The sequence below is a fragment of the Phalacrocorax carbo genome, chromosome 3, assembly GCF_963921805.1.
Source record: "Phalacrocorax carbo chromosome 3, bPhaCar2.1, whole genome shotgun sequence".
NCBI classification, from domain to species: Eukaryota; Metazoa; Chordata; class Aves; order Suliformes; family Phalacrocoracidae; genus Phalacrocorax; species Phalacrocorax carbo.
The window spans coordinates 18,509,540-19,064,436 of record NC_087515.1 but is presented as its reverse complement, the minus strand read 5'-3'; the positions used below and the strand labels follow the sequence as shown (position 1 = coordinate 19,064,436).

Genomic DNA, 554,897 nt, shown 5'->3' with positions numbered 1-554,897 from the left:
ATTCCAAGAAAGAGGCTGGTACCAACCAGAGATTGGTACCTCAAAACAAGGTAAGGGCAGCCTGCCAGAGAGCAGGTGGAACAAGTACAGGAGAGCCACAAAACTGATCAGAGGGCTGGAGCACCTCTCCTATGAAGAAAGGCTGAGAGTTGGGGTTATTCAGTCAGGAGGAGAGAAGGCTCTGGGGAGACCTTATTGCAGCCTTTCAGTGCTTAACAAGGCCTTATAAGAAAGACAGGGACAAACTTTTTAGCAAGCTCTATTGCAACAGGACAAGGGGGAATGGTTTTAAACTAAAAGAGGGTAGATTTAGACTAGATATAAGGAAGAAATTTTTTTACGGTGAGGGTGGTGAAACACTGGAACAGAGGTGGTAGATGCCCCATCCCTGGAAACATTCAAGATCAGGTTGGACAGGGCTCTGAGCGACCTGATTTAGTTGCAGATGTCCCTGCTCACTTCAGGACAGTTGGACTGGATGACCTTTAAAGGTCCCTTCCAACCCAAACTATTCTACAGTTCCATGAAATTCTCTGAATGCAGTTCTCAGGCACCTCCTGATTCTGCTGTGTTTGCTGCTTGACAAGTCATGATCCTGATTTCTTATCAGTTCCCAATACTGCACTGTGGGTTGGGTTTGGTTGTTTTTAAATCAGTCAGCATAAACTATTAGCTTGACTTCCCAGTAGAACTAGAGCGACCTTTACCAGATGAGAATAGCTGCCAGTGCTTTTTACGCCAAAAGCATCTTTCATGTTGTCTGCTTTTACATCATGGCAGAGTACCATCACAGGCAGACAAGGAACCCACCCAGGGAGGTGCTTTTCTTGTGATTGCCAGCTATAATAAGAAAATTCACTAAATCAAAGAGGAGGCAGGAAAACAGAGGGGAAAAGGAGTTGTGAAGGGAATACTACCATTTCTGTAGCGTCACTTAAAACCAGTAGCAAGATGTGGTTTGGCCACATCTTGCTCTTCCTCCAGATCGCCTAGGCTGTCCCCTGGTGGCTGTAAGAACCACCTCACACTGAGGAAAAACACTGAAATAAAACAGAGTTGGTATTTGTCTCCTTTATGACAATTCTCTGGTTCTAGTGGCTCCCCAGCACACTCGCTGCCTGAGATCAGATAACTGGCCCTGACACAGCTGTCATTAAAAGTACCACTTCATTTTGCTTATAGTTTTTCACTTCTGTTTCCACAAAATGCTCCTTACAGTTAAAGTGACAAGACTAGAGTAACACACCAAAGAATGGGGTGCTCAAGGACAGACACCAGGAAGCAAAATAAAGTCTATGCAGAAAAGGGGGAAACATGGACAGAAAAATGAAGCAGAGGGAAAGAGGAAGGCTCTTCTGCTGTAGGATTGGCATTCTGCATAAAGTGAAATCTAAAAAGCCAGACAATAACAAGCCGGGGTGGGGGGGTGGGGGAAGAGAAAGAAAAAGGAGAGCTATAGTCTAGACTTTGAACAATATGAAAGCGAAACCCGTTAGAAGCACATTAACTCTGCTAATTGCAGAATCTGATAAAGAAGGACATTACTCAAAGCTGGAGGTCAGTTTTCACGTGATAAGCCCTAGAAAACATATTAGTTCAAACTGATCTATTACCACAGTTAAATGGATCTCAGATTCTGACAAGTTTGGTTTGGTTGGACCCAAAAAATTATTGCTGGAGTGGCACAAAATGAGCTGGCAAACTGGTGGTACTGTGGCCCCTCTCCAGTCCAAAGCATTCATTTTCTGTACTAGCTGACAGAATATTCAGCATTTCATTTCAAAAATTTGCTGATTGAAAAACCGCACTAAGCAGATGTAAAGGGCCACTTTTCACAGCAAAGGATATTCATACTTTGTGTGGCTTGCTCCTGACTAGCTTCAATATTTGTAGTGTTTAGTATCTGAGGAGGATATGCCCCACTTTATAGTGTCTTACAAGATCATGTTTAAGTAATGGTAATTGTGTAATCTAGGTTAATATCTCCAACACTTATGGGGACACCAAGACATGGGCAGTTAAAGTAACTCACTCAGTTTCTTAACAGAGAACAGCCAGAAACAGAGAGAAGGTTTAATTCACACTTCAGGGATCTGACTTTCAGTGTCTGCTTTGCTCATTTGACTGATGAAACTAATTGCCTAGTGAGGCCAAGGCAAAACTACAATAAAAAAGAAAACATGCATCTTATCATCTATTTTATGATAAAAGAACTGAGGTAGCAACTTTGACATTATCATGAGGAATATCACAGATAAAGGAGAAAACCGGATGCAGCATGTTGGTTCCAAGGTTAGAGCTTCAACAGCTGATCAATTTTTAATTCTTTGGTTCCTACTCGCTAACTAAAGTCCTACTAACTTTAACTAAAAGATAACATCTTTTATCAGAGTGACTGTAGGATTTTTCTAGCTGTATCATCTGGTCAAATAAAAGCCTCTTCCTGCAAATCCTGCTTCTTTAAATGATCATGGCTACAACAACATTACTACCGCCAAAATTAGCATAAAAGGAAACAAGAACATACCGATCTGCACGGATTTATTTTTAAATGTGGTTTACTAGAAGGCAGTTGCAGTATAGACTTTTTTTCCTTTATGCTTAGGGTAATTTGGACAGACACAGGAATAGCAGGTGCTCTTAAATGAAAACCTTATTAACGTGTGGACTACAAAACAAGAAAAAAGTAAATCTTTTATCTTTAATTTAATTGGCCATTGCAGATTCTTTTTAATTAAAAAAAGATTGTATGTTTTAAGAAGGTTATTAGGGAAAAAAGCAGAAAGTTCTGGAAGTTTCTAAGTCAGAAGGAAAAGTAAAATCAACATCTTGCTCAAAACCACTGATATCAGGGCATGTTCAAACATAACATGCACTAAGTAGTAGCACCCTGCTTTGCTCTGGTATGTCCAAAATAATGTGCCTCCTTTTTCAGTCTCATTCATACTAAAAAGCAAGTCCTGTTTCTTCACTTGCCCCCATCATCAATTTTAAAATGCAAACCCTTCCAGCTGTACAGGCATCCACTCGGTCACATACACAAATGCTGTGTGTTGGCAGCTCAGGCCTGTGGAAGGAAACAGGCTTCTACAGAACTGATCATTGCATCCAAGCTCAACTGGGTCGGACAGTCTGTACTTCTCTCAGACACCCTCTCCCTCTCGTGAGAAGGCACCATATGTTGGCTTTCCTCAGCTGGGTAGGATATCCAGCTCTTGAGGAAGTAATAGTTGCTCCTCAAGGCTGTCTATCACATTTTTAGTATGAGCAGCAGCAGGATGGATACAGAACAGAGGAGACAGAAGAGTATAACTGCTATAATCTCAGGTTAGGATGAGCCTCGGTTGTCACTGCGCTGCTCTGTCACAGAGGTGAGACTAGCAAAAGAAGGGTCTGTCATGGCTCATTTACTCCCTGAGACTTCCCAAAGGGCTGCTTTGGAAACCTTTCTAAAATGCTCTTGATAGTAAGTAGCAGCTACAGAACAGCAAGAGATTTGTCTTGGGAGTGTAGGGTGTTTAGCATTATTAGAGAGCAGTCTCTCTGCATAGCTGAGGATAGCAGACATGGGATGTTTCTTTCCTATATTCTTCCTTCCCGTCCCTCCTGCTGCTCAAACTCTGGCCAGCGTGGAGTTGCTACCAGGCATCTGTACTAAGTCCACTAAGCAACAGTGTCTGTGGTACTGCTCACCATGTTGTTCCAGAGGCCCACAGCCATGGAAGTATAATCTTCCAGAGTTTCCACTTGTGTTTTTGATGTGGTAACAAAACCATCCCTGCCCTGAAAGAGAAAGCATTTTGAGCATGAGAAAACACTTAAGAAAATAGAAAGATGAGACATTCAGCCACAAAAGATCTCATTCTATAAAATAATATTCATATCCGCAAGAACATCAATCTCTGGTACTCTCATTAAGCCACTCATTGCTGATCTCAGTTAATGCTGGTGTGTCAAGACAGAACAGATGCTGTTCTAAATGATTGCTGTACCTACTGCTGTAAGGTTGCAGTGAAGGGGTTGCAGTGAAGGGATATCACATCAACAGGGCAAGAGCAACAGCAAAGCACAATCACAATAGTGACATATAGGACATCAGGGAGACATGCAGATGTGATCACATGAATGATTTGGAATAACCAACACTTCTAGCTAACAGTTACACGCATTTAAAAAGTGGAAGTGTGCAGGATTTGTCTTAAGAGATTTGTTTTTAAAGTGAGTATTGGAAGAGTTTGGAAGATTGCACATGGTGGCCTGCAGGTGTACCACAAATCAGAAGACAAAGAATCCACCTGTGATATAAGATGGCATTTAAGGCAATAACAGAGCAATTTACTAAGAGAAAAAGTAATGCCATGAAAGTTAGAAGTCTGCCATTTGCACATGGGCCAACTGTCCACAAAGCAAGCCTGGCATAAGAAAACCCAGCAGCAAAGGAGAATTCTGCAATACAGCAGACCCCAAACTTCCTGGAAAACACATTTCTTCTCCCAGTACATTTTATTCTGATACTTTGCTGAGGGAAGCAATAGAATTACCACAAATTAAAGGAGCTGTTATGATGCCTAGGAACAAGACCATGACTTACCACCAACTTCTTTTACAAGTAACTACTTGATTTTATGTGTTAGATTTTGCTCCCTTGCTGTGACTGAGCCATTATCTAGCAGGCAATATTTTCCCCTCTTCATTGCCAGGTCTCAGACAACCTTGATCTTTGAACTTCCCTTTATAGATCACCTGTGGCAAAATCATGTCTGATATCTCAGGCAACCCTACCTATATTCAGTCCCCACAGGCTATACCAAATACAAAATCTGGACAAAATTCATTCCCAGCTTCCCAGACTGCATTATTCTCATTGCAGGGAGGTAACTCTACATTCTGACAGAGTTTACAAAACCTTTATCTTTTTTTTCCTACCCATTTTTAAATGCTTCTTCTTACCCTCTTTTTGCCATCATTTCCAAATACACATGAGCATAATCAGGGATGAATGAGCTGGTGACTGCCAAAATATGGAAAAATTAGCAGCACTGACAGCTTCCAGACACTCGTGACCTAATCTACAGAGGTGCCATGACTCTCCAAGGAACATAGCACCCAAAAACCACAGGATCTCTGACTGACGCTGTTTGAAGCAAGTTCCACTCTCAGGAACTCTGTGTCTGATTGAGATGTGTGTTCTACATGTGCCTGACTACCCTTCTCTTCTGGCATTACACACAGCCTAGACAGGAAAAAGCCAGCTGAATATTGCACTCATTCTCAGCAGGTACAGTCCAGAAAGAATGGAGAAACTTGGGTTTACTCACCAGTCTGAGCAGCAGATTTCTTTCTTGGAGAGAAGGCTGAAGAACAACAGTGAAGTCATCCTTTTGAATGTACCTCTCAGACTCCAGCAGTTTTTCCCAAACATCCTGAATAGACAACCATTTAATCAGATGAGTATTATCAGAAAGAGAGTGTACTATATGTGCAATTCATCAGGGCTTAAAGTGAACTAAGATTATCCCCATCCCTAATAAACCACAAAAATGGAATTTCATAATCGAGAGCAAAGACAGTAATTTAATGAAATCTTCTTATACAATAATTGGAAACTCCTTGTAGCTATGATAAAGCTACACCTATTTACCATAATTTTCTTTGAAAGAGCAGTAAACTTAGCAAGGCAATGAAATGTCATGCTTATTGCCTCCCTGTCATTTTTAAAAGGAATTCCAGCACAACTGTCTTTGTCTTAACAGAAAGTTTCCCACTTCTAAATCATGCGTCAAGATGACTCATTCCTCTGGTAGGATATGACAAATCCTGGATTGCCAAAAGCTATATAGTCATTAGAAACTTCAAGAGATACTAAGATCACTCAGGTATAGGCAGAGCTTATCTCCAATGTTCTTGATGTAATAAATGGGGTAATAAATGGGGTCAAGATTGCTGTGGACATGTGGTAAAAAGGCTGTTACTCACTGCTATTCCTCCCTAACTCCTCACTTCAGTCCAATCTGTAAAATGAATAGGCACGTCTAGCAATTTAAGAGCCAAGCAACACAGAAGATGCTGTACCTGATAGGACCACCTCAGTATGTTATCGTCTAATGTGGAGAATTCATCAACACAATTGCACTGATCCCTGCCTGCATTGCTGCAGAAAAGAATGAAAAACATGAAAGACATTATGAACTTTCAATAAACAAGACAGAGCATGAACTCTCTTAAGCCACTGACAAACATGCATTGAAGACTAAATTGTTGCATATATTGAGAAAGCTACATGGGACATCCTGGTTTTTGATATAAACATAGAATGATATATATCTCCATATCCAGAGCTTTGGATTGCTGTTTGATTTGAAAGCCTGTTCAGATAACAAATATGCCAGACCTGGATTAGAACAGGGTCTCACAAGCTAGCAGCATGCTCACGCTGCACTAGTTTTCAAACATTTCCCTCTGTATGGTCACATAGCAAAATTGAACACACTCACAATACTTCCACAAGAACTTCTGCCTTAGTATTTGGCAATGAGACCTCCTTCTAGAAATGTCGATGGAAGATCAATTCTGCAAAAGCTTATATATGCTAAGGGATGGCCAGGCACTGTCAAGCAGCTAACCGATCTCAGCCAAACTTCTGGCCTGCAAGGTGAGATCTGCGTACTGCATACGTCTGCAGCTAACTGGAGAACTCAGACTTTCTCCCAAGGCTGTAGACAAGAACAATATAAGGTATGTTTAGGATTAGTCTGGTTCCAGCAAAGATATACTCAGCTGAAAATGCCTGGATGGACTAGATTTTGAGAAACTTTTTTGTGGGGTTTGTAGACGTAAGCAGTAAGTACCTGTCAGGATCAGACTGTCCTTTTCACAGAACTCTAGCTAAACTTATAAAATGTGAGTTTTCTGTTAAAGTGCTGTTATCACTGTTAGTGAGTGAAAGAAGTACGAACTCAGGACCAGAATCTCACCCCAGCCTAACAGAATAATCTCATGCAATACCTGAAGAGAGCTAGATGCCTAAAAACATGGTTCACAGGCTACTTTTAGTTCAGACAACACTTCTAGTTAAGTAAGAAACTAATAAAGGAAGGAACTTCAAATCCCTATTATGTCCCAAAAATTTAATGCCTAAAGTTAGGTACTGACATGGGACTGGGAGCGTCAGCCACTATTCTCCTCTTAGACACTTGAAATCTCATCTTTTGGTATAGGCTTATGTTTTTCTCTCAAAGAGCAGTTCAAAACAGGTACTTGGTAGCCAAATGCCCTTATCTGTGACACAGTCTGGGCTTGAGGCTGAGATGAACCCAGGATTTTACCAAACATAGAAGTACAAGGCTTGCAAACTGATAGAACTGTTCAACCAGATAAACACATCTGCATAAGCATGCTGATAATGAGAAAGCAAATTGCCTTGAAGTTGAAAAGGAAATATAAAGATTCCTCAGAGGAAAAATTTATATCTATTTAATTTTATTTTTATAAGGCTTTCAGTGTATGTCAAGGCCCATATTCCTAAATCCACCTTTTCCACCTCTCATCTACCTGTCTCACATTTTTCCCTTCAGTGCCTGTGCAGGAGAAATAAACCAAATGCATGGAGCGTTCTCACTTTGACAAAGAAAGCTTCTCCTCTGCTTATACTTGTTGTTAAGCATGTGGTTATGCAGGAGCCAGACCCCTTCCTTGACGGATGGAAGGTCTCCCGGGTTGTATACATGCAAAGGTTGTGAAACACTTCGGGATGACTATATTAGTACATATGGTATCTTATGCCATGGGCACAGGAAAAAAATTACTGTGGAGAAAGATTGAGTGTAATCTCATTAGCTGTAAACTGCTTCATCACAACTGTCCATGTGCACACTCCTACTCCATACTAAATTGGGACATAGCCACTCACACTTTTGTTACAAGGTACTGAGAAAGGGAAATGGATGAAAGCATCTAGGCACACGGTTACCATAAGGAACTGACAAGCTGGATGTTCTCCATCCTACCATACCCTAAGCCTGAGTAGTAGCTTTCACATACCCTAACAATGTGCCACTTTAAGACCAGTTATTCCTTTTGTGAACATTGATACCTAGAAATTTAAACTTTCAATAAGCCTTCAGAGTTTTTGGCTGGAGAGTTGCAGGGCAGAAGTAGCACTGACTAAAGAGCTGGGGATAGGAAGACTCTGCAGCCTTGTGACTGCAATCACAATACTGGTTCTGGCTGGGATGGAGTTGACTTTCTTCATAGCAGCCCATACGATGCTGTGTTTTGGATTTGTGTCTAAAACTGTTGATAACACACCAATGCTTTGGCAGTTGCTGAACACTGCTTTACAGCATTAAGTCTTTCTCTTTTCCCCCACTCTGACCCACCCAGTGTGTAGTCTGGGGGTGGGCAAGAGATTGTGAGGACACACAGCTGGGACAGCTGACCTGAACTGGCTGAGTGGATATTCCATACCATGTAATGTCATGCTGAGTAATAAATACCCAGAGGTAGAGGAAGAAGAGCAGGGGCTTTTTGGCTTTCAAGGTCGCTGTTGTTTGGAGACCGGCTGGACATCGCTCCACTCATGCGAGGTAGTGAGCGGTTGCCTCTGTGTAACTTATTTTCCCCCTTCCTCTTTCTTTCATCTATTAAACTGCCTTTATCTCAACCCATGAGTTTTCTTGCTGTTGTTGTTCCTAGTCTCTGCCATGCCCTATTTGGAGGTGGTAAAGGGGGAAGTAAGTGAGAGGCTGTGGCTGCTGGCCAGGGTCAATGCACCACAATCACAGTGTGTAATATTTAAACATATTCTATACTAGTTGGCAGGATTAAAAGCCCCTACTCTTCCTGGTAAAAATATGTAGAGAGAACTTATCAGAAACAAAGTGGAGACCTAAAATCTTTTACATACTTTTGTATTAAGGGCAGAAAAACTGTTCAGAAGACTATACCTCAGTTACAAAGTCAACACATACATATGTGTCTGACCACTAGCAAAGCAGCATCAAGAATTTAAAGAAACCTCTGTTACCTGGCATTATTGTAATCTTGGCACGCAAGAGAGAAAGTTGTGAGCTCAGTGGAATCCACCAGATTTACAAAGGCCTTGGGAACCTATAGTGATAAAGTAAAAATTAACCACATTACATCTGCAATTAAAGATCAGCAAGCAGCAATAATGGTAAATTACATCTACAGTGTCTCACGTGTTACCTCTGGCATGGGATTCTGCCCGCATAAAATCAATGATCTAAGTCTTTGCCAGTTCTGTCAGAACCCTAATCCTTCCTATACCTGTCCTCTAGAATAGCATTGATTATCATTCATGAAGTACTCGTGACCATGACTTCTTGACTGACTCCCAAAAACTCATTTTACATAACCGAAGTGGCCACCAGCCAACTAAATTGGACTCACATGAACTAGGAACTACCATTTTCATGGCAACATACCAATGCAAATTGGAGATGAAACGTCCTGTATAATAGCATAAAAGCACCCATGCATCTCACCTCACCTCTCCCCCAAGCAGAAAACATCTTTCCATTTACATAATGATATTTCACTTTCACAAGGGCACATAAACAGATTGTGGAAATAATAGTGGAGAGAATCTGAAGAGAACGCGTGGGTGGAACTTCACCTGTACACAACATTTGTTGAAGTCAGTCTGAGAAAAATGAGTGGTTGCGGCCTGATGCAACTGAACTGTAGCAGGTTTAGAATACCCTTTAGGCCTTCAATCCAGCAAAACAAAATTATTGGAAGATGCTATTGAAATATTTCAGATAAACAGTTAATAGTCTGCTTCTGTAGAGATATATATCTGCATCTAGTTTACTATTCATGAGTGGACTAAGACTCAGTGCAGATCATCTGCCAGAAACCATTCTAGATAAGTGGATAATTCTTAGCTCAGCCAGCTAGAAAACCTTTAGAAATGCTGAGATCTTAAAATCAACAGATAATAGGAAAAAGATTCATTATACATATTTTTAATAGGTGTTTTCCCTGGTCTGTAGAAGTCACCACTAGGTAGTAGCAGCCTAAACATTGCCTAGGTATCTCTACAAATCCAGTAATTAGATATCAGTTATTTTCACAAACAGCTCTGCTAAACATGAATGACTTTCAGACCTAGACAGATGTACTCCATTTTTAATAGAAGTCACTTAAAAAAACCAAAGACTGAGTGGCACATCAGCTTGTGTTGCAAAATGAAGCAGTTGCCATCCATCCTTTCTGTTTGCACATGTCAGTTTCTAAAAGCATGAGTAAAACACTTATTGGCAATGAATGAAGCCAGTGGTCTGAAGTCAATAAGACTGGTGTTCTTAGTAACCCGAACAGTGGTACAAGCCCTAGTCCAGTGAGGGAGACTGGAAAAATCAAAGGATTCAAGTATTCAGGACTGATGAATAAGTCTTACGTTTTTATACAAAAAATCCAAGACAGGTCTAAGCTTTTCCAGGTTGTCCAATATGCAGTTCTTCTGTAAATGAGATGAGAAATGCCATCAAAACTAGTTGGAAAAACAAAGTTAACAATTTGCCAAAAGTCACAAACCCTGTGTATTGAGCTGTGTACTGAAATGTTACCAACAACCACTATATTCTGGATTCACCCTTCACCAGCACCGAGAAGGAAAAAACATGGAACTAGTCTTGTAGTTATCTGCCTATAATTAGACAGATTAACACATTTATATATAAAAAACCCAACACAGGTGGGTAAGAAAAGTATCTTTAGAATTGAAGATGGAAAAGAGCTGTTCTACTAAGGCATCTCAGACTTGGGATCACAAATTAAGTACACATTTATAAATAAATAAATGTGTGCCAGGTGCTTACATCACTGGATAGAGTCATTCCAACACCTCAGAACCAGCTACTGCCTTGATTCACTATGACAGAGAGCAGAGCTCGGAAAAGTGTCTTAACCACCTGCCTTGACTGCTAAACCACCCCATGAAAAGCTTACCTGTTGGGTGGAGGCACAGGAAGACCATGGGTTTTCAGCACTAAAAAAAATTGTGATCAGTTTCCAGTCATTTTGGAAGTCCATCATCTGGGAAAAAAAAAATAATTGAAAGGAATAGGATGATAAGGAACCTATTTGCTGCTGTTCTTTCTCACACAAGATTTGTCATGGCTTTAAGTTAGCAACACCAAGCAGTAGTCCATGACCTGGCCACCCTGATCATTTCTATTTGACAAACCATCCAGCAACAGGAGACAGCAAATGGATGGATAGGCAGCAAATTCTGCAATTAAAGCTGAACGCACACCTATAAAAAGCTCAAATTAGAGCCAGAAATTGCTGCTGCCATTGGAGATTCTATTGGAGAAGGTCATGCACAGCTTAGCATAGCACTTATTGCTGCTTCTTTCCATTGCTGTTGCAGCCTGCTGATGGAGTTAGTGTTCCTGAACTGCTGAGATTGGGTCACACTAGTGGGATGATTACTGGAGCAAAAAACCTGAGAGCTAGAGCTCAGCTGTACTACATTTATTAGGCAGTTGTCACTGATCCTGAAAAACACTGGTTAGAACCAGTCAGTTCCACAAAAACGTGTGCTACAAACAGTCTAACAGGGCCCCTGTAGAGCAAAGAGGCAACAGCAGGATCACATTGGCAATTACATTTTCCCCTTTGTACCAAGACCATTTCATGAAATAACATGCCTCGGGGTTCAGAATAGAAGAAAAATGAATGTGTAAAACTCCAGGATGGGATTTACAAAGCACCCAGCCATGAGTTGATTCAACTTCTCACCAACATCAACTGCTGACGTCAGCCAAAGCGTATCTAGGTCTTTACTGTCCTTTCTGAAAATATGATCCTGAAATACCAAGAAGAAACTGAAGAGACAAATACTGAGAATTATTATTTTGGGCTGACTTCCAGAAACAGTGGCACAGTTATGGAGTGTAACTAGGAGAGTGCTTACATCCTTAACCAAGATAAAACAAACATACTGGCTTCCCTACCAAGCTCTTCAGTCATTCTGACAAATGTAAACCAGGTGGGATATTTTCAAGACCAAACTGTACTTGCAAAGTACAGAATTGATTCTTATTTACAACAGAAAGACCAAAGTCCATTAACCTCAAGAAATTACATTTTTCATTTTGGAGAGATTTTTGAGACCTGTTTAAAGTATTTAATCACATTTCTCCCTTTTTTTTTTTTGCTTCAACACCAAGCTGTCTGAATTGTCCTGTGCATTAAACAAACCTGATTTTCTTCCATAAGCTTCACTATCTCTTCCGCTTGATGCAGGAGGTCTCTGAAAAGCAGAAAGGAAAAGAGAAAATATGAAGGCACCAGTAAGGGTAAAGCTTTGGCTGATTTTTACCATTAAATCAAACAACATTTGAGACTTCAGGTAGAATTAATCTTTTCTCTCCTAAATGTGTTAAGATTAGACACTTGTCTGTGCTACACAGAGAGCCTGGGGTGATTAGCTCATATTCAAGCATCTGACTTTCAGACATGTGCACTTAGATGAAAACAGCAGACACATCTTGGTAGGCACACCTCTAATTCTGTCAGGCAAAAAAATTTGTTTTGCAGCTATAAAGTGGGAGACCTGGTATTAAGTCAGGTGAACCAGACCCCAAAGCATATAGTGGCCTCTTTTCCTCCTGCTTCTGAGAAGCAACAATTGAGCCACAGCAGCAGGGTCTGTCCCTGGAGTGTCTGTGCATCCTCTGACAGTACTGAACATGTTCTGTGTCCAGTGAATTACTCCATCATCAAAGGCTTCCATCCTCCACCTTGCCAGCTATAAATCAACTCTCCAGCCAAAATCCCCTCAGACTTACGTGGATTGACTGTCTGATGTCTCTCCCTTTGTGCCAGGTGGAGGAGACTGTTGTAGGACCGAGGGATTAAAACTGCTAATGAGAGCTGAATGACATACACTGGTTAGGCTATTTCTGCATACAAGGGACTGCTACTCTGCCATTTCACTATAACAACAAGAGAAATGAAACAGAATGTGAAGTCTGAGGATCTCTTGGCAGGCATGAACAGTACACCTGAGCCCCTCTGCAGCTGTTGTTTCTAGTTTTGCTCCTCACCTTCTGAAGTGGAGGTATGATGCCCGAGTTTGCCTCCAGACTCGGGTCAGAAACCTCCATTCCCATCTCTCATGTCAGGCAGAAGTACTGTAGGTGGATTTAAATACCGGCAGCTGTAGAAATGAAGCTACTGGGAAGGCCCACCCAGAGGGACCTTCCTGAAGCACTGAGGAGTTTCTAGGTTTTACACCCCTTTCACAGAGAAATGGAGGTGACATTAAGAAGATTTGGAGGTGAAGACCCTGAAGCTATCCACTACTCAACTCAGCATTTCAGTGGACCTGAAGGTTTTACTTGCAACACCCATCAATCAAGCAAGTCAAGATTGCCTTCAGAGCCAGCTGGAACCAGCTGATAAATGATGAACTCACACATGTGGTGCATCTATGGCAGCCCCAGTGTAAAACCTGAACACATGGCAGCAGAAAGAGTACTGGACAGGCAAAGCCACACAAGATTTCACTGGGCTAGCATGGGCAGCAAGAACACACCAGCAGGGACAGTGGTGTGGGTAGTAGTAGAAACCAAAAAAATCCTGTTGGGCATGTAAGACACTTGCGGCAGCCTGCAGCACCCCTTCTTCACTAATATTTGTCTACCCAGACAGTCTCTTTAAAGCCAGCATAGATAACCCAGGTTGGCTGTACTCATGTTCTCCCAGGTACACTTTCCTCAGGCTTCCCTTACACCCCTGCAGTGTGCTTGTGCTGCACCTGCTCTGTAGCCCAGCAAAGCCCCGGAGCTCCTGCCAACATGCTGTTCAATAAATTTGCTTGAGTTTCAGTCTAACAGCAAGACGCACCTGCTAAAGTTTCCACGCTTACTTCAGGGAGGCTCTTTCTTGTGCTATCGGAGGGGAAGAGAAAACAGGAAGTTGTTGTTATTCCATTTCTCAAAGAAAAGTTATATCACAGCACAGCCTCAATTTCTTATTAGCCATGCTACAGCTCAGAGCGCGTATTCATGGCAGCTGCTGAAATGAAGAATGGGGCCTTTCTTTCCCCCAAAACATCATGTCATCAGCTACTGCTGAGTAAGAACAGTCTTAGATCTCAATTTTTTTGTGTCTCTGTACACTGCACGTTGCATTAATTGTGCTTATGCAAATGTACAAATAATGCAGGGACTCTCTCCACATACAAATGGACATGGATGTTTGTGCAACCATTTAAAAAACTAGTTTTTTAAAATTTTGTCTGTGCAGGGCTAAATCCTCATTTGGAATGCTATGACTCAAAAGAGCTACGTAGAATTGCATCTACAAGGTTTAGCCATATGTTCACCCACTGACTTAGATCTGCTAAGGGGGCATGAAAGAAAAGAACAGGGTAAGGCTTATCCCCAAAGCACTGGGAATCATTGAAGCAGAGAACAGGGTATGAGGACTCCTGCGTTCTTTGCTTTGATAAATCCCTGCTTTTTGGTCTCAAACTAGTGGATGACAATATTTGCTACCCAGGATTCATCATATAGCAGTGATTCTTAATCAAGGCTACTCCAACCGTAAGGTCATTCTATATCTTGCGTTAAGTACAAAGAATTTCTGTTAACTAAGGATTGGGAAGGAACCAGTGTCTCAAAATCCTTTATATTTTACATAGGCTTTCTCATCCTCTCTAGAAGACAATAATGAGAATTGCTTGGGCCTAATTCCTGTATCGTGATACTATATAAGTTAGTATCATGACACATAAATGCTAACAATTCATTCTTACCTTTGGAGTAAATCCTTGTGATGTACACCACATCCTGGTGTCTGTGAACAAGCAAGCATTAAGAATACCATTAAGCAAGGGGTAAACTATCTCTACATATGCTGTTCCCCTACCATATTCTATTCCTGTTATAGATAGCATTGTTTTCTACATACCGTTCTCCATTGTGTAGCAGCTACAGGTTTAAATTATTTTCCAGAGCTTCCTTACACTGTAATCCTTATTACAGTGTATTTTCATAGTCTGGTAATCCTTTCTTAGTTACCCCTTTCATTAATAAATTTATTACATACGGCTTAAAATAAAATTTGACTAGTTGAACTCAAATTCAGCCAAATGAGATGCTATTCTAAACCAAATTTCTCTGGATCTCCTCCTTTTCAACAAGGGACATGACCTGAAGTCATTTAGATAATTTACATGGATGGCACTCAGCCAGTATGGTGTCTGTTAAAAAAACCCTTAACATAAACAAAGGAACTTAATTGATTTCATGGAGTCTAAGGAGGAGGCAGCAATGGAGATGTTTGCTCTAGGAAAGCAGACATTCCTTAAAAGAAGATCAGTTATATGTTTTTGTATGGCACCATCCACAAGCATCAAAGACATTAGCACACAAAAGAATTGCTCTAAACAGCCATGCATCTGATATAGGTGAAGGACCTTTGCATTTAGGACAATTATTTTCTTCCAAAGAAGGAGGCACTCACAAGGAGTTCAGGAGTATTGGTTTTCTAATGGAAAGCTTTCATCCCAAAGAAAAGTATGATATCTTGATGAATACCACCTCAAATTTGAAAGTTGTTTTGTGATGAGGGAGAATCTCCCCCATTTCTTCATAGTTGTAGCCCCTGCAATGGCTACCAATTTTTGCCCAACATCCATTTCTACAGTTCCTCAAATCTTGAGATCTGTTTTTAAATGTTTTTATTTGGGCCTCAAATCTATTTCATATATTCATTTCCAGCTATTAAGTAAAAATCATCCAAATCTGACTGTATTGGAACAGGCCAGAGAACTTTACCCAGTGATTATTTATACATCAGAATATGTCTTAGTGATTCTTCTAGACCTTCTGCCTTCTAGATAGGAAACCAGTGTCCACAGAAAACACTTCAACAGGATGGAAAGTCTACTGCATTTCTCAATAATTTGTCCTAATAATGATCACTAAAATTGTACTTTTTTCCAGTTTGAATTTTCCCAGCTGCTTCTTCCAGTTATTCGATCTGTTATTGTCATTGTTAGGAAAATCCGGGCACTCTAATCAAATATCATGGTTCTCTGCAAGAGCACTGTGATGACATTTCCTCCTGCACAAAGTCAGCTGGCTATTTTTAGACCAGAACACTGAACAGCAGGTATTTCCAGTCATTTTTCACCAGAAGCCTTTGATGCTTGCGGAAAAATTCAAGTCCTGAACGCCCTAACTGGGACCCCAAACTACATCATCAGCTCACTTCATCATCACAACCAAGGAAATGGATGACATTCAGCACACTTCCTGCTTGTACTTACTCTTTGCAAACTTCCTATTGCAGTGACTATTTTAATGTCAGCCGGCCTCAGAGCGTGAACTGCAGGAAAGTGAAAGAACCCAGGTTAAAGAAGAACAGTAACCTCGAAAGAAAGTTTCATTCACCAGTATACTAAAACATAACAAGATTGATTAAAACATAAGAAATCTCTACTGATTGTTTCGACTGACAGCTTTAAATCAGTCAGAGAGGATGAGAAACGTTACTCAGGTGTTCAGTAAATACTTTGGGTGCTTAGATGCACTGAAATGCTCAAACATCACAGCAAAGAAAGATCACAAAACACTGCTGTGAATGATTTAATAATAGTGGCATCCTCAGTTAGCAGCTGAAGAAACTAAGGTAGAAAAGTAATTATGAATTGAACAAAAAACTAAGGAGTTTGTAGACCCTACCTCAATTTGAGTCACATCCCACACATATGCATCCCCTCAAACAGCTGATTTCTCCCCCAGCCCATTCTCAAATAATTTTGGGAGGGAAAAGCCTCTACAAGGATAATATCAAACACAAACCTGAAGATGAAGGTGTCTCAGATAACATCACCTGCTCACATGAAAACTGGAAACTTCTTAGAGCCTTTGACACAAAGAAATAAACATGGTTGATTGTTTAGCTCTAACAAGGACATTTGTGGAAGGAGGGGTCCTACGGGCTCCATTCACACACAATACCAAGCTCTTACCTAACAGCAATTTTAAAGAACAATTACACCTCTGCTAGGAATACATGGGAACGCAGATCTGGACAGCTGCGTTTTCAAATCCACTCTTTCAAAACTTGACACTTTTTGCTCAGTTTTCTTACTGATTGCTGCAGAACTGGGCCTAAGCGAACAATGAAATGTGCTGAACACAACCTGTTACATCCATTGCTACAGTGAGTGCTTTTTCTGGAATAGGCTGTAAGGACAGCTACTGCACACATCTTCACATGCCAAGGGGCTCCCAAAAGACACAAAAAGCTACATTTCCAATATGCAACAGGAAAGGCAGAATGAACCAGTTCTGGGCCCTTGGCAACGGGCAAAATTCCCAGATCATCACAGAAAGCACTAAAGGGGCAGGGGGGATGGAAAGGGTTGCATTTGGGGCAAGGATGGCAGTGATTTTATACACTCCGCATGAGACAGCTCTGTACCACTAGGAACACTAAATAGTGCCCTCCTACATCCTGACTGTAGGTATGGTCCAGCATCTGCTACTTTAAACAGATGAAAGACAACTCCCCCGGGGTGACTTGGCTAGAGCTTCCATCATCACTATGACCACGTTTGGTTGGCCATCATCAGTACTATGAAAGGCTGAAATCTATATTGCGACAAGGACCACCACAGTCCCCACTCACCCCCTAGTCCCCAGTTGGAAGGCTTTAATGGTGCGTATGCTCTGCACCATTATAGCGTAAGGAAGAGTTTAGTCTTGTGTTTCTAAAAGAGCAACAGGGCATCTAGGAACAAATGCTAACCACATTCGATCTACGTACAGGATATGCAACCTAATAACAAATGTTGGTCAGAGAAACCTTTATTTCCTGATTAGGTGCTGTAATCCTGCAGCTGCAACATCACATTGCTGAGTCGTTTACTTTGCCTTTTTTTTTTTTTTTTTTGCAGAATCGAACAGTTTAGAGCACCAAGCCGTATTTTTTTCCTCTTCTGCGTGCCTCAGAGATAAAAATAGCCAGAGAGGGGATGATAGGTATTGAAAAAAGGAAAAAAGATAAAGCTGTACTCTACCTTTAATTTCCCCTGTTCTTCCAGATGATCTGCATTACCTTAAAAACATGAAAAGAATGAATTGTACTTTTTTTTTACCTTAGAAAAACACTTAAGACGACGTACTATACCTAAACCCACAAAACTCTGAGAGGAGCAACCTTTCTCCTCTGACCTACTTTCCAAAGGTGAGGCTCATCCCAACAACCAAATGTATTTTCTTAGTTCTTGCTATACTAGAATAAGCTTTTAGTTATTATAAGCAAGTGACATCTGCTAAAATTAGTGAAATACAATGAAGTCATACACACAGGCGATGGACTGCTTGTGGATCTCCAATCAACTTCATCCTCTACAGGCCTTTTCTACCTGTTTTCCTCTTCAGCACATTTCATATATTGCTGTAGTCTCATTCTGTCCAAATTTAGAGTAATTTGAACATGTACAAGGCAGAACTCTTTAGAAAAGCACAATTCACATTAATCTACACCTTCTACAGTCAGAGCGCAACACCACGCTGATGTGAGTTTGCCATAGTGATACAGAAACAGCTGCAATTTCTTCTCTTAGTAGAGAGCATTGACAAATGAAACAACCTGTGGAGCCAGAAGTCAGGCCTATAGTTACTTCAGTAAACATTATTGTCTTTCGCTTGAGTATACAATTGTATTTATACACATAGATTTTGGTTTATCCTAAAGTCTCCACAAAGGTAGCCACAAAGTCTGGGTCTGGATCCTCTGCTGAACTTCAAAACATGCTCTAGCTCTCCCTGCTTGCCACACTGAAGCCATCAGCATCCAGCAAGTCTCATAACAAGTCTTGCTGTGTTTAGAATAATTGTTCTTCAACATTCAGGAGCTACTTCTGGAATATTCAGTCCTGCATACGTGTGCTTGAACACCTTTCTTTCCATGCCAAAGACAGAGAATGCAGACCCAGCTCAGGCCAGCAGGTGAGATACACTTGAGCACAGGGCAGCCAGCACTGGTCACACTGTAAGGAGGTGACATGCCCAGCGCAAGCAGGGGACTCCGGGCAGCTCCTGCGGACATGGGTACCAGCATGCGCAGAGGTCAGCATGGTGGCAGGAAGCCACTACTGCTGCCTATGACCTCCTCAGCCAGTCTCATGAGTCGCGCTACATGCCCATCTTCAGTAACTCTCAGCAACTTCTATATGTTTAGGCTTTCACCCCACTTATGTTTCAGCCATGAGCTGTTTGAAAATTTGTATTATTTTTACTGTACTTGGTACGAAGTGAACTGTTGCTGCCTGGCTGTTGCGTGACATTTTATTTAAAATTCGTGCTTGTTCAATCCATTGTTTTAGATGATGCTTTACTCAAGACAATAATCAGAACTCCAACTCCGTTGTTTGAGATACTGGAGGCACATGCAACGAGGGGCTCATCTGCATCACACAAATACGTTGCAGAAACTCAGTATCTTTGATAATTTTAACACTGATTTCAACGATACTTGAGAATGGATCCACAGGTTACATTGAGGGTGAAAGAGGGTCCAATCCCAGTTGCCAGGACTGGGGGAGTCTGGGGGGCAGGGAACAATCTCTCAATATTTCAAAGATTTAAGAACAGCTGTACTATGTCAGAGTGAAGACCCATCTAATCTGGGATTCTGCCTCTGACAACATTCAAAATGCAGATACTTAGGGAAAGAACAAGGAAAATACAATTATATTTCTGTGCTCTATCTTCCCAACTGTCTGTGCTATTGGTCTCCCTCAGCAAGCAATTACTTAATGTTGAAGAACTCAAGACCTTTTTTCCATGAATTTGCCTATTTGTTTTTCTAACTCTCTCACACTTTTGGCTTCGTCCCAAGTCCTATGGCAAAGGTGCTTCATCATTTAATTACATGTTAAAAAAAGTACTTTCTCATTCATTAATAACTTGAACCTGTTTCCTTGTTTTTCTTGTAAAGAGTAGTCATTCCCGTTTCCACAAAATTTACCATTTTGCATGTGTCTGTATGTCTTTATCCTTCTTCCAGGCTGAAGAGTCAGTCTATTTGATATCATGTGGAAGTTGTTTCATAAATCTGAGCACTCTTCCCCTTTATCTTCCTCCTAGATTTTTCCACATCTTTTTTGAGATGAAAAGTCCAGGCAACTGTCAAGGTGTGGGTGAACTATGGACCTATACACAGCAGCAGCAATATGTTTTCTATGCTGTTCTCTCCCTGACTCCTGAAATTGTTTGTCTCTCTGACTGATGCTAACTCTGAGCTGATGTTTTCAGACAGCTATATTCTGTGACCAAGCAGTATCTAATCTGGAGTTCACCATAGTGTCCATATAGATAGAGTGAGTTTTCCCCATATATATTCTTCTAAGTTCTCAGTCTGAGCACCCTGAATAGTTTTGCATCAGCAAGCTAGCCTGCCCCCTTATCCAGATCACTTCTGAATACACGGAGAGCCCACATCCCAGTGCAGATCAATACGAGCCTCTGCAGAGTCACTGTCCCCCCTTCTCACAATCTGAAAATTTGCAATCTGATTCTTCAGTCCCTGGCTTTTAATCAGGGGCCCACAAAGGTGCCCTCCCTCACTGTTATACTGTGACAGCTTCCTTAACACTCTTGCTCAAAATATTTGTGGAAATCCAAATACGCCCCAGCTGAATAATCAATCCATGAGCATGTGCCCATTGTCATAGGTTTTCTTCATCAATTCCACAGGTAAGCTCCCCTGTTATATTATATTTACCCCAAGTCAGTTCACTCCCATATCCCCAGTTTGCCTAGTGAGGAAGACAACCTTACTGCTTTTGTACAACTACCACTGCAGTTCCCTCGATCTTCCTGAAATGGAGCCCATTATAAAAACTGGTTTCACATTTGCCATCTTCCATTCCCGACACCAATGCTGAATCAAGAAATAGTTTGCACCACAGTTAACACAACGGGCACCTTCATATTTCTGGTTGGCTCACTCCCTTGGGTGGATCTCACCTAATCCTGGCAGTTCTTTTACTATTTGTTATCAATTTGTTCAAGGATTTGACTGTTCCTCAACTCGTCCCCTATGCTGAAAGGCTCCAAGTGCAAGGCCTTTTTTAAGCTCTTGTGAAGAGGACACCAGAGAAAAAATAAATTAATTTAGTTTTTCTGTTGGGCTTTGGCTTTCTTTCATACATCTGTCAGCCCTATGGACTCCCTGTTTCAGATGTATTTGAAAAAGGATTTATTAGTTTTCATTCCTTCAGCAATGATTCATTGTTTTCCCAAGGATTCAATTTTGGCTTGGCTGATTAAATTTTAACCTCATTAGTTTTCTTAGTTTGCTTTAGATTTATGCTTTCCATAGGATGATTTTTTTTTTTTAACTCCTGCTGCTCCCAATTTTATAGTTACTCCCTTACTCTACCATTTAATAATTCTAGTTTATATTTCTAATTTTCTCAACATCACAAAGAAAAAGTATTTTTTCTGACAATTTTCCCAAAATTTGGGAGAAAGATTCTATTCCTTCCTCCCTTGCTCTTATAGTTAACCTTTTTCAGCTAATAATTCTTACAGGCTGCTATCAAGCAACATTTTTTTCTGGAATCAAATTTTCACAGGAACTGCAGTCACTATGCATCTTTTCCCCTAAATTAAAAAGCTCAAATGTTATAATTTCTTCTGGTTTTGGTTCCTAAAATAGCCTCCTAACAGTTAATTATTTATCAGAGCACCTTATAATCCTCTGAAGATACTTATCCTTACAGCCTACTGGTAAGCTACCGCACTATTGCTATCTATCATTACTTTCTTACAGGCAGAGAGCTGAAGCACAGACCCAATAAGGCCAAAACATACACATTATTTTTAGTCCTAAAGCACCTACGAAACTGGCATCTGGCACCAAATGTGGACCTTACAGACCCAGTAGAGGGAAAAAAGTCTTCCCCCTACCCTGAAATTTGCAGAAATCTGAACAATAATGCCCTGAGTGCCAGGAGGCTGCCTAACCCACACAATCTTCAATCACTGAAGAAGAAGATGATCATAGATATGAATTCAGAGAAAACCTCTGTCCCTTGCTTGAATTTCTGCACCATTTTGGGACAAATCTCACTCTCAGACTAATTATTTGATGATGTTTTTCTCATCAGAAAGCCTTAGTGCCTGCCTAAGGTGCAGTTCATCCCCAGAACAGTGCAAACCAACGCACGTATCTTTACCAAAAATTATCAAAGATACCCAAAATTACATGCAAGATCACAGTTTTACTCACAAATTTTCTTAATCCTGCTTCTAAGACTCCTGCGATACACCCACCTTGCAACAACTAAAAATATAGGTTCCTAAATACTGTGTAACTGGAATTTTCAAAGGGCCTCTCAAAACTTACCTTCTGAGGAGATCAACCAAAGGAACAGACCTAATAATAGCTTCATGATAAGTGCCTCTATGAACTGATAATCCTGGAGTGCTGTCTGTTAGACGTTAAGGCTGTGAAGAAAGAAATTATCTTCTTTTTCCTCCTTTATATTTTAAAAAGTTGATAACTCAGCAGCCATAAAATTTATTAGCCTCTTTACCTTTGGAAAGCAAAGCAACAATGGTATCTTATTTCAAAGACATGTGCAACTCCAGTTTATAAATTGCCCCATGCAAGGGTCAAAGGAGTACAGAAGCAGCGCAGCGTCTCTCACTTCTTCAGAGACAGCTTGCCACTTTTCAGGGGGCTTTCAGCAAATATGAGGATCTAGATCACGTGGGTCAGCTTCCAGCAGGGTCAAGGTTCTTCCCCAAGCAATACATAACACATTAATTTGGCATTAGCCTGTTCAACCAGGCAGGGAAGAAGCCTCTGTTCCTGAGGCAACATGGGCAACTGAGCCCTATGCAACAGCCCACATCCACCTGAAGATGAAGGTTGTGCTCTTCCTCTTGTCTCCTCCCCTGTCTTCAACCAGCATCATGGTGTGTCTGTCACTAGTCCCAGAACCTCCAAGCTCCTTCCCCGAGCTGATTTGACCCACTGAAACTCCAAAACCCTAAGTTTAACTGGCTGCCAGAGGGGCATGAAGAACATCAGACACAGCAGAGAAGAGCATGGGAGGGTCATGATCCCAGCAAAGAGAGCAAGCCTCAACCCCAGGCAACAGCAAGCCATGGTATAGGGCAATGCAGCTCTGCCTTGTGCTTTGAAAGCCCATCCTAAAGTGAGACAGCATAAGGGACGTGTCACCTCTCCTATGTCACCTGAGACCATCAAGTTCCTTGATAGCGAGAGAAGAAGCAGAGAGGCATTAAAGGAAGTAACACAAACCCTTGAGTACCACCACTCCTGGCAGCAGGCATGTTAAAGACCACCTCTACAGCTTCAGCCCATGGAATGTAAGCAGTTCTCCTTCTGGAGGATTTTCCTTCACTGGGGTATGCCTCATCGGTATTTGCCAAGACTTCAATAGTGGACAAGCAGGATCAGTAACTCTCCCCTCATTCTGCCCAGGTCTGCAAAACCCTTGCTACAACACCATGGCAGTAAGCCAGTCACTTCTGCAGATTCAAAGAGCATGCAAAAATGCCAGTTAGACTGCAATACTACACTCCCCAGTGAGACTCTGCTATGCCTCAATTCTAGTGTCAGGATCAAAACTCTGAAGAGCAGCCTGCAGTCCTCGCACAAAACACCGGAGTGCCCTCTGGTCTCTTCCAAGCCCATTGACACCCAGATAAAGCTCCTACATGAATAATGGGAGGCTGTTTAAGTACATAGCTTTAAATGCTTAACTATGTCACTGACACACCCGCTTCAGGCAGTCTAACCCACCCTCTAAAGGGCTTTTTGTTCTGGCTTTCTATTGTTTCATGACTGAAATTTGACATTCTCTGAAAGAACCTGTTGGAGGTAGACCTTATGCCCACTTCATTTTTCAAAAAAATGGGAATGAGCACAAACAGCTATTGTTCAGAATGACATGCAAGGAGGAATCTGCATAAATGGGGAAAATGTTCCTCCACCCCCTGAGTCTCCAACCTCATCTCAGCACAAACATACCACAGACCTCACCAGTGCAAGGGGCTGCTCACCTCAGATGCAGTAGTATGTTCAAGTCTGAGAGGGATGAGCTCACTCCACTTGGGGTCTTACAACCTGAAACACAGATTGACACCCAGGCTCTTTTGACCAGTAAGGTAATGAAAAATTAGAAGCTTACTCACTGTCAGGACATCACACCAGCCAGCAGCTCCCCTACCTGAGCTGAAAATGGAACTCCCAAGCACATAGACAGGATAAGGGAGATCCCAGGTGAGGCTGGTCAGGACCATTATCACCTGTCAGTCAGGTGGCATGGCACAGTCTCAGCATGGATAGGAGTTACCTTTGGTGGGTTTTGTCATTACATACAGGTGTTTGTGGCTACTTCACTCCTCAACAGAAAACTCTCGTTATCAACAAGTCTGAGAAACAGACTTCTTAATGAGGTGAAATTGTTTAAAATCCCAGAAAGCCTCTTCCTTATTGTACACCAAGCAAAACACAGAAAAGAATATAGCATTAATTCATACATTTGTCATAAAAAACAGCTCCAAGAGTAAGATTTTAGCCTTTAGACACTGTGACATGCTCCAGAAGGGAAACAGTGCTAACTGCAAGGCTTGTCAGTCTTCTGTAAACACTCCTTCCCACCACACAAGTATCAAAATAGCTCCTAGATTGAATAGCAAATAACAAGTGGCAGCAAAGATCAAAGAAGTTTGCAAAAGGGAGAAGAAAGAATTTTCTCTTAGATGTAGAAGGTGTCAGAGACAAAAAAAAAAAAGCTTTTGCATTACTGCAAGGGCAAAGCTAGATACAGCTACAGAAGGCATGGAGAGCTCCAGACCATGAGCCAACCCTCAGCTGATGGTATTTAGAAATACCCTAGGGAACTGCAGCCATGTAGTTAATTACACCGAATCAACACCAAACATCTTGTGTCTTCCCTAAAGTGCCTGCTGCTGCTCAGGTAGGACGAGGAGCTAGCTGAATCTTGTGGCTAACCCTTCCTGAATTGTGTGAGCCTTCTTGTTACCTGCTGCGGATGGAGAAGGCTCATAACACAACTGGCACAGAAGAGCTTTGCATGGGAGGTGGCAGTAAAGAGCATAAGTTTTGTGCCGTGGTATGTTCTCAAGCAAAGGGACCTGTTTTACCTGTCTAGGCCCAACAGTGCAAAACACCACAAAAACAAAAGTTAGATCCCAGTTACAACTTTAAGTAAACAACACCCAAATAGATACTGAAACATAGGCACTAAAACATATTAGCCAAACTTCTTGGCCCATTGCTACATTTTTAGGTGGCTTATAATAAATATACCTAGACCTTCACCTGTCATACCTGGTATGGGAACTATAGCTGGGAAAGCCAAGGGATTTTTCTACCTTGGCTTTAAGTTTTTCCTTATCTGCTCACTTAAACAGAGCTCTTTCCTGCATTCCTTTTACTTATACAGAATATTGAAAACCAGAAACTCTGGCAACCTATCTAGGTCCTCACCTATAGGACCAGTGTTTTAAAATACAAATAATGAATATATGGCTGCACATTTAAAAAAAAAAAAAAAAAAAAAAAAAAAACCCACACCAAACAAAAAAGCACCGACACAAAAACCATAACATTCAACCATTCATAATTAAACCAAAGATGTTTGTCACCATGAGCACAACATCTTACTGAGTAAGTTAGGGAAGTAGCTCACTCAGCTGTTGACAATCAGAGACCATACATCAGAGAATAATGTAATTGCATCCACAGAACTATCACATTACACCAGCATAGCAGAGGACATGTGGAAATACAAAGCAGACTGATTCTCCATTTCATTTGAAGATATATCCTGTCTGCCTTGTCAGTGCTTCAGCTAATCCTACTGCCTAGACAAGGCCTTAGATCCTGAATTTTATGTTTAGGAAGCACTTCCCTGAGTCATTCCATCTACGAGACCCCCATCCGTAACAGGTAGAACATGACAGTGTTAGGAGTAAGTCATATTCAATGCCCTCAGACACATGGTGTGAATTTCGGGGTTGTCCTATGCAGGTACAGGGGTTGGACTCGATGATCCTTGTGGGTCCCTTCCAGCTCAGGACATTCTATGATATACAACAGTGAGACAGTTCACATTTCCTCATGATGTTGTGCCATCATGTCCTGTTGCTAAGCTTCAAGTTGCCGGTAAATTTAGTGCATGCTCTGGCCCTAAACAGCAGATCTTACTCCACAGGAGAGTTAGGCATGCAGCAGAGGGTGAGGAGATGAAGTGAGGCCAAGGGCACCCAGGGACATGAATCACAAGGCAGCAGTTCTGCAGCAGCAAGCAGGACAGCTGCACAGCTCAAAGGAGACTGCTTCCGCCTGCTGGCGAGAATGCAAATACTCAAAGGAAAAGAAGAAACCAAACATTAATTTAGCCGTTTCGGGCATAGTTGGAAAGCACAGCTCTAAGTACGGTCAGGTTACTGAAAGTGAGCAAAAGACCTTGTAATATGTGGTGCGCTCTTTAAAAAAACCCAACCTTCTGGAGTTGCAGACAAGGAGGATCTAAATTGTTCCTAAAATTACTTTCAAAACGAAATAACTGTAAAAACAAATGCAAACACAAAGCCCCAAACACACTTCTTCAAAGATTTTTCTAAGGTCAGCACATGACTGGAGCACAGACCTCCTCACTTGGATATTTGGGATTGGCAGAGCTGCTAGAGGGACCTGAGCTGTGGCGATAAATAAGTAAATAAGCAAGGTCACCGCTGAACTTATACCCCCGTTTTGGATAAGCTGTGAAGCAGCAAACACCCAGAAGTAGCTGAAGGCAGCAATATTACACTGAAACCTCAGATCCAACGTAATAATAAGTGAATGAAACGCAAAATTTCTTGCTTGTGCCTGCAGGAGGGCACAACCTCACACACAGGTCTCTCATGCCCCATCACCTGTCACAAATATACAGTGTACCCTCACAGCAAAATCTAGAACTGCTCCTCATTACCTTTTCTAGCAGTTTCTGAGCCTTTGATACAGGTGAGCTGCAAATGATGCCCAGGACTGTAGGAAAGGCTGGGAGCACAGGCGGGGAGTGCTCCTCCTGCTAGTCATTGCCCTTCTGCAGGCCAGCTGAAGCCTGATGATGGCTGCAAGCCAGCTGAGGGCTCTGAATGCCCAGAGAAAAGCAGAAGTTAAGATTTAAAGATCTTCGGCTAAACATTCTTTACTGACTTTTCTGTAACATGAGGATTTGAGTCTGTAGGCAGCAAGAAGCTGGGGCCCAGATACTTCCCATGGCCTCATCTTCAGCTGGCCCCTCACTGATCAGATCAGGAGATAATGCTCATTTCTGGAGAGCTCTGTTTACAGCCACAATCTTGGGAGAGTCCACCAGCACTACCACAGCCTTGAGAGAGCAACACTGGCAGGAAGGCAGATAGCAAAGGGAAGCAGTCTGTCTGCCTCTGATAGACAGTGATGGCATTTTAGAGCAGGGACCAGAAAATGTATGATCTCTTCCTGTGAGTCTCTGGTGAGACTGTGGTGAGTGGTCTGTTGTGGGTGAGTTCACTGATGCTCACATGCAAAGTGCCTAATTCTCAAAGATTTGCATGGAAATCAGGCACCTAAATAAATACCTCTGTGAATTGAAGCCTAAGTCTCAAAGTGCTGTGTTTCTCTGTAAAATGGAAACACTAGTATTCCCTTTATCCCATTCTTTTCTATTAAGTTATAAAATTCCCAAAGCATTGCTGGCTTTTTGCTGTTTGTATACACACCACAAAGGGGCTCTGTTTTCAGCCAGCGCTGTAATTGCAGCAACCGTGTGGGAAGCTCCTGTCTCTCCTGTGCTCTCTGAAGCTCTTCCCACATGAAGGTATAACACACAGATGCCATGGGGTTGGCCTGTCTAGGTGCCGCAGTGTCCCAGACTTGCTAGTCCATCTACGCACACACCAAAAACCCTCTGTTTACCTGACTCCCCCGCAGAAGTTTTTTTCTCAGCCTGCCTCTACATGTCAGAAAACGTATCCCTTTGCCCTCAATAAGCCAGCGCCAGCTGTGCTATATATCTTTTACATCATTAATACTTGTGCTGCCCTTGAAAAAGAGAAGACTACCAAGTGGTAGCATAGAAGATGAGAGGGGGTAAGGATGCTTCTCCTCATAAGGGATGGGGCCGTTTGACTCTTCTGGCTGCAGTCGCACCAAACATTTGCAGACTTTACACTCCAAGGTCCTTGAGGGTGATCACTTTTCGTCCATATCCAGCAGAAGCACCTGGAGCCAGGAACTTCTAGCTCAGCATGCTCCCTTTACATATTTTACACACCACAAATTGTGGCAAACACGTTCTCCCACCATACCGTTCACCATCTATGCAATGCTCTGAGCTGCTCTCACCTGTTCTGTGGCTAAAAGAGCCAAACATGGGCTGTCCAGGTGCTCCGTGTCTTCTTGCTCACCAGTTCTTTCACCTGGTGAGTGGAACCACATTGGGGCAAGCCTTAGGGTTATAGATTCAGAGCTTAGAGAAGTGGGTTAAAAGGCCTTTGGCCACAGTCACGCTTATTTTACTAAGGGATCATGCAAGAGCAAGCAGCTAAAGCCTTCACTAACTGTGAAATGTGCCTACAGAAGCTAAATTTCCTTTCGTGAGGCAAAGAAATCACAGGGGAACAACAAGCAAACACCATCAAGTCAATTTTAAACCCAAAGTCACACACACCTCAGCACTCCAGAAAGGGGAGCGGCTAACCAGGCATAAAATAAATAGGAGGGGTTAGCATACAGAAACTATAGAAACCAGACTGGACTAGAAATATTTACAGCGCAGGGCGGCAAGGAATATCACTGCTCTGCCTGGAGCACAGGGCCAGTTGGCCTGAGTGACAATTTGCGTTTGGAGGGTCAGGCTTGCTTTTGCCAACTGTAACTCTCGTAGTTGCCGCTAGAGGACACCAAATTCCTACATTAGCACTCCTGAACACACCGTGTATCCGAACCCTTTGGCTGGCAGCGGGGAAAAATGTAATGGCCGTGGAGCTGTCGCTCCAGCCCGCAGGAGGGGAAGCCCAGGCCAGGGGACCCTTGATGAGACCTGTGGTTGTCCAGGTGTACAACTGCACAACAGTAGCCCTGTCTCCTCTCTCACAGTCAGAAGCTGATTTGAAGGTTGCACATTTTCAGCAACTGCACGCTTTGGAGGCCCGTAATAATATGGAAAATATCAGTGATTCAAACCAACGCTAGATGATCGGAGACCAAAAGCCACTGCCAGCTGAACAGATGCTCTTATTCCATATTTCCATTGAAAAAGCTTTCCAAAATTCACAGCTTTGCCAGGCTTCAGTCTGACATTTCAGCTGAATATTGCAAGAATGCCATCGAGTGCTAGAGGCCTTTGTTTTTAAGACAGAAAGGCTGGGCTCTGGAACCAGCCATGGGTGCAGGCATGGGCCTGTGCATAGGATTTTCTGAACAATTAATCTGCACGTTATTATTTCAAGTGATCTCAATAAATTGCAAAAGCTGCTCAGAATCAACTGGATAAAATTCAATAAAAACAGAGCAAAGTACTGTGATTGGGAAGGAGAAATTAAGTGCACAAATGAACGACTTGGAATAATTGGTTAAGCGGCAGTACTGCACAGAAGGATCTGGAGGAATTAGAGTGGATCAAATAATGAGTCAACAGTATGCTGCTGTTGCAATAAAAACAAACATTTCTTTTGAGATATGTTAATGCAGTGTCATAAGTATGTCACAGAAGGTCATTATTGTGCTTTATCCCAAAAGAGTGCTCACTGATGCTAAACATTTTGCCAAATTTGGGGCACCAGCGCTTTCAGAAAGCTGGAGTTTAAAGCAGATCAGCTAGCCCAACAGGAAGCTTAAGAAACCCTGAGGAAAGCTGGATGGACTGGGGGAGCTTTTTCCAGGAAAGAGAACGAGAGTGAGGGCTGCCGCCCCAAACGCAGGGGGCTGTTCTAGCCAGCAGCAATTATCATGCATCTGTTTACCCTGGCAGCTCAGAAGACAGATATGCAGAGGGGTCCCAGATCAGCGTGGGACAAAGACAGACACCAAACCCAGGGCTAGTTTGGGTTTCATCTCAACAGGCATCTCTGTTTTTCTTAGGTAAGAGGGAAGGCATGCAGGTGGGGGATGGGAGGGGGTCACAAGTTTTGATGTGACTGTCAGTGACAACCTGGAAACTTGCTTTCAGGTGAGGAATGGTCCTTTTAACACAACAAAGTGGCACACCCAGAAGTGCATACACAGACCACACCTACTGGAGCCAGCTTCCACAGGGTTGTTTGTACAGCAAGCAAAGGGAAATATAAAGATTGGAGATGGAGCTTCCTTTTCGCCCATTCCTCCCCCAGGTCAACCTGACCTTATGAATAGCATGGCAAGGCTATTCATATATTACTGCTTTCTGTGGCTCCTGGGGACCTTCATGGTCCGGCTAGTCTCACAGCTGCTGTTAGAATTCTGCTCCTCAGACCTGGTTTCCACCAAGAACCTAAACAAATGTGGGCATGTCCCCATTCAGTGAAGGCCTTAAGCACATGCTTAAATTTAAGCATGAGCTTCAAACAGTGTGTGTTTAATGACTTCTGCAAACAAGGCCTTAACCTTAAAAAACATAGATAAAACAACTTTTCACTCTAGCTGTGTTCAAATACTTTCCTCAAAGTCCTTCAAGTCAAGTCTACCACCTCTCTGACACTGAAATAGATGCCTTGCATAAGAAGACTCTCTTGCTTCCTCCCTGCTGTAACTCATCAGCTCTTCCCTGCTCCGGGGCACGTATCTCTAGGGACAGATGAGATCTATTCCTGTTTGTTACTATGCAGAGCTAGCTCTCAGCAGCAGCGATAAAGGCCCTTGCACATCCTAGCTTGCTTTGTGATACTTCCCTTTTCTCTGGAATTCATACTCCTCACCCGCCCTCGCTCCCTTCCCCCTTCCCTCTTTGTTCATACTTCTGGAAAGATGACTGAAGGCTAACTAATGAGTAAGACGCTGCTGCACGTCATCGCCTGTCTGCTGCAAGAAGGGGTGAACAAGTTCGTTTGTCCACAGGTTAAAGTGAGGTTGCCATCCAAATACGGAGCATGTAATTGGGAGACCAAGCAGTGGGAAACCTGCCCTCTTTTCTCTCTTGTCTGGAGTGTTTAATTTCTCTTGTTTTCTTCATTGCTTATACCACTTTATGCCTGCACAGCATCTTTCAAGCAAGGATCTCAAAGGGCTTCACAGACCTTAATTAAACCTCATAAATCCCTAATTGATAGATGAAAATTCTGAGTCACAAAAAGGTGAAGTGATGTGCTCATGGTGAAACAGTGAGTCAGTTGCAGAGCTTGGAGCAGGGCTGTGGTGATCCCAGTCTGGTATTCAGCATCTTCCCCACTCGCCAGACTTTACAGAAGACATAGATCTGCTTGGAGAGCAAGCTCAACAGCTGCCTGATGCAGCTCCCAATGGTCATTCAGTCACTGGCGGGGAACAAGTGTCAAGGGCATTTGGTACTGCAGTACCCAGAACTGGCTAAGAGCGGAGGCTAGGTTGCAGGAGTGCTATATAAACCGGGAAGAGTCCCAACCACTCCCTTCCCCCTCTCCCCATTGGCTGCAACCCCACAGCCTGCCTGGGGCCCAGGGCCTGGTTAATGGCCATTTCCAAATCCCCAGGCAGCAGCCATGGGAGCAGGCCAGTCCCTTCCCCCTCCCAAAATGGTGGCCTGGCAGGGGAAGAGTCTTCATGCCCTGATAAATGCCTGTAGGAGCAATGTCAGAGCCAGCTTCAGGCTGGTGTGGGGCCCACCCACCATGGACCCTGGCTGTTGGGTGCCCCAGGCAAGGCCCGTTTCTCCACTGTTTCCCTCCCTAGCCTTTGTTTTCATGTCTGTAGCATGTAGGCTCGGCAGGGCAAGGACCCTCCCGGCTGGGCATTTGCACGGTGTGGCCGCGGCCAGGCACGGCCGGGCTGGTGGGACAGCACAGCCCTGCCCGCCCAGTCCTGCCACCCGTCCCGCCTCGGTGCCAGGGATCTGGTCCCTCCCGGTGGACATCGTCACAGGCTGCTTTCCAATTATAGCATTTCAGGGCTGCGACTGTGCTTAATTGTCTGAGTTTTATAAACACTAAAGGGCCTTGGCTGACGCCCGAGTTAATGATCCCCTGCAGAAGCAACTTTGGCCAGCAGGCTCCCAGCCGGGCCCTTGCCACACCCGCCAGAAAGTGTCAATTAGGAAAAGATGGGAGAGGATAAAAACGCAGAAACACAACTTAAAAGATGATGCTGCATCTGAGGAAATGATATATAACTCCCTCCTGTCTGCGAATGATATGTGATGCTGCTGCTGAGCTGGGCTTTCCTGAAGGCACCAAAGAGCAGCGGCTCTGCTCTTCAAACCCTGCCGCCTGCAGCAGGCAGCACAAGCTGCCAACACCTGAGCACCCCTTCCCACTGTACCTCTGTCCCCGTGACTGCCTGGAGCAGGGTCCAAGGATGGCAGAGGACCCATAGCAGGACAAACAGTTCAATTCAACGGCCATGTCAAACCTATGTTTCTTTCTTCTGGGTTTTTCCCCTTATTAATATCAACAAAGGAAAAAAACCAACACAACCCACCTCAAAAATGCAAACAGAATTAAAAACCCCACAAAAGTAAACAGCCAAGGCTTTTATGTTAATACGAGAGTCGCTGACAGCATCAAAACAAAGGAAAAATCTCTGGGTCAAATTTGCAACTGATGTAAATAAGCCCATTGAGTTTCAGTGAAGAGCACTGACTTTCATACAGTATGTATATATGTACATACGCTCCCCTCAGCAGCTAATGCATCCCAGTTCAGTGGCATGAACGACACTGGAAGGGAACCAGATGACACTCGGGTATCATTTGTACCTATGCACCACTAAAGCTCAGCATTCCTATTAGAAAAAAAAAAAAATCAAAAAAAACCAAAACAAAACGCAAAACAACAAACTGGGCGAGCGCAGAGCTGCAAGGCGGCCTGGGTAATTGTGCAATGCTGGGAACTCTTAGGTAGTTAATAATTATACTCAACCTTCGGTCTAGTTCCTAACAACACCCCTAGGCGTGTCGCTCTTACAGAATAAGGGCACACGCCCTGCTGTGTCTCCTTGCTTAACAGGAACACAAAGTACAGTAGTAGGAGGTGTTTCCTTGAACTCTGAACAATTGGACATTTAAGGATTAATTACTGTTAAGGAGCTTTGGACTGGCAAACACACTAACTCAGCTCTTGGCTGCGTCTCCCAGCCAAGTTCTCTCAGTCATCCTAATTAGACATTCTGATACCATCTTTAATTATATGATCTCACATACTACTTTTTTTCCTCTTCTTTTTTTTTTTTTCTTCATACACTGAACCTATGTCCTGTGCAGCACGCTGAGTGGGCAGAGCATGGAGGGCTGAACTAGCAATGAGGAAGGCACCTGGCTTGGCGTCACTCCCCCTGACTGGCTTGGTGCAGCAGCAAGGCCATGCACCACTGGGACCTGGGGCGGTTGGGACACGAGGTCCCCGCACTGCTGAAAACACCCGGGTCTTTCACAAGAGGGAGGAAAGCGTCGAGCCTGCTGCAGCTCCTTCGCTGCTGTGGGCAAGACAGGACGTATACTGTATTTGTCAGTATTGACTGCAGCCTGGCTAGAAAAATCCTGCGCCGAGCGGTATCCCGCGCCAGCCATAGTGAGTGCGTGTGTGTGCACATGTATATACACACGCACTCCCCTGTACACACCTCGATCTTGTTGAAACAACAGGAGGAGCATAGTGTGTGTTATTAATGTTTTTCACCTTTGTAAACACTGTATCACTGGGGCGACGCTCCCGCGTCCCGACTTGCAGCACCCAGCAGTGCTATGAGCCTGGCGCCCTCCCATCCCCCTTGCCCCAGAGCCTGCCAAAAGCTGCTGAAGCTGCTTCACATTCAAGCTGGTCCTGTCGGTCTGCAACATCCTTTCCCAGGAAGGGACCTGGCTATATCCAAGAGTCATTAACCTGACATCACCTTTATTTCTATGAGTTGCCATTTGCTGCCCACCTCCCACAGCCCCCCTTTCCCCCAGACGCAAGGAGGGAAGTTTTGGGTGGTGCGCTTTCAACTGAAACACTGCTCTGCTGAGCTGGAAACTCAGTATACCCTGAGGTCAGCTGAGGTTCACTAAGCTGAGGAACTCCTTAAATGGTATAGTCTGAAAAGCCATCTCCTTTCGTCTTTGGGAGCAGCACAGGGATGTATGGACGAGTTCTTAATGGGACACTTTTCTAAATGCTGGACCCCCAACCTTGTGTGATCATGGGGGCAAGGAAGGAGCTGCAGCCTCCCTGCTTCCCCCAGTGCAAGCCTGTTCCCTGGAACTGGCTCCAAGATCCACCCCTGCCTCTACCTGCCAGCAGAACTGGTTGGCCTCAGCAGGGAGGGTGCACGGCACCCGTGTTTGCGCTGTGCTCCTGGGGCTGGTGAGCCTGGCACGTGCCCCGGCAGGGTCTCTGCCTGTCCTCCTCTAGGGTCTGGGCTAGCCTGTGAGCATTAAGTGCCACTGAGTGCTGAATTCACCACCTCTTCCAAAACCATGGAGCAGAAAAGGAGGACCTGACTGTCCCAGGCAGGCAGCAGTACCCCATATAGGGAGGAGCCCTCTCCTCCCAGCTCCTTGGCGTTCCTTGCTGATTCAGAGTCAACATAATGGGGCTGAGATGGCGCCATTGATCCTGCTGGGCAGGCAGAGCTGCTGTACAGTAGGGATTAGTAACGGCTTCCCCATGGTGCCGGGTCACAGGATTCAACCCTTCATACAGCTCCATGGTAGAAACAGTCTTCCTCCTTCCCTGCTACCAGAAATGTGCCTGTGGAGGAGCCACTGGTCCTGGGGGATAGAGCAATGGCAGCAGCTGCACAGGGAAATCAAGAGTTGGAGCCAAGTGAAAAAAAGAAAAACAAAATAGGGACTAGACATTCACCATGGGTGGAGGACAGACCTACCCCACCAAGTCAGCTGACCATACCCTTAAGAGCGATTCCCTGGGAGGGTCTTTCCTTCCAGCCTCTTAGGACAGGCATGTCCATGCAATCAAGGAACTCCTACATTCAAGGTGCCCTCTGGGGGACTGTGGGTTGCCAAGACCTTCACTGTACAGCTCCTTCTGCTCTGTGCCACCACAGTACAACCTTGCTCTGCACAGTTGCCTGGGGAAGGCCTGGCCAGGGATGACTGTGGCTCCAGCAAACCTCCACCTCCACCAGGGACACAGGAACAGTGGGGAGAAAGAATATCACTCCAGGGTGAGCACCCAGCCCAGCTGTAGGTGCCAGCAGAAGAGCACACACAGGGTCAAGGGAAGCACCTGAAGCCAATGTTTTGAAGGTGTCACTCTTCTTTCCTATTCCCTCCCTTTCACCACAGACAGTGTCACAGGCAGACCTTCATTTCCTCAGCTGCCAGAAGTGGAGAAGGTAATTAGATACCAATATGGCCTCAGAACATTGCTCAGAGTAGAGATTTAATCACAGTCCTTGTGGCTTGTAAACACAATGTTCGGTTGGAAGCCACAAAAAAGCAGCTAACATCTCCCATCACCCCTGTGACCTGTAGCAGCCAGGGAGGAGTGGAGGGTTGCAGCCCTCTAAGTCAGCATCAGCCTGGAATGAAGGCTACTGCAGCTGACTCCTGCTGCGTGAGGCTCTGGTGCTGCTCACTGCTGGTGCTGACAGCCTGCCCTAAGCCCTGGCTTTGAGGGGTCAGAGCGGGGCTGTGCCTGGCTAGACCATAGGGCGATCTTAGATGTGGAGGGATCATGAGCTCACTTTTCCCCCTAGATTACTGGAGACTTTCATGGGCCTCTGCCATGTAACTTTTCTTTTAAGCCCACAGGCTGGCGTCTGCTGCTCTAACCCTCATTAACATGAGATAAACAGTTTCAAAACTAAGTTAAGTGCATTTCATAGTAATATGATGTAAGCAACTGAAATAGGAATTAGGCGAATTAGAGCATCCAGTGCTTGAATAACTCAAGCTACCCAAAAGAAAAGAACTGACCTATTTCTTCCCTTTGCCCAAAACCAGCATCATCTCCTGCTGTGGTGCTTACATCAGTAATCACCAGCATGAGTGTGTGTCATCACTGGGAACCACTGATGAATTTGCCTGAGTCTGGAAGCTCAATTAGGGTTACAGAAAGGGGGTGGGGGACCAGGGGGAGCATCTGTGCTCAGTTGATGGATTGTGCCTGACCCAAGAGTCTACCTAGGATCACTGGCTATAGATCCGTATTTACCTTTCCAGAGAACTTGAAAAACAACTTCTGCCTGAGAGAGGAAAAATGGTAGGAGAGCCTGTGAAAGGCAAGGAGGCAACAGTTCCTGGCACTGCCTGTGAACTGGCAAACTTGTACAGTCATTTGTGGGACGCAGGCTCTAGATTACAGCCATGTAAGGTCTGTCTCCTTCTCTTCCTCCATGCTAGTCTGCAAAATAAAAAGGGAAATCTGAGACTCACGCTGTGGGGCAGGCTGAACAGTTTACATTCTTGTCTGCCATGATATCCTTCTCCCAGCTTAGTCCTTATCTGTTTGACCTCATATAGCCAGCATCAAAAAAGGCTGATATTTAGTACAGAGGAATTATGGAGTTCAAATGAGATAGCACTGCAAAGGGGAAAGAAATATGCTTGCAATATACTCCTCTGGACTATGTGGAATCAAAAGCAGAAATGCAGAATGGTTGAGGTTGGTAGGCACCACTGGAGACTGTCTAGTCCACAACTCTGCTCAAGCAGGGTCAGTTAGAGCAGATTGCTCAGAGCCATATCCAGTCAGGTTTTTAATGTCTCCAAGGATGGAGACTCTACACACCTCCCCGGGCAACCTATGCCAGTGTTTGATCTCCTTCACAGTGAAGAAGTTCTTTTCATGTCCTCTAGTGTAAACTGTGACCATTGCCTCTCATCCTGTCACTTGGTACTACTGGGAAGAATCCGACTGTATCTCCTTTACTCCCTACCCCCTTCAGGTATTTACACACTTTGGTAAGATCCTCCCTGAGCCTTCTCTTCTCAAAGCCAAAGAATTCCATCTCTTTTGGCCTCTCTTCCCAGCCTTGCCCTGTCTTCATCAAAGAAAATCTTCCCAAGGTGTCTTGGATCTCACTACACTGGAATACACATGAAAAATCTTCTTTTAAACCTCAGCCTTATGAAAGTATGTCAGCAACTTCCACCCAGGTTGATGATCTATCTGTATTGCTCCTTGTGCTGACAGTGGCCAAGCACTGCTGAAAAGGGCCTCACTTGTGCCACGTGAAACAGAGCAGAAAAACTGGACTCGTGCAACTGAATCCAAGAGCTTGTTGTGGTGACATGAAACTTCAGGGGGATCAGGTCATAGACATCAGTAGGAGTAGGACCTTAAGGTGGTGGTTGTTTGGTTTTTTTCAAATGCATCACTTGTTCCACTTTGGGGTATTTGATGCAATAACCATGTCACAGTTTTCTTCTGTCACATCCTTCCCACATGACAGTGGAAACATCACTTCAAACCAGCATTCTGGATGCTCTCCTTTCCCCCACACTCCCACTCCAGCTCTTCTTGCCATTAAGCTTTCTTCAGGTTTAGCACATGCTTATTCTTTCCATTGGCTGCAGAATTTATAGTGTTCCTGTAGCTGCTCCTGCAGATTGTAGACCAAATTTTAAAACAAACAAAAAAAAGTCACCAAAAGCCTTCAACTGACAACTTGCCATCTCTGGCATGATATATTCAGGCCGCTCTTCTGAGCTTGTGCTTGTCACAAAAGCTCTGCCCCAGGTAGGGTCTCTCCTCCACTGAATTTGTAAGAAGACCGGGCTGCCTGCTGCCTAGACCTGCTACATGCTCCCTAGAGAGATGAGCCAGTTTTTGGTACTTCACTAAGAAATGTGACCATAAGGAAAGTCTATAGAGATGAGTCTCACATCATGGGAGGGGACAAGCAAAAAAGGACCGGGAGCCTCTCAATTCTCATACACAATAAAGACATCATTGGGACATATACTGATCCTGATGGAAAAATTGTTTGTCCAGATGCTGCTCACACCCTTTCTTTGCAAAAGGAATGGGCGATCTCTCTTCCAGCATGACTCTGCTTGGGGAAAAACACCCACTCTGTGGTAACACACAGACCCCTCACACAACAAGGTCTGGTCATCACAGGGTGGAGGGGGGGTAAGCCTGTTTCAGAAGGAGGGGAAATTCCTTAAGTGAAGTGAAGATCTAAAACAAGATAAGGATGTCAGGGAGAAAAAAAAAAAAAGATTTCCATGTCAATGTGGTAGAATTTGGCCTCCCACATCTACAAGACCGGTGGAAAAGAGTTTGCTCTGCTGTGTAATTTCATCTTTCAAAACCAAATTATAGTAACTGGTGTGGACATTCCAGTGTCTGCGAGCTAACAATGATAAAAGGCAGTCACAACCATCCAGTGCTGGGAGGAAATCAGGTGGGAGGCCTAGCCTCACAACCAGCATTTGCAGACAAGCAACATTAAGCCCTTTCAAAGGGCGCTGTCAGCAAGCAGGAGCTTAGGGAGCACTTCAGGTTGGCAAGAGGCAAGCAAGAACGTATCCTCCCGTTAGCCTTTTTTTGGGAGGGGGCGGAGGGGGATACACTGCCAAAGGAGCCGGTTTGACAAAACTGAAGCTGGATGCCTCTGTGCACCAGCGTAATGGGAAAGCCCTTCATGAGGCAGGAAATCCTGAAGGCACTCCTCTTAGAGAAAGCTTGTGTGCAGTAGGACATCAAATGGGGACTCCCCCATGCCCGAGGCCCCATGGAGATAGATATTAAGAGATGATGCTCTTGGGTCCTTCAGCATGTTTGCTTATAATTGCCGTGCCCCCGTCAGAATAACTACTTTTTCCTTTAGCCCCACCAGGATGAGTGCCTCCCAAAGGCTCTCCCTCACTCCCTGAGCCATCCTTGACCCCATGGGGCACCCTAAGGCTGACTCTAGCTCTGTAACCCCAACAGTTCGATGTCGACTTCATGTCAGCTTTCCCACAAAATGGATTCCTGACCGGTGAGCTCACTTCACACGGGCATATGCATGTATTTCCCATCCTGGTGACTGATACCTTCAGCATCTCCCATGACTTCACAATATTTTCATACATCAGCCACATAACTTACTCTGACATCTCTCATCTCCTTCCTCATGGCATTGTAAGAACACAGGGGTTAAAAATAAAAGTAGGGGGGGAAAGGAGGGACAGGGACCAGCAGGAAGCCAAAGCAGACATTACTTCTAAGGGAACCCATGAGTAAGGAACAGCTTGGCCTGGTGCCAGCTTGGCTAACCATGACTCACCTAACATCTCCCCACCACCATTTCTTTTTTAACTTTAATATTACATCCTCTACTCCTAACCTGGTGTATCTGGGTTCCTTCCACTCTGGAGACTGCAGCTGTTCACAGACGAGCAAGGGAATCACTTCTTACCCTACTCTTTACTGCCAGTGAAGCGGCCATGCTCTCCATCCCACACTTTCAGAGCAGAAGATTTGAGTCCTTCTGGCTGTAGAGGTGGATTTAAAAAAAAAAAAGTCACCTCAGCACATATTTTCTAGCTCTATCCCCGTCTTTTTGAAGCCAAGATGAAAGGATTAATGCATTATTTGCCTTTTAGCCCAGGTGGTCTGCTCTGCTAGCCTCTGCCCCATTTACCATTGTTGCAGCTAACAGCTGTCTAGATTGCAGCTGCTCTAATGAAAGAAGCCCTGAAATGTGCTACAGCCGGGCACCTGGCAATGCTGTACCCGTTTGTTCATATTGAAGGAACATTCGAGCTTTTAATTGTTCATGGCAAAGGGAGCTTTTTAATTACTTCAGTTAACAGAGAGAGAACTCCAGTTAGCTCTTGCTATACAAAAGAGTGTCCACAATGTCATTAAAACAAGATTTACAAGTGTCATAACTCTCAGCAGCATAGTCAACGATACAGCCAATCATTACATCTGAGCACCAAAGGAGAGGGGGGAACATCACACCACTGAGGAATGGGAGAAAAAGAAAGGAGGAGGGGAGGTGCAGAGGAAAAAAGAAAAGTCATTTTTTTCTTTTCAGTCTAAATTGATTTTATTCTACAAAATGCTACTCAGTTAAAATTGTAAAAGCAAAACCATTTTAATACGTTCTTTCTTTCATAGCAGCAAGCTTTCTCTAACAAGCTTTTTGTTTTAGTGCAAATACTGTAGGCCTGTATTACAGTAAAATAACAAGAACAGAAAAGAGACAACACCAGAGAGAATGCCTCAGAGCTGAGATTCTCCAGGACTGCAAGAACGATATCAAGATCATGACAAGCAAAGAAGGGTCCCAATTCAGCAGCCACCTTTAAGAGCCTCCTTGGCAGAAACAATTTCACAGCAGACAAAAAGAAGAAAAACCATGATCTAAAACTTTTGAGGGGAAAAAAAAAAAGATAATGGTGCCCCCAAACCTTCAATAATCCTCATGGTTGCCTATTACTCACTGAGGCTTCATTCCACCTCCAACACCTGTTTTGCAGCAGCAAAATGCTACTGATGTTTTCAATTTACCCCCAGGAGAGTAGAATCAGAATCAGGCCCCTTCTGTATCTGAGGTTCTTAAAGTAGACTTTAGTGACACTAGTAACTTATCGCTCTAATAAAGATGCACTATCCCTTATTGATGTTACTTCGAACTACACAGTATATCAAGATATATACAACAGTTTATCCTCTCACTGAGCAAAAACAATTGGATACCTATTTTCTACACATTTTAATATGGTTTTAATATCAAGTAACCACAAACAAGAAAGTGGAATAACCCTTTAATCATACAGGATAGGAGGGGAACAATTAAGTAAAACAGGATGGGATTTTATTATTATCTTGTATTCTGAGAATTGTCCTCAACTCCACCTACTGTTCACAGAGGAATGATAATGCATCTTTAGAAACATATCTCTTTTTACATTTTATACAGACAACAACAAAACCCAGAAACTTTTACTTAAAGAAGAAAAAAAATTATTAACCTAAAAAAAAGAAGAAGATTGGAGTATTTTTAATGCTTTCTTTATTATATCCAAGTCTTGAACAGGAAAAAAAGATGTAAACATGATAAATAAATAAGAAATAAAATGTAGATTGTTCCCCCCACCTCTTAAAATGCTTGACTTGGCCTTCCTAATGAAAATGAACTTGTGAGTGTCATAATAAGGTTTCTTACATTTCAGAAGTCTGTTTTACAAAGAAAAAAAAAAAACCCCAAAAGAAAAAAAAAGAAGCAACCACCAAACACCAGGAATGTGATTTGGGAGAATGTTAAATTAATGGCGGGCAGATCTGCTGGAGCAGGCACAAGGCGTCTGCCTGCCAATAAATAATAAGATACCAGGGAGGAAGGGGGGTGTGTCGTAGGTTTGTTTTAATTTTGTTTTTTCTTTTCATTTAGGATGAAGGCCAGGTGGATCCTACATACAGTAAGCAGCAAAATTAAAGGTTCAGATGAACTAAATAGATCACTTAAATAATAATTATAAAAACACAACAGAGAGCTACTGTCCCCAGCATGTTGGTCCCAAATCCCATCACACCACAAGCAGTTCGAGACTTACCCAGTCTCCACACCTACAAGAAAGGAATGGATGAAGGCAATGCCACAACTGGGAAGGGGAAAGGAGGAACAAGGCAAAACTGGAATGGCAAACATCACCTAGAAGCTGAATGTTTCCTTCAATGCAGCTGCTAGTGCTCCTCCCAGTTGGGCATTGATTAATTTAAGGTATTATTAGAGGCTTTGTTGGGCCAGTCACTAGGGGGTTGACCAGCTGAAATTCCCTGGGCCTTTTTCTATTGACTTTCACAACTCTTGGTCAGACACTAGTTGGAACGGCTCCTGCATCCCCATTACATGGAGACACTACATTTAGGAACTGGCAGGGAAGGTATTAGTGGAAAACACCATTTTGGGGATGGGGAAGACAGTCAACTCCCAAAAAGCACACCAGTAAATCTGAAAAGAAGAATGCAGGGCCAGACCAAAACAGCAGCAGAGCTGTTGTACCTGTCTGCCAGAAACTAAACAAAAGTAAGGCTGATCCACAAAATACAGAAGGCAAGAGACCAGTGATCCCAACACAGACATCCTCTGAGAGGTTTGAGGGACAAAAATGGGCAGGCACAAGGTATTTGGGGATTTTTCCCGATAGTAGAAAATAACCCTCTTTTCTGGACAGTTTCACATCGCTCCCATCAGTATCACAGGACAGGAAAGGGACCATCCTCTCCTGTCTCTGAGAAGGTCAATGACGAGGCAGCAGGCACTGGGCAAGGGCCAGATGCAGCTCCTTTTGGCAACAATTCAATGGGCAAAAGCAAAGGTGGTTTTCTGTTGTTCCACTTGGAGTTAGGCTTACTCAGGTTTGAGGAGGCATCTGACTTCCTGAAACTCCTAGTAGAAATGCTCCTAATCTGGGAGACAGCGATCCTGGTCAGCTGGCCTCAAAAGTAGCTGCATCACTTTAGGATTCACCACTTGTCAATGTTGCATTCTGCCCAAAAATGGGTGGAAATGACATGCAGAGACATTTTATTGAACAGTTTTAGATTCTCAATCCAGACTCGCCCAAACAAGTATCTGGCAAATGGAGACAGTTAGAGAAGCAGCAATTTCACCTGAAGTGATGTCATCTACATAAAGCCCTATGAAAACAGGATCCTCTGTGCTAACTATGGGAACTTTAAGGTCTATTTTGCTAAAAAGGAAGCTTTGTTGTTTTGATAACTCTAGCACCAGTATAACAATGGAAGTGTTTAAGCAATAAAGTCTGAATTGCAATCAGCTTTACAAAGCAGAAAGGTCACTCATATATTTCTGGCAGGTTTGGTAAATACCTGGGTTTAAAAATAATAGTAGTAATAAAAAAGCAAAGCCTACCTTTAGAGCCAAAGTAGTGTCCCTTTGAAATGATTCAAGGAATGGGCAGTGGCCAGGGTTTGAGGGAAGCCAGCCCTACTGAGTAAAGGTCTGATTCCACAAGACTGAACCCTATTGATTCCCAGCGGAGTTGGTGGGGATGCAGTTTAGCATCTCACAGGGCTGGCCCTATAATTGCATATTGCATTTCTCCAGGTCCAGCCTGACCAAGAAATACCCTGGTTTTAGTTGATTAAAAAAATATATATTATAAAAGAACAAGAAAATCTCACACCAAAATAAATAGCTGCCACCACAGCTTCAACAGGCAGGACCAAAGACCTAGCCCCTAAGCAGCTTAGCTGGCAAGCTGGGCAATCCTATGTGCACATGGTCATGGTTTGTCAGTGCCTTGACATCAAAAGGAATTGAGCTTGGCTCCAAGCAGGAATAGATTACACACATTACTGTTTTCAGTAGTGAACATCAGTGCTGGAGAGCTTGTGCCCTCTGTGAGCACTTAGTAGTAGCAGCCAAGCCCAGAGGTTGGAGAAGACGAGGACCCAGGGCTGGGGGAAGAGCCCCCTGATTTGTTTTTTGTCTTCAGGCCAATCAACCCCAACAAAACCAGATCTATCACAATGCAAAAAAAAAAAAAAAAAAAAACCAAAAAAAAAAACACAGAGGCCAAAGACCAAGGTACAAATAATCGTGAATGAACTAGAACAGAGCTTCTGATTATCTCTGGTTATCAACCAGGTCACAACTTCAACCATGCCATTCCTGCCTGGTCAGGAGTGCCCTGTGGCCTGTGCCATGCTGGAGGTTGGACCACTGTCTTCCCTCCAACATCAGAAATTGGGAATCTCTGAGCAATCACCTGCTAATATCAACTGGTGGATGCATGCTGCTTTGTTTCCCAACAATGAAAAAGTCAGCAAGGGTACAGCCAGCTAGTTTCACCCTCTTATCTGCTGCCAATCTCCATCCTAGATTTATAGGCACGTGGTGCCACCTCTTTTTTGGTAGCATGTTCTGCAAATATTGCCAAGGGGAGGGGAGGATTTATTAACAGGAAGAGATCAGCCTCTGAGTCAGGCGACCTGATGGGGAAGAAGATGCAATACTCCCTAGACAGCAGGCAGCCCAGGAAAAGTAAACAACAAGCAGCAGATTTTATATCCTCTGAACCGGGGTAAAACCCTGCCAAAGACACTGCTAAGCACCAGACCAGCAGCTCTTCCGATGCTACTTTGGCCCTGAGATGCTAACTTTTTTTTTTTTTTTGAGGAGCCCAAGGTGATAAATATATCTACATTTTTAAAAAAGAAAGGTTTCTGCATGAGCCTCCTGCTGTCTCTGCTGTGTCTGTGCCCTAGGACAGAGTTGAGCTCTGCTCTTGCTGCTGAGCCTTCAGGCTCCTCTTGGTCCTGACCCCCTCGCCAGACCTCCCAGCCATCGCCCTCCTGCCTCGGCAACCCTACCATGTTTCCCACAGCCTGTCCCGAGAGGAAAGATCCTAACAAGCCTTTAGAGTTCAGAGCAACTGGATGAAATGTCATGGGATGACAACATTGGAAATGATAAGCGGGGGGGGTGGGGGGGGGTGGGGCATGGAAGAGAGAAGTTGTAAGATCAGCTAACCAGAATGATCTAAGCACAGAGCACAACTGATCAGATCAATTCACAAAGGGACGACTAGCAACTGTCTGCAGCTCGCCTTCAGTCCTGGCCAGGAGTGTTCCCCAAGTCCACTACAGCCGTGGAGAGGTTTCCATAGGCAGTCCCTACAGTGGGGACATCACCCTGTCCAAACAGTCCCGGCGCGTCAGTCCCACCCTTGCCGTTTCCTGCCTCCAGGGAGCTGGCATTGGTCCTCACTCTCATTCCTGGAGCTGCAGCACTTCCCCATCCTTGTTCTTGCTGCCCTTGTGCTTGAACGATCCTGTGCCTGTCTCTAATCCCATGGAGGGGGGCTCCCCCCATGGTGCTGGGGGGGGGATGTAACACATTGGCAAAATGGGGGCCCGCAGGGGGATTACAACGCCAGCAAAGTAGGAGAGTTCAAGGAATCCGAGGACTGGTCACCGCTGCTGCTGCTCCTCCGGTGAGCTTTGGAGCAAGACTCGGATGGGGAGAGAGGAGACTCCTGATCCAACACGTTGGGGTAGGTGAACACCAAGTTGGAGGAGCCTGGAGTGATGGCTGGTGTTGAGGTCACCACGATGGGAGTGTTGAGTGCCTCCTCCCCATAAAAACCTCCAGCAATGCTGATAGGCTTAATGACAGACCTCTGGGCTTTGTCAAGGACCAAAGAGGAAGATGGGATCTCCTCCTCCACAGGCTCTTGCTTCACCACCACCGCTCCGCTTGCTCCAGTCCGAACGCTCTGGAGGCTGCTGGATGGTGGGCTCCGACGTTCCTCAGGGCTGATTTTACACACAGGGCTGTGAGCCACCAGCATAAACTCCAGCTTCTCTTTCTCCTTCTGGAGCTCAGCAATCTCCTTTTGCAGCACTGACTTCTCCTCCTCCAGCACTTCAGTTTCCTGCAGACAAAAAGGACAAAATAAGTAAGTATCAGAGGTTCTGGCACTGCTGCTCACCTGGAACATGGCCATTAAGTCCAGTTCCCATCAGGTATGGGCAGATATACCCCAGACTCTTCATGAGCCAAGCAGGCACCAGGTCATTGCCAGCTGAGCATCTTGTGTTTCATGTGTCTACCAGCAGGCTATTCCCAAACTTCACCAACGTAAGGGTTATAAACGACCTTCTCATGAGCTCAGCTTAATTTTCTTACTGCCAGCTTCTACCACTCTGTCTTGACCTGTGAGTTGAATAACTTCTCCCTTGCTGTCTGCCTGACACTTTGGCAGAGACTCAGATCTCCTCCCCATCACTTTTTGTGTCAGGTAAGTCACGTTCTTTTCACTTCTTAGACAGAGGTAGTATACAGCAAGGACTAACACTTTCTTCTCCACTGGATCATCCCTTGATGAATCCTTGGATTAATAAATTTACCTTTCCCAGGGTCACATCACACTGATGGGTCATAGTCAATCTGTGAGCAATTAGTACCCTCCTACATGAGGAGCTCACCATTTCACAGAAGTACTCACCCTCAGTCCTTCAGGATATGACCTCCCACTTTGCACTCCTTTCAGTTCTATTACTTTAGTCATGACAATCCTTAAATTCTTCCTATAGGATGTCCTGCCTCCCCTACACTGAGAATGCCTCCCGAAATTGAGTCAGCAGTACATTTCACTGGTGTGCTTTCACTGCTGCACTTGTTAATAAGATCATGGAATATGACCAGCCCCAGGCTGGTTCTTGAGCAGAAGTGCTGAAGCCTTCTCTCCAGCCTCTTTCAACACAACTCATCCTTATCTCCTCTTCAGCCAGCCCACCCCACAGTCCTTGCACTCATCGCTACCTTCTCCAGCTTCACTAGTTATTTGCCCCGTGGCACCAGACCATGTGTCTGCAGTGCTTTCTTTGTGCAAGAAATCAGTTACCCCTGCCAAAGAGAGATTAGCCTAAAGGATGTGGCTTTGATAAGTACCTATAACATCTGCCTCATTTTCTACTGCTTTTGGATGATCGTACCATCTTCAGTGCTTTTATCCTTAAAGCCTGCCTCTGAGGTGCACAGCATCTTTATTTCGGCTTACAGAGGGAGACCAGTGGTAGAGAGACTGGTGCTGGTTGGGAAGCTAGAAGGGAGGAGAGCTCCTAGGACATTTTGGGCAGTCAGTAAGGGAAGTTTAGGCTCCTGAGCTCCAGGCCTGAGCCCTCACCACCACCGATGTAGGAGCAAAGCCACCAGGCACCCTTGGAAGTGGAAAGCAGCATGCATTTTGTAGCATCTTCCTCAAACACGCTAGTGGAGGGAGAGCAATGCCCTTCAAACTGGTCCAAAGGGTGGGCAACACAGAAGGAGAAATGTATGCAGAGCACGTACCGCCTGGAGTTTCTCTGTTAGCTCTCGACGCCTGTTACGACACTTAGCAGCTGCCAGCTTGTTCCTCTCTCTCCGGATCCTTCGCTTCTCTTCTTCCTCAGGCGACAGCTGTGGGCAAGTGCCAAGAAAACCCACAATCAGATCTGAGCAAGACATTCCTTGAAGTTTGTGAGGATTTAACCGCAACGCAAAGAAAAAAGGCCTGATCCAGCAGGATGCTGAGCACTCCCCCTCTTCACTGATGTCAGCAGAAGATGAAAGTGCACAGTATCTCTGCCTGCACCAGGTCTTAGCAGAAGGGTGAGGAGAAGACTGAGCGGGGAGCAGGGGGAAGATTGTGTAAGAGGACAGTGAATCTGCACCAAGGCCAAACAGATAAAAGATGCTCTGATTGTTTCACAACTTGGGTGGTACATTAAGCAAAACCAGAGCACTATGTTGTAAGTGCCTTTTTCTTGAAAGAAACTATCTGCTCCTTCCCACACAAAAATAGTTGTTAGCTTGAAGGTCAGGGATGGGGAGACAGGGAGATCAGCAGAGCTCCCATGAAGTCCGTGAAGCAACAATGATTTATACCACCCAAAAATCTGACCTCACATTTTCGAGCACTCAGTGAGATAACAACTGCGCTTCTTGCATCAGCAGGCAAGGCTCCAGTGATATGAAGGGCTTCCTGAGGCCAGCTGACATCCTTACTGATGTAAATCAGGAGCCATTCCATAGAAACCCATCAAACAACACTCTTGCAAAACTAGAGGAAGTGAGCAGGAGCCCACAAGATCTGGTCAAGTCAGGCCTAACTTTTGGGGTTTGAGACAAGATTTTACAAATCCCAGCAGTGGCAGATAGTCTCACACCACTGCCATGGCCAGAGAGCCGGTACAGCAGCACATGGAGAGGGCCAGCATGGCCTGACTTACAGCTGCAGCACATGGCATGCAGGAGCTGCTGCAAATAGATGGCCATGGGGATTCACAGCACGCACTTGGCCAGGCACCCTCTGCTGCGGACCAACCTCATGCCCTGCATTTCAGCCTCGCTGGGCCGGCATGTGCTGTGGGGCCTTTGGCCCAGCGACTGCAAACAAAAGTGAAAGGAACACCCTGCAAAGCACGTGTCAGTTCTCACGTAGTGCCAGCGGAGAATGGAAAGAAAAACATTTTTATAAAAAGCTTTCAGTTTTAATATCTTCAGGGGCTGTCAAAAATCACAAATGAGACATCCACCCTTTTACTGTCTTTTCTTTTTAGTGTTAGTTTTAGTCTAACCTCATTCTGGTTTGTTTTGGTTTGCTTTATTTCCTTAATTTTGATCTTTGCAGTTTCGGGGAGTTTACTTCAGCCACTGGGCATTCCCCTCACTCAGTTCCGCTTTTTTTGGGGGGGGAATCCGGTCCATGCTTGCAATTTCACCTGCATGCAGCGTGAGCTCCCGGATGCACATCGAGCAACACGAGCACTTCTAGGAGTTCAGGACACAGGTTTTGGGCCTGAAAGCTTTTCCATCAGCAGATCACAGCGCTCCATCTTGGTGTGAGAGGTACCTCCACCCTGCTGGGCAGCAGCTGGTAGGGTTTTGGCACACCCCCCCCAGTAAGAAGGCCCTGCAGGCACTGCTCTCCCCACTACAGCTGACTTTCCAGCCCGTATGTGTGCAGGGTAAGAATGTATTTGCACACAAGTATCTGCAGTATGGCAAAGTGTTAAACATGCACACAAATTCTATGCTGATTTGGGGCCTCTGCATGCAGTTTTCAGGAGTCCTTTCATGCTTTAGAAGCAGAGACCTTACTGAAACATGTTGGGACTGAAATTTCTCCTCCAAGAGCCCTCCATCATTTTAAAATTATCTGTCTCAGAGACTATGCTTTGCAAAAATCTCATAGACAGGGCTGAAGCCCCTAATCTGGACACATGTAACATTATACGGGTCTAAAAAGGAATATTCTGTCAGCAGTTGCTGGATTTGTTTGAAAGCAGTTGGATTTGGCACTCTTCGTGCCCCTGCTGTACGTGTTATCTGTAGCCTGTCCAAGCCCAATACGTGCATTTGCTGGCAGAAGCGTTCATGAAAACAGGCTCTTTTCATAACGCGTTACACAATGTTTTCCAAAAAGGCACTCCGATGCGGTGTTCAAAGCACCAACAGCGGAAACCTGAGCCAAAGTGCCACGGTAAAGCGCCCGGGTACTGCCTTAGCACGTGTCTAATCAAAAGGACTTGGCTTTGAATGACCCACAATGAACGGCTTGCAAACAAGCCACAGGCCAGGAATTGCTTGGCAGGAATCCTTCAGCAAATAACTCCGAACAACAAATAAAGCGGAGAATATGGTGATCTCTTCACGGCCAATTTGTGAACACAGAGGCAGCATTTGTCAAACAAATTAGTTGTTGCTAATTATTCCCCCAGTTCTCGTGAGAGGTTTCCTGGTTTTGGACACCAGCCCTGCATGTGGGGAACCAGTAGGTAACTCTGGCTGGTGGAAAGGGCTGGCACATACCCGAACCACCATGGCTGCCCCATCCTTCCTCCCAAAAGCGGGTCCTCAGAGTACCCTCACTGGCTGCCTGCACAGAGGTGCAGCTCACTATGGAAAAGTGACTTTAACCCCTTCCCTGCCTCTCTGGTCTAAACCAGAGAGCGACTCCACATAAAAAAACCAGCCTGTGAATCAAAACAGATGACGTGGAAGTAAAAGTAGGGCTGGTGAGTCTTATTAGAAACAGACCTCATGTAATAGCGTGTGCTGGTGTACTGAGGGTGCGCAGTGTCTCGTTACACTGCTCTGCAGCAACCCACACAACTGCTGCTTGGGAACAATTCGGGGAGATCTAGATTATTCAGATTTCCTTTTTTCTTTTCTTTTTTTTTTTTTTTTTAAAGAAATCAGCCTAGCACTGTGGATAGCTATTCACCAGCCAGCCCTGGAAAAGGCTGCTTCTTACTGAGAAGAGATTCACAGGGCTGAAAGGATTTCTAGAAAATGAGGCACCTGCATCTAAGTCCACTGACCTGCCCCAGCACATGATCCAGGGTCCTGGCTCACTAATCCCATCAGGAGGCTGAGCATGGGGCAGCAGTGGCACAAGCCACCCCATCCTGGCTACGAAAATGCCACTGGGTTGGGAGCAGAAACATCCCTGCTTATGGGATCCCAACCTCACTGCTATAAAGCCATCAAGAGACTGCATGTTTGTAGGGGGAAAGTGGATTTAGACCCCAGGCATCCAGAAGGCTCTTGCTACTAGAGCTGCGGTGCTCTAGGGAAGCTGCTCCTCCCTGCATGATGCTGACTGGTACTGGTGGTATCACCCAAAAGTGAGACAGCAGCAGCACTATCTGCCACAGAGCATATAAGCACCAGCTGATGTAATTTGGATGTCAGTTTTGTAAAGGACCTATGTAAAAGCTCCTCTGCTTGCTCAGAGGTTTCCTTCTGCCTGGAGCTGCAGAGACACTCAAACTGAAACCCAAGACTCAACTTCAGAGTTTCACCTGCTTTTGAAACCGAGCCACAATGCGGCCCAGTAGTGTGAAGCGTTTGATGGAGATTGGGTAAGAATCGCTGTACAATGAGGAAGCAGCAGTAAAATCACCCTCCAGCTTACACCCTACATCCCCCTGAGAAACCCCAGCACCTGTACAGTGTAGGGGACAGACCTCAACGCTTCCCCATGGCGTCAGGAGATCCCAAGAGAAGGCAGGTGGGGGGTGGGAATGGATCTCTGTATGCCTGTTTCTGAGGCACCCCAAGCCACTCTCACCACCATGGTTACCTGCTCATCTCTTCGTCTCCGGCCCACTGTGGTCCCAATGGTTTTGATCACACCAGGTCGCTGAAGGGCTGTGTGTCCGGCCACTGAAGACAGCGGGGGCAGCGGATGGCTGTAGGGGTGTGAGCGAGAGTAAGGGCTTGACATGGAGGTGATGACGGTGGGTTGGACCATCCACTGCAGGTCTTGGCTAGTTGTGATGGCGTTGATCGTAGGGATAAAAGCACTGCCTGATCCTGGCATATCTACTCGAAATTTCTAGGAGGAAAGACAGGGGAGAAAAGGGGGAGAGAAGAAACCATCAATGAAAGCAGAACATAAGTGGTTACTCAGAAACCAGCTAGGCCCTCAGAATCGGGACCAGTGAGGATCAAAGCAGCACCTGAAGCAAAGGCACCAACTGCCTGTGCCTCTGCAGCATCCTAGGCTGCCCCCACCCGCCACAGTGCCCCAGGGAAGTCACTGGGCTCAGACGCTTCCCTTCTGGGTCAGCCCTGCTCTCTCCTAGCCCCCTTCCTCATTCCCCCCACATGTCCCCATCATCCCCTATGCCAGCCTCCCTTCCTGCGCAGCGTCCTGTGCCCACCGCTCCTTCCGGTGTGGAGCAAAAGGGGAATTAAGGAGTTTCTAGAAAAACACTTCTCTGCCAGTCCAAAGAAAAGGAAGAGAAACTTCAGTTCTGAATTGCCGTTACCAAGCAGAGCAAAGCCTTCTTCTACCAAAGGATTCCCCTGAAATTTGGACTTGGCCCATATAGGGTTTGGTAGGGCAAGAACAGCAGCTTGCTTCTTGTTCAGTGGTTCCGCGCTCGCCGCACACACAGGGCGAGCAATCCGGCCCCAGGACGGTTACGTGCAAGGATATGTATTTTAATAGCAGCCTATAAAATAGGTCTTAGGATTCAGATCGGACAAGTTCCCTGCAGCTCTCTGCACTGTCTAGACAAAACAAGGCAGCATTAAAACCAAGGCAGCAGGTAATGATCTCCAAAATACATGTACACCTTGTTTCAGACAGAGGTAAATCCATCTGGATAATATGCTGGCACTAAACTGCAAGGAAAACAATTGCTTGTCCCCGGAGGGGGAAGCAGGAGAGAAAGAATGCTTTTGTCTATGCTGAGCTCCTTCAGGAGGCTTTCAATGGTGAGACTCTGTTTTACAGACAAACACGCTTTGCTTCAGCAACCCCCATGCAAGGGACAGGTCTTGTAGAACCAGTAGCCGCCACTACCACCCATTCGTAAGCCATGAAATGATCCCATGAAACATGTACGTTCTTGGGTCAACAAACTAGCTTTCCAGAGAAGCAAGAGCCCTTGCATCAACCCGACCTCAGCTCAGCTTAGCATCCCAGGTAAGGGACAGCACTTCAACACAGATTTCCTTTTCAGGGTGTGCCTAATCAAGCACCTTAAGTGCTTTGTTAAACCAAGGCTGCTGCAAACAGTACTTCACATTCTGATAGCTACAGCATTTTGGGCCCATATTAGCCATGATAAGTTCAGCTGCCAATGCCTGGAGACCAGAAGATCCAGTCTGAATACCGACAAATGTCAACGTACAGCTTGGACAGCTCAAAATCTAGCAAGAAAGGACGAGAGAAAGAAGGAGAATCGAGTTATGCGGGTGGGGGAGTTACACATCCAGGATGACACCTGCACTGAGACCTTGGCAAAAGCCGCACCAGAACCTGAGATTTACCTGGAGCTCAAGTCCAGCACAGCCTCAGCATACCCCACATTTCAGAGTGCATGCCGTCTTTGTGACCTCTCCCGGTTAACTAGAGGGCCAGAGCTGCAAACACTACAGAGGAATTTACAGGAGCAAAGCCCCTCCTCTGCTCTGCCCAGTGTAGGCTGTGACCAGATGGCACAGGAGAGGACGCCTTGGTGCCTCCACAACCATAACACCATAACAAAGGGATCATAACCTTGCAGAAGGGAGGAAGGTCAAGACTAGTTAAGCCACAGGTGCTCAGGGGACACAAGTTCCGCTTCCAGCTCCACAAGTGGCTTCTACCATGACCTTTGCCCAGCTGTGTCACTATCCCTTCTGTACCCAAAAAGCAGAGAAGAGTCCTGTCTTTTTTGCGGGGACACTAAAAAGCTATGGCTGTTTAGAGATATTTTGGTGCTTTGCTATTCAAAGACACCATTTGCATTCCAGACAAAATGACCTTTGCAGCAGTGCCACCCAACGACCTGCTAAAAATTCCCATCAGAAGTAGAGTCAGATCCACCACCAAATCAGCCACCTAAGATACAAGTGTCTGACACAAGGATCCGGCTCTGAGTTATTAATAAGTGACTACTCCACTCGCAGTCACTCTTGCATTTGACCTAGGACCCTTCTGTATCACTAGTGGAGATCTCCTGGACAGCAAGAGGGAGCTGCTCAGTTCAGACCCATCCCTCTGCAGCTCCACGGTGCTTGCTTGCAGAACCAGGGAGGAGACCAGTTGGACTGCAGTCCCAGTCTGTGCCATGCTCCACCTCTGTCACCAGCTTCCTTTCTAATCCCTCAAACTACCTTAAAAAATTACCCCAAACCTGTATTCTGTATTTTCCAAAGGCAGTACCTTTCCCAGGTAACTAGTTAAGAGAGACACTGCTGTGACAGGCTGAGTCTTCAGGTACAGGGTGCTCAGCCTACTGCTGGGTTTTACAGGCATTGCTTCCTGACTGGCCAGGCTTTCCCCACATACCTCACTTACCCTGCTAGGACGTTGCACTGGATCGGCTTTGCCGTGCCAAAACCCTGCATGCCCCCAGATGGCAGGCAGCTCTGACCTCTGGGACACTGTTGGTTTCAGTGGCAGGCCCCCAAATGCCCTGCCACCTCTCCAGCACAGCCCCTTCGGGTACTGGCCTCCTCAGTTTGGAGCTCCAGACCTTTCCTCAAACTGCAGCCCTAGGTTTGCTCTCTTCGTTCCTCCCTCCCCTCAGAGAGCTTCAATCCTGCTGCCAGTCTGGCAGCACCGCCTGCCCTCACCCACCCCCCATTTCTCCTTCTTCCAGACCCCCTCCTGCCATTTCCTTGCCCAGGACACTAGCAGCTCTCCTCTCCTGACCCAGGAGAGGCTCCTGGAGGCAACTCTGCCAGCTCTCGGTTCTCCTTACCTACAAGGAATTCACACAGTGCTAGAGAAAAGATGTGGCGATAGCCAGATTGCAGAGCTACGCACGCTCAACCACGAAGCCGCCACTTGCCTCCTGACCCAAGCAACACGGAGAGGAAGGTATCATTAAAAAAACCCAACAGCTAAACAGCAAACAAAAAGAGTCCTATTATTAAGAGTGCCAAGGACCGAGGTCAGTCTCTGCTCTGCCTTAAAAATACAGGGTTGGAAAGCAGCCTCCCTGATCCATAGTCAAGGGAGTCTCCAGCGAGTCCTGCCACAGGCAGGGACAGGCTACATTAGCAGGTCACAACCTAGAAGCGCAGGAACATTTAGGCTTCGGCTCCCTGGTCCCCTTCTCGATCTTAACGAGGAGTTTCTATACCACACTCCGTTGTATCTCTGCTCCCCTTGCGATCTTCAGTTAAATCCGTGTCTGCAAGCGCTGAGCAGCACCAGAAACCGGTCTAGAAATGGTTACAATGGCCGTGGAAAAAAACAAACCCAACAACAAAACCACCAAAAAGCCACGCAGAGAATCTTTAACAACCACTCAGTTATCAAATATAGGGTGTATAGGTTATGTCCTCTAATAAATGTACAGCCCCGATGGCTCTCCCATGTTGAGCATCTCCTTGAAGGAAAACTGGACACAGTGCTGGGATATTTGAGGGGAAAGTCGGTCTGAAAAAGTACAGAAACTCTTCCCATTAAGTCTATGTTTACCACATGGCAAGTCAGTGATTAGGAAAATAGCATGACACGCAACTTAAAAGAAAAATGTTCCAGTGCTGTGTTGTATGGGAAAAATAATTAAAAAGCATCAAAGTTTTGGCTCAGAGACACAGTTTCCACTTAAACATGTGACTGATGCATCTTTTCGTGCTTTGGGGAAAAAAGAAAAAACAACTCACTGAAGAAAAAATTTCTACAATGCATATTTTCTGTAGCAGTAAAACTCTGCAGATCTCCATGGACCAGAATCAGAACAGCCCGACTGCTAGGGTAAAGGCAACACTTACATTTGATCCTAATCTACAACATCTGTAAGGATCAAGCGAAAGACGACGCACAAGGCCCTGAGAAATCTCCCAGGTTCTCAAAGAAAACATTTCTGTGCTCGCTAAGCCAGCGTCCTGCTCAAAGACCCGTTTAAGATAGCAACCCTAGAGACTGGGCTCTGGCCCCCGTACCGAGCGCCACGCACGCCGGCTGCCTGGGGAAGGTGCGCAGCCCCAGAAAATAAAAAGGGGAAAACCCAGATATCGGTCGGACCTCGACAGCTCAAGTATTAAGCGCCGGAGTTTCACAACCTCCCGCAGCAATTGCTTGAATCGAGCGCAGCTGCTGGGCCGGAGGAGGAAAGGGAGAGCGAAGGATTTACTGCCTGCCGGGCGCGTCCAGCTTCTCAGCCCCCCTTCCCGCTCCCCCACCTTGTCCTGGTATTTACTGTAAGACCGGGAATAAGCCGGAGCCGAGCAACAATCCCTGGAAACCTCGCAGCCCGCAGAGGGCACCAGCGAGATGCGTTTGGAGCAGGCGGGGAGCGGCGGCGAGTCATTTCTGGTAAAACTTCTTTAATGTGAGGAATGTCACGGGCTGGTACGGTTGGCAAAGTTTAAGACTGGACTTTTTTTTTTTTTCCTTTTCTTTTTTTTAAACGATCCTATGACTTTTCGATGCGAAGACAGCAATGTGCTCACGCTGCCAGTTCGCTCATACAAGCCACACAAGAAATAATAATATTGGGGGGCGGGGGGGGGGGGGAGACTAACTCTGAAAAAGCGAAGGAAAAAAAAAAGTGAGGCTGGACCAGCTGATGTAAACAAGTTATGAAATAACCCAGGTTTGTATAACTGGCCCGATTGTGTAATGCCTTCCCCAGAAGTGGTGGATTCAGTCGATGTAGGCATATAAACCACTCCGAGATGTTTTCCTAGGAAAATGAAAAAGGGGGGGGGAAGCAACCACCAAAGCCTCAAACCACCCGGCTAGACTTTTAGGTCCGTGAGTTCACGCCGCTTCCACAGGAAATATCTCCCATTCTTCAAGTGCCGCCCGGCAGCCGGAGTTTGCGGGGGAAGGCGGCCGGTGGCCGGGGAGGGCTCCGGCGGCTCCCCGGGAAGCTCGGCCGGGGCAGGAGCCCTCGCCAAGGCTGTAGCTGTCGGTACAGCCAAGGAGCGGGCGGGCAGCGGGCAGGGGCGGGCGGCACGCCGCCGGCCACCGGCTCTCAGCGGTGGGAGAGGCAGAGAGAACGTCACCGCCACGGAGCCAAAGTTTGGGTGGGGGGGGGTGGGGGGGTGAGTGTGACAAGCGGGGCGACCGCTTTACGGTCTTGACAAAGCTAGAGCCCGCTGCGCGCCGTGCCCTGCGTGTTTTACGGTGGCTGCAACAGAGCTTGGGAAGTGGCTCAGGCGGCGCCTCCCGAAGTCCCAGGGAAGACGCCCGAACCGGTGCCAGCGAGCCCCGGCCGGCCCCCGGTGCCCGGGACGGGGCGGCGAACGCGGGGACAGAGGCGCTCCCGAGGAGAACAAAAGCAGGAAGGAGGAAAAGTCAGATGCGCCCCCGTATTCGCGTTGCCGGCCTCGGAGCAGGGGTCCCCGGAGGGACCCCCTCGGATTTCCGAGCCGGTCCCGGCCCGCCTCGGCGGCGGGTCCCCACCGACACCCGCGGGCCCCGCTCCACCTGCGGCCGGGGCGGCGAGGCGGCTTCCTCCCTCCCCGCCCCGGGCAGGCCGCTGCCTCCCGCGACACCCCCGGACCCGGGTGGGCACCTCCGGGAGCCCACCGGAGAGGAACTCCGCTCCGCGTCCCGCGGGGAGGGGTCGCGGCGCTCGCTCCGGGTCGGGCAGGGAGGGAGGGAGAGCGGCTGCTGCGGGCACAGCCCGCGCCCGGGAACCGACGGCGCCTCCCCGCCGGGCGCCCGCGCCTTCACCGCGGAGGAAGCGCCGCTCCCCGGGCGTGGCGGCGAAACTCCCGTGCCGGGAGCGCTGGCAGCAACCCCCCCGGGAAGGGACCGGTGGAGAGGGGCAGAGCCCGGCCCTACCTGCTGGGCTGCGCCGCTGGAGTAGGTCTCGGGATGTCCTGGGGAGCCGCTGCTGCCTCTGGAGGAGGTGTCGAAGTTCCCGGGGTAGTCCTGGTACATGGTCCGAGGTCGGACTGGGGGAGCCGCGTCCCCGCCTTCCCGCACCGACACCCGCCGCTCCCTCGCCGTCTCCCCGCCCCCTTCTCCCTCCCGACCTCTTCGGCTCTCGCCTTTCGCCTCCCAACGCTCGCCGCGGAGAGGCGAGGGAAAAACAAAAAACAAAGCAAACCAAAAAACCCAAAAGGCTTGGGAGGAGGGAGAAGGGGGGGGTGGTGGGGGGGGGAAGGTGAAAAGCAAAAAAGAAAAATGGGGAGGAAGAAAAAAAAAAAAAAATTATAAAAGAGGGTCGGGCGGCAGCGGAGCCCCGGCGGGACGGGACGGGAGCGGAGCGGCGGGCGCAGGCGATGTCCTCTCTCCGCGCTGCCCGGCGAGACTCGTCCCGCCGGCGGAGCGGCCCCGGCCCCGGGGGCTGCAGGCGGAGCGGTTGCCCTCCGCCCCCCCCCTCCTCTTCCTCTACCCCCCCTCCAACACCACCACCAACCACCTCCTCCTCCACCACCACCGGCCGCCCCTTTTCCCGGCGCTGGGGTGACTCAACCGGGTCTTACACCCCGCGGCTCCCCGGTAGGACGAGCGGGAGCTCCGCGCACCCGCGGTGACTCAGAGCAATGGCATCGCCCCGGTCCCACTCGCTTATTATCCGCCCGCACCATGTGCACCCGCACACGTCAAACCCGCGGAGCACCGGCCCCACCTTTGCCAGAACGGAGCCTCCCACCTGCTCTCGCCGCGGGGGGGAGGGACGGGGAGATGGGGACGGCGCCCGCCCCCGCCGCGCCCGCCGCGACGCCCACGCCCACCCACCCGCCCCGCCCGGACCCGCGTTCCACGCGGGTCCGGGCGGGGCGGGTGGGCGGGCGTGGGCGTCGCGGCGGCGTGTTCCCGTCAGACCCCGCCTCCCCCCGCCCCGTTTGGTCCCGTCCGTTGTCGCACGTTGCCAAAAATGGTCATTTGCGTCGCACGACGCCAGCGGGTTTCCTTGCTGCGGATGACGCGCTACCAGAGGGATTCCCTGGCTCCGCCGCCGGGATTTAAAGGGACAGGCGCACCCTGGGAAGGTGAGGCGCGGCGTGGGGCGCGGGGGTGGGGGTGAGGTTTTGGGGGAACGGGGAGCAAATTTCGCGCCTCGGATGGGGTTTTCCCCGCCGCGGTGGCTCGGCGAGGGGTTGATACGGGGGGGAGCCATCCAGCCCCCCGCCCTGCAGGGTGGCGGATGGGACCCGGTGCTTGCTCCGTTTCTGCACAGCATCGACAAAACAAGTGTTAGGCTCGGCTAGATTTTATAACTAAACAATAGCTAACCAATTTTAATTTTTACTTTTAAAAAATATTTTAAACTTCTTTTTATTTCATTAATTTTTATTATATTTTAAATTAATTTTAAATTCTATTTTTCTTTCATTTCTCTTTTAAATTTTATTTTCCTCGTTTATTTTTCTTTTCTTATTTATTTTTATTTTTAAAAATTTTATTCTTTTAATTTTATTTTTATTCTTAATTTTATTTTTTATATTTACTCTTATTTTTCTTTTTTTTTTTTTCCCCTTAATTTTTAGTTTCATTTTTAAACTTATTTTTTCAGCAGACCCCCTCCATCCTCCTGGGAGCTGGCTGCAGGGCCAAATCCAGGCCTCCAAGCCAGAGTAAGTCATGGGAACAGCAGGTAACAGCCCTAGCCTTCCCTGCAGTAGAAACTCCTGGGGCAAGGTCTGTAAGAGCCCGCCTCAGGTGGCTGTGGCATTACCATGTCACTGGCTGGCACGGGCTGGAAGGTGGCGGAAACAGAGCAGAGCCATCCGCACAGAGAACGTGCGCTCTTGGGTGACCCGCAGTGAATACAGCAACGATGCCAGGTTACAGATTGCTAAAATGCTGCTTTTAGACCCGAAATGTCTCATTTTCATCCCCCCGGAGGACTCACCCAACCCTGAGCATGTCCTTTTTGGTGGTAGGGAAGGAGAAGTCATCTAAGTTCAAGCTATAGAATCCCATTTAAGTTGTCCCACGGGCAAAGTGTTCTCCCACAGGAGCTCATCTGAGGCTTTCCTCCATTTGCACTGTCCTCCTTGGGAAGGGAGAGGCAGCACCCATCCCCATCCCAGAGCCTTCGGGGAACTCTGAAAAGAAGCAGCCCATCAGTGATGTGCCTTCAGCACCCGACTCTTTTTTAGCACTGACCCAGGCATTTGGGACTAAAACTCCTGCTGATGCCGTTTGGTTTTCAGCACCTTCATTTTCCAGGCAATTGAAATTCTCCCTCCGAATTAGCCGCAGCATCTGACTTTGGGGGAGGTGGGGACAGGGCTGTAAAACTAAACCCGTGCTTCTAACTTGCATTGTGTTAGGAGCAAGGGGCTGGGGAGGGGGAGAGGTGCCTTATCAGGCACGTGAGGCTGTGACGTGGTTTTCCCCTTGGGTTGTACGTCAGGCAGATGATCTGCACGTGCTTCCTTCTGCTGGAAAGAGAATTAGTTCAAGATGTGAGAGGAATTGGGCTGCAGTTGTTAAGAGATGAAGAAAGAGGGGGAAAACAGGCATTGTTATAGAGAAACTTAACAAAAGGGGTTGGGTTTTGACTGGTCACCTTCCTTGGCTCTGCCTCCAGCTCTCCTCAGGTGGAGGCTGCTGCTGGCCCCTGGGGTTTACCAGGCATTGGGAACCACTGCTGTCATCTGGGGCCTCCAGCCCCAGCTTTGGTCATGTTTTAAATCAGGCTGGTGGGCTTGTAGAAACTATGCTACTGTGTAGTGAGGAATGCAAAAGTATTTGGTGCAGGGAGCAAGAGACGGCCAGAAATGGGGTGCAGGGGCAGAGACGGGTGTGCTCGAGCATTAGTGTTGAGGCATTTTGTGAGAGGAAGAGAGAGGGGGTTTCTCAACCCCCTTCCTGGAATTGTTTCTATAATTTTTCTTCAGCAGATTGTTAAATCTAAAATGCCTGCTCTTCTCACGTTTCTGCTGAAGTGCAAACGTTTCAAGCATTGTTTTCATACATTATTCCAATGTGATTTTGGCACGTCTGTACCCCCATCCTGCTGAATTTGCATGAGACCTGGCCTGGGAACAGCTCATTTGAAATGACATTCAAGTGCTGTTTTAATATTCGGCTGCAGTTAATGTGGATGCAATTAGTTGACACTTGTAAATCCTCAAGTTAAAAGCCCTGCAAGAGGTGTAGGAAGCTGGAAGCGCACCTGAGGCCAAACCCTCAGCTACTGTCAGGCAGTGAACTTCCTCCACGGCTGGATGGGCACCACCTTGCCCTCCGCAAGTGCCTGACCCGCAGCTCCCAGATGCGATGCTGAAGTTTTACCATGTATTTACGTTGACTCCTCTAGAGTTTCTTCTGGCCTGGGAGTGCAAACTCCCTTCTGGCTAAGACAGGCTCATGCGCACGGAAGTGCTCGGTATGTCCCATGAGGCAAAAATAATCAGCCCCATGGACACTCCTCATTCCCTATCAGCCCTTCATAATACTTTCTTCTTTTTTTTTTTGGATCAAAGTAGCTCAGACTAGCCTGGCTCGTGGTGCCCCAGACAAATGCATTTTCAATCTGCATCCAGACCGAGCTTCGTTGTGCAATAGGTTCCAGCTTCCAAAAAAACAAGAGATAACATGTACGTCTGCCTAGTCCATTCTTGCCTGAACCATAGACAAATTAAGACCAGCCCAGGTTCCAGGGCAGGAGAGGATCATTGTAAAGCAAATGAGACCTTGGCTCCTTGTGCTTCTGGATTTTGGGAGCAATTAGGAGACTGAAACCCAGACCTGGGAATGCTTTTCACCATGTTTTTACAGGAGCGGAGGGTAAGGGTGCTCGGCAGCAGCTTAGACTTGGCCCTTGGCAAGCGCGTGGCAGAGCCTGCAGTTAGGACCTCCTTCTCCAGCCTCCACTGCGGTGCTGGGCTGCACCAGCCATGTAGTTGTGCCACCTGCCTAAGGGCAAAATCACTGATTTGCGATCAAGGGGTAGAATTGCAACGTTCCTCTTTCTCCTCACCCCTTTTTTTTTTTTTAACAACCCTTTAGATATCTCCTGTGAAGAAGCCTGCAGTAATCATTTCCCCCTAAATGTGCACTGTCACCTGTGAAGGACAGCTGAGACCTACTGTGGCTGTCCCCGCTGTGGGGCAGGGCATCCCCTGGGCTGGGGGGCAGCTCCAGAGGTGGGTGGCAGGACTGTGGCCGCTCAGCACTGGCCGTGGTGTGGGGAGCTGCGGGACAGCCCAGGAAAGGACATGCACCTCTTCTCCCCACATGATTCCTCATCTCCTGTTTTAAAACTCACTCCCAGCTCCCCCAAATTGGCGCTGGCTTGGTCACTGTTCATTAAAAAGGACTTCTATTATACAAGTGACAGCTCTGTTGCTTCCTGAGACCTTTTCCTTGAGCTCTCTGAAGAAGCAGCGTATGCATTTCCAGTGCTCTCCAGTCCTTCCTGACATCTGTACTTTCATCTGTGCATGAAGTCTGCTTTCATATTGTCTCCCTAAGTGCTAAGAGCAAGCGTTTTGATGTTAACTTCTGGGAACGAGCTCTTAAGCTACCACCTCACACTTAATTACAGTTATTTATTAAGTACTCCAGTGTATCCAAGGGAGAAGGGAGGTTTTCTGCTTCAAAGGGTTTCTGGACATGGTTCGGCAAACACCTTTTGCCAAGCAGAATGCTTTTCCTACTCATGTACTGTTGGACCATGGAGCCCCCTCTCCTGCCGATAATCCCATTGTTTTCAGGAGGATGCACAGTGGCCGTAGGGCCCCACTCCAGCACCACACCGTATCTTTAGGGCAGGGAGTCACTCCCCTCCGTTGATCTCAGGCGACTGCAGTGAGATGGTCCCTGTGTTCAAGTGCGCTGCTGGCTTGGCCCCACGTTCCTGGCTCCTGGTGGGGTGAGCGCTGTCATGCATCCTGTTCAAGGTAATGATACTCATCCTCCTGCCACTCTTACCACAGCCTGGTGACAAGGTGACATCGTTTAACTCTTTACCAATCCTGATGCTAATAAAAGCCCAGGGTAAAACCAGATGCTGTGATGCTCTTCCCTCTTTGGAACTGGGGTTGGGTGATGCCAAGAGCCTGGGATGCAGGCAGGGCAGCAGCAGGGCGGTCCTGTGGCAGTATCGGCACCAAACCCCTCTGGCACTGCTCAGGCAGGCTCGCGGCACAGCCGTGGTGTGGTGCCATAGCCAGTGGGCCTGCTGGCTCCTCGCAGGGTCAGCTCTGCAGAGATCCCAGACGCCAACAAAGCCAAACGCTACTTCAAAGCAGAAACAGCTTCAGCCCTCTTAAAGCACTCCAGAACAAAGATCCTCCCAACCCACTGAGCAGCAGGTGCAAGGAATGGATTGGGATCAAGGGCTTATTAAAAGTGACCACAACGCACAGTTTATGGCATTTTGCTGGTGTAGGGAAGCAGAAAACAGCTTCAGGAGATACCAGCCTAGGGACAAGCAAGCTCCCTCCTAGCCCCAGAGTACGCAGGATGTGAGAGATGGGAATAGAGATCCCAGGAGTTGAGCTCTAGACACCTCTTGGCACAAGATGAACGGTCTTATCTTGATACCTGTGCTTGCCCAGCTCCAAACCTGTCTCAGCAACACAAGAGCCTGCCTTGCCCTGCTCCCATCTCTTGTAGAGTCGCCACCTCCAGTCCCAGCAGCCAAAGGGCCCACTGAGGCTCATCCACACCGCAGCCCAGGGGCTTCCCCATGAGATCCCGGGCAGCACTGCCAGGGCAGCACAGACAGACGCTGCCACAGGAGGCATTGTAGGGGATGGGAGCCTTACCCTGTGGAGCTTTTCCCTCTTTCCTCATTACCCAGTCCAGTAAGGGACTTGAATATTTTCTTGCTGTATTTTGTGAGCAGGGCCTCCACAAACACATTTTCTTGTTTCAGAGCAGTGGAAAGGACCGAAAACCTACCTCAGGAGCAGTAAAACCCACTGCTGTCAGCACCCCTGTGGCTCAGCTGAACAGAGGCCAAGGGCAGCATCTAGCCTGAATATCTGTGCTGAGGCACAATCAGGATCAGGCCCACGGCCGTGCTGCTATGGTGCCACTGCAGCCTAGGCTGGCAGGAGCCGCGACCAGCCCGTAACCTTGTAATGCAGGGTTTTGGATGTTATTCTCTGAAGCACTCTGTGCTGGCCAAGTGGATCACCCAGCTGAGCTTATCAGACAGCTCATTGTTCCTCCTTGAGTGTTTCAGCCCCTCCAAAGCACTCCCTGGCAGCACAGCAGCGAGGAGGAGGAGGGAGGCGTGTGGTGCACACAAATAGTCCTCTTGGTAGTGGGAGGCAGATAAACACACTCAAGTTAATGGCTGAGCTCGGATCTAGTTGAGGCAGTTTGACCTTTCTGCTGGTAAGCCTCCCTTCAGCTGACATGAAAGAGTTTGACACAAGCACTCAGGGGAATGTGTGGCCAATAAGTGAGACTTACTTTCTCCAGCAAATAATATTGATTAGCACAGCGCCTGCGGACGTGGCTCGAGGCGGTGGTGGGATTTCAGCACAGCTCACTTGGCGAGCGAGCAGAACAGACAGCTGAGACGCAAAGGTAGAATAATTTGTTGACTGAACCTGTAAAGTGTCCTTTCTGTCTCCTGCCTACTGTAGTGACCCGTGCACTGCTGAAAGCCTTGGAGGGAGGGAGAGGCTTCGGCAGACTGGGCAGCACCACTGGGAGCTAGCTGCTGTCCCTGTGTGGACTGGCTCATCTCCATCTAGGTGGGTGTCCTTGTAATCGAGCACCTCTTCCCATTTTCCTGGGCCCCTTTGTCCATTGGCATCACTGGTGTTGTGGTTTAATCTGGCGGGCAGCTGAACACTGCACAGCCGTTTGCCCCACACCCCCCATCCCACTGGGATGGGACAGAGAATCGGAAAAAAGGTAAAACTCATGGGTTGAGATAAAGACAATTTAATAGGACAGAAAAGGGAGGGAAAGTAATAATAATGATGATAAAAGGATATACAAAACAAGTGATGCACAGTGCAATTGCTCACCATCTGCTGACCAATGCCCAGTCAGTTTCTGAGCAGTGGCTGTGCCCTGCCTCAGCCAACTGCCCCCCAGTTTTGTGTTCAGCATGATGTAATATGGTGTGGAATATCCCTTTCACCAGCTGGGGTCAGCTGTCCTGGCTGTGCCCCCTCCCACCTTCCTATGCATTCCCAGCCTTCTCGCTGGCAGGGCAGCATGAGAAACTGAAAAGTCCTTGACTTAGTGTAAGCACTGCTCAGCAGCAACTAAAACATCAGTGTGTTATCAACATTATCCTCATTCGAAATCAGAAACAGAACACTATACCAGGTACTAGGAAGAAAATTAATTTTATCCCAGCCAAAAACAGGAAATCTGGTAAAGAAACATCTGTTTGGAGCACTGATGCTTTCTGAGATTTTGAGCAATTAGGAGCAAAAAATGGATCAAGGATCCATCTGAGTATTTAGGAGAGGGTTTTTCCTCTCTTGCCATCCAGGACAGGCTCTGCCCCAGTGATCCAGCGTAAAGGGTGGCACAGGGCTGTGCCAGTGCATGAAACCAAACCCAGACCTGTGCAGCCTCACTCAGGGATGCAGCATGGTGGCATTCCCACCAGGCTGAGGTTCCTGTCCCCTGTGGACCCACGGGCACGGGTCTCAGTGGGCCTGGCCATTCACTGCTGGCTGCAGCATTATAAGCCATTATGTAGCATGGAGTAGCTGGGACTCAGCTTCTTGCTTCCCCAGACACCTTGCTGGTGGTACCATGAAGCTGAAACATTGCTTATGCTGCAAAGAGTGGCTGCCTGGAGTCTATAACCAAGGCCATTTGTTTCATGGCAGCACATTTTGAAATCATGCTCCTAGCCTTTTGTGCTTACAGGGAGCCCAATCCATGTGTAAGGCAGTACCATGCTCTTTGCCCAAGCCCATGGAAAGCCCAAAAGAGTCACAGCAGGAAAATGTGAACTACCCCAATTTGTTTTAGTTCTGTATTTATCCTGATGACACTTAAGTACCAGCAATACCAGCCAAATGCTCTGGAAGGTGAGGTGGAGACGGCTATTATGCAGTATTTCTTAAATGCCCCAGTCCAAACACCTCCCATAATAAACTCCTTGTTTGCTCAGGAACATAGAATGGGGTTTTTGAAAGCAGCAGGATGACCTAGAAGCTCAGGTTACACATAATCTATATGTAAAGTTCCTTTAAAGCCATGCATGATATTATGCCAACAGAAACACTGAGTCCAGGAAAAGGTATCAAGTGTTTGTAATGCTGGGCAAGCTTTTGGAAGGTTACGAGGATGCTCTTGCCCAGGATGTTACTGAGTCTTTCCACCACAACCTGCACTTTTCTTTCTTCCATCTTCTTCCCCTTGCTGCTGGAAAGACGAGGAGAAAGTAGAGCTTTTCCACCTGGGGTCTCAAGGAAGGACCAGGAGGCAGTTGCTCTGGACAAGCATTTGCCCACCTACCGTCCCACTGGCTAGGATGTGATCCTAGAATTTGATCATCAGGTCCATGACGCAAATGCTGGAGCTCCCCGGGAGCTGGGATCAGTGAGTGTAGCCCCTGGCTGCAGGCGACTGTTTAGATGGGGACGTGATACGTAGGAAGAGCGCTCCCAAAGTGAGATGGCAGAGCCTGGGTAAACACACTGGACCACCCTCGGCAGCTGGCAAAGGGGTGTGGGGCAGTGGTGGGAGTGCTCAGCAGGGTCAGTTTTGGCAGCACCCATGTCCACATGGCTGCAGGGAAATGCATCCCATCTCTCGGTAAGCCTGCTTCCACAGCGCATTTAACAACCAACACGCATTAAAATACCAGCGGGTCCAGAATAAGAGCTGTTGTTTGCGAACGCAAGTCAGTTTAAAGAGAAATAATACTTGTTAACCTGCATCAGGCTGCAAGTGGGGACAGGCCCTGGGCTGCTGGCGGACACCTGCTGCCTTGCCCCCGGCCAGGGCGTGCCGCAGGAGGGCCGATCCAGCGCGGGCAGCTACAGTCTCGCAGCCCCTCTGCCAGCGAGAGTGAATCCTGCAGCCATTCAGGAGCAGATGAAGTTTTGAGACCCTTGAACTCCTGGGCTGGCTGGGTGCGAGCTGGTCCCTACGGGTGCATCCAACAAAGCCCTGAAGGTGGAGGAGTCCTGCTCTCTGCCATCCTGCCATCCTCTGTCAGATCATGCTGTGCTGGCAGTTTGCAAAGCTGTCTATTATCGGCATGTTAATAACCTTTCACAATGTTTAATTACTTGGAAAGGTAATCGGTCCTGTGGTAGTTCTTTAAAAAGCATGCCCATTTCACTTGCTCTTGGCAAAGACTTCTGCTTTTTTGTCTTTCATTCTCGCAATAAGTATGTTACAACTGATCCTGCTTCCAAAGGCAATACCTATTTGTAAAACAAAGAGGAAGATTGCTTGCTGGCTTTCTGCATATCAGCTCTGCAGCTGGGTGCATGCCACAGATCTCTCCCACTGACACTATTGTGTGTGGATTCAAGGAGACTATCTATCTATCTGCTTTATTTTTTTTTTTAATGGCTTCTCATTTAAGGTGCCTGGTTTGACACGCACAGCCAGGTACTCAGGGGCAGACTCTACTTCACCAGCAGAGCTAGCCCTACTGCTGGCTGCACATAAATAAACAGACAAGAAGCAAGAAGACATACGCAAGTAGCCCAGTCCCTTCCGCTCGCTCACTGCTGCCCTTCCACTGCCGGCAGTGCTGGCGCAGGCTGTGACAAGCTGCGAAGCCTGAGGCTGGGGCTGGGAGGAGAGAGTAGGAGGACCCATCAGCTGGAGGAAGAGGACAGGCAGACTGTCCAGGTGGGTGAGAATGCCACCAGGGTCCCGCCAAGAACAGCTAACCACCACATCACGAGGGTCAGGGGCTCAAGACTGCCAACAGTCACACCTCTGCTGCATTCAGTACCCCAAAGAAGTGGCAGCTTGCTCTCTTGCCATGCAAGGGTGCCACCACCCATGATATGAGGCAACTTGTGCATGTTGCCTTTGGGCTTGTGACCTTATGCTGGCAACTGCAGCAACCATGGAGGTTTGGCCCCATCCCGGAGCCCGCCAGCTGATGGCTGGGTGCCTGAGGCAGTGTGGGATGCTGCACAGGCACTGTCAGGGTCCCCATGCCTGACCTTTGCCGCCCTGGTGCAGCCCTGGGACCCCAGAGCAAGCCCGAGAGTGGATCTGCCTCAGCACAAACACCCTCTGGCACTTCTAGGGAGGGCACACGCGTGCATGCCCACATGCCTGAACACATGCATACCTGTGAGCCCATGGGGACCTGGCATGTGAGAACCTGCTCTGTCAATGCCAGGGGCTGGCCCCGGTGAGGGTGCGCAGCCTGTCAGGCTCAGGTTCCCACTAGCCACGGCCACAGCCTACAGTAGCGGAAAGTATTAGACTAGATTGACTAAATTTGTCCTTTTCCACTGATAAACACTGTGCTATGAGCCAACATCTTCCACTTCAGCTAGTGGGGTACTCACTTTTGGGGAGAAAAGTATAAAATGGTATCAGAGCAAAAAAATTATTCATGATGGCAGCAAAAGCCACTGGCATTTTCTTCCTTTCTCCTTAAGTACGAGTTTGTCAAATGACCAAATGAAAAGCCCCCAGTAGCTTTCAAAGGGCCAGGATCTCAGCCTGCAGGTTCTCCTATGTGCAGGCGTAGTCAGAAGCCCAGTCCCAGTCCCACAGCCCATCTATGCTGGCATTTTTCTTATTTTCTTCGAAGTCTTGACAGTTTTGTTTTCTTCTTTTTTATTTTTTTCCTTTTTTTTTTTTTTTTTTTTTAAAAAAAAAAAAGCTTTTAGCAGCCCTGGGGCAGAAGGCTCTCACTTGCTACATCACCAGGTTTGCCACATTGAAATGTAGGGACGTGCCCACAAACGGGAACTGGCTGTCTTAGCTTTTGTTCTTGACTGTTTGCCAGAACCCTTAAAACAACAGGAGGAGGTTCAGCCACCTAAACATCCCTGTGCTCAGGGGAGCCTATAAACTTGGGCATTAACATATCAGACACCACCGGCGCCTTTGCCAGCAGTGCAGGCAACCCCACTGCCAGGTGGCTGGGCGGCCATGGGATGAGAGGGAGCAAAAACGCCCGGCAGCGCCGCCGGTGTCTCCCTCCTGGCACAGGTGCTGTGTTGTGCTGACCCAGGATCCCCTATCCTTGCAGCACTCAGTTATTGCGGGCAGGAAAGAGGTGCAGACAGTAGATGTCAGGAAAAACCATTCAGTGCTGTGACATTAGAAATAGAGTTATCCCAGATTTTAGAGCCAGGTAAGTGGTGATCCACCTGCTGCCCCGCCAGAGGTACCAACAAGAACTGGATATGTATCAATGAGATGATGGTCACATTTCCCCCCACCCAGCTTGTTTGAAGAACAGTGATGGGAAGGGACAGCAAGGGACCAAAAGTTGCAGATTAGAAGAAGTGATTAGCAAAATGCTGCTCTTAAAGAGCCAAAAAGCAACCTCTAGTGTAGCCAATGATGGTAGGCTTTTCCTCAGCACAGACCTAACCCATAGCTCTCCACGCCAAACCGGGGCTGTATATCCTTATTTAATTTGGACAGGACACCTCAGTCCTCAACTACAGATATATTTAGACTTCTATTTCAGTCATAGACTTGGAGAGAGACCAGGTATACAACTCAAACCTTGCCTATAGTCATCATTCCTTGTCCACCTCACTGTTCTGCTAATGTTTATTTAAATGGATGAGGGGTGGAACATGACCTAGCAAGGGGTTGGGAAGCTCTCCTAACATCCGTCCCTCAGCTGGGCTCTTGTCAGCCATCTCGCTGCAACGTTTTAACCTGGGAGGTCAAGGGTGGCACTGCATCTGCCTCCAGGCTCCACCTCAAGGTGCTCAAGGTCCTTCAAGTCCCTTCTGCTGGTTCCAGTTTCCTTTCCATGGGTCCCAGTGGGGCCACCTCAGAGGGATTTAGAGTTTCGACAAGCTGCACCATTCACCTCAGACTCTACCGGGTACAAATTCTACCGCAAGAGACCCTGGTCTTCACCTGCAACTCTTGGTATCAGCTTTCCCTTGAGCTCTCCTCCATGAATCCCTGCACACCTCTGACTCACCAAGGAGCTCAGGAGCTCCAAATTATCCTTTCCCTGGGCTTTCCATCCTTGTTTAGGCCTCTCTTGGAAAAGTAGATGGGATGGAGCTCAGCTCCTGCAGGAGCTAGACCTTTCCTTTGCTCTCCCTGACCATCTGCACCTGAATTTCCACGATCACCTGGCTGCCTCCCAGTCGGGGAGCCTCGGCCTGATTGGAAGCCAGCACCCTCGCTCCAGCACTGCCTCAACCCCATCACCTGGGTGAAGGTTAATGAAGGTGGGTGCCCACCCCTGAACCACCTCCTCAAGTTTGCAGGTCCCATTAGGCAGGCGAGCCAAACCCTTGCAACGTCACGGCATTAGGTTATAAAGTTCAGCTTGTCAGTAAGTAAGCCAGTCCCACCCACGACTTCTTTCCACATAATTATGGTTCGCAAAGATACCAGGAAAATAGGAGAGCCCCTGCCGGAGATGCTGACGTCTTTTTCCTTTCAGATTCAATGGCTGCTTTATTGCGGTCGGGTTTTCTTCCTCCCTGCCACCCGGTCTTTCTCTGACTGGAATCGTTCCCCTCTGAAAAACGTGGTGACTTTTGCTGAAAAGCAGTTCTGCCACTTTCTGTAGTGAGGCAGTGCTCACGAACGGCACAGTGGTAGTTACGGGATGTGTGGTTTACCTCAAGACGTCACATCTCCTCCCCCCCGAGACATCAGAAGGGTTATTGCTCAAATTCGGCTTCGAGTGTACAAAGGAAAAAGGCCCTGTGACTTTCACTACTACTTTTAATGTTCTAAGAAACCTTCATGCTCCTTCCTCAGGCTGCTTCAAAGGGCAATTACCTGGGGCATAAGATGCTACCTTTTGGTAAATATACGCATACCAAGTGCGGTCTAAAATCCCATGCGTCAAATTTCAGTGTTTCCTACCCGGGCAAAGGAGCAATTGATTATGGTTGGGGATTTTTCCCAGGCAAAGGCTGGCCAGAAAGCAGAGCTTCGAGTACCTGATTCATGCTTTCTGACATTAAATACTTCTGGAGAGCAGAAGGGGTGAAACATCCTGCGTGCCGCTTTCAGTGCCAGAGCCATGATGCTCGGCTGGAAGACAGTCCCTGGGGAGCCACTGCTGGGGATGACTGACTGTGGTCCGTGCAGGGAAGGGGGGCACCAGGGCTGGGCTCACCCAGCAGTGCACCGTGCTCTGCCAAGGCAAACACCAGCCCAGCAAAAGCTGGGCATCCTCTGTGCAACAGGAAAGCTGTGAACAAGAGGCGGGCAAACTCGGTTGTGCCGGCCACAGGCAGTGTGGGGCTGTGTTAGTGCACACTCAGAGAAAGAGCTGAGAAAGGAAACCAACAAACCAGATCTCCCCATTCCAGCTTAAAAGAACAATACACAGAAGATAAACAAATACCATCACCAGTGGAAACGCAGCCATTCTCGTCTCCTTCACATAAGCAGAGGGGAATGGTGCAGGGCTGCCTGGCCAGGCTGCTGGCAGTGCAGAAATGCACCACAGCTTTGGGGAGCTCAGCTGCCACCGTCTGCCCCGGGTTTGGTCCTCTCCCTGGTTTTGCTGGCAAGGACACCCCTTATTTTCTCACAAGCCACCCCCAGGTCTTAACAACTTTCCCCCTCTGCAGACCTGTGCCAAGCTGAACAATTACAAGCACGATGCTGTGAATCCTTGGGGCGGGATGTTTTGCCTGTGTAGCAGCTGATGTGCTTTTCATGAGCTGTTTCAGCCTTGCGTAAGCCCCAGTGAGCGGGGTCTGCAGGCACCGCTCCTGAGAGCTGCCCACCGTGACGATGCCAAGAAGGGCAAAGGGTGCAAAGGCAAACTGTGCCGTGGCCTTCTGCTCACCTCAGCTTTAAGAGTACAACTGTGGCGTCTGACAAAAACCATGACCGAGGGAGCTAAAATTTTTGCTAAAATCATCATTTCTGATTTCCTGTGCGGTGCCCAAGGATGGGGTCCCCAAGAGAGGAGCAGGTTTCCCTTATTTTTATATAAAGACACTGCGTTATGCCTCATGAATGCAGGGTTTACCCATGGGTGCCTTCGTCCTGTGTGCAGTACCACACTGCGACCTGCCCAGGAAACGCAGCTGGTTTCCTGCAGCGAGCTGGGTAGTGCCTCGCTAGCTGAAGAGCACGTTCACCTGCCTACTGCTCCAGCGCCATCCTCTTGGGCTTTTCCAGGAAGGTTCTCATCTGTGGATGAAAAGGGCTTGCCAAAGGGATGAGCAGTGCTCACAACCCTCATGCACGGAGGGAAAGCTACCTGCCCCAGCTCCTGCAGCAGGAGCTCAATACCTGCCTTCCCACCAGCCGGGAGGGGGGGATGCATGCCAGGGAGAGGGAAATGGTTACGACACAACCAGGTGGAAGATGGGTGCGTGTCTCTGTGTGTGTGTGTGTGTGTGCATTGTAAGGACTAAGGACATTATCTCCTAAAGCCAAGGTGTGAATAGGGAAGGAGTTCCCTTCAACAAAGATGCTGCAGTGAGGAGAGGCCAGGGATGGGCACCTTCATCACCAGCACTCTGTCTGGTGGGGCTGGCAGCTCCTGGCATGAGCTAATTAACCCTTCAATTGCCGAGGAAGCTCAGAGGACCTTAATTTGACAGTCACTGTAAAAATATTTTGCCTGTTGACAGTCTTTCATCCAAGGATCTCAAAGTGCTTTACAAGTATTAATTAAGTTCACGAAGGTAAGTATTAATAATTATCATCATTGAACAGTGTGGAGAACTGGGGCCAAACTTGCCCAGGGGCATCTGTCAGGCCCCAGGGACCGGCATGGAAGAGGAGCAGTTCCCAGCGGCCGTCGACAGACTGCAAACCCTCCTGCAGATAACAGCCTCAGCCTGCAAACTGTCCGAGTCTGCAGTGCTCCACTCAAGGGTGTCCTCCCCTAGAAGATCACATGTTCAAAGGACAGGAAAAAAAATGTTATTTTCATTTTGGAATACAATGCAATCGATGTCACTGTAAAACTTTTAGGCAAAAATGACATGAAAATATAAATGCCCCATATCAGTGTGAAAGCTTTCTGAAAAACAGAAAAGGAACGCCATTTCATTTATCCTGGGTTTTGTGTTAGTCCCTTTGACTGTTTTAGATGAGATTAGTAGTTTCAGAAAGTAATGGATAGTAAATGAGGCGTTGAGGAATTAGGGACAGAATTTAAGGACTATTTTAAACCCAAAATTATAAAACCTTCATTTATACAAATTTGCTTATTATTTGCCCTTACTATTATGATTCTCAGGGCTTGGAGCGCTTTCATTTTCCAATGCCTCCAACCATCCTGTGTCAAGGAGTCTCAGATCAGGGTTGCTTAGGTTGCAAGCGGAGGTATATTTTAAAGTGATAAAGACTCACTGTCATCATCTCGTCTGAACCCTTGCGCAGCCCAACCCAGAGGAATTTAGTTATTTACCTTGCGGATAGCCCAACTACTTATATCACATTACTTAGTTAATTTTCATGGATGTACCTGTAACTGCTGAAGGTCTCTGAAGTTTCCTCACCTTCCAAATCCTGCTCCATGTTGCATGGAGAAGGTCCAATATTGGGCTTCTTGTTTGCAAATTCCTTACCTACAGGAATGTTGTGGGAATGAATATACAAATATTGTGAGATTCGAAGATACCAGAGCAATGGGGAGGGGAGTCATAAATATACTTCACACAGATAATAGCAGCAATAAATTCTAATGGCTTGATCTGGCTTGGCACTGGTGCTTTGCAGAACTACTTGCTCTGCTCATTCCTCTCTCCATGGCAAGCTTCACTGTTCATTACTGATACATAACTATAGTATTAAGGCCTTTTCGGTTTGAATTAAGCACTTTCCAAAGCAACAGCTAAACTGAAGAATATCCATATGACGTGTATTATGGGGTTAAACTGATGATTTGTCTTATGCCAGCATAACTTTCCTGCGCAAATATCTTTCAGAGAGCAGTTTGGCCTCTGAGTTCAAACCATGCTTGACACCTAAGCCACCATAGATGGAGCTCTGAGGGATGGATGCTATCCAGAGTGAAGAAACTGAGTAGGTGACTCTTCTTTGTCATAGAGGATCCTCCAGCATCATGACTGGACTGAGGTGACAGGAACTTCTCCCCCAGTGGAGCAAAGCCAGGGGTGGTCTCCCAGAAGGGCAGCTGATTTGGGTATGCTGTGCATGGGGAGGAAACGCTGTTTGTATGGTGGTGGCACCACTCGTTCCCTACTCCAGGCACACAGTGGCAAGGATCAGCAGGCTCAGAGGAGTCCTTCCTCTTCGTCTGCACACAGGGCCATTTGCCCTGCGGCTTCACTAACCCAGGTGCCTTTGCCCCATGCCTCACCTTGCCCATCCAGCATGCAGATGGTGGTGAGCCCACAGGGACCTTCTCATCCATGTGACTCGAGGGATGTTTCACTGCTGCTGAACCCCTGGGCAGCTTCAGATAAAATGGACAGGCAGGGTGGTGGTACAGGGTTTCAAGTTACTGACCAGTTAATTAGGAAGGGGGAGCCTCTTCTCAAGGAGTGCTGGAAACCTCCTCACCCAAGCCGTCGCCAACTGAGCTCGATGAAGTGTTTCAGATCGGTGCTGCCTGCTTCCAATTACATCCGAGAGCATTTCTGCAGTGAAGAGCCAAAGTCTTGATTTATAGGCTTTGGGGCAAGGGAATGCAGTGCTTTTTATTATCTTTATCTCTAAATCTGCTCTTGTTACTTGTTGCTTACAACAAACTTGCAGTGTCTAATACAAAGGTCTTCTGTTAAGGTTTCCTACACTCAGGTGCTAAAATCCTTCATTAAAGGTCAGGCTAATTGCTGCTGCATCAGATAGACAGGCTCATCCATTTCACTGCCCTCAGCGTGCCCTTGGGAGGGGAACACATGTTTTGGGACGGCATCCCCTCGGAGGTGGGTGAGCTGGAGACAAACCTCAGGCTGAGGCTACGCAGGTACGCTGCTGTCCCACCCAGACCTCGGCCCTGGCCAGAGCCTGAGCACTTGCTTGCACCTCGCGGGTGCCCTGGACGGTGGGAGAGGCAGCCAGCCCGCTCCTGCGCCACTCGCTCTGCTCCAGACATTCCTCTGGCTGGATTTTCTGCTGCATTGGCTTCCCACATATTTATCCTGACATCACATGGCTGGGGCCCTTCCCGCCTCTGCCCAGCGTGAGTTTGCTGTGCAAAAAGAAAAAAAAAAAATTGCTTTTAGAAAATTATGTCTTCTGTGGAAGGAAAATGCCCAAATTCAGTGAAGAAGAGCCTTCTGAGCTTTGCTTCAATACTTGTTGTGCAATATCCTTACGGGATTTCATTATTTATGATTTTATCTAACTACAGCCTATGCCTAATAGCTCGGAGGTGCTGTTGATTAATTTTTTCCAGCTCTTTGATGTACCGGCAATAACTTGCCCATGTTACCCTGTGTCAGTAAAGTGGAAATTGCCACAGCACAGTCAAGGTATGGTATGATGAGGTGGTCAAAGCTGGAATAACTGCCAATGTCCTCAGTAGGACCGAGGTTCCCCCTGGCCACGCTCTCCCCGCTTGCATTGGCTGATGGTGCTGTAATGAGTCAACTCATTAAAATAGGAAAAAATGAACCCAACCAAAAAATGTTGGGGGTTTTTCTTGCTGGGTTAGTGAGTCAACCTCACTCTCCATGTGACCAGGTAGGTACTGGAGCCGGCACAGAGGATGAAGGGAGTGATCAAGCAGCGAGGAGCGGCGGGAGGAGGAAGAAGAGGGAGAAGGGCAAGTGGGGGCAGGCTGTAAAATCATCTTTTGACACCACACCCTACGTATGGACATTGTCAGTCTAATTCCTACCGTACTGGTTCCGTCCTCGATGTTGTAATCTGTTTCTGTGCATCTTTTCTATTAGGTAGTGATTTATTGGCTAGTGGGGTGGGTTTGGACAACCTCCAGCAACAGACACGAAATCCATTACTATGCTGAGCTCTGTCCTATTGCCTGCAATGCAAAGGCATGAAATTTTTTCTCCAGGAAATGAATCTTTTTCAAAGTGATTATAAGATTATGTGACTAGGCTATCGAGTGATGTAAACCTGCACGTTTCCAAAAGCTTTGGTGTAGTTACACTACTTACAAAAGGATTTGCTCCAAAATTTTTAGCTGTCCCAGCACATTAGTTGCTGATTAACTGGAGGTCTTCCTGAAAAGAGTGCATTTATCAGCATAACCAGACCTCTTTGTTCCCTTACGTAGAGGTTTTCAGTCTGCTCAAGTTAAAGAGTTTGCCAGTTGAAAATTTATTATTTCTTGTCATCGCATCTCTTGTAGTCATCACCTCTCTGGGATTAGTCCAATTCTGTGGATTTGTCAATCACCACCACAAAGAAAGCTGGAGCCAAAATAAACCTGGCATGACTTTGTTTCTGTATTACAAATGTACTGGCACAAACATTGTCCACAAAATCTCCCATTTCAGCAAAGTGCTTGAAATCCCATTGACTTCAATTATTAGGTTAAGCAAGTGCTTAAACGCTGTGTTTGAACCAGGGCCTGAAGACTGTGCCTTGGCCAACTGGATTTGTTGTCTTTTTTTTTTTTTAACAGTTATGCAGCTTTTAGAGGAATTTCCATGTTTCAATTTAGTTAAGACATCAAAAACTTGGGTGAGATCAAGGAGAACTGAAAGCAGATACTATGGTATCTTCTGGCATCTTTCATTTACAGTTTGTAGTAGATTAAGCATTAAAAATGCAAGGAGAGTGAATGAAACAATGAGACAGTCTTCTAGGACACTTCCCTCTCCCTAAACTTATGGGGTCAAATCTTGGGTGGAAAAAAAAGATCTTAGGTAAAACGACACAAGGAAGGGAATTACTGATGTATAAGCTAAAGGAAAAATGTGGACCACTACGAATAGGTACTTCATGGTAGCTGATGTTGTCTGGCAATTTTATACTACACGCTGCTCCTGTTCTCCCTGTATGCAATTACATAGGCATATCAGTGTAATGCATGGTTATTACAAAATAACCACAACGTGCTGGGAAGAACATTTTATGCTTCTTAGTTGGACAAGGCTCATCTGGTCTTAATCTGATTTTTTTTTCTTCTTAAGGAACATCTTCTATTTTAAGATATTCCCCATTTAGCCAATGGAATCTATGTTAATTTGACCTCTATTAAATCAAATTTTTTCCATTATTCTCTCTGCTGATCAAAGGGCTCTGGGGCAGTTTCCTGAGAGGCAGGCATACCTTGCCGCTGGAGCAGGAAGGCAGAGCAGTGGCATGCAAATGTTCCCCCACCTTCCTCCTGTTAGGAAAGTGGCTTCCAGCCCGGCTGCCTCCTAAGCCGGCTGCTCATGCTCAGCCCCAGACCTGTGCACTTCCCTTGCCCAAATCCGTCTCTCCTGGGCCTGCTCACACTGCCCCACCGGGAGGTTTTGCTACTGCGGGAGGTAGAGACACAAGGCGCCATCCCTTTTCCCAGTGGATTTGGGTGCCTTGCTCAACGTTGAGGGAAAATCCTCAGCTCTGCCTGCACGGTGGCTCCTCTCAGCCACGCAGCTGCTGAACGAGAGGGCAGTGGCAGTGGCTTCTTGGCCTTTTTTTTTGATAGGACTGGCAGGGACTGTAGGCGACAAGGAGACAGGAGCTGAGCACGCCCGGTGTTGGCCAGAGCCTCCGAAGAGCTGGGTTGTCGGAGGAGCAGCCTGTCCCTGAGCTCTGGTGTGAGCCGAGGTGGGCAGCATGGCTGACAGCGGGCTGGCGGGCTCCTGGGGAAACTCTGCCTATTCTCAACAGCGTCAAGAGAGTTCCAGCTTTAGGAAATAGTCTAAAGGACTGAAGTCTTGCACCTGGTGACTCCGGGCATGGCTATGCCACATGATGGAGTGGGGTGAAGAGCCCCAAGCCCGCATGGAAAGGATCACAGCCTTCGGCCTCGCACCACTCCTACGCCACCCCACCACTTCTGTCCTGCTGCTTGGCTGCAGAACAGGATGTGCCAGCTCAGGCACAGGCCGGGCGGCTGCTGGGGCAGAGCAAGGGTAGCCGGGGAGCCTCCGCACCGCCCTTCCTGGCATGGCCGCTCCTCGGCAATGCAGGTGGGATGCGGCAGGAGAGACCTGGGCCAAGGGTAGAGCCATCTCCCAGCCTCACACCGAGGCTGGGTACGGCTTCCCCACACCCCAGCAAGGGTGGGAGCAGTGGTGCTGGCTGCAACATGGCTGTGCCCGGCCCCCGTCCCACCTCGGAGCGGTCGTGCCACCCTGGAGGAGTCACATCCCTGCTTTTTGCCTCAGTCCCTTGTTTGTAAAATGGACATAAATACTTCACAAGGGTGTTGTGAAACCTAATTAATTAATACCTGTAATGCACTTTGATGTCCTTGCATGAAAAGTCCTACATAACTACAAAGCATTTTTAATGCTATAAAGCAAGAACTTCTTGCTGTCTTGCCTTGGCAAAGAGGCTGATTAGATGTTATCAGTTTTGCTGTTTACACGTACAGAAACTGCTGCAAGTACGGTTTGGATCCTGTATTGTTTTTGAAGAGTAACATAGTAAAGTGAGGGAAGAGTTAATTTGGGAGTCTGTTCCCTGTAACTTCAGGGAGCAGCCAAAAGTGACTTTATATTTACCGGAGGCCTTCTAGCCCACGCTTGAGGAAAAAGCCATACTATAGGCGCACTTAATCCTGCATTTGAATGATTGTGTATGGGCTACATTTTTCGTAGAAGTCAACTGGCTCCTAAATGAGAGCCTGTTTGGGCCAAATCTCATTGACTATTTTTGTCTAATCTGCCGTTAAGTCTGTCCCCTTTGCAGTTTTACCACCTAAGCGGTGGTAAAGATACAGCCTGGGGAGTTTGGACTGAGAAGCCCTGATTCTGCCTTCATCATGAAATGCACGCTGCTGTCATGCCAGCAGACACAACTGCAGAGCCCGTGCTTTGACTTACACTCATTTGATAACTAATGTTCAAACAGGAGGAAGCTGTGCTGTATGGCCCTTCTCTTAGAGGGCTCAATGATGTATGTGCACAGCGGAGGGATGAAAGTGCAGCTTTAAACGTTAAAATTCCCAACAGGCCTGTCCAGTGCTGCATCTAAAGATGCACTAATAAGTTAATGACAAAATACAAATGCGTTGACTCCTGTAATTTAGAAAACCAGAGCCAAAGGAGTCTTAATAATCCTACTTCTCTTTCCCAATTAACACTGTTTACTTTCTGCATTTCCTTGACCTTGAAAAGTGATTCTGCACAATTCCATGTACTTGCCTCCACCTTTAGCCCTTACAGCACAAATGCAGCACCCAGACCGTGCATGGCTCAAGCGGCATCACACTTGGTTTAAACTGGGTTATAAAACTAGAATAAAACACCATACAAACATTTACAAGACGTACTGTGCAGTCAGTCCTCCCAGGATAGGACAATTTCACTGCACTCAGCAGTGTCATTCCAGACCGACAGCAGCACGGTGGTGATGAGCCCCTGCTCCTTCCTCCTCTGGCTGCCAGCACCCACTTTCTCTCCCTTCCTTGAAATCTAGAACTGGCTGTAAACTGGAACATTATTATTTTGCTAACACAAACAGGTAAATACACACATGAAGCACACTGCAAAGGGCTTGGCCTCTTTGTACGCTGTCATTCCAGCAGCTGCCTCAAAGCTTGGGGATGCCCAGAGCTGCCTGCGAGCAATAAGCAATTGCTCACAAGCACTTTTTTGGTCTCTTTTGTTTTGTTTTTAATGACAGCTTCTCCCTGTGCTCATCTGTGCATGGCAGTGCGCCTGGCAGCGCTGTGGCTGAGCTGGTGGCTCTTAGCCCATCCTGCCCAGCAGAGCAAGAGGGGAAGGAGCCTAAGTCCAGCTCAGGTGTGAGCAGCTGGAGGCAGGAATACACACAATGAGAGGATGACACTGGGTACATCGCCTTTGCAAAACCAAATAAACAAGACATTAGAAAAAAAAAAAGGCTCCCAAAAACCGTCTTAGACAAAATCCTTTCCTTCCCCCAGCAACAGTGGGTTGCAGAGGCTGAAGTGTTTTCACACTGAAAGCATGGCAGTGTTTGGGAGCTTTCTTTACAGTCTACAAATAAACAAAAGCCAGGGAGTGTTTTGCCTTCAATAGTTAATCACAGTTGGCTGAGTGTTTATATTTTTCTTCACTGTAAAGGCATTCTTGGTCCTCCTCCCAAACAGCTTGTTTTGTCTGCGAGATTTAATCTTGAGTGGCAGGACTAGGCGCAAAGACAAACCTCAAAACAATTTTTGTTTTTCTATAGCAAGATGTCAGGATGTAAAAGCTAACTTCCCCGCAAACGGACCCCTCAGGCTGGTATGCACAAGGCTTCTTGCTACAGTTTCCAGTCTGCCCTGATATGGCCGTCCATGAAGCCGCTCATTTCACTTGGTTTTAACTCATTCTTGATTGTGAACTGCTCTTCAAATAGTCTAAACAACTCGAAAGAGCTAGAATTCAATGCACGTTTCCAGCCCTAGCTCCTCCCTGAAGAAGCATCTTGTTTGTATACAGGGAGCATTGGCTCCAGATGCCCAGCTTGCTTTCAAATCCAGACATGGATTTTCTTCAAGGCAACATCAAGGTACCTTTCAGAAAAACGACGGGATGATGCAATATGTCTATAGTGGTTCAAGTACTCAAGCTGCTCTGCTCAGAATTAGCTTAGTTGGTTACTGAAGAGCACTATGTTGTATAGACATCAGCCGCATTTTTGTAGCCGTCCCTCCTAGCACAAGCGAGTGACTGACAAAGCACTGAATTTATGTTTTTGCACTTCTAAGATCTGAAAATGGTTAGAAACAGTGAACTTTTGAAATCTCACCACTTCTGCTCTTCCTTTTGCTTCCACGTGCTATTGCCTCTGAACAATTTTAAAAGGTATGTAATATCAGGTTGTGCTTTATTGTGCTTAGATCTGTATGATGGGTTTTAAAAAGTTTAATAAAACCATGTCCAAGTTGCCCAAGAGGTATGTCTGCAGGTCACTTAGCCCAACTTTTTGCTTGAAACAGGACTATCGCCAGTTGCTAGACCATGACCACCACAACTTTGCCTACTCATGTCTCATAAATCTCCAGGGAGATGCCCCAGCCTCCAGGGGCAGCTCCTCTATTGCTGGACTGTGTCCTCCTGGTGGAAATGCTCTCTGCCCTGGGCTTGGTATCTTGGAGATTTGTGCTTTTGATGGCGTTGTTTCTGGAGGAAGGATTTTTGATAAAGGTCTCCCCTGTAAGTGTAATCTGATAGAGCCTGAAGGATGGAGTCATGCCATTCCCCACAAATACATTTCAACATTCAAAAGGGCCAAATAATCCCATGATCCATTTCGAAAACACTGTAATAAAAATAATGCCAAATTCAACAAAATGGCCATTACAAACACAGAAGAAATACTCCTGTCATCCATAACAAGCACGACAAACCAAGTGATTAGATTATTTTGGAATCTCTCTTATAACGTACCCCAGCGCTGGCTAATGCCAGAGACGGAATCAGATTTGACCGAGCAACATCCTGACAGACACTACCTCCTCTTCAAACCAGGTGCCTCTGAGCGTTGTTTGCTGCCTTGCTTTGAAAAGCCTTTTGCTCATGAGCAAGCATTTGCCCAGCTTTGCATGAGAAACCCGTGCCGGCGCTGAACACCCATCCACTGGAAGAGAGGAAGGCAGGATCAAGTTGTGGGGATTTTTCATACAACCTGCCCATAATTAGCCTCAAGCAGCGGCTGAGTCACTCACAAGAGTCCTGGGTGCTATTAGGACCAGACACACCATGGCCCAGCGTATAATTATAGCAGCCACCACCGTGCGGAAACCAGTCCATTTAGCTATCTGACCCCATTAGACAGACGCTGTTATTTCTTCTTTGCTACAAGTGCTGTGGGTGCTCTGAAGATGATGAGCCCAGTTCTCATGGCACAGCTCACCCAAACTCACCTCTTTCTTGCTGAAACCAGAAGATGCTGTCCTCTTTCCCGGTTCACCTGTAGGCTGCCTGAGAGCACACCTATGCTCCAGATACAGAGATGTGGAGACACAGCAACTCCTGGATACAAGGGACAGGGAGATGAGTGCAGAAAGTCTAGGAAGCGCAGCATGCTACAGTATCTTCTTCACCAGAGAGTGATGATAAAACAACCATTGAAACAAGCCATGGAACTGAAGAAATGCAAGAAACAAGCTGTTTCTATAATACAATTTTTATTTGGACATTTTGCTTCCTCTTCTCATAATGAAGAGAGTAAAGTTCAGATGGGAAGCTGGTTGCTGATGGCCCCTGAACTTTTTATGTGCCTCTAGGGCAGGCGATGCAAAGAGAAAATTTTCTGCAGTGTCCGCTCTCTGGTAGAATAGAGGCAGCTGAGTAGGGAGCAGGCTTGGCTGGTCAAAACACACAAGAAATCCCCCTTAGCTGGCAGGGCTGTACTTGAGTTAAAGCTGGATTTTGCAGCTGCCTTTTCCTATCAAGGCGTTAAGAGGAAATGCCCGGCTTCAGCAGCAGCAGGGTGCCATTCCCCTCTGGCATACTCCTGTGTTGAGTACAAAAATGAACCTAGCCACAGGCGGTAAGTGACCAAAGCCCGTTACCTCCTGCAGCCGGGACCTCATGGAGAGGGAGCAAGGGGGACCTGGGTAGTGGAGGAGGTTACACAGAGCAACTGAGCCAGCGGAGGCCGTTCCGCTAGCCCTCTGAGGAAAAGCAAACAGAGTTTTTGTCACTCCTGTCTGTCATCCTGTCAAACTGAGTTCAAGTGAGGTTTGCTGGGAGGGGTGTGCGATGCTTCGGCTGCTGCTGACTGTGCAGTTCAGAGGAGAAATGCATAGCTCCAACCTCGAGCTGCTACCCTCCTCACACCGGTGCTGCATCCCCTTCGAAAGGCACAAATAACCTCGATGGCTCTGATTTTTATACAAGTACTAAAAAACTTTTGCTGAAAGGGACAGTGGAATAAAGGAAACAAGAAGCCAAATTATAATTGACTTGAATAATTTCAAATAAACACTGAGGAAATAAAATGTACCCTGCTTGCCGGCAGGCTTGATGGCTTACAAAAGTACTCGCCCCACCCAAATCAAGGGCTTGAAATGGAGCAACAGTGGAACAGAAACCCCTGATAGCGTAAGATTTGCTTTTCCCTGGTACTGCATTGCCATCCTCAGGGATAGAAAAAGCATCATTAGGGTTTAAACAGAGTTTGATGAAAACATGGAGCACCCCAAAGATCAATTTTCACCACAGGCAGCTGCAGCATGAGGCATTAATTCTTCACCCTCTCTGGTGACAGGAGAAACGCGGGGAGCTGTAGGCACAAATAATGTTAGACTTCTAGTGTGTATTTAGCTTTTCATGCCTGCAATTAAATGCTTGCTTTACTTCCTGTTGTTTAAAACTGTATTTATTCTTTAGCACTGCAAGAAAAAACCTCCTGTATTTTTTTTAATTTGCACTAGGGACACGTTTGAAGGCCCATATTGTAGACTCAGCAAGTGGCAGGGCAGCCGCCAAACCTTGCTTCCTTTGTTGATTTCTTGATGATTTAAGACCTATTTTCAGCAGCTGATCCCAGTTTCCCCCCTGCCTTTTTGCTTGGTAACTACCATTTTAACAAAATGGTGTTTGTGCAGTGCCTTGGAACTAAGAATTGAGCTTTTAAATGTAAGACAGGGAATAGAATAGGAAAAGCAGCACTAAAATCATCTACACGCTATGGCTTTTCAAGCCACGTGCTTAGAAATACATGGCAGAACCCTTGAGTTCTTGTAGAATATTAGACAGCTAGTCTTTTTTCTTACCTAGCTAAAATGACTTGTTTGTTTCTGGTATTTGTGTTGTTTGCCTTCCCACGTGCAAAGTTTGAAATTATTCTCTAAATCTACAGAAATGAGTTAAAACAAAAAATTACAAACACCTTACTGTTGACGGACATTGTTCAGACTTTTACTGGCTTTGCCCATAGGGACAAACCCTATTGTTTCAATGTACAAACAGGAAAAGATATAGCCTGATCAATGGTTTATTTAGGTGCAGGCTTCCTTCAGAAAAGGAGAATACACTTTCCCCCTGCTGACACTAAGATGCAAATTAGACTAAGATTTGGTGCAAAAATGCCATTATCCTCTCTGTTCTGGGTAACAACAGAGTGTTTTTTCAGAATTATTCTGTTGTGGAGAATACAATACTTAAGAAATAAAAACAGTTTCTACAGTAAGACTGATTATTTTTATATGAAACCATTCTGTATTTAATGTAGGTCCATACCATGCTGGCACACACTTGGAACAACTACTGGTTGCCTTGTTAAAACATAAACCTCAACGTTGCTAAAAATAGCAGGAACTAGTAAGGATGAAACAAAATTGTCCCAGAACGTTACAGACACCTGAAAAAAAACCAAACCTGAAAAGGAGATGACTTAAGGGATTTTCAGAAATGTTTAAGAAGTAAGAAACAGTGTAATCCTCAGGTTTAATGAGCGTTACAATACATCAATTACAGAGACCTAAGTAATTTAAGGGAAGGCATTCACTAGCAGTCAAGTTTGGTCACAGACTTCATTTGCTTCACAGGGCAGTGACGGCACCCTGTAATTAAGAGTCATGGTCAGAAGCCGTGTCCAAAGCTTGTTACCTTCTCGTAGCATGCCTTTCTCACAAAGCTGGAAAGGTGAGAAACTCCCCTTCTCCACTAACAGAGGACACTACCCCTTCATCTCCACGTATGGCTGTCACTTAGATGTCGTATTAGAAATGTATTTCAGACCTGCAGGGGTGACCCTCACATGCCATTATGGGTTTCTGTCTGCTGCTTCATGGGTGGTAAGGGTGCTCACACAGGAGTAGGAGGATCTCCAAGCAGCAGTCCCTACTCACCACTTAAACAGGTTTTTGACCTTTGCTACACCCACATCCTCGTGTTAGGAGGCACTGCTTGACAGAGACTAACCAAACCTATTCCCCTTTTTCCTAGCTAAGAAGTCTCTTTGTGTAAAACCACCTGAAGTAAGACTTAAGGTACTGCACTTCATTGCTAAATCTAGTCTCCCAACTGATTCACCAAAGGTGCTTATTGCCTCAAGTGCCAGACAGGATGTGAGGAAGGAAACACACATAGAACCATGCCTAGTATGGGCCTAACAACGCGTAGGAGATCCGTGCTAATTCTACCAATGATTTAGTCTCAAAAACTGAGTCAAGTCTACTTCATATATGAATGGGAGGATGTTCAAGGACACAGATGATATTGAAAACATTGCTGATACAGCAAATGAAATGTGCTGATCAACAAAGTGATGACCAGCACAACAGAAAGATCAATGAAGGCCAAACGACGTATGACATAGTTAACTTTTATTTATTCTCCCAGCTGTTTGTCCAGTCTTTCCAGCAAGTTCTCAAAAAGTTGAACTTCGAATCCAAAAGATTTGGTATTAAGTCTAGCACAGTGGATTACATATGCAGATAAATAAAGGCCTGACTCTAAGTTTGCACTTTAATGACCTTTGGAAAATCATGAATTTATGGGGCTTAGTAACTAGAAACTTCCTGCATTGTTTCTATCAAAATGGTGACAGAGTAGAATTTAGGCTTTCACTATGTTCGTAAACAGCACTATTCTTCTCCTGTGTTTTGTGGTTCTCATAAACCAAAGAAACTAGCCTAAGTCTGACTGCTCATTTTAATTGCATACATCACATAATAGGAAAGAAAGCGCTGGAAGTCTCATTGCCATTAAACTGGCCACCACAGGTATTGTCATAAAACAGGATATTACAGAAATAACTCCAACTTTTTAGATTACAACTTTTGTGGCTAACTTAAATGCCTTCAACACATACTTGATTCAATAGAAAATTATTCAGACTAACTCTCTTTTCTGATGTAGTATTTATATGGTAATCCTCCTTCTGGTGAGAAGAGTTCACTCATTTCCATGTTCTTCCTCCCATTTGTAGTGCTAACACCCCTGATACATTCTTTTGAGAACTATCAGGAAGGGCTCCATAAAATACTGTGCAGGTCAAAGAGTGCAGAGTAGCTTTGCAATAAAGAAAATGTTCATTAAATGTAAGAAAAATGCCTTTTCTTCTAATCTGAAAACTGATAGGCCTGCAGACTTTAGCTTAAACACAGTTAAGTATCTAAACTTTTCTACCTATTTCTTTCTTTTTAAATACTACCAGATGTAGCATGATGTAAAATTAGACTGAAACCATCGGTTTGTTTCCATATATGCCAGTGAAAAGTTGTTGAAACTACTGAATTCAACAGACGGAATTGCTGGTTTAGGCTTTTTATATCCTCCAAGTCTTTTCTTACATGGCTTCTAAAACTCTTAGTCCTTTAATAATAAAGCAGTCCTGTGTCCAAAATTACTAGGACTGAGGTGAAAGATGTATTTTTGGTTGAAAATGAGTACTAATTCCGAAGAGTGGACCTCCTTTTGAAATGTTTACAGTTGCTAGCCTTTGAATCATGGTAACTTCTGAAAAGATAAAAAAAATTACTAGTGACACTTGGACAACCAGGTATATAAAGCAAACGCTGTGTTCATGGGGCAATCACTACAACGCTGAACCAAACACAAGGTTACAAAATATAAGATTCCGGCAATCTACTGATGCAACTGGAGGGTTTGGTTTTTACCTTTTGAAGATGCTAGAGCTTGTTTCTATCAGATTTTGAACACTATGAGAACAAATGTTTTTCATTCGCCACTCTCCCCCTCCCACCCCATTCACAAGAATTAACTTATTTTTGAATATGTCTGCCTGGCTTTGACTTTAACCTGAAGAAATGCAGATGTGAGATCATCCCAGTATACCAAACAATGCCTGCCTTCAGTCATTTAAGGTTGTTCAGTTATGGTTTTCCTATTCACATGAAACCACTACCCTCCACATCTGCTGTAAGTCTTGGTTTGCATGCAAAAGCCTAATGCAATGCCTCCACCGAGGGAATTCAGGCTCGGACCTTTGGAGCTCTTTACAGCCCTCAGATAATGCAGCCAGAGTCACAACAGGGAGGGTCACAGGACAGAATAGGCCCCTTCCTCTGTAGATCTGCAATAAGGCTTCTGATTTTGTTTCCAGCCAAGAACTTCAGTATTAAACGTGAACTAAAATTTTGCCTATAAACTAGTCAAAAATACCTGTAGTTTCTAGAGCTGAATTATTTGCATATTTCTTAATTATTAAGCTTCACTGCTCAAAATCCATTTACATTTCCTAGGTGGACACTTCCCTAGAAAGCACTATTTTTAATGTAAAGTTACAAGTTTTAGAAAGGGTAGGAGAATGCTACCATCAAGTAATTTGATGGGATTTCATTGCATAAGCAGATAGTGGTGCTACAGTGAATAATTTCAAATTAAATGTTTTCCAGTGCCACTGTATCATCTGCATACTATTAATTTAGTTCCTTGTATTTAGCAGAAGTAGGGCACATTTTCCATATGCTGTTTATAAGGAACGTACACTGTTAATTTTATTCCTTACTGGAAAGTACCCTGGTCTATTTACAAATCAATTTGGGAAGTGACATCGTGACAGTTAGCCCCAACTGGTGCGCCTGACACAAGCATGGAAGAAAGGATGAATAGGTGGGATTTTGCACTTGGCATTTCTGACTTAGGGGAGGTAATGTTTCCAGTTATGTACACTTAAAATTATTTCTGAGAAAACATGTTGAACTTAAGCATTAAGCTAAATACCTAGAGCCCTACATTATTTCATCAGTTATTTTCCAAGACATCATTCACTCCTTTGTTTAAAATTTGCTTCTTAGCAGTATTTATCTTACTTGGAAAAATTACTGGTCTATGAAAGAGTTTTATTTTGTTATACTGATTTATACAACTAGTTCCGTGTGCGTTAGTGCTAAAGAAGTAGAACTTTTTCGTAATGGCAAGAGGAGTTCATTAGAAAAACACCAAAATTGTACAACTGGAAATAAAAATGAAGCATAAAAGCATAGCATTTCATATAAGATGAGCTTTCAACTGAAATATTTAAAAAAACCCTCCAACACCCTGCCATATTAATATCAGACCAACTTGAAAGGCACTGAGAATTGAACTGTGCAACTCACATCCATACCCGTGAGAATAACAACCACAGCGAGATGCAAACCTCCGAGGCAGAATATGGCACTGTACAGTCCATTAGGCATTCCTGGTACATACGGCAGTTTTATATTTTCTTAGGATAAAGTGAACTAAATGTACAAATTACATAGTATTTCTGTGGGGAACAAAAAAAAAAAATCCAATTGACACCATCTGAAGAAAAGGAAACAAGGGGACATTGTTGGCACAAGAAAACCTTATCACATCAAAACACACCCTTTTAAATTTAATCCAGTGGATACATGAAGGAATGGTGGTGGCAGAGGCAAAGGGACAGGACAAACACCAAATGTTCAGTTTTAAGCATGCTAGTGAGGTTTTTCTTTCAGAAATCTGGCAAAAACTGAAGCTACCAAAACCATTTCAGAGGCAAGAAAGCACCTATCAAGACAGTCCAACGCATTTCCAGGCACCCTTCTCGTGGGCTGACACGTGCTGACTGAAGGATCTGTCCAGTATCATCCCTGTGCCTGAGGCTGCTACAGCTTCCCATTAGCAAATGCCGCCTCCTGGAACTGCGGGACAAATGTTTTGAAATATGCCCTGGTGAAAAAAGGAAAATGCATGGTTAGGAAGGAGTAAACTTAGAAGATGGTGTGTGCATGTATGTAGCCAGGGTTTTAACAGAGAAGCGTAACATTACCGTGCTCAACCCATTATTAGATCTCATAAATGGGTAGTGTTTTTCTTACAAGTTTTTAGTATGCAGCAGATCCATACACTTCAGCTTTCTAGACCCAGCAGTACTTCTTTATTCAGTGTCCTCACCAATAACCTCTTAACGTGGTCAACATCAATAACCTGACACTGTCAGAAGAGCTTATCCAGAGATAAACTGTATTATGGACTGGAAAACAAACCTTTGAATAGCTGTAAAAGTGAGAAACACTTAGATGAGCCACAAGTGTGGCTATGCCACTGCCTGCAGCATTTTGTAACTGGGACTTTTTGATGCAGTTGATGTTTACCATGTTTCTGGGATAAAAAGTTGGGGTTTTTTCCCCTATGTTGAAGAAAGCTTCACATATGGTACCAAAGGCCCAAAGACTGACAAGTCAATGGAGCAGGAAAACTGTGAAGTCAGAATATGTGCAGGAGATAAGCTCTTTATCTGTCTCCTTACAGAAACCTTGACGCAATACAGAGTCACTGTCGATGGCAGGAGTTTACGTAAGACCTAATGAATAAATACTAACAATTTGGATGAACTGTAATTCCTTTTCTTAGACTCTGAAAGTCAGAACATTATTCTATAAATTAAGATGTACTTTGTATATTTTGGATATTAGTCTATCTTCTTTACAAAGAAACGAGTGACTCATAAATCCATAAAATGAGCTGAATCCAAGTACCCAAAATTGAGTTTGAACTGTACCTTTAAGTTCAGTGCACTGAAATACTCAACCATGTACTAAATATATTTTGTGTCCCAATGACACCCTTTATTTGCAAGTTATATTAGAAGCTGCTTCATTGTTCTGAATACTTTCTGCACTGAACTTTCACATTTAAAAAAAAAATAATTTTGTTTTCCATTCATATCACTGGTCTTTATAAATTTCTATGCAAGGGAGAACCTCCTCCTGTTCTCCCCACCAAAAAAAAAACCCAAACCCAGAAATCCAATGTGAGAATAGCTGCAATTTTGTTCATGATGTTACTGAGCTCTCTGTTGGTATACCTCCTGAAGCAAACATATGCTGACCATTTTCACAATCATGATATGTATTGCATAATTCAGGTGGAAGTTTTGGCAATCACTGAACACCAATCATACCTCCTCACATCTAAAAATGTTGCAAGATCACAAAAGAGAATGCTCTCCTGTCTTTGAGAGGTTTTGCCCGGCATATTAACAGATAGCTGCACTCAGTTTTTGTACAAAAGCTGTAATAAACACACACGAGATACTGCTCAAAAGGTTAACAGAGCAATAGAAAGTAAAAGCATTTCTGGACTGAGGAGCTGAGCCCAGAAATGAAAAAGAAAAGCAGCAAAACCTGCACGCACATTTTACTGCACACAGATTGTGCTGTGTATTTACAGAACATGCTCCGATTTATTGAATCATAGTTCAGAAAGCAGCCCTCATAATTATGCCCACAAAAGTGTTCATCCTGGCACACACGGAGACATAAACCAGCTGAGAAGGTATGCCTGTCATCTGATCTTAACAGTTGAATGCCATTTCTGTATTTGTGTGTTTATAGCATACATTTGAAATTGTAGCCTGTGTATGTCCCGGTCAGCTCTACATCATTTTGCTAGCTCAAGGAATAACACTTGCACGTTGCCAATGCTAGGAACTATCATCCTTTTATTCCTCCTTGCATTATCTGTCCTAATGTTTAATTATATTTCCTTTCCTTGCTTATTTTAAGTAGCTTCTTCCTTCCCTTTTGATAGCTTCTCTGCAGACTCTTCCATGCACATGCTCTCCTTACTGACTTGATAATGTTACTTAAAACTTCCCTCTTGCTAAATTGTAAAAATTCTTAATCATTAAATGGGATATAAGCAGAAGTGTTTTACTACATTTTATTTCTTTTCTGAAACACCTCCTTTATAGCATTTCTGTGCTTTGTACTAAAACCACACTTACTTCAATGACTTTTCTGTTAGGTAAATTCCAGAACGAATGCTTCTGATACCACATACACCCTCCCACACCATCTTTATCTACACCAGCATCCTTTCTTTTCACTGATTCCTGCAGTAGAGCTTGTATCCTTTGCTGCAAAACTAAATCTAACACCTCCCTACATTCTGATCAGATGTACTATTTCAAAGAGGATGTTATTTCACTGCTAGTTCATATGAACCTCTTGGAGATGTTCCATACACTACAAAAATTCCATTAGTACTTCATAATTTGTAAATGCCTACTTTTTTCCTTCCATACTTTGAAGCACATGCTTAAGTTTGCCCTTATCATTTCTGGTCTTGTCCAGACTGAAGCAAATGCAGTACCAAATGTTTACCCAGGATATGTTCCTCAATTTCTCTCCCTCTCCCACACACCCTAGGATCTGAGATTAAAGAAATTTTGGAAAAAACGTTTGGATAATTACGGATCATCACACACAAACACAAAATAAATTGCCCCTCCCTTTCACCCCAAACCAAAACAGAAAAGACCCTGCAAAGAGGTCCAAAAGCACAATATACTTGATTGGACTGTATCAGCTACAGCACGTTTAATAGACTGAAAAGGAAAGATGGGGAAGTAGGAGAAGGGAGGTTAAACTGCTTCAATATTAATGAACACTGCATATAGGGAGGGAAAGGCAAGTGTTAGTGTATAAAAGTAACAGGACTTATTTTCGGTATATATAAAGGAGTAGAACAGGCAGCAAAGACATTACTCATTATTAGAGCTTGTTGGAATTTCTTTTTTTTAAAATCACATTACTTTTTTGAATGGAAAATTACATTATCACTGAGTTGCATGCATTTCTGTGGAAGTGCTACTGAGCTTTCATCAGGAAAAGAGGAAAAAGAATGATGTACTTGGTTTGTATTGAACTGAGAAGAGATGTTTTGGTTTGTAGAACTGAGCCTAAACGACGAGTTTGATATTAACCAGCTTATCTGCAGTCCAACATCTCAGAGATGATGTATCTAGTCACACAGACAAGGCCCTGGTGCGTCACAGGAGCTGTAAGTATGAATATAACAGAAGTAGTCTCTTCAAAGGACCCAGTCCAAGAGGAATGATGGGATAAATAATTAAAATTTCTGCTTCGAGGAAAAATTGTGCTACTGCTAGCAGATGCATTATAGTGTCACATTAACTGCATTTTTTTCACTTGTTCCAACCACAATTTTTTCCAGAACTTTTCACTTGAAATTTGGGACAAAACCGTATGTTAAAATATTTGAATTTCCTGTGAAACAGAAATTCTGACTTTTCTCTCCACTGCAGAGATTACCAGTAAGGAGGAAAAGAACAAGCACCAATTACTGGCCAAATGAGTAAGTTTCATCTATCGACCAATTGGCACTGAGGTCAAAGTGTACACGTTTCCGCACAAATAGAACCATGACATGGACATATTGTGTCACAATGGATTACATGACATAACTTCAAATGAAAAACAAAATTTTCTGAAGGACAATACTCTGCTACAGACTGAATAGTAAGGGCCTCTTTCACATGGAATACTATTTCTTTTAGAAAGGTTTTAAATTGATAGAAACACTCATTCTCCAACATCCTCCACAAAAAGGCACAGAGAAGCTGTGAATATAAACACGAACTTTGGAAAAAGATTAATTTCTCATGCCTTATTCACATAAACCACTCACACAAATTTACACCCTCAGTAACTTTGATCTGTGCTACACCACAGGAATTCACATAAAAATTTCTCAATTTTTTGTTTCAGACACTTTGCCACATGATACTTTCAAGTATCTCAGAAGTGTTTTGAAATTACTATTTTTACATCCACTAGATAGGCTTTTCAGCTATAGAAAACTGTTATTAAAAAAATAATCAGTAATTTGGCTACCTGCTGAATTACACTGACGTGCAGAAAGCTAACCTGATCTATGGTTTCGCTAGGCTGTGTCATACGGCAGAAATCACTTTTTGATCAATGTTTTTTCTCCTTTCTGGGAAACACAGAGTTCCTCCTTTTTCCTGCTTTACTCTACCATATTCTCAGTGGGTCTGTGTCACACTGACCTTACACCAAGCTCAGAAGAATCACATAAAAAGCTCCTTCAAGTACAGAGAAACTGGTTTGTACAGAGTCCACAGATATTCTTTATGTGAGCGTTGAGTACAACGGCTCTGCATCCCTCTTGTAATGGTTTAGATCTTAGCTTAAACAGTGTTTAAAGAGTTGCTTTCTTTTCAGCTTAGAGTGGGTGCCAATCTTCATACGCATACAGGCACATGTCTAACACTTTCTTGAGTGTCTTACTGTAAGAATCTATTGTTTTTTGTCTATTTGTTTTGTTCCCTCAAATGGTCATTTTCCAAGTTCAAGGTAGCAAGTTATGGGGTTTCTATGGAAATTTTTTCTTCAGCGCTCCAGAAGGCAACATATTTTGCTGTAGTTAACCACTATATACACTTGATACAGTACATTGAATTTCAGGTGCTACGCTCAAGGACATCTGCTGAGAGTAAAGCACTTATCTTTCCTTCCCCTTATTATCCAGTGGAAATAAAGTCTTGCTATTGGAAATGGTAAGTATCTAAAAGAAGGTAGAATTGGAGCACTCATTGTTTACATGTTTTCTAGTGCTATAAAAAAATTGACTGTGGTACAAGGTCTCCAGAAGCTCATACATGTCTAAATCCTAGGGTGTGGGTTTGCAGTGGTTAAAACATACTTGACTCAGAAATCGCATGGTTCTGTGAAATTTCATTCTAATTGTAATGTTTTCTCCAGTTTAACTTAGTGCTGCGCTTTTAAAATGTAGATGGTAGAAAATCTGCATTGACCATTTGATAACATCTTTGCCTGCAGGTTCCTATGCTGAAAAACTGCAAAGATTTTAAATTATGTAGCTGCGTCTCCCATCAAACACTTCTCATACAGTTATGGTGAAAGCATTCTAAAACTCTAACAGGCTTGTTTTCTGCTATTGCTTTTGCTTCACTGGTGCTATAGCCAACTATTCAGTGGTGCTGTAGTTACTGCTCGGTGTGTAATAAAGTTAGAAGAGTTGTCCAAGTGTTTCTATTTCTCTTAAAATCTTCATGTGGGAAATTTGGAGCAGAACACAGAGATTCGAACTCTGCAAGGAAAAAAGCATATAAAATGCCATACCAAAGAGATTTCTGCTTTTTTGTGTCTGGGACAAGGACATTCATCATGGGGTGATGAATCATCTTCCTAAGACATTCACAAACTAGATTCCCCTTAAACTCCTTGGTTGAAGAGTGCCAAGCTTGTCAGCACACTGATCTCAAATTCATCCATGCTAGCCCTATTTGCACTCACCTATTTTATGTGTTTCAGCTCAAGGTGTGGGAGTTCCAAGTGCCTTTTCAATCAAGAGATGATTTAAGGAAAAAGAAGGGGATGAAGTAATCCTGATGGTCCACACCAAATACAGACGTAGCTGTATAGCAACATGTCTACTACCAACACAGTGTACTCTGCCCTTGCACATTCTTTACTGGGAAATGAAAGCCCTTGAGCCCAAATCCTGATCTTTTCACAAAGAAATGGACTGACATTACTTTTTCTCACTGTATCAAATGTATTGCATTCCTTCTCCTTAGAAGACAGACCTAGGTTATTGTACTTGGATTTTTCCTATATTGGCTTGAAAGCAAACTTTATTCTTAAATACTACCCATTATTTAAATATTCTAATTAATTCTTGTAAAATATTTTAGTATCTACTGCGACTATGGTTTAATTCTGAAAATATTAGGTTCTAATTATAGAACAAACTCAGTGTATTCAAAATCATAGTAGCTAGCATATTTGTATTATATATATATATAAATACATCCTCCTTCTCCTAGCCTAGACAAGCCATACAGGAAAATTGTGGGGTTCTTTTCCTCAACCTTTTCAAGCTAATTTATCTGACTGGGCCAGGCACACTTATAGTCATGGGGATCTCTGAATAGTTCTATTTAACCCTTCCAAGTCTTCTGGAGTAGGGTCTGTAGCTAGAACACCCTTCTCAGCAGTCAGCTGTTGTCTGAATTGTCCAGTAAGTTTAACATCAGTTTATGTTGGAATATCCTGCAAACACTTACTTACCCGAGGACTGAGGTGAGGACTGAGTTGCACTGCTTTCAGCTGTATTAGATACAGCTGAGAATCCCAGGCATTTGCCTCAGCTGCTGTCCATTTTTTTTAGAGGATCTGCAACTCTACAATTTGCATCATTTTGCACCCCATACTTCTTTCCTTCAATACCCTAAAGGAACTGCTGCAAGACATCTACAAGTGTCTTCAAATCCACAGAATCCTGACAAAAAAAAGTCCAGTCCAGAGATGACTGATGTTCATAAATTAGCTAGAACAGCAATGCTCTCCCTTCTTCCAATGATATTAAGTGAAAACAGGAACTAAGAAGGGCATAGGTCAGAGTAAAGGAGAGCCTGAGGTTTCTTAAGGCTTTGACCTGTTCCTCCCAGACTAGTATTATTACGATGACACTTTGCAATAAAATCTTGTTATATAACCTATTTCAACAGCATAGCCACATTAGAATTATAAAAGAGTTTCTTCAAGCTTTATCAACTTCACCTGATTATTCACTTTTTGAAGTACAAAGTATTTTTGCACGGAGCATACATACCTATGTAGCATGTCTTTGTATTTTTATGTTCCTGTTGCAACTTGTTTTGACACAATGAAAACTTGTTTTGAAAATATTAAACACCTACAACAATCCCTTTTGGGTGCCAGACAAGAGTATTTGTCCTCCCCGCGACTACACAGGCACAGCCAGCTGGTTTGTTTCATGGAACCCCTAATAATTCATTTCCTGTGTAGGAGATATTTACTGTAACTCTCCAAACTCTCTAGGATTTGCTGTTTGTTTATAATAGAACAAAATCAAAGATGCCAACCTTTCTTTTTTTGATATAATTGTTTTATTTTTAAATTCCATTTGTCAGGAGCTATCTGATTCAACACAATTAGTTCTAATTAACAAAAGGAAATTAAATTAATAAATTCTTACATTAATTCCAACAGTGGGTATGTATTTAGGTCATACTTTGTATGAGTACTCATTAGGTCCTTAACAGGTGGTTATACCCTCCTGCATCTCTGTGCCTTGCATTTAACAAGGGCTGAATGCAAAAGTGTGGAAACCTACTGAAAGCCCGTTCTTTTAGTAGGCCTCATGCCAACGTTCAAGGCATAGTTTTTGCCTTGTAAACTCAGACATGAGACATTGAAACCTCTTTACTCTTTTTACGATATATATAACCCATTAAAAATATATTTCTGTTGGGTGAAATGTTGTTTGTCTCTTCACAAGCATTTCCACAGCATCCTTCACTGGGCTAAAGATATGTGAACACTCACGGCAGAGCAGAATAACCCAGTCTCCTGCTTTGGGATAACTATGGGGTAACAGGAGATTAATTCTACACTAGACATTTTACGACACCTCTATTAGGAGAAAATGATAGCTAAAATAAATTATCATTCTCTCCAGGTCCAAGATATTACAACGACTGAAGCCACATATAGTTCTCAGCACTCTAACTTCTGGTTGCGTAGCTGGAATCAGGCTGGAGCAGGCAGGCCCGCAACATGGCCGGGTGCCAAGTGGCAAAGGCTCAGGAGCTAATGAAAATCAGGACTATTATGGCATACGCTAGGCATTCGGGAGGCAGCAGCATTTCTAAACCACCCTTCGAATCTGAACATCACTAAAACTTATCCAATCACAGAGGCAGAATGATAAACGTACCTTCCAGGATTTCTTTATTGCTTCAAATATACATAACGATACTTGGCACATATTCATGTTTCTAAACTAAGCTTCTTGATGGTATGCTCTCTGGGATGTGGTTTGTAATTTCCTTACTAGGCAGCTTTATCTATAGCAAATATTTTGCTTTTATGTGAAACACAATGTCTACACAGTTCTCCATTTTATACATCTCCAAAACTGGTGATGACAAGCAAACATCTGAAGTGTTTATACAACAGCAAGACAAAAGTTCTTAAATTACTGCTACTGTAACTGGCTAAACACACAAAGGTACAAAGGAATCAGTGCACAATGCCATTATGCTGCTAGCAATTTTTTTTCCCTGGGTATCAAACAAATTAATCACATAATCTATTTTCTAATATTTCTACTTCTCTACCTCCCTTTGTGATCTACCTACAAGGAGTTTAGTAAACTTCCTATACCACTTCTTCCTGCCAGCCTACACAAGGCACTGGCTGTGCAGCCAGGCTGATGGACAGGATGGTATTCATGAATCAAGAGAGCTGAAGATCTGCAATGGTCAGCCATCAAAGTGCAAGTTTTTAAGAAATACTGTTGCCCTCAGCTCAGTCACAATATGACACGTCAGAAAATCATCTCCAAAATTACAAACAAACCAAAACATGTGCTACCAAAACCATAACAGGAAACTGAAGTAGTAGAACTAGTGAAGCTAAGTACATATCTGAGGTTTAAACACTAAAATTCACTCATGTCCAAAAGCTATTTTCTGTATTTTACTAACAATGCCTTTTTCCTCCAGAAGTTCTTACTGGAGTTATTACCATTTCTGATTCAAGTTACAGTGAAAGGTACAAGAAATGGTTATATTTAGAAATGTTTTTCAATGGTTTGGTGAGTGCAGAAATAACAGGTGGCTTCACTCCATATGATGGAAACAGAAATAAAAATTAAATTTTCATTTGGTTATACATTTGTGCATCTGTTCCAAAAACCTATGATATAAATTGATTTTATAAATAAAGTCAAGAATTCAACATAGCTCTGCTGTAAAAATTAAGATGACTTTGCTGCCCAACTTACCATAAAGCAAAATGAATCTTGACAATCTGTTCAAATCACGAAACAACCATAAATATAACAACCTGACTAAAGGCAAAATGCAAAGGAAGGGAGTTCTAGGGAACTGCTGTGGAGCCAGGACTGTAGATCATTATGTAGGCTGGCAATTAATGTTTATTTTAAAGAAACAGCATAAGTAGGGTCAACACTTTGCAAAAGATGATAACTTTGGTTCCAAGAATATAAGTGATCCCAAAAGCATGGACCTTTACTGACAATTACAGATAGAAATTACAGCTACCGGACATAATCAGTGCATATAGATCAAGGCCAGTAACTACGCAAGCAACTTTTTTGAATCATCTAGAAATCAGGATTCTGGGATTTATTCTCTCACAGGTTTCTTATATAGATATTTGGGAATTTACAAAGGTGTATTGCACAGACACAGTGGCTCTAAGTGTCCCAAAGCATACATAGCAAAACGATCCTCTCGTTTTGAAACTGTTTTATCAATGCCTTCTGCCTGCCAGTTCAAGAGATAAACACTTCACTTCCTTCACCTTCTCCACAATGTACATAAATAGACTTGCTTCAGTCAGATGAAGGCTTGTGGTGTTAGATCATAGCAAATTTTGCTTCTGCTTTCTTAACTTCCATTTTCCCCTCGGGGATTACTCAGTGCCGGGGTAGCGGGTGTCTGTGAAAGGGGCACTGGAATATCTCTGTCACAGCACCGTCCCTCCACTTCCTTGCCAGTGGATTATGAGAATGATATTCCAAGGCCATCACGGAAAAATTCAATCTTCATACAGTCTTTTTAAATACAGTGCTAATATGCAGGAAATTTCCAGGGGTGACAAGCCTGCTCTATTTTTCCTATTTGATGAAGTGCCATAGCCATATTTTTCCACTCCAGGTAAAGGTTAACTTCTTAAAGAGATACTGTTTATTCAAGACACTTACTATTTCCTCCTATCTAGGCTACATAAGTGCACACTGAACTCTGTTGCTGGAGAGCAATTATTTAGCAAATTATTTAGTAGATCTGAAGGAGAGAGACAATGCCAGACAAGATGCAACTAGGAACCTCTTCTAAGTATAAAAGGCAGGGTGAAGAATGTAATGAAATAAGGGGGCGGGGGAGGGGGAGGGGAAGTAGGGACAATATAAGAAGTAGGAGAAAGCAGAAAAGACTGGGCAAAATCACATTCAGGTGAGGCTTGTAAGGAAAGACAAGTGTAGGGATTCAAGAAGAGAGGAGATCACAGAAATAATATTAGAATTTGAACGATCTCTGAGAGATTATTGAATCCCTTAATTGTGCTTCGGAGGCAGAAATGAAGGGTTACACCACAGATGCATCCATAATGAGTCTGACAACCAGCATCCTTGAAAACAAAGTTTGCTTGCAGGTGAAAGTACTGATTTCATCATGCTATCCGCTTTGCTTTGCCAGATCACTTATCAACCAGGGCCAAAGGCAACATACCAAAACATAAAAGAAACCTCCTTGGATATTCATTAGGACGAACCAGTCAGAAGGAAAGGGATGAGATGCCATACATCCGTGATTATAAGAAACATATTAAAGAAGTTATTTCTCTTTGCTATTTAAAAGATATAGGTTTGCTACTCGAAGCAAGAGTAAATTCTCAAATTGTCAGAGACCTCTCCAAATGGGGAAAACAGACAGGAATAAACTCCTAAAACTTATATGTAAAAGCAGATATGTAATGCAGATCAAAAGTGAATTTGAGGAAGAAATTAACTGTGGCCCTCCAAATAAAAACTTGACAGTACAAATGCTGGTCAAAAAGTAAAAAGAACCCTCAGAAGAAATCAAGTCACGTAGCATAAAGGAAACGATTTTTGGATTGAAGTCCACTGTGGAGGTACTTCAAGAGGCTGCCACACCAGAACCCTGCTTTACAAGGGATATACCAAAAGATCTGACTCCTGCAAAAATGTCAGCCAAAAAGGTCACGAACAAATCAACAAAACACACACAAGAAAATCACCAGGCCCAGATGATATTCACACCCGAGTTCTAGAGAAACTCAAGTGTGAAAAAGTTAAACTCTTAAATAGCTTGTAACCTCCTGTTTTAAACAGCTTGGTACGAGAGAAGCATGATGTCAATTAAAAAAAGGTCTGGGAGGATAGAAGGAACTGTGGACCAGTAATTCTCACGTCCGACCTTACAAATTGGTTGAGATGATTATAAGAAATAATAAATTTATAAAAAGCTGGGAATTAGTGGACTTGAGTAAAGACAATATATTGGGTAGGAGACAAACGTATGCTTCATAAATCTCTTATTTTCTTATGGTACCAAATCCATGTGGACAAGAAAGATTTAAGTGATACACACTGCTCGACTTTCCTACAGGCATTTGGCAAGGTTTCTTCAAAGGCTTTTAAGAAACTGAGTTACCACAGCAGGAGAAAAGACCCACGAGTGGATAAATAGCACGTCAAGATAAGAAAAAAAAAAAGATAAGAATGAATAATGACTCCTGTTAGGGTGAAGTCACCCGAGAACTGCACAGAAATGGGTGTTTTTACCTGTGCTGTTCAACATATTCCTACATGATCTGTGAAAGTGAGCCATAGAAGATGGCAAAGTTTGCTAACGCTAACAATTTAGTCAGGAAAGGAAAAATGAGGCACAATTATGAGCAACTGCAGATGGTTCATACAGCACTGGGAGACTGGGAGATAAAGTACCAGGTGAAAAGTCAATATTGACAAACATGAAAGAGAGATATGTGAGGAAGAAGGCTTAATTTTATATACACAAAAACCACAAGCTCTGAAAACATAGTAAGGAGGTCTTGGTGCTAAAATGTCAGCGTAACTGCCAGTTGTACGCAGAAAACCAAATCAGACATTGTTAGAACCAGAACAAATACTAAACCAGACAATATCACTATGTCACCATATAAATGCATGGTGAATGTATCATGAGTAACATGCAGTTCCCTGTCTCAGAAAGAACATGACAGAAATAGTAAAGGGATAAAGCAGCGGGACAAAGGCGGTCAGAAACACGGAAAGGTTCTGTGGAAGAAAGGAGCAAGCAGAGCAGGAGAAGAGGTGACAGAAGAGACATGAAGAGGTTCATAAAATCATAAAGGTTATGGAGGGGATCAGTGGATTAATTATTTGCTGCCTCTTCAGGCAAGAGATAGGGGGTAACAACTGGAGCTAGCAGAAGGTAGGAAAGCAAAAAGCTGACAAAGCCTGCTCTTCATACCACGTGTTATCTGTGCAATCCCTTGCCGCAGAATTTTGTGATGTTATGATGTGGGTTCAAAAGGCAATCAAACATAAGGAAAGCTAGGTAGGGCCGTTGAACAGAAACGTACCAATTCTGGATACAGAAATCCTTGCAGATGGTAGAACATGCCAGGAAAATACGATTACATGCTCTGCCATGCTCTTCCACAGGCATATTGATAGAGACACAATACTGGGCTAAATGAATGTTGAGTTTGACCTAGTATGACCATTCTTTGTGTTTAACAGAGCAATTACAAATATTACCCAAAAGACAACACCCTGGAGATTACCTACTGTTTTTACTTAGCTATTTATTTTGTAATTGATCAAGTGACAGTATTTACCTGGGCTATTAAACCTCAGCTCCTTCCAAACCCACATATATCTCTCTACCCTTTTCTCTTAAGCAAGGGAGGACTTTTTTTTTTTTATCAGGTCCTAACTATAATCCCATGCTCTAATATAGATCTAGCAGCTTTGATAAATACATAATGGAGTTCTCCGATGAAGCCAAATCAGACAGTTTATCGCAGTATTTCTAGAACAACACCTAACCCTGGTTATCTAAGAATCACCTACCTTAAATTCTAGCCTTTAATTCCTACAAAGCAGTTTTCTTCCAGCAAAGTGCTATTATATTCCACTTCTAGCAAGCCAAATCCTCCAATCTCTTCTGTGCATTTCTCTTGTCAATATATGGGAGAATCCTTTTTTGTAGAAAGAATATTTACTATATATCAAAATGCACATATGTACAATTCACACGTACACATAACGTCTATATAAAAACACAAAAAACCTAGTTGCCTAACAGATTTTATTTCTATGCACTTCCTATAACACCTATACACCTCATCTTTCAATAGTTGTTTTTCTTTTCCCACAGTCAAAGCTTTAATGAGAAGTGACCAGAAACAAATACCCAGGCCTTTCTGTCTTGGCTGAAATCCACATAATGCATGACAGCACTGAAGATCCCTGGCAGGCACCTGTCAGAAACTAACATACCATAACTTAAGAGTCAGACTTAATTATCCAAGGAGACATTTAAAGAAAAGTACATTAAAAATAAGACTCAAGAAGTGTGACTATCATGTGTAAGCACTGTACTCTATAGTGTATGCAGAGGAACAATGTGAAAAAAAAAAACAACCAACACACTATCCTGGGTAAATTCTAAATAAAAGCAGTATCCTATTCTATCTTATAATCAAAATAATTTTGTTACTAAGGTTTGCTGTAAATCAACTGCAGAACATACTAAAAGGACAAATGAAATCATTAAGTACTTTAACAAAACACAGTCTTTTCTACTTGCCTTTCTACTTTTCACATGTAATTCTGATAAGCTGTCACCCCCACAGAAAATCAGAGTTTTGATTTAATGGTCTATAAAAACAAATTAACTTCTTTCTAAGCTTCACACAGCTGGGTCACCACACGTCTTCTCGCTATGGCTGTCACAGCATATTGGCCCTTTTGTGTCCTGAAAAAGAGCCCACCAGCAGCAATAAAATGTCAGCCTTTCTTGGTTTCAGGCAAGGAAATCACTTTTGTTCAGTTTCCAGTGTGAGAGTACCAAAAAACAAAGAGTTAAACAAGCAACCCAGCTCAGCACCTCATCCCTTAGTTTGTACTACCCTGCTGCTCTTCTCCGAAAATAATCATCTGAGCCTTGCAAATGTTCAGAGATAAAGACACAAACATATAGGGAAGGGTGATGTCCCTACGTTTTGTGCTTCTGTTCCCTAGTCTCATTTTTCTAGATTTCTTTTTAAGTTTAAGGTAACACGCAGTAGAGCCAGAGAGAGTCAGCCAAGAAAAAGGCTTTCTGAGGAGAGTATGTGTGAATGCAAACAAGTCTGGTTTTGGAAATCTACTCTCTGAAGATGCCTAACATGCATAAGAACCACGTAATACATGAAAATACAATTTGCTACTTTTACAAATAAGCAGGAAAAATACTAAAATACAAACCAAATAATAACAAATGATTTATTACCTTAATTACACCTATCATGCAGAGGAGGTTATAAAACAGATGCAGTGTTTACACATAAACTTTATAGTGAGATTCAAGGTAGCATAGGTAGAAATCAAAAGTTTCAAGGAAGCAGAGAAACTTGTTACTTTAAAAGAATGCAAAATGTAGTAATAGACATTCTGCCTAGGATATTAAAGAATTCTGACTTGATAATAAAAAAATGAGCTGAAAAACTGATTTAAAGGTAATATAAAAAAATCACTAGAGCACTCAAAATATACTGAATACATCAGCAAGTCTTTGTCATATTACAGCTGAGTTTTGTCTAAACAGCAACACAAAAATTGTCCCCTTTTTTCAAATATCTTTTTATTGGACCAAAAGATATGTTTCCTTTCCTTACCAGGGACCATTAAAGCTTAAAGCAACCATTTCAGCCAAATAGCAACTAGCATCTTCACATGATGCACATCTAATTTTAACACATTCAAAGAAAAGGTATTGATGAAGTTGAAAATGCTACGGCCCAGTGCACCAGTCCGACACTTTCTAATGACAGCATGCTTGCGCTGAGCACGAACTGTAGCTGCAGCCACGTTGGTGATACATATGTAGCTCGCACAAGATGTGTCTGAATAGAATCTTAAGCTGCACTTGACCTTATGGCAGAGCAACAGCCAATATACAGTTGAGAGCACTTGAGCCCTTTTAAGCTTTCACCCTTACAGAGCCCTGAGGGATACGTAAAATTAACACCACATTCAGCAAACACCAGTGCATGGCCAGGGACAGCAACATTATTCAGAAACCAGTTTTATCAGCCACCTTGAAAAAAGAATATGAAGCCTCAGAACTTTTTATTGTGATAGCAGTTTTCCATCCTCCTCCTATTTTTAATGACAAGTAGGTGGATTTATGTAGGACAAAAGAGTAAACTGAGTCCTGACTTGCTCTGCCTGAAGTATAACCTAAGTCTACAGAGCAGCACTGGGTCGGACAGAAATTGGGCCAGAGCGCATCTAAGAGCTGAACTTAATTTGTATAAACAAACAAGCTTTATTTACACTATTGCTTCATAAAATCCCAGGCTTAGAGTCTGTATGTTCTTTAAAGACTCCGTTTATGTACACTTGAATGCCTATTTAAGCAAAAAACAAGAGAGCTTTCCCATGGAAACCACACAGAGATGTTTTACTTCACGCGTACACCACAAACAAGGCTGCTAACTTTCCATCATTTACTGTATTTTCTTGGCCTTGCTGTTGTATTTTAGGAGCAAATTTTTTTGAGAAGCTGCTTACACAGGAGGCCACACACATAAATAAATGATCTAAGAGAGGCAAAGCCTGAGATGTGATCTGAGAGGAAATGGCATCTCGGCAGCTTGTAAGAAAATTTTAATATTTTTGTTTTCCCTGTTTCTGGGTGGAGGAACAGGTTAAAATTTTGCATTTAGTTGAGAAACAAGCAATCTGGAGGCATTTGGAATCACATTATTTAATCAGGACTTGATTCCTCCCTTAGAATTAAATCAAGCCAGAGGGCAATCCCTGGGCTAAGACAATAGCAAGCTTCAGTTACCAGATGCTATCTCTCAGTGAGGAATTTAAGTCAGTGGCCTCAAAGGGAGCCAGGTGTTTTAAAAAACTACTTAACAGGACACAGAAGAAGAGAAACTAAATTTTGTGGACTTTATCAGACAGGCATAAATTGGTCCAATTACTTCAGCAAGAACATAAGCAGGTTTTCTCTGTGAATGAAAAAGATCCTGCTAAACTGATACTCTGATTTGAGGATTTGCCTTTTAGATTGAGGTGATATATGTCTAAGTGTGAATGCATACAATCTACTTCTATATGTATGTATTTTAGGGGAATAATTTTGCTCCTACTTATAATTACTACTCATTGTCTCAAGGCTACAGCAAAGGGTTAAGTCCTAACTTCAAAAGGGATGCCTGCCTCTGCTGGGGGCCACAAAGATAAGCAAGGATACCAAGACTTTCAAGTTTAGCCCCTGAGTTGAAGGAACTGGATGGACTCACCTATTTGGAAAAAAAAAAAACCACCCCAAAAACACCCCTGGGAGAAGGCTGGGCGCAGAATCAAAGTCCCTTTGGCATGAACTTACGACAGCTCTGCCCGTGAATCAGCAGGCTCTGTTGAGTTGCTGAAAACACAGGCAGAGCTTGCCAAAATTGAGGATGAGGAAATCTCTGAGGGACGGTATTTCAAACTTGGTGGTGCTTCTACATCCTATAAAGCAATGCAGTATACATGCTTCATTCAACAAATGACTGGACAGCTAACACACCCAGTTGGTTCAAGAGCAAGTAAAATCCATCCTTGATAGTGTCTTAAGCTACAGTGAGGAAGGTGATGTAAAACTGATCCCTCAAGTGTCTGAGAATAAGGGCGGAGAATTTGGTCAGATACCAGAACATCAAGTGGGAGATCCTATGGCCCTAGAACAGTAGGCCCAGAAAGATAAACCGAGCTGTTTTGTCTCGAAGGACACCAAGCACTTGGAAGACCATTTGGCTAAGGGAGAAAAAGACTACATATAAGCAAAACCTAATAGACAGTATTTAGAAACACAAACAAATTGTCTCTGATTTATCCAAGGCTAAGTTTACTTCAGCTGAGTAGAATCACATTGCTTCTAGAGGCTAAATCATGTATTCTTCTCTTCTGTTTTTATTTGGGAAGTTTTGACGTGGTGCCTGAAATAATATATTTAATTAGAATGTTTTCCAATATATCTACATATATTCTCATATTCTTGGTCCATAACGTGGCTACGGTCAAAACAAATTAGAATGAAAAATTACTTAGTTGTGTTGAAACATGCTAACCTATTCTAAGAAGCCCGAGCAAATATTTTAAACACTGTTTACATAAGGTGCTCAATTGTGCTAAAATCTTTCTCAAAATATGTTAACATGTATATCATAACATCATACTTTTCTTGATACAGATTTATTTATGGTACCTACTGAGGAATCACTAGTTGTTCCTGCAAGCAAAGCGCTTTTAACTAGAGCAGCTTCTCTGTCTCTTTGGAGCTCAATGACAGTTATTTCAGACACTGCAGCATACTTTCTTCCCCCGCTTCTCATCATCTTTCTCATATTACGTATCCAGTGTAAAACTTAAAATGCAAAGGCTCAAACGTAAGACTGAATAACCTCACAAAATGTACATGTGATAGTAAGTGTACACATTTAGTGCTTTTTAGAAGAACTGTTACAATACTTCTAAATTTCAAGTGCAGGGCAGAGGAGTCCATTTGTGTACACCCACTCATAAATGAATGCACTTAGCAGACAGCACATCAGTACTTGTAAGCTTCCAGCTGCAAAAGAAATGCATTTTGTAGTATGGTCATTAAAAAAGCCACAGTAATGCTTCCAGTTATTGTTTCTTTTTTTATTATTTTTTTAAACAAAATACTGATAATTTTCTGCTAGAGAAAAGAAACAAGTCCAGGGAAAAAAAAATCGTATTTGATGAAGAAATGGCTCTCCTAGACAGTACGGTAGCAAACCCAAATACTAGCAAAAAAATTTCTATTGCAGTGCATCAGAATCCAAAATCAAATGTTACTTGATGTTCTCCATAAAACTTAAATTCGTATAAAAACTGCAAATGCTTCAGTCAATTGTTGTTTATTTCAATCACTTCCAAATTACAATCAGTCTCTGACCATGCCATTCATTTGATTTACTCAGCTTGAACTATTTTCATTCGACTCTTATTTATGCATCTTTGCTAATTTAATTTAATCTTCTGATTGTCATTCGAAATATTCACCCCAATATGCCTTTGTTATTTAAGCAGTTTGACGCCTTTATGTGCTGAGCAACTGAAAATCAGCCCACTTAAATCTCTCACACTTTGCAAAATCGACATACTGCACCAAGGCCGTTATCTGTATTGCTCCATTCAGGTAAAATCTGTTTTGCTTCACTAGAGGACAGGGATAATATCTAGTATACAAAAGGGGCACCACTGCCCACGGCAGCTTGGCCTGGCAACAGAACCACTCTGGGAAGGCTGTCATGTCATCTTTAACTAAAGGGGATACTCGGACTGAAGTGGTGTCTCCCCGGCCTGAAACAAGGGCTTGCAGAAAAACTGCAGAGGAAAGCCTCAGAGATTCTGTGTTTCTAGCCAACAGAAAAAGCAATGAAGAAAGAGATGTTCAGACTTTCAGCAAACATTCTCAAGTTCTGATAGGATTGCCTCCTACAACGGATTGGTGGTTTGCCCTACCTCCTCCTGCTCTTCGTGTCTTTCTGCTGCAGCCTTATTCCACATCCTTCAGGTTTTTCTTCCTTGCTTTCCCCATCTCACATGCTTCCCCCTCAGGGTTCCCCCAATGCCAACACAAAACCATGGAGATGCCTTGACTGACAGCTATCATGCAGATTACTCCTGCTGGGGGCTACCTTGTCTACTTAGATTGGAAGCTCTTTGGCACAGAGATTGTCACCACTCTCTGCCTGTACAACGCCTAGCAGAAAGTGTCTTCTTTTGATCAGGCCCCTGGTACTAATATAATAAGCATAATTAATAAAATATCTGTCTATACTCATACGGGAAATGCTGGGACTATATGGGAACAAAACCAGGTTCAGCTTCTGTAACACTGGAAATGTACAGTTAAATCAATGAAATTTCTACCAACAAATAACCGTGTAACAAATGGAATACTTAGTAGGAAACAGCAATCTGACTTACTTTGCTCTCTTGGCCATTTCATTGCCATCCCAGCGGGGGCTGTAAGGGTAATTCTTCTGGGCCTGGGAGTAGAGCTGGCCACTGTTAGTGAAGTGGTAGACAGACTGAAATGTTAGGGTTGGTTGGTCTCGAGGAAAGTAGAGGGGTAGGTCAACTGAAATTAAAAAAAAAAAAAAAGGAAGAAATACAACATTGGTTTTTTTGTGGTTTTTTTTTTTTTAAAACTGGGAATATATCATTCCTTTCTATTGATTTAAAGGTGACAGGAGAAATTGGTAGTTACTTCTAAAATATACTTCTGCATTCCTTATAAGTAATGATTCCAACATATTACTGTATGGGACAGTTTGCTTTATCAAAACATTTTTGTAAATTACATAATTAAAAAAATGTTTAGCTAGTGTATTTCTATGCTAATCGTAACATTTACACCTTCTATGCTAATCGTAACATTTACACCATGATTATTTTGTTATAGAAAAAATAACCCAGTATTTTCCTTTATAGCAAAATTTTCCCTTTCAAAAATTCACAAAATATATTCTGTTTACGCTTTGCATTCAAGAAACAAATTTCTCTTTATCTGCTTTAGCCAATTCATTGTAGTGCCCCCCATGGACATCAAAAGCATTATCATTCTCATTTTACAGCTGCCCAAGACTTAAAGCGGTTAAATGATTTGATAAAGGATGTAGAAAGATTCAGTCACATGAGTTGGAAAAGATCTCAAATTGCCGTCATCTGTTAGACAAAAAACCCCCACAAAACCAAAAACACACTGCAAAGTCATTAATACCCAAAATATCCTACTAAAAATAAAAATCAGAACCTCTTAGTTCCCTTTGCTTATCACTGTCTCATGATCAGCTAGGTCTGGCAGAACAATAAATTAGCCTACAACAGTTAATAATATGATCAGAAACTGGGTTTTAGCTTAACTTTTTCATTGCTAGATTTATACTTAAAATTTTCTTGGTCTACTTTTAATTTCAGGAGGCTTCATAAATCTGTAGTTAAACTGAGTTATGACAACAGACTTGAACTATTTCCATTAAATGTCTAACCTAATACCAAAATTGAGAGAAGGTTGTGCATTTCTTTTAAACGTGTAGACTTCATTTATAAAGCACCTACAACTGTACTTTTTGTTATGCTCCAAATCACAGTTCTTTGATTCTGCACAATGAAAGACCACTGCAATGGAACAGTAAATCCCTGTAAATCTTAAATAATTTTCCTATTGGTATAGCAATGAGTGAAATAAATTAATAAGATTATAATTCATTCATATGAGCCTGGGTTCTCAGTATTCTCTCTTTGTGACTTCACAGTCCCTTTTAAAGAGAAGGAAAGACTCCTAATTTAATAAACAGCTGAAGGAGAAACCAAGCAGGTGGCAAAATCACTACAAACAGAGTTTTAAGAAAGAGAATTACAGGACTGAACCCATCTTGGTTCAGGCGGAACAGGATCTCTCCTCTGGTAGACTTGGTAATGCATTATATTTTCTACTTTTAAATATTTCATGGAGCATTGTCTTTGAAATCTCTGCTCATAGGCTGAGATATCAGCGTAAGACAGATTTTATTTTTCTAAACATCATGCTATCGTCCTGCTAGTCCCTTCATTTTTCAGTTTTTCTAATCGTGTCTGAATACTTGGATGTGCAACTGCCAAACCATAGCTCCCTTTTCCCTGAATTACCCTCCAAGCTCTAGGAGTAAAACTGTTTATAGCCATGAAGTACACAAAACTGAATGTGATATTCCAGCTGTAGTCTCAAAATACAACAAATCACTGTGGACGACAGTATTTGCTCAGTTCATGACCCAGTGTCTGAGCTACACGTGATAACTCCCCAAGTCCTGGTGACTCAGCTCATACAGCAGCTTCCAGCAGATATTTAAGTGGTAATGACATGGGCAGAGTTCTGCTAATTTGAGGGCAGATCACTGCTGTAACAAAGGTTAGATTCAAAGATTACTCTGTCAAATTCCTCTTTATAAAATGATTATTAAATAACAACTCTGAAAAACTATTTGTGTATCGAGGCCATTTATCAGCAAGCAAGCTGTCTCCCTGCCCCCAATGGTATGTGTGTGCCGCAGCCTCTGAAGGACTTCACCATGGAAAAGAGTATGAAGCAAGGAGACAGGCTCTCCGTTTTAACATTATAAATATACTTCTTCAGCTCTGAGTGATTAAACTCTGTTCCTCTAGCGCATCTTCTTCCTTCTTAAGTACCAACTCCTTAAAGGAGAACTACTCTGTATGCTTGTGTATTTTATCACTGTGTGAAAGGTGAAGGAATAACGAACTTCAGCAAAACACTCGAGTAATAGTTCAGTCCTTACACTTAACCTTTTACTTGAGAATTTCTAACTTTCATTAACTTTCCTTTGAAAACCTCTGTCTACATAATGGGGGCATGCAGCAGCAGTTTTCTTTCTGTTACCTAAAACTAAAGGTTTGCACTTAAAAGAAAGTATCTAGCACTAGGAACGCAACGCTGTTTAAATGGATAATCAAGACATTGCTATCACTACAAGAGACGCTTCCATTCATTACAAGAAGCCTTTTGTTTATAAAAATATTCTTCCAACACCAGTATCACCAAAATATCAACAGAAAACATTTTCTTCTTTTATTAACCAAAACCTGTATGGGAATTTTCAAGAATTACTTACACTATAAACTGCTAAATCAGATAATCAAATTAGATTTAAAATTGTGCATCCCACATCTGGCCAACAGCAGTATCACCCTGAATGGCAAGTAGAGTTTTGAAAAATTTGACCTGCCTGTGATTTCTACACTACCCTTCACCTAAAATCGCCAAACTCCCATTTTTCTAACCGAAGTGTTTCCTCAATACAAGGTGTGAGATGAGTCCAGGCCAAGTAAAAAAACCTGTCCCTAATTCTGGAACAGAACCACGCCTAAAAGACCAGTAAACAGGAAATAGCCTTGAGTTGTAAAGTGTTATACATATCTCAAGGTAGCCAGCTATTATTTCAGCAGTAGGAAGGGAAGGCAAGAACTCTCTTCCGCAGCAGTAGATGCCCGTTCATTGACATTGTGACTGCACAGAATGCTTGGATTAGGGGTGAAGCATTTTATCGTACACTAAAAATAAGTAAATACCATTGGCAATCAACACTAGTGAGGCGTTTTGAATGTAAAAGGTCAAATTCTGCTCATACTTGCACAAGTTGCTACAGAAAATTTTTCTTTTTACCAAGTTGTATAGGCAACCTGTGCATTAATATAAAATCAGATCTGCCCTCATGTGATATGTAAGGTGGCAAAGGTAAGCGTTATCATAATTACATCCCAGACAACATTTGCACTTTGCCATGAAAAAATGCATCACAGTTAAAAACAACGCACCAGTTCTGTAAATCAACACCTGAACTAGGCAAACTATAAAAGCCTGCTTTGGTTTGGCATGCTAGTTACCCAAGAATTACAAAAACTTATTCATGTTGAATACAAGTACTATTTCCAAATAACAGCTGACTCACAAAGTACCCTGGTGATAATGTCTGCAGAAAATAAGCAGATGACTCATGTCTGTAAATTCCTGAAAGTACCAATAGACCCCTTGCTTAGTCATCTTTTGCTTGGATGCTGGGTTCACAAGCTCTGTAAACTATAATGAGGGATCTAACTCTTAGTAGGACTCTCTCTCCCTTTCTTCCTCTCTTCTAAACAGTGCAAATTATCTCCCTAAAAATAACTTCATCTACGTGAGTCACTTCAACTAGCAAGCTTATACAAGTCATGCAGTTAAGCAGTAATATTTGGTTATGAAGGTAAAAATCTTGCTGTCAAACTCAGATTTAAAACGAAAATTATGTCAGAGGAAGTCCCATTTACCCCTTCTCTCACAGAAATAGAAACATTTCCTCTGGAAAGTTTAAACAATTAGCTCATTCAGGAAAGTAAAGCTTTCTAATTCAGTTCCATGCTCAAAGTAATTTAATCTTGATGATTTCTTACTTTGGCTTTCCTAAGCATCACACTGTTAATACAAGGGGAGCTCAAAGCAGCAGACTGGAGAACGAAGCCAATACCATACTAAAATACAGATAATTTTTTAAAAGTCAAGTTTTAGAAAACCACAGTGCAGGGAAAATTATTTCTTTATGAAAGCTCTACATGAGCAGAACTTGGAGGGCTGTTTTGGGTAATTAAGCATTGAGTAAATTCTTCAGTGACTGAACCCTAATTTTCCCACACAGTTCATAAGAAAGCAAAAGAAAAAGGACTTGCTTGTTGAGAATGAGTCATGTCGTAAAGAAACTTAATTACAGTTTATAAATAGTTGAAGTTGCTCTCTTTTTGAAACCTAAGAAACTATCGAGAGTAACACACAAATTTGCTTCTCTTGACTTAACACACATATACTCAAAACACAGCTATCTTAAAGCCAAACTCCTGATTCATTATTAACTAAGAAACTGCAATGAATCAGTAAGGTTTAATTGTTCATTTTCCCAAAGAACAACCATCTGAGATCTGGAACAGGTTACCTAGTTTGTTAAGCTACACTTACAACTACAGAGTTGATTTCTACAGCCTTATTAACTTAAAAATCGTATCTCTATAATCTGATTTTATACCTTTTTAAACAGGGTATAAAATGTGGAAGGGCTACCTTGGCAAAAGCATATGCCAGTGCTGCTATAGGGTTTCTGAAGGAAAAATGCTCAGAAGCAAACAGGCAGGTTTACCACAGTGCTCCCCTCCCCGCCTTTAAGTACTGGAGGGAAAAGAAGGGAAAACAAAACCATGCTTGAAATGCATGCTGACCATACAAATATTTCAAAGCACTTAGATGGTAGTATTTAGAAAATTTTCCATATACTGTTCCCCTGTTCTATTAATCCTTTGTACAGCACTGGATAAATCTAGGTATTTGTTTTCACAGAAGCCAGCATTTACTCATGGAATGTTACACATAGTTTCAATGCTTGGATGATACTATACTGGTTACCTTATTAACCTTCGGGATGCTTGAATCTGCTGCAGTTTATTGCACCTGTGATTTGTTTTGCACTCATAAACACTGGATGATCTGGATATTTTACTGCTGAGGTTTCTACTTCTACAAGATTTCATGGCCTGCACAACCTTAATTCAATCGCTACTTGCTTTATGGAGCAGCCTTTGAACACAAGGTAACAGTATTCTTTCCATTTCAGTACCCAGGCTGAACAGAGCTGGCCAAAGGAGACACTGTTACGGTTTGTCCCATCTGACAGACTCTGCCCCTCTGCATTTATTTACTGCACAACACTGTGACCTTGCTCTGATTAAATATGTATTCATTTCTGTGTGAGCTTTTCAATGTGATGATTCTAACCATCATAAGAGATGATGATAGCTACATAAAATATTTTAAAAATTGTTTCACAGCACCTTCATGAGTTGAGATGTTATTTAGGGATCCCAGACCAGGAATGAAGGAAGAAGGAAAGGACAGTCAACCTGTCTACTGATGTTGAGTGCCAGCCTGTGGGACCCAATTCTTCTGAGATTTAATAGTAGATAATACTTTACACAGGCAAACACCAATCCTTCCAACACTGACTGCCATAGTAGGTACTTCAGAGTCAATGATTACTGGACATGTGAAAAGTTTTTGTTGAAATTATTTCACCAGAAAAACAAGAAGGGTACAGGAAAGATGTGCCAAACCCAAATCTCCAGAGAACACTGAACACTCTTAGCCTGATACTATCCGTTCTCTTCCCGAAATTCCCTGACTCACTCCTTACTTCTCATCCAACTTTGGCCAGAAACTGCCTCTGCATTCAAATACTTCTGATGAAGTAAGTAATGGAAACAGGAAACACATATTCCAGGCTCCAGAACTGTCTCTTATTAGTATATATTCATCAACTTTTCGCTTGTTCTTTTTTTGGTTCAGTGAATTTCACATTCTCTCTCCCTTTACTTGCAACTGAGGTCACGCTGCTGGGAAAAGCAACTTGTGGATTTCCATTCTCTGCCTCAAACTGAAAAGTTCCTTGAACTCAGAGCTCTTCTGTTTTCATGATGTGTTAGTGTGGACGAGACCCATGTGAATTTACAATGCAACTCGGTGGTAACACAGTTACCATATTATATAATGCTCCTTATATATCTATCAAGCTCTATTTTTAACAGAAAATTTCTAGTAGGTTTTCTGGCATGACTTCTCCTGTGGGAAAGCTGTTCCAGACAGCCTGTATGATGGGTGAAAAATCTTCACCTAACTTCAAGGGAAAACAGCTATCTTCAGTTTTTACACAGAAATTCCAGTACAAAAGGCCTTTCAGGAATAAATACCCGTCACTGTACCTACTGAGAAACCTGAACAGATTGAGCCACTGGCATTCTGGGGAATGTAATGGCTAGCAGAAATCTCTGCACGGCAGGATTTCAGGCTATTTTGCCTACCAAATCTTTCCTTGACTCTTGTGTGCTGAAGGCCTTTAGCCTACATTCTGCTGGCAAAAAATGAAAGGCTGAGTTTGGCTCAAAACACATAGAATTACTAAATGCCACAGATATTCTGCTTTGGTGCGTGATGATGTAGACCTGCAAGAATGAGAGAGCAAGGATGACAAATAACATATCAATGGTATTAGTGTGGGACTTTAGGTTAACAGAGAATAGTCATAGGAATTTGAATTTGTTAAATATTATTAGGGCTAACAGCCCTTCTGGAGAAAAACAGGTTCTTTGCAGGAAGATGCTATTTTGAAATCAACATTTCAAAATTTCAAATGTGAAATGAAAAGCTGTTTATGGAATTCTAGCTGGCGCTTTGGGAGTGTTGGTAATCACAGCTCATTTTGAAATAATTATGCCTGCCCTTGCTATGGGAAATATCCACCCCATCGGCAAAGTCAACACTTGTAGAGTAAATGAATAAGATGACTTATATAAAAAATACTTCCAAATAAATGCTAGGAAAATACAAGTAAGTACAAGGAAAAAGACAACTACATTTTTTCTTAACTGCATCAGTTATGTATCAACTGAATGTACAATATCAATCAACAGAAGATAAACATTGAAAAGTGATTGTAATAATGGAAAAATGACAATATTTGGGATTATGACAATTTATGTGAATATATGACATTCACAGTTCTTGTTTTGTTCCCTGGAAGTGGGTCTGGCAACAGAATAACTGACTAAGGAGCCAGCTCTGTAACTCCATTGGTACAATGCTTGATCCTCATAACACGAGATCTTTCTGATCTTTGTCAGCAACTATAATATTCAAGAATGGAAAGTGAGCCCATGGAGATGTTTAGAAGATAAGGTTATTAGAAGGTCATTAGGAAGAATTCACCTGGGATAAGAAAGGAGGAAAACTGCTGAGGAGCCTTTTCTTTAGTACAGGTTTAACGAATTACCTCCACAACGCAAGGCTGCTGGAAATGGTTATTGAAAGTGCTGACAAATGCCCAGTTTGCAGTAACTTTAGTGATGTTCATTGTGACATTAAGGAATGCTTGAAGGAATCTAGTTTTCCTTATTTTTCCCCTCTTCTGTTTTCAATTGGGCAGGGATAACTTTCAGGTATTCTCAGCCCAGGCTAGATCTGAAGTAAGAATTGGCTCTTCTTTTTTTGAAAAGAAAAAAATGTGTAGAGATGGGGTCAGGAGAGCCAAGGCGCGGCTGGAGCTGAATTTGGCAAGGGATGCAAAGAATAACAAGAAAGGCTTCTACAGGTACGTCAACCAGAAAAGGAAAGTCAAAGAAAGTGTACCCCCCCAATGAACAAGAATGGTGGCCTAGTATCAATAGACAAGGAGAAGGCTGAGGTACTCAACAACTTTTTTGCCTCAGTCTTCACTGGTAACCTCTCTCCTCACCCCTCCCCAAGCCAAGGGACCGCAGGATGGAGACCGGGGGATAAAGCCCCTCCCACTGTAAGGGAAGATCAGGTTCATGATCACCTGAGGAACCTGGATACACATAAGTCTATGGGACCTGATGAGATGCATCCCTGAGTCCTGAGGGAACTGGCTGATGTAGTGACCATGGAGAAGTGATATAACTTCACCCCAAAACTGCTTTATAATGTCTTCTCGCTTTGGAGTGTCATTACCCACCTCAAGTATGCCATACTCTTTTGGACTTTGACAGCAAGACTGGACTACTTCTTAAAAATATCCCATAATCCCATAGCGAGCTCGAAGAAATTGCATAATGTCCTCCCTTCGTTTTCTAATTCCTGTAACCATGATTATTTTATTTAAAAGAAAGGCTTTTTATTTTTACTTCACTAGCTTCAGCTACTGACATCTATTCCGTTTTTACTTCTAATTCTCAAAGATCTTCATTCCCTCCCCCTTCCGTTTTTATTTCCTTTTATTGTTTCTGCTGTAACAGTTTCTATAGTAACTTCTCTAAGTGCTGATGAGATTGATGCTACTAAAAGCTGCCTCTTCTCCATCTGAATTGCTGAAAGCTTATACTTTAAACACAGTTCCAGTTGTTATGGGTGTAAAAAGCAAGCTGTGCCCTTTCTTGGCACAGGCTGGTGACCATCATGTGCAACTGGTGCAGAAAAGGTGAAAACTTTTCCTCTGCTTTCCCAGTACAGGGACACACTGCTAAATGTCGAAAAGTTTTACATTACTTTCCAGCAGGACAGGAAGATTTCGAAAGCATGTTTTCACCTGAAAGGCAAAAGTGCAAAAATATTGCCTTCTCTCACTGACACTTTATTAAGCTTATGAAGCTTGCAAATAGGTTACTTCTCCTGTTTTAAACACTGCCTGGGATTTGAAAGGAAACTGATTTGTTTCACTCTCATCTGTGATCAGTGTGACATTATCCTGCAGGTCAAGAAGACCCTTTGCTGACACACATGCTATCCTGTTCTTTCAAGCTCTGCTCCATGCAGGCTTACAGCTTTCAGATAACAATGCAGTGTAATCCTGCCTAACTCAACTAGCCAACTAAGCCACTCCAGATATTTTTAAAGCTAAACTGAAAACTACTTTACTGCAATACAGGACCATTGCTTCTTTCCACTTCTGAACGTTACAATTTATCACTTTTGCCCTTGAAGCCACAGCTTTCACAGTTCTAAAGGCTTATCCTTCTATTGCCTTTTCATAACCTAAAGAACTAGTTTGTGGAACATACTCTTCTAAGCCACACTTTCTAGACTACCAGTCAATTTTGGTGCTCTCTTGTGAATACTCCATTTGAGGATGAAGGACAAATAGCAGGATCACAACCCTAAGCTTCAGGGAGCAGGCTTTGGGCTGTTCACGATCTTTATCCTCCCATGGAAGAATCCTATGGGATAATAGTCCTGGAGAGGAGTCCATGATCACCTCCTCCAAGCTCAAGAGGATCCTAATGAGCAGAAAGTCAAGCAATAGTAGCAGAAGGCCTATATGGATGAACAAGGAGCTCCCTACAAAACTCAAACATAAAAAGGAAGCACATGAGATGCGGACACTCTCTGAGCATGCAGAGACCAGGTTGGGAATGTCAAAGCTCACCTGGAGTTGAATCTGGCAATGGGAGTTAAGGGACTAGATGGGCTGCTACAGGAACAGCAATAGCAAAAGGAAGACTATGGAAGATGTGGGACTGTGGCTGAATGGGGCAGGGGAACTGGTAACAAAGGAGATAGAAAAGCAGCTTAAGCACTCCCTCCTTCCCCCATTTAGACATTTAAGCATCTTTGTGACCTGTTCAATCTCTAAACAAAGGTGTATTTCTTATTATTCAAAAGTAAATGATATGCATCTATTTCATAAAAGGCATGCAGCAACTAGTTCCCTTTGTGTGCCATTGCTGGGTCATGTATGGATTCTTAGAAATAAGATTACTTTGGTGAAAAGTAGTTGTCATTGGGTAGAAAGAAAGATAGCGAAGAAGGATTCAGAAAATCTTCCTTTTCCTGAAACAGCTTTTACTTCTAGAAAGTTCATCTCTCTAATAATCCTGTGGTTTTCTGCATAATCCTATTCTTTTCTGAAAGCACTGCCTGGTATTGACCCCAGGTCTGATCCATGTGAAACTGAAAATAAAATATTTGCTTTGTACTTGCTACTATGGGCAATTTTCAACTTGTTGTATCTCACACCTTTAACATAGTTCTCACCTTAGAGAAAAACTATCTGTGAATGCCATGTGAGACAATGTCAAAATGTGTAGGCACAAGACTAGAGTAAGAAGAAAAAGTACCACAATCTGTACTCAAGTCCGAACTCTGTCAGTGACCTTTTCGTGACCTAATTACTTTTTTTCAAAAATTGAGGGGATAAAATAGGATTATACCACTTCCCTATCTCAGGCATCTTTTCTGAGAATTTATTAGTTATCTGACATATAGTTGATCACATAGTAGTAATAGTTTAGATATATGTATTACATAAGAAAAAGCGCAACAGTTCATTTTTCTGAAAACTGCAATTTTAGAAGAAGTTATTACAAAACCTTTCAGTCCATTTGTTAAAGTGCTCATAGTTCCTGGAAGAACATCAGTTAATGTCTACAGCAATATACTACAGTTTTAAAAGTATGGCAAATATATGTTTCCCAGAAATTAAAAAGGTAACATCCATAGCAAACTGACACTTAAAAATACTTTGCCAGTCCACCCACATCAGACCAAAAAATATTTGTAAAACCACATTCCTATCACAACAGTTGTTTCCTGTTCATTGCTGTTCATACCAAGCTTTATGAATCGCCTTATGTCCATTCTCCCTTTTTTAGCAGAACTGTAAATGCGAACCTAAGCTAGTTTATACTGAGTGACATGTTTACAAAGTGAACACAGAGAAACAGGAAAAGAGGAAAAGAAAACCTCTGTTCTCAGGTTCACTTGCATCCATTATGAATACCTAAACATGGAAAATCTCATTCAGCTCACGTGCATGTAAATACCCAGGATGGAATCAAAGGAACACGTTGTTTAATGTACTCTTAATGACAAAAATTAAATTACCAGCTTTCAGTACAAATTTCAAACGAAATCTAGTTGGCAGTGTCCCTTAAAGGAGAAAAATATGCAACAGAGAAAAATGATCAGCAAAAGGCTAATTAATTTTCCAAATGCTGCAATTCAGTCCTGGGATTATCCCCTGCCTAAGTGCAGAACTGTGTGCCTGTGACCCAGGCTACTTTTCCACCATGCTGCCTGATTCACAGCACTGCAGCGTATCCGTAGCTTTCACTGACTTCAGTGAAGCGATATGCACCTCACTGCACAGAAAATGTCAGAAACGCATTGTTTTGTGGTGATTAAAACAATGTACAAAGTTCTGAAGAGACCCCCTCCACTCGGGATAAGTTTTGCTATAGGCAGAACACCACGTGCTCAGGAATTTTCAAGACCAGATTCAAACATGGTACCAACCCGAAGTACTGAGAGAGTCAAAGGAAAAGACCGCCTCATGAGAGATGCTTACCTGCTTGCAGAACAGTTAAAAAATTACTCCCAAGCATAAGATTCAAATGGTTTTTGACTTCTGCCAGCCAATTTTACATCAGTGGGGCTTTGTTAATCTCCAGTTTCTCATTTAAGAACAAAATGACATCCTGATACAATCTTTGCAGACTTTTTTGACCTGCACTGAACTTCTCATACTAGACTCCTGAAACATTTATTTTATGCTTGATATTTCTGCTGAACTATCATGCCTTCCTGACACTACCAGACATCACTCCATTCTCCTATACCTTGTTATTGACACTGTCATGTTCTCTTTTTCCTTCTCCCTTCATTTTCACTAAGTCATAAATTTCCATCTTAATTTAAGAAACAACAAAAAATAAAAGCATTATGAAAGGAAGCCAAAATATCTCATTAGATAAAAGCTCACAGAAGTGATCTCATGTAAATATTCCACTCAACACCTGACCCTTTTTTAGGAAACGACTCGGCCAGACAACAGTTTATTTTTCCACACCTTTTCTTGAAGAGACTTCTCTTTCATATTCAGACTAACTTCCATGAAGAAGTAGAGCCAATGCAACCTTAATTTCCTCCAAATACTCTTTCCCTGGAATTTTAAGTGTTAATTGTGATGACTGCCAGGCATTGATATTGATAAAGAAGAGCAACTCTTGAAGGTTATCTTCTTTGCTGCTTCCAAACAGTATGTGAGCAAGTTTTACATGACAGAACACTGAAGAAAATATATCTCTAAAACTACCAATCCCCTCAAATGGTTATTCATACTCCAGTAGCACACAGGAGTCATTAAGCATATTCCAACTACATTAAATACTATATCAAAACAACAAGCACTAGCTACTTCTCATGTCTACGTTTAACAAGATCTATAGGTCCTATATAACAGAGAGGGATCTACGGCCAAAACTACAGGCAGATAAAGGTTTACCGAAATATTTACAGGAATGTTGTTTACAAAACAGTCTCATGTTCTGGGCTCCAAATAGCTCAGATAAAAAAGTTTAAGAAATAATTTGTTTATTATGTCAGTGACTCTGGAGGTAGTGTGGTAGGCATGTGGTTTTTTAAATAGGAATCTGCAGAAGCAATTTTAAAAAGAACAATATATACAACCTTAGATGAAATACTTCTGCCTTCTCATATAAGCTCTCCTAAAACCATATAGCAAACACTAAGCAATCAGACACACATTCATCTAGGAAAAATCTTCTATTTAAGACTTTACCAAACTAGACAGACTGGATCGTTGGGCCGGAGCCAAGGGTATGAGATTCAACAAGGCCGAGTGCTGGGTCCTGCACTTTTGTCACAACAGCCCCATGCAACGCTACAGGCTGGGGGAGGAGTGGCTGGAGAGCTGCCTGGAGGAAAAGGACCTGGGGGTGTTGGTTGACAGCTGGCTAAACATGACCCGGCAGTGGGCTGAGGCAGCCAAGAAGGCCAATGGCATCCTGGCTTGTATCAGGAATAGTGTGGCCAGCAGGAGCAGGGAGGTGATCGTGCCCCTGTACTCGGCACTGGTGAGGCCGCACCTTGAGTACTGTGTGCCGTTTTGGGCCCCTCACTACACAAAGGACATCGAGGTGCTGGAGCGTGTCCAGAGAAGGGCAACGACGCTGGTGAAGGGTCTAGAGAACAAGTCTTATGAGGAGCAGCTGAGGGAGCCGGGGTTGTTTAATCTGGAGAAGAGGAGGCTGAGGGGAGACCTTATCACTGTCTACAACTACCTGAAAGGAGGTTGTAGCAAGGTGGGGATTGGCCTCTTCTCCCTAGTAAACAAGCGATAAGATGAGAGGAAATGGCCTCAAGCTGTGCCAGGGGAAGCTTAGGTTGGATATTAGGAAAAACTTCGTCATTGGAAGGGTTGTCGAACACTGGAACAGGCTGCCCAGGGAGGTGGTGGAGTCTCCATCCCTGGAGGTATTTAAAAGAAGGGTAGATGTGGTGCTTGAGGATATGGTTTAGTGGTGGACTTGGCAGTGATAGGCTAGTGGCTGGACTCGATGATCTTAAGGGTCTTTTCCAACCTTAACGATTCTATGATTCGATGATTAAACTTCCTTGCACAAAGTCTAACTTGTTTATTTAAACAGCTGCTGGAAGAATGCTAATGAATGCTCATTAGCTCTGTTCTGTTGACTTTCCAGAGGTGCAGCGATGCTCTTTAAAGGGCAGGTAACATCTTAAACTACACCAGGTGCCTGAAAAATTAACATTTACCTAAATACAAGGGTTATTGCTACTCTACTGAATGATTAAAGCAATATCTGAAGCTCAATGAGTTATTTCTGCTTGAAAAGGGAACCAATAGAAGGAACTGCTTCTTCAATGCAATTTTGTTTATTTACAGTGAGTGGCATACATTCCTCTTTCTCTGAACACTACTGGAATAAACTGCACTTTCTTTGCACAGTAGTGTAAACTTGTCTTCCCAGCTACTAATGCCCTTTCTCAAAATGTCTTATTTCTTTTCTCCCCTCCTCCCAAGCCTCATCTGATAAACATGGCTACCAAAATTTGTTTGTGTCCTTATTTTCCAAGCTGCTTTTTGAGGGTGTAGACAGATGTGCTAATCCAGATCCAAAAGAGGTTTATGTGAGTGAACCCTAATTGTTGAGCTCAAGCCATCAATTCAGTCCACATAAGTTGACTGCATCGTCACAAACTGCTCTGCTGACAAACGCGCAGAAAGCAATAGCCAAACAGGAATGCATCAGAAACTGGCGCTGGTGACTTCCACCAAAAAAACCCTGAATCCAGAAGTGGGTGTCCACCCAAAGCCTGATATACTTATATCCTCCTATAACCCAATTAATGCTCTAGGCCCCTTACTTTCCTCTCTCCCCTGTGTAAAAATCTCCTTCTTGCTGAGATGCTGCCTACTTCTGATCTGTTCTCTGACAGAGGTACCCACATAACTGCAGACACAAGTGAGAGGGTGGACAAAAAGCTGCTTCAGTTGGCACTCCCATAGCAAGAAAGCTCATTAATTAAACTTCAGCTTTTACATGACCAGCACTTTGGACCTCCTGGGTCACTGGTATTACCCAACACAGAACCTGAAATCCACTACCAAGTTAACCAAAGTCTGTGGCAGCAAGTGTTCCTGCCAACTTCACCTAAGTCTGAGATCCCATACAAACTTAGCATACAAATGCGGTCACCTTCCAACATTCTCCATCCCTCAAAATACTGTTCAATGAAACAGAAACTTTTTAGTTTAGTATCTGTCCTTTTCAAGATGTCTTGAACAAATAACCACTATCACAAGCAGTGTTTCATTTGCTATTGCACCCAGTCCAACTTCTGCCAATCTACTTTGTTCTGATAACCTAAAAATCTTGTAGGATTAATTTTTAGCTTTGAAAGGCCTATATACAGGTTGCTTTGGAGTCATATTCTTGTGTCCATACCAATAAAGGCTACTTAATTCTTAATTATGCACAGATAATATAACCTGTGTTTACATTTATATACGGTATAAATATGCAGAATGTATGCACTAACAAGAATATGAAGAAATATCTCCAAAAACTAATCATAGCTGATTTATAAACAAGAAGAGAAGGAAATCAGCAGTATATCAAAGTTTACTTACAAAGCTTCATCCTGAGACTTACTCATAAAGAGTATCAATATCAAAAGCACTAAGCCTGATTAACGATTTCCTCTTCCATATGGATGCATGAACTTCTTAATGTTTATTTCTTCTGTCATGTATTTGAAAGCACTCGATTAATTCCTAACACTAAACCACTAAAGCAAGAGTTCCTTTGGCTGCTTTTACATCTGATATAACTACTTCAGCAACTACATTAACCTAATGATTAAGTTTGCAATTAGGTAGCTCTTCTATGTTTTAAGGTAGAGTAGGTAGATTTGCTCTTCATTCTGTAACTACATCACAAATAGTTTTTTTTAGCAAGTGAAATTGTTCTGAGGTTATTGGGCTTTGGCAATCCAGAACTACATTCTCATTTCTCTCATCTTTAACTCAGTTTACTCAATAAAACTATTCCAAGCAATTTCACTTTACTTCTAATGTGTTTTGCTTCCTAGTTTCCAAACAAGTTTGTAACTTTGAATGCAAATAGTTGCAAAAAAAGGCGCCAAAGTTATTTTTGAAATCTCTGAATGCATCTTTTAAAGGAAATACAACTCACATTAGAGTTTATATAACTCACAATCTCAATTAAACCCAAAATTTTAACCAAAATTAAGATGCCAGTAAAATTTACTATGGTTCCTTTCATTTGATTTGTCACGGTGCCTGCTGTATGCTGACCTATTTATTCTCTGAATACTTTCTCTACATACTATAGTAAATATGTATCTGACGTAGAACAGTTTTCAACTTACAGCTATCTCTTCCAGACGTCTTATTAGATGCTTGCTAAATATTCAACTGTAATATACATAGTTATGTCAGTGGTTAAGAGATGAAAGCCTACATTACTTCACTCAGGAAATGAAGTGCAGGTTTCGGTCCTTTCATTACAATATCCTTCAGTGTACAGAACGTAAAAGATTTTGCAGTGGATTGTTCGACAGGCGGGTAATGCAATGGCTTACACAGCTAAGCCACTGTATGATTTCTAAGGCCACAGGGTTAATACATAGTGATAAACTATTCAGTTATAATTGTAGCTGTCATGCCAGTTAAATTGAGCACTCTTGAATATTACACAGTTAAAACCTACTCTGTTATTTAACAGAAATTTGAATTTTGATTCCCTTGAAATCTAACTGATTCAACATCTAATAAGTTACATTATCCCACAGCAAAAATAAAATCTACAGGAATTTTAACACTGATGAAATTAAGCCAAACATACTGGGGAGAAAGATAGAAAAACTTCAAGAAGGTTGTACATAAAAAAGCATCATTTCTATGAAGACCCAGTGACCAATTCTTGATTGCAGTTGAAGAGTAAGTAAAGACATAATGAGGACAATTTTTCAAAAAATATCACTTTTATTTCTTTTTTTTTTTCCACACCATAAATCATACTAATATGATGGAAGTTTTTTAATTTCAGGTTTGAGTTTTCTAGACCTCTTATGGTCATCACTGTCTGGAAATCTTAGGTGATAAAAAGAAAGGGATCAGTGAGACTGGTTTTTATGATCTCCAGTACAACACAGGGTGAAGGACTTCTCTGAAAAATGGCAATTCCCACTTCTTGCTTTAAAAACTCTGGGAAAAATTTGTATGATGTCATTAAGACAGCATTAGTTTTCCACATGAAAAGCTAGCCCACAATCAACACCAACATAATCTGAAATTTTCCAGTGCTAGAGTGTTAACAAACACCAATGTTGCAGCTGCCCAGATTGCACTGTAATTACTTTAAACAAAGTTGAGAAGTGTAACAATCAAAAATAAATGGTAACATGACTGAATTTCCCCAGACCAAAATATATTTGATATCTGTGAATTTCACCTTATCTAGGGAAAGATAATAATTGCTACTTAAGGTAAAGTGTATAAGGCAATAACAAAGCCATGCTTACTCATTTCTAGATTAAGTAATCCCTGAATGTCTTTTTGAAAGTAATACAATCTTGATCTAAAAATTTCAAATGACAGCAAATCTAGCTACATACTGTAGCAAACTGTTAGACAGTTTTGCCTACACAGTTTCAGTCTAGGAATAACTTTTGGCTCCTAACGACAGTATAGTGTTATTTCTTATTTAATATATTTTCCCTGCACTAAAGTGTCTTTACTATCACTATCAATGCATTAATTCCTGACAATTACAGAAGATTTTAGGTATTCCCAGGTTGTGTATAGTATTGGTCCTTGCTATTGACACTTTTGAAAGGACGAGTTACAACTGTGAACTTAAGAAATCTTGAGTCAAATTACCAGAAAACCTTCCCACAATGCTTTTGGTGTCCTGTAAAGCAGGCAATACACTATATCCCTTTTTTCAAATACAATCAGGATTTTGTGTTTACAAAAGTGTCATGGTCACATCAAAAATACATTAAGCACTGGATAAAAATAGCTAAAACTTTTAAATTGTTTCCTGTAATTGTATTTTTTCCCTTTTGAACTTGTATCTTCAAGAGAATAGACATTTATGCCTGAGGCAAAGTGTTACTCACTGTGAACAAGGAAGCAAAAATCTTTCCACATCAGCAACAGAGTAAGCTTTGTGAAGCCTTCTGCATCATATTCCACCACACCACTACCAACAAAAAATACAAATAAATTAATACAATTTTTACTTACCATTCATTCTAATGCTGAACAATAAATATATAAATTCTGTATACAGGGAATAGTTTTTTTGTTTGTTTGTTCAGAAACTTCCAGTATTTGCTTTTATTTATTATTAGCTACAATTTTCTAGCTAAATGAAGATTAGATTAAACTTTTAATCTTAATAATCATCTTATTTATTCTGTGGTATTGGAGTTTCTTACCCAAAGAAAGGCCATATTCAGTTTATACAAATACAATTTAGAAAGAAAGGAGACCTGCAGTACTAAATTGATAATAACTGTACACACACAAATTCCCTGTATGTTACTGAGATTAAGATAATTTGTTAACTCTGGAGTAAGCGACAGGGTAAAATTGAAAATGCACAGGCTGAGAAGAATTTAAATTTGAAAATTCAAAAGAACATATATAAAAATGCAAAACATGAGAGCATACAAAAAATTAAATATAGAAGACTTGTTCAGTAGACAGATTAAAAATTTCAGCCATCAGAAGTAGGTATTCTCTAAAAGTCTCAAGCAGTGTCAGGACTCATGAACCACTTCGCAAGTGAATTAAAATTACAGGCACACCCGGGCCATTTCTATACTGTAGCCTTCTCAGAAGACAAAAAGAAAAATCTTATTTTCATAAGGATTGAACTTCCATTGACTATCTACTCAGATGTCCAGTTCAAGTCATTGTTATCCATCTACAGTTGTATAAAATTTGTGTGCATGCTAGAAGCCACCTGTCTTCCTACCCTCACTTGAGAGACCGGAGATTTGAAGGGCTCCTGAATATCCATGTCATTTGGCACCACTATTCAGAAGCAGAAACCCTCTCCTCACAACGAGGTAAAGCACTACTGGTCAGGCAATTGCTGTCGCATCAGCTCCTGGACTCTTGCTCATCAGGATTTAGGTGGGAAATGAAAGTGCCCGCCCTTCACAGTGCCAAGGCAGCCCTGTCAGTATTGTTTAGTTGATTTGTGAAGCTAATGTGTCATCAAGCCAGGCCACAGACCTTTGAACTCCAGGAACTCAACACAACCCGACAGCCCTTTCTCCCAAGAGAGACAAGATACCGTTTGGCGGTGGGAGCAGCTGGTCTCCCAGACCTGCCTTTACGCTGAGCAGTGGTTTCTGCTCCTGCAAGACTTGGAACCATACCCTCTTCCCTGTGTTCCCACCTCAGTCACTGCCTATTACTTTAAGACTCCTCCAGCCATTTATTCAGAAATGAGCACATTTCTTTTGCATGAGGAGAAAATCCCTACTGTCCTTTTTCATAATCAGCTATTTCCAAGCAAAATCAGATCGACAACTGGCACAGAAGTGAAGTAATGCTGAATTTCATTCTAGTACTGCTACAGAGAGACAATCTATACACATTCTTCTGTGAAAAGTGACCAGATTCCATCTCATCCAGCGGACAGCAGTCACACAACCACAGACCATGTGCAGGAAACAACACTTTCCCCCATGCTACAGAAAATAATGCATCAAAAGAAAACTTACGTTCCAAAGTGACTCAGGAAAGCTGCAATATACTCTCTTCTCTTATGGTATCCCTGAATAACATATTGTACCTTAAAAAAGAAAGAAACAAAGCCAAAGCTATAGAAAGAAAAAAGCCAATGCTCCCAATTTGTCATATATTCTGTGTTAAGGAAGATTTATGTTTGACATGGTAGTAGTTCTGAATCCTACATTTAGCTTGCATGATTTCCCTAAAGAACCCTAAAACACCTTTAAAACAAACAGTGGATCTCACACACAGAAAATCTTGTAAGGAAATCTCTTCACTCACTTCTAAAAGAATCTTAGTATTTCACAATATATTGAAGTGCTGTTTAACTACGGAAGATAAAGAGTGAAGCAAAGAAATGCGCGATTTTGCCTTGCTGAAGTTTGAGCAGGAAGCCATGAGAGGCAAATCATAATTACCTGAACTGACAGTTGGTTAAGTGACAAAATATCATTCTGGTTATAAAAAAAAAAATAAAAAAATTTCACAACTGATCTTGGGTGTTTTCTGAAGACAGCACCTCCAACAAAATCTTCCTAACACTAAGCTCTCTCAGTGGTTTTGTGCTGACTCAGGGAGCCACCTACTCAACTGTGAGCATCAATTTCTGAGGCATTCTGGGTTTTGAAAGACTTCCATCCTGGCACAGAAAAAATCCAACAATGCTAAACTTGGAAGACTTAAGGCAAAATTCTCCTCTCACCATGTAAGTTTTCTTATTGACTTGAAAGGGATTACTTAGCAGAACAGTGTGTGAACAGGGTTTGACCCATAACAGAAACAATGCATGTGTTGTCAGGCTGCAAGAGCATCTGGTTTACAACTGGTAACTTCAAGTATGTACAGTATGGTTCCATATGTGATTCCCTATGTAAATCCCTTCGCCTTCCAGAGTTAAAACTAACATTTTAAAAACCTTTTTTCCCCATTGAACACAAAAAGAACAGGAAGAATATTTTTCTTGGCTACAGTAATATTAGAATTCCTTGACTAACAAATGCTTTCCTAAATTTTTTGAAACAGCCTTGATATGATCATTGCTGAGAGCTATCTTGCACCCCTTAAATTCTATTTATAAATAGAGACTTATTTTATTTTACAAAAAACTATGATTATTTTGAAGGCTTTGTGTGGGATCTGAAATGTTATTTTGGAAAAAGGAAAACATATGATAAGTTTGCTTAAGGGACTTAGTTTAAGAAAGGATAAAAAAAGTCCTGTGTACTTGCAGATTTTAAAAACAGAAAGTAATTTTAACAGAAAACCACAACAAAAACAACTCTAAAGATAGGTTCCTATATAATTATGGAAACACATTTTAAAGAACTTTTTTTAAAAGAGAAAATTATTTTCCTCATTTGGACAAATGAAGGTAAAAATAATATACAAATAGGAGGTCTGTAATAGGCAGACTCCAAATGTTGGCCCCTAAGCTTTCTTTTGAAAATTACACTTCCAATAATGGAGAAGCTTTCAAACTACTATACTCACTCTTTTTTTTGTTTAAAAAGTAAGCTAACTGGAACACAACCTTTTCAGCAACCTTAAGTAGCTATTATTGTATAAACATCCAAGTGGACTGCTGATTCAGTTCATTTGGATGAAACATCTGAGAAGAAAATCACTGAAAGTACTCAAAACCTACAATGACGACTATGGTATGAAAACTTAGATGTCTTCCAACTGGAAAAATAATATGCAAACTATATATCTGTATTTAGTAGCCAAATAATATGCTACATTGCAGTCTTGTATGACACAATAACATTTTATCCTAAATTGTTAGCATTTTACAAAATGCTAACATTTGTAAGGTAACAAATGCTAACAATATAAAAACATTTTATCTTAAGTCATTGTATTCAATGCCTTGAGTAGGTGCTCAGCTCTTAATCAGGAAGGTGTTCCTTGTGTAATTCACCTTCAGTATGACCAGCTCGGACTACCTGGCAGAAGAAAAACTATGCCTATGGAAATGCTACAGTGTGTTATTGCAATACAGCACAGCACATAAGGGAAAGGAAAACTGAGTTCTTCACTAACTTACCTTGTTTGTTAGCAGCTGGCATACTTGGGGTACATAGTCGATAAGACAACCTCCACCAGGAAAGGCTGGGATGTGAAGGGCAGATGATCCTCCAAGCGCACTAGAAACAGAAGTTAATTTAACAGTACATTACACGTACAGTCCCTAGGATTTGAAAGTGATTTCTACACTGTCCTCTTTCTCTATGCTTAAAATCAAGAGCGCTATGATGAGGAATGTATTTTATTCTGGGGCGATATAAAAAGTATTGAGTGATACCATCTATAAAACCAGGTTATACCATGACCCTCTGTAATTAAACTACTTTAATCAAGAGTATCGCTAATGCAAAGCATTCTCCCAGGAAATAGCTTTTACGTTGTAAATAGTTCTGCTTCTTAGCCCTCGTCAATAAGATGTGGAGCACTGCAGTTAAGATATCTTGTTATTGTGGGAGGAGAGGACTGAGTCTTGAATTATTCAAAAAGCCACCTTCAGTCAAACCAGCTATGAATTAGCAAAATAATTTGGACTGAGGAATAACAGATGGCCAGATGCAAATGTCACTCATGCCATCTACTCCAGTTTCGGGCCTCCCGGTACAACACAGATGTTAACCTACTAGATCAAGGGGGCACTGGGCCAGAAAGATTATTAGGTACACCATGTAAAGGGGGATGTTGAAAAAAATGGGTTTGTTCAGTCTTAAGAGAACACTGGGGAGGGGGGATATTGAAGAGGGGAATTTAAAGCTTATTGTTGTTGAAGGCACAGTGATGTCTTCGATTATCTAATGGAAAAATATAGAGAAGATGGAGCCAGAGTCTTCTCCAAAGTGCACAGGGACAGGATGAAAGGCAATGCAGACATATTGCAACAAAGGGAGTTTTGGTTAGCTATGAGGAAAAAACATTTTCACAATAAGAGTAATCAAATACTGGAAGACAGACCCATGGGGGCTGGGGATTCTCCATCCTCGGAGGTGCTCACAGCTCAGCTGAAAAACTGCCACAAGCATGCTGATCTAAGCTGGCCCTGCTCCGAGGAAGGGCTTGGCCAGATAACCTCCAGAGGTTCTCTGCAGTCTACATTTTTTTATGATCGTATTCCCTGATTCTATGATTTGGTTCATCCCCAGAAGGAAATAATACAAACAAATATTAACTCTATCCATGCACAGACTGGAAATCTGAATGGTAGGAACCCACAGAAATAAGATAACTTCAAAAATCGATTTAGGAACCTTAATCAATTGCCTTTATCATAGGACAGAAGACTGAAGCATGTCTGCTACTGCCGAAGATAATGGCTTCCTTGGTGTGGAAAGATCTAGCACTTTTTATTTAGATCAGGTTGCATAAGGCAATAACCAGCTAAAGTCCATGCTACTTTCTTTTAGCAGTGCTGACCTAAATATATCTTATAGCCTTTTACCAATCAAAAGGGGTATGAATTTGCATTACACACTGTGGCTTACATCATTCACTAAACATCCAGAACCTTGTTGGGTACAGCAAAAAGCTTCAAAACCTAAGTTAGATTGTGGTCTCCTGTTTACATGCCGTTTCCATGAAAGATTACACTGGCTGGAAAGAAAGTTCTTCTCTGCAAAATAAGGCTCTGATTCTCCAATAGGATCTGCCCTTGTATTTTCCTCAGTACTTGATAAGACACCACTTTGGTAGGTATAAAAGTCTACAGTCGTACATCCCTTTGAAGGAACAGAGCCTACATAAATCAAAAAAACCCAAACTCATAATGAGGTATATGGAAATCTGCTACTCAGGCAAAACAGTCTGGGTTCAGCAGACTGTTCACCACATGGAACAGTTCTGCAGGTCTGGATTTTGCATATGCAACGATAACAAAAAAAGCCTTGAGTACACCACAGCTACATAAAAAAAACAAACAAACTTTTCCAGCAGAAGTAAGAATCCAGTTTCCTTGTTGCTACCCCTTTACTAAAATTACTCACATGGGAATATAATTTTACTACTTGTGGATGTTAAAAATAGTAAAGCCTGACTATTAGATTATTTCTAAGTTGGAACTTTTCTGAAACAGTAGTTTGCTCTTTGGAAATGGAAAGTATACTGGGTCCATCAGTTGTTAATGCTGAAGAATAAAAAACTTGTCCCTCCTGGTATGTTACAAGTGGGTTGTGAACCTTACTTTACGACCCTGGCTTTCAGTTTATTGAACTCCTTAAATGCTTATGTAAATATAGCCACAAAAGCCTCCAATCTCATACACAGAAAAAATGGTACTGTCAGTTTTGCATCCTGCCTTGCCTCATTTGCAACCAAGTCCAAGTTCCCCCTCAGCATGGGGATACCACTGGAGACACTCAGATGACTATGCAACAGGAATTACAGGCTCCTCTCTTGGTTACAATAGCAGGCATGAAATTAGGCGTAATCTCCAACAGATTTCACACGCAAAAAAGCTTCCACTCCTATACCATCAGCTTCCAATACATCTTACAGACTGAATTATAATTTGTAAATAAGGGCTTCCAATTTTACCTGTATCCATCTTTTGAAAGGAGTCAATCCATAAAAACTTGTTGACTTAAATGGGAATCCAACCCTTCTCAAATGAAAAACAGACCACTACAAGGTGTGGTTTCTGAGAAAGAGGTCCCTCCACAGAAAGAAGGCTGGAATTTCTAGTATAATTATCCTGTGAAAACAGAATAAAGCTGTACAATATGTAATTTATGTTCTGTAGAAATAATTATGGGTAGGGAAAATTAAGAGCAGACAAGCATCTTTGTTCCCTCTACTGGGTCAGAGAATCTGCTTATTAAATATTTTAATAAAATACTGCACTTGCACAGGACCTTGCCTCTGACCATCTCAAAACTTTCTATAGACATTCAGCAATTAAGGTTCATCTGCCTTAAGAAACTGATATTTATCTTTTATTTTTAAACATGTAAGGAAGCTCTTACTCAGTTTGATTTTACGATGCTGTACTATGTCTGTCATGCCAAAGGAATGTATTTGCAGTACCTCACAATCATAAGACAGGGCAAGAGGCTATAATAATTCCTTTGACCCTATAATAAACCTGCAGCTGAAGAAAGAAGTGACTTACTCTATATCAAATAAGAAGGACCTGTAAAAGGTGCAAGGACCATGTAAAATGGAGAAAATCAGGCAAGGGAATTTCAGCATGCAGCTCAGCATCTAATGCTGCTTGTTGAGGTCCCTCAAAGCCCAATCAAAATAAAATGTGTAAGACAAAAAACTCCTTAAGAAGCCTTTTATAGTCAAGGACATTGTATTTGCCAAGAGATTTCACCAGCACAAGCTAAAGACTCCCGCACGTCAGACCTGATTTCCAGAGAGCTGAGCCTCTTGGGGCACAGATCTTACATACTTCCGTTTGTGATTAAGCTTTCCTTCTTGGTACCACTGTTATACGCCCCTCAAATAAAACACGTTTTTATACCCAGGAATAAAACCAACTATAACATCACACTCTCACGTTTGGTGATGTTCATTTTATCAAGATGACAAAAAAGAAACCAAACAAAAAACCATGATATGATGAGGAAGCTATTTTGCTTTTAAACACAGGCAAACTAAATAATATTGCTCCCCTACATCTGCCAGAGTAAGCCTAGTTTCAGCACAAGCAACTGAACTGTGTTTGAGTTTAAGACAAATTTTTTCCAGTAAGCTGCTACTTTTTAAAGACTAAGATTCTAACAGATTCCAATAGTGTCTTTCTATAATTATCATAATTCATGAAACAACAGTCTTAGTGGATGCTATTTCATTAGGACTGGTACCGGATGAAGATAAATACGTGGTAAATCTACCTATCTATGAGATAAGGTTGCATGAACATGTTGGAACACAGAGACAAAGATCTGTTGGCCTCAGCATTTTATTCACTTGCTGTTACTCTAAATCTACTCAGTCTGCAAAGCAACTTCATACAACTCATTTTAAGACAGATCAGAATCCTTTGCAGCAAGCTCCTGCCTTCCCAGGTTCCAGAATGTCAGACACAATGTGATTCTGATCCACAGCCTGCAAATTAAACTGGATTTTGTGAGGAACTCACTACTCAATTCAACAACAGCAGCAGTCAGCCTGCATTAATAGCACTTTTGTTCTGTGACATGCCGAAATACAAGTGCAGAGAGAGTAGCTGGAGTATGTTTCTGTTTCTGCTGTTGACTGGTGCATTCTAAGTGACTTGCTCTGTCTGTTTCTCAATGGATCTATGTAATCAGGTCTGCACAAAAAACGCAAAATTAATTCCCATTTCTTGATAGCTTATAATTGCATTAAAATGCCTTTCTTAAGAAATGATCCTTTAAAAAAAAGTCATAGCATTAATTCACAGGTTTACAGAAGTATTTGTTTTTGTTCATGAGTATTTATGTGTAAAGAACCAGTTATTTCCACTTCCTTAAAAGCATCACTTCACTGAGGAAGAATAAGAAGGGTGATCCCAAGTCCCAAGCTCATAAGACTGGGTGGTTTGACAAAGTAGATTTAGAGGCATTTACTCCCATTCCTACCCTACGCCCTTCCCTACAACTCTTGCCATGCTCTCTTAGGTCCGTCTAGTTCCCCAAACATCTTTCATTTAACCCACCTCTTCCCTGCAATCCATTTTGCTTCCCCCTTTGTCTGAGCAGAAAAATGCAGGTTTCTCTACATTGCTGGGAAACTTTTGAGCTGAGTCTGAAAAATGAGGATTATTTCAGACCACCCCCTACATCTTGGAGGGTCTCGCAAGAATAAAAATATCACAGTTTATAAAGTTATGAGCTAACACAGGTTACGGAACTACAGTTAAGCACCTGTACACATGTAATACTGTCCATATATTTTGCTGTCTCTCTCTATATTTTGCTTTTACATGTTACCATTCCCCATCTCCCAAAATTGCCTAAGCTTTTCTTTGAAAGAAGTGTCACAAAGAAAAGAACACCTATGGAAAAGTTTCATGCTCTTAAAATAAGGTACCTTGCACAATGGCAGTTATTTTTGCTCCAAGGGAGGAAAGAGTAAAAAACATGTATTTGGGAAGGAGGTCCAGCACTGTAAGAAGAACCATGCTTATCCCTGAATACAGTGTGAACATAGCATTAAAGAGCTTTATACCAAAAGAAAGTGGTATATAATACTGATTGCACTCAACAATGTTCCTAAGCCAATGTAATCTTTCTGCAAAACCCACATAAAATAGGGAAAATGACAATTTCAATGATCATGAACAATACAGTTGAAGATTTGTCTAGCTCGGAAAATGTAAATAAACAAAAACTTGCCTCTGCATGGAAAGACTTTTTATACCTGTTTAAAATAAGTAAGAGCTTTTCACTCAGCATGGCCACTGTTAAAACATGTTCAAATCTATGTACTAGTGATGGAAAGTAGACTTTAGCCTTTATAGACTGTAGTCCTTGCTTTTACCAGGATACACCCTTCTTAACTCTCTGTAAGTTTTTACCTGCCTTATTTTGAAACTAAAGCACACTGCAGACCTACGCAAGCATTTAAAGGGCTTATTACTCATGATGGCTACGAGCAAGAGGAGCCTGGAGCATGTGGAAAGATATTCCCTTCTTTTTGCTCTTTTTTCCTATTTTGAGACTTATGTTATGGGCTTTGATCTCCTTCCCCGTTCTCCTTCTCCTTTGTTGCTGAAGTAAATAGTTTACTTTTTTTTTCTTTTGCAGTTTCATCACTTTAGTACATTACACCATTTGGCACAAGAGACATGAGTAACCACATCAAAGAAGCACGTGACCACAAAAGCTGCTTTACCAACCGTGATCCCAGGTTTGCTGTCAGTTTACCATTTTTCAGACTTGCTCAACTATAACCAAATCCTCCCTATCACACGAACAACGTGGTGCTTGGCAGAAATCTTGAGATAGTGTTTCAATCAGCAACACAGAGCTTAACAGTAAAATAACAGAACATTACTCTTGTTACTGAAAAATCAGTCAGTCTAGGTTTGTGGCTGTGTTTTCTCCCCTTCCTAGCAATACTCCAGTTAAAGCAAAAGTGATTAACATATTGCTTGTCCACTCAAATCTACTACAAGGTAAAGAGTGTCCAAAAAAAAAGTTCCCACTCTATTTTTAAAGAAACAGTTTTGACTTATAATTAGTTCTACTACTTCAACAGTAGTAAAATAGAAATGTATGTTTTCAGCTAACAGATATAATCTGAGGTATCTACATTGTTGAGTGTACAGAAAAAAAAACCAATCACAAATAGACCTAGAGGGAAAACTATGCCAAATCTACTTTTCTGGAGAAAGAATCCTAGTCAAACTCAGACTGAAAATCCGGCCATCAGAGCTGAAAGGATAATACCATCATTTTTTCCTTAACCTACTAGGGGTTCAGGGTAAATACATCTGAGCTCCTCCTGACTAGTGACTGGAAAAAAAATAGTAAATAATCACTGTGAAAAGCAAATACTAAAACCAAAATGTATTTTAGTTTCACAGACTGTGCAGAAAACTGCAAGTCAGACTTACTGAACTTTATTTGTAGCTCTTCTGCTAACTTCATATGTCTAGCAAGTTATTGCAACCAGTCTCCTTCTCTGCCCACCTACAATGTCCAGATGCTTGTACTGAAGTTTAATAACATTCACAGAATAGTATAAAAGCTGTGGGATGAAGTCATCCATAAGTGCTAATGAATACTGCTTTGTTTGGGTTATTCCAAGTCCTGTATTCTGCTGCAGGTAAAATTGTCCACAAAAAAAAAACAAGAGAGAGGAAAAAAAAGACAGTTTTCTGTAACACACTTACCATTTTAGACTACGTGGCTATACCAAGGAAAGATTTACGCTAACTGTACAGATTGTGGGTTCTAGCAGACTCTAACCTAAGAGACTTACATACAAACCATAGCTCAGATGATCCAATACTGAAAGATTTACGGGTACAGGAGCTCTGCCCCGAGTATTCTACTTCTCCCCAAGATGCATGAGAGAGACAGATAGCTAACCCTATAATTAAATCAGAATATGTTTCTTTTCTTCCCTTCTCTGGCCAGACTCAGAGACAGAAGGAGAACAAACAGATGCTCTTGCAGTATAAAGCTTTTCTTACTGCTACTTGATAGTACAAAAGTCTGAAAACTCTAGTGTTCCCTCTGTATTGGATAAATTAGGACTGAAGGGTTTTTTCCTTTGCTTAATGGGCCTTTATATGCAGAAAGGTTCTGCATAAAGAGGACTAAACAGTTTCCACTGACGTGTTGGATGAGTGAAAACCTGGGCTGCCAGTGATGGAAAAGGGACCTCTCCACCATCCTTAGGCCTTGCGTTCTCTGAAGAAACAAAACCATGCAAGCATAACATTTATTATGCAGCTGATCGGACACTTCATTTCACACACTGGTAGCACACGGTATACAAGCACCCTGCCTACAACAGCCATCACACTGCTTTCTTCTCTGCGTAAGGGGACTTTTTATAAATTAATCCGAAGCTTACAACAGACATCCTGGGCATGCAGGCAGTCCAGCAGAATCGATGGCCCTCTGGAAACTGCATCATACCTCAAGGCACAAGCTTCAGGAGAGGTTCAAGTGAGTACAACAGAAGTTATCAGCAAGGCTTCAGTGTGTGCAGCAGTTTAAAACACAGGTTAACTTAACTGGTGCCAACCATATCACTCTATAACACTGCACAGTGCACAGATTTTGACCACTTATTCACTCTGACAATATAAAATCAAAGTGACACATATAAAAGCAATATATTTCAAACTGATTCAAACTTCATGCTTAATAGATAGAATTATGTTTCATAATACAGTACAAACAGGTTCAAAAAGATAATACGGAAAAGTTCCACAGGCTATAGAGCGTGATTCTCTCTTATAAGGCTCAAAAATTCTGACAAAGGTTGCTTTTGCATTGCAACTTACTATGTTTACGCCCCCCTTAATTCTTCCATCAGAAAAAAGTAATAGCAAGGTGTATTGCAAATTTCACATGCTCAGTCATTCAAGGCAGTTTGGTTTTGGAAAGGTTGCAAATAATAGTGAGAAATCCATAACGAATGACATAAAAACTTAAAGACACTTTTTATCATCTCAGAAAAGTAGATATCTCCCCCCTCCATGTATTAGTTACTAATATTAATTCTCCATCAGCACAGTATTATTTAAGGAAAATAGTTATAAGAAGACCTGAACAAGTTGCTAGATGCCTCACAGTTTAAACAGGAAGGCACGGTTCTGGTCCCGAAGAACTTGCACCATTCAGTATTTCACACTCCACAAAACCACACAGTGAGAAACTGAAAAGCAGGAATTGAATGACAGGGAAGGAAGAGCATGGACTGCAGCAAGAAGATTTAAGGCTTTAAATGCTTACCATGGAGAAATATAGATTTGAAAGCATTTTGCTTATTTCTTAAAGGAATCTTGGTAGCAAATTAAGAGAAATACGAATGAGAAGTGAAGAAAAGTCAAAGAAGAGTTTCACAGAGAATTAAATGCAATGAGGAAATACCAAAAAAACCCCAACTCAAAACCAACAAATGACCAGAAAAAGTTGTAGGAAAGAAACCCAGCCAAATGGAACAGCAGCAAACATCACTGAACAAAAAAAAAAGTACTGATAAGATAAGAGACATGGGCAGATAAGAAAAAAAAGAGAACATTATGCAGTCCTGTTTTGTTTTTACTTCCAAAGAAGTTAAAAAAGCAGTATGTGAAGATTAAAGAAATGATTCAAGATGCCAGGAGAAAGACTGCATAGCCTAACCTATTGCAATTATCTTCTGTATGGATCTCAGGAAAAAGAGCAAGTGTGAAAGACGCTGGAGAATTGACACAACCAAGGCAGAACAAGATTTTGGCTGAAGAAAGATTGAATTGTAACCTAGTTACAACACTTTTTTATCCTGCATGTATTTGAGATGCCAACACAACACTGGGAACTTGTTTAAAATGGTGCGCTATTTCCATTTCTCCCTCACATGGACTGTGAAGAATGAAAAGTTGAGTCTGTTAGCTGAAATTTTACTTTTCAATTTCCTGTTCTTCAGAAATGTACTTTTAATGGCATTACTTGTTTTGCAGATACATTTGTAACCACCTTAACTGTGACTATATTGAGGGACTTCGAAGTAGCAAGTAAAAAAATACTGGACGTTGCCTCTTTTGCTTCAAGGGAAAAATGCATTGGCTTGAAGTGCTTTCTCAAAAGAACTAAAAATGGCTTACACATAGCATGAAGATAGGAGCTGGGAATTATAAACTTTTGCAGAAGCACAAAAAAGAAAACTAGAGCACTGGTACGCTGTGAGCATTATTCTTCTCTGAAACAGTAGGACTCAATAAATTAATGAAAGAATTGAGGCTATATTTATGGTGAGGATCACTGGAAATTCCTCTGCACTGAAGCCCGAGTGGTATGTTACATAGTGTTCGTTGTCTTTTAAGATACTTATGTGGTCTTTTATAATCCCCTGTGCTTCAGTGATGGAGACCTCACAAATAATCCCACTGAACAGAATATTTATCACAGATCTGTGTGAATCCTCTCTTACTATCCATATCCAAAATTGATAACATAAATGAATAACCGTTCTAAGATGGTATCAGTTATACTTACAAACATATGCCCTATATACCTCTAATTTCTTATCAATCTTCCAACATGCATTCAGTAACATCCACCTTACTATATTATGGCTGTTCACATGGCAGATAATTTTCTAGCACTTGTACTAAGCCCAGCTAACCAGCAGTATCTCCACCATGAAGCAGAAAAATTAGTCTCAAAAAACTGTATGACTCCATTGCCTTCCTTGCCTATTTTTCTCACCTTTTTTCAGAACAGCAGTCTTTTCTTATAAATTGGAGCCTTTTACATTTTATGACTGCACTTGCTTATATTGTTCCTTATTTTATTTATGTTCCCTAATCAACTAGTCGAATTATAGTGATTATCTCTTATTGTTAATCTTTTCTTGACACTGCTTAATGCCTAACCCTACCAGTGACACAGTCATTTTGTAAGCACACTATTTTTTTGCCTCTGTGCTAACATACTGCTGTGTTGTAGACTTCTCCCACATAATGAATTTTTTTCCGCTCTCCTCAGGCCAGACAGTAATCCTCATTTGTAGATCTCTTCTATCTGTAGAAACATTTTGTGTAAGAAACATCCTGTCCCCTGCATCACAAGCATTGCATTTGATTAGCTTACATGAAGAACGAGAAATGCAAAGTACTGAAAGGATAAGAAATCTTGCAGAAAAATTTCAGAAATTAAATGAGAGCAACATGCTGGAAAACTTCTGGATATGAAGTTGAGCATTTGGGTCATTGATAAGACTGCCTGAGGGAGGCAGAAAGTTAGAGGAGAAAAACGTTTTTCTTTCATACATCTGGCTTCTGACATTGATTTCCTGGTGTATGCAGCATGATTAAGGGGCATTCTTGCTCAGATCTTGAAATTGGCTTTATCTTATGTTCACAAACGATGTGGAATGCTACAAGTCTGGTCTGGTGCTCCTGCTAAATGCTCCAAGAGGCCTAGTGAGCTCAGGTTTTATGTAAGCCAAATATGTTCACATGTGGATGCAAGGCAAGAGAGCATAAGTTTTTCATGTAAACACAGCCACTGTGGTTTGACAAGCTAATAAGAACCATGTTAAACCCCTACTCGTTTAACAAGATGGTATGAGTCTGCTGGGATGGTTTTTACAGTCCCTTTCAGAATCTTTACCACAGGCATTTGGGTAAGTGTGTTTTGTTCCTATGAACATAAATAATTCAATATTCATCCTAATATATTCTCTTCAAAACAGAGGGAAGCAGAGCTATGCATCACATTGAAAACTATGAAAACTTGAATTTTCACAGCTTGCAACTTAGAGCAGTGCTTAGCTGGTCAAAAAGTGAATACGGGCATTTCTAGGATTTCATTTTTACCGATGCCTGGATTTCGTTCATGGAGCAGTTTCATTACAGCGCACACTGAAAGACGACAACTGGAGTGAAAATCCTTTTCACAAAGATTCCCCTTTTTGCCAGAACAGGTTATGAATGCATATAGCGCACATAGAGACATCGGTCAGGCTTGAGCCAAATGTACACACTTGTATCCCGTAAGCTTCCTTTAACGCAGGCCCTCTTTCCCTTAGAAACTGCAAATACATACATGGCCACTGAAAGACAAAAGTTCCAACTTTCCATTAGCATACCTTATCACCTTTTAAGGGTTTGATTAATGTTATTTAATGTTTAAGGGCTTGAGTGCATTTGCAAGTTGAGTGCTTAGATAATGGAGCGGCCTAAACGTATCTGCAAGTATTTACAAATAAATATCAGATGCTTTCACAAATTAGCCTTTTTCGTTGAAGAATGAAATTTTCAGAAAGCTTGTCAGTGTTTAAATAATTTACATTCTGTCTTTTAATAAGACTGAAGATATTAGGATTCAACACCCAGAATAGCTTCTTAAATTAAGAATTTTTGGAAATTATATTAAGGCTCTTGAGTCCTACAGATATGTAAAAAAAAAGTTACACCGCCTCAAACACTCATCAGAGAAATTTTCAATAAGAATAACGAAGGAATAGATTAAAATAAGAAATAGCATGAACATTGCTTTCCTGCTCTCCCACTCTTAAAATATTAGAAAACAATTTATCTCTTTCTTTCCCAACTAGTTATTCCCTCTATCCCTTCAAAAATCAAAAGCACCAACTGATTTTTGTATCTTGTACCAAATGCCAGTGTAAAACCAATACTGCTATGAATATGCTCTAAAACGATAACTAAAACAGGTAAAGTAAGTAATTGAATGAAGTAAAATGAAAATTCACAAGAGATGAGAACTACTTCAAAGAAACCTTTCTGTCAATGGCGGCTTATTTCCAAGTCAAAGATCTACCACTGGTCAACAGAGATAATTTACCAACATTAATTGTGTAACAAATCCCATTATATTCATGCTTTGTTTGGTCCAACTTCCTGACACCTATTTTCTTAATATTAATATTATTATTACTTATATTGAGACTTCTAGATTACAGGCTGATAATCACTCAATTTGATGAACATTACGATGTCTTGCCAGTATTTGATGTGTTCTTTTAAAAAGTTATTCCGTAAAGGAACACAGTTTCTCTCCCCACCTTTTATTTTTAAAAATCTGTATTGTATGCAATGATCTTCTAAAAATATCAGATTTTTAATTGACTTGACTTAATGAACTCTAACAGAACTATTCCTTCATTCAAATCACTTCAATGATTTAGCAGCTTTTTACCCATTACACAGTATCTAGGACGAAGTTTTTTATTTATTAAATCGTAACTGAAGTGGTTGCTAACACTGTCCTATGTGTGCCCATAATTAGGAAGCTGTTATGATTATCTTGTATGGCTAAATAACAGAATGTGGTTTTAATACTTAAACTAACTTAACCTATCAACGAGTTACAGAAAAAAAAAAATGCCCAAAGTGAAAATATTGACATTTTTGGCTGAGAATGGTTATATTCTAATTGCGTTTGGATGTTTCTACCAGCAGTAAACATTTGCACAGTGTTGGAGTCTTCTGTGTTATCTATGCATAGATTTGGATATCCTGTACTTTCATTTCTTTTAAGTTCTTTAAAGTTTGATTTATTTAAAGTCTCTAAAGAAAGCTTTAAAAGCTTTAAAGTTTTAAAGCTACCAAAAAGTTTGATTTTCCTCACCACCTCTATCCCTGTCACTGATTGACATGACGACTGGCAACCTCCAGATTCCATGATGAACTGTGAAAAAGTTGTGCTACTGCCTATTGATAAATCACCATAAATACAAAACAAGCTGTAGTAATATATTTAAATTGTACAAACTAAAATGGATTGTTTCCCTCTTCAAGATCTCCTCTTCACATAGGTACGCTTAAAGTTTATGACTTTCCACTTTCATACCAAGTCACTATACTGCACTGGAAGCCACAAATTCTGTGTTTTAACCCAATTCTGCCAATAGTTTCTCGGGTAAATTAAGAGGGAACAGCCTCTGCCATTCTTTCCAAGTCTTTGCAGACTAGAGAAACACATAGAAGATTTATACTTACAGAGGTCATGCGATAAAAAAACCCCAAACACCTGACCTCTGCAAAGCACATGCAAAATGAAAAATGCCTTACAAATGGAAGCACCCCATACTTTCAGTTTAACTCAGCAGGCTACATCTCTTCATGATATAACGCACAATCAATGTTTGCTATTTAATTGGGATAATCCAGTGCAAATCTGACATTCTTCTTTAAGCCAGAAAAGAGACATGGCTAAGAGTGACAGAAAAAAGCCACGGAGTATCAGAAGATTATTTAAAAAGAAAAGCACTGTAATAGTACTACCTGTCTTGTTAAAATACCTTTCACCCTAAGGATGCAAAGCATTTTAACAACATATAATACAAGTTGTGCATAGTGCAGAGACTGCTTCAAATCCATTGATACACAATCCACCATACAATTTATGTCAGGAATGAATACTATTACATGCTAATAAAAGCGAAGTAGAGCTCACGGCTACTTCGGACGCTGAGTATAACCAGAATTTCTCGAGGAGGTCCTCAGCATCTTTCAAGATGAAGTTTACTATTGAGTCATTTCAGTTTATCCAAAATTCTTTCTTCCATCAGCTAATAATGTCACAGTGTCAACAAAATCCCTTGAATATTAGCTGCTAAGGCAGGTTACCTATTTTCTCACTTTACAAAATGTAAAGATGTTGTACACTCTCTACACCATCTATCTGTAATTACAGAGCACATGATATCAGACCTAGACAACTTTGCAAGCTTCTTTTTATTGTGAAGATTTGTCACTCACAAAAGTTATTTTTGAATTGACTAAAGAATGTAAAAAATGAAACCTTCAGTATTATTTAAATCTATAAATAGTATTTTAGAATTCTAGTTTACCTGCCAACCCTGCGGCAGGAATAGCTGATTTGGGGCTTCTATATGCTTAGGTTATTATTTTGTTGTGAAGACTGAAGTTCTTGGAAATAATGTGCTCTTTGCTTTTTCTTGTTTCCTGTCTTCAACATACAGGCCATCATTGGATGTTTTCAAGTGAATTATAATGAATGTGTTAGCTTATGAAGATTTCAGGTCTGTTGCAAAGTTGGATTAAAAAAGAAAATAACAAACTGACCCTATAAAAACAAAAAAACCCCCCACAGTTCTGAATTTAAATCTAAACCTTCCTGTATATAGCCTCTGTTCATTTGCCTTTCTTCTTCCAAATGCCTGGAGGCCTTGCCTTTAATAACTACTACTATAGTTAGTGTTTCTTTGGCTACTGATCAATTTTAATTTTCCTTAAAAATTGCAGAGGCTACACTGACACTGGAGAAAACTTACTCATCCCTGCCTTTCAGACTTTCCATCTTTCACTAAGAGCTCAGGGTGATAATGCAATTCCAGGATACTATACATGCCCAATTTCACTTCAGATTAAGAATCAGCCATAGGGATTTTTAAAAAAGCAGATCTTTTGTAATGCAAATGAGGGAATGATATATTTGACCTTCTCTTACTTAAGTAAATTCTTATCCATCTTGATTTAAAAAAAAATGTGCTTAGAACCATAGCATTTGGATCTACTGTACCTAATATATTGTTTTCATGCTGAAAATGAAAGCAATAGTGCAATGGGGTCTTAAAAAAAAACTTATCTAATTCTGACTTCAGGAAGGATAGCAAATTTAAGAACTGCTCTTATATTATCCTTTTTCTTTAAATACATGGGTTCAAACTTGGCATTTGTATATACTGGATACAATGTACTATATACATATTTCAGTTGTTATAACCTTGAACGCATAAATCCTTATCCGATTGCCTATTTGGATTTGGTGATAAAATGAGATATTGCCTTTACCCATAGAAGCACCTGCATCTGTGTGAACCTCATACACATGTTCATATACAAAATGCATAACTGTAAGTCAAATAAGACATTTTCTTCTTTTTCCAAAACCCCAAAAGAATAACAAATTCAAAGTTTTAGTTCCTGCATCAATAGTAATTTGGTCCTCTCTTGCACATGTGCTATAACAACACAATGTTACCAATGTTAATGCCATACCAGTATACGGACGTGACTTACTAAAGGTGGATGAATTACTTCTTTATATTGCATGAGTTTTATGTGTGTAAACATCAGCTATAATATTCCAAGGCTGTAATCTCTGTATTGCGTTTATTTCTGAATACCTGCCAGTCCCTGTTTACCTATCTGCATTTGCTTATATCGGGACTATTCACAGCACAAATAACTTGGAAGTTCATGGGTACCACAGCAACAAAGTTTGGGTTCCAATGGGCTTCTACATCTCATTAGATTAACTTTTTAGCTGAGTTGTATTACAGTGCCACAGCACAGTATGAGTTCACTCCTTATTAAATGTCAGAGAAACCACCCAGGAAAAATGTCCTAAATGCCTTTGCCAAAGGAAAAGCTTCACATGGTGTTCATGCCTTGTAAGACATCAGAGAATACATTCAGGATACAAACCTTGACTGAAGAGGGTTTTTTTTTTTTTCTGTTGTTTAATACGGCATGAATTCTGACTGAAGCACTTCCTAGTATCAGAATATTCGTAATTTATTTCTCCCATATTGAATCTCTGTTCACAGAATATAGTTACGCAGGGCCTTCAGCCTTTCCTTCAGGTGGCAGTAACAATCTAAGTGGTTATACTCACTAAACTATAGGAACTTTGTATTTTCAAGACTTCTACCCTCTCGCCACATTTTTTTGAAATTGGCCAGTAGGCTCAAAAGAAGTTTGTCGGGCAGAAATGACAGATACCTGTATGCACACACAACACGATCATACTAATTTTATAGGAAAGAAAATTTATTTTCTTAGGAAGATTAAAAAATAATCACGGTTTCCCACCGCACAAAGTATCTAATGAGGAATTATGATTCCGTTGAGGTCCTTGGCAGAGCTTACCAGTGGGAACGGAGCCAAGACCTCACCCTCAGCCTATGCCCTAAACTACAGCAGTTCCACATAAACCACTGCACAAAAGCAGCCCCATTGATTAACTTGAAAGCCTAAATTAAAAAATTGAAAAACTACTGATTAAATGCACATTGCACATGTTATTCAGAAAGATGAACAGTTTTTCTTCAGATGCTTCCTGAATACGAACAAGCATAGGAAACTTCATCCCATTAGGTAAATCATTTGTCAAAACCACTGTTGCAAGAGCTTCTACAAATGCCTTCTTAACCACAACCCCTGAACTGTTAATATAATACTAGTAATCTACTTTCCTTACTATTAGGGCACCCAGGTGCAGGCTCAAAAGAATAAATTCATACGTAGTTCTGTAAGCCTGAGGTGCCAACGGAGGGTATAACTCAACACTGTCACAGAAAAAAATATTGCTGCTTCTGAGGAAGGGAAATCTGAATCAGTAAGACAAATATGCTAGTCCTAAGGAAGCTTCAAAACAGTATTCATTTGAAGCAGTTATCTCATATGGAAAGCCTCAGTCCACAACTGAAAAATTTCTAAATAAAAGAAACAAAAGAAAAATATTTATAATGGAAAACATGAGGCAATTTCCAACTGCAGCAAATTTCAAAGGTTCTTAGTTCTCCCAGCTTCCAGCTTTACTGGAAAGCAGGAATTACTTAATACCACTGAAAATGCCTGACAAACCCCTTTTAGTCTAAGTTTAGAGATATGACCTTTTTTTTCCCCAGAGCAGAAATCTATTAGTCTTTGGAGCTCAGTTTTGGATAGGTTATGCATTTATTAATCTCTTCCTGGGCAGTACCTAACACAGTAAAATTTAAAAGTGTCCATCAGCCAGTTTTACTTTTTTTTTTTTTTTTTTTTTTTTTTTGTGAGCTGGGAGTTTGCATTAAAGAAAAAGCACTGGGGATTTCTGGTAGTTTCACAGTAAGATTACTGATCTTGCTCAGCGGGTGGGAAAAGAAGGTGAATGAATCAACACAGGGAAAACCATGGTCAAAATACCAGAAGGTGCTGAAAACTTGACTATGTTGACTGGGTACAGCAGAAAATATGGAAGTTTTACCACCATTTCTTAAGTTGGAAAAGGTTTTTGTACACTGCTCATCTCCTCTGGTTTGAATTTAAAAAAATAATACACAATGCAAGTGTCAGGGAAAGTCCCATGTTTCCAAAAACCAGTTCTCCTCATGTATTTTCCAACCCTGATGCTATCTAAAAAACATTGTACACACAAAGAGCTACTGGTAGACGTCCTTGCTGCTGTTGTTTTTTCTACCACTTGACTTTTGAGAAAACTGAACAGATTTTTGTTCTGATACACTAAAGAGAAAAGGAAAATAATCAGGGACCACCTCTCAGAGAGTTCTGTCTAGCAAGACTTTCTAGTAAAAGCTACTCACCATTTGATTTGCTACTGATTTACTGTAAAACATTTGCCTGTTATGCAAGGCTAGTTAGCTCTTGCAGGACAAATCCCCTCCAGCACAAAGCAGAAATGTTGCTGTTCACATGTATTAGAACTGTTACAACAACTGTCTGGACCTTAAACTGTTCCCATTTAGGTGAGTGCACAGGATACTCTTGAATGTAGTTCTACTACTTATGTTTTTTTTAAACTTTCCTTTAGTGTCTCATAAGGATGCTCAAAGACTGGTCATCCCTTATTGGAGTCAGTGCAGGTCATCTCAAGCACTGTGCTCTCTGTTGCACTGATGACAGGCACCTCAAGGGAAAACTCACTGGAAACTTAACATTAACAAACAGTATCCTAAGAGCCACCTGCATCCGGAGAATCGCCACCAGTGTTTTTAAGCACAGCAAAGATAAGGTTTTCCACTCAGAGAAAACCACGTTAAAGGAGGTGGCCACGGAAGTGACAAATACATGATGAAAGATGGGCTTTGTTCCTGCAAGGCCTTCCCTAAGTTTTAGGCAAATGCATAACGTCCTTATTTCAGAATATCCATCCCAGCGCATATGCGTGCATAGGCACTATGTAAAAGCTATACTGATTCCTTCCTAGTTAGGGGTGGTCCTGTCCCACACACCTACTGCATCTCTTTGAGAGAGTCACTAAGAAGTATGAGTAAATAATTAGCTCTAACAGAGAAGTTAGGTCATCAGGGGCGTTCAGTAGTGACTTGTGTCTTTCAAAATGTTTATAAACAACATGGCAAACATGTGAGCTGCCAGGTGGCAGCCCAGTGATGATATGTCATTCAGGATAATCAACACAAGTACCAAACATGAAAAGTAATAAATGGGCTTTGAAGCAGAACTGGATGACAGCAAGAAATAGGAGATTTAACACAGACGAATATGAAGTGATGCATGTGGAAGAAACAATCATATCCAAAAATACAAAATTATCGACACCAAGCTGAACACCATTCAGCTGATCTCAGGGTTATGACTGACAGTTCAGTTAAAATGTCAGCTCAGCACCAAATAAAAAACAAAAATAAAAGTAAGTATGGGATTATGAGGAAAGAAGTAGAAAGTCATCTGTAGGACGACTCAGTCTGGAAAGCAGAACATGAGGGCAGGAGCATGACTGAGAACCATAACAAGATGAGTGATGTGGAAAATGTGAGCAAGCATTGACTAGTTGCTGTCTCTCCCAACACAAGTGTAGCCGTCAGCATTACACCAAGCTAACAGGAGGTAGGTTCAAAACGAAAAGGAGGTAGATCTTCATGCAAGATGTAGTGGAGCTGTGAAATTCCCTGTTGCAATATGTTCAAAGGGTAGACTAGACAAGTCCATGGAAGAGAAATTAATTCAGGATTACTGAATCAAGTCCCTGAGCCCATGGCTTAGGGCTGGAGAACTATTAGGGCAAAATTTCAGATGCGCTAGCCCTGTTTCTATGAACTTTGCTATGATTTTGCGTGTGCATGTGATTTTCTAGTTGGGCAACATTTAGATACTACTGTAAAGTAGTTTACAGTGATAAATTTTAATCACAAACACCTATCTACGTATCTCTATTTACATAAAAAATTAAAAGGATTGTGACAGTATTATATGATTAGATACTAATTGTTTAAATGATGGGGTTTGCTTAACAATGCAATGAAAGTAGCAATAAGTGTAACCTGAACTGATGTGGGGGGGGAAAGGCAGAACTTCCTCCCCCTCTACTCTGCCCTAGTGAGACCACATTTGGAGTACTGTGTCCAGTTTTGGGCCCCCCACTTTAAGAAGGACACAGAACTGCTCCAGCAAGTCCAGCGGAGAGCTACCAAGATGATCAGGGGACCGGAGCATCTCCCTTATGAGGAAACGCTGAGAGACTTGGGTTTGTTCATCCTGGAGAAGAGAAGACTGAGGGGGGATTTCATAAATACCTATAAATATCTAAAGGGTGGGTGTCAGGATGGTGGGACTGGGCTCTTTTCAATAGTGCCAGTGACAGGACAAGGGGCAATGGGCTCAAGCTGGAACACAGGAAGTTCCACTTCAATATGAGAAAAAACTTCTTTCCTGTGAGGGTGCCAGAGCAGTGGAACAGGCTGCCCAGGGAGGTTGTGGAGTCTCCTTCCCTGGAGACATTCAACACCCACCTGGATGCAGTCCTGTGCCCCCTGCTCTAGGTGTCCCTGCTCAAACAGGGGGGTTGGACAAGATGATCTCCAGAGGTCCCTTCCAACCCCTACCATTTCTGTGATTCTGTAACTTTCGAACTGTTGTATTTTCTTCTCCCATAGAGAAGGTTTTAAAGTAACTGATTTTGTGATCAGCAAAATGAAAGGTGGTATACCTTCAAAGATCTTTAGATTTGATAAAAAGAATGAAACACTGAAATAAATAAAGACCTTCCTTTGCATACCTCAATAGCTCTGCAACAATGACCTGACCTGTCTGACATGAACTCAGGGTGGGTGGAACATCTGGAAAAGCACCCAGTCTGAAGGTGTAGGACCCTGCCCTCTTCTGCAAGTACAAGTGATATGCCAAGGATCATGATGATGTTTTTAAAAATGCACAGCTCTGCAAAATGTACTGTGCTAGCTTCCCCACCCCAGCTTAAGGTACAATCCCTCTGACAATATCAACAGTTGCCTAACATTACATTTCACATACTACCACAATTTGGATGGCATGTGCTTTTTTGAAAGAGAATTTGAAATACTAACACTGTGATGAGGTTTAAGAGGAGAATGAAGGAAGTAAACCGAGAATCAAAGTTACAAAATGGCTCTATTCATTCCTCTGTGGGGATCAAACAGCACGAACATAACAACCAAACCCCAAACACTATTTACTTTGGGAAACAAAGTATGTCAAACTTCTCAGAGTAGGAGGAGTCACATAAGGACACAATAGACCTAAAGACATCACCAGCAAATTCCTGTGCACAGTGATATTGCTGCAGACAGGTACAGCTGGCTGCAAGATCCTGAGAGAGGAGGGCAAGCAAATCACAACCCCCAGACACGGCGGTGATTTAGGGATGCACTTATGCACTAGTGAAGATCCACTTACAGGCAATGCTGGAGCTGTGATTAAAGGTCTTATAGCAATCTCAAACATTGCTGCTAAGTCCTCTTACATGAACAAATTTTTTAATTAGCCAATGCTGCTGCCTGATTCTATTTGTATGCTCTTTGTTTTCAAGCCACTGCAGTGTATAGTAGAGATGTGGGTGATGAGAGATACAGCTAGCTCTGTTTAACCTTTTTTGGGAGGTGGGGGGAGAGGTATGGAAGACAACTACAAACATTTTAACTTGATGCAATGTTCTTCTCCTTTGTTTGCTCTTTGGGAGAGGCATAATGCAAACTTGCATTGATACTTGAGGTATTTTTATTAATGGGAACTTGAAGTAAAAATATTAGCAAGTACAACTAGATACATCAGCACACCTCAATATTGAAATCCACAGTCCATGAAACAGTTATCCATAGGGCAGTAACAATAAAAGCACCTCCATATGACCCCTCCAAACTCAGGATAAAAGCCCACAGGAATCCCCTCTAAACATGGGAGGTAAATTCAGTAGCTATGGTCAAAGTCAGTCCTTGACTATCTCACTGGGAGTTCAGACAACATTTGTTAGAATTATAGCATGGAAGAGACTATCAGACCAAAGATCTATGAGGAATTAGAAGACAACCAACTCACTTCCCAGTTGCCCTTCAGTTTCTTTGCTACATTAACATCAGATGAAAATCAATCATTAATAGATTTCCTAGCCTTCCCTTTCTTACTAACTTGCTGCCATCCCTAAACAGTGTAAAAGGACAGGGCACTGATGCTATCTTGTAAGACATGGCAAAAGCCCCAGCAGTAAGTTATCAGAAATTTCCTACTGTGGAAGAAAATAGGTTGCATATTTAAGCACAAACAACTTCAGAGAAAAATAATACGAAAGGGGAAAAAAAAGGCACTTAAGCTTATAATAAAGAAAACATCTGAAGGTTCATATTCTTGAATCACATATCTCAGAGGCAAGGGGGATCACCATGTGAGACACTTTAGATTTGCACTTACCATGAAATCCCATGCTGAAAGGTTCAAAGACCCAAAAGCAGAAGCAGTCGAGAAGAATAGAACTATCTCATTCTTTTATGAGAGGCAAGTTTCCTGAAAAATTGTGTTGCCTATTTGCAGCACCTGAGCTATACAGGAAAGACACACTTCTCAAACACAAAGGAAACATAAATGATTTGCATCTCTGTTCTGACTGTCCCAGTAGAGTAGCTTTTTGTTAAAAATTAGTGATTCCAATAGTATTACTGCAGAGACTGGAGCTTATGGTTATATATATCACAAACTTTTCAGGTACTGCATACTCATATCCAGATTATTCCTTGTAACTAACTCACCACTTCCTTTTCTCCAAGTATGCCAAACCAGTCACATGCAACTGTTACCAATTGATTTAGAATATCTGTAAGTTTCTAATATGATTGGTATCCTAAATATTTTCAGAGCATGAAAGACAAAACTGGTTGGGGGAAAGTCTAATTTTCATCTTTTAACTTGTCAATACATGAAAAATAGTATCTAAAATGCAGATTTATGGCCCAGTTAGTGACTTCAAATTCCATGTATTAGTTCTGGAAAAAAGGACGACACACAGGTCTTTACATGTCAGACTTGCACTCCTGTGATTTGTGTAACACCTGCTCCAAATTCCTTTTTCTTTGGAGACCTACTTTGGAAAGTGACCTATCTGAAGCTGTAGTCAGCACTTGGAAAAGCTATCTATCCTTTCAAGGAACCATGTATTTATTCAGTGTCTAATTAGTGTCAACCTGAAGAACATTTATGCAAACTTGGTCAGGACTAAAAATAACTAATTGCAGCTCATCTAGCCAAATGCTGGGAAAGGTTGGAATTTATGTCCAATACATGGTCTGATTTTTCCAACTTTGCAAGAAGAAATAGAAATGCAGTACATGTAAAAGCAAGGGGAGTCTGGAGAACAGCTGACTACAAACTATTGTTTCTCAATTCAAAAACTCAGGGTAGATGCTTCAAGATCCCAAAGATACAAAAATTATTTTAATTTAAAATTTCATACTTTGCCTTGAAAATCCAGCAGTCTACCATCTGTCTACCAGGGAATCCCCAGAATTGCTCAGTTCTATTGAATGATCTTCAGGGCCAGAAATTTTCATCTTTCTTTCAATGTAAATCTACATTAAAGGGGACATAAAACAGACAACTTCAAAGGAAGGAGGAGAGGAAGAATAAAAGAGCAAAAGCTACTAGTTGGGAAAAAAAGAACTATGTTTAAAAAAATGTATTTCTATTAATTATAAGAACAAGGAAGAGACTTCTGGGCCTGGCGAGACAAGAGGAGTATGCCACTTCAACCAAGTGACAGAGAAGACAGAAATCCAGGAATGTCCCCAGAGCAGCAACTTTGAGAATTTGGGGGGTGAAAGGGTGGAAAAGGAAGGAGGGGAAGGAGGGAAGGGAAAGGTCACTGGAGACACTGGAGAAATTAGGGAAGCACTTGAATATTAAAAATACACTCATAAGATATAGTTTATCATTTGGGTTTTTTTTTCAATTTATAACTTTACTTACAGTTCTGTTAAAAAAAAACCACCCAAAACTAGAAACCAAAAACAACCCTAAAAAAACACAAAACAACCAAACCCCACAACAACCCCTTCTGTTACTCCTATACTCCACCCCCCCTACCTTTCATATGGTACTAAGAGCTATCCAAATGAAACAGATATTTCTACTCCAACAGTTAATTCAAATAAGTACTATACTTTAACAAATCTTTTGGATACTTTCAACATGAAACAGAGTTTAAAATAGCCACAGTTCTGAGGTTTCAAAAATCAGTTTGGGGGACTGCTATCCTAATCAAGGTGAAAGTGTCTTCAGTGGGTACCATATCAAGACTGCCCAGACACTGGAGTAATTCCAAAAGACCGAATTAATTTCCAAAAGATGCTTGTCTTTTTCCTTCCTAAGGATTTAGGTCTCACATTGCGTGCACAAAATTATAAGTTGAGCTTATAAAGGGCTACTGCAGCATTCTGAAAAGAACTAAAGTAGAATTCATGCCATGTCGTAGGTGTAAGAAATTACAATAAGCCAAGACCTTGAACATCATAATCTTAATTTCAGAATTACTCTTTCCCAAGAGCTCCCTATGCGTTCCTGTAACACAACTTCACCCTCCCATGTGTTAGCTATTATTGTAATTCCAACACAACTACAAAGGAACAGAAAAGTAAATTTAGGTTACAGATAGATTTTTCCCATGCATTCAGTTTAATGGTGCAACCCAAAATATAGACCCTACTACCAAAACTATGCTACTTGAGCTTTTTGCAAGGTTATGATAAAGGGACAATTTGAGGTCATACCCTCTAGCAACACACAACAACAAACATGACTTTCCCTGTGCAGCACTGATTTTATTATTAAATAAATTTATGAAAAAACATTTGTCTTTATTATAATATCCAACTGATAAGTGAACCAGTTCTACTTCACAGCTCTATTCCAGGTGTGAACGAACACATTGACTGGAAAAGTTATGCCGACTCAAATGAACTACTTCTTATTTCCAAGAAAAGTAGTCTGGGAGACTGAAAATGCCACACAAGCAAAAACAATAGAGTGTTTAAAAAGAAATCCCCCAGTCAATATACTGGAAGCCGTCTCTGAATCACCATTGCCCATCAGCATTTCAGATACCCTTTCCAACCTCCTTTAGCAGAATCCTGATCAGCCAAGCCTGAAAATGGGAAACAGATTCTCCTTTTGTCCTTTGGAATTCAGGAGTTATTCCTCTATCTATTTGCTGGTATAATAAAATTAAAATCTGGGTTGAGAAACTTGCCACAAGACCAACTTTAAAAGATTACTACGGTGGCTAGCAACAGTTTCTATGTTATTAATCCAATCAGACAGGTTTATGCCTGTCATCTTTGCCCAGATTTGAACTCCTGTTGCCCAAGAGAATAGAAATTGGTGATGCAGGAAGAAATGCTTAACTGTACAGTATTATTTGCTTGTGGCTCAGCAAGCAGTTAACCACATATGTGAAGCTCTGCCAAGATGTCCTCCTACAACAAAGGAACTTTAAGAAAAAAAAAATCAAGAGAACACAAACACAATCAGTAATTGGCAGATTTTGGGTGGAACACTATTTACCTACTATTTGTTCTTAAAATAGAATCCGGTATTTTTACAGGTTTTTTAGGACTGAATTAAATGAAAAGACCTTTTCTGCTTGCCTTAACATACAATTATAATCAGCTTGCCAATTACAATATCTATTTATCTCTATGTTACTGGGATGTTCTGCCAGGGTCAAGGCTCAAAAATACACTGAGCTATTAAAAATATCTTTTTCATGGTGGAAAGAAATGTACTTCTGCACATACGGTATTTTTAATTCCATTTTCTTCAGAGCACACTGCTCAGATGACATCAGTGGAGATGCTAGAGGAACCTGTATCACATGTCAGTGCACCCAAATGAGTATAGCCTCAAGACAGCCTATGTAGCTTAAGCAGGGCAGTGATTAAGGAGGATCACTACGTGGGAAGACATTTTAGGTACAAAATTTGACTATAAAAGAGACCACATTTCTAAGCTTAGCAGCATTTATCTGGTACAGACTGAGATTATCACCTTGAGCTTCTATTTGGTTCTAGTTTCCTAATCATGAAATCTTTCTGTCACACAAGGATACATCCACACATCTGACATTATTTGGTACTAACTTATCCCAGAGGGTACCAAGAAGATAAACATGTTAAAGTTTGTGAAAAACTTACAGATATTCAGATTAAGACAGATATTCAGATTCAGTAAAACATTTTATCAGTGGAATGGCACTATGAAAATTGTGTATACTCTATTCCTTGCACCATTTCAAATCAAGCCTAGACAAAACGCATAAAGATTTAACAAAAAAATCCCTGCTGGTATGGTTGTAACTGAGAGATTTGAGGGACGACCTGTTGGTCATACGGTTGTCAAAAACAACAACAACAACAAAGTTTGTGTTTTAAACACAAGCCACAGCTGCCAATTTAACCACCTCAGAAATGTGAGTTCTTCTTTAGTCCCCAAAAGAACTTGGGGGGTTACGCTGGAGAAGACTTTCCCACAAATCTTCTTGGTTTCATTCTGTTGCTTAAGAAAATAACTTCATGGCACCAGGTATTAAGGAACTGTGCACGTGCAGTACAAACATACCCTGCTCAAGTTAACTGAGGAAGAATAAAAGAAAATACGTACATATAAAAACGAAAAAAACCCACCCCAAACTGTCTCCTTTAATAGGCTAGTTGCACAAAACACACTGCTGCTACAAGGCTTCAGCACAGTGTGCCTATAAATCCTGAACACCCCTATATTCTTGACTTTAAAGGGAGTCAGCTGTAAGACCTTGTTAGATACTAATTAACAAAAACCAGGGAGTTGCCTTGGTGAAAAGTAAACAACATTCCAGTTGCACAGAGTCTGATGTAACATGGGTGGTTGCATATAGACTCTACCATTAAACTATTAAACAAAATATGCTGAACAGATTGGTAGATGAACAAAAATAGAACGCTTGACTTTCATAGCATTAGTATAACAAACAAACCCAGGGTAAATCTATCCTTTTTCTAGCATTTTAAGCGTGCTCCGTTTTACGTAGAAAGTACTCAGCAGTGCCAGTTGCATTGCCAAGATCATCCACTGCTAGTGACTAGTGGTTCTATTTCAGGGTATTTTTTAAAAATTTTGCTATAGTATATGAAATTTAAGAAAGGAAAATACAAATCAGTATTTGTGTATTGAAAAGCGACCAGAAGCCTTCAGTATACAGAGTTAAAAAGATGAAGCAAAAGAGATTTCCCTGTCTTATGTGCCTTGGTGTGGCAAGGCACACCACCACCCATAAGACTGACCCAAATTCTTTGATTTTTGGCTCCATACTGCACTACACTGCTCTAAATTAGGCCATGTACCAGCTAATCCCAAAGGACCATGTATTGGTGATGCTTGTCAGAATGCAGCAAACTCATACCCTCGCTCCCCATGCCAACCCTTTCCTGTGTCTGCAGTGAGATGGGAACTTAATTTAACTTTATACCAGCTCATCGTGACCTCCAGCCAGAGCAAATCCTAGCTAGCAATGTATCTTTAAGACATCACCCTTCTGTGTTGCTGGAGAAGCATAATGAGATTAACTAAAAAAAGCCTAATTTATGGGGATTGCAAATGGTGTTAACATAGCTTCTGTTATTGATTCAGAATTGAAATGGAACGGTAGCTCAAGGGTGAAGAGTACCTTGCTTCCGTACCACCATGATAAATGGCATATCATTAATGACATTGTAAAATACTGCTACAACAAACTGCACAGCTTCAATCTAGAGGAACCTTTATCATCTCAAGCACTGGGACAACTGAGGCCTTGGGATGCTCAGACGGGACTTCTGGAAGAACTCCTCCCCTAAGGAGGGTAGCACAGCAGCTACAGGTTCCTGTGGGAGGCTGGTAGGATCTCCACTGTGGGAAGCATTCAAGATGTGGCCAAAGGCCCCGCTACACAAAACCTGACCCAGTGCTGGTGGTAGTCTCCATGCCAAGCAGGAAGCTGGGATGGATGATTCAGAGTTCCTTTCCAACTAAGAGCTCTGTGAATCTGATGTGAATTCTGCCACTTGTTTTCTGCAAAGGAATTTTCTACAAAACCACTGTAGCTATCATAGGTTAAGGAAATTGATATATTTTATAAATTGACATGAACTCTACAATTTTAACATAATACTAGAAAAACAAAATCAGTAAAGAAATTCATAGTACTGAGAAATACAATCCGTGTTACTGGTGAGACACATACTCTAAATAGAATAGTGTCATGGAGGGGAAAAAAGGTTGTTCAATTATATGCAATCTAGGTTTTGACAAATAGAGTATAATGGATTTTTTTTGCTTTCACTGTTGCATAAAAATCCTGAAGTTTTTGCTCCTTTTTTAAATGGAAGCAATTAATTGTAAAGAGACATAATGTTAAAAGAAATATATAATAAACATTTTTGAGTGTTATAAAAATCCATTAATGTTAAAATGTTTTAAAATAAAGAGAACAAAGGCACTGAAATCACAGACAACGCTAAATGACTGTTCTGGATGTGCCTAAACAATGCCTAAACTTTCAACAAGACTTCCTTTGACATGATGTACGTTCATCATTGAACTCTCCTTGCAGTTTCTGTGCCAGCTGCAGGAAAAACTGCTACCTGACGTGCAAAAAACCAGAGGCTCACTTCTTGAAAATGAAACTTTTTCAGAGATGTGTTCAGAGCTAAAAACAGACAGCCAAACCAGAAACCAGAAAAGAGAGATGGAACTTAACGAAAAAATAAAAAGAAGGCAGTAAGAGAAACTGAAGTGGTAGGTAAGTGAACAATAACAAGAGTACCAACTGAAAAACAGGATTTGGGATGGTAGGAAGTGAGCCACACATTCTTCATTACAGCTACAACAGAAACACAGACAAACTTTGAGCAATGGAACAAATTAAGAGGATCACTATGTAATTACACATACATGCCATCTTACCATTACAGAGTAGAAGGAAAAAAGACCAAAAAATATCTGGGAAGCTGACCAAAAACATGACCTGAAGGAATTCCCTCCACAAAATGTCCTATAAAGTCCTACTTGCCCTAGAGAGGAGGGCCAGGGAAGAGCAGCGGGCTGCTGCTGCTGAGGTACACACAACCGCCCAGAACAGACAGAGGTTGCACAGCTGTTTGGGTTACTATCAAAGGCAACCATGAAAAAAGGAAAAGGAAAGGAAAGCAAGCAGCAGCCACACTGAAGAGCAGAACTGCTTTGCACGCAGTACTTAACATATGGAATAAACAGTACTGAGGCAACACAAGGGAACAATTAGTCTAAACGGTTTTGTAAATATCCTGGACAAATACCAGAGGAGAATACTGAGGAAGACACCGACTAATTCAGGGGAGGGAAGGGGCCTAGATGGCTTTTCTGGCCTCCTTCTGTCCTTATGTGCCCTGTATTTATATTTGAATGCTTGCATTACCCAGCATATAGGCTATTTAAGGTCAGGAAAGCATTGCAGTAGCACAGCTGCCTCCAGCAAGTAGTGCTTGACATCACTAAACCACACAGAAGAGCACAGCCCTTTTATTGGCTTCAACAGCAAATATCTGCAAGCAGAATTGTTTCGCTCTATTTGCACTCTGGTGTCTGCAACTTTGGTACGTACAGAGTTTTGTCCACTGAAATTGTTAAATAGCTGAAGTTTCCTCCTCGTGTATTTTCAGTGGCCCCTGACCAGAAACCACTCAAAGAATTTAGCTTTAAAATCCAGCTAGAAAGAATCTACATTTTCATATTCTAAAGTTTCAGTTCCTGCCAAATTTAATTAATCTTCCTCTGTGGGATGTTTGACACATACTGCATGCACATATTAAACATCATATGTGAGATCTGTGACTTAAATTCTACAATATTATTTGTCAAAACATGTATGTTTTCCGAACTATACATAAAAAAGTGCTAATTTTTTTTTCCCGTTAACGCATTGGCCATTTAATTTGTAGAAATCATGAGAGACAGGAATGGTTTATAAACCCACTGAAATGAAAGGATTTCAAAACACTGCTACCTCATGTCATGTTTGATAAATGTCTTAAATAAGCATTTCCAAATTTTCTTAGCTTAATATATCAATGACTGCACCAAAAAAAGTCCCACAAACAAACAAACAAACCAAAATGGTGCAAGGCAGGTGTGCCTCACAGTGTACACCAGAGTTCTGGCTCTAAATCATCCAGATCAAAGACCTGTTGGACCACACAAGTTCCTCTCTATCCAAGCGCTCAGGGTTTTTTCCAGTGAAAACCAGGGTGGGAAGTGGGATGTTGAACATCCAAGTCGTCTGACAGCAGTTTTGAATTTGACCAGGATGCAAACCTCAGAGGTGGGTCCCATGGATTAGCTGTAACCTGTCACAGCTTGAAGACAGCAGATTTGTGATGAAAGAGAGGAGGGTGCAGCAATACTCATTTGAGGTACAAAAAAGGACTACAGGTACAAGAATATTCTTGACTGGGGAAAAAAAAAAAGGCACTTTAAACATAAAAGGAATATGCAACTCCTTGGATGTAAGGTGCCCCATACCAACTCTTAACTACCTCTGTGTGTTTCTTCCAGGTTTCAGATTAAGCAGGTCCTGCTAGTCCTCAAGAAGTGCTGATTATAGAGGAATGAAAGACACAATATGTACGGGACTCACATGAAGCCCTGGTCTGCACAATTATGTTTACGGCTGTTTCTGCTTTCTACAGAGATCAGCTTACATGTTTTTCAAAAAGCAAATCTACAAAATACAGCAACTCCATCCCCTTTAAAGAATGACTTTTCTAAGTTGCCTACAATCTGCATTTTCATTTAAAGAAAGCTGAAGTTCAGAATAGTTACAGGATGCCTGTGTTGGGTTTACAGTTCAGCAATTCCTTGTGATTTGTTAAGGGGATTCTCCAGAGGGAAGTTCCTAGGAAAGAAGTTCTCAATATTTCTCAAGGGGAATCTGTTACCTAGGAAAAGATTATTCAACCAAAAGTCTCACATTTGGGAATATGTCTTTTATACATATTCTCCAGTTAGGTCCAATGTGCAAGTGCTGAAAGGAAACGGGTTTTCAGCTAATGTTTGCATGAGCTGAGTAGCTCGTGTAGTTAAGTAGCGGGACAGACTGAGACTGCCTTGTATGCGTTAAATGAAATCAGCAATACAATGAATCACATGCTTGACAATAATTAGGGAAAAGGAAACCCCCAGAAACCCAGCAGTCATGTTGCAAAAATCAGCCACGATTTATTTTGGGAAAATGGCATCTTCCTACAATGGATAATTAGGGAGGTATTTAAGCTCCTCTCAAGAAGGCATTAAGTTTAAAATTCCATTGATTATTGGCAGGAAAGTGGAAGGCAGAAAGAGAAGAAAACTGAGAGATGGTACCTAGTACTACTGTGGGGTTGAGAAGCTTATGGGAAAAAGGCAGGACGGCCGGGGAATGAGCCCTCTGGTAATGCCAAAGGACACGCTTCAATCCTTTCTTTTGATCCCACAGGCAACAGGGCCAAGATCCCTCCAATTACAGTCTCCCTCCTGCCCATCGGATTCCCTGCAGGGCTGCTCCTCTGCCATCCTTCTCAATCCACGCTCCCCATGCCACCGCGTTCCCTTACAAAATGCCAGCAACAGGGACGTGGCTCTTAGTTGGTACTGCCCGCTCTCCCCAATTGGTGGTAGCAGACGATCAAAACAGGTTTTCACATATAACTTAATTCTGAGTTTCACATTTTTTAGAGGTTTTGTTTGAAAATCCTTAACTCTTCACTTCCAAGTGGTCAGAGATTTCTACCTATTGAACATGACCACCTGGAAAGCAAGCATTAAACAATAGCTGACTTTTTGTTAACTGTTTTAAATAATAAAATAGGAAAAGTCTGAAGACAGACCACTATAATGTGCAGATCACAATTAGAGTGAAGTTCTCCAAAAAAAAAAGACTTAGTCACCATATTCAGAAAGCAAGCCACATATCCCAAATATGCAAAAATCAGCTTCAGTAGAGTGTACTCTGTTAAAAGATGATATCGTGTTCTGTAGCGGTGGGTTTGGATTTACATCAAGAACTGGGAAAAATACCCATGCGGCAAGAAAAGCGGGTTCAAAGTGTACTCTAGGAAATTTGAGGTTTGTCGAGTAAACGTGCCTTTCTATACTCACTGCGTTTGCTGCCAATACAAATTCTAATTAATTCATTGTAAATACTGTTTGTCAGTTTTGGTAATTAATACCCAGTTAGAATAGATACAGTTGAACAGCTAAAGTTCAACTTTGAGCTTAAAGAAAAACCCTCCATGACCTGCTCATGTGATTACATTTAAGGATAGTTGGCAGAAGTCTCAGACTTGTCAGATAATCTTTAAATTTGATGCAGTCAGTAACTCTGAAGCACTTTTCTTATACAAGAGCTATTTCATTCCAAAGAGACAGTCTGTGGAATTAAGCATGTTTAACAACAGAGAAACTACTGCTTCAGTTGTGATTTCCCAGCAATGCTATATTTAATTGCTGTTGTTTTTTAAAGAAATATTTAACGACAGCACATTGTGCATCAAACCACAATTAACTTAGCCCTAGACAAACTCGAAGTTAAGTTTCCCTATGTAGAAATGTTACAATTCATGTAGGACCTGATTTTTTCATTGCATTTTCAAGAAACACCTAGTTAGGAATTTTTTAGGTTAACATTTAACCCCAGTTACCAGACCCTCCTGCTTGGTCTATTACTGTCATACCACAAGCCATAGAATTTAAAAAATTTTAAAAAGACACTTGTTTCAGTTTCAAATTTCTCTGGTCAGCCTAACAAATTTTATGGAAAACATTTCAAGGAGTTCAAGCTGGCCCTACAGTCGTCCCACACAGTTCTTTAGAACAAAAGGTCCTACATAAAAACCCCAAAAGATTCCTATTAATTCTTGGGCATGAAAAAAATGCTGCCACCTGTGACAGACAGTTCAGTACTAACATGGATTGATTCTGTTCAGCAGGCTTCCTTTCTCCTACAAAGACATTTCAGGAAGGGAAGATGAGATCTGCTGTGTGTGCTCTAATACCTTGGGGAAATACCTGAGAAAGGTACTTCAGTACTGCACCAGGGATGTCAGAATGCCAATAAAAATACCCTCCAAACCCCCAAACCATAAGAACAACGCAGGCAATAGGAAAGACAAAAACATTTGATGTATCAAAAGAAAAGTAAGAGATCTGGTAAAACTAAATTGAATTTCAGCAGCAAAGTAAAGACCATCTAAGAAAATAATTTTTTTAAAAAATCCCTATTGCAAATACAGAACAAAATGTCAAAAGTACTAAGTACTGGCCTAGCTAGTAACTGAGATGACAGTAATTTTCAATGTCATTGCCAGAATTGGTTTTGACTAATTAAAAGTGCTTCTGACAATATCACTGTACAAAGATACAAGTCTAAACATTTGGGCAACAGTAAAGAACCAAGAACACCTTTATGAAGAATACTGTCTGATGTCCTAAAGAAAAATCACTTGGTTCCCTTTTTCCTCCATTATCACTCTCTGCAGGAGGGTAAACACACCTAGAAGCAGCGATACCACAGGGTATTTTAGAAGAATACAGCTTTACAGGAGTACTTAGAAATGCCTGTGTCGAAACAGGGATTATTACAGTGAAACTTGGTATACTCATAGCATATGACAACATAACATGAAACAGAACTGTATGTTTAATTAGGGCAGCGTGAAATAAACTATAGGTACGCAAGTGAAATAATGCAACACCTTAATGGAAAGATTTCTATCTTAAGGAAACAAATGTGTTTAAAACAACTGAAATTTCTGTGGACCATTCCACTCTAGTCAGAATTATGCAGAGGAAGGGAGTCAGAGAGGGCTGTCTTGAATCACGTTACCATTTTCTTTTGTAATTTCTTATTAATTCAATTTTCTATACATATTTTTTCTACTATACAAGAAAATCCTTTAAGGGATAAACTACTTGATATATCATGTAAAAATACTCCCTCTACCATTACGTTACAGAACCTTATGCATACAGGCTGACACTCAGAGAAACCTGACAAAACCTCCAGGAAGACACAAACCGTGCCTGCTCTGAGGCTTGAGGCAACGCTGAGGTCTGGATTGCTACAAAGCATATGTCAGACCAAAAAATGCCCCTTATCTCCTATACAGAGAAACTGGTACCTCATCACCTAGCAACAAAATCAGTGCCAGTGAACTACCTTGAGTATTTCATACCTCAATGATTAGGTCTAATTGCTTAGCCTCTTACCTGAAAGAAAACCATCTTAAAAATCTCACTAACTGAACCATTTAAGGACAGCATTAACATATCCAAGCATTAAAGCACCATTTAGATGATGGACACATAATCTTAGCTCTTCTACAACTATTTTCACTAATTGCTCTGTATCAGCTTCAGAAAAAAAAGGAACAGCTGGTACAGTTGAACAACCAGGATAGAAGTACAAGTCAATCTGTTTTGACTGTCATTCCTAGTCTACCCTGATCTCTTCTGAAGCTGTCAAGAGGCTATCAAAAGGTGGCTGCAGCAAAACAGATGATTTTTAGGACACAGGAAGAGTTGCAAAGCAGAGCCAGACTGTAATCAGGTTATGGTACTGGCTACACCTTCAGAAGATTTGAATGACGGGGACATGGCACATACAGCAGGCAGAAGGTATCACTGACTCACTGGCCATGCATTGCATAGGCGCATGACCAAACTAGGCTCATAGAAGAGAAAGCCCTGCAAAGCAACCGTCATTCCTGCTTCCCATGCCTGCAGAGATGCTCTGGAATTTGAAGTAGTCATGGACTGTCTTGGCTGTCTACTAACAATTCTACTGAAATCATCGACTCAGATGAATAAGCACATTTTAATACGCCAAACAGAAGACCTTCTTGCTTCTGTCTTCCACAAAGACATATAAAATGGCCTAAACATGACCACGCATTTAGAGACTGTGTACTCATAATAATTCTGAAACAGCAGGCTTCAACCACTGACGTGCACTTAGCCATACGGCATGCCAACTTTAAAGGTGAAGCCCTTCACAGCACCCCTGCATCTCAAACATAGTGAGAGGCAGTACCTGGCAGTAAATGGGTAATATTCTACAGTTCTCCTCCTCCAACTCCCAGCAGAAAGGACAGGTCGAAGACAGGAAACACCTTAAAGCAAGTACATGTGTTTAATTTTCTCTTCTTTTTTTTTTTTTTTTCCTTCCACCAGTGAAAAACATACAGAAACATTCAAAGCCTAAGAGTTCAGACCAGGTTCTTGTTATTCTCCCCTCCCCATATGAGAAGGTTAAACGCAGTCACTGAACACTGCATACCACCCTCAGTCACGAATAACCCTCTGGCACAGCTCCCAGACCAGTAAAAAATGGCCATTTCAGTCCCCAAAGCATGGAGCCTGATCCATTTAAGCAAAACAAGTTCTACAGACAGCTGGTTTTCTTAGCATATTCACGTCCGCGTATTTATCAGAGAAAAGCCCTCCAGGACAACACTGTTTATTGCAGGATTATTTCTGTGAATCCGGGGAACACAGCATTCACCGAGCAACAGTGCTTCCACCCTTATATCTTTTTTTCTTAAAACGTGAACCAAGACAAACCCATTTTTATTTCCTTTAGCATGGATGACTCATGAAGGAAAAAATTACATACATTAAATTTAAAAAAAAACAAAACCAAAACCTTCTGATCTACATTCATATGTAGTACACTGACACATATTTTAAGAATCAATATAGAAATCAGCTGTTCAGTCTTGCACTGATTCCTTGGATTTAGAGTCTAGTGACTTTTAATAAACAGAAACCAAAGATATGATGGATATTTTTATTAAAAATTTCCTTTCCATATGAGTATCTAGTATACTTTCACTGGAAAGATAATTTTGAGCAAGACGCTTTCTACCAACAGGTTTAGAAACATTATGAATAACACGACAGAGATACAGGGGTAACTATCCCAGCAGCTCCTCATCGTGCAGAAGCAGCCTCAGAATACATCTGTGCCTACCTAGCAGGAGGGGGTCAGGTGGATGAGCGAGCGAGGGGCCTCAGGTACTGACACGGCTCAGCTCTCTGACCCTCTCCCCAAAGCACAGCAGCTGTCAGTGGGGGTGAAGAGCATCCTGAGGCCAGTCCCATGCCCTGCGGTGGGAGGAGGAGCAGGACGAGCTGGGGACACACACGGATGCTGGCAAGCACCATCCTCTCAAGCTGGGTGGTCAGTCTGTGGGGTTGCCCAGCTTACCACTTCCTCCAGAAGTGTGCAGAAACTTGTTTTTATGATACTAGAGTTATGATGGTAGTTTTTAAACAACACGTGTATCATAAATACTCCACGTTTCATTTTAACTTAATCTAATTTTTGAAATTATTAGAAGTGACTGTTATTGGCATCTATCTTCTTATTGCAGATATCTGCAGATATCTGCAGTGCAATGAAGAATAAGAAAAATTCTTAAAATTACAAAATGAAAGCTTTTTTTAAGTGATTGATTTCAAATTAAGGAAACATTAACTAGAAATTGCTGTTAATGTGTTGTGAACAATTAGTATTTAAAGTAATGTTTTTAAATTAGCAAGTTTTAACGAAAGCATTAAACCAGGTACAGTTATGAATAATTATTGCTGAGATGTTTATAAACTAACACGAGTACTTCCCATCCCTAAGTGCAGAGTTGGTTTTTTTACTGTAAGAACTGAACTTGACACTCTTGCAGCCAGACACACCACCACAAAAGTCAATGGAACACCAATACTGACTCAAATGAGCCACAATACTTCTCTACTGCATTTTTACCCTCTGCTTTAATATGTGAGCTTTTTCAAGCCAACCGATCTTCGCCCCAAAGCACAAAAAGTGGAGATTTCCCTCATTTTGCAAATCTCTATTCCTGAGTCTATGACAAAGAACAGTCAAAGTCTTACAAGTATTATGTTTACCATCCACCTAAAAATAGAGCAAATGTGCTTTACCATAAGCTTCAAAGCAAACACACTAAATTCATATTGCTAGGGCTCAAATTTGCTGACAAGATCTGTGGGTATGTATCATTTTTAGAAAATGCAATGTGGGAATGCATGTTTATATGGTAGAACAGAAAAGCAATGAAACCTCTTGGGAAAGCAGGAGATAACTCACATTACACAAACAGGCCTTTCTCTCTTTTTTCTCTACAAAGCTGAAACATTTCTATCTGAAAATGTTTTTTTATACGTCAGTAAAATGCTATTCCTGTTTGGTCGTTCTTCCTAAGGTGAAGAGAGTTTAGTATTAGCAAAATAATTGTGGGAATCTGGTATTTTTCCTGTTTTGTGGAGTACTTGGGAATGTTATGTTGGGAACTGTCAACTACTACTTATTCCACCTCAAAATCTGCTGCATAAAAAAAATACACTGGTAATTTGCTTACACGGCTTTTGTAGATGCAATTACTTTTAGCAGCAGGAAAGAACTTTTATAAGCAGAACACAATTCAAATGTTACATGCCATGGCCTCAAGTCATTAAACTAATCCTCAGGGCTTCTTGAGGCTTTTTGTACTTTTGGCAAAAAGTATGAAGAAGTATGCATTGTTGCTTCAGTTCCCAAACACTGGAAAGTTAAATATCTAGACTGTCAGCCTCTGCTAAACAGAGCAGAGATTGGTTTGGGGAAAGAACAAGAGACAAATATATCTTTGTGATTAAAGCACAATTGAACAAACATTGAAAACATACCCATACATTTTTTCATGGCATGTCAAAAGTAGCCAGCAGAAAAAAGGAAGGTGCAACAGCTCTGGTATTATGGGTTACCAGTATACTGTGATGAATACCTTACAAATGCATGGGGACAGACAGAGTTAGATGAGTGAAGTATCTCAACTTTGATACACAGATAACGTGACAAGGTGTGGCGTGGAACTCCAGGGTTTACTGGCATGATTTTAACATGACTACATAAGCTATAAATGAAAAAACCATAAAAATGACAGACATGTCAGATATGTACTAACACCACCCAAATATCTTTCTGCTGTATTTCTCTACATCACACATCTAAAATCAGATATTTTTTAGGGCACTTACAGAAAGTGCATATACTTTTAGGAAGACAAAGTGTTCTTTTGTATTGCTATTCCACTTGGTATCAAGATGCTAACATCTTTCTAAAGATACTATTGAAAGTGGGGAAATAAGCAATGTATTCATTAGCACATGGGTCATTTAGACAGACATACCTGGGTGGCCTGAAATACACTTAAGAGTCAACATGTGACTAGAGCTGAAAATACAATGGAAACTAGTGACAGCCCATTTGCTTTTAACAGCAGCTGAGCAGAAGAATCCTTTGGAACACGGGAGGATAATTACATGTTTGCCTATAATTATTCCGTCAACTAACGTTGACAAAAAGTAGTGAATTGATAAAAATATGAAAATGTAAAAGCTGCTAAATATATTGTGTGTGTTTGCACGTGCGTGTGTAACCTACATTTTCTTAAATAAAATATCTGGGAAGTCTTATGCCTTTATCTAAATCAAATCTTGGGTTTTGTTTTTTAAACTGCATCCAGCAGTTTGGCCAGACCAAGGCCCTGTTAAGCAAAATGTCAAGATACCGTGTTCCTTCACTCACACAAACTTTATCACTGCGTAGCTGTAATACCATGGTAGTCAGTATTTCCCACTTTTTCTTCTATACCCTGAAGAGTCATCACCAGTTCACAGGAAAGTCACTGCAGTGTTAACCAGAAAAACAAAGCATCACTGAAACAATGCTAGGCCAGCTACCTGTTGTATACCTAAACAGTCTAACATAAGAGACTTTTTTGACGCAGACATCACAAGACTTAGATACCGAAGGGAAGGAGGAGCATTAAGACATTAATTCCAGAAATGGAAGAAGATAAATTTAATGAAAGCAGACTGATTTCTAATCCTCACCCTTTCATTTTAGGAGTAGATATCTGATTCTTAACAAATCTGTCTGCCAATGGGTAAATAGATCAGTGAGATTTAACAATCTTAAAATGAAATATTCGGATATTCTCCTGAAAAAAATGAAGCTGCAAATTCCTAAAACACAGTTAATAAAGCCCTTTAGCTTCTACAACAATACCTTATTGAAATCTATTACACTTATACAGAGAACTTACCTTCACAAAATAAAAAAAAAATTAAAGCTTCTCCAACAAAAAAAGCTACCAGTATCCTGTACCATAGGAGGCACTCAAAATATACTGCTACAGGAAATCATAGCATAGTTTTCACAGATTATGATGCCACAAGAATATCACATGTAACCAGTGATGACTTTTGTTCATCGATATGTGATGGATCCAGACATGGATATGGAAATAGCCGAAAGATCTATCATTTCTCTACTACACACACACTTGCAGTAATCATTATGACTTTAAGCAACTTAAAGCAATAGAATGCTATTGCCTAGCTAACATTTCTCACATGTATCAGGAAGAAGCAGAAAAGTTCAGAGATGAAATAGAATGAATGCTCCAGAAAAAAAACTATCTCACTCACTGTTCAATACGTGGGGAGAGATACAGTTTAGGAAAAACTTGAGTAGCTTCTGCGTCCTCAAAACTAACGGAGAGAAGTGCAACATCTTCTCCAGGATCTTCATTCACATCCTGTACATAAAAAATAATAAATATAAAATGGCAAATAACAAACTGAGTACTTATAAGCTTACAGATAACAACTAATAAATACCAATTTATTTAGGAGACACTTAAGTCAGAAATCTAAAGTGCATCCATTGAAAAATAGGTTGCAAATTTATTCTTTCTTACTAATTTGTACTTAAAAGATATTTTGCTGTGCTTAATTTCCTTGAAAGTATCAAAATAAAATTACTGTGTTAGCAAGCATACAGTAGTGTAGCTCTTCCTCAATTAGGTGAACTACATATTTCAGTAAAGATGCAGATTTTGTTTTTAAGAAACCTTGGATTAACACTAATATCAGACACAAATGACAAAGAATTTTAAAAAATGTTATAATATCACTGAGTTATGACCACAGATTTTATATTTTTATATATGTGTGTATTAGTATATGGTCCAAAATTTCTGCTGTACTCAACTCCTTTTGGAGATGAAAAATATTTTTGCAATCAGAAATCTGTATCTAGAAGTCATTGTCCCCAAGCTTCCTTCAAATTAAATCCATGCATTACTTTCAGCAAAGACTGCATACTCTGTAAAAACTACTGTAAAGAAAAATAAAATCCATGCTAAATGCCATGACAGTCAATCTCAATGCATTCACAGTTTAAGCTTTCTTCGTATCAGAACAACCATCTATAGTTTTGGGATCAGGTAGAACAAATTGTTTCTGGTTAGGACCTCACATCTCTCCAATTCATAACTCACATACAGTACGAACAAGTGTATTTCTGCTATACACAACTTCATTTAAGCTCTTGACCTCTAGTTAGAAAGCAATGACTTGGCAGTGCAGTCACCTTCATCGACAGCAAGTAACATGGAGCCACTGGCTGCTCATAAAGAAGTCCTTTAACATGTTTCTGCATACGTACATAGCAACTTGCGAAAATGCATTTGTTTTTATCCATTTTGGAAAAACAGAAGAGGAAATAGATAACCCAGCCGATACGTGCTTAAAGCAGGATCAGCGTGGTGCAGTGTGCCCTGGTATGCTCTGTCCCACAAGCAGCTGTGAGGAAGGAACACGCAAACCACTTAAACATTGCTAGAAGACCCTGCCCTATGTGGGGAAAAAAAGAAAAAGTGCCTGCTGAGTGGTTTCGGGAAGACAATCTCATGCCATTTGAAGCTTTGGCAGGACTGAAACTCTTAATGTCCAGAGAGACTAGCTGCATACCAGCTATTACGTGCAGAAAACACCATGCCAAGAAACTTAGTGATAAGCTGCAGGGAAGAATGGGTCTTAAAAAGCCTAATTGTCTTAGATGAAAAATGAGCCAGAGCTGACAGTGTTTTCTTAAAATCTGCCTTGGTGTGCAGCTCACTTCTGACAGCTGAAAGAAAAGTACTCTTAGAAATGCCTATGAAATGGTCACAAGCACACTTAGGCTGAAAATCGGAACATGGTTTTAACCTGAAGTTGCAGGACAGCACTTCATAAGAGTGCTGAGGACAAAAGCTAACTGCTGTCCTGTTTTGGTAGAATTAGTTTATGGACAGGATTATATGACATGGCTGCCTGCAACCGCAGTGGACAGGCCCTGGTGACCCAAAATGTTCCCTTCAGTGTTTCCAAGTTTCCAAGGGGTACTATCATCTGCAGAAGAAGAACCAGCAGAGATGACAAAACCTTTTTCAATGAGACAAGAACAACAAAAAATATCAAAGACTGCAATCACCCCGCAATCTCTTCCCCAGTATTTAACATATTTCCATCATTAAGGAAAAATTTTAAATGAGGAACAGCTTTTACTCCTGAAGCTGAGTATGGCATTAACTGGCTTTTTCACATTAATTTGGTAATTGTCAATCAAACGAATGGAACTATTGAGACAGATTAAGTAGTAACGCTAATGATTAAAAAGATTTTAACGGGCATTCTTCAAGAGATAACAAGTACAGATAATATGTTCACTTATGTATGTATACAGTTCTTCCAAGACCATATTCTTTCCTTTGTAATTCTTCTCAAATAATTCGTTTTTACAGAATAGAACCCATATGCATTTTACAAGCTACGTGGACAAAACCAAATATATTTAATCTTGCATTTAGTATTAGTGCTTAAGTTGAGTTCATGCACAGATTGACACCATGCATAACCCAGTTTCTAGAATACAATCCAGGAGCTTACTGATCAAAGAAAATCAAAACAAGAGAAAAAAACCCCAACCAACCCCAAAACAGATTAGATGCACGCCACTACAGAATTCATTAATACACACACCACCCCCATACAGTAATATTACATTATATTTTCTACACGCACTAGTGGCTTCTTTAATATGAAGACTCATGCCAAGGAAAAAAACCCACACAACATAAATCATCATGGTATCTTTGCATGTTAAGTTGCAATAAGCTGATGTGTGCAGTAAGAGCAATAAACTGAGACATGTGATGTTTTTCATTTACAAAACTAACACACAAAAAACACTACTGCAACTACTGTTGCCAGCACAGCACTGCATTACATTCATACAGCTACTACCCAACGCAAGTCTGAGTACAGAAATTGGCATTCTTCTGTAGCTACTACTTTTCAAATGGATGCATATTTTTGGCCCCCACACCTGAGAAATGAAAATTGTAACTTAAAAAAGAGATAAAAAAATCAGCATTCCTGTAGGTTTCAAAAAGATGTAATGCAGCAACATCATGAAGTTGCTCAGCCTTATTGCTCAGGTGGTCACAGACACATGAGGAAGTCCCTTTGCATCCAATACTGTACTGTTTATTCCTTTCAGACTTTGTTACTTTTATTTATGCAAGAATCTGCTTGGTGGAACTGCATCCACCCCTAGTATGTCTGTTACAACTGCCGTTTATAAAACTAAACCAAAACCACATGTCTTACAGATAAACTGTGGAAAGCTTTTCAACTTTTTGTCATTGTCTGTGCCAGTCACAACTTAACCCCTTCAGTGATCCCTCTCCTGGTCATCTCTACAAACCTGTCAGTGACTAGGTGAGATGATGGATCCTTATATTACCAGGCAATGACATTTCCCCAGAACAAGGGCTGAGATCCTTCTATTACACCAAAGCGTCCAAAGGCAAAGCTTGTTTTAATGCTTCTCATCAAACTCTGCCCAGCCAGTGTCTTCCCCTTTCCCATTTCTGCATGTGTATTTCTCCCAAAGAACAGGCCAGATTTAAACAGAGCAGCAAAGCAAAAATCACCTCTATTTTTATTTTTCAGTTGGCTTCAAAAGAGAGAGTGACATCCAATTGCTTTGGCAATATTATTCCCTTTTAGGAAAAAAAGAGGCTGTTGAACTGAAGTCACAACACATTTTTTAACATTTAAGTAGCCATGTTCATTCTCATAATTTCTATTTAACTCACAACACTTAATGCTAGAAAATTTTATTTAAGAAATTAAATTTATATTTAAGAAAAACTGATTTTGTAAAAATTAAGAATGGTAATTTTCTATAAATGTTAGCATCCAAGGTTTGATGCCAACATTAAAGTACCATTTTATATTCACAGAACTTCTTCCACAAGACTCTCCAGAAGGCATTATTAAAATGAACTTCCACTGAACGGAGGCACATCCTGTGCCACAGGAATTTTGAGGTTTAAAAACAGAATGTTTGTAAAAATACTTAAAATCATTAGTTAAACGTGATAATGCACACCTATTAGTTTCTCCACAACAGTCTCATGCTTGATAATTAAAAAAAACCCCAAACCTGTAGTGCACTGCAATGTAAAAGAGCCAACATAGATTTTCATGGTGTCTTTCTGCCATCTCGCTATCACATATTTCTTTTTTTAAAAAAATAATATTTTCCTGATTCCAGAAAATGCCAGTTCAAATCAAACAGGAAAAAAAATTGGATACAGCAGTTAACACTGAAAATAGTTTTCTTTCTCAAGAACTGCAAGGGGTTTCCTATGTTTACAAAAGACTTTGCACAGTGTGGACTGATCCTTGACTAAACCTCCAAAGTGCTGTGGAAATACAAAATATACATAGTAAAGCGATGCGGTGAGAAAGGAACAAAATAAAAAAAACACCCTAAAGATTTTAAAACCATTGGTCTTTTTATATTGCAGAGACCTTCTAGCAACAACATACAAGAATAAATAAAACTTTTCACATAGAAAAGCATAAAGAGAAAGCTCATGGTATTTTATTCTAATTTACCCTCTGCCTACTTAGCCAGTGCAGCTGAAAGGTTCATTAAGTATGTATTTTTGAAACTCAAGAACAAGAGGCCATGTGAAAATAAAAATGCAGCACAGAACAGATGAAAACAGAAGTTTGAAGGCATTTTGAATTTTTTTTCCCCAAAAAAACTTCAGGAAAAGACTTCATGTATCACAAGACTCCAAAGTAAAACCTAAAATCCTACTTCTAATTGTATCTACACTGTCTAAACAACCATTTGTTAGTTTTCACTTGTATCAGTTTAAATTTACATGCAAATGAATGCTTCAATGTTTACAGTGGCTCCCTTTGCAAAATACTTAATCTCTTTTCAAAGTTAGTATGAGTTATTTATGAAAATTATCATCAAAACCACTTTAAATACACCATTCAAACGGCATTGTTTTCTCGTATCCTACCTACTGTAATTGAAAACTGGGAATTTACTGGAACTGACAATTTATTATGAGTCAGATGGTTGATAGCCAGTCCAACCAAAACATCTGCTCCTCACAGTCACAACTGCTATAACCCATTTCCTCTTGTGCCTGGAGTCCAACCAAGTTGTACATTACAGTTCCTTTTCCTTAAAGATGCAGACTCTGGAAAACCAGCTATTACCTTTCCTTAGTTATCAACAAAGAATCACCCTGCAACCTCTGATTACAGTATTCTTACAAGAGCAGGTATTTCTCTATTTGGCATGCAAGCGATACTCTCTGCACCAAGGAGCAATGCATAAAGCAGTAAGCAACTGCTGGTTATCCCAGGCTGTGGCAGGACCTGCCTTTCAATGGAAGGCTTGAGAGGAAGGAGGCATGAGACTGGGGGAAAAGGCCCCGCAATGGGCTGATGTATAAATTGAGGACCTGGGATTAGCAAGAATGAGAGGAAAAGAAAGTAAGAATTTGGTAGAAAGGATGGGAAAAGATGCACAGGAGGAGTATTGACATGCTTTGGGGAGGACAAGCAGCTTCTGGCCTGGGGGATGGTAGGCAATGAGGCAAGGGAACAGGGCTTCTGGTAGGGCTAAGTTTAAACCATAAGTACAAACTGCAATTGGTTTGGGGATAAAAGTGAGGGGTAAGGAGGAGCACACAGACTGCTCCAACTATGCGATGGTCTTTTGGGTAAGGAGGTGCCATGCAGATGACTGACGTTGCAGAAGCCTCCAAACTGTATGTCAGGCCAAATCTGCTGCTGCAGGTTCCCAGCCCCAGCCAGTTATTCCTACCTCTTCCTGGAGGTTTCTGACCTCTCGGCTCTCACAACTGCTCAATAATTGTCTCTGTGGTATGACTGTAATTGAGGGGAGGGAAACCTTGAGCAAATGGGTAGGGGAAGGGATCGCTTAAAATAACATAAGCAAAGGATAAACCCAATTTACAACTTGTGTGATGTGATGGAGGGTGGGGGGAAGGTGGAATAGGAGGGCAGAATATGGATGAGAACATGGAGGGCTGAGTCAGCACTGATCTTAGCATCTGCAGCCAGCTTACGACAAGTGGAAGTCTTTTAACAGACACTTGACTGTGGTACCTCTCAGCCCTACCAAGTCAGTCAGCTTCACAGAAGTTGAGTGTGAAATTTATATTTCAGGATCCTTTCTGGAGAAAAAAGGTCTCCAGAGGAAAAATGCATGAGAATAACATGCATTCAGAAAGGTAATTTATCTTACGGTCAAACTTAACCCATGTAATTTTGCATATGTTCCTGTAAAGGAACCATACCTACTAACAACTGATCAGAGATGTGAACAACAGAATTTGGTTTTAAAACTGAAATGTGATTGCAGAAGAGAAGAATACACAACACTATTTCATTAGTACTAAGGGGCTACTTGCATCACAACAGTTAGCAAAGTTTGGCCTTTCCCCTCCAAATGGCAGCATGCAATAACATGAAAAACAACTGTCAAATAAAGCATAAGCCACTCATACCCTTACTGAGTAGCAGTTTCACTAGCCAGCTTTGATACAAACAGTTACATGTTCTCCCAACCTTTTTCTACATCTAGTGTTTTTTAAAAAATAACAAAACTAGGGGAAGGCAGGCTCAGGAATGTGAAGTGCCAAATGAGACTGAGAAATCTGCTTCACTCTGGGGAGAATGTATAATTATTCCAGGAAATTCTTTCTCCTGTCTTCCAGGAAACCCACCAGGTCTGATCAAGGAGTGCTGATCCTTTAAATAGGATCTTTAATGAAAACAAAGGCTGTTACCTTATGTGCACTGCCCATGGCTTCGCAGGGTTCCAAGCACAGTCCCTCTTCCCAAGGTAACGCAGCAAAACACTTGGCTCAGTCTGGGCAAAGAGCACATCTGAGCCCAGCATAATTCCTATTTTAAAAGTTACATAGAAATTGTAGTCTGGGAAAATCTTTGCAGAATCTGAAGAGCTTGCTTACAGGACAAGATACTGAGCTTTCTTCATTAAAACAAAATTCAAATAAGTATCTACTAAACACTAATAAAGTATCAGCAAGACCTTCAGATATTCCATTGGGCATCAATAATTGAATATAAAAACAAACAGTATTTTCTTTAAGTGTGAGGTGAGTAACATCCCAGGGTTTTGTTTTGTTTTCAGACTTTCACATATAAATATATTGTGCTTCTTTAAGACAAAAACTTGAGATCTGTTTTGCCTATGCCATTTTCTTTTACTACTGTCATGGTAATTTACCACTACTTTGCACAATATAAGTGACTGTCAGCATTAGGTAAACAATGCTGTTAGGAAAAGCATAAGAAAAAACAAACAGTTAAAAAGAAAGAATAACATTCTTGTCCATGAAAATACATGTTAGATTCACAACTTTCAAGATTAATGTCATTTAAGTGGATAAAAGTTAATTTATTTTGACAGCAGAAGAAGTTGTGGTGACACTTGCACCAAAACAATACTGTTTGCTTAGGTCTGAAAAATACAATCTTAGAAAATAAGGCAGATCTCTTCAAAAGTCAGAACTATGCTGTTTTGGTAAGTTTGGAACTCAAATTTGAAAGAAATAATCTTGGTGTGGCACAGTCTAATATTGGGTGCAGTCTAAAATTAATATTTCTGAACTGATTGCAAGTGAGCCAAAATGTATATAAAATGAGTATGTAGAACAAGAGATACAAAGTACATTTGCAAGACAGGATCATAACCATCACCAGCTGATAACAGGACACATAAAATTTTCAGAGACTTCAAAGTTTAGTTTTTATAGGTCACCATATCCGCTCTTAAACAGTGAGCAGCAGTTGCATCCACTCAGATCAAGTCAATATTGCCATGTCTTGGCAAAAAACTTTTTGTCTTTAAATCAAGAGCACCACAAAAACATTTCTCAAAAATCCAGATCTTACTTCTACTACCAACAAATATTGCTACAAGGAACTTTGCTGGCATAAGTTCTTCTACTGGCGGAATAAAGGACAGCACAACCTGGGCAACAGTGTGAGAATCCAGCTGAAATCATAAGACTGAAAATCTAGATGTTTCCTTACAAGCACATATCCTAGATAAATGCCTGTTTAAAGCTTGGTTGTAAACAATGATTGACTTTTTGTAAAAAAGGTTGTATGTATGGTAAACACATTCTGAGTGCCTTAAAATGTCATGTTAGAAAGTTGTGGGTAAACAGCAAGCAATGGACATGTAGTATTAAAATTAACACTTGGACTAATAACACCAGCATCCTAAATCAGGGATCATTTGGGGACAGCAAGGCAGAGAATGTGAAGGAGGGGGCAGCTTCACTTAGTTCATATGGGTTTTGCACGCTAGTGACAGACATGCTGGTTCTGGGCAAACACTACATTCAGTTCTATGTATTTACATTTTTGTGTGTCTGTAGTGCATGGAGGACTCATTTTCACCAGTGTTTTAGATGTTCTCATTCAGAATTGTCATATGAGATGATCAATAATGGAGATTCAAGATTTATCTAGTGACATAATTATTTCTCGGACTGCCAGGGTTCAGGCACTCTCTGCATTACCTTGCCATGTGCCAAGATATCTCCTCGCTAACAACAGTCACCAGAAGACACATCTTTCACACTCATCTCTGCAATGACATCTACTTTTCACACTTTGAATACTAAGAATTGCACTAGGAACTAAAAATGTAGATCAATACCCACCCTTCAAAGGGTCCTCATGTTTGAAGCCAATGAGATAAAACAACTTTAGCTATATAGATAGCCTTTCTCTCTGTGTATATATATAGTCGGAATTACCTGAAACAATATAAAGTGGATTTGCAATATTTCCAAATGTAAAAATACACTTTCAGTACTCTCAGCAACAGACAAATAGAAATAAAAAGAAAACACAAAATACTTTCTATTTAGATGACTTATGACAGGACACCTCCATGTAGCTTCTTTCTTTATAAATCTCCCAAAGCTATCAAGCTGCTTCCTCAAGATGTAGTTATGATCAATTTTTTAATGTAAGCCCTATGTTTTTCAGTTTGCTTCTCCAAATAAAGATTTGGGCACATGTGCAACTTGGAATTCAAATCTTTCACAATGATTTCATTGCAACTTGAATCTCTCCAGCCACCTCTTCAAATGACTGGACTATAATTTATTCAGAAAGCAATGTTTGCATTCTTCTCCCACATTTTACTGATTTCCCATCTCTTTAAAAATAGTAATGTCATTGCAGAGGCCAAAAACCAGTCATCTTATGTCCAGTGGAAAACAAGAGCTGCTAATAAATGCCCGAGTACTCAGCTAGAGTACAAACTGATCATTAATACAGTTCAAAATAAAATAATTTTTCTGCCAAGCCAACTTTCCAAATACAGTTTTTCTATACATGGATATTTAAATTTTATATATGTAAATCAACAAAACAAACATAATAGATTAGTATATATAGGGTTCATGATTGAAAGAAGATTCAGAGGTAACAATTATATTTAGGAAGACTAATATATTTGTGCAAGTAAGGATCTTAGGCATTAAGCTAAGTCTTAGAAGGGCAGCACGACAATAACAAAAGTATTTTTTTTAAAGATAATGAATGGCTCATTGATACAATTAATCTTGCAAGAAAAAAAAAGAGTAAAAATTAAAATACAGTGAAAGAGAGACATCTACAATAAGTGTTTCAGTAATTGTGTTGTGGTTGGAAGTTGGCATAAGCATTTATTTTTTTAATCAATCCAACTTTTTAGTAAAAGCTTTTTTTCCCCCGCTTTCCACATATTCTTCTATGTTCCTGGTTCAATGAATATCTCTACAGAATCAGAAATACTATAGATTACATGGGTCACAATAAGAATGCCAGAGTAAAGCCATATTCTGAGACAGATCTTCAGTGAACCAGGAAGTACCAACAAGATTTCACAGATGAAAAAGTGAATAATCAAAGTGTAAAGTAAAAACAAGTAAAGTTACACTTGTTCTGTGCTCTTTCACCATTGCAACTAGTATTGCTGACCTGATTTTAAAAATACTAAATATTTTCTTTTAAAAGAAGGTGCAAATATTAAAATCATTACTTGCTACAAGTTGTTTAGTCAATTGCTGTTTAGTCAGTAATAGGAATGTTTCTTATTGAGTCCACAGCACTTTTGATTCATAAACTGTTCATTATGCATTCCCATTTCAAGTGTAAAGTATTTCTATTTCTTTTTGAAAGAATTCTATTACCCCTTTGTCCTATTATTACAATTACGTCTACAGGATCTTAGAGGACTGTGTGTCTGTGTGGGGCATTTTCTGCTTTGTACAAAGAACATGCAAGTTGGAGCGTCCTGTCCTCTTGAGCCCTATTTACAAACATTCATGATTCCAACAAACAACATGCTCTGTGTAATCATGCACACAAGTGTATATGTGTGCAGATGTCATGAAGAGTAAGAACTCGTTACTGTAAAAAAAAAAGTTCTTCCAGTAAGAAGAGAAACACAGCTTTTTTTCTCACATTTGTATGAAAGTAGATCCTGCTACAGATGTTAAGTGGGATGCTGGAATGAGGGATAAAAGCTGTATTAGTCAAAAATCATTATGACATTGGTTTTTCAGAGTTCACAGCTATACTGGAACATAAACCAGGTGCATAATGTGGGGTATAATTCACAGGGATAGTGTCTGTTCTATATATAATTTTAAAAGTCACATTCTGTGACATTGCCTGTCAAGAGAGGTCTCTGGAACCCTATAGTGTGAGACAGTAACTCTTGTTCTTAGCATACTGCTCAGGTTAAGGTTGACTCATCTGTTGTTGCTTACCTTGCCCCAGACAGAGCCTGAAACACGGGGTGTCCAGCTTAGATGTGGTACCAGTGAATTACAGTGGTAGTTGCTAGAACAATACATCACGTATTTCCAAATGAAAGACTGGTTCCATCACTGAGATTTCCCTGATTACTGACTCAGAAAAGATCACCAGATCTTTTCCCTTATCTGTTCCATTACTGCATCCATCACAAACTTGGGATAAAGAATTTGCAGAAGTATTGTTAACTCTTATAGCATCTGGAGCTGTGTTTTAATGAAAAAGATGCAGATTCAAAGGCTACTAACATTCATAAAGCCCTTGACTTCGCAAAGTTTCTCCTGACACCTTCTCGCTCGTATCACATGTTCAAAGGTTCAAGGGATAATTTTCTGTAAATCTAATTCAACTTTTAATGCTCTCACAAGGCCTGAAATTACTCGCACATGCTCAAAAGCTTCAGGACAGGATCCTGGCATGCACAAATCAACACAGCAGATCACCCTCTTGGTCAGATATTCAGCTTTCTGTCCATAGAACTGAGCATTATGTTCTCTGGCAAGAAGGATGATGTCATCACGCACAAGCAAGACTTGGATTGTGACAACAGAGTTTGAACTGGAAGTTTCTTACCCTGAGAGAGCATTAGACAATTTTATTTTCCTTTATTTTGTCTTTTTTTTTCTTTGAAACAGCGAATTTAAGAAATTAAAGACTAAAATATTTTCAGCAGTTTCCTGAAACAATGCAAGTTTGATGGTCAAACAACTGATGGGATTTGCTGATGGTTCTTCACTGGGTTCCACCCTACTGTTAGAAACAGTTAATAGTGGACTGACAGATGACAGTTACTATTCTGCTTCCCACTTCTTCATGAACCTTGGTTCCCCTACAGGCAGCAGTTTCAAAAGAATGTAGTCCTTCGTTTGTGTGGCATAGCTACACCTGTAGTGGGACCAACTATGACACATCCTTGAGGACAAAATATAGAGTTTAAAAAAGCTTAATAAAAGTGTTGATTTGAAAATCACTCGAAAAAAAAACGCAGCATAAGAAAACCAAAGTAACTGCCAGAAAGTAAATGAGGACCCGATACTTAAGATGTAATCGTAAAAAAAAAAAACCAAACCCAGATTAAAACCAGTGATGGTAAATAACAATATTTAAAATCCATGTACATTAACAAGCTGCAAGTCCGAAACTCTCAAGCCTTTTCTACTAAGAAGCTACTTACAGAACAGTTGTGTTTAATCAGTGACAAAATTGTAGTCAATAGCATTTTAAGGATCAAGGGAGAGGGAAGATTCAAGTCACATGCATTCTCGGAATTCTCTAAAATTGCCAAATTCAGGTCAATTCTTCTAATTAATCTTTCCACCATCAGTAACTTGATTTTTTTCAAGCCTATGTAAAATTGCTTCTACTGACTTCTTATCTCATGTGCAAAATTTCCTGTTTTTTTTTTTTAAAAAAAAACTTTATGGTGTTTATCTAGAAATAAAATATTTCTCATCTTTTACTTCTGCGGTCCAAACATAATGTTAGAAGCCTATCCTACCTTGCTCTTTTCTGAATATTAAGACTAATTGAAAATTTGGCCACTTGGTATGCACCTCCATGGCAGTCACCAAAGAAAACCATCTACATGCAAGTTCTGTCCCAATCCCCACAACCACCCAATACATCAATTTCTACTTCTTTGGAAATAGAAAGAAATAGTATGGAATGAGAAGGACCGATTAAAATATTTTAAGCTAGATATCATATCTAGCTTCAAATAAAAAAATTGAGAAACACTGCTTTAACCATAAACATAGGTCAAGTTTTAGCCATGAGATAAAGCTGTCTAAAAGCTCAATCTAATAAAGACTGAACACATTAAACAAAACCACTAACTAGGGGCAATATATTCTTTTTAAGATCTAACAGGAGACTCTGACTCTTTGTAGAGTCATAACTGAAGCAGCATACAATGAAACAACATTACATAGGAAAACCCAGGAACAGTTCTAGTCTAAGGTCTTGTAAATTATTAGGGAATATGAAAACTTACCAAGTAAAACTGTGAACCTAGTAACAGAAATGGGCTATGTATTTCAACAGAAAATTTAGGAGCTATCCTAAACTCCACAGAATTACATATACTGGGAATGGATCCTCAGTTTTAGTTCTGCTGGGTACTTCTTTCAAAGGTGTAGCTATTTGCTACAATAAAATTTATAGCATTATGCTCAGATGAGTTTCAAACAGTTCAAGAAATAGAACTAACTGCAACCCATGGTAAAGTGCCCCACAGCTGAGTATGTTAAAAGATAATATTTAAAGAGAAGATATGCCAATTTATTAATATTCACCTTCCTTTGCACACTGTTATCATAGCGATAATAAGCTCCTTAGATACACCCAAGGCATATGCAGGTATACATACATATATGTATGTATACAGGTTCTTTTAAAAGTTACCCTCTTGTTACCGGATGGTCAATGCAGTAATTAGCTTAAATGAAACAAAAGCAAAGATCCTTCTAGGCTCTCCTTTTTTTGCTGCTTCATTTGGGATCCACACCACAATCTTGCCAACTTCTGACCTTTCAGCCCAGTTACTCACATCATAAACACAATTTCCCATTAACTATGAAACTCAAGACTTTTCCCTCTCCATACAGCATCGTTAACTGCTTGGTCTGCCACATAAGCTACTCCTCCCTCTACTTATACTTGGCACTATGGCACTACAGCAATGTCCAGAAAGCTCTGTCTAGATCAAGGCTTCATTTCTCTTGATAGGTCCCCAGATTCTTTCAGTAATATTACACAGAAATTGTTAAATATTATTTGGAAATAACCACTGTCCTGGCTCCCTGCAAGCACATGCTTTTTAGCCCCTATGCTTTAAGTCAATCAATATGAAAACTTCTAGAGTCTTCCAGTTTTCCAACAGGTCTACTTCTGAAACTGCTTTTCAGCTGGGCTTTAACACTCCCCCAATTCTATCAATGGCAATACTTATACTTACATAAAAAACTCCCTTCAATATTTCCCTTGTCCTCTCTAAAGAAATTATACCATTTCCTTTTGTCTTCCTCCACATTCAGTTCCTCGCTATCCTAAACTAACTGAAGGATTTCATAAACATTTTTTGTTTTCTTTGTGGTTTTTTTTAATATACTTTTAATTTTATTTCCATGACATATATGATCTTTCTGGGAACAGAAGCTTCAATTGCTTGAGTCCCTTCAGCATGAAATACAACCTGGTTACTTAAACACATCTGTCTTGGTTTTTACTCAGAACGACTGGACTTACTTGACCCCAGCTGTCTTAAGGCTACCCTCTGTTCAAACAGATGTGCTTATGCTAAGTGGTTGTTTGTTTGTTTTTAATAAATATAGAACAGATATCCTTTTCCACTAGGACTAGTCAACACCTACAGATGTTTACCCATTTTCTTCCCCCAAAACCTTTATTTCATTCACTCTGAGAGCAGTTTAAACCCCACTCCATTAATCAAGGATAGAGTGTTCCCACATTAAGAAATAGTCTTTGCAGGTATTTTCCTATCTATGAAATTGGTTTCCAAGATGCTTTACATTAAAACTTTAATCTTCACAAGATTACTATAATTATTAGTTGCACTGTAATAACTGGTTTTGTGGCAACCACGTGTTTGATGCTCTATTGTTAAAAGAGGAGCAGTCTCTTTTATAAGTCTTTACTATCTGGAAGGCAGATGTATAAAGATACCAGGAAAGTCCAGAGACAAAACTAAACATCCCAATTTTTTTCTTAATGTTTGTTTGCTTTGTATTGTAAATAAATATTTTTTATAGCTCTCACAACAAATTATCTTAGAACAAGAAGAGGAACTAACCGAAAGGCATTCTTTGCCATAGTTCAGTTTCACTCTGGAACATACTGATATGCAAAGTAGTTATTTGAGGAAGGGGAGAACAGAACAGACGCACTCAGACAATATAATCATTGATGCCTCGTTTCCTTAGGAAACCAAGCTAAAATTACAGCTAAATAAACAATGTGGTTTATCTGAAATTCTGAAATATGGTAGGTAAAACTTTGACGTAAAAATGTATGAAGAATTGCTTTGTGGAACTATGTTCAGAGGATGTTGGCACTACTCCATTCCTTCTAGAGTCTGTTATTTCCAATTGAAAAGCCATTCCTGAGAAGAAATGATGTTGTACAGGCAGAGAGATGGCTGAGATGACTATGATGGGTACTTGCAGCAAGTCCATGGTAAGTTTAGGAAGTAGAGGCTCAAGACTGATGGTGAAATGACTGTTGTTTGTTTAGCTCCTCAGAAAAAGTAATCCATTCACTTTGAGAAAACTGTTTAAGAGAAAACATGGCCTTGATTTATAGGAAGATTAGAAATAAAACAGGAGGTAAGTTTGAATTGTAAAGGTTCAAAGTCTGTAAAAGCTGCACTCCATGTGGGAGAGATCATAATTGAGATTATTCTTCTTTGATTAAAATTACTTTTGGAAACAGAAAAACTGGACAGCTACTACGTGAAAGAGAAATCAGAAAGACAGAGTGGGCACAGACATTTCCAACTTCCATCAGGCTATAATGTAACTCCTTGAACAACGCAAGTGAGGTCTTCTCTTACTGCTTGTTGAAGAAAACTAAGATGATGCTACTGAAAACTTAATTTCATACCTATTTATGTTGGTGAACACCCACCCACCTAGAACATTCACTACCAGACTGAAGCAAAGGTGCTATAATCTTTCATAGAGTAAACAACTGTTTCTTCTTTGTTTCAGTTCAAATAAAATATTTCAGTGCATTGTCTGTTAACATGAATAGTATAATCCTATCTTCAATTCTGAAAAACATTTCAGTTTCACTATGCTTACGTGAAGACTTTTCTCTAAATGCCCATATTTCATGACCTGCTAACTTGACTATTCAAAAACCACTGGTGGACTAACTGGCGGGAACACAGAAACACATAGCATCATGGAATTGAAGAATGGCCTTGGACACTTCTAGGGATGGGGCATCCACAACTTCTCTCGGCAACCTGTTCCAGTGCCTCATCATGCATTTCCTTTGAAGATCACAGACACTATACCATTGTAGATTTTGAAACAGGCAAATAAGAGGAAATATTCTGTTGTGTCTTCATGCAACAGAAGTTCATTTCTTAGTCCATGAATTTTCCATTAATTTCCTATGATATATGAAGTGATGTAATTCTTGTTCTGTCATATTTTCATTAAATAAATTGTAAGCAGAATGTGTTATCCAAGACAACGAATGGCACCACAACTTACTGTTGTGACATGGTAGATAAGTGACATAATGCACCGGCTCTTACAAATGTTTTTCACAGATTCTGTGATGCTCATGATCAATTCTTTCAGCTAAAAAAAGGTTTAATCTTAGAAGAATATGTACATTGCCTGTGACCTAAACACTATTCTTTAATCTAATATAGGAAAATTATGGTTATTGCAAAGTCCAATAGGGGATTCTTTTTCTTGGCTGTAATTCTCCAGGGAACTTAGGTAGGAGAACCAAAAACTTGAGCTTTAAAAAGGTGCTGGCACAAACTTAGTTGCAGTAACCAGAGCAACCTTAAACAATGTTGTAGTTACCTGGTGTCTGCTCACTTTTCATGAGCCTTAGGCAGTTTGTGAATATGTATCTTCACATCAATTCCCACTTAACAAAGTTGAATTTAATTAAACAAACTTAGGAAGTTACAATCCTCATCAGAACCGAGATGCAGTATTATTCTAACAAAGAAGTTTAGTAGATATTTTCCAGCTTTGGCAAAATGCCTTGTTAGTGGGTATTGCCAAAAAAGTGAACACTGATCTTCAGTTTCACTTATGTTATAAATGATACCACTTCATATATTTTTGATCAGTGAAAAACTTCTGCCTGCCATAATATATTAACAAGAACTAGCTTTTTTTTTTAATCAGGAAACTTAAGTATCTTTCATATTTCAGCACTTAATGATATGTGGTCTGAGGGTACCCAGCTGTGTTATTGAGAAAACTAAGTTATCCTCGCTAATTATTTAAGAAAAAAACCCCACTCAACAAGAAAGATAACGAACTTCTGACACCACTACCTCTGATAAAGAAGGCATGAGTAAGCCTGACCTGCCTTGGGACCCACAGTGTTGTTCTGTCTGAAAGACAGCAATTCATTTAGTTCTAAGTCTACAATCAGAAGATAAAACAGGTCTTGGACAATGTAGAACTCTCCAGGCATATAGAGACTCTAAGGATACTGCAAAGAATACTGTAGGTATGATCAAGATACCCTCCAGTACTACTTCTGAAAGCCAAGATGCCTTATTCATTATGCTTTCCACTCAAACAGATTAAGTAAACAAACTTCATGTAGGGAAGATCTTCCTTTCATTGACGTAGTGGGGGCTTAGCAGGTTCCAGGACAGAACAGGAGGTTCAGAGCAGGTAAGGAAGAAGATGAAAGCCACTGTCTTCAGGAAAGCAAGAAATACTGTGGCACTAACCAGTCAGACCTCTGGTGCTAAGGACTGAGCTCTGGGTTGAGAAAACCTGGCTAATGCAGAAGTACTCATGACAGGTTTTACAACCCTGCCAGAGCTGCTAGTGAAGCTATCAGCCATCCAGACACTGGTAACAGGCAACACCGCACAGGGAATACCAAAGCTTATGTATTGCAGAGTTGGTATCATAATAAAACTTCATAAATAAGTGTCTTTCATAGAGCGCTGGATCATGCACAGGGTAGGTCAAGGAGGATGGAAAGAACTGAGGCCATTCCTAAATTCAGGTTTGGTTTGATCAACCTGACACCACAACAGCTTGAGTTGCCATTTACATCTAAAGGCCTGAATGCTTACTTGCCAGTGAAGGCAAGAAGAGAACGACACAAGTCTCACCAATGAAAGTCTACTTAATGTTAAGTGAATTTGATGCATGCCTTTGCTCACACGGACAGATTATAATTTCCACTGTCTTCTGCTTCATTCTGACATATTGAACTGACATTAAATAATTTTTTAAATAAAGCAGCCCAAAAGCATTTGCAAAGTACTTATCATGCAAAACACTTGTAACTCTAAATTCATACATACACACATTTTAAGCTGCTGGTAGCAATTTAAACTATACTTACAATGGATGAAAACAGTATTTAAGATATCCTATGTCTAAAGCAAAACCTAATGTTTAAAACAATTATTTCAAGCTTTTTCATTTTGCTTGAAATTAATAAAATTGCTCATTTCCTCTCTGCCTCTAACATCGTTGTATCAAAGAATATTACTTGAAGATTTAAAAACATCTACTGAATGACAGCTCCTTAAATTGTGTAAAGTTCAACCATGATAAACAAATACTCAAATGGACAAAAATTAGCATACGGAAAGCTTGTACTCACCTATTAATAAATATCATACTAAATTTAGGTTGACAGCCACAACTAAATTAGCAGATAAAGTAATTATTGTATTTAATACTCCATGGCTTAAAAATCACAACTATCAGAAACTATTTCTGTTCTGTCACTACAGGACCCTAGCAAAACCTCATAAACTAGTTCCCCAGTTCTAAAATGTGGAGATTAATACATCTTATCAGTGATGTTACAGGTCTTAAGTAAGTATTTCTAACCTTTAGATGCCAACTGTAAAGTTCTCCATCAATGCAGCAGAAAGGAAGCCTATTAATCCTAATTCCTTTAACTACACCAACTGCTTCATGAGCAAGAAGAAATTTCAAGTTGCAGAAGCGTTTCCAGTATCAGACAGCTATCACTGACAGCATAAAATTGTTTTAATACAAAAAGAATGAAAGAGTAATTCACCTGATGAGCCAAATTTCAGCCTGATGCTTGTATAGGAGTAATAAATCCCTGAAAACAGGATTCATAATATTGATGCAGAAATATTGAGACAAACTCAAAACTATTAATGGTGCAAAAGACACCACTTCAAATGCTTTTACCTGCCTGAACCAGTTTTGCTGCTTTGACACACCCACAATTCTTGTATATATTTATCCCTCTGAAACACAGAACAAGCATATAACACACAGAAGCCTTTTTATATAATGCCATGTAATTACCCTTCATATTTCAGATGGTTTGAAAATATCTGTTTATGCATATAGTTCTCTGATCATGTTCCTGTTGTCTTCATTGAGGGCAGGATACACCTCATGGTATAAAAAACTCAGTTTTCTCTTGACTGGCCCAAACTCCACCAACTGGGCCATTACCCAGCCTTTCCATAAAGGCATCTGAAATATTTGTTTTTAAAAAATCACATGCAGCTTGTTTCATAACAGTAGTCATAATACTTCTTGCCTTGATCACTTTCCAGGGTCATAAACCTCTTCTTTTATTCTAACACAAACACAAGGAAATTAATCTACTAGCTAGTTCTTTCCCACAACATGAAGCGTAATGAGTATTTCTTTGCAAAATAAGGAAGGAAACCCACCAACCATGATGGTCTTCACTCCAGACAAAACACTGATTTAAAGCTAAAAATCAACTACTTTTATGACAGTTGAGTATACCAGGGATTCCCTGTTTCCAAACGCAAGTGACTTGATTCTTATTACTGGATAACTGATTAACTGTAATATTATTTTCAGTATTTGTGTAAGAAAACCTGAGAAGGAAGATTCAGTGAAGCCATACGATCATTCCAAGAAGTTAGAGGCAATACACATTCCATGCTGTGTACTTCTCTATATATACATTGCTTTGTAGGTATTACTTTATTGATTGAAGTCTACATTTTAAATCTCATATTTGCAACACATCTAACTTTCTACAAAACACACTGTAGGAAAAATACAGCAGAAATAAGTAAACTTTACTCTCATTCCCCCAGTCTCTTACAGAAAATAATAAAAAAAAAAAATAAGCCAAGCACTCTTAGGAATCCTTTTACTGCTCTGAAATTACAAGCACGTATTAGGCACATGCATGCTTATTGAAAAGTTGTCTACCTGCCTTTTCAGCATGTAAATGCTTCCAAACCACTGGAATAGCTGTACAACCAATAATTTGTTATAGAAAGAAATTTAAGACTGCAATAAAGAAACATTATATCCATGTGAAATTTTATGTCACTAAGAGGTTTTACAATTCAACACCCCCCCCCCCCCCCGTACTTTATGTATGAAAAACAAGAGATCATGTGACTTGTCCTCTCAGCATCACATTGAATCTCTTTAAGATCCTCCGTGGAAATCAAAACAAAATATAAAATTTGTGCTTCTTGGTCCTTCATATTGAGATGTAATTTCATCACCATGTGATACAGAAAGAGAAGGTGCTGACACTCACTCTGCAACAGAGGCTTTGAAGACATTACGATGCTTTGGGTTTTTTAACAGAATCTCAGAAACATTCAAAGTCTTTATGGTTAATGACATGTGTTGCATACTTACGCGTAATATATCAATCTGTGCATCACCCATGGAAACAAAACATTTCTCACCATAAGTAATATCAACGACCAGGAATTTTTCATCATTCTCAAAAGAAATACAAAACATATTGAAGAGCAATAAATAAACATTTTGCTAACAGTTACGTTTGTACACCACCAGGATGGAACTGCTCTGAAAAACTCTTCATATGCAAATTCCTGGAAACACACTTTGCCAAGTTAATTTACTTTTTCTTCATTTTACAGGTAAGCTTCTGAACACCTGCAATTGGTAACAGTCTCTAGGTACGGGGGGGGGGGGGGGGGGGAACCCCAAACAAAAAATCAGCCCTAATACCCAGAGAAAGATTTACACACAGAGATAAAAAAATAAGTAGATGTATAAAAACTAACTTTTTATGTTTCTGCTTTATGTTTTCTGTTAGCAAATTTTGAATTTTAAATGAATTATTAATCTACAGCTAAAACATTTATCAGCAACAATATGTAGTTCAGACTACTTCTTCCCCTGCCAACAAAATTTTTTTCAGACACGGTATTCCTTCATGTACTATTTGGAGGGAAATACTTCTCTGTAATAAAAATTCCTTCTGTATTTTTTTTCACTCCCTTCCAACTCACACCAAACAAGAAAGCATAACACAAATCCTTTTATGGTTAAAAAGCTCCTGACCAAGGTTCTTAATGTTCTTGGACAAGCGATGCCCACATTACCACAACATTTGCTTGACTTAACACAGTTTGAAGATGAGGATGATGCCTTACATGCTCCAGGCTAAATAGATTTGTTTGGAAGACGTGTCCTGACAGATGTGCTTAAGAGAATAAGGTCATTGATTAATCAAGAAAGGAGTCCATTAAAATAATGGAATTAGTATATTTGCAGATGGTTACTTAACAGGACACTGTCAAGGTATTTTTGACAATTTTTCAATATTCCTTTCTCAGTCAGCATTGATAAATGGTTTGCTGTATAGTTGTCTAGCTTTCAGTGTGTTAGAAGCTAGTTTGCAATTAATCGCTGCTCAGGAAAGTAAATAGTCCCGAACTATTTGTTTACTTAAAAACGATAAACCAAGCATTTTCAAATGCTTTGGTCTTCATGCAATAGTATTGCAAGGATCTGAATGCACTCGTGCACAGGAGAAACAAGTAAATAGCTGGAGACAATACTGTGAAAGTTTCAAACTAGTGTTTTAAAAAGTTTACATGCAGTAAGCTTCCAAAATATTAATCTCAATAAGAATCTTTTTAATTGTATTTTTCAAAGAACCCAAAATTAGAACACAAAGATGAACAGATAAGACTCGTTTCCACTCTTTCTCTGTGATTGAAAAGGCACACTCTAATGTGTTTTGTATAGCTTGAAATATCTTAATTGATACTACCTTCCAAAATTGCCTTAATATGGTAATGCAGAGATTATTCATCCTTCTCTGCAGATTCAGCCTCTTGCTTTTTTGGTGAGACCCCAACATAGCTTTTGCATATTAAATGAGCTGTTAAGCTGTCTTCATATTGAAAACTTACTATTGATTCTCTTAGCTCACATAAAGGGAGAGATTTCTTTCACAGTAACAGCAATGAACAACTCATGGAGGAAGGAGAAAACCAACTGTACTCTGACCTACCACAAGTGTTCTTGCATTCATCACTTGACTAGAGATTTATTTTTAAACTGTATAATCCCTTAGATGGGCATTCTCAAATTGATTTAAACAACAGTGATAGAGGATTAGGTTGCAGGAAGGAGTTTACAAACAAATTCAACCAAGCATCTGAGTGCTAACCCAGTGTGAATATTCTACTTGGGCATTCATCCCACTTGAGCAAAAGTGTTCTAAAACTTTTTGGATTACGAGAAAATTTTCAGTGTCAGCAAGTTTTTCATTCTAATGTGCACACATTGTAATGATTTCCCTCACACACACACACACCCCCCTTTTACTTTGGTTTCAGATTCAGTGCATATGTGAGCACACCGTCAGATGCCTCCCCACCCTCTTCCCTCCTTTCCCCAACTTGTTTTTGGTCTCAAAGATAATTAAGTTCATAGAAGCTATATGAAGATCAGCAGTTATGTAAAGGAGACAGTCAACCAACTACCCCACCAAATATTGCGGCAGCTAAATTCAGCTTGCTAAGAACAGTAGCAACTGGGGGGCCAACCAGTGAAAACACTTCCCATCTTCTCACTTGATAAATTGCTGCATGGGAAAACCGTAATGGTATGGTGTAGACAAGGGATTAAACCTGTATGAAATGAAGCTTCACTACTTCTACTGCTCACAAATCTGGTTGTTTCACTTAAAATCTACATCCGTGTGTGCCAGAAAACTGCACGCATATCACCTTGCTCCATAAGAGTAGTCATACTAAACACTCACTCACCTTTTGTCTTGCTGAACTGCATGGAAATTTATTTTTTCTTTAAACATCCTATTTACACAGCTTACTAGTACAATTTTCCAAGTTTCCTGGGAATGCATCTCTCCAAACCTACTAGATGGCAATTTTTTCAATCTTATATAGATCTTCAATTTTTACTAGGCTTCCAATGATTCTCACTTCTTTTCTTAAATCACCTTTTTAGTGCTATTCCTTCTTTTTTATTTAGTATTGAAGCATTATACTAATATACTGTTTATTCATACACAGTCACCTTTTGATAACAGTGATACTATAATGTTATCTGCACCATTTTTCTAGGAGGGGTAAATTTATCCAGTTATATTCACAAAATTTATAAATAAAGCAGCCAAGGAAAATTAATTTTGCATACTGCAATTCTGCCTCACATGAGTCAGAGAGATAATATATGCCTCCAAGTTGTTTTAACAGGTATAGTCTTCTAAATCTGATACTATCATTGCCTGAAGGCCTGTAAACTGGGCTGCAGTTTCATCACACATCTTTTCAAGAAGGAACTGGCAACATGTGGTAAATAAAAAAATAATTTTTAAAAAGGCAATATTTTAGTTATTAAGTTGCTGCCATACAGTAAAACTGATGTTGCAAGAACACAAGCATAAAATGCCAGTGTTGTTTATTACAAATTCAGTTGCACAGCTTCTCATGAAACATTTGCTATTGCAACCAGATGAATCCCTCTGGTAGTTTTGTTCCAACATTTCTTTTGTTTTAAGATAACTCATAAAGCATGAAGTCCTAAAGTGTCATATTATTAGCACTACAGTCATTTATTTCTACCAAACGAGTTGCATAAATCCTGGTCATCAGTCTTTATTCCAAATACACTGCCTGCTCTAAGTAAGTCTGTTTTATTACCCAGTATCAGTCTATTAATTTCCATATCTTGAAGTAAAGTCTCAACAAGGGTTTCTGGTTTTAAATTTAAGAAAAAAACCAAACAAACCCCAAAACAAACTTGCAAAAGCAGCTTGTGTTGCCGTGTCAAAATTAATTTTTAATGCAAGATAAACAGCGCTTCTGTTCAGTAGTTCTTGTACAGTCAGGTTAATTACACAGAACAAGGCCTAGAAATTACTGCCATTTTAAGAGCATTTTACATACACTGTCAAAATACATGATGTGCATAAAACAAAATGGATACACAAAGAACTACTATTCTACCTAGAAAGTTAAGTGTTCCATTTGTAAAAAAAGATGAAACAAGGTGTTAAGAATATAAAATTAAAATTGTATCTTAGTGTAGATATTTCTCACCCAGAGAGGGCTATCAGGCAGTCAGCAAGCCAATTTCATGTACTTTACTCCTCGCTCTGTCATTTATTTGCTTTTCAATTTTTTATTTTTTTTTTTCCATCAGTGAAACAGTTACATTGCTTTTCTTTCATGCAGAACACAGCTGGGCTCTGTGAACTTTGGAAGGAAGGTATCACAGAAGTTCTAAGCCTTGTCAGAGATACACTCCATGTCGTTAAGCTCTGCAACATATTAACAAGAGCCTGATCCTGAGAAATATTATGTATTTGCAATGAGTTCATTGCCGCTGAAGTCAGTGGCATGCAGGGTGCATCTCATTCCTTTCAGAAATGGAAACCAAATGCTTTTTATTGCTTGGACCAATAGCTGGAACTCTGAACCTCAGTCTTTTTAATGCTAGGGGGAGTTCTGTTGTTGTTGTTGAACTATAGAGTTTGGTGAGGGGAAAAAAACAGCATACAATTTTCCAATGGAAAAGCTGACTTTTGTGAGTCACTATAACATCTTGTAAGATATTGTCCAAATGTTAAGAGGTGTCCATGATAACTAAAATCAACAGGTACTTAAGACACTCAAGAACAGTAAAGAATTTTAAGGAGGGACAACAAAAATCCGTAACAGTGGAAAAAGGGCCTATGAGAAAAATCTCCGACGACTCTGGTGTCATACAATTCTTCTGCTGACAGAAGTAGCTTGTTTTTCCTTCAAGAAAAATATGCCTAAATGTAGTGGACCTGAATGACTGCTCATTGTAATTGTGATCAATTGCAGAAGTTATAGAAAGAGAGGGGAGAGGAAGAAAACCATTCTGGTTAAAGCCTCAGAAAAGCTCTCTACTCATGGCTCAGGATTCCACTGTGATTTTGTATACACCTAGTTCCCCCATGCTTCAAGTCCTGTCTAAAAAACTGAGGGGTTTTTCCACATGTCACAACTACTGTGCATAATATATTAAATAAGAACTTGTGAGATGCTCAGTTACTATTTTCATGTAGCCTATGTAGATAAAAAGAGACAATACCTATATGTATGTCATAACGGTAACCTGCATTTATTCTGAGCTGTATTTCAAGTGCTAATGAAATAATTTAACAATCATAAGATGAAAATTAAGTAAGATTTATTACTTATAAAAAGTCATGAGTCTAGGTGAAATGAGATAAAATTAATTATTTTATCTAGGACACACTATAAATGCTAAACAATGAAAATAATAACAAAGAATAAACATGCTCGTTTCAAATTAACCAACACATTGTCCTTAGGGTTCTTGCAAATGAGTAGCTGGTTATTTACATACCACCCATCAGTCATCGGTTTTAGTCAAGACATCAGTCACATTTGTCTAACATTTTAGACCAGAAAATATGTTACAGTAAAACACAGAATATCTGTTATCTCCAAACATATAAACATGTTTAGATAAATTTAAAAAGGTACATATTTCAGCAGTTTATTACTGAAGCTAACTCCAATAAGGAAATCATTAAAATGACAAAGAATGGCAAGAGTTGGACGAGCATTACTAGATTAACTCTATTTCATTATTTACGTTCAGCAGAAGTACTTCCTCTCTATATTATGTGTGTATACTTAAATATTGTATGTGCACTCCAGACAGTTCATTATGTAACTGAAACCCAACATTTAATTCATGGACATCTTTTTGCCCAAATTCTGATGTACTGGTAACCTGTTAAGACCTAAGGAGTGCACCTAATTGCATCCAATGAAGCCAAATTAATGCTCCTCCCCACTGCCCCATCTCTCCCATGGACGTGCTGTTTGCAATGATTACAGGTCCCAGCACATAAAAGACATACAAGTTCTAGCGTGAACACTCAAATCATTAAAACAGAAATAGACAGTCAACAGGTCTAAGTTTTATTTATCTTTCTTTCACTGTCTCACTGAGATGCTGCCGGACAAGGCAGTCTTTCCTTTAGTTTTCTCCATCTAAAGTCTCCTTCTAAAAGAGAAACTACCGAAATACCTTATGTATATTTTCCTAAATAGAAGTTACTACAGAAATGCAAAGCTTGGTAGAAACACTGCACATTATTCATTAGCAATTAGTGGAGAAAGTACAATGCATTCTTTTGGTAACATAGAAGCAAAATGGCAGAACATCCTAGATGTTGGGGTTTTTCTTTTTTTTTTTTTTCCTTTCTTTACTTTATGTTTCATGATATTATGATGAATGACACTGTCAGTATCAATTAGACAAAAATAATATCATGGATCATCCAACCTCAGAATGTTTGCTGCTGAGAGTAACTGATTCAACAGTAAAGCTTTAAATTTTTTTTTATTTTTTTTTTTAATACTTTTGGCTTAAACCTTTAAACCTATGAAACCAAAAGTTATTTTTCAGACACATATTAAGAAAAAAACAATCCAAACCCCATTTTAGAGCAACAGCCAAAGGATTTTGTGTATTTAAAAGAAAAAATTACCAGTGCAAAACACAGAATCCAAAACAAGAATGATTAAGAATCATATGAAATCATCATACAGATGTACATTCATGTTAGTACTATTCTTTAAGACGACAGACATCATCTGAAAGTCTGAAAGCCAGAAAAAAAACAAACCACAAAACAAACCCCAAACACTAAACTAATCCAGTCACTGCAACAGTAAGGAACAGGTACATTTGTATATAAAATTGACTTTAAAACTCCAAAGTATGAGCTGCTGTAGAGCTTACGCCCTAATCTGAAGCCTAGGGAAGAAAACTAATAGTAGAAAGAGGCTGTGGGCTCAGCACTGAAAGATCCTTCTTAGCACTCTACTGTCATGCTTTATGTACTTCTATATTCGCAAAGCAGATTTGCTGGTTATTGCTATTGCTCATATTCTGTGCTCAACAACTTCTCAAATATTTTTCCTTTCATGAAGAAACGGCAATGGGGAACTAAAAAAAAAAGTTAAAAAATACATCCAAGATCCTCTTCCCAGTTTAAGACCACTGTACATTGGTTGTTCTGCATACTATGGGTAGACCGTGACAGATAAAACAAGCACCATCATTATGTAATAACCTGCAATTATTTTTATGGCTATTGAATTCCATTCTTCCTATGCAATACATAGAATGCAAATGTAAAGCAGTAGTACAAATTACAAGCCCTAACAAGGCAGTAAATCTGAACCAAGTCACGCAACATAACGTGTCTATAAACTTTCCCACCACATGCAAAAAAGGCTTTTAAATTTCAGAAGCTGTTCTTTTTAACTCGTTTTTATTCTTTTTAAAGAAAAATACTGAAAAAAACCCTATTTCTACTCATCTCAGGATAGCAAATTAGTAGTTCTATCAAATTAGAGAAAAATTCAAAGAAATTGAGATGAATATCATACGATTTAATTTACCAGTAGATGAGGCAGTCCTTTCCTTTACTATTGCATTATAAAAATAAAATGTTTAAATATAACTGTTATCAGAAATACAGTTGATTGGAGAATGTGATTCATATTAAGATCATAACCTATAAAAATCATCAGCTGTGCAGAATGAGCTGTTCCAGTTGACAGATCTTATTAACAAAATCTTCCAATAAATTACAGAAAAAGCTGATTTAAAAAATTGCTTTTGGCTTTCAACATATGGAGATTAAGGTGCTCCTGACACTAATATGTTTTACGTGGTTGTAGTGACTAGTTACTACAGACAAATCATGTTGTGGAAAAGTTGTACTAATAAAAGTGAGAATGAAGGGAACTGATCAGTTTACAAAATTCAAATATAACATGCTCTGATTATAAAGTATACTTCATAGGGCTTCGCTTTCCTTGGTTTGTGGACAGAAGATATTAGAATAAGATCATGAAAGGATGACTAATTAAGAAATACTTTCTTAAGTATTTCTGAAGCTTCACTGGATTATAGCAGTAACAGTTCACACTCAACTCTCCAGTGCCAGGATCTGTAGATTCTGTGGCAAAGCATAAGGCTGACCTATCCTGCAAAACTCTGTAAGGTTAATAATGAGACTGCAGCAGTAAGACTAGCTAAGAAGCACAATGCTTCTATACAGTGGAATAAGTAAGATCTTACACTTTTACCTACAGTGCCAACAGAAATATTCTGCTAAATGGAAAAAAAAAAAAGGCAAAACAAAACCCCCAAACCTTTACAGCTGACAGATCTTATGGTTTTTAAGCTATTAGGAAAAACTACAGACTTTACAATATTTTGTCACCAAAAAAGTCACTGTTTTCCTGACTCCACAACTTCCTAAACTGCCAGAAACTTTTCACAACATGAACACTTAAAAAATTTATTTATTTTTGGCCTCAGTGCTTATGCAAGGTCCCCTGCTTGGAGTTTGCATGCTTCTGGCAAGAGGCTGCTACTCTGACACTGGCCAGCATACTGAGGAAAAGGAACACTTCCTTGATGGTACTTCATTTAGTACTTTTTGATGAAAAAAGCGGACAGCAAAAGTAAACCACAGATTTTTGGGCACAGAAGAATGAAAAATTCTTAGAGACAAGTATCAATGACATCTCTTTTTAATAAATGTCTTCCACTCACACAGGTTAGATTTATTTTCATGGCCTCTAGATCGTACAATCTACTGCTGCAGCTACTACAAACTATTCTGTTTCCAGCATTGCCAGTACTGACTTGCACAGACTCACTTCTAATCTAAAATCTCAATGGCTCATTATAATTGCATGTTACAAAGTTTGCCTTTAAACTATTAACAGAAGAAGCGTAGACAATCTTTGACGATTTGATATTCTGTTTAAGTAATTTAATGCTGGTACAATAAGCACTCTAGCAAATATCATATTCATACCTACTTTTAAAATTTAAACGATTTGCTCTGTATGTATGTAAACATACATCTCAAGATAAGGAATACATTATGGAATACAATTCAGACAGTTAACTTTATGCCTCTGTCACAAAATCTAAGTAGGATAAGATTAATAGCAATCTATGTATTGGCTTAGAATATCCCTTTGGAAAGCATGGTCAAAATATGTAGTTCTCATAATTCACAATATTTTTTCAGGATTACCTACAAGTCTTATAAACTGCCAGTTTTCCTATTTGTAAAAGAGGTGAAATGACAGCTGGCACCATAGCCATGTCAAGCTTCGTGTGATGTACTGGTCTATTATTCTACCCAATACAGAGGACATATATACATTACGGCAACATAGTCAAATAGTATATACTGCATAATGCTCTATGCTCTTTTCAGAGACAGCTGCTCAGCACTGTGTAAAAAGCCTAGCGTAAAAAGTCAGGTCTGGACTCTAATTCCTTCCCGCCATTGACTTTCTGACTTATACACAGACACTAAGCATCACCAAACAAAAAGAAAATATTATACTTTTTCAGAACATTTAGCTCAAATTTTTGAGTTAAACAGCAGAAGTACTACTTTTTATACAAGTTTATTTGTGTTTTGGTATTTGCAATAATTTAACATAAACCTTAAATGCTGTCAAATAAATCAAGCTGCTAAAACACACTAGTAAAGAAACTAGACTGGAAAATCTCATTTGACCCTGCATATTATACTTAACTTTTGTTTGTTCTCTACTATTAGTTGATTACTCAAACGTACCCAAGTATTGCAGTCTTTTCGCAGTACTTGGAATTTGGTCTACGTCGTAAACAAAAGTTGCACTGAAGTCTAACAGACTTCCAAATGATGAAATCACAATAACGAAAAACACAAATACGTTCTTATCTTTCAGTTTGAACTTGAGGATAAACTTTTTCCATTGACAGTCTTACAAACAACTGTTTGGCCCCTGGCAATGTGTCTAGACAATGTCTGTTATTTGTTTCAGTTCTGAAAGATAATGTACTAAATACAATGGTCATCACAAAAAAGTTATTCAGAAAAAACAGGTTTAAAGATTTTTTTAAATCTTCTACAAAAATAAATTAGGTCTGCTTTGCATATTTCCTTTATACTGAATAGTAATAAATTATTGTAAGGCTGCTGGTCACAGCATCACAGGCTAAATTGGTACAGATATTAGCTATTCACCAGGGCACAACAAGCAGGTATATATGAATAGGAAATGAACACTTTAAAAATTACATACAAGAAGATGGTGGTAATCAGGGCACATCTTACTTAGCCAAAACCTAAAAAAAAAAATGGAAATAAAAGAAAAATACCTAAATGTCTTGTTTTCAACAGCATCACTGGCAACATACTCTGAAGTACACTCATACTGTGCAATCATACTAGAGTCACATAATCCAGCACAATTTGTAAATTACTGAGCTGAAGATATTTTATGTATTATCATTGTGATAATACACGTCCCTGTAGCTGACCAGAACTACAAAGAATGATACAAAATTTGGATGAGGTATTTTAGATGCTAAGTCTATTGCCTTCATTATTACTGTGGTATACATGGCACCTGTAAAGAAGCTCAAAAGTGAACTAAAGACTGGCTCTCAAAAGTACTATGTAGAGTGAATACTTCTATTTATAAAATACTGTGGTGAAAATTAAAAATGTTTCAACCAACAGAAAAGAATTTAAGCCAAAATGAATATGCTGATTAAAAACCCAACTGTAAAAGAAGGGTAAGGGAAAGTATAATAGTAAACAGATACATATGTAAGGATTTTCCTGAGCCAACGCCACATTCTTTTCAATAAGAGAACCTTAATGGAAGGCTTATCAGTAATGAACCTTGCAGTGGTTTGAGCCACCAGCTTGATTCTGCAGTTGTCTCTACAATTAAAATTTTTATTTATGTCAAATGGGTTTGCATAAGAAAACAATGTAAATGTGAATACGAAGGTTCACATTCAATTCAAATCCTTTGTATTAAAGTATAACTTTGTACAGGAAAAAATAATGAAAGGGTGTCTTTTCCTAAATGTGTTTTTTCAGTGTAAACCGACATTTCTTTTTGAACAGTTCCTTAGTTTGGACAATAATGAATGATACTTTTTCTCTCAAATGTGAAGGAATATGCCAAGAAAACTTTTGAGAAAAGATTTATCTGCTATTGTTTTTCTAAATAAACAATAATGGAAGAACTTTTACTAGAATTTAAAAATTCAAAGGTAGATATATGTACTCTGCACTGCTCTTTTAATCTTTCTTGTTCTTCTTCACATACTTAACTATTTTTCTTAAAACACACACACACTTGAACTGAATTTTTAATTTAGTGCAGTGAATAACTTTAAAATCATAGAACCATAGAATCATTAAGGTTGGAAAAGACCTCTAGGATCAAGTCCAACCGTCAACCCATCACTACCATGTCTCCTAAACCATGCCCTGAATAACCTGGTAAATCCACCTCTCCAGTCCATAACAACCCAACTTATGCTACGCCTTCAAATTTTTATTCTTTATAGGGAAAGGATAATGCTTTCATCATGATCAGTACAAAGTTGAGAGAGTAAGATCGTAGATTCAGGAATGTATTCTCAACAACTCCAAAGATTTTGTGACATTACAGACTGTCCTCACAGCTTACAACCTCAAACCTGAATATTGGCTTACTACACAAAGCTTTACAGTCACTCCTGTAGTGTGATTACCTACTGACATCAATAAAAATTTCAGAAGAGCATTACAAATCATTAGGATACTAGGAGTGATTGATGAGGCAAAAATACTGGTCTTTAAATATTTCACCAGATTGTAATACAAGTAGTATTAATTAAACATCAAAAAAGAAGATGGCAGAGCAAGTATAACACAGGTTTGAACTTTGCAAATCATTACAGAGAGGCTACTGTACACTATAAGGCCAGCTACAGACAAGAACATAATTCAAACACATTAAATTCTGCAGTTAAACATTAAGCTGTTAATACGCTAACAGCCTTCAATTACTGACTGCTCTTCCACCTTCCAGGGTAATATATTAACAATTATTTCCACTGCTTCAATAGATGCTCTATCATGTACCATAATCCAGCAGATAGCACAGAAGGCAATGAACTGGCATGGTAGAAAATAAACCCCTATTTTATTGCAACAAATCAAAGATTTATTTATGTTAAAAGTCTCATTTAAAAAAAAAAAAAAACAAGAAATAAGACCTGGACAGCTTAAAAAAATGTCTGAATTTTTAAAAGTCGCCTTATAAATTTGTAATAGAGCATAATTATTTCAACCACAACAAAGTAGCTCCAATTCTACCTGCCTTTATATTGTTGTCATATGAGATTACATTCATATTGCTCATAATGTCAGATTACAAGGAGGCAGCAGGGGTAAAAGACCCATGCCTGCTACAGAGCACACTCTGTCATCATCCGTGCTGGAGCTTGAGTCAAATCATTCTTCTGTCGTCAACAAACACTACTGGAATAAACGAATATTTATTGTCCTGTGGCTACTCATCCAGACTATTTGTCACCTTCCTACCACAGACAGTTAACCTGTCACTTTGTATAGCAGAAGCCTGCAGAAGAAAGCTAAGAATTTCACCATCAAGAAGTATCTGCTGTTGTAAAAATCCAGGCTATTACATACAAAAATGCATTCATTTTAAAACCCCAAAGCTAAGGCATTAAGATTTTAGCAATGTCAAAATAAAGGCAGAGTGGGAAACTTTGACCCTGCTACCTTCTGTGTGTGCCTCTTCACATCATACAACCTATATATGCACGCAAAGTAAATACATGTTCAGACTAATTATGATTCAGTACTCATGGTGAACAATGCTCCAGGAAGCAGCTGTGGAGCACTGATGATTTATCCACAGTATGCCAACCTCCTATAGAGAAGATGGAAGATGTTTAGTGAATATGATAGGGAATTACTGTAAGGAGGAGTATGCTGTCATGCATTAAAACATTAGTCTGTAGAAACAAAAGCAGAATCTCTGTCTATCACAGGGTTCCTACCTGATGACAGTTACTTACAGAAGTCATAAACCACCTTCCAACCTCGAAGTCCTGCAGTTTCCCCAGAGGCTGAACAGAGGTGTAAGACAGCCCTGTGACTAAAATCTATTGAACATACAGGGTATGTATTTGTCCTGAAAATCCTGAGCAATTTAAAACTTTTCCTGTAAAATAGACACTTGCAGTTCTGGCAGCAGCAGCAGACAACATAGTTCACGTTAGACATTCTCAGTCTCCTTTTTTCCACAGAGTCTTTCAGAAGCAAATCACAGCTTTACTGCAGGGCAGGTGAACTGTTGCTGCACCCTGCTTCTCAACACCATCCTTCCTGAAAATGGCTTGGGCAACCCCCTTACATCTGACTGGAAACATTCCCATCAAGTGAGAAGACAAGGCCCTGATGAAAGACAGCAGCTGGGAGACTGGCTGCTGGGATAGCTGGGATAGCTGGCTGCTATCATAAACACGGGAACAAACTGAAAATATCTAGATGCTTTTGAGAAAGTTAGGAGCGGGTCATTACTCAAACAGCAGTCTACAGAAGGTAAAGAGATCACACGACACCAATCTCAGATTACAACCAAAAATTTCAGTCAGATTGTAGTTGTGCCTGCCTTTATTTTCACAGTTCTTTGCTTGAGACATCTGATTTGGAGAAACACTGAAGATTCACACTTATAATTGTGTTTTAACAATAGTTGAAGACAGTTCTAACAATAAGATGAAGAGGATGTAATGGGACCTACACTGACATTTTCATTTCAACACATTAGTTGCTAAACATTAAGTAGCTGCAGTTCTTTCCAAATATTTAAAGTAAAAAGCTCAGTAAGAAAGCAGACATGCAGTTTAAATGAAAGATGGGTGTTGGTAACATCAGCTGACTCAAACCTTGTCTGTTGTAGAAGTTCTGGCACTTCATTCTGTCAGTAATGACAGACAGAGAGAACCCAATCTAACATTGACTGTATGATGGACTTCCACAATAACTGCCTAGAAAAGTAACTATGTTGTCCTGCTGTGAAAACCACTCATTTCAAATTATTTCATGTTGGTAGCTTATCAGAAGGTTTTTTGTTTTGTTTTGTTTTTATGTCTTAGCAAAGACATAAATACTTTTTTCCAGCTCACATCAATACTCTATAGTCCTACTTTCTAAAGTATCTTGTCAAATTATTGTTCATTGTAAATAATGAAGCAAAGTAATCATTGAAACCTTCAGTTTGTGTCATCAGTATTTGCTTTCATTCCCTGTTAAGAAATGGTATATTTTGGTTTTTCTGCTTCTACTATCAAGACTACTACTACAACTGGACTGTTCATTAAAAAACCCAACACTTACACAGCATGAAATTCCATAGACTCATATTAGAGTGTTTATCTGGAAATATTTAAATTTCTTCCCCAAGATAATACCTTGAATATGGTCAAGAGTTTGCTACTTACCATATTGTTTAAAAACCCAGAATATCTGCATTGCACGCCATCTTCTATAACAACCCAAATCCTGCAGGGTCCTTTAGAGTGATAGGTGTATATTTACTACCTGGTGAAATGACATGCAAAGCAACAGTATGCCTAACATCACCTTTCCAAAACACAATCCAATCAGGTTTAGAAATGGTGGACTTTCAAACTCTTGGAGAGGAGGAGGGCAGGAAAGTCAAAATAGTTACTAAGAACATTTCAATAACTCATACTATCTCACAAATACCGTCAATTAGACGTTCATTTTACCTTGAGAAGGTATGTAGGGATATTGCTGAAATCTACAGGCAACTTCAAGAGGAAGCGAGCTGAGAATTCACCAGTCTGTGGAAAAACATTAACACTAATGAGACCTGGTGTCTAAACAGAGCCACAAATTGAATGTTCTGAGGATGAAATATTAACCAGAAAAATGCATAAGAGCTCATACCGAACAGAATGGTTGAGATTTAAAACACCATTTCTCAGTGGAATTACTGAAGAGGAAAAAAATAATTTACATATTTCAAAGATGTTATATAAGAAAACACCTTAAAAGCCATAAACATCATTGCCAGTAAGCCAACAGCAAAAAGTAGTCAGAATACAACAACGTGCACGACAAAAATCAGACTATACTTTGTTAGGCCCTAAATATAGATGTATCTTGGCTGTACTCACTTCCGGACAAAGGTCTGGCGAGACCTGCAAATGGTCTGAAAGCAAAGCTAAAAACTTGACAGAATTGTAAGAGCATATAGATAAAATAGAGGCATCTTCACAAACACTGCAGGAATAACATAAGAGAATTTGCACTGAGTAAGGTGAGACCGTATCAAAAGTGTCCTCTGCATAAACAGAGAAGAACTAAAGTAGAGGGTTTTATATACTTTGTTTTCAGAATTAAGTGAATCTTAACACCTAGACAACCGTTTACTGAAAGTTTGCCAAGCGTCCCCTACACATTGCCTTTTTTTTTTTTTTCCACATGAAGGGTATACAAAGGAAATGGAAAGGATTTCCTTTCTGTTTCATACACTTCCTCAAAGCCAGACTTTGTGCACCTGGTTATGAAGCAATGAAGTTGGCTCTTTTTGAAAAACAAATGTTTGCCTGATTTCCTCCATATTAATTTTTTGTTATCCCTATTTTTAATTCAATAAAGTAGCCATACAGCAGGTATATTTGTAATGTTGAATTAGCAGTACAAAAAGCATTAAACATTAATTTTATCAGTTAAGTGCAAAAAAAATAATGATATCTTGAGACAAGGTAGCAAAACTTTTCTCAGTTCTAACACTTCCCTATCTTTGCATACATACACTACTTGGTTAGCTGATGACATACAATTTTTTGAAAACTGTACTTCATTTTAACAGGCAAAGGGACAAATCAAAGCTGTGTGAATATGCAGCATTCATTCTCCAACAGTAACACATATGCACTACTTCACTATTCCCTGGACATAGTTATCTGTACCTTTTTTTCATTTTACTATTTTAAATGTTTTGCATAGCCAGCCAAAGCGAGAAGAAAAATACTTTTAAAAAAGAAATGTACAATATACAAATTTTAACAAAGTGCACATCCATCTATGGTGAATGCGTGTATTATAATTCTCATTAAAAGGGTAAATGTAAATACCACACTAGATTTAAACACACTTAAATGTGCAAACACATTTACATGTCTTTATTGTGTATACAGCTGTATCTGTGGTAAGCAAAAGTCTACAACATGCCTGAAATAACGGAAGCATCCTTCCTGTAAAATGCAGCAGTGACCCATGGAAGAGATGCCGAAGATCTTGACAGCAAACAGGTTGCCGGACTACATCCAGATGGCTTCTGAATATCTCCAAGGATGGAGAACCCAGAATCATTCTGGGCAACCCGTGCCAGTGTTCAGTCGCCCTCAATATTCAAGGGCTTATAACCCCCACAGATGTAAAGCAGTGCCCAAAAGGCATCCCTTTGACTACATTTAGTAGATGTTATCACAAGAACTCCACACAGCTATGGAAACAGCTTGTCAAAGGCTATGACAATTCTTCAGGTGGAATGTGTTCAAAGTCTTTTAATACCTACACTGACACGGAAAGATTGCTATATGCCTTTGCAAAATAGTCAGTACATTGGCCTCCCCTCTCAATTAGCTGTGCTAATCCATAAATGGCTTTGAGTTCAGCATAAGAGAAAACATTACGGTTGTCACTGGCCGTACACCACTGGACCACAAGCCTCTATAGTAATGGACCACACCGATTGCTACGCATACGGATTCAGAAAGGAACTGGCTGAAAAAAAATTCTGACGGAAACGAGCTTGCAAATGCACACGCCTTTCTGAGAATATTCTGGAGGTCAAAGTCAATGGAAACTGGCTTTCCAAAATGAATGGTAAGATGCCAAGCACGGCAGCTGAGGAATACAAATAACTGCTTGCTAAGCACGTTTTCCTGTGTTACTGACATGAAATAAAATTGAAAAGGAAAAAAATTCTATAGAACTCTATTCGTTCAATTAATTTTATGCCTAAAGTAAACAAAAATTGCATCCCAAGCTACTATGCACACATAGGCAAAGATGCTGTATTAGGTAGATGTACAATAAGCAATGCTAATATCAGTGCCAGTTTGTTTCTCGGTCTATGTATTGGGCATGAACTGGAGATAAACCCATTCTACCTCCCAGTCACTAAACAAGAAAAAACAAGATCATGAATGCAACCAAAATCTTTCCAATGGTACCTTGCCAGTTATATAATTTGCCAAAAAGGTTTCCGTGATGTTAAATTGTAATCCACCCTACTGCCAGCTAGCTCAGAATTGCCCTTAAAATTTGCCCCTGGTAATCACACAATAGAGGCAAACAATTGCACATAGAAACACTACGCAACAAAAAGTGAGTATATATTACATTAAAGCCAGGCTCTGAAACTTTCCTGATGACACTACTCATGAGGACAAATTTCAACTTTCTGATGCTGTATTTCTGATGTACGCAGAAAAATCACTCACTTTTTGTGAATGCGTAACATGAAGACTGCTTTGGTGACAGTCAGGGCACTTGCTTTTTATTCAGAGTGAAATGGATATTACAGACAGTGCTTCTTGTCTGGACTTGACTTCCAAAAAGATGCCATGCAACATTTGCTTTATAATCCAGAAAATTATTTCTGGTAAAACACACAGTCTGATGAACTGGGATGGCCACTGAACAGATGAATGGCCTCTGATCAAAATGTCAGCTGCTCAAAGATGTGAAAGTAAATTAGGACTTGCAGTGTAGACCTTTTTTGCCATTCAGTCAAGATTACAGTGTATTACTTCCCAAAGTGTTCTGGAGGGGCAGGGAGCAGGCCCTGTCCATGGTGCTCGCCTACCCAACCCCAACCAGCTGGTCACAGGCATCAGGTCGAATCAAATCAGTTTCTGGCCACTGCACTGAGCAATTAAATAGTTAATGGGCATCTGTATCAGCTGATACTCTGCCAACATGAAGCTACTAAACTAGATACTCAAACAAAGGTACAGAAGCAAATTTCTGTTCCATTTTGGGACACAGCACTGAATTCAGGTCTCCTCTTCAAACATTTTAAACTCATACACTTAAGATGATTGCTGTCATAGCACTCTGCAAGGTTCATTCATAGATGCTTATTTCAGAAGTCTGCTCAGCTGCTATCAATTCCTGAGAGACAGCAACAACATGAATTTCAATGACTTCTAGGCAGAGGAGATAACATGCAGTTTACCTCTTGCTTTTCAGATAAACACTCATATTGTGCTGATCATCGAGACTAACATGACAGTTGTAAATACAGGAAGGAGAACTATACAAGTTAGCTTCATAGTTTTGAGTTTTAGGACACTCATCAACACGCCTTTGTTACATAGATACCAGGTTCACAGAATCTCCAAACGAGAGACTCAGGATTTTCTTCTTAAAGAATATAAATGTTGAAAACAAAGCACATGCTACAGAAACCTCAATAGCTCTGCAATGACTGAAATGATTTTGCCTCAAAAAATATTTAAGATCTATTTTACTGGAATATTTTTAACTAAGACAGCATTTCAAATGCAAAAAAAAGTTCTTTAATCAGTCACCAAAGACTGAGAGAAGATTCAAAAGCCTTGAGTAGATATGGCTTTCCTATTTAAAAAAAAAAGGAAAAAACCCCCTACTTTTCTACAGTCTTTGTAGAATTTTGGCAGCTGCCAAAAATGATGATAAAATCTAAGTAGAGTTCAGAAGCCTTCTGCATTTCAATAAACCAGTCTGATGATATTTACAGATGTGGCAAGTTGGTTGTGATATGAGCTATAGAGAATAACATTTAAGAACAAATTCATTTCCGTGAAATATTCTGATCTATAAACATAAAAAAAGAGATCTGAAATCCTCTGATAAAGAAAGTTTTACCTGATTTAAATTTAAAAAGCCTACATGACTTATCTAAAAATGAAAAACAGATGAATGTAAGTAGTGTGAGTTGTAAAGTAAACATCCTTGCATCACCTGTAACTTAAGGATGATTAAAGTGATATAAAGCTGAATTCTAGGCCCTGATAACAGGAGTGCTGAATTTTGACCGATTTTCAGACTGCATCTATTTCAGAAGATACTGCTTCTGAAGGCCAGCCTATCTTAAGAGTACGCTGTTGCTGAAAGCAAGAGGGGGACATGTTCAACATAAAGACAATTAGATATTTCCTGATATATCTTACTCCAAACTTCCCATGATAAATATATTGCCAGCAGAAAAAAACATTACTTTTGAAAAGCTTACTCCATGGCAGAGATTGGTGTAAAAGGAAAAAGAAATTCAAATCACACACTAACCAAAATGTCTACATTGCCAATAGACTCATTTTAGAAGGCTGAGATGGTATACAGAAGTGTTTCTACACAGCATGGTGCATTTCCTAGCCAAAGGATACACCTTCAGGAAACGCATAAGCCAGTTTAATGTCTGACTGTTGTATGAAGACATGGCTCTGCAAAGTAACTGCTCTAGCCCATCACACCTCCTCCTGTCCTTCTGCTGGACATTAGTTGGGTTTTTGTCACCTCTCCAGTTTAGGTTCCTGAAACAACTCAACTCAGCTTAGACAAGTGTCAGAGAGATATAAGCAGCTGCAGCTACCAATTAAATCAACTCAATTGTAATATGGAGCCACACCCTAATACATCCTACCCCTAAGCAGCCTGATTTGCCTGGGCAGGGTGTCATACCAACACTGTTATTCTGCCTCTTAAATCTTCAGAGCTAACTCAAACACTGCCAGGCTTTTCAACAGTTTTCAAAGTTTTCATCTATAAATCAGATGAACTAACATCAGCTTGAAAAACAGTCACTCACCTGGAAATCTGGTTCAACCAAGGTAGTGGAATGACAACAATGTACAAAACAGGGAGTACAGAAAGTGAACTGGAATCAAATAGAGGTTTTCTCCATTGGAAACATAATGCATGGAGATCTACAGAAACAACTTGAGTTTTCCAAGGCAAGAGCTATTTATTAAAATGAAAGGATCACTAAAACCATTTTAGCAGAAATATTCTTAATTGCTTACCCAGTTGTTTTTTTTGCCAGCATAGATTTCCATGTTTTCTCCATACTGGGGTTCTTCAAGTAAAGTCTGATATTCAAACATGAGACGAGAGCTCTCACGTAATCGGCTGCATTGAAATTGGTGATACTGCTGCACAAGCTCTTTCACAACAAGCAGGAGGCATTCAGGGTTTGAAGGATTCCAAGAAGCTAAATTCTGTTGAATTAGAAAAGAACAGAGACCAAAATTGTTTACAGCAATAGAAAGACCAGCACTCCCCCTTCCATACTGATACCAGAGGCACATGTGCCTGTGGAAGCTCTGTGGCAAAGCTAAATCATAATATTAAATGCAAAGGTTGTATCATGCTTTGGAAGAAAACTACGTCAAACAGAAAAAGCAAGCCTTAATGTCAAATAAGAGTCCATATACGGACCTACCAGAAAACTGATACCAGGGCTACTACCAGGCATAGATACACCCAAATTATCTTTCTATTCTTCCCTAAAATTATACTGTTGCATGTGAGAACTTGAAGAGATCGAATTAAAAAAAAAAAACACAAACCTGATATGAAACATATAGGGATCAGGTTAAGTACAACCCTGCACAGTATCTGACTCAAAAAGCAATCAGCCAAGTGAATAGGCCAAATTAACACCAACAACCGAAAGTACTCTGCTCAATTATTCAGAGAGTGAATATAGTATTGACAGTGACGGAGCAAACGGATTCTCTCCTGTTGCCTCAACCTTGTGCTTTACTTCACCGTCACTATCTCTTCACTAGAGTTACCTTGACTCATCCCATTAACACAAATGCCATCCACACACAAGCCTCTTCAATGTGCCTGGCGGAAGTTTTTATTAGAAGTTGACTGTGTATCAAGAAATACAGTTAACAAAAATAAAAATGTTAATACAATGAAGATAACTGTGCCAGTAGCACAGTAGCGATGTTACGTCTCAGTTTAACTACTCTAACATTGGCTTAGACCAGTCTTCCATTCAAAGTTTTATTCAGAGAGGTTTTCTGTGTTACAAACTATACCTAACATGATCAATGTTGCATGCCTACATCTGCTTGACCTAGAATGGATCTGCGTTAAGGGCAGATGAGGGCTCACCCTGTACTCCATGCTGACAGGACACGAGACAGTTCTGATGAAAAAGTACTTAGGTCCTCAACAGGTCTTCTTGATACAAGCTCAGGACATGTTAACATAGTCATGTGGCTTTTGATCAGCTTTGAGTGTAAGCAAAATTAATCTGTATTTCTGAATATCACATAAACATATGACAATAAACTAGCTGCAACAGCATTTTAAATTACACGGATTGTACAGTTAACATTAAGATCCTTAGAACTGGCAGAGATGCCTGCTTTTACAACTAAGTGAAGATAAAATATAGTATCTTAAAATAAAATTGCTTATCAGTATCTGAACTCAAAGTAGTTACAGATGGCATGGTTGCTTTTGTCCTGAACATTGCAGACATTTCATAAACAAATTATATGCATAATTTACATTCTTTGGCAAGGACAAAAAAAAGCATTAGCCCCTTTTTACCTCTTCAGTGGAAAAACTGCTTTGGTATGCAGCATTTTCTACAATGAAAGGACAGAAAATATTTCTGTACTTTGAAGTAGCTATCTTAAGACTATCTTGTATTCAAACACTTAAAAAATTATGTTTCTTAACCTAGGTTAAGTAAATGAATGAAGCTGGATAAAAAACATGTCCCCTAAAATATACAAGCTATTCATGTTTTGTGTAACAGCAAAACTAATAAATACAAGCGAACAGGTTGCACAGAGGTTGTCGAGTCTCTGTCCTTGGAGGTACTCAAAACCTGACTGGACGAGGTCCTGGACAGCCTGCTCTATCTGACCCTGCCCAGGCAGTGGGGCTGGACTAAATGATCTCTAAAGGCTCTTTCCAACCTCCGCTATTTTTTGATTCTATGAAGAGGTTTACAAAAAACTCAAACTGAAACAGAGGATTTATTGAGGTGAGACTCCATATTTCTGACCTGAAGAGAAATTAATGAGTTGTGTACAAAATTTTATCTTCTGATAAATCTGGAAAGGTAGATACGAAGCTTGATCAGTTATTCACCAGGCACCACACCTTCAGCTCTACAATGAAATCTACTTGTAGCCTAATCTCTAACTATGTGGCTATTACCGTTAAAAGGGCTTATAATTTTTTATTATCTCTGATGACTGTAGTTCATGATATATCCCCCTTTGAAATGGTTTTATACAGAATTCAGTACATGTATATGATGGCTTAATACTTCAAGCATTTCTCTTTCCACAACTTTATATTTGCTTTCCTCTGAAGTCATATATATAAGATGCTATCAAAATGAATTTCTCATTTTCAGCATCATCACTTAAAACATACAAGTCTAATTTGTCAGTGAAAGCAACCAGAAATATGTATTGCTTCCTTGAAAATCTTGGGGTTTTGGAGAGGGGAAAAAAAAAATTATTAGTGTTTACTATAGCAATTTTATCTCAAATCTTGCTACATGTTGTTTTTCCTGAAGTCCCCAGTCCTGGAGGGGCTCAATTTTAAGAGAATCTCAGCTACATTCTACCCATCCCCTCCACCCCTTCTCATTTAAGTTAACACCTACCAGAGAGGCAAAGAAATCTGTGTATGTACTACCTACATACAGAAAAAAAGACAAAACCAAGTGAAATAGAATTTAGAAATACAATCCTTTTTCTGTCTCATGAACATGTGATTTAGACCACTCTCATGACTTTCAGCAACATGATTAATGCTGCATTAACTTCTATGTTTCACTCATTCCTGTGATTGGGATGAAAAACATACATTCCTGTCACATTAAAATGGCTGGGGGAAGGAGGTTTGGAAGGTGGTGCTCATTCTTCAGAAACACAGATGCTGCTCTTGTTTTGATAAAAACAGAAAAACTTATAAAAACATGTGGATGGAGCACTTAGGGGAACACTTACCCCTAGAGTACAGATTTGAAAAACACCTGATGTTTACATAATTTACAGATTCACCCAAGACTGACAGGCTCAGCTTAAGAAACACAACAGGACATAACTGCTGATCACAATTTGCTTTGTTTTACAGGGATGAATGAACAGTTCCATTAACAGTTACAGGACTAAACGGTACTCCTATTCTCCTGCTCACTCTGATCCTGGTAGAAAGGGCTGCTCAGCATGGCTAAGATGCATCCTAGATGCTAGCCTTTAGAAGCTACCACAGCGTCACAGATTCTCATTTGATGATGACTTGAAGTACTCTGGTTTTTTTTTTTTCCTCCTAGACAGTAAGAACACCTATAAAATGGGAATGTTATCATTGCCGTATCTTAAAAGGTAAACTACATTCTAGAGTTAATTGGTCAATGGGTGAGATACTAATGTGGTTCATAGAAGTTCCTCAAATACATACTACAGAGTGACTGAAAGCATTGTTCTACCTTGTCTGCCATCTACAGCTGGTAAAAATTTGTTCCCAACTTGAATCCATTCAAGCTTATCCAATTCTACAAAATACTAGAGAAAGTCTGTCAGGTAGACAGCATCTTCTAGGAAACCCATTTTGTATCATGCAGGCTTGAACCAGACTGCGTATAACCTTAAATTTCCTGTTCCCAAGCTGCTGCTCAAATAAAGCATTTCCAGAAAGCCAGACGGTGTAATATGCCAGCATGTACTGATATCAGCCAGACAAGTGGGAATAACCTTTCCTCCTAATGACATTGGTATAACACAATAGAAATGTTCTGTCAAAGGAAATGACCAACAATATTTTAATAACTGACCTAAATGCAACTGAACCTTTTGTTTTTTAAATAACATTACACTGCTGAACAAAAAAAGAGCAAGAGGAAATCCATTGTCATTTGTCCAGCATGGAGCTAGAGTATCGCTCTCTTCTTAAAGAATTCAAGAACACTGCATAAAAAGTGTTTATGCTGTATTGCCTTAAAGCTACAGGAATTAAAATGAATGGTTTGGCTGTAGGATCCTTACTAAATACCTTTCATTCAGTAACTAAAGATTTAAACAAAATATGAAGTGGCTATAAAAACAAATCACCTGGAGAAAAATTCAACTACCCACCCAGTACATACATCAATTACAACAGAGTCTCACTGGTGAAAGAGTAAATACACAATGGTTACACAAACTTTCTGTAACGCAGGTTTTGATTTAAATAAACATTAATTTTTAACTTTAAAATTATATTATTGTAGTGCTTGTTATTTGGCAATCGGCCATTACATTTCTAGCCATTTTGTTAACTTTGCAGAAGTGCTTTTCTTTTCAGATCATCTAAATGTATGAATTTTAACACAAATGCTTCTGAAAACAATGGCATATTTATGTATGAAATTTCTTTTTACATACCTTTAAGTGTTGCTTTTTTGCCCTAAGCACTAGGTTCATTCATCTGAAAATACTTTTGAACTATTTTATAGTGATCCAATTTCAACAGTATGTCAAAATACGTGCCACATTGTTCTCTCAGTTTCAAACAGTACCTTCTTTAATCTCCCATTTTCAAAATCAAAGACAAAGTAAGCAACTACCTGTAACATACATTTTTCAAACCTAACTAAAGCAGAATTTTATGTTTATCAGTTGATTCCTTGTAGAGTGTCTTAATCGCTACAATTTCAGCATTATAATGATTCTTCTGAGAATGTGCAAGGATTTGTCACTTTAGCAAATGAGAGTAGTGTCCCTGCAACAGTAAATTGACCTCCTATTCTTTAGAGATAATGGACCTTCTAAATAAAATTTTATTTAGCAATGAAGTATTATATACACAATTAGACTTTGGAAGTTGTTTTAATAAGCAAAATATTAAACTAAAGGCTTTGGAGCAAAAAGAAGGAGCAGCAGCCTGTGTGCTTCATTCTCTGATTGTTTGCCTGAAGGCTGTATTCCAACCCTAGCCAATACAGCTTTTTAAGAAACAGTATTTTAAAATATTTCAAACATTAGAAGAACAGAGTGAGCTTCCAGCATTTCAGTGTTCGATGGCTCCAAGTTTCACCACAAAACTCAGACCTTGTGTAAGAATTATGCTCTGAATGCAACTTCAAAATCATTAGTTTTAGTTGTTACGGCTGCAGAAAAACCCTGGAAACGTGAAAACACACATTAACAATCTGGCTGTAGAAAATAAGGTTAAGTCTGGCAGGTATGAAACAAACAGTTAAAGAAACAACTAGCAAATATGTATTCAGCAAAAGACTTGTTCCTTTCTGTGGCTTCTGTGAAAATCTCCTTCTGCTCTGCTCAGCAGGACCTTCAATTTTGCCCCGACAAAATTTATACATTCACATCATTTTACCAAAATTGCATGCATGCTGAAAAGAGAGGTTTTTACCCGAAATTGTTGTAAAGTTGCAATTTAAATTAATTTTATATAATGGCGTACTGAGAGACTAAGTTACAGATTTCACTTAAATATTTTATATTTAGAAATGAGATTTCTGAAGACTTTCTAGAGCATTGATAAAATTTTACAGAACAATCACTAATGCATTTAAAAATAAATAAATCCAGACTTGGATCCAGTTCCTTGTCTTGTTTGCCAACATACATCTTTAAGTGAACTGTGCGGTGCAAACTCCCTAAGTCACTCAAAAGTTAGCCAGCTAGACTGAAAGTGGCCCACTGTACAACACCACACAGTATGAATTAACTCAAACTGTGCATCTGCAACTAGGTCTGTATTCATGTTCCTCTCATATGAAGGCTTAAACGTACATTGCAGATTGCAACCATTTATAATGTTATTTTTTCAGCATATAGTGGAAGAACTTAACTGTCATTTCTGAGCACATGTAGGCTCAATTAAACAATTCTCTTCCGTCTAGACACTGCTCACATGTCTCTCCATATTCTCCACTAAAACTAGGAGCAACTTCACACTTCAGATCTTAATTTCAGCCTTTTAATTGGATTTTGGCTTGGCCATACCATAACTTGTGTAACTTTTATTTTATAAAAATGTAAATCTCATCTTAAGCAGTTTATTTTAGTAGCAGGTTTACTGGCACCAGAAGACGACTATGTATTTTCTTGTGGACACAAAAGCCTAGTAACGTCATCTGTGATGACTGGCTAATCCCCATTTTTCCAATTAAGGAATGAATTCAAAATGGTCTACTGGAAAAGCAATGGAACGAGAACTTCCATATGATAAAGACCAGACTCCAGAAGCATCATTGCCCACACAGTTGTAGCTACTGTCATACAGATGGTGGCCAATAACTATTTACCTATCTGTAAGTAAGCAACTCAACATAAGGAAGCTGAATATTCTTTTGTGGCAGAAGCTTCCCTTGCAATTTCTAACTTTTTTCATTATTGTACTAAGTTTCAGGAAAAGGTCTTTGAGAAAATAGTTATCTAGACCTTAGAGTAATCAAGCAAAAGCATGTACATCCACTAACTTTGCCTTCCACCTCATGCATGAGTCAATATAAATAGAAAAATAATATTCATTTATTATACATAGACTAGCAGACCATAGGTGTCCATTAAACTATGTCTACACTGGAGAAATCTGAAGTGATTCAGGAGATCTGTTCTGAAGATCTGCCAGGTATTACTTTAAACAAGCTCACTGAAGAGCATAATTTTCACTAAGAAGTATAACCCCACAGATTCTGTTGGGATGCAAAGTCAACCTCTGAATTCCCTGGCCTGATCCTGTCCCCTGACAGGAGTTGGCTGCATAGTAAGACAGCAGTTTGACAGGGAAAGGTTTCTGGACCATCAGACATGACCATTGTGTTGAGAAAATGGCTTCACTTAAAGTGTGTATAGAGAGGCAGAGTGAAGACATCATAAGGCCACCCACAGAGATTGCAATTCAAGCCATTTCAACAGAAACTAATTTAAATGAATAGCAATGACACCAACTGGATTTCAAACAGAGAAAAGGAAATTTGTAGCCAGACAGTATCACTTTTAATGAGATCTTCTTAGAGGTGAGGCAAGTGAAAAACCCCCACAAAATAGCTTCTCAGCCCTACTAGCAAAGACATGCAGAATGTAGCTTTCCCAAGTAGCCATGCTATTCAACCTTTGGCAAAGAAACCACATTTAAGTTTTGCTCTGGAATGTTTTGTGCTTTGCAGTCTTTCTTTTATTCTTCCAAAAAGCTAATCAAGAACTTATGCAAACTACTCGGTGTCTGTGATTATGTTCTGAAAAAAGGGGGAATAGGTAATGCACCTCATATTCCATCAGCAGCTAATTCATAGCCTCCTTCACAGGTTATTGCTTATTTCATCACTCCAGGCAATGTCTGCAGCAAACTATAATTCTACGCTATCAGAAAGAAAATATGATAACAATTTCTAATTGATCTGAAGTTGTTTTTCTTTGAAATGTGTTTAAATATCCAGGTTGCCAGAATATCTTCCAGGAATGTGATTTTAAAGAAGACAGATTGTAACTGTTTTTCCTGGCTATACTACAGGAAACAACAGCAAGATCTTATTTTAAGTTAGTGTACTTTTATATTTCTAAGTAAGAAATTAACTTTCACGAGAAAATGTCAGTAAACAAAACCTCCCAAGCCCATAACAGTGGTAATGCATTTCTACAGCATCTTTCATCCAGAATTACCATAAAGAATACTGTAAGTACAGATTTGCATTTTGTTTATATCTCTGCACACCGCATACACAGAACTTGCATCCTACAGTGTCTTAAAATCAGTACCAATGGAAGCTTTTACCTGAAATAAGAAATATCACACTGTGATATCAGCACTTATGCTCCATATCAATACAGAGGAGACACCGGTCCAGTGGTTACAGCATTTGTCTAGAAACTGGGATATCTGGTTTCAGCCCCTGCTTCGCTATAGTCTTCATGGGCCACCACAGGGAAATTGCTCACAGAAAAAAGCACAGGATAATTATCTGCCATATGCTCACATCTTTCTATCAACAGATATTTTTCACAGTATTTGCAGGGCTGGAGTGTTATAACAACTTCAAAGGCTTCAGTTTCTTAGCAGCCAGCACTTAAACATCCTACAGGCTGCAGTTTCAAATCAATCACTGCAAACCTACATGCCATCTACTTGTCATCTTACTTTCACAGGTTCTTCATAACCCCCTCCCCCAAACCACCACTGGAACAACTTTCTGGAGTGATCTGCTTGAAATGATCATTTTTGGGCATAAGCAGACATCAAAACTTAACATTTCATAAAAACAGTTCAACTCAGGAGCACTTTTTGTCATGGCAAATACAACCAAAGATCTTACAGACCTTGTGCGCTCTACTAGCTACTGTGTATAACAAATAAAAAGCCTGCATAAAGCAAATCTTGGGATAGTCAGTATTTATTTTATTTATTATACCTGAAGGCCTTGAGTTAGCATGAAAATACAGAGCAGGAAAACAAAATACTAAGAAATGAATTCTGCTTTCAGAAAAGCACCTTACATTTTGTATAAAATTATCTTCCCCCTTTTCTTCCACTGGCCACACACTGTGCTTCTTGCCTAATAACCCCATACCTAAGGCAACTCTAAAATAAACCCCAGCAAACCTGACATGAATACTCTTCTGTATTCACCTAGAATAAATGTACCACTGTCTCTCAAGTACCATTCACCCAAAAAAGGAGTTAACTTCCAAAGATTACTACAAATTACTCCTATGCCCTGCTGCAGAAGCAGTTAAGAGATAGCTGATCTTTGCACATTAATGGTGCTCTGGAGATGCAGAAACTGAAGCTGAGCCTAGAAGAGCATTTTCAAGTTGCGCACTCTTCCTGAAAAAGTCAGCCTGTTTCTCCCACAAAGGTCTCTTACAAGATAATCAGACCCTTAAAAGCTACAATTGCCTACTATCAAAAGAGAGAGAGTACAATACTATCCAATTAATCTCCTAAAGACTTGGCATGCATAAGTATTTTTTGTCCGACTTTGCTAAGGGATTAGAGCAAGTTTTATTCCTTTCCAGACCTCCCAGCACACCTCTCTCAGAAAGCAGATGGTTCTTTTACCTGCTCGGAGAAGGAATTTCTTAATTCCCAGGATAGGGAATCCAGTGCACTAATCATTAGTTAATCCACATGATTACACAGTGCTTTTCCCCTTGTGAGTCTGTTACCAGAGGCGTACATATTTAACTAGACACGGCAAGTAAAAGGAACAAAGCATGAAGACAAGACTAATTTCAACACAAGACATACAAACATGCATCAATTACCTAAAGACTTATTCATCATGCACTGATGGTAGTGTGAACAGGCCCCAACTCCTCAGACCCTCAGTGGACCAGAGAACAGACCACTGTCTCAATGTTAATGCTTTACCTCAAGAGTCCCTTTTTAAATAGCAAGTCTTATCAGTTCTTGGGGTTTTTCATTTCCTGTCAAAACAAGTAATTTTAGCTACAGCAAAGAGGCAGGACCCTCACAGCTAATGTTTTGGACAGCATTCACTAACATCCCTTGAACATTTAATGTGGGGTGGCACACGCAGAACTGTTTTCTTCTCACCATTTTTTAATCTCCCGAAATCCCATAAATTAAAATCAATACATCACATGGTGGATCTCACTGGCCAAGCAGTATTTTCATCTTTATTTTCACATTTGTACTATAAAGGAGTTTAGAGAGCCTTGAAAATACAGTCCCTAAAGAAAACATTTACAAAATACCATTGTGTATATCATAAAACATTGGAAATCAAAATTATCTCCCTACTATACTTCTCAAAAAAAGCCATATAAGAAAATAAGTCGTTTGGTTCCTTTATGCAAGTAAAATCTCTGGGAAGACAGGTATATGGCAAAATTAATGTAAAACAGTATGAACAATAATACTGCAAACAGAAGACACAAGAGGTTGACTAAATTAACTATATTTCTATACCTATCTTTAAAAAAGAGCAGATATGCCTGGGGATGGAAGACAGCGAGGTAATGCAGTCATAAAAAGCATGTAAAGAATGAGTAAAACGAAGAGAGGTTTTGAAACAAATAAAGGTGGAAACTTAGACCAGTAAAAGGAAAAGAAAATATATTTGTATCCTCATCCGTTTGGGGAAATGAATAGACCCTTTGAAAATTACCCTGAGTGCAAAGACATTTCTCTGCTGCAACAGTATCTGCTGAAGGAAAGAACTTACAGGGTCATAGACTTAAACTAATCCCATTGGAGAAAAGCACAATTATAAATTACAACAGAATTCACAGTCCAGAATTTAATCAAATATGAAACTGCATTATCAGACAGAATGATTATTTCTAACTGACCTTCTGTAATCAGCTAATTTAAAAGTCTGTTCTGATTGCATATTCATAAGCAATGACCAGCTTTCTCTACAGAAAAAAAATGAATTATCATGGCTCAACAACTTGAATTCAATGGGCATATCACATTGAATTTAAATACATTCTCAACTCAGGAAGACTGCACTAGATTTGATCTTCTCTCTTAAAAAAAAAAAACCACCAAAAAGAATGGAGGAAAGAGAGAAAGAAAATCTGGTAAATATGTTTCTAGAGAGTTAACAAGCTGTTGCCTTCAAGCCAAACCATTTCTTAATGTTCTAGAGTTCTTGTGAGGAAGTAGAAGGCATTGTGCCAGTACCATTACACACCAGGGCCAGATCCTTTGACTTTCTGTCAGTTTCTCTAATAATAACTTTTTCCAATTTTTAATAAAACATTGCTCAAGTAAAGTACTATTATGTTTTAATTAACTGAATAAAAAATATCAGTTTGCTGGTTCATATTAAAGAATTATCAATACCAACATTATTACTGCACTCCCAGACTTCCAACTAAAAGACACTCTGCATTCATATGTCTGGCTTGGGATATCCAACTTCATATTTTTGGTTTAAACTAATGAGGACTTGAAAGTCAATAAAACAGGAAAAAAATGCTGGTATTCACTATCCCACCATTACAACTAGCAAGGTCTTTATTCCCTGCAAAGCAGGTATATTATATATACATATAAATACATGAACACATTTAGGCATTAGTGTCTGGTAACTGGCAATCTGAAGTTATGCCACAGCATGTATTGTCCCTTCAACATGACACCATCCACCTGAAGAGTCTTTAGTTTGCTCAATCCTGTTGCTTCCTCAGGCAACCATTAGTGATAACAGAGAAAGTTGAGCTTCTTCGAGGGAAAACTGATGCCTATCGAATATATTGGGAAGAGACAGCGAAGGAGACTAACTAGGGCAATGCTAGATCAACCTGACTGGCCACAAAAAAAGCACTGCTGACAGAGGCAGGCATTCACGGTGTTAATAGCAGTGTAATATATTGAGAAAATCTGAGAAAGTTCCACGGTCTCCTCCAAGCGCTTTCTAAAACTATCCTCACAAAGTCTAGAAATCCCTTTAAGAATTCGTTCAGAAAAGGAATAACAGTAATACACCCTGATCATAGAGGTGATAGCACTAGGTGCAAATGTCTCTGAAACAGGTAATGGGAGAGTTGCCAGGCACAGCCGCTTAAATGAGAAGTGGTGAAAAGTCTCTGAAAGTGGTCAAAGTCTCTGAAAACTGATTGAAAAGATGAGGCAAAGGAGCAGCTTTTGTTTTGTCTTCATGGACTGTGAGTTGCCCTTGTGAAAACACACCCAGCAACATGAACAACTGATGTTGGTAGGGAGCAAGTCACAGACCCAACAGTCACTGCCTACAAGAGTAACTGCAGATTCAGTGACTCCAACTATCCCTTAAAGAATATTTGAAAGCCCTCCCTCCTCCCCGCCCCAGTTTGTTATCTAACATAACCACACAGTTCACAACTTAGATTCTTCTCTTGTTCATGTTGGTAGACCTCACTTATCCTTAAGGAAAGATGTATTAGTACAGGGTACTAATATAGACTAACTGTATCTCTGATGGGATATTCTCCTGGCCTACAGAATAAGCGGACTGGAAGACCATCAGATGTTGAAATGGGCTTCCAGGGGAAATCTTGAAACATTTGCAGTGAGTGCCATAATGAAATCAATTGCCTGGCACTATTAAAGTTCAGGAATTTGCACATTAACTCAGAGAAACATCCTGGAGAGCTGGAAGGAACATCAAGAAGATGGAAACACAGAGTATCTAACTGGACCAGCAAATTAAATAAAGCACTAAATTAAATAAAGGGGGTTAAGAAACAAAACAACTCTGAGATGCGTTCAGATTTCAATCGTGCAAGGGTCCCTGGCTGAACAGCATTTAAAAAAAAGTATATTGGCAAAGCTACCTAACAGAGCTTTGACTATATAGGGAGTATAGGTTTAGGCACAGCCTAAGCTTTGGTTTGTGTACTGGCTCACTGACAGCCTGCTCAGCTATTTCTCACACCCAGGATTGGAAGCAAGCTTGTCCTAGGGACCACAGGGTCAGAGAAGAGTGAGGCTGCAAAGGTGAGTCCGTGATCCCTTGTGCCATACAAGAACTCTGGTAATTAAGAGATGAGTGATGATTTTGCTATGGTTCATAGTACAGCTCTCAGCTAAGACTAATATGACTAATACCTAGCTATGTAAGTGCTCCTTCTGCACTTACCAGAACTTCAGGATATGCTACTTCATTTTACACTAGAGGAGCAAAAGAAAGAATACTCATTCAGACACACAGTTTGATTCTAGAGAGAGACAGCAGACTTTCTCAAGCCCAGTTGCAACTGTTGCCCACCTAAGAAATTAGTGAATTCATTGAGAAATCAAGATTAATTCAAGAGAAGATCCAGAAATTCAGGAGGCCCAGGCTCTGGGCTCAGGTATAAGCCGAACAGACATAGATTGAAAGAAACATAACCTTAAACATCTTTTTCAGCCTTTACATTAATATTTAAGCATCCTGTTATTCTAGTCCAATCTTCTGGCCCATCTAACTGTATGACCATGAAGAAGATGGTCAAACTCATGTGACAAATGAAAATTATTTTTTCCTAATACAACATTATGAATGGAAAGCCATTAAATGTTTTTCCCTTATTTTGCTAGTGCACAATGATTAAGTTTCTCATCACATGCACCTTAGTACAGCAGAAAAACATTTTTCTCCCACTTTGCCATCCTTCAGTCAAATAATCCATCCACATTCCTAATATTCTCCTAAAACTAGTATTTCCTGGACTGAAAGAGTATATGTTAAGAGCTAATATTATAGATTTTCCATATTATAGGGAGAAATTGCATTATCAGAGAAGCTTGTGCCAGAAAATGAAAGGAAATGTTTCCCCACCAAGCTCTTCAGAGAACTGATGGAATTAATTTTCCTTTCTAGACTAGCAAGATTTAAGCAAGAAAGGCAAAATGACCTGGCTTATCAGATATTTTCTTCCCTCAAAATTAAAAAATAGTATCAAACTGTAGAAATTTCCTCAATTTCTGGATTCTCTAGGCAAAATGTCTGGCCAAAATGTTGTGATTAACTAAAGCAGAACTTCTGACCTCAGCATATTCTCTTCTGCTTACACTTTGAGATAGAAAGCCAAGCTTTGTAACCTGTGCTAGGAAATGCTGAAATTTTGGAAAAAAGAAAGCAAGGTAAATATATACAATGATTTTACACAAATAGAAAATGACATGCTAATGCAAGGTAGCTAACTCCCTCTCAGCCCTATAAATATCAGCAATTCTGGACAGAGGAAAAATAAAAGGGAAAGGCTAGAGGAGAAATTTAGAAGACTAAAACAAGGAGGAATAGGAAAAATTTCCCAGTGTAGAAAGGCCTTGAAGGAAGAAGACATGGAAAGCTGACAGGAAAAACTTGTTTTCTGTCATCTCTCTTGAATTCTTTCTGCTGAACTGTTTGTATAGCCTCCAACTTTACCACATGGCTACACGGACAATCCTAACACACACTCTCGACACAGGATAACTTCTCAGAAGGACCTCATGAATGCTGCCCTCACACGGGCTGTAGTCAAGCTGGCCAGCCTACCCCAGGAGAGGATTCCCAGCCACAATCCTCTTTTGGGGATTTCTCATTTTAAACACAATACAAGCACAGCAAAAATAAATGGCAGAAAACCTGCGCCTGGTTTGTGACACCCCTTGCTACCTGGGTCAAGGAAACAAATGAGGATTCTCTGCGAGAACTGTGTGGACCTCAGACACCAAAACCAGACCAAAATACATTCAAAATTAGATTCTTTCTGGTCTGGCCTAAAGAGGAATGTTGTACTGGCACAGCTCTATCATTTGAAAACATGGACAAAAATGCAGACCATAAATGCCAACAATACCAGCCAGAAGGTCCTTCTGCTGGGAAAGGTACTGAAATAAGTTACTCTTCTGATGGTATAAAATGTGACTTTGTGACCACCACCCATCCATACCTGACAAACCTCAGCAAGGCTTCAGTGACCATACGGTTGTAAAGAACCTAACCGTATATATAGGTTATCATATATGTGTATACATATGCACACCTACATACATTCCCCCTATATACAAATGAGTAGGATCAATATAGGAGGACAGGAATAAGCAGTTTTCAGAATTTATGTTTGTTTTAGAAAATTAAACAGTAAAAAGCACTGGATTATAAATAATCAAAACACATTTTGACATATCAAGTCAAGACATGACTGTAAAGTGAACACAAAAATAAGGAAAAAACCTTCTAATAAAATGCAGGATCCAATTCTGCATTCTGTTTCACTTAAATTCCCCATGTTCGACTGAAACCAAAGTAATTTAAGGCTTTCAGTACAAAAGCAAGCAGAAGAGATAGTAATGCTAAAACAGTTTGAACTTACCCACACATTTCCCACACGAAAAGAACCCACCGCCACAACTTTAAAGTCATACTCTGAAAGCCATCGTGCTCATTGCCCTTACATAGGGGCTTTCATACTAGAATAGATAACACCTGCATCTTTGCCAACAATGTAACAGCCAGACTTTTTAGAACAAAATAGTTCAAATGGCGTTAGCTAATGTATGGGGCGTCCAGGTTTTTTTGTAGCTACTGTGAGCATAGGAACAATTGATGATGCTGTTAAACATTTGTCTCATGCACCCAATAGTAAATGAAAAACAATTACAAAGGAGGAAATATTTAAAGGATCTCTTCACTACCCGTTGAAAGCTAACTCAGCAAGTCAACAGTAATAACGATTAAGATTTTGGGCACAGCCACAGAAAACAATACAGCCTTCGTGACAATCATCATATAGCCAAATGATGAATATGGAGTCTAATAACTACAAATAAAAGAACTTAAAATAAACATTGCTCTACAAAAGATCTAGAGCATGACAGCCAATACACTCGAGTAGCACAATTAGCTGAGTCAACCACAATGACTGAAATCTGTACTTAGTATTAACAATTAGACAAGGGAAACCAATCTTCCCAACGCTAGGTACTGGCATGAGAACTGCAGCGGGCCATGCTCTGAAGTTCTGTGATGGCAAAGCCCTCCTCTCATGCAAATGCAGCTCCAAGTACTCCCATATAAGCTAGCCCACAAGGACACATTCAACACTTACTGGATATCAGGAAATGCTAATGTCCTCTTGCCTCCAGCCCCACTAAGGCTAACGGAGACTTTTCAATATCAATGGGTGGGCAGAATAATTCTGGGAAGACTAGCTGGAAACCTGAAGTAGGATGCTAAAAACCCCGAATCATAAACTGACGGTTAGCTTGCATGTACTGCTATTGTCTCCTCTTTGTCAAACAGAATATACTTCAAAATCACTGGAAAAATGGGGTTAACATTTTGCATAAGCACTTCAGTTATTACCTGGCTCACATTAACAATCAACTAGGCTAACATAAAAAACAATTCTTGTTACTCAAACTGGCGTCATTGTAATGAGCTCCAAATTAATCTCATCCGTACACAATCACTAATGTTGTTTTGTGCCAACTGAATTTTTAATCAGAACGGAGTGAATCATAGGTTGTTTTTAAAATACATTTCTAATACTTGTCATCCAAAATGAATAAACACTAGAACAGGGAAGAACTTTTCTATTTACATTCTGAGAAGCTGATTTTATTTATGCATACTATACACCCAAGTATCAAATGCATACAGTAGGTGAGGACATTTTCAATGAAAATAAATGTTTATTTCTAATAATGCTTTGATCATGAACAGCATCACCAGCCTGAAGAATTTAGCCCTCTGTAATTAAAACTGTATGACAAACCAAAATAAAAGGAACAGTTGCCCCTCTGTTGAGTTGCTCCTCATTCTCTACATTATTCTAGGAGATCAGAATACACAGAATTGGACCCTGCACCCACAGAGTAACAACTACTTGTAAGCATGCAATGAAGCATATATTTTGCAGTGCTGAACTTGAGACTCAACCTGAGTTTCAAACAGAACTGACTTTAATATTTGTGCAAGACACCAAAGCACAGCTGAGTTTCATCAAGCGTTTTCAACTTGATTCTACAACTGCAATACCAGTTAAACAAAGCAGATGATTAGCTCTGCTTATAACAACAAGAGTGCTCAATATATCACCCCACTGCCAAAACATAGGCCCAACCCATTTAGGAATTCTTTGGAAAAAAAACAGTATGAAGTCTTCACCTACAGCAACTACTTTTTAAAATGCAGTATTTCTGGAATCTTGTTTCATCTTCCTGCTAACAGCTGCTTAACTGAACACCTGTTACCACGCTTAGATCAAAACCTAACTTGAAGGTCTGCCCACGGCCATGGAAACTGAAGGAGTGACTGAAGCCATCTGCAGCACAGCCACTCAAGTGTCTTCAGGGAGGTCTACTGACAGCCTCTATTACAGCCACATGAGCTTGAGGAATCTGGAGTACCTGGTTCTCATTTCAAGCTAAGCATAATGCCCAACTCAAGCCATGTAACAGCACGTGGTGATTTCTGCTTGGAAAACAAGACACTCAGGCAGATGAGAGTAGCACAGGAAGGCTCAGTCTCAGAATTCCCACAGATCTGGTGCCACATATTACTTACTTGGAGACTACACTCCTCATTTAATACCATCTACATGCTTTTGTGAATGGTGGAGTCTGTTTTGATTGCCAGGAACCATTGCATCAAAAGTATCTGAAGATTGCTCGAGATTAAGAGCATTAAATTACGCTCAGTGTGCTAATCTGTTTTTACTTATAGTCAGTAGAAAGATACATTATCACATTAAAAAATTGTGCCAATATCTTAGAATTAAATTAAAATTATCTTCATTAAACAGTTCTGAGATCTGTGGAAAAAAAGGAGTTATTCAAATACTTAGCATAATAATCAAGTTAGAGTTAATGTAACGTTCTGAAGAAAAAAGTCTGCAAACCACGTTGAACATTAAAAGGTGAATAGAAGAAAGCAAAAATACACCATACAGGCCATAGCTGCAAGGTAGAGATAACACGCTCTAATAACATCAGGATGGACTACAGGAGAATGACCAAGGGCCTTATCAAAAAAGGTTACATTTACACAGTGAATACTATAGGAAGGCATAATGACCAAAGGAGAGCTGTTGGCTTACAAACTTCTTTTTTGGTTTGTTTTTAATTAATTTTAAAATAGGCTGGTTAATATCTCCTTATGCATCAAGGAGCAAATGGCTCTTTAAGCTGCTTTCTAATGAAGAGGATGGGAAGTTTGTTCTGTGCTTAGGCAGAAAAACAATGGTCCCAAAAGAAGTATCATTACTGAACAATGTAAGAAAGAAAGAAAACCAAGAATGTTTTTATCCTTGCAGGTTTCCCAGTGGACCACCAGTGCGACTGACTTCTTTTCACATGAGAAATATGGCACCGTATCACATTCCACCTGCACAGCATTCCTGCAAGATGCCCCACATTATCTTTAATATCTAATTTGCTATGTTATTAATTTCAGCTTTACGGCACATTAAAAAGTACTCCTCTTCCTTTAACATCAACTGCAGAAACTGGTTGCTAGTGAGACTACTACTAAGGAGGTTGTAAGATTGTGATACAACAAAACAGAAAAAGGGGAAAATGTGACAACTGGTAAATAAAAGGATGTGTAAACAATTCTAGAATTGTCATATAAAGTAAAACCTTTTCTATAAATGAGCCTAACAAAATAGGTATTCAGCAGCACCATGCCTCCTTCCCGAAGGAGTTTGTGAGTTTAATAGGAAAGGGGGAAGCAAAGAAATACAACATTCACCTTTTAAATATTCTGTTAGGTATGCTACAAATAATTATTAAAACCAATTCTTTTAAGATTGTATAGTTTCTCAATATAACAACATGAAGTGAATAAAGCTAAAACCAAAAAACAATACATCTGTCATGTTACATGTGAAGGGCACGTTTAATTCTGTGACCACTGCCTCACGATCTTCCCTATAACCCCTGTACCCCAGAACTGAACAGTACAGCACTACAGCCTCTGACTGACTTTGGGGAGTTCCCATACCTGATGAAATCACCCAGCTGCACTGCAGACGTGCAGAAAAAGCACAAGAGAGGCTGCAGGAGATGACTATACAAAGAGCCTCTCCCCTAGCAAGGCTCTACTCCAGAAGTTCAATTAAAAGACATTTCCCAGGTGGCTGTTTGTGCCAGTGATTCCCATATACCCTTACAGGTAGCCTATACAATAAAATTTATTTAAAGCGTCAATTGCTTTTTGGTCAACTATCTAATAAAAAATGGAAAATTTTGAGGAAAAAAGAAATTAGATCATGACCTACTGTGTGGGTGACTGAGCAGGAATTACAGTAGAGATCTCTGGCAAAGGCATACTATTCTGACACAGCCACTAAACTCTGCACCATAACCACAGGCACTGGACACTTACTGGAAAAAATATGTCCAAACCCTATCAACAAGTGATATTGTCAACCCAGAAAAAAGGCTGCAGGTCTGCAAAGGGGGACAGTGAAAGAGAAAACCACTCTGGGTTTCAAAATACCTTTATATGGCTTTCACAACTACTAGCAGCTTCTGAGAGGAAGAAGTATCTAAAAAGAATAACCATTGTTAGCTTGTGCAAGCAAGGCTTTGCCACTTGAGGCTAATTTTGAATAGTAAACAAAATGCTGGTTTTCAGGTTGTGGTGTTTCTTCTTCCATAGTAATAAGACTGTGTAAAAATATTCTCTCATTAATTTTTGACCCTCCCACCTTTTAAAAAGGGCTTTTCTTTGTCTTTACGGTAACATAACCACATATGAGCAGGTATCTTCCTTTGACACAGTGGTTTCAACAACATACAACATGGTTTTATCCCTCCTCATGGGAAATAAAAAAATCAACATCACTACACAACATTATGCTACTTTTTCTGGAACTAAATCCTTTTTGATGAAACAGATCTTTTAACATGGTCAGATATTAAAACGACATCTTTCTGAAGATACTCTGAATACTTATTGTAAATGTCATCTTGTCTCGATTAAAATATTTTAAAACCCCTACATTTATGGATTCAACTTTAAATCACATTAGGACACAAAGTGTTTATACTCACGTAACAGTGAGATAAAAGGTTTTTTCTTTTCTTTATTCTGCACTGTCAGCAAATTGTTATTGCTGAAGCTATTCTTATAAAGCCAAGTCTCTTTGCATGGTACAAGGTTCTCAAGCAGTGAAGTACTTACATGCAAGGCAGAAGGATCTGGCAAAAATTCAGCATCCTCTCCAAAGATAAAATCTGGTGGCAGGTCAGGATAGTGAGCATTAAAAATTATATCCCCTGAAAAGTAATACATAAAAACATTGTTTGTACTTCTACATATGTGCTTATAGATAAAGTGTTGTACACATGATACACATTTTAATATAAAATTTGAAAGGTACAATAAATATATTCATGTATATATCCACATAATTTTTACAAAAATTCACATGCAAGATAAGCATCAGATGTTTTGGGGGATGAAGTCAAATTCCTGAGGCACAACTTCTTCTTCCTCTGCAAGCAATGAAACGTGAAATACATTATTGCTTCATATCTCAAATGGCAATTTAAACACTATTGAGGGTTCCCTCAAAACACCGAGTTAGAAAAGTGATCTTGTTTTTTAGAAGTACCACATTTAGATTGCTGTGTTTTGCATATTAAGTCAAAGTCAAATGTAAACTACTAAGATCAGGATTTTCAAAATATTGGAGCTTCTAAAAACTTAGTAGCACTTAAATCCCTCTTCTCCTTGCCACTCGCAACTCTTAGAAGGAAAAATACGCAGTTCAATAGGAACCATTCCAACTATTCAAACTCTGGCCAAGAGAAATGCAGTATTACACATTTAAATGAAGAGACTAAAATTAACTAAAAATATAAAACTTCATCACAGCTTGGCACTGAGTTCTCATATTGCCAGTGTCACAAGATACACAATTAATTACTGACATGATAGTTCAAAGAAATTTGGGTTGTATTATTTCACTAGTAAACATACTTCAGAGTTCATACAGGTCAAGAGGCCGGTCATCTGCATGAGCTCTTAAAAAAAACACCCACAATTCAAGGGGAAAACAAAACAAAACAAAAATGTATCTAGCATTACTTTTCTACCTCCCAATCACTCTTTCCTCTTTATGAAGATGTGAAAAAATAACTCCAAGCTTTTGCATAAAGCAGATTTGTGAGGCAGCAGGTATTAGAAGAAAGAAGTCAGTACCTACTATGTGTTATCACTTGTTTAAAATCTACACAGCAAAGTAAAACGAGTGTGGTAAGCCCTATAAACAATTCTCTTCAGAGAAAGTTAAATCATTTTTATTTTTTAAAAAATTAAGAATGCAGAATCAGAAAAGCATTAGCTGAACAAATCTTACAAAGCCACATCGCTGGCTCAGTGATGCCACCATTTCAAGACATTCAATGTGACAGTTTTAATTGCTAATATTCTGTAAACTGACCTTGGCTTTAGCTGGAAACAAGGATGCTGTAAAGATTAATTTGTAGAGGATGAGGGCTCATGACCAAGAAGCCAATGGCCAGTCTGGGATAGGTATGCCCTGCAGTATCGCTCCAGATCATGAACTCAGTGATCATGCGACTCAGTAGAGCACAGTGTGGGTTTTTCCTGCTGCACTCCTACCTTCCTTTCACAAATGTCAGGAGCTCATGTAAGTATGGAGTACAGGAAAGACTAGAGGTTTGCCAGTTAAAATACCCAACACAGCCAACATAAAATCAGTCTTTTATTTCATTTAAAAGAAGATACAGGAAACTGCATAAAATTGCAACAGGAAAGGCACCTATGTTAAGTAAAAGAAAATAATTACTAGACTGCCTAAATTGTAATACAGCGATTAATAATTCAGAAAAGCTCATGTTCACTAGACTGGATAGTTCCTATGCTACCATAACTCAATCCTTTTCTTCATATTTACTATAATTAAGAAGTCATTTATGGCTCCTTACAACACCCTCACCAATTTCCAATTAAGAGCAACTCTTGAGGTTATATGTTGAAGGAAATAGCACCTTAATACATTCTTTGACTGACCTTTGCTTCATAGATAAAGAGGCACGTTATTTATAACTCAGAACATAGCACAGTGAAAAAGCTTGGCCTGTGGCTTAGGTAGCCCAGTGCTGCTCTGAAGGAAAGAATTGTATCTGTGTTTTTGCCATGTTCTCATGTGGTGCTAATTAACTCATTTAACACACACTTTCATATTGCAATCGCATGCTTTTCATTCTCTGCATTCCCGCTTTAACAGAACTGAGGAAACGACAGTACGCATAGCTACAACTCAGCCTGCTAAGAGCTGCATTCCAGCTCCATAGATACTACAAAAGGGTGCTTAGAATAAAAGCATCAAAGTAACTGCATATTTTTGTATTATACCTCCATATCTGATTAGTGAAAAACTATTACAGAACCTTACGTCACGAGGTGACTCCAAAAGTCTGCCTATATTAGCAAGATTGGCAATAAATCATATTCACGTCTGCGAGCTCCACATTTATGGGTGAGCCTCAGAAAAGCTGTGACAGTAGCAGCAATGTGAAGGTTTAAGCCAGTACAAACTTTTTTCTCCCCCCAGTGTTTTCAGCTCTACAGCAACATGAAGTGAAAAGAACTCACAGCAGCTCCCAGAACATCACCATATGCAGTGCTCAAGTATGACAGTAAACTAAAATTGGCATTATTAGTCTAACATGCTAGGTGGTAAACTTTTACAATCTGGGGTTCAGGTCAGCTGCATATCCCAGTGCAGTGGGACCAGCTGTGTATCCTGCTGTGGGACCAGCGCCAACAGCTGGGGACAGTAACCTCTTCAACCACCCAGGTGTGATGTGTGGCCACACTGAGGTCAGGCACATCACAGTTGCAGCTGGCCAAACCAATCTATTACTTCTCTCACATGCTCATAGTTCTTATTTACTACCTTTTGTCACACCCCTTCTTCCACTGAATATTAGTGGCATATCACTCCTTATCCACAGTGAGTGACCAACTATGCAGATATTTTGGTTGAAGAAGTTTTCATGACCTACTGGTATCAAAGAACTATTACATACAAGGGACAGAATCCAGAGTCAAAATGAATATAGAGATATTTGATTTTCTGTTACTATTACTTACAATTGCTTTAATTGCTTCTGCTTGCCCAGGGTAAACATGCCTCAAGTCCATACTCCCAAGTCCCTTTAGTAAAAGTCATTCTGAGACCCAATATATCAGCATTAAAGCCAATGTGTATCACAAGATTATTTTTCTCTGTAATATCGTTATTTTCCAAAAGGCTATACCTGGCTGAAGGGTTCTCCAGGCTTAAAAAAAACACCACAACTATTATTTCAGTGCCTGTTATCCATACAATCACAAAGAACTAGTGCTGAGACTGTACTCAAAACATCTTAACACCCCATAGAACCTACAAAATCATCCTGCTGTCCTTATTTTCTAACTGAACCAAAACCATATCATTTAACGAATCAATAACACTCTCCCCTACAGTACCATAGTTTTTTTTAACCAAATGTAAACCCTAATTTATTCTACTACAAACGTTACACACACTGAGTGGCAATAAAGACAAGAAAGTTCAGAACAAAACAGTGTTTCCACTTCACTGTAAACAATTAGAAAAAAGCAGTGCTCCTCCGTCAGCAGTGGTTTTCAGCCCATCAGTTAAATTCAGCATCTTACTACTGAAGATAAGATCTGACCTTAGAACAATTTTTCATGTATTTTGAAAGGAAAAAAGCATCCCCTCAGTTAATCTTATTCTAGTAAGTCTCACTTCTGCCATGAATCCAAAGACATTCATCTAGTCGCTAAAAGGAAAGAAAAGAAGAACATTTTTTTTTAACCATAATAGAAATTCACTCATGTGACCCCTGCCCTCTGCAACTTTTCTGCTCCATCATCTCCCCTTCCATATAGTTTCTCTTATGCCTTGCTTAATTTACCATACTACCAGGACAGAAAAAGTAACACCTTTGACTCTAGAAAGCTTAGGTACCAAGGAATGAGTTTGCCCTATTCCCAACTATGAGCATGAGCTATTTTCGTAAATTATATATTCTCAACAAAAATATTCCATTACAAATCAGACTGAAGATTAAGGGAATCAATCCTAAATCTGAGTTTTGTTCTTGTTGAATACCAGAAACCAGAGAAATGAAAACTGCATTTAACAGTTTGCTCGGCAGGGCTATGATACATAAATAAAAAACACTTCTTTACACTCAAATAAAAGGTATTTCAATAATCACAATGGCGAACACAACAGCAAATCTGGTTTTATTTCACGTAAATATTAATACTAGTCTCTGCAGTGATCTTACAAAGCAAAAGCTGTTAAATATTTTGAATCACCAGCTACCAGTTTGTCCTGACGTAGCAGAAATACACATTTTTGTAACAGCTACTTTAATACTTACATGATATTACCTGTGACTTACCCTCTTCAAATATAATTGTGCTGGGGTAAAAACATACAATTTTCCAATAAGGCCATTTGCAAAATTATTGTGCTTAGAGTTTGAGAATGGTTACCATTTTAATTTTGAAAGCAAATCCACCACCACAAAAAAAAAAAAAATTAAAATCAATATAGCTCTGCATTCTCTCCCCTTGCCACCTAAATGAAACAAATACCGTTTTCCTTGCATCTCCAGCACTTGAGTATGTGGTTACTCATATGTTTCAACTCTGTTTGCCCTTATTCCCTTGACAGAAGGCAAACCATGTGGCATTCCAGAGAGCTATTGACCATGACCATTCCAGTGTAAGCACAATGCAAGCAAAACCTTCACTCTCAGACCTTATTTACCTCATTTCTGTAGACACACTAGCCAATAATTACTTCAGTGGAATTACATTTCCAATAAAATACTACTACAGAATTTAAAATTGCTTCAATAAAGTTAAAGCCACGGAGTCAGAGATAAATTTAGAAGAAAAAGGATGTATTATACATCTCTTGCTTTTCATTATCCAAAAATATTATTTTATCTTGCTTTTGCCTCCTCGGGCAAACAGCATTACATTTTGAAATATTTTACTTTACATGATTTGAAAGGAAAAGTTAATATGCTCCCAACAGGCAAAAAGATAGAAATATTAATACTTAAATCTAGAATTTCTTTTAACACAGACTGTTCTCATCTATTGAAATGCACAAGCAAGTCTAACAAAGCAAAAGCAGTAAGACTACAAGCAAGACAGGTGTAACTCAAACTGAGAAATTTCTTAAATTCTTACAGTTGATTTCCATTGGGCTATCCTACGTACAGTTTTTCCTCTCCTGATAACTTCATTTTTGGGGTATTTTTCTTTCTTTTTTTAACCATACTGTAAATTGGGCAGTACTGAAAGACAATATACTGAGAGCATTAACATCCCTGATTACTGAAAGGCGGCAAAATGAAGAAGCAACATACCAGTTAACTTCCTAAACTCTACTTTTGAAAGGATATCTACATTCTTCAGCTTTTTCTGACCCCAAGAATGCCTAAGTCAGCAATAAGTATGTAGAATATAAACGTTTGTCCATTGCAACCTGGAGTAAGACCAATCTGAATGGAATTCATCGTATGAAGGAGGTAACCCATTTGGCTTTTAAGAAACAAACAAAAAATCCAAATGCAACTTGATCATGTAATGCATTCACAGATAATAGGAGACGCTGCTGATGCAAGTGACCAATCCTATGTGCAGAATCAGTTTTGGAAAAATAAAGAAACTGCTCTTGTTGAATATTAAAAAGAAAAAGATAGTAAGTAGAATTATCTTATTAATGTGTTCAGAATGCTATCCTATCTCTTCTAGTAGCCACATAAATTGCAGACAAAAAACCACTGACCAGTCCACTCTATAAAAAAATTCTTATCTAAAACAGGCATCGTTAACTGTCTTTACAGGTACAAAAAGAATCAGTTATTCATTACGATCTGCAATGAAGATACTAAGTCAGCACAGTCAGCGGTACAAAAGGATTTAAATGAACTAAATGCAGACCTGTTGACTTGTCACTGGATTCCACCCTAAAGATTCTTGCTCTACAGGCTTTAAGTCAAATGTAGTAATACACTACCTATAGAGTCCCTTATTAATTGGTTGGCAAGAAAGATGCAGTTCCTGAAATGACAAAACAACTTTGGTAAATACAAAACTACTACTGGAAGAAGATACAGGAGTAATTATATTTTTGCTGTGGTGTTGCTGCTGCCAGACTATTCTTCTCTTAAGCAGGGAAGGATAATTAAATCTCAGAAGCTCCTCCTAAAACAATCTGTTGAAACAGAAATTCTGCCCACACAGGAGGACAACTACCCTCAGATGGTGTCTGGGAATACTGTGGGACCTTTGCTCACCTGACCATAAACAATAATCCCACTACAGTAAACCAAGTGTAGCTTCAAATTTTTACAGGTTGTTTAGTGGAAGTCAGAAATATTCCTGAAGGTTAGAGACAGTATCTGGTAGCAAGAGGCCAGGACGCTTTTGAGCTTCATTTCTGACTTCACATGTGATTCAAGGTATCAGAAGAGGCAAGGCAGAAAAGTCAGAATTAAAAACTCAAAGACACCTCTTCATAGAAAGAGAATTTGAAAAAAAGGTATTTGATTGCATTAAAAAAACCTCTTCTCTGTACTTCTGTGACACTCCAGAAGAAATCCTAGCTACTCTACTGCATGCAAAGCTGCAAAGGACCCAGTCTCAATGAGCTTGGTTCAGTTGTTTAACCAAGTGTTTAGTGTCATTTGAGAAGCCTTAGGGCACATTTATGGCAGCTATGACACAAGGTTTTTCAGAGAGATCAGTGCCCTTTGGGTCAGCAGCTGAAAAGGCCAAGCAAGATACCCTAGGGAACCTCAGAATTAGACAGCTATATTTAGGCAAGTGAATCAAGTCCCACTTTTCCAATAAAAGAAAAAAAGATACAGGAAGGATTTGCAGGATGGTTATTTGGTTCCTGAGCAAAGGGTTGCAGGTGTGGGGTTCTTTCTTAACTTCAACTGATAAATGCTGCTGGGGGGGGGGGGGAGGGAACAACGGTGTAAGACTCCGTACAAAAAGAGAAATTATGTTCTGTTCTAAAGTGGGCAGATCTGCAAAAACAGAGTAAAAGTAAATGAGCTGGATCCCAAGCTAAGCAAGAAGGCAACAGGACAATCCTAATTACTTCTGTAGTGGGCAAGTGCTTTCTCAGAAATCTTAGTAGTGGAGTTGAAGAGGACAAAGATGAGAACAACAGATAATACAAGAGAGGGTAAGATACTGGTAGAAACTTAAGACAGGCAACACTGGAGAAGTTAGAACAAAGAGACACTGGGTAGGTGAGAAAAGGGAAAGCAAAAGTAAAGGCCAAATACATGCAGACAAATGGACTGTAGACCATCACTAGAAACTGCAGCCCAAACAGGAGGAAAAAGGAGGAAGAGCAAAGTAGGAAGACACTATGGTAATACCAATGTGGAGGCCTAAGCTAAAATCTTTTAAATGTCTCTAAGTCCATACTTGTATGTAGATACCTGTAAGGTCACTTCTCTTGATGCAGAAATATACCATTTAGGACTTATACTTACAAAAACTTGTCATTTACTTGCTCAAGGGAAGATCAGAAGGTAAGGAAAAGTGTCAAAAAAAAACCCAAACAAAAAAAACCAAAACACAACCCACAACCCCAACAACAAAAGTGAGAGGAAAGTGATTATTTAAAAGGGGAAAATATTGTTGCAAACTTTGTATTCTAAGAAGAAATAACTAGTAAAAAGACAAGGCGCTCTCCTAATGTTTCCCATTAGGCACATTCATTAGCTAACGAAGAGGTTACCAAAGGAAGATGATTCATTACTCCTGTCACATGAAGCAAGATACAACAAAACTCCAGAAAACATATTACCCAGAAAAATCTTTGGTACTTTGCATGACCCAGCAAATAGACACTTACCATACAGGTAGTGTTATTATGAAGTATAATCTGAATTACATCAAACAAAAAGTCCTTCCTATAAGAGCCTCAACTAAACCACAACCTGTGCAAAATAACCTAATGGTGCACAGAAGACCGATACATGCATTGCAGCAACCTAGTTATGAGAACCTTGCATCTTACAATGACTTGTAAAATCATTTTTACAATTGTTTATTGACACAATAAACAAGTGTTTAGCAAACTAATTTCCAACGCAGCTTTTAAAAGGGCAACAAGGAAGTCAGGCTCTTCTCCATATTTATCATTTTGTTTGTTTCTAATTACTTCCTTAAAGTAGAAAGCCACAGGAAGACTAGATAAACTTACTGAAAGAGTTCCATCACAGGAATAAAAGCAGATGAAGTTCTGTACAGTATATTATGGACAATATTCTTAGACTTGTTAGGCAGCAAAACTGTGATTTCCTCCTCTAAGGCCCATAACTACAATGAGTAAGAAACTAAGAAACAGAAATTAGAAGCAAAAAAAGAAAAACTAAGCTTTAAACAAGACAAAAGAAACGTTCTTTGGGATCAAGGAAACCAAAGTGGCAGCAGTAGAACCCAGAGCTGTAATCCACTCACATAAAAATAGTGAAAATCAGACAGAAGATGAAAATACTAGAGTTCAAGAGGCCACAGAGAACAGTAGTATCGCAAGGGCAACACATTGTTTAATCACCGTGAAATTCCGGATGACAGCACTCAAGGACAGAGACGGAGGGAGCCATCAGTGCCTGAAAAAGAAAATGTGAAGAGCACAGGCAAAAAAAATAAGAGTCACACTCCCTTAGTAACAAGCAGCAGTGAAAGCTTGAGTGAAAATGGAAAACCAAAACCAAGAGATTCCAGGGTCTGCTCAAACAAAATTGCAATGATGAGGGAACTGATTCTTAACGTTGTATTTTAGTTATTAATATTATTCAGTTAAGACTATTACAGTCTATAACTCTGCTTATCCTGACAATTTCTACTACGGCATCTGCCTTGATGTTTTAGCAAGGAAGACCAATATGTCTGCAAGTGTTACAAAAAACTTCATCTCAAAATACACAAATACTTCTCCCAGAAAGGATAATGGACATTACTCAGCAGATATGGCTGTCCAGTTAGCAATAAAGGACAGCTCTGCATACCTCTTAGAATAAAGTTCTGTCCTTGGAACACACGTTCAACCTCTTACAGGATATTACAGGCAGTCTTCTTGGAGTTACAAATCTTATTAAGAGCTTTGAAAAATTCAAATATAAAGAAAAACACTGTGTTTAACATGGCAGCATTGAGTGCTGGATGAACTAATAAAAGAATACAGCTGTCTCAGATTTTAATTGACAGTCTAGCAAAAGTAAGCTCAAGTTTTCAAACCATTCTGGCCATGAAAACACAGAATTTATTATTTCCCTTACAGAAGAAAATAAAGTAAAAGTGTGATGGAAAAATTTAAAAATTTCTGAAGTGTGACGGAAGACAATTAGTATGACAAACTAATTTATCTCCAACACCAACATAATATTTTCTCCAGTATGAAATTGTGGATATCTCCAAGGTTCCTGGCTGCACCTGAGTAACAGTGTAACATTCCAGCAGCTCAGAATACATGCAAGATTAAAGTGAACATGACATCTGAAAAAAAATTATTAAATAGCTAACTGGATATCAAGAAAATGTATTAAAATTACTAAAGCTAACAACACAATCATTTTACACTGCAGGTAGTCAGCCACTGCCTTGCCTGCAAGCACACTTTCCCCTTTTTCAAAAAACAGTGAACTTCCTGGTCTTTTGGAAAACAGGACTGTGACTATGCAGTTATACTTCTCTAAAGTAGAATACCAACAGTTTTCAACACAGTAGGATTCAAACTAGGGTATTTGTACAGCGGCAGCGGTTATGATTGATGATACGCAAAGATCTGATCTGTTGCAAAGAGGATGTAACACAAACCACAAAGGAACTACACACTTCAGCCTGTATTGGGTACCACATAATGGAGACCATACACTGGTGATCCTGAACATTTTCAGCCAATCTTTTTATTCTGGCAGATTTCGCAACTTTCCTTTGCAGAAATATTCTGCCCTTGAAAGATAACATATCTAGCAACAACCTACAACAAAGTATCTACGAATCTCTGGTTGCACACCATGGCCGTCTTCCCCTGACATCATTATAGATCTAAACACAGAATTATTAGAGTTGTCTTGAATCTGCTCACATCGCTATTTATTCCACATGCCGTGAGACTGAATGATGCACAGCATTTTCAGACATGTAAAGCTGAAATGCGGAGGATTATTATTACTTCAATTCACTGCTATTATTAGGCACTTCTGGGAAACATACACTCATTTATACCACTTTCAGTTGGTCATGTTAAAATATATAGAATCTTTAAATTCTGTGGTTTGGGTTTTGTGAAGATGGAGATGCTATAACACTAAATTATAGTTGTTTTGTTTAATTGCTATTTCAGAAACTGGGAGGGAAAACAAAAAGAAAAAGCTGATTTCTCAATATCGAAGTTTAATGCATAGTCCATAACCGTATTTCTAGGTACTTTAACTAGACTATAGTCATTTAGTATATTAGTGTAGTCTGTATGCCTATGTCCTCACATATAGGCATTTTAATCTACTAATTTTCCTTTATGAATCGGGAAAAATTCTAGCCTCTATTTAAAAAAAACTAAAGACTGAAAGCTCTCCAAATGTCATGACAGAGTGCTGTATGGTGATGAGTTACTACAGTCCCGTAGAAAATACAAAACCATTCTCCAGAGCAATGTCATCCAATTAAGCTTCTTTTCACTGCATCTTGATCGTAGTCATCAGACACGTCTCAAGTAGAATCTATTATACATTGACGGACACATCAAGACTCAACAGGTTGAGTCTGGTACACAACATCGCATTTTAAAAAAAAAAGTTTAGATGAGGACAAAAAAATAAAAATCTACCTAGCAGGGTAGCTGGCTTCATATAATATGGCTATTACTTCCTGAAAATTCTGAATAAATGCATAGCCACATCTTTTTTTCTTAAAATAACTGTGAGCTAGGACTTAACATTCCATTTGCATCTTTTGGAAAAGAACAATTAGTAAGCCTTTTGAGACATGATTTCATACTTCTAGAACAGATAAAATAGTTGTAGTAGACTGATACGACTTCCTTAGAAGTGCCAAATGGAAGCTTTAAAGTACTTCTAATGACAAAAAGTTTAATTGTGTTGATTACTGTTCATAAACAAGAAGGGCTTCCAGTGCACTACATAATGACAAGAAAAACTACTACAGAAGGAATACAACAACATTCTTGATATTTAAAATGTCTTGGAGAACTATAGCATGTGTATGATGCAGCCTAAATGGATATTATCAAAGCAGTAAGTGTTTTGAACATTTAACATTTCTGTTCACACTAAGTACTTGCTCCACCAGACAGCATAATTTCACAGACTCACAGGATAGCTGAGGTTGGACAGCACCTCTGGACACTGCCTAGTCCAATCCCTCAGCTCAGAGCAGGGTCAACAACAGCAGATTGCTACGGGTCATGTCCAGCTGGGTTTTGAGTATCTCCAAAGATGGAGATATACAAGATACACAAGCTCTGAGAGCAACCTGTTCCACTGTTTGACCATCCTTGCAAAAAAAGTTTTTTAGTTACATTTAAATGAAATTTTCTGTATTTCAGTTTGTGACCATTTCCCTTCAGTGACCACCACTGAGAAGAGCTTGGCTCCCTCATCTTCGTTCCCCCCCCCATCATGTATTTATACACGTTGGTCTCACTTGCCCTGAGCCTTCTCTTCCCAAGAAGCCCCAGATCTCTTGGCCTCTCCTTGTACAGCAGATGCTCCTGTCCCTCAGTTGTCTTTGTGGTGTTCTGCTGGATTCGTTTCAATATGTCCATGCCTTATTGGTACTAGGGAGACCAGTACTGGACACAGTACTCCAGATGTGGTTTCACCAGTACTGCCTTGGTGAATCACCAAGCTTTAAACATTATTTTGTCTGAAATTCTTCATCCCCCTTATATTTTATTGTTAGAGATAAAAACCAACACTTTATACCATTTTTCATACACAGATTATCAGCAACTCAAGTGTTTAGAAAACTGCTTTTTACCTTCTAAAAACATACAACAGCAAATTTTATCCTAATCCTTTGAACAAAAAAAACAGACTCATTGAAGGGTGGGCAAATGAGCCACCTATCTACGGATCTTCCAAGAGTAAGGAGGATTTAACCACAAACTAAATCAGCAAAACCAAAGTCACGTTTCTCTAATCTGGTCAATTATCCTAGCTACTATTTAGAGATACCTAATAAAATAACAGACCGACTTCTTTTATTGGAGCTTTACAAAGAATTTTTCCTAAGAGATAAAGAAAGAAACAAGGTAAAGCATATACAAATCGTGATTCTAAAAATGGTCATGAGATTGTCTTAGTTGTAACATTTTATTAGAAATATTGGGAGGGGATTTGTGACTTTCAGCTTTTAGGACTAACGTTTTCAAATTCGTAATATCAATGAAGGCTGTAAACTTATCTTAAAAATTATATATTCTTACAATTGTGTGTTCTTAGGGCTAAAGCTTTAAGAAAAAATAATAAACACAGTACCTCAAAACTCATAAAATTGGTTAGACGCATTGCAAAAGTTAACACGATGTACACCACCATTACTGAAAGAGAGGGCAAGATGCAATAGCAGTAAGTTTTTAACTTACATTTGAGTGTTTCTCCAGCATAAGGGATATGTAGTTTAAATCGATCACAGCTAGGTCCAGGGGTCAAGGATGTACAGCTAAAAATGAAAATAAGAGAAGAAAATACTAAGCAGTTACAGATGGTAGCAGATGCTAATATTATTCTACAGGGTACAAATAACCGACATAGTAAAGATGATGTGAATATGAGAAATACTCATACTTCTGGGAAACGAGAAGATGTTAGAAAGATGCAGGAGACCCATTCTCTTTTGATCAGGAGTTCTCACAACAGCATGAGAAACTTTAGGATCTGTGCCAACAATCTTCTTCCCATTTTAACACAGAAAATATACATATAAAATGCCCTGGTTTGACAGTTACTAGAATAACACCAATTAGTCAAAGTCATCAAATTCTCTATTTTGTATACAATTTTGCACGTCACAACTCTCTACCTATGCTGCAGTAACATGGTTACATGCTCCCTACCCCTGCCATCCAGATACTTGGGATGAGTCTCAGTTTTAATACATCTACATTCAGTCATTTTTACCTATACTAAAATTTAATTTTTCCCTTGTGGAAAAGCCTCACACCAAGCCTCCAGGTGAGAAAGCTTCAGAATCAGGTATTTGATGCTATGACAACTGAGCATGTAATTTCATGACCTGTGACAATTTCATATCTCCTGTTTATCTGGAACACTGCAACAGCAGTTGGGTCTCACGGTGATGAGTGAGCATTTTACAAACACAAAAGTCACTGAAAAACTGTTTAGTGTCTAGGCCAGAGATGATCAACTTTTTCACACGTTTTCAGTCACATACCAAAACCTTTGCATAACAAAGAATCAAGTATCTCAGCTGCAAAAGGAGAAACAGTGACACACATTATTTCACTGGCAGGAATGGTCCCTGGAGGTCTGGCCACTGTGCGCTGGTGGGCATATGACTGGTGGGCAAAAATACTGGAAGTCCTCAGCAGGTTGTTGCTTTCCATATCTAGGGATCCTGATAATCCAGAAGTCTTTCTGCCAGCCTAGTATCACTGAGAATTGGTTTTTTCCCCACAGCATGAGCGCTACACTTGTTGCAAGCCACTTATAGCTCAAACCTAAAGACTGCCTAACTCTACACAAAACAGTGAAAGAAGGCAGACAGAGGTAAAACAACTTGCCCAAGCTCACGTATCAGATCACTGGTAGAGCTCTAAAACAAACCTCTGACAGTATAATGTTATGTTAAATATATTGTGTAATAATATTATGTATATAGTACACAGAGCCAAAAGCAAAAAGATGGGTAGGCCAGAAAGTAAAAAAATTCTGATCCTACCTTATCAGATACAACGCTAACTCCTGCAGCTCTGTCTTGCTGCAGAAGAGACATCAGGGCAAAAAGGCCAATGTTAATTCTCACTAACATACTCAAAATGCTTCAGAGAGCCATTTCTCTCAGATGCTGGCTCTACAGTCTCTTTTCTCTTTACACCTGCAAGTTATGGAAACCATGTGCACTAGCTTCAGATTGCTTTTATTCAGTAAGCTACATTTACTATTTAATCAAATTTGTGCCCACACGTAGCTTCATCAAAAAGAAGCAGCCACAGAACTACAGGTCAATTAACTTAAATGAAGTTTCCACAAAAATACTAGAAAACATAAGCAAACCATTTGTGAGATCCTAGAATCTAACACAGATACAATTAACAGCCTACACTGATTCAACAAGAACACACTACATTTTTTCCAGTTCTCATTACATAAATTAGATAACTGCCCTTGCAAATAAAAGGGAAGCGACACAAGTCCTATCTTCACTTTAGAAAGGTTGTTGCAATGTCTTGTGAGAGCACCACACAGAACAATCTATAGAAACATAATTTAGATACAACTACTATCAGATGTGTGCAGAACTGACTGGAAAGCAAGTTTCAGAAAAGATTACTTCTCATCTTGCTTCATCCAGGAAGAACACGCTGACTGGGTTTTCTTCTGGTAGAATAGTACTTTGCATTTCATTGAAAGACTGATGATGGAAAAGAGATGATGTTTATTAAACCTGCCAATGATGGCAACATGAAAGTGAACACAGCATGCTGAACACCAAGACCAGAGCTGAAAAAATGGTTTGATTTAATGGTCTGGACTACTACTTTTTGAATTACATCTAGGCAGGGCTTAGCAAGAAGAGTAAGCATCACCACCCTCGCTGGAGTAAAATCAGGTTGAGAATATGAAAGATTGGAGCTCCAGTGCAACAGAAACAAGGGAATATAATTTGTCCAAAGATGTGGGTTTTCTAGTAGGTGAGAAAAGCAAAACAGGAGTGCCCGTTGTTAGGGTATGGATGAATTTAGCAGCTATAGGTATCACAGTATTATTTTCTACTTTCAAGCCATTTCCAAAGCTTACATCACATAAGGCAAATTCTAAGAAGCATTAAAATAAAGCAATACAAAAAAGAAGTCCTTTGCAACTTTCAAAATATCTCTGCAATAGCGGTTAATATTTAATGGAAGTTTCTTTCAAAGTATCACAGGTCACAGTCTGAGGCACATTTTTCAAATACCATCAAAATAACATTGTTGTTAGCTTTTCAATAGACACAAAAATTTCTGATCCTGCAAATACCCTACAATCTTTTCTTTTAGCACAATAGGCTACTTGGAAATACTTAGGGAAAGTACGAAATTCTTTACTATTAAAATAAATGCTCAATTTAATGGTAAATATCCCTAAAAGCAATAGTAAGTATTTTTTCTAGATTATTATACTCCACTAGAGATATTTTTAATTTTATTGGTCTAGAAGTGATGGAAAGTGACAATATTTACTTTTTTTTTCCCCCAGATTACTCTGGCTAGGCTGTGCAAAAAACTTCAATAACCACAACAGGCTGAGCAACCAAGCAAAAATCTTAAATACGTACATTTGAAAGGAGGCAGTTACTTTTTAGTATAAACAGTAAAAGAACAAAACTTTGGAAAAACTAGCAGTCTATGTGTGACGTTATTTCAACAGAAAGCCACAGATAATGGCCTGGCTATGGACATCTTCTCTTGCTTGAACTTCCTTAACACATAGAAGCACTCATAATTACAAATGTGCCACACCTAAAAGCTTGGCCTCTATCCTCTCCAAAATGGAAGATTTTACATTTGCTGATCCTTTTACTTAACGTGGTCCACACAAAAGTCATGCTGAAAAGGAATGACTTGTAACAACGTCTTTTAAAGATTATTTGTTGTCCTATCTTCACAGGGAATTGACAGATAGAACAGTAATATCTGGTGTTTAAAACTAATTTCAGAAGCTGACTCCATGTCATGATGAATAGATGTGTTTTCTCCCTTTTTATTGATGGAAAAATATTACACTGGTTTGCATATCTTCCCCTAAATAGTTAATATTTTTCATAGGAAAGCCATGGAAGCAATAATTAATACTCTGATGCTCAGAGCAGTGATATGAATTAGTCTTTGTAAGATGATTAATGCTATACCACAAGATCTTCTACAATGGTTTCCCCACTGAAATATCAAAGAACTTGATAAGTTTCAGTGACAAAGGAATATGCTTGAATGTATCGCTTAAAAACCATGCTGCCCTATTCAAAGGAGCCCTATAGGTGGAATCTGGTAGATGGGATCAAATATACAAGAAACCATATCTGCTGAGAAAGAGAAGAGTTTGTATTCAGCTATTAGCTCACTTGAGTTGAGATACATTACATCATTATAAAATATGTGTTCCAAGGAGGAGAAAAGTAGATCATTCCTTTGTTGAGTGTTTAATGGATCTTGCAGTTGGGATTGTCTGTGACCTGTTGAGAAAAGGTTTCTTTCACAGTAAATAAAACATGCATGAAATAAACCAGTTCTTATTCAAAGAAAAAGTTACTGTCAGCACCAGATGCTTAGTTAGAGGTGCTCAGAATTCTTTACCAGCCGCAAAAAGGAAACAAGAAAGATTACCGAAGACAAAAAAGAAGGTGGGGGAATATAAAAATAAATAAATAAATCGGAAAAGTCACTCAGTTCTGCTGCTTGGATCAAGGCATCAGCCTATAATGATAGGTATAGTAGAAGGTATTTTTCTGCAAAATTAATACCTCCCAGAACATTCTAAAAGCATCTAGAAAGGCAGTTCTAGTTGAGCTGAACATTCAGGTTTTCTCTTACACCAAAGTATTTCTAATTGACTCTATTTATAACTTCTTCTGTTTTGTTTAAGTTAAAAAAAATTATTCCCCTTCCTTCTGAGACACTGTTATATTTTACAGGATTGAAGCCATGATGATAAGGAGGACTGTGATAGTCCTAGGTTTCAACATGGTCTTCCTATCAACTAGTCTTCTACAACCAGCACTTCACAGTATTCCCAAGACAAAAAGTTTTAAAGTATTTGGGCTCCGGTAAAAACTTATCCAAAACCAAGTTCTATGCCAGCTGAAGGGGTCATGATGAAAAAGGAGCTCAACTCTTTACCACCTTAATCCTTAAAGTCTGGAGATAAGTGGTTATTCTATCCAAAGAATTTAAATAAACCCAAACGACGGAAAAAACCACACCACCACTAGCACCGCCCCCCAAAACCACCTCTTTATACCCCAAAATTCCAGTTTGAGGCTCATTTTTTTCATACTGCTCCTAAAAATCTGCTGCTTAGAACCATATGAGTCCATATCAAACATCCAGAAATGCCAACAGAAGTACAATAGCTCTACTGAAAATATACAATCTCCTTTTTATTTCTTCTTCTTCAGTTGGTGGTAAGGGTGTATGCCCCAATATTCATGTCAGGTTAATTTAATTGCTATCAAATTTCTTTATTAAAAAAGGTATGCAATGTGTTTAGTCATTCAAGTCTTTCTTAGATCATACAGAAACTTTACCACCTCCTCTGTCTGAAGACAAATCCTCAGTGAATTTTACTGTACAATAACAAAGAAATATTAGACTAAGAATTTTAGTCACTATCATTTCAGGAATTTAATATTGAGACTGCCTAACCTAAACAGCCAGAGATGTAAAAGCGTCTTTAATCTCATGATGCTTAGGCTGCTACACTTGCTCTTCTTGAGGATCCCTACTTTTTGGGTAACAGACACTTTTTTCATTCACCAGGCTGTTGATGTAAAAGGCAAGAAAAAGCTTCACACAGAACTAGAGATACCCTGATGGAGAACACTGCTAAAAACAACACACACATAAATAAAAAGAGCAACACCACAAAGGAACTTCTGATACTGGCTGTATTCCCAACTCATCCCAGCTCTAATATACCTAGTATATGTTCCTAATTGCTCCTGTATGTGTCATATAAAGACACTGTTAGGGAAAAAGGAGGTCAAGTTCCTTTCATAATACAAGAGGCTAAAGAAGAAAATTAGTATTATTTTAGTGATGACAAGACACAATTCAATCAGGGGTTTAGGGGCTGGGGGTTTTGTCAGCAAGAGTCAAATATATTTCAGAGACAAAGCCCGGTAAATCCCTTGTTACTAAAAAGAGGCAGCAAACTCAAAACTCCACCTAAAACTCTTTGGCATTTGCTAAGAAAAACACCTTAAATGTTTAACTCAAATAGAACAGCCTTTGTCGATACCTTTAGATTCTCCTTTCCTCCCATTTTTTGTAGATGGAAATCTGCTCCAGTGTTCCTTGAAGACACAGTATTCCTTCCCATTTAATTAAGAATTAATTGCAGAATTTAGAACAGATGGGTAAGTCATCTACAGAGGCATTAAGAATATTTAAAGTGGATGGAGGGGGAGGAGAGTGCAAGGAAGGCCAGCAGGTGACACGTTTTTGCAAACATCAGGGAAAAGAAAAATGGTGAAAATCACATTTTCAAGAGCTGACACTTATGATGAAAACCTGTATCATACTGCAGCTCCCTGCAGCGGCGCACAAAGCTTTACAGGCTCCCAGAGGCCTGCAAATACACAAGAGGAGTACCAAGCAGCTGCCACTGAAAACCAACAGATCCAACCAAAATTCTGTCAATCAGGCAAAAGTTGAAATGGGAAAGAGAGTCTAGCTGACCAATTTTCATTTTCAGTTCCCCTTCTTTATACAAATATATGTATTATACATATGCGAGAGATGGACTTGCACTTAAAAAAAATAAAGACGCACAGCACTGCTTTTGGGAAATAAAAATCCAGTTACATTTAGAGTGATTGCATCTTACATATATATTTTAATTAAAATATTAAAATCTGAAAACTGATTCATAATTATTCCTAAGAACTTTCCATTAGATAAAACCCACTGCTTTCATAAAACTCATTTGTATCCTAGCTGGTTTCTTCCAACTACTTTCAAAGTAGCCTTCCGACTACTTTTGGTATTGCAATACAGATGATGATGATGTTTTCGAATCCTGTTAGTATGAACGATATTCCATAATAGCAACAGCATTTCAATCCATAGTTATCAACTGGAAAATTCCAAGGTGTCTCCAGCTGTGTCAACTATATTCCCAACAAAACCTTCATTTAAGAGCTGATTTTCCTATACGTACACATCTACGTTTTCTTGTATGAATTTCATCGTACTAATTGGAACTTTTAGAAAGGAGTGGGATGCTAGGCAGAACACATACCCTATGAAAACAACCCCTCGCTTTCCGTCTGCACCCACCGGCAGATTTACATTTTTAAAAAGTGAAGTTCAAATAACTATTTAAAATTAAATCAGCTGCCAGCAACCTGCTTTCACTAGGAACACTACACAAAAGCATCTACTTACTACAGTTATTAGTAAAACAAACATAGCAGCTGTATCTTAACAGAAAATGTAGCTTTACTTAATGTGAGGTGGGGAGTGCTCTGGGCCTACTTCCAGAACTGCAAATCTCTTGCACATCTCCCCTGATCTTGCGGCAGGTCTCCTCTAATCTCCTAAAGTACAGTGACTCTGCTGGAGGCAGACATTCAGCCCAGCCTCTATGGGGGAAACAGAGGAAGCACACTTATATATTTCCAATCATCTCAGAGAACTTCTACATCAAATGAAGTACATACAAACCCCACATGACTGATTTTCTTTTTTTTTTCCCCTGTTCATTTAGCCTAGGAAGGCTGATTTTAGGACAGCTCTTTTCCAGTCACAATAGTAGGATGGGTTGGAAAGAGTCACCACAAAAAGGAATATCAAGACAGAGCTGATAACCAGCACCACATCTAATATACTTACAAGCATATTTGAAAAAAATAGCTCAGAAGAATAGACTATCTCAAAAGTTTCCATTTGTAAAATCCCTGCAGTTTAGGGTGGGAGCTCATTATTATTGGGTCTCAAGGAGCTAATTATGATACAAATTAAGAAAAATAATTAACAACTAACAAAGGGAAGTTTTCAACAAAACATGCTTTACGAATATGCTTTAGGGACATCTTTTATAATCAAACTGATTACCTTTGTAAACAAGATCGTTTATACATAGAGCTAATTGCCTGTAGCTCACCTTAAAAACTACACATAGTGGAAATAATCCCCAAAATAAAAAAATAGAAACAAAAAATGGAAAATGGAAATTTTAATGAAGGATTGAAAAATGGACAGAAACAGGAAAACTGCAGTAGGATAACACTCACAATGCATGCTCCAGTAGACTATGTTTTGCTAAATAAACTAGTGAATTCACAGTATCATGAACTACCCTTCTGTCACACGTTCAGGCAAGGAAAAGGCACTACTTCAGTGTACTTTAAGACCAGCTATAGCCCCAATCTTGGAATTCATTAGAAAAGTTTTAGAAAGGAGTATGAGGGAGTGGCAGGTGCATCCTTTGGATTTACTTCACCTCCTTCCCCTCCTGTCAGATTCAAAGTCCTGTTTCATATTTTCACAACTTCCATTTGATTATGTGTTACTTTGTAATGAGTTAGAACCTAATAATCTCTCATGTTCTACTTCTACTGTTCACTAATGTGAATTCAATTTCTGAAGAGAGGAAAAAAAAGGTCAGACAAGGAACATTTTTGCTTTTACATTACTCTAAAAGAGAACTATTCTTCACCAAGTATGAAATTACAGTCTACCACCTGGAGTTTCAGATCCTTTCGGTGTTCACAGAAAGAACGTATTTATACAAAAAGTCACAAAAGCTAAGGTACTATAAACATAAGTTTTAATAAGATATTTAGCATTGCTCCCAATACCACCTGTAGTAGCCATAAAGACTTCCAACTTATTTTCCAACTTTGAAATAAGTAATTTGTTTCAAACCACAGAACTGTTTAGTTTATTGGAAAATGCAATGAATTGCTATCAGGGAAAAACAAAAGGACTAAAAGCATAGTCCATGTTTATGTATTTTCCTCCTTTAACAAACCAACTAAACAATATTAGGAGGAGTCCAGTGATTGTATGTCGTTCACATTACTTTTAAAGTTTTCTCCTAATTGCAGATTTTTAGAGCCTTCTGGTCACGGATCTCTAATGATTTGATTTTCTAAACTCTCAGAAGAAATTAATGTTAATATGACAACCACAAATTCAGTTCTTTGGATAAAAAAGTTAGACCAAGCAAGGATCACCACATTTTGAACATTAACTCCATAGCTTTCAGTTGCACATAGATTCAGAAGGGTAACATCAAACCGCGTATGTTCATATAAAATACTGCAGAACTGGAGACACAGTAGAAAGCCTGTGAAAGGATGACACCCAACTGAAAACATAATTTATTATTATAATAATTCTCCTATTTCTAGCATTATTTTAGATTAATTACAACATTAAAGATATGCAACAGACTAAAAAGACAGGAAAATCCTAAAATCATATACAAAATTACAACCGATCACCCTGTGGAACCGCACCTGCAGAAAACAAGACCCACACAGCTGCATGTTACATCTTCTCCAGGAAGTCTGGCTAAAGAACCTCTCACCTTTCCCTGTTTTTCTCCAACTTCTCGTTCTCACATTAATTCCCACAGTTCACAGCCACCTCAATTGTGCTAATACTATTTTCAAGGCTACATCATAAAGCATAAGATTAGTCATCGCTTTCTCCATGGTCACATCTAACTATACCTAAAGAAAGCAGTTCCATGTACCCTCCTCTTGGTGACAGTTAAAAAATCTCCCCTGGAAATACTTGTCCTTGCCCTCACAATCCAGTTCACTGCTTTCTCCCAGCATCACAGTAGGAGCTAGACCTGGCTCATCACTTAGCAGCCTCACAGGCACAGAAGAACAGGTAGGACCTCCCACAAGGACAAGGCTGCTCATGAGCAGAGACACCTTTTGATCCCAGGGAAAAGAGAGCCCAGTCTACCCGAAGTTCCTACAACTTTGTGTCTCCAACCCATTGCAAATGCCTTGACCTGTCTTAATGCCAGTGCCAATGCCACACCTCTCCTGCATCTATCTAATAAAACTGAATTTTTCCTAGGTGCAACAGGTTAAAACTAAAACATCAAAAGTCACATGAAAGATGTAATACCACTCAAAATCTCCAAGGAAGTGACTCAAGTATCTTCATTGCCTGTAAATGGTTTGAAGTTGGCCTGAAATTGTATCACTTCTCCAGAGTTTAAATTAAGGCTTATGACTAAGATTTATAGATGTCTGAAAAACAGGACAGATAGTCAACCATCTACTAGTTAAAAAAATTCTCATTACAAAAGAATACTTAACAAAGAACATGAAACATTGTATTGTTCCCCCCCTCCAAAACAACAAAAAATTCATGGCTCAAGTGCACAATCTGTAAACCAACTTTTACTCAAAAGATTGAAAACAACATTCTAGAAGAGGAGGAGGTAGAAAACAGAGGAAGAAATAATGTAAAGTGGGAGACATTTCTTTCAAAAGCCAAACAAATTTTTCTAGTGAACAAAGAACTGACCATCCAAAACAGAGCAACACATTTTTGGTTTAAAAATATTATTTCAGTGATGCATAGGAACCTGGGGGTTTTTACAAAAACATAACTTGAGAGGTTTTTATATTTGGTGGTTTTTACCTCTTTTCCATAATGGAATTCTATAATTTCCTTTGATTAACTCAATTTCATTTGGGATTCTTTTATCTTACAATAATAAAAATACTCAGACCTAGTGGTCTAATTTTATTCTTTCAGCCATATACCACAGGTTACAAAGAAAGGAACCTGTGGCCTACACTGCAGAGTGGTTTGCCTCAGACATACCAATTCCCTTCTCTCAGGAAAGGTAAAATAAATATGTTCCCTTTTATCAACTTTTACTTTTCTGTGGATTACTTAGGAGGTTTACCTTTACCTCAAGGACTGAATTCAGTATCTTCAATAAAAATATCAGTTTCAAGAGCAAACAAAACTCAGTTCACTTATACATACAGCTCTTAAGTATTTTTTTCAGATGCTCACTTCTAGTTTGATAACAGTTGCTTCAAGTTATCCGAGCAGTCAGAAAAATTCATTTCTCCATCAGTCAGAAGAAAGAGCAGCATGACTGATGTTCAAGAAATCCCAAAGCATTTATAAGGGTGCATTTAAAAGGGCCGCAATATGGAGATGTCATCCTAAATGCCAACAAGAGACTCTTATGACAATGAAACTTCCCTTTGATAATTTTTACACAGGCTTACATAGTGATCAATACATTATAAGAAAAGGCCTGTACAGCTTTTGGATTCCCACACTGTTAGAGAATGACCGTGCAGTTAGAAAATAGTTTACCAATTCTGTTTTCAAAAATGAGCGGTTTGCTTCCTTTATTATTACTGACTCACAGAAGTAATGCAAGTGCAAGGTCCTACACCTGGAGAGGAACAACCCCATGCACCAGTACAGGCTGGGGGCTGAACTACTGGAAACCAGCTCTGTTGAGAAGGACCTGAGAGTGCTGGTGGACAGCAAGGTGACCATGAGCCAACAATGTGCCCTTGTGGCCAAGAAGGCCAGTGGTATCCTGGGATGCATTAAAAGGAGTGTGGCCAGCAGATTGAGAGAGGTTATCCTCCCCTTCTACTCAGCCCTGGTAAGACCACATTTGGAGTACTGTGTCCAGTTTTGGGCCCCCCACTTTAAGAAGGACACAGAACTGCTCCAGCAAGTCCAGCGGAGAGCTACCAAGATGATCAGGGAACTGGAGCATCTCCCTTATGAGGAAACGCTGAGAGACTTGGGTTTGTTCATCCTGGAGAAGAGAAGACTGGGGGGGGGGAATTTCATAAATACCTATAAATATCTAAAGGGTGGGTGTCAGGACAGTGGGACTGGGCTCTTTTCAATAGTGCCCAGTGACAGAACAAGGGGCAATGGGCTCAAGCTGGAACACAGGAAGTTCCACCTCAATATGAGAATAAACTTCTTTCCTGTGAGGGTGACAGAGCAGTGGAACAGGCTGCCCAGGGAGGCTGCGGAGTCTCCTTCCCTGGAGACATTCAACGCCCACCTGGACACGTTCCTGTGCCCCCTGCTCTAGGTGTCCCTGCTCAAACAGGGGGGTTGGACAAGATGATCTCCAGAGGTCCCTTCCAACCCCTGCCATTCTGTGAAGTAGTTTACAGAAATATTCCCACTGATTTCTGTTGGCTGTGATATATCATGGCCAAATCTGATCTTCAACACTGTTGCATACTAGTCTATCAAGATCAAGCCTCTGATCACCTCCTATGCTGTTAAAGCCCCTAAACTAATCAGACAATGACTGCAACAAACAGGCTAAAACACAAAAGCATAGTCTTTTGCTTCAGCTACATTACACATGTACATCAGCTATTTAATGTTATACCATGTATGTGTATATGCATATGAGAGAGTCAGGCATATATGAAGTGTAATTGCATACTTAAGGCTGGAAGTACCAATCAGATACCCAGCAACATATTGTCCTCTACTCAGCAGAATAATAAAAAATTAACAGCCAGTTGTTCTCAGCTTCTGGTGAAATATAATATGCATCCAAGATCCATGGTATGAGAGAGATCTGTCCAGCTTACATTAAACAAATGGTGCATCTGTGTAATGCAAGGGTTTGGAAAAGGAGGATAAATTGGACCAGACACCCAATTATTAGATTTTTAGCTATCTTTACACAAAAAAATAAAGTCTCAGGAATTTTTTTCTCCTGCGGTAATGCACAATGCAAAGAAATAAGATAGACATCTACTACAATAGCAGGAAGTCCTGGACAGAGACCTACAATATATTAACGTAAACCCTGGCTTTCAAGAAGTGTTCAGTGAGTTACTAAGGTAATAGCCAAAACATAGATTTAAATACCTTGCTAAGGTACATCTTTCCAACAGCATTTGGCATATATATTAGTACTACATCACGTGATGCTCTCTTTAAACAAATCAGAAAAGAAACAGCTGACACCTTATCAAATAGTTTCTTCTCATTTTTATTAAAGCATAAAACTGGTAGATATTATATTCAGTTTTTTCAAGGTCAGACAAGAGGAAGTCACTCACTATCCCTTTCTAAAAATACCAGAGACATACTGTGCAGTATTTAAATTGAACGCATCTTGGGAGAACACAGTCTTTCAAACTAGAACCCAAGATACCACAGTTATCTAATGCTACCCTTCCTTTTTAAAAACCCTTTCTTTACTCATCGTACTTGAAACTGACAAACACATACTTTTTTTTCTGAACAACTTCAAGCACCTTGTTTAAAATTGGTGTAGAAAGTATGCCAAACTTTGTGGAGAATATTTACAAAACCATTACCAATGTATGCACTACAGTTAGACCTTTATCAGGCGGACATTTTGCCTTTGTTTTTTTCAACATTCAGAAACAAATGCAGGAGAGAGCAATCTTGGAGACAGTCAGTCATCTTGGACCAGCAAGAAAAATTGATGTTTGAAGTTCCAGTTGCTGCTCCAAAGCGACAACTTTCTCGCATTGTTCCATCAGAGCTTCAGCCTGTTAAATTTTGCTTGAGTGACAACAAGCTACTAGAAATAAGATTTTTTGTAGTGAAGAAACGTATTTGTTATAAGTAACTGGAATGAAATGACCTACTCTGCACGAAAGTAATAGTTTAAGACTTATCCACCATAACAGAAAAGGACTCGTAAGACCATACCTCTTCTGGAAACTGCCACATCCTTTCAAGTATACATTTTACTCAGCACATAACTATTTTCTAAAACACCTCTTCCTAGTAATTGTGTTCAGAAGAGTCAGACTCATTAAGCTTCATACATAAACAAAATGCATGTTACAAAACCTACCCATAAATATCAATGTGAATGATGGAATTTGAACTTTCCTCACATAACTGAAGTAGAATCTTTCAATTTAAATTAATCAAAAGCAAAAGATCAAGCAAAAGCTTTAAATAACCGCTACAGTATTTTAATTGTATTTCAGTTAAAAAACATTATTTCATTAAATACTCACACAAAATGCATATTTACTTTAAAAAGGGAAATGCCCAAGAGAAAAGGAAATACCAAAGCATATTGCAGTCTACTTGATAACACAAAAAAGTAAATCATCACTGCTCACTAGGAAGCAGGGCAGTAAAGTTATAAATGTCTTGTTACAGCTTGATAGTAAATTTGTATGTTAAAATCTACTCCAGAGAGCACTACATTCTTTTGACCACTCTTCATATAGACTTCTTTCAGGAACATAACTAATTGTAAACATAGCTCAATACCAAGCAAAGAGGCAGAAATCAATAGCGAATCAAACAGGTGCAAAGAACAACATAGTAATATGGCATACTACAAACCAGTCACATAAAAATTCCACAATTCATCTCCTCATAAATATGGTATAGTATATCTAAACAAGTACGAAATTTAAAATTTTGTTATGAGTGGATATCTAAGAAAAACAAAATCTTAATATATGCACCTTTAAATCACTGTATTCATTTTGAAATTCTGCCTGGTGCAACACATCAAAGTCATTTAAAAAACAAAATAAAATTTGTTGAGTAAGAATAGGCTTGCAGCATAATTTGAAACTCAAGCATGCATAGGTCCTCATGAACAGCTGTAGAGAAAAAAAAAAGAGTTCTCAAAGGCAATGACCACCACAGATATGTTTTTTCACTATTGTAACACACAATAGGAAAAGAAGCACCCTCTTAAATAATTGGATTCTACATTACACAATAATTAAACACCCTTCCCATTGGAAAAGGTCCTGTATTTCTAAATCTACCTAATAATAACTTTCCCCTATTCAACATCTTTCCCATGTTTATACGTATAAAAGCTAAGAAAAATGCCTTAGCCACAATTCAGCTGATTATGAGTAGATTTTAATATCTCATTAAGATGGGTCATTATTTCAAAGAGACACCACTGGAGATTAACTGAATGATACAACATATGGCATTGACTCAATTGGCAGCAGTATTTTCTTCAGGTCTAGAACATGGTAATACCCTACGCAAGAGTTAAAATGCTTTGATCCACTCTGTCATCAAAAAGAACATCTTTTATTAATGCAACAGAGATGCTTGCCGGGGTTTTCTTATCACCAGGATCAAGGCTGCTAAAGGTGCTACATTTCAGATGTGACCTAGCACTCAGGTTCTATTTTTATTCACTGTAGAGTCCGTTTTACAAGAAAGAAGATAACAGCTCTACAGGCTGGGCCATCTAACTTTTTTTATTACTATTTCTACTGAAGAGTTTCCTTCTTTCTTGTCATGCCCCGTTACTGACCTCAGTTCAGGGGTACTCACATTTCATTGCTCACTCTGCATCAGCCGTGGCCATATAATTCCTATTAATAGGATTTGATCCTGAAGGTCCTACTCATAGATGTAAATGTATGTAAGTCTCTGATGAGACCTGTACTGTGTAATAAGTTTGTAAAACACACAGTCATTATGGAACTGCAACATATCATTATAAAACATTTACATACTCAAAGACTGCAAAACAATAGGATTTCCTTACTATGACATATTTCCCTCCCACACTTGCAAGCAAAGCAAATTAACATATCAGCATACTTCATGCTTTTAACCTAACATCAGCTCTTCAATACAGCATTTAAAACACAACAAAACTAAGTAGTCAATCTGAGCAATAAGTTAGAACAAGTGCACAATAAGTTCCTTACTAAATCCATCCGGCATATGGATTGACTTTTCAAACACTGAAGGCTTAATATGCTTGCCATTTACAAATCAAAATTGGCTGACATGAGAGGCTATAAACCTGGAACTTGATCTCACACTGGTGAAATAAAAGGGAAAGTCCTTCCGCTTTTGAGTTGAAAATGGCAAAACCAAGGTTCTGAATAAGCAAGGACTTGGAGACATTCCTGCATTCAGTATGTTACCATTGTTTCCTGTTAACCACAGATCCAGTTTCTAAAATCTAAGAAAGGAGAATGGATGGATCTTCAGTTTGTACATTTTGTTTTGTTATACATTGTAAAGCACTGGTTTGTCAGGGAAGCAAAGTAACTACAGTAACCCCTAATTTTCTATCAGAGTAACAGTGTGGTACGTGACAGTGGAGCAGCTGTGCAGCTCCTCTCCTTGACCCAGAAGCTTCCAGATGCTTCTGTTTTCGAAGTTAGTAATAGCTATTGAGATGATAACCTTAAGTATTTTAACATGTTAAAGGTTATATTAAAATTGCGCGCTTTTTTAATTCTTAAAAATCTTTCATACAACACACCAGTTAAAGCATAATATGCGCGCGTTCTGTAATAAACTCAAGCTGGACACCTTTCCTGAGTCAATAAACGTACAATCACTATTCAAAAGCAAAGTTTCTGAACTGATAGTACTTATAAATGGTCATATTCATTTGAGATCAAGAACTGCTTTTTTATTTAACTTCAAACATTTAATCTAGCACCTCTTTCTCACCTTCCTGTTCCACTTTCTAAGTTTAAAGCCTGATTCAGCCCCACTGAAAGCAAAGGGAGCTTTGCAACTTATGTCCTAATCCTCATCCCCATTACTCCAACAACTCTCCTCCTCATTTTCCTCCTGTTTATGTCCAACTGCTATGTCCTTATAGTTCTGTTTCTTCATGCGGGTATCACCTACATTTGCCTCTGCCCAGTATTTCCTCTGCATCGTCATTTCTCTCTTTAAAAAAGCTTAATGAAAGTGCAAGTACACAGGGGTTTGAATAATCTCATGATGTGAGGATAGGGGAGGAGAGCAGACCAATGGTTTTCAATCCATTTTAGGACTCAGAGCCCTACAAAGTCTTCCTTCAGAGGCAGTATCCAGCAACATTTTAAATCTACTGACAATATGGTGGGTTAGGGATTTCGTTATTGATCAACTGACATGGGCCTCTCAAAAACAGTCTGTGGAGTCCCAAAGGCTCCTATATCAAAGGTGAAAGGCCACTGAACTAGATCTTGAGTTATAGAAGGGACTTTTCTGTAATTCTGTGATGCACCCATCCTACCTTAAGTAATTTTACACTGTTCACCTGTTCAGCAACATCATAAAGCACTACATCACAGGGAACTTTGTATTTCCACACTGCTGTGTAAAACAACAAAAATCTTTCAAAAAAACCCACATACGTGACATTTACATTTCAAAAAAATTCCAGGCAGCTGCTAATAAATCCTGTTTGGAATAATGGTTTTAAGAAACTTATTTGTAAAAAAAAAACCAAAAACTTAAAAAAATAATTTTCAATCTAATTCTCAAAATTATCCCAACTCCAGCTCCTAATAAGCTCAAGCCATAAAAAAAGCCTCAGTGCAAAGAATTAGGTTCTTTTCTATGTTCCAGAACAAGAACAAAAAAAAATATTGCTAGCACTTGCATGCAGGACAACCTCTGTCAGGGGCTGTACTTGTGTGGTAGACTCCATGTTCAGCACAGTTACTATACAATTTGAATCACTGGGTTTGGGTGACAGGGGATATTGGGGGCAGCTTTTATTTTTTTCAAGAATAAACTCTTGGAAAACTTTCAGGATTTATCAAAGCAAATTCAAGATCTTCTCGGTAAGATCACTGGCCGAAAACTTTAGACACTTATTAAAAATACCTCTGGAAAGGGTCAGCCAGAAAACATAATTTTATATTATTTTAATCTTTATTTTAAAGGCAGGCAGCATAAGAATTCAGTGGTCAGAAAGCAAAATCCTCATCTACCTCCAGGCAAGCTGATACCTTCACCACCAGACTACACCTTGTGTTTTCTCTCTACCTTTTTGTGTATTTCCTTCTCACAGATTCAACAGGAGAAATGTAAGATAGCTCCCACCTCAGCCTTCCTAGAAAACTAGCTCAAGAGAAAGCAAGGTCTAGCGTGAAATGATGGCAGCAGATACATAACTGTTCAGCCTGTCTCACATAATTTGCAAGCCTAAATGCGAAGCCAGACAACACTAATAACAAAGTTACAGCTCCTCAGACCTCCAAGTAAGCCTGTAGTCTGTCACAGCAGGAATGGGACAGAATGGTTCCTTTCAAACTAACCCTAGAATTCACACCACCTCCTTGAGAAGGCATTGTAATTACCAGAAGAGTACCTCCCAAACTCTCCATAAACCATAATAAAGTAGTCTACAGAAGCATATTAAAAACAGTTTTCAACAGAACTAATTTTTAAACAACAATGGTTTATGGTGGTTCTCAAGATCTATTGGCTTATGCTATCATTCAGAATTATACACAAAGCACAAAAGCAGTGATTTAGACACCTTAAGCTAAAGTAATTTCAGGCGCTCAACTCCAGTATCAAATACCTGAATTGGGGATGCCTTTAGATGTCCAACTCTAAAAAGAATAAAGCCATTTCTGACATGTCTCATCTTAAGTATTCTTTTATCGGCCACCTTGGGAGTCTCCCCTCTCTGCACAATGCCTAAAACAAACGCTACTTTTAGCATTTCACTTCCCCCATGTATTATTCACAGAGGTTACACACCAGAGTCCCTTGAGTACATGCAGATCCCAAACTTCATTACTATGTGAAAACCATCATGAACCCTTCTGGAATTAAAAATAAAAGGAGTAGCCTGGCCGATTTCAAACATTTGGCTCTGCAGCCACTTGATGTACTTATCTTGAGGGATTTCCTTGATAAAGGTTAATATTTTTTTTTCTTATTTAGCATATTCATGACTACAGGTAAGGTCACACCAATTTATCTCCAAGTTTTTAATTTACAGAAAAGATCCAGTAAGCAAATGATAAACAACAGGAAAATGTGTTTATAACTATCTCACTGCTGAAAAACAGCACTATCAAGTGGCAGCGATAAAAGTGTTTTAACGAGATTATTATTGCCAACAATATGACAAATTAAGTCTCCCAAACTAAAAAATGGTAGTAAGACAAAAAATAATCTAGCTAGTATGTCAGCTCCAGATATATTGGAAAAGCTTAAATACACACAAGCCTACTAAAATCTGGTCCTGAAAAGACATCGTAACTGTGAGGGGTTGAGTATTCTTTTTGGTTGAGGAACTCACTTACCCAGATTTCAAGTCTGTAATCCGTAAACAATTAGTAGCATCCAGTCCTACTTTTCCATTTCTGACCACACTGGAAATGAAGGGTGAGAGTGCTGGAGAAATTCTGTTCAAGGCAACTTCAGGTGACATTTTAGTATGTTCCTCTTTCCTTTTGTCTTGAGCTGCACAGGGATGGTAAGGGGTGGGGGGGAAATAAAAAAAAATCCTACTTATCTGAGGTAAATTCACATGCACTCTGCAAACATTAATGGAAAAAAGCTAAGCATGCAAACGATCAGGAATGTAGAGTAACTGAAGTATGTGCAGGTTTATAAAGAAAAAATAAACACAGGTAATCTTTCTTTTCCTAGCTCTGCAACATTCAGTGAAGCCTGTTTATTCAATGTCAATATAAAACCAGACTTATATACTAGGCTCTTTTAATTAAGATCCTATCCCTATGAGAAAGAGAAAAAATTGTGGGCCATTCTGACACTTCACAGCCTAGCCCTTCTTGTGAGCATTTCCATTAGGAGTCTATAATTGACAAGCCACATTTGTTCTGCTTCCACTGAAATCAATGGGACTTACATTACTGATTGCGATGGAACCAAGGGTTTGATTCTCTCTCTGTATTCTCATTTGTAATTTCTAATACCACTAGTGTAACCATAATTAGTATTACTCTTACCTTACTTCATTAGGTAGCTATTTACAGCATTGCACATGCCTTTTAAAGGGTAACACTGCTTTTCTTTCACCATAAGTTTTGAAGGGCATCTTCATTCACAAAACAGATCAGGAAGCTGATGTACACACATTTTAAGCCCAGCTTTCTCAGAAGTGCTTGCAATTGCGCGACCTTATGCTAAATCATTTAGGCCGCTGAGTTAGCACACCTCAAGAACCTGCTGCTTGTTAGCTGAAATGCAGAAACTGAGCATGCACACATTTTAATGCACTGCACCACAGAAAGGCTGAAGAATGCGGACAACAACAGACTGTGGTAGGAGAAGTGGGAGAAAAGAAGGGCACGTAACCTATTAAAATGCTAACTTATCATATTTGATCATATTCTTAGGCATGGATTTCTATCTGAAAATTAACAGTACTTCAGTTTTAGAAAACAAAGCCATAAATGACTCAAGGTAACATAAACGTGCCACTGACAAGCAGAGCAGAAGAGCTCATACTTAAACTCTGACCATTAGAAAAAGTTTTTTTAAAACATCCATTTAATTGAAAACCACCAATATCTACTGTATTCACCTCCTTAGAAAACACTGTATATGGACTGCTCTATTAACGAGCGTCCTATAAAGAGTGTGAACACCACAAGGCAATAGTTACAATTTTCCTGTTGTTTCTAACACTCAGTTTACAACCATTAGTTGGTAACTAACGGATATTGTAGAAACTGATAATTCCCTGTAACTGGTAGTGATGCTGAAGTTACACTTTGCTCTTGGAAAAGTCATTCATACCAAAATAGTATGAAGCAATGTTCAAGAAAAGAGTATTTATCTTACCTATTCAGAACATATCTGAATAAAGCAAAGACCAGGCACTTCAAGGCAAACAAAAAGACAATAAAGTAAGACTGCCTAAAACCAGTAATTATCTTTAATATCCTGGTTCTTACATTTTATGGCAGCAAAGAAGCTGAAGACTAAATATCTGTGTCCTAACATATAACATATTCTCTTTACACATATGATTTGCCATAAATGACAACGGGCAACAACTTAATGTTTCCTTAGCAAACACCTACAGCAACTGAAGATGCTACCTCCTGTATGTTACTTTTCTACCAAAAATTACTGCCTACTCAAATTTATTCTTCCTCAGAGGACCTGAGAGATGTGAATGCAGCCCATACTTGTCTAGTTAAATGCAAGGTCCAACAGCTTAGATTGAACGGCTAATAAAAATTAAACAAAATGATACTTTGCACAAGAATGGCTAAAACAGGGTACGAGTTTCAGTCTGCCAGCTCTGCTGAAGGGAAGAGTAATTTCAAGCAGAGGGGCGGCTGGACTGATGAAGGTAAGAACCTCTTAAACCATGAAAAACATGTTGAAACCCAAGCTATCCTTCTAGCAATCTCAGAGGTATACACAAAGATCTCAAAATTGGTTCTGATAATGACATATTTTAAGGGGACTGTGCTACGAGGGTAGAATTGTGAGCCATAAAAGATACATGGTGGTGATCAAAGCTGAACAGATGCACCTTCCAAAATGACCTGCAGGATGAGATTCCTTATCTTTTTATTCATAAAATATGCAGATCTTGTCAAAACAAGACGTAAATTACTGTCGGGCATTTTTCCTGGTTTTATTGCATCACTTCTTTAAGTTCCACAGTACCTTCTACGTAAGAAGCCAGTTACACAATACTTAAAGGGTCACTATCAATTAAACTCACTGATTTATTTTGTAAACAAAGGTCTTCACAAACTATAACACAATATCATTTTCATAAGTTTCAGTTTTCATGTACATATTTTTTCCCCCAGCTTAAATTTTCCCACAGTACTGGAAACAGAACACAAACAAACTCAAGGGAATTAACAAAAACAAAACTCCCTAGCCTGTTTCCCTCCAGAAAAAAAACATTTGAGAGAAGTAAACAAACTAATAGCTGAATCCTTTTAGATTCAGCAGCCTATCATTATGGCTTCAGGCAAGCGTAACATACGCTTCACAGTAACCGTAAAACTCCGGGCAGCGCTTGGGGCACCAGCGAGTGTCGGGAGGCCAGGCGCTCTGCTCCTCTACCCCCGGCCACAGCATTATGGGCAGTAAGTGAGGCTGCGAGAGGACAAAGGGGAATGTGGCGATAGAGGCCTCCAGGTGCGAGGGAATCTCTCCTGTCCAACCCTCCGGCTCGGCTATACGCAGCCTGGTTTGGTGGTTTCCACTGTGAGGGTGGCGGTGACAGGTGTGTGTCTCTGGGTGGGGAAAAGGGGGGACCCACGACCACCGCCGCCTCCCGCCACCGTGCCCGAACACGCCGCCCGCCTGCCACCCCGCCCCGGGCACGGCGGCCCGCGAGGCCCCGGTAACCTCCACGTTCCCTCAGCATTGCCACGGGAGGCCGCGCTCCCCGCCCAGCCGGGCCCCGGCTGCCAGCTCACGGCTCCCCGCCTCGGCCCGGCTCCCCGGGACGGGGGGACGTGCCGGCGCTGCCTGCCCTGCCGCCCCGCCCCGATCCGCCGCGGCGGCCGGGAGCGGGACGGGCGGTGCTTGGGAGAGCCGTAGCCCTGGGCCGCACCGGTCCCCGCGCCACCTCCTGGCCAGCTCCTCCCGAGCCAGGCCTGCGGCCTCCGCCGCCGGGTCCCCCCTCGCCCCGGGCGCCCTGGGGCTAGCGGAGGGCAGGACAGGGGCCGGGGCACAAGCCAGCCAGCCACCCAGCCCGCCCGCCTGCCGCACCGCAACCCCGGGGCCGGCAGGGGCGCTGCTCCCGCCCGCCCCTCCCGGCCCGTCCCGGGCCCCGCCATACCTACGGCGGCCGGAACACCCGCTTAGCAACGGCCGCGGCCACGCGCCCGTCCCGTCCACCCGCGCCCGGCGTGCGCGCCCCAGCTCCCGCCGCGCGGCGTGCGCGCCTCCGCCCCCCCGCCACCACAGCCGCCGCCGCCGCTCCCCGGGCCGGAGGGGTCTTCACCGGCCTTGACATTGGCGGCCGCCGCAGTGCCTGGACGGGCCGTCTCGCCGCTCGGGCGTGGGGCTGCGGCTTGCCCGCGGCCGGAGCGGGGCGGGGGCGAAGGGGCGGCGGGGAGGGGGCGGCCGTGCCGGCAGGCGTTCGCCAGGGGCACCCCTTGCGGCCTAAGGCCCCTGCGGGCCGGCAGCCGCCGCCGCCTTCCCCCTCCGTCGCCTGTGGCAACGGGCGAAGCCGCGGCGGGGCCTGGCGCAAAGGCCGGGTCCGCGGTCCAAGGCCCGGGCAGCGCCTTGGCCGGGTTGTGGGACTTGGGTCCGCCCCGTCCCGTGGTGCCATGGCCGCTGAGGTGGTGGTTGTGGGATCCTGTATGACCGACCTGGTCAGGTTAGTACCGGGGGGACTCCCGCAGGCCCCGCCGCGGGGCCAGTTCCCTGCCCTCGCTGGGCGGAGGGGCCCCGAGGTGAGGAGAGCGCAGGCCGCCATGGTGCCCGGGGCGGGGCAGGGGCCGCTCGCGGCTCCCAGGGGCCGGCTGGGCCGGGTGCACCCCGCCCCTCGCGGCCTGGGCCGAGGAAAGCGGGTGTCGCCTCTCCCCGGGCTGGGAGCGGAGAAGCAGGGTTGGCGCCTGGCGCGGAGCTGTCGGCCCTGGGCAGAGGGAACCGAGGCGAGGAGCAGGGCCGCCGGTGGGGGCGGCTGGGCCCGGGTGACGTTAGCCCTGCAAAGAATACTTTCAAAGAAGACTGTAGGAACGGGGAGAAGTTCGAACGTGTTGTCTGCTGGAGCTTTGATCAGTTGTCTGTAACTTTAGGGAAAAGAGAGACTTGGCTTTGTGTTTACAGCTGTGTTAGGTGGCTCGGCGTTAGCCTTGCCAGAAAAGGAGCATTTCATAGTAGCCCGCGTGGGAAAACGTGAACTCTGATACTCTTTATCAGCAGAGGATTTTGAAACGTTTTTATGAGGGTAAATAAAGCTGGTCAACTGTAACACGTTTTCAGTTCAAAGCACTTGTTTCCACTAGAAAAGTGAGAAAGAAAACTTAATATTGTAAAGCAACTGAAGTTTGTTCCATGAAAAAGTAGGTTATATGTTGATTACTTGCAGACAACAGTTTGCATGACACTTTGGAAGAAGAGAGAGAGAGCAGGCCTCCAAAGCTGTTCATATCCAAACAGATCAAGAAGTGGAAGTACAAAACCCGCAAAAATTTAGCACCTTTGCACCCTAAAGCTGTTTTTTAAATTAGGAAATACTTTTTTAAAAAGAATACCTTAATTCCTTTTTATTCATTTGCTGGGCATTTTGTTTTTAGAATGAGGTATTTGAGTCTTGTCATTTTGGGGTTTTGTACATAGGTGAGGTTGGGAAACTTCTTTTAAAAGTTAAAGTACAAAAGTTCATGAAAGCTCTTGGTTCTAGCAGCCTGGGTTTTATAGTGAATACTAAATATCAGAAGAATTCAAGTAAAATTGCAAGAGTTGGCGATGATGCAAATACTAACCTAAACTGTCTGACCTTGTCAGCCCCAGTAAGCTTGCAAATCGGTCTTTGATTTGCACTATTTTAAACACATCTGTTTTTAAACTATATATGCAGACTTGGTTAAAATAGGATTTCAAAGTATATTTATCTGGACTGCATCAGCTTGTTGCCCTGCTGGGAATTCTGCAGTAAAGAACACATTTCTTCAATCTGAATCAGCAGACAACTATATCAAAGCCTGTGGGTCAAGAAAGTGTAGAATACATGATTAGAAGAATATGCTGAGGAGCAAGTACAGTTTAGGCATAGACATGTGTTGCAGAAACGATGAAAACCCTTAAATAATAGAACCTGTGTCAGAAAGATTTAATGCTTTATGTAATCTGCAGAACACACTGGCAGCTTTCCAGGAAGAATAGTTGTAAGTCAGAGTAAGATCTTGTAGAACTGATCTTGACGTTATGTGTGAATGAGCTATCAGATGCTTGTGACGTTATACTGAAATATAAAACATGGTGCTCTAACCTTGAGACGTTCCTTTTTCTGTCTCGCTAAAATGTGGGAAAACAAAGTCACCAAAAAATTGTCTACCAGTTTAAGCACTGCTGACAGCCACAGCTTTGGACTTTTTCTTGACACCTAAACAAACAAAAAAGAAAACTCCCATTTTTTTGGCTGCAAGTTTGATATGATAAAAATACAGTAATTTAGTTGAAGCTGTATTAACTGGCCATATTGTAACCAGAGATTAAACCATGGGTTGTAGCCATAGATGCTGTTACACTGAGATTAAGTGTTTGAAGAAAAGTCATTTCACTTTTCAGTCAGCTGAGAGGGTTTCTTACATTGTACAAACGCTATCACAAGAATGTATCTGACTCACCATTATTAGCCCCTACTTTAAGGAGCAGCAAAAGGCTTTTTATTAGCAATAAGGTAATTTGCTTCAACTAAGAACAGACAGCCTTACTCTTTCCGTTACTAGCACAGGACTTCAGGCATTTAATAAAATCAGAAAGAGTGTGGGTTCAAATTTAGCTTGCAAGAGTTTAATCTGACTGAACTCTCCATGTAGTACCCATGCAGACGTAAAGTAAATGTATCCTGTGTTACAAAAATCTTGGTAAAATTACTGGGAAGTACTAAACTAGACTGGAATGCACCTAGGTGGAGAGCAAAGCTATGAAATAGGGAGCGATAAGCAAGCTTTATTAAATATAAAAACAGCCAGATTAGAATCAGGATTGACACCAGGAGGGAATTTCTTGACTGCCTTTATATCTGGGATTTAGAGGGGCTGTATGTTCTAGGTTTAAAGCTCCGGTTCGTTTCAGCAGGGATGAAAGAGCATCAGGTGTTTGTTTGTCATTTGTGCTGATATTTCACCCTGTAAAAGGCATGGATGGTAGTGATAATTTTAAATGCCTGTCTATCACCCATTTGGAGGAGACTGAAGAAGTTTGGAACAAGAGTCACACAAAGGAGGTCAGACAAATTTTTGGACACATTGTGTTTGATAGACATATTAATCACTCAACACTAAAGTCTATCTTTCCTAGAAGAGAATCATATTGATTACGACTCGGCCAGAGCTAGACAATGCTAGGTTATAACTCAAACTGATAAAATACCTCGTTGGCCCTTTAGAATACAATCTTGGCCCTCTGTCTGGAAACCTAGAAGCTCAGAGAGGCAGACGTTATATGGTAAACATTCCCAGGTTTGTGGAGGCAAGGTACCAAAAATCAGAAAGATAAGCTTCAAGCTACCATTGGACATATGGTAGCCAGATTCACCACTAAAAAAAAGTTAGCACATCATGTTTTTACTGAATACAGTAAACTAATGATTTAAAGAAGTGCAACCTCTATGTGAAATGGAAATGTGCAATTTGAAACTTGCTATGTCTTATGTAATGGCTGAGAAGGAAAAGGATGGGGACCTTCTGTTGAAGACAGTATTCGGATGTAATTTGGGGAAAAAATAAAATTCAGAAGAGAGGGTAGTGTGCCTTAAAATTCTTTTAAATGGAAGGGGCCCAGTGGTTTTCTTTTAAAACACTGTTCTCATTGGAAATTCTTTTCTCATTGTCCTGTAGCGCTGCAGTGGCAGAGTGTGGGTTTTCTAAAGTGAATTTAGTATAATCAAAACAACCTCACGTACATACATGCAGTAAACCACACTCTTTTGGCTTAATAGGACCAGGAACAAAACATATTTGTGGTCACAATCATAATCAACACTTCATTGGCAATAGCAGGCAATAGTAGTAGAAAACAAAAACAGCATTATTCTATATGATCTAGATATCAAACCAGACGGGTACCATCCATAGTATTATTTAAATAGTTTCTGTTGTGACTCATATTTGCAGACTGGTCGTGGTATTGGCATTTTAATTCATATTAAATCAGGACAAGACTAAACATATAAACCAATGAGAGACACACTAAAACAATTAGAATAAACAGGAGAAACTTTGGCATCACAATTGAAAACAGCAGAAACAAACAACAAAATGTAAGATGGAAAAACAGTCTTTGGATAGACACAACAGCAACAGTTTTTCACTTTAACTTGAGAATGAGACCCCAGTGCAAATACTGGAAAACTGTGTTTGTTAGGATGTTCAAAATTTGGAATCTTAGTTTTCTGTGGACCCCTTTCCTTCCCTCACATTGCTTTATTCCCTGTATGGAGCTTCTGGTCCTGTTGTAACAACCGTTGTTAATAATTATTACAAGTAGTAAACTGATTGACTGAAAGCATCCAGCAAGAGAAGAAAGACAGAGCAGAGAAAGCATTGAGCTACAAAGTAGTATGTTGCCAGCCTGGAGTAGGCAGTGGTGACAAATGCACATCCGGAGTCAACATCTCGGAGTAGCCTGATGGGTGTACTGAATCATCTTTGCTAACCGAGCACAATCTCTGCTTGTGCAAAATGGCAACAGGATCTCCATTACTGAGATTCTGCGTCTTCCTCTTAAGCCTCTAGTGGTGGTTATTGTCAGCTGAAGTAAATGGCTCGCTGGAAATATCTATGATCCAAAGCTAAGTTCTGTTGCACTTTCTTTTTTAAAGTGCAATATTGGGACAATAATTTGAGGGGTTTTTTGTGGGCATATAGAAAGGAATTTTCTTATGTTTCTTTTGAGCAAGCAGAGAAAATCTCATATTTGACTTCTTCTTTGCTTTGTTCCTAGGTCTTTCACATGTGTTCTCATTTCCACCATTTCTCATGCATGCACAGTCACCAAGTTTTAATGTTTTTTCTTGGTTTAATTTTTTTTTTTTCTGCTCTTCAGCTTCTCCTAGCAGCAGAGAAAAGTGTTCTAGAATCCTTCAAATCCATTTCATTTGTGTTTTTGTTTTTATCTGTAATGCTTCCCCTGCAGCAGCCACTCCTCATTCTAGTCAATCTGCCATTGCCAGCAGCATGGGAAAGCACAACTGTGAAGGAATACAAGCTTAGTCCAGTTGAGGAAATTAATCTTTTGGATCCAGCGAAAGGCATCAAGGCATGAGAGAATGTGTCATCTGTGAATTGTTTAGTTTATGTAATAGTGAAAAATCTGGGCTTGATTTCAGAGCCTGTACTATTCCCTTGTCGTCTTCTCCAACCTAGCAAAGTTTGGGTGTATAGTAAACGCAGGATGCGCAGGCTCAGTGTTTTGTTGTTCTGCCCTGATTTTAGAGGACCTAAATGGTTGAGAGAAACTCCCCTTTCCTTTCTCTTGCCTGGCCGGAAGAAAGCTGTATCTTGGGGGTCCAAAAAGAAAAACAGGACAAAAATCAAGTTGATTAAATCCTCAGTAATGGAATTCAGTAAGAAAACTGTGTTTGTTCATATACAGCTTTTGAATATCTGTAGTGGCCCAGACACTGCTTATCTGATGTGGGGCCTGATCCAAGCTCATTCATGTCAAAAGAAGGTATTTGCTGCTGTAAACTGTCATGAGATTGTGTCGTGTGTGTCCCCTGCAAAATCTGAGTGATCAGTTTATTTCAGGGTGAGACACAGTTTAATGTTTTAGTGTGTTAAAAGTATCTGGTGTTATTCTCCAGACCTGAAAAGCTTCCAACAAAGTTCCTTTAATACAAAAAGACAAAATATTGAAGAGGGAAAAAGGAGGGAAAATGTCTGGTTGTGTGTTTCTTAAATTAACAGAAAACAACTAGGGCAAGGGCACCAATGACATTTTTTTAACCTATTACAAGAGCTGCATTTGCAACCAAAGTTAATGAACCCCAAGTGAGAGACACTGCACCATTGATCCCAGCTGTCACTTTCTGAAAGAAACTGTTTGTGCAACAGAGGATGCTGTGGGACCTCTCTGAGAAGGACTGGTGGTGCTAGAACACCTGCTCAACACTTTGGCTTTCCTCCATGAAAACTTTTTTCTCCCCCTCCTAAATGGAAATGTGGTAGTTTTAAAAGTCTTTGGAAATATTAATGTGAAACTGGTCACACAATGTCTTTTAACTTAAGCAAAACAGAAGTGTTTCTTTCTGGGTTCTATTTAATTGAAACCTCCCTGCCTTTTTATTTGGTGTCTTCATTTTGTGTCCTAAGCTACTGTACTGTAATTAGGCACTGTCCTTCCTTCCAGAAGCAATTCCATTTCAGCAATAACGAATACAACTCTTGCTTTTTAGACTTGTTTATCTAGTTCAGTTTTAATAGTATGTATTTAGTAGTGCTTTTGAGCTAAAGAATAGCCCTTGTGGTACTACAGTCGGGCCTGTACTACATGAATGCCATAGCTGAAGAATTGCTTTGGCTTCCCAATAACCAAGATGCAGAACTACTTCTCCTACTGTGCATTTGGGAAACATGTTGGAGTTGGAGGAGGGAAGAGGGGGTAGTCTGCTTTATAAAGATAGGAAAAGGTAAAGAGAAATTCGAGGAAGGTCTTAAAAAGGGCAAAAATAATAGGCAAGACATGAGGTTTTACTGCAGAAAGTGTGAAGAGTTGGGGTTGAGACAAAAGGCAGGGATACTACACTCCTAAGAGTGGCAGCTCCTCAACTATCCAGAGCCCCCCTGTTTTTTCTGCTTCTCTCAGCTCTGGCTGCCTGTTTGCTTTCTGCAGTTTTCTCACATGGCTGCATGGCAAGATTCAGGGAAAAGCTCTGGTTTAGCCCTGCTATTTTCTTCCAGCACCAGCATTTGGGAAGATCTGGCACCCAGTAAGTCCCATGTTGCCACCTCCTTCCTATGAATGAGTTCCCAGCTGTCTGCTTCTGTTCTACCAGCTGCAGTGTCTGGTCTGTTTAAGTTTGTAAATTGCTTTGAGATCCTTCAAGATGAAAGGTTCTACTTAAGTGAGATCATTATCACCTTCTACATTTCTCCACTCCCTGTTCTGGGCTCAAGCTTCTTGTCTCATCTCAACTTGGGGTTCCGCACAGTACTCAACATTCCCAGCTCATGGCAGCACAAAGCTTACACACAAATTTCAGCTTCCAATTCTTGAGTTGTTTGACGCCTCTCAGAGTACTTCAGAGCTGAAGGTTAAATATATGTATTTTCCTGAGCCAATGCCAAAATACTTAGCACTTGCCGCACTGAGATCGTACTTATGCATTTGCATCTGACTTCATGTTATTTTGTGTGCTTCAAGAGACTGTATAGTTCTCTTCCTCCCACTTCTGAAATACTTACTCATTCTAGGAAGCATTCCAGCTACGATGTTGTTCTGTGATCCTACACTATATTCTTATAGCCATACTTTGTTCATGTTCTTGTGGTTAAACTGTAAGCCTGTCAGGGCAGAGATTTCACTCCTGTCTGGTGTAGTGAACTTACAGAGTGGAACTCTGACAGGAGTTCAGAGGGTTCTCTCTGTTCAAAGACTTAGCAGCAGTAATACGGTGTTTGGATAGGAGAACCCCTTTTCTATTCAGCTGCATGTCTAGCTGTAGTCTTCATCTTCCATATTTTAACTGACTAGTAAGAGAGTTTTGTCAAGGTATAGTGTCTGTGTGAGTTTATTCCCAATGTCATTCACATTCCAGTGAAATTTCCCTCTTTCCTATGAAAGTGAGGTCATGTTAAACCTGTGTTTACGATACTGCAGTCATTTCCATGGCAGTAGACTATGATATCATCAGTGGAGGATTATGCCTTTCCTATGTGTGTTAGCAATTAAAAATTATGGTTTGTGAGATAAAACAAGAGTTTACCAAGTTTTTAGGTTTAGTCTATATGAGGCAGGGAAACTATTGCTTAATTCTCCAGAGAGTTCACTTGGGTAATGGAGTAAATGAATCCAGAAACATTTTGATCCTAGCAGGTGATAAGTTTTTGGGGGTATATTTTCCTAACAGGAGAAGAAAATCAGCTACTCTATCTTGTGTCCTCTCGCCTGGCAAAGAACAGTTGTCTGAAACACCATGGTACTCATTGTTTTGTTATTCAGAGCTACTTAAATGCTTGACTTAAAGTATCAGTCTTCTAGTCTCATTAGATTGGCATTTTTCCCCCTTGGAGGTCAGTTAGCTATTATATACTACCCACAAAAGTAAAACAATGTGCTTATCAGTCTTTTCATCTTTTTAATGGGTGCCCTATTTGCCAGCTATCAGTAGCTGAATCTCTTTGTTGAACCTTCCTAAGTATGTACATGCTTTCTTATGGGTTGGTGATAGCAGATGCCAGTTTCAACACTGTGATGGCAAAAGAAAATTTATTTAAAATGTAGTGTCCAGTTTTAGAACAGTTGCTAATACTGCAAGATGAATGTGGTGGATTCACAACATAATTTATTTCATCCCTTCGAATACTTAAGAATTTTTAAGCCAAGGAAGCAGACTTTTCTAAACAAGAATGAAGAGAAAGGGAAAAGAAATTACATAAAAGTTTATAGAGAAAAAACATAATCAGTCTAGGTATTGCAAGATGAAAAAACATTTGTAGCCATTTTCTGGTAATGTCGTTTATTTACAGAAATACACTACACCTGTGCACAGTCTTTCTGTTTGCCACAGAACTGAACTCTCATAAAATATCTGTTTAAAAAATTTGGGTCAGAACATCAGAAAAAAAATCTCAAAATTGTGTGCCCTGATTACATACAGGACTTGCATGTGTCCTGCTTCACGGAAAGTCTAGGATGTGAAAAGGTTCTCCTTGAAATTAGTACCATGTTAGTAACTACAGTACAAAGAAATTCCTTTTCCCATTGACGTTGGTGGAAACGGGACCAGGCTGGAATGGAACAAAAGATAGGCAGAATTATCAAACATAGTTTTTGGAGACTGAGATTACTAATGCCATAACAGATTTAGCCTGTATTTACTGAACATACAGTCAGGTGATGTTACAGCAGCCTCCTGAGTGTGCAGCTTTGCCATCATTCTGCATTCCTGCTGAGGCTTCAGCTGTCTCTGGAAAACCCAGAGTGATACCTGTTTGAAGAAAATGAAAAGTCAGGGGGTGATAACAATATAATCCAGGAAGAGGCTGTTGGGATAAAAGCTTATTTACCAATTGTCCAATATTGACGCCAGGAGTAATGGGTTTGTGTTCATTTCTGCCACAGAAAAATGTCATTATATCTCAGCAATGCACTATAGCATATGGCTATTGCTTCACATCGTAACTTCCCACTTTCCAGATAGCACAACTGTTGCCTTTTGCTTTCTGTAAGGTTCTTAGACATCTGTGCATTTCCAAGTAAATAGCATGCAAAACAGTGATACACTGGGCATTGTCATTGTCAGTACTTCAGAGTATTCCTTGGGTTCTGCTGTATCCCAGTGATACAGATTGAATATTATGTTGTGTAATTAATGTATCTATATTTTCTTGCCCCAGTGAATACTCTTTTACCATATAACTCCCATAGGTTTTTTATTCTTTCAGTTAATGTCCCTGTTGTTATTGGAAATTCTTTTTGACTGTTTAATATGAAATGTCTCTTGCCTTTTCAGTCTGGAGGTGTTTGCCATAGAAGATTCACTACAGTCAAAGGGGAAATTGCCTAAAGGAACTTCTTTGAAAATATTTGTCACAATAAATAGTTGTTAGGCACTACGTTTTAACACCCAACACTGAGAATATTGTATTTTCTCCCCCGTTATAAGCCACAGAATGATATGATTAATAGTTCTGTCTTGTTAATGAATTACTTGCTAGCTGTACTGTTAATGGAAATAACCATTTTCCTAGATGCATTTCTAGACATAAATATCTTTGGGTGAATTTTAGTACTCCTGACAGTAAAGAGCTGCTGGCACAAATCAAAAGCTGCAATAAAAATTGTACAGAGTCAATGGTAACAAATTTGTGTAAAAACACTCTGGGCAGGCATATATATGATGTTGCCTCTAGGAGCTGTCTGAGTTGTTCTTTCCATAGGAGTTTACCAGTAAGTTTTTGTTTGCTTGTTTTATGTGGCTCCGGTTGTTAGCCCCTATATCAAGCTGCAGTAAGTTATTTGATGCTGACGTCCCTGGTTCCTTTCAAGCCTAGTATCATATACTTTGAGCCTGCAGAAAATACAAAATTATTTTTCACTAGTGTGTTGCCTAAGTAGGTGCAGCTTTTTAGAACATGTTGATCTTTGTGACAACTAATTATAAAATAAGAAGGTGGTAATGTTCCCAAATATATCAGCTGTGTGCTCTCTTCTGGGTTTTATTATTTCTTCTTTCCATTACTGACTTTAGTCCAATTTTTTCTCCTTTTTCCCTGTACCAGATCAATGGCATGTCATCCCTGAACCATCTATGATTTCCCCTTATTTGCCTCCACCTCTTCTTGTTATCTTTCTGCATCACATTCTTACAGTGCGTTTCTTTTCTGTACTGATCTTTCCCTGCCTCTCATCTTTCAAAAATAACTTGCTTCTAAAGAATCATAACTTCCTTTTGCTAATTTATTCCATCCATCACTTGCTATACTTACTATCCTTTCTCAGACCCCTGTTTATATAAAATGCATAAACCTTGATAGCATAAACAGCAGAAGAAAAAACCATGTTGGTCAGAGGTGAAAATAGAGGATGAGGAGGAATAGGAAAGGCAGATTAAGTTCAATACTCATGTGGAAAGACAAGCATTTTCCATGTTCTCAGCTGTAATGACAGTGAATATTCCTTCTTCTGATTGTCTGATCCTGTTAGTATTATTCATTGGGAATATCCTGTTAGTATTGCTCAATTTTTGTTATTTTTATTTTCCTTCCCCCCCCCCGCCCCGAAAGAACGAAGTGAAAAATGACCTGTTGGGAAAAAGCACCTGGTGATTTTGCTGGAGCTCATAGTACTCCATATAGCGGCAGCAAAAACGAACAGATTTTTTCTTCAGTTTTCTTTCCCTATTGCTTATTAAATTCTGGGTGTTAATGGAAACACAGGAGTTGTCCATCAGCAGGCATCAGAAGTCAGGATTATACAGAATTACACCTTTCTGATTTTTAGAGATCTGCCTTTTCCAAGAGAGCTTGAATGGTGAAAAAGGTGAAGGTACTTACCTAGAGGAGATTCCTAGATGTCACAAAAGAGCCAACCTTGACCAGCAAAGCCCAGGCACCCCCCACACCCTGCACATTCTCATCTTTGCCCCACAAGCCTTAATGTTATTGTAATCCAAGATTCTAGTAGATGCCTTTACAGAAGACTGAACTTCAGATAAAGCTTTTTTATCAGTGAATCAAGGGTAAGATAGTTTCAATGTGAAAACTTGAAGGCACTGCAAATTTAGCCCTGAAGTGGTCAGGGAGTTGGACTAGATCACAGTTGTAGGTCCCTTCCAACTGAACTAAATCTCATTCTCTTGTTCTCGTTCTTTCTCGTTCTTTCCCCCTTTCCCCTCCTTATATTAAGTTTAAAAATATTGATTACCTTTATTATCTATGATACATTGAGTAAGTATATATAAACTAAGTATTGTTTTGGTTATGATTCTTGTTTGTGGCCCATATAGATTCTGTAGGAAGCACTGTACTTACAAAGTTCATTAAAAATATCATACTTGTCAAAATTATTGTCCTGTGTAGGAGCTTTTGGAGCAACAACTTATGAAGAAAATTATGAATATTTGGACTGCAGTATACTTCATCTTGATGACTATGTAGTGAGAACACATCTATGATGTTGCTCTTGATACCATAGTTTATAAAGCACAATATGCTTGTGTGCAAAATGCCAATGCTTTTTTGGGAGGAGGGGGATCCTTTTTTACCTGGAAAAGACTGACAACAAGATTTGGGGGGGGGTGGGGGGGGTGTCAGTAGGTGCCCTATTTTCTGCGTGATAGTAGAGCAGAAGCACAGATTACCTTGTTGTTTTACTGTTGTATATAAAAAATCATGACAAGAGCAGCAAGGACCCTGTGGCCTATCTACTCAAGCATATTATTTCCACCTTGTTCATTGTTGTCTGATAAATCCTTTATTTAAGAGATAGAGAAAAGATTAATGTTCACATGTGTCTTGTTTATCTTAGTTTGTCCTTGGGCACATAAAGACCACTCATCGCTTGGGTTGCAAAGGTTGTTCTGTTTTGGGCTGGTTTTTCTGCTTTAGCCCTGGTACTTCACCATGATATAATGTTCTGTTCAGCATAGGTACCGTAGGCAGCCGTCTTCAGTCTGGGGTGAGCACAGCATGCTGCAGAGGCAATCTATTCTAACATCACCATCAGACTGCCTTGAAAATAATTATATAACTGCAATTCCAAAAATAGTGTAATTGAGAGACATCCATGAAGAACAATGTGGGAGGCAGATAGAGAGTAGTAATTTTGAAAATTTCCACAAACTTTCTTCAATACAAAACAGATGTTTGGTAAAATTTGCTTCTGCACAAAGGGTCAACAGAAAAGTTCATTGAAGTTCTTAAAGAGCTGTGGACGTCTGTTCTTATTCTGTGTGTTATGAACTTCAGTCTTTTTAAATTGAGGTTGTGATTGCACATATAAGAAGATATCACTCTTGTGGCCCTCCTACCTGTGGTCACAGACATTCATTTAATTTTCTGCCTTACTAGAGATTTTCGCCAGTTGTTTCAGTTCAGCTGTTTACCCATCCAGTAATGAGATCTACAAAACAGTTTGTCTTTTTTAAAAAAAAACCCTATATTTTTGTTTCATAAAACACATATTTTCTCTGATGGCAAAACTGATTGAAAAAACCCCTGCTGCTCTGTACCAATTCATCATTCACTTGTTGTGTTGTGACAAACTGTATATCATGTAAAATCAAACAGGTTTAAAAAATACTCTGAATGGGTGATGAGGTAAAGGTTTTACATCTCACTCTGCCACTGTGCTTCAGCACTGTCCTGCAAAGGAACTACTCTTTAAGCATCAATTATTTTGCCTGGTATAAGTTTGGGTAGTGTTTCCACACTGTTCGTTACTGTGGGCTAGAGAAAGAACCCAGACCATCAAACATTCGAGCAATAACCAATTATTTGAATTATCTAGAAAGTTAATTTTTTTAAAGAAAACCTTGCCATTTTCAGAGACATAGGAGAAGAAAAAAATAAAGATATTCTATGATTTGTAATTGTCTCTTAACAATTTTTTTCAGCCATTATAGATCTGAAGTGAGACTAAGAACCCAGAACTGGATAGTCCCATATTTAAACCAAGCTGTAGTTAATTCTTGAGGTAGGCTCTTTATAAATCCTGAATGTTTTCTACCTTCCAATAAGATGTTTTAGTGGATTATTAAAATGGAAGAAAGCATAAATAGTCAAGAACATCTTATTTTGGAAAGAATTGTGGTCTTTTTGTCTCTGTTTTATGGATACTTTGCCATAGCACATGTCCAAATCTTTAAAATTTAAACTAGACAAAAGAGACCAAGGCTAAACCAAAACATCAAGCTAGATTCAAAAGAGGTCTGAGACTGTTTCACCAAAATCTTGTACTAATATTCCTAATTAGAGGAAAGAACTGTTCTCTCCTTTGTATTTGTTCAGTTCTGAGAATCATGAAAGCCCAGTAAGTTGTCTGTACTAGACAATGGCTAGTTACACCTACTCTAATCTCACAGGGATTTTCCCTGTTGTAGGGAATTCCCAGGAGGGGAGAAAGAGCCGGTTTTGTTCACTGATTCAAAGAGAACAGAATCAAAGCTGAATTGTAGGCCTTTACATTATATTCCTTTTTATTAAGACACTTTTACATGCAGTATTTCTGATACTGTTTTGATACCCCTGATGATCTTTGCCTTTCTTCAGAAGAAATAACATCTGAATGTTTCTTTTGATTCTATGTAAATTACAGTCATCTTCTAGAATGTGATATCTAATCTAACATACAATTTCTCTTTCCCTCTGAGTTGCCTAATGAGAATATTGTTTTCTTTTTGCCTTTTTAGAGAAAAATGTTTATATACCTTTCTCTTTTCCTTTCTCATGCGTATGTAATTTCTCAGAAACATACTGATACATTATGTTTTTCTTCAGTATGTCTAATGAGCTGAGTATACTGTGCCGTAGTTACATAGCATTCAGTGTTTTCAACATACCAAGTAGTATCAAGTCAGTGTTTCAACTGGCTTGGGGCAGTTTGGCTGTACTGCTGCCAGAAAGGGCACTCCTGCTTCTACCCTCGCTCACTGTCTCCTCAGTCCTGCCAGTTCTGGCCCACCCGGGCTGCTGTAAAGTAGGTTGCACCAGTTTGCTGATCCAAATTAAAACGACCCTTGGAACAAAAATACTTTGAATTAGGAAGCTCTGTGAGCAATAAAAGCAATGCAAGAGAAACAGTGGGAAAATGCTGCTGAGGGGAGAGCATGGTTTTATATCATCTTAAGCCAACAGGAATAATACATCTTTATAGTACTTCTGTATGTTGAAAAACAATGGACAGACACTGGTTAGATGTCAAGAATCGGAAGCAAACCATGATTAATTTCAGGGTTAATTTATGCAAATGCCACTAATATACATCTGCCTTTCCCCTCCTTCCTTCTTCAGACTTCCTATCTCTGAATATGATCTATTCACTGCTTAGATGGGAACTTTTCAAGAAAACCCAGAATACTGGGGAAAGGGGCATTAATGACTCAGTAAGTTGTGCTTTCACCTCTGATTTGGTGCTTCACACAGTAGTAAAAGGTTCTGTTCTGTTTCCAATGCCGTACTTCCAAAGGGATGTCTGTCTAAAAACACAACTGTTAATCCTCTCTAGCCATTAAGGGAACTCATGGCATGCACTTATTGGAAGAGAGGGTTGAAGTTACTGCAATGGTGAAATTCTTACGTGTGTACTTTTATTCATCCCAAACCTCTGAAACAGAAGCGGATGTAAGATTCTTCATTTCCCATGAACAAATGTGGGCAGTGTTGCTGTGCGCTTTATATTTAAATGTTGTATTGTAAAAACTCAGTTTAAATTCTGAGTGATTATATTCCTTTATTTGTAATGTCCAAAGTATTTCAGCATGATTCAGTGTGAACTTTCCTCTATGAATATGATTCAGTAGTATGGTGCACAATTTACAAAACATTATATAGTAATTTTACTTCCCATCTAATAAGTGTTGGGGGTTTTCAAGTTTAGTTTCTGGTTGTTCATAAGACATGAGAGCTCAGTATCCTTTGTACCATTTATCCTTTCAAAGCTGAGCAGAATTTGTCACGTAGGCAAAGAGTAGTCTGTTGGATAGCAGCTTAAATTACGTTTTTCAGGTCAGTGTTTTCAAATTACATCAAAGTTGTAAATGGCTTTAGAAAACATTTTATGTAACAATTCTGAAAGCCCATGTGACAGTTTTTCTAATTAACTTATTTAGCCTAGTTTTGGAGTAGCATTAGCTGTTTCATCACTTTTGGGCTATTTTGAGTATTTTTTGTGGCACCGTCAGTAAACCAGGAGTTTATAGGGTTCCTTAATCATACAGATTACTCATCATTGCCTGCTCATAACAGAAGCCTGAAATGCTCATTAAAATTGTCTGATGCGAATCAAAAGTTAGTATAGTTGCAGAATTAAATGACAAGAGAATAGCATTAGCAAAAAAAATTTCTTGAATACCTCTTTCAGTCGAAGTGAAACCTCTAGGCTTGTATATAGATCAGTACTCTGATTTTGTTTAATATGGAAAATAAAAATGGGCTTCTGGAGTAGAGAATTGGTCTGAAAGGGTTGGCGATCATGCCTGAAATATAGTAAGGTGGGGTTTTTTTGACAGTGAGCTACAGGAACTTGCTGCATGTTCTTGCTTAGTCTGTTAGCCTATTTTTAAAATTGGCTAATTGTAAGTCACTGTTGCAACTTAATCCTTTGCCCTTTGCCTTGTACCTTTCCATCAAAACAATAACAAAGGTCATCTCCCCGTCTTCAGCAAGCTGTTTGATTCCCACAGGCAGTTGTTATGCCATGCTGCTTGAAACATTGAGGCCCAGATTCTCATCTCACCAAGCCTGTTCTTTCACCAGTGCAATTATGATGCTTCCATTGGAGCTGCATGTTGGTGCCAACATAACTGAGAGAATAATCAAATCATGGTCTGGTCACTGTTAAAACAGGAATATGTACGGTTGAACATACTGCTTGAAAATGCATATGGACTCAGAGCAACGCGATTAGCAGATGTCTGCTGGGATGTCACAATTGTTCATCTTTGTCTAAAAATATATTAGCTTTTTGTGGAAACAAATTCTGTTTGGAATAAGCTATAATATCTGAAAAACACCCTAAGGAAGGAGAATGAATTGATACCATTTTCATACTGCAGAATTTAAATGAGAAGACAGTATGAGCTAGTGAATTGAGCTGATCTCTATTTTTGGTTTTGCCACTGGCTTCTTGGCTGACCTGAGGCACAAAAAGGCAAAATAGCTTGCCTAAGTTTCACACCCACAAAACAGGCATAACAATGTTGTTCTGCTTTTTGAAGTGTAGTGAGATCTGTGGATGAAAGGAATTCTGCAAGAACTGCTATTACTATTTCTTACCATGGCTGGGTGAAACAACTATTCTTTACTGAATGGCACATAACTTCAGAAGTGTGTGTGCAGTACCCTGGCACTGGCTGAATAGAAGCTTCCTCAGCTGAGTTCTGTGGCCTTTATTCTCTGGTCCACAATCACCACTACTTTGGCTTCCAAGGATGAAATAGCAATAAATTATAGATGTTACCATTAATAAACTTTATTTATCTATACTCATTACACCTTGTTCCCTGAAACCTTACAGTTACTCGTTGTTATAAACAACCTGACAGATGCTGCTGTGGACAAACAGTTTTAACTTAGCAACCCTTTCCATATAGGTGTATCTAAGGAACCTGTAAGCATACTTCTAAAAAGCTGTTATATTTTTATTTTAAATAGTTTAAACATTTCCCAATGGGCCGTTCCTGGCTCTGCCTCTCTGGAAACAAAATGAGCACCATTAGCTGTACTTGTGAGCCTTCTGGGGTTGTTCTGTTGTCACCCACACAAAATAAACCTGCTGGTTGGGTACAGTATCCTCACACTAAAATCTGGGCTGCTCTATTAGCAGGCATCCCTACTCAGAGTCCGCATCCCTACCTGCATCTCTCTGGAAACTGTGACTGATGATGAAGCACAGAGCCATAACAACTCCTTCAAAGCAAAAATCTTAATTTCTGGGAGTTCAGGACTCGTTTGGCTTCACTGGTTTAATTTTTGGTTTTCTTGATTTCCTAATGATCCTAAACCTTTGGACTGATGGATGCTGGAATTGAAAATTAGTAGGAAAAAAATGCTTGCTTTTTGCTGAGAATTTTTAGTAAATCAGGCTGTGGCTATGCTCTGTCAGTAAGTCCTTAAGATTTTGCAAACACCAATATGCCCCAGAGGTTGCATCATAAACTCAGAAAGTAATACACATCTATTCTTCATAACCTTTTCAAAAAGCACTCTGTAGTGATACGCTAGTGCAGAAGCATGTCCCCTTTTTCCTGAATTGGAGGGCTGGCAATTTTGAAGCTGTTCTAAGATATATTGGTAAAATAATGGTATAAATTGACAAAGAGAGCTGAAGTTAACCTGTTCCTCATTATGGCAGATTCCTCTGCATTCTTTCAGACTCCCTTTCCCCACTCTCCCTTTCTTTCCTGCAGACTTTTGGAAACCTGTCTGAACTAACTGTCATTGACTGAATGGGTAGCTAGTACATCATAGGAGGCCTTCCCTCCAAACATGTTGTGAACTTGTTTGTAGTGTAAGAGATAGGCGGAATCCCATTTTTAAAACTTGTGCCTAGAATATGTGGCTTGAGGAGGCAGAAATTTTGGTAACCTGAGTGGTGTTGTAAACACGGCTTTGAGTGTTATGTATTTTAATAGAAGTAGCAAAAGTAAGCTTGCCTTTTGCATTCAGAGAAATTCTTCCACATAGTCTCAGTGGTGTCTTTTTTTCCTTTCAACTTTTGCTGGAGATAGCAAAGCATCTGGTGGGGTTAACAAAATTACGGTTTTGTTTTGTTTTTTCCAAAATGGAAATTAAACCAGAATATACTCCTGATGGGTCTCCCCTTGTATTAGTGCATCTGGTTCTGGGCACCCATTCCCAGAAAGATGTAAATGTAATTGGAGTGCGTTCAAGAAAGAATAAAATGCTGAAAAGTTGTAAAGCTTGATTTGTAAGAGAAAAACTTTTAAAAGTATGTACAGTGCGCCTGAGTGACAGCAAAGGGGAGGACGGTTCTGATAATGATCTACAATTTTGAGGGGTGTGAACATGAACAAAGTGAAAAATTACTCTAGGGTGGTTCAAGAAGGTATAATTAGGTGTAATGAAACTAAATTAACAATATGTAAACTGGAGCTGAATGTTACAGTAAAACAATATGAGCAGTGAGACCTATAGATTTATTATTTATCTGTATTGAGTTAGCACTGGGGAATCCCAGTCAGGGATCAAGTGCTTCTTTTCCTGTAGAAACATGAAACACGAACAAAAGAAATGCAATCCCTCTCTTGAGTAATAAATGAGAAGTTTGGCTGGGTGGCATATAAGGAATAAACTTAAACTGGTGGGATGTGGAGTAGGGACACTAAAAGGTCCTTCGAGCCTTTCAGTCTTACTGGCTGGCTGTTAGACCATTTAGCATTATAAGAATGTAACTCTTAGTTTGAAGATGCTTGTTATTTTCAGTCACTAATGTGTGTAAGTATTGCTTTAAATTGTAATAGCCTTACTACGCGATTGCCAAGAGCTGGAGAAACCATCCTCGGACATAAGTTTTTCATTGGTTTTGGTGGGAAAGGAGCCAACCAGTGTGTCCAGTCTGCTCGACTTGGGGCCAAGACCTCACTGATCTGCAAGGTAAGCACTGACTTGCTCTTGGATTACAGCTGAACTGAAAGTTCATGCAAATTCCAGTAAACCTTTAGGTGACTTACAGAAAAGTTGTTTTGTTTTTGTTTTTGTTTTTTTTTTTAATCCCTCTCTAATTCCCTTTTCTTTTTGTTATTTCAGCTATAAATTTAAGCTTGGAGTAGGCTGTTTTAAGAACACTGCCAGAACAAAAGACTAGTTGGCTAGAAATCTGGCAGAAATTGCGTATAAAGAAGGATTGCAAAACTTAGGTTGATGTACCATAGAAAAGAAAACTGGAGAGAATTTGAGATGTTCAAAATTCAAGTAATCTTGATTAGCCCCTCCTCTATATGTTTCCCACTGTTATACTGATCAGGGCTTCACTGATGACATTCAGGTGCCAGGCACCGTAGTTAATCTAAAATTTACTTTCTGGAGATTAAAAATCAGACACTGACAAGCCGATAACAAATCTGAGAGGAATGTAAAACTTTGTGCTTCAAGGCTTAAATCATTATCTCATTAGCTGAGATTAGGGTGAGATGTTCCTGTCCAAATCGTAGAACTTTTGCATGCTTTGGGATTTTTTTTGCCCACTTTTCTGGAACATCTGATATACAGCAGTTCTAAAGACTGGCTCACAGACCATTGGGATGATTCAGCTTGGTAGATGATAGGTTCTTAAAATGCTTTTCTTTCATTTTTGTAATTAAATATTTTCATTTTCAAGTGATCATTACTAAAGGTAGGATCAAAATATCTCTCTCTGTAGCCCTATTGTCTATCCTGTGCTAACTGTAGATGAAACTTCAACTTGAGTGGACAACTTTGTTATTGCAATAGCTGGGGAGGATGCTCAATTTGTTGGATCACTGTCTGTCAGGGATTTTTTGAGGAGTATTGGAAACATCTCAAGGAAGCTTTCCTCACTGGATTCCCAATCCAATATTTAGACTAAAGAATGGTAGCTATAACTCCAAGTTACACCTGTAAGCATTTCTATGTGTCATGATCACTAGTTGTTCTACAGGTTTGTTTTTTTTATATTGGCAATATTTGTGTTTCTATAATATTGTGTATAGTTGATCATCTTTGCATTCAGGAACGATCAGATTCAAGTACAAGATGAACTGGCAATGAATTCCCTGCTAACATTTCCTGCTAAATGTTAAAGGGTTTTTTTCCACTGAAAGTGTGAATTTTGTTTTATTTTTTAATGGTCTAGCCTTTGCTCAGTGCATACATGTTTCTGGAAACATTTGCATTCCTAATAAAATTCAGCAGTTACTATAATTTCTAATTACTTTCCAAAATCATGTTTATGTTATTTCAGTAAAACTTAGTCTTCCTTCTTTCTGATGTATATTTATTGGAGAAAAGAAACAGCAGACAATGACTGTAGTATCTATAAATGTTAGCATTTTGTATTTTTTCATTTTTAAAGTTAATATTTACTTTTGAAATTAAAATGCACTTTATAGCCTCCCAAAATAGTCTCATCTCATAGCAGTACGGTCCTATATCTGCATAGGTCAATGGGATGTAGTATAAAGTTTAAAGTTTCTTGCTGAATAAACTAAGAAGAGTCAGGCAATAATGAATCATTACAATTCAATTATTTTTACTTTAACAAGTCATCTTAAGTATTCAGTGGTTCTTAAAGCCAGATTGCCCCTTACACACACACTCTGTGCTCAGTACATGCTTATGTTTTGGTCATAATTCCCAACATTTTTTATGCAATACAGGTACAACAATTGCTTCTACAATCTGAAATTCAGGGAATGGAATCAGTATTAATACTAGAGGGACATTCTGCTGGAGTGTGGCATCCTCTTATGAGGACTGTAATTTAGACAGAGGATGTCCTCAACAAGAGTGGAGGTAGGCAGATCAAGTGACAAGGCATTCTTCATACTTCTGAGCTTTAAAACACAAAAGAGAGTCAGTGACTACCTGGTGAGAGTTTGGGAGGGAGTTTTAGAATGACTTACAGTTGTGACTAGAGATGCCACAGAATGCTGTGGATTTTAATGTCAAATCCAAGTACTGAGTTTGAGTAGTGGAAATGCAGTGTTCTGCATTCTGGCTGGATGTCTCTGGCTGCTGTTACTCTGTGTTATTCATCACAGTATCAGTCTTAAACTCTCCTCCTCTATTTGCTCAGTACAGTACAAAAATGTATTGATGGAATAATTGCCACTTCAAAAGACAAAGACGACAGTTGTTCAGAGAAATGTAAAGGGTTACTGTCAGGGAACTAAAGGATCTAAGCAAATAAATTAATTGCTTATGTTCATACAATAACCCTGTTGCAGGACTGAAAAATGCACAGTGGTCTTGAGAGAGTCCAGACTCCCCAAACTATTCTTTTGGGTTTGTTCTTATTTGTAGTGGCTGTTACCAAAGAAATCTATTACACATCCTGGATTAAGATGGTGGAGGGATGTTGGTCTGAAAGACATTTTATGTGCTGAAAAGTCCTGTTTTAATTCTAACAAACAATTTGGAATGATCCTTGCTGGACATTGATGTCACTAGCCCAATATTGCATATACTAAATTCTGCTTAAGCCCCAGCTGCATTTGATTCCTACTTAGAAATAGGAAGTGCTGTATTACCATGCTGTGTAGTCTCTCTTTAGATGATCTGTAAGCCAAATTTAAGTTCAAGTACTGTAGGCCTGAATGCTCACTTCACTGTAAGAACATAGTTATATCTCAGATGCAGGCCAGAATATGATGGATATCTTCAATTGTTTTTTCCTTTTGTATTACTGTCTTATACTTGTCTTTAGTACCTGTTTAATTCCCTAAAGAAGAAAAAGAGTAAACAGTCTCAAAAAAAAAAAAAAAAAGGCATATAGAATAGATTAAACAAGCAATTGTCAAGAGGTACATGTGTTTGTTGTAATTAATTTTAAGGTACAGATGAGTTTGGTTCTCTAAGATGCCAGAATTTTAGCTGCTGTGATGCCAGCCAGCTCCCCTAGCTCCACATGGAAATCATGATAGTAAGTAGGGAAAACCCAGACTGAAAATACTGATGTAATTACACTCATTCTAATATCCAAACCACGTGACCATAATGCTTGTCCAAACGGCTGTTGTTAAGAACTCAAGAAAGAAGAAATGCTATTTCAGCACATACAATGTTTTGTGGTCAGCAGACTAAGACATTTATTTTTCTGTTTACCCAACAGTCCATCTAGCAGGGTCTGTGCAAAAGCAGAAAATATTTAAAACAGTATTATATAATTTGACATGGTCAGTAAATATGCCTTTAATATAAAAGGAGTCTGATGCCCAATGCTTTGTCTTCCCTGAGGGTAAAGCCTGAATGGAAAGATGAGCCCTGCAAACGTACTAGAATTAACTGGGTTGGATGCTGATGAACTAACATGGAAAAAAGTTTCCAGAGGAAAAGGACCTCCATGGAGACCCCTACAAGGGCTTCCCTCCAGCGCTGAGATGTCTCGCTGTGAGCAAAAGTACCATGGCTGAACTCAGTTGTTATGACAGTTGAACAATAAGGGATGCCTGTCTGTCAGTTATGTAGAACCCAGAGCTGAAGGAAGTTTCAGTTGAGCTTTCGGAAAATGGTTATGAAATATTTCATTGCTGAATTAACTGAGCAAATCCTTAGATTTGTTGTGGACGCTTCGTAGCAGCAAGGGAGGGAGAAGGTGATACCATCAGACAGAACACGTTCCGGTAGTACAACTTTTAGGCTGAAGAGGTGAGCACGACTCAGGTTTAAATTGCAGATGGCTGCAGTCATCCAGCCTAAAGCAGTCGGAAGATGCAGCTTCTGACAACCCACCCTGTCTGGCAAACTGGGAGTAGTCAAAGATACAGAAATATTCTAATATGCAAACAATGAATAACACAGTGACCAATGTAAATGTTGTTGGGTTTTTTTTCCGTGTACTAGAGGAATGTTCTGTCTGGTTAGAATGTTTGACCTAAATTGCTGTCCTCCTTTGGTAAAAGATGGGAATCATCCCTAATAATGCTTTAGAAAAATCCCTTATAGAGGTTGTAGGAAATGAAAGTATGTTTCAAAACATGGCTGTGCAATAGAATATGCGGGGGGAAAGCTCATCCATCCGTAACACTTTAGGTTTTAGAATTCTGAATTGCAGTGTTCGGTTATTGTGACCACTAGCTGGTACTTGGGCCTTCTCCAAGCTTTCTAGAAGACTGAGCTCATAAATAGACATATTTCTAACAGCAGGCAATGGAGGCAGCTACTTTGTTCTTCCAGTAACTCAAATATGGCATAGCTATTTAGTGCTGTTTTATGAGAAGAAGGATCATTAGTTAGGGCTCCTCATGTAATTCCTTCATTGTCTAGACCATGATCAGGGTCTTGATTTGGCTTCTAATCGGAAAGATGGCTTTTTTTGTCTTGCAAAAATGCTTGCTGTAGTATTGGTCAGTCTTTGATACCACTCAGATAAACAACTTGCTCTTGGAAGCAGGAGCACACACTATGCTGAAGACAGGCTAAAACTGGTGAATTAAAAGCTATATTGGCTTTTAAAATATATTTTAAAAGCTATTTTGACATTAAGCAAGTAATACTATTTTTTTTCTCCATATACCTCATCTTCTTTGTTCACCTTGTGTGATGTAACAAAAATAAATGTTTATTAGTCTGAATAAACAGCAAGCAGAAGTCTGTTCAGCTAAAAGGACTAGTGGAGCTGAAATTACAAGCTCTTTAACTTGCTGTTAGAAAAACAACAGAGCATAGCTTGATGCCCTAACTCAATTTGGTCTGCTGTTGCTGGATAGAACAAACAAAAAATGTTGAATTTGCAAACAGTACATTTAATACTGACAATTATAGAAATCATCAATGCCATGTTTATTGTCACTTTCTAGACCATAACCTCAGTTTGATATTTTTCCACCAAGGAAACTTGAGGTAGAAGATTCAAAATATGAACTGCAATTAAGAAGGACACCAGAGTCACTATAAATGCTTTCAATTCAAAGATAAATTATGATCCAGGAGTACAAGATTCAGTACATTTCCAGATTTTACAATCCCCAGAAAGCTTGAGTGACAAGGGAACACAGTGGTTTTAAAAGAATATAGCGGCATGGCAGTAATGGGTAGTTTTGTAATAGAAGGAGAAAACTACAGAACACTGTTCCTACTATTAATATATTTTTAGTATTATTTATTAGTTTATTATTTGTTTATTAATAAGGCAAAACAGAAAGTGGTTCATTCCAATTACGTTAGACCATTCTGTTTTCTAAAGATGATTTATCTATCCTCTCACCTTTCTGTAGAGAAAACCTATCCTTTTATCTTTTCTGTAGGTTGGGACGGATTCTTTTGGCAATGATTATGTTGAAAACTTGAAGAAGAACAGTATTTCTACAGGTAAAATTTTACTTTAAAGAAATCTTTTGGATTATTTTTAAGCTTTAAAACTTGGTAGTGGAGGATTTCTTATTTTATTGCCTTATTGGATATGTTTTACCATTAAGAGCTATGAATAACTGTTTTGACACAGCTGGCAGGAATTAATGAATATAGGTGAGAATATGGGGACTTCGGAAACCAGTTGTACCACTAAAAATAAAATGTCATGCTATTACCTCTAAATCTGAGGTGATTACATCAGCACAAGTCACCTGAAGATAACTTGCTGTTACGCAGTAATTTAGGCTGGCATTAGTGATGGTAATGCCTGGTGAGAAATTGAAAAATTCAGTCTGATTATTCATTCTCAATTTCATCTTGGGAGGAGAGGAATAGAGTGGAAATGCATTTGTCAACTTGGTACATTTCACCTCTATTTTGTGAAATGACACGTGCAGTCATTTTAGAAACTGCAGCCAATGTTTGTTAACACACGTATACACAAAAATCAGTGTTAAAAGGCTTTCAGGAAAAGGGAAAATTAAGCATTCACAATATTCTATTATCTTTGTAACCCTAATCCTCTCTTTTGTTTAACTGTATTATTGTGTGCTGCTTTACTACCTGATCACATTTTTGCCTACGTGACTTGTCTCCTTCAGGGTGGACAAGGATGGACAAATGCAGTCACTAAGTGGCAATTCAATATTCTGTTTATCTTTTCTATTTAATGTGCAGCCACAAGCTTAATTTACTGCATTATTCAAATCCTACTTTAAAGACAGAAATAGCAGTATTTTGTGGGCTTTTTTATTTTGCATATCAGTATAGTATGTAAGTATTTCACAAATGTATATACAGGTTTATTCATTGCATATCTTCCAACTTATGCAAGAAACCAGGCAAGGATACCACAAAAACAGTCTGTTAGTGTACAGTTGTAATCTCTCTAAAGCATGCATACCTTGTGAATAGAGTCTTTGATCGTGTAAATAAAGCTATTATAATGCAGAGACTTAATGAAAATGTATATTTCACAAGGAACCGTAAGTCTGTCTCATATTTTCTCATTTAAATGGTTGATCTTGCAATCTTAACATAAATTTTTAAATGGTCTTTATAGCAGCAAAGGAAAAAATTTCAGAAATTCCATCGCTTTGCACTTCATTGATACCTAGGTAGATCTGTTGAAGGGTTGGAGCATTTAGGTACCAATTTCTGTTGACTGAGTTAAAAAATAGCTCAGAATGGTGTTAAGATTGTCACCCCCTACATTGTTCAGCCCTGGAGGAAGACAGGATATACTGCTGGTGAGGCTGGTCTGGGATCCCAACTTGCATTCCAAGATTTGGAGGCAAGGGTGATTCAATGTGCATGGGCCATTTTGCTTAGGATTGTTTTATTTCAGTCCCTGGCTTTTCAGCTCAGTTTAATCCTCATCTAGACTATCCCTGTTTTTATACATAAGGGTACTGGGTACTGGGTGAAAATCCTTGCCATAGTACCAGTTCTGCCAACTTTCATATCCTGGATCGTTGTCATATGTCTTCTTTGCTTATGTTGCTCTTGTATTTCCAAACATATCACCTTACCCTTTTCTTTCCAATTCCAATCTGTTTCATAATTTTCTCCTTTCCCAGTCTTCCTATCTTCCACAACCTATCAGCTACCCATGCTGCCCAAACCATTTAGACTTTTACTAATGTGTTACTCCCTCCCACATTTGAACCGGGCAGATTGCTGCTCATGCTGCTTATTCTTCATGCAGGAAGAACATTCAGAGCACAGAGGACACAAGTTCTCTACTTTCAATTCCATTGTGCAGACCTAGCTCGTGGTAAAAAGAAACTATAATTGCAAGGAAAGTTATGCTCTGACCCTTGTAACTGAGCTAGATAAGGGTACCTCCAGGGCAAGTACCTGCAATACTTTAGCAAAACCAACTGAGCGTGATGTGATGTGTTTTTTCAGCCTTGTTCAAATCTAAGCAGATTTTTAAATTGCCACAAAAGGCACATCTTGAGGAAGAAGCCAACCTTTGCCCAGCATCAGGTCCATGTTCTAGAATGTTAGAACTCTAGAGCTTCTTACACAAAAGGTCACCATAATTTGTGTCAAATAAAATAGTAGATTTTTCTCAAATACAATTCTTGGGGAAAAAAAAAACCTCAAGTTTTTTGACAGTTTTCTACTACAGTTCTACGTAAAAACCCCTACCTGTCATAGAAAGTTTCAGACCACTGTCTAATATTTCACAAATTTGCTGACAGCTGAAAGCAGGTTCTTATAGTAGCAAATATGGAACAATCTTTTTAATAGGCAGTGCTGCCAGCCTCACTTCTAGTTAATTTATCTGAATAATAATCCAAAGAGGAAACATATAGTCTCACCACTGCCTTCATAGCACATGTTAACATTATTGCTGAAATGCAAATCTACAGAGAATTAAATGCTGTGTTGTTTTAATATTTTCGTTTTCTCCAGCCTTGACTCTATTGTTTCAATGAATAAAAGAAATACTTCCATGTAGGAGTAGAGTGCCTGAGAAGGCTTTATAAATAACATGATTTCTCTAAAGCCAAATTAAAGAATGTTGGACTTGCATTTCTGTTTTGTGGGTGTAAATTAACACTTTTTGTTGTTGTTAGCTTCTCTGGCATTGTTGCACATGAAAGAGTAATTAGCATTTTTAAATTGCTGGAGGTTATGGGTTCATTTTAGATTTAATTCAATTAAACTGCATCACATGCTATTGGTTGAAAGTAATGTATTGAACTAATGCATGCTGTAACTTTTCCCTTTCTTAGCATTTGTAGGTCAGACTACAGATGCTGCTACTGGAACTGCTTCAATAATTGTCAACAGCGAAGGTACATATTTCTACTCTGAATTGTCCTCTTTGTTCTGCCTCTACAGCCATAAAAGAAACCTTTGCCTGGGCACTGTTAATTGTGGAATTATTTTTTCTACGTCTTTCATGTTTTTAATAATCTTATTCACACTTGGTTGCACTCTTATTACAGGCAATGTTGTAGGGTGAGGGCCTAAAAGCAGCAGAATCAGATGCTTAGATTAGCAGTGTGATAGCCATAATTCAGTCAGCCAGCTGTCTAGTTTTACACTGGCCAGAACACACAGTGTAGCAGAAGGTTAAAGACCTCCTTTTCCACCACAACTTACTTAGCACTTTTACTGTGAGGAAAGGGTTTGCCTCCTTAGCACACTGAGTCATTATGCCCTGAATCAGGAAAAGGAATTGTCCTTAGCATAAGTAGAAATATTTATGTTGATCGTGTAAAATTACCACAATTCTTGATCCCAAGTTGCATCTGCAGTGATGAATGCACAGAGAAATGGCATATTTGTTTTTTCTGTGTCCATTTTCCTTAGCCTGTGCCTTTGCTCTGATATTGCAGGGGAAGAAGAAAATAATATTTTGCTTGTTTTCATATTCTTCTTCAAGATTGCTAAATTATCCTCTGAAAACTTTCTGTTTATCTTTTCCTCAAGCAAGTTGTGCTATTGAGAGCTCTTAGGAGAAGTACATGTGTCTGGATCAAAATTCAGAGCTCAGGACTGATAATGTTTATGCAAACATGATGAATTGAGTGTGATTGGATTAGTTCACTTCTGGTGCAGCTATGAGCCTTCATTTGAACATTTACCACAGTTTAGCTGACACATCAACTTACAAGCTGCTATGTAACCTGATGGTAGTACATTAGGCTACAGCTCAAAATGGGAAAGGAAACAGGACTATTCACTCCAGGAGCAAACCTGGGAAGGAACTGTGACTAAAGGCAAGTCTACACAGGAACATTCAGGAAAATTAGGCAAATTAGTTGGAGATGTGAGTTTAATTTTCTCTAAGTAAGATTAATCCAAACCTTGCATGACAGCTCTAATTCAGGAACAAGGTAGCTCTAATACATTGAATAGACTGGATACCTGCCTCTTACTTCCACCTCCTTCTCTTGGTTTGGGTCAACAAATAAATTACTGCAGCAGCTCTTAAGAACTTCTTCCTTATGCCACATACAGTCCCTGCTCTGGCCATTGTAAATGGCACAGTGAGAATCCAGTGCACGCTCCCAGGCCTTACTCGTTTGTATATGTAACCATGTTTTGCACTAGGTTTGTTGTGCAGAATAGTTGAGTAACAAGCAGTCGTATTACTTCCCAATTCATACGCATGGCCAACTAAAATAAATATGGTGCAAACTTGAATGAAGGGAGAATGACCTGTTAAGATTGTAACACAATAAATTTTTCTGAAGGATAAGGAACAAAACTGTCTTGTGGATCTAAAACATTTACAAGCACCAGGAAAGGGAAACTGTTCAGTGCCATGAAGTTCACAGTATCAGTGTTAGTGTGAAGGGTCTCTGATAGTCTTGTGATTCATGTAGTGAGACAAATAACACATAATGTCATGCATGCAGTTTGTTTCTTTCAGAAACTAAAAATCCTAAATTAAGTTACCACTGGCCTCAGATTTCATTTAAAAACTAGTAGAAGAGCAAACCTGGTCAGAACTAGGCTATAAAGCAAACAGATGCACAGAATTGGTAATGGTTCTGGTTGTTACTTCTCTCTAAAACCATCTGGCGCCTGAATTGAGTAAATTGCAATAAAATAGCAGTACTTATGTGCTTTGCTGTTGCAAGAGACACCACTTTTTTTCCTGTAGAAACCTGGCTGATTTGACCTTAACAGGTTTTACAGCACTTTTCAAAGGGCTTGTCTACACATGCATGTTTTACCACAGTCGTCGTGCTGGCATAGCTGAAACACCACAGCATTCAATGCACTGATGTAAAGCAGTTTCTGCTAGTTCAAATTATACCTAAAAGGGAAGCATTTGAAGTTGGGGGTGGGGGTGGTGTTTTATGTTAAAAAAAGGGGACAAATAAAAACCATAGGTATCATCTCTTTAAATCACCAAGTCTTAATTGCTGTATTTTCACACACCTAACCTGCACTTCATCTTACCAATTCTTTAGAAGTACGGATACTTGGGAAAAATACCAACTCCAATCAACTGAGTAATATCACAGGCAGAAGTAGGAGAGATACTGAAGTGAAAGGAGTGGACTATGATGAGTGAGTGAAGGCACAGGAAAGGAAAGCTGTAGAGAGCAGAGTCAGAGGAGGATCTGAGGTAAATTTTCCCAGATGTTACCTGTGTCTGTCTAGCTGGTGCTGCTGAATTTCTGGGAAGATTTTTATTGGTTACTGAATTGCACAGCTATAACTCATCCATTATTGTAATTGGCAAAGTACTACAAATTTGAAGATTATCAGGAACATTTGATATTCTTGAAGTTGTATTATATATCTGGGACAATACAGTGTAGTTTCAATAAACGATAGAGAGGTTAAATCCCTGCTTTAATGCAAAGTGGTGGAGAGATGTTTAACAAGTTTATAGTGATGCACTGGAAAACGTGCAGCCCAGATATGCTGCAAAGGTTCCCTCTGGGCTGGTCTCAGAAATCTATGTAGAAATCTTTTTCTGGAACTTTGTGTTCCTTTCAGTTGTTCTCTTTTATGTGACTGACTCTTCAGATAGGTTTTGACTAAACACAAGCTTCAGTTTACCAGGACCATGTACACTTCAAATCTGTACTTTCTCTCTTAAGGAGAAAAGCTAGTACATCCAGCTGCTGTTCTTAACACGTTTTCTTTGAGGTGCATCACACCACTTTGAACCCCAGCTTTTGTTTCCCTTTTCAGCCTGCCTTCTTTCCACTAGCTCTGTCACTTAGCATATCTTCTGCTAACAGTGTGCTATTAAATGGCAAGAACTCCATAAAGTGATGATGTGTGTTGTACTTTTACATACACATGTAGGGAAGAAAAAAAGTCTTTACGGATAATTTTTTGCCTGTGAAGTTTATTGCAGCTTTGTCTGTATCTGGTACTGTCCATTGACGGCGCCATTAAGCTGGCCCGAGTGGAACAGCAGTTTGAACCAGTCTGACAACTTCCATATTCACAGCAAAAATTCAGTGGAGGGTCAACAGAGGTTGGCAGGTCATGATTAAAGTACTCTTGAGTATTGCAAGTTAGGACTTAAATCTCACCTACATAGAACACTGCAAGATAACCCTCACTTGAGATAGGTTGTGTGCTGACTTTATCATAAAGTTATTAATCATTCATGAACAGTGAATAGGCATTATTTTGAAAGTGAGTGCACCTTCAATACCAAAGCACTACGAGTATAAAACATTCAAAATATATATTTAGATTAAACTAAATAAGCAAGGCAAACTTAGAATCCATACGCCAGCTTGTTTGAATTATACTTTCCAAAGAGAAAGTCTTTGTTTTGAATCTTCAGGGTTATGAAGGAATGTCACCTGAATTTTTACAGAATTTCTATGTATTGACATTAATCATGAACTTAAACGTTTTTGTGTACAAGACAATTCAATGCTCCTACCAAGTAATTGCATAGAAATTGTGATACCATGACACACCCAAAACTTGCCCTCATATTCATGAACTGTGTGATTTGGCAGCAAATGTTTTTCTTGTAACATTCTTTTCTGGTCACAAATACAATCTTTTTCCCTATGAATTATTATGCAGAAGCTCTGTAACCATTGGTATAATTGCATTGTTTGAGTTTTTCGTGAGTTCTAAGCACTACTGATGGCTTTTAGGCTCTTTGTCGCATTTTAAAAAGTGAGGGTTATTGCACTCTGGTATTTACTGGTTTGCCTTTGATTTTTCCACTGGCAGTTCTCATCTGGTGGGTTCTATAAAATGACACTTGTAAAAAATCTACGCTGAGCTACCCATCTTTGCAAGAAGTGACAGTAGCAGGTTTAGAAGCTCACCTGAGGACAGTATTTATATATGCAGCATTCACGCTGTTTTAAGTATTGATTGGACCCAATCCCCATCTGGTGTAAACGTGCACAAGTTTTCATCTTCATTTAGCTGTCCTATCTTATAGCAACTGTGAATGTGGCCATTCATGTTTTAGCTGATGTCTGCAAAACTTAAAAATGAAACTGAGAATTTTTGGTCTAAGTAATGATATGCTAGAATTAACTGTAATGCAGTAAGTATATTTTTCTCGTTCTTAGTGTGGGCAACACTTTACCTCACTTGAGCTGTTTCAAACTTAGGTGTACGACTTTAGGCTTCACCTAGAGTTAGCAGAGATTCATAGGCATTTCCAGACAACAGTTTTATCTCCGGCTCAAACAGATATCTAAGATATGTAAGATTAAAAAAAACTTTGAAAATACTTGTGTCTCCTCCTTGTTGAAGGAACATAGAAAACTAATTTTTAGAAAGTGGTTTTCTCAGAATTTTCTAGAATGTAGAGTTTTTTTTAAAAAAAACTTTAAAAATTAGTTAATGTTGGACAAGATGAGTCCCACCCCTCTTGCCATCTGTCTTTAACTCTGTTGTCCCTGGTGCTGATTTCCCATCTGATTTCCCTGGCAAGAAATAATTGCTTTCAACAAAATGGTTGCTGGTAATACAAAGTTCTGGTATTAATTGTGAGTGCATGGGTCCAGATTCTGCTTTAATGCACGCTGGTCTACGTTTGTGGTGACTGCTATCATTCACAGTTAGTGTGGTATTTGTAGCTAAGAACAGAATGTGGCTTTTTCTCTAAAGCTTGGGTTAAGCCTGCCTGGACTGTTAAACTGCAGTAGGTACTGCATTTCTCTGGCCAGTTTGAAAGCAGACTTTAAGTCTCTGACCTTTCATAGTTAAAGAAAAGCTTCTGACTGTGATCCAGTGCAGCGTGGTCTACCTTGAATTTGCACATATGGATTTAAGCAAACAGCCCTCCTTATCGCCTTGGGCCACTAGCTCTAAAGTCTAATAATAATATACATGTCAGTACAGCTAAATAGTTCAGCAAGATAATGCAGCAAGACATGTGGATAGAGTCTGAGATTCTAGGCAGCACAGAGTCCAGGCAAAAATTAAATATCTTTTTGTTCCACTGATTGATTTCCTGCCTTTTACTGTTTGCACTGCTGCACCCTATAAGCTTTCAAAATATATGCTTGGCAGAATAGGTGCAGTTTGCCTTTGAATGTTTCCTCAAGAGGATTCAGATATCTTTGATAGCATTTACTTGTTGCGGAAGGTTTTTGGTTTTTTTTTTTATCTGAGATGCCCATCATTGTCTGTTGAAAAGCAGGGCGTTGGCTTTAAATGCTGAGGTTTTGCTTTTCATATGCAGCTGTTCTGTACCAAACCATTGACAGCAGAATTTCTTTGGAAAGCTTGGGCCCCTCCCTCTGAGATCACTATATTATTCTTTCCATTGTCCTGCTTTCTTTTCAGATCATATTTAGGGAGACAAGCTTTGCACGTTTCTTATTCAAAGGGCTTTGAAGTTGCATTCAACAAAATAATGTATTTAAAAACATAAATATTTATTTACAGAGTAATTCAGTTCATTACAGAATTGGTAGCCTGTAATGATTGGCAATCCTTAAAGGAATCTTCAGCGGGGGCGGGCTGAGCCTGTAAATCAAGGAACAACTGACTTATTGAATTTAATACCTGAGTGATTAATAATAAATTTTAATTTGAAGGCACACATGCCTGAAGGTCTCTAGATGTTGTAACAGAGATTAAAAAAAGAAAGAACGAAAGAAAGAAACTGCAATAAAAGAAGGCAACTTGCATGTCTGAAGAAAAACAAAATATCTGGAACCTACATACATGAACCTCCTCACTTAACTGTGAAACAAACTACAAGAATGAAAAGGATCTTAGATGTGCTTTGAGATACTGCTTTGCTTCTGCATGTATAGCTTTGCTTAGACCATTCTAGTGGCCAGCTTTAAGTGCAGAAGAATCTGTCACCCACCTTCTTTACTCACTTATGATAAAGCTTTCCTTAGACATAGGCATTAGCTTTCTGGGCTTTGGTGGCAAGCTGATTCTGGTTTTCATGATGGTTAGGGGCCCTAACTAGAAATGTCACAGGTAAATGGAGCAAGCCTGCTTCTCTGAAATCTAAAGAGCATGCATAATTTTCATAGCTGTCTGAAATAGTCTCTGTTTCCAGCTGATGGGAAAATTAAAATTTTTATGGCATTTTTGGCATATGAACTCAATAATCACATTAATGCTTTTCTCTTCCAAGTGCTACTGGAATATTGTAGGAAAATGCAAATATCACCATATTTGCATAATATCAGTGTATGCCCCCCATGCCCGCTGTGACTAGTACAGTGATTCTTTAGCGTTCATAGAAAACACCAAGATGAGCCTAGGGAAAGCCCATACATGACTTTTCCCAAAGAAATACATATTGCATTTGTTGTGCAGTGTAGCATTCGTTAGTCCGTTGATCTTTTTTATTATCTTTTGAAGTCTTTGTATATTTGAAAATGCCAGTAATGCATACATTTTTAGAGGGGGATTTTTGGAAAAAAAATTGAAATCCTCATCTGAAATGTGTTGTAGAAAAGCAAGGAACTGTTTTACAGAATTTATTGCAAAAATTGATATAAAAACCAGCATGTCTTCTCTCTAGGACAGAACGCTATTGTAATAGTCCCAGGAGCCAACCTGCTTTTAAGTTTTGAAGACCTGAAGAGGGCTTCTGATGTAATCCGTAAAGCCAAAGTGGTTGTTTGCCAGCTAGAAATAACCCCTGCTGTTTCTCTTGAAGCTCTGAAAATGGCACGTGCCAGTGGAGGTAATTTAACATAAGCCATTCTGTCTCCCTCATATGTGTTGCATGAAAAATATTCTTTATCGTGCTTTCTAAATAAAGATCCTGTGGTCTATTCTGGTTTCTGTCACACTGGTTTTATTTAGAAACGAAACAATAGCCAGCAAATTTGTGCTACACTAATGAAAACTGAATTCAGTTTTAAAATTTTGCAGTGTTTACCTTGAATGGCAAATCAACCCATTCCATTATAATCTCCCCGTATAAGTCTGGTGCTGCCTTTCCTCCTATTTTCATGCTGTGACTAAATACAGTATAATGTTGTTAGGTCAGGAACTGTGGGCCTGACTCTGGTATTATTATAGAGCAGAACAAGCATAATGAATGCAACTCAGTAAACTTCCACAAACAATAAAATGAATGAAATGGCCTCAAAACCAGATTTACGCCCTTGTTCTCCCAGCGTAGCAGTAGGTATGGCTGTGGTTTTCTATACAGAAGTTAAGATCCTTAAAGTAAAAAAAAAAGCTTTTTCTTCTTAACCAAAATATTTAAAGTGTGACTTGGCATGCTGCCATTGAATAGACAGAGTCATGGTCTGTGATATTATTAGTAAATCGTTACTGCACTGTACTTTTAAACGTAGACCATTGTTCCTTCAGTGTAGTATATACATAGATAAAAGCTGACATTTTGCTTGAACAGGATGGGGTTTCACTACCGACATGGTGTTTTTGTTGTTTAAGTGCCTGTAGCGCTTTTATTTATTCAAGCACAATTACCACTGTATTTGAACACTATATAATTATGCCAGTGAGGCATCTGTATGAGATCAAAAATATGTTCTCATCTATCTGGGACATAAGACTGGGAGGGAACAGTTCATAGTATGGTCAATCACGCAGCATGTCAGGGATGGAACTGGGATCAGAACTACTAGTTCCTTGCAGCTGGGCTCAGGCTTGCTCCAGTAGATCATACTGCGTTGGGATTGTTGACTCTTCAGTCCTCCTCCTGCACTGAGGTCTGTTGTGCACCTGTTGTGATCACTAGCATGCAGGCACTCGTGAAGATGTCAGATGTAGCAGAACCTTATGCATTGTGTTCATGTGTTTTGTGCTGATTTAAGCAGCTATGTTAGATGCCAGGCTGGGCTCTGGAAGTGTGGTGGTAATAGTCATAAACTCTATAAACAGAACTGTGCATAGGGAAAAATTACTTTTTGACTTCTGTTTGAAATGTCAAAACTGGACTCGTGCGTGTCTAGATAAAAATCAAAAACTTCAGTTAACTGAGTAGCACCTGGGATGCTTAAAATATATGTGTGCGGGGGGAAACAGACCTTACTATATTTTTTCGTTACGGTTTATGAAAATGGATAAAAGCGTTCTTAATCTAGTGGTTACTTGCCTGTAGTTGATTCATGAGTCAATATCCATGACTTATTTTGTCTAATTCTAACTCTCTGCATAGTTTTGGTAAAGTTGCTTCACACTTTTGTCACCCCCTTACAGCAAGATGCCAGCCTGTGACAGAAGAAAAGGTAGGATTTTTGTAAAGGCAATTAAAAATCCAAACCTGATATACAGAACAGACATGCAAGCATTTAGCAACTGTAGACAGCACAATATATCAAGAAAAGACAGTAGTTAACTCTGGGCCAGCTATAGTTCCGTGCTGTCATTGTGCAGCTCTCATATCAGGAAAGTTTTGGTTGCTTCTTATTTAAAGCAGTAGGCTACACACGTTCAAATGTCATGTGCAGTCAAATCTAAGTAAACAGCTGAGTTTGTAGCACCGTAAAAATCTATCCTTAGCCAACTGTAAATTGTTAATGTAATTTCCCTTCTTTTAGCCTGCAATACCCTCATGTATAATGCAGTACTGCAAGTTAGGATGCGCACTAGACTATTTTTGTTTAAAGCAGATGCATACCCAGATGCTTCAAACCTCTGTTTCAATTTTTTTTTTTTTTTGCTGTTTTTCTTCATTCTTACTGAAAGAAATAAACAGTAAGATGGAGAAAGAAAGTGGACGCGCAGGCAAGAGCCCTTTGCTTCTGTTCAGTAAATATCACCTGGATCTGAAAGCTAGAGAGGGATGTCTCATGGTCTGACATCCTCTCCTTGTGACACTGATTATTAAAGGTCCCTCTTGGGAAGGGAGGGAGGGAGGAAGGAAAGAAAAAAAGGAAGGGAGGGAAGGAAGATGACTAATTATATGAAATGGACATAAAGTTTAGTGGAAATCTGGAAAATTCTAGGTTTTTAATGGCCACATGTTGGCCATTAAAAAGCTGCTGCTGTTTCCAGGAGTGGGACCACTTCATTGATGGGCAAAATGTTATTGTATATAAAGTCTGTAAAGCAGTTTTTGGGCTTCTGTAATGACAGATTCTGTAAAGATGGCTGATAATGTCCAGCCTATTAATATTGCAGTGAAGAATGAAAATGTATCATAATGAGGGCTGGAAGCAGCCTCAGTTGTCAAGGTTGCTGGACACTTGCAAGTAAAGGGTCAATTTTTCAGGTCTAATTTTCTAATCTTGGGCTCCAATTTTTCATAACAGCCTTTTGTCTGTGGTTAAATTCTTTATAAAATTTCCACCAAAGCAGAGTGGCTGCAGAAACCAAGCAACAGAAAAATGCCTCCCACCCTGCCCCATTTTAAAGTATGGATACTGGCTACCTTAAAATGTACTTAAGACTTGATAGCAAGGGACTTACTTTTAAAGATATGCCTTTGCAACAATGTGGAAGTCTGCCTGATTTTTGCTGTATTATCTGCCTTTGGAAAATACCTTTCACATAGACTTGAGAAATTGTTAGAGCTTCCCAGCTAGCTTCCCCTGAGAATTTGTCCACACCAGCAGTTGTTGATTTGGGCAGCATGACTTTCAGTGTAATTCCTGAATTTGGTTTTAGGCAACTTCTTTTATACTGTTAAAGATCTCTTGTAGGACCAGGAAGTGCAGAGCAGGAGCTTGCTTGATATGAATAGAGAAGAGACAAAGGTGGTTGGGAATGGTGGAGAGTAGATTTCAGACAAGGGAAGTCTAGGAAGGATTTGCTTGATTTTGGGGGTGACAGTGGAAGAAAAAAGAGAGAAACTGAAAATGGAACAGAGGATAGGATTTATTGAACAGAGATTGGAGTATGGGGGTAGTGTCAGGGAGTAGGCTGTGGGTACTGAAAGTGGGAAAAGTGTAGGAGAGGTGGCGTAAAGAGAAACAATGTGATGAAAGTCAAGTGAAAAAGGTTACTATTGCATAGTGCCTATGCAAGGAGGCATAAAGAATGGCAGCTAGGTAAGGAGAATGGATCTTGGCAAAGGAAAAAGAATTTGGGCAGAAAATAATTTGGTGTTCCTCAGGGGGACCAAACCAATTACCCTGTTCACAAGCCATGCTCTTCTTCACAGCCTGAAAGAGAATCTTGGGGTTCTTCTATCTCCCCCCTGCTCAGCAAATATTAAATATAGGAGCAAACTAATAGTAAAGTACTACACCCTGCTAATGATGAGTCTGTATTACTTAAAACCCAAGTTGGAACACTTCCAGTGCAGCTCCTGACCCATGTATATGTTGGTATGATACCACATGACAAGAGTTTGCTTTCCAATATGTGCTGTTTGTTTGTTTTACCTAGGAAAGTATACCTTAAAGATTTGTCTTGAAAAAAAACTTTATTAGCGCTGCAATTCAGAAAATAGGAAATGCAAGAGTTAATGTTGCCTGTGAAACCTTAATTTGTCTCCTTTCTGCATATGTATTATGTTGCAGTCTTTAATTATGTGATCACATGCTGTTTTTCAGTGGTACGTGATCATATAATTAAAAGGTTTATTATAATGCATACTGTATTGTAATAATATAAGGGATCCAAATTAAGATTTCATTGGAAATCCTAATCGTGGCATTTTCTGACTTCTAAGTAAATGTCTTTGTTGCTTTAATACTCTTCTTAATGAGGCAGATAGAGAGGCATGATGAAGTTGTACAGTCAAAAGCTAAAACTTTCAGACTGTTAATCAAAATGGTCATCTCCTAAAGTTCTCGGTACTGAGATTTCAGAAGTCTCTGTGCATGTTTCTCTTTTAGGGCATTAACTGGGATTCAGAAGTGTGCAGGGTATCTGAATATTATGTGCTATAGCTTTGGTTCTAAATATGTGTTTAGGACTGGACATTTAGGCATGCAAGTTGGAAGATTTGATCACTTACTACAGGGAATATTTCTAAAGTAAGAGTGTGTTGCCTTTTATAAAAATGATGGCCTTGTGGTTAAGACACAGAAGTATTAATCATAAAATTGGCAAAGTGAGAAACCAAGTCTGCAGATTTCCTGTGTTAACAGTGAGTAAGTCACTTATACTGTCCTCATGACAAACCTTTTCTGCTGTTATACGGGGCCTTAGGCTACAGTTTAAAGTTAGGTTAACTAACATATTCTACCACGTGTTAAGTTTAGGTCTAGCTCTGCCAGATAGCACGTCAAAAATATACAGTGTCTTGTCTACACTACAGTTTTATAATGTGGCAGTTTGAACAAGTTAGGTAACACATTCAGAAGCACGTTTAACTCCTTGTCTGGACATGCCCTTCATTACTCCATACCCCTGTTTCTCCATGTACAGAAGGCAGATAACAACACTGAAAAAATGCTAGAAATAAATCAGTTCTTGTAAAACTTAGTAAAATCCTGGAAGAAGCATCATCAGTTAAACAAATTACAGGCTTTTTCCACCTTTTTTTAAATTTAATAATTTCTTGGTTATTTTTCTGTTGATTCTGTTCCCATCATGACAGGTGCCTGCACATGAATTAGAAGGGAGCTTTAATATAATAAAAAAAACTTTTAGCAGTTCTATAAAATGAGGACACAGAAACTGAGATCCATTTGTGTGATAATAATAAACACTGGGGGCTTTGAATTAATCACAGGGGTGTTTCAGGTGATGGTTTATGAATCTTAAAGACACTAGAGATTTAGACTTACTTTCTTTTTCTTTCTTTTTTTTTTTTTTTCAGTAAAGACTTTATTTAATCCAGCTCCAGCCCTTGCTGACCTAGACCCACAATTTTATACCCATTCTGACATCTTCTGCTGCAATGAAACTGAGGTAATGGTCATATGCCATGTTAAAGAGGGAGTCTTAAGCAGTAACATTTCAGAGAGCTTCTGTTCTCAGAAATGCAGTATAAGGAGCAGGAAAACTGCTCCTCTTATATAGGACTTTTGGAGGTGACATGTTTGATCCGTGACCTAACAAGCAAAGAGGAGTATTTTAGGATACCTTTAGATTACACTGAAAATTAAATCAATTGTTTGCAGCGGGAAAGTTGTGTCCAGCCTTCCTTACAAGTAGATGAGTAAAACAAATCCATAAAAGGACACTTTTAAAATATTAGCACTGAGTGGTAAATATTAAAATATATCTTTGTCCTTGTTCTGTGGTCCCTTGATATGATTAGCAGGAATGCACTAGCCATAGTCTTCTGACAGTTTTAAACTTGCTTGCCAGGAGGTGATGCACACATGCTGCACTTGATGGTAAATAGTAGTTTCAAATGCCTCTTCCTGTCAGATCTGTTTTTGGTGAATCTGTTTCTCTGGCCCTTCAACTATATGTTTTCCTTTTTTTTTTTTTTTTTTCCTCCTTTCTCTCTATTTGCTAATTCAAGTGTGTTATTTCTCCTGAAGGAAATTATTTTTATCACAAGAGACAAATTAAGCTCATCTCATAAGGCCTTCATTTAAATTTCCTATTTATTAGCATTATGCATGTTGTGTTCCTTCCCTTCACCCTCTCTTTATATAAACAGGAACATGGGAGAAGCAACCTAGTGGGTAGAAGCCATGCCTTGATTATAGTTGAAGTTATCTCCAACAAACATGATTTCTGCAATGAACATGTTACCTTTGGGTGGAAAATAGGGGGAAGAGCTAAGAGAAAAGCATGGCCCTGCTTACTTATAGGATTTTTTTGTCTGATGACAATATCTGTCAAGACTCAGTTACCCTCTTCTGAAATTTCTGTTAAAATCCATCACAAATCATATCAGAAGTTCTCAGTTCACAAGTCTTCGAGCATTTAAAGGTCAGTCTAAGTAACCCAAATGGACACCTGAATTTTATTCTGGGATGTTTCCGCCTGTGTCTGCCAAGTTCAGATACTCCAAAGCATTCAGGACTTAGCAAACTAGCAAGGTGGGAGATGCCACATCTCCTCAGGTCTCTGGAAGGCAAAGTTTCTAGTGTAACTGGCAGTGATACCATTTGTGGCTCAGACATTGTCCAAGAGCTATCACAATTCAATTATATGTGATGAAGAGAATACTAAGGCAAAGTGTTTATTCTTGTTCAGGGGACTGGCAGGACACCCATATGGTGTTTTCTTCATGCTTTCAGAAAGCACTTATGCCTGGACTATGCCCCTGGATTGGCTAAATGGTGTAACGGCGCACATTTTGGGCTAAGAACACCCATACTCTCCCACCAATTTAGTAAATGTCATCCGTTGTTTGCTTTTTTCATAATGTCACCAGTTACTTTTTTTTTCCCTTGCAAAAACTTATCCCCCATATGTTAGAAACCAAACTTTGTTTTTCATTACTTGTCTATTCCTGACTTTTCTCTCATTGCTCTTTGCAACACACATGTTAAAGTTTTCCCTTTGTTATACTTTATTGCTAGAGGACAGTCTTGAAAGAGACATTCTTTGAGAAGTTTAGCTTGCTGGAGCCAGGGTGTATTATTATTACCACCACATGGAGAAAAGAAAATTAATTCTATTTGGAGAACAAGAAATACAGGTGTATAATTATAATAGATCCCTGCTCATTCATTTACCTTTCCTGCAGAGCTGGGGTACAGTTTGCATTCTTTTCTGCTATTTTCTTTTAAGAAACAATTACCATTGGTAGATAGCTGGGATCACTGTATGCACAGACACAGAAATACGCTCTCTACTGTCGAGGAGGCTTATCTCTTCTGAATTTATGGAAATGGTAGACCTGTGGAAGTTCCTGCCAGCCATATCATGCGAGCATGGATCCAAGTGTGGGACTCCTACAGCATATTCTGAGAACAAAAACGGCACATAAATACCTTTGCTTTTAACAATAACCTTTTCATACTTTACAATGAAATCAATTACATTGGCATGACTGTAATAATCAATTATGTTTGATTTTATCCCCTCTGTGTGTCTGATTTGTTACTGAATTGATTTTCAGGGATGAACTATTGCCATTGTTCCTTTCTTTTTGCTGAGAAAAGAGGAAAATGAAGCATTTGTTTTTCTTATGTCACAAGTTTGAAAGTTGTTTTTTTAGTAATTGTTATATATTCATATGCCATCTGTTTTCTGTTTTCTTTCATGACTCTCTTTAATTTCAGATCCCTGTAATGTATGCGCTTAAGAAGTTTGGTGTAGAGATAAATGTTTACATACCCAAACAAAGGTTACCAGTCACATCTCTGTGTGGCACTTAAAAGCAATAAAATCATTGTACAAATCTTAAAGATAATTCTAATTTTTTAAACTTCATCCATTCAACCAACTACATCTGCATGTCCTTCACCTTCTTAAATCAGGAAGTACCTAAAGACTCCAGAATATATACGGGGGAAAATATCATTTTGTACTTTTTTTTATTTCCATCAGTATCTACTAGCAGTCACAGTCAAAAAAGAGCAATTGGATAATATGGACCTCTGGTCTGAGCCACTATGACCATTCTTGTTCTTTGGATTTTTATTTTTCTCTGTGGCCAAATTTACTGAATGTGGTGTTTACAGCTGCCTCCCTGAGATGTGTTCCAGCTCCATTGCCCCTCCTACGTGGTATTTCTAAGTCTCAGATAACTTCCTTCTAGCCCAAATCCTATTTATGTTCCAGCCTTACTCCTTTTGGGGATCTTTTATTTTTTATTTGGGATTTTTAGGTACTACCAGAAAAAAACCCAATGTATTTCTGCTTTATCTTATTTCTTTTAAATAGTTTTTTAAATAGTTAATAAATCATCTTGACTTTAAAGATGAACTCTTTAGAGCTATCCAGTTCAACTGTTTCTAAAACATTCTTTTTAACACAGACATATATGCTAAGACAAGATTAAATTTACACTGATTTTTTCGATTGATTTTTCCTATGATTTTTTCTATGGCTTGGTTTGGCTTTCTTAGTCATTTAAATTTATAAATATTTCTCACACGATTTTACCAAACTGTCCTTATCGTTCTTTTTTTACCAAGAAATACCTTTAAATGATAAAATCCTGTGGTTTGTGGATATTATGTGAATGATATGTTCGTAACAGAAGGTTACGTTAGCCGTAAAACAGAAAACTAGCCATTTAGCTTAAGATGTCTCATACGCTATGTGGAGTGTTGTGTTGTTCAAGATGAGAAAAAGGTGGTAGTCCTTGTGATTAGCTGAATTACTACTGAGTCAGAAGTTTCTGTTATTTACCGCCATGAAGGTCAGCAGTTTTGATCTGCGATGCCTTTGTCACAGAATAAAAGTTTAAAAATGTCAACTACAGTTTCAGCCAGCCATGGGATGTCGGGTCGCAAGCACGCGCGTATCAAATACGACATCACACTTTATACTCCATCCTTCATTAAATGCTTTAGGATTTAATGAAATCACATACGGTATTTGGTATAACAGCACAGCTTGTTCTTATGGATTTATGTGCTAGGGAGAAGCAAACAAAATTATACTATCAGTGAATTATCTACCATTAGTTTGTCTAGAAGGCTCTTCACAAGCTGTTCTTTTCACTCTTGCTTGTTGCAATAATAAATTTTTTTTATGTCTGACATTACTTTCTTTTTATGTGGTTCGTGAACAAAAAAAAGCAGAACAAATCTTGCAAGGTTATCAGTTCTTTCTTTGCTTAGCCTGTAGTTCAGTTTTATCTTTTCCCAGAAAGATCAAACTTGTTGAGACTAGTTTGTTAATTCCCAGATGTAGCACAGCCTAATCCCTGAGGTTTGTGCAGGAATGTGCTAGTTCTCCATTCCCTTGATTCTTCTAATGAAAAATAAATGTATCCAATGTCATCTTAGTGAAAACCAAGGGTTGTTGTTTTCAGTCATCTATAAATGTTGAAAAAGAGACAACCCTATACAAGATGAGCTTGTTGGAATGCTTACCATTTTTTTCCCACGTATTTGTGCAATTCCTTGCTGCAGCATGGCTCTAGGCACAACCACAATGTCAATACAGTTCATGTGTTGTTTTTCTTATTTAGTGTGTGCATGCAATTACATAGCCCTGCAGGTTAGGAACCAAAATATACTGCACATCAGCGATTTCCATTTAGTCCTAAACGTTTTGAAGAACAGCTGCTTCTCCGTTCAAAGAATACTGAAGAGCCCTTCAGGAGACGGAAAACTCCTAAATGGTTACAGCAAATGATTTAGTTTGTCAAGCTATTTTGAATGCAAAACTGGGAACGGCTTTCTCCCTAATGTAAAATGGGTATCAGACTTCTGATCTAAATAAGAAAGGCCTAGCAAAGATTTAATTAATGCTGACAGAATACTTTGGGGTAGAAAGCAGTACAGCTAAATATAAGTTAATTGCTAATTTTGTTAAATAAAGCTGCAAGATGTATAAAAACAATACAGAAAAATAGGTACTATCCTATTTAAGATATTTCCTTTGAAGAGTTATTGTCTATTACTAGAGGCTAGATAATTTTTAGAAGAAATATTAATAATTTAAATTCTTGTTAATATGTCCAAAATCAAGACACAGTATTGACTTTTACAAGAATCAGAGAATATCAAGTTTATAAAACTGTATTTGGAGTCTTGGGTTAGGATGTTTAAGATAGTACTGATTAATATAGAGAGATTAATACTAAGGATAGTCTTTCTAAAGAAAAAAATGGATATATCTAGTAGTCAAAATAAAAATAGGTCCTTTAGAATTAAAATATTTCAGAACATCTCTTGAATTTGCCTTTTCTGTTTTAAGTAATGGAAAGCTACTATTGCTCCATTGCATAGAAGTTGCCAGCAATTCACAGTATATTTTAATTCCAACTTGGTTCTAAACCCTGTTTTATCAGTTGCTGGAAACTATGAAATTTCCCATATTTAGTCTAAAATGAAAGATGTTACTTTTGGGAGGGGAGTAGCTTCAAGCCAATTAATTTCAATCAGTTTTTAATTATTCCAGCACGATAAGTATTTCTGCCTGTATGTATGTAAAAATTTTATAATTTGAAACAACTGGAACTAGCTTGGCTTGTGGCCTGATTTTCAATTGCTTATGTGCCAAATCTGCCTCACTACTTCTTTGGGACTGTTCACATGTGTTAGAATTAATGAGATTGAGTACTTGTTCTGTCATTCTCAAAGAAATCTCTGAAGGTACAAGCCAAGTTTGTAGCCAACTGGCTTACTGCGTTTAAATATTTAAAATAAAAAATATTTTAAATTATCATGTATAGTTTTAGATGGGTTAGTCTTAAAACTGACACAGTTTCCCTATTATTATTTATTAATTCTGTTCCAGCAGTACCTGGCAGCATTTCCAAAGTTGTTATTGTGCTAGGTGCACAAAAAACAGTCCAAATGATGGACTGCTCCCCAAAGAATTAAGACTTCTTGTTATTTTACCAGTTTATAGTTACTGAGGGTCATAGGATCGTAGAATTTGGTGACAGACCGCTGGAGGTCTCTAGTCCAGCACCCTGGCAAAGCATGGCCAGGTTAGGTCAGATTGCTCACAGCTTTGCCCAGTCAAGTTTTGAATCTCCGAGGATGGAGATTGCATGACCTCTGGGCACCTGTTTCACTGCTTCGTCACCCTCATGGTGAAAAAGCTTGTCCTAATACTGGAATTTCCCATGTTCCAGCTTGTGCCTGTTGTTTCTAGCCCCTATCCCTCTACACCTTCAAGAAGAGCCTGGCTCCATCTTCTCTATACCCACCCATTAAACTGCTGTAGACAGGAATTGGGTCTTCCCGTCAGTTTATGTTCTTAAGGCTGAACAAATGCACTTCTCCCAGCCTCTTGTATGTCCTGGTCTCTGGCCCTCTGACTGTGTTGGTGGCCTTCCACTGGATTTGTTGTAGTATGTCAGTGTCTTGTGCCAGGTATCCCAAAACTGGATACCATGCTGCAGACTTGATTTTGCAATTGCTAAGTAGAGCATCCAGAACATCTCTCTGAAAGCGGCTGTGTAAGCCATAGGCTGCCCCAAATGCACCACAGCTAGGAACACTTGGCAAAGGTTCATATCAACGTTTCATTCTCACTTTTAGTCAGTGTAAACTAGTACTGCTGTTGAAAGAAGTTAATTGTTTTGGGGGTGGTGTGGGATTGGGGGTGGCGTTAGTTTTAACACAGGTCTTCCTTGCAATCCAGTTTGTTTCCTGGATGCATAAATGGCTGTGCTGGCACTAGAGAATGGGCCATGTGGACAGGAGCGGAAGGGAAAAAACCAGGACCATTTTTTTTTCTGTAGCAGAGCTGGTTTGTGTCAATTTACTGTGACTAGACTCCACACTCTAAAGAGGCATGGAGAGTTAACTAAGTTTAGTGAGGATTATGGCCAAGAACCTTCATATCCGTCAAATTAAAAGCTTCAGTTACATTTCTCTTCCACTTTTGTAAACAAAATTAAGAAAATTCTATGTAGATTAATTATCTCTGTCACAGGTTTATTCTGACAGCAGTTTTGTGGAATGTCCTCTTGCTTTATTAGGTCCATTTAACTGAGGAGTTTTATGAGACTAGCTGCAGAAAAATAAAATTCTTAATTTGCTGCTCTTTTGTGCAGTACTATGGCAAATGTCCACATTGGGCTTTTAGTATTGTTATTTAATTTTTTCTTTACATAACCATTAGTTATTTCCTTCAATTGTACCACAGTTTGTTTTTTAAATAAGATTCTACTGAAGGGAGGAACTTAAAAACTCACCACAGTATTTAACATCAGTTGACATTTACCGCAATCTCTAATTATTGGCACAGAATCTGTCTGGCTTCTGCTGCTTTTATGGTTCTTCCAGCTTGTCCCAGTGTTTTTTAGTTTTGCCATCCTGCTGTAGATGAGTTACATGATAGTGGTTTCAAGCAGTTGAAGATCTACTTTTATACAGACTCTGTCTGTTCAAAATAATTTTGTTTATTGATACAAGCAGTGTAAAGATGAAAAGAAAGATATCTGCAAAACCTTTCACATATCGGTCCCAGAACAGTTCTTTCACTACCCAAGCAAAAAATCCTGTTGACTTTGGGCACAGCAATCACAAAGAGGGGTACAATGTTAAAGCTAAGCAGACAGCACGTGCCTTTCATTAGGAAGAATATTATATTTAAGTACTTCATTTACGTTGCTCATGAGCTTACAGAAGTGCAAATACCAGGTAAATAAACCCAAATTAGATTTACTGTTTCTCTACCAAAACCAAATCCACTTTCACCCTGGAGGCTTTGCAACATAGAATGTTTGGAATTATTGCACATCATGAAGTACACAGGAGATTCAGTTAGCCAGTTTCATTCAAGGATTCGTGTTAATCCATTTTTATTTGTGTAACATGATGTGCTAGGTGTTCTGAATACAGGAATGCATAGTTACTGCTCCAGAGATCTTAAAATTCATGATGAGACACAGACTCCTTAGATGCTTGAATATTAGAATAGAATATATGTTTATTTTAATACTATTTATTATCTGTCCTTCGTTTCTCCAAAGACGGTATTGGTGTATTGACTCCTTGCAAGCCTTGCAAGAAGATACATTCAAAAGGTTTTGTGAGATACTTTTTGAAACAAATTTTCTTACTTAAAAATACTTTTATAACCTTTTAAAAGCTGAAGTAGGTTTAATTTGCTTAAATAGTACTGCAAGAGAAGTTTGAGCAGCATGGTGCCATGCCAAAGAGAAAATTGGATAGGTTTAGTCGCCTTCTCATAATTTAAAGCTTACTATATTCTTGTCTGGGATCAGTGTGGTTAAAAAAAGTGCTTTTAAATTGCATGAACATGTTAACCACACCTTGCCCCTGCAGTGCACAAGTTTACCCACCAAGGCCTGCCGCACCAGATTCTGCTTGTAGCGATCAGATCAATGCTTGAAATCATTTGTGCATTTGTCTAAGTAGGGACTGCAGAATTTGGTCCTGTGAGTTTGAAAATTAAAACCAGTAAGTACTCTGCTAATGATACTATAAACTCAAGGGAGTGTGTTGGCATAATCTGGCCCTTCAGAGCCTAAGGGTGGCTCCTCTCGCCTGGGTCAGGCTGAAACACAGGAAATGACAGTGCCGAGCAGCGGGCGCTGACTCACAGCTGGGGGCGGTTTACTTTGGGATGGCTGTAGTAGTTCCTGTCCCCAGCTGTCTGCCCTCCCTCTCTTTACTACAGACATGGCCTGTGCTTCCTGGAGTGGTTGTTTAATCACTGTAGTTTACAGTACATTATGTCAAGAAATATGTGCACTGAATTCAAGTTTCAGTAATGCAGAGGAAGGTAGTTTGAAATCTTTCAGCAGCTGTTACCCAAGACGCTGAGCTGCCCATGCAGCAGTCAGGAAGTGTAGCTGGTGAATAGGTTCGAAAGTAAGTTTTCCACTGAAAATAAGCCCAAAGAGTGTGGAAGCTGTGCCCAGTTACTAGGCAGTTATCTGAAAATACTGCACTCTGCATTTTTTGTGATCCAGCAGCAGCCTTTTAGTGCAAGATAAAGTAGGACTTCCCTCTTCTCAGGCAAGCAGGACAAGATTTAGTAAAGACAACAAAAGCAAAATATAATATGCCTGTCTACTTACAACTGAAGGCATACTGTATTATGCAGCACTACTGCCTGCTATACTTTTTCAGATAAAATGTACTGTATTTCCTCTTTCCTTTCATCCTGTTTCATTCTTGCTCTCTTCCCTGCCAAAAGAAAAAGAAAATGTACATGACATTTAACAATTTCATCTCAAGAAAATGTATGAAGCAGTGAAAAGGATGCTTGATTCTGGAGTCGTTGTTGCAGATTTTTGGGCAATTTTGCTCTTAGTTGTGTGGAACTGGAAGAGATTAATTTTAAGAGCCAGCTGGGAAAGTTGACTTAAGGTCACCATCCGTTAGAAGAAGAGTTTATCTGTGTTTGTACAGAGCCAACACAGAAGAGTCTCAGTCTTGACAGAGGCTTATGGACATGGCCATAATGCAAATAAATAATAATCTTGTAATGGGCCTTTCCCCAAAGAGGGCTTCAGATAACTTTTTGGTATTCTTATCTAAAAATATATATTAAAGTAAACAGAGTGGTCAAAGTTGAACAATTATTTTTTTCCTTGAGGAGATTTTTCCCTTGTGATTTTTATTTAGCTGAACACTGAGAATTTAAAAAAGAATTTAAAAAGTCTGTCACTTAGTGATAAATATTCCCTGACAACAGTGACCGAGTTGTCATGTATCATTTTTCACATCAGACCACAAAATGCTTTTGCCAAGGCTGTGTCATTGTGTCCATTTCACAGATGAAGAAACTGAGGCAGGTGGGAGAAAAATGATTTTACTAAGGGTTGCATGCCAGGCAAGTCATAGAAGCTGGAACAGAACCCTTGCCTCCTTCGTCTCTGCCAAAGCTGCTCTCCATTAGTCTGCTGTGCCTGAAGTACACACTGATTTCAAACGAGGAGCAAGACATAGTTGAATATCAGCATAGGAAGTGGTTTCATGATCATCCTATAATACACATTTTAAAAAGATATTAAATACTGTTTTCAAATGCAACTGTTGTCCAAAAATGAATGTTGTCAGATTATGATTTTCATTTGCGTGGGTTATTTTCCAGGCAGAAATTTTAACGGGCATCCCAGTTGGCAACCTTGAAGATGCTGAAAAGGTGGGACACATGCTGTTAGAAAGAGGGTGTAAGCTCGTAATTGTTACTCTTGGAGCAGAAGGCTGCATGATGATATCAGTAGAAGAACCCATTCCAAAGCACGTTCCTGCTGGGAAGGTCAGGGCTGTGGACACTACGGTACGTTTTTGTGGTTTAACTGTCTTACTTTGGAAAAGCCTGCTTAAGCACTAAGGGAAAGCAGTGAGTAATCAGCCAAATCTTTGGGCACTAGCACAAAGGCTAATTTATGATGTGAAATTGATATCTTGCTTCCAGCCTCTCATATATTAAATGTTAGTTCACTTGAGTTTTATAGTCTGTATTGTAGAATTGCTAGAATTATTATACATACTGATAGTATCTTTATGTTTGTCCTTTACTGAAGTCAGTACCTGTCTCTGACTGTAATGTGTGATGCCAGTGGCTTGAGCTGCAGTCCTGTTTTTCGACCTTTGCCCAGTTATATCATTAATCTTGTCCAGAACTCAAATGCTGTGGGAGAAAGGAGATACTACTGTCCTCACAGTCTGAAAGTGAATGTTTGGCTCTTCTGACACAAGCATGAATTGCTTATCAAGTCTAGCATAAGGAGCATCAAAGACATAACTTTTACAGAATATAGTGGAAAAAAACCACAAAAGTTCTTGCTGCTTCATGATGACTACCCTATGATGATAAGGTAAGGGATACTTGGTCAGAGGCATCTTAGTCTTTGACATGAGGGCTTTGTTGTGTTTTTTTTTTAACTTCCTGCTCAGAATTAAATGCAGAAAGCATACCTGAATAGATCACTAAATACAATACCCCCAGCAAAAATAAAAACAGGACAGGCAATAGTTAAGATAACATTACTGAAAACCTTACTACATTGCACATATGGGGCTATTTTGTGTTCCTAGTATTATCTGACATAAATCCAAAATAATTCCAGTGGAGTTACTGAGAGCAGAGCAGGTCACGTTGTATGTACTAACCATACATTTAAATGCCTGTTATAATAACGTCATATTACATATGTTCTGTTACAATAGTTCATTAAAATCCTGGAGATTTTACCATCTGGTGCATTCCATATCTGAATTGCATTAATAATAACTAGTTCTTGTCGCATGTTTTTTATCCATGGACCTCATACTGCTTCACAAAGAAGGAAAGCAACTGCTTAAAAGATGAGGAAACAGGAGGCATACAGGACTGAAATTACCTAGCTCAGTAGCATGCAGTGGCAGAGCTAGGAGTAAAGTCACTTGTAAAGCAGAATATCACCCATAGATTTGGACTGTGATGTGCTGATACTGTGGAAGGCTTTGTTTCACGTTAAATTTAATCCTTTCCAATTTAACTCTGAAACAGAGATACTTCAGCTTTGTTTTCCTCTTTTGCCCCTTTGTCATTTAGTATCTTGACCTTGTGTTAGTGCTGATTTTGGAATGTCCTAAAGTTCTGATTAAGGGAGGCATCACTGTACTGTACTGTGCACAAGGTGCTAGGTCAGGGACTACAGACACCTAACTGCCCCTGCCTGCTTTTAGCTCAGAATTAGAAGTGGCAAGGGAGTGAAAGGAAGAGCTCCCAAAGCTGCCCAGAAGCAGGATTTATTAGCTCGGGAGCAACACCTTGTGAACCTGGCGGTACAGCTTCTTGCTCTAAGTCGGTAAATCCACTGTTGCTATCAAAGCTTATTGTTAGAGTTTTTCTCTATGGCACACAGAAGTGATGAAGAAGAAACATGTGTGATCTCCTTCTTCAAAAGAAGCAGAAAATTGCTGCCAGATCAGCTATTGTTTGATATCTTAAGATATTTGCTGCTCTTGGAATATAACAAATACTGAAACCACACACTGTGGCTGAAAAGTGCTTTTTATCTTGCCTAGCAGTTCAGAGTTTCATAGCTGAACTAATTTAAGGCTCTTTTTTTTTTTTAATAAAAGCAATTTCTTTGAGTTTACTGAATCCTTGCCCTGCCTCCTTGTGGCCAACAGGTTATTGGCTTTCGCATAGCAGAGGATTTTCACAGTTAATTTTGTTAATCTACTTAAATACCAGTGGGTTGTTTTCAGTAAAACAGCTGTGCGCAGTTTACTCTTGCAGACTGAATGAAAAAAGATGTGTTGGCCTTCCATTATAGAAGTCTTACAGTGCTTAGACTGATTATCACTTTGCCTGAAAGCAAGTGGTTTTAAAACAACCCTTCCAAACACTAAGCAAAATATTATCCTCAGCTAACCTGGATAGCTCTATTACTAAAAGAAATCCTAAAAATTCTAGCAGGACATGTTATTCTTTTCAGATGCATGTTTGCAGTGCATCCTTCCCCAGGGGAATCAGCTCAAGCTGTAAGGTGGCTTAGCAAGTAGCCACCTGTCCGCAGAGTATTCAGAGCTGTTCATGTGCACGCGTATAGCATGCCATTTAATACTAAACAAAAGTTGCTACCTTAAACTGCCCTGCCTTCAGCACCTTGAGGGACCAGGCAGTAATTTTTTAAGCTGCCATAATCCAGCTACATCTGGTTATGTGCCCCTATTCATATTGACATTGTTTGGATCTGCAGAAGGTAAAGTGACTGCCAGACAAAGACTTAAACGTTGTGTATAACCCATCATAGAATCTGCAAAAGGTTACAGAGCCCTTATGAAAACAGTCTGTATTAAAACAGAGTTTGCCATTTAAAAGATATGCATGTAAGATACAAAATGAGCTTCAAGGGCCTCTTTCACTGTAGAAATTTTACCGTAACTGCTACCACTGCCCAGAGTCCTCTCTGCAGTAGCGCAGCTTCAGTACTGCCTCCTGGTCATTTCTGTTGTCCACAGCAATTTTGAAAATTTTTTATGAGAAAATACTTGGGTAGGTACAGCCACAGAAATTAATAATTGGAGTTCCGTGTCCCAGGTAGTGTGTTCCCCGTTCTCCATGTTCATGGGTTCATCAGAGAGACTAAGGGTTGATAGACTGTAGAGCCTGGCTCTTCCTCCCAGTCCTTGAGATGGTTAATCTAAGAGTTTATTGGCAGAACACCGGGAAAAGCTGGCTCCATCTCCCACTCTGTGGTGGAACATGAATCTTCAAGATTGAAAATCTGGCATTTTTCACCCACACTAAATCAATACTATAAAGGGGGGGAAAAAAGGCTTGTTGATTTTTTTTTAGCACTAATTATCTTAATGTGGGCTTTACTAATGTATGCAACGCTTCTCATGACTGTTAGCAGACCTCTCCATACACAGTCCAAAACATGTAGAGCACGAATAGTCGTTTAGAAGGAAGTTTTGCAAGACATGGTACTGTAAAGCTGAAACATCTGTTTCTCCTGTTATAGCTAAATAGTGCAACAAGCTTTTGTTAGGAAAGTAAACTTTCCCTTCATTTTACTAGTTTCTGCTAGCTATTTTCTATATGCAAATTTTGCATAAAAATAAAAATAAGTGAATTATTGCAAAACATCCTCAAACTTTCTGTATGAAAGAAAGATCTGATTAAGCCCACTGCCCATATCAATTTGTATTTGAGGCAGATGACATATGTAAGAGACATCTGACACATTAAAAAGTACTAATATGTAGATAATATAAGAAAGGTGTACATTATAATCTATTTTACTTACTTTAAATGGTTGCTTTTAAATCTACTTGACTACCTGAAGTTAAATATATGTATGTACTTTATTTTTGGAAGAAGCTATTTCTACTTCAGGTGAAACTAGTACATGAAGCTGCATTAAAATAGCTGGGAAGGATAATTATATAATTCCATTTATATGACACTTCTTCAGTTGGTAGCAGAAGGTTTCACAAACCATTCACAAATTTGATAAGCATTTCACAGAAAACAATAATATCATATACACACATTTTGCAGTTGCGTGCATGTGTGTGTGAAGCAGTTCGCCTGCTGCTGAAGCAGAAGCACAGCTGAGGTGGAACACAGCAGCTGCTTGCGAACACAGCTGCGGGACATGACCAAACACCGTCAGGTCAAAATTGTACTTGAGGTGAAGTGGATAATCTGTGTGATGAACCACACAATGATCCTGGATTGTGGCATCTGCTGCTGCAGTAGCCCTGAACACACCATCCTGGCAGAGACATATGCAGCCTGATGACAGAGAAGGCCACAACATTGTCCATGTTGGAGAACGAAGCTCTGCTCTTTTTGCCCCTTCACCCTCGCTCTCCCTCTCTGCTTCTAACAATCACGCAAAGTGTAATTTACAGCACTATTTACATCTATTTACATTTACTAATTATATTCCATTGAAACTGCCAAGGAAAATTTGTCAGAAGAATGTAATTACTCAAAGCTGGAATTTGGCCAGCAGTGAGATTAGTTCCCTTCCATTTTGCAAAAAAGCACTATGGGATCTTACAGAGCCGAGCGCTTCAAGCAGCAGCTGGGGACTAAGTTGAGCCCCTGAGATACTGCTGGGGTCCTTGCTAGGGCTTGGTATGTGCAGGTGGGCTTTGCGGAGGCGGTTGGGCTGTCTGGAGCTCCAGGTTACTCAGGGTCTGGGCTTCAGAGGATTGTCCATGCCAGGCCTCCTCTGGAGGTGGGGCAGTCTGGTGGTTGGTGGCTACAGCAGGCTGGAACATGTGTGCTGGCACTGGGGCTGCACCCCAGGGCTTGGGGCTTTGCCTTTTACTGTGGTTGCTCCTTGCAGTTGAAGGTGGGGTGTCCCATCTAGGATTCATGCTTTGAATCGGAGGGTTGGCACAGAGAGAATCTCTCCTCTGTGGGGGCATTAGTGTAAAATGGGAGCTACTCAGCTGCTATGCCCTCATTTCCAGGTCACGGCTTGGAGGTCACTTTAAGGGGGGGAAGCACTTAGGGTTAGTTTTTGTAACCTCAGGTTTGCTCCAGAGCCCAGTTTGGATCAGGATGCTGAACAACATCCATACATGCTTGCATTGGTTAGCGTGACTTTCTAATTTCCATCCCATCCGGTCTTTTAAATACACAGTACAGTTGCTCTGCTTAAGATCTCTTCGTCAGCTTCTACTTGACCTCTAGGTTTACACATGCTAGTGTTGTGTGAACAAAAATCCTGCATTAGCACTACTCACGATCAGGGTATCAAGCGTCTGCATATCTACCTTAGGCACGGATGTATTCTCTGTAAAGGCAAATGGAGACATTTGGGCACACAATATTTAGATGGAAATTTGGAATCACTTTTCACAATGGTGCCCTACTAATCACAGCAAGTCCATGGTATCCCTTTTAAATCTCACGGCTAAATGTTTAACTTCACAGAATTTCTAAGCACAGCCATTAAATTTCCCATATAATTTCTTACATTACTAGCATTTTACCTGTCTGGCTGTGCTTTTCAGATACAGAGAGTGCACGACCTGCTGGGGAAAGCTAAGGAGCTCACAGGTTGAGGTGCCATGCTTATAAACAGGAAACTCATTTATGAGACATAATAAAATTCAAAATTTAATCTACTCAGTTATGCCTGAAATTTGACACGCGTGTGTGATTTATTCTATATAGTCCTTCTCTGTACGACATTCTGAGACAGATGATATGTACTATTTGTCATAATCGTAGATGTTACCATTATTTTTCATGTCAGTTCTGCAAAATGAAGGCTCATTGCTACAATATGAATTTGTCATCAGATGTTTTGTGTTCAAATCCTATTAAGTTTCCCTCTGATTTCTTATTACGATGTATTAGATCTGGCTCTTTTACTATGGGAGAGGATTAAAAAGGCTGTCTTTGAGCAGTAGAGTGCTCACTGAGCAGTTTCGTACTGAACTCTGAAGATGTCACACAACCTTTATTTTAAGAAAGCCTCATATAAGTGTATAGCTATATAATTTTAGATATGTCACAGTATTCAGGCCTGTGCAGTAATTGTGGTCTAAAAAGGGCAGGGTGGTTTAGTGATTTGAGCAAAGGACTGAGTAAGAGTTCCAAGGCTCTGCAAAGGAGTTGCTATAAATCCTTGGGAGAGTTACTTGTCTTCTCTGTATCCCAATTTATCTATCCATAAAGTGGAGCTGCTATTAATGTATTGCATATAAACCATGAGAAGTCTGTTACAGATCAGAACAGAACCTGGGAGGCCTTTTTCCCAGGCTTGTCATATAACCTCAGGCCAGTTGTGCTTCTTTGGGGGCTTTGCAAACTCATTGAAGTTCTTCTGCTTGAAGTTGAAAGGTCTTGTCTGTAAAAATATGGTTTACACTAAAATTCTCTGACTTAGCTGTATCTTCTGGTTTGGAGGAAGCCTGAGCCAGAGGAGTGAAGTGGACACTGAAATAAAGCCTTAGAATATAAATAAATCCAAACCAGTCCTCCTAATAACAGCAATTCTTTGTCTCCTGACTTTGTGGCCTAACGTCTGAGGCTCAAGGGGATATAAATACAACACTCTGTGCAATGACTAATTACTCAAAATTCTGTGCATCAGCAGAAGTGGGACTTGTGGTTGACTCTAATATTATCAGATGCCTTTGCTATTTAATAATCTTGTAGCCGTACATTATTTAGCATGCCGTTTGCACAAAGAACAGTGATTTTATTTCAGCTATCTCTCAACAAAGTAAAAATGCAGCTGGTAGTAAATGAAGCATTTGGCAGACAATGTGTCTGATGTACAGTTCTCTAACTTGCTAAGAAGAGAAAAATGTTGAGAGTTTAACCTTTTCCTACCCACGGTTGTATCAAGAAGGAGCAAAGTGACCATGGAGGGCAAGGTTTTTTTCTTTTCCTTTTCCTTTTCCTTTTTCTTTTTCTTTTTTTCTTTTTCTTTTCCTTTTTCTTTTCCTTTTTCTTTTCCTTTTTCTTTTCCTTTTCCTTTTCCTTTTTCTTTTTCTTTTTCTTTTTATTTTTATTTTTATTTTTATTTTTCCTCTTTTCTTTTTCTTCTTTTTCTTTTCCTTTTTCTTTTTCTCTTTCTTTTCCTTTTCCTTTTCTTTTCCTTTTCCTTTTCCTTTTCCTTTTCCTTTTTTCTTTTCCATTTCTCTTTTCCTTTTTCTTTTTCCTTTTTCTTTTTCTTTTTTCTTTTTCTTTTTTCTTTTCCTTTTTCTTTTTCTTCTTATTTTTCTTTTTATTTTTATTTTTATTTTCTTTTTCTTCTTTTTCTTCTTTTTCTTTTAATTTTTCTTTTTTTCATCTTCCCTTTCTTTTTCAAGGACAGAGAAAAAGTTACTATCGGGCAAGCAGCTTATCTATGAGTGGGGTTTATTCACACACCAACACAGAGTAATTATGCCCAGAACTCCCATTAACATCCCGCAAACCAACAGCATAATAGCTTCCTTTCTTTAACATGCAACCAAAATAGGTTAATAAATAAGTTTAGTTCCAGTCATAGCCCACTTTCTGACTTAGCCTTCTGCATTCCCTCTTTTACAAATATGGAATCCATTGAATTTTGGAACAGAAAAACCATGAGGAGTAAGTTAATCTGCCAGACACTGCAATCAAGAATCTGCACTGTAAATCTATTTAAAGCTGCATCTATTATGTTCTGAAGTTCAGCTGAACTGTGAAAGGGCACATGACTGAAATCACTGCATTTGAGTTGACTCACAGTTAAGTGTAGATGGGAATTGCTTGGCTCATCACAAGTTTCTGCTTCTGATTCAGGCCTTTGAAAGACACTTCAGTTTTTGAAGGCTTGGTCAGTGGCTTAAGGGTGTACAGGTATGCAGTGGCAAGAGGAATTGCAAGAGCTGTGTCCCTGTGCATTGGCAGTCAGCTGAGAAGAGCTGGAGCAAGCTGGATGCGCCCTTTTTCCCCTTTGAGAGCAGAAAGCTATATTATCCCCATTTTACAGATAGGAAGAATGGAACAAAACTGTCAGTGATTAGGTGTTCTGAAGCACTAGCTAAAAATGTCCTGTTCCAAGTTACACACGGAGTTGGGGTGATGTAGCCAAAACTGAAGCACAGGCGTATATTGTCCCATGCTACTCTCTTAACTTCTAGACAACATTGTCATGGAGGAAATGCTGTTTATCTGCCTAGTAACTCTCTATTTTAATCTGTAAGAACAAACAATGTAAACAAAGTGAGCAAACAGAAGCAGGCTTGTACAGAATAATTTGCAGCCTTGTTTTCCAGTGGAAGATTCCACAGACCACCCAGGCTTTGCTCTAGTCCTTTTCTCAACCACGGAGCATCTAATTAAATCCCTCTCCATTCCTGACTCTAAGTGGAAGGGAGCCTACAGTCCTGTACAGTTTCTTTCCAGATGGAAATGCATAATTTAACAGAGATGCAGCTGACAGGGAGAAGTGGGCCCAAAGCAGTATTAGCATTTGCCACAAATTGCATTAAATTACAAGGGGGTACTTAACAAAGATGTAGAATAAAAAGAAGTTTAAAACCAATATTTAGTTTTCTAAGCCTCTTCTAAGACTGCAGAGTGCCAGGCAACAAAAACCTCATAGTAAAACTGAATTTCTGTCTCAGTTACTTTCGTGATACCAAGAATTGTTTGGGTTTGCTACACACCACCAGTATCAGATCATGACATTTTGTCCCACTGCGTCCTACGACTTTGTTCCGTATACATGTATACATATACGTACAGTTGATAAGTACCTTACATTATTTACTACTTCTTTACTCACAACACAAGGTACAATATTATTCTTACCGCTGTTTTGCAGATGGGGAAGAAAAGCACACAGGGACTGGCTTGTCAGTGGCAAGTGAACCTGCTTCCCTTGATAAAACCATAACTTCCCCTCTGTACTTCTCTTCAAAGAGAATTAAGACTGGAGGAAAAATTTTGTCAGGATATCAGCTGTCTCATTTTAGAACTGGACACCATTGCAGATGTCCACGTAAATGAGAAAGTGCATAGCAGTGCAGTGTTGCTTTGCATTGGATGCTTCTTGAAGAGACTGTGAGGGGTTTGTGGAAATGTGCTATGAGGACAGGTGCTTTGGCTCCACTACTGTCATACTGAGAAATATTCCAGTTTGAAAGTTAACCCACTTGATTAGTCTGGACAGAAAATGTAGGGATGCTGGCAGCATTTATGTGCCAACTCAAATGTTTTGTTTGGGGGCCAGAACACATGAAGGATACAGCATCCAACATCTAGGCCTGAGTTTACATTCTGGTGAGGTCTACGGAAGCTGAGTTCAGAAATGTCTTGAAGCTATCTTTGTGCTATCTCACTCCTGGGACGCTTTAGTAAATGAAACAATGGTATAATTTATACAGGTTGAGAGCAGAGTACGAAACGACCCTTTTATTGCTTCTCTTGGGCTAACTGGCTTGCAACCCAAGTAAAAATCATGGCAGCAGAACGTGCCACATCCCTTTTCTTGTTTTGCTCTCATCCCCTTGTCTTTATGATGAAGCCAGAACAGCGTCTCCTCCAAGAGGAAGTTCAGACCTGGTATGTAGCTCACCCTGTGTACGGAGCAGGTATTGGGGTCACCAGTGCATGCACACAAGACAGTTGTAATGGTGCATAGCACTCTGGGATATCTGAGTTGCACAAAGGATGGAAAGGAAGGAAGACCAACTGTGTGCAGCCATCCTTTCTAATTAAATTCCTGCAGTTAAAAATAGCTACTGGAAGCTGGCGCTTCTGGCACATCCAGAGTGTCACCTTCCCAAGTATCTTTTTCTGGCCTGAGCCGTAGGAAGTTGAAAATGTGATCTGATGTGTAATAGTGCAGCATATTCTTGGCCAAACTCCTCATCATTTTTTACCTCTTGTATTTATGGTTAGCTTACAAATGTCATATGCCTCCTTTTCTTCTTTAAAGCTAGTCTCTGCAGAACCAAGTATCACCCTGGCTATTGTGGAATGTAGCCCATTCTCAGTTTGTTCACATCAGTTCTGGCTACGGTGAGAAAGAAGGCAAACCTGGCTCCCAAGCCCCTTGCTTACTTAGTTACCCAGAAATGCCAATTGCAGTAATGTTGACATTGAGCTAAGACCTGATTTCCTCCAAGAGAGTTTTCATTGCCAAGTAATTTTGGTCACTACAGAAACCAGAAAGATTTGCGTTGGATCGGTGATATTGCATCATTACATTTTCAAAAGAACAAGAACAGAGAAATGAGAATAGTGGGGAAATCAGGCTTCTTGCTTTTGCAAATTCTAACCACAGAAAATGCCAGAAGTTTTATTTCTTATCAAGAATAAAGGAGTTAATCTTTCACAGCCTGTCCCATGGACAGAATATATCTTACAGCTTCAGCTAGACAAATGGAAGGAAGGTAAACCCTTAACTTCTGGTAACTGTTGGCAGTAACCTATAGGAATGCCTTTAATGGGCAGTTTGCAGTTGAGCATAATGATTTTGCCACTTTTCTCAGGGTTTTGTTTTGTGTCTGTGTGTGTAGAAAAGCAGATTCCCAAATTCTGGCAGCAATGTTTGTCAGCTGCCCAAATAGCTGAGTATCGTTTTTATTCATTTCAAAGCACAGATACAGAAATACAGGGGAGAGGTAAGGAAAGTCTCTGGAACCTTGTGCCTCGTTACTGGTGCCTGTGATTTGGTTACTGAAATCATTAACCAAGCAGTATGTTCATTGGAAAGATCCATTTTACAGGGAGTCCCGCAGAGAATGCCTTCCTGTCAGAAGCAGTGCCTGGGTGCTCACCTACTGCTGAAGACCGTGAGCGAGGTGCGGGAGCCCTGTTTTCTGCACACCTGCCCCACAGGTTAAGGACAACAGAATGCGTGGGGAGCAGAGGACAATACTCTAGAGCAGAGCAGCAGTTCTGGCTCGTAGGTCACATCTTTCTGAACTCAGAGAGAGGAGCTACAACTCGAGTACTCATGAAAAAGATTAGACAAACTCAGTAGGAAAAAGAGTGCAGGGAGCTGGCAAGAGGACAATGCTAGAGTGAGCTCAGACAAAAAAATCCTCCTGAAGTTTGGTGGGTTTTTTTCCCTCCAGGATGTGTAGTTCAGAGGTAGGCGGGAGCAGTGGCCAGCCAACAAAGGCTAGATACTGTGGTTTTGAAAGAGGCACTCGAGCATATGGAGCTTTCGTGCAAAAAAAGAATGTTTTTTTGATCAATTCCAGGCGAGATGGCAGTTGTGTCATTCTGAGTGCATCTCGTCAGATTAGATGGGATCACTAAGAGTCTTTTGGCATTTTCAGTCTGAGAGAAAAAAAACCACATGTGGCTAGTGAAATTGCCCAGCAAGGACATTTCCCCTTTCTGACTTGGCTGTTGGATTATGGGGCCCTGCAGCCATGTCAGCCCCTGGTGTGATACCAGGTGGCACAGCTGGTGACAATTTGGCCTGTTCTCTCCTGGTTGGGGAGCTCACTGTTTGGAAGGGAAACCCACTGCCAGTATTTGCAGTGTACCATCAGAATAACCTGATGTATTCTGGGCAGGGCTTCCGCTCTAGTTCCATTTGTTCGTTATATGAAATTTGTGAATTAACACATAAGCGTGAGCTTTGTTAGAAAGAAATTACAAGTTGGCATGAGTGTGACATGAATAATGAAGGGAGTGAAGTACTTCTCAAGGAAGTGAGATGAGTGAAGCTTTTGATTAGAGTAGGAGAGTAGCTGCATGTTGTTGAGGCTTGATAAACCAGTTTGAGAAGTACAAATCAACCTTCTGAGGAGCTGCTATATTTAGGGATGAGCTTCAACCACAGCTCTGATTCTGTGCAAGTTCACACTTTGGGAAAGGTAGATACAGCTCCTGTAGCATGTTCAACTGAAAGTCCATCTTATTTCTGTTAGCGGCAGTGTCTGCGTGCTTCCCTGTTGTGGACAGATCTCAGCATATGTGTTGTTCTTTGCAAGAGTGCCACTGGAGAGTTTTGTATTGAGCTGAAGTGTAATGAGAGTTTTCCAGTACTGCGTTTCTTATGTTGTAAGTTTTCTATATGCAGTCTGGAAAAAAAAAAACAAAAACAAACAAAAAAAAAGTGTGGAGGGTTTCCTCTGCTGGGTTTGAGATTCTTCTCTGTGAGGTATGAACTTTCAGATCAAATGAAAGGAGGTCACAGATCATAGCTTAAGTGTGAAACCAGGGAAGAAGCAGGTACCAAGGCAAAAGCTAACTGAAGCTTAATCTGAAAATTTACACAGAAGTGTATCCTAAACTGAAATATTCCTTGCCAAATTATCTATCACTCTGGTAGCATAGGAATCACAGTAGTGGTAAATTGTGTGGTTGATGGGAATCTCACAGGTTCGGCAACATGGCTCCATTGTTTTCAGAACAGCGTGTGGAGTTCCTGGTTCAGTGCTCTTACTCCATTGTGTAAGAAAGAAATAAATTCGTCACCTCTCGTTAATGCTATCTGGAGTTGAAAGGAGTTTATATGAGCATCATCACACTGAATTGTTTCGATGATTCAGAAAACAGAGTGCTCCCTGTGGGTGAATACTTTGTTGGCTTTCTGGAGTTACTCTATACCACAGAATAACTTTCTTCCTGGTGCTGACTGGCACACTGGAATATTATTACCTGGCAGAACGAAGCTCTCCAGATCTCCGTCCCAGATTTTGTCAGTGTGTGCTGAGAGAAAGCCGTCACCTCACAGATGCCTTGCAGTATTTTTCATGTAAAGAGCGAGATGTAAGCTCCTGTTCTGATTCTGACTGAGAGCCTGGCAGAGCTGTGGGCAACTCATGGAGGTCCACTTACTAATTTTGGATACCTCAGTTTTGGGGTTCCCAAGCTGGGCCTCATTTTTGAAGGATGGGCAGCTCATGTGACTCCCATTAAAATCCATGCAAGAACAGGAGCTCTGGGTTCAGCCCTCAGATGTCTCAAAGTGGGTGTTCTTAACATCCTTGATCTTAAGTTGGGTTCGTTTCCCGTCATGTGAAATGAGAGCACTGTTACCTGCCTTCAAAACAGATGTTGCACAGGGGCTTTGAAATGTGAAGCAGGACTGTGTGATATTGCCAGATCTCTAGATACTTTCAGCTGTGCTTTTTAGATGACATACAAATTAAAAATTGCAGAGTTGTGAATGTTGTATATTTTGTTTCCAACATTTGCCACAAACCAGATAACTTTTCAGGGGAATTCATGGATCTGTAATGCTCGTTGCTGATCTTTTTAGAAACAGTGGATAGCTTAATGTAGTAGGATGTTTCAGAAAGGAAAGAAAATGCATGCAGGAGGCCTTGTATCGAGATTAATCTCTCAGGAATGCAGGGGGTTAACGGTCAGGCTGATTAATCACTGTTAATGAACCATCAGGAAATCTGTCAGGAAGTGGGTAGAAATTCCTGACGGCTGATGGAAGCACTGTGTGGTGTGCTTTGGTTTTGATGTTTCCCAATTGATAGTCTACAGTGAGTGTAATTTAGTTACCTCTAAGTTCTGAAGACATGTGAAGGACCAGATGACACGCTGCCCTTGTTCAGCTTGAGTAAGAGAGCAAGATGTTTTCCCTATGCACGGCTATGCAAGTACAATGCAACATAAATGCAAGAAAGTCATGGATTGCTCCTTCCCACGGCTTCCCAGAACAGGGTCTGGAAAAGATACAGAAAGTAAGCATGATCGTTCCCTGGTTCCTCTGGTCCGAGCCCATATGGTACAGGGGAAAGAGTGGAACAGGCAGCTTTCCCTGTGTGAATGAGGAGCCAGAATATTAGGAGTTGGATACACAACTGAGTTAATGAATTGCCTGGTGTTGACCGAGGGTGAGGTTTCACAGTTGGCTTAAGCTGGTCCAAGATCATGGTGCTGCGGAAAGGAATGTTTCTAACCTTTTTCTCCTTTGCATTCGACTAGCTATCATGTGGTAATAAAGCAGCTTGCTGATCTGGGTGGAAACTAATGTTTCTTGGTCAGTGTTAGCTGGCTTAGTCTTCAGACGGATCAGAGAACTGATCTGCCTCACTGCTTGGCTGCACGAGTGCTAGCTCTGATGTAGGAGAGAGCGTGGGAATATGAGACAAGGATAAAAACATGAGTGGGGACTGAACCTTTGAGCAATAACTTAACCATGGATTGGCTTAAGACTATTATGAAACTGCAGTCTGAATCACTGGAATTAAGAGTGCACTGTCAACCTACAGGGAATGCAAATTAAAATGTGTTAGCTTACACCTCCCGCCGTTCTTAAACACCAGCTGAATACACCCATTCTGCACGTGGCTGGGAGGAAGGAGCATATGGTGGGGCAGCAGCAGAACAGTTCCCCTGACTTGGTCTGCAGTATGCAGACCACATCAGACAGCGTCAGTGTGTGTTTGGAGAAGGCAGGGGGAAGAAGAAAGGAACAGGCAAGCACCGCCACTGTGGATTCTCTCTATATATTTTCCTTTGGCTTAGGGTAATATGTTCTAGATTGTCTTTGTGACAAGACTGCGGAAACACTCAGTTACCAGAGCACAGATTAAGCACAGTAATGCAGTTGTGGATCCAGACCCTAGAAGTCTGGGGCACAGTGTTCTCTCCTAGTACTTCTCCTTTATCTTCAAGTAGCTTTGCCATGCTTTCTAGTCTGCACCAAAAGCCTAACTGAGATCTAAAAAAGCAAGCCCTGCCTGGTATTTGTTTGAAGTTCATTTGGCTTTTGTTGCAAAATTTGGTAGTTCCATATTAAGGACTTTTTATCATTTTATTCTGGCTCAAAACTCCATGCACAGGTGTGGGAATAACTGTGATAGTGGAAAATCCCGCTGTAATTTTCAAATATGTCAGGTTTTAGAGGTTTGTGACCAAAGGTCTGCTCCTGTAGGCACAGAAGCACAGCTGTGCAGAGCCCCACCAGTATCTGTGGGGTGCCCTACAAAGACCTCAATCCTTCCACAGAGGATCAGCAACCCCAGACACTACGGGAGTAGTCACCCTTGTTAGGCCTTGGCCTTAGGAAGTAGTTTGAAGATAGTCATATTAGTTTAATTTCAGGAGAGTTTCAAGATAGTGGAGTTAATGTAATTTAAAGAATGCCTTAAATCAAACTGCCAAAATATCTCTCCAGTGAAACATAAGGGAAAATGGGGCGGAGGGAATATCAAACACCCCAAGAATGAAAAAAAAAAAATATATATTGCACAGGCAAGTAAATGCAAAGTCAAAAAACCAGCCAGTAACATTTCCAGAAATAAATCATTCTTCATCACATAGAGGATAAACATGGGCTCTTTCAGGGAGAAGGAAATCATAAACATAAAGACCAAAAAAAAGCTGTACAACTGATTCAACCACTGTCACCAAGGGATATTTTACTCCCTGAGCATTTCAGCTGAAATTATCTCTTAGCTGAGACATAGACCCTCTTGGCACAAGAGTGTCTGAATGTATCCTGAAGGCTGGAGCTTTTACTCTGTTTCCACTAGTAACCTTTCGTCAAAGCACAGCCCAGGGGTTCTTGTAGGGAGACGTAGGCTTTCCCCACTTATGAAGATCGGGTATTGAGCGTCTTCGCTGACAGATATTTTTGTGTTACGTAGGGCTAATTTGTCGTTTGGGTACCGAGCAGATGTGACGCGAAGCAATGACATCCTTAGTATAATCCGGCATCACACGGTTATGGAATGCTGTAAATACAACAGGAATTCTCCAAGGCCCAGTTCCTTCCACAGAGCTGGGAATTTCTGCGCTGCCATGGATTTAGACTGTACTAAATCAGTGTAATCCTTGTGGTTCGTTCATTTGCGCGCTGCCGTGAACGCTCCTAGGAGACTATAAGCATCATTGCAAGCAATATCGTTGATTCTACATAATAATGCAGTTTTTGACAGCGTTTGGATTGATGTTTTGATTTATTCACTAAATGAAGAATTTTTCATTGCTGGCATGCCTAACGTTTCTCTTGTACCGCTATGCATCACATCATTCCTTTTAGGACTTGGTAACATGCTCTTACAATGTATTTAATGGAATGAATCCATGTAATACACAGAGTGCACATGGACTGTGTCTTGAAAAATCACCCGAGGAAGGTTTTCTGAGGTTCAGTAACGACATTAGGCTTCAGGAGCCAGAGCCCCCTCCTGTTCTTATGTGGTGGCCATTACTCTTGCCCAAGAGGACAGGCTGGGAGGGCGAAGGCTGAGCAAGAGGTTGCCCTGGAACAAGGCAGCGCAACTGCTGTGACACTGTGAACTGAGGGTTTTGGCCTCTTTGGCCTCCAAATATCTTTGGTGAACAAGACTTCTTATTGTAAAAGTGAAATGCATCCTATTATTCTACGCATGACTGATTGAAAAGTGCTTTACTTGCTGGAAAGATTGTTGAACAATATAGTTTCCACTTACAAAGCACTTTCCTTAAAAATCTTCGCAGGACAGCATCGTATAAAAATAGTTATACTAAAGTTATGAACCAGCTTCTGACAAATCAGGACTAACAAAAGCTGAGGTATAAATAGAAGTGTTTTCGTGGGTTTTCTCTTCTCTAGAGGCGCAGAATCTCAATCAGTGCTGGATTGTAACAAACAAAAATGCCCTTTTCCAGACACACAGGAAAACAAGGACCTTCCAGACTAGTGGCACAGAATATAAATAGGGTTTTAAAACTGCTTCAGAACCATAAAACTTAGTCAAACCCGTAACATTTGCATTTTAGAACTAGCCATGCCATATCAGACAAATTTTTTGATCCAGTTTTGTTTTATTTCATACAAACTATCATCATCTGCTTTAGAGAAAGGTTAAACAAGTTACATTTTTATAGTTATGGAATAAATTGTCTCCAGGCACTCAAGGATATGAGGATTATCTCAAAGTCTGCAATGTATTAGGATTTCTGGAAGAAAAATGCTGAAGAATGTAAAATATTACATATTCTGTGTTTATATTTTGTCAGTGGGCAAAAGAAATGCACCTTACCGGTCATTTTAAAAATTAAGTATTTTAGCAATGTATCTATTTTTTTTTATATATATAGCAGGTTTTGAAACAGCTAAATGTAAAGGTAATATTTGCTAATCCGGAGTTTGGATAATCTTGATTTTACTCGGAGCCTGTTCCTTCTTCTGCTCTGCACTGACCTTTTCTGAATCTACCAAACCCAGTGCAGTTTAATCCACAATACCAAAGAGGGAAGGCCTGTTTCTGTAAGCCAAAAATAGTTCTTATTGCAGTTAACCTTGTAGCTGAATCAGTTCTGCTATTGCTCTTTAAGTCGTGTTTCACCAGTCATGTCTGCACAGACCAGAAGCAAGGCTGAACACGGTATCTACATGATCAGTCTGATGCATGCTGCTGTTCTCAGTGTAGTAGCTCCTGTATTGTGAATAACGATATAGTGAAAACACCCCCCACGCAAAACATTTACTTACCAACAACTGAATTTATGATACCCTTGGGGTCTGTAGTAGCTGAGCTTTAGAGACACTGACTGCTTCAGTCTACGTATGGGAAGTAAGGATTTCAGCAAGAGCTGGCTGGCATCAAATCCTTCTGTATACTCTCCAGTCATCCCATAATCTTTTCTCTTGCAAAAAAATACTAGGGAGCCTTTTTCCATTCTGCATGGAAGTCTGCTGTTCATCCCCTTTTTCCACCTTTGTAGTCATTTAACATTGTTCAGCCTCGCCAAAAGGGAGATCTACAGCTATCTGTCTCACAACCTCAGAGCATCACCCACAAGTGGAGAGGCACAGTAACGTTGCAGGGAGAGCTACGCTCCATCTCACCGTCATCCAAACCAAGACCTGGGTGATGAGTGGCTAGTCTTTTTTTCCTTCGATAGCGAACAGTGCAGCAATTATTTGGGGCAGTATTTAGTTACCTCCATTAAAAAACAATCAAAAAGACAGTATTCTGCTCCATGCTGCTGCCAGCTAATAGTTTATGCTATCTGACACCAGATATTCTGAGTATTCCTCATTAAAATAACATTTGGCCACTTCAATTACCCAGTGATCACCGTATGAGAAATATTGGATGTAAAAAATGATGAATTCTTCCTGCTAGAGCTACAGCATAACAGATCTGCTTGCTGAAATTCTACTTCTGTCTGTTTCAGCAGTGCCAAAATAGCTTTAATAATTAATCACGCGCTGATTAGATTATAAACTCTGAGATGGGCCAGAGATTTTTGTATTATGCATCAGACAAAAGACACTGGCAATGCTTAACTGGCAGTCACCTGCTCCTGCTCCACCTGCCATTGTGGGAACCAGAAGGGAGACAAAGCCCAGACAGAAATTGATAAAAGCCTTCACCTGCCCCTGGTGTGCTCAGGAATACAGAGCTGTTGAAACAGGTGCTGCTACAGCCGTGTGCTGGGGTACAGCTTCGCTTATTAACTTGTAATTTGCCATCGTACCCTGCTGTGAAGGCAATGAGAGTCAGCATCCAAACTTCAGGCTAAGCGAGAGTTAAGCTGGGAGTTTCCTGACTGGGAACGCCAATGCAAACAGCTGCTGTGGAAGGGCTGGGCAAGGAGAGACAAGGCATAGCGTGGGCGCCTGTATCCTGCGCTCACCCCCTTTTGGGTTCCCTCGCCATTGCCATGCTGCTCTGCCCTGTCAGCTGCTTGTAACGTTACAAACAGTCTTCTGCATAAATGGTATTTTTTTGCTGGAATGATATTACAAGCAGCAGATTTTAGGGTAAGTAGGAGTTTAACACTGAAAATCACTAGAACTCAAAACTGGAAAATTACTTCCTAGCCTTAATTCCAGTTAGAAGTTTTGCTCAGCTCTCTGAACTAACTTTTTCCAGGCCCTTTGCTCTTGTCCCATGACTCTTGGGGCCTATTTATTACAGCTACAGAGGCGAAACCCCTCAGGGGAGAGAGCCCCTATGCTGGTTCTCAAATGAAATAGGATATTACCAGTGTGTCCAGTGTAACACTTTTACTGATATAAGACTATGATTACAAAAAGGGGACCTTAGAACCAGTTTTATGTACCAAGAATTGTTATCAGTCTGGCCTTAGAAATCAAGCCAGTTCTGGGGGAGGAGGGGTAAGGGACACTGTGGAATGAAGATGAGCAAATCAAGCTTAAAATGAATCATTTTGCCTGTTGTTGGGGACACTACAGAGCGCTGAACATTGCAAAACAACAGTTATTGTTAAAAAAGCACTCAGGAGGCAAACAGTCGTCATTCCCCGCTGATCAGAGCAGAACTAGCGGTATCTGGGCTGGAGGGTCAGAGCAAGCCGGGGCAGGGCGGGTGCCCGTGCGGGGAAGGCGCACTCGCTGCTTGCCGAGGGCTAGCGAGGGCAGAGCCTGGGGCAGCTCTCAGGGAGACACAGCCTTTGGAGGGGCAGCTTGGGAGAGCTGCAGCTGCCAGAGTTCCGGGCCAGTGTCACTGTCCTCCACCCCCGTGGGCTACCTCAGCACAGGTGCAGCAGCGTGCCCCAGGAGTAGGAGCGGGTTATGTGATAGACACAGCATAGACCTTCATTAGTGGGACCTTTTTAATGAACAGCAGCTAAGTTCTGGAGGCATCAAAATGTATCATTCTGCAACTAGGAATTTACAGACACCACAAGCCACATGGCTTATTTTTTTCCTCTTTTCTCTGACCCTTCTACCACTGCCCTTTATGAAAAACAGAAGTTAAATGAGAGAAAAATAGCTTTAATGAAACATTTGGGTTGAGAAATCAAAATTGGACGCTCCAACAACAGGAAGTTTCAAAAGCAGTAACAGCACCTTGCTGAACTGCAGCACACTTGCCTTTCTTTTTCCTGAAGCTCAAGCCATATTATAGCATACACCTTGATTCAACAGCTGGGCGCAAAGATAGTATTGTGGCATTAGTTTAACATGGCAGATTTTCCTAGGCATGGAAAAGTGAATTGAACTCAAGCCCTGAACAATTTCCTGGCTCCTGCAATCAGCGCTGCAACCTTTGTCTTTCCAGTAAACGCATCTGAATTGTTTCCCTGCGCGACTACGCGTAAACTTGTTTATTATTTTATTCTAGGGAGCTGGAGACAGTTTTGTGGGAGCACTGGCCTTCTACCTGGCTTACTATCCCAAGTTACCCATGGAGGAAATGATCAGGAAGTCTAACTGCGTCGCATCAGTGAGCGTCCAGGCACCGGGGACACAATCTTCATATCCTTACAGGAAGGACTTGCCTCAGGACCTTTTCTAATTGACATTGTCTAGCTCAAGATACTGATTTTATCTTATCCCAGACAGCGTTGTTATTCTGACTGCACTGAGGTTCTCCTCTGCTGACTGGAAAGGCTAGGAAATCTCTTTGCTTCTTATATGGGGAGTCCTCTTAGTTCCTGTTGTACAACAGTAAGATGGGGTGGGAGTGGTGGGCCTTTCAAACACCACACAGCAGGGCTCTCTGGCCCCACACATACCTGTCAGGCTCGCGGCCATCCCACACAACACCCTCTACCGAACCACGCGAAGTTCACAGCAGAACACCTGAGGGTATTGGGCTCCTGGCAACATTTTTACTTTATTTTATCAGAACTCCTGACACGCAATGGCAGGACACGAAGCAGAGCCTTAGCTTTGGGATTGCAACTGCAGCCCTCAGCTGCAGGCGCCACAGCCAGCATCTGGCTGGAGACAAGGCACCGTATAGCCAGCCCTGGGCCACCTGCCTCAGAGGTGGGCGCTCTGCCAGGCTGCGGGAGTGCCCTCGAACTGGAAAGAGAGGAGGGCTAATGAGGTAGACTTTGAAAAATGGTTCTAGCCCCATTGCTCTAAACATAGCTGAGCTAATTAAAGAAGAAAAACTTCCAAAACCATCAAGAGAACTACATTCGCTATCTGCTTCCTTCATGCTTGACAAAAATCCAGGAGTGAAAAGTCCACCTGCCTACCTGACTGAAAATAACATAGCCCTTCCAGCCGTGGTCTTAGCTTATCCCAAAGCTCCTCTTATTTCACCAGGCTTCCATTGCTTCTTCCTTTCCTAGGAAGGAGCTGGTGCAACACTACCCCTCCAAGGAATGACACCAACTCGCGGTCACTACTGTTGAATCTGTGGCCTGTAGGTTAGAAAAACTTGCAACCCTGCCATTGAACTCCTGCTGTGGAAAATGTGAATTTTTATTGCCTTATAAAACAATAGTTCCTTTGAAGATTACAGCCTCTTTCACAATGGAAAACACAGACAATGGGATTTGCTATTTGATTTTTTTTAATTGAGTACTGTAAAAATAACTCAAAAGATAAATAAATGTTACTGTGATGATCTATGTCCAGACATGAAGAATTTTCTCTCTCTACATTGTTTTATTCACAATGGCCTTCAAATCACAGGAGACGGTGATCCCAGTTCATTTCCTCTCTTTTCAGCCCATGTTGCTGGATTTCTGAATTAGCATTTGCCCTGTCCGCCCCCAAAACCATCCTCTCCTCGTGCATAAATCAAGTCCAGTCATTGTTCAGATAGAGCGGATTTTTCTCTTCTCTGTGAAGAGGACACGTTGTTTTGCTATAGGGGAAAAAAGAATCCGTTAAGAAGCCCAAAGTGTTAAAATTCAATTCAACGAGCCTGTGTCCCTTTGGCTGCCTTCGCTGCCTAAATGAGTGTGGAGCAAGTGACTGGCACGGCACTGCTGTTAACCAACTCTTGAAGGAGTTTAGTAGCGCTTTCACTTTACCACATGTAATTTTTAGTTCCCAAGAGGTCCATTTTACCTCTGTGAAAATAAGCATCGGGATTTGAGTGGCTGAAAACATTCAACAGCTGCTCTGTGTGGCTGTTCTGAGTCACAGCTGCTCGATGTAGGGACAAAAATAGGTTCTTACTGCTTTCTACTACTCTTCAGCTTCAGAGCCCAAACAACTACAGATGATGAGCTGGATCCAGTCGGTCTCACAGAGTGACTGAAAAGTTAACTCTGAGTCCTGCGCATCTCTCAGTGAGGCACCGACGGCCCCTGCCTCCAAGGCCTGGTGCGGACATCGGCAAAGTCAGCTCAGCTACAGGTTAAGCACAGTCAATGTGTTACTAAAAAAAAAAACTTCATTACATGAATTCCTTTGAAAGCTACGCAAGAGCAATCCACACAATAACAAAAATCTTCTTCCACATAGAAGTTTCGCATTAAGAAATACTGCAACTTAGTAACACATTCTGTTGCTGCAGTTAGGAGGTAGTGAAACTTGGGCACTACTGCCACCACTTCACTAAAAAGCTTCATTCTGTGGAGGTCCCAGGTTTCTGAGAAGTACAAAACATAAGGTGAAAATGCATGCCAAGTGAAAATGCTTCCTAACATATTCCTGATGTGAGCTGGTAGCTAGACTCAAATTTACTTCTCTTCACACATGCAGCACTTTCTCACATCAATTTCTCACTTGTGTTCTACTACAGGCTACAAAGATCAGAGCTTTTTTTCTTAATTATTTCCAATTTCGTACTTCAACAACCTACTCCATGTTCTGTATAGGCAGAAGCCCTACTTAGTCCAAGCTCTCTACACTCTTCGCGTTTCCTACGAGCTGCGAAGCTTCTGGAGGATCACTTTGCACAATGTTTCGATGCAGTAATTTAAACTTCTTACTCAAGAAAATAATCCTAGTGACCTCCAATTCCCTCTCTATATGGAATTCAGGAGGAGAGCCACAACCTCTGTCAGCGGGAGCACTCTGATAAGAGCATACCGCCACTCTGGTGGTTTCTCTCACCTGCCATAAACCTCCTGTACTGCTACATTGGAGCATGAAAAGGTTAGTCATCTAACAAGAACATAATGAGAAAAAATAAGCTGGAACCACATAAACACCAGCCATGCATTATGTTATCTACTTAAGAGCTGCTTAATATGTTTATTCTATAGATTTAAGTAAGCCTTTTTGGCATTAACTCCCCCATGCTATTTCTAGTTTAAAGTCTAAGTTTCCCCAAATTATGCTTTTTATCGTTAAATTAAGTTTTTTAATGTTTACTACAGAGCAGTTCCTCCCACAGAAACTTGAGCTCTTAGTCACCTTTCAAAAAGCCTGGTGAGCAAAAGGCAGCCTGGCAAGTTCTATAAGCCCCCAACAAACCAGATTCTTACACTGAGAAAATTTGCAAGGACCAGAGGAGCATAAAAGAACCCACAAACTGTCAGCTGGAGAGTGGTATCATTTGTGGAGCAGAAAGAACTCATGTTTATTTCTTTAAAAGTCCATTTTGTAAGTGATGGTTAAAATGTATTGTCTAGGGCGCCCATGGCAGCTCAAATAGAACATTTCTATTGATGCAGACTTGGTGGCTGCTTGTTGGAGGTAGCACAGTCTAGCAAACCACACAAAGAAACAGAATGAAAGAACTCCTGTGTTGCTTTGCTTTGCCACTGACATGTGGCACAGCTGTCATCAAAGATTCTGATGTGTCGGGCAAGTCATTACTTTGTTTCACTGCTACAATCTGTAAAATGAGGGTAACATTTACTTCCCACTGGAATGTCATGAAGAACAGCAACTGTACGGTCATCTGAGTATTAAATGTTATGACATATTCTGCTCAGATGGAAAAAATCCTGTTATATTCAAATCTTTTGCCCCACACAGTCAGAGAAGCTTATCCGAAGCAGGCTGACTTCTTCCCCCAGCTCTTACCAATGGGATCATATCTCAGCAGGACCAGTTTTTCCTGCAGTCGGAGCCTCCTGATGTTGAAACAGTAGCCCGTCTCAGCCGCACTTTTCATCCTCACCAGAACATATCTAGAGTCATAAGGAACACCTGTGTCAGTGCACCGGCATGCAGCAACCACCCACCGCATGTCTGCCAGGGCACAGCCAAACGGACAAGCTTTTAGCATAAACATTTTGGCACAATCATGTAAGATACTTCATTTCACCTTCACAGATGTTCTGGATGGGAGCGTCAATACTATAGGCTGAACTTGTAACCCAGGCAAAGAGCCCACTACAAACCAAAAGCTCCAGCATCAAGTTTAAGTAAATGACTCCTGAAGAGAATACAAGCCCAGAGAGAAGTAGCTCCTCCAGAAAACAGTGAGGGGGGAGAAAGACAGACAGACAGACAGACAGGAAAAAATCAGCTACAATTGAGTCACTACGGCTTAAAAGATAATGGCAAGAAAGGAAGGATGATGGTAATTAAAAGATGTTCAGGCTGTAGATAACACCGTGTTGCAGACTATCACTTCCACATGCAGAGAGGAACCCGAGCAGATAGGATGGAACAAGAGGCATGCAAAAGGAGAACCAGGGCCCCTTGGCACCATCCATCCTGCTAGTGATGCAGGGCTTGACATTAACCCAGCCATGGGGACCCTGTTTCCCCCAGAAGGCTCTCGGTTTGTGGGGCAGATGGGTAGCCACTGCGGTGTCCCTGGGAGCAGGGAAAGCCAAGAGACCGAGAAAGCCACCACCACAGCCCCCACCCTGGAATTATTCAGAGACCTGCACAACTTCCCAGACACAGGGCATCTTCTGAAGGTTAAAAAGAAAGGTCAAACCCTTTAACCAGTCCATAAATACTTCCTTCTCCTCCACTGCAATAAAGAGATGGATACATCTCTGCACGTGCACATTCAATTAATTTGCCTGGATTTTCCTGCTTCTAGTACAAAATGGTCTGTCAAAATTAACCTTGAAGAGACATCCATCCTTCCTCACTTGTGCAGCTCTGACCAGCATGCTTCCTTGAGCTCTCCCTTCTCAGCTTTGCAATCTAACTTATCACTGAGTTCAAAATAAACCAAACACCGGATTCCTGCAGACCAGCTAACAAGCTGGTTACATAGTCTAGGGATCATCCCCAGTTATTGTCCTCTCCTGTACACTACTGGAGGTGTGATGTGCAGCACCAGTAACCACACAGGCTCCTTCCCCTACACCTCGCCTACTTCCTCAAAGCCTCTCTGCAGTTCCCCCTTTCTGGGGGAATGGGTGGTATCAGTATGACCAGGGTTCGGCATTCTTGTGCACCACATATCTGAGGCCAAGCCCTTTCTGAGCGATACACCTTGTTCAGAAGACTTGCTGCCCAATGGAGAAACATAACTAGGAGCAGAGGCAGAAAAGAACAGTGGAAAGCAATCAGGACACAGGGAGAAAACCCAAGGGTAGCACAGAAGGGTAACTAATATAAGGAGATAACACACTCCTGAAGTATACATGGGGCTATACAAAAAACAGGAAGGAACATTAGGGGAAAAAAAAAGAAAACATAAAAGGGGGGATTGGGGGTGGGAAATCACTACATTAACAGTAGTAACACCATTTTTTAAAACCTGCTTTTTCACCTCATGGGAACATCCTGCTTTGCTGTGTTTGTTTCTGCGAGCAGGTAACAGTAGCAGGCTGAGATGTCAAACTGCTGTCTTCCCTGTCAGGCGCATCCTTGGGAAGCGCTTTCTTGATTTCAAACCCTGACAATTGTGCAGAAATCCTGTAACAGAATAATCTCTTCAAACCCAGAAAGTGGTTGGTACTGGCTCTGCTGGGGCCTGATTCTTAAAAAAATATAAAAATCACAGAACGTACCAAAGGCTGCAGCTGCCGAGACTGTGAAGTACCAGATGTAACACACTTGCACAGAATGCAACTTCTGAGAATCAGAAGGCAGGAATGTGTTCGTATAAATGTATCAGTTTAGCCCCTCGTGTTTGTTTAGTTAATTCTCTTACAAATAACATTTTGGATGTAAGCCATTCTCTCCACATGATCCTGTCTCCTTGCATCCACACTTAAGACTACTGGCATGCTGGAAGTACATATTCCTTTCTTTCCAACCCTTAAAACGCATCAGCTTTCTTTACTGGTCAAAGTACTCTGACTAATTTTCTTCCAGAGCCCACTACCATCCCTCCTGAGCTGGACTACAGCACAAATCAAGATGCCCAGAGGGCTGACTGCACCCCATCTGCTCCTCAAAAATAAAGATTTGAATGTGCTAAAACTGGGAAGCGTTCTGCACCCTGCCTGTGAGAAGGGTTCACAGCACCTGCCCAAGGCCCAGCCCACAAACAACACAAAGACCCATGCTGTACCTCAGCCCGCTCTCCTCAGCCAAAAAGTATGAAAGCTAAACAAAACAAAGATTATCTGGATAATTTATAGCCTCTCTTTAATCATAAAGCACAGAGGTGTGCTTTCCCTGCGCAGGGCACTTTGGATACTACAGCTCAGCTCAAAACAACAGCCCATAGGACAAAACCTGCCTTTTTAGAACCTGGGGGGTTTTTCACACCATCCTGTACTTAACCTGTGAAAAGACACACATGCAGAGGGACAGAGAGGACACAGCTAGACACAAGGATTGCAATTCTCTCAGGTGTATTAAAAAATTCTAGAGAAGCCTAATGTTTTGTCAAGTCACTTGAAGATACAGGCTAGTATCAAAAACTGGTGAAGAAAACATCACTTACTTTGATTTGCTCTTGGCCACTGGATTTTTGCAGCATGAAGAAGAGAAAGAAAAGAAAAGACAGTTATCGTTTTATCTTGTTTCCTTTATATGCAACATATAAAGATTAAGTTTTCCACTGCTGGCCTTTGCAATAGCCCCAGACAGATTGTGCAGAGATTTACTGTCACAAAAAAGGCCACTTGTCTTTCCATCTACGTGCTCCCAGTTGCCTGCTCTTTCTTGCATCACACCACTGTGCAAACACAGCACCCAGCACAACAGGCAGCACTTGCTGCAGCCTCCAGATGTTTTCAATATAACACTTCAATGCTACACGTGAATTCACTAGATGAACGCGCAGTTAGGGCAGGTATGAGCCAAAAGTGCTGGTGAAAAGAGCAGCCCCACTCTCCTCCGCTTATTTACACCCACTCCTGCTCCATTCCTGCCATAGTGCCAACACAAGGGTTTGCGTCTCACAAGGCTGGTTTTAGGCCCTCGATCCAACCCACCCATGGCATGAAATAAACAGAATTATTTTCTTCTGTCAACTCAGTGAATTTAAGGTAGTCCTAAATCACAGAATCACAGGATGGTGGAGGTTGGAAGGAATCTCTGGAGATCATCTTGTCCAACCCCCCTGCTTGAGCAGGGACACTGGAACACCTCCAGGTGGGTTTTGAATGTCTCCAGGGAAGGAGACTCCACAACCTCCCTGGGCAGCCTGTTCCACTGCTCTGGCACCCTCACAATAAAGCAGTTTTTTCTCACATTTAGGTGGAACTTCCTGTGTGCCAACTTGAGCCCATTGCCCCTTGTCTTGTCATCTACAGCGTAAATAAAAAAAAAAAAAAAGCCCTACTGAAATTTAAAAAATGGCTCTCTCTGTTCTGCCAGTGCAAGCCTTGCTTAGGCCACCGTGAGCTCCGGGTCAGCCTCCCGTGACACACACGCCCCGGCACACGCCAGCATGCCCAGGCACGGCGGCGGGCACGCTCCACACCTCACCTCACCTCACCTCACATCCCCCTGCTCTCTCCGGCTACTTCCCACTTTCCCACTCAAGAGCCGAAGGTTCTCGACCACGCTCAGGAAGGTCCCCGCATCCCGCTCCCCTCGGGGCGGGGCGCCGCCCCTCACCGGCACCGCCCTCAGCGGGCTACCTCTCCTCAGGGCGGGAGGGAGGCGGGGGGCGGACCAGCAGCCCCGGCTTCGCGCCCCGTAACGGCCGCCCCGCCGCACGAGGCGGCGCGGGGCACGCCGGGAGGAGCAAGCCCCGCCACGAGGCGAGGTGAGGTGAAGGGCAGGTCGCGTCGTCGTCGACGCCGCCGCCGCCCGCCTCCGAGGCCACCCCCGCGCCTGCCGCCGCCGCCGCCGCCGTCTCCCCCCTGCCTCGCCCCTCCCCGCGCCACTCACAAGCCGCCACCGTCAGAAACATAACGTCAGTCCCGACTAAGCCGTCCCGCCGATCCCCTCCCCCGCCGCCACCGCCGCTTCCGGGCTGCCCGGCAGAAGCGCTTCCGGGGCGCGGGTTAGGGGGCGAGGCTATTTGCCTTCCTGTTCCCGCCTGGGCGCGCTCCAGCTCCGTCCCCGCCCCCGCCCCGCGCGCGCGGAGGGGCGGGGCTGGCGCGCGGGCGGGGCGCGGCGCGGCGGTCGTTGCGGGGCGCCGGCGGCGGGAGGAGCGGGAGGGAGCGAGGGGCGGCGGGCGGCTCCGGCAGGCTGAGCTGCTGGGGTCGGCCCCAGCTCCGGCCCCTCCGCTCACTCCCGCCTGCCTCGACTCCCTTCTGTGTAAAAAACAGCGTGCCGCCGCGGCCCCAAAGCCCCCGAGGCGTTCGACAGCCGCGCCCGTCGGTGTTGACGGGGTAACTCTGCAAAAGCCAGGCAGGAGGGCTCGGGGGGCACCAAGGCAAGCCCCCGTGCTCCTCTGACCAGCCAGGCAATGCGCTGCAAGTTATCACCCTCTGAAGAATTCATAGAAGGCCGGTGGCTTACTGCTCCTCCCTCTCCCGCCAGCTAGGTAAATCGGCAATGAAGGAATCCCAAGTCCTAAAATACTTAGCAGTTACCAAGGCAGTAAAAATGCCGGCTTGACGTATTTAGGTGGAAAGCAAGACTTAGACTGTATGATAGCCTGCAGCTAATTCAATATTCTGTGGCATGAAAACAAACGGCTGACCCTATAAAAGTGGCACAAGGTGGTGTCCCAAGGAAAGCAGCATTGCTTGTGTCAAGTGTTCGCTGGATGTGTTGTTCCTCCTTTTGATTCAATTATTTCCAAATACTTCCTCTTAATGATACAATGTTTCAATCTTTACTATTTGGCCTTCAGAAGTATAAATCTAGTAGTTACATAATCTGCCCAGGAATATCAGAGTGAGAACTTGAAAACATTCAGGATGATAAAATGTGAGTACTGTAAGACTTCGTCTCTTTGATCTGTGTTATTGCCTCAGTCAGAGCACAGACTGAAATGGAATGGGATTGCCAACCTCCTGACTTCACTGCCAGGAATATAAATCAACATTAAAGATGATTTTTAAATGAAATAGCAAGTTAAACATTTGTACAAACACATCATCAAATAGAGGTTATACTGCCTCTTTTTAAACCTCTTCCCTGCTGGCAAAAATAAAACTGTTCCACTGACATTTTCTCTGCTCTGCTGTGACAAGGGCTGCATAAATATAGACAACATGGATTAGAATAGACTTCAGCAGTCGTCGACTTCCTTTCTAGCAGCCTCTTCTGCAGACAGTTTTCCATAGCTATGGGTGAAAAACAGGGAGTCTAAAACTGGTATATATGGCAAGATGGTGACAGTGTAGCACATCCCCGATGGAAGCAGTCATAGCTAACCCTGGGGGAAAGGCGTCCCGGCTGGAAGAAAGGAGAGAGAGTCTGGATTTCTGACCCTGACTTCGATACACATTTGCTGTGTGGGCTGGACAAGTCATGTACTTTGAGATCTTTGATGGCATGTGCAATGCAAATGCAGATTTTTCCTTCAAGTTTGCCTAGAGAAAGCAAGGAGTGTGATGAACTGTAATGCCAGCCTAGAAAACTCTGGTGCTTGCTTAAGGAAAAGTCACTCATGTCTCCAGCGGAGAAGCTGCTGGTGCCAAACGGACCCATGTCACTCAGAATCAAACATGGTGTGGGTTTTTCTTCAGCTAGAAAACCAACCAATTTGTCATGTTATAATCTAAATGATTCTTTCCATTTTTATTATTTACATTATAGGCTGAGCCCTCTTTTATCTCCAGGAAGTGAGGAGATGGCTGCTCCTTGCCAAGACAGTGTGGTCAGGTTGCTGGCTCACACGGGGCAGGCAAGGGGCTTGTGTCCAAGGTTGATGGGGCTGATGCTTCTTCAAGCGCGTATGGCTCCTGAAGTCAGTCATCACTTGAAAAAGTTGCAGGAAAGGAGAGAGGGGCAGCAGATGAAATGTTTGCAAGGTAAATATCCTCTTGGCACTATATTTTCCACATGAGTTACTGTCAATTAACGCATACAAAAACTCAATGCTGGAAACAAGAGAATAACACTCTAAAGCCTGGGAAAAGCTCCACGTGTCCTTCCTGGTTTCCCACAAAAAAACAGGCAAACAGCTAACTAAGCCAAAAAATGCACACAGCTCGGTGGACATAGTTTTAAAAGAGTCAGGCTATTTTCTCCTCTCTTCTTGCTTTCCCTTTCTCAGCGTGTTACAACTTAGCAGGGTTCTTGCTGTCCGCAGTGTTAAACAAACACTCACAGGCACTATTGTGCAAAGCACTCATCTCAGATAAAAGGTGGATTTTTATATTCTTTCTGCATATCTGAATCCATTATCCCAAGAGGGCCCAGAAGAAAGTGGGCATTAGCTTAATGCAGCTCTGAAAGGGGAACTGTCCAGGTCAGGAGAGCAGGAATGATGGAAAGGGTCGTCTAAATTGCTAAATACTTTGAGCCAGTGACCAAATCCATTTCAGCTGCTGGCCTGTTTGAAATGAGCTGGTGACGGCCTTTGGCCCAGTTCTTAGGGGTGTCCATGGCACAATACTGATTTGTTTGCTGGCAACCTTGTTAGAAAAGCCAGAAAAGCAATGGGCTTGGACGGTTCCCTTCTTACCTCCAGAGCTTAGTCTCACAGATCAGATACGGGGCACTCTGGTGTGCTAGGTTAGGGCACAGCTCCATTTTCAGGGCTGTACCTGTTCCCTGCTTATTCCCTCCAGAGCGTTGGCCTCTGGATCCGTTCCTGAAGCTCCTTTCCCCAGCACTGACGTCATTCACATGTAAGGGGAGAAGAACAAAGACAGCACTCGCCTGTTTTCTTCTGTGAATTTTCAATACCCATTTCCCAATCCCGACGTCCAAAGTAACAACATCCTTTCAAACCGCCCCCTCTTGAAATGCCACAGTAGTCAAACAGCTGCAAATCAAAACACCTTGTAAACAAGTGACTGAAATCCCGTGGGATGCCCGAGGGCTTGGGCACGTCTCAGAGTGATTATAGTTCCTGCTATACAAATTGGAGTCCATGTAGCACAGTTTGTGCCAACTCCGAACTCTTGCATTTTATTTTTAGTCCTGTTTGTCGAGGGGTTCTCATGATAAAAAGAATGACGTTCGGTATCAGTGATACACAGACAAAATTGGATAGTAGCCGGAAGTGATCATACGACTAATCCTCCCCACTGAGACTTTTTCCACAGGATTTTGGATCCTGTGGGCTTCAAGGACAGCTTTTCTCTGGGTGAATTTCACTTCCCATCAGCAGGCAGCTGAAAAATTGGTCTTGCATGGCATGTATATGGTGAGTCTCATGCAAAGATATGAATGTCATTGTGATCACTTATGCCAACAGCTGGGACTATCTGGGACACCAGAGGCAACATTGTCTAGATGCATACCGCTGATCGAAGATCGTTTTTAGCAAACTTCTAAATCTTCTTCCCTTTTTGGGGCAACAAAACAAGGCTTTTGCCTTCCATGCATGGGGTTTTGTACACAGAGCAACTTAATTCATCAGCAGGGCTCAGTCCTGAGGCTTTCTAGTCCCCCAGACATAAGTCACCCATGCTGATACTGAAGGCATTATTCCTTTCTTTGGAAGAAGCAGCTGCCCACGGGGTGGGGTGGGGGATGGGGTGCGGGGATGGGATGGAAGGTGCATTAGATTACATCTCTAAAGCAGATCTTCTCTCAGGAGAACAGGATGAGTTCTCATTTGTTTTGGCTTTTTTTTTTCCCCTCTAAACTTTGGATTGCTTTAATTTTTACTACACTGTAAAATAGGAAAATACAAGAAGTTAACTGGTCAGCAAACACTATTGCTTAGAAACATGGAATGCAACCAATACAGCACACCTAGTGCACCATAAAAGGAAGGTGGGATTGGTGGCCCTGTAGCACAAAGGGATTTAGCTGTGGTATTGTGGCAAAGAAAGAGTGTATCAAAAAGAAACCTGTGAACCTGTAAGGCCAGCTACTTTTAAGCAGCGTAGGTAAAGGCAAAGGGAGATAATAATTATGTAATGTGAACGTGGAGTGACAGAGATAGGGAATGGAATTTTTTCCTCCTATAGCTTATTGGAGAATGGCTCAAGTGCCTGGACATGGTTCCTCTTATGTCAAAACACTACTGTGGAATGAATTAGTGTATCACTCCCATTGCTTCTTGGCAAGGGAGGTGTCTTCAGCGTTAAGCCAGAGTGATCAGATCTAAGGGAAAAGAAAACAGGCAGGTTCAAGTGTGGCAAGTGGATGTGGTCCTGCCCATTTTTTAATTCTGGGGAAAAAAAAATTCTAGAGAACCAGAAGAAGGATAGGGTTTCCTGCATCCCATGGCCTCCCAGAAGACTTTTTCACTTGGAGGAAAGTCATAGGGTTCAAAGCTGTTTCTCAAGTGCTGCTGTGTTGTACTGCCTTGATGTCATGCATCATTATAAACAAGTTATTATTTCATTCGTTGTTTTGGGAAATGATGGGACTGGAACAATACACCCACAGCAGTTCCCTCCCTCATCCCAGCAGGCTCTTTAGTGAGCTGCTTATGAGCTGTACCTCACTGATGTCTGTCTGTCTGTGTCTGGTAACAGTGTGTGTCTAGGGAATTTGGAGTAGGAATATTGATAGATTTTATGAAGGGTGGAGAGCTGAGAAAGAGGAGAGGGACATAAAATTGCAGTGTTGTGGTTTTGACAGCTGCTTGATCTGAGAACCCCAGGCTGAGAAGGCCCCAGGGCTTCACCACTGCAAGCACTAAATGCATCATCGCTCCTTTTTTCTATGCATTTGTGCTTCTGAAGCCAGTCATTTACACCTGATGGGATAGAAAGAAAACAGAATTAAGCAGAGCAGTGTTCTATTCATTTATGTCTGCTTAGCTCAGGTTCGAGCTAGACCTGGGATGAATACTTAGAAAAATAGGGATCATCATAAAGGAACAAGTAGTAGAAATGAGGCTTAGCAAGAGTATATGTAGAAATCTGTTTGAAGACTTAGGCTCTTGCATAACTGTCTCTGGCTAGTTCCCTAAACTTTTTTTCATCTGCTGTAGGCTCCCCAGACCCATTTTACTTAAAAACATACAAGCAATTTGAAAGTCCTGATGACGTCAATGTGTATGCTGTGACCTTTGCAAAAACATTGTCTTTCCTCTTTCTATTTCATAAGCACTGTCCATCTGGCCTTGCCCTGTTGCATTGCCGGATATGAAGAAATATTCTCCCTCCTGTAGAGGGGAGGCAGTCCATTAAGTGAACAAGTTAAGGGCTATAGCAATATTCACAGGTAGCCTGTTGTAAGGGATTTGTTGATCAGTGAAGGTATATGTACACTCCAGTCACCTTTTAGCCCAGGTTGAACTCTTCAGTGCTGTCAGACTACTAGGTCAAATAATTTAAAGGTAGCTCAAGCTGGCTGGCTGGAAATATTTATTGTCTGACAAAGAACAAGCTATTTCCTGACATCATTAGATAGACCAAGATATTCTTGAACTGCCCACAAAACAAAGCTAAACCAAATCACATGTTTTTGCCAAAAGTTATCCTACCCAAAGGAACCAAGAAAACCATTCACCTTCCTTTTTTTCCCCAACTCTTACAACATGGGCTCTAACTTCATCATTATAGGAAAAACTGCTCTTCCTGAGTGTGAAGATCAGTAAGGGACTAGGTGTCGCTCGCTAAAGGTAACTAATCCCATAACTCTAGTCCAGCTCTTTAAGAGTGCCTTGCTCTCTAGCCTAACTTCAGTAAGTGTCCAAGGGGCAGAGCTGCCTAAGAATCAGATACGTAAATATGATGCAGACCTGGTCCGTAGCACCTGACCTCAGATAAATTCCTGTCCAAACATTTCCCCTGTTCACAAGACCCAGTCCATACTCCAGACAGAGTGGGAGAAGACTGGTGCGTTGATATTCCCAGCCCTGCCCTGGACTAGGTTCTGATGACCTAGTTCTGGGTAACTGAAGATCTCACCACTTTCTCAGTACAGAAATACTCTTTCATCATTTTGAAATCATGATGATTCCATTGAAGAGTGCACATAATCTAATACTGTCTGTAGTGACCTCGTGCTTGTGTATAAATTGGTGGTCAGAGCATTTCATGCTGACAGAAATACAGAATGGTTTACTGGAAAGGGATTAAACTGGTTTTTAAAGTGTCTGCAGAGCCAAATCAATTCCAAGGGTTTTCTGAGCTACTAAACAACCAGAGGCAACCACTGCACTTCCCTGTCACCAGTTGCAGCCTTTTACCTCTCCTAGGCAGGGACTGTCTTCTAATCTGTATTTGTACTGCTGCTAGTTCTGTAGGGTGCCACCCCCTCTGATCCTCTGCACCAGTGTGATGGTACTGGTAAGCCTCCACTGGCAGGGCCCTTGGCAGGGCCCTTCCCCAGCTGCCCTCCTGTCTGCGATACCTGTGGGTGAAATACAGGCAAACGCCTTCGAGTTGGATGTACATCTGATGCCAACTGCATCTGGCAACCACTCCGGCACTGCAAAGGACTGCCCCAGGATTTCTAGTTATTTATAATTCAGCACCAGATTGGACCCAGTTGCTCCTGGTTAGAGATCTTTTTGCAATAACAAACTAAGATTACATGAAGAGCTTAAAAAAGAATTTCACCCCTCCAGGGCCAAATTACTTCCACTTATATACAACTGTCATATCTTTAAAGGGCAAACTCAGAAAGCTAACACTGAAAAATATAACTCTACAACCGAGATTATCTGCCTGCCCTCACTAGGCAATCACGTCTCATATCTATAAGGTCTTTCATAGCAAAAACCAAAATTCAGGCTAAGTGGATGGAAGATTTATGTACAGAGTAGGAAACAACAGCTTGGGAGGAGGTGTATTTGAATGCTGGAGCCAGTTACAAAGACAAACCTCAAACACCATACGACTGCTTTTACATAGCATCTCACTCATGTCTGGTAAAATCACTCCATGCTCACCCAGACTTTGCAAACTGCTAGTCACCAACTGAGAAAGGCATGGTGACGTACATGTTACGGTAGCATCCGGCTCTGGCAAACAATCCACTTCCATATGTAGCTCAGGATCCATTCCAGACGTTTTATAACTGATGTATTTCTCATGAAATAATAATTGGAAAGCAGGGAGATTAAAACCCCTCTGTACCAACTTACCTGTCCCACAGGAGGTGTCATGCTGATCAACTCACCTTTAGGGAATTTAATCAGGAGCAGAGTTACACAGGAACATGAAGAGGTCACACCTTACCTACCCTTTTTGTGAATATTCTCAGTCATATAATGAAAGAGCAGTCATGCTTCACATAGTGACTGTATTCAGCCCTGATTATATACCTAGATTAATAATTGAAGCACTTAACCCCAGGGGCAAATGGATTTTCCTGAAGAACACAGAAACTATGGAGGGGGGAGCTCAACGTGTCAAATATCAAGATGTGGAGCTGCTCATAGCCCTTTGTTCAAAGATTTTTCCTACAAAGAACATTTTACTCTCTTCAGAAGCCCGGCATTATTGTCAATTTTCCTCTTACCCCTTTTTCAATGATGGCACATGAGAAAAGTGGAAAGGGAGGAAGGAAAAGTGAGGAAAAGAATAAAATTTTTTCACTATCTTTTTAATTAAAAAAAAATCATCACGTAATTTACCTAGCAAAGTCTATAGGTTTCAGATTTTTATCCAAAAAAGGACAAATTTTTTTTGGTGGTTCCATTTTCCTTCTTTTTATGTGCAGTCAGGACCCAGCACTGCATTGTCTTCAGAGAGCAGCACACTGAGACCAGTGACTAGTACCTTGACAAGAATCCTAGCCCATTTTTCAGCCACAATAGTACCTTACATCTCCAGCTGCTGTAAATGCTTGGGAGGCTCTTCCCGGGGACTGGGCTACGCGTGGGTCCCTCCCAGCAATATGAGAAGAGACTTTCAGAGCAAAGAGCTGAAAGGTCTCCTTCACTGAGAGAGTTAAAAAATCACTGCCTGCTCGTGTCTCTCTACAGTTTGCTTTCCTCTTCCCCTTAAACCTCCTGCTGTTAGCTATCACTGTCATCATGAGCTGTCAGACTCTCTGTAAGAGCCTAGACAATCCTCCGGGGTGCATGCCCCTGAAATGCTGCTGTGACCAAATTCTGCCCTACTGCCAGTGAGTCCTCGGAGGCCCTGATTTTGGCCCTGCATGGAGATGCTCAGATACAGCAGTGATGAGTTCAGCTTACAATGAGCTATATGGTCTCTTGGTCAAACACACTCAGGTGTGAGTGGAAGAGAGAGCAACAGCAGGTTGGTCAGTGGTGCTTCCTGAGGGCCAGGCTGTACAGACAGTACGCTTTCATGGACTGCAAGGGCAACTAGGCTTTTGCAGCGGCTGTGAATGGCTGATGATCTACATTGCCTCTACTCCACGATAAGCACCAAAATCGTCATGTGAAGTGAGTGCTATGTTTGCTTTGCAGTGGCAGTGCAGAAGAAAGAATAAATTATGTATCCAAGGGCTTTGGTAGTATGAAAGTCAGAAGTAAGCTTAGAAATAGGGCATTTGTGCCTTCCCACTGCATATGTTCATATCACATGCAGCTATACCCCTTTCAATAAAACCCCAAGATTTAGAGAGACAGAATTGCTTCAAGCCTCCTGAGTTCATTCAGTCAGCTGCAATTTATCATTTAACCTTTCTAAGCAAATCTACTAGTTGCCAATCTTGGCTTCATTTTCTCATTCTTAGAACTGCTGAGCAGAAAGGTCAGTGTGAAATACAACAATAAGCAAAGGCTCTTTGATTGATTCTGATTTTTTTTCTTGAGAAAGGGAACAGCTTGCAATTGGCGATGCAGTCCAGAATGGGCAGGGTGTGTAACGTTCTGCAACTCTGCTGCAATCTCAGGTTAACAGAGAGGACAGAGTAGATGCCTGCTCTGCTGCGTTCATTGCCATTGCTTCCTGCAAGATTGTCTCTGTTCCAGAAGGAGCCTGTAACTCACTGACTGATCAACAGAAATTAAGTAGGAGTGGCTGAGGTTCTTGAGCAAAATTATGAATTTTCCAGTATGACTGCGGCTATCCAGAAATTCTGGGCAGCTGAACAGCACACACATAGAGACCATCTTCCACTGCATTTGCATCCAGGGCTCCAGCCACTTTGGAAACAGGTGCGATTGACCCATATGCATGGCTCAGAGCTGTCACTGGCAAAATGCTGCATTTCCCCAGCCTCTGACTCTCCCACAAGAAATGACACCCTGACACCCATTCCCAGTCAGGCTGAACGAACAGTCCTGGCAATGGATTGGTACCAGCAGCTGAACTGTTTTGAAAATCTGGACTAAAATTCCCAAAACAAAGTGGTAACTACCAAAGGCTGGATCTTCAGCTGCATGGCTTTCTTCTAAGCTTATTGGCATCCTTGAGAGGTTTCCCACTGATTTCAGTGAGTTTTGTGGAGGGAGTTTCAGCTAAAACAAAGCATGAATTGGTTGGGCTGAGGTCTTAACCTCACCCCATCCAACCGTAGCTACTTAAAGCCTCATCAACTGCTATAGTCAACACGGGTAACGCACCACTCCAGAGAGCAGGCAAAATCATGGCTCTTTCCATTTGCAGCAGGTTGGCATGAGAACTACAGTTCAGGTCTTTTAGTTAAGTGCCTTACATTAGGCAGACTTCCTGTGTGGTCTCAAGCAGCTAATTTTCTCTTTACCTCTTGGCAGCTCTGAGATAAGGACATTTTTATCTCCCCATGTATAAAAGAGTTGGAGGTTTTTGAAAAATCTTTCTAGAAATACAAGGAATTATTATACTTCAGCAAAGCAAACCCACTGTCCAAGGAATCCACACGCATGGACTTCTGTCTTCACCAGTCCCTCTTTTCTCTTCCAGGACAGCCACATAACCACCTGACTGTCAGTTCTTGAGTGTCCTAACCATTGTTCATTCTTATTTATTTCAGCTCCAACTAGTGTTCAGTCTGGAGGCTAAGACCTTTCTGCAAGATTGGTTTCAAGTAGATATGCAAAGAAAGGCAGCTGGGCAGTGGGCCTATTTCCCTCCTAGCAGCTTTTGTTATGATTTTAGTTGTGAAATCTGCTGATGGGGTGGAGGCTGAACTGATTTTCTGAACTGCCTTGTTCACTGATATGAAAACCTCTTGTCTTGAAATTAATCAGACCAAACCCAAATGACTTTACCTCATGAATCAAAGGGTGGCTTTGCATTTGGCCACAAGAAGAGTGGCATATTTTTTTTTTAGCTACATGGAACTGGGAATGTTTCAGGCAGTGATACTCTTTATTCAACAAGAGATACACAGTCATGACTGAAGGAACTTTTCATTTCCCTGTGAATTACCAGATCAAGCAGCCTTGTCTAATCCCTGTTCTAGCCTTTAAAGTTGGGACACTTTAAATTTTTCATATTCTCTGCCAAAACCTATTTTTAAAGTTCTTATTGCAGTAGCTGCCAGATATGAAGAGGCAAGTGCCTCCCCCCATTTGTCTAAGGGAATAAGTGAGTGGGATAGCACAGGCATAGACTGAATCTCCCAGATGAGGCTCCTAAAACACTGTACGATCACTAGTGAGTTAAGAATCACAAATCCTTCCTGAGTTAGTGCTAAGTTCCTTTCACCAGTGGAAGGCAAAGAGAGGTAGGCATGGCAAGGGGCAAAAGGCACCTGCAAAGAGGATTTTGCTCCTTGAAGAACAAAGGGAGTGAAGGCGTGTCTTGTAGACAGTAATTTACTCAAGGTGATGTCATCACTAGGAGTCTTCCCATTGATCTCCTCAGTCATTGCAAACATCATAAGTAGACCTTGCTGAATAACATTCACAAATGGTGTATCAGTGTGTTAGGCACCTTACCTTCTGCTATCAGTTTTGAGTAACTTGCTCCTTGGTTCAGAGATTACAAAGTGAGAAAGAGCCAGTGGCATCATTAGTCTGAGCTCCTGCATAGCGCAGGCTGCAGGATCACACAGGATTGCTTGTTCTAATTTTTTTTTTTCTTTACATATTGCTAGCAAATGGAGAAATCTACCAGAGGCCTTACATAAACTGGTGAATTACTCTCACTTCTAAAAAATCATGGTTTTTTTTCTAGTCAGGATTTGTCCAATTTCAGTTCTCTATAATTCTTTTATTTATTTGTCTGCCAGTTTGAACAGCCCTCCATTACCAAACCTCTGTTTTTATATCAGCGCTGAGAGACTGTGATCAAGTCAACCCTTCACCTGATCTTTCTTCAAGCACATTGAGCTCCTGGAGTGTTTCACTGTAAGGCATGCTTTCTAGTCCTCTAATCAGCCCTGTATCTCTTTGTACTTTTTCCAATGTGTTATCATCCTTCTGGAATTATTCACAAATAACCTTTTCATTAGTCAAGCCGTTCTTCAGATGGTTGAATAATATTTGCCTGATGAATTTACAGTAATCTTCCTATTGGTTGGTTATATTGTTTGTGAGTTGTTAACATGAACAGCTGCAGAGGTCTCTTCTCCTACAGCTCCACTGGCCATAGAAGACATTTTCCTCTGTTGTTAGTCCTTCTTCTGGGCAAGCCACTATGCCATCTGCCATCGATCCCAGCTGAGCCACAGTGAGACGCCAACAGGCTAACGTGTAAAACTGTTCCTGTGTCTCAGGATGGAAAGGGACATAGAAACCAGCCCAGCCACTCTTGGGTTAGTTCTGCCATTCTTGCTTGTTTCCTGCAGATTGCCAGAATCCTTTGGTATGCAAGAAGTCCTGAGAGATACTCTGAGAGTTCCCCCTGAACTGGGGAACTCCTGAAAGAAGGGCATGTTTATCACCTCAAGAAGCTTCTTAAGTGGCTGCTTCAACTGATGCTAGTTACTGTATCTAGTGCTTCCTAACCTATCAATCCCAGTGATTTATCTTAATTACCAGGCTCCATGGTAAGTGATTGACATACTGGAGTATTTGTGAACCAACAGAAGGCTGGTGTGACCTCTGGGCAAAGATTCAACACCATAGAAGGCTATCTTCTTTCGACAATGTCCTCAATCATGCTCATCTACATTTGAAAGAGCTCGATGCCCACAAGAAAACTGTGTCTATTCAACAATTACACAAATTTTAGCTCAGCAGAGTATCAAGACCCTTCTTAATTACAAATTAACCTGACTCCTTCTCCGTGGCTGCTATGTTTTGTTGTCATTTGCTGCAATGAAACAGGAACTTCCCCTTTAGCTTTTCATTAGAGAGCCACTTGGTAAATTTCACGTTCTAGGCTTCAGCTGAACTCACCTTTCTTGCCAGTGCATGTTTCCACTGAACACATGGCTTGGTGAAGAAATAGCCCATTCCCTATCCTGCAGCCTCCCCTGTCCCTACTTCAGCCAGGTAGGCAGTTGTGGTTGTGTTTGCTCTTGGTCTCTCTGAAGCCACAGAGGTAGTACAGCCTAAACTCTTCCCTGCTACATGACACTAGAATCCCACCAACTTCTCCCCCTCCAAGTGAAAATCAGGGTGATGGCAAAGCTCACATCCTTGGGTCTCGCTCTCTCTCTGCAGTTTTGGACCCTTGCAAGTAGCTCTCACTGCCATCAGTAAGGTAAAAAAGAGCCTCTTTCTGCTGCTTTCAGCTAGAAGTTCAGAAAACCACAGCCACCTCCAGGCTTTGATCTTGAGCCAAAGCCAAAGCCAGCACCAGCCTCCTTTGTTCCCCAGACCTTTTAGTTTTGCTTTGACAGACACAAATGCTCTTCTCTGTGCTTTCCCTCTTCTTTCTCTTCCCCCTTTTCTCTCCCCTACTCCCCAGACCTTAGCTGGGAGTCTGCAAACTTATCATCCCTGCGGGAGAAGGTGTGTATGAACTTCTGCTTCATGGGTCACCAAGACAATGCTGGACCAAGGGAAGTGGGCAGGCAGCGCCTAGGTGATTTGGCCCCAAATGTTAAGACAATGGGCTTTCCTGCCATTGTTTTCTGTCAGTCTGCCTCACTGCAGGAGGCGATGCACACTCTGTCCTGGTGGCTAAAAATGCCCAAGAGGGAAAGGGAAGGGCCTTAGCAGACATCTGGGGCCAAAGAAGAAGCGATTTGTTAACCACGTGTAGCCACAAATGGAGCTTTGAGGGAGGGGACTGCAAATAGCAAACTATTACCAGATGTTCAAAGTCAATTCAAACATGCCACCTACTGGACCTGAGCTTGGAGACTTGGTAGAGACAGGGCAGATGGCACTGAAGAACCAGGGAAGATGAGCTTCCACAGTCGCTCCCTCACCTCTTCTGGTCTCTGGACTTGATGATCAGTGTCCTCAACTCTACTCTGCAGAAAGCTTTCATATAGCCAAAAGCTGAAGAGAGCAAGGCAGAGGGCATGCAGCATTCCCCCAGAAGCTCTGTGGGAATAGTCTTTCTTGTATTGCTTTGCAGAAGGAAAACACATTAGAGCAGCAAAAGTAAAGGCTTTTTAATGTGGAAACCTTGAGTCTGCCCCTCCTTTGCCAGAGCCTGCTTCATGTGATGCTGAGCAAGTAGGTCACATTTTTAAATGCATCCCCTAGTTTGGGATGCTCCAGCTTCAGACATAATGGCCTGTGGTTAAGAGGTGCTGAGCAACCTTCGGAGTCGTTAGTTTCAAAATATTGGATGGTCAGCACTTCTGGAGCTCTTCATGTGTCAGTTTCTTGGCCTCTGAGGAAACCTTGGAAGTGATGACAGGAGGATGGTGAGCCATTTGCCCTGGGTAGGGAAGGTAGAGAAATCCATGACTCATTACCTTCCTACACACACCATGGTAGTGCAAGTCACCGCTAGTGAGCTGTAAGCCCTTAGGAACTTTATGTGCTCTGGATCTGAGGAAATGAAGAAGGCAGAATAGAGGGGCACATCTGAAGTACTGCCATGAACCTCCCTGTGTCTCAGAGCTCTGTCAGATCGCTGCTTGAAAGACTGCTTGCACAGCTCATAGGCAAATGAAATCAAAGGAGAAGAGAAACGAACCTAATACCAAGGCAGGTAAATGTTCTTTCAACCTTCTTAAGTGCCACTGAGGGCAAAGCATTATAGTTACAAAAACAGCTGCTATTTGTATAAATCCTTTCCTAACATTTGTGGTAGATCACATTGTCATTTACGTTCCAGTTCTTTCCTGAAGCTTTGCCACAGGGATTTGGACAGGAATTCAAGTACCTGGCAGTTGGAACCATGCCCCTACTAAGCCACCTAAAGACTGACATTCCAGGCCTCCCCTCATGGAGAAAAGCCTTGGTCCCCTAGCTGAGCTTCAGCATCCTGATTACAAAGCCTGTCAGATTTCATTGTTAACGAGTGAGGAAATAAATTGGCTCTAATTATTCTACGAAGAGCTTAGATGGAATTTTACAGGGAAGAAGCTTTGTCTAGAGATTATAAGAGGAGACTCTGAGCCAGGATTTCCATGTTTTATTTCTGGTTCTGCCCCTCATTCATTGAGTGGCCTGAGTGAACGTTGTATCTTGTTTTCCCCCATCTGTAAAAAGTGGTGATGATATTGAGCTTCCTGGCATAAGTGTTTCTAGGCTTAATTAATTCACAGCAGTGAAACAATGTGAGTTTTCAGTTGGAATATGCCATAGTAATAATCAAAGAAATATTTCTAGCTGCCTTTGGTATTTGGCATTCTCATTCTTTTTCATGTATAGATGACAGCCATCAATGAGAGAGAACAGAGCTTTCAGTCTACTAACTGGTGACTAGGGGTTAAGGAAAACTGGTGTGTAAGTGGGGAATAAATTCACTGAAATTTCATTTCTTCTCATGCTGCAAAGAACAGATAGACAGACTTTTACTCAACTATTTGTTAGTCTGAAATTTTCAATGAATTGTTTTACACATACAAATCTTTTTGCAAATTATTCACATTGACTTTTGTTTGAGTAGTTTCTACTCGTGCAGAGTTATTGGCCAATCAACTCACATGGTATTGTGTCTGCTCCTTAAGTGGATAACGCACAGGCTCCCAAATACCTTTTAGAACCATACAGTCACAGAATTGTTCAGGTTGGAAGGGACTTCGGGTGGTGTCTAGTTTAACTTCCTGTTCAAAGGAAAAGGAGGTCAGCTATAAGATAAGAACAGGTTGCTCAGGGCTTCCACAGTTGGGTCCTGAAAACCTTCAAGGATGGGGACTGCACAGCTTCTTTGGGCAATAGTTGACTGTCCTAATGATGAAAATGCTTTTCCTTATAGCCAGGCTGAACCTCTTTCACTTCTATTTATGTCCATTGTCTCTTGTCCTCCCACCATGCACTATGGTGAAGAGCCTAGTTCCATCTTCCTGATAACCTCCTTGTAGGAACTGTCAAGCTGGGGGAGACAATCAGAAGAGTAAAAGACAGAAAAGTCATTGTTGACATAAAGACAGTTTAATAGGTAAAGCAAAAGCTGCACACACAAGCAAAGCAAGACAAGGAATGAATTCACTCCTTCCCTTCGGCAGGCAGGTGTTCAGCCATCTCCAGGAAAGCAGGGCTCCATCACATGTAACGATTACTTGGGAAGACAAATGTCATCACTCTGAACATCCTCCGCTTCCTCCTTTTTCCCCCAGCTTTATATGCTGAGCATGACATCATATGACGTGGGATATCCCTTGGGTCAGTTGGGGTCAGCTGTCCCAGCCATGTCCCCTCCCAGCTTCTTGTGCACCCCCAGCCTGCTCGCTGGTGGGGTGAGAGGCAGAAAAGGCCATGACTCTGTGTAAGCGCTGCTCAGCAGTGACTAAAACATCCCTGTGTTATCAACACTGTTTTGAGCACAAATCCAAAACACAGCCCTATACTGGCTACTATGAAGAAAACCAACTCTATCCCAGCCAAAACCAGCACAGTCCCCTACAAAGCCATTTCTTCTCCAGGTCAAACAAGCCCAGTTCCCTCAGCCTCTCCTCACAGGGCTCTAGCCCCAACCATCTTGGTGGTCTCCGCTGAACTTGCTCCAATGTGTCAATGTTTTTCTTGCATTGGGGGTCCAAACTCTGTTAATACAGCCCAGAATGCCTTTGGCCGCCTTTGCTGCCAAGGCACACTGCTGGCCCATGTCCTGCTTGCTCTCTGGCTGGATACCCAGATCATTTTCTGCAAAGGTATTCCCCTGCCCATCAGTCCCCAGCCTGTACTGCTGTAGGGGCTCTTCCTTCTCAGGTGCAGGACTTTGCATTTGTCCTTGCTGAATTTCATAAGGTTCCTATCGGCCCATTCCTCCAGCCTGTCCAGGGCCCTCTAAATGGCAGCCCTGCACTCAAGTGTATCAACTGTCCCCTGCTACTTTGATGTCATCTCCAAATCTGATGAGCAAGCACATTATTGCCTCATCCGGACAACTGTTAAAGACATTTAAACAGGACAGGCCCCAGGACAGACCCCTCCAGTACCACACTTATTACTAGCTTCCAGGTAAAGTATGACATATTATTCTCTCCTCTGCAAGCCTGACCATCTAAACCAGTTTTTTTTACCTTCTACTGGTCCACCCATCCAGTCCATAACATCCGAACTTGAATATAAGAATACTTTGGTAGACAGCATCAAGCCTTACTAAAGTCATGGTAAAATGCTTGCCAAGAAATCATGTATGAATAACATCTACATATATTTACCTCTGTGTGTGTGTGTGTGTGTGTGCATGTGCTTTTTGAAAACAGAGTTGTGAACGACTGTGCAGTTGCAGTCTAAAAGCCAGTCAACATGGCACTGAAGTCAATTTGTATCTTAGTGTTCAATTGCTTGAACATGTGCTCTGTTGTTTTCCATGTTATGGTTTTCCATTTTACCTTTGACCAGGATTTTTTTAAAGCAACCGTCTTTGTCCTTACATCCAAATCCAGTCATGAGTCAAATGTGTCTCTGCATTCAGCTGATGGAGCTACTTCTAGCTGTAAGTTGTTCTCTAAAGTTTTTCCTTCCCCTAATGTCAAAAGGAGTTCTAATCTTTTCAACCTCTGCCTTCACCAGTAATGTCAAACATATGGTCTACAGGAGATATGGACCACCAACAAAATCATGGGAAGCTCATGGACCGAGAGAATGTATGTGAGTGAGGCACTCCAGGAGAACAGGATTGGCTCCATGCCTGGCCTGCATAGGCTTGTCAACATAAGCAGTATAAATCTCAGGCACCATACACTCTATGTATATCTAGGCTTTAAACTTAAACCAGATCTCCAGCTTCAATCATCACATCCCTGCTACTGATATTCAGCTCTGTCCTGTGCCTGTCGTTTCATCTCCTGTTGTTTGGAATTATAAAACAGAGAGATTTCCCCTGCAATTGCAAAATAGAAGCTGCGTGTGCTCCTCATAATCTCTTCTTGCTAGCAACATTATTTTTCTAATGAAGTTAAGAATATGGTCTGAGAGCATCTGGGTGCAGAGCGAGGCCATGCATGGAGGCAGAGGGGATGTGTGGCCATTTTTTAGCAGGACAGGAGAGCTCACACCCCTTCAAAGCCTTGAGCTGTTCAAGGAGGATGGTGCCTAAAAGCGAGCTGTTCTGCAAAATTGGAGCCATCCTTGGCAGGAGCTCAATGGGTGCTACTGAACTCAGGTGCAGCCACACTCAAGACTGTTGTTCCTAATGGACAACACGACACCATCCATGCCATGATGAGGTATGTACTGACTGCTACCCAGTTGGAGAGGGGAGACTTTCTGAACCTCTGGTCCCTCATCTGTTGGAGATCACCTGTCCAGATACCGAGTCTGGCTAAAAAAATTACGTAAAAAGGCTGGTGGCAGAGCCGGCTCTGCCACCAGCCAGGACCGGTACTAGAAGACAAGCCTCCCCCTCTCTTTACAGTACATGAACTTCCAAAATCCCATGTTTGGGCAATACTTCTAGCTTCCCCTCCTTGGACAATGTTAGGTATGTAATGACACCCAGCCAGATAACATAGAGGAAATTGTTTTTTTCAGACAGACTGACCTGTCAGCTCATGTCTGAAGCCCCATGTTGGGCAGTGTGCTGGAGGTGTACTTGTCCAGGAGTCAGGCAGCACTACAGCTAAAGCGTGTGAAAACTACCATATGTGAAAAACACAGAGGTTGGTGTTGGTGTCTAACACAGCCAGTGCAGTTTGGGTGAGTGGACGGCTGGATGTTGTTTCTAGCTGATCTCCCACCCAAAGTGTGGTGAGGACCTCTGTAAACCTGCGGCTACCTCCTCCCAACAGTACTCCTGTGAATGTCGTGGTAATGATTATTTCCATTAGCCAAGAGGTGCAGTAACTAGCCTATGGCAGTTCATCGGGCTGCAGCAAAGCCCAGCCTTGTGACTCCTGGACCCCCGAATTTTCTGTGCAATTAAAGACAGAAATCCTTCCTTTACCAATTCCATGACACAGCACTCAGTGACAATCAGGCCATTGCCTGAATGGTTTAATGAGCCCTCTGAAGCCCTGGAGAGAACGGTTGACCTTACTGTTGGATTTTCCCACCTTATTTTCTGGCAGACAGAAAATAAAATCTCCTGTAATGATCTTAGCTGTGAATGTAGGTACTGCAGCCTGGTTTTTATGCCAGGGTTATTTCCCAAAGTTGCGTCCTATTGGAATGGGTCCTACCATCATGCAGCCTTCCCACCCATACAAGAATGCATTTGTGTGGTGTGTGTTGTAGTCACTGTCTTGAACTGGCTAATCCTCCCTCCCTTCCAGGATGGTGTCTGCACCATGAGGTCTCAGTGTCAGAGGCACTATTTTGCCAAACCTGATGATGTCTCCCTGCGTTCAGGGAAGGGTCCTGCTCTTCACAAGCTGGGGACTGCAAACACTGCCCTTGCTACTGCTGTGAAGTGAACGTTGCGTACCTCTTGGACCTGGCATAGTGACAGTCAGGAAGTCCTGGGAAGTCAGGAAGCCACAAGTGCTTACGACATGCCATAGATACCGGCAGGTTTTGCCTGAGATGTGTGGCCCACAGCAGGAGTGAGAAGAGCCCGCTTTGCCCGGCTCTCTGCAGAGTGTCTGCAACCCACAGCCCAGCCGGTGTTGCCATGGACACATTGTCCGCTCTGGGCCTGCAAATTCTGATCGCTTCAGTGAAAATAATTTGATGCAATCAGTGGAGACATGGTGTTTGCAGTTACCACACCCACCTGCACAGATACACACTCTCCTGCAACCATCGTCTTTGTGCCATGGTTTCAGTAAGTGAGCAGAGAAGTCTGCTTGTAAGCACAGTGGTGTGTCAGCCAGCGGGGATGGTTACAAACGTGGCTTTCTCCGGCTCTGCTTAACAAGACCTCCTCCTGCTGCTTGGAACAATGTGTTGTTACCACAACACGACATCTAGTTCAGAAAAGAAAGCCAAGCACAATCCACCCAAACTTCAAAACTTCCCCCTTCCCTTCACCAACAGATTTTTCTCGTCAGGTTCAAATTATTTGCCAATGAGTGCTGGAAAAAGCCATTGCTCTGGTTTGGTCTGTATTTACTTGCTGCCCAAAATCTACAGAAGGCATTTCTGGGAAGTAAACATCAGGGGGTGCAAGAAAATGACATTGGCCTGTAGTAAAATTAAGGCTAGCTTCTTCGAGAGTCGGGCCACAGTGGTGGTTATTTCATACTAGTCCATTGCGGCTCCGTTCCCTGGGCTGATGTGTCCAGGCTGCATGCTGTAATTTCAGGCTTTTTTGAACTGAGAGTAAAATCCCAGAAGCCACAGGCAGCATTACCCAGCCTCAGTGGGCAGGCTGGCTGGGTCACCTCTCCGCATCTCTGCCCACAGGTGAGGTACTTGGTGCTTGTACTTGCTCTTGCTGTTGCTCTTGAGGGACTCTGCTACACATTTGCAAGGGAGCCAGGTAGTGGATGGGTGTTGTACAGAACTTCAGTCTCCCAGTCTGTCAAGCTTGAAAGTTTTTCCAGCTTTCAATTTTGTCTAGAGTTTCTCTCTGAAGACTCCCCCCTTCTTTAAACAGAGCCTCAACTCTGGCTGGGTCCCAGAGATAGATACCAAATGGCGCTTTTTTCCCTTTCTTTTGCTCTTTCTTCCTTCTCATGAAGCTGGCAGACTCTCCAAACACACATCCAACCAACGCACAGTGCATTCAAAAACAGGCCATCTGGCTGAGCACTCCTTGAGAATGAGAAGACAAGAAAAACAACCCTCTTGGAGCTGGCAGCCGAAAGGCAGGCAGCCCGTACGTGGACTTGATCTCGTGGTGCAATCCAAGAGCCGTCCAATCCAAGGGCATTGCAAAAAAGCTCTTTCCTAATGAGCAGAATACGGCTGTCTCCAGAAGCGGCTCCAAGTCAACAATTTGAGTGGGATGCTGTAACTCTCCTTGCCGCACATGTGCTCATTAATTAAAGCCACTTTGGAAGATGCCCCTGACACCCCCGCCGGGGCTGCCAGCCTACCCTCCCCTAAATCCTCCTTGCTGCTTTGCAGCCCCCTGCTGGGCAGGGAACTGCAGATCCCCAAGGGAAGGATAGGGCCGTCAGCATCCAGCTCTTAACCGCAAAACGGACCCATTGCGTCACCGGTGAACAGCTGCGCGGGTAGTAGAGCAATAGAAGGAAGTTCAACTCCATTTGCTTTGCTGTCGTTTTTCTCTCCTCCGAGTTTGGTAATAGCCAGAGTGCTCCAGGCATAAAACCACTATGGGCAGGTCAGCAAGCAACAGGGACGGAAGTGAGCTGAGCAACCCAATACTGCAATTCTTGGCTATTTTTCTGATGATTAAGGACTGGGTTCACAAAATCAGGGTGGCTGAGGTGAATGCAGAACCATTAGTAGCCAAATCCCTCAACAGCAGAACAGGGAGCACTCAGTGAAACTAGTAGGAGACGATATTAAAACAGATTAAAGAAATTACATTACATTAGGTAGAGGACTTCTGGAAGCTGCTGGCCTAGCAGGCTGCAGAGGCTGATGCCATCAGCAGGCTCAAAATGGGATTAGAGAAATTTGCAGACAACAGGTCCATAAACAGGCACTAAAGTGAACAGGTAAGGTGTATAATCTAACATCCCAATCCAACAGAGGTGAATGCTGAGGAGACCCAAGGGAGAGGGAAATGTCCAGGCCTGTGTGCTCTACCTGGGTCATCTCTCACCCTGTCCCAGCTGGGAGCAGAGTGCTGGGCAGGAAGGACCACTGCTCTCGCCCAGAAGGGCTGTTCTTCAGTTTTTATTGTAAGATTCAGTTCCTGTGCCAGCCTGATCTGAAGGTCGTATGAACAGATTGTTGCCTCTTTAAATTACCAGAAGGAAGCTAGAATCTGATTTTTCTCGGAAAGCTGGATTTGTGGAACATGTTTCCGTGAATGTTAACAGTCACAAGCCCTGACTTAATCTGTTTGGTCTCCCAGTCATTACATTTCACACAGTGACTGGGTGATTCATTTGTCCATTTATCTTCTTATTTGGGATCTCCTTGTTTCTGCATCTGCCCTTTTAGTACTGATGGGAGCAAGGACGCCTCAGCCTTTGGCAGGTCAGACAGCTACATCTCAGCTATGTGTCTATGGGCTTCCAATGGCTAGTTACAGCTCTGCAACTCTGAATGGCTATTTCTCAGGTTTCTGCTGTGGCTTCTTGCATGCAGTTGTGTTTCCCAGGTGAGGGGCTAAAGCTCTTGTTCTTTTGAGCTTATTAACTCAAGAGTACAGTTCTATAAGTGAAAAATTGCTTACTTATCTTGAAAAATTATGACAAAGGACACACAGCACCAATGCAGGTCCTTAGGAGCCCTGTGTCCTTTACCACTAAGGTATCAGAGACATTCAGTGCCTCTTCCTTTTATCAACATGCAAGTTAGTTGTCCCCAGCTGACAAAGGTGAGGTCTAAAATTGAGACTTTGCATCATTATCTTTTTTAACCCACTGCTTTGTAAGTTTTAACAATGACAGGAAGATGTTCCTAAACTGAAAAGAAAATAAAAAATAGGGATTTGATGGAGTCAAATATTCCCTTTCTTTGGTGCTGACTTAATTCAAACACAGGTGGGTAGTTCAGAGAAACCTAGAGGTAACAAGGGATACAGACCTGTACTAAATCAGAACTAAGTGCAGCAGTGCAATTGCTAAATCGTACCAGAGAGAATGTAAAGAGTAACTGGGAAGCTTCAGTGTGGGGAACAAATGGGGAAAGGGGAACAAATGGGGAAAGGGGCACAACGAATTAGAAGGGACCTCTGGGTCATGGAATCCATTTCTCTGCTGTCGTGATATCCCACAACTGATAAAGATCTGTCTTCAAACAGCAAAGTTTTTTAGTCCCATTGTTCCTCTCTGGAGGTTATTCTGAACTCCATTCTGCTGTTGTTTTGAAAGCTTCTGCTAGTCTGCAGTCTGAATTTATTTATGACCAGTGTATGCCTGTTTTAAGATCTTTCCTTTTTTAAAGTCTAACCTGCTATTAGCCACATTTAGTAAAAGTTTTAGGGCATAATTCATCTCCTACAAATATGTGTGTTCTGTTATGCTCACACTGTCCCTTTTTTATTTTTAACTTACAGGAAAGCAGAATAATATGCAAAGACAAGGTGAAACAGATGTTTCAGGTCTACATTACAATTCAGACAGAAATTTAAATCAGCTGAAGACATCAGCACAAAATGCTTTGTAAGTTTTTCTGTGCTATCAATTACTCCAGGGGTAGTTACAGGTAATACACCATTCAGTACATATTGCTTCCTTTACAGCCTTTGATGTGATCTTGTGAAAGGTAGATTCCCTTCAGGAATGTGCTGTGAGGTCTGAGGCAAGTCAGCTGGAGCTCTGGGACTGTGGCGTCTCCATAGGTCAGGTTCCAAACTTGCCTGAGATTTTTTTCTGAACAGCACTGTTGACAAAGAGAGGATATATTCAGGATATACTCTCACGATACTGAGAATACCAAGCGAGGATCAGTTGTGCTGTGGGAATGTCATTTGTGCCTTATATTCCAATAAAGCTGATTACGTTTTCTACAGGTCGATCCAAAATTAGATTTAGAGAACGTCCAAACCATCACCAGTGCAAAGGATGCCAGTTGGAACACTTTTGTAGTGAAAACATGGGTTTTGAGAGAACAGATATTTTCATAGAAAGTGTTCACTGTCCGCCAAATGTGCCCCCCTCTTACAAACCCAAAAGCCTTAAAAGCAAAAGAGATTTGATTGTTGGCAGTTTGGGGATTATTACCCTCCCTTTCCCCCAGCGTTTTCCAATGGAAAATATTCAGGGTTTGGGTTTTTAGCCCTTTGCTGAAATGTCAACATTTTCCAAAGGGTGAAGAAGGGGAAAAGAGAAGAAAAGAAAAACATGTTCTGACCAGTTCCAGTCAGAGCCAAATGGCTCAGTCCTGGATTTGGTCAGGGAAGTATGCTGGAGGGGAGAAATGGGAGTGTCTTGGTTCATCGCACAGCCTGGCTGGGCTGAGGGCTGCGTATCACGATCCATTCGCATGAGTCATTCCGGCCGACATTTTGCCAGGGGAGTGTGTGTAGTGGCTTTTAAGCACTTCAGGTCAATATGTGAGTTGCAAACACTGCCTTGCTGCTTGCCACATCCACTTCAGCTCTCTGCGCACGTGTGGGATGCACATAGGGGCACTCTGAGTTCAAGTCCTCCAATATTTCCGTGATGTCTTTAACTCACAGAGACAACAATAACACCTGCCACCTAGCCAGGCCTGAGAATTCAGCTCTCCCCCATTCATAAAAGAGGAGAAAGGAGAAAAATGGTATGTGCCTGTAGACATAAGCAATTGTCTGGATCCTCCGCCCAGGTGACGCTGTCTCATGCTAGGCAATGCCTGGAATTTAGCCTTTGAAAGCCCCGGCCAGCTGTGGATGGGCTGGCCCTAGGCTGGGGGAAATGCTGGAAGGGCCAACATAAAGGCTGCTAAACTACACATGCACATGCATGCGCCATCTTGCTTCTGGGGGAAAAGGAGTGGCTTCATTTCCTCAACGTGTTGCTGATCCCCAGCTGCCTGCTCAGCCTTCAGAAAGTTGTCCCAGCACTTGGGCACCTTCAAATTTCAGGAAGACAAGGGCCATCTCTGCTTCTGCCTCTCCAAGGTGTTTCCCACAGCTGCAGTGGGGGAGCTGGTAGATGGATGCAAACCCAGACTAGGTCTTTGTCCCCCTCTAGTGACTTGACTGCAAAAGAAATTTTCTGTGTCCTACTCCCTCCAAGCAAGATGGTAATTATTTTAGGCCAGGATGTTGAATGGTTTCCTTTCTAAAGGCCAGTAGGACATCTAAGCACCACTGGCAGGTCATATATTTATACACCGACATTATCCATTACCGATGTAAACAGTAATTAGGAGTCTGAGTACCTGCTCTAACAGGCCACGTGAGCCTGCTTTCCTCCCATGGAAGATGGCAGTCACAGGCTTGAGATAACAGCCTGTGCTTAGTCCTCCAGGAGATCCAGCTAGGGCCACTGTTACCGGTGCAAAAGCACATGCTCCCGATCTCTTGTAACCAAACACTTGCTGAGTCACAGCCCAGTCACCCGTGCACTCAGCAAGTCGCGTCAGCCATCTGTCACCAGCACATCCCCCTCATCGCTCTGTGACTCCATGGGGAAAACAACAGGAGGCAGATCACATTCGGCTGAGGAGCTAGGCTCTCGTGCGTCTCGGCTGTGAATAACCCCTGGGTTGCCTTCTAACCAGTGGTGAAGACTTTGGCTTCTCTTAGTTTGGCCCTTTGTCAGGGAAGAAAGTGACATTCAGGTTCAAACACTGAAAGCTTTGCCTGACTAATAAGTGACTGCAGACAAAGCCAACTCATGCAAGACACGGATAGCATTGTGCAAAATGTCCCTCCTACAGCCAGATCCTCTACATGGGCCTCCCCACTGGTGTTGTCCTCCAACCAGTGTTTAAAAGATAGCACCAAAATACGGAGTGGCCTGTTTCCTAAGGTCTTGTCCCACCTACTGTGTCAGCTAAAGGCTGCAAGAGCAGCCTTGTTATGTCTCCTGTCCTAATTAACTCTCATGTTTTTCTAGGTTCAGCCTTGTGCTAGAGGTGCCGCCCTGGAGGGCACAGCCCCAAGGGATGTGATCGCTTCCTGCCATGTGCCTGTATTACCCACCAGATGAGGCACTGCCCAGGTACACAAACCAGCTGGGGTGCGGGGTGTGAGCAGCTCGGGGTGGGGAATCACACAGGATTTCACAAACCTAGACCCCCACACTGCTTACCACAACCTCCCAGGCTGGAGCTCCCTGGCCTCCTTTCTCATGGGCCTGCGAGTCTGTTTTCCCCATGAGCTCCCTGAGGGACAAATCACCCTCAGCAGCAATCTGACCATCCTACATTATCCTAAGGCGATGAAAGAGTGCGGAGTGGATGTGGCCTTTTTTTGTTCTGGAATAAAAAAGCGAACTCAATGCCAGGCACAGATCCCAGGCTGTATAGTTCAAATCGCGCTCAAAGCACATAATTCCCATTTGTGTTTGTGTGCACGCAGGGGAAGGGTGGGGGTTGGCGGGGGGGAGGGGGGGGAATATAGGAATGTAATTGTCATAATTTAATCCAAAACTACTTCTTGGAAGAAAAAAAAAAACCAGGCTGACACAAAACAGCATGTTCAGTTATAAACACCACATGAAAGAGCCGTATTATGTTCTACTTGGTAACTGACATCAAATGTTAACGTTCTCAGCTGCCCACTACTGGGCAAAGGCCTTTCCATTGCTCTCCCCCCCCAACACCCCCCCCCCCCCCCCCGTGATGCAAACAAAAGCCCACAGCCAAAATGCGGTGCAGATACCAATTTCTGAGGCCACAGCAAAATTCCACATAGAAAGCTCATTATGGGCAGAGGACGCAGGCTGGTAAGCGAGGCGGCACGGAGCAGATAGCTAGCTGTCTGGGGCTCAGGGCACTCCCAGCTGCGCTGGGGAGAGCTCACGCACATCTCCCGCTAGGCCATAAAAGTTGGCATGTGCTGTGTGAGCCGCGGAGGGTTTTCCCCCCCCAGGATTTCCCATAACAGGCCAGTGTATTCCCGGAGTGGTGGGCCTTGCTGGCACCACGGCTGCTCCTCTCCTATTGACTCTCGCGCTTGGCAGGCTGGCAGCAGCAGCGGCCAGCAGGAGTGGTGTCAGGGCCCTCTGCACCCTTCCCTTCTCCTCCCAGGCCTTCAGCTGGAGTGAGTCATTTGGTGTAAAGGAAGCACAGTCATTCTGGCTTGGATCCTCAGGGGTGCTTACCTACTTAACTCCGGATGGCAGTGCACCCTCCCAAAAAAGCACCCAGGAACACTGGAGACCTGATAATTCACTTGGTATTTCTGCTCTCCTCCGGGGGATTCACCAGGCAGAATCTCCCTTTCTGCCCATGGGACCAGGAGGCGACAAGGAAATGCCCTCCAAATCTTTGCTCTCCCCTGCGGTGGGGGTGGTTGGGGTCTTGTCATAATGAGAGGCTCTGCAAATCATCTGCTGGAGTTGTTGCAATAGTATATCACAAAATAAATGCCTTCTGCTTGAAGAATATGTTTCTTAGCTTCATGTTAACCTTTACTTTTTGTGGGGCTGGGCAACGTTATTAGCACCCGTGCTTACTGCTGAAGTGAAGCATCTTTGTTGTAGCGTGGGTGGGAGATGGGTTATCAATATGGAGCAGATCTAGAGAATGGCTTCTGTTATTTACTTCTTTTCTGTTCTTGTAAGATGTGTGACACTGTTTAACAAAGATCCGCTTAGCAGAATCCAATTAAAATCTGAATTGTCACCCAGGCACCCCTGGGAGATTTCCCTTCCTTCGGCTGCGCCTGGCACACCGCTGTTGCATCGGTCTGGTGCTGCGCTCCGAGGGGATGGTCATAAACAACGAAAGGGAAAACACTTGTTTTGCTGATGCATCCAAACTGCATCCTCTGGCTTGATGGAGTCCTATGGGTGGATGGGACCCACCTCTTGTGCCCCCGAGAAGGTGTTCAGTGGGGTAAGGTGAAAAGGAAGCAAAATGTCTCCCTGTGCCGTCACATGGATGCAGCGGTCCTTCGCCTTTTGCCCCGGGGACGGTCGGTAGAAGGGGCAAAAGGACAACCCCCGCCGCCCGAAAGGTGGAATTGAACCACTCTGTCGCTAGACAGCTACAGGTTTGAAGCCTGCACCCCAGACCACTGAGGGTCATCCGGGCAACTTCTGCTGCCTCGCCGCGCCGGTATATAAACCGCCACCGCCTTCCCGCCCTGAGGTCAAGGCGAGGGTCGCTTTCCCGGAGGGATGCGCCCTCCCGCCGGTTCCCGGGGCGCAGAGCGCCCCGCACTGCGAGGGTGCTGCGACGGCGGGAGGGGAGCGGGTGCCTTTGTCCCCGCTGCCGACCCAGAAGCTCCCGCGCGCGGTATGCAAATCTACGGCCGCTGATTGGCTGCTCCCGAGGGGCGGGAGGCGCTCCGGGAAGGGGCCGCGGCCCCGGCGGCGCCCCCCGGGCCGGGCCGGTGACTCACGGCGCTTCCCAGAAGGAGCGGGGGCGCCCCGCGCCCTGCCCGCCGCCCTTCCCGGATCCCCGGGGCCCCTTACAACACCGGACGGGACAGCTTGTGCAACTGGGGCGGCCCCCGTCCCGGCCCCGCTCCCGGCGCGGGCGGCCCCCGGGGTGGCGGGACGGCCCCTGTGCCGCCGCCGCGGGGCTGGGGCCGGCGCAGCGGGAGCGGGCTTCGTGCGGGCCCCGGAGCCGGCCGACACCCGGCTGCCGCTCTCCCGCTCGGGCACGCCTGCCTCGTGCGGGGCGGCTGGGGTGCGGGGCCTCTCCCCGTCGCCGGGGCTGCGCGAGTCGTTAAGCGGGTGCAAATACACCTGCCAAAGTCGTTGAGAGCACGTACATGACACGCAGGGCTGGGCAGCGGAGACCAGAGCACTGGCTCGTGTTGAGAAGTAGCTTTTTCTCTCTTTTTTGTTTTGTGGTTTTTTTTTTTTAGTATTTTTTTTTCCCCGCGGTGGCTAATGCCAGATACTCTGGAGGAAGATGTGAATCTCCCACGAGATACCTTGCAGAACAATAATATCCTCTGGGAGGAAATTCCTCCCTAGCCCCCAGCTGAGGATCAACTTATGCCCTGAAGTATGAGGATTGAAAACACTTGTAATTTTATCCTAGCGAGTGTAACTATAGAGGCTATTTTCATAAATGTCTAAACCCTTGAAAAATTACTCACTTATTTGCCTCGAGAGATTCCTCTGAAGTGGAGCCATTTCTGCAAATGCATGTGGTTTCCAGTGATTTTTAATTAGATGATTCTTTTCAGTGTAAGCAACAAATAAAACCGTAGGCCCATCCCCCCTCTTGCTCACCCTGGGGAAGCTGAGGCTCAGAACTGGTCCTCAGTGGAGCAGCACCAGGGTAAAATTAGCAGGGGACAGAACCGGGGCTGCAGCCCAAAGCTGGGAGCAGTTTTGTAGATGTCAGCAAAAGAAAGTGAAAAATACACGGTGGGGCTGCGCTGTTGCCGCTCACACCCGGCAACGCTGTTGGGCACGGCTTTGCTTTCAGCGCGTGGCTCCAAGTCATGACTTACCCCGTTGGAACGGCACCAGCTCTGGTATCATCCAGCCCGCTGACTCCCCAGCAAAGGCACGAGTGTATCTGAGGCCTTATTGTTTGTAGTGTACAGCTTTCTTAGCAATTTAAATGTGGCTTTTAGAGCACATTTTAAACTTCAACACAGAAGCAGGGATTTTATCAGAAGGAGCAGGTTGGAGAGCTGCTCCTGTGCCTGTCAGTGCCAGGCAGGAATTTTTCTTCCTTGGTTTGTAGGAGTTTTGTCCCCCAGTACATTCCTATCTCTTTACCTGGTACTTATCCCGGGAGCAGGTGGTGTAATCTAGCAAGTTGCTTTTGTGCATAAAAATGCATGGGGTGAGGAACTGGGGGCGAGCGTGGGAGGAGGTGCAGGGAAATTAGTCATGGGGAGGAAGAGGTTAGCACGGAGGTTTGAGGAAATCAGGTGGTCACAGCAATCCCTTGGGCTTCCAGCCGAGCTGGTCCTGACGTCTGCTGGGAGAAGCACATCAGCTCAGAGGTACGCTCCTGTCAGCCCAGAGGCATGTGACCTTGCTGGCCAATTCAGGCTGAACAAGAATTTGGCTGTCAGGGGTCGGAGGAGACATTCCTAGCTCCTGTACTTAATTTTCAAGGCTTGGCTTTAATAACACTTTCACTTTCTCTTTGCTCTCTAGCCTCTACCTTTTCTGGATCTCTTTCCCTGTGGCACTTCAGGGGAAGGCATCTTAGTGTGAAAACGCCTCTCTCATCTTCTCTCTCTTGCGGCCTCCAGGTTTTTTAAGCAGACATGTCTGTCTTTCATGTCTTGTGATCAATCTCCCGTGCTTTCCAGAAGGAGACTACGCCAAGCACTCAAGTCCAAATGAAGAATAACAGCCAGGCAAAAGACTCCAGCCAAGTAACCAAAGGATCCATCGGAAGGGCCAGCTCCTAAAACTTCCCTTATCCTGCAGTAAAGGCACATGCGGAGATAACGAATGCAGCAGTTTCTAAATATCGAGCAGCGGAGGAAGGTGCCCGAGAGGGTCAGCAGTAGCATAGGAAATGATGGCAGACCTCAGAGTTGATGGGGAAGCGGTAACAAAGAAGTTTTGAAAATTTTCTCCTTGACCGGATGCCAGTCCATCTAGGTTCAGATCTGCTTCTGGAGCGGAAGCTGTGCTAGCCACTGACTTCCCCAGCGGTTGAAAATAGCTTTTCTAGGACCTCTGTATGTCTGGTGTTCAAAGGCCTTTGTCACCCCTGACCATGAGGGACTGCGGATGAGTCGCTGCCCCTGCCAGAGGTGTCGGTCTCCTTCTGCGAGGAGGGGGCATAGGGGGCGGGTACCTATAGGCAATACTTTGTGCAGTTCTCACACCTGGTGCCATTTTCTCTTGGCCGCTGCTCAGTGAGCTTCTGAGGGCCCAGGCGCTGGTCAGGAATCAGCGGGTTGAGCTGGCTGCCGGCTGCAGGTAACGGTCATCTTGGCTCCAGCCCTAATGAACAATGCCGCGGGTGTTACTGGAATACGAGGAACCTGGCTGATATGTACAATGACTAAATCCCCAAACTGTTATTGGGGGCTAGTGACTTATGAATAGATTTATAAGGCTACCAAAAATGCAAATAAGTACCTCCTAGGGCTTTCGAAGCAAGTAAATAAGTTAATGGACCTGTTGACTTGAAAGGCTCCTCAGTGCCCAATTTGCCTTTAAACATTTCTTGGAAGTCCTCTAAGCATGGAGCTTCATATTTAGACCAAGTGTCTTCGAAAATCTGACCCTTTGCCATTAAAAGTATAGAACAAATTCAGTTTATCAGCTTAATGATGGAAAAGCTTGCTCTCCTCAGCAGTGCTCTTAATTAGAGCATTTCTCAGTGTCTTTGGACCTGATTCTCCACCTTATGCAGACAACTACGCGATGCCAAATGGGTGCAGAGCACTGCCAATTTAGGTTTGATTCAATGCCCATTCAAGTTAATAGAAATCCTCCCACAGAAATCGATGGGATTTGGTTCAGGCCCCAAAGTCAATCGGGAATTCTGATTTGGCAGTATTTTACACCCACACTGCACCAGTATAAGCAAAGGTACAAAGCCTTGGAGAATTTGGAAGGGGCTTTGTAAGTGAATTCTGGGGCAGGCTGCAGCCTAGGCTATTTAAGCAATTACAGTGCCTAAGACTGTCTGACAAGGAAACCTTAAAACAAATCAGTCTGAACTTTTCCTCTACATTTTTTATAGCACTCGTACTACTTAACAATACACTCTTGATTATTTTTTTTTTTTTTCTCATCCCAGGCCGACAGAACACGCAAGCATCTTTGATGCTTTGTTCTTGCTTCTTCTTTTAACCACCAGAACCTGATTTGTGTCAGGAAAGATAAGCCTAGATCCCTATGGTATTAATAAATAATTATTTGGGGTAAGGTGGGGGATGAGGCGGGCTGTTATTCTTAGCAGCAGCAATGAAATTTCAGCAGCTGATGACGTCAGTGCTAAAATGTCAGTGTGAAACAGGCTGGAACAAATTAAGAGTGTGGTGTCATCACCGTGAGAGCCACGCTGCCCTCCGGAGGGACTGTGGTTGGATGCTGCAGATGCAGTTCAGGAGATGGGGGGACAGAGGCTTCCTTTTTGTGGGAGCTCCTCAGAAGCCTCCAAAAAAGCAACAACAATCATCTCAGTACCAGAAAGGTCAAAGAAGATGCTATTTGAACATCCCTGCCCACCTCAGGGTGTGAGCTAACAGCAAGGGAAGGGCTGTGTCTACAAACCAGATACCAGGAACCAGTACAGAAAAAAAAAAACAAGCCCCAAAATAAAGTTGGCCATCTTCTAGTCATTTAACAAGCTGGGCTAACTCCATCTCTGATGTCACTCCTGTGATTCAAACTGAAGAGGAATTTGGCTCAAGATGCCTTTTGTCATGATGTGCTGCTTAAAAGAGGGTGATGTGCTTGGAGTAGAGGTGACCCTGAAGCGTTCTATTACTTAACTGTGCTGTTGCATTTGAAGAATGCTTCCAGGCTGTCCAAAAATGCCGAACTCAAGGTGCCCAGCACTTTAATCAAAATGGGGTAAAATTCCAAATGCATTTATGCTTGTCCTTAAAGAGTCCGGTCTTGCGCATTTCCTGGTTAGTCTCAGGTTGCGTTGTTAGACCCAACCCTGCCTCAGATCAGGGCACAGATGCTAGCTGAGAGGTGGTATCTCGGGGTCCTGATACCTCAGGGTCTCGACGCCTGCATCTTCTTGGTCTGGCAGATGAATTGCCTTGTCTGCAGGGGTTGTTGAGCTGTTGCTGGGGAGTGGTGGGGAGGGTTGTGACTGTCCTGCCTTCCTTCATGGAGATCTGCAGTATTTTGTATGGAAATATGGGAAAAGTTGAGATTTCCTGGATTAGTGTTTTTAGAAAACTAGTAGTGGTAACAAAAGTGCTGTGTTGTTTCTCTCCTCTCTAGAACTGCTGTTTTAGTGGTTGTAGGGATGGATGTGGTTACAGCAGACAGAGGAAAATGCATTGAGGCATGTGCTTATCTATCAATCACACCAGCTGTTTCTGGCGTGCAGCAACTGGCTGACCACAGTAAGGAAAGGAGGATGTAATCAGTTAGCAAAGGCACTCCTTTCTCAGCAAGGATGATAAGGATTATTGGCCAACCCACACAAGAGTTACAGGAATAGAGGAATTGGTGTGCTGAAGTCACTTCCTATCACTCGGGAGTCCCTGTGCTCAGAGCATTGTGTTTCCTCTCCTAGTACAGATCTCGGGGGTTGTCTGCATTAGTTCAGATGTGTAAGTGCACTTGCCCTGACTTGGCACACAGAAAGCTCGCTCAGAGAGGTTGCTGTCGTAGTCTTATCACATTTTGGGGGAAGGATTCGGACAGCTTTACACCAACAAAACACCTCGCTGCAGGGATATTTGCAAAAACAGGCATGACGTAATCAATTCAGGGAAGAGGCATATGCCAACAGAAACACTCTTTGGCCAACACAAACTGCACTGCCACTAGAGGAGTATCGGCAATCCCACTCCTGTCAGCGTGGGGCCTCCACTTCAGTGATTAAGTGCTGTACAGGCAAGCAGCGCAGGAGGTTCCCAGCCGGTGAGATCACTCAGGGCTTTGCACCTCAGTACTGAGGTGAGCCCCTGCTCCCTCATCTCAAGAGGAAGCCACAGTCATTTCAGCTGCACCTGTATCAACAGAGAATTTATACAAACTGGAGGTGAGCTCCTGAACGTGCAGCTGGTTGCTGTTGCAGTCTGTAGATGGGAGGATTTTCTGCTGCGTCGTTTGTGGTCAATGCAGGTCCTGATGATACCTCGGGAGTATCTGGTGTCTTCTCAGAGGTCTTGCCAGCCAGCTCAGAGAGGGCTCCCGCTGCAGCCCTGTGTGCATCTAATTTCAGCCTAGCACTGAGGTTAGGAGAATGCTACTAGATCAAAAGATTCCTTACCAGGAGGGCTGAAAAGCCTGAACAAGGATGAGGCAGATCTGGTGCCAAAAAGAAGCGTGTCACCCTGCTGCAGAATTTCAGGTCCAAATATGTGACTGGTAAAAGCAGGGGAGGCAAAAGGTTGAATGCTACCTGCACTGCATCCTGTTTAGTCCAGGTTAAATAGAGTTTTGAGGATATAGGAATTAAATGTCCACAGAAGGAATAAAAAAGACTTCTGCTTTTTTTCTAGATATTTTGGGTGGGGGTGTGTACGTGAAATTGATCTCTAATACAAATCCCCAACAGAGAATCAGTGGAGGCAGAATGACGACTTTGTTCTGGATGTGTTTGTAAATATCTGTCTATATTTTTAAGACTTACCCCTGTAGGAGACACAAGATGATCTGTGATTTCTGCAATCTCATCGGAGAGAGCAAGTGAGTGATTCCATGTGGTAGAGACATACAGCCCATGACTCACAGCCCTGAGTCACTGCATTGGGACACTTCAGCGTTCAGAAACACTAGTAGTGACAGAAATCAGGATGATGAGCAAGCAGCTGTTACTCATTCTCAGCTGGACACTGTAAGCATGTTTGTACCAGTCAGTGTGGCTCTGGCTCTTCTTAGTCTCCTCTTGCAGACCTGCAGTCATCTGGATAGCATGGTGACACAGCTCACTTAATGTTTGCCTCTGGGCAAGAGATGATCAAGTCTAGTCTTTAGCTCCCAGACTGTACTGCTTGACTCTATTAGTCTCAGCATAGGGCTGTCATGGTAATTTTCACTTTAGATTACTTCCTTCATCTCTGGAGATCAGCTCACATTATAAACACAAACGCATTGATCATCACACGAGGTTAGAAAGTATCTGTATCCCTATTTATAGCTGGGGGTGTTGAGGCACTAAGCAGGTAGGTGACTAGCTTTTAGTGACAAAGAAGATTTGTAGCTGAGCCAGGGCAAACACACAGGAGCCTTAACTGCCTCTCTTAATCTCTAACCACTGAAGTGTATGCTCCATTGCGTTCATCGCTTCCTCGTGAGGTGGCAGTTTGGATGAGAACAAGTGTCCAGGAAGCCGCCCTGTTTATTCTGTCTCGGCCTCTTAATGCCTGTGGAACTTTTTTATTGAATTCTTTTCATGGCCATCAGCTTTGGTGCGGGAAATGATTTCAAGAGACAAAGACTTGGTTGTGTGTGTGCACGTGCATGTGTGGTTGGGAGAGGGGAAGAATAAAAAATCCATTTCCAGATGGTTGAAAGGATGCATAGCACTTTGCTATTGGCAAAAACAACCTCTTTCATTTTCAGGATGTGTAAGTCACAGAATTGCAGCTGGAAAAAAATAGGCAGGGAAGCAGTGGGGTAAAAATAGGAATTACTAGTGAAAAAAACCCAGCTGATACTTGAAAATCTGTGTGCTTAATTTTTATTTAAACATGGAGGGGGGATATGCACTTGCTGAAGAGGATCTGTGTAAAGCAGGTTGAAATATGTATCATCTAATTTTCTTGTTAGCTTCTTTGCTTTGCATTCCCAACTGTAGCCTCACAGGAAATTCAGTCCCTGGCAAGCTTCAGCTCCAGACAGGAAACGTTCTGAGGATTTTCTTCCATACAGGTACTATATTTGCTTGGAGGAGTAATATGGTGGAGATATTTACCACGGCTGGATTTAACTAGCAGGATATTATACATGTTGATGGAGTTGCTGGGAGTGATCTCTTGTCTACAGCCACCAGCATGCCATGTTTAAACAAATCGTGCTGCTGTGCCTGCCTGTGGGAAGATTTGCATCAGATCTCAGCCAGATTCTCCTTCCTCTGACAGCATGGCCCGACTTATGTCAAAGATATTTGCTGATGTCAGAACGTATCAGAATCAGGCCTGTGCAGCAGGTTTTTATCACACGACAAACTTGGTCTTATGCTATTTACACGTACAGATATTTTCAAACACATACTTTGATAGGAGGAATGACTGAGAGGGGGTGCAGCTTATGCTGTGTGTGCAGGTGAAGGAAAGTCTTTGCTTTTGTCTTGGCTCTCTGAGGGGACCAGACACTGGGAGGGGTGGGCTGTAGCAGCACACTGCCTTTCGGATGAGTGGGAGGTACTGAGTATGAACAACCGAGACGCAAGCTTCCTGTACCCCTTAGGGCTCACCTAGAATGCTTTCCCACTGTTCTCTGCAAGTTCAGAGCAGGCCTGTTCTGCTTATTATTCCAGAGGAGATCATAGCAGTCAAAAAAACAAGTGCCGTACCTCCCTTGGCCACTTTGCTAGGTAACTTCAGCATCATCAGTGAACAGTGATGTGGTGGGATGAATATTTCTTGATGCACCAAAGAGAAATATCCCTTCCCTTCCAAAACACAGAATTGCTTGCCAGTCTTTAGTGCGGTTCTCAGGATACGAGGTGTGTAGAGAAAAGACTGATCCATCTGAATCACCATCTTCCCAAGAGAAACATGAGGGATTATGTATATGGCTGGGAACGATCCTTCGCTGGCAACGAAATGGACTGCATGACCCATCTCAGAGATCTATGATTCACTGCAAATACGGAGAATGAGCACAAAAATGTGTAGTAACATGCAGTGGTACCTTGCCTGCTATTACAGCGCAGCCTCTAGCCAGAGACAACCCGACCATGTTTACAGGTGTGCTCTGGGAACAGGCTTTTTCTGTGGGGAGCCATGAAAGACAGAAGAATGCCTTCAAAGCCTTAAAGGTCTCTGTGCTGCCCTGCCAAGATGTGGAAATGTAACTGCGTGTGCAGTGCTGAAGCATGGATTTTAAAAAATTTTTTTGGTTTTTGTTTCTGGGACAGGAAGTGCAAGTGCAGATCCTCCCACTTAATACTATGGGGGGAAGAAAAGATTCACAGACTCCCCTGCAGTGTTAGTGAAAATACAGCTTTGGCCTTTAGTGCCCTTTGTTACATAAACACAAGTAGTGTAGACATATTAATCACCCTGCCATTGAGGGAGGAACAGAGCAGCAACCTCAAATGCCACCCACTCCCCATTCTCGTTCCCATTTGATGTTGCTATTTTAAGCCACACATTATTTCCTGCTGTGATTTTATTTTTTTTACCCAGCTTCTAATTCTGGCTCTGAGGTAAGCTGTGACATACGTATCCCTCCTCTCCCCCTCCCCGCCTTCCTCCTCCCCCTGCACCCACGTCCTCTTTATCGCTGTCTTTTAGAAATTTTCTCTCCGTATCTCGTAAGCAGCCGGGTCCCAGAGGTTACTTAATGACTGCCTGGAAAAAAAAAAGCAAAAAGGCTGATCTTTTTCCTGCTTTTGGGCTTCAGCACAAATAATATTGGGGCCACGGTTTGTGGGGCAGACTGCTTTAGAAGTGCTATTCCCCTGCTCCCCACTCCTCAGAGAGGTTAGCGCTGTAGAGAGGACTGTTTGGCTGGGGAGGAAGGCTGCTTTTCAGCAGCTAATGATGGGCCATGGCTGGTGTACTCATCTGATGAGAAGGGTACTACACCAGTGGCACGTGCTTTGTGGCGTGGAGGAGACATGAAAGAGCTCAACTGCTCTACGAGGGGTTTCTCTCCTAAGCCTCCTTCTGTGTAGAGGCAGTCAGCGGATTTCTAGCCCCCAAGCAGTCTCCCCCACAGGCAACTGCCTCATCCACCTGTGCCAGAGCACAGCTTATGTCTGTCTGGTTCTGCTGCACCCACGTGCCTCCTGTGGCATTCAGCTGCAAGCGGTCACCCCCAAGGAAGGCTGTAACTGCCTCAGTCTAGGGCAGAAGAAGAATGGAGCCTGCAGTCCCAGGAAGGGCCCAGCGCACTGGGCCTTTCCCTGCGTGAGTGTGCGGCTGAGCACCGATAAGAGCTCTGCTGAGGTAAGTCTGACCCCTAGGAGGAAATCTGAGGCCTGTTTCTGCACCGCAGTTGAGGAACATTACAGGTTTATCCTCTTCCACACCCACTTGCCTCTTCCCTCCCTGCCAAGCAACCCATCCTGAAAATCTCCTCTGTGTGGGTGGTTGCTGCTGCAGACGCACCCCCACTAGTGTAAGAGAGCAGGCTGGGTGGTGGCAGGCTGCTGGCAAAACCCCAGGCCTTGCTTCCACATCCAAGGAAACAGAGGTCTGGGCTGCCCCTCAGCCAGCCCTGGTGTATATATTTCACACAAACAACTTGTGCCTTTCTCTTCCTGTGAGTTGAATTCGGAGCTGCTGCACGTGGCCGTTGTCTGCCTGGGACAAGCAATAGCTGTAGGAAATCCCAGGCTGGGCGTCTACATGTTCTTCATCCTCCCCTTCCCCAGACAGGGATTCCAGTTATGCCCTTTCTGAGGTTCCCGGAGAGTGGGAGAGGCAGAGAGAGCAAGAACGAGAAGCCCTTTGCCAAGTGGTTTAATGTTAGTCACAGCTGCTGGAAGTCTTTGCTGTGGCCTCACCAGGACCGTTATTTTTATTTTCACAGCTTGGTTTCCGTGCCGGTCCCTCGAGAAGGCTGAGGAGTCACGTCCCTTCCCAAGAGCGGGCTAAACGCTAGCTTTGCACATTTGCACACTTCGCCGTTTAGTTTCAAAGCAGCAAGCAGAGCACACCAGCCCGTAGAGCTGGGCGGCTGTCCTACTGCAGGCCAAACTTTGGCCCTCACATCCTTGCCTGCAAAGAACTTGCAGCTGAATTGAGCAAGCTAACTTCCAGTGGATGGGAGAGAGGGAAAAGAGCCAGGCTTACAAACTGGAGTGATCACACCGGAATGAAATGACTGTTTTTCCAGCATACTGTGATCCCATGGGCAGCTATTTTAAATGTTATTGCAGAGTAACTTCTCCCACAACAGCAACACTGGAGAATTTCCCCCTCAAGACAAGACCTCAGAAAGGACTCAAGTAAATTGCCTTCACAGAAAACCACCCCGCTCTCGGGTGTCCCACCCAGTGCTGCACAGCAGGAGCCAGCCAGCAGCCTACAGGCGTTTCGTGTCCTGGGAGAAACGTGTTGGATGAGGACAGCTCTCCAAGGACCGATGCCCATGACAGCCACTACTGCCGTGCTTGCTGGCATAGACTCACAGCACCTTGGTGGGGGTCTGTGTGGTATAGGGAGGAGCTGACTGGGCACAGGGACACAGAAGAATTCAGTTTATGCTAAGTGTCTCCTGCTTGCCGGGACATTCCACCAGAGGCCAATGCTGGTATCAGCTCTGGTGGTCACTGGAACAATAGGAGTACCGGGAAAGAGCCTGTGGTTTACAGATAAAATGCCTGTGGGGTAGGGGTAGCTTAGGGGCACTGGTGCAAGAGGCCATATCTGTCATGGCATTCAAGGTATGTGATAAATAACCCATCTTTGAGTTTGGTCAGGCTGACTATTGCAAAACCACCACCACCAAAGAAGTTAAAAAGCCTGATCAATCCTGAATACACACAGATCAGCATCTGGGAATGGCACAAGATGGCAGAGATTTCATGGCTTGTGGACTAGCTGATACTGTCTGTGCAGCCCCAAAGTCTTTCTTTCCTTGCAGAACTGGCCTTTATCATCAGCCCTGCTGTATGTGCTCCCTGGCACGGTTGCCACTAGAGAGGCCCAGCTTGTGTGAGGCAGATCTGGCAGGAGCCCTGACTGCCTAAAGAGCCCCATCGCTGCTGGCCTGCCATCGTTCCCTGTCCTGGCAGCTCAGCTGTGGCTCATCTAGGTGAAGAGAGGTGGCTCAGGAAGATGTTCCCAGTGAGCTCCAATGAGATTTGCTCCTCCTGGGCTTGCTCCTTTTTCTCATTCCGCACAAGGTTTAAAAAGGCTGTATTTGTAAACACCAGTCTCCAACTCGCTGCCTCTGGGGCTCTGGGCGGAAGGCCAAGGAGGGATCTAAGAGACGGCAGACAGTTTTAAGAGGCTGTGGCGTCCGGTCGCCGCCATGGAGAGGGCACGCCTTGCAGTTAATAGCCATGGTGGCAGGAGTCACCTACAGTACCAGCAGGTCTCAGCACTATTTTGTGGCTCCCTGGGGCTGAGCTTGGGTTTCACTGAAATTACCTCCTCATATGCCAAGGTAAATTCTGGGTCTCTCAAGCCAGCTTTGTCACAATCAGCGGGGGGCGTTAAGCTGTGTTGCCTCAAATGTATGTACCAGATCAGTGCCCTGTGATGACAAGCGTCACAGTGGATATGTGTTTGCATTTGACACAGTGCTGGTTAAATATTCACTCTTTTCCACCTTTCCTTCCCACAGATTGCTCCAGAGAGCTTGGCCATGCACATGGACTTGGGGACTCCGGTCTCACTGGGGAGAAAACGGCCTGCTGTGGCATGGCATTGCACCTGCTCACTGAACACAAGCCAGATGACCAACAGTCTGAGGTGCCAGTGAAGACGGTCTGGCCAAGTTTCCCAGGCTCCCTTTGCCTTAATCCTTTCAGAAATTGGTTAAGAAGTGCCATTGTTTGGCATTGTGACATTGTGGAGCAGTGACAAAGCTCTGCCATTTAGGGAAGGCTAAAGCCAGGAGGAGGTAGAGCTGGGCCTACCTCCTCCCACCAGGTGCAGCACTTGGTGGGCATGGGAGGCAAGAAGAGATCTTCACCCAAGAACAATTTTAAGCCTGTCTGTATGTCCAGAATTACTTCTGTCTACACACTTTACCAGCAGGCACATTCATGCATATTTGGCTGGAGCTGCAAAGCTCCCAGGAAGGTGAGAACCTGGTCTAGGCAGAGCGGAGAGCGTTAGCAGCCTCAGAACACATGGTTATACCTGAGCTCACACCTCACTGCACAGATGCAACCTCTGTGCTCTGCAGCCTGAAGGCCTGGAGCTGGAACAGCTCTTATTCTCCCTATGCGGGTAACTCTGCACTGGCCTCCTGCAGCCTCACATGGTGTGAGATGGCTTGTACCTGGGTCATGTGTTACACCTGCACAATAATGGACTTCATTGGTCCTATGGGAGCGATGTGAGCAGTCAGGCCTGGCTGGTGGGGCCCAGAGAGGAAGAGAAAAGCTGGTGGCTCCTTTAAGGGAGGAAGCCAACAGGACTGGAGGGAAGGAGCTCTAAAAACTCTGTTTTTCTCTCAGCGCCTCAGGGGCTGGTTACTAAATTTGGTTACTGGGCTTAAATAATGCAGCGTGGCAGAGCCCAGTGGGTTTGAACATTGTCATATCCACATAATCCTCTCCTAGGTGGCTGAGAGCTCTTGTTCTCTGCCTCTGCTATCTGCACAGGAGCTTGAATGTGATGTGGAACATCATCTTAAATAATTATAACTAGCAGAGAAGAGCCAAAGCTGCAAAGTCCCATCTATTTCCATTGTGCTCTCACTATCTATGTAATTTCTAAGGTGCCAATCACCAAAGCATCCAAGCACTGTCTAATCTGTATCCAAGTTCCCTTGGTGCCCATGGAGGCTTGAATTTTAGCATTTTATGTCAGCCCATCTCTAATTAGCAAGCATAGGGACAGAGCTGCATACCGTGGGCAGAGAAGCCTCCTGTTACTTCATGATTTACTGACCAAAAGCCCAGATGGGTTGGAGGAGTCAGGACAACACGGTCACTCCTGGCCCAGGAAGTATTCTCCTTCCGTTATTCCAGGGAAGGCAGGGGCAGGTTTACCAAGGGAGTGCAGGGAGCTGTGGTTCCCTGCCCAGTGTGTCACCCACCTTCTAGGTCACACGATGTGGAAGTAGCTGCAGATCTGAACAGCCTGTACAGTCTGCACATCAAAGCTGCATGCAGCTCTGGGGCAAGAAGGCCGTCTGCCACCCCTCACTGCAGATCCAAGCCTCCCCATGCAGAGACACGGGAGAAGCGAAGATAGGAGCCAGTGGCCTGGCTTTGCACCATGGCCGAGATGGGGGAAGAGAATGATGCGCTCAGGTGTGCTCTCAGCTGACGTCCTGCCCCACACTTTCTGCAGATATTTGTGAAACAGATTAAAACCTGCCAGTTTACCACTCATGGCTAACACAGTGAGTACTAACAGTGGCAAAGGGACTCGCTGTACTGAACATACTCACCTAGAGTGAAATCAGATCAAACTTTTCCTTCATTACCAGGGAAACAGTATTTGTTTCTAGCGAGAACCTCCCAGGTTCAGGCAATGCCATAGCAGTGCAATTACTTTCCGTCCATCAGGCTGCACTTAGGAGAAGGGTCTCTCTCAGCCTCTGCCTAGTCTCCCTGATTTGACATGACACTTGAGAGAAGGTTTCCTGGGAGGGAGCCTTTCCAAATCCCTCTTGTAACCATCACATTTCAGTCCTTAAAAAAGTGTAGGTCCTCCCCACCCTCCCCCATCGATCAGCCCTATCCTCCTTCCTCCGCAACTCCTGGAGTATTTTTAGTGATGTTGAATAAATACATGTTAAATCTTTCTCTGTTAGTGACATGTTAGAAGTTAAAATAGCATTAGATGTAAAGCGTGCAGAAAGCCAGCTTCACCTAGGGCACTTGCACATGGTTGCCCAAGAGGCTAGGAACAATGGTACCAGCATTGCTTTTTCTTCAATCCATTCATATTCTTTCTGCTCTTCTCCCTCCAGAAATACTAACGCCACCTTCTTCTGCTGTTTGCTCACCAACTATCCCCAAGTCTCCCAAACCTTATGCCTAGAATGAGTCCCCAGGTTACAAAGTTTCATCCCCTCCAGTCATGTTAGATGTGTCCTCTCCAGACATCATGCCAGAGATTTCTCAAGCCCCATTGTAAAAAGCTGTTGGATTTTCTTAGGCCCTTGCAAAGCCCACTCTATAGCAACTCCAAAACTGCCTCCAAAGCTCTGACTTGGCAGGAAGGAACCTAAGTGTATCCGTAACTAGATTTTACAATTGTTTTACAACTGTCTTCATCTTATTTCACGTGATCTCTACACTTCCACATACATTGTCTCCTCAGCTAGCCTTCATCTCTGACTCTAAGCCAGGCCCAATCTGTCAGTCACCCCACTCCTTTATTTCAAACCCTATTTCTCCCTAGACATCCTGCCTTTCCCCCAGTGCCTGTTGCTTGAGCTTTCCTCTGCCTTATGTTTCTCCCTGCCCTTCTCCTGACTATCCCTCCTGTCCCTTTCTTTCTCCATTCCCCTCTTCAGTCTGCCCTGCCTCCCAGTCTAATCCATCTTCTTCAGTCAGAGATGGACATCCCTGCTGTCTCTGGTGGTTCAAGCAAACAGCTTGCATCTCCTCTGCGTTGCCCAAGGCAGGAGCTTGCTCTCCTTTGATACTACTCCTTCAGGTACCTGGTGTGGATCAGTTTGGCATCCAGACCTTAAGGAAAAATCTACGCAGGGCTCGCAGCCTGCATAGCTTAACAGGAGGAGATCATCTCAGAAACTCTGCAACAAAGGAGCAGTGGATAAAGGATGAGCTGAAGCTTGAGGTAAAAGACAGTGAAATGCTACAGCCATCAAGCAAGCCAAAATATTTATAGCTGTGAATTGCAGGGTGACTGATTGTGCAGGGTAGGGAAAACTGCCATTAAGGAAGAGGGAAATTGCAAAACAAACATCCCCTTTGGATATTTAGTAGCACACCCAAAAGATTAATGTTGATTATATCTCCCTATTAAGAAGCAAGATACTACGCTGCTTTAATTAACTAGGTGGGTTCTCAATCCTCAATTGCCTCCTTGCAAGTATCAGGTGAGACATCAGGGCTGGTGTTCCCAGTGGCATGAAGTTAGGCTCTTCTGGTTAGCAGGCTAATCCTGAGGGCCTGCTCTTCAAAGGTATTTAGGTTTCAGGGAGATGATGTTATTTAGATGCTTAAATCTTTTAAGACTCTGAGCCTTAGGAGCTAAGAGGGTGGCTATGAAACCCCAGATTGCCTGGTTCAAGTCTAGTTTATGTCAGTCCTGATGGATAAATGTTACTGTTAGGTATCTGTATGATGTCAAACCTCTCTCTGAGGCTAGCTCATTCTGAAGTTGCCTAATGTAGCCTCTTTTTGCCCCTTGTTTCTGAAGGAGCAGGTGATAGTGTCAGACTCCTGATAATGGCTTTGATGGACCTGTGTGGAACTCAAGTGGTTTTACAGCTATTAATTCATTCAGACAAGGCAGCCTGCTGCTTGATGGGTATTTTGTTTCACTCGGGGGGCAGGGGGTAGAACACAGGGAGAATTGGTGCCTTTCCCAGACTTGCACAATAGCAGGGTTGGAATTGGGCCCTGTGCAATTTCAATTACTATGAGTTGCAAGCATTAACTGCTGGGCTGGCCACTTTTCATTGTAGTCATGGAAGGAGGTGCAGAGAGCAAAGTGGCTGTGTGGTTTGGATGCAATGGAGATGCTGTCAGATTTTAGCTGTTCAGTGACCTTTTCGTAACATTTCCTGAAGTCACTGCTTTCCCAACACTTGGCAAAAGGTAGGGGTTGTGCACAGGTAAGGACTTCTGTTTCATGGTGCAAGAAGTCTATAGAGACAGGAGCAGGAGGGAGAGATTGAAGAGATTGCTTCCTCCGCCAGCCTCCTGCTTAATTACCTGCCTCAAGAATAACATGGAATTCAGACCCCTCCTTCAGGGCAAAGGCTTCCCAGAGGGAACAGAGATAACTTAATAATGGAATAGAGTCTTTCCCCAGACTTGCAACTGGTCCTTTTATTAAAGGCAGGATCCTCCTCTCCCTCCCAGTTCAGCACCTTTAATCTCTATGGAGTCAAGCCAAGCTCCTCAGATATAGGAAGGCAAAGGGACCCTAGTGAATCTTTGAGCCAGGAGAAACAACAGCTCTGACACTTGGACTCTTCCCATCATTTCAGAGCAAAAGCATTCGGCCATCAACCTGGTGAGCCAAGCTTGAGGGGGCACCAGGCTGTGTCCCTTCTGCCTCGTGCATCTCATTAAAGATCAGTGTGCACTTTGGCTGGAGATTCTTCAAGCAGGATGGTGCTGGATCACACCCTAACTACCTGGAGGCAATAAAAAGCCTGAAGTGGTATCAGCTTTTCTCATGTTTCCTGGGTTGCTGTACTTCTCTCAGCCATCAGAGTGTGGTGTCCAGGGGCTCCCACCAGTCCAGTTCTCCACACCTCACAAATACACTGGAGAAAAGGGCAAGTACAGGGCCTGCTCTTACACTGTGAGTGCAAATTCTTAAGGAAACCAAAGGTCTTCCTAGGCAAGGCAGAGTCCTGATGTTCCAGCAGTGCATAGAGGATACCAAGCCTGGAGCAGAATTTACTTAGGGGTGATGTGGGGCTGTAAGAATGACTTCTTGTAGCAAAGTTTTAGATGGAGGTAGAGGATTTGAGTTCACCTACACCACACCCAGGTTTTGCTGGGCTGTGTTACACTGCGTGTGCTATGCTACAGGGATGCAGAGGGCTCTGCATTGTAGGGCAAGAACTGAAAGCCATTAAAAAGCATGTCAGGGTGTTCCCATGTGTATATCTCTGCTGGCATTATGGAGTGAAGGGAGGTTTCCTAGCTGCCTTTCCAGTTGCACCACTACAGTACCATACTGAGCTGGCTTGCTGCATGTTCTTATGGTTGTGAAGATACAATGCAGCTGGCCAGCATGGCTTAGTGCTTCTCATGCACTAGGTCAGAGGGGGTGGGGGTCTGCTGGGCAGAGAGTGCTCCTGAGATGTGACCAAAACCCTGTGACTTTTGCCCTCAGAAAGGCCAAACCAAAGAAGTCTTTAGTGAGCTGCTCCAGCAGATTTTGTGTCTTGGTAGGTCTGGTGGCACAGGCAATGGTGGCATGTGTGTGGTGGATGTTGTCTTTTGCTGCTGTTGTGGGCAGAAGCAAGCAGCACTTGCCTTAAGGGTTCAGATAAGGCTGCTGGGGAAAGCCATTGCAGGGGGAAGACTAGTTCGCTGAGGAACAAGTAATAAAGGGAGTTGGCATGAACAGAAGTGCCTGAAGCCTTTTATTATATACAGAAAACACCCAATGCCGTGCTCCCTGGGGAAGAGCTCCAAGATAGCTGTCAGTCTGGCTGGCCCCTGCCCTTTAATCTGAACATGCCCAAATGGGCCAGGGGCTTTATTTTTGTATTATTGCATTGTCTTCCTCCCACTCACTCGTGCTTTCCTCTTAGATGCCTGTGGCTGCTTTTGATGATCCTCTCCCCTGTTTTGGCCTCTCTGTTGGGCAAACTTTGTGGTTTGCCACCTTTCCTCGCTCCTTTTCCTACATCTTTGATGGTACACGAAAGCTTCTGGTTGTTCCTCTGTTTCTATTTCGCTCTCTGTAAGGTTGTGTCTGACAGGCTAGGAAAACAACACGTGAGTCCTTCTGAGTTCTATTCAGTAGCAAATTAGATATCTAGCAGGAAATGTTTAGCAAGCAAATGCAAGTTACAATGTAAAAAGAGGCTGTTCATTCCTTATATTTCTCAGTGTCATAAAGACAAAAATATTTGCTACTTCCTTCATGATAAAGCTATCGACTGTTTACTTTGTTCTCTGTTTTTATGTGACTTGCTTTATCTGGCAACTTCCAAGAACCTTGCCAGTGTTATTTATTTAAATAAATCTCACATTGTTCCTGTGCAATAGGCATTTTCCTCCATTTTGCAGTTTGGGGATCCAAGGCTTTTAAAGGCGAATTGGCTTTTGCAGAACTACAGAATAATCTGGCCTTAAGAAAGAGAACAAGAACCTCACAGTCCTGACCTACTGCCTTCATTGCCTTCATTAATGGAGTGTTCTCCACCTCTAGGTAATCGGCAGTCATTTTCCTTCAGGTCACGATCATAAAAAGATCCAATTGTCACTTCAAACACATACAATTAAAGTGCCTGCCTCCATGGAGACCTTCTTCAGAATGCTCCAGCGACCACACAGGTGGGTAGGATGCTGCTGTATGGAAAATTGTGGGGCGCAGAGAGATTAAGAAATGTGACCAAGGATTTGGAAAATGTAAGTTCACCCTGAATACAGAAATTTTGATTCTTATGGCCTTGTTCCAAGTCTTAGACAACATTGTTTCCCCAGGGTTTTTGTGTTGTTCCCCCCCCCCAGTTGGTTCTCTCCTCTCCCCCACCAATTTCCTAAAGTTTGGGTGGAGGAGGAGACACTGCCTAGGCAATCCACACACCTTCTGGCTGGTCACTACAGGAGTGATGGAGTTAGCATCTGAAGTGGGTTTTATATGGACCAGGCTGGCCAGCTTAGCTGTGTCCTGGATCTTGGAGAACACAGATTCACCTAACTATATTTCCACCCTTTTCTTTCTTCCCTCTCTAGTAGCTTATGGTGTCAAAATAGGTTATCACCCCTTTTCAGTAAGGGAGAAGAAGCAGTTGCAAGTTGGGAATGTCTGTGTCTTAAGTGCTTTTCATGGAAAGATCCCTTTCTGCCTTAGGTGGCCTGAAGACTCTGGTACATTAGGACTGCGGTGTTTCCAGTAACCCAGCAGGATTTGGTGGGTGGAGGAAGGGGAAGGAACTCAGTGAGCTGTGACAATGGGAAAATCTTGGCAGGGACTCGCACACGCAGTCTTGCAGCCGGTCTTGATGTCCCAACTGTTACAAGAAGGGATTGCACCGAATCGAGGGAAGCTCAGAAAAAGGTGTATGAGGGCAACTATAAACCTGAACCTGGGACAGGTGTGTTTGGCTGATACCTTGGGGTAGAGTGAGGAGGCGGCGGAGGCCACCCTGCCCTTAGGCTCAATGCCACCGCCTTACTGTAGTGATAGGAAACCTGGAGATACACCTTCCCCACCAAGGGAGAAGGGCACCTAGGTGGCTTTGGTGGCAGCATGCTCTGAAATGGGCAGCGGTGCTGTTCCCTCAGGTGCCCTCTTTGGAGATGTGGGGGCTGGGGGGCTCCGGAGGCCCCTGCGGGCGGCCGGGTGATAATGCCCAGGCCGCCTCAGGGCACAGCCCCGCCCCAGGCGGCAGCCAGCAGGCTCCGCGGCGGGCCGGGGCCGGGGCGGGAGGCCGCGCCCCGCCGGCCGTTAGGGCCGTTGCGCGGGTCCGGCGGGCAGTTGGTGCGCGCGCCGCTGCTGCCCCCTGGCGGGCGCTGGCTGAGGGAAAGGCCCCGCCGGGCGGGCGGGCGGGCTGGTGGACCTGGGCCGGGCAGGAGCGGGACGGGCGCCCTGGAGGGCTTTGGGCTTTCTTTTTGAGAGGAGAAAGCGTTTCGGTGCCCGGGCTAAGGGGTGAGCCGGGCTCCTCCCGCCGACGGCCGGCAGAGAGGCGCTGCCAGGGCAGGCTGCGCCCCCCTTCCTGACCCACCGGCTCCCTGAGGCCTCCCTTCCGCCCTCCCGGGGCATGGCTTGGCCAAGCCCCCGCTGCGCAGCGGTCTTGCAGATGCTTTCAGTTACAGAGTGCATTGCCTGACCGTGCATGTATATGACTCTATCCCTGCAGCAGTTCCTGTGGTGCTATCTAGGAGTGGGTCATTTCCTTTTGACTCAGTAGCATCAATCACAGCATATATTGCTCTGGCTTTTGGCTCAGGTCTTCAGATGTGAAGACATACTCTCCCACTCACATATGAACTATGGGCAGCTTGGAGACAAGCCCTGGGCTTTAGTTTTTCGAGTCCTTCAGCACCCATCAGGCACTAACTGCAGCTGTCAGGATGCAGTTCCCCAGCCCTCTTGGTGGCCATTATATATCCTCTGCTGATTTAAAGGTGTCAGCATGGCTTGTGGGCCAAGCAAGTCAGGTTCAGGGTCCCACCAAGCAGGCTGTCTGAGCTCAGACTGCCCTGCTAGCATGGAAGATCTGCTGCACAGAGCAACAGGCTTCTGCAAGTGTCCCAGCACTTGTACACCAAGCAGAATCGTGTCTTAAGGCAGAGATTTTTTGCTCCTGCTGATTCAGATGCCTCTGGTACAGTGAAAAATAACCTAAACTCAGATATTGTCCAGACTGTTTAAAGGCTGTCCCCTGTACCTGATATGCACAGTATATTGTTTTATATGAACACATACATGACACAACTTATATGGACAAGTTTATATGAATGAAAGGTTTCTTCTATTACAGCATGGGATTTTGACTCTGTAGCTCAGGCTCCTTCCTGTAGGAGTCAAGACCAGCTACTGCTCATGTTCCAGTGCTGAAGCAAGATGCCTGGGTGGACAGAGGATGCTATCCTATCCACAGATAAACAAGGGTGGTCTGAAGGCTAAGCCTGTAAATAAATACCCTATGCCTCCACATGACTTGCCTGGAGTAGGTTTAGGGAAAAACCAGTAGTAATAACTACCAGAGGAGATCTAAGTGACTTTGTAATTTGGGACACATTCAGGGTCCTATATTTGCTACAGGAATGGGCCCACAATTGCTGTCTCAATCCTGTCATGCCTGTGTGTCCTGTTTGCCTCTGCAAAGTGATACTGTGTGACTGATGTCAGACAGACAGGACAGAGCAATGGCTTCCAGCTCTGAAGAGCTGCCGTGTTGTTTGCTGTGAGGAGCTGGGAGAGCTGGTGGTTCAGGCTCCTTTCCAGCAAGGTGGACATGAGGTGCTCCTGGGCTTCACACTGTTCCTGGGATCTGCCAGATCATGTACAGCATAGGCATGAAACACTCTGAGAGACTCACAGCCAATCTCAAAAGCAAAGGCAATCTCTACATAAACATCTCTTAGCATGGACAAATACACAATCCAGTTGTGAAAATGAATGTGAAAATTACTCCAAATGTTGCCATTTATTCAGAATAAAATTGCAGTGTCTGAGAAGGTAGAAAATCAAGGTTAACCTGGAAGGGACGAATGAAGACGCTTGAAAGTAAGGACTGCGGCTGGCTAGTCAACCAGCAACAAACATCTATCTGCCACACTTTTGCCAAGAAATCCTTCCTATGCAGACCAAACTTGATACCTATAAGTATACAGTGTAAGTGCATAATATTCTACATAAATATATACATATAGATAGTATAAAAGTATATATAGATACTAGATGTGCACATGATATGATTTTAGGGTGATGTCTGTATTAGCCAATGTCCTGGGGCACTACAACTCCATTGTCTATGAAGTTAATAGCTGATTCCTGTTAATTTATTCTTGCCATTGTTTTGGCCTGTGCCAGTTAACACGCTTCCAAACAACTCCTAGGCGTGACTGAGGGAGTTAGTGTGGGCCAGGGGCCATTCCCAAGAACCACTTGGATCCAAATGCCTTGCTTGAAGGATAAAAGGGTTTAATGTTATGGGTGCAAGCCATCCTGTGCCAGGGCCCTCCGTGCCAGAGAACAGTTCTGGGCATGTTTAATTTACTGGTATAGACATAGTCTAGGAGCCCAAGGGATTAGGCAGGGTTTTAAGGGTTGCATGCCTGGACTTAGATACTTGATTTCTCCCAAGATCCATTTTATGGGACCTTGTGTTTTTTGTGGACATGGGCCTTGATCCTTTAGATCTTCTATCACCTTAGCTAAAAAGCCTTGCCTTCTGGTGTTAATGATCCTTTAGTGTTTTCCCTAAATAGCAGACACCCTGTGGAAGGTAAAGTGGGTTGTAATTACACAGTTTTATTATCATTGCCTTCGTGATAGTGGCATATAACAACACTGAACTCTGTTTAATTAACATTTTTTATATTTTTCGGAAGAAAGTCACACATAACATAAGAGGAAAAAATAAAACCATATGAAATGGTAATTTTTCAAAGCCTGGCTAATTTTCATCAGGCTTTGTAGAAAACACTTCCTTTGCCTTCAGGTAAAACCTGGAGATTTTAAGATCACACTAATTTTGCAAGGATTTTGCAAGGGAAGACCCCTGCAAGTATACTCAGTTACACTGATCCTTGCGGTATAACATCTCTTGGGAATGGTGCTACCAAGTTTCCACTACGTGAGTGTACTTGAGCTTTTAGCTTTTCTGCGTCCTCTGAAGAATGGCACAGAAAGGTGTCTGACTGATAGCAGCAACCTGCATTGATATGAAGGAACAAAACTTCTTCGGTCAAGATGCTAATTACAGTGCTCCAAGTCACATACTTTTCCTGACCCATCTGTCTGGTCTAATCATAGCTCTTTCTCCTAACCCTTTCTGGCCGTTATCCTCTTAGCCTCACTCTTACGGTAACTTGAGCTTCATTTCTGTCAATGCAGCCATCATGTTAGCATCAGAATACACAGGCCAGGGCTGAGATGAACACTGATATGATGAGTGTCTCTTCTTACCTGTGCGAGTCTGGTCGATCTGGTGGGACTGCCACTCTACTCTGCAATATGTGACTTGAGTATCCAACCATCCTAAACACAAACCGGTCGATATGGAAATAAGTGTTGGGGTAGCTCTGATACTGGAATGATGATACAGTATGGTGATGATAGGAGCAAGAAACTGGGCAGAAGTATATTGAAAGCCCATTTGTCTGCTGGCATGATAAGTGTCTGCCAAATATACAGCTAATTTGACTGGATCTTCAGAAGTTGTCCTTTGGGTTTACAAGGGATAAAAGGAGAAGGCTGCGGAGTGATGAGATTAACATCTGATCCTTTAGACTGAATCTGTCTGCCCTATCCTTCTTGCAATTAGCTACACAGCTGCGCAGGTCTCCCATGTACGTAATCCCACACACCTGCTACACATGCTCCTTCATGATGCATGAACAGCTTAATTTGTGGGATTTAATGTTATGTATCTGGGCCCATTACCCATCTAGAGGGGATCCAGAATACAGCTGAGTAGATCTGGTTGAGAAAGAGGTTTTTTTCAGAAACAGATTCCAGAAAATTACTCATTAATACCTGTAGGAATTCTGGCTGTGGTGTGGAAACTAAGACCAAAAGAATTTGTTTCTGCATTGGCTCCTCTGAACACAGTCATGTTGTGCGGGCCATACTTTTGTTCTCCTTTGAGGGCCAGGAGACTGGTGGTGGGAACTTGTGCCACGCTGTAGTTAGCGTCCACCTCTCATGTACTCAGACAAGGCAAGATCATCCTAGGGTGGGATTTGGATGCAGGCCTGATGCTTTCACTCCAGCCTTTTGCACTGTCCTTGGCCTTAAGCACTGACACGGGAACGTGCAGAGCTGGGGATCAGCAACCTGGCCGGCTCTGCGTCAGACACCCAGACCTTTGGCTGATAAAGCACAACTTCCTGCTGCGCGTGTGCTTGTCGACATAAAGCAGCTTGTTGCTGCCATGTGGTAATCCCGGTTCTGCCCTCAGCCACTGAGGAAGAACACAGAGGCAGAGCTGGGAAGAAAACAAGAACCCCTCCAGACAGCTGGCCCTTCTCCTGGCAGTGCTCGGCAGGAAAGGGTGAGCTGGTGCAGAGGCAAAGTGGTGGTCTCTTGTGCCCTCTGGGGACGGCCTGTATATAATACAGGCAACAGAAAGTGTCAGCTAGACTATAAGGCGTTTCACAAGGTTTCTTTTAGCCAGCACCCTGCACAGGGAAGGGTTGTAGGACAGGAGCAAGTCACAGCTGTTGTGTCTCCATGGATCAACCAGATCATGTTTCTGTTCTGACAGCACCTCTTAGCTGAAAGGTTTTACCCTGGAAACAGAGAGACATAAGGTAGTGATGCATGATAAGCTTTCCATTAAATATCCCACCCCCCACCCTTTATCTGCCTTTTGTCTTAGCCCATCTTCTCTTGCCCCCGTTTTTGACCATTTTTAGTACTAGCGTGCTTGCACGCAGAGCTCACGGGTTCTGATGCCAAACTCATTTCCTCCCTCCCAAGGCAATTTTCATCCTTGTTTACACAGCCTTGCTGCCTAGAGGGCTGTTCCAACTGGGATTTCTGGTGGATAGCTTGAAAATAACTGTGCTTATTTGTAAGAAACTGATAAAGGTTTCAGGATTTGGCCTTGGCCTCTAGAAGAGCTGGGGGGATGTACAGATGCAATGTGCATTCAGAAAGTTCTGAAAGCAAGGAGTAAATGACATGTTTGTGATTTATTCTCATTACAAAATTTCCTAAGTTTGCTCCTTCTTGGCCAGTCTAGCAATCTGAGCTTTCGAGGCAGAGGCTTGTGAAGACAAGTTGTCTTGTTCTGTTCCTCAAAGTACAGTTTTACTGGATGCTTGGACCCCTTCAGTTGGCTTCTGGCTGGTTTGTGGCCACAAATCCTCAGTCATTAGAGCACTTTTCAGTTCAACAGTTAAGGGCTATATATTTTACCTCCAAGCTTTTCTCTGAGGATTCTGCTGCATTATCACTCCTGCAGAGGCCTTAGGCAGTACTTGCGCTCCTCTCCCCAGCCTTCCCTGCTGTGCTAAAAGCAGCTCAGTAGCACAGGTTTACGCACTGTCTTCCCTTCTCACTGATGAACTGGAGCCTGGCAGCAGCTGGAGACGGGGCACATGTAGGCTGACGAGAGTCCTAGCAGTTCTGTGAAACATCACCAGTGCCTGGCTGGTGTTTTCTGATCATCTGATGGCAGTTTGAGAGGCCTGGCCAGGCTCGCAGCAAGGCACTGTGGCCAGGAGTCCCCCAGCCTGGCTCAGCAGGGTACAGCATGGGTGCAGCCTAGCTGTTGCTCTCCTCATCCATGCACCATGCCCACAGTAGGGATGAGCTGCAAGGCAGCAAGATCAAATTTGCACCTCCTGGAAATTCCTCCTGGAATTTCTTTCTCCGGTAAAACTAACCTGGCTCTTTTTCACTTTCCTTGGAAGCACTAAAACTGCTCACAAATACAGATCGAGATGGGGTGCCCAACAGGAGGAACTGGGAAACCTCTTTGATGTTGGAAGCTGTATTTTTTGTACACTTGGGATAAGCCCAGAGGCTGTCTGGACAGCCGGGAAGTTCCAGAAAGGAATTTCCCTCCATCAGACTAGCAACCACAATAATATTTTCTCCCTTCCTCTGCAGAGACTGAGTGTGCTCATTTCCTAGCACTTTTGCTTCAGAAGTTTCCTGCTTTCACGGGAACCTAGGCCCTTTCTCTCTAATGCTGCCCTTCTAAGCCCTGCAGTTTGAGGTTTCTTGTCTTCGACCTAAAGACCTCAAGTCTGAGGCAGCTGATGAGTTGTTGGTTGGGGGTAAGATGTATAGGCTCGGTGTTTCTTTCATCTTTGGACTGACTGCTTCTGGCTAGCTAAATCGCAGGGCTCAGAATCACTGTGCAATCCCAGCTGAGGACTGTTATCGTGAAGGAGTTTGAAAAGAAAGAGATGTGAGTGAGTTGCAGTGACTGTATTTGAAGGAAAAAAGGTCAAGATCCGTTAGCCAGATTAGACGATTCCTCTTCTCCAGGGGTTAGAGGGAAGAAGCTATCTAAAGCAGAAATCATCACTTCCATTTGCTTGTGTTTCTGAGGAGCCATCCTGCCCTGCTACCCTGGAGCTTCCGGCTGGCCGAGGGAAACTGCTGGCTCTGTGAGTGCTGTCCAAGCAGCCCGTTACCCAGTGGGCATTGTGAGGCCCCTCCCAGGCTTGCTGGCAGGGGAATGAATGTGTGCAGTACCAGCTAGAGAAGGACAGCATAAACAGCCAAGGTAATCGTGCTTTCCCTGGTTCTCGGTGTATTAGCCACACGCTGACTTTCCAATCAGCCCTAGCAATTTGCAGGGAAAGAATGGTCAGCCAGGGAGTTATACCAGAGATGGGGCTGCCCAGCAGTGCTGTTAAGAGGATCATCTCTTTTCCTTACTGCTGTCACATGGCCTGTGCTGGCATGGTCATCATTTCTCTATCAAATAGCAGGGATCAGTAATTTCTGAACAGCTTTCTCTTCAATTTCTTTTCTGCTTCTTTTCCATTTTTTGTGGCAGTCAAAAACTGCACCTGCAAAAACACGTATCCTAGGTAGTTCATCACTCAGATGTGCCTAAAAGAGATGTATCTAAAAGAGAACAGATAGCTGTCAGTCTCAGCCATCTCTCACCAGCCCTTCCTGATACTCCCTGAATGTCCAAAGTGTTTGTATAGCAGCAGCTGGCTCAGTCCTGGGACAATTTGTAGCCAGTGGTAGCCAGCTCCCACCTCTGGGTGCCTATAGCCTTAGCAAAGAGCTAAGTGTGACTGCACGTTGGATGTTTCCCAACTGTCTGCCGCACGCTCCTGGTATAAAGGCGACATAGCCAGAGCTTGGAGAACACTAGTATGCACTGCAACTTCACCCCTGCAGCTGGGTCCTGGGGTGTTTGTTATTTGTATGGTGGGGTCTCAGCTTAGGTTGGCCTGTGTTAGGGCAGACAAAGTGAGAGATGATCCCTTCTCTCTGTAGGAGGAGCTGACAGGCTCTGCAATTCACACACTGGGAGAAGTGCCCTGTGGTACCTGCCGTAAGTGGTTGGTGGCTGGTTTGGGGATAGAGCTTGGTGCCCTTTGCCTCTCGTCAGTCATAGCATTCTAGGAACAATTCTTATTGTTTTTGTGGACTGTCCTTCTCCCCTGCTTTTATCTACATACATTGGACTGTGGCTGAGACGGTGGATGGCCCTTTTCTGTGGCACCATTTAAGATGCGTTTGGCTTTGGGCCCACATCTCCCTCCAAGAAAGCTCTAGGCTCAGCTTTCATCCTGCTTCTGCCTTGCTTTTAGCACTGCCCTTGGCAGACAGATGCTCTTTCTGTGCCCGGCACTGGCTGTAGCTCCAGCGTCTCTCTCAGACAGCACCAATTTAGGGTCATGAGATGGGGTTTTTCCAGCTCATCCTTCCATCTCCCTCGGTGTAATGAGGAGAGATCCCCAATAGATGGCACTTGAACCTCTTCCATGGCAGGTTTTTTTTTTTGCCTTCAACATCGGAAATGTTCACGCCAGCATCCACATAGACGCAGCGTGATCCTGCTATGGCACAGGGCAGTGTGCAGAATACGGAAGCAGAAAAGCAGCTCAGTGTGTGAGGTGGGCCGAGCAAATCCCCATGTGACTTCAGAGGGTGAAAATAGCATCTCTTTCCTTACGAGAAGGCTCGGCCAGGGCTGCCTAATGGGGCCTTCTGTACCCACACACATTCCTGTTCTTTCATCTTGCAGTGTCCGTGGTACACCCTGGGCAGGATAAGCTGCAGAAGGTATTAGATTGTCCTCCAGGCACAAGGGAAAACACAGCTTAGAAGGAATCTGTGCATTAAACTAATCCTCGCTGCGTTGTCTTCACCCCTCCTGCCTGTCTCCCCTATTGTGCTGTTTGGCGAGGATTCCCACAGAGGAAAGTCTCTGAGGGAAAATAAGATGTGGCACATGAAGAGCTAAGGCGGTTCTCCAGAGATGTCCTCCCCATGACAGCAGCAGGCAGGAATGTGGGTATTGTGGAAGTGAACCAGGATCCTGGCTCAGCTCACAGCCCCATGCCCTCTCCCTGGCTCCGCAATGCTGTGTGTTTTTGCAGGGGGAGCTTTGCCACTTGCCTCTCTTCTGCTCCCAGTTTGGCAATGAGGAATTTAACGAGATCTTCAAGCAATGCTGAAGCAGGCGTGTGGGCTTACTATAAATGTTATGCAATAGATTTTTCATGTTTTTATCATGTGACCAGAGGAAACTTGGCCTCTTTGACTAGGTTTGAGATTTGGATTTGGTTTGAACCGAGTAGGTAGACCAAAAGTCCAGGGGTGAGAAACCCACAGGAACCAAAACCAAAGCAAAGTGATCACATGAGATGCTTGGGAAGTGAAACCACTGAATTCTGCATAGCTCTAGCAGTGGATCTAGTAACAGGCTAGATTACAGTCTGGGAGCATACAGCTAGTGGCCAGAGCTACCACTTCTATTCTTGGATCTTCCACAGCTTTCCTCAGTGGCCTTCAGAAAGTCAAGTAACCTTCCCCTGTCTTAGTTTTCTCCTTTGGGAATAATACTGTTACTTACTCCTGGAAAATATTTTGCTCTTCTTGGATAGAAGTTACCTGGTAGTGTTCGTCAACCTGTATGTGTGCGGAGGAGCAACACCTCCAGACCTCTCAGGAAGGTTTCTTTCCAGTATAAGATGCAGCAGCATGACATCTACTGGGAACCCATCTGGCATGTCAAGCCTCGTCTTTGGGGCAGGGATTACGTAAGAGTTGGAGCAGCCAGCTGCAGCTCTGCTTTGTGCAAGGTCCTCCGGTGTCTGCTAAATTGCTTGTCACTGGGTGCAGCAGTGTGTCACTGCGCCTCATTCAAAGGAGATGCTGGATGCTGTATGCTGTGGATCAATGGAGAGCTTGTCATCTACCAATCAGTTGCTTTTGGCCTTGTGGAGCAGTTGTGGAGCAAGAGAGAGGCCATGGTACTTTACCAGTGTGAGGCGCAAGGTTAGCTGGGGAGGAACTTGAGAGTGTTTCTCTAGAAACTCTGCTCCAGCCTGCTGGAACAGACATGCCCATGGCTGCGCAGTCTTAGAAAACACCGGGAGCAGGTGTGTATAAATCAACCCCAAAAGGACCCGGGTGTATCCAAAGTTGGATACACTGAAACACATGTAGGCAAACGCTGCAGAAGTACAGTTCATACAAGGAATTTTATCATCAGTCTCTCTCCCATCACAAGTGCCTTGACAAAGCCTCGTCAGCACTTGCTCTTGCTGCTTGTCATTAGCCCTGCCCCGGAGTAGTTGGGCAGCCTGGCACAAGCCCACCACCAGGCCCTGGTCACTGCTGCTGTTTTGTGCCTTAGCAGGGCGGCGTGAGTTCAGCTGCAGGTGGAGTGGCAGGTTCTGCTCTCCTCTGCTTCAGGGAGCTTTTTTTAGCTTCATCTGTTGTAAGCTGACTGTGGTTTATGGGTCATTTCTTAAAGACCATTATGAGGAAAGACAGCAGCTCCAGTACCAGCATAAGGAATGAATAAAGGCCTGGAGAATTTGGCTTTACAGGAAAAAAATCATCTTCTTAACTGACATTCACCAGGGTAAGAGACTCTCCGTTGTCAGGCTTTGGGATGTACCTTGATTATCGGTTAGGGATTGGGAATAATCTTTACTCTAACATTAGATATATTACTGCATATCTATATGGAGGATTTCTGCTTTCATCTGGCATTTTCCTCTCTCCTGCTGGAGGCAGGATGCTAGACCAGCGATCTGATAATGTGCACGATCACCTGTTTTCCTGTATTCATGCAGTAAGGAAACCAGAAGTATCTAGAACAACATATGGTGAGTTGAAGTCATAAGATTGGATGGTGATTTCAATTTGGTATGAAATCACCAAATCAGAAATGGTTTCTGGGGGAAGCCAGGTGAAACTAAGTCCCCAGTGTGAATGCAGAACTCACAGAGCAAGTACGGTTTAACAGACGAGATAGTTTCCTACTGCAAACATCTTCTAAGAAGGCACTGTCTGAAAAGCATAAACGTTGTTTTCTGGCTCAGGCTCTGTGCCTGTTGCACTCCGTGAAAAACACTTTGCTAACCGGTGCTGAACTGGGGCCCTTTCCCCTGCAGCGAAGATGCTCTCTTTCTTTTCCCAGTCAGCATTTTACGAGTGCTCTTTCCCTATCTCATTAGAGGCGTGCTGGCTGAGAACGGGGGACCCGTACGTTAACCAGCCCGAGCTCCTCCGGAACTGGCACACACGCGGAGACCGCCTCAGCGCTTAGAGCTTGTCGCGGGGGCCGGCCGGCACAGAAGGCACCGCTGGCCCCAAGGGACCGGTAACGGGCAGAAGGGACCTTTCACCCGGACACGGGGCGCTTATCGCTGGCGCGGGGCTGGCGGTGGGCGAGAGCCCTTTGTTGTCTCTGCTGGTAGCGCGTCGGTGGCTTCCCGAGGGCTGGAAGTGGATGGCAGCCTACCGGTCAGTACCGGTGGCGCTCCCCAGTGCTCTGCCGGGGAGGCGCCGGAGGACGGGCCGCGGGAACGGAGCACCCTGTCCCTGCCGAGGGCGGCCGCGGCAGCCAGTGCCACCCGGGCCCCGCGCCTGCGTTCGCGTGAGGAAGGGCGGCGGAGAGTTTCCCTGCTACCGCCGCTGCAGGTCCTGTGCAAGCTCGTAGGGGCTCCAGGGGCACCCCGCAAGCCCTCCCCACGGACCCGCGCCCCGAATCGGGGGGCAGCGCCGGCGGGTCACGGCGACCCGCTGCCCTCCCGCTGGCGGCCGGGACGCAGCACACGCAGTTATCAGCCCGCTGCGAGCCGAGCACAGTCCGCCCGGGGCGGGGGGAAACCCCATCCGGGAACGAAAGGCCGGCGGCAGCACCTTGTCGTCCCCCGGGGCCCCCTCCGGGGCGGAGAAGCAGGCACCAGCCCTCACGCCGGCGAGGCCCCTTTAAGCGGAGGCCCCGCCCCAGCCCGCCCCGCCCCGCCCCGCCCGGCCAATGGGCGCCGCGGCTGCCGCGCCGTTTCTTACAAGTTTCCCGTCGCGGGCCGGGCGCGGAGCGGCGTGCGGGGCCCGGCGGTGCTGCGGGGGTGTACCCGGGGTGCTGCGGGTCGCCATGCCCGCCCGGGGCCGCCGGCGGGAGCGCAGCCTGGGGCCTCAGCTGGGGAGCTCTGCTGTCCTTCAGTAAGCGCTCTGCGCCCAATGTTTCTTGTCCCTCGCAGCACGCTGCCAGCTGGTACCTCCCTCCACTCTGAACCGTAACCGGGGAGGGGTTGGAAAACGAAGGAAGTTTGGTGTTTATTTCTGAGTTAGGCTTTAGAAAGGGATTCCCTTGCCTTCCTCCTGCGGGGGCCTGTAGGACAGAATGCGGTAGAGGAGGAGAGGGGCACAGCTGCAAGCGGGCTGTCCGGAGCCTTGCCCCCCCCACTCCCCCCCAGTGTACCTGGGGGTGCTGTGTGCGAGCTCAGGGGAGCTCCTCCAAGCGTAGCTGCAGCAGCTCGGCAGATGTAGATGTGTGCGTGTGTGTATGCTTAACCCTTTCTTGGCTCCTCGGATTTGTACCATGCTGAAGATCCTCACCAAAAAGCTCAGGAACCAGACTTTGAATGAAATTCAGCCTTTCCAGCTAAAGGTAAGAGCAGCTGGTTTTATCTCGGTTGGCTTGGGTTTTTTTTTTACCCTTCAGGTAACTAATAAGAGGGCCTTGAGAAGCTAGTAACTTGCAGTGTTCATTATGCTGGGCCAATTTCCTCTCAGCCGGAGTGCTCAGTAGGAGCTGGCCTAGGCTGTATTTCTGTTCCTAAAGTCCTGTTCCTTTGCTCTCAGAGTCACCCTGCACAATTGAATAGGCAATATAGAAAGGTGGATAACGGCAGATGTATCTGTTCTTTGGAAGTATTTACTTTGAATGAGGTTCACATTTAGCTACGTAGGCATTTGTCTAGTTACCTTTGTATGTGTGCAGTCTATAGTTTCCCAGCCATCACCAGACAAGAACCCCCCTGTGCTAGGTACTGTACAAACATGATTTGCCTAAAACGCCTTTCAGCTTGTTATTTGCATTTCTCTCCTTTCTGGTCCTGAAGGCTGGAATCTGAGCTGAAGTTTGCAGTCAGGCTAGCTGCATTGGCCCATGGCTTTCTGAACTCTGCTTACATCCTTTCTTAGCGTTCAAAAGAAGAAAGAGCATCACAGATTCAGGATAAGGAATTTTTAAGCCCTTCCGGCCAAATGCAAGGAGGAATTTTTGAGCCATGTGCAGTGGAATAAAAATGGAGCTGTGATGAGTTACTTAAAAAAATTACCAGATCCAGGTTTGGCGAAAGTGTTGTGAACCAAGGGATATTCCCTGAAATCAGCAGAGTTACTCTGGATCGGCATCAGTACTGTGGGAAGTGAAGCACCTGGCCCCAAATCAAAGAAGAGATGTGGGAAAAGTAGCAGCCCTTGTTGCCCACGTTGGGGGCTGGGGATCCGTATACCAGACTCTAGTGGAGTCTTTTGTATGTGTCGCACAGAGGCGGATTGCTGTGTGGCTGCACTTCTGCGCAGTCACTGGACACGCTGATGGCAACTTTGTTAGAAACAGTGCTGGTGTTTCCTCAAAGTTTGCTGTGTCCATGTACTTTTTCCTGCAGGGACTGCATATTCTGTGGTTCTTGGGAGAGGGAGGATGAGATTTTATTTCTGGAGATATAATAAGGGCAGCACTTCAGGTTGTGGTGGACGGAATCAGTGCAGAATATCTTTGCAGAGGCAGTGGGGGATTTCTTTTGAACACTATTTCTGGGCCTTGTGGCTGTGATTGCCTCCTCTAGCTTTATTGTTTGTCTCTTGGAGCCTCAGGTTGTGAAATGGTGAGAATCTTTGGAAGGAGCTCTCAGGGGTATATACAGCTTTTGGGATGCTTTGAGGCACGCAGAAAAACCTGCAGGAGTGGGTATCTGCAGCCATTTTGTTCATATTAGTGCCAAGGTTTTGGGCTGCAAACAGGTGGTCTGCATTTTTTCAGGCTCAATAGGGAAGCGAGACTTAAACTTGCACTGTTTCTTGCAAGGCTAATGCATAGACCATCAGAGGTAGCACTGCAGCCTGCCGTGGGGACAATGACTGGTATACATGTGTATGGGCAGAAAGCCAGACTTTCAAACTCTGGGTTTATATATGTTTTGTAGGCCTTTGGGGACCATGTGCAGCTGCTGGGTCTTGGTTGAGCCTCGTACCAGCATCCTAATTGCTTAACAGAGCATGCAGTGCTCTGTCTTAGGTATCTGGCCAGATCTCCTTGCAGGTGTGGACACAGGATAGGTGTCACAAGCAGTGAGGGAGCTTCCCATGGCTGCACTGTGCATGGGCCCTGTGGCAAGGCCAAGTGTCCTGTACCACCTCCCTCTCCTGCCCTCAGATGATGTGGGGTTACCAGGCACAGACCAGAGTTCTGTCTTCTCAACTTCTTCATGTTGGTCTGTGCAGGTCTGTACATATTCTGACATATGTGGTACATGCATTGTTTAAAAGGTCCAGTCCACTGTCATTGAAACCTAGTGAAAAGTTAGGTGTGAGCAAAAAAAAATACATCAGGTGTGTAGTAGTGTAAGTAGAGAATAAGCAACTAATTTGGATAGAATAAGAACTGATCTGCATCCACCACCCAAGTCAAGAGTTTTCTGAGCTTTAAAAACAGTGTGCTGAGCTGCTTTTCTCCTTCATTACCCACTTGCATTTGCACCTGATGGGCTTTGGAAGTTCCCAAATTCAAGGGAAAGCAAGCCACTGTTGTGTTTCTGGCGGGCAACAGTACTGACACTAGGCAAGGTCCTGGGAAATGGTCCTTGGATAAATTGTCAGCTCATTTTTGTAAGCTTGGGAGATTTGACCAACCTTGGATTGGCATCCAAGCTTTGGTAATCTTTTCAGGATGAAATTTCTGCCCACTGTAAAGATCTTGTTTTGGTACCATGTGTCCTGAACTCCTTTGGTGTGGCTGTGATAGGATAGGTCTTCCCCACTTGAAGCTGAGAGGCTGCTATTGCTTCCTGTAAATGAAACCAGGAAATATGCAAGCTTTGGGTGTTGATGTAATGACTTCTTTTTTTCCCCTACTAAAGTTGGTCTTTAGGCAGTTGACAGCTGAGGCTGCTCAGAGTTCTGCAACTCAAGAGGTCTGCTGGTTTGTGCTGGTGTTGCTGAGGAAGTTACTGTCCCCTTATTGCCCTGTCACCATAATGGGAAGAGAGAGGGGTTGACTGGCATTTCACCTGCCGTTTGGTTAGCATGCTCTGCCAGTGGTTTCTGGTAAGGGTGGCTGGGCTGAGAAGTGCTGGGGTTCAAATTCGAACCCTTAGCCTTGGAAGACCAGTTGTGCTGACCTTGCTGCCTCTCCACCGGACCACTCATGCCCCTGTAGTGGGGGTGGCTCAGCGGTAGCGTGTCTACTGAGCTGCTGCAGTTCATAGTCCAGCCCATTGGCTTAGAGTCCTTCAGCTGCTGCAGCTAAATCCAAGAAAGGATTGTGAATTGGAGCCTTGTGCCTCAGCCTGTTGTTCTACCTCTTGCTTCAGTGGTCTGGTGTTATTTGCTAGAGATTAGGCCAGATTCAGAAACCTCCAGTTTTTGGGTGGCTGTTAGAAATTGAGAGCCAAAAGCAGATCTGACTTTACAGGTTAGGGCTCATCTTTGATAACAGCTGGCAATTGGGTCTGTTCCAGAGTAGACTTTCTGGGACAGGAGAGAAAAGTGAGAACAGGGGGTTGTCCCATACTGTAGTGGAATGCTTCAGATAAGGAAATTGAGAGAGGCCTATAATTCAAGGCCTGAATTTTTCATTTGTTTTCCAGTATTAGTCTAGTACAGCTTTATTTTCTTAGTTTTGGACTGGTAGTCCTGAGAAGCCCTTCCTGAATGATAAGTCAGATTGTTCAAGGAGCTTTAAAAATGCATATCTTGGGGTTGCATGTGGGTTTATGTGATGGAGTACTGATATTGGGCCCTTAGAAGTACTCTCCAACCACTTCAGTGAGCTCTGTACAAATGAAATGAATTGTTCATCCCTGCTACTTGGGGTAGGGATTTCTCACAGAAATGCACTTCTGCCAAATTCCTCTTCAACTCTTGTGCCCTTGCGTATTTGTGTAGTGGCTAAAGTGTAGGTGTCTGTTTTCTAAGTTTTGCTTGCAAGCAAGCTCCTTGGGGCAGGGAGCATCTGGTAGGAACAAGTCTGTGCATTGCCAGTCAAACTAAGCCCTTAATTAGTGGCCCTAGGTGTTATCAGAATGAAACAGTTGGATTGTGGTGTGTTAAAAATTTAACTGGCTAGAACATGTAGCTGAAGAAAACTGAGCACTTTAAGGGTAGCAATTCTATTCCAACTTTGCTGTTGATACAACCAACTTTGGAGGCGATGCAATTGATGTTCTAATTCACAAAAGTTAAATTACTTGTGTACTTGGCATATTCCCTTTTGTCCTGGGCAGAGGTACTTCAGACATATTTGTCACTTCCTTAATGTTGATCAACAAAATGAAGTCCTATGTGAGTCTGTTCTGGTGACAGAACTGCATTTCTCTGCTACATAATTTTAGCCTTTGCTTGCTAGGCGCTAGCAAGGCCGCTGTGTCAGCTCTCTTCACATACCCTTGCAGCTTGTACATGTGCATTCACAGTGCTGGGGACCAGCAAGTCATGTCAGTTATTTTCTGCTAGCACCTGCATCTGGAGTGAGCTGTGAGACTCCGGTCTGGCTGGCCAGCCCTGATGAGTGACTGGGAATCAGTCTGATCCTTCCTATATGAAGGGGGTTCAGCTGGCTGTGTGACGTGAACCTCAGGCTCACAGGCAGTGACTTCTGAGTCACTGTCCCAGTCGTAGCTGGTTATCCTGCAGAGTCAGGAGTGTGTAATTTAAACTTTTTCTCCTCAGACCAAAAATGAGTGAAGTAGCATCGTTGTTACTGATGCACAGTGGGTGTGCTTTCAAAGATCTGTGTAAGGGCTCATGCTTTGTATGAATGAAGACAGCTTAATTTCCTTCTTACTTTGGGTTGACTGCTTGTCACATGCTCAATCAGCCACTGGTCTTCAGGCTGGCTGGCTAAAGACAGCTTGGCACAGTGAAAATTTAGTTTTGTCTGTCTCCTGTCGTGTATGAAAGTCTTCTCTCCTTCATGGGTTTTTCAGCACATACCACCAAACAGGTTCACTCCTCTAGGGCTGGAGGACTCTTTTGCATCGAAGCTTTGCTTTTCTTCCTGTTAACACCTGATAACATTAGATGCTTCTGGTTTGTCTTAATCTTACCCAGGAGGGGGACAAGCACTTGCATAAATGGAAGTTTGTAAGTACAATTTTGGCTATTGGAGTATCTATGAATACACCTAAAGCTAGATTTGTGGTAATTTGGACTAAAATTATGTTAGTGGGTTAGAAATGCTGTGACAGATACTTAACCAAGACAAAGAATAGGACAGGCAGTTCCAGCCACTCGGAAACCTTAAGTTTTTGAGATTTCTGCCTGAGGTGTTGTAAAATAATAGGTTTGCAATTTTTTCTACTGGGCTTCTAAGATCTGAATCTTCAAGGGTTGTCATCTTTCCTGTGCAGTCATCCAGCACCACTAATCTCTTGTTAATTCCAGAGAGTGGGACTTCAGACATTTGTATGCAAATACAGCATAACAGGAACTTCATTGACGTTGGGGTAGTTCAGTGAGACATCCTCTCAGCTAGCCTTGCTTATGACTGATATGAAAATATGGGCTAGATTTAAAAAAATAACAAACCAACCACCCCCCAGTGTCACAAACACATCTTGTTACTTTTCCTTGTATTTCACAATTCTTTATTTTTATTTGAACGAAAAATTTAATTCTGGAAAATGTAATAGTATGTATTTAACTTTTGCATTTCAGTGAAAGCACATTAATCCATGTTGCTTGCTGGACAGTGCAGTTCTACTTCATTTCTTGCTGTCATGCACCATGATACTGCTCTTGAATTTATGTTGCACTGTTTGGGATGCTAAAAGTTTTCTGAGCAGGAAAATAGCTTATATTTGAAGTGAAAAGAGAAAGCAGACCCAGGTCGTCATTATTTAATTACGGATCTTGCAAAACAGTGGGTTCACCTTTTCTTTAAAGTAAAAAGCAAGGCTTACATCTGCTTAGGACATCCCTGAGGAGTGGTGGGTGGGCTGGGCACACTCTGCTGTGGTGTCCCAGCATGGCCAGCTTCTTTGGCTATTCCTGGAGCATGCCTGGGGTCACAGAAGTGCTGTTGGGATGCCTCAGTATGGGAACCAAAGGCTGTATTCCCTTTTCAGTGAGAAATACACTCCTACCCACAATGAGGCAGCGCCAACCCCTCCTACTCCCATGCATTTATCTGTAGCCCCTGTTCTCCTGTACAGTGGGATTTGGGTTGCTGGGTGACCCAACTCCTCCTAGCAACCAGCATCACAGGTATGTGTGCACTCAGGGCTGTTTTCTGCAGCAGTAACTGTTGTATGTGGCCATGGGCAGACCCTGTTTGTCCTCTTGCCACTGTTGACCAGCAGAGTCAGCCGGCTAAGCTGTTTTTGAATAGGCACCAGCACCACCCACAACCGCTCAGCATGAACACTCAGGCAAGGATTTAGAGAAAAGCCAATTAGTTGTGACCTTTATCTGCACAGAAAGCATTCCCTGTGCAGTATGAACTCTGCTGTGACCCAGGCCTGAAAGTTGATGTAAAGGACATATGGCCCAATGTGACCTATGCAGAGCTGTCTCCATACCAATCTGGGCACAGGCCTGCCCAAGCTGTGGGAACACAGCGCACAGATGAGATACACTTCAAAGAAGTCTGGCTTCTTCTGGACCAGCTTGGTCACTGCTGGGGGATGGACAGCGCAGGGTGCCTCTGGGCATTTCTCTCCCCACTCTTGCTATGTGCTTCTTGCTTTTGAGACCCATTATAACCACCTCCCTGCTGTGAGCTGGTCTGTTTGGACATTGACCTGGCCTCCATGCATACCTGAGTATATACATCAGTCTGAATTGTTCAGTTGTTGTAGGACAGGTATTTTGAGGCTGGGACATCTTGGGAGCTGGCTGAGGCAGAGGGAGCGCATCTTACATGGTGAGTAGTCTCTCTTCCTCCTCTGTTATTACTGCAGCACACCAAGCGCTTGGCCAGGTGAACTTCTGCCGTTCTCTCTTTGAGACAGCAAGCATGGGGATGGTAAACAGAGTAACCTTGTGTGGGTGCATCATGTGAAGAGTTCATATGGTTGCCTCTCTAGTCCAGTCTTGATAACTTCATGAAGGGTGAAATGCTGTGGATGCTAATGGAAACTTCCTGGTGGGCCTGGATATAAGAAAGTATCTTGTGGCAGCTTTGGTGCAAACCTTCCAAACAATTGCATGTGCAATAATCCAAATCCTGGGTTTTCTTAGTTGTTCTGGGTTAGCATGGCAGAATATCATTTGGGGGTGGCAGGGTCTACAAGCCCAAAGAAGACTCTGTGAGTGATGATCAGTGACTGTTAGCTTTGCAAGTAGCTGGTGTGGACCAGTCTTTGTTTCTAGCCCTCTCCTCTCCCAGCACTCTTAGCTAGCCAGCCCAGCCCAGCATCCAGGCTCACTGTAGAAATAAAGTCCTGCTGCAGAGCCCCCTCAGCTTGCCAAGGCTTAAGCTGTGGTGCTGGGAATGGAGGTCGATGCTTGTGCCCCTCTGGCATGCACCTTCTAAATGAGTGTTGTCAGCAGGGAGGTGTGGTGAAACCTGTGGAGGTGTCCCTCAGGCTTGGTAGACTGTGAGGGTACAGATCACCTTCTTCAAATGAGCTGTCATCATGTGGGACTGATATGACTGGGTTGGCTTGTAACCAGCAAACACACCTGAGAAAAGCCCTTTACTGCTTTGCCTGGGATCACCTTCCAGCCCTTGTTCCAGCATCAGCCCATATGAGAAGACATAAGAGTTCAGGGCTGGAAACATCTTTGGAGGAAAAGAGGAAAACAGTGCCTGAGCCTAAGTGGACTGAAGAGGTTTTTTATTAAGTCATGTCTCCCATTTCAGGGATGGGTTGACCTGAGGTTTCTTGTCTGACTGCAGGGTATATGGTCCTTATCTGAATTTATATTTATGAAAGGACAGGAGGTATCTAGATAAAGTCCTCCTAAATACCTCAATATTCATTAAGGTCCACAATAAGAGTAGACAGACCATGATTTCTGACACTTCTAGGGAACAAACTATTGATTGGCTTTGGGTAGCTGATTAACTGATTTGACTGGGCTATGAACCTGATTTTGAGCCATTTATTTCAAGTTGATCCCAGAATTCAAGTTGCTGATGGCATAAAGATCCTATCCTGTCACACTCGTTCAGAAATCTGTCTCATCTTTCTCCTCCCTAATGGGGTCACATTGTTTCCATGATGCATGCTATGTTTTATTTAACTAATGTCCTTCTCAGCATTGGAGGCCACAATCTGCCAGGCTCTATATGGGCATAAGATGAGAAGAAAATTTCCTTTGGTTGAATGGGGAATTTCCCATCTTGAGGAGAGGTGCCAGACAGGCAGCTAGATCCTCCAGTTTGCTGAGAGTGTGGCTGGATGTAAGATGGGAAAATATAAAATAATCCTTCCATATCCTGTCACCCAGTTATTACACACAAAGCCAAGTGGTTGTTCCAGACAGTTGTCTGCAGCCAGACTGTTTCTGTGTGTGGGTTTCTTTTTTAAAATTTTTTTCTTAATTCCTAGGAGTTGGTTATTCCAAAGAAATAAAAGTTCTTTGGCCAAAGGCTAATTAACAGGAGAAAACAGTGGTATTTGTAGAGCATATGAAGTGACATAATCTAGAATCTTAAAAAAATCAGCAGCTTCAATGTATACATTTTTGTTCATAGCAAACTCTTTATTCTGCCTTGGACAGAACAAGCCATTCTTGGGAAAACTCTCTGTGGTATTTTGCAGAGGGCTGCAGTGCAATGCAACTTTTCCCCTGTCTTTCACCTCAAGTGGTATGTGGGGGTGCTGATTTAGTATATGATGCTTGGACACTCTGTCAGTAGCTATCTGTGGTGAGTGAGGTGAGCTGGATCTGCAAGAACACTGTCGGGTTTTGTTCTGTGTGTTCCCTTGCGTTGTCATTGAAAGTAAATGCACGTGCTGTGGTCTGCTTCCATGAATGGGGCTTAAGAGCACTCGTCCTGTGCTAGACCTATAGTCTGTTTCACTTGGTATCCTATCTCCTGCAGGTGCCAGAGGTGGGCACCCAGAGAAGACTAAGAACAGCACATACTTTGGTCTCACAGGCTTCTTGAGACAGAACTGCTGTCTGTGCATTAGTAGCACAGTGGACTTTTACCTAAACCTGTCCACTTCCCCCACCAAATCTGTGTAGGGTCTTTGCATCCAGAATGTCCTGTGGCCAAAAGTTTCACACCTTAACTGTGTGTTGCTGAAGGATCATCTGTTGTTTGTTTAGAACCTGCATCTTACTAATTTAATTTCCTGCTTTCTGGCTTATATATTGACGGAGAGAGTAAACATTCCAATTCTGTCTTTGTGCCACTCATCTCTAGTCCCTCCATGTGTGGGGTGAAGAGACCACTCCTTTGGCTAGATTCTCCCAACTAGGATCCACATGGGATCACACACCGCCTACCAGGGAAGGATCTGGTTTAGTGAGAGCCATTGCAAGTTTTCACATGGTCCTAACTCTTACTTTGAAGGTGCCTGACTAGATGGATCAAAGATCTGCTCTTGAAGGATTATCCTATATTACTGTGTTGCTGCATGAATAAGGTTGGTGTAAATCCATAGAGATGAAACAGCTTATGTCAGCTTGCACTCAGAAGGGTTAAGGTTTAGAGGAGGAGAAGCCTGAAATGTCTCATGTGCTCCAAATGCATTTTCCAGCCTGACTGTAAGGCATTGTTCCTTGTGTTTGCAAATCTGGCTAATGTAGTTCTTCATGGCTGAGCAGAGGTGAGTGTTGAGTGAGGTTTCCCAACACAGGCAGCTTCTCCTCAGCTAATGAAGTATCTCAGGGCAATGGCAGTTGCCCTCTCTGGGTCTTTTGAGGAGGGAATGGGAAAACTGTTACCAGATGTGTTGTTTATGCCAGCTTCTGTCAGCTGTACTTTCCTGGTAGAGGGGACCTGTGCAATGCTGGGGAGTTGCTGTAAACTGTCAGAGAAGCTGGCCTGTACAAAGGGACCTCTTTTCATCACAGCAATGTAATAACTGAGCTAGGCCAGTGGGGTTGGGGGTGTGAGTTGGGAGGAATGTATTTGAACCCCTGTGGCCTAAGCAGTAACAGTTGGCACTGGTGTGAGCAGCCATCTCCCATCCTCCCCTCTATCAGTGCATGCATTACAGATAAGATTAGCTATGCTATAGGTGTCCCTCCAGTTCTAGGTGTCCCTTGTACTGTCTTCCCCTTATGTCTGAGAGGGCTGTCAGCCTGTGATAAATAGTGCTGCTTTTAATCTGACTGTGTTATGAACAGAGGTTCAGCAGCAAATGGGCTGTAAATTACACATGGAGCTAAGTCACTGTATTTTAATGCAGGGTGGATGAGGCCCCCTGTAATGAAGGTCTTTAATCCTTCAGGCTCCTCCTTGTCTTTTTGGACTGTTCTGCTTTGTGGTGTCAGCCGTGCTGAGTAACACTGCTCCTGCAGGGTGTGAGCCAGGGGAATGCCGCAGCTCACAGCACGGAGCCCTGAGAGGAGTTGATCTCCTTTGCAAAGGGGTCTCTGCAGCACAACCATTTTGTAGGTTGCTGCTTCTTTCTCATGGGTGTTCCCTGACACTTTACCACTTTGCTTTGCTAATTCCTTTCTGAACTATGTATGTAAAGTGCTATCTCCCTGCATAGGATAAGAAAGTTAACAGGTGAATGCTAGTCTTCCAAGGGAATCCTTGACACCTGGATAAGAATTAGCCATAACTCTTTATCACATCAGCAAACCTATGAGTAGAGTAACAGAGCTGTTGAGAAACTTGTGTGGCTCCATCACATGCTGTGACTGCTGGCTGAGGCCAGGCTGTGCAGGGTATTTGTACTGAGCAGAAACTGAGTGGTGGGAGGAGAGTAGGAGGTTTGCTGGGGACTGGGGTGTGGCACACTGGAAGCTTCACTTGCAGGTGGAAGTGGAGTTGGAGGAGTGCATGGCTTCTGTCACTACAGTAAGAGCTATAAACCTTAACCAGTCTCTTAAGCTAACAACATAGGAGTAGCTTGGGAATTTGGTAAAAAATCTTGCTACCAGAAAGGATGATGTGTATCACAGCATGGAGCTGTGGCATTCCCCTGGCTTCTGTACGGCAGAAGGAGTGTTATTTCCTAAAACATAGTGGTCTGGGAAGGCAAGGTGGAAATTGGAGGATTAAAGGTTTTACTTCAGTGGTAACACCATTGTTACCAGAGCCCATCCACCTGCCGAGTGAAGGCTGTAGTGACTTTGTTCTATCTGTAATTTTGAACATCAGGACCTGTTAAATCATGCTGCCAAGCATGACTGCAGCTATGTTTATAAAAAGATATTCTGGTTCTCATAGTGGCTCTGAGGATAATTAAACTGAATGGAGTTCTCTAAGAGTATTTTGGGTGCTAAGGACCAGAGCCTGGGTGTTTTCTGCCTAGGAGGCTTTTCAAAGTCTAATTTTTTTAGTTGATGGCATTCTTTGTGTCCTCTGTCACACAAGTTTGATGGCTGGTAGGAGGAGCGTGTGCATATATGTGGGTGCCTCTGCTGTTGGTCTCTGGGTAGAACTGAGTCTCTTCTAGTCTCTTTGCAAGTACTGCCTTTTGGAGGTTTATCTTGAGTGGAATTTGAAAGGATGATCTTGGTTTTGCTCTTCTAATGATATATGCTTAGAGCTTTTGAGAACAGATTCATGGTGGATAGGAGCCAATGGAAAAGGCTATTGCTGTGGCTCACCTGTTACCTGTGTATAAGACCTGATCCCTACCTGATATAAACCAGTGGAGCTCAATTGTAGGCATCAGCTGCATTCAGTCCCCTGTGACCTGAAAACATCAGATGTCTCCTGTTTCTGGTGACTATGGAGTCAATGTGTTTGTGCACCATAGGCTGATTGGTACTGTATAACATACTCTTTTGGAGCAATGGTGAAGCATTGGGACTTGCCAGTTTATTTTACAAAAGCCCCTGGTGTTTTTACCTTTAGCCTTCCCCTACAAAATAATGTCAGACCTGGGAAGAGCGGGGGAGACTTCGAAAAGGAGGTTTGATGTAGACTCTGCTGCAAGAGAACTGATGTGGGGCAGATAAGAGTGCAGAGAGTCCAGTTGTGCTCTGAGGGTTTAGAATGAACCATATTTTGACTAGTGTCTGTGTCCCTTGCCAGTGCTGAACCCAGCCCTACTGCACTTGTCTCTGCATAGAGCCCTCTGGTTCACTCCACTTGCAAAGGAGGATCCCCAAGCCTAGAGCAGTGCCCTGTCATCCTTGTAGCTCTAGTCAAGTTTGGCCACAGTAGTAACTTCTTTCCAGGGGCTGTAGAGAGTAGATAAACATAATCTTGCTGTGCAAACAGTATGTTAAAAACATAAATGTATATTTTGTGGTATTACAGAAGGATGAGGGAAAGGATTTAAAACAATAAGAGGACCACACATGTGCCTCCTTGCACCCACCCACCACTTATGCCCTTGCTGTTTTGTGCAAGCCTAGTGTTTTCCTCTCAAGATCTAGGTAACCCAACTTAAGCCCACCCTTCTGGAAACCAAGTTCAGTCATTGTTCCTCAGAACAGAAGCTCAGTTTCTGTGTTCTCTGGTTAATGACTCCCACCACTTGCACCCTGAGAGTTGCCAGTCACCATGTTTGTCTGTATGGGTGTAAGGTAAGCATTCAACAAAAATGATGTCTGTACTGCTAAAGCATTGTGGGCTCAGCTACTGAGAGTGACTCTCTGCCTTCCTCAAATCTGTGAAACCACTGATGGTTAACTAGACTCTAGACCCATGCAGAAGATGATGTGTCTGACTAAATGTGCAGCATTCCTACAAAGAAAAAAAAGGAATTTTTTAATCTTTAGCACAGGACAGGCCTGGAAAACAAGGGCCTTGAGGAGTGCTGTGTCCCACTGGCCCATCACAGTTTTCACTGACTCAGCCAGACAGCTGCTCTGTCAAGCAGGACAGTGTTCAAGGGTTATGAACCCTGGGTTTGAATTGTAGCCATTTGCAAGAAAATGGGGAAAGCAGTTTGGAGGCAGAGCTATTACGAAAATTAAAAAGGAAAATAATAATGTTAACAACAATGAAAAAAGACTTTACAAAGCTTTTCCAAACTAGGACTGTTCTGGCTGGAAGTTTAGCTGTTGAAGGACTGCAGCTGTAACACCCAGATCTAGTCTAGGCAGTCGTATCTTACTTGTGGGTGTTTGAAGACTGAACTGAACCTTTCCTCTAATATCTAACTCTGCTGCTTTTCCTGGGGAGAGAGCAAGCATTACAGCCTGTTTTACCGGCATAGATTGTCCCTGTAATGCTGAATATATCTAAAATAAAATTTAAAGGAGAGCTTGGGAGAGGAGTTAGATGTTAATTTGAAGGTCTGTTTGACTCACTCCTCCCTTCTTCCTCATGTTCCATGGCTCAAAACTGCTGTTCAGAGTCTCATAATCTCCTTTGTTTTCCCATTCTCTCTAATTCAGAGTTTCTTATAATTGGGAGGATGGCACCTCCCTCAACCAAGATCAGGCAGTGTCCCATGGCAACTGCAGCAATTGTTGACCTGGAAAAATAACAGTGGGGAAATGTAGTAAAATGTTTTCACTAAAGCCAAACAGTTGGAAGGATAAGAGCCAGCAGCAGAGCCCTGTGCTGTAGGATGCCCATGTCTCTAGCAGCTGCTCTGTAGGCAGCAAGGCAGGGAGGAGGTAAGTGAGCACAGGTTTCATTTCTTCAGTCTGAAGAAACAGAAATCAGTTCCTTATAGCAGAGATATCAGTAGTCATTGGTGAGCTGTTCATCCCTTTCTGTTTTTGTTCCAGGAACCAGTGAGACCATCTCAGCAAAGTCTCTTTCCAGGGCACATAGAAGGGGCTTTAGTGGAGTCCCAGGGCTCAAGTGAATGAGCCTGTGTCACAAACAGTCATATATGTGGTAGCGCAGGCAGCATTGGCCTCTGCTGGGGAAGCCACCTCCCTGGAGGTAAACTCCCTCCATCTGCCAGAGGAATACTGGGAATGGTGCCCTCTAGCCTGCATAGATTCTTGATTCAAGCAGGGAATGAGGGGTTGCCTGTGGTCAGTTTTCTTTGTCTTGTCTGCTTCTCATGCACACATCCTCCACCGCGTGAAACCACCCCATTGGTGTTTCAGTGTTTTTGGACAATACAACTCTTAAGTGAAGTCTGTTGGGAAAGATTTGTTCTGCTTTAGACGTGAGATTCCCTTCTGTTTCGTAAGTTCCCAGATAGTTCTTAATATAGTTACTTTTGAACATATGATAGCAGGTCAATTTCTCCTCTGTAAGCAAAGAGCAAGAGGAACTTTGTTTTAAGAGGGTGGTTTTTTAGTTGTCTGTATTTCAGGGCTTTAGACTCTAAGGGTGACTTGACCCTTTTAGGACCTGGTCAATTCTGGCTACAGCTAGTTATCATTACTCCATTGACAAGCAGCAGTGTGAAGAGAAAGACAAATGCTTTTTCTTTGTCTCTAGCTTTTTATTATATCTGCTAGTTTGTCTTTAGTGTTAAATCTCCCTCAAAGTTACAAGCTTTACACTGTTCTCCTTAAATACTATATGATTATTCAAAAAAAATACATCTCCCTTACTGGAGATTGATGCAAAGATCAAGCACATGGGGAAGTTTGTCCATGTTTCCATCTGGCACAGTGGGTGCCCTTCCTTAGCCTGACAGAAGGTATGTCTGGTGTCAGAGCTGGAGGTCCCAGGTGTAAGACTGAGATACTCATGAACAGGAGGCTGCTGTCTGCAATTCAGACCTCATGCATTTCCTGAAGACTGGAGGTTGGATGGGCACCCGTTTTTTGTTTTCTGGTTTGTTTTGTGCCATGGCTTGTAAACATTCACACATATATGTGAATTGGAGATTTTATTATCTTTAATTTTGCACATTAAGGTACAGAGAGTACTGAGTACAGTCCTGGGAAACCTATTTTAGTTGACTCAGTTTGAGCAGGGACTTGGACTAGGTGATACAAAGAAGTGTCTTCTAATCTAAACAGTTCTGTGATTCGTATGCTGTGAATAAAGCCATGACCTAGTGGGATCTTTGACATGGAGATTGAATTCTCTGTTATCTCAGTGCCACAGTTCTGAATTTGTGAGGCAAACAAGGCTGTGCTTCCTCAGACAAAAAGTAAATCTGTGGCTAATATAAGGCAGGGACTGTGCAAGGGAGGCTGGAGGCCTGAATGCAATACTGCTGTGTTTAATGGAATTATTTTGAAGAGAGGACACTGTTACTGTTAAAGCCTCAGAAGAGTCAAGGGAGAGAGTATTTATCTCCAACTAGTAAGAGATTGTCTTTGATTTTCTGTATCTTTACAGTTTCTAGAAATTCTTGTTATCCATACACACAGATAGTCCTTTTTTCAAATTTCCATTAATCTTTGCCTGTGTGGTATATTATGGCAAGGAGTTTCATGTGGAAAATTTGAACTCTGCAAGATTAAGGTTTAGTCTGCTATGAATGATGGTGCTCTTTTAGGGAACAAGGGAGCTAGGTTCTCATACATAGGAGCTTGGGAGACTTCAGTTCCCACAACAGGATATAATTTGTGGAAGGACTTACTAATAAAAAGAGAATGTAACAATACTAAAATAGAAGACCTTGCTAAATGGCAAATAGGGGGAAAACAATGCCTCTGAAAGATGTGAAGACCAAGCAGGAGGGTATATGCGAGTATGTAACCCGCACAAATTCAGAGATGAAAGGACTTCTGAAAGACAGTGAAGGTCATGGGACATCAGAGACAATGTAACTTCTGAGTCCTATAATCTGTTTACTTCATTGATGCATAAAATGCACAACTGCTGGATTTTAAAGTTTTTTTTATGGTTAGCCTGTGATGTATGTTATGAAATATTCTAATTTCTGAGGGTATTATCTAGGACAAGGATATAATAAAGCAGTGCGAGTAATGGGAGAAACCAAGTCTGAATGGTGGGAGAAATGTGCTACTTGTGTGTTTTTCCAGAAGAAAAGATGGGTGTCAGGAGGAGTGGCTCAATAGGTGTCTAATTGCCTTATTTCTGAAAAAAACTTGATATGTTGCTCATAAAAATAATAGTTAATTCTAGAAGAGTGGATGCTTACTTTTCCATGGCTATCATCAGAAGCATCATTAGCAAGACTGTGAGAGACCCATTTTTTCATAAAGCCTTTTGTATTGTCCTACCAGTTTAATTTCTTTGTAGATTTGGTCCCATAGTATATCCCAGACTCCGTATCCTCTTGTTTGGAAGAGGTTTCTCTTCACTTGCAGGTGCTCTGAACAAAGCCTCTAGAGAAGTGTTCAAGGCAACTCACAGGGGATTAGTCTTGGACTCCCTGTGGGACTGGGGAGGGCTCAGGGGAGGAGTTATCCATACGAGACAAGAGGCTAGCAAAGTTGTACTTCTATGGGGAGGAGTGAATATCCTGGAAGCCCAGGACCAGTAGACACAAAGACCTTCAAAATGTCAATCATTGACTCAGATCCAACCCCTATTTTAATCATTTCAAGCCAGTGACACTGCAGTAGCTCTTTGACCTGCCTGTGCTATGTGTCATTGCCTCTTTTTTGGAAGCAGTGCCATGTCATGTATTGACACTTACACAGTACGAAAACTGGAGTTGATAGGTTTCCCTTACAGCTGTTAAACCTTGCTGAAAGCCCTGCCATGTCCAAAGAAAGGGTTTTTAATGTGGGAATGAGCTGCAAACTAAGGTCAGTACCTCTCAAGTTAGTTAGAATTGGAGCCTTAGCTTTTGTAACAAAGACAGGACCATTGTCTGTACAGTAGCAAGCACAATGGCATCTCAGTGTCAGCTGTCCCCTCTATGAACTAGCATGGCACAAACAAGGTATTATACCTGTTCTGGGGACAACTAGAAGTCTGTTAATTTGGCAGTGTTCCTCAGTGCCAGCTGCCTTTATTAAATGACTCATGTGTGTGAATGCATACAAGCAAACTGTAGTTGTGGTGGAAAAACAACCCCCTATGATTACTTCAAGGATATCAGAAATGGGGATAAATCTGTTTCACTTTCCCCATTCATCATTTGACAGTTGGGAAAGTAATTTGAAGACTAGCAAGGAAGGAAAATTTTGAGTTCTTTAAAGGGCAATGTAAATGTAGAAGGGCAAAAGGAAGCTTTAAAAAGTAGAGAAGAAAGGTGGCAACAGGCTTTTGGGGGAGGAACACCGCCTCCCCCCCCCCAATCCTGGAAGACAGTCGCAAAATAGGTGGGTTGACTTAATAGCTGTCAGAGTCAGAATTTCTCCATTATTCCTGTTACGTCTCTGTATCAGCTGTATGTGCCTTCATGGGCACCTAGTTAAGTGTAGTTGTTCTTTTGGGCCTCTGGGAGGCTGAAACACTCCAAGGACGATGCTTCCCTAGGAACAGTGGTGGAGGCTAAATGGGTCCATATCAGTGTAATGGTTGCATGCTGCCTCGCCTTCTATAAACAGAACATTAGACACCTAAAATGGAAACACAGCATGTAGCCTTTTGAAACCTATTGCCACCTGATACTGTTGTGGGCAAATAACTTGGTAGACTTGGCCAAGAATGAGGGGAATGCTTATTGTTGTTCTGGATTAAAAATGTGTAAGGAATACTAAAACTCATCTTACAGAGATGATGTTACTCCAGAACTATCTATTGTAAAGGCTTTTTGTTTTGGTCTGTTTTTTTTAAGCATTCCATTTGGTTTTGGCCATTGTCAGAGAGACATACTGAGCTGCATAGCTCAGAGGTTTGATCTAATAACTTCGAGGTATGCTTTATGCAGCAGAACAAAAGTCACTTTTGGAACAAGGTAGCTGGGTTTCCTCTAAGTAGGAAACTCAGCAGCAGTGGGATCTGTGACCTACAAAAGCTTGGGTTCAGATCTCTCAACCCTTCTCAAGAGGCAACTACCAAGTTTGTTCAGTGTTAGAACATGCTTTGAGTAAGTGAGTATTTGGGTATACAAGTGGTTTGGTCAAGTCCACTGGCTGACCCAGAGCAAATGTTCCTGAAAATTCCTGATAGGCAAAATATGTGAAATGTCACTACTCTTGGAGCATTTAAGGGTGTTCAGTGGTACTGTAAGACTCTGTTGGCAGGGACAGCATTATGTTATTGTTTGCATTTCTGTGAAATCCTGTTTCTTTTATTTCTGTTACATTCTTCAGAGTTGTCCTGTTGAAGAACAAGATGTGTCTGTTCTTTGGTGGCTTGTGTGTGCCTTCAAGGGGGAAGTGAGGGTACATACATAGGGCAGCTAAAGTTAACATGCCACTTCCATTTGTGGGTGCCTTGCAAGATGATAGTGCTGTTGACAGGATGTGTCTTTATTTCAGCAGTGGGTTTTGGAGATTCAGTTGTCCACGTGATGTGGATGTGGTAGGCCATGATGGTTATAAACTGCATGTCTGGGGAGCTAAGGGCAGGGTATGTTCGTTGTGCTTGGGAAAGAGTTAGTGGTGCAGTAAGGTGGAAATAGTGGTAGGCTGTGTGTTTTGTCTTGCTACAAGTCAGAGGATATGATGGGAGTTTGAGGCTGGGAGATGAGGATGTGTATACAAGGAGGTGCCATGGCCAGGTATGTGGTTAGTTGGGGGTGGATGCCTGCTGTATATGGGAGTGGGAGGGAAGTGGCTTGGGCAGCAGCAGGGCAATGTTCAGTGTTCACAATGAAGCCTTTTCTTTGTCCTTGCCCCCTAGATCTCCTACCCCCCAAGTGATGAGGACAGCGATGACTCTGAGGGAGAGAACCAGGAACTTGCTCAGATCGACAGAGGTAAAGAGATGAGATAGGAGTGTCCTGGGATGCTACAGTTGAAGTTTATTTTGCTTTTCACTTGTGTTCTTGGAAGTGCCTCTGTCCCCAGTGTACCATAACCAGATACATTAAGTCAGTCACCTTGAAGTCTTTGGGACCTCACAGGGAGAAGCTGGTGTTATCAGATGCTGCACTTTCACTCTTTTTTAGCAGAGATAGACACTGTTAACCACGTGTTAAGGCCCCAACGCTGCAGACATGGGGCAGAGAAGGTCTGCAATTGGGCCAGCAGCAGAGCTGGGACTAAAAACTTATCCTCTATTCTATGCTTGTGCACCTGCATCATTGATGTTCTAGGCTTCTTCCTCTATCATTTCCAGTTTTGACCATCCCTTTCCTCATTCCCCTGGACTTACTCGTCTGATTAGCTCACTTCTTTCCTCCACTACTGTTGGTATTGGGCAGCCCTATTCTTGGTCTTTCATAGAGAGACAGGTGCCCTGCTGTTGGTTTTGGACCCCGGTATGAAGTGGCGTAGAGCTGTAGGTGAAAGCTGTAGTTAAATGAATCTCTTCAGTTATGCTAAGTCTCTGCCATTTGTGTATGCCCTGTGTTTTACTGTAATTTAGACAAATCCAAATGGATTCTTTTGCAAAAGCAGAAGTTAAATTCCTGACCCACAGGACATGTCCTGTCAAAACTCAAATCCCTGCTCCACATGCTTAACATGGAAAGAGCTCGGCAGAACAGGTAGTGTTCCCAGCTTTTGGCTGCAGGCAGGCTTTCTTGCATGGCAAGCCTTGTAATAGAAAGAGGACTTTTACCTCCAGAAACCAGATGTCTATTTTTGAGCCACAGCGGTGCTGCTTAGAGTAATCTAACTTACCTCCTCTGCCTTGAGAACTGGCCACTAGAATTTAACATTTCTAGCTAGAGGTAAGTGCCTGACAACACACTTGCAAGATCATGTCTTCTCTACCCTCAGAGGATGAGGTGGGTGGCAGGTCTGTGTTCTTGCTCTGCAGCTAGACTTCCAGGTGACAGTTTGCAAGGGGTTGTCTAGCAGTCTGGTCTAAACAAAGTTCTGGAAACTTCCAAAGCATTCAGCTGGGGGGAGGGGCAGTGTTTCTTCTGGGAAGAAACATGCAGAAAACAGCTTAGAAGTTTACTTTGGAGGAGGTAAAAAAAAAAAGGTCAGGAGTAGGCAGGCATAGTTTATTAGGGCATAGGATGCAGATCTGCTTTGCCACTCCTCTATCTCCTCCTCCCACCAGAGAGAAGACGGAACTGTACCCTGACCCCTCTGGCCACCAACCAGCTCCAGAACCAGGAGAACCAATGCTGCAAGGTTCGGGCCCTCTTCCATGCCAGCCTTGACCGCCACAGCTCGGAAGAAGAGCTGGAGCGCATCAACCGAGAGTTTGCTGCTGAGAAGCGAAAGTGGTCCCAGGTCAGCAGGCTTGCCTGCTGCAGTGACAGCAACAACACCTCCTCCAGTGACGAAGAAGTGAAGAACTTGTGCGCTATGTCCTTCCGCCCTGTGGCAGAGCAGGCTGATGGCCTGCATGCCAGCCCAAGCCCTGTGCTGTTCAGTGCCTCCCCTCCCAAGAGACTCCAGCCCCTGGTGCGGAGCCCAGCCTCCAGACCTCTAATCTTCACGAGTGTTGGGACGGGCCTTGAGCAAGTCATGCCTTGTAAGAGACATCGACAAGGATATGGGGATAAGGTCAGCAGGCCCAGCCTTGACCTGGAAAAAATGCAGCAGGTAAGGCAGAACTTTGTATGAGGAAAACAGCATCACTTGAGGAATGGTGTTGGAAGCAAAGATGGAAAAGGGTTATTGAGGCAGGGTTCAGTAAGGCCATAGTGTTGTTTCTTGTGATCATGTGTGCAGAGGCAAAATTGGTACTTCTCCTGTCTGTCTAGGATAAACTAGGCCTAAGTGTAGATACCTCTCTTGAGAGGTAAAGTTGCTGCTACTGGAGTAGCTTTTGCTACAGTTGGGCTATTCTCTTGCTACGCCTATTAGGAAGGCAGCACCCATGCTGTTCATGTCATGTGTGACACAGGAACAAAATGACTGGAATTAACTTCTGTCAAGTTACCTCTGCTGCCATGAGCTGACCCATACCATTTACTCCAAAATAAATTAAGTGCTTAAGGGTACGTAAAGAAATATCTTTGTGATGAAAGTGGTTGTAGACTTGATAATAGGTATTTCCACACTAGCTGACCTCCTTGGGCCAGGTGTCTTTATGCCTCCTAGGAGTTTTACAGCAATGTAAAACAGTGCTTTTTATCATCTTAACACTGCACAAATGCAGACTGCTTACTGTTTGCTCTAGATGCAGTTACTCTTGATTTTGCAGGATTTTTGTAGGGTCCTGGGATTGAGGTCTGTAAATCCTGGGAGTTTGCCTCATCTCGACAGAGGCTGGGACGCGGGGCGTGCCTGGTACTGGTGGGGTGGGCTGCCCTGTGCGGTGCCCATCCAGTGCTGCTCTTTCAGAAGGCATTGCTGTAGAGTCAGTATTTCAGCTCACTCTTATTTGTTTTTCTTCTTGCACTGGTGTAGTGTCAGTTTGAAAGACTATCTGCAGACATGTGCTGACCCTGGTAAATTGCAGTAAGTTAAAGACAGTTATTTTCAGTTCTGAATTTCCTCTCATTAGGGAATAATTTCAGTGCCTCTGGCTGGTTGGATGTACTAGCTTTAACCTCACTAACAACCACCCCCTTTAAGCCTACAAGATGGACTGACTAAAAGAAAGGACTATATTTTCCAAGATCTATAAAAGTGAGACCCCTCCATTTCCCCATTACATTGCTGTTTGTTCTCAGTCCTGCTGGCAGCATATGTCCCATGAATACATAATGCAGAGACTTGTGGCTTCAGTGCAGTTTTCCTCACCCCCTCTTTACCCTTCTCACCAAGTTTCTGTTCACAGAACATTCAAAAGGCCCTGTCTTGCATTTCAGATCACCTGAATCTTCCACTGGTACTGACAGACTGTAATTAGTCTCACATCCTAACAAGGGGAGGGAAAAAAAGCTGGTAAGCCTGTGCCCAGCCTTTTTTCCAGAGTGCATGTCACTAAATGGAGAAATTTTCCTTTTGGCCTAGATGCTTTTTCCTATTTGGATCCCAGGCATAGTGTCTACCTGCTCTGGCTTAAGTTCCCTTCAGCAGTGTGGTTGGGATTATGTTCGTGAAGGTTAGAGGCTAATTTAAATAACCTTTCCAAACTGTTGTGTTTTTTTCTGGGAAACCTTGTGAGAATGTTTTGCTTTCTGGTCTGTCTGCTTTTTACAATTCTGCAATAAGTTTGGCAAAGATTTTTGAAAAAAAAGTTGAAATCTGGAGTGGAGGTAAGAATGTGTTTTTTAAATAACATTTTTAGTGTGTATGTCATCAACATTTCTAGGTTGTGGATTCCCTGTTATAAAGAAAGGATATTCATCTAGTGGTTTTAATTTAAAAGTGTACTTTGGGGGGTGGGAAACCTGCAGCCTGAATATTGTAACACTGTTTGGTCTTTTGTATTATTTCTATAGCTTTAATTGGTTAATTTTCAACCAGTAGCATCTTGAAGCTTTATGATGACTTCTTGCTTGATCGAGGAAGTCTTGTTCACTGCATGGCTTTGCTTGCTACCTGTACTTGTTTTGTGCTACAAAAATAAGGACAGAAATAACAATAGTGTTGTAGATCCAGTTGTCTGCTGACATTTGGATTCCCATCAGCTTAGCTAAAATCAGCAATCTCATTTTTTTACAACAGTAATCCAAAATGTGGGTTTTGTTTTGAGCTCTGTCAAAAAATCCTTGTGTGAAGCTGGGCAAGTCTCATTCAGTACCTCCACTCCTCACCTATAAAATGAGACCAGGATGTTTCTTGATTTGTTTTCATTCTCCAACAAAAATGCCTCTTATTAACTGTCTGGGCAGCACTTAGCATCATGTAGTTTTTAGTCAGGTAAACAATGCAAATGAGGAGTAATATTAAACTGGCTACTCTAAGGTTTCATCTGGGCTCTGAACATCAAGTTATTCTTGCTTTGCGATTCTTATCCTTACTATCATGTTCTTGTCCGTGAGAATACAGCTGAAAAGCTTGATCAGATGGAAGCTTTTCTGAGCAGCAGATGTGGTTTTCACTCTTGTCCCTGAGCCTTACTTCCCATTCCTGTGTCTCTATGAAGCTGACAGATGACAAAGAGTATCAGGCAAGATTAATTTGTGCCAGAAGCAAATGTGTTCTGAGACAAGAAGATACTTTTGGGTGTATGATGTGGTATGGGTTACTCAAGGGTGGGTAAAAAGTTGCTAAGCGCTTTGTGTTTGCATCATATCCAGTTTATGTTGGATGGTGATGGCAAATTGGTCTGGAGTTGTGGTGTGGGGTGGCTTAAGTTATTCTTAGGGTTGAAGGGTGGCTTAAGTTATTCTTAGGGTTGAAGGGTGGCTTAAGTTATTCTTAGGGTTGAACAGACAAGGTAGCTTTTGCAGGAAGGCCATGGATTAGTGGCATGTGGTATCTAAATGCCTTCCCATGTTCCAGTGATTTGGTGCCTTTTGATAAGGAAGGGGAGCAGATCTGGGAGAGGCAAGTGGGTTGGGGGAAGCCTGAGTGCTTTTAAGGGGTTAGAGAATTGCTGTGCTCCTAGCTCCATGGCCTGTGGATAAATGGAAATCTCTGTTATCTGGGCTTTTCAGTTCAGCCTCCCTCAGCAAGGAAAGGCTGCACAGGAGCAGGTTTAAAAAGTCCCGTACTAGTTAGGTGCCAGGCCATGCCTTTCCAGCTTCATGGGACAGTGTGATTCTGCCCTTTTGTTCCCCAGCCATGAGTTAGGACAGTTAGTGGGTGTATTTCCCACCCTGGCTGGCTGGTCAGCTGGCTACCCAGCCTCTTCCCTATTGAAGCTGAGCAAGGGGAATTCAATACGTGCTTTTCACTCCTCCAAAGGACTAGAAAATTAGCTCAGAAGACTTCTTCCTTTCTTTCCCCTAATTGGGCAGAAATACCCTGGCTCGTGCAGACACCCGTGTTGCTGCAGTGAATGCCCTCTCCCAGCCACCCCTTGATCATGGTCCTTGGACAAAAACCTCATTACACGCAGGCCCTGCTGCCAGCCCCTTGCTATTTAATGAAGGCTGTGCATGTCCTAGAAAGACGGGCGGCTGCTGCCCTGTTAACCTCAGCCGGTCTGACTTTTTTGGCAATGCTGAGAGCATGAGGTCAAGGAGAACAGGGGCATCTTTTGGCTTGAGGTGAAGGCATCAGGGGACACAAGGGTTGGCTAAGGGGTAAGGAAGTCAAGCAAGTCACAAAGATTCCTTGGAGCTCCTGAGCTCATTCCCAGGGAATTAGAATAACTGGTCTGGGCACATTGTGAAAACAGGAGGATGGACCCCTTACTTCGTCTCGGTATAGTTTAGCGGGACTGGCTAGAGCTCCCTTGAAATCTACTTTTAGCAGCTTGGCAAGTCGGAGTGCAGCATTTGCAGGAAGAGAGATCATAAAAGATCTCTCATGGAAGAGAGCAGCTTTTGGTTGACAGGATGAGAAATCCAAATTACTCTGTTTTATATGTGGGTAGCTGGCTAGTAAGGAAAGCATTGCTTTAAAGTACAAGACACAGTTTGTGTACATGGGTGTATGTCCTGTTAGACTACGAAGTCACTATGTAGTTCTCAGCAAGTTGTGAAACCCTTCTGCCATGGTTTGCCTGCATGTATGAGTAGATAATATCAAACTTCCATTGTCTTATGGAGGCTTCATGCATTATTTAAAATACTTTGAGATCCTCAGATGAAAAAGGCCAGCACAGAAGAGGAAAAAACACATCCTGTGTGAGAGTATTCTGCGGAATATCTGAATACTGGCATTTTGGTTGGATTGGGCCAGGTAGGGTGACTGGCACTGAATGCTTTCTTCAGGCTGATACTGGCTGCATAGATGCTCCAGGACAGTGCTTACCACACGTGACCAAGGACCAGTGTGTGACCCTTGGTATGCTGGGGTCTGGGCTTTGGGCTGCTAATGACTCCAGGGTGAGACTTCCATTTCCTTAGCACAGCTGGGCTTTGCCCTTGCCTGACTCTCCGGGACTTGACAAATAGCTTCCAGACAGAGAACGTGTGAGCTTGTGAGTCTTTTCACCTCTCAGCCTCCCATTTGAACCCAAGCCCTGTCAGTTCCTGAAAATTGTTATCATCTGTTTGCCCGTGTAAGCTTGCCTCTCTGCTGAGGGGGTGCTGGAAAACCCACTGCTGTTGCTGGTGGTAATTTCATCGCTGTCTCTGCCCTGGGCCTTGCTCTCCAGAGTGACTGAGTGGAGTTCAGGGGCCTGTGCCGAGGGTAACAGCTTACACCATTTCCGAAGGGACCCAGTGCCAGAACTTCTCTCCCAGGTGTGAAAAATTGGGCCGTAGCAGTTCTTTGTCCCCGGGTGCAGTAGAGTGCTGCTTGAAGCAATATGAGGAAACTGTTGCAGAAATCAATTGCGCCATTACAGACTGAGAAATCTTGCTTCTGGTAACCTCCTGCAATTTTGCTTTTATTTTTCACCCGCAGAAACATTCTGCAACAGCTGTTCTTCCAGCACAGAAGCCCCTGTCTATCTCACCCCTGCCAGCATTTGGCACTGAAGTAGCCAGCAAAAAAATGCTATGCCTGACTGCTGCAAGGCAATCCTAGCATGAGAAAGTCTGGGATTGAAAAGATTGATTAGATTGTCTGGTCTACTTGCCTGCAAGGATGTGGTTCTGTGGCAGGAGGCTCTGGGACTCTCTGGACATGTACCACATGAGTGGGCAATGGGGCATGGTAGAGGTGTCTCATTCCTTGTGTCTTTGAAGGAGCTGAGGAGATGTTGTCTTCTGGTTTGGTCTCTGTTACAAAGACTCTTTGGCTCAGTGCTACTCAGCTGATGTCTGGCTTGCTGGTTAAGGTATTTGTAGTCTGACAGTGGCAGAGAGAGGGAGGGTGGGAAGGAAGGGTGCCTTTTGAGAACACCTAGGTCTGGGAGAGGTAAGAGACAGACCCTCTATAGTGAGGGAAGGCATGAGGAACCCCATCCTGCCCTGAGGAGATGATTATGACACTGCTAGGCAGCAGATATTTGTCTCTTTCTCTGTGTCCCCTAGGTGTTCCCTGAATGGTTATCTAACCCATGCAAAAACATGCTGTAATGGAAGTGCCTGTGTGCTGCCAAGGCTGGATGAATCAGAGAATAAGAGCAGTAACCCATGTGGAACTTGGCCTAGCTGTTTCCTAGAAAGGCTAATGAATTATTTCTTGAAGGAGGCAAGTGAGTTGACTACGTTGTCACTTCACTGGTGGTAAGGCCCACCTGCTGCCTTGGTGCCAGCTTGTAAATGCCAAGGGCAAGGCAGGCAGGTAGGATAATCTAGTTCTATTCCTAAGATTTCAGCATCAATCAGCATGACAGAAGTTAGAGCATTCTAATGGCTGAGGTTGCAAGGGACCTCTGGAGTCTAGCTTGTCCAACCCCTCTGCTCAAGCAGGACCACCTACAGTCAGTGGCCTAGGACCATGTCCAGATGGCTTTTTAACATCTGTAAGGGTGGAGACCCCGCAACCTTCCTGGGTAACTTGTGCCAGTGCTCAGTCACCCTCACAGTAGAAGTGTTTCCTGATGTTCAGAGGGAACCTCCTCCTGTGTCTGTTTGTGCCCATTGCCTCTGGTCTGGCACCGGGCACCACTGAAAAGCACCTGGTTCCAGTGCCTTAATCATCTTTGTGGTCCTCTGTTGGACATGCTCCAGTAGCTCCATGTGTCTCTTGTACTGGGGATCCCAGAACTGGACATAGTACTCCAGGTGTGGCCTCACCAGTGCAGAGCAGAGAGGAAGGATCACCTCCCTTGACCTACTTGCAACATGCCTCCTAATGCAGCCAAGGATACCATTCACCTTCACAGCAATGGCACGTTGTTGGCTTATGTTCAATCTGGTGTCCACCAGGACCCCCAGATACTTTTCTGCAAAGCTGCTTTCCAGCTGGGTGGCCCCCAACATGTACTTGTGCAAGGGGTTGTTCCTCCCCAGGTACAGGACTTTGTACTTCCCCTTGAACTTCATGATGATCCTGTCAGCCCATTTCTCCAGCTTGTCAAAGTCTCCTAGATAGCAGCACAACCCTCTGGTGCATCAGCCACTCCTCCCATATTTGTCTCATCAGCAGACTTGCTGGGGGTACACTCTGCCCCATCATCCAGGTCACTAATGAAGATGTTGAATAGGACTGAATCTAGTATTGACCCCTGGGGTACATCACTAATGACTGGCATCCAACTAGACTTTGTGCCATTGATTCCAACTCTCTGAGCTCAGCCATTCACCCAGTTTTTCAGTTTACCTTGCTGTCCTCTCATCCAGTGAACACAGAAACAGCTTCTCTATGAGGTTTTATGTTTTCTGTATGTTGTTGAAATACAGAATTAATTCATGTGCAAGTCTGCTCCTAGTTCTGTGTGGCACGTCTGTCCTGCACCATGACATCTGTTGATATTATGTTTGACTTTCAGGTGTCCTGCTAGCGGACTTCCATCCCAATCACACATCTTTCCTTGGACCTCTTACACCATTGTGTCAGCCCTGGCACAGACTGTGTTGGCTTGTACATTTGTGGGGCCAAATGCTTCTGCTCTTCTCCCTTAATCCCTTGATGGGAGCTCGCATGTTGGGTGAATATAGCTATTTGGACTATGATGGGACCTAAGTGCCATCTTGACTGTCTCTAAATGTGAGCCGGTAGCTAGAACATTTGCTGAAACATCTGAAACTTGGTTCCTTGAAGTGCTGCTTTGGCTCATGAAAGAGTGGAGATAAAGTTGGTCGGGGTGATCTGGAGTGTACCAGAGAGCCTGTTTAAGGAAAAGGAGGGTAAGGGAAGGAAATTAGATTTGGCTAAAGTCTGGGAGAGTATGTGTTGAAAGCAGGGAAGATCTGTGGAATAGGAAGGGGAAGAGGAGGATAAAAATGGGTGGAAACAGGGCTAGAGAGAGTAATTTTCTTGTATTAAGATTCCCAAAGGGACAATAATAGCACCTGGCACTAGTGGCAGTAAATTGAGTCTGAGGTTAAAGCCAATGGCTTATCACTTAGATTGGCAGGCTTGCTGGCTACCTTCCCAACCCTGCTGTCTGTCTTTTTTCTCTAAGCTCTAAAGCCTTGGTAAGAAGGTATTAAGACTAAAGCGGATTCTTTGGCTGCAGACCAGAGAGAGGAGATCAAATGGGCATATGGGCACCACTGACAAGTGTCCTTGCGATGTGCCTTAGGAAGAAGTCCTGAGTGATGCTGGTGATACTGTGTGAGGCTTGAACTCTTGGTGTGACTGAGGAGTGGGTAGGTAGGCAGGCAGGCCTAGAGGGAGCAAATTTTTTTTAAAAAAAAACCACAAAAAAACCAAAAACCCAAAAGGTGTTCCCACCTGGAAGTGGCTGGCAGAATCTCTGCATGTGAATGGGCAAGGTTGGGGTCTTGACCTCTTCAGCATTTTTTTCTCAAAGCACCATAGAGAATAATTCCTACTGAACTACTAGTAGGAAAAGCCCAGTTTCCCATATCTACTGGCAGTGGTTTATGGTGGGCTGCCAGCAGGCCACAAAAACCATCATTCTGCAAAACCTAGAGATCCTAACTGCAGTGACAATGCAACTGGTTAAAATCTGATTTGAAGTGGGGTGAATGGCAGTCACAGAGTGGGTGCTGGGCTGGATACCTGACAGAAGCCATCCTGTGGTATATCCCTGTTCTGTCCCTTGTGCGTTGGTTGTTGCGGGTCCTTTTTTAAGAAGGTTTTCCAAAGGATGTTTTGTTCCTTGTTTTGACACAGTATGGTACAGAAGGATAACGCTGGCAAGTTCTCTTTCCCACTCCCTGAATTCAACCCAAGTAGCCTCGAGGGCCTGGCAGATTAATAAGTTTTTCTGCAACCTGTTTATACTTTCCAGCAAGACCAGTTAGTAGATGTTGCTTGGAAGTGAAGGCAGAACCTTCTCTACAGTGCTGTCCTCTGGAATAGGGCTGGATTGTCCTAACTGCCCCCAGCCTTGGTGTGTCTGGGCTAGAAGGGCTGCCTGGGTTGGGTCCCAATGTGGTTGTTGAGTTGGCCAGATAAATCTCCCTTCGAACTCCTCCCTCAGCATGTGGCTCATTGTGATACAAATATCACATCATTGCCTGGGGAGAAAAGGAGTTTGCAGGCAGCTTCACCATATGCTGTCACTACCCATGTTATATTTGGTCTGCGGGTGAATGGATCTCTCTTCAGGCATGAAAAGTTGCATCTTTTGGTTGTGGAAGCAACCCCTGAAAAGCAGAAATTCATACAGTTTACTATTTTAGAGGATCAGTGAGGTGAGCTTGAGGAGACTGGAGAGGGTAAATGGCTTTTTGGAACCAAGGTCGTTATTCCTCATGTAGTCCAGAGCGTGTGGTATTGGTGGTAGTTTTCTGCTTGCTTTTCTGACTTTATTATATAGATGAAGAAACTGAAATGAGTGGAAGAGAGAGGTTAGGCTTTTTCTTTTGCTCCTACCTGCCAGCACCACTAAGTGTTGAATTACCAGCTTAAGCACTTAACACAAGCGATCAGTTTCTTAGAAATCAGTACCCACAAGACAAGAGGGACTACTACTGCTTAATAAATGAGATGTTAAGAGACTTGTTCGAAGCACCTCACAATGGTAGTAAGGAATGGAAAGCAAGAGCTTGTTTTTCCCTTTATTTTCTTCTGGCATTGCATAGCCCCATATCTCTGAAGTAGGACACCTTCCTCATCCAGCATGGCTTGGGACTGTGTTTGAGGGGTGACACAGGTGTGCTTTACACCCTGTGGTCTCCCTGCAGGGCAGTGTCTGTAAGTGAGAAAGGAGGGAAGTGGTAGTGTGGGTTTGGAAACACAGAGGTCATGTGATGGTGCAGATTAACTATTAATGCTAGGCTTTCATGCTCCAGTTTTAACCACCACAGACTGAAAGCAAGCAACTTGTCCCAGAGCTCATCTGAGACTTAAAAATGCAGCAGCCATTACTGCTCAATGGGCAGAAGCTGGCTGAGCTTTTAAGGCCAAGCCCGTGACTAGGGTAAACACTCTAGGAAATAGTCTTTGAGACAAGCTTTGGCATGGTGGAATAACCAGTGTGACTGTCAACAACACAGCTGTCCTTGATATGGGCTGGGGTTTAGCTCTGATTTTCTGCCTTAGCTCTGAATAGCCTCTCCATTGTTGGCTTACATGAGAACTGCACTGCTGGGCTCTGCTTGCGCTTTCTTTCAGCCTGTTGATGTCAGTGGGAGTTTTGGGCATTAGTCCACAGCTCATCTCACAGGAGGTACTCAATAGAGGCATCTACTTCTCATGGAAATGGAGCTAAACCAGAGTGGATTCATTTCTAATACTCCCTGCACTTCTCTAGAGCTGTGTTCCTAGATACACACTTGTTGGTTTGCAATTGGTTTTGAGGAGATGATGACCGAAAATTCAGATGAGTCTTCCTTCTCCAACCTAAAAACATAATTACATTTTTTTCTAAATTAAATGTTTCAAAAGCATAGGTGGCTTGGGGGCCACAGGTAAATTGAAGAAAAGCACAAATGAAGATACTTAAGAGAAACCCTACAGAGTTTGCTGGTTTTCCTCATTGGAAATAATCTTTTCAATCTCCTGTTGGATGTCGCTTGCTCATGCAAAGCAATTTCCATAGGAATGAATTTGCAAAACTGAGGATCCACTAGGGTGTTAGGAACCTAATGTAAATGAGAAGTCTGTGGTCATGTCTAAGCTAGGGCAAAATATATTTTTAATTCTAAAAATGTGCATGTGTCTTAAAATCCTGGCATATCCTTTCAAGCTATAATTTCACCTTCATGCATTTGATTATGGAAAAAAATGGGTTGAGCAGTTATACAAAAGATGAAACCCTGAATTGCTTTGTAAGTTACTTTGCAGTCTTATTGTAAGCATGCTCATTTTTGACAGCATAGATAAGTCTTTTGCCTACCTAGGGAGTTCCTAAAGTCTCCACATCTTGTGTATCCCTTCAGAGGCTCGTCAGACACTCCTGTAGGCTTTGGTGTGATGGTATGTGGGCATAATGCCATTAAGAAACAAGGACCAGTTTAACAAATAATTTTCCAAATTGCAAAGCTAGTGGATCTCTGCAGTTTCTAGTATAAGTAGAAATATCCTTAAAATGGAGCCAGTCAGATGACTGTTTTTGTTACTGCTGTAAACCCATTTCTTGTTATGTTACAGGCGATGTTGCTTGCAGTTGGGGAAACCACCATAGGTCAAGGAATGCCCTGGGTTTGTTCGGGAAATCTGTTACTGCTATTGTTTTCTATATGTGCAGGAAAGACAAGCCTCACATAAGAACGTGGTGTACCCGGCTAGGTAAGACTGTATGTTGAGTGTACCTTAACATAAGTCTTGAAACAAGCTGTGATGCTTTGTTCAGAGCTCTGATTGAAAGAGCACAGTGAGTTCATGATATGTGTTTTTTCACTGTAGTTCTGAATTTGATGTGCTATCAAATCAAGCTCTTAACTTGTTTTCAACTTAATATAATTTCCTGTCATCCTCTGAATAACATGGCCATCTCTGTTACTTTCTAAGTGTTGTTAAAAGAATGTAATAATGAGCAGTGGAAGTGGTGATCTTGGAAAATTTTTTTTTTTGAGCAGAGAGACTTCTAGTGTGACATCTTTTTAGTACTCTTGTACTTTTCTTTCATCATATACCTAATGTTCTTTTCAAGTATGACTGCTACAAAAGTGTGAAAGGCATTTTTGATGTGCTAATTCTTTCCATCTGAATTTTGCAGACCCTTTTACTATGGGCAGTTATGCTAAACAGCCTATGGAAAGACCCTAGAGATAAGTGAAATGTAAACCACAGACACTGAAGAAATCAGGTTGCTATCTCATGATGTATGTAGCTGCTGGTGGAGTTAAGAGTAAAAAGCAGCAGTAGCTACTGCTGCAGCTGTGTGACTTGCCTATGTTGCTTGGTCCACTCTATAAAACTGTACTGAGTTGAGACACTGGTTCATTTGCTTTCCACATGCAACCATCCACATCACTCAAACACCCTCAAAACTATTTATATAAATGTAGTATAAATTTTTGCTTTTATTATCAACCTGTCTCTGCACGGAGGATCTTAATGAACTTGGCCTTGAGACATTCAGGTCTTTGTACTCTGCTCTTTCTTCTTTTAATGAGATGATCTGAACTTTTGCCCTTCTCCAGTCTGGTAGGTGAATGAGCCACCTCTTGATCCTAGGATGTGACCATTCCGTAAGCATGAGATGGGCCAAAATCCTGAACCGAAAAAAGGAAACAGAAATTATTTCTGTGTTAAAACTGATGCGTGTATTATGAGCACTGGCATGTGTTATACAGGCTCTGATATGATCTTACAAGCTATTGAGTTAAAGGTTTATTTCTGACTAGTTGGAAAGCGGATCTTGATACAGATAATGGAGTAGCATATGTGAGGTCAGCAGTTCTCCAACTAATTCTATGTGCACAGCTCTAAGGGTTGCTATGGCCTGCTGACACCTGTTTAGAAGGGTTGTGGCCTGCCTCTGGCTCTGAGCTGGCACATCACTGCTCTTGCATAGGGGAAGTTCAAAAAGTTGGTGGGAGTAATGTCCTGTGCTGGCACCCATGGGCAAGTGGAGATGCTGAAGTTCAGTGCATTGAAGTGTCCAGGGAAAAGCACTGTTTGCCAAACTGGTTGTATTTGTTCTCACGTCCAGGAGGCTTCCCTGGACCAGCTTCTGTGCCATCTCACACCATGCAGAACCATGAGGATGTGACAAGGGGGATGAAAAACGGTATCAGAATCACGAGTGCTAACCACCAGTGCTGAAGGGAACCAGATACCCGCTTAAGAGGAAGGACAAAGCACCAGGTGGGGGATACTAGCTCTGAAATCCTCACAAGCAATTCACATGGGTACAGGCCTAGGCCAGCCCTTTCAAAGTTGGTAGGTCAAACCCCATCATAAGTTCTGAGCTTCAACCCACAAACACCACCCCAGGCCCCATGTGCTGTGTAGCATTGTGCCACAGGGCAGGTGTGGGCAGGCACTGCTGCGTGTGGGCTTGGAAGAACATCCTCCCAGCACAGTGGTTAGTTATGTGCTGTGTAAATGGATTAGCTCCCTGGAGTAAGAGGCTTTTATCCTATTAGCTAGCCAGCCACTCAAGCATGTTTCCTAGTCACTAATATGTACGTGAAGTTCAGCGGAGTGGGGGAGCAGGGGGACAAGTAGGTGGTAGGGTGGGGAATGTGGGAACAGTTGGGTTATCACAGAATTGTAGGGGTTGGAAGGGACCTCTGGAGATCATCTTGTCCAACCCCCCTGCTTGAGCAGGCACACCTAGCACAGGGGGCACAGGAACACGTCCAGGTGGGTGTTGAATGTCTCCAGGGAAGGAGGCTCCGCAACCTCCCTGGGCAGCCTGTTCCACTGCTCTGTCACCCTCACAGGAAAGAAGTTTATTCTCATATTGAGGTGGAACTTCCTGTGTTCCAGCTTGAGCCCATTGCCCCTTGTCCTGTCATTGGGCACTACTGAAAAGAGCCTAGTCCCATCATCCTGACACCCACCCTTTAGATATTTATAGGCAATGATGAGGTCCCCTTCAGCCTTCTCCTCTCCAGACTAAACAAACCCAAGACTCTCAGTCTTTCCTTGTAAGGGAGATGCTCCAGTCCCTGATTATCTTGGAAGCTCTCTGCTGGACTTGCTCGAGTAGTTCTGTGTCCTTCTTAAAGTGGGGGGCCCAAAACTGGACACAGTACTCCAAATGTGGTCTCACCAGGGCAGAGTAGAGGGGGAGGACAACCTCTCTTGATCTGCTGGCCACACTCCTTCTAATGCACCCCAGGATACCATTGGCCGCCTTGGCCACAAGGGCACATTGCTGGCTCATGGTCAACTTGTCCACCAGCACTCCCAGGTCCTTCTCAACAGAGCTGGTTTCCAGTAGTTCAGCCCCCAGCCTGTACTGGTACATGGGGTTGTTCCTCTCAGGTGCAGGACCTTACACTTGCTCTTGTTGAATTTCATGAGGTTCCCCTCAGCCCAGCTCTCCAGCCTGTCCAGGTCTCATTGGATGGCAGCACAGCCTTCTGGCATATCAGCCACTCCTCTCAGCTTGGTATCATCAGTGAACTTGCTGAGGTCACACTCTATCCCATCATCCAGGTCATCAATGAATATGTTGAACAGGACTGGACCCAGCACAGACCCCTGGGGAACACCACTAGTGACAGGCCTCCATCCAGACTCTGCTCCATTGATCATGACCCTCTGAGTTCTGTTGTTGAGCCAGTTCTCTGTCCACCTCACTGTCCACTCATCCAACCCACACTTCCTTAGCTTGCCTGGGAGGAGGTTATGGGAGACAGTGTTGAATGCCTTACTGAAGTCAAGACAGACAACATCCACTGCTCTCCCTTCGTCGACCCAGCCAGTCAGGCCATCATAGAACACTATCAGGTTGGTCAAGCATGATCTCCCCTTGAATGTCATAATTTCTGTCTGTGGTTATTAATGTTCTACTATTCCCATGTCATGGATGTCTATTTGAAGACAAAAATGATCTTTTTGCAGGTCAGAAGATGATTAAAACTCATTTCTAATATAGTACTTGTTTATGTAAAATTATTTTCATGTGCCTGTTTGTGAAATCCCATTTGTTTCCATGAGCACAGTCATGTGAAAGGAGATGATGCTGAAATATGCTGCAGGGCTGCGCAGACATGATATGTACGTGTGTGTCTTGGGAGGAGACGGAGTGGGGCTCTGTGCCCTGTGTTCAGACTCTTGAGCCCATGCAAGCCCCATGGCTCTGGATGTTTGTTTGTGTGTGTGATGGGCTTGTTTTGGCTTCCCAGAGCTGTTTATGCAGTCTGCATTTGGCATTTTCAAAGTTTCTCCACAGTCCACAAATCCAGGTTCTCATCTGAAGATGTGATCTTGTGTGTTTTCTGCCTAAAGTTGCCTTTGTGAGTGCTCCCAGTGGTACTGGCTGAACCCAAGGCAAGGGTTCCCATGGGGTAACAACCTTTGCACTCAGCTGGAGAGAGGGTGAGAGGTGATTCAGAGTCATCTTTTGAGGTTTCCATTGTGAAGAATAGGTCATGCCTGCTTTCCTGGCCACTGAAAAATCCTTTCCTGATTTAGTGCAATGAGTATCCCCCATGTTGCCCTACATTTGAGAAGCTCCACTAAGACCAACCCTCTGGCTAAGAATCTGCTGATTTCAGGTTCTCCCCAGACAAGCCCACTGATCTCCATTGGGCACATTCTGTGGTGGATTAGATACAGTACAGTTCTTAGACCTCCTGAGAAGTCCCTTGTGCTAACTGTATCTAGGGCAGGTTTTGGGGCTGACAAACACGCATTCAGGGCCAAGAATTTATACCTTTAACCTTAAACACTTGATATCACCATCTAAAACATTCATGTTAGCTCAAAAAATGTGAAGAAACTGACTTAAAATCTAGACTTGAAACAATTTCGAGCTTTTTTCTTTTGCCTTCCATGCATACAGCTATCACTTCCTCTGCCGGGATGAACTTGTGCAAGTGTGTACTCTTTGGGAAATCTGGTATCCCGGATGCCTAGGCTGTTTGCTGTCTGGCTGGTACACATGAGGCCCTGTGGCTTGCACAGAGCCTTTGGGAGTCTCTTGTAGTTTTTTTTTAATTAGCTGAGAATGGTGTAAAGGTAATCTGGCGCACACTCTGGTAGTGCCTGTGTCCTCTGGGTTTGGAGCAGCCATCAGTGGATTCTCTTCTCTGTGTCCCTGTAACATCACAGCTGACAAGAGTCTGTAGCTTTCACCGATTTTAATGTTTTTTCTTCTTTCCCAGGGTATACAGCTGTGTGACTTTCAGAGCCCTCTCTGTCTCTCTGCTTAGAGGAAACTCTATTGCTTGACTTGTGCTAACATCTTAACCCCTTCTTGGTGTGCTTGGGGACCACATTTAAACAGGAAATGGTGGAAGCATCTGGGGCTGCTTGTTTCAAGCCCCCAGCACTGCCATCTCCCATGTGCTGCAGCAGCAGAGCTGACAGGAACAGGATAAAGCCGCAGGAGGCAGCGTGCCTTCTGCCCTAGCTCTGCCTATGGCAAAAGTCCATGGGGAGAGAGGGCTTTGGAGTCACGTCCAAGCCGAGGCTTCATTTAACAGTTGCAAGCTGGGACTGCAGAAGTGAGACAAACTATAGAGACATCAGATGATATGTTAGACTAGACTGGATGTTCCCTGTGGACAGCTTTGGAGCCAAGGCCAGGAATGAAGGGAGGAAACAGTCACGTTGGCAACCATGAATTAAAAGCCTTGTAAGCTTTTTCTCAGGAGCTGCTACCATGCCTGCCAGCTGTGAAACTAGACCCCCCTGTCCCTTCACACCCCTCCTCCCTTCCCAGGCTCTAGTGAGCAGGAGGGGCAAGAGCAGCATTTGAACTTTTGTAGCTTTGACATGTGCAGATGAGTGATAGGGAATTAATGAATCCTGCCCCTTCTTTATATTTTTGTTACTCCACAGGTGCTGGAGTTTTTGGTCAGGTCTGTTTCCTGCGCAAATGGAGCTTTGCATTTTTTCCAGACCTCAAAGAAAACTCAGCAAGAGATTTGGGGCTGGCGAGGAGTGAATAGATGAACCATCTGATGTACCCTGCAGATCAGCAGACTCAGACTCTGCCAGACCAGCAGGGGAAGCGGCTGCTGAGCCAGAGATGCTCCATACAGAGTGTTCATTTCCTTCATCCCCAAATTCAAATCAAAGGGCTAGTGGTAAAAGTGCCAGGGCAAATCTAGTCTGTTTTATCTGTACCTAGAGGGTTGGGGCTTCTGTACAGATCCAGAGCATATCTGGAGACCACAAAGATGACAGAAGAGCAGTAGAAAATCAGTCACCTATAGAGAGGCAGGGAGTCTGCTTAGACCATAACTGTGTAAGGAGGTAGCTGTGTCTGCATTAGCTGTGGCTCTAGTGTGATACCTGGGGAGGACTTCAAAAAGCAGCCTGTAATTTGAATAATTTTGTCTGCTCTCAGCCTCCAGAGTAGTGGGAATTCAGATGCTTGCTGGCTCCCACTCTTGTAGCAGGTATCAGCCAGGCACACCAGCCTGGTGCCACTCTGCAGTAATCACCTTCTGGATTGAGATGCAACTGGCTTGTGCTTGTTTAGAGAGCAGTCACTTGTGGGATTGACTTACTCTGCCAGGTAACTCACCTGTAGTTCAGGGCCATTTTTTTGTTGTAGGCTCCCACCTGTTTCTCGTCAGCAGTGACAGCTGAGCCCCTCCCAGGTGTACACAAAATGAGGTGACTAATGACATCATGTTAGAGGGGATTTTGGTGACCACAGAACTTTTGTTGTGGTTTTCATGGTCCGCCATTGGAGTGTGTGATCCCAGGCAATTCCCTGCAGTATACTTTTTTGTAAGGCCGTGTCTGTTTCTTAATTTGAATTTATTCTCAGTGATCACTTAAGAATCGGCATGTCCTCTGCTGCCCTGTTCAGAGGTGCTAAGTGGTCAGTGTTCACATTAAACAGAGGCTGTGGATTCATGGCTCTTGCTGGCATAGATATTGCCTGGAAAACTGGGGCTTCCCTGCCTGACAGAGATGGGAGACCTTTATGACAGTGTTGAGAGACCAAATGTGTTGGTATTTTGCAGGGGTTTCAGACAGACTGAGGACAACAAAAAGTATTAAGGATTAATTCAACTGAATATAGAATAAAATCACTGTAAGAGTTCAGAGGCTTTTCAGGATATTCCACAGTATCACCACAGCTTACAGTCTTCAGATGCTGGGGTTTGTTTTTGTAGTAGGGGTCTGTTGGCCAAACCACTTGAATTAGCCTGTATTTTAAAGTACTGTGAGACTGTTTAACTTCTGGTGGAGCAGTCTGCAGACTGTGTCAGATGATAATTGTGACTTTTAAGGCTGTGACTGAAATACAGCCCTCCTGGTGCTGTGCTGCAGGGTGTCCTCAGGGAGCCTGTATCTGTGGCTGGCACATGGATGTGCCACATAGTGGCCTCACACCCCTGGCCCCAGACAGTGGGGGCATCCCTGGCTGAGGGCTGCGTGGAGCAAGGCAAATGCAGAGTAGTCTCAGGTGTTTGGGAAGGGCTGGCTCCCTTGTTTCTCTGCTGATTAAAGTAATGTGTGCCTGAGAGCCTGAGCCTGGCTGGGGACATAAGGTCAGCTGGAGTTGCTTCAGCTTTACAGCAGTGAGGAGGAGACTGTGACCTACTCTTTTTCCTTACAGTTTTTGTACTGCAGACTAAGAGGTGATGCCTGTGCCCTAGCAGCACTGCTCAGTGCCAAGGAATTTAAAAACCCAATCCAAAATCAACCTACAGAATAGCTTTAAAAGTGTGGTGTTTTTGTTTGTGGTGGGTTTTTTTTTGCTTGTTAACCTCCTAAATGCATCAGGAGGGCAGACCCGGCTTTGCCCCTTGCAGAGTACCCATCGCTGGGTTGGTGAAAGGACAGGAGCCATGGCCCAGCAACCCCATGCCCTGCTGCGTGGGCACAGAGCACCCCTTGCCTGGGTGGGAGATGTTTGCAAAAGCAGAGGGCACTGGGCAATTGTGTTTTAGCCTGGAGCTGTTGGGCTGGGAAGGCACCGAAAGCTTCAGCCTCGCTGCTGAGCACTGCCTGGGGCCTTGCGGGGTTTTTATCCCTGGCTTGTGGGAGCACTGCCTTTGGGGGCAGCTGATCCCTTCCTTTTTGATTCAGCCTGTGCTGTAAAAAGGGCCCTGCTGAAATCCCCCACTTGCTCGGTAACATGAGGCTGCTGCTGGTTCGCCTGCACGCATGTCTCCCTGCTCTCTGGTGGCCAGCAGCTGTGGGCCTCCTGCCCCTGCGGCCCCCTGGGCTGTCTGCCCTGTGCCACGCCGTGGGACAGAGGTGGGACTCGGTCAAGCAGAAGCCTGCAGCCGCAGCATACTGCACAATAGCCACTTTGTGCAGTGCCCTGACCTCATCTGCCCACTGCGCTGCAGCTGCGCCCCTGCCCTGCGCCTTAACCCTCCGCAGGCTCTCCCTGCCTGAGCAGGGTGGGGCAGGGGGCAGGCTTTGTTTGGCAGCTGGCTGGTGGGGAAGGCTGCTCCTCCTGGCCCAAATCTGGCTCTGGGGGCTTGTAGGGAAGGAGGTCAGGCAGGCTCCTTGCTCTCAAATCTCTTCCCAGGACAGAGGAGCTGTGGGGCTGTGTTCCCCCAGCCATTCAGTACATGCACCAGGAGTGGTGTTGGGCTGGAGCTCACACATTGGTGTTGCTTCTGCACTGGTGTCTGCTTCACCTCCCTGTCACAAGAAGCATCCTATTAAGGCCCCTTCCACTCTGCTTCATTGGGCCGCGGAGCTTCTTCGCTTTCTTGCTGTCATTTTTTTCTCTTTATGGCCATCGCATCACTGGGCATGGTTTCTCCCTTCACGTCAGCCTTCTGCTATGATTTAGAGTCCAGTTTCTTGTCACATTGTAATGTTTCTTCATTTGGTTCTTTTTTTCTGAACAAACAAAACATCATAAGTCTCTTCAAGCTTGGTCTGCCTCGTTCCTGGAAAACTCTGGACAACTGGGAAACCGGCTGGTAGAGTTAACAGCATGGAAGGAAAACAAGTTTTGGAGCTGAGGAGACTTTTTCTTAAAACTACGTCTGCTTAAAGCTTTGTATCCTGTCAAGAGCTTTAAGATGTCAACAAGTGACAGATACGTCCATACTTTCAGTTAAAGCCCTTCTGTCGAGAGTCCTCAGCAAAACTAATGGCAGGCAAACTTGTGATCTGCTTGATGGTCTTCTAAAAGTCTGGTCTCTGAGTCAATTTACCGCACAGTTACTGAATACAGAGCCTTAAAATTTTGTAATCTTTTTCACTGAACAACTGAAAATTCCTGCAAAATTCTTGAGTTGTAACAAGCTGATTGATATCAGCATGTAGCATTTGATGAAGTGTGCTGATTTATTGTAACTTAAATGATGAGTTGAACTGAGAGTTCCTGTGCTGTCTTGCATGAAATAGACTAAACTGATTTGAAAACAATGGTAGTGGTTAAACTGCAGCCAAATCTAGACAGGCCCTTAAGTTTAAAACTACAATTAGATAGTAAAATAAAATAAATAATATAATACTTTAAAAAAAACCACCAGTAGACAAAAGAGCTGTTGCTTTGTCCTGTGGAGGTAGTGAAAATGAAACCATTCTAAAAACAAATGTGCATATAAAAAGCAGATGTAAGATGAAAGTTGTTTATTAATATACAAGCTGATATTTTGCATTGTGCACTGAGTTAAGGGTTTGAACAAACTCTTAAATATTTGAAACTTAAGCTGTGATGCCTGCCTTTAAACTGTTCATTGCCAGAGTGTTAAATACTTATTTTTCCAACTGCATTAGTGGACATAAATTAATCTTTCTTGAGGATTTCACTATTCCTAGAATGACCCTCCATTAAGAATACCTATATTTTGTTTGTTAATATATATTACAATCATCTGGACAATGCAGTTTGATTACAATAATTCTGGATACAGTAGCTTGTATGTATAAGCAAATACATATGTGTACCACTAACTGTCTGTGTTAGTTCAGAACTGTTCAAGCCTGTGTTAGAGGACTTGGAGCCAGTACTGTTTAATCGGAGATGTCTCGTGAAGCAAGGCTGGACTAGAGAGCTGTGCTCTGAGAGAAGCAGGGGTGATGGTTCATCTCTGCTCTTAGTGTGGTATTTTAATGTGGCAGTGATGTGCAGCAAAGCTGCGTGTGCCAGTTCAGGGGTTCATTACTGCATGTCATTCAGTAAATATGTAACCCTTTAAGTGATCATTTCTGATCATTTCTAGCCCCTGCAACTTTCTTGTGAATCCAGGTCCAGGATGGAGAGAATCACTGGATTATGTACAGGGAGTATTTGTATAACAGAAGGTGAAATTGGTGGGGTGGTTCTTAGGCTGAACTAATTCTGCTCTTTCCTGGGAGTTTAACCCTAAAATGTTCCAATTCAGCCTTGTTTTTACAGTTAGACGTAACTCTTGTGCCTTCAAAAAGACTTTCCACATCTCCTTAGTCATGTCCTCCTAAGTAGAAGCCACAGTAGATCATAAGATAGTTTTCCTTTGTGCAAATAATAGTACTCCCAAGCTGTAGGTTTCAGCTCTGATGCCAACAGTTCTGGCAGAGACCAACAGGAGGGACTTTTTAATTGAAATAGGGAGGCTAAGCACAGACGCTGCCTCTTTTTCTTCTATTTCCTTTTCTGCAGGTGGAAGAGTCTCAGAAACCAAACCCTATGGCTAATTCTCAGCTCTGCTACTAATGTTCTCCATGACCTTTGGCAAATCTCTGCTCTTGTCATAGCTCCCAAAAAATAACTCAAGGAAATAAAACTGCACTTCCAGATTGGGCTAGTAGTTAGGAATAATCCTGGGGTTACTAAACTTAACATGTCACCTTTCTTATAGGCCACTCCCCCTGGCTTTAGGCTACTTTGAGTCTTGTAGCCAAATAAATGTTATTTCAGCTCTGTCTTGTATCTATGTAAATAGGAGTTAATGCGTTGCTGCATCTCGTGGCCGGCTTGTGACGTGGAGGTCTCCAGAGGGAGGATGAGGAGAGGCTGCTGTGGAAAGTCCCTGGCTGTTGCTAGGCAGCACTGCATTTTAGCTTCCCCGTATGAAAGTCTGCACTCAGTTTGGCAAGGAGAAGGAAAACTGAGGGATGGAAAACCACACAAAGATGCTTGACTTATTTTTATTGTAAAGCATGGCTTAATTGTGGTGGGTGCAGAGAACCTGTGGTTGCAAGTGAGGTGGAAGCAATTTGATTAAATAGAAGGCCAGTTATCAAATGTTGTTCTATTTATGCATTCTCAGCTGCAGGATCATGTGGCTGGCTTGTTCTCTCATTCCCCCCCTCTGTTTTGTTTCTTATGATGATCTTGGATCCTTGCAGTGAAGCTGGAAGAGTGCAGCACAAGTGGTCTTGCTGCACTTTCAGTCTAAGTGGAAGTAGGAAAACCCAGCAGTTCCAAAGAGCTTGCTCTTCTGAGGTTTATACTTCAGTTTCACAGCCTGCAGATGAGGGGACATCATGTTTTCAGTTTACTAAGTTCACCAAGAGGCACATCAGGAATCACTATTAACTAAATAAAATTGTTATGTAGAGCATCCTGCTCTTGCTGAACAATGCAACCTCTTTGAACCATACCAATAGTTCAAATAGTGGTAAGGTCCTCATAAGATTAAAGCTTATCACAAGAGCATTGCTAAAAGCACCTCTGTGTTCTGCCAGAAGCGTAGGATTTGGGATACAGCTGAGCACTTGAATTCCTCTTGGTAGAGTCTGGCTGGTTGTCCATCTACCCACAAGCTAGTTTGAACTTTTCAGTCAGTCTTTGTTGTCTTCTTGTAATTGCTGTCTCTGTTGTTCCTCCCTATGTGCTTTAATAGAAGGCCAGGATGCGTAAACCTAAGGTCTTGCTGCCGCTACTAATTTGTAGTTGGGAAATAATGTCTTCTGTTGTACCCCAATAGAGTCATGGGAGATCTGTGGATGGGACCTTGCTAGGCATTGGACATGCTGGGCTGTACTGGAAGGTATTGTACTTGTTCCCTGGCTGACAGAGTTGTGTTTAAAGATACTTCTCCCGTTCAGCAGAGGATCCCATGGTGCTACTGAGGCACTGTGGAATTTGGTGTTACAGCCTTGCTCTGTCTTTGGGTGTTCAGCCAAGTACCACTGTAAAGCTCAGCTTTACAGCAGCCTGGAGAAGCTGAGAGTCTCCCCCAAAGTCACGCAGATTGTAGTCAAATGGGATGCGGCAGGGTATGTTCCACTGTGACAGCGCTCTTCCCTGAACAGATGGGGCTCAAAATCTGGAGTCCTGATTCTCACTTTCATTGCTCAACCCTACTTTGTCTCGCACATTTTAGCTCAAGCCACAAGCCCACTGATGGGATATCTAGCTTACCCTTCCTTACCCCCACCAGCCAACATTTCACAGCAGTCTAGAAGAAAAGCTTATGGAGAGACCAAAACTTTGCAAGACCCCACAACTTTGCCTTTCCATGCACCCCTGGGGTTTCTCAGTCTTTTTTACTGTGTGGTGGTGGTGGTCTCTTAAAGGCAGTAACCTCACAGTAAAAAGCAGCCTTACAATAACTGCCTTGCAGCCTGGCTGGGAACAGAGCCCCACATTGTTTTATAGGAATTCCCGAAGAATTACTTGCCTCGTTGGACAGCACAGGCTCAGGTTGGTTCAGTTCAGCTGTTTCCTTTGTCTCCTTCTACCTTTGTGCAAAAACCTCTTGAGACCTTTTAGGCTAGAAACCTTGGTGCTGTGCTGACAAGCAGCCTGTGCTGCCAGGTCAGACCTGGGGGCAGAGGCATCAGGCATGGCTCCTGTGGAGTCCTTTTGAATAACAAAGGCAGCATTAGGATTCACCTGCAAAAAGATTAAGAGAAAAAGCTCAAAATCCTTGCAGCACCTCTCCTCTCCCCCGTGCATGCTTGGACAGTGAAATGGACTTTCCTCAGGCCTGGAACTACCCACGTACAAATTTCAAGACTTGCTGCAGTGCCCGTCTCTTTTCCAGGCATGTAAGTGGGCTGTAAGTGTGCTGAGGGCTGGGTTTTAGGTCCAAGAGACTGGTGCACTTAGAAATGGTGGGTGGGTGGGCCTCCAACCCCCTCTCCAAGCTTTGGGCAGCTGTGTGGATTGGCACTGCAGAGACATGCTCGTGGGGTGTGGAATGATAGAAGGTGATAGAGGAGTGGGACTTCTCCCCACCATGCCCCCAGCAGTACTTTCTACTGGAAAAATATATACTTTCACCTGAGCATTGTTTTCAGTTTGGGAGTTTTTTCTTCTGATGTTTTGGGGGCTGTTTATATACTTTAGGGGTTTTTTAAGCATTTTGAGTTTCCAAGGCTCCCTTAACCGTGTTGTTTTTATCTTCTGCTGGAAAAAAGTGGGAAAACTACAAACAAAAGAAGTAGAAAGGTCTTCACTATTTACTGTCCATATTGGTAAAAAGGTGGGATGTCTTTCCACAGGTCTTCTGTGTTAAGAATTTAATCTGAAAAACACTTCAGTTATTTTGTTAAAGCAGGGGGGAGTGTTTTCCCACACTTCACACAGTTTTCCAACTGGAAAAGGTTAGAAAACAGCAAGGAGACAGGAAAAGCTATTCTTTCAAGAGCTGATAGAGAAGTTTCTTCCTGACATGCTTCCACAACCAAGTTTTTCACTACGAAAAATGTAGTTGAAGTATTTTTTTAACAGAAAAATTGTTCTCTCTTGAAGCCTTGTTTTGTCACTGAGCAGTTTTTTAAAATTTTTAGGGGAAAGAATGATTTTATTTACTTGCCAACTTTCAAAGTGCTGCCTCAGAACTGGGAGAGCTGCAACTTGCCTGTTTATTTCTGTAGTTACACAGAGTAATTGCTGTTTTAAGTATATTGTTTGCTAAATTGTGCTGTTCATATGTTATGACAACTTTAATGGCTCTTACAGTATTTGACAAAGGGATTTAGGACTGTGGGCAGGTGCTTTTTACCTTGTTTTAACATTCTAAATAAATAAACTTATAAATGAAAATAACTGTTAAATAGTGGGAACATCCACATTTACATTAAATAGACTGGGTTTTTTTTTCATAAAAGAAAGATAAATTTACCTGCTTCAGGACGGAGTCTAACCACTAATTGGCAGAAAATAGGAAGAAACAAACTGTTTTAGTCAGTTGTTTTATCTCTTTCTCTGTGGAATTTCTTGTACTTTCTTTTGAAACCCACGATATCAGCCACTGCCAAAGGACTCTGTGCAGGTTAGGCGAGACAGTCTCAGATTAGGTTGGTTACTTGATGACTACCTCTGGTAATTCTTAGTCTTTCCTATCTCACTTAACTATCTGTCTATCTTGTTTGCTAATTAAATGTTGATGAAAAGAGAATCCCTACAACCTCCCTCTCTCTGTTCCCTCATGCTACTGCTACTAATCCCTGGATTCTACTTCTCTTTCAGAAGATGCTGCTCAAGAAGAATTGTGGAGCGAAGACTAGAGTTATTAAAATTCGTGTAAGTTGCCCTTTTCTGGTGCTGTTCCTTCATCTTTCCACATATCTAAATGTGGTGATTCTCTTTGAATATCTACACCCAGAAGATTATTTCTGGAGGTTTCCTGTGGCTGCATAACAAGTTGCTAATCTGGAGTATAGACTGTAGTTGTAATTTAGGTTAGGTGCTGACGAGGCTAATAATACATCAGCTTTTCCATTTTGGAGACTATGGGTTCAAAGCTTCCTCGAACTGAAAGTTTACATCCCCTGCTATGAGCTCATGCAGTTGTGCATAGCTGTCCTACAGGCTGTCACTTGCATCCTTCTTGACCAAGTGAAGTGCTGATCTGAGGTAACAAGTGGTGTTTGGCAGGGTTGAGAAGTACTGGTAGATAGCTGCAGAAAATGAACTATACCTGCATGGTGCACTGACGTGTGTAGAACTGTATGGGATGTGGGACTGGATGATGGCAGAGAACAACTAGATTGCTTGGATGGCTTTGCAGCTGGGATGACACTGCAGTGTCTGAGCATCTCCTGTTCTCGAGCACACACAAGCCTAGCAGGGCTAGCTTTGCTCAACTCTCCGGTTTCTAGTTTGTGCTGCCCACACCTCTGAGGCTGTCGCTAGTATGCCATCCTGACTCTTGAGCAGCCTGTCGCCTTTGTAGGTACCTTAGCTTTCTTTCAGTCAGTGCTGTATGGTGCTCTGGGGGATGTGTGTGTGACCTTGCCCTTTGCAGCCAAAACAAGTGCCTCAGTCCACTGAGCCCCATATGATTATCCACATACTTGCGATACAGAGGCAAAACCTAGTCAGGGTGAAGAAAACGGATGTCATTTGTGATAAAACTACTATTTTCACTGCATGAATTATAGCCAACAATGATGCCTTGTAAGAGGGATGTATGCCTGCCAGGATCCTTCAGGGTTTACACCTTGCCCAGCAGGAAATGGGACTGAAGCTTTTGTGTACCCAGAAGTGTGAATGTTTATGGGCATGCCGTTGGGTGATTTATCTGAAGGAGGGGGAGCAAGTACAGTTAGCTAGAACCTTATGCAGAGCTGGATGGTATTTCTCCCAACTCCTCATGTGCCTTCTGCCAGAGCACTTCAGTCCTGTCTTCCAGCAGCCCCACAATAACCTGATACTTCTGACTGCACAATTAATCCTGATCTGTTATGTATTTGCTTGTGCTCCTGCCTGGATTGTTTTCAGTGGAGCTGTCTCCTCCTGTGCCCTGTGAGTTCTCCCCAGACTGTGCCTGTCCTTCAGACCTACCAACAGTCTAATCCTGCTACAATGTTTTAGTGTAACTTGTTTATCACCTTCCTTTATCCCTGCCCCATGTGCTTTGACTGTTGTTTTGTGGTGGTTCCCCTCCCCAGGTGTCCCTGGACTACAACTATTTCCAGTGCTGCTTGGTGGCAGTCCCCCTGTCCCTGGGGTTTCAGTGACACTTTGGTGGGGTGGTTTCCCCTGACACCTTCCGCTCATTATTATGCCTTACTCTTGTGCCCCTGGAGAATCCGAGGGGCAGAATTATCCCTTTACTCTCTACTGAGCCCTTGTCAGCTCACACTAAAATAAACAGCAGAAACTGAGAGCACGCCCTTCTGACAGATGGTACAGAATCCATGATTCTCTGGCCAGCCTTGCTGAGCTGGGACAGTGCATCTCTACTGGAGGTGCTCGTGTGGTTTCCATGACAATAGCATATGATACTTCAGAGTCTTTTGTTGGTCTATTGTGGAGACAGCTGTTAAGTAAAGGAGCATTTTTACTTCCATTTTTCAGGTGATTGTGAGTGTCCACTTTTGTGTACTCAGCTTAGAAAGGAGGCAGCAGGTCTCTGGCAGAATACCTTGCTGAGGTGCCTCAGCTGTGGAAGCAGCTGAGAGAAGTAGATACCTCTGAAGGATGATGCTGTGCTCTCATCATATAAAAGGAAACCTCAGTCTAGCCAGTAAGACATGCCTGGCACAGGCTTCCTTCCCAGCGTTGCCCAGCAGCAGGACAGGAGGTAACGGGTACAAGTTAAAATGCAGCAAACTCAGGTTGCCTGGAGAAACTGTGAAGTTTCCATCCACGGAAGTATTCAAAGCATGCCAGGACATGGCCTTGGTCAATGTGCTCTTGCTTGACCCTGCTCTGAGGGGGGTTGAGCTAGACTATCTGTAGAGGTGCCTGCCAATCTCAACCATTCTGTGATTTCTGGCTCTTGCCCAGCACTCAGTAATGGAGTCAGAGCACACCAGGGACCTTAATTCACTTGGGAGCACTATTCTGAAGCCCTGCTGAATGTGACCTTTTACAAAGGATGATAGCAGGGGGCAAGGTGAGAAGCTTGCCTCTCTGTTGCTGAGGGTCTGGTGGCACAGGTTCAGTGTTGGGACTTTGCCCTTGTCGTGAGGGTGGAAAAAATGAAGACAGATCTCTCGTAGCAAATGGGTTGATGAGCTGTTACAGGAGGAACCAGGGTACTGTCTGTGTGTCTGAACAGGAAACATCACCATGTGAACCAGTTTGCTTGAGTTGCTGTAGCCCTGAGAAGCCCTTATACATAAGTGCTCCTGTTTCAGCATAGGTGAAAATCATGTAGTCTCCTTCTGAACTGAGGTGGGCAGTGACATCCAGGCAGCATACAGCTGGATGGAGATGCTGTGAGTGAACTGATCTGAGGAGCAGGCAGGCTACCTAATGGTTTATGCCAGGAGTTTGAAGCAAGGATCCCTGCTTTCTCCTACCACTTCTGCTGTTGAATAGCTTGAAGGAGGAAGGATTATACTTACGCTCTCCTGTGTGAGGATGATGATGGCAGTGACCTGCTAATAATATCAGTGAAGCATTTTCATCTTGTTCTTGCTGAGGACAATGTCTTATGTGGTTGTGAGATAATGCATGCTTTTAAAAATACTCTCCTCCTGACTGATATTTTGGTTGCATTGACATCTTGGGGCTTTGTCAGGATGCAAGGTGATGAACTCTTATGCATCATCCCAGCTATGCTCTTACTCCTTCTTCTGCTGGAAGTGTCTCCATGGGAAGGTGAGATGGAGGGGCAGTGCCTTTGCCCTCTGGCAATGAAACACAGCTTCAACCCTTGAAAGTGTTCATGGTCCTTGGGAGTCTTTATCAAGCAGGTGATCTAGGCTTGGTTTTGCTTTTCCACATGCTGTTTTAACATTAATGTGTCACCTTGTCATTGTTCACTCTGCTTTAGCTTCCTGCAGGCCAGCTCAAGTGGTGTTACAACCTTTCCACTTGCTCAGCAGTTCTTCTTAAGCAGGATAATGGGGCAGTGATGTGACAAGTCTAAGAACCTAGACAGATTAAGGTGGAGAGATTAATAAATTTCACAAATGTGCAGCAGCTTTGTCGTGTTTGAAATGTTTTCAGGAATAGCAGCACTGAGAGGTCAGTGAAGAAAAAATATTTAAAAAAACCTCCCTTCTGTTATCCCCCCAGTGGAGGATAACAGAACAGGAAAATTGGCCCCTGTGGGCAGGCGAGCAGAGGTAAACTGGAGGTGGCTGTGTGTATGAAGTATGGATCTGTATATAATAGATACATGTAACATAGTGAATGTCAGTGCAAGGTGAGGGATAAATGTGGGCCTACATGGGTGTTACACAGTGAGGTGGGCAATGTGTATGTGCAGACCTGGTCACTGGTGCCCTGAAGTATCAGCCTGTGTGATGTCTATAGGCGGAAGCAAGGTGGTAGGTGTGAGTGAGAGGGGTGCATGCACCAGAGCATCCAGACCATGTTGTGTGGTACACTTAGGTGTTGTGTGGAGACCCTTCTTTAGGGCTGGAAGGAGGATGACTGTATGAGTGTGTGCACGCAGGCTGTAGCTGCCTTTGCCCTGGATCAGGCTTGGTCAGCTGTAGCCAGCTCTGAATGTAGAGACCCATCTTCCAGAGTGTTTCTATAATACTGTAAGTCTTCAGTTCTCCAGAGTCTCTTGGAATGAGGGTAACAAGCCTGTCATCTAGTCCTAGTTCACAAACTCCTACATGCAGTCTCTGAATGGGATTAGTGGAGCTGGGTTTATCTCAGCAGTGGTAGGTGGGTAGAAGTAGGGGCTTGCTAGTTGTATCTTGAGCATTTGTTGGGGCAGGCAGAGAGGGAGTGAGGATTTCAAGGCCAATCTGATAACCTGGCTGATCAGAGACATGTTTTCTGCTATGTAAAAATGAAATAAGAATTTTAAATCGGAACATAAACCTCTTGTGCTGTTGCCTTGATCTTATCAATGTTGAGAACGCCTTCTGCTTGGACAGGGGCCAGATCCCTGGAATGACTTCCCTGTCTCTTATCTCTTGTATCTGCATCCTAAAAGGCCACTACAGAAACATGCTAGGTTTTCTTCTCTTAAAACAAGGGACCTTTTCAGCTTGGAGCTGAGCAAGAGATATGCTGGCTTGAGACTTCCTGGCAGATGCCTGAGCTAGTCACAAATGCGAGGCATATTAGGCAACAGAGCACTATTGGTGTAAACCTCTGTTTCTGGCTGTACAGCCAGAAGTAAAAATTTCTAAAAAATAATCAGAGGACTCTGTATACATACATCTATATATATATGTACACACACATATGTTGCCCCTTCCATCACAGACTCCCAAGGTACTTTGCAAGCATTGCTAAATATAGCATCCCAGAGGCAGATAAATATCATGATTGCAATTTCAGAGTGAGTTAAACTGAGAAACCAGCAGAGACTGTGACTTGCCTGAAGAGAGACAGTGTGAGGAGAACTGAAGTCTGGGCTTTGATTTTCAAATAGCATTCCTTGAGCTGTGTCCTTATTTGTACCATATCATGTAGTCTAAACAGCTCTGACATCTCAGGCAGCAGAGATCCCAAACTGCAGTCTGCTAAGTTTGTCAAACCATCCTGCTTGTCTCTAGTATGTGACTGAGTGCCTAAACCTGAACCTGCCCTTAAGAAGCAACAAGAGAGCCTCATCTCCCTGGCCAGTTGTATCCTTGGGTTACTTGGTGGGCAGAGGAGATTTTAGCACTCCAGTTCCCTTGGTGGGCTCTTGCCTCCTGTTAATGGGCACATCTCTGCTGAGCAAAACACAGGACGTCCTCTGTTAAGTGAGAGCATGAATATCTGTTTGCTTACTGGGGAAACCAGCTGCTCCCATGCTCCTCGCAACCTACCCACCAAGCTGCCTGCTGAAGGTGTCTGTACAGTGATAGCTGGTCCTGGAGAACCCTAGCTCTCAGTCTGAATAATTCTTGTCAAAAGAGTTTGTCCAGAGTTTCCTCAGTGTGGGGAGGGATACAGTGTAGCCAAATTGCTAATGCCTCTGTTAAAAACTATCCCAAATACCTGGCTCCAGACACTGTTTTATTTAGCATCGTTTTATTGGATTTCATGGCAAAGGCTAACCAGCCTTCAGCCTGTCCATAGCAGCCAGAAGAGGGATGGTCATGTCTCTCTTCTGCTTCCTTAAAGAAAATTTTTATTGTTGCCTGCTTTTCATAAATTCCTGCCACATATGCCCTTGCACCTGTTATATCATTTAAGTGCTTGCAGAATAGGTGTTGTGGAATAACCAAGAGCTCTGTAAACTCAGACAGCAGCATGAAAGTAGCGAGTGGCTGGTGAGTCAGGAGGCTGACATCCTATTTTCAGCGCTGTCCTTGTTTTGTGGTCTGATATGGGTTGTGGGTCTGGTCTAAGAATGGGGGGGTGGGAGGAGGAGGGATAGAAAGGAGGTTAGGACTTGAGGTGCAGCCCAGTGACCAGCTGCTCCTCGGACAGCCCTGTGTGTTGGTGGTGGCTGTGGCGGGTGGTACTGTGGTTCAAGGGGCTGGGAAGTGGCAAGGTATGTTTCACAGAGTAGGACAGATTTGGTGACTTTTGGGTCACACCTGGATGATGGAGCAGGGAGACAGAGGGGTGTAGGGGATGGCAGAGGGTCACAGCAGCTCTGCCACTGTTCTTTGGCAGAGCTTCAAGTCCAAGATGGCAGGTCAGGTACATCTCTCACCACTGCATCCAGGCCCACTGCAGTTGTTCCCTGGTCCCCTTTGTGTGGCTGTGGGAATGTGGCACCCATTCCCTCTTCGAGTCCCCAGAGCTGTGATCCTCTGTTCCCACACACCTCTCCCATAATACACCCACTTCCTGCACTTGGCTTCCACAGCTGGGGCGGTTTGTCCAGAGGCAAGCGCACTGCGTCAGCATGCGTTTGCAGCCTGCTCATGCCAGCGTAATTAATACTCACTTTGCAGTTTTAATTTGAGTTCCCTTTAAGTTGAAAGCAGCGTGCTCCTCTGTGCCAGCTTGCCTGGCTGGAGGGAATTGGGTTGCCCTGGCCTCTCACGCAAACTTGAAGCTGTACATGAGCAAGTGTCCACCACGTGCCAGCTCTGTGAGAAGCATGGTATCTGGGGTTCCTTACCAAAGGGAGGAGAACAGTGAGGACTGCCAGCTGTGATCCATCTGGAGGCAGGGAGGATGTTCCTGCCATGTGGGGAGGGCTCGAAAGGGGAGGGTGGGGAGGAAGGAGAGGACAAGGTAGTGTCATGTGCATACAGCCCAAAACTGCTGAGGACTCTACTAGGATGTAGATGGGAGATTTAGGGACAGATTGTGCCGTGCCTGTGCTTGCTTGGAGCTCCTCTCGTGCCTGTTCCTCCTCCTGCTCAGGCAAACACAGACCCTGGGGTGTGTGCAGGAGCTGCTGCAGATGTGTGCAGGGAAGCACAGGCCGTTTTGTATCAGAGGGAGAGAAAGTGGGGATGAGATGCAGCTCACTAGTAGGGGGATGTGGGTTCATTTACTTTTAAGAGATGTGTGGCTTTCAGAGCATGATCTTCACTGGGACCCTGGAGCAGTGAGTTCCCCAAGTTGGCCAGGGAGCACTGACAACCTGTCCCTCTGAATGACCCACCTGTCCCTCTTTGTTGTGGAGCCTCCTTCCTTCAGATTGTTAGGCAGGCAAAATCAAAGCTTGCAGTCAGCTTTCTCAAAGACGTGAGAGAGAGGAGAAGAAAGGCTTATTACACTGGTGCCAGCAAGGACCCATGTCTGAAACAGGCCTATTTCTGCTTTTGGGCAAGTAACCAGCAAGCATCTGCTAGGCCTTTTGAAGTACCTTCCAAAAGAGTTCAGTGTTGTCTGTCTGGTGGCACTTCTCTAAGTCTGGTAGTTGCCATCTGACAGCTCTGTACACACATTTGCAAATGCTAGATTTTAAAAAAAAATTTTTTTTTTCTAAGAGGAACATTGATGTGTTCATAAACCATTGAACTGGTCTTTGCAATGTGGTTGCACAGAAGGAAGTAGGTGTTAAGGAGCCTGACGTTGGCGGAGGAAGATAGGCCTTTCAGCCTGTTACAGAAGGTAATGGAGAACACAGAAAAACAGTGCAACTGTAAAGTCTTGTTCTTCCTTGTCAGAACAGTCTTTGGAGTTGATTTTTTTTTTTCTTGGAAAAGAAGGGAAAGTAGTAGTCTTAAAATGAAGTTCTACCATGGTGTATTTTGTAGCTATCCCCTGAAACTAAACTGCATATGAACCTGCATATGAACTTTCAGGAGGGAAGGTGGTTTGCCTTTGAAAAGTTATTCTTTGAGCTGCTCCAGGTCTGTGACTGGAATAAATTGTCAGAGGCCCCACTGGAGTTAATGAAGCAGCAGTTAAATGTGAATTGCTGCTCCACTGGAGGAGCTGGTCCTGCTTGTCAGCGACTATTTCTTGAAAACTGCCTGAAGCAAGACTGTAATTGAAAGGAAATCACCTCTCATCAGAAGGTCGAAACACCTAGATGTTAATTAGTTCATCCTGGCTGCCTGACTGTGGTTTATGTATTTGTTGTGGTTTGGCCCCACTTGGCAACTGAACACCATGCAGCTGGAGAAACTGAGGCATAGATGATGGGAACTGGCTTGGTCAGGACTGTGTCCAAATTACAGATATAGCTAGGAACAGGGCTGGGGGTCTACTTCCCTTGCTCACAGCTGATGGTTCCACACATCAAAGTTGAAGTGCCAGGTGGTTAGAAACAAAACTGGTGACAAGGGTGAGAGGAACAAGGGCAGTGTACCTGTACCTGTAACTGCTCCACTGTGGTATCAGACAGCCTTTACTGTCTCTGTGCCCTGTCTGAATATCAGTACTACCTCTGGCTCTGTCCACCCCTGGGCAAGGCAGCTGTCTCATCAACAGGCAGCATTGGAGGCAGGAGTCCGTCTTTGCCAAGGTCCTTCTGGGAGTTTATTCCTTTCCACGCAGGGTAGTGGTGGGAATTGGATGTGACTTTATAACTTGCAATTACATGGTGCCTTTCAACCCAAGGAGCTTTTAACAAGTGAGCCTACAGACTGCAAAGGGATCATTCACCCACCACTGAGAGGCATCTACCGCTGGAAGGCAGCATCCTTTCAATAGAGCTTGGCAGTGTTTCCCAGCCACTAGGGTAGGAAAGAAGGGACTCGTGCTGGATTGGCCCTGAATAGTGGATGGGTTGGCAGAGTGCATAGGCTGATCTGATTTTGAGTCTCGCCAGGATAGTAGAGCTCTTAGGAAAGAGGACCAAAGAGTATTAAGCAGGGCTTAGTTTTGTATCACCCTTAGCACACCACTCCCTTCTAACACATTGTTGTGTTAAGTAAATTCATTTTCCCCCTTCCTGTGGGGATTGTCATTCCTACAGCTTGAAAGCGTGCTTGGAGCTGTGCTTGCCTTTGCTTTGTCCAAAGAGAACAGTACTTCTGTGGAATCATGAGTTCAATATTAAGTTATTTCACAATCTGCATTTGGGATATTTTCCCAGACTTCATAGGGGTAAGAGATGAGTTTCTGGGATGAGTGTGGGTTTGTATTAGTAGATTTATCCTTTACCTGTTTATCTTCTTCCTAGGTACTTTTTACTTGCTGAAATGTACAAATTGCTTGTTATTGTGTGTTATAGTTGGATTTATGGAGCAGTTGCCCATTTTTGTTTTCTGAGGGCTAATATGACTCAAATCCTGCATTTCTTCTGTGGTGTTTAATCTCAGTGGTTGTTTTTGAGGCACCTCCACCCAGTTGCCATCTGTACCATTTTTAGGTGTGCTTCTTTGTTAATGTTTCAGATATGTTTCAAGCCTGGTTGCTTATTTACCACCTGTATTTAATGGTGACAGTGCAATTGGTGACCAGAGTACAGGTTTGCAAGAGTGTATATGAAGGCATGTGTAGATGAGGGAAGAAGTGTGTGGGTGCATGTTGACAAGCGTGTGTGACTGAGGCCATCTGTGCATAGTTGCTTGAAACATGTATTAACACAAGCTAACTCTTATGAGTTCATCTAAATCAAATGAGGTGTGCAATGAGGCAGCATGGGTGTCTGGAGGTACTGAAACTACCTTGTGCTCTGGGCACTTGTATGAGGAAGCGATGAGCTGTGTTCCCTTGGACTGTTCCTTGGATGCTGGTGGAGTTTGGGCCCTGCTTGGTTTGAGATACAACGTGAGTGGACAAGGTTTGTATGAATGGGAACAGCTCTCCTTGTGATTTCCAAGTCAGGACGAGGTCAGGAGACATGGACAAGTGACCAGGGAAGGGCATATTTGCTGAGGAGAATTTGAGGCATGTGAGTGCAGGTGAGCATGGGTGTGTGACAGAGTGTGCATCCGAGTGTGTGCCCTCCTGCCTGCAGCCAAGTGCTTGTATCTCAGGCTGTTCTCCAGCTGTGTAAATACATTGCTTAATAAATTGAGGGCTGTAGTTAATGATTGCCATTAGCACAGGGCCCATATTAGGCTCCATTTTGTGTGAGTTACCCAGCTGCCCAAATGCCATTAGAGTGAACACACTGGCCTTTAATGTCAAGCATGGAGTGTTTGTGTTCTGAGGAGGCTCTGCAGGAGCTGGCCTGGGGTTGCTCAGCAGGGACTGTCAGGAAGGTTTGTGGCAAGTTTTCTAGGGCCCTGCTGTAGTAGCAGCAACTCTAACAGCCTTCTGTAGTCAAAGTGATGTCCTGGGCATGCTGGGTGCCCACGGGAAGGGCAGGCTGGCTAGGACACTTGCCCAGACTACAGGGAGGCAGCTGGCCCAAGCAATAGGATGGGAAGAACGTGTTCCCCTCCCTGGCAGCCGGCCCTATCTGTCTTCTTTCTGGGAACACATCTACAGAGCTTTGCCTTGTTCTACTCATCAGAGCCAGACAACCACATGCTGTGATCCCAAATGGTGTTGTGGACTAAGCCAGATCAGGCCTGGTCATCCCTAAAGCAGAATATGAGCTCCAAAGAAAACATGCTTTTCTGCAGGAAGAGAGTGGAGTGCTTTGGTGCTGGTGCTCTTTCTTTCTTCCAGCAGGGTCCCTGGCAGAGATGCTGCCCTGTCAATCATGGAGTAGGTGCAAGACAGACCTATAGTGCTCAGGGTGATAAATGACTGCAGATTGGTCAGGGTGTTGCTGTGAATGAGGGCAGTTGCATTACTTCCTCTCCTGTTTCTGCCTACTGTTGGACACAGGACCTTTCTCACCCTGCCCTTGCCTGCTGTTGTGGTGGCTGTGCTATTGAAAGCCAGCCATCATCTTGTGGCCGCTTGAGAGGTGTTATGATGAAGAGGCAGACTGGGTGTGGTTTGAGCCTTATGTGCAGCTGCCTGACCACCCATGAATCTCTATCTTCCTGTGTCTCCTCACATCCCTGTCTTTCGCCTCAGCCCTTGTTCTGTGTCCATCTCCCTTGTGGTGCCCTGGGAGGGCACTCTGCCCTGCACATTGGACCCAGAAGCAAGCCCAGAGAGAAACCCCAAGGTCCCTTCCTACCCAATGCCTGGTGAGTTTTGTGGATGACTTTGGTCTGTCCTCTGGACCCATCTTTCCCCAGCCTTTTTTCCATCCGCTGTCAGCCAGAAGAGAACTGATTCAGCTGCCTTCCCTAATCCTGTCTGGCATTTCAAAATGGAGGGGACTGCCAGGTTCTTTGTTCCTGCTCCCTCTTGGCACTGGCAGGGGACCTCTTCTACTCTGGAGAAGGACAAATGTGCTGATTTATTCTGCCCCTTAGATTTGAATAGGGGTTGCTATGTTACCCTGCAGCTCTGAGGCTTGCCAGAGCACACACCATATATAACCCCACAGCAGGTGGCTATTGAGTAAAGGCGCTGAAATCTGCCTCTCTTGTTTCTTATGCTGCTGGCCAAGGTGTCAGGGGGATGTAGCCAGGCATGATTTGCTGGCTGAAACTCCAGGTACAGCTGATGCCAAGCACCATGTTGGCATTTTCCATTTTCAAGTGCCCATCTTAATTTGCAGAGGAGGTACAACTAGGCAGGAACATGCTGCCCATGCTGGCTTTTAAAGAGGCCCTTTCTGACATGAAGGCTGCCCCATAGGTCCAAGCTGTGACTGATATCCTGGAGGTTGAGGCTTCCAGATCCTGCTGCAATGACTGTAGCACCCAGGGCCTGGCTTGGACACTTCCATAGTGCTTTCTAATTTGATGTGACTGTTTGTATAAGCCTGGCCATTTGAGCAGCTTTTTAAGAAGAGTTGCATGTGCTTGTCCTGTGGTGACAAGTTAAAACCCAGCCAGTATAGAGGTAGGTAGCATCAAAACATCAGCATGCCATGCTGGTGTGTGGTTGCAGCTGTCTGACAGACTTCACTTTGAAGTGCTAAAATGAACCTCTGTCATAGAGGAGACAGCAGAGTTGGTAACTGTTCCTAAAAATCCTAATTCTTTGAAGAACAGTCCCTTAGTGCAGACTGAGCAAGGGAAACCATGGGTCTCGGTAGGAAAGGCCTAGGAGGGGCAGCAGGGAGGCACATAACACCAGAGCCCAGGCCAGATGTCTTCTCACTGGGCTTTTTCCAACCTCCATGAAAACAATGGTAAAGCCCTTCCCAGCAGTGAAGGGAGTGAGGTGAGGGTGGGTGACATCTGCATGAGTTTCTGAGCTGTTGAACTCTCTAGCATGTGGCACTTGGTAGCTCACACCTCTCCCTATGGAATGAACTCTGCAGGAGCATGATCAAATACTCTGCTGGCCCATAGAGCAGCGAGACCTCCTTTCCTGGCCAAAGAGTGTCTATGGAGCAGCTGCCTCACTGGTGCTTCTGCTTGCTTAAGGAAAGAAACAAAGCAAAGTTCCTGAGAGGTGAATGGAAAACACTTCCTATTTAACCAAGTGGAATAATTTCTTTGGCACTGGAATTCCTCTGGGTTCCACTGGTCCCAGCACAGCCTAGTGGAGAAGAGCATTTCTGTCCTGTCACACAGTGCATGGAGTGCACAGGTATTTATGGCCTCTTTACTCTGAATCTGCTCTGACCATGCTCTGAACATTGGGAGCATAAAGGGGCGAGAATGGTCTTTGGTGGCTGTGGTACAAACTAGGCTGTAAGGCCTTCAGATGGGATCCTTTGCTCCAAGCATCTCCCAGCCATTCCTCATTGAACTGTGGAGTCTGGAGCAAAAACTCAGGAGAGTTTCAGTGTGTCTGGAGCTTTATAGATTAAGAAAGGGTGATTTATAAATCCTTACTGGAGAGCTGTTGAAAAACAGGGCTGAAGTATGAGTCTTCAGGGGTGACCTGGTTTACCTCCCTGCTCTAAAAGTGTAGTTGATCCTCCTTCAAGGCCAAATGAATCTGAATTTAGCTTTTCCATGTGATACCTTCTGGCAGCAATGCTGTTCTGACTCTGGGACTCTGTGTCATGGATATCCTGTTTCACTTAGTGGCTACAGGTGCCATGGGTCCTGGTCATGTGGATCCCAGGGACCTCAGTCTTGGGGAGTGTGGGAGGAGCACATGCATTTCTCTTGAGGGGTAGGAGCAGGGGAGCAAGCAACGCGCTTCACTGCCTATGTTAGTGCCATTTGCTGCAAGTACATGCATGACCACCCATTCAAGGAGGTGTAATTGTACCAGGCAGGGATGTGACAAAGCACTTGAGGCAAGAACTTCACTGTTGGCAGCTTGTATGACGCTGACTTCATCCTTCTTTTTATTCCCCTGCAGAGCGTCAATGGAGGCCGCCCACCACCCCACTTTGTGTATGATCCATCCACCTTTGCCTTCCGTTCCCTCAGCACCTTGAAGCCGCTGAGCCCGATAGCTCCAGTGGAAGAACCGTCATGTGCCTACTGAAGGAGTTTCTCCAGAAACCTCAGGAAATATCAACCAACCACCTGACTGGCAGGGAGAAGGGGAGGTGGCAATGCCCAAGGGGATGGGTGGGGGAAGAAGGGGACAATGACAATGCAGTACAGCCTTTCTGGCAGTAGGAAACGTACAGCTTTGCAGCAGTACCTGTTTTCATACAAATGCCATATCTGAATAGTGGAAAAAGGAGAGATTTTTGTCTTTCAGGGCAAAACAAACAAGTCGGGTCCACAAACTGCAAGGGCAGCCACCAAGGCAGTATTAAACACAGGGATGGCGGTAGCTGAAGATATCCCTGAAGGGTTCAGGGGCTAGTAAGGCCTACATGGCAGCCAGGATGAGTGAACAGGGTGTGAAACCAAGTCCAGTCAGTTTCCCAAGGCTACCTAGGTCTACAATGCTTTGCTATAGACCTACCTGACCCATATTCCACTCAGAAGTGAGCTCAGGATTGGAGACAGAGGCTATACAGGGCTGCCTGCAAAGCAAGAAGGTCCCTCTCTGACACTGTTAAAATTGCATTCACTTCAAGCTCTCTTGAGTGGAAGACCCTAGGAGAGGGAGTTGGGAGGCCGTAACTGGCAAATCTAGCTGCGTGTGCTAGCTGGTCTGCCCACAACTCAGTGATATCTAAAGTGGGGTTGAAAAGGGTTGTAGATCAGGGGTTAGAATAAAATTCTAAATCAGAGTGTCTGTGTTCAGCTGTCCAAGGAAACACAGTGCCCACCCTCAGTCCTCTCAGCATCATCAGAGAGAATACCTTGGAGTGGGGTGTGACACTGTGCTGTTGGGTTTTCTCTCTGCTGAGGCTGTGTTCTGGGATACGCAGCATATCTCCACAGCATTGTCCCAATACCCTGCTGCCCTAATGTGATGCTGAAGGTAACTGGCATCACCAAACTCAACCAAATCTAATGTCTTCAGCAGCTTTCCTCTCCCCTGTTATGCTGGCCATTAAATTCTTGTAGATCCCCTTGTACCAGTGGAACAAGTATTCCCAGATGTAGCATGGAGTGGGAGAAAGAGGTCTCTGTTTCTTCCACCAACAGGAGGGGAGTTTGGGTGAAACTGTGGGGCATTTTTCCATAGACCGTCTTTAAGACAGTTAGGACCATGCTAGGCCTTGCTACCACTGGAGTTTGACTGGGATCTGGCTTTGAAGTATGTGTGTGTGGTGTGCTACAATGCAACAGCTAATGGGACAAGCTCTCACCTCTCTTGGTGAGGAAGAGGAGCAAGGCATTTCCCCTTGCTGCACCCGGTGGAGAGGAGAACCTCTTTGTCTTGGTGCTCCCTGCCTTGAACCTGTACCTGGCTGGGTGCAAGGGGGAGCAAGTAGTTAATGTGTTGTCTGGATCAAGAGGAGCAACTGTGAGTAACATAAAATAATTTTTGTTTTTAAATCTGCTCCGGTGTGCAGGTCTTTGATGCCACTCTTTGGATGAGACCAAGGGTTAGTCCAGTTGCCAGTAGGAGGCCACACAGTGAACCAGTGTTCACTGGTGCTTTCTGGACCCTTCACTGGGACCCTTGGGAAAACCCCAAAGGCTCTCTACACCTTGGGACCTGCATCTCCCACCCCTGCTCTCCTCCTTCCCCAACCTTTTCTCACGCAGGCAGCCACAGCAGCTGGGCAAGGCGGTGAGGGGACATCTGTCCTGATGCTGCCCCAGTTCTGCCTGTTCTCTGGCTCCAGACAGTCACAGCTGCACCAGCACTGCCTCCAAGGGATTGCTTGGGTTTGCTGGTGAGGTGCCTCTGGCACAGCATTGTGGTTCCCTGAAAGTCCCTTCTTCCAACAGAGACCAAATCCTCTGTTGATTCCTCCCGCCCCTGTAGAGACTCCACTTAATCTTGTCTCAATGGTACACACCTCAGCTTTTTTAAATGCTACCAGATCAAGCTGACCAGTGCAGGATGGGAAGCATTACCCCTTCAGACCAAACCCATGTGCTCAGGAGAAGGGACATCCATAGCCTGGTACCTGTCTGAAGAGGCCCATTTCCTGTGCAGATGGCTGGGTTGGCAGCCCCCACATGGCCCCACACCCCCAGGCTTTGCTCAGCGAGAGCTGCTGAGGTGCTTGGCCCCAGACATGTTTCTGCCAGCCTGTGGGTACAGCAGGCTCCCTTCCCCTGGGTGGGAGCAGGGAACAGGGATGTCCTGCCAATATCGTTGCCTTTTAGTACTTTTGTAACTTTTCTCTCTTTTCTTTTTCAATCAGAAGGAAAAATAAAAAAAAAAACAACAATGAAATAAAGTGTAACAGCTGCTCTGTTCACACCTCTGGTGCGTCTCACGCATTTGTCAGCTTCTGGGTGTTTGTGGGCAGGGGCATAGGAAGGGATGGAGCAGAGTGAGATCTGACACAACGCTGCCAGGCCCAAGCACTCCCAATTCTCAAGCCATGTCTGCAAGAGAATGAATTTGAAAACAAACTAGCAAGAGCTTTTTCTGAAATGAATGCCAGGTTCTTTGCATATAAGAGGAGCTTCCTCTGCAGCTGCTCCTTTTGAGGCTAGGTCTGATATGCTATATTGGTGCTCACCGGTGTTCCCCATCACCAAGAAGGTGCTTTAGCTTTTGAGTGACCTGCTTCTTGCTTGGGGGTTGAACATGTCCTGGCTGGAGGTCTCCATCCCCCAAAACAGAAGGGTGGGTGACCACACAGCTGGTCTTTGGCTCATAATTTTAGCCTCAGTAAGTCTTATACATCTATCCCAAGTTTTTCAGCAACCCTTTTACTTACATCCAGAGCACTCATGCTCGACTCTCCTCAGTAGTGTAATGTTAGATCACCCCATTCTCTGGATCTTGCTCTAAAAGCCCCATCTCAGGGACTTGTACTGTATGTTCCATACCCCTTGCTATCTCCTTGAGCTAATTCTTGTCTATCCCCCACTATCCTAGCTCTGTATCTTAACCACCACCTCATAAGGCTATTACCTATTGCCCCTTTTCCAAGGCCCCCTGAGAGATACCAGCTTAAATTCCCTTAACAGCCCTACTAAGACCCATTCTCAGGAGGCCATTTCTGCTCTCCCTTCCAAGCTCTGAATCTACTCTAGGCTTCCTGCCATCTCTTATCTTGAAATCCTTCCCTCTCTGTCAGCTACAGCTCATTGTTAATTGGCCTTGGCCTGTTTTCCAGGGGTTGTAAGGTGGACTTGCTGGCTCCCCCAAGCCCTTTGCTCTTGTACCTCCTGTACAGAGTTGCCTTTCTTTATGATATTTCTTCCAGAACAGACTGGTGGTTTGGCTCACCCACCTTTGGGGCCCTATATGCTGTTCAAACCACAGTGGCTCCTATGGCTCTGCAAGCCCTGATCACCTGTAGGCTTCTGCCAGGGCAGGCTTGTTTATAAGTACGTAAATGCATAGGGAGAAACATGCTGTCCCTGTATCAGCCAGACTGTAGGTACAGACACCTGTCACGCTGAAGCTGGAGTACAGCAGGCCGAACAGCAGAAAGCTGGCATCAAGCTTTGCAGCACGCAGTCAGCTAATCGGCCAGGGCAAGCTGGGGTATAGAGCTGCTTCCGCTGCCCCCAGGGCTGCAGTCTGGGCCCCTGGCATGTGTTTGGGTTAAGTTCAATTGTGCCCACCCCTCACCTCTCCCTGCAAGCTGGGCCTCTGAGTTAGCAACAAAACAGGGTGGCTTTTGTGGTTAAATTTGATGATAAGCCTTGATACGGCAACAACTCTGAAGCTAAAAGAAAACAGATCAGTGGTATTCGCGAAGCTCTTATGGGGTACTCTCCAGGTGTAGTTACCAGTGCAGCTGACAAAGGAAGCTGAGGATGTCAGCCTCATTTGGATGCCAGACCCCGGCATGGGGGAAGGGTTTGCCAAAGACCACTGAGGAAGCTGTCAGCAGAAATGAGGGAAAGAGGAGCTAAGCTGTGGTCTTCTGAAGGCTGCTCCTTGCTGTAGCCGCTGTGCCCCATTGCTACCACTGGCATGCATCAGTGTGGGGCTGTTCACCTCTGTGGCTTGCAAAACACCTTGTGCAAACACTCCCTCCACTGCTGGAGTGGGCAGGGGCACTGGCTGGGGTGTGAGTGAAGCACTTTGCAAGCGTGGTCAGCTTGGTGCAGGTCCCTCAGGACCTCTGGTTTGCTGGAGCTCCCTGCTCCAGAGTGAGTCCTCGCAGCAGGTTTGGGTTCTCTGCTCTGAGCTGGTCTTGCTTGGAGACATGCAGGTGTTTCCCTTCAGAGCAGAAAACAAAGAGAGGAGGACTGTTGTGCCAAGGCACGCTGAACTCAGCTGTCTTAACCATCTGTGGGAGGGTGAATGGGGACCGGCGGCTGTTTGAAGAGCTTGGCTATGGCTTCTCTGTGATTTAAGTGGGACGGTTTAGGCTAATACTGTTCTCCAATTAAAGTAAATTAATTAGGTTAGTGCTGTGGCCTTATAAAAATAACAGAGGGGAACCAAGCTCGCAGCAGTGGCCAAGTGAGTTGTTAAATGTGCAGCCTGAGACTCAGTGAGTCCCTTTGCAGCCAGCGCGCAAGATCGGCTCTTCTTGTGTTGTCCAAACATTTACCTATACATATGTATGTACACACATGATATGTATATTTACATCTCTGTGTGTTTCATTTGTGCAGTAATCTCAGTCCTCTTACAGTCACCCACAAGCGGGGTGCCCTGCACCCCCCAGGCCATTGTTTGACAGGGCTCAATATGAAGCCCACCTGTGGCACACTCAGCATCTGTGTGCTACAAAGCACGATGATGCTCAGAAAACACACCTACCACCCCGTTCCCAACTGTGTGCTGAGTGTTGACCTATCTGCCTACCTCCCGTATTGACTAGGAAGATGAGCAAAATCAGTGGCGCTGCTAGGGCCAGGGTTCTCGCCCCAGGCTAGATAGAGGCCACTGAAACAGAAACAACTGAGAAGCAGAACCTCCAGCCGGACAGACCATCTTCTTCAAACAACTTAGTGCTTTCCCTTGCTCTTTCTGAAGCTGCATAGCATGTTGTGGCAAGACATGAGGTGGAAGAATGCATTCAGGGGTGTGTATCAGGTTAGGGTTGGATGGGGTGTGTGCTGATACAGTGTGGGCGTGTAGACAGAGAGTGCATTTACGGCAGCATTTATATGGTTGTGGCATTTATATTTATGGCATGTTATATTTTAAATGGAAGGAAGTCTTGGAAGAGTAATGGCAACGGGCATGCATGCAAGCAAGCATGGGCCTGGCAGGATGGATGCTGGTGGATGCACATCTGGGGCATAGGCAGAAGAGCTTGTGCTGGGGAGGGGCATGAATGTGGCTGTGTTTGCAGGTGTCTGCAGACAGCGATGCATGGAGGATGTACAAACAGGTTACATATGCCAAGGCAAGGGTGGTAAGTATTTGCCGTTTCTGCAGTCTCAGCCTTTTGTGGTAACAACTGGCAGGCTTTTGCAATGCATCGTGCCAGTAATGCTTAGGAAAAGTGAAGAAAATATTGCAAGTGCCTGATCTATGTCCCCGAGGCACTTGGGAGCTTTCACCATTGAATTAAAAAGAAGCAGGCACCTGGACAGCAGTGACTCAAAAAAAAAGTGACCTAATTACAAAATAGTGATTGTACACTGTTCCTTCTCAGACAAGAACTTCAGGGACATCAAATAAAAGTAGCAGGTGGCAAGTTAAAAGCAAACTATCGGAGACAGATCTGTACGGAGCACAGGGTTGCGCTGGGGAACCCTGTGCCACAGGATGCTGCGGCTGCTCAATAGTTACATGGCTCCAGACTTGAAAAGAAAGAAAGATGAAGAAAAACACTCCCCAGGAAACACTGCATGCACAATGCCACCTCCAGCTGAGGAAGGTGGTGAAGTGGGAGGGTTTTCTGGGGTAGGTTGCTGTATGCCAGCCCCGTCTCAGCCTCTTCTGGGACAGAGTCCGCTCCTGCCAGGGTTCAAGACGGGCTAGTGGCTCCAGACAAACACAGTCACTCTGATTCCTTACACAGTGCACTCTTCTTGTTCGTAAGAAAAACAGTTTAACCATATTTTGTTTTCTCAGACAAAATGGGTTGATAACAAATGGCCTGGATAAAGCCTAATCCCACTCCATGGAAGCTTGGGGCAAAACCCCCATGGCCTTCCCAGAAGGTGATACAAGGCCTCGGTGGTGACTTGGCCCTCAGGTCTTTGATGGTAAGGTTGGGGATGACCTGGTGCATCTACTGAGCTGCCAGCATCAGGGATGTCCTGGTTTTGGCTGGGATAGAGTTAATTTTCTTCCTAGTAGCTGGTGCAGTGCTGTGTTTTGGATTTAGTATGAGAATAATGTTGATAACACACTGATGTTTTAGTTGCTGCTGAGCAGTGCTTACACTAAGTCAAGGACTTTTCAGCTTCTCATGCTGCCCTGGCAGTGAGTAGGCTGGGGGGACGCAGGAAGGTGGGAGGGGCCACAGCCAGGACAGCTGACCCAACTGACCAAAGGGATATTCCACACCATATGATGTCATGCTGAACAAAAAACTGGGGGAAGTTGGCTGGGGGGGGCAGACGGCCGCTTCTCAGGACTGGCTGGGCATTGATCAGCTGGTGGTGAGCAATTGCATTGTGCATGAATTGTTTTGTATTTTCTTTTATCATTATTATTTTTTTCCTTTCATTTTCTGTCGTATTGTCTTTTTCTCAACGCACGAGTGTTACCTTTTTTCTGATTCTCTCCCCCATCCCACTGCAAGGGGCGGGGAGTGAGCAAATGGCTGTGCGGTGTTTAGCCGCCTGCCGGGTTAAACCATGACAAGGGAATAGCTTGAAACCTGGGCTGTTCGCTGATCTATCTGCATGACTGCAAATGGCATCCTACAGATCCCGTTTGCTCTCAGTGTGTAGGTCCTGGGGCCCTGCTAGGAGGACCCCTGGTCACTGGAGCTGCCAGGCATCTGTTATGTCCCTCACCACAGCCAGGCTGAGCCTGAATCATCCATGGCGGCTGTGTGCAGAGGCTGGTTGCAAGGGCCCAGCTCAGTCTCAGGTTTCTGAAGCACCCCCTTCTTTGCGGGTCGGGTCTGTATCAGGTGGCGGGCCAGTGTCCGTGTGCCACAGGAACAAAGTGAATTTGTTTTGAGCAGTGTCTCAGGCTTGCAATATGTATATTATATATGTAATATGCTTTTGGGGTGTAGGAATGAGTTAGGAAAGCAAGGAGATGTGTCCTCCAGCAATTGGTAACCCTCGCATGAGAGTGAGCAAGCCAAGGAGGATACAGCTGAAACAGCAAGGCTCTGCAGAAGTAACATCAGTGGCGAGGAGGACATTTAAGCATGTTGGTATCTCACCATTTCCTGAGCTAGATTTTAGTGGGCTTATTCAAGGAAAGGGGTGAGGAAATAGAAGATGTAGATGCTTTGAGAGCTAACTCTGGCTGTAGCTGCACGCCAGCCTGGCAGGACTTGACCACATGTTTTCAGTTAACCCGGGACAGGATGTGCAGATAGCTCCGGACACATGAGGAGCCCGAAAATCTGTTTTCCTTTTTGTGGCTGCTCACATCAGTGCCTGCTGTAATAATAGCTCGGTCTGTTAGTGGGTTGGCCAGCATTGATTGCATGTTCCCATCTGATACGTTCACAACATAGTAGCTCCGAGGTCAGATGAGTGGAGGAACCAAAAGTGCCATGAGAGCAGGGTGCCAAGTAGGGACATGAACGGAGAAAACAAAGCCCCTTTGACAAGGAAAGTGATCACCATACACAGCAGGAGGAAAGTTGCTTTCTACCAAAGGGTCCCCTGGGAGCTCTGCTTTCCTCACCCTGGCACGTCCTGCAGACACCCCAAGATGGGCTAACCAGCATCTGACCTCGGTGTAGCACGGCCTTGAAGCACGCTGGCATGCCACACCAGTGGGTCTCACAGGTGTTTGCTCCCCACTGAGGGATGGTGGTGCCCTGTATTGTTGGAATGAGACCTGTCCTTGTGTGCCCACAGCTCTCCTGTTTGTCCTCCTGGACCTACTCCTCTTTTCCCTGGCCTCTGTGAATGCCTCTCCTCCACCTGACCATGTCTTTTTCCAGGCCTCCCCTGTTTCTTCACCCTCTCTCCAGATTTCAGGTTGCTCTGAGGCCCTGCACTGAGCCAGCCCAGAGGATTTGGCACTGGGGCCTTGGTGCGATTTCTTTTCCGTCACAAATTTCTCATCCTCTTTTCCTGTCTTGGCCATCTTGTTTCAGACTTCAGTCTTAACAGCAAGGAAGTTTTAATGCAGACAAAATTATGTGCCACTCCTGGAAGTGGTTGAAGCATCTTTGCCACATTTTTCTGAAAAGGGTAGCCAGAGTCTTCCACGCTGAGCAGTTTCATTGCCAGCGGGTGACATTTGGCAAGACGTTGGCAAGGGGCTTGCCCAATGGAAGGCTGCTCAGCAAACCTGGCCTTAGGCAGTGCAGCCAAGCCAAATGCAGCAGGGCAAAACCTCAGTCATATACAGCTCTTTTGAATCCTGAAAGCCTTTGTCAGATCTTCAGTGCAGAGCCTCCACAGGCCCTGTTTTGAAGAGAGATGTTTTGTCCTTTCCTGGCTTTAAACAGTTCCCCAAAATAAACCCTCTGCTATTTACCAGCATTGTTTTCTTTCTTGTGTTGAATGCTGATAAATAATCAGACCCATTATATTATATTCGTGTCTGCTCTGGTAGAAAATAATTACAACAATTACTACCAAATCAAAATGCTTCGGTTTCTCCTGGTGTCATTAGCATGTCCCAAACATTTTGTTCTTGTGGTTTAAAGTGCAGTAATAACACAGTCCAAGTGCAATGGAGCTTCCCAGCACAGCAAGCTTCCCAGCCATGATTGCCTCTGAGATGCTGCTAATTTTCAATCATGGTGTCAGATCCTCTTCTACCGCAGGGAGAGCAACTGCTTAGCCTATGATTTACCCAATTTATTCCGGTAATAACTGAGCTGGCTGTGTAGCCATCTGTCTGCTTTACATGCTCTCCCTGCCCCTCCTCCCCACCACCACCAGGCAGACCAAGCTGTGTCTCTGTCCTTGCAACAGCAGAGAGAGAAGGCATCGCTTTGACCTGACCAAGAAGTGGGTTTCCATGTGCTCAGAGGAAGGTACAAATGTTCCCCCCTCTGCTCTGCCCAGAAGCAGCAAGCAATGCTGCCCCTCTCTGCTGACCTCTGGATGCCAGGGCTGCCAGCAGTCATGCCTGCTGCAGGTATTTTTCATCAGGCAGGGAAGGAAAGATCCCTTTTTAGGTAGGGCTTGGCAGGCTATCAAGGTTTCGGCTGCACCCTGGCCCAAGCCAGGGGAGCTATGGCCAGTTTGTGAGGGGGAAACTGAGGCAGAAAGCGGTTAAGGCAATGACCCGACACAAAGATAGTGGAAAGATACACATTAGTCTGAAATTGTGTCCACAGATATGAAAACCATTGTGGTCACATGGCTCTGTCTGTGAAGAAAAACACTATTGACTGGCTCATTATAAAGCCTTTAATTGAAGAGCCAAGTCCTCTCCGCCCTGTGTAATGTTATTCAAACAGACCCGCACACAACTCTTTCAAAGCAGATGTGAGCCAGGGTACAGCCCTAGATCAACAGTCATTCAGGATCAGAATTGCTTGAAACCACTGGGCAAAATCAAATATAAATAGAGCAGAGAGCATTTGAAGCAATTACAGTCTCGGGGGAGATTCATTCCCCATAGCGAAGCCAAGAAAAGAGGAGACAATTCCTCATTTCTGTAATGCAGTGAGGACATGCAGAAGCTGGATTACTCAGAAAACTGAGCAGCATGTATGGTTCATATTAAATCTCCAAACCTTTCTATCTCCAGTGGTATTTCTGCAGCTTTCATTACTGTGGTGCTCTGCAAACTGTAGCCTTGTGATTGCCTCCGGGAGACAGTGCAATATCTGAGGTAAACAGGATTTTACTTTTTGTGCACACCAAACCACTGAATTTTCCTGCTTTTTTTGAACTGCAGTGGTACTGCAGAGAGGAAAGATCCTCACTTTGGAGCTGAAACACAGAGCAGAGTAAGCAAGTCATTTAGGTCTTCAGAGAAACTGTTGGTTGCACAAAGACTTTGCCTTGCATCTCCAAAGTCTGTCTTGATGGTCTCACTGCAAGGAGCATCTTCTCTCTGAGGTGCAGGGTGCAGTTCCTTAAAGCCCAAGGTTGCTTGTCCGTAAACGAGGTATTTGCTACCAAATTTCCCAACTCACAGATTCCCTTGGTGCCAGGGATAGGGAGGTTCTGACCGTCCAGGCTTGGCTGTGGGGCAGCTTGGCCAGCAGCTCAGGCACAGCAATGTGTCAGTCAACCTCTGCCTAACACTGTGCATGGGTTTTGCCCAGAGCCTCGGCTCTGTCTTATATTTCCTTGCCATCTCCTGCTTGTCACCAAGCAACTCCCCTGCCTGGGCAATGCTGAGGCACCACTCCTCCCCATGCTGCAGAGAACATCGGGCGCATGCCTTGACATGAGGTACCTGCAGAGCACCAGCAGCGGGTGCTTGGTGGGACTTGCATCACTTGCCTACCCCAGGAGCATTGCTTTCCTTCAGAGGATGCTGTCCCATGCTGCCTGCGGCTGCCTGTGGGCTGCATGTGGCAGCGAGGCTCTTGAACGGCTGGAAAGGAATTAATGTTTTTCCTGATGTCTGAAAGGAATTTTTCCTGAGGAGTCTTGGTGCTGGCTGCATGTGGGGTTCAGGGGGCCAAGCCTGGGAGATCCCAGGCTGACTTCTTCAGGCTGAGTTTCCACCCAGGACCAACTTGGGCTTTACAGCAGTGGCTGAAATGGAAAGGGAAGCGAGTGGCCAAAATGTCTGCACTACCCTGGATACTACAGAGTGAAGAACCACCCAAAGTAATCCCAAGTAACTGGGATCATCTGAAGTTCCAGTTAAAAGAAAAACATGCCCTATGATTCATGGGTCATGGGAATCCAATCTCTGTCTCTGCCCACAGGCAGTGCTGAGTGCATGATCATGAACAGGATATTTAGACAGGCTTCACACTTTGCATCACTCCTTCAAGGAGCTTCAGCCACGTGGCAAAATGTGTTATTGCTGTTCTTCAGCAGAGCAAGGAGGTGGGACACTTAGAGGGCTTTGCCAGCACCTGGTTGAGCTATGTGAGCATGGACTGCAGCCCTGTTCAGCATGTGCAGGGTGAGACCCAAAAGTCCCTCCACACCCCTCCAGTCCCTGTCATGATTGAGAGCAAACCTGGGAACACAGGCCGGGTGGGAGCAAGAGCTGCTCCATCCAGCTCCTCTCATCTGGGCTAATCAAGGGGACCCAGCACTTTTGGGGCGGCCCACAAAAGGCACCTCCTGGTGCTGAGCTGGGGATGCTGTCAAGGGCTTCTTGCACAACCAGGCCTTTTCTCTATGAGTGATGCTGCTGGTCTGTGGAGGCGAGGCTGAGCAAGGCTCTTGGGCTCATTGCAGGATGCAGGGAAATTCTCTGGCCATGTGCCGTAGACTTTGGTCTTCTCAGCTGGGGCCACCTGCTCTGTGGTTGCTTGTAATTGCAAGAGACTGGGTACCACAGACTGGGTAGCTCCTCATCTCACCTTCCTATGGCATCTTGCAGCTGCCTGGCAAAGCTTTAACCCTTTGTAATAGACAACAGAAATTAATCTTTTAAGACTTGTACAGGTTGGAAGTCCCCATCATGCTTTGCAAATGCCAGCACTGCCTCTGGCTGATGGCTTTGCCTCCTGTGAAGAGCGTGTTGCTGGCCTGGCCTTGATGTTCCTCTATAACATGAAAGAACAACGCATTTTCTTTTGGTGCTGGCACAGCCGGACAGTTTATGTTCTGCAAAAGAGCAGGATAGTATTTATTCCCTCTGAAAAAATGAAAAGTCTCTTGATCTTTGAAACAGTCCGTTCCCTCCCTCTGTATGTGGTAAATAATCTGGACTTCCTCGGCTTGGGCCAGGAAGAGCAAGACTGGAAATACGAAGGGTGTAGCTCTAGTCACACTTTCATATCATGAGCATGGCTGGGCCAGGCTGTTGGGGACACACAGCAGTGCCCACAGCGGGGACAGAGGGATGGGTCCCATCCATTGCCTTGATGCTCTCTGTGTCCAAAAGTCCCACCACAGCTGTCAGTGCAGACTTGCCCTGGGTCTCTGAAGGGCAGAAAGACCCTGAGACAAATGCTGGGCAGATGGGGACATGCCTGAGCTGACTTGGCTTTGAACCTGGGATGTCCCTTGAAGATGGTGTACAAAGCATGTGGAGCAGCCCCCAGGCAGGCAGGTCCTGTGATGTCTGCAGGTGACATGAGCCTCCTGCTCCTCAGAGACTTGTCTAGAGCAGCCGCTTTGCTAAGTCTAGGGCAGAAAAGGAAGGACAGGAGGGTGGCACTGGCCAGGGTGACAAACTGCTGTTCCCACTGTATAATCAGTTAATGGAGAGGAAAAGCAAACAGCAAAGAACCTCTTGATTTCCCTTTCCTTTTTTCCTTTTTTTCTTTTTTTAATAAGACAAAAGGGAAGAGCAAGCAGCAGAGACCCATCTGCAGCTCAGAGGCACGCAGCAAAGTAGTGCCTGCAGCTGAAAGCAGGGCTGTCGGTGCTGGGAGGAAGAGGAGGTGCTTCTCCCTGTGGGTTTATAAACTCTTGGCTCACAAAGCAGGAGGACAAAGTGCATCGCCAAAATGACATTGCGCTTGATGTCTGGGTCAGAGAAGCTCCAGCTGGGCCTGGGCAGCCCATTCTGCCTCCCCACCCCTTGAGAGCTGGCCAGCAGCCGGGGGCCAAACTGGCACCTCACCCCTGGCGTTGATGGGAAGGTGAAGGGACCGTGGGAAAACCCAGCTCTGGCAGGCTGCTGTCAGCTCGGTGGCAGTCGCAGTATAAAAAATATTTCTCCCCCGCCCATGCCCTCCCCATCCCCGCCATGGCCTGCCTCAGTGGTATGAAGGCAGCAGTAACTGGCTGCCCCGAATGACTGGGGACTGATGGATGAGCCAGCTACCCTGAGTGCCTGCTGGTGGGACATGGGGAATGACTATGGAACAGATGATGGGAATTACAGCTGGGTAAACTCAACAGTGCATTAACCCCATGGGGTGTGAGTGGGGTCCTGGCTGCAAGGGCACAAAAAGTGCCAGCTCTGCTCCAAAGGTGGTGCCTGACTCTACCCAGGCTGTCACAGTTGTACCAGTGGGACAATAATGAAAAACATTCCCTCACCTTCACCCTGGCTCTTCCCAGGCACTGGGCACCCTGCCATAAAAGCAGCTTTCCCCCGCATACCCCTGAGTGCTGCCATTTATTATATTACAAGGGGAGAAGGTGGGCCTGGCATTTTCAGGGATTTTGGGGTGCGATGCTGGGCAGACACTGGGGTGGACTCAGAGGGTGGCAGAACTAGAGAGCCTGGAAATCACTCAAGGTACAATGCCCTACATGCAATAAAAGGCCAGCAGCCCATTTTGGTCAAAGCAAACAGAGCCTTTTGGAAAAGCCTGCCTTAAGAGGAGATGCTCTTCACGGAGCTTACTACAGCCCCCAGGTGATTACGCTGTAATCAGTCAGTGCACACGATTAACTCTTACAGTATTATCAGCCCCCCCAGATTTCAAATTCTTGGGTAAGGCCCCAAATCTCACAGCACTGGCTTAAAAAGTAGGAGATTAAAACTGTGCAGGTTGGAGTCCGATAACTTATTCACTATTTTGGTTTTTAAAACTTTCAAATACAGCTGGGCCACATTTTCAGCTTCCCTTTGCATTGCAATTGCAAGGCCACAATAATTACTGCAGAGAAGGTAGTTACAGGGTGGTTTATTTTTTGAAGGAAGCTGAGATTCTCATATATTTACATTTTACAGGGAGGGGGCTTTAACAGCTCTCTAGGCCCTGGAAGTCTGTTAAAAATTGCAGAGGCCACTGATATGATAATAGATTAGCCTCAGACTAATTTGCCTGTGTGGTTACTGGTCACCTGCTCTAAATGAGCTCATTGCAAAGTGGACTTGCTTTTTCAAGGAACTCTGCACACTTGCAAATGTGCCAGCAAAGCATTGTTTCCACTGGCAGTGTTGGCAAAGAGGGAAAAAGTGAAGCAAATCTCGAATCTCATTGTCCAGGAAGGCATAAAGGCAGACTGATAAATAATCAGGTGGTGAACCAACTACTTGGCAATAAGCAGCGAGGCAATTGCAGTGCAATGAAGACCAATAAGAGAATGTGATGTCATTCATGGCTCTGCTTTGCCAAAGTATGCCACTCCCTGCAGAAAATTGCAAAGAACTGTAAAAACAAAATTAATTCAAGTTTGAGCTGGAGACTGAGGCAATAATCATTATGGTGAAGTAGCAACAGAGCTGTTGGTTGGAGATCTGTTTCTCTCCCATGGAAGGCTCTGCCATGCTTTGGTTGGAGAGGCTGGAAGCTGGGACACAAAGTGAACGTTGGCTGCCTCTTTACATACTCCAGCCTCTGAGCTGCTGTGGGACTGGAGCAAACCTAGGGGAGGCCTTGAGGGTCGTCTCACAGGGGCCACAGCTTTGTGTGTTATGGTCCTGTCCTCCCTTTCTTCTCTCCCAGCTCCTTCATATCAAAGCAGAGAGTGAGCCCTCTGGAGAGGCTCAGCACAACATCTCCTTTGAGGGAAGTCAGCAGCCACGTTTTGCTGGGTATTTATGGGCCCTAGATACCACCCTGGATTTGAATGGAGAGGGAGGAGTAGGGAGAAATTAAAAGAAAAAAAGGAGGAATAGTTTGGACGGGATGAAATAGGAGCAGCCTGCATGTCATGCTGGTGCTAGCTGAAGGCAATGATCCGTACCCTCCACCAGTGCCTCAAAACACCACCAGCCAGGGAGGTCCAGCTAGTCTTTCATCTAGGGGAATGTGGCCAAGCTAGTCCCCATCTTCTTTGCCTGGGTTGCATCCCACTGCCCAGACGTGCAAGTGTTTGCAGAGAGGTTCAGAGGAAGCTGTTCATTTTTTCCCCTTTAAACACAAAATGCATTCCCTTAACCACAACCATAGGAGGAGGCAGCTGCTCTTGGCAAATGGAACCACGCTAAGTGCAATTGCTGGAAGTGTTTTGACTTTGTTTCTGAACATGACCCTAAGTGTAGTAATCCTCAGCTTTGGCTGTTGGCTGTGTGGTGTGGTGGGGGGTGTGAGGGGTTGGGAGGACATGGTGTCCATCTAGGGAGCAACCAGAAAGGAAATTTCTGCAGCAGTCCTTTGTCATAGCAGGAACAAACATGAGTAGCAGCACAGAGAAGTATAAATATACAGGGTTTAGAGCCCTAAAGATTGGTTTGCCATGTGTGGGCAGGGACAGTGCAATTGAAGATGGGGAAATCTTCCCAATGGCCTTGTGGGGAGATCAGAGTCAGAAGGCCAGACTCACTGCTGGGCTGAAAATCAACGAGCGAGGCTTGCAAATCCCTCGTCCCATGGGATTTGCTCCTGATTTCATCGGCAGCCTATTGCTGTGCAGGAACCCCTGAGCCAATGGTGTTTCTTGCTGGGGATCCTCAAAACCGAAGCCCCTACAATTGCCAGCCTCTGGCAGTGCTTTCACTTGTCCCAGATTTCTGCCAAGTGGAGCCAAGTAGCCCATCAGAGCTGCCAGGTTCCACTCCAGAGGCAGCCACTCTCGCCGGGGTGATGGGGTTGTGTCTCATCAACACTTGTGAAACACTTTGGGTTGAATTATAGAAATATAATGACACCTCTGCTTCTGAGAAAGATTTCCCAAAGCTCCTGACTGCTCCAGTCCAACTTCGCATTTCCCCTTTCACCACTTCTGTCTGGCGATCAGCACCAGGCTGCTGTTGGTGGGGTGGCAGGGCTTGTTCATCTTCCTCACTCAGGGTTAAAAAAGAAAATCAGCTGGTTTAGCAAGAAGAAAATCCTAAAAAGAAGAAAAAAAAGCATTGAGCAGCACGTGTTTGGGATGTAATGAATCGCTTTTGAAAGTGCTTGTTTGCCTGTGTAAGCAAGGTACCTTCCTCTAACAAAGCTGCAGGAAAAACCCCCAAGTTTGGGGCGCTCTGGAGGGCAGCCATGCTGAAATTGTGATTAAGTGTTTTGGGCCATGCCTTTCACTGCAGCCTGCCAGATAAATATTTACAGCTGACCACGGAGAAGCGGGGGGGAAAGAGAGGAGAGACATCTGTAAATTCTTTGGAGCCTTGCTGTGTTTTAATTTTAATTTAGTTCTTTTTTCTTGCTTTTCCATCCACACATCATTGTCTCTTTTTCTCTACCCACAGATAGCTAAAGAAGAGATTTTTTGAGAGAAAGAGCTTATTTCTAAAACCTCAGGGGACAGATCCTGGTTTCAGTGACTGTGGTGTAAAATCTGCAGCTGCGATAAACCAATACTGTGGAAAGCAGACCACAACCTTTGTTTTACTAACCAGCGTAAATCTGATGTAATGTTATTGATCTCTATGGGTTTACTCTGAGTCTCATTGCCTCCTCCCTTGTTTTCTTCACAGTTGTCCTTATCCATGCGAAGTCAGTGCCTATGTGGCTGTAATATGCCAGTAAATCATGGTGTTACACCCACTTCTCAATGGCACAAATGACTCCCTCTCTTTGACCTCTGTTCTCAAAAGAAAGCAATTCCCCATGCCCAGTGGGAGATCTGGTTATCAGCAGCAAAAAGCATCAACTCCCACCAACCCCAGCCTGCCAACGTGTCTGTAGCTGAGCCCTCCAAAGAGGGGGCAACCAAGAACGACTCATATAAATGAGGGCCCTCAACCCTGGGGGCTCTCTGCATTTTGATGTATGAGTATATACGTCCTGCTCAGAAACATATGCAGGAATCTGTAGCTATAAAAGCCACTGCACCACCCTGTAATCCAGCCCAGATGTGCCTCTCCTTTCATGGCACACTCCTCAAGGGACCCCTCCGAGCTAAGGCAGGCAGGGATGGAAAGCATTGTTTAAATTTACTCACCCCAATGAAAAGAGACCCACAGCAGACTGCTCACAGAGATCGAGAGCAAGAGGGCTGGTAGGGAGACTTCGGGAGGAGGACTGGAGCGTGAGCCAACTGATGCTGGCCCGTGCTGCCATCAGATGCCTTCTGAGGTCATTGGCATGAAGCAGGAGCCTGGTGAGGTCTGGGCCTCTCTGAGAGACAGACGTTCACGCGTCCAGTGCAAACCCTTGTCTTGCCTGAGCTCCCAAAGCTTGGTGCAAATGTCTGTGCAGGCAGCTGAGCCTCTGGTGATAATACAGTGGGGCTACTCACCTCCCTCAAGGCTTTAAACTTGGGGAGCATAGGCCAAGTAATGAGACTCTGGGGTGGACTTTCATGCTGATCCATTGGGGAGAACAGGAAAGACTTCATGGTTTGTTGTAGGTGTATTTGTAAGCAAGCTACCAGGATCTCCTCCTACCCATGAGGTAGCAGCTCAGGCTTCAGATTTATCCCTGCTCTTATCAGTGACCTTCTAAGTAGCCAAAAAATAGCATTTCAAAAAACTTCTGTGCTGGCTGCAAAGTCATCTGGGAAGTTACTCTTTGTTAGTGTCATAAAGCTGCATATCCCTAAATAGAAAGCGCAGAGGCAAAGGTCTCATCCCCAGGGCTTTGCAGTCTCAGCGCAAAGAGCGCGGTTAGAAAGCAAGTCACGGAGTCCAGGAAGGAAATTTATGGCTGGGAAGATGGATAAATAATAGGCCAAGATCAACAGCAGTGGTAATGTTGAAGTGTACTGAGCAGAGTTGCTCCACTATTACAGGGTTGTAACTGCTTGGAAAATTTGGACTGAAACAAACCAACTGCTAGAGAGCTGCTGCGGCATTGAGGCCCTGGCATTGGCACCACCAACATCTGACAACCTGAAAAGACTGTTTTAACAGGAGGGAGCCGTGCCACATGCCAGTGACTGTCTTCCTCAACCCGATTTTACTCCTGGGGTCAGCGCTGGGTTGTGACAAAGACTGGGGTTTTACAGTCACACGCTCACGCATCACCTCCCAGGGGTGATGTGACCTCGTGGCGTGCTGACATGTCTCTGACTCTTCATTTGTAGACCATCTGGAAGCCTCTTGGGCCTCCAGATGTGATGAGAGGAGGAGTGGGCTTTGTGTAGCTCTTGGTGGTTGGAAGGAGACACAAATCAAAATATTTGCAGAATTTTGCTGCTCTTCTCAGCTTTCCCATCCTTCTCCTTACTTCTGTTTGACTTTCTTCTCTTCTCTCAGCCTCGAAAGTAAAGTCACTCCAATGTTTACTTTCTGTCTTCCCTGCCCAAGCTGTCAAGCATGTTCTAGGTCATCCCTGCTAATGTATCCCATAAGGGAGTGGTGGAAATCCATTAATGGAGGTGTCTTAAAGAAGAGGTTGGACAAACACATGTCAGAAGCTGTGTAGGGGTAGCTGATACTGCCTTGGGACTGGTGTTTGACTGAACAACCTCCTGAGGTCTTTTCCAGTCCTAATTTCTAAGCTCCTCTGATCCTGAACAGAGAGCATGACAGCCAGGACCTGGGAACACCCTTAAATGTCTCCAGTGGCTGAAGCAGCTCACCATACTTCAACATCTGCTCTTTGCTCATGGGCCTCACACCCTTGCTGTGCAACATCCAGTCACCACTGTGCAACGGCTTAGTGTCCTAGGGTGGCATCTGGGGGGAAAACTGAGCAGGGAGGGTCAAAAGTGACATCCCCATAAATTCTGTGCTGCACAGAGGATGTAGCCAGTGTTTAGTCCCATAGTTATTCTCCACATGAACTGTCTGAAAGCAGAACTAACTGTTTGGGGGAAAACACTGGCCATCCCCAGCCACTCCTGGGCACTGTACATCCACCCCCAGTATGTGACCTGAGACACCAGAGACAAACCCCCCTTTCCTAGCCTCGGGGTTTACTCTTTGAATAGTCTTGAAGCTCCAGCTCTTGGAGTGCTGTGATTACATGTGGCTCTCATCTCTCACATCCTAAAAGAAGTGACAACAGGGCTCCTAAGGGGAGAGGAAAGCTTGCATGTAGCCTTCAAAGCAAGAAAGCAAAACAAAGAATTCAACCCTATAAAAAAACTCTCACATTTTAAGAAAGATCTTCTGATTTTAGTTGGGAGAATTGCCTGAAGCTTGGCTTTGACAGTACTGATGGTTAAAAGACCTAGGTCACAGTTTGGAATCTCTCTGCAGTTTCTCAGGGGTAGTTCACTACTGGGCCACACCTGGGCTGGAAAATTCAGTGTTTGGGCCCTGAAAGCAAGATGGAAGAGTCTGAAACGTATTTCTTTAAGACTTTTCTGTCCATAGCTCCTCTTCAAAGGATCAGAGGGCAAGCTAGGGCCTGAATCACTTTTTGCTAATGCCATGGCAAATCAGGGGTGTCCTCACTGACATCTACTGTGTTACACCAGGGCAGGGCTAGCTTGAGGGGGACCTGAGAAGCAGCTGGAGAGCAAGCCCTTTTAAAAAGGCTAAAAGGAGCATGGAAATTATTATGGGGAGACCCATAATGGGCAGTGGGGGACACAGCGTTTTGCTCAGGCGTTCTGCCTGTGATACAGGCCTGCGTCTGTCCAAACACCCGCACTTCCCTCTGCTCGCCGACTCAAACCAACAAGGGGCAGCACGGTTTACATCCATCTCCTGTGGGGACAGGAGCTTTCCAGATCTTCCTGTGACAGGCTTATTTGCCACAGCTTGCACCGGGTCAGGTTTCAGGGTTTGGGCTCTGCGTGTGTGCACTTGCATGTGCTTTTAACTCACTCTGCAGTCTTTCCAGGAAATTAATTTGTGTCAGACGATTGGGTTTTGTCCTTTCTTTGCTTTTTGGAGGGCAGGGGTTGGAGGACACTGTTGATTCAATAAGCTGCAGCTATTGCCCTGCTCCTCTGGCCCCATGACTGTATGTACCTGGTGCAGCTCCTCCCCAGGCAGCGAGTAAGTGAGGGGAAAACTGCTGGTGACAACCCAGCCATTTTGGGCACAGGTGGCAGGAATGAGCCCAAAAAGCATCCTGGTTTTGGAACAAGGTTTGGGGCATCCTTCCCTTTCTGTCCTCCCTGGCCCCTACATCCATTTGGCTGGGTCCATATTTTGACACAACCAGATTGATGCACTGGCAAACTGTATCTCCATTAAAAATTGCAGGGAAGAAACTGAAGATCTTGTTACTGAGCAAAAGTTAATTGAGCAGGCAATTGAACAAAAGGTGATACGGCAGCAGGGAACATGTAGGAGATTATTTAAGACCTGCCATGGCCATCTAAGCTGGATATTTCTGCTACAATGCTGGTAAGTCATACAGTGATGCTTAAATCAATTGTTGTCCCAGAATTAGGAGCTTAAGTGGAATAAAGGCTTTTCCACCTCTCAGAGCTGTTGTTTCAGGCTCTCTTCAGACTCAGGAAGACAACATTGCTTTAATTAACCTAATCTCACACTTTGCATGTGCTTTCCTATGGGCATGAGAGCTGAACCCTTCACCTTCAGTAGAAGCTGGTATTCTGGAGTTTGAATTGTTGCTTGCAGAATGGTAGGATAGCATGAGGCTGGTTTATGAAGAAAATGAGTAAGAATGAGAGGCAGCGACCTTCTGTCTGTTCCCCAAGATTTATTACCATACTTCAATCCCCAACATACACATCACACAGCAAGTGTAGCTTAGGCAGTATGCTCAAGGACCTCCTTGCTCCTACTGTGATCCTCTCAGTTCACGTAAGTGAAGGAGGTTCAATCTAGGTCATCTCTTGGTTGAAAGTCCTCAGAAGAGAGGCCAGAATGTCACCAGACATGTCTTCTCTTCTAGCTCAGTGGGATTGATCACACTAGCCTACTGCTGCAGGGCTCTATGAATCCTGGAGACTGCTCTGATTGAAACGGGTACTTTACATCACCATGACCAGGACATTTGAGCATGGGCCACGCATTCCTTTCACACCAGATTTCACTCTTTTTCTTTGAGCTGTGGATTTTTTTTATTTATTGCCCCAAATTGTTGTGCTTAGTGGTCATGCTTGCTTGCTAATCTACAGCCATATTGGTGGCCCAGGGGAGCTGCATTTGGGAAGCAGGTGGGTGATGCACCAGTGAGCAACATGCAGTTCATAAATTCTTTGCGTCCCTTCAGCTCGATGGCTGTGGGAGGCACATGGACTCAGATGTACAGCTAGTAGAGTGGCAAAGTGATCGATGCCTCATTATTTTTTCACTGTCAACAATTGTCTGTGAAACCCACAGGCAGTGTCCAGAGCAGTCTTACACAAAGGATGACAAATAGCTATTGCCCTCACTTACTCTGCCAGTTCAGGGGCTGAAGTCTGCATAGTAGATCTCATGGACGTGACCCCGCTGATGGTCCCTGGGGATATGAGAAACATATCATGCAATAAAGTTTCTTTCCTTTTCTCTCACTGTGCTTTAAAAATAAACAAACCCTAAAATTGCTTACAACCACTTCCTGCCCCTACTATTGAACAATTAATTCATCCACTGTGACCTTAAATTCTACTGTTTACCAGTTTTGAAGTGGTCAATCTTTTATGGTGTTCTTTTACTAAAAAGGCTTTGCTCACATGTGCGTCTCTGTGAGGATGTATATTGCGTCTTTATCTCAACCCATGAGTTGCCTCACTTCTACTCTTCTGATTCTCTCCCCTGTCCCACCAGGGGGGAGTGAGCAAGTGGCTGTGTGGTGCTTGGTTGCTGACTGGGGTTAAACCACGACACCCCTCTAGAACCTGCCAAACCCCGTGTCTTGCTCCAGTGGGTCCAATCCTGATCTTCTCCAAGCCCCTCAGAAACTCAGCGCTGGGGTCCCACTAACCCCTTCTTCTCTCTGCCCCAGCTTCAGGCTGAGGAGCAGGAAGGAGATATGTGCCCAGGTGAGCAGGGCCTGGGTGAAGACGTACCAGCAGAGCTTCCAAGTCAGCTCCTTCTCTGTCTCCAGCTAGCGGGGTGACTGGAGGCAGTGCGGGGAGTCCCCTCCACACGCAACAGGACACTGTGAAGGCAACCCCTTTGCAGAGGTGGCTGTGAGGACAACACATTTGGATATGGCAGCTCACCAGGGACATCCTGCCCATCATGCTGTAACAACACTCACCACCTCCCCGAAGGCAAAGGCCCTTTGCCATCCCCAGCATTCCACAGGGATAGGGTGTGCCAACCCCACCGGGTGCTGGGGTTCAGACCTGCTGCCAGCCCCCATGCCCTCAGTCCTGCTTTGCACACAGACAGCTGCCTGTACCCCTCACAGGCAGCAGCATATCAATGAGGGTGCACTCACCAGCCTGGCAGCAGCAGAGGGGTTAAAAGGGAGCAGCTCCGCAGTTACTTTTTGTACAACACACTGAACAGAATTAAACTTGATCTCACACATGCAAACATGTGACTGTGCAAGCGTCTTGGGAGTGGGCAGCTTTTGCAGTAGCTTTCCTACCCAGCTGTTAAACCACCTTTATCAATGCTGGGGTCAGTAAGGAGCTGGGAAGAGCCAAAGCCTCAACCATATCTCTGCGAGGGGGTACGGAGGGTGCATGGGGCCAACCCATGCCCATGCAGGCTTTGGGGAAGACACCAGTGAGAGGGGCAAGAGGCAGGCACAGCCTGTGAGGAGGGTACTTCCCATGCTCCTCATCAGCCATCCTAACAAGTGAAGATTATGTCCAGCTATGACCTCTCTGATGTCCATCGCCAGTGAAAGGGGAACAATAGGCTGACTGTAGCGTGTTGGGTTCAGCAGGATGTGTGTGTGCATACGTATGCAGTGGAGGTACCATGCTGCAGATCAAAGGGAAGATGAATCTCTAAAATGTTTAGTTTATAAAGTGTATTGTTGCACTGCTGCCCAAGGTCTTCAAAGGGGCCCAGATTTATTGTCTCAGCACAGTTCAGCGATATTTGGTGTTGATTAAAAATAGAAGAAATAGAGAAGGGGCCAGGCATGTAAATTACTGAGTAAAAATAGGAGCTTTTACATTTGTTTGCTGTATGAATTTGGGTTTTGTTGTTTTCTTTTCCCCTGCTAGTGCTTCCCCCCTCCTTACAGTCGTTCCTAAGAGCCAAGAGGTCATGTCTGTGTTTTCTTGTGTGGCCACATGGAGTATGTCCTGACAGCTTTGCTATCTCTTAGGTAAAAACTGAGATTATCCAGGCATGGCTCTCAGAAAGGAAAACTCAGTATAGGCAAATCTGCTTTGCTTTTATTACTGGAAGTACCGTTTAATCTCAGCCCCTGACTGTTTCTCTCCCCACAACTCCTCTGCTTGGGGGAAAGCATCGATTCAACAGATGACAAATAAATTAACTCTCCTTTGTGGCCACAGATTTTAAAGAGAGGAGCAGTCATTTGGATCCTGCACAGCTGGTAGTGCAACACATCCCAGAGCCTGAGCAGTGGTGTCCAGCTGACTGGCACGGTGAGGCTGATGTGTCCCTGGCAGGATGAGCCCAGGCGCCAGCTGTGATGGTGCCCATGGGCAGGCACAACATGCACCCACGCTGCTGGGGGGAGTCTCTGCCTGGGTCCATGCAGTGGATTTGCCCAGAGCTTCACCCTTCTCTTAGGCCTTGTACAGTGACCTTCCCCACCAAACCCCTGGGCTGAGGCTGGAGGAGGACACCCCAGCTGGGCACTCTCCAGTACTCCTTTCTGTAGCGTGGCTGGGTGACGATAGGCATGGCAGGGAAAACCATGGGATGTCATGTGGAGAGATTAAAAGTATGAAAATATGACTTCTTTTCACCTTTACTTGCCTGCATTGAACTCTTTCCACCAGTTCCAATGGAAAAACAGAAGTTTGTTCATGCCTTCGTGATCTGATTTTCCCTGGAATGGGGCAAGGTGTCCACATTCAGAACTGAAGGAAAACATAAGATCTCAAGATACTTCTTTTCACAACACCTGACTGATTATCTCCTGGTCAAAATGTGCTGGCTATGCACTCACTGGGGTGCTGGCTATGACTTGCTAGGCAAAATCTCAGGGTCAAGCATTCAATATTGACAGAGCTTCTTTCTCCAAATGCTCATACTGCAGGTGGAGAAGACAGCCACGAGGTGAGAGATATACAAATCCAGAGACAGAAAGTGAGGTGCTGAAGGCTTTTGAACCAGAACTGGTACTGAGCCACATGTGCTTGATTTATGGCAATGGATGTTGAATCATACGGTCTTTGTCAGTCCTCTGAAATTCTCTCTAGTTCTACAAAAAGCCTTACTCCACAAGATAAATTCCCCTGTGCAACTCTGAGCCCTTTCTGGCAACCCTAGGCAATTTTAAAGGGCTTATATTTTGGGAACCTACATCCTGTTGCTTGGGGGGAGCATCATCTTCAGGCTAAATGTGAGCCCTATTTGTGTGAAGCTTACAACCACAGCTATGAGGGTAAGTACTTCAGCCATGCTGTGACTTTGTTGGGTGACAGAGCATCCCAAACTGGTCTCCTGCTAGTCATCTTTCAGGGATTTCAGCTAGCCATCTATTAGTTTTCAGCTGAAGAGCTGGAAGCTATATGTGTCTTGCCAGATGCCAGGGACCCTGCTCAGCTGTGCTTGTGGTGTTGGGTAATCTTATGGGTGCTCACACCACATCCGTCTTGTCACCTTTTACCTTTGCATCCTGCTCTCAGTTGCAAAGACTGCTATATATTTAAAGATCATTGTCTCCAGTGAGGTTTGTGTATAGATTTTAATACCATAATTATGGCATGTAAACAAAATACCACTTCAATATTGAAACCATATTCACTGAAGCTGAGCTCCCATGTGAGAGATACATATGAGTTTAATTGCTGTTAAACCTTCTCCAAATGTACTTTCAGTTTAAGGCACTGGTATTGTTTGACACACAGATCAAAACAACTACTAAAATCTAGAGCTGATGCTGGTGATGAATCAATGTGGACTCTGGCCATTTCACTGTACAACTGATAAGCAGTGGGACGCTTCCTGCACTTTGGCAGCTGGCCAGACTGTGCCATGCCCATGATGTCCAGATCCAACCATCAGTCAGACCCATCCAGTGGTTTCACTTGAGCTGTCACCCTCATGGGACATCAGATGAGATGTAGCTCCTCTTAACAGCTGGGGGCCGGGTGGCCTTTCATACTGACAGAGTCAGCACTGGGAATAGCCTTGCAAATGCCAGTGAGGCCTAGGTACTGCCATGGGGGAGAGGGAGGGCGATGCCACCTTTGCATGGGATGCCCACCCCGCCTGGTCAGCCCTACCGCCTCTCTGACTGCTCTGTCACCCACAGCCCAGCTGCTCTCTTCTGCTGTTGACATCTGGAGCAAAAGCATACACAAAAGACTACACAAAGCAAAAACATACACAGAAGAATGAGATTAGGGTCTTTTGAGCCACTTCCAGGCCCAACCTCCCCCAGAGTTCTTTGCTATGTTTTACTTTGTACCTTGGGAGGAGAAGACCTTGGTTAGAGAAAAAGGACATTTTACACATTAATGAAGAGTAGATCTGATCCAGATGTTGCTTCCCAGGTCTTTTCAAATGCTGGTGACACCAGAAGATGTTTTACAGAGTCCAGAGGGTGGTGGGAAAGTCTGGGACAGCTTATAGATGAGTGATTTCCCTGGCCTTTCCAGCCTGACAGCCCAGTGATGGCTGTTTTTGGCTAATTGTGGCAGGACTTCTGCAAAAACAGCGAGCTGCCTGAGTAGGAAGCCTTGTGGCTTGTGGATGTTGACAGGAAGTCCTCTGGTGGCAGGGCAGCAGCAGCATAGTGGCACTGAGCCTGCTGCTGGGGTCCTGGCTCGGGAACTTTTGAAAAAGCAGGGAAATGCCCCTAAAACATACCGTTCTGTGTCTGCAAGTGAAACGTACCTCACCAGCTGGTGTTTCAGTCTCCTCCCAAGACCTCTGTGAAAATTTGAGGTGCTACTATCCTCATTTTACAGACAGACCCTCCAGAGTATTTAGACATCAAACTCCCAGCTAAGTTGAGGATAATTCAGTACCTAAATGCCTACCTGGATCTAAGCAATTTGCTGATAGCATGCTGGAAATCAAATTTTGAACTTCCAAACCTTTATCAGTCTGTGCTCCCACACCAGGCAGCCACATAGCTTGTGGCTGCTTCTCTCCTCTCCCTCCAGCCTGGTCCGTACAGTCCTGTAGCACCCGAAGGGCCTGGGAGGCTGGCAGAGGGGGAGCTGTGCTCAGAGGAGATGGAACATCAAAGTCCTGGCCACACACAGCAGTAGATACTCTACAATATTTTTTTTTCTTCACAGCAATGGGGTGCCACCCTTGTTTTTGGTGGTTCCCAGTGGGAATAATTACATTGTGCATGCCTTAAATTTTTGCAATGACAACTGGATGCAATTTCCTTAGGAGTCTCAGAAATGAAGCTCTCACATTGTTGGAAGCCATTCAGTGAGTGCTGCAATGTGTTCAGAGGTGGCTGCTTCTCAGCAAGACCCCAAGTGGTTTCTAGAAACATTTCCATAGCCTGCCATGTACTTGGGGACCCACTCAGTGGGTGATACATGGGAGTCCTGGGCAGGGTCTTTCAGCTGAATGCAGGTGTGCTATTTCTATGCTGCAGAATACCAAGATAACCTGGTTGGTGGCACAGAGTCATGGAAGACAGAGCGTGAAATGCAGACTTGAAGTTTTAGACATTTCATGTAATTGGGATTGGGCTCAGGGACTGAGCCCAATCAATGAACCTGCACTTGAGGTTTGATTCTGGTTCATGCTTAACATAAATATTACTCTTGCTAACCAAACATTCCCCAGAATAGCTCCACAGAGCTAAGGACAAGTCTCTGCAATGGATTTTATAACCTAGTTGCCTGTGATAGCAAAGGACTAGATATAGCCCAGCAGGTCCCTTCTGTTAACTTTGTCCTGTGATTAAAGACCAAAACTCAACAGAGCTGGTTGCTCAGGGAATCCTCCACCCTGTGGAGAAAAACTTCAACGGTTGTTTTTGTAGGGGAAATGACTTGTGAAACCACATGCATATGCATTAATATGGGCAGTTTGGCTGGAAGGGGCAATAGTCCTTTTGATCTTAAGACATGGAGGAAAAAATAAATATTTCCCCCAGCAAAAGGCTGGAGGGCATGGAGCAAAATGCCATTCTGAAAATGGAAAGTACCACCTCCCTCCTGCCTGCACTCTGCACGGTGCTTAAGATGGCCAGCATTTGGTGCTACTTACTTTTCAGACTACTGTTGACAGTGGCTTGCAAAAACCTTCATGCCAACACCCACCAAAGCACTTGACTACTGAAGGACAGCCTGCATCATGCTTCCAGCATGTCCCTGGGCAGCTAATGGAAGAGTATGATAACTAAAGAGACCTAATGAAGGCCAGTTCCTGCCAGTTGCACAGTTGAGTGATCTGTGCAATGTACAGCAAAAGAGGAGAGGAGGGGGGATCAGGAGAAAAGACAATGCAGCTATGACTTCAAAAGCAAGGTCCAGGGGAGATAGATGACAGATAAAAGAGGCAGAGGAGGAACAATGTGTGTTGTGGTTGGAGGGAAGGGGTAAAAGAACGAAAGAGCATGCTTGTGTCATTTGTAACTTGGAAGAGAGGACTTGCGCAGCTCTTTTATTCCAAGTGCCTGACCTTTGCCCTATCTGGGGAACAAAGGAATTAACTTAGATATTAACCAAATGCTTTGGTTTAGCTGAAAAGCAGAGTGCAGTTATCTGGAGCAAGGGAGACAGGAAGAGCAGACCTCCCTCCCTTTCTGCAGTGGAAGGTGGGCTGCTCACAGGGATGACATTAGTATTTTTGCCAGTTCTCTGATTCACTGGGCTCAGGCCATTGCTGTCCAGCCTCCCTGCATCCCCAGGGGCACTGTGGAGGGCAGTGGGGAGCAGAAGCAGGGACCTCCCAGGCGTTGGGCAAAAGCCCTGGTGAAACATCACCTTGAGGAAACTTTACAAATGGACCTGGATAAGGAAATGCCATCTCAGTCCTCAAGCATGGCTGGAGGGAAGCTGCCTGGAAGGCTGCGGGGCTATGTATGGAGGGGTGGGCATGGCCCTACAGTAGAGCAGTGATGATATCTTGGGAGCTGTGATGGGACCTCAAAGGATCAGCTTTTCCACAGTACTTGATAAGCAGGGCTGCCCTTCCAACATCTGGGCACAGAAGTGCCATGCAAGTACTGTTGTGTTTGTGTTGCTGTTTTTTCTGACGGCTGTAGCCTTCAGGTGTCCTTAGGGAAGGGCAGTCGTCTCCTTTCATGCAGCACAGTACTTGCCAGCCTGCAGTCCATGCAGTTCTCAAGGCACCTGAATGTGCTCAGTGAATGGTGCAAAATACAATACAAACCATAACGTTCCTGTGTTCGCAGTCTCATGCACACAATCAAAACTGGGGGGAATGAAAAAGAGTAAACAGACACTCAAAGCTGAACTTAATTTTCACTTGGACCTAAGCACAAATCAGTGTGGTGACTGTGCCATGTGATGCCTTCACTTTATTCAGAAAAGGCTGGGCAGACCTTTGAGTAAAACACATACAGAGATGCTGGTCTAATGCATACAAGGGAGAAACTAGGAGAACGAGATGGGAGCATGGTAGGCATATGGTCCTGAGGTGATACAGGTGCTCAGAGCCAAACCCTGTCCTGCCATCTAAGGCCCTACAGCACCTAAGGGCTGCTGTTGTCCTCTGAAGAGTTCATCAAAGCTGTACTGCAGGATTGTGTTCTGCCCAGCATTGCAGGCTGGTGCCTTGGGACACTGCTGGGTAAGGATTTATGGAGCACTGGGAATAAGGGAAGAATATCTCAACCTCACTAGATGCAGTAGAGAAAACATCCCATCTTTCTGCATACAGGATGGGAGACGAAAGGTGCTGGCCACAGTCAAACCCAAGAGCAGCTACAGGATATGGTGGCTTTCCAACCCCTGCCCTAGGTTCTGTCTGGTTTGTTTAGTTGCTGTGGAAAGAGGGCATTTGCCCCAAAAGGAGGGAACTGGGATGTTCTCTCCCATGTTCGTCAGTGATTTTTTATTCTTGGGGAGCATCACAACCCATCCAGTCATAAAAACATCAGGTATTCATAGCCAAAGTCCTGTCCTGGAACCATCATGGGCAAAAATGGAAAAGTACTTTGCTTTAACCCTCTTGGCTGTTGGCAATATTTGGAGATGCAGCCCCATGTTGATGGTGCCTGTGTGGTCTAATTACCCTTTACTGCTGCTCTCGCCTGCCTGCTTACTTGCCTGTTAATTTATTTGTCCCAAGATGCGCTTGCGCATCTGTTCCTTATTTCCTGTGTATGCATTTGTTTTCTTGCTAAATACAAAAAGGGAAGGAGATGAAATGTATTGAAGATTTTGATTTACAGCTTCAGCCTTTCTGTAAATCTGTTAAGAACTGTGTTTTCATCTCCCCCTCCTCTCTATCTTCTGTAATGGCAGGGAGACATCCAGTAAAAACATGCCAAGCTGTAACACAAACACCAAAACAGAGACAGACCCCTGTCACTCCACCAACCATGGCAGATAATGGCCGTTGTCTGCCCTGTGCCTGATCCTGGGTATATTTTCTGTGACATCTTGACCCTCTAGTGCAGCATTGTACACTCACCATTTGGTTCTTCCACCAACTCTCCTATGTAATTTTGGAGTTGATGGCAGCACTGGTGGTGATGCACAGGGGCTAGACCAGGATGCAGCTTGTCTAAGGCAAGGAAGAAAAGGTGGGAACAGGACAGGGTAGCTGTGTGAGAGGTCAGTTCAAACAGCCACCAGCCTGCCTGCCCTCGCAGCTCTCCAGCAGCCTACTCCTTGTGACGCTCTGCTACAAGTGAGCAACTTCTGCCAGTGAAGCAGACCTAACCTGACTCTGTAATGGACTTCAGCACGTTCTTCTCCTTCATTTGCTGTGCTCTGGCTGATGATGCCTTGTGTGTGTGTGTATTTCAGAGCAAGCACGTGCCACTAGAAGGGAGGGGACAAGTCACAAGCAAAGGTCAGGAGAGGATGGTTCCTGGAACAAATATGACACCCAGACTGCTCCAGGAGGTCATAGCCGGGGCTGGACTCTCCTCTTCACCAAACCTTCTTGTTTGGTTTACTCAGACTAGTCAGTATCATAGGGAAAAGGAGGGATCAACAGCTGCGTGTTGATCCAGAAGGTTGGTGTGTCAGCAGTTGGTGAGGGAAAGCTCTATCGGCATCCGACCGCCTCCCTTGAAAAGGGACTTCTTCTTTGGGAGGGTAATGTCCTCCCTGGTTCCCCAACACCATTAACTTGGCAGTCTATGCTGTCTCTTGACTCAGCAGTGCTGCTGTGATGAGAGGGGTTTAAATCAGCTGGGAAAGAGCACATCCAAGAGAGGTCATGGAGCTAGGTCATCCCTTCCCGCTACTACTGAAGACCAGTATGACAAGTAACAAGCTTTCCCTAGCAGGAATTTTGCCACTCTGGCATTTACTGAACCATTTCTCCTGCTCTTACCTCAGGCCTTTTCTCTCATTGACACTAAAACTGCCATGGGAACAGTGTTTCTCAACTTCTGGAGAGATCTTTACTCAGGTTTATGAAGCAGCTTGTTTGAACAGACTCTGCCTAACCACTCACCTCGCTTGACACCTGGCTGGGTTTGGACTGGGAGAGATAAAACAGAGACCAGCTTGTGCCTGCCAACTGTACTTGGCCGCTTTGGAGCATCCTGCCACTGCATGGGTCAAACCCATGTTCTCAGACCTCTGGGACCAGCAGAAGCTGGAGAAGTCTGGAGAACCTCTGGAGAACTTGTGGAGGAGGCAGCAGGACTGGCATCCCTGGCCAGGATAATTCCTTTCAGGGGAATGAAGGGCAAACAACCATTACCTTTAATGTCACTGGTAAAGAAAGGTGACAAGTGCCTTGGAGAAGCTGCTCCCTTGCCTGCAGCACGTGAAGATTGCCTACCAGGCTAGCAACCACAGCTGGGTTAGAGGAGGGGCCCATTGCATCCCTGGCATCCCTCCTGGCAAAGCCAGTGTAAGCCATTTGGGGCGCTGCATGAGCTGAGGACCTCTGCAAGGCATCCTGGTGTCTTCCTCTGGCTCACCCGAGGAGGCCATGCCATCTTAATCCAGCCTGCTGCATGGAAAACCCCTGGTTGTGTCATGGGACTAAATGAAATGTTTTCCAGCTTAATGGACAGATCTGTTATGTATACAATGCATTACCAGCTCTTTCACTGCAATAACCGTTCACACGTTGTTTTTCTGCCTCTTTCATGTTTTTTTTTATGATTCATGCTGTTGGTTTCCCAGCTGACATTTCCAAAATGAGGTTTTTAAGCCCCAGCCTTTTCCCCCTCCCCTCTCCCCTTTTTGTTTGCCTGGTTTATGGGCCTGAGAGAAGTGTTTCCAATCACGATAATATCTTCATGTTTTGTTGACAAAAGGTCAACCTAGGAATAAGCCAAACTGGTTTTAGGAAAAATATTTGCTTATTTAGTAGGGGATGTGTGTTGAAGATCAAATTTATGAGGGTGAAATTGAGTCTGGTTATTTAAAGGATTCTGAAATAAGAGCTTCCCACCCACTCACAAGGGGAAGAACAAGAGCTATAAATCGCTTCAGGCTGAAGGGAATGTAGAAATAAACTAAGTTTCTGTGCAAAAGGTAATAGCATCCAAAGCAAAAACTAAAACCAGAGTTTAAGAGACAACAGCCCTCACACACAGTGCTCTTTTCACACTATCTTTCCTTACAGAAGAAAGGTCATAATTTTCCCCAATATCTGACCTTACAGTTCCACAACAACCATCCTCATCTGTTGGCAAGCACTTAGACTCAAAAAAGAAAAATCCAGCAGCTTAGCTGGTCACAGAAATCTGTTTTGTAGCATGCTTTCTCTACTTTGACTTTAAATTATAGTTCTAAGTCAGATTTTGCAAACAGTTTCATGAGAATAGCTTATGCCATGAACCCTACTCAATTCAGGAGGAATGGTCTCTTCATGGAAATTTGCATGAGCAACACCACTGAGCAAGCGTGCCTGGAAGATCATGTCCAAAAGGTCTTCTCTCTTTTCACTGAAAAGACTAGCCAACAGTGCAACAGGTTAAGTCACCCTTTTCCATACAGAATACGAAAAGGGACCGTGCCACATACATACATGTATCTCCTCATATATTTTAAAAATATGTATGTGTATGTATAGCCATACATATTTATTAGAATAATTCAGGCTGGAAAAGACCTCTGGAGATGATCATATTTAACCCCCAGAAAGACAGGCCAATTTAGGTCAGATTGCTTGGGCCCTTGTCCAGGTGAGTGTTGAGCCCCTCCAGGCGTGGAGATCCCACAGCCTCACTGGGCACCTGTTTTGATGCTGCCTCACCCTTTTGGGGAAGAATTTATCCTAATATCTAATTGGAATTTTTCTGCCTGCAGGTTGTGACTGTTGCCTCTCTCCTACCACTGTGCACCTCTGAGGATAGTCTGACATAGATGTGGGTGTGTATATATGCACACATATATGCATATAAGCATACACACACACGGTTTCTTATGCTTCTTCCTCTATGCATCCAACAGGTAACAAGCTAAGCAGAGGCTTGGTCTGGCCCAATGCAGCGCTTCCTATTTCTGGTAAACTCTAAGTGGGTGCGGAGAGGATCTGGCATTTTCTTCCTTCTCCTGCCATTGCACAGCTCCAGTTCCTTTGTGTTATTTAGACACATGCCCCCTCATGGCTTGGGACATTACATTTATTTCCTCTTTAAACATGATTATTACAAAATACAAATTGGAGAAGGACTGTAGTTAAAAAACCCCTCTTCTAATGAAGTCCCATTGACACTGGATGCATGTTAAAAAACACAACTGAACATTAAGTAAGCCTTTGGAGCTAACAGAGAAAAAGACAAGTCATTGTTAAAAGAGTTTAACTGATTTGGGTTAACCTTACAGCTGTGACACATTTCAGCAGATTCCAGATAGAGGGGAGACAGGATACAACAATGAAATCTGATTTGCTGGAAATTTTATATTGTTTTTAAACAAGGTAACAATATGGTTTGTAGATACCCTGCATCTCTCTCTGTATATAGCCACCACTATGGGGCTGGAGAAAAGCTATTGTAAAATGCTGCTAGATACTGGACTTTGGAAGCTGGGCACAGCCGCATGTATCTTGGGCTTACAGTCATAAGAAGAATGAAGCCAAATTATCTCCCAGCATAGAGGCAGAACTGAGGAAGCTGCTTGATTGCAAGGCAATCCTCTTGCTGGGAAAGCCACTCCAGATTTCATAGTTATTCTGTCCCCAGACACATCATAGCTGGTGTGATTTAGCCTGTGAAAGGATGATTAGAGAGAAATATATCTGGCCAGTGTTCACAGGCACAGAATCTATTTCTGATAGAGTATAAAAAAAGATTAAACTATCTGTACCTGTGGACCACCCCGCCAGTTCTCTCCCTAATGGATGTTTGAGGATGTTTTCATACATGCTTTTCTCATTTAATAAGATGAAAAGCAATTATACAGTCAGGGCTGTAACCTCTAACTGTTACTCCATACTCTAAAAAGAGCACATCTTCACATTTGTCTTTGGGAAACAACCTGGGCCTAATCTGAGACAGGATTTTAATTACCCAGGTGCCACAACATCTAACCAGGGTAATTTTTTTGGCATAATATCATCTCAATTCCTGCCCATTTGCTATTTCTCAGCGGCCCATCCAAGTATGTAGAAAGCTCTTCTGTAGCCATTATTTCAAGCATAGCTTGAATTCTGCCTTTTCCTACACGAGAGATCCTGCCATCCTCCTCTTTCTCCCTCCCACTCCAAACACTACCCCTGTCTTCAGGAGGAGGAGACACTTGATGGCACGTTTCAGTCCAGGGTAACAAAGCTTTTTACAAACCCGCAAAGTCCTAGACCCAGTGCCAGCATCTTTCAGAGAGATCAAAGTTTCACTCATTGAGTACAGCTGCATTTCTGAGACGTTAGCCACATTTTACTGCTGGGCAAATTGGGCAGCAAGAGGTAAATTCTGTAGGAAAGTCAGAGGCTGAGAGTGAGTCAGGATGAAATCTCAGTAGCTGATTCTTCTTGGGCTTGAGCCTAAACTGTTTAATACTTGTCTATGTGTTTTGAGCAGCAGAAGAAAATCTGCAGAGCATCAGTGCTTCACGGCATGTCTCCTTGTTTGACTGCTTTGCAAGAGCAGATAACAGTTCTCAGGCAAATCTGCTAATTTGGAGAGAGAAAAGAGTTTCATCTGTTTTGTGGTGAGACACCTGAGATGCCAAAGATCTGTTTCAGGAGGAAGCACAGAGAAGGTCTGTGTACTTACAGCTGTGCTTTCAACACTGGAAAATAAATCATCTTTCCACCACAGACCCCATTATAATTTCCCTAACTTGTAAGAGCAATTAGGATGTTACTGCCTTGCTGTTATGGAGCAGTCTGGATTGCTCTTTCTTGAAGAAGTGTAAGGGGAATGGGGTGGTTATTTATGGTTGGGGAATAAGGGGGTGAATGAGCAAGTTATGAGATTTCACAGCAATATTCCTCTGGCTTGTTGCAAAGAAACATCATCTCACCTTATCACAAGCTGATGGCTCTGCCATTTCCCCCCTGAAGAAATTTGTAAGACCAAATCTCAGACCTTCTCTGATTAGGGAGGACAAGAAGGTAGAGATTTGGCTACGCAGCTACCTCGTGTTGAGCTGCTTCATACTGGCAGCTCCTCACCCAGCAGCCTGCTCAGCTCTGCTTGAATGGCAAACCTACCTCCTGTCCAGGACAGCTGTCAATTTGAGCCAACCCTTTTGGCTGATTCCTTACAGACTCAGGCTGGGGCTGGAGTAAACCATGCAGCACCAGGTTGAGCCAGAGATATTGCCCACTTCGTTCTGCAATGGATGGACCCCCAAAAAAGGCTCCCAAAGAAAAGGGGCAGCTGGGAGACAGGCACCCAACAAAAAAGTATTCGGTTCAGGTTCCACTGGGACTGGAGGTCCCACTCAAAACTTTGAAACACAAATTCAGGTTCAGTTTCTGCCTGGGGGAGGCAATGGGGAGGGAGAAAAACGTGGTTCAGTCTGGTTTCTGGTTAAGTTCAACTTCCAGCAAAACCACTTGTGCAACTCAGGAGCAGGACAAAGGTATGAAGAGGATGATTTGCAGTATGGCTAAGGTGGGGATGGGCTTGAGGATGAAAATGAATAAAGGAAGCAGCTCAGCTCAACATGGTTCTACCCCACAAGGAACTGGACTCAATGTACAGGAGAAGCAATGGCAGAACAGAGGAGAGCCAGCAGCTGCAAAACAGACCCAACCAAGTTTGGTGGGAGAAAAGTTACAAAATCAAATGAAATCAGGAAAAGCTATTGTCAAGGGACAGCTTCAAAAGGTGTCTGCTAGTCCCTGGCTTCTGCATGAAACAAAAAATACCGATTGCCAAGCAGAAGAAAGTGTAAGAAGCTGCTGGGTAAATCTTTTCCTTTTGGAACTGCCCTTTTGGAGCAGACTCTGCTCTGCTTGTATTACATATGCCAGCTCTTAAAAATTTCCTTATGTATGAAGATTTTTGCAGTTCACATGAATATCAATTTTTGTCAGAGCCCATATGTTGCATTTAAATCAAAGTTCTGCACACACTGCATACTGACCATATGGTCAAGACTTCAGCAAGTGTATCTTTATATACAGGGGTATAAACATGATCCCTGCAAAAAGGGAGGCTCGGTGCCTTTGCCTTGAGTCTGGGGGAGTTGGTGAGCCTTCTACGGTGTGTCCCAGTGCTCTCATCACTTTGGCCAGCACCGGTGAGTTTTGATCTGCTGTTCCATGAGCCTAATCTCAATTAGACTTCCCTTGAGCAATCACCTGCAGGTGGATTCGTATCATATGCTATTCTTAGCCTGCATATCTCATTTCTAGGTGTTACAAGAAACTGGATTTGAAACAGGTACTTAGCATAAACAGGCAAGTCACTCAAAATGCCCTAAAACTGCAGTTTCAGCAGACTGCGTCCAGCAAAAGCATAAACTAGAGTTTCAAGTGGTTTAGCAGGTCAAAGCAGAGAAACAAAGCAATATATTCATGGTTGAAAGTGTGCATACACCTGCATATACATCCACACAGCTGCACACTCAACAAAACACTTACACAATTTAAAAGCATAATTAAGCAAATCAGGCTGATATGTAGACCTTTCCTTTAACTTAAAGAACATTTTTCACATCTTACCTCACATTCACTTTGAAAATGAAACTGAGAGTTCTTAAGACAGCACTTAATTTTCAAAATGTAAAAAATAAACTTTAGACCCCCCCATATCATGTCTACAGCTATGCTGAGTGTGTATGTATAATTCTGTGACCCAGAACAGCAGAATGTGTTGCCACACAGGTACCAAAATATATATTGCTTTACGCATAGAACTGCAACCCAAAATATCTTGCAGCCAGCTGCCCAAATATTAGGTGCTCATGGGCCTTAGGGCGTTGATGCCCCATAAATTTAAGAGTATTTATTAGGTGAATACAGAACTGGAAGTTTTGTAGCCGTGGAAAGTAAGTATGATAATGAGGTAAACACATGTTGCAAAGAAAATACCAACTAATCGTGTGCTCTGCGCAGGAAACAGCAGCTTTAAACAATCACTTCTTGAATGCCGGAGCAAGGCCTGTGAGCTGGCTGCAGGATGGTCTACTTGTTAATGACATCTCTTTGCGTCCTGTAGCTTTTTACAGTGTTGTAAACCCAGTTCAACAAGTAGGTAACCAAATAGGTGTTATGCTCCTTTCAATGCTTTGAAAGACCATATGAATGCTCCTTTCCATTCCAGAAAGTGGCATGTTACATGCATGGATGTAGCTTCAGTTTTCCTTAGGTAAGCAAGAGGAAGCATTCTTTAGGGGACCATACCCATAGATACAGCTGGGATTGCCTCCTTGCGGTCAGAGACCTAAGGTATGGTGAGGTCTGTGCATCTTGAGCTCCATCTGGAGGTTGTTTGCGCTAATCTGTGGCTTTGAGGGAAGTGGAGAGAAAATACAACAGTGCTGAGCCAAAATCACCAAGGCCAGGAGCATCTGGAAAAAAAATGACCTTGCAAACTGGAAGGGCTGGCCAATGTGGAGGTGTCATGTGCAGAATGGCAGGTGGTGGGATGGGCTCCATTTGCCCACGGTGGTGAGGGACCTTACAGCTATGCCTGAGATGCAGCCTTTGCTGTATGTTTTCTTATCCATTGGTCAATGCAGCAAATACAAAGAATGGCCTAGACAAGTGGTCTGTGGAGTGGGTGGGGAACTGGCTGACAGGCCGCACCCAAAGGGTGGTGGTAAATAGCTCTTTTTCCAAGTGGCAACCTGTCACTAGTGGAGTCCCCCAGGGATTGATATTGGGCACAATGTTATTCAACATCTTTATAAGTGATCTGGGTAACGGCATCAAGTGTAGCCTGATGAAGTTTGCTGACAATACCAAATTGAGTGGGGAAGTAGACACTCCAGAAGGGAGAGCTGCTCTGCAGGGAGATCTGGATAGGCTGGAAGAGTGGGCCAACAAGAACTTTATGAAGTTCAACAAGGACAAGTGTAAGGTCCTGCACCTGGGAAAACATAATGCGGGAGTGCAGCACAGACTGGGATCCACCTGGCTGGAGAGCAGGTCTGTGGAAAGGGACCTGGGGGTCCTGGTGGACAGGAAGCTCAACATGAGCGAACAGTGTGCTGCTGCGGCCAAGAAGGCCAACAGGATGCTGGGTTGTATCAAAAAGGGCATCACCAGCAGAGAGAAAGAAGTCATTATCCTACTCTACACAGCGCTTGTCAGGCCACACCTGGAGTACTGGGTACAGTTCTGGTCCCGCTCTACAAAAGAGATGTGGACAGGCTGGAAGGGGTCCAGGGAAGGGCCACCAAGATGATCAAAGGACTGGGAAGCCTGTCGTACGAGGGTAGGCTGGGAGAGCTGGGTTTGTTCAGCCTTGAGAAAAGGAGGCTCAGAGGGGATCTCATCACCGTGTACCAGTACTTAAGGGGTAGCTACAAAGAAAACGGAGACTCCCTTTTTACGAGTCACACAGAGAGGACAAGGGGGAATGGACACAAGTTGCTCTTGGGGAGATTCCGATTGGACATGAGAGGAATATTTTTCACAGTGAGGACAGTCAACCACTGGAATAGTCTCCCCAGGGAAGTGGTTGACTCAGCCACGTAGGACACTTTTAAGATTCGGCTGGACAGGGAGCTGGGCCATCTTGTCTAGCCTGGGCTCTTCCTAGAAGGGTTGGACTAGATGATACCTGAGGTCCCTTCCAACCTGGGATTCTGTGATTCTGTGAAGAGGCAGAAAACCCAGCATGCAGTCAAGATTGTCCTGTTAGACCACTTATGGTGGAAGCAGCTGCCCTCCCAAGTCCCCAGGGTGTGCATCTGAAAGTCTGTCTTTACTGCCACGCTCAAATGTAAGGTGGTGGAGGATGTCAGCCAAAGCCATGGCTTCCACAGAGCACACACAGCAGTGGGAACGGCCATTCCAGAGGTTCAGGGCTAGGCAGTACGCAGAAAAGTACAGGTTTGTTAATTTGGATGAGGTATTGTTGCATGAAGCTCACAAAGCACTTGTTTGGGGTATAGAGCAAGTTTCTGATGATTTATGCCACATGTTCGATCCTGGTGATTTGGCTCAGCTCTGTCTTGAAGATGTCTGCATGCACAGAGTCAACTAGAGTCTTCCACTGTTAATTTAAGCACTACGGATTCAGAAAAAATGTTCAGACAGGGTCAGTACACTTGTACAAAGTCAGAAACTGAGATGTGATCAGACTTTCCACTTGGCTACTCTTACAGTAAGACCTGCTGAGAGTGGGGTACGCAGGACCCTGCAGCCTATCTCCAGTCTAACATTACAGACAAAAAGTGGTGCTGTGTGATTGAGCTAAAACCCACCAGTAATGGTGGCTTTCTATTTTGCTGAAGGTCTCACAGCAGCAATGGGTCTGACTGATACAGAACTGTTGAGCAGAGCAAAAGTGCTCCATGAAAAACCATAGTGATCTGTGCACAGGAAGGTCTTGCTGAGCGGAATCCCCTCAGAGGACCTGCTGCATGTTAATATACTCATCGTCCTCCTATCTGAGCGGAAAAGAACGCTGAGGGATTCTTAAGCCAAGCAACAGTCCTAGATACTCCAAGACCCCTTTCCTCCTCTGACACAATGGACATAATTTTGGTGTTATGGAGGTCAGTAAAGCTGTTTGGGACAAGAAACCTTTGTGACCTTTGCCATACATACTATAGTCACACCCATAGCTGCAAATATTGTTGCCTCTGCTTGCTGCATGAGTGTGCACATAAAACTGGCATCAGGAGAAGGTGCCCCAGCTGCAGGCTGCGGCATGGGTCTGGGGAACCCAGATTATTTGGCTGTGATTTTACATGACAAAGTGAAAGATCTGTGTGGAAAAGCATCTCAAACTTAGAGGCTGGAAATGCAATCTGTGCCACAAACAGACCTGTAACATAAGCCAGCAGCAGTGCTCTGTGCCTGTGATCAAAACTCCAGATGTGGGGCAGGGCTCTCTTCTCTACAAGATAGGATGCCTGCAGGAAACCAGGCACATAACCCAAATTAGATTTTTGCCATGGAGTTAGCACCAGATGCGCCATGGGAAGAAGATGGAGTGGAAAGGAAAACTGAAAGAGAATGGGAGCTCAAGGGGATGTGGACTTCAGTCAGCTGTTTAATGACACAAGCTTTCAAGACGACACTTCTCTAACGCCAAAGGCTATGACGGCTGCTCAGTTGTCAGCCAGCTTCTGAAAGAAAAAATGGGTGTGCAATTAATCACCCAGGGTGCTAAACTGATGTGCAACTAGAGTTTTCATTTTCATAGACTTTTTAAAATTTTTACACATAAACTAAGCAGTCTTCCATAGGTGCTGGGTATCAAGGGCTGCAAAACTTATTTCCTCTATTTTTTCAGTCCTGCTGAAAATCAGAATTATGTAGGCCTTCTTCACAACGGGATTATGACAGAGTGCACAGATGGTGCTTAAGGAAAAAAAAGCAATTTTTGACAAGTACACAGACCATGAGGAGATCTTTGACTTGCAATAAGAACTGAGTTACTATGGCCAGCAAGATGTAAAAATTTTGAGGGAGGCCTGCAGATCATACAGAGATAAGAAGATGGTGATGGCCTATCACACAGAGGGTGAGAAAGAGAGTGATGAAAAGGTGAAGGATTATTGCTGTGTAGATCCCTTTCTGTATACTACGGTGGCCTCTGCTTGCATGTCTACATCCTGATTTATGGCTGTCATTGCAGGAAAAAGAGATATTTGACCAATGACATATATACCTGGCCAAAAAGGAAATACTCAAACCTGCCATGTGTTACACAGCCATGAGTATCAAGTGGGAGCTTACTTCTGGGATGGCTAAGTGATCATTGATGGGATGACAACAACTTTAGAATATAATGGGTGCTTCTTCCATGTTTGTATTGAATGCTACCATGAAAATGACTGGAACCATCCAGTGGGGACCACCTTTGGGTATTTATATTACACAATGCAACAAAAGATGGACTGTCTAAAGAGAGCAGGTTTTCCCATCAGATCTGTATGGCAACACAAGTGAGCTGCTATGAAAAGAAACAGGTGGGGAGCTCATGGTCTTAGCCAGGACTAAACCGCCCAGTCCCTGATCCCCAGAGATGTGCTTTTTGGCAGCAGGACAAATACCATTTGTCTCCACTACACAGCAGCCCCCAAGGAAAAGATACATCGCTGCGATTTTGCTAGCCTCTATCCTTTCATAGCAAAACTAAAAGATACCCTCTTGGGAACCCAGAAGTTTTTTTTTTTTTTTTTAAGATTTTCAACACACTGACCACCTACTTTAGGATGGTCAAAGTAAAGGTGTACTGTACCCACTTTGTAGGCTTTTTTCCCCTGTGCTGCTTAGGAGCATAAATCGCAAACTATTGTTTCCCTTGTGCTGCACTTTGTCTGCTGGGCCCTCTGCACCCACAGCAGTGAACAGAAGTCCCTTGCAGATGCCTGGTGCACCCTGGAACTGAACGAGGCTCTGGAGAAGAGCTACAGCGTCTGTGAAACCTATGAGATCTGGCATTCTGAATGGAGGGCCAACAGCCTTTCCTTGGATTATGTAAAGATACACCTCTGCCAGAAGCAGGAAGCTTGAGGCTGCCCAGCCTGGCACACAGATGCTAACAACAACAACAAAAAGCTAAATATGTTGAAAATTGCAGGCAGAAAGAAGATGCAGCTTGAGCATGTTAAGTAAAACCCTACAAAATGCAAAGGTGCCAAACTGTTTTACATTCTCTCTGGTGTAAAACTGGAGTGAGCTCCGTTGCTCCAACACTACCACTGCGAGAAACAGAGTTGTATGGTTGTCCCTCATCCCCAGCTTCTGATGCACCCTCCTGTGAATTATCCGTGAGGATGCAGCCACTGTCTGGTGGAAGCATGCCAAAGGATGTGTCACCCTGGAGTATCACACTAGCATTTCTACTGCTTTTCTTGTCACATAATGCTTGTGCCTAGAGCTTTACAATCCCTCAGATGCCCTGCGTGACCCTTGCCTTTACCACAACACAGGCTCTGGGACAACTGTGAGCCATCCAGGGGAAGGGATCCCCCCAGTTGGTGACTATTTAGGTGAGCTGATGACTGATGACCATGTTACCGAGTTGGGTCTTTGGGTCCCAAATCCTACCTCTACTTGCAGTTTGGAGGAAAGCACTGCTTGGAAGTTAAAGGTTTGACTCCAAGTACAGCAAACAGAAAAGGTCAATTTTTCTGTGAGAGCCCAGGCTGGGCAGGGACAGGCAGCCCTGTGGTGGCCTCCTTGCAGGGGTCCATAACCCTGGTCCACAGCTTGCTTGCAGCCCCCCACCCTCTTTAACTCCCCTCACACCCCAAAAAGAGCTTGACCCACTGCCTTGGAAAATGGGGGCATGAATCTGTCCTTTGCCTTTGTTTAATTACTTCCATTCACATTTAAACTCCTATTATTGATTTCATTACCTCTTATTAGAGTGTTTAATCAATATGTACCTGCACTTTCTCAGATGCATATTTAAATTATAGATTTCAAAAATATATAAAACATATGTACACTTAATAGGCACATATATAAATGCATATAGGAAGTGAATCCACAAATAACTAACACAAATATTTATAAATATTTGTATCTTCCTTCAGATATATATTAATACATAGACAGAAAAGCCTATATTGTTATATTTGAACACTTCCTGGTCCAAATGAGATGGTTGATCTCAGAACACCTGATTGGCATTGGACAGTCTCAGAAATAAAACAGCAAGCAGCCAATCAGAGAGCAGTATGAAAAGAGGTTGGGCCTGGCCTTGCGCACGGAGGAGGCTGCCATGGCTGTAGCGGGACAGGACTCCCTGCACTGACCTACTGTGGGGTGCAGGGAAAAGGATTAGGTCCTTCCAATAAACATTTGCAGCACTAACTGCCACCTCTTTATAAAAAGATGCCTGTTCGCTCTTTGAACCTTGCTTTACTTGTAGCTTTACCAACCTTTGATGGCAAAGAATTTCATAGCCTAATTACATAGACTTTCAAGACTATATTTGTGATAAATTAAGAGCAGGCATGCCTTAAAATTGCATTAAGATGGTGCTTTGCTCTTGAGTTGTGACAGGAGAAGAACAGCCTTCATTATAAGCTTTTCCAGGATATCCTTCCATCATTCGTTCTGTCACCCTCTGATTCAAGACAGGCAGTGCCAGCCTCTTCAGTGTTTCTACACCTTTATACCAGAGTACGCTCACCATTTCCAGTCTGCTCCATACCAAGTATTCCAGCAGCTGCACAGGGGAGGAGTAAAAACAGTTTTCTTTTCAAAATATAAGTTTTTTTCTTTTCTGTGGAACAAAAAAACCCCTCGAGTTTTGTGTTGTGTTTAGCATGACAGTATTCTCAAACAGCAACCACAGAAGCAAACCAGTAGTGTTTCTCATTTTAATTGCAGAAACCCAACATGAATAAATTTTATCCAGCGTGTAAGTATACAGAGGGTTTTTTTGTTTGTTTGGGTTTTTTTATTAAACACTTTTATTTACAAAAGGAAAGGTGAGCCTACAGATTTAAGCCAAATAAAAAGGGCAAGGCTAAAAGTGGAAGAAGAGACAGAAGAATGTGTGGTCTTTTTTTAAAAAAAGTACCTGGAAGACAGAGAACACGCAGGGAGAGCTAACAGCCAGAGTGGCTGTTGATGCCCTTAAATTTGGAACAGCATCTAAAAAACCAACTCTTTTATTCCTCACTTAACATGTGGTGAAAGAGTCCAAAGCAGAGCAGTCCTTCAAAACCTCAGATGTACTCCGGGCCCTTGAAGCTTAGTAGCCATATTTTTCATTGAGATGAGTCTTGCCATCACCGCTTTGACCTAATGGACAAAGAGGAAGAGTTGCATTATTTTTTCCCCTCCCTCATCCAAGATAAATGTGCATCCAAGTATGAAATAGTCTCTAGGCAGCACCAGTCAGACAAGCTGACTGGTGAAAGCGGATAAAAAGTCAGACTGGATATTATAATTTAAATTGTCTTTTGGTTTATACTTATAATTCCTCTTAACCGTACTAATAGTCTCAAGTTTACATCATATATTTCTCTGGTTTTTTTGTCCCCCTCTGGTGTCCTCATTATTCCAGCTTAGAAGATAAGTCTGATTATTAGCAAGCAGAGAGAAAAAGGAGCTCCCTCTTACGGGTACAGCTCACTTGGCTATCCCCAGATCAGACCTCTGAGTTACGGAATCAGATATTTCGTTCCAGTGGATTCATATGTCAGACAAGTGCAGTCTTTTCATTGAAGCGTGATTCACCACATTAGTTTTCCTCAGTGAAAGTTATTCTTACTTTTCTTATGCCCTCTGAAGCCTATCTACATTATAAGCCTGCAACAGCCTTATAAAAATTATTGTAATGAATCTACCAAATGAAAGCTAAGCATTGAACTTACTACAAAAACCACAATGCATTAAAATTAATTTTTCATTTTAGAGAAACTGAAAATTCATTACACTGTTTAAGAATAAGCTCACTTAGCTAAAAACACTCTGGAACTAAAGTAAAAAATTTGTTCAACTTCAACGTATATTGGATGCACGCATCGATTATTCAGTGCCTTCACCAAAGTGTTACCAAGACTTCACTCCAAAATCCATGACCCAAAGTTTGTATTCCAATGACTTTTGCAAAAATCTTCAAAGAAGATTTTCAGATTTTACAGACTTCTGTGCAAACTGAGAATACTAAGATTACTGGAGCATTTATTTCCAGTGAAGGTTTGAGCTTGTCTTTCAAGTAGATCATCATATCACTATGTGTGAATGGAGTTAGCTCCCTCAGGTGTCATAAAACTGAAAAACAAACTTGAGGTGTATCTGTCCTGTGAGATGAAGCTACTACAGATGCAGTTTGTATTTCACTGCAAGACTTGCGTGGCCGTACAACAAATATGGGGCATAACATGCCAGAAAACATCAGGTTCTGGGTAAAGTGTTCCTGAATTCTTGTTTCTCAAGAAGTTACAAGGACACCCTGGCTACTCATTAGGTAGATTCTTGAGTTATAAGACTAAAAACAGTAGGGAAAATGTTGTTACCTGCAGGAGGGACCCAAATGCAGTAGTCTGGGTCATCATCTGGGTACTGTGAGGAGAAAAAAGGTTGCTGGACCTGCAAAAGGAGAAAAGATTTTTAAGGTCTGTTCCCCTCCAGCAATGTGTCACAGCCACTAAATCTCTCGTTAATTCAGAGGCAAATACTGAAAGGTGAGGGTTATTTCTATGAGAGTAAGGAATGAAAACAATAATACAGAGGAAAGCAGAAATAGAAAAAACTCTCAAATAGGTCCAGTTTTTTCCCAGTAGAGTCACAGAATAATAGAAATGCTGGTTAGATAGGACCTCTGGAGGTCGTCCAGTCCAATCTCCCCCTCAAAACAGAACCACTGCTAACTGTCCACTCTAGACAATCTAAGCTTGTCATCCTAATGTTTGGTAGTGTCATTCAAACACAGAATTTCTTTATGCAGGGAAAAGCTTTAGAGTAGGATTTTCAAGTGCTTTACTGATTTCAATATGCAAACCCACTGAAAACTTTGGGTTTAAATTGACTTTCAAACTAGAGCATATAAAAGTTCAGCTGTTATATAAAGATAATTTAGTTTTTCAAAGGAAAAGGAAACCCAATTTTGTCAGGTGTCACTGGCGTCACTGAAGTGCTTAAAGCAAACCAAAACAGGTCACTTGCAAGTCAAATGTTGGCACAGCAATGTCTTTTTGTCCCTAGATTTTTAAGTTTTGCCACACCAGTATTATTTTCTCAACAACTTTTGTCTTCAACAACTGCAAGTAGTTATAAAAAAAAATTAATACAACTGTAGAGTGCAAGACTTAAGAGCCCAAAATGTAGCCAAGTTACTCACCACTGATTTGCATTACTTTGTAGAATCATGACACAGCCTTAGGTTATGCAATTGAAGCAATTTTTCATTCCCTCAGAAAACTCTCCTTCCCCAAATTAACCTCTAAAACAGTTCTTTTGGAAGACAAATGTTTCCCAAAACATTAGATTGCAGAGTTGAACAATCTTTAAATATGGTTTGTGAACAGTCAGTTTAGAATTGTTTTTCCAGTGTTACATGATTCAAAGTTATTCCTCAAATATTAAAAGAGGGGTGGGGGGGAAGCTGACTTCTGGTTGGTATTTTCCATGCAAGATCTGAGCCCAAAGGCAGAGACAGCATGTGGAAAAAGTGATTTGTGATGGGAGAGAGAATACAGCTAAGCCATCTGGCATTTGGAGAATGCTCAGCCTTAGAGTGAGCTCTGTGCTGACTTGATTGCCTCAGCATGAGAAGCTGCTTTGTTCTCCCATATTCATAGAAATAGTATAACTTGGGCTTTAACAGTATAAATTTACTCTTGCTTTCTTTAACAACGTGCTTTATAGGCCAGCAACAAAGGACAATTCTAAAGGCTGTGTCTACCAGACCCTTGGGTCCTTTGCCAAGACTAACAAGGCAGCAGTTAGCACACACAGGCTGCAGGGAGTTAAGTTTCTTTATGTAAGTTGTGCAGGGCTAAAATTAGATGGCCACCAAAAAGAAATTGTCAGCAGAAAAGCACTACTATCACCAAACCATACTCAAACTGTTAATATTTCACTAAAAAAAGAGCGTACTGAAACTCATAAGCTGCAGGGGTCATGGTGTCATAAACTGACCTTGCTTGAGCTATTGATTTTCTTAACTTTCTCAGATGTCTCTTCAGGTTCCTTATATGCTGGGAATAAAGAAGATTTGTTTTGTGACACACCACAAATGACCAATTCTATCAGAAATAAGCTTAAAGCAAGTTAATGTAAAAATGGATATATCCAAGAGGCAATCCAAGACAGCTCACAACAACAAAGTTCATACTTAAGACTGCTAAACAGCTTTTTGTTTTTCATAGATTTATTAACTTATGTTTAATACACTGTCAACCACCTACCTGAATGCAGTTTAATAAGGTCCTCTATTTGGGATTCTGTTACACACTTTAGTTAATGGCAGATGTTTATTTTCTGAAAGATACTCTCAATCTGTAATCACTGCAGTGACTGATTTACAAGGAAACTGTAGGAAATGTGCAGGACCAACAGTTTTTTTAAAAAAACCAAACAACAGAAAACCACAAACAAACCAAAACCGAAACTTTACAGTAACATATGTGAGAGGACTACGAAAGAGATGCAAGTATGCTTTGGTTTTCTGCCACTTAATCTGTGAAATATTGAGACTCTTGTGGCTTAAGCCTATGGCTGAGATGATGGGGACAGGATGACATTCTTAACAGTCTGAGTTATTACAAAATAGAAAATTCATACAGAACTCCTCCGTGTTCAGTACACTAAAGAATCTTCATTTTGAGGATCTGATATTTTTTTTTGTGAACATGTGGAGGGGTCATCTCAGTCATTAACAGATTATTAACTAATGTTATGTAGTATTTGTCACTTTACAAAAGAAAGTTCTGTCCTGCTGTAGCGTTAAGAGCTACTGCAACAGAGTAAGGGGGGGGGCAGGGGAGAAGCACTACATTTATGCTCCTAAATTAACATGAGAAGAGAAGAAAAAATATTTTATTTTTTCAAAACAAAGGATCTCAAAGCAGTTAATGACTATGAAAAGGAGAGCTGAAACATAGTCAAAGTGACCTGCCTTCACCATACGCTTACCACTTCCCAAGCAAAACAATATCCTTCATTTCAGTTCTAGAGTCTTTAGTCTCTAGATTAGTCTTAGTTTCCTTCTACTGACAGAAGACAATAAGTCCTTCAGACAGTTTCTAAACCCACATGCTACTGTACCATAGTCTAAATTGTACTGCTCACCTTGGGATTTCTCTTGTGAGGGTCCTATCTGAGATGTATTCCTTAGTATCTTTGGCTCAGGCAGAAAATGAACCCCTGTAAAAGAAAAAAGAGCTAAGCGAGCACTTTGCAGTAACTCTGATGAGTTGAGCGCCAGCATCCGAGACAAAGTACAAAAGGGAACTCTTAGCTACATTTGCCTCAGGAAGAACTCTTCTCTCAAAGTCCTGCAACTTATTTCATCCACCAAGTCCACTGCAATACAATATTAAAGAAAAACTTGTGACCAGTTGAAAAATACTTCTCAAGAGCAACCTGTCCAGCATTAAGATGAAAAGTTAGCATTAGGTTTCTGTCATCAAACATGTCATTTACTGAGAAACATAATTACTGAGTTTTCAAATGCATCAAGCTGATACAGAAAAGGAGGGATTGGAGATGAACCACACAGATACAAGGCAGATACCCCTCCATTACCACTTTTAAAAATACTTTTCCTCCTTACAAATGGATCTGAAGCTTTAGACAGACATTTGTTTTCTTTTGAAGTCACTCTCCCTGACAATGACACACTGTAGTTGTTTTCCTATGGACACTCTTCTAATGAATTATCATTATTTTGACCTTTCCTGAGTCCAGGAGATTTCTTCTATTTTACCAAAAGCATAAAAAACCGACTGCCAAGCAGAGTTTCAGCTGGAACCATGTGAAACTCAGCTGTTGGCACACAGACTCTGGACTGATGGCAAAAATATATGGAAAAGAAATCTGCTGGAGAGCCCGTGACTCAAACCTTAGGAGATTCACATTGCTCTGAAAAATTCAGCAGTAACAGTATCAGCTTCATTACTGGAAAAATCACAACCAATGGTTTACCATCCTGAAGGGATTCCAGATTCTTGTTATTGCAAGAAGAACCATTGGGAGCATTAGTTTCTTTTCCTGTTTCTTCTTCTGCTGACATTTTCATTTCCAGGTTTAATGCTCTGCTGTTTGTTGCTTCTACTTCTTGCTCCTCCTCCATTTCTTCCTCTTCTTCCTCTTCCTCCTCCTCTGGTCCATCATCTTTCATTTTTAACAAGCTTTCAGGGATGTCTGGACGCTTAACAGGCAACTTCTATGGGAGAAAGACTTGTGCATCAGTGCTGAGATAAATGGAGATAGGTGTCACAGATAGGCATTACAGAAGAAAACACACGTATTACTAGTATAGAGACATCTAGTAAGGAAACACTCTTAGGATGAAGAATAGCTAGGTTTTAAGGAAAAGCTATTAATAGAGATGGAAAATGAAAAAATATGTCCAGTCCGTAGACAAGCAGTACAGTCTTTTCATAACAGGGACACTGGAAACTGAATCAATCTTGGAAGTGATCTCAGCTATGAGATCAAGAAAAACAAAAGAAAGTAAAAGACCAGCTTTGGTTAGCAGTGGTTCAGCCTGATGTCCCCAGACTGCCTCTACTTGATCCACTGCCTTTTGACCGCAGCTCTGCCCCAGGAGACTGGCTGTACAAGTGCACGGAATGGCAACTGCTGGCAGTAAACAACATCCAACAGCCACTGCTTGCTGCCCTGTGCACCTTCTATTGCTGCAGGCTTGCGCCTCCATGCTGTTTCCATGCGTGTGGGAAGACATGGTTGCCACCTACAGTTCCCATAGCCTGAGATGTCTGAGAAATAGCCTCTGACCTGAAGCACTTACAAGTCTAACTTACCCCTAGGCTTCCAGTTTTCAGCTTGAATTTGCTCCCCCCTTTCATTGCACCAAAGAGAGGCAGGGTAATCTTTTTAGGCTTGCTCACTGCTTCCAGACTGTAACTCCCACTCCTAATAAAAATCAGATACAAAGGAAAACAATACAAAGTATCAAAACAAGTCTTACATTTACAAAGACAAAAAAAATAATCTGCAAATTAGAAGTGGATATATAAAAATCCTTTTTTCCCCTCTCATTTGCAACATCCAAGGAGAAAGCTGCAGGAGACGACTCCTCCATCCTACATACATGAAGGATTCAGGCACTTGCCATAACAGGAAGCAAAAAAAAAAAAAGTCTATACCACACAGACTCCCTCAAATTCAACTGCATACACACACGTATGTATAACATACATATGTGGATATATACACACACACAACCACATGCTCGGAGGGCAAACCTCAGTTTAAGTAAATTAATTAACTAATCGTCTAATCAAGCCGCCACTAGCAAATGATGAACCCAGCACACACCCTCTTGAATTGCAGTAGCGCTGCTAGGCAATAGTTGAACAGCCACTACACTTCATTTCCAGGTACATTTCATGGAGTGAAAGTGGTTTTCATGTTGTCTATAATACCAGTAAAATTCTTTAGTTCCTTTTGGATGCAGGTTGGGGGGGAAAAAAAAATATTAAAAAAGCTGACACCATGCTTCCAATCCCCCCCACCCCAATCCTCCCAGAGTGGGCTTATCATACTCCCGCCTTGTGGGCAATCTGCCTCAGCCATAGACGCTGAAACAACCAAAAGTCACAGCAGCTCTTTAAAGAGATGAGCCAGGTAGTTTGGGATGCCCTTGCTTTTGCCTTTGGAAAGGTGTTTATTTACTGGGCTTGCACAACTGCCCAGGGATACAACAAAGATGAAAGTAATTGTTTTACACTTTAGCCAAGACTTACTGAGGCTTCAGCTCAGGCAGTTCTGCAGGCTTGACAAGCTTTATTAACCCTTTCAGTCTCTGTTGCTCTTTCTTCAGTTCAAATGATCTCAAGTGAAGCTTCTTTCGTGCCACACTGTCTAAGGTAGATCCTGATTTTATTTCAGTCATGAATTCATCCAAGGAATCTTGAGCTGCTGGCTGGGACTGAGCTAGGCAAGATAAAGGGAAGATACATATTGTTACGGGTGGGGAGATGAGAGCTGTACTCATCAAGTCCTACCTTTAGGGAATAAGGTATATAGCAACAACTACCCTCTCAGCAAGTTTCTGTTGCATGGTGAAATAATGGAGTATGTTAGCTCTGGAAAGATTAAAGCATTTCTCCTAACAAAAGCCTGACAGTAAACTTTAATCCCCTTTCATAACAAAGCCTCTCTTAGAATTGAATGTTTCTTTATGAGTAAGTGTGTCTCTTCTAGATTGTTCATCTCGCTTCAAGATCTGCTGTCCCTAAAAATGTGGTTTACGGGTTCTTTTTGTAGTCACAAACTAAAATAAACAGAGCTACAAAGAATCTCACACCACTGCATGGGGAATCCCATTTTGGCTTTCCTGACATGTTTATGTAATAACATTTGCAAAGCTCGAAATGAATCAAACACATGATGCTGCCTCCTACCCCTGGATGACTGAGCCATGTTAGGTCAATCACACAAAATTTACCTTTGCTTTGACTTGACTTTTAACAAGAAAACACTGCTCTGTACTTGGAAAAGAGTAATGACGCTACTCCACCTGATTTCAAATATTAATAATTCTATGTATATGTGACTAATTACAACAGAACTCAGGTGGAAAAACTAAAGCTCTAATGACTAAGAAAAATAAATACAGAATTCTAACACATGGATTCCAAATAACCATCCAACCAAACAAAAAAAAAAAACCAGAAAAACTCATTTCTTGGCCTTGAACAATGCTTCACAAGTTTTTATATGGTGTTCAAAAATAACTTGGAGGCAAACAAAGAAAAAGGTTGTTGCTAGAATTTTAACAAGCCTTTTGACAGGCAGTCTTCTGCCTTTTAATATTACATGCAAAGTAGTACCAAATCTGATATTTATCTGCTTTATTATAAGCATTTATTTATATATGCACAAGCATAATTATGTGATCAATGAGTTATTTTCAGTTCAGCTTGAGCTAATTAAGTAGCATTTGAAATTTTAAATGTGTACAAATAAAATAGTGTAAGTTATTGTTAAGAGTACATATTCAAGCAGTGTTACATGACTTAAATATTTAGAGAAAAGTCTAAGTCTCATGTTTACAAGCGGACTAAACTGAAAAGGATATTTTTGATCTAGAACAAAACACAGGTTACAATTTAAAATGTATGAAAGCCACAACAGTAACTCTCCAAAGATATACAGAATTAAGAGGCTTCAAAGATTTGTAGCATCCACCTCCACACAAATATAAATGACGACAAAACATGTCATAAAAGAAATTCAGACAGAAATACTCTTCTTCTTCCTCATAACTTTTTATATGAACCAAGACAAAAAACATCAACGAAACTAAGACTCTGAAACTCTAGCAGGCAGGAGGTGAGCAAAACGATCATCTAATTTAAACACCAAATTTCAAATTGTTAAATAATTCCCAACAATTAAAGGTATAGTTCCACAGCTCGCTTCTCTAGCTGCAGAACAGCATAAGCGCTTCAGTTCAGTGAATGATCTTCAGTGAATCAGATCACCCCTTCTTGCAAATAGGGCTCTCTGCTTGATGCCACCAGCAGTGCCTAAGATCAGGTAGTTCAGCTTACAGGGTTACTGTTAGCGTTTAGTATCTGTTGCAGCAGTTTTCTACACTATTGAAGTAAAATTTGACATTGCTAGGAGGTGATTCTATTAAAGCTATTCTACTTGATATTCCAGTGGAGGGGGGGGGGAGCTATAGGGCTATTTACTGCAACATCAACTTATTGGTAATTTTCTTCTGAACTGGCAACCAAAGAAGAGCTGAAGAGCTCTATGTATTTGATTTTCATTCAGCTGCATCAGTGAACAAGAGATACCAAGTCAGTCCGTCAGTAATTAGTTCTGAAGAACTCCAGAGAACCATTTCTGAACTTCTCCTGTGATTTTTTAGACAACCACTTAATTCCTCCAAGTGCTTAGTAAGAGGTGTTGCAATTTAGCCTGTCATTCACTCATTGGTCTCTCTACATTCTTGCACTTAGGCTACAAATAATCATTTAGAGCAAGCAAAAGTGTGGTAAGGTTTTAGAACTGTATGTAATGCAGCAGCTTTGCCAGGCAGCTCATGACAGTGGTAAGAATCACCCACGATCAGTATGCATGCTTCCTGGCTTACACTTGTACTCAAGATCTGCGATTACCCTGAATCATCCAAAGAAATAAGAGAACACACAAGTATCTAGAACACACGCACACAAGTAACTGATGATGCAATATTTGCTATGTTTTATCCTGACCTAGTTCTAGGAAATTCCTATCCAATACTGAATTACTCTGAATTACAGTAAGTGCTGAGACTGCAATTTTTCCAAGGCTCTAAACTAGCTGTCTAACCAGTTGCAATTTACCAAACCATGATAACATATATCAGAATTATATGGTGTCAGGAGAAGTCTATAAATGAACTGATTCTTCCTCCTCCCAGCCTCTACTACAATATGATTAGCAGTCTTGTTGAAAAACAATATCAGCAGAAACAAAGGCATCACAACATATGAGAGCTTGGAAAGACACATCTCAGACAACATAAAGCATTAGCTTATCTTGCTAGTCAATCGTTAACTACTTATCAGAACAGTCACGCTGAAAACAATTCCTTCAAACACACTGAACCCACCCATCAGTTAGAATGCTCTGTGGAACAGCACTGTTTTCTGAACAGTGATCTGGTATAATCCATCACCACCAAAAATGTTGATACAAATGAGTTTTGGTGTAGAGCTGAATTACCAGAAAGAGAGATACACATATAATGCACAAAAGGTAGCCCAGCTGTCAGATTGCTGCTAGGTTTCTTGGAGAGAAACTCCTCTAACAAACTGACATTGCAACCTTTACTAATGCCAACTCTGTTAAAAAGGTTTTTGTATGAAGAACCAGCTTAAACACATTTCCTTTATGTCTTCCTTTTATTCCACAAGACATAATCAGTAACAGAAAGCAAAATACAGCTATTTGTATAGTGTGCTTTTAAATCTAACGCACTACCAGATACAATCACCGCTTTGGAAAGGCTCTGCGTTCGTACGCAAAGGCAGAATCCTAGAACCTGATCATAAGCTAGCAAGTTCACTGAACGTATGGGCTAAGCATCAACAGCTTTGACTCCACATTTCTCTCTTCCCACCCTTCCTTTTTAAGGTGCATTTACAGTGAGAGAAGATACTGTCTTTTCCATCAGTTGTTTGCTCTTGCCTTAAAAATGGTTTTGGAGGGAGTGGAAAAAAAGTGTTCCTCAGATTGGGTCAGTTTCACAGTAACAGTGCTCACCCTCAAGGAACTTGTACTCATCTCGTTACCTTAACTTAGATGATGCTTGCTTTGGAAAAAGCTGCATTCATTAGCATGTGACTATACACACACAGTATATAAATTATTTGATGAAGAGCCTAAGTATCCTCTCCAGCTACCTCAGTGTCCCGCAAATCTTCCTACCCCTTTGTGAAAAGTGGACACTAAAAAAAAAAGCACTTAAGACAGAAATCCATAAGATATACCGTCATCTCTTTATTGTTCTTTATGGAAAGTACTATGATCAAATAAACTTCATACCTTACCTTTCCCTGAAGCCTTCAGCTTCTCTGTTATCTCAGAAAGCTCATTTTCAGCTTCCTTTAGCTTTGTGACCTATGAAAGAACAACACGCTTAGAAGATCTTTTTATTGTCTTAAAATCCTCTTAAAAGAGTTACTCAAATATCCTACCAAATTACCCCCATTTTTCTATTTCTGATCTTTGACCAGGAGTTTCTGAACTGAAAAAATTATAGGCTAGATTGTTCCTAAACAACTTAACGAACTGTCCTTTCACATGCTGTTAAAATAATTTTCTTTCTGAACCCCAAAAATATGTATAATGCTTCAGCAGTAATGTTATACCACCCCTGTGATTCTCCAACCCTCCCTATCCCTGCTCCCCTACACCCTATTGCCTGTGTAGGACTTTTAGTTGTCATATGCCCATCAGTCCAGGCTGCTGCTTCTTTGATGCAGAATGAGATCTTTCTTTGGGATGTGCCCTGTGCACTTGAAAGCTTGCAATTATTTTCTGATGCTTTAAAACTCTTTTAAAAGAAAGTATCCTGTTCCAGTATTTCACTCACCCACTGCTGCGATCCACCAAGTAGAAAGCAACACTATACAGGCAAAATCAAGGTAGTTTGCTTCCACTAGAATGAAGTAAGCAATATCTTCAGGTATTTACAGATATTGTCCACAAATCAAAAAAACCACTATTTTATTCTAACTTGGCCAACTGAGAGCTAAAGGTCTGAAATGATATCAGGGTTCAAGCTAACTCAGAAAGATCAGGAAATATTTTTTATTTTCCTTCTTAGTAATAACACATGCATGAGTGAATAAGCCTGGCATGTCATAATAATTCTTCTTACCAGGGAGTCATAAGTCTCTGGTTTTTCTTCTATTTTACCAGCTTTCTTCATTCTGTTCAGTCGCTTCTTTTCTACAGCACCAGTTCGATCAAGGAAGGTATCATCATCACTGTCATAAAAATCCTCATCTTCCCAATTCTTTGATTTCCTTTTTCGGGATACTGGGAAAGATAATGGAGAAGGCAAGAAACAATGTTTCACATACCACTGAGCAATAAAACAAATTCAAGATAGCAAGCTCAAATACCTAATTTAGGGCTTTTAGAGAGATCACAGCATTTGACTAGTTATTCACCTGCTTCTTGCCTCAGTACTCCCCGAGCATCGAGTAGCCTGCAAGCTTCCAGTGCGCACTGTATCATTGCTTCCTTCTTCTTTCCTGAATGGAGAACCTCTGCCACCAGCTGCTTCCCTGATGCATCATCCACAGGCAGCCTGTTCAGATTGAAGGATCAGAGAACAGCTCATATACAAAGAGCTTTTCACAGATGCTACTCAGATATTTTATTTATCACGTTGGCATTGTTCTTTCCATTTCACTCTAGTCTTTTTTTGTGGGCTAAATATTTTCACTTTTTGTTTTCATACAGTACCAATCAAAAGACAAGCATGGATTTCATAAAGCATAGAAGTTTTGTTTTGCTAGTCCAAACAATAATTCTTCCTGTATTCATTCCATTGGGAACACAAGAAGTTAAAAGGTTAAATATCAATTCCTGAATCATTTTAAGCGCCAGTATCTTGCATCCATGCAACACCAGTAATAAATACTTCCCCTGCTAAAGTAAAAGTTTCTTAAGTAGTATAGTCATTGCAATGTCGTACCTATGCATTTAAGACCTAGCCTGTTGACTTAATTTCCACCTCACCTTATCCTGTCTTATAAAAGAATGACATTAGTGGCCTCTTGCAGGAACCCATCAAAAACCGCTTTATAATGTAAAAGAATTGAAACTGGGTACACAGTAGAACGAGTGATTTTTTTTTTTTCTCTCTCCCATTAGGAATTGAAAGATATTGTTTCCTAGTTTCTTCTCTCGCATTTCAATTTCATGTATTTCTCAAAACAAGGGGCACTGAAAGGGCCTAGACTCCTGCTTTCCCAATTTTACTCTCTGAGGAAAATCAAATGCTGCCAGACCAGAAAGGAGTGCAGACAGAGAACTAAGCACTGATCCTTGAACTCCTCTCTCAGTATCAGAGCTTAGGTCTAGTTCCAGCTGGCCTTCTTGCCAAGTGTGACAAGACAAGTAATTCCTTCAGCTTTTATTCGTGAGTTCAATGAAATCAGCTCCTATGTACAAAAGTGAATGGAGATATACATACTTGATCCTGCATAGCCAGCTATTGTGCCCACGATCATCATATTCATATTCTAACTCTTCTCCTAGAGAGGAAAAGAAAGTTGATGTAGTAACCAAAATTGAAATCAGCAGGAATAATCTTTACAGCAGAGAAGAATGTCACAGTTAAAAGAGATAAAATGCCCTTGTTACAGATCAAAGGACTGAACTTGCCTCTATTTTTTTAAGCCATGGGATCTTCAGTTGATATTATGCTCATTTAGCTGTTTTTCACAATCAAGGCTTTTTCAGATCAAAAAAATCTCTAAGTGGCCTGTTCAGGAATACGTAGTTCAAAGAAAAAACAATCTTGCCTCTTTATGTATTAAAATAAATGACATTGAAGTAACAACAGTTTGAAATCTGGATTCACAGATATCGTTTATCTTGAAGATTAATTTTTCACTTTAGCTAGTGAGTCATCTGTAAGTTTTCACTAGCAACCATCAAATTTTAGACCAATTCATTACTGCCTTTTGTCTTTTTATACTTTCCAATTCTATCTCAGAATCACAGCCATCTCCAAACAGAAGAGTGTGGAATTTGATGGATTTGGATTTTTCAGCATAGCTTCAAAGCATGGGTGTGCTTTGTGTGTCACTCCAGAGGAATACGAGGAGTTCTCTGGAACTCCCAGTTTAGGAATTAGTAACTAAGTCTCAAATATACAACGGCGAGCTAAGTTTTAATAAAGAAAAAACAAAACCCAAACCCCTAAAAACCCAAACAAGCAACAGAAACCCCAAACCACTGCCAGCCCCCCTGCCCAAAAAAATGGGCCAAACAAAAAAAACCTTACCCACAATGTAACAGAAAAGTTTAGCTCCCACACGTTAATTCCCAAAGAAAAACACGAGCACATCACACTTTGCTAAATAGAAAAAATTACATTTAATAAAAAAAGAAAAAAGTACCTTCTCTGTCAAAAAAGCCCTGTAAGGCCTTCCTAGGATCTTTCATATAGAAGGCATCTTGTACATCCTGAAAATCAATAGCAATAGGGTTTTCTTCAATCTCATCCTCCTCAGCATCCTCCCCTAGAAGACAACAAAGTGCATAAAAAAAACAACCCCACCTGTGAAACATTAGAAAGAGAACACCAGTATATTTTAACTTTTGTTAGTTTGAAGGAAGTAGCAGCTACATCACCCTAAAATAATTTCCTGTAACTTGAATATTATTTCTGCACCCAACAAAAAAAGACCCAAACCCTGCTTCCTTTTTGCCATTAGTTATTCCGTTATAAGATACATCTCCGCAGATGAACATCACTGCAGTTTCAGCACTTTCAAGGGCTATGTGCTTATACATTTCCCTTCAAAAAATCAACTCATTTTGTACTGCAAATCTCATTAATTACGATTTATCTAGCTTTAAGATGTGGAATTCCTATTTAAATTTAAAGACAGCTATACTGCATAAAAGTCTCAAGCAATTAAATTTCACCTCTCAGGCTAAGATGTGGACATCATCACAGGAACAAAAAACACAGCATTAACGTAAACTCTGTTTCATGGCCTTTTATAAGCGTGGGCAAGTTACCTTCTCCCTCTTAAAAGGGGCTCTTGCATACTTCTCACCAGGTATAAGCTTGCCTTGCCACAGCACTCTTCTTTTTAAAAGGAAAAGGATTAATATGTACTCAAGAACTTCCCACTGGATTGGGACACTTGGCATGCAGCTGGAATTTCAATCCTAGTATTCACTGAAAACTGGCTTAAAGACCTTCCAGGGTATATCAGCAGATTTATGCACTGTCACTTACCCATTCCCCATGAGCAGGTCATATCACTGTTCTGACTCCTCTCACTTGTCTCCTCTTTTTCGCCTTCCTCATCAGAGTCCTCTCCCAGCATTCTCTTTTCTAATTTTGCTTGCTGCTGCTTACGCAGTGCCTTCAGTTGAGTCACAGTTAGTTCTGACTCAGACTCCTGGTCCTCTTTGGGTCCCTATGTCACAGACAGTAACTTAGCAGAAGTGTTTTTTGAAAAAAAAGAAGTATTTTCAACACACACAGATTATGTACAATAACATAAATCATTATAGTGCTATTCAAAAAGTGGAATTATTAGATCATTTATTATGGTTTGCATCCCCAGATATATTAGTTTGAATGCCCTTTCCAAAGGGGGGAAAAAAAGAAACAACCTTTATTATGTACTTGTAGTCAGATCAATCTCAAACATAACCGTATTTTAAAGGCAGAAGGCAAAAATTTCTGGCAGTGCCACATAGGAGAATTTGGGGAACAAGCAGCTTCTGAACTGTGTGCGGAGCACGCCAAGCGCTCTTGAAGTTCCTACTAATAAAGGCTCCCCTTAATCACAAAAAAAATATTAGTGCTTTACTCTTCTGATGCATCATACTGCTGGAGAAACTTACCTGACACATCATACTGTTGGAGAGAAAAGCCTTTTGCACTAATTTCACACCAGCAGAAGCCGCCACCCCTGTCCTCATGCTGAGCCCCACCCAGGGCTGCCCCATGCTCAGCTCACCAGGGTGATACAGCAAGGGGACCCCCTGGCCCCACCCTGTCCTTCAGCCCCAAACCTCACCTCTGAGCTGGCAGTGGATCCCTACAGCTGACTACTTTTCCCCTGGTAAAACAACCATGGCAGCACTGGGCTGCTTCCAAAGCACCCAAACCGCCTCACACCTCAGAAACGGCTTTCATAGAAACATAGAATAGTTTGGGTTGGAAGGGACCTTTAGAGGTCATCTAGTCCTGCAGTGAGCAGGGATACCTTCAACTAGATCAGGTTGCTCAGAGCCCCATCCAACCGGACCTTGAATGTTTCTAGGGACGGGACCTCCACAACCTCCCTGGGCAACCTGTTCCAGTGCTTCACTACAGTCATTATAAAAATTTTTTTCCTTATATGCTATCTAAATCTACACTCCTTTAGTTTAAAACCATTCCTCCTTGTCCTGTCACAACAGGCCTTGCTAAAGAGATTGTCTCCATCCTTCCTATTGGCCCCCTTTAAGTACTAAAAGGCTCAATAAGGTCTCTCTGCACCTTCTCCTCTCCAGGCTTTCACCCAGGGAGACGCAGATGGAGATTCCCGCGTGTGACCCGGGGAAGCCTTCACCACACGAATCGCCCGACTGAGGCCCCGGGAGCACGGTGGGGCCGCCCGGGCACCCACCCACTCACCTGCAGGAGGAAGAGGCGGGAGCTGCCGCCGAAGCGGAGCCCGTGGCCCACCCGCACCCGGCAGTAGGTGCGGGGCGGCACCCGCGCCTTGTTGAGGAAGGTGCCATGTGTGCTGCCCAGGTCGTACACGTAGAAGCCGGCGGCATCGTCGCCGTCGGGGGATCCGCCGGCGCCGCGGTACTGCAGCACGGCGTGGTGCCGCGACACCGAGGGGTGCTCCAGGGCCAGGGCGCAGCCGGGCAGCCGCCCCACCAGGAACCAGCTGCCGCCCTCCAGCCGCACCGAGCCCAGCGCCACGCCGCCCTTCAGTACTTCCAGCCCGTACCCGGCGCCGGCCGGCGGCTGGCTGCCCCACGACGGCTCCTCGTAGCGCGGCGCCGCCGGCGCAGCGGCGGAGCGGACGGGGGGGCCCGGCGGGCTGGACGCCGGCTGTCCGGGCCCCGGCGGGCCGCCCTCGACGGCGCGGGGCGCGGCGGGCAGCGGGCGGCTCGGGCGCTTGAAGGCGGCGGGTTCGGCGGCCGCCTCTGTCTCCATCGCCTCCGCCTCCATCGCTTCCGCCATCTTCCCGGGTCCGGTCCTAAATAGAGTCCTCCGGGGACGAGCACCGTTGCGGCTGCCGTACCGGGGGTAGGACGCAGCTCCGGAGGGTCGCGCCACTGCCCATCCACGGCCTAGGGTAGTGTGGGGGGTGAGGCGCGGAGGGAGGCAGAGGTAGAAGAGGCGGGAGTAGCGGCAGCCATCGCTCCCGTTCTCTGGGCACGAAAGAGCGCTGGTGGTAGGGGAGCCGCTTCTGGTGGAGGACCGGGGCCGACTTCCGGCTCGGCGGCCGGGAGTGGAGGTGCGGGGGTGCTGTGGGGTACGGCGGCGGCGGGGACTCCGCACCGGGCGGGCGGGCCTGGCGAGCCATGGGTCGGGGCGAGGGGCCGGGGTGCGGGGCAGCCGCGGGCCCGGAGCTGGGCCTGGGGAGGGCGGGCGGACGGGCGAGCGGCGGGGCCTTGCGGGGGCGGCGGGCGATCCGAGTGCGGCCCCCGAGGCTCCTCCACGCACATCGGCGCGCCGTGGGTCCCGCTCAGCGAGGTGCCGGCGCGGCCCGGGCGGAGCCACACCAGCCCCTGTTGTAAACAGAAATTATTACCGCCTCACGCGTGCGTTTCTTCTTCCCCCCTCTCAGGAGAAGCAGCAGTGTAATCTGTCAAGTGCCCGTATTGCGTCCTGATGCCATCGTGGAAACCGCGCTGCTTCGAGGGGCGCTGAGCGACAGCTTTCCTGACAGTCATAATTTGCTTTATTCAGAGTGTCATCCCGGCTCGAGTTTCTGTTGTTGCCCAAATCTTAGCGTTTTTCCCTGAGACAAGGCTCCTTTATACTACGGTGTTTGGTAGCCTTCTTTTGGGGTCTGACTACTACGATACGTGATGTAAAAATGCTGCGATATTGGGGTGAGATTCCAGTTTCATCTAACCAGGCCAACCGCAGCTCTTTTGACCTGCTTCAGCGTGAGTTTCGTACTGTGGAAGTCCAAGATCCTCCATTGCATCAGCCATCTGCAAATAAACCCCGGCCAACCACCATGCTGGACATCCCCTCGGAGCCCTGCAGCCTCACAATTCACACCATTCAGCTCATCCAGCACAACAGGCGGCTGCGCAGCCTGATCGCCATGGCTCAGGCTCAAAACCAGCAGCAAGCAGAGGGCATAAAAACTGAAGACAACGAACCTCTGCCATCTTGTCCGGCCTCTCCCCCTCTCCCTGATGACCTCCTTCCTCTGGATAGCAAAACCCCAAAAATGCCATTTCAGCTGAGGCACAGTGACCCAGAAAGTGATTTCTACAGGTGTGTTGGTATTTCTTTGGGTTAGTAATTGGCTGAAGGAAAGCTGAGTGTTCTTAAATATATGTGTAGGTATGTCGATTCCCTTAGGTTGCAGGGTCGAACAGTTACATGTAAAGCATAAAACAGGCTTCAAAAAGTAAGGATTTAGATTTCTGCTGTATGGATAATGTGCACATTGTTTAAAATAAATGTGCTTTTGTTTCCTGTCTATTAAACATAGATGTGTAGTGCTGATATCTGTTTCTGATTTCTCTCAGTGCTACAGTGAATGTTTGTGAATGGTTTTGCTACCTTCAATGGCATTTTGACACATTTAGTTGTAGGATGTGAAGTCTCTTCTATTTAGGTCACTTACTGACAACTAAACTTGCCTTATTGTAACTGAAAATCCAGAAGAGCATGTCTAGGTTTTGGCTGTTTAGTTGTAGGTTCTGAAAAGATGTTTTGATAGCATATTTGTAAGATTTCAGTGGCCAAGGACCTGTGATGTAGTAACTATCACATTTCACCCTGTTTGTTGGTGTTAGTCTGGTTTGGGTTGGTGATGAGTATGGGTGAAGGGCATTCTTGTCTCTGATATTGGCTCCACCAGCCAAGGGCTGGAGAAAATGTAAAGGAATGTTACATTGCTTCTACCTCTGCAGCCAATATTTAAATAATATTGCCGCCACCTCCCTGTCTACCCCTCTGACGAGCACTAAATTCGCATGGAGATGTTGCATTTCTTGTAGGATCTCACGATACTTTGTAGGTTGTGTGCATTTAAATTCAGGGATTAATCCTCACTACTATAACATTCTGTTCTTAGATTAAAGGCTGTGCCCCAATGAACATGATGTGGAAGAGGATAATACATTTTAGTTTTTAAAATGGGGGAAATATGTGTCAGTAAAATATAATGTATCAGTTAAATGCAACTGAGATCTTTAATGGTTGTATAAAATGTGTTTTGTTGAATGACATTGCTTTTGGTAACATAGTCTCTCTGAACAGTAGAGCAATTCTTTAGCGTTGTTTGTGGAGGTACACAATCATGCTTCTTGGAAGAAATAATTAATTAGCCTAGAGGCGTGAAGGGAAACCGAGTCCCGTGAGGATAAAGCCTGAGCCCCGTGACTCCTGCTCTTTCTGGCCCTGTGGTTAGTAGAACTCCACAGAGTTCTGCTCTGTCCTCCCCAGCGGCTTCAGCTTTATGTTCAGTTTTCTGTGGCTCCGTCCATGTTTTGGCGGCTGCTTTGTCTTTTTGTCATCCCTTGTGAGTTTCTAGGGTCCGAGTAAAGAAATGTTATTTAGCAGTCAACCACATGGGGGAGTTTAAGGACTAGATTGTAAAAAACTGGATAGATAATTTTGAAATGAAATGTTTTGTGGCTGACAGAGGGTGGATTTATAAGGAGCTGCAGCGTAGACTACAATTTGTGTGCTTGCTAAACCAAACACATTTATGCTTTTTCAAGAGGAAAGCTTTGAGTTTGTTGTTGCATGTTTGTTCTTAACCGTTTAAAGACAATTAAATGAATTAAGAACAGCAGCTGCTGTTACAGTAGTAAAAATAAAGTTACGTGATTTGCCGATTCTTGTTCTTAGTGTGTAAAAACAATTTAAGGAGGACCGTTCTTCTCCTTGATAAAACATGGTACTGCTTAATCTTATGCTGCCTTCTGAAGTGCTGTTGTCAAGAGTTACAGTATTTGACTAAATCCATATTTTAATTCTCTTTTCTTTGGCAGTAACCTGGGTCTGAGAAGCAGTGTATAGGTATATTTAGACACAGGAAGAAAGAAAGATCAGTGCGGCCAGCCTGAATCAGACCACAAGTTTCTTTATTGTAGTCACGTCCTCTTCTGTTTCCCTGTTACTCACTTTCACCCTTTGACCCCACACCTTTGTCTTTTATTTTGGTATATCCCGGACTCATTTTGCTTCTCCTTCCCTCTGCCCCGCCCCATACCTGTAACCCCTACCTCCTCATCCATTTTGAGATGAGGAAGAGGCAGAACCTAACTTTCTGCTATTTTTCAGTTGTTTTGGTCTTTTCAACCCCCCAAAATCTGTAGCACCAGCACTTTTAATCACTATGCTATTCCTCTCCTCCGTTTTTCCAGACTGTTTATAAATATATTGAAACAAACCTCGATTCTGGCACAGATCCTCAAGGGAAGACCTGGGCTCCACAGTGGAGATCTCTTATGTACTTGCTTTTTGATGGATTTGGAGGACTCTAGTTGGTTAGTGAAGCAGGTTTTCCATTTCCAAAAGCTGTCTGGACTCTTTCCAAGTGTATCATATTTACCCATGTGCCCTCTAATTCTGTTCTTGTAATCTCTTTGAATTTCCCTGATGCACCAGAATATATCAGGCTTCCCAGCCTGCCATTCTTCACATCTATTCTGAAGCTATTCAAGAAAATGGTTTCACTTTTTCAGTCTTCTGGTCCTCATGAGCCAAGGCAGTTTAAAGCAAGAGGTGACTCCCTGCAGCTATTCAGCTATTTCATTCTTGAGTTCCTTTAGTATTCATGGATGAATTGCCTCTGATCATGGTGATTTGCAACCGCTGATGTTACAGTTCTTGGAATACACAATAAAGGGTTAATGTTTGGTTTTGGTTTGTATAGAAACAGAAGGTAAGCTTAAAGCAAAATTGATGAATGAGTAAGGAACTCTAGACCTGAACCTGTCTCTGAACGGGAGGCTCTTACCATAATACAGCTGCTAGCTTTTCTTTCTTCTCTGTTCAGCTTCCTCCAATTAGCATGGATCTGTCTTCAAAAGAAATGTAACCTACTCATTACGTGCCTTTTCAGATGTTTTTTCTTGTGTGCGCATGGTTGGTTTCTTAACAGATTTCTCTGCCATTCTCTTATTTGTGTTCCTGACCATATTGGATGGGTGCTTTGCATTGAAAGATGATCTGTGAGCAAAATTGGGAGCTTGAAACGGGAAGACAGTTCATGGCAGAAGGAATTGTAGTTAAGAAATGTCTGTACAGAAGTAGGGAAACGTGTGGGTGAGAGAGCAGGTTTAATGCTGGGAAGGATTTGGAGCAATGGCAATTAGCGCAGGCGGAGCATACTTCCCCTGCTGGACTAAGCACTTCGTCTTAGCCCCTGAACTGGCCGGTCTTCTGGGCTGGGCCGCTGGGACCCAACCTATTTTCCAAATGTTCTCTATTCTTGCCATTACCTGTTGAACAGCTTCTTTTTATACCTGTGCAGCCTTCTGTAGATATAGCAGAGATATTTTAAAAGAGGCTTACTCAGGATGAGGTGGAAAGAGGCCCTTTTCCAAAAGGAAACAGCTTTCTGGTTTGAGTTAGTGTGCTGTGTACTTTGATGCACTCTCTGACCAGTATAATCCTGTTTTTTTCCAATGTTCTCCTTTATTTTGCTGTTCTGGGGAAAATGGCTGTGAAGTGACCTTGTTGCACCTCATTTGGTAGAAATTCAACTTCACAATGCAATGTTTCATAAAATTGATGTGTTCATAGGAAAAACAATCCCTCCCTCCATCTGCTGCTAGCTTATGCTCACCTAGGAGGGAGCAGAGCACTTCAATCCATTACAGCAGTTGAATGAACCTCAGCTGTTGATCCTTGTACTGACTTAGCCCAGACACTTTCCCCTGAAGACAGTTGCACGGGAAATGAACCACGAGATCTTCTTCCCTCTAAGAAAAACAGATTTACAGGAGAGGAGCTTGGGTGGATGGATTGTGGTGCCTTTGGGGAATGTCTTGTTGACACAGAAAATGGGCCTTTTGTGAGTTATGAAACCTTATGAATCCTGAAAGTAAGTCTGTTTGGTATAAACAGACATTTTTTCTGTTGTGAAGTTCTGCATGTTGCAGGTTTCCTGGCAGCAGCGGGAGAAGGCTGGGCTTTGGGCCTGATGAATTCGTGGGTTGGCAGGTAGATTTCTGTTTGGAACATCATCTAGTGTTGGTGGCCCATATATAAAAGTACAGATGCTATTGGAAATACAGAATTGAAGAGTGACAAGTTGGCCAGTATTTGTGATAAATTTCGTACTATATATTTTGTACAGATGATCACTGCCAAGTCACGGGCCGAATTGCCAGTTTTGTTAATCTCTGGTGACAGAATTATAGGGATTAAAGTGTTCTTGTTTACTTGCAGCTATATGACCCTGGTAGTATGTTAAATAGGTCTGGCTTTGGGTGGTTGCTGGGTGGTGTGTCTTTCAGCAAAGCACTAAGTGCTGCAGAAGGTGGCATTCTCCATTATGATAGTGTCTGGGAGGGTGCCTCTCTAGGTGCTAGGTATCTGGATGAGATCTAAGATGAAGGCTCTTTAGCTATGATCATCAGGGAAAAGAAGAAGTTTGCTGGTCCTTTTTGGGAAGGTTTGATATTAGATAGCTACTCTAATCTTAAATATGTCTATATGTCTGTTTTTGTTTATGCATTCCTATCAGACAGTACCTGAAAGTTAAAGGAGATGAAGGAAAAAAAACCCAAAATTCTTATTTGTTGGTTTCCGTTAACATCTACAAAAATATTTCAGTTTTTGTTGTCTAATCAGGCTTTTCATCATCTTCCTCTATTGCTTATTGTGGGAAACAGGAAAACAAGAGAAGAAAACATAAGAAAAACAAAACTAAATTGATTGACCTTATGAAGAGCAAGAGGTGGGGATTTGGATTTGAGTACAGTACCTGAAATTTCTTTTCTCTCTGTCTTTAATTGATTAGATTTCAATTTGATTGTATCCCTTTCAGCATAGAGATCTAGCTGCATTTTAATGCTGGCAATTAGTTTCTTTTCCTCTAGGACTTTAAAAGAGATATAACAGTCTCTGCTGCTTCTGAGCAGTGATATGCATTGCTAAATGGTTGTTGTGCTCTACTTTACAAGTGGCTGAATATCCTGCTTGGGCTTGCCAAATTCTGTGTCTAGTTTAAGTTTGTCCACAGTGTTTTGAGTGAGTGGCAGAGTGTCAATAATGGCTCTTTATTTCATAGAATCATAGAATCGTTAAGGTTGGAAAAGACCCTTAAGATCATAGAGTCCAACTGCTAACCTATCACTGCCAAGTCCACCACTAATCCATATCCTCAAGCACCACGTACACCATTCTTTTAAATACCTCCAGGGATGGAGACTCCACCACCTCCCTGGGCAGCCTGTTCCAATGTTTGACAACCCTTTTGGTGAAGAAGTTTTTCCTAATATCCAACCTAAACTTCCCCTGGCGCAGCTTGAGGCCATTTCCTCTCGTCCTATCACTTGTTACTAGGGAGAAGAGATCGACCCCCACCTTGCTACAACCTCCTTTCAGGTAGTTGTAGACAGTGACAAGGTCTCCCCTCAGCCTCCTCTTCTCCAGACTAAACAACCCCTCTGTATTAATAGTAGTCTGGTGTTCGGTGGTTTTGGTACCATAAGATGCTCTCAGCTGATGGCTGCTGGACAGCTAGGTATGTCCTTTATATGCATTAAAAAAGGAGAGATCCCTTGTATTAGGCATACATTTTGATGGTTGTTTTCTGGCTGGTTTTGTTTGATGGTTGTTTTTTTCTGTTGTAGCCTCCTGGTCTCAGTGTTGTATGAGACATATGGCTGTTTGTGAACTTCAGAAATCTCTCTCTGGGAGGTGGAAGGGGGAGCGAGTGAGATGTAAAACCAGTATGGGAGACACTTGTTTTAAAAGGGAACTGATGATCTTTTAATTCATCTTGTCAGGGCACCTGCTGTCTTCTTTACAAAGCAGTTACATAATTGAGGAGGAATTGGGATGTGAGTCATTTTCCCGCAATTAATAACTGGGATGAATCCATGACCTGAGATCCATATACTGCTCTTAATATCCACTTAGAAATACCATCATCTGCAGCTCTTAATGTAGTGTGATCCCCACCTTTATTTGAATAATCATAAAGTGCTGAGCTGGTGTTCTTGAAAATGAACGATTTTGGTCCTGATAGCTCTAAGTTTAACCTTCCACTTTCACTCCCCTGAAATGTTTCTTTTTTTACTGCTGTGTTTCAGTGGTTTTCTACAGGTCGGTTCCAAAGACCAGGGGGAGCTGAGGCTCTGTGACCCAGTGTCTCACTGAGAGACTGAAGGGTACCTAATGCACTTGTTGGAGAGACAGAGTAGTGAGAGTTTTATCAAGGCATCAATACTGCCTGTGTACTGTATAATCAGGCCTTGTTACTGGAAAGCGTGTGTGGTGATACGCAAGTTATGTAGGGTGAGAGCGAGGCGAATCTCAGGGTGGGCTGTGGGAGATGTTGGAAGAAATTGATCAGAAACAAATGAAGGGTGAAATTGCTAGCTTAATTCTGCCATTGGTGCTGAATGGAGTGTAAAAAAGTATATAAATACCATACTTTGCAGAAAGGAAATTTGATTTTTTTTTTACATCAGCGTTTGAAGACCGTGTTACTGATAGGGGCAAATACATCTCATGCATTTAACTGTGCATTGAGAAGTCTGGTAGAAATATGTTTACCTCTCGGAGGCCTTGCTTTATCTCATCTTCTCTTTTTCCTATGTGGAACTTCTATCTGTTAACTCACCTTGATGAAAAATTCAGTTGCTTGACTGTAAATGAATGATGTTTGAAGTGCTTGCGTCAGTTCTCCATCTCCTCTGTCCTGCATGGTCACTCCTTTCTGCTTAGCAATACCGGGAAGAGAAGTCTCAAACCCAAGGCCAGGGAATGCTGCTCTATGGCAGGACCTCTCCAGGGCTCCTCCCAGGGCCTGGTGTTCACTTCTTAGGTTGCATAACGGGGACCCTTCTTTCAGTGTTGTGCTTAGTGACTACTGGAAATGAGGGCAGGGAAATGGTCTTATTGCCTACAGTGTACCGTTATGAAATGTATGTATATCCCATTTCTTGCTTTTTATGTGTGTCTTTTGCATTATAAATTCAGATCTTGTCTATCCCAGAAGCCTTTGTATCTGCATATTGGGCCTGTGACATCAGAGATAATAAGGAAGAGAAATGTAATTAACTGAGAGAGGAAATGATTTGCATTCTTGTTATTTAAATTGCCTTTTTTTTTTGTTTGTGTCAAGGACCCATTTAATTCACATCTCCAGGAGAAAAGCTCTTGAATGGGAAGGGGAGTTGCTTAAGGGTTCAAAAGGTTTGCATCCCACATTCATGAATCACCCAAGGAATCTTGCAGCATTAGACAGGAAAATGAGAATTGGCAGTGTTGATCTGGAGGGATGGGAAGAAGGGAAAGCAGATATAGGAAAACTACTTAGTAAGGGTATGTAATGGAGAAGCTGTGGAGAACCCTAAACCAGTCTGCTTTCCCTTTGTACATCACCTTATTATTGACAATAATAATAATTGACAATCAGTCTTCAACTGATACATTCCTTTCAGTTTTTGGAGATGTGCTATTTTTGTATTTTCTGGTTTTTAGAGGAAAAGGGGAGCCAGTGACTGAGCTGAGTTGGTCCTCCTGCCGGCAGCTTCTCTACCAGTCAATGGCCACCATTCTGGCTCACACAGGCTTTGAGTGTGCCAATGAGAGTGTCCTGGAGACCCTGACAGATATCGCCCACGAGTACTGCTTGAAGTTCACCAAACTGCTGCGCTTTGCTGTGGATCGGGAAGCTCGACTTGGGCACACCCCTTTCCCTGATGTCATGGAGCAAGTCTTCCATGAAGTGGGCATTGGCAGCGTGCTCTCACTGCAGAAGTTCTGGCAGCACCGCATTAAGGATTATCACAGCTACATGCTTCAGGTGAGAAGAGCAGTAGGGACCTGACAGCACCAAGAAATGTAACCCCAGCACAATTACTTATTCCTATAGCAAGTCCTGGGTCTTACTGAGGTAAAATCCAATTAGAAGCATCTTGGCTGTGAAGGGGATTCATCAAGGAAAAGAGAAACAGGATTCTTTTGACTGGAAGACAGAGCTCCGTATTTGTTTCCCTAGTAAGGCTCTACTAATGGTTTGTCTGGGTTTCAGAGGGGGCCCCAGCTCCTGAATGACCCAGACAAAAATATCAAGTAGAGCTAAAAACAGTACTGACTGATTAATGGAATTTTCTGCTTCAATGGGATGTTTGGCTGCTTACCATTTCAGAAAACAAGTAAACAGACAAAATTTACTAGGCTGTACAGCAGCTTGGGTTTGCTTAAGCAAAGGGTGACTTCCTTAAGCTTTAGGAGTATAGAGTACTGTTGTGCTGATCTGAGTTGTCACACAGGTGCTACCTTCCACTTTAGAGGGGACTGTGCTTCTGTGGAGAAAGAAAAGGAATCATTAAATTCCTTGGAATAAGAGGTATCGAATAAACATAGGTTGTAAGAATTAGGGTACGGTTTCTCTTGGTCCAGGTGTTCTGTGTAATTAAGCATATGCATTTTATGCATATGCAATTTTATTTGAATGATATAAGACTGCCTGTTGTGGACTTAGAGAAATGCAAGGATTCGAAGTGGGAATTTTACTCCTACTCATCAAAAAACAAGACTTGAATCAAGTAGGTAGCCTGTGACCAAAGGCAAAACCTGCCATCCTTTCTTCCTTGTCGTGTTATCTGAGTGCCAGTTGACTCATCTTGGAGCAGCTACCTTGTGCTCCTTCTTCTCCCAGCGTTGGCACCTTGTGGCTTACAGAGGCAATATACATCAGAGATGTCTGAAAGTGCATGTAGTATGTGAATTGTGATGGACTTCTGAGGTTTGTGCATAAAAATAACATCATCAAGATCTGTCTTCATTAAGAATATTTTTGTTCAGAAAACCAGTTCTACTAATTTTTGTTCAAATGGTTTTTTTCAGATGTTGTCTCCTTTTGGAATCTGGGTTTTCTGCATCATTCTGCTGATGCAGTTCACTGTCATCCTGCTGCTGGTCATTCCCTTACTTGTTCTGTTCTTCATGCAGGGCTGAGGTCCACAGTAGCCTCGGTATTTGGAATTATATCTAGAAGGGGGAAATAGGCTTTGCTATTCTTTTTCCTTCTTGCTTGTGCTGTTAAAAAGCCTTGGGCTTTTCCTAAGCACAGTTCACTGACTGTTGGGATTTAGTGGTGTAAACAATAATTTGTTAGTAGCAGATGAAATCCAAAATTTTTAATTTAATTGTTCACAGTTGTTAAGTTTCTAGAAGCTCAGGGTAGTTCTAAATCTCACTCCTGTATTTGTTTCACTTCTCTGACTGGAGAAAACTTCTGTGTTTTCTGCTGTGAATCTGACAGAAGGTACCCAGGCTTTGCCCAGTCGTGACTAAGGGGCTGATCAGTATCTGAGCTGCTTGTTTTTCAATGCTGGAGTAAATGTGTTACTGGCAGATGGGGGACAGTCTTATAGGTAAATCGAAAGAGTAAGACTGAGATACTTTGCTTTTGTGTCGCACTCTGTTTAAATTTCTATGCTTCATCATCTCTGTCTGTGAAATAAAGGTGCTCATATTTATCAAGCAGATGTGTTAACAGATTAAACTTCTTATTAAAGTCCCTCGTTACAGGACAGAAGGTGTTCTCAAAGGGGAAAAAAAATCTTTCTGTTTACTTGTTCGTTCAGGTCAGATGTTAATAATATTCTGGGAACAGAGCGCACTGCAGTGTAATTGCCATCAGAGTCTCTGAAGTCATTCTGACCTTTCCGGCCTCTTTTTCACTCCCACTGATCTTTGACAGGTTAGCAAGCAGCTCTCTGAAGAATATGAGAAGATTGTGAACCCTGAAAAGGCAGCCGAAGACACAAAGCCTGTGAAGATTAAGGAGGAACCTGTTAGTGATATTACCTTCCCCATAAGTGAGGAGCTGGAAGGAGATCTGGCTTCTGGTGACCAGTCTTTGCCTGTTGGAGTCCTTGGAGCTCAAAGCGAGCGCTTCTCTGCCAACTTGGAAGTAGAAGCTTCCCCACAGACTTCAGGTAGGGGCTTTGTGCTGCTCCTGGAAATGGTCCATCAGCAGTTCCATGTGATCTTGTTTCCATTTTTAATAGCAGATCCCAATGTGAGGAAGGAGAGGGAGAAGAAATTTTTAGGTTTTAGTAAAAAGATTTGGATGGGAGGGAAACTCTTGCTTGCTTTCTAAAAACAAAACCAAAGAAACAAAGGTATCAGTTGCTAGGATTTGTTAAATATTTACTCCATTTGTGACCCTGTAGAACACAAAATGCTTTATATGGTGTTTCATTTTAGCGGATGGTTTTGGTTGTTGTTTGGATGGATGTTATTGGTGTGGGGTAGATTGTCTTTCTACACTGATGGCCCAAGGGCTTTATTTTTTCTTTTTGAACTAGGGTAGTTACTGCAGATGTGAGTGCATTTTTTTTTTCCCCAGTCTAATGTAACAAAGACAAAAATAACTTTTATGTTTATATATATGTATATATATAGACAACTTTTATTCTGTGCATTGTTTAGTAGTGCTAAATTTTCTGGAAAATGAAGGAGACATTCTTCTCCCAAAGAAAGCCAGCTTTAATTTTTGTATAGAAACACCTGAACTATGCAAATCCCTGCAATAATAACTGTTTCACTAAAGAATCCGGTTAAAAAAACAATGAAGCCTGTCCTCCTATTAACCCTAAACTAAGTAGCACATATAGTGATACTAGAGTATACCTCTGAGTCCATTTGTTTGTTTGGTTTTTTTTTTTTGTAATAGCACATTTTGCTGAGTTTTAAAAAAGCACAAATCCATCTGATGTTTTTCTGGAAGCTCATATTGTTTTCCAAAGTACCTCTGAAATGTGAAGTGCTTGGATTTTTGTGGGAGAGGGAAAAGCAGACTCCTCTGGCCCATCTGGGGTTGGGAGTGATTCATCTGGAAAGCTTTGTATTAGCATCTACCACTCGAGACCCAGAGGTTAGCATGCTAGCTGTATATTAAATGCCTCTTGCCTCTCTGATACCAAATTGATGTTTTCTAATTAAGAATACAAGTGCTCTGTTCCTCCCTGAAAATCCCTCTTCACTTCACAAGGGCCTTTGGAAATCTCATCACTGTGAGAAGTCCCAGTCTATTGCTGGGCAGGCTGGAGAGCGTAATATCGTAAGGAGCAAGAAAAAGCTGCTGCAATTAGGACACCAACGTCTCAAAAAGACAAGTGTGAGGCCCGTAGAGAGGACATCAAGGCTTCAGTGTCTGAGGGCAAAACTCTTGTTAAAGCCTTCTGTGTTCTGCTTGTGTTTCTGCTCATGCTGGATGTTGTGGTCATGGGCTAGCTGCTTAATTTCATTGCAGTTGGGGAAATGGAGGCAAAACTGGGGAACTGGTTCTTCCACCCAGCAAGATAACATGAGGATTAGCTAATTTGTAAAGTACTTTGAAGTTAAAGCGCTTTGAAGATGACATGTCCTGAGTCAATGCTTAAGTTCTTTTAGTCATTAGTGACTCTCTCAATGACAGGTGATAGAGCTGAAAGGAATAAGGCTGAGCAATGAAGAGCAATTAATGAAAGAAAGACACAGCTAATTTTAGTGAGCATCTTTGATTATTCTGTGGACCTGATAGCGTCTTAATGATGTGCCCATTGTTGTGGAGAGGAATACATTTACTTAAAATTAACATAAAAGGACTTTTCACTAAGGCAACTGGGCACTAGCAAGCACTTTCATTCTGGCTTGCTCTCTAACAGCTGAGCTAATGTAGGCTGTGTTACTACAGAGGTCTCCTAAACCCTGGACTGGGCTAAGCTGCTCTGGAAGAGATTCCACGGTCCTTCATAAGGAAGAATTTGCACTACGAGCATGTGCTGGAAGATTTGTCCTCCTTGTAATTGCTAGTAATAAGGGACTATTGTTAGTAGTATATTGATAATAGGGAATAGTAATAGGTTTGGCTCGATACTTCCTCAGTACAACACTTTGGTTGTGCTTTCAAACTGTAGCCGAGCTCCTTGACACACAAGGTTTGGAAAACTTACTGAAACTTGTCTCCTAAGTTTTTTTTTTTTTATTTATTTTCCATGCAAATTTAAGCCCACACAAGACGGACTAGATTTAAAAGTGATAAGATTTCAGGCTTTGTTCAGTTCTGGGTTGTTTATGCCCATCTTAGCAAGGAGCCCAATTTGTATATTTTTTAATAGGATTTTTGTCTCTCAAAACTGTAAATAAGCAGAAGTAATGCAATCTATAATTACTGCTCTTGGAGAGAAAAACATTTGCTTTTAACAAGAAATATGGTTTTGTAATCTTGTACAGAAAATCCTCAATCTGCAAAAAAAAGGCAGGAGAGGGGAGCTGTTTCCCAGCAGGGTGTCTCTTGGGTTGAGCCAAGAGGGTTTCTTTGTGTTCTGCTGAAGGATGGGATGAGACCTGTGGGTGCTGCGTGCAAGGAGGCAGGCAGGCTGGTGGCTGACTGCAGCTCTGGTGTCCCTGCATTTCAGTGCTGGGAATGGTATTTGGGAGTGTTCATCTACCTACTCCTCTGTCCTCTTACTTCACCTCCCCTGCAGAAGTCCGGTATGACTTACAGCTTAATGGAGGTTGCTGACATTGCAAGGACCTCATCGTCATGAATGACTTCTGGAGTGCCTCTAAGTCCTGCTTATGCAGAGTCTAGTCCACGTGCTGTTGGTGTACTCATTGATGCTGAGACACTCCTTCTGGAGAGTAATGTGGGCTCTTTAAGTTGCTGACGATTGCTGTGAAGGGATAGCATCCTGTGTTTTAGAGCGGCAATTACTGGGCTATTAAAAAAAAAAAAGCCAACAGTTTTATTTTTTGTTTTACAGTGCTTGGTGTTTTGTTTGTTTTCCCCCCAGCCTAATTCACCTGTAGCTTTGCTTTTTCTCCTTCTTTACCAGTGCTGCTGTCCATTGCATTTGCATGCCATTTGTAATTTGTCTTTTTACTCAGTTACTACTGTGTGCTTTTTCTTTCTCTAGGGGCTGAGGTGAATGCTTCCCCACTCTGGAACTTGGCACAGGTGAAAATGGAGCCACAGGAAAATGAGGAGGCTAATGTACATGGCCATGGGGTCCTAGGCAGCGATGTCTTTGAGGAACCGATGTCAGGCATGAGCGAAGCTGGGATGCCACAGAGCCCCAATGGCTCTGAGAGCAGCTATGGTTCTCACTCTGCTGATAGTCTGATGGGATCCTCACCTGTCTTCAACCAGCGCTGCAAGAAAAAGATGAAGAAGATGTGAAAAGAGAGAGTCTTTTTATTTAGTCCTTGATGGTATGTAATAGACTGGAAATTATCTAAGATAGTACTGTGATGGCTATGATTCATAAACAGGGCTGGCCCTGGTGTATGAGGGAGCTTGCATAAAATTATTATGAGAGGTTTGATGTGTAGTGCACTTCAGCTCCCCTCTTTGCTGGCTTCTATACTCCATCCTGACTCATGAGATTGAAGGTCACCCTGTACATTTGATGGTGGCATGGCTTGCTTTGTCAGGTTAGTGAAGAAGTTACCAGTGGAAAGTAGTTAGGAGGAGATTTGTTAAGTCATAGAGTCATTGAATAATTTGGGTTGAAGGGACCCTTGATGTTTTTAGTCCAGCCCCCTGCTTGAAGCACAGCCAATTCGAGCAGCTTGCTCAGGGCCTTGTCCATGTGAGTTTTGAGTATCTCCAAGGACGGTGTTGCCAAAGCTCTTTGGGCAATGTTTTCCCATATTTGAATACCCTCATTGTAAGAAGAAATATATTCTTGTATCTAGCTGGAATTTCCCACATTCCCACTTGTGTTTGTTGCCTCTCATTCTATCACTGTTCATCTCCGAGAAGAGTCTGACTGTCTTCTCTAACCCGCCCATTAAGTGGCTGTATACAGTGTGATCTCTCTTTAGCCTTCCTCTTCCTAAGTGTGAAGAAACCAAGCTCCCCCAGCCTTTCCTTGTATGTCCTGCGTTCCAGCCCCCTAACCAGCTTTGTGGCCTTCCATTGAAATCGCTGCAGTGCCCGTCTTGTAAGGGGGAGTGCAAAAGTGGATGCAGTCCTCCAGATATGGTCTTACAAGCGCTGAATAGAGAGAAATAATAATTTCCCTTGATGTGCTGGCTACATGCTTGATGACTGTTGCAGGCAACAAGACAGTCTTAAGTCAGGGTCTTTCACTGGTTGGGGAGCCATCAGTGATTGTTATGATGACCTGGCAAAGATTCTGTAGAATGGCCTCACAGTGCCATCAGCCAGCTCCTTCAGTGCCTTCACATGCATCCTCTCTCATTCCATGGACTTAAATGTGTCCAGCTGACCTAAGTTCTTGCTAACTCGATCTTCCTCTACTGTAGGTAATGTTTTATTCCCACACACTCTGCTAGAAGACCCAGGGACCTGGCAGGCCTGAAGGCAGACCTTATTAGTGAAAACAGGCAAAACAGGTGTTGAGTATATCAGCCTCAGAGTACAAAGTGTATCCTTTGTCACTACATTGCCTGCATAGTTGAACAGTAAACCCATGTTTTCTTTAACCTTTCTTTTGCTTCCAGTGTAAAGAAGCCCTTCTTCACATTTCTTACCAGTTTCAACTCCAGCTGAGCTTTGGCTTTCCTAACTGTCCCTGAATGCTTGGGCTGTGTCTCTGTATCCCTGCTGGCCAGCCCATGCTCACTTCCACTTCTGTGTACATTTTCCTTTGTGTTTGAGCTCAGTCAGGAGTTCCTTGATCATCTGTGCTGGCCTTCTGTCATGCCTGCTTTACTTTCTGCTCATCAGAAAGGACTATTCTACTATGAAGAAGCATTCTTTGAAGATAAAGCAGCACACTTGGGCCCTTTTGGGAGGCCAGGGCAGTCCCTCTTGAGATCCTCCCAAGACATTCCATGAATAAACCAAAATATGTTGTCCTAAAGCTGCAGGGCTCTGTCTTGTGTACGTTTCTCAGGATTTTAAATGCCACAGTTCCATGTCTGCTGCAGCCAAGACCTTTACATTCTCCACCAGTTCCTCTGTGTTAGAAACAAGTCCAGCAGAGCTTCTTCCCTAGTTGCTATCTTGATCATCTAGTCAGGGAAGTTGATATGGTTTTCTGGAGAGAATGAAGCAGCTTTTACTATTAGTATGAGCCAGTACTGGCAATGCAAATTTTTCCTTCACTCTCATTGGACTGAGTGTGGCAACTTCAGACCGGCTGAGGCTTAGTATTCAAAATTGTTATCTTGACAACTTAGTCTGAAACAGAATCTATTTTGCTGCTTGCTTTTATGGCTCAGCTGACTGATGGCATTTTTTTGTTCTGCACAATCCTCAGCTGATCAAGTCAGTCTTTAACTTGATTCAGTGAGTGTCTCTCTCAAAAAAGCTGGAATGAACATGAATCAAGACTGAACAGCCACTTAAACTGGCTTTATACCTGTAACCCATTGGGGTGTTTGAGGGAGATTTACCAAACCTCCCATTTGTCCTTACAATTGCAAGTTTATCTTTTGAAAGAATGAGCTCCAGGCATAGTATTTTTGTTTCTGTATAACATGCCTAGCCTTAATTCTTTTTTCCTGAATCTATTTCTCTTCCACTTTATAGAAGTGGAAGCCAAACATAAAATTCCTCAATGTCTAATAACAATGTGTGACCAAAGGCTTTTATGGACTTTGGAGTTAAAATTGTCCGTCACCGTTTTAAAGGCTTTTCCTGGGGGGTAAGTTCTGGCTATTTGGAGCCTAGTCAGTAGTAGAAGAGCATACCAGTGTATCAATAATTCTTTATTTTCATTCCCTCTGAGTCACCATTAGGCAAGCTGCAATGTCCAAGTTTTCTCAGCTATAAAAAAAAAAAGTACTATTTGCCTCTTAGAAATGTGTTTGAGATTTAATTACTATTCAAAAAAGGCACTGTGATCATTCAGAGAGTTTTATTTGTGTTGCGAGCTTTTCTTCCATTTCAGTAGGACTGTTGCTGGCTGGAGAATGCTTAGATGGACACTGAAGTGTTACAGACCTGTATGATACTGGTTTTAAGCAAAACTGCTTATCATGATGAAGTACAGCACTGCCGTGCTGTTCAACTGCCCAGGTACAAGGAAGGCATTTGGGGCGGTATCTTGTCACTGAGCCTTAGGTGTCTGCATCTAAATTTGTTTCTCTGGGCCCCATTTGCAGCTGAAGAGAAATAGTGATGCTTATATCACTGTTCATCTGGCCTTGAAGTAGAAGTATAAAGCAGGTCAGATGAATGGCATTTCTAGAAATGTCTTTTTCTTCTGTGTGCCCATAAAGTGAGTTCAACTTGACTACCTCAGCTGAAGACATCCGCACCATCAATATCTGAGTTAAGGGGCCTGACTTTAGCCCTTCCTGTATGGGAATCAGAGGAGGCTTCCTCCTGCAGGCCTGGTGCTTTTTCTTTTCTGCACATGTAGTAGAGCTTGCTGTTCAAATGGTAGTATGGGGCTAAAAGCAGACTGCTCATCTTACCTCAACCTGCAGATCCAGTGTTCTCCACAACACACAGAATGTGCTAGGCTGGGACCTTGAGGCTCAGGCTAGTTTGGCCCTTGTGTCTTTGGTACTGTGTGAGAACACCTGTCATTAGGCCTTTCTGTGTAGATGCTTTGCCAAACTGTTTCAGTAGAGTATTCTTGAGGCTGGGGCACCTATGGAAAGTCTCTTGCACTATGTTCAGGGGCTAGAGGACAGAGTGACTGCAGCCACCGTTGCTTGCTCGTTTGCAAGATTTCAGGCAGACTAAAAATGAGAACCTGGTGTTCTCCAGGGATTTGGTTAAACCTCCTAAGCGTCAGTCGTAAGTGCTTTCTTTATATTGCTCACATACAGATGTTCTGTCTTACTTTAAATTGTGTTATTTTAATTTCACATGCCATTTCCATACCCATTTCACCCTGTAACACACACTCTGCAACAGGCCAAGCCTGAGTGCTTCAAGTATATTTAAATACAGTGGAAATTCACCCTCCTTTGATTCAGCTGTGTCGTTGCAGTGTAAGAGAGAAGTCGTACTGATTCTCTTTGGGATGCATGTTTGTGCAGAGAGAAGAAATGTATTGGCATTGCTTATACATTTAAAAATGATGGCAGAGTAAAATCTGTACCTCCTGTTCCCCCATTATGCCAAGTGTTGCTTCTGACATTTGTGTGCTTGACATTTCCTTTTATGCACGTGGAAGCTTTACCTTCTGGGTGAACCCTTCCCCTCTGACCATTTACAGTCCTTAGATTTACAGTGGTGTTCATCATGCATGAAACAGTGAAATTTCAAATGTAGCTCATGAAGTCAGATGCAGACAACATGCTCTTTTGATGAATCAAATAAGATTTTGCTAGGTGTTAAATGAAGCCTTGGGCAACTAGTGAGGAGTTTAATGATCATGTAATCCCCAAATTTTAAGCCACAGTGAGATTATGCAGTGGGTTGGAATGAAGCTCTGCTCTCACAGTAGTTTTTGCTGGTCGCTGGTAAAGGGTTCTGCTGACCCACTTGCTTCAGTAGTCTGCAGTTTTGTTGGTTCTTTCATCTTTCTCCCTTCTCTTTCCAAAGGTGGGTGGATGGCAAATTGGAATATTGAGTACTGACCACGTCCATATCCACTAGCACTGATGTCTTTAGTGATTTATTTTGCTGTGATTGAAATTGGTGGGAACTTTGATATCAATTTGGAGAGCAAGATCTGTGAATTACTTGGCTTTTGAAGTGTTTTGCATGGGAATCATACAGGATTGTAGTTGAGAGAGCGCTGTGTATCATATTCCTTTTTCCCTCTAGCAATACCTTTTTATTCCTTTTGAAGAGTTTTGCCTGGTATCCAACAAAGTTCACTGTATAAACAGCAGTGTAACAACTTTGTCATACAGCTGTATGTCAGACTGTGCTACCTAGTGATTTAATTCCAAGACCATACATGCTAATTTGGGTATGCATAATGCTGTGCAGAAAAAGAGATGTTTCCCGCATAGAAATTTACAATTTAAAAAGAAAACAGGAAAATAAGATTAGGTAGGGTAGGTGAGGCTAATCTGATTACGTGCTCAATTCTGAGACTAATGCACATGTTATGTGTGAAGGATGTTTTACTTAAAATGGTTTTGTACATGCATGTGAACGAAATATGTAACTTTGCTTGTGTTTGTAAGGAACAAAATTGCTTGTAAATATTTCAGGGTTGTTTTTTTCCCTTGCTCTCCTGGGGAGAGTTTCTTTGTAATTTCTAAGAAAATAAAGTAAAATATACAGAGGTAAAAATCCTAAAGGTGTTGTGTGGATTTTTTTGTTTGTTTTGAAGAATGGTGCTATGAACACAAAGGCCAGTCTTTGTGTTCTGTCTACCTTTATGTGGGATCTGGAGTAGACCTTTTGCAGGCCTGAATACGTTACTGAGACGATGTCAGTGTTAATGTCACAACTAGGGAAACAAGAGATGTTATTCCAGGACGTGGCCAGAGAAAATGGAAGTCTTATTTTTCATGGATGCCAATGCTAGTGCGTCCCAAAAGTGATGTTAGTACCACAGTGGTATTCATATAGCATTAGCAAGTGCTGTTTCTGAAGCAACTACTTATGTATACTTCTACTACTTATATTAGCAAACTATATAGGAGCCCTGCTCCGAGCCTTGTACTTTGCTCTTTTATGTGCTGGTCTACTTGTTTTACGTACTGCTTTAGACCACAGTGAATGAAGCACAGCATATTTTCCCCTCTGCTCTGCCTGTCATAGTAGAGCTGAGGGAAGATGTTTGATGCTTGATAGCCCTGCTAAACAATTGCAAATAGCATACCATGAATTAGGATATAGGCCTGTGTTGCTTGCTGGGAGAGAGGGAATAATAATCATAGTGCTTCCCATCACCCTATACCTCAGAGCAGTCTGCCCACAGGACTGCTGTCCTCTGAAGCCTGTACTACTGAATTAATTTCCCAGTCTGTGGGTGAGTCTGGAGCTGTGCTTTTCACTTCCCTGGCAGGTCCTGGAGGAAGATGACAGCAATCACCCGTTTGGATTGCACCCTACCCGATTAAAGCCTGGGCCCACTTCCATCCCCGTTCTCCCTCCCGCTGCTCCAGCAACCTCAAGTGCCCATCCTGTGGCAGCCTTGAACTTGCAGGCTGACAGGAGTCTTGATGAAGTGATCTCAGCACACGGACCCTGCTTCCCTCCGCCGGCCTGTGGGCTCGCTGTGCCCGTGACTCTTGCCCCCTGCCCTGCTGCGGGTGTGGTTGGTGCCGGTGGTCCATGGGACTGGGGGTGGCTGTAGCGGCATGGTGGTGCTGGCCACATGCCACTGGCAGGGGGCTGACAGCTGGGGGGATGTTGCAGCCCAGGGAGGGCTACTCGCAGCTGCAACAACAACCTCTCCCTTCCCCAGTAAAACCCCAAACCAAGTCATTTTACTGTGTCTTTTATTTAGGAGATTAGAATCGCCTCTTCGTTGCTATAGAAACGTTTGCGTGAAAGACGAAGACCTCATTATGAGTTATGATGAAATCTCCTTTGGGGTGGGCTCAGCACCCAGTGTCCTTGCAGCAGGGAAAGTGGGGCTGGGGAATCTGTGGCAGGGGGGTGGTCGGGTGGTCACCCCTTTTGTGCTGATGCTCAGCAGTTTGCAGAGCTCATGGGTCTCTCCCTCCAGGCTTGGCGGGCCAGGAACAGCCCCTGCTCTTGGACCAGCCCTTCCCCTTGGGAATCAGCTCATGCCCTTGCTCTAGGGCGTGTGTGGGGTGTCATTGCAATAGGCAGCAGGGCCCTGACAGTGGGTCTTCTTTCCTTCTAATGCCTGTCAGGGCCCTGGCATCCACCTTCTGTGCTTTTCCCTCAAATCTCAGCTGCCACCTCAGACCCCAAACTCCTTGTAGCTGTGCCTCACTCTCTGCTTTGTGCCCCATCCAAGTGTCCTGCTGTCCCTGCCCACCTGTGCCACCCCTGGCTCTTCATCTAGGTTTGCCCCCATCCCTCCCTTGACCACATCGTTCATTCTTCTCTCGAGCTCCTGCCGGCATTTCTGTGCCCTTGTCGCCCAGTTTCTCACAGCAAAATGTTGCTGCCTGCCTCGAATTGCAAAGCAGACATAGGAGGCAACCTTTTTCTCCAAGTGAAAAAAAATCGGGCAAGATTAGTTATCTTAGTTTTAGCCAAAGTTTTCTTTTCTTTGGTGGAGGAAAGGAAGTTGGAACTTGGATATGCTTTGAAGGAGGGCTGGTCTCTAAAAAGGCTAAGTTTGGTTGTGATGAGACTATGGGGAGGTGACCCTCTGGGCAGTCCCCTGGGCTAATCTGTCCCCTTGCCCATGGAGTCCATTTGACTGGGAGGCAAGGGAGAGGTGAGATACTAGACTGCAAGGAAACTATGGATTTTCAGGATATGTGCTGAGATAATACGGGCTGTTGTTAGTGTAGAGTGAGTGCTAATTGCTTTATGTTCCTCTGAGAAGCTGTGAATGTTGGTGAGAAATGAACCTAACCTCTTGTCTCTGGTGTCAACGCTGACAGCTCTTCTCAGCTGCTCCATCTTGCTGCTGCTGGACAAACTAGTGGCCCAGCGTGTAAGGCTGGATTCCAGCTCCGGCATAAAGCTCCTCCAGCTCCTCCATCCCTGATGCCTCCAGGCTGAAGGAGGGGGAGAGGCAGGAACTGCACAGTAGGACTTCAGGTGGAGCCTTACTGCGGCAGCCTGGGCCACGCACGGAACATGCTCCTGGGTCTGTGTTGCCCTGCTTTGCCAGAGCTGGCATTTGTTAAAAGGTAACCCTATGAAAGATTTTGTGAATTACGGAAGCTTACCCTATGTGGGTGTCAATTTCAGAGTATTTTGAGAAAGGCTGGAAACATGATAGTGTTTGCCAATACTAACACAAAAAGCAGGCTTTTCTTTTTTTTTTTTTTTTTTTTTTTCATTACATTTTCCAAGCATGGAGCAGCCACGCGATTGGTTTTGGTGTTCCTGATCTTGCTGGAGGAAAATTTAGTGTGCTTGGTAAACATGACGTGGCTGCTGCTGCTGCAGCTCCTTTGAAGCCAGCGATGCTGAATATTTAGCAAAAACATTCTTTTCCATCTGCAATGCCCAGTAGTGAATGGACTTAAATGAATGTAACCAGACCAGTGTAACACACTCCATCTTCCCCCATTGTCATTCTCTTGACTCTTGAAGTACCATGAATTTGCTATTATTTTAGTCGATATAACTCTTCTGTTGTACAGCAGTCCTGGATTTCTCTAGTAAAGAAAAGCAGCAAGGAAGCCAATTGCTGGTAACTCTTAATGCCTAAAGAAAATGACATGAAACAATTCTAACCTGAAATGCTTTAGTATCTAAACCCATCTTGCAAGACTTCCTCTAAAGAAATGAAGGCACACATCCACTTCCCAGCTTCTTTGATGGGCACATTGAAAGTAAAGGAGTCGCATTTATATTGTGGCATCTGAATTAAATTGGTCTGATATGGCTGAGATGTCACAGCCCTATTAACTACAGATGCCCTATAATACAGTGTGTTTTTAAACAGGCACATAGGTTAAAATATAATTGTTTGTCTACTGAATGGATCTCTCTGTGGGAAAGAGTGAACTAACCAGTTACATTTAAGTATATCCAAATCCTCCACCACAACTTCAAAGAAACCAAATAAATTAAATGAATAAAGAGACTTTCCTTCATGTATTCAGATCCTCTAGCCTAAAGCTCAGAGATCGTCCTGCACTCATTTCCAGTCTTTAAAAAATCAGGTTTGTACAACAGATCAGTGGGGCCCCTACAGCTCTCAGCACTTTTTTTTCCCCCTCCTTTATCTGTGTCTTGCAATTCTGTCTCCTTACAGGGCATCTATTAGATACCTTGTAAGATGCTTATCTTTTAGAGCATCTAATTAGAATCACTCCTTGAAAATGTACTAATGGTCTGGTCCTACTGAGTACTGCTGAAGCAAGTGGGGATTGAAGATGCCTGGTCTTGCAATTGCAGGCCAGAAAGCGGATTGCTTGTTGGCCTGGCACAGACCCTTATGCATAGACTCTGTTTACTTTAGTTAATAAATTCTTCATGGGTCTGGTATCTTCTGGAGTCTTAAGCAGTTTCAGAACCTACAGGTGCACACTCTGGCGGTGTTCGTGGGAGTTTCTCGGGTGCTTTAATGAGGCACAGAGGTAATTTTGCAGAGTCATGCTGCAAGTAGACATGTACCCGTGAACGCCAGTGTGGGACTGTGAAGGAAATGAAGTTTCTTTTCAGAAAGGCAGATGGAAGAGGCAGTGACAGTCTGTGCAGAAAATCTGTGAGCAGTCTCACCTAGAGGGAAAGCGTGAGCTCTTGGAGCATCTATTGAAGATTCGTACAGGGGTGAAGGATCTGAAAGTGAAAGGAAAGGCAGAGAAAAGAGAAAGGAGAGACAAATTCTTCTAGGAACTGCAGAAGTTAAAAATTACAAGTCTTGATTCGTCCCTCTCCTCCTGCCCTGAATCCTGCTGCATCCGTGAGATTTCAGTGGTTCAAAGTGACCCAGGAAAGGCTGAAGAGATGGTGCGGGCAATCTATGTAGGTATGTATTTGGGAAATACCGATGTAGTTAGTATTTGTAAGTGTGTTTATCTATGCAGAGATGTACAAAACAGTTATATATGTGGCTACGCAGGTGCTATCATATCATTTACAGTTCCCAAAGGATTGTGAGCAGTTCCCATGTTATGTCTGTCAGCCTCTTGGCTTTGTGGGATGTGTGACCAGAAGAGTTTTGGGTACTTGATATAACCATGTAATGCTCCTAGTCTTTCATCTAGCAATTCAGATAAGCACATCTGTAATTTAAGCATATGAACAACAGGCTGTGGATGTGCTTTGAATTATATGTACACTTCAATGCTTTGCTGGATAAGAGCAGTACAGCAGTGTAATGAGCAAAATTAAATAAAAAAAAAAAGCTCATCAGGCCAAATTTAGGTCAGGACCTGCAGTTCATCTCTCTGGACACCCAATGCCTCTAGCTAACTGGCATGACTGGACTGCTCCAAGAATGACTTTTTATTCCACTGATCTGACAGCACCAGTCATTTTCTTATACACAAGTGTCCATGCTCCAAATCACCTCTGCCATCGTTAGTGCTAATTGGCTCCATTGCTGTACCCTTTGAGGAGCATGAAAAGTCTGAATGAAAGCTGAAGGCCCATCTCCCCACAGAATGGCACTGGGACAGCCTGAGAATATATAACAACCTCTGCTTTCACATTATGCTCCCTGGTCTCGCTACAGGGAGGCTTTCAAAAGCCAGGGCTGCCACTCTGACCATTTTCTGTCAGGACTGAGTTTTCCCACACAGAAGTTAATGCAAAGCATACTAGCCACTAGTAATTGTTTCAGTCATATTTTTTCCTGCTAGCTGATGCCCGTGTGTGCAGCCTGGTGCTCCGGGCAGGCTCCAGCCCCTGGTAAACAAAAGAGACAAAACTGGGACGCGAGCGGAGTGGGAACAGAGATGGGTGTTGGCACGAGATCAGTCGCTTTTATAAAATACCACCCTTCATATAAGCTGTGTCAAGCTTTCTGATATATCTTATGATGGCTAAGACAAAGCTAGTAAGTTTTTGGCAGACTGAACAAAGCTTATACCAGAGTACATCTTTTTTACAAAAAATTATCTTTCAGGACCCTTCTGAGAAATCCCTAATTGTCGTGGAAATTCTGTTTTACATGGAGATGATCAGGGTGTAATCCTGAAACAGATCTTCATTTTTGAGCAATAATTCTTTGTTGAGGACTAAGTAAAAATACATCTTTTGTCTTGCAAATAAATTTTTCTATCCTTTTCCTTTCAATGTGTGTGGGTCTTCCTATCCTTTTACTTTCAATGTGTGTGGGTGAATTGTGACATCCTTTCTGCTCTCCTCCATCTTCTTTAAGGTCTCCACTTGGTTTCCCAGTGAGATGCACATAGATTTGCTGTCTGGCAAAACACAGCATCACTATTCTATACTCTGCTCTAAATCTTATGTGTCAGTCTCCTTCCAGCTTTGCAGGTTTTGTTTGCATAAATGAGTGGACTGCTACCAAAAGAATCTGGATTGGCAGCTCTGAAGACTTTAATCCTCTTTTTATCCGCAGAGCAAAAGTAATGCAGCTGCAATGTGACTGGGATGACTGCTACGCTGGCTAACACCAGGGACTGAATGGGGGAACTTCCAGAGCTTAAAAGCGTGACCCCCTTTATAACCTTAGCTGAAGGTAGGAGGTCTGTAAGAGACCTGTAAGTTCTAGGGACTGGACATGCAGAGGGAGATCTAGATCACGGACTGTCTGCTCAGTTACATGAATTTCCTCTGAAAATTAACTCTTTCCAAGTGTCTGGGCTTTACAGCATTGCAAATCCTGTGCAAGTCGCTACCTAAGTGATGACAGTCATCCTACTAGCTATACCAGAAACTCTGATTCAGCCTAAACCAGAGGGAAAATAATCCTCAGGTCAAGTTAGTCTTAGATTCTCTGCAGTTACTATTGGCAAAATCACTGGGCTGCTTCTACAGTAATGATTCTGTCATGGTTGCAAGGTTAATTGTGCCCCTGGCTGTCCCAAATCTCAAGCTTCTGGCCTTCTCCAGGCCTTGGGTGAACTGGATAGCCCTCCTTCTCCAGGGCCCTGGCTAGAACCTCCTGTGCAGCAACGGAGCTGTCCTGCAACAGGTCTAGCTCATAGCTCCATAGAAATATAGAGCTGGGGGAGGTGTAGAAAGGTCCTGCAGTCCATTGCCTTGTCTTATCCAGGATCACTGGTATGCAAATCAGTCCTGACTGACATTTGTCCAAATCTCTCCTTGAAGCTCTTGAGTGATGGGAGACTCCACAGCTTCCCAGGCAATCTGTGTGACCAAGCTGCTTTCCTTACTTTCGAAAAAGTATTTTCTAATGAGTAGCCTGTATGCTTCTTGCTGCAGGTTAAGGTACCATAGGGTCTGTTGCTGATTTTCTGTAAAACTCCGATCTGACCTGTACCTTTCCATCCTGTTTTTTGTGCTGCTGGTTATTCAACAGTGTAAAATCTCAGGCATACACCTTCTCTAACCTGCTCCTTCCCTGGACAATTTCTATGGCCTGTTAAGGTCATTCTTAATCCTGACCCTGTCCTCCATTGTACATGCAGTCCCTTGCAGCTTAGTGATAGCAAATTTAATAAGCATAATTTCTCTTCCATCATCCAATCTGTAGTGAAAAAACTGGATAGAAACAACTTGAGGACAAGACATGCAGAACAGTTTTGGAAAAAAAGTGATGGCAAATAAGTGAAGGCAGGTTGTATGATCCTCAAAGCTAATACTTTTTGTTTTTCCAGTAAGTGCCAGGATGTCTTTATGTGGGAAATCCCTGTTTGAATTAAAGGTTTTTATTATTAATATTTTCACAAGCTGGCATATCACTTGGATCTCAACCACTAGGTCACATTTCACTTTTAGACTATTGCACAGGACATCATGGTTCAACTCATAGCCTGGATCAGCCCTTGGGTCACTTCCATCCAGGTGGCTTATCTCTCCCTGAAGCATACTGCATCTCACTACAGGAGGCTTTGCACTGGTCCCAGGTCAGCTGTGCCAGCCAGGTGTCGCGCTGCCTTCACCAGCCAGAACTGGGACAGCATATGGCAGCTGCTCTCCGAGAGACACAGAGAGTGGCAGGGGGCCTTCCCAGGAAGGTGGGAAATGTGTCACAGTGGAAACCTTGGCAGAATTCAGCCCCAAGATATCAAAACTGGTCTGGACAGGAGACTCCACTTCGAGGAGCTCTGGCACATAAGTTTCACAGCCATAGCTGATACCTGCTCATTCAGAGAATAAATAAAGCTGGGTTTAGGAACTACTAAATTCACAAGGACTTTTTTTTTTTTTAATGGGTGCTGAAGTCGTTCACTCGGGCCTTAAGAAAGGTATCCAGAATAACTACTTGTGGAAAACTGCAGGTAGGTATGCAGCTTCCTCCTTTGTCCATCTCTTCCTACTCCCAACTTGAAGGGGGAAAAAAAAATGCAGCTGAGGACCCCCAGGGGAACTGCCACAAAGCAGGAACCAGGCCTTCTGGTTTCTTTTCTGCCTGGGTCATTAATTCACTCCGTGACTATAAGCAAATATTTTATAAGTCTTGAGCAACAGTAGTAAAACAGTGGTAAAGATCCATCCAGCCCTCAATAAATTACTGGCTGCTTTTAAAGTCTCCTGAAGAGTTCAGGACCATCCCGCAAGCTCAACAGCTCCACAAAACACAGACCTTGTCTCCAGCCTGTGGCCAAGGGTTGGCAGCCTAAAAGTAACACTGGCCACCGGGCCCTTCTTTAGCTGGTAGGAAGAAAAAATGCCAGCGACACACATCTCAGTGCAGATATGTGAGTTGTCGTACTTATCATTATCATTGTTCATTTGCTGCAAAGCAGGTGTTAGTTCAGAAAAAAACATAAAAGCTGCATTCTGGATTGTTTGTTCCTCGTTAAAATGATCTGGGCCCCTGTGGGCATGTGTTGTCTTAATATTCTTGTGCAGAGAAGTGCCACATTTTCATAATGAAAGCTGTTGCAGGAAAGCAATTCCGATCTCAGATAAAAGGAGAAGATTACACTTGCCACTCGAGTTATGGTATTAGAGCAACTGATTTTATTTGTTTTCATTTCATTTTCCCTGTCAGCTGCTGCTGAACCTCTGTGCAATGTTCTTCAGAGATGTTAATTGTATTTTGTGTGTTTGGATCCCCCTAAGAAATGACAAACGTTTTCACTCACAAATTAGATGTCTCTTTTCATTTAAGCACCAAAAAGGAAAGCTAATTTAAGAACGGTGGAGCCGTTGTTCCAGCAAGGGCCCTAATGTGTGATAGAAGCTGACAGATAGATTTAGGGACATAGAGCAAGGAACTCAGAGTTGGGAATGTAGATCTATAAGATACTCATTTAATTTTTCCCTCAGCTGGTTCACAAGTGAAAAAAAGGGTCACATCTATGCAGTAGGATACAGCAATAAAGTAACTTCATTCAGTTTTCAAGGATACAGTCACATATTTTATGTCCAGCATTAAAGCGGACACAGCAAACTTTGGACAAAGTTCCTGGGGACACCTGGAGGTGCTTTGCCTGAAGAAAGACTTGAAGCCTTTTTCTAAGTCTTGGGTGAATGAAAAGGAGGAAAAAACTGGCAAATAACATGCAAAGAGATGGGGACAATGTTGAGTACATGGATCTGTGCAAAGTAGGACTCAGGGAGTATATTGGTGATACTCCGACAAGTTGAGGTGCTAAATGGAAAAGGAAGATGACCAGAACCCTGCTCTTCCAGCAGAGGCACCTAGGGAAATTCACCCAACATGACCAAAGTAATACTAGAGTTGCACCTGAGAATAGTCATTTAGCTCTGGGAACTCAAGCCCAAACTTGATTCTGACAGCAACACAAACAGGTATTTTAGGAACAGCTCCCCTCCCCGTGGTAGTTACTAGGACTTCACAACAGCCAAACAGAGACGTGACACAGGTGCTCAGCAGGTATTAACAGTTCTCTCAATCACCCCAGAGAAGAAAAGACACGAGTGCAGCATACATTCCTCTTTCAAGCAGCTCTCCCTTCCTAGCTTCTGGTTTTGTGTGGCCAGATTGCGTGTGGAAAAATAGCATGGAGCAGTAGAATATCTCCCTGTTCTTTTCAGGTCAGTGTCCAAAACACGTTTCAGAGCTGGAGTTCTCCTCCCATGTGTTCAGGGTGTGTTACTCACGGTTGTCATTTTTTCCAAGCTAGTTCGAGTGTGCTCTGAGCAGAGGCAGCTTTGCAGCATTTAGGCAGCAGACGCTTTCTGATAGGCTTTGTGCTCCTTTGTGAAGAGTGCAACAATCCTTGACCAGAGTCAGTCACTGTTCATCAGTAAGTGCTTGAAGGTGACTCCAAAATGCACGTCTTAGCTGCGTTTTCTTGCCCTAGTGCTCAAGAGAAAAGAAGTTATCCCATAGTTCTGCAGGAGGACTGCCAGCTGCTGTGGATCCTGCCAGACCATGGCCTCAGCTTATCCATTGTGGAACGGGCTTTCTTATCTCTAGGTTGGCCAAAGCAAGTTTCCAAATTCAAACTTCTTTGTCTTTCCCTGTGGCTTCAAAAACTCATAACTGGGAAGGTAAAAGGAATTCAGAGCAACCTTGGTCCCACTTTTTGACTTTTGTCAAGTGTGGCATACACCCTCGTGGAGCTCTTGCTGCCTGCATGCTTCTGGGTGTACCTCCTCATGCAATGAAAGCACACAGCATCTCCTAACACAGCCTATGGACTGTGAGCTGGGGTTTGGCAATTTTACCTGTGCTAAGCAGCATCTTCTTCCATAAAGTGGTCCTACTGCAACCAGCAGAGTAAGTTCCCACCTGAGTGAGGAAGTCAGGCAACAGCTGGTCCTCAAGAGCTGTGAGTTAAAAGTCTAGCAAGCAAGCTGATTTCCATAAAAATGGAAATGAGTCAGAGAGGGGAGAACCATATTTGAGTGCAAATGCAAGCAATTAGCTCAAAGCCATTACTGTAATGGCTAGAAATGTTTTTTTTTTTTATTATTATCATCATTACTGAAATGCATTAGCGATACCTTTTTTTCTAAATGTAAATATACACAGCACAATCCCATCTATCTGCCAGAGCATGAAGTAACCCCATTTCAGTGGTACGTGCAGAGGAGTCTGTGGAGGCTCTTAGCCACAAACACAGAACAGTACAGAGGAATAAGAATGAAAGCATTACCACGGAGCACTTGAGAAAGGCAGCTGTGATTAGGTACCAACAAAAATATTTGCTCAAAGCAAAAGATGGACTTTCAGAACAATTTCTAGGAAAACCTGCCTGGCACTACCTGCCTTCCTGGCCATGACCCGTGCTGATGCCACTTCCCCAGAGTATTGCTTTTCTCTCATTCCCCAGCAGGCCCTTTGTAGGATGCCTGGCCAAGTATGGGACTCACAGGCTCCATCATAGGGTATGGCAGCACTGGAGACTTTCAGGGTCCTGGTGGTGTGGGGAATGGGTGTCAAGTGCAATGGAAGTCATCTATCAGTCTCAGGGTACTCTTTGACAGCCTTAGATTTTTGTTCAAAGATAATTTTAAGTCCTATCTCTCTACTTCATCTAATCTCATTGCATTTGCAACTACATGGCTAAAATAGACAGTTAATGAATTCAACCTCTTTTCTGTGAAAAAATGATGAAAGTGAAAAGGTTTGGTTTTGTTCAGGCTGGGAGTGCATGGAGGACTTCTCCCTAACTGTGGGTGGGTTGATTCTTAGGATGCTTTTCTCTCCATCTTCTTTCTGCCCTTGAAACAAGAAAACAAAGATAACAGAAGAGGAAAACCCCCAGTTACATATTATAACAGTTGTTTTGGCTGCATTCAAAGAGTGCAGCTCAAGATTTTGGAACCCTGTTACCTCCCTCCAAGGTGAGCAGTGCAACCTAGTCCCCTGCAAACCACTTTCACACCTCCACTGTATTTCTTTGAGGGAAACAGTAGCATCAGTCTGAGCTAACAGCATGAAGCATTACCTGTATGAAACCAACCTTAGACACACACAGGAGGTTCTCAAGAATGATTCAGAGATGATCAGTCCCCTAAGGGAGACAGTACCCTGATGTAAAGATCAACTAGTCATGTCACTCAATCCAATAAGCATGATTACAGCCATTCACATATTTCCAGTGTTGACAGAACATAAGACATCCAGAAATGGTCTTTTGGTGAGCTGGGGAAAGTATCTCTGCTTTCTAGGTCCTGAGCATCACTTCTTCAGTTATAAATTTGGGACCTAAACTGTGCCTTTCTTGACAAATATTTGCATTTGTAGGATTTTGCTTGTGTGGCTACAGTGGTTGGTGGTGTGGGGGTATTGAGGAGTGCTCTTACAACTCTGCAGCCCTGCTGCAGTTCTGGAGGAACTGCCCTATTCCTGACATAATTTGGTAGAAAACTGCTGACGCAGAAGTCACGGACACAGCACATGACCAATATGGTCAAGCAAATGCCAGTTTATTACAGACACAGCACGGTTAATATAGCTCTTTAACCACCTTATTACACACAAGCCTAGTTAATTGGTCACTACGGCCTTGGGCTTTACTGTAAGGATAGCCACTAGCAGCATCAGCAACTCCCGAATGTGGAATGCCTTGGTTTTGCTAAACTGTAACGAGGCACTCCCGCCGGTGGTATGGGATACAGCCCCTGTTGACAGAGTAGTGCCTGTGGCCAACCTCGGAATTTGCAACTTATTAGGAAGACGTAATGCCATCCTGCAGGTCCCCACAGTAAGTTTGTACAATGCCACTTTGTAAGTCTTGGTAAATACAAAATCACATTTGTTAGTAACAGCTACATACATTGGTTTTAACTTGCGACATCCTTGAGGCCTTCTTGTTCACAGGCAGATTAAATCCACACAGTCTGAGCCTGGATTGTTCACTACGTGTCCTTGGCTTTCCAGATATCCCACAGAAGAATACCTGGAAAAACATAGGGTTACCAAAAGATGCATCTTCCCTGGCAGTGCCTTGTCTGTATAGAAACACTGAATGGCTCTTCTGGCAAAGTCACTGTGTACAAGTGTAGTTTTTTTCATACCAGTAGCTCTGCTGGTATCTGAGCTATTAGTGTGATGAGAAGGCAATGTCATGTGACAGTCGGCTTGTTTGAAAATACAGGTTTTTGCTTAATTAGATGGGTAAGGTGGAGACTTACAGGCCAACCTCTGCCTTTGAGTACATGTTCATGGTTCTCACTGATGGCAGTAGAAGGAAATAGGCAGAGGTGGGGTGGGACAGGCTATTTAATCCTCTGCAGTAGTTGGAGGTCAGGTTGCAAGGTCAGGTTGGATGGGGCTCTGAGCAACCTGATCTAGTTGAAGATGTTCCTGCTCATTGCAGGGGTTTTGTACTAGATGACCTCTAAAGGTCCCTTCCAACCTAAAGATTCTATGATTCTATGATTCTAGTTTTCCGTACAGGCAGGTAGTGAATGCATTGTGTGTGATTGCTTGTGGAAGTACCCCTATGCATATGTCTGCACGTAATTTATACCTTCCCTCAGGGGCCTCAGTGGGTCTAAACCTGGCCTGAAGGTGATACGGAAGACATTGTCTGCTGGAGGAAGATGTATCATATTTTGTACTTCTTGTTTTGAATTCAGTGAGGTGACAAATATAAGCCTGTTTTTTATTACCATGTGGCTGCTGTATTTCTCACAACTGCATATTGAGCGTAGTCTGACAGAGACAGATAAGTCCTGGGTGGTGCATTTCTATTATTTATATGCAAGGCCACTCTCTGTAATCCTTTCAGAGAGATGACTGATGCCCTCAGCCCCGCCAGCTCAGCCTGGAGCTCATTTCTCTGCACAAGGTACTTCCATCCCCCAAAACAGCATGGGGTGGGGGTGCTTTCAGCTGGGGCACTCCCCATGTCTGTCAGGCCCTTGATTCAATGGCACTTTGAATGATGTACCAAATTTTAGCCATGCAAGCAGCCCCACCTGTTTGTGGTTTAGTTCATGGACATGGTTGTTTCCACCTAATTCACACCGTGGACCAGCAGAAGACCGTCAGGCAGCCGGGGTGTGTGGCGCCGTGCAAAGTCAGTGCACACCGATGCTGTTGTTTAAGTACCACTGAGACCCACTGGCTGTAAGTGCAGAGGGCATCTTGTGGCCTGTTATGAGCCCAACAGCTGCTACTCCCCAAGGCAGGCTTGTAATCACAGCACCATGATGCTTTGTTGATGGAAAGCTGGGTATGCACTCCTGGAAGGATCTGACAGCAGGAAGGGAAGAAGAATGACCCTCGTTGCTGGCAGGAGCTTTGCTGAGATGTTTCCACTCGATTCAGTCTCATATCTGGACTCAGGAAATGGGGGCTAGTTTCTGGGATGGGTCCCAGAGAGCCAGTGGCTGGGGCACTGGCTGGGTGTCTGGACGTCTTTAGTCATCCTCTTTCTGATTTACCTTTGTGAGAAGCGTCTTCCACTCCTGGCATATTTTCTGTGTTGGACTAGGAGAAGTAGCACGAAGGGGCTGTTGCCTCCTTGTGCTTCCCCATTAGAAAGCATCCAAATGAACATGGAACATTCTTGAGCCTCTGCCTAGTAGTCAGCTGCCCTGCACTATTTAAATGGGGTAAGGAGTCAGTGCAAGATGAAGGAACTACATCTGCTCATTGCATGCACCACAGCCCCTCAGAAAAAAAATGGTGACTCTCGTCTTGAGAGGAGAGCCCTCTGTGGTAGGTCTGGAAGGATTTCACGAGTCAATATGTGGATCACTGCTGGAGCAGGGAACACAGGGGTGAAACAAGCAGAGAAGGATGCAGTTCATTTCAGCTCAGGATGGACATCAGTTACTGACACAGTCCGTTAGTGGAGCTGTTTGTTATACCAACTTAATTGTGTTTTCAGAAAGAAAAGGGAAAAATAATCAATATGTCCAGTTCATTTTAAAACGATAAATAACCACAGGCCTCTCTCCTGCCTCTTATAGTATTGCTCTCGGCTGGGAGAGCAATAGGTGTGGTACTAGGCTGCTTGGCCAGCAGAAGCAGGCACTATGGTGCTCTCTGAACTCTTTTCCTGCCTCCAGGCACTGGAAAGAGATCACGCTTCTCAAAGGCGATGCATGGAGCAGCTGCAGTACCGTTCTTTGACCTGAGCTTTTACATCCATCATTATTCCTTGCGGCAAGCTGCTTTATCTGCTCTGGCCATTTCAGTATAGGGTGTCCCAGCAGCCACTGCCCCAGTCCAAGGCCATGGAAATGGTTTCTTCTATTCATTATGTCTAAAAGAAGGCTCTGAACCAGAAACTCCAATGCTTGGTGCAAGGATTGTGAACACAATAAGTAAAACCTTCTCCTAGTGAGCATAGTCCTTGCCTCAAAGCTTGGGTCATTTTTCACTTTGCAGTGCACAGGGTCTACACGTGCCCTGAGATACCACAGTCAGATGGGGAGGGTGGGCAGGAACCACACCAAACCCAGACCCCCAGATCAGAGACTACCCTGTGCATGGATGAAACATGCATGTAGTCTGGAAGAGATCAAAAAGTATTTCTTCTGTGTACGCTCAAGTAGCGCAAGACATAGTATAGGAAACACAATCATATATATAAAACATGAGGTATTTTTGCTGTGCTTGAAGAGTTTAGTTTTAGCACCATTGGCCTTCACCAGAATTTCTCACAAGTCCTCTGCAGTTCTGGAAAATTCAGGGGATTGGCTAGGAAATCATATTATTAATAAGAAAACTCTAAAAGTTTGGGGTTTTTTTGTTTGTTTGTTTTTTATAAGACCTATTAGGTTTCTAAGTCTGTTTTACTTCATTGCAAAGAGAAGAAGAAGAAATGTTTATAAAAATAAAAAGAAAGCTAAAGATCTAGGTGGTAGGCATTTAAGACATACTGTAAATATTGCAGAAATTATGATGAGCTCACAGCAGTTTGTGAGAAAAATCTGTTGACTTAAAATACAGCCTCTCAGAGATCAGGATCATAATTTAGTCTTGTGCATGGAAAAATATCCTGTAAGTGCTTAAAATTATAAAAATAATAATAACAATTAATAATAGATGAAGCCTGAAAAAAGATGAATCACTGCATTAGAGGACCCAGTGAAAATCTTTTGTTTCCTGTCAAGGATCCTGTGCTGACAACTGCATCTACTACAGCAGCATATGTTGGAATAATGCTCCGAGATAGGGCTTGGCTACAGATTTACAAATTGGGTGATGGGAATCTGGGCCACAACATGACAGGCTCATGAATCAGTGATAAACCGTGCTCTGCACAGCTTGCTGAGCCATGAGGCAAGCTTTGCATGGGTAAAGCGTGGCTTGGCTGCATGGTGATGGTGTGTCTTGTCCTGGGATGGATGGAGGAAGGTGTATGGGAAGGAGTTTGGAGAGACCGGTGTTACAAAGCAGGGCCTGTGATGCCCAGGGTTGTCAAACATGGAAAAGACCAACTCTGGATTACCCGATCTGCACAGGTAATTGGATGGAGAAATGCTTTCCCAACATTTTCCATGGGAAAACGAACAGGCTCCCTATGGACTTGCCAGCAGTCACAGGTGAGGCTCTGCACACCTGCCTCCTCTAGCCAGCTCCCGGTGCTGCCCAGAGTCTACCACAGGTGTCCCAGGGTATACAAGCAGACATCGTCCTGTGTGCTCATGTTAGGGTGCGTTTGTCCTCAGAGTGAGTTTAGCATCCACATGGGAGCCCGGCAGTGGGTTACATGCATAATGCAGAGCATTCCCTTGCCCAGGGCTTTTGCTCCCCGTGCGCTGATCCCAGAGAGACTAGCATATAGTGCAGATGCTGAGCAGAGAGGGCATGTCTCGTCTTTGCCAGCAAAGCAGAAATCCAGCTAAATGGCTAGAAAGTCTGCCCAGGGCACTCCTGAAGGCAGAAAAAGCCAAAGGTGTGTGGAAACAGTGGATCTATGGTAGCATTTCCCTTTCCGCTTTCAGCATCCTTTGAGAGACACATTTCTGCTGGGTTGTTTACCTGAACTGAACAGATCTCTACATTGGAGATTGATTTTTAGTTATAGAAAGGTTCTTTTTTCCCTTTTGAAAATGTAAAGGAGCCATAAATGAATAAAAACTTGCATTTTTTTACTACATGAAGTCCTCTTTACGTTGCCAACGTGATGAAGACTGGCCTGAGTATAAAATAAGTCTTAAACCTAAATTGCGAATTATTATTCTCTTATTCTGAGAGAAGATGACAGAGGTTATGAGATCTTGAGATCTGGCTCCATCCTTCTTCAGTGTTCGGACACTGCTCAGCATGCGTGGCAGGCTGCTGTAAATGTGATAAATAAGTATCGTATGATGGGTTACAGCTTGGCCTTTGAACAGGTTTGAGGAGACAGTGGACATGATGCCCAGGTCAGGGCTCCTTATCTTTCAAGCGGACAGAACTTTTAATGAGAAATTATTGATACAAAAGGTACTGCAGAAGATTTCAAAGCTGGCCAGTGATGCAGGGAGATTTCCTCACTTTCTTGTTTCTTGATGAAACTCTCTCTTTCTTTTTTTTTTTTTTTCATTAGAAAATTCTTCATTATTGCATAATGCTTTCTTCATTGCCTCAGTACAGTCATTTCAGCTATATAGGAAGAAAGGTCTTTAAATATTTTCCACTGTTTTTCCACCACAGCTAGACAGAAAGCTCTTTTGCCTCAGTTTTTAGTGGTGTTTGCCTAGTACAAGGTGTTTAAGCCCCAATTTAATATTTTTTTTTTTAGAATTGGAAACCTTTCCTATACCTTTGTTTCCACTTCATCTTTTCCTTCTTTTTACCCAGGATAATTTCTTTGCTACCCCTCCCCTTGGGCTGATGTTTCTATTAGGATCCACTCCAGGATCCACTTTTGCTCTGTTTTTCCACTCACTGTCTCAGAGACTTTTAGCACAAGGTGGTGAAACCTGTAAAAGAAAGGATATCAAATAACCATCACTATTATTAATGTTTACTGCATTTTCTCAGGATGACGAAATACAGCTGTTGGCAGAGCAAGAACATCCAGGAGACACTGCCTGTGGCCAAGGTTGCTTTGGCGCAGCTTTGGAGAGACACAGGGTAAAATGGCAATTATTTATGCTATATGGTACAACACAGAGAGGGGTGGCACAATGAAGCAGATGTGGTCAGTGTGGTTTCAGCATGGAAGGTAGGACATTTCTCCTTCTGAGTTGAAACCTGGAGCAGAAGCTCCAGCACATAATAGACTGGAAGAGAAAATCAGCTGCATATAGAGGTTGTCTGGATTTAAAATTGAACCACACTCAAAGGGAGCATCTGTCTCTACCTACCACTGCTGTGCTCACCAGTTACTCAGGGCAATGCAACCTCTTTATCAGCTCTTAACTGTACTTGAAGGAAGAGAGAGAAGGGGAGAAAATTCTAGGTCGTTTCCATAGCTATATCTCCTTTCCCATAATCTGAATGACAATCTGACACCAAAGTTTCTATTGTCGGCTGTTCCTGAGAGGAGATGAGGGAAGAAAAATTTCTTGAAGTTTCCAATTACGAATATAATGATCTCTGCAGAACAGAAAGCAATATCTGTCTGTAATGCAGGCAGGTTGAAAGAGAAGATGTAGAAGAGGAATAATAGAAATGAGAGCGTGACACACACATACAGAGATGCTTCTGACATCTATCCCCCAATGATCTTCTGTCATTATTTGCTGAAAAACTCAATTTACTTGTTTGGGGATGAAAAAAGAAAAAAACCCATAAAACCCGGAAACAAAGAACTGTGTGGCTGGAGAAGGGGAATGTTCTTCTTCCCTCCCACCATCTCCAAGGCTTTTGGAAAGCTGTTCCCTTTCACACAGCTGGAATTCCTTGTGGGCATCTACCAGTTATAAACACCTAATGACAGGTACTATCTGGCATATTTTAATTTTATCAGAATGTTGATATTACTCAGTTTGTGAGCTCTTGGTCCTGACTCCTGTCTCAGTTACACTAGTGGAGTCAGGCCCTCGCTTTGCATCTTCTCTGGGGCTGCCAAGGACAGAACCTGGTTCACTTCGGGCTGTCAGATCATGTATCATCTTCAGCATTTCTCTGATTGCAGGAAACATTTGCCCATGTCTGGAGGGAATATGATCAGTGTTGTGCCATGCAGAAGGGTGGAGGTTCCTCGTTTAGTCACCTGTGGCATCTTTGGTCTCCTGTTTTAAAAATAAACTAAATCAGTAATATTTTCCTTTCCACTAATTTTGCCTTAGCCTACTTGTTTTCCTGCTTCCTGAGGGCTTTTGTAACCAAGTGTTACAAGCTGTTTGACTTATCAGATGCAGTTGTAGGTGATAAGCTGATGACTTATAAAGGCAATTAGTGCAACCAGCAGAGACACCAGGCACAGCATGGTTTTGCCAGTGGTTTATGGAGAAATGTTTTCTTCTTAGACACTGATCTTCCCTGAGCTTGTTTTAACATCTTTTGACTTTGTTTTTGTTTGTTTTGTTTTGGGTCGTCCATCCCCCCCCCTCCCCCCCCAATCCCTGATCCTGGTGTCTCTCTGTGGAGGGCCTGTCCCTACCTGTGCTGGTAGTATCAGTGCTGTATAATATGCCCAGGGACTAGGGCAACAGGAGTCTTTGTAAAGCATTCCCTGCTCCACTTCTTGGATGAGAAACCTGAGAGGAGCTGAATATAGCCGTCAGGTGTCCCAGAGCTGAGTGTCAGAGAACAACGTGCACTTCACAGAGCTCATTGCCAGGAGCTGCTGGCTAGGTCTCTGTGCACTGACAGCCTGGGTACAGCCTTGGTACTTTACAAACAGTGGGTGATATCTTGAGAGCTGGCTCCAAGAAGTAAAACATACATGCACAGATATGTCTGGCCTCAAGGAAGGGAGGCTAGCGTGATGATCAGCTACTCTGATATCTTATCAGTTTTGGACTTCTTGGTGTAAATAAAGGCTCTGGCACAAAGTAAATAAATTCTTTTTCCTCTGTCTCACTTGGTCTTGCTGGGTTTTTCTTCCTGTCTCCATGGTACTGTGAAGTGGCAGGATTCACATCCTGATATTGGTCCAGCTTCAGTAGCTGCCTTGTAAGGTGTCCTGTCCTGTGGTGGCTGGAAATGAAAGGGAAGGGTAGTACTTGGTTTACTTCTTCAAGGTTATTCCTGCTTTGAAGACTTTTTTCCAGCTTGTTTCCTGAAGTGTGGGTAATTCCAGGCATTTTCATCCTTTTTCATCATCTCACAGGGACCTGCTCTTTGCCTATAGGCTCTGTCCTCACAGTGAGGTGGGATAGGTGAATCAAGATATTGACACTGTTCTACCAGTTAAAAAAGCTGTTTTGTGAACTTTGCCTCTTATTTTAGTTTGGGAACGGCTCTGAATGAAACAACGATAACCTTTATTTCTAGCAGGAAATACTTGCTGGGATAATTACAGCTCTGTGCGTATGCTGACCAGCCCCTCTCACTGCACATGCAACTTTCAGATGCATGGACTGACAGCTTATTTGGGGTCAAGCCAAAGGACTGGGATGTACTTTGTCCCCCTGCATTTTAGTTAAGTGCAAAAAACTGGCCTTCTCTGCACATAGCGTGACATGAAGCCTGTCTTGCAGGCACTCTGAAAGCCAGGGTCTGGGGCCTGCCTCTGCTTGGGTGTTTCAAATGCTGATCTGGATGTACATAAATCTACACTAGAGCCGTAACAGTGACAATCAGGTTGCATTCAGGCAGGTTGTAGGTACCAGGACCCAGGAGTAGTGCAAAGAGACGGACGCATGGGTTTGGCAGCAAGGAAGGGGCTGCTCATCCACAGGGTTCACAAGAAAGCCTGACCTGTTTTTTCTGTTTAGACAAGGTCATGCGCCATCTAAATTGGTTAAAATTCCCCTTACTGCATCTGAGGCAAGTGCAGCCTAAATACTCAATCTCTAAGGATGGCATTTTGGCTCCAGCGCATAGCCTTGGTTAAAATGCATAGAATTCTGGGCTGGTAGGCTGCTGCTGGGAACAAATTTGTTTCAGACTTTGTCCTGTACTGCTGCGAGCTCAGTGCAGCCACATTGTGCACTGCTGGAATACTGGGGAGGATTAATGGGAAGTGAAAGTGATTCAACCCTAGGGCCTGAGAAATTCTCCTCTAATGCCATTTTTCCAGCTGAGCAGTACCTTGACTGTAGTGGCATTACCCCTGATTCATACCAGTGTATGTAAAGGTCCTGGAAACAGACCAAACTGGGGCGGTTTTTGTGTCTGGCTTAGTTTGCTGCTCACATTTTAATTTTCCTTTATCAAGGGTGACTTGGGAGCCAATCTTATTTTCTCCCAAATCCCAGGGCACAGGTCCATGGGAACATGGTTTGGATTTGGGCCTCATCCCTGACAGCCAGTCCTATCTAACTTCACCATCCATCTTAAAGAAAGCATAAGCCTGAACAGCCAGTATCACAGAGGAAAACAAATGAAATTTGAAGAATGTGTTAGGTTTAAGATCAGAGATAGAGACTGGAATGATGAGAGGTTTACAAGCCCAGCTTGCTTTATTAATAGCTCAAGAGAGGAGACATCAATTCTTTTAATGTGATTTCTGCCCTGGTAATATTCCTTTAAGAATAGTGAGATACTGTAAGGTTTCATCCCTGCTGATGGGGTCTTTGCTGTGAGTGTTGTTATTCTGATCAGCTTTGACATCATATAAAATAGCACTTATTCTCCAAGTAATCCAAGAAGCTCTTCAGAATTCATGAGGTTGAAGTCCAAATAATTACATTTATTGATCTCTGCTATGTGAAGAAAATTTCCAATTTATCGCAGACCTGTTTGGTGTTAGACCTCAAATTAGGCCATGTCAGGAATTTCTCTTTTTCTGTCTCTATTTTTTGATGCTTTTGTTGGGCCTGATATTGTTCACCTGATAATAAAGTCTGTTGAAACTGTTGTTGCTGAGCAGGTAAACTAGGATGCCTTGTGCTGGCAGCAAGCCCTGGGCCAGGTGGACCCTGTAATGATCCAAGGGGAGGAGGGAGAAGCTCAGGTCTGCAGCTCACATCTCTGATGTTCTGCTCCCCACCCGCCACGGCCTCATGGATGGAGGCTGGGTGCTAACTGCTCTGATTTCCTCTGGAGAAGAAAATGGAGATAGTGCTTCCTCCAGTATGGTAAGGTTAAAGCCCAAGCACTTGGAGATCCTCAAATGCACCCTCTGCCCAGAGGCTTCTTCTCTAGGAAAAGGAGGCTGGTGCTCCTGCTGGTGGTGCCAGAGCTAAAGGGGAATCACCAGTATGGCTTACCAGTGGGTAGAAGATCCATCCATGCTACATCTCCATCTTGATTAATTCCCAGGGGTAACAGATCTTAATCTTTGCTGGTCTGGGGCTTCTTTAAAGCACAAGTGGATTAAAGGTGTTTGCAGGTAGTCCTCATCCCCATTGACCCACTGCTAAAAGACCCCACAACCACAGGGAGGAAGAGGAAGCGGCGTTGTTGCAGATCAGGCCTGAGGTGCACAAGCAACACTGCAGGTATACATGTGTGTGCCCTGGAAGAGATGAAGTCAGGCATCAATGAACTAATTTGGGCAGCACAGTGGTGTCAGGACCAAACTTTGGTTTTGAAGTCACCTACAAGAGACCAGCCTAGGGGCCTGGGGTCCGGTTCGGATGGTAGGTTTTGCCTCTGAACTCAACCTTCTGGACATACACTTTTCTGCTTCTGAAGGTAGGCCAACAGGTCCCTGACAGAGCAAAACACTTACAGTGAGCTTTGACTTAAGTGTGGAAATTGCCCAGGTGCTAAAAAAAAAGCATGTGTTACAGAGTTTGCCCGCTCAGATGTTCAGAAGCCAAAGCTGATGCATATAAAAGCCCTGGCAAAAGTCACAGGGATGTCTTAATATATGCTGCATCAGATATTGGTTTTCTGTTGGGGGAAACAAGGACTCCACAGCTTGCTGCTCACTGTGTCCCTTGCTGCTGGGCTTTGCACCAAGCCCTCGGGCAGGGAGGCTCGGCAGGCGGTCCCCACGGTCTGGCCTGGCAGTGTCCCAGTGCCCTGGGGCCGTGCAGCTCCCTGCCCTTCTGCTTTGGCAGCCTAGTGTGAGCTTCACTGGGGCTGGCAAGGGGTCCGGCAAGGCAGGAAGGGGATGTTTGTGCTCTGGGCGTCCTGCGAGATTGGAAGGTGTTGGCAACAGTTTAATAAATGATGCCTTTCCCCAAATACGCCTTTAAATTTAGATCTCAGTTTAATAAGGCAGTCCTCACATGTTCTTTCAGGGCACATGTATTATTTAAAAAGCATTTATAAAGGATTAATGTACTCCGGAGCCCCACTGACACAAATCTCTGTCATTTCCAGTGCCAAAAGCCAAAACAGTCCAGCTTATTCTAAGAAACCCTTTTATCTGTGTGTTTATCTCTAAATCTGGCAGTGGAAAAAGTGCTAGACTCTCAATCTTTTGTTTATCTACAGGAGTCCTTTGTTTATCCAGTAAACAGGGACAAGCCAAGCAGTGGTATTGCCATCTCTTCCCGTGCTCAGTCTATCCTTTCTGTTTCGCAGATTGTTAGTATATTTGCATGGAGGATCTCTGAGCTTCTGATAAGTTTATGCTGACTTCTGTCTTCTTTGACCTTGCAGGCTGGTTGCCTGTACCTCTGGTGTCCTGGGTAATGATCTGTAAATTGGGAAATGTGTCTGTCTGTCTCTTGCAAAGCATTTTTAAATCTGCAAGTGTCGACAGCTAGAGGGCTCTTGCAGATG

General features: G+C 42.6%; 7 protein-coding genes, 1 long non-coding RNA gene and 1 other non-coding gene across 19 annotated transcripts; 4 read left to right on the top strand and 5 right to left on the bottom strand.

The window, feature by feature from the left end:
* Positions 1-40,897: 40,897 nt before the first annotated feature.
* On the bottom strand, positions 40,898-57,458 carry FOSL2 (FOS like 2, AP-1 transcription factor subunit). Its single transcript, XM_064446050.1, has 4 exons — positions 56,909-57,458; positions 50,747-51,001; positions 46,969-47,076; positions 40,898-45,550 (listed from the first exon to the last, which is right to left on the bottom strand). The coding sequence occupies exons 1-4, from the start codon at positions 57,005-57,007 to the stop codon at positions 45,041-45,043; spliced, it is 972 nt and encodes a 323-aa protein (XP_064302120.1). The 5' UTR covers positions 57,008-57,458; the 3' UTR covers positions 40,898-45,040.
* Positions 57,459-57,922: 464 nt separating this feature from the next.
* On the top strand, positions 57,923-61,458 carry LOC135312815 (uncharacterized). The gene is made up of 3 exons (XR_010372433.1): positions 57,923-58,065; positions 58,593-58,670; positions 61,037-61,458. It is a non-coding gene; the product is annotated as an uncharacterized LOC135312815 (long non-coding RNA).
* Positions 61,459-84,453: 22,995 nt separating this feature from the next.
* BABAM2 (BRISC and BRCA1 A complex member 2) lies at positions 84,454-260,797 on the bottom strand. Of its 4 annotated transcripts, none has more exons than XM_064446039.1 (12): positions 260,671-260,797; positions 256,646-256,818; positions 238,269-238,345; positions 225,749-225,843; positions 206,172-206,366; positions 200,862-200,936; positions 166,606-166,715; positions 127,960-128,059; positions 125,903-125,973; positions 124,283-124,365; positions 106,717-106,870; positions 84,454-87,789 (listed from the first exon to the last, which is right to left on the bottom strand). In XM_064446039.1, exons 1-12 carry the CDS (start codon positions 260,767-260,769, stop codon positions 87,726-87,728), a joined length of 1,296 nt encoding a protein of 431 aa, XP_064302109.1. In that variant the 5' UTR covers positions 260,770-260,797; the 3' UTR covers positions 84,454-87,725. The 4 variants fall into 4 exon arrangements, with proteins under 4 accessions (XP_064302109.1, XP_064302112.1, XP_064302111.1 ...); XM_064446042.1 differs by having other exon boundaries at positions 256,646-256,805; positions 260,663-260,764; XM_064446041.1 differs by lacking the exon at positions 260,671-260,797 and adding an exon at positions 260,128-260,265 and having other exon boundaries at positions 256,646-256,805.
* RBKS (ribokinase) lies at positions 260,275-330,003 on the top strand. 2 transcript variants are annotated; one of them, XM_064446044.1, is made up of 10 exons: positions 260,539-260,670; positions 273,301-273,380; positions 278,887-279,019; positions 281,938-282,026; positions 284,350-284,413; positions 287,203-287,265; positions 293,925-294,089; positions 299,094-299,185; positions 308,885-309,073; positions 328,753-330,003. In XM_064446044.1, the coding sequence occupies exons 4-10, from the start codon at positions 282,012-282,014 to the stop codon at positions 328,924-328,926; spliced, it is 762 nt and encodes a 253-aa protein (XP_064302114.1). In that variant the 5' UTR covers positions 260,539-260,670; positions 273,301-273,380; positions 278,887-279,019; positions 281,938-282,011; the 3' UTR covers positions 328,927-330,003. The 2 variants fall into 2 exon arrangements, with proteins under 2 accessions (XP_064302113.1, XP_064302114.1); XM_064446043.1 differs by lacking the exons at positions 273,301-273,380; positions 281,938-282,026 and having other exon boundaries at positions 260,275-260,670.
* On the bottom strand, positions 329,920-336,666 carry MRPL33 (mitochondrial ribosomal protein L33). The gene is made up of 4 exons (XM_064446049.1): positions 336,531-336,666; positions 335,134-335,152; positions 332,352-332,458; positions 329,920-330,234 (listed from the first exon to the last, which is right to left on the bottom strand). Exons 1-4 carry the CDS (start codon positions 336,550-336,552, stop codon positions 330,185-330,187), a joined length of 198 nt encoding a protein of 65 aa, XP_064302119.1. The 5' UTR covers positions 336,553-336,666; the 3' UTR covers positions 329,920-330,184.
* A 26,943-nt stretch (positions 336,667-363,609) lies between these two features.
* TRNASTOP-UCA (transfer RNA opal suppressor (anticodon UCA)) lies at positions 363,610-363,696 on the bottom strand. The gene has a single exon. It is a non-coding gene; the product is annotated as a tRNA-Sec (tRNA).
* Positions 363,697-394,530: 30,834 nt separating this feature from the next.
* LOC104048621 (uncharacterized) lies at positions 394,531-455,115 on the top strand. 3 transcript variants are annotated; one of them, XM_064446046.1, is made up of 5 exons: positions 394,531-395,213; positions 413,493-413,568; positions 414,825-415,315; positions 439,656-439,706; positions 452,673-455,115. In XM_064446046.1, exons 1-5 carry the CDS (start codon positions 395,109-395,111, stop codon positions 452,799-452,801), a joined length of 852 nt encoding a protein of 283 aa, XP_064302116.1. In that variant the 5' UTR covers positions 394,531-395,108; the 3' UTR covers positions 452,802-455,115. The 3 variants fall into 3 exon arrangements, with proteins under 3 accessions (XP_064302116.1, XP_064302117.1, XP_064302115.1); XM_064446045.1 differs by having other exon boundaries at positions 394,545-395,213; positions 439,653-439,706; XM_064446047.1 differs by lacking the exon at positions 439,656-439,706 and having other exon boundaries at positions 394,533-395,213.
* A 40,616-nt stretch (positions 455,116-495,731) lies between these two features.
* On the bottom strand, positions 495,732-512,511 carry SLC4A1AP (solute carrier family 4 member 1 adaptor protein). The gene is made up of 14 exons (XM_064446031.1): positions 511,951-512,511; positions 510,556-510,739; positions 509,705-509,827; positions 508,774-508,834; positions 507,743-507,882; positions 507,448-507,608; positions 506,615-506,684; positions 502,811-503,000; positions 501,866-501,977; positions 501,024-501,264; positions 500,169-500,243; positions 499,017-499,075; positions 497,393-497,465; positions 495,732-496,172 (listed from the first exon to the last, which is right to left on the bottom strand). The coding sequence occupies exons 1-14, from the start codon at positions 512,509-512,511 to the stop codon at positions 496,123-496,125; spliced, it is 2,100 nt and encodes a 699-aa protein (XP_064302101.1). The 3' UTR covers positions 495,732-496,122.
* On the top strand, positions 512,489-531,889 carry SUPT7L (SPT7 like, STAGA complex subunit gamma). 5 transcript variants are annotated; one of them, XM_064446036.1, is made up of 5 exons: positions 512,489-512,577; positions 513,122-513,786; positions 521,191-521,515; positions 523,421-523,658; positions 526,626-531,889. In XM_064446036.1, exons 2-5 carry the CDS (start codon positions 513,374-513,376, stop codon positions 526,886-526,888), a joined length of 1,239 nt encoding a protein of 412 aa, XP_064302106.1. In that variant the 5' UTR covers positions 512,489-512,577; positions 513,122-513,373; the 3' UTR covers positions 526,889-531,889. The 5 variants fall into 5 exon arrangements, with proteins under 5 accessions (XP_064302106.1, XP_064302105.1, XP_064302107.1 ...); XM_064446035.1 differs by having other exon boundaries at positions 512,551-512,638; XM_064446037.1 differs by lacking the exon at positions 512,489-512,577 and adding an exon at positions 512,655-512,788 and having other exon boundaries at positions 513,128-513,786.
* Positions 531,890-554,897: the final 23,008 nt, after the last annotated feature.

Bases quoted from the DNA above. Each gene is read 5' to 3' on its own strand.
- RBKS (XM_064446043.1), top strand. From the start codon at position 260,621: ATGGCCGCTGAGGTGGTGGTTGTGGGATCCTGTATGACCGACCTGGTC. The intron at 284,414-287,202 runs GTAAAATTTTAC...TCCCTTTCTTAG, and splicing joins GAAGAACAGTATTTCTACAG to CATTTGTAGGTCAGACTACA. The intron at 309,074-328,752 runs GTACGTTTTTGT...ATTTTATTCTAG, and splicing joins TCAGGGCTGTGGACACTACG to GGAGCTGGAGACAGTTTTGT.
- LOC104048621 (XM_064446045.1), top strand. From the start codon at position 395,109: ATGCTTAACCCTTTCTTGGCTCCTCGGATTTGTACCATGCTGAAGATC. The intron at 395,214-413,492 runs GTAAGAGCAGCT...CTTGCCCCCTAG, and splicing joins TTCAGCCTTTCCAGCTAAAG to ATCTCCTACCCCCCAAGTGA. The intron at 415,316-439,652 runs GTAAGGCAGAAC...CTTCTCTTTCAG, and splicing joins ACCTGGAAAAAATGCAGCAG to AAGATGCTGCTCAAGAAGAA.
- FOSL2 (XM_064446050.1), bottom strand. From the start codon at position 57,007: ATGTACCAGGACTACCCCGGGAACTTCGACACCTCCTCCAGAGGCAGC. The intron at 47,077-50,746 runs GTAACCATGGTG...ACTTGCCCACAG, and splicing joins GGAGACGAAGAGATGAGCAG to CTGTCGCCTGAGGAAGAAGA. The intron at 45,551-46,968 runs GTACGTGCTCTG...TTTTGTCTGCAG, and splicing joins TAACAGAGAAACTCCAGGCG to GAAACTGAAGTGCTGGAGGA.
- BABAM2 (XM_064446039.1), bottom strand. From the start codon at position 260,769: ATGGCGGCCTGCGCTCTCCTCACCTCGGGGCCCCTCCGCCCAGCGAGG. The intron at 200,937-206,171 runs GTAAGCAATTAA...GTTTTTCCACAG, and splicing joins CTGGCAAAAAAAACAACTGG to ACTGGTGAATTCTCAGCTCG. The intron at 128,060-166,605 runs GTGAGTGAGATA...TTCTGTTTCTAG, and splicing joins CTCTCCCCACGTATTGAACA to TGCGCTTGGAGGATCATCTG.
- MRPL33 (XM_064446049.1), bottom strand. From the start codon at position 336,552: ATGTTTCTGACGGTGGCGGCTT. The intron at 330,235-332,351 runs GTAAGAGCTGGG...TTTCCCCTATAG, and splicing joins GCTGAGATATGATCCCATTG to CAAAACAACGTGTCCTCTTC.
- SUPT7L (XM_064446036.1), top strand. From the start codon at position 513,374: ATGCTGCGATATTGGGGTGAGATTCCAGTTTCATCTAACCAGGCCAAC. The intron at 521,516-523,420 runs GTGAGAAGAGCA...GATCTTTGACAG, and splicing joins ATCACAGCTACATGCTTCAG to GTTAGCAAGCAGCTCTCTGA. The intron at 523,659-526,625 runs GTAGGGGCTTTG...TTCTTTCTCTAG, and splicing joins AGCTTCCCCACAGACTTCAG to GGGCTGAGGTGAATGCTTCC.
- SLC4A1AP (XM_064446031.1), bottom strand. From the start codon at position 512,511: ATGGCGGAAGCGATGGAGGCGGAGGCGATGGAGACAGAGGCGGCCGCC. The intron at 508,835-509,704 runs GTACTTTTTTCT...TTTCCTCTCTAG, and splicing joins GGGCTTTTTTGACAGAGAAG to GAGAAGAGTTAGAATATGAA. The intron at 507,609-507,742 runs GTGAATAACTAG...TATCTTTCCCAG, and splicing joins AGTACTGAGGCAAGAAGCAG to TATCCCGAAAAAGGAAATCA.